Source organism: Trachypithecus francoisi, unplaced genomic scaffold, assembly GCF_009764315.1.
Source record: "Trachypithecus francoisi isolate TF-2019V2 unplaced genomic scaffold, Tfra_2.0 Lachesis_group8, whole genome shotgun sequence".
In the NCBI taxonomy this organism is placed as follows: domain Eukaryota; kingdom Metazoa; phylum Chordata; class Mammalia; order Primates; family Cercopithecidae; genus Trachypithecus; species Trachypithecus francoisi.
Window position 1 is genome coordinate 90,788,997 of NW_022681473.1, and position 576,716 is coordinate 91,365,712.

Consider the following 576,716-nt stretch of genomic DNA (forward strand, 5'->3'; position numbering starts at 1 on the left):
TCTGGCTGTAATCATGGATTAGAGTACTGCTGACTGGAGCCAGGGAGACAAGCTAAGGACTTACTTTAATTGCCTGGGCACTGAGGACTGACCTAGTGCTGAAGCTGAGGTTAGAGAGGAGACAGCAAAGAGGTAGTTTGGTGACTGCATGTCAAGTTTCCTAGATATCCAACTTAGGTAGAAAACGCAATTTGAAGGACAGGTTTAGGAAAAAGGATAAGTGTACCAAAGTGTACATGCTGAGCTTGTGGTACCTTTCTTTGACATATCCATTGTGGAGATGTCCAGTGGGCAGCTTCTACAAGGGTCTGCCTGGAGATACAGATTTTGGAACAGTGAAAGAGATTGCAACAAGAATCATCAGAGAGGCCGGGCGCAATGGCTCATGCCTGTAATCCCAGCACTTTGGGAGGCCGAGGTGAGTGGATCACCTGAGGTAAGGAGTTCGAGACCAGCCTGGCGAGCATGGTGAAACCCTGTCTCTACTAAAAATACAAAAATTAGCCGGGCATGGTGGCAGCGCCTGTAATCCCAGCTACTCGGGAGGCTGAGGCAGGAGAATCGCTTGAACCTGGGAGGTAGAGGTTGCAGTGAGCTGAGAACGCACCATTGCACTCCAGTCTGGTGTATGAGAGAGATTTCATCTCAAAAACAAAACAAAAAAAATCATCAGAGAATAACCCATGGAGAAAATGTGAAATTAATCACCTTACCTTGCTAAATAATCTACACAGTTAAATGGGGTTTCTGGTGTTTATGAAATGTCTACTTTTGACCAAAATTTTATACTTATATATTGTCATAGTTAAGAATCCCACTATGTTAACAGGAGTAATTACGTTGTTTTATTTATTTATTTTGAGACGGAGTCTCACTCTGTTGCCCAGGTTGGAGTGCAGTGGCGTAATCTCGGCTCACTGTAACCTCCACTGCCCAAGTTCAAGCGAGTCTCCTGCCTCAGCCTCCCCAGTAGCTGGGACTACAGGTGCCTGCCACTGCGCCTGGGTAATTTTTGTAGTTTTAGTAGAGATGGGGTTTAACCATGTTGGCCAGGCTGGTCTTGAACTCCTGACCTCATGATCCACCCGCCTTGGCCTCCCAAAGTGCTGGAATTGCAAGTGTGAGTCACTGCACCCGGCCTAATCATGTTGTTGTAGAAATAATTTAGCTAGTAATTGTTTTTCTAATTTTTGAAGATGCCCTGAAAAAGCTTAGAAGAGAACTGTGGTTTTTTTTTTTTCTTATTTGAGAAGAAAGTATTTTATGGTTAGGTAACCCTTTTTTTCTGTCTAGAGAAGCCTAGACAGTAGCAGTCTCCTTTTTACACATAACCCCATAGTTATTTTTTATTGTCTGGAATGGCAGAAATCAATCATTATCAGACAGAAAAACTCACTAATAGATCATTAGGCATGTGAATGGTTTTCAAAACTGGAAAAAGACAGTTTTTCATGTTTCCCGTTGAGTCATCTGTCACATGGAGTTCACTAGAGATGGAGGGATAACCTGGAAATCCCTACTCTTTCAGCTCCTCCCTGTGAAACAAACTCATTCAATATTTTTATTATTGTTTGCTTCCCTCTTCAACTATCTCTATCTCCAGCATGAAAGGAAAAGTCAAATCATTTCTGGTCCTGAGTCATCCTTAAGCCTTCTGACTGAGGCAACCTATTAGACAAGATCCCAGCATACCTATTTCATTGTGAAACTGACCTTGGAAGCTAACACCAGAGAGTCATTGTGGTAACAAAAGTTCCCTCCCAAGGGAAGAGACTGGGTCAGGTGACAGCCCACCTATACCTATCACTCCTGCCCAGTCCCAGTCCCAGTCCCGTCTTCTCTGTGTGAGTTGAACCCAGAGGCCTAGGATAAAACTAAAAAAAAATTATTGTTCAGTAGTGTCAGTTATTAAATTTAAATAAGACCTAGTTTGTTTGTTTTTTTTGTTTTTGTTTTTTTAGGACAGAGTATTGCTCTGTCGCCCAGGCTGGAGTGCAGTGGTGCAATATTGGCTCACTGCAACCTCCGCCTCCCGGGTTCAAGCAATTCTCCTGCCTCAGCCTCCCAAGTAGCTGGGATTATAGGCACCCACCACCCATGCCTGGCTAATTTTTGTATTTTTTTTTTTTTTAGTAGAGATGGGGTTTCACCATGTTGGTCAGTCTGGTCTTGAACTCCTGACCTTGTGATCCACCCACCTCGGCCTCCCAAAGTGCTGGGATTACAGACGTGAGCCACCGCGCCTGTCCAAGTAAGATATTCTGATAGTCTTTTCTGAAGATAAAGGCTATCCTCAAGTGCACCTAAACAGTGAGAGTAAGAACATTAGATATGTGATGGTGTAATTGAAGGGTGGTGTTCCTATTGTCATTTCCCCAGCAGAGGCTCTGCCTGAAGGCTGGCTTCCCCGACACTGGCATCTAGCTAAGCTTCTGTTGGCCATTCTACCTACCATTTTTCCTCTTTCCTAATCTCAAAGCTGTATTCTCAATTTCCTTTTCTAAGACTGCTCTTCAATCTTGGTGTCTACTAAGAAATGTTCTAGGTCAGCTGTTCTCAAACTTTATTCAGCATGAGGATTACCTAGAGGATTTGTTAAAACACAGATGCTGGGCCCCTCCTGCGAGTTTTTAATTCTGTAGGTGGAAGGTGGAGCCCAAGATTTTGCAATTTTAACCACTTTCCAGATGATGCTGATGTTGTTTATCTTTAGGTCCTCAGTATTTTATTCATTAATTTTGTCAAAAAATATTTACTGACCCCACACTATATGCCAGATGTCCATTTTGCACAGCATTCTCTTTCTCTAGAGCAGTCTTTTCCTAGAAGCTACCAATGACAAATTCAAGTGCTTAAGGATTTGGGAATAGTTCTACTTAAAACAGTTCTTCTTCCACTAGTTTGATTAGCAAACGTTTATTCAGGACAGTAGTAAAGGAAACCTCATACTAATCTAGGCTCAATTATTCCAAAAATCTTAATTAGTGAATGAAATGATGATTAATGGCCTTTTTTTTTCTTGCCCTCCAAAATAGAAATTTGAAGTTATATAGGCTATTGATTAAGACTCAGTAAAGATCTTGGTTAGATCTTGTTTTTTTTTTTTTTTTTTTTTTTTTTTTTAGCTATAAAAGTCATTTTTGTAACAATTTGCTATTTGATGATATTTTTATCATGTATTAATTTTCTTTAAGTTTTAGTTATGTTGGAGAATTTCCTTATTCTTTGGTGATAAATGTTAAAATATTCAGAGATTATGTGTCAAAAATATCTGAAATTTACTTTATTTATTTATTTATTTTTGAGACAGAATTTCGCTCTTCCACCCAGGCTGGAGTGCAGTAGTATCATCTCGGCTCACTGCAACCTCCACCTTCCGGTTTCAAGTGATTCTCTTGCCTCAGCCTCCCGAGGAGCTGGGATTACAGGCGCCTGCCACCACGCCAGCCTAATTTTTGTATTTTTGGTAGAGACCGGATTTCACCATGTTAGCCAGGAGGTCTCAAACTCCTGACTTTGCGATCCGCCCGCTCGGCCTCCTGACGTGCTGGGATTACCGAACTCGACGAAAATTTACTTTAAATGTTTAATGTAGGCCAGGCGCGGTGGCTTATGCCTGTAATCCCAGCACTTGGGGAGGCCAAGGCAGGAGGATTGCCTGAGCTCAGAAGTTCGAGACAAGCCTGGGCAACGTGGCAAAACCCTGTCTCTATTACAAATACAAAAAATTAGCCGAGCATGGTGATCCGCGCCTGTAGTTCCAGCTACTTGGGAGGCTGAGGCTGGAGAGTCACTTCAACCGGGAAGGCGGAGCATTGCAGTGAGCTGAGATTGCGCCACTGCACCACTTCAGCCTGGGCAACAGAGCGAGGCTTTGTCTTAGAAACAACAACAACAAACCAAAACAAAACAAAAAAAAAACCTTTTATATATACATATGCATGTGTGTATATACATAAATAAAATGAGGAGTGACAAAAAGTTGACATTTGTTGAATCCAAGTAGAAAGCATGTAGCCATCCATTGCCTTATTTTTTCCAGCTTTTCTGTATGTTTGAAAATTTTAATGATACAAAATCGAGGGAAAAGCAGGTTTAGAAGATTTGTAATGATTCGTTAAATATTCATTTTCAGTACCAACAAGATTTTCACCATATGGTAAAATGTTGTTCTACTTGACCACATAATGTAATAGAGTTCAGAGAGCTCCACAAATCTTTGAAGCAATCTTTGAAAGATCACAAAAAAATCATAAGGGTGAAATACACTGCAACATTAAATGGAACTGGGACTACTCCTACTTTTATTTATCTAGTAAACTAAAGTTTAATCTCAGTAATCCACTTTCCTCTCACAGTAAAAATTCAACAAACTGGCAGCTGGGGAAAAATTACTAACAAGTGTAAAAATAAGAATTTTTCTGAAAAAAAAATTGTTCTTATACCTAGTTTTGTAAAACCTGAGAAATTTTGTAAAATTTTCTAATTCCATTAGCAGATAAAATTCACAGTGACAGAATGTAAGATAATACCTTTTAAAGGATAATACTATGTATCTTTATTCCTTGTAAAGGAAGTTGCCGCTCTGACTATGGGTTACAGATTCTTTCAGATTTGTTCTTCTTTCTTTTTTCTTTTTTTCCATCTGAAATGTTCAAACAGTAGAGACTGTGGGTCTGTTCTTTTTCAACGATCCTTCTTATCACATTCATTAGTGTGCTTCACTGTGATTGAGTTATGACTTCTCTTTGCCGGGTGTGGAGCCATTTATTTTAGTTAGTTTCCTTAAGCTCCTTCTGGGCTAGTTATTTTCCTCATCACGTCTTTCACTGCCTTTGCCAGGGCCTGTTACAGTGTGCTGCATGGCAGCAGTTCTAGCTCAGATGTACTCATCGCCTGGAAGCACGGATAATGAGCTCTGCTCCTTTCATGCTCAGTAGAGCTCGAGCAACACGTGGAGACCTCCGTGCCAAATGGGAGAAGGCTTTCTCTACAAATCTGTGCAGACACCTCTACCACAGAAGCTGAAGAATGATTGTTAGAAGATTGTAAGGCACTCAAGTATTCAAAACAACATTTGTTAGGTATCATCTATGGGCTGATAGCGTGCAAAGTGCACGAGATACAAAGAAATAAGATTTAATATAAAAGCTTAGAGTCTAGACGCAAAAAATGTAAATGTGGAAAAAGCTATATAAAAATAGGCCGGGTATGGTGGCTCACGCCTGTAACCCCAGCACTTTGGGAGGCTGAGGTGGGTGGATCACGAGGTCAGGAGTTGCAGACCAGCCCAGCCAACATAGTGAAACCCCATCTCTACTAAAAATACAGAAAATTAGCCAGGCGTATTGGCGGGCGCCTATAATCTTAGCTACGCGGGAGGCTGAGGCAGGAGAATCGCTTGAACCTGGGAGGCAGAGGCTGTAGTCAGCAGAGATTGCGCCATTGCACTCCAGCCATGGCAACAACAACAACAAAAAAGATATATATATATATATGTATATATATATGTATATATATATATGTATGTGTGTGTATATATGTGTGTATGTATATACACATACATACATATATATTGCGTATCATGTGTCCCAACGTATTCATTGTGGTATGGTCTTGGAGTCGGAGACTTCACTGTTTATCCTGGGGCAAGCTATCTGGGTATTTTTGTTGGCTTGTGTTTCTTGGTTTTTGTTTTTGCATTTTGGGGCTTCAACAATCTCATCCTCATTATAAAATTCCTACCTCCAGGGTTAGTGTGAGGATTTGTAGGCCTCGTGGGACCACGGACAGTGTGGTTGCTCAGTAAACATTTGCTTCCTTTCTGTGTGGTCAGTGGCTGCTTTGAAATCCAGAGGAGGCCACACCCATCAGGGTTTCAGGGAGAGGTAAGAGAGGAACAGCACTTCCTCTTCTAATGCAGCTACAAGCCTCTAAGCACAAGGGGGTAGAGTGTCAACAACACTCTAGCTGTAACTGATTGCCATTATCGGTTGGAGGAGATTTCTTGTTCCAATTTTGAGCCATAGAGGTATAGAAATGTCTCAGGTCTAGAGCTAAAAATAACCCAAGTGAAACAATGGATGTTATTTCATTATTAGCATAGGACAGTGTCTGGCACCCGGTAAGGATTTAATAAATGATAGTCACTATCGTTATCACTATTATCCTTAATTTTATACTTGGGAAAGGTGTAAAACCTAAAAGTAAATTATCCTAAGTCACACAGTTCATAAATGGCCTTTGGGTGACCATTTGATTAATATTGCTGCTATAATTTATTAGATTGAAAATTTGATTAGGGCAGGATTGAGGTAAATTTACTCAAAATTACTCTTCTTGTATTTCCAGCATCTACAGCAGCACAGAAATATAACAGATACTTATGAATATTTTTTGAGTGTGTGTATGTGTGTTTAGCATGGCCTTTTTACCAAGGTAGACCTGAATGGAAATCCCAACTCCAGTACCTTCTAGTTATTATACATAAATTTAGGCAAGTTAATCACTTTCAGTTATAACTTGCCCATCTGTTAAAAATGGGGCTAATCAGGTCGGGCATGGTGGCACACGCCTGTAATCCCAGCACTTTGGGAGGCCGAGGCGGGCGGATCACCTGAGATCAGGAGTTCGAGACCAGCCTGGCCAACATTGCAAAACCCCGTCTCTACTAAAAATACAAAAATTAGCCGGGCGTGGTGGCACGTGCGTGTAATCCCAGCTACTGGGGAGGCTGAAGCAGAAGAATCACTTGAACCTGGGGGGTGGAGGTTGCAGTGAGCCGAGATGTTCGAGTTCCAGCCTAGGGAATAAGAGCAAAACTCCATCTCAAAATAAATAAAAAATTAAAAGTGGGGCTAATCAGACTTAATACCTATTTCACATGCTTGTGGATAAGCTTAAATGGGGCAATACATGCAAAAACGATCATGCCCAGTGTTGGTGGAGGGTGCTCCTTTTCATTTTGTCTCCTTTTCCTGTGCCCTTTATGAAGTTTTCTGTCAGTTAGCAAACATCATGGTTTGCCACAAGAGGGCAATACTAAATTGAAATCAAAACTGTGCTAAAAAATGTCTTTTCCTAAATTAAGTCATTACCTCTCTCCCCGTCTCCCCCTCTCCTTTTTCTTTCTTCCCACCCCTCATAAACGTAGTTAGTTGTTGAGTGTTTCTTGCTTAGATTTCTGTTCTTTTCCTTCATCCTGTTCATCTGAAATCTGTCATCATAATAAAATCTAGATTTGGCAGGGACTTTAGAAGTTATACTGTGCAGTGGCTCACAGCTGTAATCCTAGCACTCTGGGAGGCTAAGGCAGGAGGACTGCTTGAGCTTAGGACTTCAAGAACAGCCTGGGCAACATAGCCAGACACCATCTCTTAAAAAAAAAAAAAAAAAGTCATATTGTCACATAGAACAAATTCCACTCTCTGCAGCTAATTCTTCCCCTCTAGTTGACCTTGACTTCTGCTTCTGTGTCTCTTCTGTTAAGCTAACCCCACAGCCCTGAGTGTTTGTGCTGCACTTTTCTTTCTAAGAAAATGCCTCTTAATTATTCTAACTTTACCTCAAACTCAGCATAGGGGACTAAACCTAAACCTGTGTATATTTCTTCTAAAAAAAAAAAAAAACACTTCTGAGTTGTACAGGCTTAAATCTCAGAGTCATGTTGGATTCTTACCTCATCCACCAAAATCACACTATATTTCCTTCCTTTATTTAATCTGCTTACTGCCCATCTGTTGCCCAATCTCATGTGTACTTACCCTGCCTAAATTCTCTTTTCTCATCTCTCAATCATTTGACTTTTTGGTCTTCCAATCATTGCTCTTTAGTCCATCTATTGGATAAGGAACTCTTGAAATCCATAGACTCATACAATGTGGGCTATGTTCTGTACCCTTCCTGTGAGACTCCCATTTCCTACCCCTGGACAAAGCAAAGTTGCTTTTTCAACCCAGACTACATTTAGCATTTGTCTATGCTTTATGACAACCATGGAGAGGAAGCAGGGAGAGCTGTATGGATTTGAGAGGGGCTCTACAATTTGTAAGAGCATTTTTTTTAACTGGAAAAGACAATATTACTAAGTCACATAGGCTACTGTCACTAATGTGTACATTTGCCCATCAGAAATACAATATCATACACCAACTAATTTTATGAGAAATAGTGATGTTAAGAGCATTGTGTGTGACAATAATAATACTTTTAATAAGGCAGAATAAAAAGATCTTGCTATCTAAGGGCTTAATCTGAACTTCCTTTTTTGGCTGGCAGAAGAGTATTTTAGAAATTAAGTCAAAAATTAAATAGGATCAAATGCTTGTTTCTTTTTGTTTATTTGTTTTGGGTTTTTTAAAATTTTTATTTGTTTGAGATGACAGATACTTGTTCCGTTGCCCAGGCTGGAGTGCAGTGGCACAATTTTGGCTCACTGCAACCTCCGCCTCCTGGCTTCAAACGATTCTCATGCCTCAACCTCCCTAGTAGCTGCTGGGATTACAGGTGCACGCCACCACACCCAGCTAATTTTTCTATTTTTAGTAGAGATGGGGTTTTACCATGTTGGCCAGGCTGGTCTCGGACTCCAGGTGATACGCCCACCTGGGCCTCCCAAAGTGCTGAGATTACAGGCTGAGCCACCGGGCCTGGTCCCTCTTATGGGTTTTAAATGTATATCTAATTCTTATTTCTTCTTTGCTTCTCTTTTTGATGACTGCATCATCTAAGTGAAATAAGACAGATACATAGTGCAAATATTGTATAATTTCATTTATATGAGATACCTACATTGTCAAATTCACAGAGACAGAAAGTAGAATGGTTACCAGGAGCTGGGAGGAGGGGAAACCCGTTTCTGTTTAGTCATCTCTTACCAGGCTTGAGCTTAACCTCAGATTATCTGAGTCTGGGTGGTCTGAATCTACATAATTAATTGAAAAGTAATAATAGCTTGACAGTAACACTTACTGAGTACATAGGAAGTACCCGGCTTAAATGTCAGACATGAGTTACGTCAAGAAAAAGTTTTAGGCAGATTTACAAATGCCATATTAATTTACTATCCTCTACTATCTATTTACTCTCAAAAATAAGTAAACAAAGCCCACACATCCTATTCCAGAATCAGGAAAACAAACAGAGACATTTCTCTGTGCCAAAGAGCTTGTCAGCCAATAATATTTGCAAAGCTTACCATGCAGCTTACAGTGTCATGTGCTATCAAGTGGAGAATTCTGGACAGGCTATATTTCAATCCATTACATTTGTTTATGAAAACAAGCTTGCAGGTATTGCTGATCTTTTATCTAGAAAGTCTATTCTCTTGGAAAGAATCTGGTTCAGTTAATTATGATGGAGAGAATAATGCATGGAAACAACAGTTTAAAACTGACAGTAAATCCACCTCAAAGCAAAAGCATTTCTGGTTTTTCTCAAGTACTTGTGTTAATGTGGCATAAGAGAAAGCCTGACTAGCAGGTATAATTAAAGTATGAATCACAGGAATAAGGCATGAGTAACTATGAAAACACCTACAAGAAATAAGCCCATTATAACATGATAAACTTTAGGGACTCATGAGTGAAGGGTAGGGGAAAAAATCCTAATTCCATGTAAATGCAATGATGGGCCTGAGTGGAAACATATCGATAAACAATAGCATCAATGTATTATTAGCACAGCAGCTGTGTGAGGCTGTGGAACATAGCATCTTCTGCCTTATATTATATGGGTACTTATTCTCTATGTTTCCTTTTTCTGAGAACTGCTTGAGGTCATGGATAATGCTTCTTCTATCTTTTTATGGAAATCACTTCCCTACCCAGACCTTAGTCATGTAGACAGTAGACATAAAACATATAATTACATACATGAATGGGCAAATGATAACCCATATTGTAGAATCTACAACACATCTGCCCTGGCATGTAAGACTTTTAAAGAAAACTAAATATTGACATCCAATATATGAAATGCAACTTATGAAACACCATTGATGCATTTTTAAAGACTTAATCACAGTACGATGATTTAATGAAAAACAGGAAGAGAATGTTATATTTTATCATTTCATATCTCAGCAGTTTAGCACTGGATTCAGCTGTTAGGAACAGCACCATGGCAAAAGTTGAAAGGAAACTATTTGGCATGGGTGGTTTTTTGTCTTTCAGGCAGAGTAATAAGTAAATATAAAATCACCTCAGGTGAAACACAGTCCACTGCTGTTTATGTCATGTCATTTCATTAACTGACAAACAGAATTACTGCCTCTCCCTTCCCCAACCCTGCAAAAGAAAAAAAAAAAAAAATGAAGAGTATTTAGTTGACAAAAATTCAACACTTGGAGTTAAAATGGCTCTAATGGTGACTGGCCATTTTGCCAATATGTTGAGGGCCAAAGATGTACATATGGATGGAAGGTGTTTTGAGATGGAGTCGTTCTGTCTCCCAGGCTGGACTGCAGCGGAGCAATCTGGGCTCACAGCAATCTCCGCCTCCCAGATTCAAGTCACTCTACCGCCTCCAAGTGACTCTCCCGCCTCAGCCTCCCGAGTAGCTGGGACTACAGGTGTGCGCGCCACCAGCCCCAGCTAATTTTTGTATTTTTGGTAGAAACTGGGTTTCATCGTGTTGGCCAGGATGGTGCCCCACTCCTGACTTCAAGTGATTCCCTGCCTCAGCCTCCCTGAATGCTGGTATTACAGGCATAAGTCACTGCTCCTGGCCCATACTGTTTACATGATCTTATCCTGTTTCAGGTTATTTTTAATGTTCATGTACATTTAAAAAATTGAAACCAAAAATCTTGACTGGCTCTGAAACTTAATTGGGAAAAATGTAAAGCACTTTAGTTGAATTTTTCCCATGATCTGTAGAATAGTTTTTAAACAGATGGTTCATATGGACAAAGCAATGAAAATGTAGAAATTAAAAGCAGATCCTTAAGAACAATATCTGAGTTCTCAGAAATCCTATAGATGATGTCAGGACGAGATGTAAAGCAGTCGTTTCTTTTGCTGTCAAGGTTTTAGGGGAACAGAAATTTATTAGGTGAACCTCTACCGGAGGAAGGATAATGCCTGTGGGTAGGAGTTAACTATTTATTTCAAACTCCAGTCCACTTCAACAATTTGAAAATCTCCCCGCTCCTAGGACAATTCCATCTAGGTGCCAATAGGAGATACTGCTATTGTGATGCAAATAGGTATTCTTCTAGAAGTAGGAGCACGTAAGTAGAGTGAGGATGACTTGAAAAATCATCCCACCTTCCCAGCTATGGAGTGGGGGAGGGGGAAGAAACACTACCAGGCTGGATCAAGGAAACTGAGGGGTGGGAGAGGGACGGGACAACTTCTCAACGTGGAATTCAAATGCATTCAGTGTGACAGTGTGAAGTAAAATCTAAATGAACTTTAGACAGTAGTATGTTCCATCTACGCTTCAAAATACTCAAACTTTAGGGAAACTTAACGTTGGTTTTTCTCCCAGAGAATTTTAGGGAGTAGGTGGAGGGGACGACTGGTAGGGGAGCTATATTGGGAGTCAGATCCTTTTGTGGAGCAGGGGACCCCGAAGTGTCACCAAGGGCTAGCCGAAACCAGGGGCCCAAGAGGGGACAGGGTTAACACCCCAGCCAAGGCCGGAGCGCAAGCGCGCGGCCGTAGCGCAGGGAGCCCTGGAGCCAAGTGCGGGAGGGCGGGTGGGGCAGGAGGGTAAAGGGGCGAAGGGGCGGGGTGGCGCGGGGTGGGAGCGCGGCGGCGGGGAGGAGGGTCTGGGAGCCCGGGTCCGATTTGCAAGCGCTCTGAGCCTGCGTCCGCCGAGGGGGAGGGTTTCCCCAGCAGGGCCAGAGTTGCGGCTGTGCGCTGATTCTGGCTCACAACGCCGAGGACTGTCAAGAGAGCTTGGGAGTGGAACTGCCGGAAGTGTCTGCGCGCAGTGAGAGAAACTTTCCTGCTCCGGCCGCGGCCCGGAGCCTCGCCGCCCCAGCGCTCCGAACGACGATGCGTCCAGTTGACAACAACCTGAGCGGACCCGCGCCTCGGCCCGCCGCCCGCGCCTGCGCTCGCCTTGCCTCGGGAGAGGAAGACTGAGCCCGGCGCAGGCGGTTAGGGGCTCGGGGCCCGTTTCCTTCGTGCAATCAGTCCCCTCACGTCCCAGCGCCTTCCCCGCGATCGCGCGTCCCCAGCGCCCGCCGCGGCCGCCGGCTGCCCCCGCCCTGACCGCCGGACCGGACGTGCCCGCGGCCGCCGCTGGCAGCGCCTGTGCCATGGGGCTGCCTACTCTGGAGTTCAGCGATTCCTACTTGGACAGCCCGGATTTCAGGGAGCGCTTGCAGTGTCACGAGATTGAGCTGGAGCGAACCAACAAGTTCATCAAGGAGCTCATTAAGGACGGCTCTCTGCTCATCGGGGCATTGAGGAGTAAGTAGGGCTGGCGGGGGAGTGGGCACCCAGATCCAGAGAGTCCCCGCGGGGTGCGGGTCAGAAGGGTGGGTTGGAAGAATCGGAGCTTCTTTTGTTTGAATGGATTTGGGGACAAAAGCTGAAGAGCTCCCCTGCTGGTGGCCAACAAAGTTTGTTCTTAGGTGTTCTTGACTTATTTACTTACATATCTACAGGGAAGGGAAAGTTCTCTACAGGGCACTGGAATATAGCCTGAGGAAAGTCGTTCAAAGCCATCTTGTTGTGTAATGCTCCTAGAAAGATGTTGGGGACTTTAAATTTTTTAAAAAACATTGTTGTGTCTATTAATAGTTTGAACTAAAAAAGCCCTTAAGGGAGTAATCAAGAGTTTGTCTTAAGGATAAAATTAGACTAGTTTAGTGATACTAAAAGAAAATTATTAATTTCTCCCGTACATCAGTAGCTCTTCATTGGGCACAGTCATTGAGTTGGCTTTTTAAAAAGCGTACATTTGCAGTTTTGCCATTTTGTAAGATAATCGAAGACAGCATGGCATCAGTGCATTTTAACTCTGCAAGACCTGTGCGTCTTAGTTTTGGTTTGCATTGTGTGGGTGTTGGGTGTGTCATTGGGATGAAAGTTCAGGGGTTAAAGGCCAATCAGAACTTTTGAAGATCTATAGAATATAAAGACTGTTACAGTCTATAATATAGGGCTTCTTCCACCTCCTTTCCCATACACCTCCTGACCAAATTTTCCTGCCTCCTTCTTTTATCCTCTGGATCTTTGCTTTCAATTACTAAGACCTAAGAGTATCTGAAACTCAGGAGTTTCTCTTACAGAGAATTGAGCACAGCTACATGATATGGCTTGTTACCTTTCCCAGGAGGTATCTGCATCTTTAAAAAAAATTTTTTTATTTATTTGTTTTTCTTTTTTTTTCCATCTTCAAAGGAGCCTGTGAAAAGTATTTGCATCTTAATAGAGGCTTCTGGATGTTTTAACTACTGAAATGAAGCCCTGGAATCTCTGGTCACTTAAAGCTGGGTGAATGAGATACTTTAAAAAGGTAGAGAGATCTTTGGGTGATCTAGTAATCCCCAGGACATATATGGGGGCATCATCTTTGTATAACAACATGGTAGGGATGTGTGTGCCTAAAACTGAGACCATGCTAGCATCAGATCTATATTTTGAAACATGTATTAGCAGTAAGGAGGGAGCTTAGCAAGATGTCTTGAAATTAGTGTGTTCCAAAATATCTTTTATTTTAACCATCCCAAATATTAAAACATTTACTTAACCACTTGTGTTACTTAACCAAGGTAAAGATAATATATTTTATGCCCATATTCACTTAATTTCTGAATTTGAGGCTACTACTGATAATGGCATTTACTGTGATTTGTGAAAAATATAGTTTCTCTGCAATTCTTGTCACCCTGCATAAACACTAATGTGAACTGTCCTTCCTCTGGCTTGTAAATCCTGGTTAAAGTCTCACGGGACTAACCTCTTTGCATCTAAGACAGCATAATGCCTCTTCAAAAAGAGCTGCATCTCAGAGTGCCAAATGCCAAGCCAATTCTTGTTGGAGGTGCCAGATGTTCTACATTTTTCTCCCCGCTCTGCTTGAGATAAACTTTAGTGTTTTAGAAGTTGAAAATACTTACATACCTTTGATAAATGCTCTGACAGGTACATTATATTACGAGTGACATTACATACTTTATTATGATGGTTTAATCTAGCTTTGTAAAAGTCAGGTGATTCCCATCATTACAGGTTTGTTCTTCCATTCATAAGTGAAGAAATCTTGGGAATGTAGGTTCTTTGAAGATATAGGCCCTGCATCTTAATTTGGCTTATGTACTTAAATATACAACCTGTTGTCTTTCTAGGATTCTTAAGTTTGTGGTGAGAGTGTATTGCCGTAACTAACATTTGATTATTACTTCTTTCATTGTGAAAAGGAAAATATTTTATTCCTTGGTAAAATAATTCCTAACAGCAGCTGCCAAATAGGAGGGATTTTGGAGCAAAGGAACCCTTGAAGTCACACTATAGCACTGATTTTTTTCCTACCAAGCCATCTTTTGTCTGTTGGGGAGGATGCTCTGAGGCCCGGCTGCAGCTGCTTGGATAGGAGGAGTGTCAACAGGATTCGAGGCCTGCTTGGTTCTATCACTGGCTGCCCCTGCCCTGACCACTAGCCCAGACATGTCCCCTGGCAGAGTACCATGGAGCTGCCCATTCCACTGTGGGAGCCTCCCTGTACCATGAGTCTGCCCACTCCACTGAGGTAGCTCTTCTTCCCTCGGTCTGTCCTTTCTGTTTTTCTTGCCTGCCTAGTGAGGACTTCACCTTCCCTAACTTTATACAGACTATTTCAATAGATGTATCCATTATCCATTTCATTTTTTTTTTAAGCGCTGCACTGTTATTTTTGTTAATAATTAATGCATTCTTAATGTAACCTTGTTTAGCAGACAATCATCAATGTACCTCTAAGCATATTATATTATTTTTATCCCTGTTGTTAACTTTTCCCGTGAGAGTTTTGACTTGCACTCTCTTAGTTAACACACACCTGACCATTCCAGTAAGTCACACATTCTCCTTGCTCTGTGGTTCAAGTTGTAATTTCTTCAGTAGACTATTTGGAAGACTCCTTTAAATTGAACTAGAAGATTTCAATTGAACTGGATGATTTCAATTTTAAATAATACATATAAGATACTTAACGTGTGTTTAAACATCCATTATTACATTTCAGATTCATGTCCACTTGGAGAAAAAGGATAATAGTTAATTAAGTGTATTGACCTAGACTTGGATTTGAATTTTGGTATCATCAGGTACAGTGTGATAGGTGGCAAGTAAGTTAACCTCTCTTAGTCCTAACTTTCCTGTGAAGTGAGGAAAATCTATAACAATCTTACCATTAGGATTGTTTGCTCATTTTGTTATATGCCACATAGATATTTTGTGAGTGATGTTTGAAAATATTCTTACTGGTGAATAGTTTTAGTTAATGGTGTATGATTGAACATCTCTACCCTTTTCATCAAATGTAATTCTTTGAACTGTATCCTTTTAACAGGTGTCAGTCTTAAAATTTGAGCTGTGAAAGAGTCAGTTACTTTTGCTTATTAACTTTTTTTTCTTTTAGGAATTACATTCAAAGAAATATTTCAAAATTGATTTTTTATATAATTTACCCTTTACTTTTTCTTGTCTTTATACTTTTGAATTCAAAGAGTCATCTTTAAGTAAAATGAGCTTTCTCCTTGTAAGAATACACAGACCCCCAAAAAGAGACAAAAAGAGAATAGACAGAAATAGACAGAATGGAAACTTGATTAGCAAGGAGATTTTAATTTATTTATGTTTTTGAGACAGGGTCACTCCGTCATCCAGGCCGGGTGCAAACATGGCTCACTGCAGCCTCTCCCTCCCAGGCTTAGGTGATCCTCCCACCTCAGCCTCCCCAGTAGCTGGGACCATAGGAATGCACCACCAGGCCAGGCTCATTTTTGATATTTTTTGTAGAGTCAAGGTTTATACCGTGTTGTCCGAGCTGGTCTCATCAAACCCCTGGGTTCAAGCAATCTGCCTGCCTCCACCTCCCAAAGTGCTGAAATTACAGGCATGAGCCATCACACCCAGTGCCACAAGATTTTAAGTGTTCTAACCACAGACACAAAAGTGATAAGTTTATGGGGTAATGATCATATTAGCATGATTTAGCCATTCTACAATGTGTGAAATATATATAACATCATGTTATGTCTATCAAAACATTATATTGTACACCATAAATACATACCACTTTTATTTGTCAATAAAAAATTAAAAAAGAAATAAATAGCAAGAGTTATACTCATTGAGTTGAATTGATTGGGTGGGGAGAGCATTATCATCTTTCCTTCTCCACCCTAGCCTGCAGCATCTTTTTTTTTTTTTTTTTTTGAGGCAGAGTCTCACTCTTTCGCCCGGACTGGAGTGCAGTGGCCAGATCTCAGCTCACTGCAAGCTCCGCCTCCTGGGTTTACGCCATTCTCCTGCCTCAGCCTCCCGAGTAGCTGGGACTACAGGCGCCCGCCACCTCGCCCGGCTAGTTTTTGTATTTTTAGTAGAGATGGGGTTTCACCGTGTTAGCCAGGATGGTCTCGATCTCCTGACCTCATGATCCGCCCGTCTCGGCCTCCCAAAGTGCTGGGATTGCCTGCAGCATCTTGACTGTCCTTTTCTGTCTTATTTCAGTCTTCTTCTAGTTCCCTTAAGCTGGAACTGGCCTGCTGTTTGGTCTGGTTTTTGGAAAATGTTTCTAAACTTGTATGTTTAGTATTGATCAAAGGAAAAAAAAGATAAAGGACTGTTGTATACATTTAATTATTTCTTGTGATAATTAAATATATACAAGCATGGAGCTATAATTCTGTGCTTATAACATTCATGCAATCTTAAAAGAAAATCAGTTTACAAAGTAAATAAAAACAATATTGTGAAACCAATACAAAACTTGTCAGCAACATTTAGTTAATCTAATGGATGATGTTACTGTGCTGAAGCTAATTTTCTTCTCAGAGGTTGCTGATAATATCTGGTGTGTTGTTGGTGATTCATTTTCTCACTACTTTTCCCAGTTGCAACCTGCAGTTCTTGAGAATATTCTTGCCCTGATGATGGCCTTCCTTCCATCAGAAGCTTTATTTGTTTATTACTCGGTCATATTGCCTTTGTTCTGGTAGCAGTTGTTCCTGGCACTAGTGATCCATTACCCAAATGAACATGGCACCGATTATGTTGATGATGTGGACAGTGCAGTCAATTAAGGCATTAGCCAGAGGAGAGCGCAGTTTCTTTTTTCTTTTTTTTTTTTTTTTTGAGGTGGAGTCTCGCTCTGTCGCCGGGACTGGAGTGCAGTGGCCAGATCTCAGCTCACTGCAAGCTCCGCCTCCCGGGTTCACGCCATTCTCCTGCCTCAGCCTCCCGAGTAGCTGAGACTACAGGCGCCCGCCACCTCGCCCGGCTAGTTTTTGTATTTTTAGTAGAGACGGGGTTTCACCGTGTTAGCCAGGATGGTCTCGATCTCCTGACCTCGTGATCCGCCCGTCTCGGCCTCCCAAAGTGCTGGGATTACAGGCTTGAGCCACCGCGCCCGGCCGAGAGCACAGTTTCTTAAAGGTGTCTACCCTGAGTGTCCACAGACCTTAGTTTGAGATACATTGCTATGATATATTTTTGATTTGGGAATTAAGTAGGTGTTTTTAGTAAAGGAAAACCCTAAGTGCAAACAGCAGGTGGAAATGTCTTAGACAAGACGAGGTACGTCTGCCTTTCATTTTCTGTGTTTCACTAACTCAGCTTAGACTTTCTTCACTCAGTGCTTTACTTTTTAAGCCAGCTTTGATTTTGTGTGTGTGTTCTGGGCCCACTTTGCTACTAGAATTTTTGGTGGCACAAGGAAAGATGAAAAGGGGGGAAAAAGGCAAGTTTACAAAATTAGAGACTTCCCATAGTTACTGCCCTGTTTACTTGGTCATCCTTTAGCTTTTCGTAAGAACTGCCATTGTTTTAGGCTCTTTTTAGTTATTTAAATTTGCACGTAGGTTTTTTTTTTTTTTTTTTTTTAAGTGGAACTCATGGTAGATTCCTGTTTATTTGGCAAGAATTCCTTATTCCACTAAGGTTGTTTGCTTGTGTAGTTGGGCAGCCTAATCAGAGGTGTGGAGTGTAATTACTTCAGCCATTCATTTACTTCTTATAATCATTAGAATTTAAGTTAAATGAGCAGAAGTAATTGCATCTTTCAGATGAGCTGTAATTAATTTTAGGAACTAGTAGATTAGGAATGTGGTGCTTTAAGGTTCTGTTTCCAGAGACCTGTTGCAAGTAAAAGCAGTTATACTTGTGTTAATTTAAATGTGAGCCTTGGCGCTCATTAGAGTGAAATTAAATTGGGCTGGCTATTTACTTCCATCTTACCTCTCTTCTCATGATCTCCATGAGCTTAATAGGTGCCCTTTAACAGTATCTTTATTTCTCCTAGATTTCTTTTTTCAGCCGGTTGTAATTAAAGGCTTCTTCTGGGTTAGGTCAGAGAATGGGTTACTGTTGGAATAAAAAACAGTTCCTGTCTAGTGGAGACTGGCTTAGCAATAATTGCCTTTTGCACTGCCTATTACAGTTATGATCAAGGTACTTTCATAGTGCAGGAAACTCAGGTAACCACTATAACCACTATAAGTCATTGAAGAGCTGATTTAGCAAGTCTCCATTCATTTATTAACATTTCTTAGAGTACAGTGCTGATTGTGTTAATGATGGTGTTTAAGAATTATTCAGATTATGTAAGATGAAAACGATAAAGCTTACATTAGGATTGGTTTCTTTTCTTTTCTTTTTTTTTTGATGGAGTCTCGCTCTGTCGCCAGGCTGGAGTGCAGTGGCATGATCTTGGCTTGCTGCAACCTCTGCCTCCCTGGTTCAAGCAGGTCTTGTCTCAGCCTCCCAAGTAACTGGGATTACAGGCATGTGCCACCACTCCTGGCTAATTTTTTGTATTTTTAGTAGAGATGCGGTTTCACCATGTTGGCCAGGCGGGTCTCAAACTCCTGACCTCAAGTGATCCACCCACCTTGGCCTTCCAGAATGCTGGGATTACAGGCGTGATCCATAGCACCTGGCCGGGATTGCTTTGGTGTAAAGTGCGGTTTTTATTAATGTGTATTTGGAGAGTGGCAAATCTTTTCTGTAGATTCATAAACAGAAATAATATCCTAATATTTTAAAATGAGGAGATTAAGCTGCATTAAGTAAATGATATGCAACACTGAAATGTTTATTTTAGATAGATAAGAAAGGTTGAAGGAAAGGGGGGGTTATTTAGTCTTAAGTCACTTTCATGAAAATTGATTTCTTTCCAGAGCTGTGATTGCCACCTTTTCTGGCCCAGCCATCTCTGCGGTATAAATGGTAATTTCTGCTCATTTCAGCCTTCTAGGCAGGTGCCAGCCTCCCTGCAGCTCTACCTGCCACCCACCAATTTCACCTTGGAGCTCTTCCAGTCTTCCTTTTCCTCTAGCCTGCTGAATCTCTGCCCAGCATCTGATAATCCTTATAGTATATCTTCTGTGGTTCAGGCCTCATCAACCATGGGCTGCTTCTTGCTGACTTTCATCCTGAAAATTAGAATCACGTGCTGAGCTCAGGCGCAGTGGCTCACAGCTGTAATCCCAGCACTTTGGGAGGCTGAGGTGGGTGGATCACTTGAGGTCAGGAATTTGAGACCCACCTGGACAACATGGTGAAACTCTGTCCCTACTAAAAATACAAAAAAATTAGCCGGGCATGGTGGTGCATACTTGTAATCACAGCTACTCAGGAGGCTGAGGCAGTAGAATAACTTGAACCCAGGAGGCAGAGGTTGCAGTGAGCAGATCATGCCATTGCACTCCAGCCTGGGTGACCGAGTGAGACTCTGTCTCAAAAAGAAATAGTAAATAATAAAAACACTCGCTGAGTACCTGGATCTGTAAGGCACAGGGCCTGTGCTCCATGTTTTACAGCTGCCATATTCTGAGTTATAATGGCTGGTTTTTGTATAAGCATAGCAACTTATGTAACATTTGTTCACCTTAATGGCCCTTGAAGCAAAGGAAAAGAGGCAGGATGATACCAGGACAGTCAATGGAAATGTCATTATTTTAATTATTTTGTCTTTGGCATTTAAACATCAGTGGATATTTCTGGTAAGGTAGATTCTTCTCTCTGTGATTTATTTGCTCTTGATGCTCAGGCTGGAATGCAATAGCGAGATCTTGACTCACCGCAACCTCCACCTCCTGGTTTCAAGCGATTCTCCTGCCTCAGCCTCCCAAGGAGCTGGGATGATAGGCGGCCGTTATCACGCACAGCTAATTTTTTGTATTTTTAGTAGAGATAGGGTTTCACCATGTTGGCCAGGCTGGTCTCAAACTCCTGACCTCAGGCAGTCCACCCTCCTTGGCCTCCCAAAGTGCTGGGATTACAGGGGTGAGCCACCGCACCTGGCCTCTAGGATTCATTTAACCAGAATATTTGGTTAATCAGAATACTCCATTCTTTATATCTGCAGTATTCTGATTCTGTTATCAAGAATCCAGTTATAATACTAAAGAAAATGTTTTGGTGGAACACGGATAGAACACTGTGTGTAAGGAATGTGAAGTGTGGAATAGTAAGGTACCTTATAGTAGCTAATAATCTGTCAGTTGTCCCAACCTTTTTCCTTTTTGCAGACATGGGAACACATAAAAGAGGAAAAATAAGCCTGAATTTTCTAGGATTTTGAAAATAATTCTTCTAATTTAATTTTTACGTGGAATATAGTGGGGAAAAGCTAGGATAAAGCTGATAGTGGCTGGGCATGATGGCTTACAGCTGTAATCCCAGTGCTTTGGGAGGCCGAGGCAGATGGATTGTTTGAGTTCGAGTTGGAGACCAGCCTGGGCAACGTGATGAAAACCCATCTCGACAAAGTATACAGAAAATTAACTGGTATGGTGATGTGTGCCTGTAGTCCCAGCTCCCTGGGAGGCTGAGGTGGAAAGATCGATTGAAGATCGGGAGGTTGAGGATGCAGTGAACCATGATCGTGCCACTCCACTTTAGCCTGGACAACAGAGCAAGACCCTGTGTCAAAAAAACCAAAAAAAAAAAAAAAAAAAAAAACGAATAACACTTTGTAGATTATTTTATGTAAAATCAATTATGACAGATTTTCAGTTCCAATTTTTAGATTCTATGGTAAAAGTCTATTTTTTACATTTTACTTATTTATTTTTTTTGAAGCAGAGTTTCTCTCTTGTCACCCAGGCTGGAGTGCAGTGGCATGATCTTGGCTGACTGCAACCTCCACCTCCCGGGTTCAAGCGATCCTCCTGCCTTAGCCTCCTGAATAGCTGGGATTACAGGTGTGTACCACCACACCCAGCTAATTTTTTGTCTTTTTAGTAGAGATGGGGTTTCACCATGTTGGTCAAGCTGGTCTGGAACTCCTGACCTCGTGTGATCCACCCACCTCAGCCTCCCAAGTGCTGAGATTACGGGTGTGAGTCACTGTGCCTGGTCCCCTAATTTTTAATTTAATTTAAATTTTTAGAGACAGGGTCTTGCTGTCTTTCCCAGGCTGAAGTGCAGTGGCTATTCAGAGGCAAGATCGTAGCGCACTACCACCTCAAACTCCTGGCCTCAATCAGTTCTCCCACCTCAGCCTCCTGTGGAGCTGGAACTAATAGAAACATGCCACTGCACTCATCTCAAAAGGTCTTAATTTTTAAAGGTGTTTTTAAAATGCCAAACATGACATTCTAAAATGTTGGTTCATCTGACTTGGTGATCATCTCTGGGTATACTGGAGAGGATCTTCTATTTTGTTAAGAATGGAGAACCATCCTAGGAGGTTGTCAGTGTCAGGTAGTATGTAAAAAAAAATTGGAAAACTGCTGCCTGTATATAAACTTGTTAGATTAATAATAGTACTATCCCTGAATCTTGGCTTTACTCTGGAAAAAGTAGGTAGACATGGAATGACATCCCTTTATTTGGAAGTTAGGCGCATTCATCAGCAGTGGAATTTCTGTGATATTTCCTCATGCAAATCTAAAAAGCCGTATCGCCTGCTGCTCTGCAAAAGACATGCCAAATAGTGTTCCCTCGTGTGTAAATATATACTGGAGCTTATCCAAATGAAAGACCCAGGTTCAGTTTTCTCTTTTATATACAGGAAAAGTGATGATTTAATTTGGAAGACTGGTCTGTGTCTGTGTGTGGACGGGAGTGATAAGGCACTAATAGAAATAAGTATTCTGTGTAGTGTATTATGCCTTTCAAATGAGAGCTATGTAAATTGGTTTAGTTCGCTGTTGTGAGAATTTTGTCTTCTTCACTTATTTAATTTCCTTATTCCTTAAAATGTCTGAATGAAAGATAGGGCCCAAAAGGGGTGAAGGTGGGAGTGGATAGCAAGGGAAAGCAAATTAAAGTCAGTTGTGAAAACAATTTACACATTATGGTTTTGGAACTTGTATTAGACTTTCTCTTCCTTCTGTGAAAAAGTTACTCTGTAATACTAGAGAAGCAAAAGACTCTAAGACTAGCCTTCCAACTGTTTTGTTAATTTATTTTAAAACATTTTTTAATTCAAAATTAATTATTTGTAGAGATAGGGTCTTGCTATGCTGCCTTGGCTTGTCTCCAACTCCTAGCCTCAAGCCATCCTCCTACCTCAGCCTCCCAAAATGTTGGGATTACAGGCACGAGCCACCACACCCAAACTTCCAACTGTTTTAAAAGTTGGTTGTAATCCCATTACTTTGGGCAGCTGAGGTGGGAGGATCATTTGAGGCCAGGAGTTCAAGACTGGTCTGGGCAACACAGTGAGACCTACCTGTCCCTACAGAAAAAAAAGAAAATTATCTGGGTGTGGTGGTGTGCACCTCTAGTCCCAGCTACTTGGGAGGCTGAGGCAAGAGGATCACTTGAGCCCAGGAGGTCAGTGCTGCAGTGAGCCATGATCACGTCACTGTACTCCAGCCTGGGCCACACAGTGAGACGCTGTCTTAAAAAAAAAGGTCATTTTCCAAAATGGAGAAACTCCATCTCTACTAAAAATACAAAATTAGCCCGGCATGTTGGCGCATGCCTGTAATTCCAGCTACTGGGGAAGGGGAGGCTGAGGCAGGAGACTCGCTTGAACTCGGGAGGAGGAAGTTGCAGTGAGCTGAAATCGCGCCATTGTACTCTATCCTGGGCAACAAGAGTGAAATTCTGTCTGTAAAAAAAAAAAAAAAAAGCCTTTTTTTTTTAATTGGTTGTGGAAAACTTAAGGAAGAACATTCTCTTTAAAAATCGTCGACTTTAGAGATAATCGAGGTGACTTTTTTAGAGGCATACTGTTTGCGGGAGATTTGGGAAAGCTGTGTACCATGAAATAATGATGTTGACATACGAGCTAAGGAGGGAGTTTTTAAAAGCAATTCTGGTTTTCCTTAGGGGTGACTTTTGCTAAAGTTATTACTTCTTGTAGTTCCAGCTCCATCACTGAACTTGTTTCTCATTCTGTGATGTTGCAGAGCTCCTCTTCCATTTTCATTTTGTTTCTTCTTTCTTTCTCTTAAATGTTGGTGGTGCCTTCTCAGCTCTTTGACTCTTTGCTTTCCTTGTGTGATAACATCTGCTCCCAGGGTTCCAGCCCTGACCTAATTTTCCTAAACTTTGGGCCTGATTTTTACCAGCCTAGGAGATATAACTACCCTGATGCCGATGTGCTTTAGGCAAATCAGACTCAATCTGTCAAAAAATAAGTTTTTCTTTTCCTCCAGCTTGCTCTCTTTGTATTCCTTTTTGTTCAGTTATAACATCATGTATCTGGTCATCTTCTCAGGAAACACTGAGTCCTTCTAACTCTTCCCATTTTTCACCCCATCCATTTTGTTAGCCCTATAATTCTATATCGAAAATATTTCAAATTTGATTTTCTCTGTCTGCATTAATATATTTAGTTTATATAGAGAGAGATTAATGATTTTTTTCTTAGCTTAAAACAGAAGTTTATTCATATATATATAGCGTGATCCCGGCTCACTGCAACCTTTGCCTCCTGGGTTCAAGCGATTCTCCTGCCTCAGCCTCCCGAGCAGCTGGGATTACAGGGGTGTGCCACCATGCCCAGCTAATTTTTATATTTTTAGTACATATAGGGTTTCACCATGTTGGCCAGGCTGGTCTCTAACTCCTGACCTCAGGTGATCCACCTGCCTTGGACTCACAAAGTGCTGGGATTACAGGTGTGAGCCACCATGCTTGGTGATTCTCTTATAATTCTTGAGGTTAGAAATTTGAAATATAAGTGCCGGCAGTGCCTTGCTCTGTCTGAGGTCTCTGTGGGAGGACCCTTCCTTGCCCTTTCTGGCTTCTGGTGGTTGCCAGCCATCCAGGTTATTCTTGGCTTGTAGATGCATTACTCTAGTCTCTGCCTCTGCTGTCACATGTCATTCTCCCTATGTGTCTCTGTTTATTATACAGGCAGATGTCAGAGATATTGCAGGTTTCGTTGCAGACCGCTGCAATAAAGTGAATATCACAATATAGTGAGTTATGTACATTTTTTGATTTCCCAGTGTATGTAAAGCTTATGTTTACACTATACATAGTCTATTAAATGTACAATAGCATTGTGTCTAAAAAATGTACAAACCTTAATTACAAGATACTTTATTGTTGAAAAATGCTAACAATCATCAGAGCCTTCAGCAAGTCATAATCTTTTTTGTTGGTGAAAGGTCTTTCCTGGATGTTCACAGCTGCTGACTGATCAAGGTGGTGGTTGGTGAAGGCTGGAGTTCCTGTAGCAATTTCTTAAAATAAGACAACAGCGGGGTTTGTCCCATAGATTGACTTTTCCGTGTGCAAAAGATTTCTCTATACCATGAAATGCTGTTTGATAACATTTCGCCCACAGTAGAACTTCTTTCAAAATTGGAATCTATCTTCTCAAACTCTGATTCTGCTTTTTTTAAGTTTATATAATATTCTAAATCCTTTGCTGTCATTTTAACAATGTTCACAGCATCTTCACGAGCAGTTGATTCCACATGGAGAAACCAATTTCTTTGCTCATCTGTAAGAAGCAGCTCTTCATTTGTTCAAGTTTGATCATGAGATTGTAGCAATTCGGTCACATCTTTAGGCTCTACTGCTAATGCCACTTCTCTTGCTATTGCCATTACATCTGCACTTGCTTCCTCCACTGAAGTCTTAAACCCCTTCAAGTCATACATAAGCGTTAAAATCAACTTTTTCCAGACTTCTATTAATGATATTTTGACCTCCTCTCATGAATTACAAATGTTCTCAATGATATTTAGAATGGTGAATCCTTTCCAGAAGGTTTTCAATGTACTTTGCTGAGATCCATCAGAGGAATTGCTATCTATGGTGGCTATAGCCTTACAAAATGTATCTCTTAAATCATAGGATTAGAAAGTTGAAATTACTTCTTGATCCATGGGCTACAGAATGGATATTGTGTTTGTTGGCATGAAAGCAATATTAATCTTTTTGTACATCCCCATCATAGCTCTTGGGTGACCAGGTACATTGTCAATGAGCAGTAATATTTTAAAATTAACTTTTTTTTTTTTTTCTGAGCAATAGGCCTCTCACCACACAGTGGATTAAAATATTCAGTAAACAGAGGTACTGTCATGGCTTTGTTCCATTTCTAGTGCATGGGAAGAGTGGATTTAGCATGCTTCTTAAGGACTCTAGGATTTTCAGAATGGTAAATGAGCATTGGCTTCAACTCAGTGTCACCAGCTGCTTGGGCACCTGACAGGAGAGTCAGCTCCAAGCTTTGAAGCCAAGTGTTGACTTCTCCTCTGTAGCTAGGAAAGTCCTACAGACATCTTCTTCCAATAGAAGGTGGCTTCATGACCACATTGAAAGTCTCTTGTTTATTGTAGCCACCTTCATCCATGCTCTTAGCTATATCTTCTGGAGAGCTTGCTGCAGCTTCTACATCAGCACTTGCTGTTTCACCTTGCTCATTTATCATATGGGGATGGCTTCTTTTCTTGTACCTCTTGAACCAACCTCTGCTTGCTTCAAACTTTTCTTCTGCAGCTTCCTCACCTCTCTTATAGAAATCATAGTATTGAAGAGAGTTAGGACCTTGGTCTGGATGAGGCTAGCTTAATGCAATATTGTGGCTGGTTTGATCTTCTCTACAGATCACTCAGACTTTCTCCATATCAACAATAAGGCTGTTTTGCTTTCTTATCATTTGTGTGTTCACTGAAGTGGCATCTTTTTTTTTTTTTCCTATCTCATGGAACTAGGAGAAATGGAGTAGCACTTTTAATTTCCTTCAAGAACTTTTCCTTTGCATTAATAACTTGACTGACAACAGAGACCTAGCTTTCAGACTGTCTTGGCTTTTGTTATGCCTCCCTCATGAAGTTTGATCATTTTATCTTTAAAGTGAGGGATGACCGGGCACGGTGGCTTGCACCTGTAATCCCAGCACTTTGGGAGGCCAAGGTGGGCAGATTGCTTGAGCTCAGGAGATTGAGACCTGCCTGGTCAACATGTCAAGACCCTGTCTCAAAATAATAATAATAATAATAATAATAATATAGTACATAAAAATTAAACAATAATAAAGTAAGGGACATGCAACTCTTCCTTTCATTGGGATACTTGGAGGCCACTGTAGGGTTATTAGTTGGCCTAATTTTAATATTGTTGTGTCTCAGAGAATAGGGAGGTACAAAAAGAAAAACAGAGATGGAGGACTGCCTGATTGGTGGAACAGTTAAAACACACACAACATTTATTGACTAGGTTCACTGGCTTATACAAACACTGTTCATGGCATCCCAAAACAGTTACAATGGTAACATCAAAGAGCACTGGTCACAGGTCATCATAAAGATGTAGCAGTAATGAAGAAATTGTAATATTGTGAGAATCGCCAAAATGTGATGGAGACAGGAAACGAGCACATGCTTTTGGCAAAGTGGTATCAATAGGTTTGCTCGATGCAGTGTTGTAAACAACCTTCAGTTTGTAAAAAATATCTGCAAAGTGCAATAAAATGAGGTTTGCCTGTATTTTAGTTAGTCTTTCAATTTGAATAGAAACATCTAGGTGCCTAGGATATTTTGTGTTCTTTTTTTTTTTTTTTTTTTGACATGGAGTTTTGCTCTTGTTGCCCAGGCTGGAGTGCAATGGCACGATCTCGGCTCATTGCAACCTCCACCTCCCGGCTTCAAGCGATTCTTCTGCCTCAGCCTCCCGAGTAGCTGGGATTACAGGCACGTGTCACCACGCATGGCTAATTTTTATATTTTTAGTAGAGATGGGGTTTCGCCATGTTGGCCAGGCTGGTCTCGAACTCCTGACCTCAGGTGATCTGCCCACCTCGGCCTCCCAAAATGCTGGAATTACAGGCATGAGCCACTGCGCCCAGCCTGGATATTTGTGTTCTAATTAACTCTTACCATATTGTGGATGCTCAGTAACTAGTGAACATCAACCAGTTTGCATTTTACTAAGGGCATGAGATGGAGGAGGATTTTGAATATCTGTGTAGTAAATGAGCCAGAGAATGGGGGCTATGAATATACTGTTTCGTAGTGCTTGCAGCAGGTTTTATGTGCAACTGCGCTGGCTTCTCTGTGCTAACTTTTCAGACTAGATAATCTGGGGGAACATCATCATCAGTTAGAGCTTTGTTCCAGTGTTGGCATTGCCACTAACCAGTATTATGAGTCCAAGCCATTGGCCCCGTATTCTGTTTTCATCAAAAATGACAATAACATTTACCTTATATTCCTTGTAGGATTTTTGTGTGGGCCAATGGAAAGAATGCATAATAACATAATATGAAGATGTAGCATTTTTTTTTTTTCACTTGCTTTTGGCAGGATCATTGTAACTCGAATTATTTCAGCTTTTTACAAGATTTAACTTTAACAGATTCTTGTCAATGTTATTATCATATTCCCTAAAAATGAGAAATTATTGAAATGGTAATGCTTCTCTTAGGTGTTAAAGCATGGCCTTGTCCCACTCAAATTAGATCTGCTTAATAGGAAATGATTATAAGATATGATATCGTTTTGATTTACCTTTTAAAAAATAATTATCTATCTTGATTTGAGAACTAAGAAAGAATTAGGTTGGCATTTAGGGCTTAATGAACAGGCAGTATAGGTTTTGAGACAAAGACGTATCTGCTGATGCTTTAGTTCTTCTGGCTCAGGTCAGTGGTGTACACAAATTATTTAAAATGATGATCACAATTTGCACTTCTCAGAAGTGAAATCAATAATTGGGCCATTTTACAAAATTAACCGGCCAAACTGCGGATGCGAGAACTCTTTCCCATGTCAGTTTCTGCACTGAAGACAGACAATGGCTTAGAAAAGTGCTTTCCTAGGTGTCTCTTGTGATACACAGATGTTTTGTAAATGTAATTATGCTGAAGGTGAGCTCATCCAGGCAGTTACTGGTGAGAAAGGAACATGATGAAATTGATAGGGCATCGCTGGAGGGGCTGAGTGTGTTAATTAGAGACAAAAGGGACATTCAGTTAAGAATTGAAGAGGAAGATTCAGTTGGCTCAGTGAGAACATTGAATTGAGCCTTTTAGCTAGTTGATCCAGGAAAGGTGGTGCAGTTAACTTTGTGTCAGAATCACCAGGAGAGGATATGTGGATGGTGCCCTAAAAACAAAACAGTATTTAAAAGAAAAAAGAAGGAAAGATATTTCTTATTGGATCTGTGAGTTAGAAAGGCGCTCAGGCCTGCGATTGAGGGAATTAGGGAACAAGGGACAGGAAGTCTTAGCTTTTGGGACAGCTTAGAAAGTGAAGCACAGGCTGGAAAAGGCCAGCCTCAGAGGTTAAAAAGAGTACAGATCCTGAATAATCCTGAACAGGGAAAGTCAGTGCGTGACAGTGATGGTGTCCAGGTTTGTCAAGTTTAAACTCTCTTGGGTGCACAACCTTTTCTTCCCAGTATTGCCTTCATTCCTCAGACTGCTCTAATGGAAATTAGAAATTTGGGCTGGGCGTGGTGGCTCATGCCTGTAATCCCAGCACTTTGGGAAGCCAAGGAGGGAGGATCTCTTGAAACTAGGAGATGGAGACCAGTCTGGGCAAAGCAAGACCCGTTCCTCTCCCACACCTGCCCACTCCTTGTCTCTACAAAAATAAAAAATTAAGCCAGGTGTGGTGGCATGCACCTGTAGTCCCAGCTACCCAGGAGGCTGAGGCAGGAGGATCGCTTGAGTCCAGGAGGTTGAGGTTGGAGTGAGCTGTGATCAAGCCACTGCACTGCAGCCTGGGTGAGCCTGGGTGAGCAAAACAGCAACAAAAACAACAACAACAACAAGCCACTGCACTGCAGCCTGGGTGAGCCTGGGTGAGCAAAACAACAACAACAACAACAACCACACTACCACCACCACAAAAAAAAAAAAAAAAAGAGAAGAGAAGAAAAGAAAAAGAAAGACACTGTCCCCGCTTTTTAGTCCTTAGGTTATGGCTTGGATTTGTATCTTTGAGATTGTGCTTTGTACTTCTGTCAGGATATATATTGACTCAGACTAATCCAAATTTAACCAAATAATCTGAATATGAAATCTGACTAAAAGAAACAGGGGCGGCGCTTTAGCTAAGCTTAGTGTTATCACTCACACATGTGCAGTGCTAATAACATTTCATCTTTAATCATTAGAACATTTTAATGTTAAATAGGATCATTGAAGATTTAGCCTTAACAGTCGTCAGCCTAGAATAGTAGCAAGAGACTGAGCTTTGGAGTCAGAGAAATGATTTTCAATTCTAGGTCTGCTGCTTGTTAGCGGCTTGATTATGAGCACATCACCTGGCTTCTTTTGTGAGTTTTTTCTTTGTCCATAATATGAGAGTGATACTTCCTTTATCTGCATATTTTTGGGATTCATTGAGATAAGACATGTAAAGTATCTAGTACAATTTATGGTACTTGGTATTACATGTTAGTTTTCTCACTTTGTTCATCTGCAGCTAATGTTAAGACTAGATAGAAATTAGACGAGAGTTATAAATAGCCATCACCATACTTCCTTCAAAAGAGGATGTGAGGTGATTTTTCTGAGCAATATCTTTACCTTACCTGGACACATGCATTATATTTAATTATTATTTATTATTATTATTATTATTTTGAGATGGAGTTTCACTCTGTTGCCCAGGCTGTAGTGCAGTGGCGCGACCTCATCTCACTGCAAACTCTGCCTCCCAGGTTCACGCCATTTTCCTACCTCAGCCTCCCAAACAGCTGGGACTACAGGCACCCGCCACCACGCCCAACTAATTTTTACAATTTTTTTTAGTAGAGACAGGGTTTCACCATGTTAGCCAGGATGGTCTCGTTCTGACCTCGTCATCTGCCTGTCTTGGCCTCTCAAAGTGTTGAGATTACAGGCGTGAGCTGCTGCGCCCAGTCTATTTAATTATTTTTTATTTTATTTTTTAGAGTCAGGGTCTCCGTGTGTTGCTCAGGCTGGTCTCAAACCCCTGGTCTCAAGTGGTCCTCCCACCTTGGCCTCCCAGAGTACTGGGATTATAGGCGTCACCTTGCCTGGCATTATGTTTAATGTTGATGTAAGAGCATGAGTGTGCCTTGCAGTGGGAGTGCACCTGTACTGTGGAAGAGTTAACTTTTTTTTGGAGACAGAGTCTCGCTCTGTCACCAGGCTGGAGTGCAATGGAGCCATCTTGGCTCACTGCAACCTCTGCCTCCCAGGTTCAAGCGATTCTCCTGCCTCAGCCTCCTGAGTAGCTGGGACTACAGGCGCATGCCACCATGCCCAGAGTTAGCTCACTTTTTAAGGACCTTTCCTCATCTGAGATTTTATGATTTTGTATGTAAAATGGTTTTCATTGTATCTTGCCTGGATGATTTGATTACTTCCCTGTTTCTTTCCCTAGAAAGTTAGCTCCATAAGAGTAGGCACCAAATCTTTGGGACTCAGAAGATGGACACATGATGTATTTTTAGTAAGTGCTCATTACATGACTGAACTTACAGGAAGTTGTGTCAAACTAGTGTTTGGAGAGGCTGAAGTCTACAGGTGGTCATTAACCACTTCATACTGGAACCACTTCTGAAACTTTGTATGTGAAGACAAATGTCATTGTGACAACTCTTTTAGCATGTTGTGTAGACTTACTAGAATGAGGTTGATTACAGTCGGCTTATTCAGGGAATTGATATTTGTATTAAATAATTAATTTTCTCTTCAGCAATGACAATTATATATAGTAACTCAGATTCAAGGGATATTGCTAAAATGTACAGGTGATTTATATTTCCTATTTGTAACAAAGCTTTGCATTTTCAAGATGCCATTTCAAAGGGTTGATTTTAATTTTATGGGAATGCCTTCTTTAAAGATGCCCTTTATATATTTTTAACAGCTTTCTTAAGATATAATTCACTGCCATAAAATTTACCCTTTTAAGAAGCCACTGGTTTTTAATATATGAAGAGTTGTACCACCATTACCACTATCTAATCTTAGAATATTTCTATCACCCCCAAAGAAACTCTGTCCCCATTAGCTGTCACTCCTTATTCCCCATCTTCTCTAGCCCCTGGAAACTGTTACCAATATACTTTCTGTTTCTACATAATTGCTTGTTCTGGATTTTTCATACAAATTGAATCATATAATAATAATAATACGTAGCTTCTTGTGAAGTGCTGTGCTTACTTAGCAGATTTCAAGGTTCATCCATATTTAAATGTAGATTAGTACGTCACTCCTTTTTATTGACAAATGTTTTTCAGATATATGAATGCACCAAATTTTGTTATCTATTTGTCAGTTTAACATTTTAGTTGTTTCTTCTAATTCTTTGGCTGTTAAGAATAATGCTGCTGTGAACATTGATGTATCTTTTTTTGTGTGGACATATATTTTCATTCTTTTGGGTATATACCTAGGAATGCAATCGCTGGGTCATATAGTAACTTTACAACTCGTTTTTATAATGAGAAACTTAAGTTTATAAGCATTTAAATTGCATTCTTTATGATAGAAAGCACTTTGAGATCCAAGTATATATTTAAATTAATTATTTTCTGTAACAAATTCAGATAGGGCCTTTATATGCTGGTGACAACAGAATGACTTGGAAGGTATTTAAAGAAGTATCATTTCTGCATTCTGTTAATTTTGATTATAGATGATAACTGTTTTAAACTCTCATATCAGTAAATGCAAGACAAAAGCAATATTTACATAAATGTGAAAGGTGGTAAGAGGAGTGAGAGAAGAAGACAAGAAGATGCAAAGAACAGTGTTGAACAAGGAGGAAAGAAGTGAAGGAGAAAGAAAACGAGACATTTACTCACATATTCATTCAATAGCTGTATTTAGCACTTGCTATGTTCAGGTACTGCTCTAGGCCTTGAGAATATAGGCCAGACAGAGGTCCTGCTTTCCTGGGTTTACATGACTGTGGGCCTGCTGCAAATATGGTATGCATGTTGTTATTGCTTGGTGTTGAGAGTTAATAGGTGCCATGTATAGCCTTTATTTCCTCCAGATAGCTGCCTTCTTTTCTCTGTTCCATAGAGTGATTTGTACATACTTTCTTGATAGTAGGCATACAGAGTAGGAATCTTATATGAGAATATGATATCTGATCTTCATCCAATCAGAGCTATTCAGGAGATACTTATTGACCACCTACTGCACTTCAGGCACTGTTGTAGATATGGAGATAGTATGTCTGTGTATGTACACTGAGTAGCCCTAGTAAGTCACTCTCCTTCTTGAACCCTGCCTTCCTCGTTTTTGCATTGCCCATAATAATAATCGTAATGCCGGCCGGGCGCGGTGGCTCAAGCCTGTAATCCCAGCACTTTGGGAGGCCGAGACGGGCGGATCACGAGGTCAGGAGATCGAGACCATCCTGGCTAACATGGTGAAACCCCGTCTCTACTAAAAAAAATACAAAAAGCTAGCCAGGCGAGGTGGCGGGCGTCTGTAGTCCCAGCTACTCGGGAGGCTGAGGCAGGAGAATGGCGTAAACCCGGGAGGCGGAGCGTGCAGTGAGCTGAGATCCGGCCACTGCACTCCAGCCCGGGCGACAGAGCGAGACTCCGTCTCAAAAAAAAAAAAAAAAAAAAAAAAAAATAATCGTAATGCCTCCTTTTTAAAATGAAGATTAAGTCCCTTTTGTGAGATGTATCTAGCATAGCACCTGGTACATAGTAATCAATAATTAGTGTGGGCATGGTGGCCCACACTTTCAACACCACCACTTTGAGAGGTCTAGGTAGGAGGATTGCTTGAGCCTAGGGGTTGGAGACCAACCTAGGCAACATAGCGAGACCCCCATCTCTACAAAAAATAAAAAAAAAATAGTTGTGCATGGTGGCACACGCCTTTAGTCCCAACTACTTGCCCAGGAGGTCAAGGCTGCAGTGAGCCATGATGAAGCCCTGCGCACTCTAGCTTGAGTGACAGAGTGAGACCTGTCTCAAAAACAAAACAAAACAGAAAGCAAACAAAATCCCCAAGAAATCAGCAAATTGTAGACATTATACTAACACTAGTTTTTAAATAGAAAAGGTAAAGTAACATCACTATTAAAAATATAAAAATATTTCTCTGGCTTTCTATGCTGATAAACTTCATTATATTTTTAATTTAACCTTCCATGTTCATATGAACACACTTAAAAAATATAAATATTGTAATTATATCACAGTAGTCCTTCCTTATCCACAGAGATAAGTTCGAAGACCCTCAGTCAGAAACTGAGGACAGTAACAAATCCTATGTGTACTGTTTTTCATGTCCATATATTCCTATGATAAAGTTTAATTTATAAATTAGGCATAGTGAGAGATTAACAACAATAATCATAAAATAGAACAGTTATAACAATGTACTGTAATTAAAGTTACGTGGATATGGTTTGTCTGTCTCTCTCTGAAATACCTTTACTATACTCACCTTTCTTTTTGTGATCTGTCAATCTGATATCTGAGACAGTTTCTTTTTTTTTTTTTTGAGACAGAGTCTCACACGATCACCCAGGATGGAGTGCAGTGGCACAATCTTGGCTCACTGCAACCTCTGCGTCCTGGTTTCAAGTGATTATCCTGCCTCAGCCTCCTGAGTAGCTGGGACTACAGGCACGTGTCACTATGACCAGCTAATTTTTTGTATTTTTAGTAGAGATGGGGTTTCACCATGTTGGCCAGGTTGGTCTTGAACTCCTGACCTCAAATAATCTGCCCACCTTGGCCTCCCAATGAATGTGGTTTGTCTGTCTCTCTTTCAAATACCTTGTACTATACTCACCTTTCTTCTTGTGATCTGCCAATCTGATATCTGAGACAGCTCTTAAGTGACAGATAGGTAGGATATACAGCATGGAGAAGCTGGACACTGGGGTGATTCTTGACTCACCACTGCATGACAGTCAGTATTTCATCATGATACTCAGAATGGCATGTAATTTAAAACTGGTTGTTTATTTCTGGAATTTTGTATTCCATATTTCAGACCTCAGTTGACTGTGAGTAACTGAAATGGTGGAAAGCAAAACTGGATGAGGCAGGCCTACTGTATATACCATTTATACCATTATATGAAATATTTTTCTTGCTTCTGCATATTTTTTATTACTAGCATATTTATGGCTGAAAGTCTTCAGATTGAAGGTGATACTTATGTGTAAGTAATTTAAAGCAGTTGACATACAAAATGTAAGTGAAACCAGAATGGGTTACATTTTGAGTAAAGAAACATCTGCAGTTTGCTGCAGTCCACCAGAAGGAAATTGGATCATGTATCAGCTATGCGATTGAATAAGACTTTCATCTTTTAAAGAATTTTTCCTGCCTAAAATCTGCATCCATCTGTTATCCTGAAATGAAGCTTGTGATATACACACTGTGACATGGAGTTTGGGAAGCCCCAGAATATTCTTCTGTTGCCCTTGGGAATGCAATGGGGTCGGAGGGGCATCTGCTGAACTTAACTGGATATCAGGAACAACTATTTTCAAAGTACATTCAGTCTCACACTTTGAGATTGCTTCTTTTTCTTAATGTGGACAGCTTAAGTCAGCGCTTGCGTATTTCTTTTGGGGTTCTAAACTATTCATTTACTTCTGTATTACAAATCATATTATCTTTTATATATTATAACATTGTATTTTTTCAAGGAATTTCTTTTTTATTTTTTTAGACAGAGTCTCACTCCGTCTCCCAGACTGGAATGCAGTGGTATGATCTTGGCTCACTGTAACCTCCGCCTCCGAGGTTCAAACGATTCTCCTGCCTCAGCCTCCTGAGTAGCTGGGATTAGAGGTGTGTGCCACCACACCTGGCTAATTTTTTTTTTTTTTTGTATTTCTAGTAGAGACGGGGGTTTCACCATGTTGGTCAGGCTAGTCTGGAACTCCTGACCTCGTGATCTGCCCACCTCGGCCTCCCAAAATGCTGGGATTACAGGCGTGAGCCACTGTGCCTGGCCAGGAGTTTCTTTTTTTTCTTTTCTTTTTTTTTTTTTTTTGAGATGGAGTCTTGCTCTGTCCCCAGGCTGGAGTGCAGTGGCACAATCTCAGCTCACTGCAACATCTGCCTCCCACGTTCAAGCGATTCTCCTGCCTCAGCCTCCCGAAGTAGCTGGGACTACAGGTGCATGCCACCATGCCCAGCTAATTTTTATATTTTTAATAGAGACAGGGTTTCACCATGTTGGCCAGGATGGTCTTGATCTCCTGATCTTGTGATCCACCTGTCTTGGCCTCCCAAAGTGCTGGGATTACAGGCGTGAGCCACCGTGTGCGACCAGGAGTTTCTTATTAGAAGAAAATAATCTCTTAGGGTGCCTTTTGGCTTCAGGCTGTTTATGGCCACTTGTTCTGTTCAACCCTGTGGTGTCACACCGCCTCAGATCATACCTGTGTGCACATGCATGTGTGCATTAACATCCTAGAGTTTTCAAAACTATAGTCTCTGTCCCTTTATATTTAGTACTTTGCCATGTACACATTTGTTTCAGGTAACTATTGAATAAATGGTTTTGTTGAGTTTGTAAAGATTTAACACTGAGATATTCCAGAGCTTAGGGCTGGTGATCAGTTGCCAAATTGAAACAACACTCTGGTCATTATTTTATGGGACTGTTGTGTATTTGACTCTGTTGGCTACTCCTTGTTAACTGAAGCTTCTTTTCCCTTGGCTTCTTGGGAGCCATATTCTCTTACCAGTCTTTTCATCAGCATTTCCAACTTCTTCCTCTTAGTCTCTTATAGGTCCTTTACCTCTTACTTCTACTTGAATTTGTTTATATTGTCCAATGAGAATCTTCTCTGTTTGTTTTTTGAGACAAAGTCTCTGTCACCCATGCTGGAGTGCAGTGAGAAGATCTTGGCTCACTGCAGCCTTGCCCTCCCAGGCTGAAGTGGTCCTCTTGCCTCACCCTCCCAAGTAGCTGGGACTACAGGTGCACACTACCATGCCCAGATAATTTTTTGTCTACTTTCTATAGACATGATGTCTCACTATGTTGCCCAGGCAGGTCTTGAACTCCTGAGGTCAAGCAATCCTCCTGCCTCAGCCTCCCAAATTGTTGAGATTATAGGCGTGAGTCACTGTGCCCAGCCCCTTTTCTCAGTAAACTTAAATTGGTGATGAATATTTATCCACAACAAAATGGTTATTATCTATGAAATAAACAGGCGGAAAGAAAGGTAAGGAAACCAATAGGTAAGTGGGCACTACACACAGGACAGTTGATTAGCTAAAGGATGAAAACAGCTGTTAACCTATGAGAAGATAAACACCTTTACCAGGAGTCAAAGAAATGCAAATGAATATGAGAGTAAGGTATCTATTTTTTATCTAATTAATTAGCTAAAAGATGTTAAAATAATATCTTTGGCTAATTAAAGGTGTACTGAGACTCTGACTTTCATCAGGCTCCCCCTGTGGCATTGCAAATTAGTAATATGTTTCAAGAACATTAAAGGGTTTGTACCCACTGGTTTAGTGATCTCAATTATGATACTCTTTCTACAGCAGGTAATATTGATTGCCTACCCAGCTCCCCTGCCTTTCATCCTTTCTCAAGGAACCCTGAGTTTTTTCGGGAACACACCTCTACCCAGGTTGGGGGTAAGAACTAATTAGTTGAGTCACACAGCACCCCTTTGAGTTTGCTGCAGTATTGCATGCAGTTTGGGAACTGTGGTTTTAGCCTTTGCAAATAATTAGAATTTCCTTATAATAGAAAATAATTAGAAATGACTTAAGTAATTGCTAATAAAGTTTACCAAATTAGTTATCTAGATAATTAAATATAGCTCCTCTGATATAAATCTAAGAGAAAAGCAAAGTACAGAATTGTTACATGCTATTGTAATTATATGAAAAAAATTGCCTGTAAAAGAAATTCGTAAAATATAGCAGAAAGAAATGTTGTGTGCAAAATGTATCGGGGTAGTGATATTAAAGAGATTTTTCTTCCTCTCCCCTTCTCCACCCAGAAGTGGGGTAAGGGAAGTTAATAAGAACTGAGTGGCAAGTGTTGGGAGGGAGACCTCCTGGTTCTCCTTCTCTCTGAGCTTTGCAGGTGTAATTCTCTAGAGTGCACATGGCCTTTCAATGTGCATGTGTGTGTGTTTGTGTGGGGGTGAGGGAAGGAGTTCATGAGTTCTGAAGCTCAGGCCAGTTACTGAGGGTTGATCAGGTAGAAGCTGGAATAGATTTTAAGTCTTTACTCTTTAACTATATATTTTTTCAATCCATGAAAAATTCTCTGTAAATAATTTACTAGCAAATTTCTTAGTTTTCAGTGTTCACAACCTTTCTCTTCCTGCCTTCCTACCTCCAATTTCTGGCTATTTAATTTGCTTTCTCCTTTTATCCAATTATCTTTGAGCAGCGCCTCTTTTCATTCCTTTAGAAATGACATATCGAAACTATCATAAAATATACATATTCAAGTCTGGGTTGTCTTACCTGGTTGTGGTAGGCACACAGTTTTTGTGGACAAATTAATTATACCAGGTGTTCCCATTAAAACATAGCTAGTGTTAATAACCATAAGGGTTCTCCTGGAAAGCAGATTTAGGTTTTAAGATTATTGAGAAGGCATTTCTGGCACAGGTTTATGTAGAGAACCTATAGTGAGTTTAATATCTTTTGTAATGTTTTATTTACTATTAGAAACAAAGCTCATTCCTGTGACAGTCCCTCATAGGAAAATATGTCCTTATTGTCTTTGAAGTCACAGATATTGAGGCAGATGAGTCAAAGTTGAAAGGAGAAAATTTGAGACTTGGAAATCATGAAGCAAACTGCTACAGTCTTGTAAGATCTGCCACTGATTAGACCAGCCTGGGAATGGATCCTCTGCTCCTCTATACAACCTTGGGCAAGTTCTTAGCTCTCTCTGAGGCTGTTTCCTCTATTTTAAATACGGAATAACTATCTTTGTCACACAGGTTTATTGTGATAATTAAATTAATTCATTTTTCAGCTAATTGTTAGCCACCTAATGTGGATTAAGCATTATGCTAGGGAGGGACATATTTAATCTAAAATAAATGACCCAGTAAAAAAAAAAAATTTGGTTTCTCTTTAATTTCTGCTAAAAAATATATGGAAATTTTAAGGTATTTAGTCAAAAGGAATTTGGTGTAATAAAACATTATTATTGGCTGTCCTTTAGGGATTTTTGCAGAAATTTTTTTTGGAAGTATTAATCTTATGTGGCCTGCTGTATTCATTGCTTTCCTGGATCGAGTTTATATTTGAGCAAATTTGTTGCATTTTGTTTACTTTGGTGATCCGTTTGTATTTCTAATGTGGATTGAATTTTACTGTATTTATCAGTCATCCTTTCCTACAAAATTGTTATGCCACAATCATCTCTTCTGTTCTTTTGCTGAAGTAAAAAGAAAAAAAATAATTTAAGGCAAGAATTTTGCCCACTGGGCCCTGGCCACTCTGAACAGGTATGGTTTTGTAATACGGTATCAGTATCCTACAGTTTCTGTTATTTAAATCATGAGTAACTGTAATGGGCAGAATGATGCAAAAATTTCTGAAATCCTGTTTTTGGGAAAATCTTTTTAGCAGAGCTTTTATGTGATCTAGAGACTATGAAATGATTTGTTTAAAGAGGACTAAAATGTATTTACCTGTAAAGTCAATTCTTAAATGTTGCAATGTGAAAAGGTTATTGTTAATGACATTTCATATTCCTAATTCTACTAAACTTTATAAAAACATTTCAAAGGGCTAAAAGGGAATTGAATTTTTTGGTTCACTTATATGTAAAACATAAAAATTCGTGTGTATGTGTGCATGTGTATGTGTGTGTATTTGAGATACTTCAGTGCTGTTGGAAGCAGCCATTCCCGCTAACCCAACTTCCGGAGCTGATAGGATGCCTCATCTTTCTTCTACAATCAGTGGGAAAGGACTATTCCAGTGTGAAAGGAATTTTGTTGAGCACATGTGACAGCCAGCCCTCTAACATCTGGGGATAGTTTTTAGTTCTTGGACCTGATGAAGAGGTAGTAGACATCACTTAGCGAAGAGATATCTGGCTAGGCTTTTCAGATTCTTTTTGGTCAGGCTTTTCAGATCCTCTTCCATCAGGTTAAACTACAACAGATAGACCTAAAGAATTCTTATTTAGCCAGGTACAGTGGTAACGCCTATAATCTCAGCACTTTTGGAGGCTGAAATGAGTGGATCATTTGAGCCCAGGAGTTCAAGAGCCCAGGTGTTCGAGACCAGGCTGGGCAACATGGCAAAACCCTGTCTCTACAAAAACAATACAAAAATTAGCTGGGCATAGTGGTGCACACCTGTAGACACAGCTACTCAGGAGGCTGAGGCGGGAGGATCACCTGAGCCTGGGAAAGTCAAGGCTGCAGTGGGCTGTGATTGCACCATTCCACTGCGGTCTGGGTGATGCAGTGAAACCTTATCTCAAAAAAAAAAAAAAAAAAAAAAAAACAAACACAAAAAAACCAAAAAAAACCCAAAACGGAATTCTGATTTAAACCAGGTTGACTTTGGATCTCAAATTAACTATACCCTTGTGTAGTTTTTTAGCTTTTGTCTGCAGTTGGGGAGTAAGGGTAACTTTCCTCTTTCTGTCCTTAAATAAGTAGGGCTGGGAGAAAACTTAAAACTTGGTGGAAGAAGTATTCTGCCTTTGAGGGAGATCTCCCTCCACATTCATTTCCTGTTCTAGTTAACTTGTTAAGAACTATCCAGAACAGCCCAGATTTTGTCCTTGTCCTTTGTAGAACAGGATGTCCTGCAATGGTTTAACCCAGTGAACCTAGTATCCCCTGGGGTATAAAACCTAGACTGGAGTGCTTTCAGCTGCAGTTTGATGTGGGGCATGCACAAAAAAGACTTCATTTCTCCCAGGCAGCTTTCCTGATACTTGGGGACTGGCTTGCCATGGATCTTAGGCTTCTCTTGCTTCTTGTTGCCTGTCTGTGAATAATAAAGTTGCTTTGCTTAACTTGATGTGAGAGTGTTCTGTCTCACAAGACTCATCCTCGGCGTATGTGCAAAAGTGAGTCTGTGTAAAAACCTCCTGTCAGTGATAGACTTTAGTAGAAATTCATGAGGGCTTTAGGGTCCTCCTCTGAGAGTGATACTGGTGCATAGTATTGGCAAGGTATTTAGAATCCTCCTCTGAGATTGATATTGGTGTGTGGTAATCCCCTCTTAGGGATTGATACTGGTGCACTGTATTCTACTTCACATTAGGGGCCTTATAAAAGAGTGAGGAAGCAATGATTTATATTCGTAGGAAGCTTACAAACTAAACATAATACAGATATGTGAAGGAACTAACGTGGATGGTTTTAGATGGTTGAGAAGTCATTGGAGGAAGTGCAGTGAGCATATTTTCCAGGGAGATATCTACTGATGCGACTGGTGTGGGAAGACAGTCTGGCAGTACAGGGCAGCAGCGACAGAGCGCTGAAGTAGAAATGAATAATCTTCATAATAGGGCTGACAAATTGGTATATTTTCAAACGAAAGCAGTTAACAAATGAGAAATGAGGGGAGACCTGGGAAACACATACTGTTAGTTTTGAAAGGTAGCCTAAACTGTCCCGTAAGCTTCGTGGGGACTTTTGCCTGTCCTGTATTCGATTCACTGTGGTTTCTGCTCCTTGAGTTGTGCTGGGTCCTTGGAGGTGCAGATCATCATGTGTTGAGTACAGGCCATGACAGCAATGCAGCACATACTACTGCACATGTTAAGACCTGCTTGTGGTTCATTGTGAAGGACGTTTTTAAGCTTAGATAATTGAAACACCAGAATTTAATTGTAAGTAAAAAAAAAAACCCAAAAACCAACAAAACAAAACAAAACAACCAGTGGATTCCATGTCAAACAAAGGCTGTTGGCAGTTAATGAAGATAATGAAATTGAGTACTTCAGAAAACGAACCGATAGTTTTCTAGTTAGTAAATTTACTGATTGTCAATTTCTGAAGCATCAGTTCTTTCTCTGGACTCACTTATGTGTTTATTATGTGAAATAGAATTGTATTTTCATGGTTTTATATCTCACGGAGTAAAAGCATGTTTCTTAGGAGGAGGACAGTATTATTAGAAAATAACTTGAATTTCACCAAAAAAATGTACTAAAAGATATAAATTTCAGTAGTTTTATTTTGTTGGTAGTCAAGTCTGCAAAAAATAAAGGAATTAATGAAAATTTTTTTTCTGGTAGGATAAGTCTTGTGAGATATTTTAGGAAAGATAGGAACCCCTGACCCCCTTAAAAAAAAACACAAAAAACTATCTTTAGTAGAGACGGGGTTTCACCGTGTTAGTCAGGATGGTCTCAATTTCCTGACCTTGTGATCTGCCCGCCTTGGCCTCCCAAAGTGCTGGGATTACAGGCGTGAGCCACCGCTGTGGTCCCAGCTACTCGGGAGGCTGAGGCAGAATGGCGTGGGCCTGGGAGGTGGAGCTTGCAGTGAGCCGAGATCGTGCCACTGGCACTCCAGCCTGGGCGACAGAGCGAGACTCCCTCTCAAAAAAAAAAAAAAAAAAAAAAAAACTATCTTTAGGTTATTTGGAGAATGAATGCATTGGGTGGAGGAAAAATAAATAATAAATAAACAAAGACCTTGGGTATCAATTCAGAGCCCCTTTGACTAAAGGAGGGCCAGAAAGGAAAATTCCAGGATGAGCGCTTGAGATACTTAAAGCTACAGAATTAAGTATTCATAGGGGATTTCAACAGCTTAGACATCTGTTGAATAACACATATCACTAAACATTTATCATCTGAGGATGGTTCTGGGTTATGTAGAGGATAAATTCAAAAAAGGAAACCACGGAGAAGCAGTCTTGGTTTTATTTCATGCAAGTGGGGAAGGAGTGATAATTCAAACTTGATGTGGATTTAGTGTTTACTTTGCATGAACTGGCCTGAGTATTCTGTGCTGGCACTCAAGTTCTGTCACATAGGATATTATTCAAATGTTCCAGTGGTTTTCAAACTGTGGTTTGTGACCCTAGAGGGTTGGTGAAATCAATGTAATAAGTTGAACTAGTATTAGAAAAAAAATTGAGTAAAAAAGACACCATATATAATTCCAGCACTTTGGGAGGCTGAGGTAGGCAGATCACTAGAGGTCAGGAGTTCGAGACCAGCGTGGCCAACATGGTGAAACCTCGTCTCGACTGAAAATACAAAAATTAGCAGGATGTGGTGGCGCACACCTGTAATCCCAGCTAGTTGGGAGATTGAGGCAGACAGAATCGCTTGAACTCAGGAGGCGGAGGTTGCAGTGAACTGAGATCATGCCATTGCCTCCAGCCTGGGCAACAGAGTGAGACTCCACCTTGAAAAAAAAGACACTGTGGTGTATTCAGCGTATTAAAGGCAAATGTTGTTTAATGAAACTTGTTTTTGTTTTATAAGTACACATGCATGAGGATACAGTATCAGATTTTAAAATGTAGTTATTACTGTGAGTCATGGTCAAAATAAAAAAAAATTGAGGTACACCATCTTATGAGTTTAGATTTGTGTCTCTAGCATGTACATAGTGAAGCCTGATTCACTTTTTATTGCAAAGGTATGTGGGACAGATCACTTGGAGAAGAGAGATGGTTTGGAGGTCACACTGTTGGTGGCTTGAGACACATTTTATAGGTCTTGTGAGGCCCTTCAAGGTAGAACTTGGCCAGCTCCACTGTGAATAGCTCCTGAAGGTGGTCATAGCCACTGGATCTAGCATCTGATATTAAGGTCAAGAAAGAGAATTTATTTCGTTCATGAAAGCAGATATTTTCTGTGCAAATGCATGCCTTTGACATAAACCATGTCTTTTTATTTTGTTCTATTAAGAATATTCCAGACTTTTGGAGGAGTATAGCTTGGTTGTTAGAAAAAAGGAAGATTTACTCAGATTAGCAAGTTTGAAACAGCAAAATGCCAACCTGCAAAGATTGAAGATAAATAAATTGGACAAGGACTCAGACACACCAGGAATAGAAAAATTAAGGTTACATATAGGTAGGGAAATGGATTTCAAATGCTAAAATAAAAATGTATTTCTAAACAAGAATTTAATTAAACTGGAATCATCTACCATGTGGTGCATAGTAATTTTTTACTAATTCTCACATAGTAAATTCTCACTTAGAATAATTTCTCACATAGTAATTTCCCACTTCATGTATATTAAATGCACAGATTACTAAAAAAGTGAATCCTATATTGAGTAAATTATCATGTAAATTAGTTTCTTGTTTATGTAATGGTTCAGTACTTTATTTAACGTGACTTATTTAAATGTGTATTACATTTGATAGATTTGATATTATTTTATTCAAGCTTTAAAGTATTCTCTAATGAATGATGTTTGTGATGGAGAAAGGAAGAGAAGGTTGTGATGCGTCACTATACCTCATGATTTATGTACCTTATTGAATACAATTCCTTAATAGATTGGAATTCCTTAATAGATTGGAAGAACCAATCATCCTTCAAAGAAAATAGATTACTGGGAAAACCTTGGAAAGAACATTGGACTAATTGAAAAACTTAGAATAAGAGCATTTAGTGCTAGATAAATTTAAAAATGTCAGGCACAGGCCTGGCGCAGTGGCTCACGCCTGTAATCGCAGCACTTTGGGAGGCCAAGACGGGTGGATCACGAGGTCAGGAGATCGAGACCATCCAGGCCAACACGGTGAAACCCCGTCTCTACTAAAAATACAAAAAAAATTAGCCGGGCGTAGTGGCGGGTGCCTGTAGTTCCAGCTACTCCTGAGGCTGAGGCAGGAGAATGGCGCGAACCCGGGAGGCGGAGCTTGCAGTGAGCCGTGATTGCGCCACTGCACTCCAGCCTGGGCGACTGAGCGAGACTCTGTCTCAAAAAAAAAAAAAAAGTCACGCACAGCTAAACAAATTCAAATTTCTTGCTTCCTACTTCTTCATTCACCACTAGATACTGTCTTTTTCTTTTTGCTGAAATACTGGCCAGTCGAATATTAGGAGAAAACAATTGAGTATTAATTGATAACTTTTAAGTTAGGTGAGGATTTTACTGCAGATTAAGGCTGTGACAAGAGGATGTATCTACTCTGAGCTCTGTTGGAAGTTTTGGCCATGATAATTATTTAACACCAGTCTCCATGGCAGCAAGGAGAAAAGCTCTAGGCAAACAAACAGATGGATTCAGAGGACCTTAAGAGATCAAGTCCAGTAGGAGCCAGCAGCTGGCCTTCTGTGGGCTGCGTATTAGCATTTTCCTTAGCTTGTTGTCTGCCTGCACTCAGCAGCAGGCTGGAGATCAGATATATGACACAAACACATTTGCATCCAGGTTCTGGTATCTACTCACTCACTCACAGGTGACCTCACCCATATCTCTGCTTCTCTCGTCTTTCCTTTTATTCTTTTATTGTGTGTGTGTGTGTTGTGTGTGTAGGTTCAAAATGACAGGTGGTAAAATGAGCAGCAAAAGGATACTCTTGGCTATGGCTCTTCCTGTCTTTCAGATGTTGCACATCCTGAGCCTGTTGTTTTACATGGAAGAAAAATGAAGCCACTTCACACATTTATAGAGAAGCTGCTTGAAAAGAGAAAAGAAGAAGCAGAGAGTGCTTAGCAGCAAGGCTATTTATTACTTCTGTATCCCAGGCAGTTTTCCAGGCTGTAGTTTCACCCCCAACCTTGCCTCCCCTGCTGAATGTGGCTGGTGCTAAATTCCTGCCATTGACTGAGTCATCATGTCCCAGTTGGTCTGGCACTGTAGTCAACATTTGTAGCCTTTACCATTGTTGCTTTGGAGCTAGATCACTAGGTTAGATTATAGGCTAGATAATTAGGTTTTCCTAAATAGAGAATCTGCTGGTGCTGAGAACTTGCCCCAGAAGGCACACCGTGGTGGTTATTCACGTAGATGGTCTGGTGTATGTGAGATGGGAAAACCAGTAAGTCACTCCTTAACTCAATTCAGCAGCCTTTTACTGATTGCCCAGAAACTGGATGATCTGGCAGAATTAAATGGATTATTTTGTTTAAAACCAAAGCAAAAAGTTTAAGGTGGGCCTCAAGGGATTCCATATGTAAATTGTTCCTATGAATGATTATTGATAATGTTGGAAAAAAATGGGAAAAGAATTCATACAAATGACTATCCTGATGGTGAGAATATAATTATTTCTGTTCTCTTTTCCAAGCTTTCTCTAATGTTTCAGTACTGTTTATACAATAATAATATTTAATAATAACAACTGGTTTTGTTCTCATGGGGAAAAAAGGCCCAAGATAAAAATTCCAGTCATATTAAAGTGAAAATATGGCTAGATTCAGTGTCTTCAAGAGTATTTTGAAAAGCAAAATACCACAACAAAAAAACCCCAAGAACTTAAAATGATGATATTTAATGTTAAATGTATTTGACTATATTGGTTGAGATAACCTTTTTGTTTTGAGAGTCTAATATTGACATGTAATGTTCATTGAACACCTATTGCTTTTAAAAGTTTAAGATATACATATATACATGATCCTTATTAGGCTTTTATTTTCTTAAAAAATTTTACTATTTTTACTATGAACATTTTCAAATGTACTCAAAAATGAATATTAAAAAGAACTACCATATGCTTCTCATTCAGGTTTTAAAAAAGAATAATATGGTGAACTTCCATATACTTATTTAGCTTCTATAGTTATACAGAATTTTTTAAAGTTTTTTTTTAACTGAGCAAATAATAAAGAGTTACAGTATTACCCACCTCTTCCCTGCCCCCATACACATAGGAAGTCAAGTTTCCCGTATTAACATCTCGCATTAGCGTGGTACATTTGTTAAAATAAATGAACCAATATTGAGACTTTATTCTTAACTAAAGTCAAGAGATTACATTGAGTTTCATTCACTCTGTGTTGTACAGTTGGATGGGTTTTAGCAAACGCACAATGTCATGTATCTACCTTTGCAGTACCATGTAGAATAGTTTTATAACCCTTCAATTCTCTTGTTCTTCACCTAACAACTCTCCCACACCTTTCTCACCTAACCCAGGGCAACCACTGATATTTTGTTTTGTTTTAAACTGCTTCTATAGTTCTGTGTTTCCCAGAATGTCATACAGTTGGAATCATGCAATATATAGCCCTTTCAGACTGGCTTCTTTCACTTAGCAATATACATTTAAGATTCTTCCATCTTAAATGCATATTCCATGACTTGATAGCTTATTCTTTTTTTTAATACGGAGTCTTGTTCTGTCACCCAGGCTGGAGTGCAGTGGCATGACCTTGGCTTACTGCAACCTCTGCCTCCCGGGTTCAAGCAATTCTCCTGCCTCAGCATCTCAAGTAGCTGGGATTACAGGCACCTGCCACAATGCCCAGCTAATTTTTTGTATTTTTAGTAGAGACAAGGTTTCGCCATGTTGGTCAGGCTGGTCTCAAGCTCCTGACCTCAGGTGATCTGCCAGCATTGGCCTCCCAAAGTACTGGGATTACAATAGGCATGAGCCACCATGCCTGGCCAACTTATTCCTTTCTATTGCTGAATAATATGATGTTATGTGGATGTACACCAGTTTGCTTATCCATTCACTTACTGGAGGTCATTTTAGTTGCTTCCAAGTTTTGGCAGTATTGAATAAAGCTGTTATAAAAATTTGTGAGCAGATTTAGTTTGGACAGAGTGTTTTCAACTCTTTTTGGTTAGTACTGAGGACTATAGTTGCTGGCTCATATTGTAAGAGTATGTTTAGCTTTGCAAGAAACTGCCAACTTCTCCAAAGTGGCTGTACCGTTTTGCATTCCCAAAGCAATGAGTGAGAGCTCCTGTTGCTGTATATCCTTGACAGCATATGGTGCTGTCAGTGTTTTGGATTTTAGTGCTTCTAATAGGTAAGTAGTAGTATTTCATAGTTGTTTATTTGCACCTTCCTAATGACATAAAACATTGAGCATCTTTTCATATGCTCTTTTGCCATCTGTATATATTCTTTGGTGAGTTATCTGTTCAGATCTTTTGACTTTTTTTATATCTGGGTTGCTGTTTTTCTTATTCTTGAATATTCTTGAATATATCCTTTGTATATTTTGGATATAAGTCCTTCATCAGATACGTGTTTTGCAAAGTTTTAAAAAAATTTTTACTTCCTTTTTTTTTTTTTTTTTTTGCCACAGTCTCGCTCTGTCACCCATGGAGTGCAGTGGCATGATTGGCTCACTATAACCTCCACCTCCCGGTTCAAGTGATTCTCCTGCCTCAGTCTCTCGACTAGCTGGGATTACAGGCATGAACCACCATGCCTGGCTAATTTTGTATTTTTGATAGAGATTAGTTTCACCATGTTGGCCAGGCTGGTCTCAGACTCCTGAACTCAGGTGATCCACCCGCCTTGGCCTCCTAAAATGCTGGGATTACAGGCGCGAGCCACCGTGCAAATTTTATTGTGTATATTTGACGTTTACATCATATGTTTTGCAAAGATTTACTTCCAGTGTGGAGCTTTTTATTCTCCCAACAGTGTCTTTCACAGAACAGGCATTTTCAATGTTAATGAAGTCCAACTTACCAGTTTTTTTCTTTGGATCAAACTTTTGGTGTTACATCTAACTTTGGGTTTGCCAAACCAGAATTTTCTAGATTTTATAATAATACTAAGTTATCTTCTAGTAGTATTATGGTTTTGTGTTTACATTTAGATTTGTGATCCATTTCAAGTACATTTTTGGGAAGGGTATGAAGTCTATATCTAGATTTATTGTTTTGCTTGTGGATGTCCTGTTGTCCCAGCATCATTTGTTTAAAAGACTGTCTTTGCATTATTATATTTCATTTGCTCCTTTGTCAAAGATCAGTTATGGGTCTATTTCTGAGCTATTTTATTCTGTTGGTCTATTTTTCTGTTCTTTCACCAATACCAAAGAATCTTGATTATTTTAGATTTATGATGAGTCTTGAAGTCAGGTAATGCCAGTCCTCTGACTTTATTCTTCTTCTTCAGTATTGTTGCTTACTCTCAGTCCTTTGCCTTTCAGTAAACTCTAGAATCAGCTTTGTTGATATTTATAAAATTGCTTACTGGGATTTTGATTGGGATTGCATTCAGTCTATAGATCAAGTTGGGAAGAACTGACATCTTGACAACTTTAGGTCTTCCTGTCTAGAAACATAGAATATCTCTCCATTTATTTAAATCTTTAAAAATTTTCTTTCATGAGAAGTTTGTAGTTTTCCTCATATAGATCTTAGATATATTTTGTTAGATTTAAACCTAAGTATTTTTTTTTGGTGAAATGTAAATGATGTTGACTTTTAAATTTCAAATTCCACCGTTTCATTTCTGATATAGGAAAGACATTGACTTTTATATATTAACCTTGTATCCTGAAACCTTGCTATTCGTTCCAGGAGTATTTTTGTTGATGCTTTAGGATCTTCAACATGGACAGTCTTGTCATCTGTAAACAAAAACAGTTCTTTTTCTTTCTTCACAATTTGTATTTCTTTTATATCTTTTTCTTGTTTATATTAGCTAGGATTTTTGGTATGATGCTGGATTTGAATGGGGAGAAGGATATCCTGTCTTGTTCCCAATCTTACGGAGAAAGCATCTAGTTTCTCACTATTCAATGTGACATAAGCTGTAAGTTTTTGGTAGATCATCTATATCAAATTGAGGAACTTACCCTCAATCTTCCTAATTTGCTAAGAGTTTTTTTTATCATGAATTGGTGTTGAATTTTGTTAAATGTTTTTCAAACTCTTTTAACTTTTTAATTAATTTTAGTTGACAAAGAACTTGTATATATTTATCTCAAATGCTCTTTCTGCATTTATTGATATGATCTTAAGATTTTTCTTTTTTAGCTTGTTGACATGATGGGCTACATTAATTGATTTTAGAATGTTCTGTCAGCCTTGCATAACTAGAATAAATCTCACTTCGTGGGGGTAATTTTTTTTTAACAGTTCTTAGATTCTATTTGCTAATATTTTGTTGAGGAGTTTTATATCTGTGTTCATGGGAGATATTGGTCTGTAGTTTTCCCTTCTTGTCATGTCTTTATCTGGTTTTGTTGTTAGGGTAGTACTGTCCTCATAGAATGAATTAGCAAGCATTCTTTTTGTTTCTATTTCTGTAAGAACTCGTGGATAATTGGTTTAATTTTTTCTTTAAATGTTTGGTAGAATTCCCAGTGAGACTGTATGGACCTAATGCTTTCTTTTTTGGGAGGTTTTTAGTTATTATTATTATTTTTAAAGATAAAGATGTATTCAGATTATCTACTTGGGTGAATTTTGAAAGTTTGTATCTTTCAAGGTATTGGTTCAGTTTCATCTAAGTTTTCATATTGTGGGCATAGAGTTACTTATAGTATTTCTTTATTATCATTTCAATTCCTAGGGGGATTAGTAGTGATAACCCTGATTTCTGATATTTGGGTCTTTGTTATTTTTTTTTTTTTTCTTGGTTAGCCTAGCTAGAGGTTTACTAATTTTGCCAATCTTTCCAAGGAACCAGCTTTTGGTTTCATTGATTTTTTTTTTTCCCCTGTTAATTTTCCATTTTCAATTTTATTGATTTGTGCTCTACTTTTTATTCTTTCTTTTTTTTTTTGCTGCTTGCTTTAGCATTATATTGCTCTTCTTTCTCTAGTTTCTTAAAGCAGAAGCTTAATTATTGCTTTTAGATCTTTCTGCATTTCTACTATATGCATTTATTGCTAAAAATAATTCCCTTTACACTATTTTGTTACACCCCAAAATGCTTTTGTTAACACCCAAAATTTTTATAAGTTTTATTTTTATTTTTATTTGACTCAAAATTTCTTTGGAGATTTCTACGACCTATATGTCATTTTGAAGTAATTTAATCTGCTGGTATTTTTGGATTTTATGTAATTCTATTTGCTCCCTTATGTGCCCATTTTATTGCTTTTACATATTTTTCCTCTTCCTTTTTTTTTTTCTTGGAGACAGAGTCTTGCTCTGTCACCAGGCTGGAGTGCAGTGGTGCAATCTCAGCTCACTGCAACTTCCGCCTCCCAGGTTCAAGCAATTCTCCTGCCTCAGCCTCCCGAGTAGCTGAGATTACAGGCTCATGCCACCAGGCCCAGCTAATTTTTGTATTTTTAGTGGAGACGGGATTTCACCATGTTGGCCAGGATGGTCTCAATCTCCTGACCTTGTAATCTGCTCACCTTGGCCTCTTAAAGTTCTGGGATTACAGGCATGAGCCACCGCGCCCGGCCACTTGTAAATATTTTTAAGTGCTTACTGTAGAGCTTGCAATATACATGTTTAAAGTCCACTTTCAAATAACAGTATACTTCTTCATCAGTAGTGCAGTTACTTTATTAACAGTATTTTCAGTTTCTCCTTCCATCTCTTATAATGCTGTAACTAATTTCATGTATCCATATGCTATAATCACCCAATACATTGTTCTTATTATTACTCTGAACAAATGATTGCCTATTAGATGAATTCAGAATAAAAAGGATAAAAATTTTATTTTACATTATTTTGTTTCTTTCTGCTTCTCTTCCTTTCTTCATGTAGGGCTGAAGAAGTGTTAACATTTCTTGCAAGGCAGGTCTCCTGGCGACACATTCCCTCAGTTTTTGTTTGTTCGAGGAAATCATTTATCTTTCCCTTTTGAAGGATAATTTCCCTGGATACAGGATTCTTTCGGCAGTTTAAATATTTCATTCAATTTTCTTCTTGCCTTCTGAAGAGAAATCTGATAAAATTCTTATCCTTGTTCTTCTATAGGTAAAGTTATTTTCCTCTGGCTTTCTTCCTTGTTTTCTCTTTGCTTTTCTTGAGTTTGAATATGGAATGCCTAGGTATAGATTTTTTGTAATTTATCCCGCTTAGCATTTGGTATCTGCCGTTAAATTTGGAAAATGCTTAGCCATTATTACTTCATATGTTTCTTTGCTCCCTTCTCTCTTTCTTCTTCTTCTGGTATTCCTATTATGTGTATGTTATATCATTTGTTGTCTCACACTTCTTGGATATTATTCCCTGTTTTCACTCTTCAGTTTGAGAAACTTCTGTTGACATTTGTCAAGCTCACTGAATTTGTCTAGAGTCTGCTGATGAGCCCATGAAAGGCGTTCTTCCTTCGTTCTGTTTTAGTGTTTTTCACTTCTAGTATTTCCTTTTGGCTCTTTGAGTTTTCATCTTTCAGGTTTCCCTACCAATTTGTTGTTGCATGTTGTCTGCCTTCTCCATTAGAGTACTTAACATATTAATTTTAGTTACTTTAAGTTCCTTAGGTGATAATTTAAACATCTGTGTCAGATCTGAGTCTGAGTGTGATTCTTGCATTGTCACTTACGACTATGTTTTTTTTTTGCTTCTTACCATGGCTTGTAATTTTTTGTTGAAAGCTGGACATGATGTGTAGAGTAATAGGAACTGAGGTAATTAGGCATTTCAAATGAGGTTTGATGTCATTTGGGCCAGGAGCTAGCCTGTGGTTAATGTGTGCTGTAGCTGCAGGAGCCAGTAACTACAGATTCCTTTCCTTTCCTTATTTTTGTCTCCCCTGTCGTCTTTGGGATTCATAGTATGAACATTTTTAGGTCTGAAGGAATAATAAATGCCCTTTTTAATTCAGTTTATTTGGTAGATAACCAACATCAAAAGTATACAGGCAATATAAGAATTCATGAAGTTTTAAATAAATAATAGTTAACTGGGTAGAAAATGCTGTGTTTTTGTTAGCATGAAATGTATGAGTGCCTGATTTGCTGTTTCCTTTTTTAAATTTTATAGGTGAAATCTTGTCTGTATTTATTTACACTGCCATTTTTCTATACAACAATATAGTATCCAAATATAAATAGTACAAATGTAGTAAAGGTGGGACTTCTTCCTGTCCTTTACTCCATTATTTCTCTTACCTTGAGTGTTACTGAGAGAAACAAAAAGATGAACTGCAGCTTTCCAGAATGCCCAAGTTTTTGCTACTTAATTTTTTTTTTCTTTTTGCCAGTTTTTACTTCTGAATGTGCTATAAGTGCATATGTACTTTTTTTGGTGTATATTCTGATGGACTTATGCAGATTTAAATTATTAAAAAAACTATCATATGCATATTTTGTTTTCAAAACAAAGTAAAAGTATACCATTAAGTCCTCCTTTCGAAAGTGTTGGAGAATCATAATATATAAATGAGTAGGAATGCCAGCTGCTACTTGCCATGTGAAGCTAACTGAAGTAAAAATGAAAACTTAGGCACAGTAGACAAATTGAGTACCCATAAACAGAAAAATAAGAGCTGTCTGTATATAGGATTAATTGCCAGATTAGAGAAGTAGCAGGTGTTATGAATTCGGGAGGTGGATAGATCACTTTGGGATGGAGTGGACAGAGAAGGAAGGCAGCAGAGCTAGTCATTAAAGATGACTGAGAAGCCCGAAGTCTAGGAAACTTACCACAGTGGCAAAGTGCTACAATCAGAACCTAGAGTGCTAACAACTGACTGAGTTTCTTTACCAAGTTTTCTAAACAATTCATTAAAGTTGTTGACCAAAATCTTGATGAATTATTCATGACTTCAGAATTACAGCTAGGCATGGAGAACCACGCTTGTAATTCCAGCACTTTTCGGGACTGAGGCGGGAGGATCATTTGAGGCCAAGAGTTTGAGTGGGCAACTGTCTCTACCAAAACAAAAACAAATAAATAAACAAACAAAATAGCCAGGCATAGTAGTGTGCACCTGTAGTCCCAGCTACTTGGAAGGCTGAGCTGGGAGGAGAACTTGAGCCCAGAAGCTTGAGGCTGCAGTGAGCTGTGATCACACCTGGGAGCAAGACCTTGTCTCAAAAAAAAAAAAAGTTACTAGAACAGAGAATTAACTGCCGGCCGAGTTAAGAAATGAAAATAAAAAGTTGTAATGTTATTATATTAAAGTGATGTTCTCTGGACAGAAGAAGAGATGTAATGAGCACGCTTTTGGATTCTGCCCTTTTGAAAAGTAACCCCCAATTCTAAAGCAAGGGAATTGGAATACAGCCGATCTAAATTTGAATCCTGGCTCTATTTTTTATTAAATGTGGAGATACTGGTGGTGCTGATGGGTTAGGATGATTGAGATAATGGAAGTAAAGTAATTAACTCAGCGTTTGTCGCATAGTAAGTACCCATTAAATGGTTGCTATTGTTCAATAATGGTAATAAAACCCTAATTCAGCTATGTGGCATATAATTGCTTTGAATTAAAGGTATATTTCTGGGTACATTTTTATGTGTAAGCCAATAAATGCAATGACAGTTAGCATTTTGTTTAGAACTATGTAATGCAAACTTTAAAGCACCAAAACTTATCTTATTCTTAAGAAAAATCTACTCTGTTTACAAAAGGAAGTCATGTTATTTGGGGAGCTATATTTTCATATCTGTAATTTACATGGCACACTACCAAAAAGTCATTATAAAACTCCACTAGGGAAGCCTCGTATAATTTCAGCTCCTTGAGTGGATGACTGAGCTGCTGCCATCTGAGTTGTCATGGAGATGATTGGAATTACTTTCTCTTAAGTGGCTGCACTCAGTTGGGTGAACTTCTCTGTGGTGCTTTCTTTTTGCAATTACATCTGTAGCAGTGGGGCTTCATTTGGCATTCATCTAACCTTGCTCAGTTTGAAGTCATGATTCCAACAGGGAAGTGAGGTGATCCTAGGGGAAGTCCTGAAAGTTGAGGAATGCTGCAGAATTTTTTCTTGATTGAGGGGAATGATTTAAGTGCTTGTTGGTTGTAGTTCCTCTGTTCCTCCTAGGGATCCATGAAAATCACCTGCTGTCATGTGTTTGAAGAGCCACAGATGAAAGAAATGAAGGCTATGAAGAAATTATTATTGTTTATTCTTAAGTTTTTCTTTTTCTAATAGTTTGATTTGAAGTGGTTTTGTGCAGCAAACTTGGGAAATCATGATTTAATGCACTTGCATTTTTATATGTGCAAATAAATGCTAAAATATAAAATTTGCATATGTGATATAATTTAAAAATATATATGACCTCTGCCTCCAGTTCCTGGCAGAGCTCCTAAGACCCTTGTAATTTCTTGGGCAGTAAGGGTGATGGGTACATCTTCTGTTCTTATATTTGGTTTTGACTCTTGTTTCTGACATGGTGGTTAATTCCTTGGAATTTTCTGGGTGATAGGAGCATCTTTTGTTCTTCTGTGATAACTCTTGGTGCCCTCCTGGATAAGGGCTGGTCACCAGAAAGAGTCCGCCACAATTAGAAACCTTGAACTTTCAGCTCCACCCCCACCCTCTGGGAAGGGGAGAGGGCTGGAGATCGAGTTAATAATAGAACATGGCTACGTGATGAAGCCTCTATAAAATTCCATGAACTCTGAGGTTCTGGGAGCTTCCGGGTTGTTGAGCACATCCACGTGCTGGGAAGGTGGAGCCCTGCAACTCCACAGGGACAGAAGCTTGGGACTCTTCTGGAGCTCACCCTATGTACCTCTCCATCTGGTTATTTGTATCCTTTAAAATATCTTTTGTAATAAATCGACAGTAGTACATACATTGTTTTCCTGGGTTCTGTGATACACTCTGGCAAATAATTGAACCTGAGGACCTGAGGAGGGTTCCTGGGAACCTCCGATTTGTAGCCAAGTGGGACAGAAGTGTGGATAACCTAGGGCCCTACTACTTGTGATTGGCATCTGAAGTGCAGGGCAGCCTTTTGGGACTGAGCCCTTAAACTGTGGGGTCTGTGCTAAACCTGGTTGGTGTGGGAATTAAATTGAATTGTAGGACACCCAGCTGGTGTTGGAGAATTGGTTGGTGAGAGGAGAAAACCTGACACCTCTGCTCGGTGAAGTGCTGAGTGTGGGAGTATAGAAGAGAAACACAATTGGTTTTTCCTGTAGTCAGTTTGGTTGGTGAATTTTGTTCCCTCCTAAGAAGAAAGATGTAGAGTTTACTGAAACCTCTCAACAGCAAGCCTGCTAGGATGGGATCTCCTTAATCAAGCAGTTGGCTGTTGAAAAGGCCACACCTGTGCTCCCACCTGCAAAAAGGGTGGGATGGAAGCAGCCCCCATTGTGTGATGATTGGCATGTATACGCTGAGTCTCAGGAATAAAAATTCCAGTTCTTTCCAGTTTAGCCAGGGGCTTACTGACTAGAAAGTCTTCCACTGAGAGAGAGAAAGATGCCTTAGGCAAGAGATGGTAACAAGGAAGAATATAGAGTTGCTATTTCAAGTTGGGGACTTCTGGAGCCTTCTGCTTCATCCTCTCAGATATGGTTGCTGGCTCTTTCCCCTCTATTTGAGGAATTATTGCAGCACTTACACCATGCAATTGCAATTGTTTACTTTCCTCTTTTCCTCATTATAAGCTCCTTAGGAGTAGAAAACTATCTTTAACATGAAGCAGTGTGTTTGGTTCATGATGGAGCTAAATAAGTGTTGAGTAAGTGAAATTATATGAATGACTTTGCGTGTGTGTGTGTGTATATATATATATATATATATATATTTTTTTTTTTTTTTTTTTTTTTGAGATGGAGTCTCACTCTGTCTCACATGCTGGAGTGCAGTGGCGTGGTCTCGGCTCACTGCAACCTCCACCTCGCAGGTTCAAGCGATTCTCCTGTCTCAGTCTCCCGAGTAGCTGGGGTCACAGGCATGGGCCACCATGCCTGGCCCATTTTTGTATTTTCAGTAGAGATGGGGTTTGCCATGTTGGCCAGGCTGGTCTCGAAATCCTGGCCTCAGGTTATCTGCCCACCCCGGCCTCCCAAAGTGCTGAGATTACGGGTGTGCGCCACTGCACCCATCCTCTCTCTCTCTCTGTCTCTTTAACTTTCAGTAACAAAGTCAGAAAATAAGGTGATGGGCTTTCTCTTGATTAGCCAAACCACTGAATTTTAGGCTACCCTTAACAAAATATACAGATAGGTGTTTGTTTATTTAATTAGCATGATGGCCAAAGGATGTCGCTTTTTTTTTTTTTTAAGTGGTGTGATAAACGTACTGAGTAGATATAAACCCTGAATCCTGATGTTAAGGAAGTGTTTAGTAATTATTAATGTATATTAATTGATATATCTAAATTTTGTATGACAAAAGGAAACCCGTGGATCACAAAGCTGAAAATTCAAGCATAAGAAAACTGTGAATGCTACCAGCTGAGGAGATTGTGTTTCTGTTGTGAATCTGGCCCAGTTTTAGAGCATACGTCAATTGCTTATGTAGTTAGACTTGGGATTAGATTGAAAATTTATATTTCTAGACTAAGAAGATATTCTGCAATGCTTTGTCATAACCATCTAGACTTCCTAGTCAGTTTATTAATCACTGATAGGAAGCAAAGTGTCCATGTACCTAATTTGCATAGATAAAGCTAACTTTTAACAAATAGCAATTTTTAAAACATTTCTAAAATGTATTATTTGCATCCGTGTTATACTACAGCAGAGTGTACTGAATATAATAGAATCTCTTTTCCGGATGACTAGTATGAATACCATGTAACACTATTTCCCCTGCTTTGTAAATTTGTAATCTAAATTTTTCTTTCTTTCTTTATTTCTTTCTTTCTTTCTTTCTTTTTTTTTTTTCAGAGTTTTGCTCTTGTTGCCCAGGCTGGAGTGCAATGGTGGGATCTTGGCTCACTGCAAATTCTGCCTGCTGGGTTCAAACGATTCTCCTGCCTCAGCCTCCTGAGTAGCTGGGATTACAAGCACCCACCACCACACCCGGCTAAGTTTTGTATTTTTAGTAGAGATGAGGTTTCACCATGTTGGCCAGGCTGGTCTCAAACTCCTGACTTTGTGATCTACTCTCCTCGGCCTCCCAAAGTGCTGGGATTTACAGGCATGAGCCACCATTCCTGGCCTAAATTTCAAATAAGACTCATTTGACGAAATACACAAGGTGGTAGTTTTCTATTTAAGGAAAGTTTGATGTACTGTGGATTATATGTAGCTTCATTTTCCACAAGGACATCATTATTTGTTTTTTTTTTAATCAAGTACAAAGCAGGAAGAAAAGTTCAAACTGCATCATGGTTTTTTATCTTTCTACTCTCTGCTAAGCATCAGCATCTGAATTCTTTTTAGGAGAAAATCAGCAGTTTTGTATTTGACTGCAGAGGTGCACATGGCTATTAAACCTTATGTATTAATGCTCTGGGTGTGTGGGTAAATATGGAGAAATCCTCTGTCAAAATGACCTCTTTAGGGTGGAATTCAATTACAGCTGAAAAGCCAATGTTGCTTTCTCACAATCAGATTTTAAGAAACACTGAATATGCACGTCAGAGCTTAAATTTCTTCTCTCTCAAGGACTATCAGAATTGGCATACGTCTTTGATTAAGCCTCATGCAAATGCTGATATAAGCCATGTCTAAGAAATTGCAAAACTTTAATTACATTTTTTCCTTAAAGTGGTTGCTTAAATAGTAAGTCATATGTCACTTAATGACAAGATTATATTCTGAGAAATTTGTTCTTAGGCGATTTTGTCATTGTGTGAACATTGTAGAGTGTATTTACACAAACCTAGTTGGTATAATTTACTGCACACCTAGGCTATATGGTAAAGCCTATTGTTCCTAGGCTACAAACCTGTACAGCATGTGAATGTACTGAATATGGTAGATGGCTGTAACACAATGATAAAAATTTGTGTATCTAAATATAGAAACAGTATAGTAAAAATACGGTATTATAATCTTAATGGGACCACTATCCTATATGTAGCTTTTGCTATATGATGGCAGTTATTCAAGTTTTTTTTTGGTCTTGTTTTGTTTTTACCTTTCAATGAAATGACTTTAGAAAAATAATCCTTAAAATAAGGAATGATGCTTTGGTGCCTCACAGTATAACTTAGATTTATATCATTATATTCTTTTTTTTTTTTTTTTTTGAGACACTCTGTTGCCAGGCTGGAGTGCAGTGGTGCGATCTCAGCTCACTGCAACTTCCGCCTCCTGGGTTCAAGTAATTCTCCTGCCTCAGCCTCCTGAGTATCTGGGACTACAGGCGCCCCACGCCTGGCTAATTTTTTTACTTTTGGTAGAGACAGAGCTTCACCATGTTGGCCAAGATGGTCTCGATCTCTTGATCTACCAGCCTCAGCTTCCCAAAGCGCAGGGATTACAGGCGTGAGTCACTGTGCCTGGCCATCATTATATTCTTTTAAAGGTTTGAAGTCAACACAGTAAATAACTTCATCCTAGTGTTCTAAAGAACTGTGGGCAGACCTTTTCATTTTGCTGCTTACCCAGATATTGTCAATGGAAAGGGCTGTATCTGAGAACTGGGTTCTTTAAGTAAATGAGACTAGCTTTAGTGGGGCACTCTGGGGCCCTGGGAGCAGGGAAGGTTGAGTGTTATCTGAGCTGCTGAGTGCCCTGAGTAAGCTATTGTTTAGTCCCTAAATATATGACTGAGAAGAAGAGAATCTTAGTGTGACCAACTGCTCAACCCAATTAGCAGCTCTGCAAATCCCTGCTTCCAGTTAATGACTATTGTATTTCCATCAGATCTTTGCTCAAAAGTAGTTTTCACAGAGAACTTTTCCCTCGCCATCTCAAAGAAAGGTGAAGTTTCTTTGTTGTCTTTTCTGTTTTTCTACATAGTACTTATCACTCTCTAATACATTCTGTATTTAACTGTCTTTTTTCTTTTTTTTTTTTGAGATGGAGTTTTGCTCTTCTTGCCTAGGCTGGAGTGCAATGGCGTGATCTCAGCTCACTGCAACCTCTGCCTCCCGGGTTCAAGCAATTCTCCTGCCTCAGCTTCCCGAGTAGCTGGGATTACAGGCTTGCACCACCACACCCAGCTAATTTTGTATTTTTAGTAGAGATGGAGTTTCTCCATGCTGGTCAGGCTAGTCTCCAACTCTCGAACTCCCTACCTCAGGTAATCCTCCCACATCAGCCTCCCAAAGTGCTAGGATTACAGACGGGAGTCACCGTGCCTGGCCTTAACTGTCTTTTTCAACCAGAATCTAAGCTCCATGAAGGCAGGGATTTTATCTCTTTTGTTTGGTGCTGAATTCTCAGTAACTAGGACTGTGCTCAATAAGTTTTGAATGGATGATGATTGCATAGTTTTTGATAGTTAGACGCTGTGGAAACAGTCTGTATGTCTCTACCCCTGCAAACTTAAAACAAGAATGTACGTCGTCTCGGACCAAAATTAGCCATGTATTTATGTGGGCCTTCGATTGCAAGTAGGTACAAACAGCCATGCATGTCTGGCTTGGAAGATTATCTTCTTTAGATCTTCAGATGTATCAACTGACTTCTTGGGTGGAGCCTTATTCTAAAACACAACCCAGGAAAGTCCTGGACAAGATTGGTAGGTCCTGGGCTCAGCCCAGGCAGCTAGACCCTCTGAGGTGGACACAGGTCAAGAGGCTGTAGATGTAGAGGCCAAGAGGCTGTAGATGTAGAGAGCTGTGTCATAGTGAGTGACTGGCTTATGTCTTATTCATTTAAGGGCTAGTAGCTGTTATTCCTCTTCCATCAAACACTTACCTAAGCAGCAATTTTACCAACAGAAAAATTATCTCTAATTCTTTCTATGCTACTTAGCCTGCCTTAAAATCTTGAGACTTTTTATACTAATTATTTAACATCAATATATTGATTTAGTGAGAACACATGTTAATTAGCCAGCTCCAAAATATTGAGTCAGATTAACTTGTTAACACACTTCGTATTACTCATAATGAATATTTCAATGTAAATCACCACAAATCCAGTGTAACGCTTGGGCATGTAAAGCCTGGGATTTAGCATACACTTTTACTTTATGCAAAGCAAATATAAAAACAGTGGTTAAGAACTTTGATTCTGTAGTTCAGCTGCTAGATTCAAATCTAGGTGCAGATTCCAACTAGTTGGTTGACTCATGACAAGTTATTCAATATAGGCAAGCCTTAGTTTCCTTATCGATGAAATAGGGATAAAAAGACCTAACTCATGGAATCGTCATGAGGATTATGTAAGATTACTTGAAGACCCTTGGCAAAATGCTTAGCACATGGTAAATGCTTAATAAATGTTAGCTTAAAAGAGTTATTCACATGGCAAAGATTTTTTGAGCGTCTATAGTAGGGCTAAGAAATGAGAAAGGTTTGCAAACACTGATTCTAAGTATACACTTGAATTATAAATGGATTGCTAGTGAGATCCCATAAATTAGATGTAGAACAAAGTTCCTTAAGAGATGTAGCTCTCTTTGTGTATTTAAAAGGCACTCCAGAGAGCTGGCTGCATGCTGTGGCTCACACCTATAATCCCACACTCTGGGAGGCCGAGGCGGGCAGATCACCTGAGGTCTGGAGTTTGAGACCAGTCTGGCCAACATGGTGAAACCACCATCTCTACTAAAAATAGAAAAATTAGCTGAGTGTGGTGGCACATGCCTGTAATCCCAGTCTGTTGGGAGGCTGAAGCATGAGAATTGCCTAAACTCAGGAAGCAGAGGTTGCAGTGAGTGGAGATTGTGCCACTACACTCCAGCCTGGGCAACAGAGTAAGACTCTCTCTCAAAAAAAAAAAGCACTCCATTTACGCAAAGCTTTTTTTTTTTTTTTTGAGATGGAGTTGAGCTCTGTTGCTCAGGCTGGAGTGCAGTGGCACAATCTTGGCTCACTGCAACCCTCCACCTCCCAGGTTCAAGCGATTCTCCTGCCTCAGCGTCCCGAGTAGCTGGGATTACAGGCGCCCACCACCACACTAATTTTTGTATTTTTAGTAGAGATGGGGTTTCACTGTGTTGGCCAGGCTGGTCTCGAATCCTGACCTCATGATCTGGCCACCTTGGCCTCCCAAAGTGCTGGGATTACAAGCATGAGCCACCACTCCCGGCCCAAAGCAAAGCTTTTATGATTGTTATCTATGAAATCCACCCCTTTTAAAAAAAATTTTTATTTTTTTAGACAAGAGTTTTGCTCTTGTTTTCCAGGCTCGAGTGCAATGGCACGATCTTGGCTTACCACAACCTCTGCCTCCCGAGTTCAAGCGATTCTCCTATCTCAGCCTCCTGAGTAGCTGGGATTACATATGTGTGCCACCATGCCCACCTAATTTTTTGTATTTTTAGTAGAGACGGGATTTCTCCATGTTGGTCAGGCAAGTCTTGAACTCCAGACCTCAGGTGATCCACTCTACTCGGCCTCCCAAAGTGCTGGGATTACAGGCGTGAGCCACCGCGCCCAACGAGAATCCACTTCTTATGCTAAAGGAGAGCTCTTCTGTAGGATTTTTGGCATTTTTCTTAAAGTTTTCATATATAGCTAAGACAATTTTTTAATTGTAAAAAGATTTGTCCCTAGTGGCTTCAAAATGTCAACCTATTGGAAGAGCGATGGCACTTGAACCAATGTGACTTTCTTCTCATGCTCTACTTAACTCACGGAAACAGACTTGGTGTCAGAACAAGCTGAAGCTGCCAGTTTTCTAATCTTTAAAGGTTTCTAGGAGTGGGACACACATGTGTGCTATGATTCCAAAGATGGAACACCTTTCATTTAATGTATTAAGTATGCCAGTATACAGATGTAGTCGGTTTACACTGGTAACAGATACAGGAGTGAAATTGAAATGCACAGTAAGGACAATCTGAAAACAACAACAACAAAAACTCTGTGTCTGGGGTTTGCAGGAGCCTGGGTCTACTCAGCTTAGTTACCAACTGGATGTGAAAGTTCCCACCAGACTCCTTCAGGATCCATATCCTCACTGTGTGGTCAAGAGTTGGAACTGACAAAACCATTTCTCATTTCCCATCTTGCGCTGATTTTCTCCAATTTTCTCTGGCACATACTCTTTTATGATTGCTTTTATTTTAAGCATGTGGAGTTTAATAGTGGGCCAATGTCATCAAATAAATTCTGCCCCCTTTCCTAGTTTAGTTTCTCTTTGTGAGTGGAATCCCCCTTATGTTTCTGAACTATTTCTTTTTTTTTTTTTTTTTTTTTTTTTTTTTGAGACGGAGTCTCGCTCTGCCGCCCAGGCTGGAGTGCTGTGGCCAGATCTCAGCTCACTGCAAGCTCCGCCTCCCGGATTCACGCCATTCTCCTGTCTCAGCCTCCGAGTAGCTGGGATTATAGGCGCCCGCCACCTCGCCCGGCTAATTTTTTTGTATTTTTAGTAGAGACGGTGTTTCACCGTGTTAGCCAGGATGGTCTCGATCTCCTGACCTCGTGATCCGCCCGTCTCGGCCTCCCAAAGTGCTGGGATTACAGGCTTGAGCCACCGCGCCCGGCCTCTGAACTATTTCTTAAGAGGCTTGCTTTATGATGAAAGAGGAAATGCCAAAAGTGACTCCAATAATGTCACTTTAAGTCATTTTCTGTTTCTTTACATGATTTCTAGTTTTATAGGAGCTTTAAAAAAGAATAGGAAATAGGAATAGGAAATCACTCTAAGTCATTTTCTTTCTTTGCGTGATTTCTAGTTTTACAGGGCTTTTTAAAAAGGAATAGGAAATATGAAAAAACTGGGGAAAGGTTGGTGATTTGACAATATTTTACTTGTACTTTTTTTTTTGGACATGGAGGTTTGCTCTTGTTGCCCAGGCTGGAGTGCAATGGCACAGTCTCGGCTCACTGCAACCCCCGCCTCCCGGATTCAAGCGATTCTCCTGCCTCAGCCTCCCTAGTAGCTGGGATTACAGGTGCCCGCCACCACGCTCAGCTAATTTTTTGCATTATTAGTAGAGATGGGATTTCACTGTTGAAACTATGACCAGGCTGGTCTCGAACTCCAGATCTCAGGCGATCCACCCACCTCAGCCTCCCAAAGTGTTGTGATTACAGGCGTGAGCCACCGTGCCAACAGACTTGTACTTTTTCAGTGTTTGATATCCTATTTGAGCGACTGTCTTTGTTTACCTATGTAATGTGGTCGTATGTACTGTGTTCAGAAATCAAGAGAGTAAAGGGAAGCAATAGAAAGGAAAGGATAGTTTTCAGAGCTGAGATAGATTTAAAAAAAAAAAATCATGGCCCAGCTGTTTCTACTGGGGACACCTAGAGTAGGACAATAGGAGATGATAATGTGGTTAGCCCAAAGTTGTTTAGGTGGTTTTAGTTTGTTTGTTTTGAAACCTGAAGCCTCAATGGGCTTGAGCAAGAAGGAATAGAGATAGAGAATTCTCATCATTTTGTGGAGGTTTGTGAGCTTTTTCGTACTTTTATATCTCCGTTTTCCACAGTAGCCTCAGAATTTTCTTTATATGGATGCATGCCGGGGCTTCCCGATGATCGCTTGAGGATGGCTCTGGTGAGACAGAGAACTTGGTGGAAATCCCCCTGAGCTGCCTTCCTGGAATAAACCTGCGTTGAGAAATCTTGGGGCTCTAGGCACACAGAAAATGTCTGGTGGACAAATCATGGGACTGCCACCATCTTATCAAACATGATTAATGGGAACTGGAATGTAATAGAGACAGTGTCACATCCCTGCAGGATGTCTCTGTGTTTTTTTCCTTCCCAAACGCTGTCTTTTCTCTCTTTCTTTTAATGAATTTCCAAACAATACTCTGGTAGCACCTTTTGTGCTACAAGACTTAGACCTGGAGGGTAAAGAGTAATTTCTCCAAAAGGATCTTGACATTTGACTGTTATGATAAGCTAAGCATTTTGTCTTTTTTTTTTAAATTAAAAATATGTTTGTTTGGCTTATATAAATGATAGTGTCTTCTGTTAAGAAAGAAAACAGAGGACAGGAGAAGCTCATTATTCTGGATTTTTCCCTACCTCTGATCAAGGCTTTACATATAACTTCCTGACTCCAGGAAACACCAGGGATAGAAGAACAAGGTCAGCAACACTTTGAGCAAGCAATAAGCTAAATCTAGAATTTGGGGCATCCTATAGGACAATGGAACCAGTTTAATGACTCAGTGGCTTGTGAAAAGAAGGAAAAAAGGAATAGATAACTATTCTATGTTAAAAGGGATTAAGGGATCTCAGAGACATAAGGAAATACAATGAGTAGACATTGTTAGGATTCTTATTTGAAAACAAGTGGAAAACAGATTTAAAAATAATTGGGGAAATGTGAATGTGAACTAGCTTTTGATAGTATTAAGGAATTAGTATTAATTTTGTTATAAATGATAATAGCCTTATGGTTATATAAGCATCTCTGCTTCCATTGCCCCATGAATACAAATGAAGCAAGTCCCTTAATCTCACTTAGGATTACTGTTTGCAGCTACAAAGAAGATGCTTATTTTGGAAGGTTTTGTAGGGTTGATGTGTAGGTACAATGAGACAATGCTAGCATAGAATCCTGTGATTTTTATGTTTCGTGGTGGTTGTTTTTGGCTATCATTATCACTGTATGAGGTTCATGCATCATATTAATTCTAACTCTAGCTGTCCTTTAAAACTTTCATGTGTTTCCATTTCTTTTCTTATTGGTGGTCATACTGGTGTCCCGCCATTCAACGTTCACAGGTATTCCAGATGGCGTGCTCCATGAGATGGAGGTGTCTTGGTTCATCTTGGCCTTGCTCACCATTTTCTCTTACCACAAGGTCCTGTGTCAGGCCCAGCAATTGCCCTTGAATAGATGCTTACTTATTTGTTGAATGAATGAACTCTCCCTGTTAAACTTAAAGCAGAAAAAAGGAACTTTATTGGAACTTCTTATTGGCAGGAAATGCTAACAGATTTATATTGATAAGCTGCTGGGAGAGGACTTAAAAGGGGCCTACACCTCACATTAGTGTTTTAGTTGCTTGCCTGTTGCTCATGATCAATCCCCTCCCATTGCTCTTCCTCAGAAAGTGGGCACATGGTCATTTCTTTTTTCATCAGATTGCAAAGTCTTTATACAGTGAGAAATTGTATTAGTTTTGCACGTAGTAGGCAGTTGCTAAATGTCAAAAGAAGACTTTATTTCTGTATCCAAAATATTTTCAGGTATTTTGATGGGAACTGGGAGAGCTGGGAGAATATTCAGTGTAAGAAATGATTTTTTTCTGTGAGTCAAGAAAATATTGTAGAAATACTGTAATAGCCTTTAATTTATAGCTGTCAAATACTGACTTGGTTAAAATTATTACAATGCTTCAGAGGCAATTATTTACATATGCTCTCTCTCTTCATCTTTAATACTAGTAACGTGGAAGGGCGGAGCTGGGAGAAAGTCATTTTTTAAATGTGGATTGGGTGTTCAAATGTGTAAGGGCTGCAATTCATTGAAATAACCAGGAGAAATTGGATGCTGATATTTCACAGCTGCAGTCTGTTTGGAGCCTCACAGTACTGCAGTCTAACAAGGAAGTGCCAGCTTTGTTTTAGAATTAAAAGAGTATCATCTTAAGGATCTGACATTAACTTAAAGACAAAAGAGAGGTAACTCAGTAATTCCATCAGATATATATTTTTTCTCATTTTGCAATTCCATCAAAGCAGTATTGCTCTTGGCCTTTTACCTATTTTTGTATAAGGTGAGGTATCATGATTTTTATCAGTGAGGGTAATATGTGTAAAACTTGCAAACAATTTATTCCTCTAAATAAAGTAAAAAAGTATGTTGCTAGAGAAGTACTATTGCTACTAACTACTAAAGGTAGTTAAAAAGTAGAAGTGTTGCCGGGCGCGGTGGCTCAAGCCTGTAATCCCAGCACTTTGGGAGGCCGAGACGGGCGGATCATGAGGTCAGGAGATCGAGACCATCCTGGCTAACACGGTGAAACCCCGTCTCTACTAACAAATACAAAAAACTAGCCGGGCGTGGTGGCGGGCGCCTGTAGCCCCAGCTACTCAGGAGGCTGAGGCAGGAGAATGGCGTGAACCCGGGAGGCGGAGCTTGCAGTGAGCTGAGATCCGGCCACTGCACTCCAGCCTGGGCGACAGAGCAAGACTCCGTCTCAAAAAAAAAAAAAAAAAGAAAAGAAAAAAAAGTAGAAGTGTTTTATTACAATACAAATAAAGTGAACATGTGGAAATCTGTTTATTATTACATTTCAAGTTTGAATATTTTGTTTTCTTTTTAAGAAGAAGCAGGGCAAAACAAACTGTGCCCGTTGCATTCCTTACCAAGGTCAATGCTCCATATTTTGTCTGTTTAATTTAATAGCATTCAAGCACAGAAGGAATCAGGAGGCCACTCCTATTGGTAAATCCATACTTATAAAGAAAGCATGTATTTCAGAACTTAGGAAAAAAGCTGTTTGTTAAGCCCAGACTCAGTTTGAGATCTTTTTGAAAAGTACTTATAATTTTCCAGAATTCTAGGATTAATTCAAGGAAATGCACAATAGAAATATGTAGATTTGACAGTGGCTTTTTTCTTTTGTTCGAATTATCTCAGAGTCTTTTTTTTTTTTGATGAAGCAGCTTTGGGATTTGTTAACTGGGTTTCTTTTGTGTGAGTTTTACCAAAGTGATTAAAAAATAAATAACTATTGACTTTTGGTAATTAAAATACTCTTTTTTTTTTTTTTTTTTTTTTTTTTTTAGTTCAAGTTCAGGACCATTCATCTAGTTCTTAAACAATCTTGTTTTAACCTGAAGAACTCTTGATTTGAAACTTTGAGATCCTAAGAAACATTTTTTCTATGACTCTCAAAAATAACTTCAGATTGCGATTTGTTCTGAAGAGGATAAAGTAGATATACCATGCTTGTTTTCTTTTCCTTAATTGAGTCTCATTTTTGTGATTAACTTAGATAAAAATACTCTAATTCGATTTACTGAAACAGGATGAAATATTTTGCTTAGTGAAGTGTGCTAAATCTTTAAAACTATTTCTACAGTTTTTAAATAACTTTAAAATGTAATGTACAAAGGTATAATTTCTGTGTATCTATACTTAGTTTCTCCCTCCCTGCTACATCTAACAAGCCCCTCTTTTCTTGTTCCTTTTGTAAACATGAGTTGCTTATGGCTTGTGTACTGAAAATGCTGCCAGGAAGTAGGGTGAGCAAAACTTATTTTCCCATGACCCTCACTCTAATGTTGTTCCAAGGGTTCCCTACTTAGAAATGCCTTGATAACCGCATTCATTCCTGACATACCCCACCCCCAACACACACAACTGCTGAGTGCCATCTGACCCACAGTCCAGCTGCAGCTTTAAAAAATGCTAGTGGCAAAGGCTTTTACCTAGAATGGTGACTATCTGTTAAAAATTTTTGTGTGTGATTTGTTGTATGTGTGTTGAAATATTATTTTTTAAAGAAATAGTTACTTGGTGTCAGCCTGCAAGCTAAAAGGTTATTAGTATGATTTTTTTTTTTTAAATTTTCAACTCACTAAAGCTTGCCTGTGTATGTTCATCCTTTTTATGTGTTTTCTGGAAGTTTTCCTGTCGACAGTGAAGTCTAAAATGCTAAGACCTTTAGATTCTGTTGTTCCATGACTTTTATTATGAATATAAAAGTTTTTAAAAAGAACTGGTCATGCTATGGCCTCTCCCTTCTCTCAAATCTTATATGATGCACTCAGTGTTTTCCTTTGGTGCACAAGGGGAGAAAAACATATTTGCTGAGTAAACGCTTGGCACTGAATTTCTTTCTCTAATCTTCTAAAAACTGTGAAGTGAGCAGTAGCGTTCTTTTATATGTAGAAAATTGAGAGTGCAAAAGAGGTTAATTTGCTCCAGGTAACAAAAGCTAGTCAGTCGTGGAACTAAGATTTGAACCTGTCTGTCTGATACCAAAGTGTTATTCTTTGCCATTTGAAGGCAGTATCATTCATGCCGTGAACATTAGCCAAAAGCTTTATGGTATAGGGGGAGCAGAATGGAATGTGTAAAGGAAAAGTTCTCGGAAAGCAGAGTTTGATGTAGAATGGTTCCTGAAAGTGAAGGGGATGGTGCCAGCAGTTGCAAGATAAAGGGATGGGGTAGGTACATTTCTCCTGGCAGCTGCTGCTTCTGCCTCTCCTGTTGTTGAGTGGCAGATTTTGCTGCTCCAGGGAAGATTCAACCACGGTTAAAATTTGGCACAGGGTTGATGAAGTTTTGGAACTTTACTTACTGGATTATTTTCTAAAAAATTATACCTATCAAGAGAAGAACAAAGAGGGTATTTGTGGTTATACTTTATTTAGTTATTCCTGGAGCGGGGACATGTGGCCTTATTCTAGTCCCATGGGCTTGAGGGGGAAAGCAGACAGATTTATTTGACTGACTGTAAGCTTCCTTTGCAGAGTATATAAAGAGAGAAAAGAAGAAATTTTATTATTATTATTATTATTATTATTTTTGAGATGCAGTCTCACTCTGTCTCCCAGGCTAGAGTGCAGTGGCACGATCTTGGCTCACTGCAGCCTCCATCTTCTGGGTTCAAGCGATTCTCCTGCCTCAGCCTCCTGAGTAGTGGGGATTATAGGTGTCTGCCACCACACCACACCTGGCTAATTTTTGTGTTTTTAGTAGAGATGGGGTTTCACCGTATCAGCGAGGCTGGTCTCAAACTCCTGACCTCAAGTGATCCACCCACCTCGGCTTCCCAAAGTGCTGGGATTACAAGCGTGAACCACCGTGCCTGGCCAAAGAAATCTTACTCTTATAGTTAGTGAAATGTGATGCCTCTTGAAGCCACAAGGCACATCTCAGTCTGTAAAAGCATGAAAGTTAAGTGTGTGTGAATAGAGAGAGGGTGAGATAAAGGAAACTCATTTGTGGCCTGTTTCCTGTTAGTGCATGTCTGCTGTGTTACCGACCCTTGCACATTCCCTGCCTTCCCTCTGCAGCCTCTAGTCCAGATTCAAAAACCCTGAAGACTTAGCTTCCTTACTCTATATAGTTACTATAGTTACTAAGGATCTAAATTATTGGCATACCAGCTGACTGCTTTAAGCCTAAAGCAAAGTGCTAGGTAGAGGACATGTGTTACTTAGATACTGCCTATAAAGCAGATTTCTCTGTGTGGGAGACTTCTGCCCCACAGTGTCCCATTGTGAAAGCAGAAATGAATTTTGGTGAAATCAAATAACTTAGTTTGAGAAGTATTTATTTTAATCTGAAAATTGTTATTTTGTCCTTAACTAATGTTTAAAGCAAGCAGTACTTTGCACTGTACTAGGGACTGCAATGTGCAGTTCTGGCATGCCCAGGTTAGAGGGAAATCCATAAGGTTGTCTGCTTTAACCTGAGACTCCAAATTTAGTTTTGTGGGTTTTTCAATCAAAAAACTCTACAGGAAACCTTAGTGATCTCTTTGGGAAATAAAAAGCCAGGGGCAGCTGATCTGAATAGTTTTCCCCCCTTTCCTTTCCCCAAACTAGTTTCTACTCATGTTTCAAAACATCTCCTTCTGCTTTTTGCTCACTGTGGATCAAATACTGTCATTGCTCTGATCCTATTGATGAAAGTAATCTGTTAAATTCCTCACCAGGCTAACTCCTGGATGAGAGAGGAAGTCTTATTTTTGTGTGTAATTAATACATACCCTTGTGTTGTAATGTTAACTGATTGTCAAACTGGCATCAGTGTCTTCCTTTGTAGCAGGACAAGCTGCAGACAAAACTCCTCGGACACTGAGTTAAAGAAGGAAGAGGTTTATTCGGCCGGGAGCATCAACAGGACTCCTGTCTCAAAAGCCGAACTCCTCGAATGAGCAATTCCTGTCCCTTTTAAGGGCTCACAACTCTAAGGGAGGTCCACGTGAGAGGGTCGTGATCAATTGAGCAAGCAGGGAGTAAGTAACAGGAGCTGCACACACTGGTGGTTAGAGTGAAACAGAACAGACCAGGAAGTTTTACAATGTCTTTCTATAATCTATAGATAACATCAGTTGCTAGGTCGGGGGTCGAATTTTAACTACCAGGCTTAGGTCAGGCACACCTAGGCCTGGTTTCGGGTCTGGTTCCTTGGTTTCGGGTCTGGTTCCTAGGCACTGGGCTACCTGCCTTTAGTTTTGCTTCTCTTCCCTTTTCTGAGTGTAAAACAATATAAAACAGTATGAGAGGGTCTGTCTCTCTTCTCTCACCTTCATTTCCTTGGAAACTTTGAAATAGGGAGATGATCCTGGGGTTGAAATGGTCTTAACATCTGTCTTATTCAGTGACTGCAATTGATTTTCCTTGAGGAACACAGTGTAGGAGTAGTGAGTGTGAAGTTCTGAGGTTTCTACTTTTCAAGGTTCGGATATGTGACCTCTGGGTGGTGGTGGTCATATATTTTGAAGTGCTTTGAGGTTCCTGTGGAATTAAAGTGTTTTATAATTTGAAGTAACAGATCCTATTAATTATAAAGCATTCTCAGTTAAATTACTCAACTCTTGCTACGTGCCAGGCATTCTGCTGATAGCAGCCCTTTTCAAAGTTTCATAGATATAATGTGTGTTATGATCTCCTTAGGTCCAGGAAGTCATCATCTGGTAAGTTGTCATATAAGGTCACATAGTACATTAATGCCAGCAGAACTGGGACTAGTAGTAAGTATTTAATGAATCTGGGAGGTCCAGTGTTAAGTGCATATAAATTGGATTGTAATATCTCTGTGTTGTATTGATCCTTTTATCATTATGACTACCTTTGTCTTTTTCTACTGTTGTTGCTTTAAAGTCTATTTTATTTGATATAAGAATAGCTACTCCTGCTCACTTTCTGTTTCCATTTGTGTGGAATGTCTTTTCCATCCCTTTACCTTGAATTCATATGAATCCTTACATGTTAGTGAGTCTCTTGAAGACAGCAGATATTTTTGGTTTGTGATTTATATTCATTCTGCTAATCTGTATCTTTTAAGTGGAGCATTTAGGCCATTTATATTCATTGTAAATATTGGGACTTGAGGTGCTTTCCAATGATCATGTTAAGTGTTACTTTGTTTTCTTCATTGTGTTATTGTTTTATAGGCCCTGTGAGTTTTTTGCTTTCAAGAGATTCTATTCTGGTGCATATTGACCTTTTGTTTCAGGATTTAGAACTCCTTTTAGCATTTCTTGTAGGACTGGTCTGGTAGTGACAAATTCTCCCCACATTTGTTTGTCTGAAAATTACTTTATTTCTCCTTCATTTATGAAAATTAGTTTTTCTGGATACAAAACTCTTGCTAACAGTTATTCTGTTTAAGGAGGCTAAAGATAGGACCCCAATCTTCTGCTTTTTAAGATTTCTAGTGAGAAGCCTACTTTTAGTCTGATAGATTTTCCTTTATAGGTTACTGGGTGCTTTTATCTCACTACTCTCAGAATGCTTTCCTTCACATTGACTTCATATATAGCCCAATGACTATATGCTTTGGTGAAGTCCTTTCTGTGATGAATCACCCATGAGTTCTATGAGTTTCTTAGATTTGGATGGCTAGATCTCAGACAAGGCTAGGGAAGTTTTCCTCAATTATTCCCTCAAATAAATTTTCCAAACATTTTGCTTTCTCTTCTCCCTCAGGAACACCAGTTTTTCTTAGGTTTGGCCATTTTTCATGATCTCATGTTTCTTGAATGCTTTGTTCATTTCTTTTGATTCTTTTTAATTTTTGTTTGATTGGGTTAATTTGAAAGTCTTCGAGCTCTTTCAAGAGAAGATGAAATTCTTTCATCTACTTATTCTAGTCTGTTGTTAAAACTTCTCATTGCATTTTGTAATTTCCTAAATGCGCCTTTCATTTCCAGAAGTTCCGATTGGTTTTTCTTTAAAATATCTGAAATACCTACCTCTTGAGAAAATTATTTACTGAGTTGGAGTCTTGCTCTGTTGCCCAGGTTGGAGTGCAATGGCATGATCTCAGCTCACTGCAACCTCTGCTTCCCATGTTCAAGCGATTCTCCTGCCTCAGTCTCCTGAGTAGCTGAGACTACAGGTGCTCGCCACCACGCCCGGGTAATTTTTGTATTTTTAGTAGAGACAGGGTTTTACCATGTTGGCCAGTCTGGTCTCGAATTCCTGACCTCATGATCCACCCGCCTCGGCCTCCCAAAGGGCTGGGATTATAGGCGTGAACCACCACGCCCAGTGAACATTTTTTATTTATATCCTGAATTTCTGATTCCTTCATGTTGGTTCTTACCTTTCTCTGGTATCTCCTTGAGTAGCTTAGTAATCAACCTTTTGAATTCTTTATCTGGTATTTTAAAAATTTTGTCTTGTTTTAGATCCATTGCTGGAAATCTAGTATGATCTTTGGGGTTATTATAGAACCCTGTTTTATCATATTACCAGTTATTTTTCTGGTTCCTTTTCATTTGGGTAGAGTATTTCTCCTAATTATTCTTGAATTTATTTTATGTTTTACTCTGTGTGTGTGTGTGTGGTGTGTGTGTGTGTGTGTTTAGTTTCTTTTTTGCTCCTTAAGGATGTTACTATAATGTTTATAGTTTATTGTAGCCTAATTTGGCTCTTGCTTTTGGTGCTTTCAGCAGTGAAGACTCTGGATGAGTTTCTTGGTTATGGAGTCTTTGTATGATGGCTTTCTCAGATACTGGTTGTAGTAGCAGTGTGCTCTGTGTGAGAGCAAGTTCACCATTGTTACAAATAAAGTTTCAGTGCTGCAACAGAAATAGTATTTTAATATAAAATTTTCTTTTTAATTCTCAGCAAGGCAGTGTACTTGGTGTGTGCCCTTACAGATGGAGCAATGGTGAGCGCACATCTGGACAAGGGACGGGGGAGTTCTTATTCCTGATGCGTGGTGGCCCCCGCTGCTGTGTCGTTCCCCTATTGGCTAAGGTTAGACCACACAGGCTAAACTAATTATGATTGGCTAATTTAAAGAGAGTGATGAGTAGTTTGGTGGAATGAATGGTTATGGCAGAGCAGGAAATCGGAATGAATCAGTACAGAATGAGTCAAGGTGGAGCAGGTAATTGGAAAAGGTTGCTTTACGAGGAAGTTAAGTTTAAAAGTAGAAGGCGAAGAATTGAACATACTGACATATTGATTCTTTGAAGAGAAAGTTAGAACTCATATCTAACAATCCCTCCTCTTGCATTTCCTTACAGCTCTTTCTCTTCTTTAACATGTCTTGGCTTAGTTGTTCTGCTTGATTTCCCAAAAGAAGAAGCTTCTCTGGATAAGTTGGAGGATAGTTAAAGGAGGTTTTAGTAAGTGCCGTTTTTATGAGTCTCTGCACCAACCCGCAGATGTATGGTGTGCCACAGCACCCAACAAGAATAAGTACACCCATTACAGCTGTGAGGGAAGAAAGAACTGAGGCTGTTATTCTTTTCCATTTACCGAACCACTTTTCTAGCCATCCCTTAAAGGGGTCATTTAGCCAAGTTGTTGGCTAACTCACTGGATAGAGTAGTCACACCTTGCAATGCCTTTGTTATACTTCCATCAGGGGCAGTGTTGTTTGGGATGAAGGTACAACACTGAGTTTTAATTATGACATGAACTCCTCCTTTTTCTGCTAATATCATATCCGAAGCTCTCCTATTTTCCCCAAGCCATCTGGCTAGTAGCCCGTAATTGCTCAGCTATTCCTTTAACAGCATCTCTAGTGTAGTTAATAGATTGCTGTTGATTATAATAGATATAGTTTATCCAATTTACATTTTATTAATTTTCACCCACCAAAATATTGACTCAAATCCTTCAGGTATTTGATTTCAGGCTTTAAATTGTTCTGGTATTGCCCGTGGGACTCTAATTGTGTCTAAATAGATGTGAGAGTCAAAAGACCCATAAGGGGCTTCTTTTGCTTTATGAAGTCTTATTTTTCCTTTCTCTGGTTGATGAAATGCCAGGGTGAAAGGGATAGCCAATTAGACTAAAGCATAAGTGCCACTTCAGTTACTTGGCAGAGAGTCCAGTAAAGGTCCACCATATTACCACTACACATCCACTCAGGGATGAATAAGGGCTGACTGATTGATAAACTCTTGAAAATTCTTAAGCTCACTGCATCCCTTCAGGTCTCCAAGGAATGCGCTAAGTTTCCTCCCTGTCGTGGGAGACACGAAGTGAACTTAGTGTTGGGAGATGGAAGCTGAAAGGCCCTCGGGGGCTGCCCTGCAGGGTGTCGAACTTTGGGATATAGCAAAGAGAGAGAGCTTGGCACAACTTATTGCTCCAGGTTGTAGAATCCTAGAAAAGAGCTACCATGCAGCCCATGCCCTGTCGACTGGAGGATCACCCTAGTGGAAAGGGGACAATCTGGGCCTCTGGCCTGCCATTCGCACAAGCATAACAACTGCCTTTAACATGTGGACAGAGGCCGGGCGCGGTGGCTCAAGCCTGTAATCCCAGCACTTTGGGAGGCCGAGACGGGCGGATCACGAGGTCAGGAGATCGAGACCATCCTGGCTAACACGGTGAAACCCCGTCTCTACTAAAATATACAAAAAATTAGCCGGGCGAGATGGTGGGCGCCTGTAGTCCCAGCTACTCGGGAGGCTGAGGCGAGAGAATGGCGTAAACCCGGGAGGCGGAGCTTGCAGTGAGCTGAGATCCGGCCACTGCACTCCAGCCTGGGCGACAGAGCGAGACTCCGTCTCAAAAAAAAAAAAAAAAAAAAAAAAAAAAAAAACAACATGTGGACAGAATATTTAATCCATTTTAACCAGGCGTTTACATTTTTATACCCTGTTTCAATGGCTGTGGTTTGCCTTAGGTCTCCTATTTCTACTACTGCGACCTTGCTTTTGTCATTTGGCATGAGGCGAGTCATAGTTTGATTTTGTACGTTTGGGAAAGGGGCAGCCATAGGAGGTGGAAGAGAGAGAACAAAGCACACCTTAAAGAAGCCTCTAGGATCCTTTCCAGTGACCTCTGCTCCTAAAACACAGAAGCACTCTAAAGTGGGGTTAGAGATGCTAGTGATAGGAGTAGTACTGGATGTAAGCACTGGGTAAGGAAAGGAAAGGAAAAGATGGACTAAGCTTTCCTTAACTTTAATTTGGTAGGGCTTGATCCAGGAAAAAATGGCCCATGATTCTGAGGATAATGGTGCTTGCTTGACTTGGGTGTGATGTGTCCATCCTGTTCTGCCATATGAACAGCAGTCTCGGTGGTTTAGCAGCACAAGGTAGGGTCCTTCCCAGGCTCGCTTGAGTTTCCCTTCTTTCCACCCTTTGGTGAGACTGTGATCCCCAGGCCAGTGTTGATGCACTGGAAACTCCAAAGGTGGTGCCTGTGCTTAAAAGACCTCTTGTTTTAAGGGAACAGAAGGTAGAAGATAAACCAAGTATGTAATTTCTAAGCAATTGATCTTTTGTTTTAAATGTGGGGCCATCAACAGTGGACTTTATAGTCCTTGGTGCCTTCTTGTTGAGAAATTTTCTTTAGCACCTATTTTTATTAGTTTTTAGACCAAAGAAAGTCAAACACCATTTCATATTTAACAATGCTTCCTGTATGATTTTTATACCAGATAAGCGAAATTTCACCTTTATATTAGTGTGTTAATTTTAATAAAACCTTGTAGACATATTTATCCAATTTTTAATGTCTGACCATAAAGTAAGATTTTTATAGACCCTTTTTAACCTTTTATAATTTTTGTTAAAGAGCAGGTTCTTGCTTTAAGAAAAACCTGTTGTGCTTTCATTTTAATGTCCAGTTCACAGAAAAACTGGATGATACCCCTTTAACTTTACCCAGTGTGTTTACACATATAATTTCCTTTACAATTAACATTTCAAAACTTGCTTAAACCTTTAAAGCAATTTTTTTTAACCTTTTAATGTAGGTAAAAATCCACATTCTTATTCCTCCTTATAATCTGTTTACCAAAAGTACATTTTACTTTCCTTACACATCTTGCACATAAACTGTTTCTTCAATAGTTTTACATTCAGGAGGCCTAATTACTTTTAAATTATACAACATTTCTTGCATAAAGTCCCTTTTATAACATTTTTTCATGACTTTCACAGACAATTCTTCAACATCCCTCAGCTTTCTGACTTGTTGCAAACATCGCCTTCTTTAAACAACCAGTTAATTTATTTTAGGACAAGAATTTACCATGTAACATTCCATTTTACATAAATTCCACCCCTCCCCCCCCTTTTTTTCTCAAAGATGATAACCATTCTTTTCCTTCCATCATGTCTGTGGACTAGACTAAGGCCACAAGATTAGAAGTTAGGACAATACATGTTACACTGTTAACTTTTAGCAAACTTTACTTTTGTTGAAAACCTTGTAAGTTTGGGATTTCAATGATTCTTCGCTATTAATAAGACCTCGTTCAGTCCATATTAACTTAGAATTGGTACAGATGGCTCCTTCCTGATTCTGTGAGTACTTTAAGGCTTAGCTGAGTGCAAAGAGCTAGCACATTTGAGCAGGCCAATTGTTAGGCAATTTTCCTAACAGAGCTTCTACAAGAGTTTCCTTATCACTTTCTGAATACCCATTGTGTCTTTTTCCCTCAATCACCTGGGAGGAACCATCTATCTGACTGTTCTGAAGGGAGTTCCTCCTAGGTCTGGTTGGACCTTTGTATGGTAATGAAGATTTAGATTCCCCTGTTAGGGAACCTACTGGGTAAGGGAATTTTCAGTGGTTAATGTTAAATCATCTCAGACAGGCACTTTTTTTTTGGGCGGGGGGGGGAGGGGGGGATGGAATCTCCTTCTGTCACCCAGGCTGAAGTGCAATGGTGAGATCTTGGCTCACTGCAACCTCCGCCTCCCAGGTTTAAGTGATTCTCCTGCCTCAGCCTCCCGAGTAGCTGGGATTATAGGTGCCTGCCACCATGCCCAGCTAATTTTGTTATTTTTAGTAGAGATGGGATTTCACCAGGTTGGCCAGGCTGGTCTCGAACTCCTGACCTCAGGTGATCCACCCGCCTTGGCCTCCCAAAGTGCTAGGATTACAGGCATAAGAACTGAGCCCAGCCCGACAGGTACCTTTTGTTCATCTGCAGAAATGTTGATGTTCGAAGCAGAGAGGAAGCGTGACTCTGCCTCTCATGCAAGCCTGAACCTGGAATGTGCTCCCTCTGTGGGGATGCAGTCACCCTGCAGTGATCCAGAAGGGCTATCTATAGGCCCACCCACACCAAGCTCCAGTAGAAGCCCCAGTTATTTTACAGTAGTGGATGAGGGGTAAAAGAAGTTCCCTTTTCCAAGACCCTTCTTGAGCACCAGGGCTGCCTGTCTGTTGGGGTAGAGTTGCAGACTATCCCAGCTGAGCCCAGCACTGCAACTGTGCCACTGCTGAAAGAAACTTCTCACCAGTGGCAAGATCTGGGACTCAAGGCCTGCCATCTGGATTTTTTTTTGCCCTACTGCGTGTTCCCTTAATTTGGGGCACTCCCTCTTCCCTGGGGGTAGGAGTCCCTGAGAGCCAGACTACTGTGACTACTCTTGTTCCTCTTAGTCTAGACAGCCAGTGAGGCTGCTGTAATTCAGGCTGGTTCTGGGGAATGTCTGCAAGGAATCCAGTGATGTGACTTGTCCTCAACTCTCTCAGCAGTGGGTACCAGCACCCATTCTGATGGGAGCGGCAGGGGAATGACATATACTCTGAGATTTCTTGGTTATAAATAGTCTTAGTTTCTTGGCTTTCTCAAATTCTGGTTGTAATAGTAATGAACTGGTCCTGTGGACAGACTTAGAACCTTCTGGTTAGCCAGGGTGGTGCAGGCTATAGGGATAGCTCATGCACTAGTTTTCTCCTTCCTGGGCGCAGTGTTATTATACCTGTGGATGTTGTAATGGTCTGTGTCGGTTGGCTTCCAGCCAGAAGGTGATGCTCGCAAGACAGTGCCAGCTGCCATAATAGTGGTGGGATTTGTGCTTGCTTTATGTTACCCAGGGGATGTACCCTGGTTTCCAGATGATGGTTGGGGCCATAGGGCTCCCAGAAGTGCTATCCTTTGTGTTAAGTTACCAGGGCAGGTTAAGGGGCAAAGCCAGGTGGGGGCTGGGTCAGGCAGGCCCTTGCTCTGGTTCTCTGTGTACAGGGCAAGCAGAGGCCCCTGTGGGGGTGAGGGGACTGGTTCTCGGGCCACTGGGGTGATACTCCAGGAAGAGTGTAGCTTCTGCTGCAAAAAAGAGTTCGCTCAGGGAGTGGGGAGTAACAGGCAGCAGGAAGCCTCACCCAGCTTCCATGCATTGGTAAGGCTGGTCTCTCACCTGCAGTGTTCACTAGCAGCAGCTAGCTAAATTCCGGGCAGTCTATGCTCAATACTGCTCCAGGCCATAATTCTTTTCCTTGGAGACAGGAACTGGCTTTGAGGCCATGCCACTCCTCATCTGCCCACAAAGCTGGGGTGCCCAGCTCCTGTGCCTGTGGCTAGAGCAATTCCAAGGAAAGTGCTTCCCACTCACCCCCTGGTTCTGGCCGAGGGAGTTTATCCCGACTTGAGATTATATTATGAATTTCATTTGAGAGCTTCTTTCAACCTGCTGCCACTGTCTGAGTCAGTTCCTGTCAGGTAGAATCAGGAATGGTTTCCCTCTGTGTGTGCTGGAGACTGGAAGGCTCTTCCTGCTGCTATTCCTACTTTTACATGCCGCACCGCTTACTCTATCAGTTTCCACACTGGGTGGGATTAAAGCCTTCCTCTTCAGGCTGGATTGCCAGGTTTCCCAGTGGGAATGTGTACCCTGGAGGCGGTCTCTTCCTCTCTCACACTCTGGAGACTTACAGTTTTTCCTCCTGGCTCTCAGTGTGGGCTGCAGCCTGCAGTTTCTTTCAAAGAGTCTTTGGTTTCTTCCCATTTTCCTGTTAAATTCCTGCATTGCTGCATGGAAAAAAGTGAACAGTGTGAATTTCAACTCACTATTTTGTCTTTCCAAGTGGGAGAGGCTGCCTCTAATCTGCCATTTTGGCCACATTGCCCCAGATGAATATTTAAATTGTGAATCTTTAACTTTAATTCCCAATAGTGCTACTTATAACCACATGATAAAATGGGTTTAAATTAAATTTAGACTGGTTAGTATGGGAGATGTTAAAAAAAAATCTTCCTCACCAAATTGGTAAGATTCCACTTAACTGTAGTGGTTTTATCTGTATGTATGAATACAGATTTTTACCATTCATTGTAAACATGAACACTACTAGATTGTGGAGAAACATTAAAGAAATGTTTCTCAATTTGGAATTAAGGCCCTGACCTGTGACCTAGAAATCAGACATGCTTGAAATGTTTAGTAGGGAAATGAAGATCTTGCATGTCAGGTGCTTACTTTATGATTCTCGGAAACTAACTGGTACTTTAAGGAACCTTGGGTTCAGGCCACTCCTAATTATCTTCTTTCTCCTTGCTGAGTTCTATTCCATACTTGCAGAAAATAAACTTCTGGGAAAACGTAATTTTAGTCTTTGATTACATGATTCAGGTTAGCTTTAAGGAAAATTGTTTAATATTGAAATGCGTAAGTAGAAAACATTAATTTCTGTATAGATTTTTTTTTTTTTTTTTTGAGATGGAGTCTTGCTCTGTCGTCCAGGCTGGAGTACAGTGGTGCAATCTCGGCTCACTGCAAGCTCCGCCTCCCGGGTTCATGCCATTCTCCTGCCTCAGCTTCCCGAGTAGCTGGGACTACCGGCGCCTGCCACCACGCCTGGCTAATTTTTTTGTGTTTTTAGTAGAGACGGGGTTTCACCGTGTTAGCCAGGATGGTCTCGATCTCCTGACCTCGTGATCCACCCACTTTGGCCTCCCAAAGTGCTGGGATTACAGGTGTGAACCACCACGCCCGGCTAGATTTTTTTTTTAAAAGAATACTGTTTCTGCTTGTGATGCTTTAGTTCCGGTATAATGCTTTCTACACATTCCTATAAAATCACTCCTCAAGGGAGAACAGAGGGAACCCATACCCCATTCTAAACACCTACCCCTCTTCCCCAATAAAAGTAGTAATAACTACGTAGCTTTATTCTGTTAATGATGAGCCAAAATTTCATTAAAGTGTATTTTTTACTTCATTCTAATTTGTATTGGTTTTCACATGAAAGTAATAAAAAAAAAAAGGGCTGCGCTTATCCAGTTTTATTCCACTATGGGATATACATATCTTAAGAAGACCAGTATTGGAGGATTTTACTCTGGATACTTTTGGTCTCATTCATCTGTTTATGGGAAACTAGCTAAGTGCCTTTTATATACTAGGCCCGAATCTGTTTGTCGAACAGTGAACAAAATAGGCTGACATTTATGCTTTCATAGAATTTAGGTTCTAACGGACAGGGGTACTGGTGGCAGATTAGTGAGTCAAATATTCTGCGGGTTAAATAGTGATAAATGGTAGGGTGTAAGAGAGTGTGCACACATGCGCGTGCATGCACATATGTGGAGGCTGAAGACAATGCTTGCTCCTGCCTCATCCCCACCACAGACCTGGTAGCAACTAGTGCATAAACTTTACTTCATTTATCATAAAAGTCATTGAGTTTGAATCACAATGGGCTGGGTCCCTACACTGCACAGCATCTGAATGTGAATGTGAGTCTTAGATTATAGAGAATTTTCCATGTTTAAAAAGTTATGAGCATATGGAAACACAGTAACAGTATACATAATTTCATTTCTCAGTTGTACTTCTCTTCTCATGAGTTTTCATCCTGAAAAGACAGAGAGAGATTAGTACTATCTTGTTCATTATCTGGAGAGCCCTTGCCAAAATATTGCACACAGTTCCACTGTTGGAGCATTTCTAGGGTTCTCGGATAACCTATATAAATAAGCAGCTGCTGGTAGCCATTATCAGCTCATTGTCCCCTTTGAGGCTCCTCGTCTTCTTTTAGGCTTAGAGCCTCTGCCAAAAGCAAACCCAAGGGACTGGTAGTAGGTTGAAGGCTTCAGGCCCCAGATATGCATGAATGAAAAACTAAGAAAGAACTTATTCCCACTGTCATAACAGGGACAACAGAAATCTATTTATAAAGTAGGTTTTTCATGGTGTTAAGGTTTTGTGGTTGTCAAAGTTGGGAAAAGGAAGTTGAGGCAGTGCAGTATATTCTGTTTGTCTCGTTAGGTTATTAACTTTTTGAGGTTAGGGGTAATGCTTTTCCTTAATTGACAGTGTCATGCGCTATATAATATCATTATTTAATATGACTGTTGGAAATATAAAATATAAAGATACACTATGACTCACTGAATCTAAGTTTCACAGTTTTAATATTTTAACATTTCTAAAATTGGAGGTCTTACAATGTATCATCTTTGGCCAGGCGTGGTAGGTCATGCCTGTAATCCCAGCCCTTTAGGAGGCTAAGACAGGAGGACAGCTTGAGGCCAGGAGCTCCAGACTAGCTTGGTCAACAAAGTGAGACCTTGCCTCTACAAAAAACTAAAAAAATAATTAGCTGGGCATAGTGTCACATGTCTGTACTCCTAGCTACTCAGTAGGCTGAGGCGGGTGGATAGCTTGAGCCCAGGCACTTGAAGCTACAGTGAGCAATGATCATACCACTGCACTCTAGCCTGGGCAACAGAGCAAGACCCTGTCTCAAATATATATATATATATATATATTTGATACAATTTATCGTCTTAAAATGTGTGAACTGTGGTAAATAAAAATGACAGCACCTAACATTTGTAGTGTTTGTAGAACTGATGATAAGAAGTTTTGGAGTAAACCAAAAATACTTAGAGAGGTGCAAATGGCATATATATTTGTTAACTTTTTTAATTGAATGGTGACTTAATCATAGGCTGATTACATGCTGATTAATTAAAGCCTGGTATAAATTATGTGTATCATTTGTATGAAAGTCTTTATTATTTGCAGTAAGACGATAATTAGAGAAAGCGTGTCTTCCAAAGTTTGGAATGCTCTACAGCCAGACATAGTTGCACAAATTGACACAGTTGGAATTCCTCAGTTCTGGATGCTAGATAAAAATCTTCACTGTTCAGAATCACAGCAGGCAGTTGCTGTCTATGTCCAGATCATTGAAGTGCATACATGTTAGTGGCTCAAACAGCACAGCATTTTAGGTGAATGAATTTTACTTTGTGCTTAGTTTTTAGAATAAAAAATTGAGATTTATTTATTTATTTATTTAGTTAGTTAGTTCGTTATTTTCGAGACGGAGTCTTGCTCAGTTGCCCAGGCTGGAGTGCAGTGCTGCGATCTCGGCTCACTGCAAGCTCTGCCTCCCGGGAGATTTATTTTTATGCTTTCTGATCAGTATCATGAATCACCCCATAAAATAAAAATAGTGCTTTAAATATAAGATGCAGATCTTCAAAGACATTTATGGATTTTTATGATAATCATTCCATGTAAATATTTAATACACTGGCAGTTAAAATAGTTACATGGTGAGAATATAGGAAGATCAATAAGAATGGGAGTTTTTAAAGTGAGAACATGGTAAATAAGACATGAACATTATAAATGGTATTGTAAAAATGAGATTTTTATTTATTACTGAGCTAAATCCAGTATGGTAGAATTGTAGGCTTAAAAGGAACATCCATAGTTATTTAAGGTGGTATACAAAGAGGGTTGATTTGGACATGGCAGATTGAGATTCCTGTCCTGATTCTGTTGTTTGGGTAAGTCACTTAACCTTGAGCCTTAGTTTCTTCATCTGTAAAATGGAGATAATTACCTACACAGCTTATTTCCTCAGTAGGGTTCCAATGAGATAGGGGCTATAAATATTAATATGATTTGAAAAATCCCATCATGTGCATTTAAGGTGGTGAGATGGCTGTAGTAAGTCAGTCTCTTAAAAGTGGAACACTTGGAAGTTAAATTAGAAAAGAAAAAGTCGTAAAATAGTATAGTTCACCAAAAATCATCATCTCTATTGTGATACCTTAAAAATGGCATGGCTCTAAGGGTACATAATGAAATCTGCAATTTAAAAATGCTGTTTTTCCAAAATAGTTTCAAAAATTGCTTTAGTGTGTCAAAATGGGGTAGGATAGCAGAAAAATGAAGTCTGTAAACATGTAGGATAATGAGTTTCTTGAAATCGACTCACAGAAAAACACTGTGTAAATGGAGAATAATGAGCTTTGTGCCTTTACTTCCCTGGCAGCCCAGGCTCAACCCTGTTTGACAGTGTGCTTTCTTGTTTCTTTTCGGAAGGATGAGGCATGGTGCCAGCATTCATCCACATCTTGTCCAAGAGAGTGGTTTATGTATTCTTTCAGTTACCATTCATTATAAAATATTTCCAGTCTTTAAGAGAACATTAGTCATATTGCTATGTGAAAAGATTGTTTTTGCCATAGCCATACTGTTCATATATAGCCATGACATTGTCTGATGTTATACACTTCCATTTTTTTTTTTTTTTGAGACGGAGTCTCGCTCTGTCACCCAGGCTGGAGTGCAGTGGCAGGATCTCAGCTCACTGCAAGCTCCGCCTCCCGGGTTTACGCCATTCTCCTGCCTCAGCCTCCCGAGTAGCTGGGACTACAGGCGCCAGCCACCTCGCCCGGCTAGCTTTTTGTATTTTTTAGTAGAGACGGGGTTTCACCGTGTCAGCCAGGATGATCTCGAACTCCTGACCTCGTGATCCGCCCGTCTCGGCCTCCCAAAGTACTGGGATTACAGGCTTGAGCCACCGCGCCCGGCCTTATACACTTCCATTTGATCAAAGAAAAATCAATAAAAATGTAATAGTGAAAACCCAAATATGCTGTAACAATAAATGTAGCAACTTAAACGTAGCCACTTAAGCTATAATCACATTCTAAGCTTGTTGCTCCATTTAAATTGTACTTGGGAAAGTTTTTAGAGGTTTGTGTGAATGTGTTAACTTGTTTCTTTGCTTGGGTAAGCAGATTTTATTATTGGGTCTGGGAAAGTTTTTGTTAAGGTGTGCTGCAGCAGATATCTATTAACTACTGAGATGATACTTTTTTGAAGTTGTAGTAATAAACCCAGTCTTTGGAGGCAATATATGTATTGTATAACTTTTATTAATGATGCATGATGCTAAACAGCTGAAATGAAAATGCACTTAAGTAAATGATCAATTTACCTTTTGGAATAGGGACAGTTTGACTGTAATGATTTTTGTTGTCACTATAGTTTTTTTCCTTGATTGGCAGGCACTGTGGCTGCATCATAAAATGATGAGTTATCATTTTAGGTCCAGAGAAATAGGCTGATATGTAGGTTTAGTAACTGAGAGGAAATAACTAACATGTCTTTCCAGTCATTGGTCACCTCTTTAAAAATTAATAGTAATTATAATTATGATAGTTTATCAAGCTCTTACTATATGGTATGATGAACTCTAAATGCATGATTTTGTTTGCTTATCACAATGATCCTATGAAATAAGTATATTAATATTATTCCCATTTTATAGGTAGGTAAATTGAAACTTGCAGTGCTTAAGTAACCTGACTTGGCCACCTAGCAAAACAGAATTTAACTAGTAGTGAGTGTGACACCAATATCCTCACTCTTAATATATTTTTAAATTAGAGCTATTTGTATTAGAAGGCTTTGCAAAGACATAGAGGCCCATGCCAGCCTTTTCTTTAATGATTTACATTTGTGAAAAATTTTAGTGTTTTTGTTTGTTTGTTTGTTTGTTTGTCTTTTTCACTGAATGCTCACTCCATCAAGCTTGGATAGACCACCAGAAGCATTTTTATAGTGGATGTTTTACAAGGCAATGTTGAGATTGTAGGTTAGCAGGTCAAATGTCTGGGCTGCTTTTGTCGGCAGCCAGGTGTCCCCCACTCACCCCCACCACCCTCCAGCTTGCCAACAGATATTAGATGAAAGAACCTTCTGGCCATTCTCTCTGGTTCCTCACATCCCATCTGCTTGATTTGATGTCCATATCTTAAGTCTGTGTTTGCTGGGGCTCTGGTTTTCCTCTCTTCTTCATGGCACCTTTTATAGCTAGGGGCAAGCCTGTGTCTAGGCACCTGGCTTCTTATCTCTAATTGCTCTCTGCCAGTCTTAAGAAGGCCTTAATTTACCTCTCCTAAATACCCTGAATTCCCACATTCAGTTCTGTTTATTGACAGCTTTCTATTTTCAAGGTCCTGTGTTGGTGAAGTAAAGGCTGGAGGGGTTCTCTGTCCTCCACACCTTGCTGTTCAGGGAGAGTTATATGATTTGGACACAAAGAAGTATAATAATAAAGAGGGAACATTGTCTCGAGTATTTCAGTAGACATACAAAAGAGGAGGTAGAGTACAATAATGCAATATTTCTCAAAGATTTCTCCTGAAGTACATCTAATATGAGAGGAGGGGAAAAATACCCTCTCGGTAGTCTGGGGACATAGCCCAAACTGGCTGCCTCAGAGGAAATATCAGGTACAAGCTAATTCATATGAAATAGGCTTTGCCTGCAATATATGCATTTTAAAAATGGAAAACTGTGTAAAATTACTTGGCTTCCTTCTCCCCAATTTTCAAATAAAAGTTGTAGCCCCAGGAAGATGCAATTAAGAGTGTCTATAGCTTTCTGAACCTCTGACTGCATACCATAAGGCACCCAACATTTGATGTCTGTAAATCAGCAGATACATTGCGCTGATTGGATTACCTAGGGTAACTTTAGGGTTACTTAATCTAGAAAGCGGCAAGTTTTAAAGGTACTTTAATAGGACTGAAATTAACCACATGCACCATTCTTAAGTATAGCCAGGAGGCTCTTGCAGACCAGATCTTGGTATCTTAATGTTATTGTAGCCCCTGGATGGTATGATGCAGATTTGCAGTCCTGCAGCTGTGCATACCTCTCTATTTGAAGATCACAGCAGAGACAAAGGGCTGTTTCTGATGTGGAGAATGACTTTGTGGATGTTGAGAGAGTTAAGTTTAGATTGGTTTGTTTGGCTGGGATTTTGAGTTTGCAAAGAATAGTTTGAGAGAAACGATGAGTCAAAAAACATGAAGATGACATCCTTCACTAGCCTAGTAGGTAACAGCTTAGTATGTCCTTTAAAATGAAATTAAAGGCTAGGTGCAGTGGCTTACCCCTATGATCCCAGCACTTTGGGAGGCCAAGGTGGGAGGATCACTTGAGGTCAGGAGTTAGAGACTAGCGTAGCCAACATGGTGAAACCCCATCTCTACTAAAAATACAAAAAAATTAGCCAGGTGTGGTGGCAGGCACCTGTAATCCCAGGTACTCACAAGAGAATCGTGTGAATCCAGGAGGCAGAGGTTGCAGTGAGCCGAGATTGCACCACTGCACTCCAGCCCAGGTGACAGAGCAAGACTCTGTCTCAAAAAAAAAAAAAAAAAGAAAAAAGAAAAAGAAATTAAACTACTCATGATTTAACCACAAATGTATATGACACCAAGAAGGGCAGGGTGGAGAAAGGAAGCTGTAAGAGCTGGCAATAGGGTAACATGTGACATGAAAGGTAAGGTAACACCAAATGTCCTTCCAAAGTCATTATCTTGGGTGGATGGATATGTTAGGTAATAAAAAGAAAAATGGGCTGCGACTGAGGCTAACATACTGAGGCTTTCCCTTACTGAATCTGTTGATAAGAGAGTGAGTTGTAAATGCTCAGCCAACAGTGGGAAGTGAGTGCTTGTACTGGGGCAGTAGTCGGGGGTGGGTAGGCAGACCAGGAAGTCCCGGCAAAGCAGGCCAGGCCACCCCTGAGTTACAGGGAAGCTTAGGAAAACAAAACTCCTCTATATTGGGTAACTTAGTATTTGTAGTTAAAGAAAAAGAAAAGGGTAAGGGAGATATTTCAGAAAATGTTGCTTGGGGTGCCAGCATCTAAACTCAAATGACCACTTAGGAGTGGTTTGCGAAGAGATAACATAGATAGTACTTTACAAAGAGAAACAGTATTGAGGTAAAACATGGTGGCTAAAGACAAAGTTGTCTGAAGTCAAGAGTCTGAGGAAGAGAAATCTCAAGAGAGGGGGCAGAGGAATTGTTATTGAGGCAGAAAGAGACTCTGGAGAATGACATTGTGCCACTGTTCTTTACCCACCCATTTCAAGTTTTTTCCCCAGGGTAGGAAGATGGGTGGTTCATTTTATCCTTTGAACTTTCTATTTTTAACTTGGGTTGTAGCAAAGTGAAGTCTTTGTGGTTTCTCATTTTTAATTTTTATGGAATTTGTAGGTTTATGGAACCTGGATAAAATCTGGCCAAGTGTTGGTTCCTATTTGTTATTTTTAGGCTGAAATCTTCTGGAACTGCTTGCCAGATACATATCATTTATGGGATTACAAACCGTTTGGTCTTCATTAGAGGCCAGCGCCACTATTTATTTTCACTGAAGCTCTCTTGAAGATAGTAATTTAATACCCAGATTAAATATGTTATGCTTACAATGAAAATATTTCATATTCTGTATTTGCCATCATAATAAATAATGGTTTAATAGTTAACATTTGTTGAGAATCAGTATTTCAAGTTTCTATTCTATACCAGACACTGTGCTGAGCCAGTTTTATGTAATATTCATGACAGTCTTGCAAAGGATTAACATCTTCCTTTTGCATTTGAGGAGCCTACGATTCAGAGGGGCTAAGTACTTGCTCTGAAACACATTGCAGTAAGTGGTGATCCCTGGATTGGCATCCATGTCTCTTTGACCCTTGTGCACGCGTAGTCTGTGACATAAAAGAATGATTGTTTCTAATCAAAGGACTTCTTTCCAGATCTGAGCACCTTCATCACATAAGACCTCGAAAACAGATGCTTAACTTAATATACTTGCCAGAAGAGTGGATGTATCCACTGCAAAATGGGATGCAGACTCTGAATATACTTCTGCTGTAAAAATGAATGAGACTGCCTAAAGCTGGGCTAATTTGATTTACCAACTTGAAGGTGCCCAAACAACCATGTTGTTCTAGCCTGGAATACAGCACATTAATGTAGTGACCCAGGGCGTAGCCTGTGCTTTTTCTGCATTTTCAGGGGAATGAAGAACAGCATCAGGTCTCCATGGTTCTCTGGTAATTCTGTCTCCAGTGACCTCCTGTAGACATGCCGCTTGCTTCATGGCAGTGTTTCTCAAGGCCTTCAAGGAAAGAGAATTCCTTGATTTCCATTTCTGTTAGTCACTCAAATTTCCTTCAGCGCAACTCTCGTTTATTGAGTGACTGCTACATACCCAACTTTGTTCTGGGCCCTCTTAATGAAGGCTGATTTTTAACATCAGATAACCACTCTTTTCTAGGCATGTATATAAAACAGAAGATAGCAAAGATTGTGTTTTAAAACTTTGTTCAAGTAAGTGATAGGAATGTTTTTTACTGACAGATTTCCATTGTGTTTTTCTTATAGTTTGCCACACCCAGTATTCTTCTCTTCTGACTTTTCTCAGTTTAACAATCCGAACCTTACAGTTCCTGAGAGCACACTAAAAACATAACTGCAGTTATTAAAAAAGCAAGGCTTACTTGATGTTTCCTTGACATATTCTGTTATGTACTTTACTCAGTACATTACTCTGCTGTGTAATGTACTGTGCTTTTTATTAAGGCTTTCTGTTATATTCGTGTGTATTTTTAGTACCACGAGCTTTTCAGTAGTTTATAGTGATTTTTTTTTTTTTTTTTTTTTTTGAGACAGAGTTTTGCTCTTGTTGCCCAGGGGAGAGTGCAATGGCACCATCTCGGCTCACTGCAACCTCCACCTCCCAGGTTCAAGCAATTCTCATGCTTCAGCCTCCCAAGTAGCTGGGATTACAGGCATGCGCTACCACGCCCAGCTAATTTTTTTGTATTTTTAGTAGAGATGGAGTTTCACCATGTTGGTCAGGCTGGTCTTGAACTCCCGACCTCAGGTGATCTACACACCTTGGCCTCCCAAAGTGCTGAGATCACAGCGTGAGCCACTGTGCCCAGCTGTTTATAGTGAATTCTTAATGTTAAGAATGTTTTGCCAGTTAGTTTACATTTCTTTCTTTCACTCTTTTTCAGGTAGCTGCTTTCTATTAGGCACTAAGGGCAGAAAGAGATGAAGAATATATACCTACCTTCAAAAAGCCTAAAACCTAAGATGTTATTCAGTGTGGCATTAGAAAATAGAGGAATGAGCATACATTTCCTTTGTCTTTTTAAAATTTTATTTATTTATTTATTTGAGACAGAGTCTTGCTATATCACCCAGGCTGCAGTGCAGTGACATGATCTTGACTCGCTGCAACCTCCGCCTCCTGGGTTCAAGTTAATTCTCCTGCCTCAGCCTCGCGAGTAGCTGGGATTACAGGTGTGTGTACTACTGTGCCCAGCTAATTTTTGTGTTTTTAGTAGAGATGGGGTTTCCTGATGTTTGCCAGGCTGGTCTCGAACTTCTGATTTCAAGTGATCCACCTGCCTCAGCCTCCCAACTTGCTGGGATTACAGGCGTGAGCCACTGTGCCCAGCTCCATTGTCTTTTGACATGGTGTTTTATAATAGCCATTTTATGTACATTTGCTGCTAGATTATTCTATGCTCAGCATAGCTAGCTGTCTCTCATAGAGTCCAACACATGGAGTCTTGCTGTTTTAAAATTTATATAGCAGGTAAAGGATTCATTAAATATTATAAGGCTCACAGCCTTCCCAGTTCCTCTTCCTCTTCCTCCTCCTCCTCCTCCTCTTCTTCTTCTTTATTTCTTTTTTTTTTTTTTTTTTTTTTTGAGACAAGTCTCACTGTGTTACCCAGGCTGCAGTATAATGATATTATCACAGCTCACTGCAACCTTGAACTCCTTTACTCAGTGATCCTCCCACCTTAGCCTCCTAAGTAGCTAAGACCACTGGCACAAGCCACTACACCCAGCTGATTTTTAATCATTTTTTGTAGAGTTAAGGTTTTGCTATGTTGCACAGGTTCAGTTTCAACTCTTGGCCTATAGTGGTCCTCCTGCCTCAGCCTCCCAAAGCATTGAGATTACAGGCATGAGCCATGGTGCCTAGCCCCTCCCAGTTTTAATGCCCATCATTCTTTGGCGATTAACTATGATATGCCATGAAAGAGCATTCTGTTTGGGAAGCAGAAAAGCTATTCAGGTTGGAGTCCAGCTCTTAGACTCCAGGCAAGTTATTACTTAACTTTTCAGAGCACTGGCCCTCATGGCTTTGTGTAAGATTTAAGTATGTAAGAACTTTGAAAAAGTAAGACATCTTGCCAACACTATTGCTGTTGTTATTGAAAGCATACATTAAAGCTGCTTGTAAGTACTAAAACATTGTGGTCATCATCATTATTTCTGAAAGCGAATAACTCATGTTTTACAAGTGACTGTAAAAGCCACATTAGGGGCTTGTAAGAGTGTGAAAGGAAAGAAGGGAGGGTAAAAGACATCCAGGGGCTTGGAGTGTTTACCCAATTTGCAGAAATTGATGGTTTCAACAAAGGAGCTGTTGTTTACAAGGTAGGGTCTTGGATGCTTGGGTAGTATTCATAGATGGTAAAGTTTCCTACCATTAATATACTACTTAAAATAAGGTGGGTAGGTTAGGTTTACAGATCACTGAGATAAAGATGAAAGCATCACCAGAGAGTCCCAACATAATGGAGAGTTAAAGGCAGAGATAGTGTCACGTTGAAAGGGGTCAGAAAGAGCTTTTTGGAAAAAATGAGGACTTGAGGAGGACTTGAGAGAAATCTTGAAAAAAGGACTTTTTTGAAAACAAGAATGGGAAAAAAGTATGTTCTAAGTAGGTGAAGTAACAGTAAAAACATACATACAAAAGAATAGCAGTCTTGTTTCAGACAATAACCAGTACCTTAGCTTGGTGTGAGTCTTTAGAGATATGGTTGAGTATGTACGTGGAAGCTACCCTTTGGAAGATTCTAGACATACTGTTTTAGTCTTCCTGGTACATTGTTGCATCTTTCAAGTCCCTGTTCTTAGTGAGTCTTCTAACAACTCTACCCCTGCACACTCAATCCAAACTGATTGTGCTTTTCTATTTGCCACCTTTATTTAAGGTCTGTGTGCAAAACTGTGTGGCAATGTGGTGAAGTGGGTATTCTGGAGCTGGTGCCCTGGGTTGAAATTTTGGTTCTGCTGTTTCCTAGCTTGTGTGACCTTGGGGAAGTCACTTAACTTATCTGTGCCTCAGTTTCTTAATCTGTAAAATGGGAGTGATGGCATCTAGTTCTTGTGGCTATTGTGAAGACTAATGGGTTAATTTATATTAAATGCTTACAAAAGTATCAGGTACTAGGTACTGTTATTAATCTCTGTCAAACAATTTATCGATCGCTCTCTGTTATGATTAATTACATGCCTCACCCCGCTATGGGACTGCGCCCTTTAGGAGGGAAGGATACATTCTATTTTAACGTTTGTATTCTCATTGCTTTATAATGTCTGCCTTCTGCATGGTTGTGAAAAGACGAGAATTCCACAACACATATATCTAGACAAATTGCTCCTGTGAGTCTTCCTTAGATCCAATCCCAGAGAAGCTGGATTTCAGGAAGAACTACCTTATACCACTGGTTGTACTTGTTCTGACATAAATATATATAGCCCACTTCCGTAACTAACAAACACTGTAAAAGCAATTCCATTAACATCTCCAAAATAACAATAAGACCTCGGTTCTTAAGTCTTTGTGCAAGAAAAGTTTAACTAAATATTTATTTAATCATAGGTGTTTTGTATTCCTCTAATGAAATGAAGTTTTAATGTTTCATTATATAATCATGGAAGCTGTTGGTTAACTCTTTGATATGAAAACATTGTGGACTAATTAAAGCCCAGTATAACTTCTTTCAGGTTATAATGTAAATGCATGTGCCAACACTTGATGCTTAACTTTCAGTCAGGCAAATGGGACGGATGTGGTGTGTGTGGGGGGGCGGGGGGGCGGGGGGGCGGGGGGGGCATGTGAAGCATCTTTACTGTATACAACTTGCTCACCAATAAATGAATGTTGGGTAATAATAGGGAGAGACACCTCTGTCTAAACTAGATTCTTTGATGGCATGGGATATTTTGTCTTATACTTAAGAGAAAAATTTGACTCTTTAGTATGATACTTTAAAATTCAACAACAAATTTAAATAATTATTAGGTTTTAAAATAGAGGTTTTTCTATTATGATATGGATGAACTTTATTTAAAAGATTTTAGAAACAGCTCTTCTGTTTTTTGTGCCTGGTCATGGTTTAGAAATTTTAGTTAGACAATTAGGAAAATATTGTGTCTCATGTGATTTTAAATCAATGGGAAGATGTTGGGCTTTCTAATTCAGAATTGCACACTCAGGAGGGGATGGAGCCGAGATTAAAAGCATGAGCTGGATTCCTCATTTTAGAGATTGATCATTATTACTGCCAGAACATATCATACGTTCTTTACCTTGATGGTTTTTTTGACCTCATCATCACTTTGGCATTAGGAAAATGAGAATAAATAGGAAGAAGATCAAGAACCGGAACACACTTGAAGTTGAAAATGTGTCATATTTGAGACTTCCCCTTCATTCGTAGAATTATCATTTGAACTAGTTGAGAGCCATATTTTCTTGTATAATCTTGTCTCTCATTATGCTTCTGGAAGGACTGTGAAAGGATCGTTCATGCATTCTTGATTCCATCAGGAGTTGAAATAGACACCCATCTCTTACACAGAAATGCTGAACAATAATACTGTCATGGCTTGATGGCTTTGCAGTGTAGCAAGAAAATTTGAAGTTGCTATCAACAGATTGTCTTGAGCACTTTCCAAGGTTATCTAAGGTCCAAGAGTTGCCATCTTCATAACTGAAATTTTTATTTTTCCTTTCTTAGATATTGAACATGGACACAATCAACATGTTCTGAGTGCTTTCTATGTGTTTGATGCTGTTCTAAGTTCTTTATCTATATTAACTCATTTTCTCCTCACCATAACCCTGAGGAGTGGTTCCACTTAACAGATGGAATACTGAGGTACAGAGAGGCTATGAAACTTACCCACAGTCATGACACTTAATTATTGCTAGAAGCAGGATTCTAACCCAGTTAATCTGCCTTCAGTGCTCATACTCAGTAACTTGGCAGAGTAGCCTGTGAGTGGGCCATTGTGTTCTTGTTTGGAGATGGGAATTACTGTAGTGCATTCACAGTGGTCTCTGTGAAGGGACAAAACAGATTACCTTTTTCGGTCAAGGTGCAAGGCCATGGGATGTCAAGAACAGTCTGAGAAGAAATGGGAGATTGTGTCATGAGTTCCCTAGGACAGAGCTTCCAAATAGGCTCATCTGGGTTTGAGAGAAGTTCAGAAGAACTCTTGGTGGTAGCGAGGGGAGAGAAGGAATGATATCCACTGCAGGGTTCCCAAGCATTTTGATCTGCCCATGTATCCTCAGTCTCAACAATGCTGTAGGAATTACATTTGGGGCTTCAAATCCAGCAGAACATAAGGCCTTTATTTGTATACTACATATTTATTTGTATATTTGTATACTTGTATATTTGTATACTACGTATTTGTATACTACACATACAAATAAAGGGATATTAAATGGAATGGTTTTCCTAAGTCTCAGGGAGAGCACCCAGAATTAAACATGAAACTGTCTAATGTGTGTTTAAAAAGAAAAGCCTGTCTGAAATTTGAAGTCGGTGGTCTACAGAATTGTCCTTGGTGAGTGTGTTGGTAGGTCCTTGGCTGATAATGGTACAAAATGTGACCTTCGTATTTGGAGACCTTTTCACCCTTGAGTGCCCACATTGATAGGTACTTGGACTTGGGGTTTCATGAATGTAGGGGCTGCCACAGTAAGTTCTGGGGTTATGTCTAGGCATAGGACCACAATTATTCTGTTAAATAAAAATTATTTTGACATTTGTAAAAATGGTAAGGAAGACTTTATTCGGGACTATCACAACAGGTGTAAAGACTATGTCAGTAGATGAGAGAGATCTGGGTCAACTAAATACAACAAGAACAAGTGGGAATTTATGGCTAAGGAGTAGGATGTGGGGCATTGGGTGGATGGAAAATGACTAAGAAGAGACATTGATGGGAGTAGGATTCTTGCTGAAGAAAGGTGGGGGATGAGGAATTTGAACAGATATTGAGGGTAGGGGATTCTTTCTAGACTGACTTAGTAGAATCCTTGCTAAAACTAGGCTCTGCAGGCCCAGCAAGGGTCAGGGAGAAGGTGGACGCCTAGTCAAGAGAGGACTTGAAGGAGCCTGACTCAAATTTGGCCAAGGAGGGAGAATTTATCAGTTCCTATTGCTTGATTAAATGTAAGGACTCAGGTATTAGACTTGATCTCACGCAAGAGACACTGTTAAGTGAAGTATAGAGTGAATTCCAGAAAAGTCTGTTTTCTTATTGGTGTAGACATCTGTGAATGGGTTGACATAAATGATCAGAGTAGCTCTGAGAGATGGGATCTTTACGATTTTCCTGATGCTGCACTGTGAAGTTGATTTATTTTTATGTATTAGACTTAAGTAGGGTTTATTAAGTGCCAGGCATGGTTCTAAATGCTTTGCAAATATTAACTCATATAATCCTCAGAACAATTCTATAAGATGGTTATGCCGTCTTCCCGTTTTATATATAATTATGTATTGCTTAACAACAAGAACACATTTTGAGAAAAACAGCCTTAGGCTGTTTTGTCATTGTACAAACATCATAGAGTATACTTACACAAGCCCAGATGGTATAGCCTACTACTTATCTTTCCGTACGGTGAAGTAGGCTATCCCACCTAGGCTACAAACCTTTACAGCATGTTACTGTACTGAATACTGTAGGCAGTTGTAACACAATGGTAAGTATGTATATCTAAACATATCCACACATAGAAGAGGTACAGTAAAAATACGGTATAAAAGATTTAAAAAGAGATGCACCTATGTAGGGCAGCTACAGTATAGTCTAGTGGAACTACTGTGGTGTGTGTTATGCAGTGCTTGGCTGTGTGAGGAAACAGAGGCCCAGAGGAGTTAAATAATTTGTCCAAGGTCACATAGCAAGTAAGTGGTGGGGCTTGGATTTCCACCCAGGCAGCCTGGCTCCAGAGTCTGCATTCTTAATCACTCGGTTAGGTTGCATTCTGGGCTGTTGACTCCCAGGGATTTACTTATTATTATTCTGGGCTTTTCTTTCTCTGCCCATAAATAAAGAATTCTTTTGCTAGGTTTAGTCAGACTCTGGGCCTTGTTCAGACTGAAGTCAGGACTGGAGAGTATGTTTAACTTGAGTCTCAAAGTTATTTGTAAACAGCCTTTCAGGTCATCTTTTACCTTCTTGACCAAAATCGTTAGTTTATTGATAAAAACACATTTTCTACTTTTCCACAGTTTGTGCAGAATATTATTGGTGACTCTTTCTAATCAACCGTTGGCTTTTCCCCCTTCACCAGCAAGCTCAGTAGTATTCCTTCTTTTTTCTTCCTTTCCTTCCCTTCCCTTTCCCTTTCCCTTTCCCTTTCCCTTTCCCTTTCCCTTCCCTTCCCTTCCCTTTCCTCCCTTTCTTTTCTTTCTTTCTTTTCTTTTTTTACGAAAAAATGCTCCATTAGCTGAACAATGAGAACACATGGCCACAGTGGGGGAACAACATACACTGGGGCCTGTTTGGCCAGGGGGAGGTGTAGGGGGATGGAGAACATCAGGATAAACAGCTAATGCATGCTGGGCTTAATACTTAGGTGATGGGTGATAGGTACAGCAAACCACTATAACACACGTTTACCTATGTAACAAACCTGCACATCCTGGCCATGTATCCCAGAACTTGAAATAAAATAAAATAAAAATGCTCCATTTATGGTCAGCGAGTGGTAGTTCCTTGATAAAGGCTTTGTTAAACTGGCTTTCAGATAATACACATCTGCCACCAAAACTCTCTTAAAGCAGTAAATCTCCACTGTACAGAACTGACCAGATCCATTTTCAGTATTTATAGTATCTTTAAATTTTGGTTAAATTAGTCAAACTGGTATTTCAAAGGATTCTGGTTAATATAATACAAAATCAAAGTTATATAATGTTATATTTGGAAACTCATCAGGATTCAATGGAACCTCACCTTATGGATTTTTTGCTTAACTTTTAATTGCAGATCTGTCTATGGCAGTGCAGAAATTTTCCCAGTCATTACAAGATTTCCAGTTTGAATGTATTGGTGATGCTGAAACAGATGATGAAATTAGTATTGGTAAGTACTACTGTTTTAGAAAGTTCTACTTCTAATATTTAATTTACTGAAATCAAATAGACACACACCTAAATAATAAACATCTAAAATATTTTCTGACTTTGACAATACTATAAGGGTGATTTTGGGTTTCTATGGAAGAATTTTTTTTTTTTTTTTTTTTTTTAAGACAGAGCCTCGCTCCGTTGCCCAGGCTGGAGTGCAGTGGTACAATCTTGACTCACTGCAACCTCCGCCTCCTGGGTTCAAGTGGTTCTCCTGTCTCAGCCTCCTGAGTAGCTGGGATTACAGGCACCTGCCACCATGCCAAGCTAATTTTTGTATTTTTAGTAGAGACAGGATTTCACCATTTTGGTCAGCCTGGTCTCGAACTCCTGACCTCAGGGGATCCACCTGCCTCGACCTCCCAAAGTGTTGGGATTACTGGCATGAGTCACCGTGCCTGGCCTAAAGAAAATACTATAAATTGCTTAAAATCGAAGCTCTGGTTTTTTTTTCCCCCCATAAGGAAATGACTGAATCATTCTATAACTCAGGTCATCCCTGCTTTTAATTATTCATTCAAACAAATATATATTAGGTATCTACTATTAAATTTACCAGGCAAAATGGTTTAAAAAATTACTGTTTTTTTCTTCATACTGGTTTCTTTTTTAACTTGAATATTTGTTTTTAAAGAAAACAAATCAGTCACGATTCCCTAAACCCGTGTTCTTGCAGGATGCAGAACATTACCAGGAATCAGGAGACTTGAACCCTAATCTCACGTTGCCTCAGTAATTTGGCAGTCTGTCTCTGGGGAAAGCATGCTCCTTTCTGAATCAGAAGGATTCATCTCCCATAAAATGAAGAGGTCGTGTTATATGATCTCTGAAGTTTTATCTGTCTCTGACTTTCTATTGTTTGAAGGTCTGATTCTTGTAACTCCCTCCACCGCCACCTTTTAAAGACCCCTCCATTTTCCAGTTTGTAGATGTGTGGTCCCTTCATAGGCTGGATTCCAGATATGTCATTTAATGAAAAGAGTATATAAAATATGTATGTATACTTTAGAGGATATTACTAAGTGTACCCTACTTCCGGGTATAAAAATACGATGTTACAAACGCTGAGAACAGTGACTCCCAAACTTTAATGTCTATAGGAAACACCTGGAAATTTCTTTTTTTTTTTCTTTTTTTTTTTTTTGGGAGACAGAGTCTTGCTCTGTCACCCAGGCTGGAGTGCAGTGGTGCGATCTCAGCTCACTGCAACCTCTGCCTCCCACATTCAAGCAATTTTCCTGCCTCAGCCTCCCAAGTAGCTGGGATTACAGGTGCCCACCACCACGCCCAGCTAATTTTGTTTTTGTATTTTTAGTAGAGATGGCGTTTCACTACATTGGTCAGGGTGGTCTTGAATTCCTGACCTCATGATCCACCCACCTCAGCCTCCCAAAGTGCTGGGATTACAGGTGTAAGCCACCGTGCCCAGCTGGAAATCTTATTAATTGCGGGTCTTGGGTTGCATGTAAGATTCTCATTTCTAATAGATTTGAAAGTGATGGCCATGCTCCTAGTCCATGGACCACGCTCTGAGAAGCTGGGATTTATAATCCCCTTCATACCTTTCCACAATCACATTCCTCTTCTTCCTCTGCCCTTTCTTTTTCTTCTATAGTTCTACCAGTTATGTCTGTATTTCTAGACAGTATATTTTATTAGCTTTGACTATCTAAGTAGCAAGTCCTAGCACAGACCTCACTGTGAAACAAAAGGGCAATGTTACCCCCACAAAAAAAGGCTCTCAGGAGAAGTTAAGCTGAATGAGTTTCGGCTTCAATGTGTGGCTTTAGCTTGCCTGCATTCACAAGAGCTCCTTTTGGAGAAATCTCTGGGCAGGGTACAGAGTCCTTAGACAAGCTCTCTGCATATGAAATTTACACGATACATACATCATTGTGATCATATTGGCAGTCTTTCTGAGCAGATACATGCCAGGTGGTCACTCTCTTTGCTTGCTTTTTTAGGAGTGTTAGTTAATTTGAGGGGAGGGTGGAGTGGCTGGTCTCCTTTGGCCCTCAGTTTTGTGGTGAAAGATGGTCCCAGCCATGCCTGTCACTTGCCTGAGGTATAGTTAAAGTGCCTCCAGGAATAAGGGAGAGCCCTCCCACATGCATGACATCTTCCTCCTCACAGGAGAGCTGGGGAAGGGCAGCATTAGGGATCATGCACTGCCAACATTTGGAACAATAGTGGTCATTTTGCTTGTCATTTCTTGACATTTGTGTTATAAATGTCTGGTCCTCAACATAGGCTTTGTAGTATACACTTAGTCAGGTAAAAGCCTAGATTATATTACTAAAATACAAATATATTAGCATTATTATCTAGAAAAGCTACACCCACATATTTACATAACAGTTATTTTCACTTAGTTGTTTATTTATTTTGAGACAGAGTCTTGCTCTATCACCTAGGCTGGAGTGCAGTGGCATGATCTCGGCTCACTGCAACCTCCGCCTCCTGTGTTCGAGTGATTCTCGTGCCTTAGCCTCCTGAGTAACTGGGATTATAGGTGTATGCCACCATGCCTAGCTAATTTTTGTATTTTTATTAGAGATGGGGTTTCCCCATGTTGGCCAAGCTGGTCTCAATCTCCTGACCTCAGGTGATCCACCTGCCTTGGCCTCCCAAAGTGCTGGGATTACAGGTGTGAACCACCATGTCCAGCCTTCACTTAGTTATATTAAGCTATAAATTCCATGGAGGCAGAAGTCAGATTTTTTTTTCTTTTTTAACCCTTTTGGCCTTAGCACTTGACCCAGATCCTCACAGTAGACCCTCAGATAAATTGTTGAATAAATGACATAATTTTCCTTATAAACTTTAATTTTTTTCACTTATATACAAATTTTTCTAATACAATGATATATATAATTTGGTATTTTTTTCTTTGGAAAGAGGATTATAGCAAATACTCCTGGGTTTCCACAGATGATATAATTTTAATGACTTCATGAATTTATTTCATCAGGTTCATATACATGAATTTATGAAATAATCCCTATAGTATGTTCAGGTTACTTCTGGTTGACCCTTTGCCTGTTATTGTTAAGAGTACAGTAAACATCTTTCTGTATGTTTCCATTTCCGTTAAGCTTCTTACTTAAAAGTCATCTTGAAGTCACATATGCATGTAGTAATTGCAGATGTAGGGTTTTTAAACACTGTGCTATGCAACCTTCTAGGCAGATGTTAGATTATTTCCCCAAGTTGTAGTGAACTTGATAGCTCAACAGTGGCTTGTTTGACTCTTTGCACTTTGGCTAATTGAACATTGTTGTGCAGCTGTTGCAGATTAGATTCGAGAGGTATGAATTGATCAGCAGGTGAAGGCTTACAAGCAATGAATATTACATTACATTCTAATGCTTATATGGGCTTTGAGAAGTTAAATCTCAGGTTGGAGATCAGGAGATGAAGAATCTACACAAGTAGATGTAATGTTGCTTGCTAATTTTAAATCAGGAGACTTATTATGCAAAGATCCCCTTTGCACTGGGAATCTGATTTAAATAGCAATGCTATTAGGAAAACTTAGAGCAAAATGACTTATAAGTATAAAATATTTCTGGAACAACACCTGTAAAAATATAGATATGTTTCAATATCCTATTCAACACTTTTTACCCTTTACCTGAGCTCCTACATACACTCTAAATAGTTAAAAATAAATTGTGTAGATAATAAATAAGTAGTAGTAAGAGGCTCTGAAGAATCATTGCTGACATGGAAGATTATGAGATTATCCCAAGCTGTTCTACCAAGGACAAGGAACTGGAAAATGTATCCCTGGGACTAACGTGTGTGTCTGGAGTGGGTGGAGCTTACCCTCCTTCACTGGCTTCAATTCTACATGGGAAGGTACAGCGTTTCCGCTGTCTTTGCCTTGTTGAAGCCTGAGTTCCAACGACTTCGTTGTTGCTCTGATTTAATGAAAGGGGAATGAGGTAGGGACAACTGTGACTCTGAGCAGCGAGCAGTAGCCCCACCACACTCAGCTGGAGTAGGCTTGAGACCTACCGATGACATAGCCACAAAATCCTGTGACTTACAAAGAAGCTCATCTTCTGTATGTGGGTCATGTCAGTGCAAAAGGACTTGAAAAGTAAGACATTGGCGGGCTTTCTGTGTGTAAGGTGTGGTGGGAATGGGTAGGAAGGCAATAGGAAGATGAATAAAGATGTCTGCTTTCATTGTGCTTACAGTGGAAGAGGATGAAAAAAAGGTTGGGGGCAAAGTAAGGAAGAGAAGGTGGTGTTACTATATCAGTGTAATTGCCTAATTATGCAAGTAGTTCTGGGAGTGTGTTTGATGTGTAGGCCCATGTCTAGCCTGTACATCTGCCCCAACCCTTTACCAGTTCCCTCTGCCCCTATCCTTTTGGCCTGTGCTTGCTGGGTTTTTTGTTTTGTTTTGTGCCAGTGACACACTGCTGCTGGCTTGGAAGGAGGCAAAATGGAATTCGTTGTTCAAGACCCAGTGGGGAATTCCTGTGGCTCAGAGAGTAGGTCAGGAAGTCCCAAGCAGGGTAGTGTCCTGTACTTTTTTTTTTTTTTAGCACCTCCCTTTCCATTGAAGAGCATCAAGAGGTCATTGCCCTCCCTTCTCTAAGGATAAATGAGCTGCAGGTGAGCTTTAGCCTTTTCCCTTTCATCTGCTCACTGCAGTGCTCGGTGAGTGGGAAGTGGCCTATTGAGCCCATCCACTTAACTTCCCACAGCTGCACTAACTGCTCACTTTTTATTTGGCTTTGGTTTTTTGAACTAAGGAAGACATTGAGTTAGGAGTACAGTGCTAGACACGTGGGGCTCAGAAATCGGTGATGGAGGGGAGGAAAGTGACTATAATCCGGTATAAGATAGATTCAAGCCACCTCTCATATCATACATTTATAGGGGTAGATCAAATACAAATGGTACCATTATGTAACTATAATTACACAAAGTAATATGTATGTAAATACAAAAACAATACTCATTGCATCAGTCCTGGAGCACACTCTTGCATGGGAATTGATAATGTTCCAACATGAGTTATTTATCCAGCCTTAAAACTTTACTGATAGAAAATAAAAGGTTATTTGTGCAGAAACTAAAATCGTATTCTTTTGAAAACATTGTTTATAGTGGGTTAGTTTAAACGGCTGGATGTCCAAGATCTAGTGAAAGTCCAAAGATACTACTATGAACCTGCCTATGAGATGGGTTGTTTAGCTACATTGATTTAGCACATTAGTATATAGGATAATAAAAGACTGTAAGTCTTAGCACATCCCTTGAGAATTTTTATCCACACCAAAGCTCTAGTATGCAAGTTACTCTATTTTGTTTTGTGTTTAGTACTTATAATTTGAAATCATTTTAAATCAAAGATTAAAAATGAGAAGACCTCTAGGTTTTTTAAAAAATTTATATATTGTGGCCGGGTTCGATGGCTCACTCTTGTAATCCTAGCACTTTGGGAGGCCGAGGCAGGTGGATCACCTGAGGTTGGGAGTTCGAGACCAGCCTGACCAATATGGTGAAACCCCATCTCTACGAAAAATACAAAATTAGCTGGACGTGGTGGCAAATGCCTGTAATCACCCAGCTACTTGGGAGGCTGAAGCAGGAGAATAGCTTGAACCCGGGGGAGGGGGGTTGTTTGTGGTGAGCTGAGATCGCGCCATTGCACTCCAGCCTGGGCAACAAGAGCAAAACTCCATTTCAAAAAAAAAAAAAAAGTTAGATATTGTTAGTCAAACTGAATTAGTGCCAATAAAAATGTTAGTCATTAATATGAGGCAAAGTTTATTCATTCTATGTAATCTTGGAAACCATTGGAAAGTCCAGTTACAATTGTGCATAAACAGCTTGGTTAGTGATGTTGTATGATGACCTAGACTCTGAGGAAAGTCTTGAACAGTATGAGCTTTGGACTCAAGAGATTAAACATTTACCAAGAAGGAGAGTCACTTTGCTAGTAAATATTTTTGGTGGAGACTTCATTCCTTTAGACACACCTAAACAGAAAATTCCTGTGGTAGTGACAGGCAATACACTACCATTTGTCAACTAAGGTAATAGCTACAAATTCTGAGTGGAGAAATGAGTCAGTCAATTAGGTAGTTCGAATCAAACTGTATTTTTTAACAGTCCCCCAGCTATTTGTGACATAACTAGTGTATTGCTGGTCCCTTGTTTATTCCATTTTGAATGTAGATACGCAGACATAGCAACAAGGATAGTGCTTAATAGTTAGCATCAGCCAGGCATGGTGGCTCACGCCTGTAATCTCAGCACTAGCACTTTTGGAGGCCTAGACAGGCAGATCACCCGAGGTCAGGAGTTCAAGACCAGCTTGGTCAACATGGCGAAAACCCATCTCTTCTAAAAATACAAAGATGAGTTGGACATGATGGCACATGCCTGTAATCCCAGCTACTCGGGAAGCTGAGGCAGGAGAACTGCTTGAACCCCGGAGGTGGAAGTTGCAGTGAGCTAAGAATTCACCATTGCACTCCAACCTGGCCAACAAAGCGAAACTCTGTCTCAAAAAAAAAAAAAAAAAAAAACACGAAGAGATGTTGCATTTTTAAAAAGAAACTTTTGTATGAAAATATTTGTACAAATTGTATATGTACTGATTGATGGATGAGAGCTCAAACCTTAACCAAGTTTTGTGTACAGCATTGGCTGAGGTGCACCTGACATTTTCTTGTTCTGTCTTTAGGAGAATGTGTTGAAAGGTGAAGGTATAGGAGGTTAAAATAGTGACAATTCAAGTCACAGGAGCTTTACTATGTCTTCCTATGCTGGCAGTGCTTTGCCGAGGTGCAAATATTTATTGTTAGTTACCTCTCTGAGGCTGGGTGTGCATCAGTGAGTTACTGTGGTGAGGTGACTCACCTTGATTTGTAGATAGAAACCTGAGAGTGATCTTGGATACCTGATTTGAGGGTGTCAAGAAGAATTTTTTCAAGGGAGTGGCTGGAAAATCTCCTTCAGTTTCTTTGTCAGAAGAGTGACTGTGTAGACAAGGCATAAAATTTTCACTTACTTTGAAGATGCATCTGTTAGGTCAAATGGAAAGGTAATATTTGATTCTGTTTCCCGAATGAGAAATAAGAATGTAGTCTAGGGTGGGAAGTATGGGAAACAATTTACTTTATGTATTTTGAAAGGATTCCTCTATAGTATAGAAACCCTTTGAGAGATAATTGCCTTTGTTTCAGGTTAAAAATCATAACTGCCATAATAAATGCAGAAAATACATTCAAAAGATCATTAATAATTTTTGTTGCAAAAGGGCCTATTTTCTTTTTTGACTTAAACTAATTCAATGATTAAATTATTGAAAATGCTTCTGTGAAAATTTTCTTCAGAATTTGGTCGTGAGCTACAAATATGCATTTTTACAGTTTACTCTTAATATTTGTCTAGTGATAGTGTGATACAAAAGGTAGAACTGGGCGGATGTGTTAGCTCACATCTATAATCCTAGTGCTCGCAGAGGTCATGGCGGGAGGAATGCTTGAGACCAGGAGTCCCAGGCCAGCCTGGATGAAGCCCCAGTTCTATAAAAAGTAAAAATTTAGCCAGCCATGGTGGCACGCACCTAAAGACCTAGCTACGCAGGAGGCTGAGGCTGGAGGATCCCTTGAGCCCAGAAGTTGAGGTTACATTAAGCTATGATCACACCACTGTACTGCAGCCCGGGTAACATGTTGAGACCCTGTCTCTTAAGGAAAAAAAAAAAAAAGAAAGAAAAGGTAAAGTTGTTTGTAGCCATGAGATTCTTCTTGGGCATTTTTAGGAAACATTTCGAAACCAAAGGCAATGCCATTATCAACCACAACTGAATTCTTCTAAAAGAGACCTGTGATACTTTATTAAATTCAAGGAAGTAAACTACCTTCTCATTTGCTAAATCAAAAACAATATCCATCAGTTTTTACAGATCCTCATTACAACCACTTAAATGTGGTTATATAAATCAGGAAGTTGTGTATTAAAATGGAACATTTCTAAATGCCTAAATTGTTTATACAAATAACATTTTCTTTTTAACTCTGCAGAGGAAGCATATTTTACTTTTTAATAGCTCTCAGTTGGACAATTGTATTATTGTTTTCCTTTTTTTTTTTTTTTTAAACCACCCTTATTTTTGTACCCACACAGAAACCACCCACAATTAATGATTGAAGCAGCTGGGAAAGTTGCACATTTCAGGTGGTGTTCCTCTCAAAGAAAACAGGCCACTCGAGAGAGATACTTTTATCATGTTAGCTGTGTATTTTGAAGTGCTTTATTTGACTTAATTTGAAATTCAAAAGCTTAGGTGCTTCATGTTTCAGGCTTTGAGTAAAAAACAACCTGAAATCTTATCATGTCACAAGCCTAGAAAGACATTTAACTTTTAACTTATTGATAGACATTAATCCCCTAAAACCTCATTTCTTTTTTTATGACTTTGTTCTGCCCAACAAAAAATAGCCCAGTCTTTTGTACAGAAGGCTCACTTGCTTATTACCTGTAGCAAATTATATGCTCTTTGAGGTCTGACAGTTTTACTCGTATTCCTATTCCTTCATAGTACTTTAGGGCTTTATTTGTAGCAAAGATTTAATAAATATTTGTTCAGTGAATAACGCCCCCTGCAAAACCTATTAAACTTTTACAGAAATGAATCACTTTAGGGTAAATAGAATTTTAGAGCCTTACATGAAAAATAATATATGCATTGGCTGGGCGTGGTGGCTCACGCCTGTAATCCCAGCACTTTGGGAAGCAGAGGCGGGTGGATCACCTGAGGTCAGGAGTTCGAGAGCAGCCTGACCAACATGGAGAAACTAAAAATACAAAGCTGTCTCTACTAAAAATACAAAATTAGCTGGGCTTGTGGCACATGCCCATAATCCCAGCTACTCGGGAAGCTGAGGCAGGAGAATTGCTTGAACCTGGGAGGCGGAGGTTGCAGTGAGCCGAGATTGCTCCGTGGCACTCTAGCCTGGGCAACAAGAGTGAAACTGCATCTCAAACAAACAAACAAAAAACCCATATATATATAACTATATATATATGTACTTACTTGAATATATCTACTATGGTCTTTTCAGTATGCTAATCTAAATTTTCAGAGGGTAATAGGTCATATATTTACACACATGTGTAATTACACATTATGTAATTTTTACATGTACTTTAGAATCATTTAGAACAAGTTTTTGGCTGGGCGTGGTAGCTCACACCTGTAATCCCAGCACTTTGGGAGTCCGAGGCAGGTGTATTACCTGAAGTCAGGAGTTCGAGACCTGCCTGGTCAACATGGTGAAACCCTGTCTCTACTATATAGAAAATTTAGCCAGGCGTGGTGGTGTGTGCCTGTAGTCTCAGCTACTTGGGAGTTTGAGGCAGGAAAATTACTTGAACTTGGGAGTCAGAGGTTGCAGTGAGCCGAGATTGCACCACTGCACTCTAGCCTGGGGGACAGAGTGAGATTCCATCTCAAAAATTAAAAAAAAAAAACAATTTTAAAAAATATTTATAAATATTAAAATAAATTTTAAACCAGAGCTAAAAATTTATTCTCTTTTTACATTTGTTCAATATTTATTGACTACATGTTATGTGACAAGAACTGTGCTTATGAAAAAGGTGGTCCAAATTTTGCCTCATGGAGTATACAAACTAAAAGATAAGGTGGTAACAATACCCCTTTTAAAATAACATGACTTTAAGAAAGTCTTATTTCAGGGAGGTGGATAGAGAGTCAAGGAGGACTTTTATCTATGGTTAGTGAAAAATAATCTCAACAAAATAATTAGATAGTGGAATAAATGTTATGACACATGCTAATTTGGGATGCAGAAATATATACTTGATCCTAATTATTTGCAAGTTTTATAGTTTTGAATTAACATATTCTAAAATGTATTGGTAACCCCAAAAGCAATATTGCTGGCGCAATTGTGGATATGGGCAGAACAGTGATGAAGCTGGTCCACCTGACCCACCCAGGATCCACTCTATGAAGCATGGTGGAGTGTTATTGAAGACTAATAATACGATAGGTTTTTTGCTTTTCTGTAAGAGCGACATTGTTAAAGCCAAAGGCCGATAGGGATTAGAGTCAGAAACCGGCTTTGTAGCTTTCTCTTGCCTCCCTGTTAAACTTGTCTGTGCCTGCATTTCCTGGTTGTACAACTCATTTATTCAGTAAATACTCAAGTATCAACCAGATCTAAGCCACAATGAGTGGCACAGGTAGTTTAAATTTTTTTTGGAAGACACCAACATTAAACAACCAATGACAGTGAAGTCACAATTGTTTTGAATGGTGTAAAAACAAAGTTTATTATGCTAAGAGAACATAGTCAAGATAGACTAGGCATTGTTGGGTGCCTATTGGTTAACATCAGACTCTAGAAAAATAAGTGATGGCCCCTGTGGGTGTTATGTGCATAGCTTGCACTTTCGTTAATTGGAAAGAGGTCACTAGTAATAGATCATTTCTCAAAGTTCAGCCCACTGGCCCTGTTTTTTTGGTATTTTCCTAGTTTTCTTTGTGGAGTTTCTCTACCTTATGTTGAATATACTGTAATATAAATTCTTCATCAGCTTTAAAATAGCCTTTGAGGATGGTATTGTACCATAGGTGTTTTCTTGGTGTGAAGTAGTTTACCTCTTTCTCTCTGGGAGTTGCATTTCTATAGTTCTAGGATCTTTCTCTGACTTTCTTTATGTACATGTGAGGGTGAGGAGGAACAACATGAGCTGATTTTTTTTTTTTCCTGAATGATCAGAAAATGCTACTTCTGACTTAGAAATGTTGGCTTGGTTTTGCAAATCACAAATTTAGTATACTGGAGTAGAAAGAGACTTTGGTGAGCATGGGAGATAATGCTGATGTTTTCCTTTAGACCCAGGGGTGAAATGATTTTCTGAAGTCACATGGGTACCAGAACCTTGATAACTGGCTCTTAGGTTGTCTACTTTGACTTTGAGGTTACTTGTTCATTCACTCAGTAAGTATTTACCAAGCACCGAGAATTTATCAGGTGCCATGTTGGGTGCTGAAGATACATCATTGTGCAAAACAGAAATAAATCCTCACTCCAAGGGGGTTTATATTCTTTTTTTTGAGACGGAGTCTCGCTCTGTCGCCCAGGCTGGAGTGCAGTGGCCGGATCTCAGCTCACTGCAAGCTCCTCCTCCCGGGTTTATGCCGTTCTCCTGCCTCAGCTTCCTGAGTAGCTGGGACTACAGGCACCCGCCACCTCGCCTGGCTAGTTTTTTTTCTTTTTGTACTTTTTAGTAGAGACGAGGTTTCACCGTGTTAGCCAGGATGGTCTCGATCTCCTGACCTCGTGATCTGCCCGTCTTGGCCTCCCAAAGTGCTGGGATTACAGGCTTGAGTAACCGCGCCCGGCCAGGGTTTTGTATTCTTGTCAGAGAAGTTAGATGATAAAACACGTAAGTTCACTATATATTAAACTACGACAGGTGCTACGGAGATACAAGGAGTCACGACTGCTCAGATATTTTGCTCTAATACTTTTAATATATAGATATCTGTAATTTAAAGATGTTGGTGTTACAGCAAACTGCATGTGAAGTGAAGCTTGGTTTATTCTCTATTAATCAAATTTATATGATCCCACAGATACTGACCTAATTCTGGATTTGAAACCATTTGGTGCAAAAGGAGTAAGTGATCTCTGAGGCACACTGGCTGCACCAGCAGTAGTTTTTTTTTTTTTTTTTTAAATGCATTTAGGGCATTGGATAATTTTCCAAATTCTCTATTTGTCCTCCTGCTCTGGATCATTGGACTTCTTCTCCTGCTTGGGCATACTTACTCTGATTGTACACTTAGGTTTTCATTACCTTGATGTATGTGGTATTGAAGAAAACCAGGATGTGATATCCTCCTAGCTGGAGTGTAAGTAAGGATTGAGAACCAGAGAATATTATTGAACACTTTGCTATGTAGTCTAGAGTTTAATTTTCAGGTTCTCAAAAAGCACTCAAGGCTTTTGATTGCAGTTGCGCTTTAGGAGGTTTCCTAGCATCCATATATGTGATGAATTATACCATGAAAGTCTTTGCTAGTTCACAGTGAGTCAGAGATTACATGCATCACAAAATCCTTATGCATCAAGAGAACACTTTTAAAAATGTGAATGAAATAATAAAAATATAGTTTCAATTTTGACATAAAATGTTTGGACCAGAAAGGCAATAGCCCTGGAGATTGTATCTGTTAGAAGTAAGTTAGGAGGCAGGATATAGACACTCAGAAATTAATGGAACTCATTGACAAAAAAGTAAGGACAAACATATGAGCAAGGAGGAAGACATTTGGGGATGAAAAGGAAGCAGAGTAGAGAGGGAGAAATTTGAAAACAAGAATAGAGTTGAATCACAGGCCTAAGAAGTAAAAGAAAAGTTTACCTTGGATAGTTATCTAGGAATAGGAGGCTTAAAAAAAGGGGGTGAATTTGGAGTAATTTCTTTGTCAAGGAGAGAATTCAGGATAGTTGGTGAGTTGTGATTCAGGGGGCAGTGGAGAGAAGAGCTTTGGTGTCCTGCTTGAGTTTTGGGACTCAGAGATAACATCTCAGTGCTGAGAGTACTATTTCTGCCATTGAAATACACATAAACTTCAAGGAAGGAAGGAAAGATGATACTTACAAATCTTATTGAAATATACACTTTCCTACTTAAATATAGTTTAAATCTTCAATTCCTCACACAAAGCATGCATTTTATTTCCCAAAGTCAGGAGTTGCCAGACTGCCTAGCATCAGAATCAGCTGTGAGGAGCCTTAGAAATTTGATTTCTGGGCTCCACCCCAGGCCTGAACTAAGGCAAACTCCCCTGGATGGTGGCCCTAGGATCCTTTAATTTTGCGGAGATCCTTGGTGTCTCATGCAGCCTGTGGAAAATCACTGCTTTAAACACTAGTCTTGGCTGGTCGTGGTGGCTCACGCCTGTAATCCCAGCCTCTTGGTAGGTCGAGGCGGATGGATTGCTTGAGCCTAGGAGTTCGAGACCAGCCTGAGGAATATGGGGAAACCCCATCTCTACTAAAAACACAAAAATTATTCGGGCATGTTGATGTGCACCTGTAGTCCCAGCTACTTGAGAGGCTGAGGCGGAAGGATCACCTTAGCCCAGGAGGTGGAGGCTGCAGTGACCCGAGATCGTACCACTGCACTCCAGCCTGGGCAACAGAGTGAGACTCTGTCTCAAAACAAAACAAAACAAAAAATCAACAGTAGACTTGTGATCTATGCAGAAGAAGGCACAGTTGGAGGGTTGTACCATTTTAGTCTATTCTACAGCGTGCCTTTTGAATGACCAGATCCCTGATTCCCAGTGTTATGCCAGTGCAGCCACCAAGGCTGTAAGTGCCACTTGTTTGTAGGGAAACCTAGTCATTTCTTGCCACCCTGTCCTTCACAGGCTGAGAATAGGTTTTGTTTTAAGTGTACATCTTAGAATAAGAGATGATTTTCATGAGCCAGTGCCAATGCTGTGCAAATTTCCCAGGGATGAAAAGGAAAACAGCTTTTCAAATTATAATGATATACAAGGTATGACTCACTTAGTTCATACTGATGTGGACTTTGGATTCCCTAAACTTCTCTACCAATCATGAGTGTCTTCTGAGTGCAAAGAACCTCCTGGTTCATGCAAACATGAATCAAATCATCTTGTATTCTTGTTACACTTACAAAATAGAAGAGGGGTCAAAAAATAACTTATGATCTAATCAGTATAATGCTAAGGAGAATGTGCCCAGTGCTTTAGGTTTAGTAAGGACAAAATGCTGTGAGAGTATCAGAGCCAGAGAAGAGACTTCCAACTGGGGACATCAGAAGATACCTAAATAGAGGAAGTTATTTGAACTGAGTCCTAATGGTTAGGTATGATGCAGACAGAAAATATAGGTAAAAGAAATACATGGAAATGGGAAAATTACAGGAATGTGTAGTAGTTTCAAGGTGCAAAGCTTGAGATTAGAAATAGTAGCATCTTGGACTAAGTTACTTAGGCACGTACCTTCTGACCACATCATGAGGGCCTCAAATTATTTGCAGTATGGAGTTTGGACCCTTTAAAAAAATCCATTTAAGGATTTTGAGCTGGATAATGACATGATCAGAGGTGCCCTCTAGGAATTTTATTCTGGCGTCCCTACATATAATGAGTTAGAGTCACAGAAGCTGGGGAACTAATGTAATATGACAGCAGAGATGAAGTAAGATCCTTATATGGGTATAAAAGAAGGGTAGAGGAGAGAAATCAGCAGCATTTAGTGATTGGGTATATGGAAGGAAGGACTGAAGATTATTCCTCGCTCATGTTACTAGGAGAATGGTGTTACCAGCACATTTATGTATTCTTATGTGCCAGGGCATCTAGGGGTGGAACAGAATTGTGAATTTAGTTTTGACATGTGTTAAACTTTAGATTAAAAAAAAAAATCCTTAGTATTAAATATCCTGGAGGTAATTTAATGTGTTAAATTTAGGATGAGGGGATGGTGCTGTGGGGCTATACCTACAGTAGTGGAAAAGTGTATAAATTTCAGATGAGCTAATTTGGATTGAAAATTTAGTGCCGCAAGTCATTAGTTCTATGACCATGCATACTATTTAATCTGTATACTTCAGTTTTCCTATCTGAAAAATGCGGCGACTGGCAATAGATTTGAGGATTTTACATGTGACTTTCTCATGGGATGTTGTGAGCATTAAAGAGCTTTGCATAGTGCTAGCAGCGTATCAGGTAAATCTCCTCCTCCTTTCCATAGCCCCATGTTTTTCTCTTCCTTGGACCTCATTAGGATCTTAGGGCCCTTGTTTGGAGCTAGTTTGCAGACCAAGAAGAAGGAGAAACGGCATTGTGAGGAGGGAGGAGTGATGATAAAAATAACAGAGAGGGAAAGAGAGAGGGAGAAGAGAGAGAAATGAGATTAGAGGCTTACTGTGGAGTTGTTAGCTTTTGAGAGGACGAAGGCCCCTTTTCTGAGACAGGAGACAAGTTGAAGAGAATGAATAAAGACAGTGTTGATCAGAGAGTCTTGAACTTCTCTCGCAGAGTCAGGAGGCTGGGCCATCTGGTAAGAGTGAGGGGAAGCTTGGGGCTGGGTTCTTGAGAGAAAGACGGTAATTCTTTTTAGATAACCACTGTGGGAAATAAGATTAGGAGTGAACTAGAGTTGAAAAAAAGGATTGCCAAAAAGCAAAAGCAAAAGGGTTAGATAGCTTGAACTTTTGGTGTCCTTGTGGGTGTGTGAATTACAGAGAAGAGGTCACTGGAGGTTAAGAGGTTGTAGAAAAGAGCACTGGGCAAGGAAGCGGATGTTGAGGCTTCACTGGGGTGGGTGGTGGCAGGAGCTTGGGTGCAGAAGAGCATGAATGGGGTGCTTCAGCCTGCGGAATGTGAAGGAGTGCTGGGAGGTCAGTTCCTGACGGCAGGAAACATGGGGGCAGTGCGAGGTGTAAGTGGTTGCTTGTCAGCAGCAAATTACTGATTATCCCCCTTCAATCAGGATACTTGGCACCCGATTACTTTTGAGCACAAACAGCTCCGGAACTGTTTGCCTTTAAAGATGATAAGCCTGTTCTTTTCCTCCTGTAATGTAGTAGGATACAGGCTGGCACTACTTTTTAATTTTTTCCCTTTGACAATAGTGGTTTGTTGGAAGAGAATAGACTTTGGAATCAAACAATCAAAATCAAATACCTGCTTCTCCACCTACTAACTCTGGGATTGTAGGGCAAGTTCTGAAGCTGATGGATCATCCTTGTTTCCCTCTGTGAAATCAAGATAATACCTACTTCACCTCATATTATGATGTGGACATTAAATGAGATAGTATATGTAATGTCACTGCCTCTTGGTAGAGGAAATTCAGAAAATGGTTTCTGAATGGGGGGTGGTTTTGACTTTGGGAAACAGAATCAACATCATTAAAACAAAACAAGGCAACATCAGAATTGCACAGGTCCTCATTTTCATGAGCATACTAAGTGTGCTTGCAAAGAAAACAAAATTTGTGACTTGAGGACTTCATTAGGCACAGCAACACTTACTGCATTGACAAAAATCTCTGTAAAGTTTTCTGAAGAATTCAAATACAATTCATTTGAAGTAATAAGATAGTGGGAAGAAGTCCAGGGAAAAGACAGCAGAAATTAAGTTTTGAAATTGTGTGAAAATGAAGGTTGTCCTTTTTGTGTTTGCATGTATCTGTTTGCCAAAATTTGGCCTTTTGTGAAATATACACACCTACCATATATATAAACCTAGTATATATATGAGTATATATACCTGAACTCTCAAATTACCTTATAGTTTGGCAGTTGCGGATTAAGTATTACTAAGTTGTCTTAAGCTAGTTCTTGGAGAGTATCCTAAGGAAAAACTATTAGATATATAGCTTAGAATTATTCCCATAATCTACTGTGACTTTCACCCTGGAGTCATCATAATTATTATTAATTTTCATAGGTAATCCTAACAATCTGGAGCAGTAGTAGCAGCCACTTTCTCTTATGGGGCAAGTCCCTGGCTTATAGAAGGTTTCTTTCTTTTGAGTCTAGCTGTGACATGGTTTGGTTCTGTGTCTTCACCCAAATCTCATCTGGAATTATAATCCCTCTGTGTCAAGAAAGGTGATTGGATCATGGGAGCAGTTTTTCTCATGTTGTTCTTGTGATAGTGAGGAAGTTCTCATGAAGTCTGTTGGTTTAAAAGTGGCAGTTTCCCCTATGTGCACTCTCTCTCCTGCCACCATGTAAGACATGCCTGCTTCCCATTTATATTCTGCCATGATTGTAAGTTTCCTGAGTCCTCCCCAGCCATGTAGGAGTGTGAATCAATTAAAACTCTTTTGTTTATAAATTACCCAGTCTCACATAGTTCTTTGTAGCAGTGTGAAAACAGACTAAGGTAAGTTGTTATACTGGTGAGGCTAAGAGAAATGAGAGTATTCACTTAGACCAGAAGAGAAGGAAAGATTAAGGACTTGGTCACAAGTTCTGAATCTCAGCCCAAATGTGGTTTGGCAGGCAATGTTAGGATCCACATTGATAGACAAGATTAAAGTATAGCACAGATTGGTGCCTGGGTACCTGTGCAATGTCAGAACCCAGGCATGGAGGGAGGCACTGGGAACAGGGGCTGAGTGAGAATTTAAAAGGAGACTAGATTATGGGTCATAACCCCTACCAAGAGTCTGGGTAGTATGGTTAAAGGATAAACAGGAACAAGAGAAAGCATAAAGAAATCCCTCAATGGTAAGCCAATGGATTCCAAAGTAGGAATTCTTTACATGTGCCTTGTGAAGAGTCTGGATTAGTGTTTGATTGCTGGAGGGACCAAATTCAGCACAGGTGCTTATAATATAGACAAGATAGATAAGTGCTGAGGCAGAGATGCCCCTAATCCTATGCAGAGTATCTTCTCAACTTGATAAAAGTTTAATTTTATTATCATTTTCTTTTGTGGACTGTGTATTTCTTAATACCTAATACTTAATTAGGAACTATGCTATGGTATTAAACAACTTTATAATTACTCAAATAATGTCTGGTAAGCTCTTCCAACTTGGTATGTCTCATATTTGACTAAACTTAAGTCATCTGATTGCATGGCTTCATTGGGATGCCTTGATGATAAGATATAATTAAATAATGTAAATGCAAGATTTCAGAGTGTGTTCTCAAGATGACTCTGTCTTTGATTTGTGTTTGGCAATTAAAAAAACAAAATCTGACCACAAGGAGGACATTGTGGAGAACCAGACTTAGATACCTCAATGATAACTAAATTTCCATGTATTTTTCATGTGAGGCTTTAGATTACAAGGGACTGTGAAGTATCAGAAGAAGGGTGTAGGCCTCCAAGTACTAAGTTGTATTTACAGTGACATGCCAGTATTCGTCAGTAGGACTGTGACTTTTTTTCTGTTGATTTATTTAATAGGAAGCCATTTATTGACTTTGCAAGTGAGCATCCGTGGAGCCTGAAGCCAGAAATGGAGTGGAAAAATCTTATTTGATGTTGTGGCTCCTAGAAAATAATAACTAGAATTTGTGGTTGCAAATAAAACCAGTATTGCAGACAGAGTGGGTGGCCTATCAGTTAGGGTATTAATTGCCACCAAAGACACCAAGTATCTGGTGGGAGAGTTGGTGTCACTTTTAATAAAACTCAGCCTGTTTTGCTGATATGGTATTTATTGTTTAGGCATACCACAAGCTGATTGTGCTTCTTATTTTGGTTATGTATTAAAGTGTTCTTAAAATTTACCATTGGATACAGCAGTCAGTATGCACCTTTGATTTTTTTAGTGTTCGAAAAATTAAGATTCTCTCAGTGTAAGTTCCAAGCATAAACAACTGATGTGATGGTCCTTAGATTATTGCATGCTTTTGTAGTATAATGCTGGGTATCACTTGGCTATGTATGTTTATCCTACTCTTATTTTTCTTGGTGTGGCCAGATCTAGAAGCATATGACCAAGTCATCTGCTGTGGCTCATATCCGAGTTAAGTGGTAATGTTTTACTACTTGTTTCCTACTCTGTATGAAATGTCAGTTCAGAAGGTTACTAAGAAAGGGCTTTACAGAGCCTACATCTGTCATCCAAATGGAAAAGTAAGGTTATTGTTGGGTCATCATCTGGACTTATAAAATGTAATTGCATTGGTTCAATCTGGCTTTTATAGACTTTTATAGATTTTTATGTTTTCTTAGAGATATAACAATGTCTAAACTATTACTGCTGACCCAGTTCTCCATTATAGCATATCTGAGGGTGTTATACCAAGTGTCAGGTTCCAGCCCAAGCTGAGGACCGAGGGGAGTGGGTGGATGAGTGGCAGGTAGCTGGAAAAAATGCTCGAGGGATCGTAGACAGTTTTGATATGGCTTTACTCTCTCTCTGGGCATGAGTGAGCTGTGGGCGCAAGCAAGCCATGGGCTCAGTCAAGCCATGGGTGCGGGCCTCGGTGTGAGCATTAGCAGGGTAGTTATACCTTTTACAGACAGTAGTGGCTCCAAGCCAAGCACGCACTCACGTGAGTGATCACCTAATGCGTCTTGCATGGTTATATAACATGAAGAGCTTTGCGCCTGCACTCCAAACCCGCTGAGTCATGCTGGGCTGGAAGGCCACCTTGGCCTATTCCTGACTAAAGGGCAGCCATCTTCCTTACAGAAGGTCATAAGTGATTTGTGCAGTCCAATAAAGTGATACAGTGTGCTGTTGACATAACTGTATATGTCACTGAATTTATAATCTGTACTGTTTTTTGGGTATGTATTTTATGCTATTTAAGTTTAAGAAAAGACTTCTGGAAGAAATTTTTAACACAGCATTGTCTGATTATGATATAAATATTAATTGGATGCAAGAGAGACATGCTTTCCCAATTTTCATTGTAGTTTTAAAATATATAAAGCCCAAACTGATCAATTATTGAAATATTTGATGGTATATTATCTAGTGTTTAAGATAGTGGAGTTATGTCAACAACGAACAGAGTAATTTTTAAAATTTTCTCTCATTCTACTTTTAGACATTAAACAGATCTTCCAAGCAAAAATAGTACGGTGAATTTAAGCCTGCTAAAAAGATTAATCTACAAAATAGGTATTTTATACAGTTTAGGAATGTTTCAGGATTTATGATATTGGCAAATATAGAAGCTGTCATCATACTTCCTCACTGTCTAGGTATGATTCAACTATTGTGTTTGTGAACATTTATACTCTCAGCATGTGTCATAAATAGACTTGAGTAATATATATATTTTTTTGTTCTGAAAGTGTTTTTCCAATATTATGTTGTAGCGATAAAAAGGAAACCAATGATAATATTCTTAAACTCAGTAATTTGTTAGAAAGTTAAAATTTATATATGAAACTATATTTTGATTGTTCTTTAGTAATCTCATGCTCCAGATGGACAGGAAGGGAGAGAGATTATTATTGAATATAGTCAGCAAAGTTTCATGCAGGTGGCAGGAATTTAGATAGCTAACATAATTCCCCAAAGTGTCTTGTGTTTCTTTTTATAATATTTCATGAATCCTAGAATAAGAGTTGCTATGTTACTCCTTGTAGAGCAAATAGATTGTGGAAATGTATTTTTAAACTCCCAAATTCATTTAATGATCATCTATTTTCAGTCTGCTCTGTATTAAGTATTGGTTTTGGAATGTGTCTCTGACTAAATCAAGCTCTTGTCATAAAAAATGTTGTTATGGTTAAAATCTGTAATTTTAGGACCAGCTGTTGTATTACATGTTAGTCTGGATCCCAAATCAGATAATTAAGTAATTGTTATGTAAATAATATTGATAATTAAAATATGAGATATTACAAATTATTACTGATACTTGAGTATTAGAAATGTGCATGCAACTTTCAGATTTTGCTTAAGGAAAGTCAGTATAAATGGCTCAAGCATTCACACAAACTCAATAACTATTCTGTATAAAGCACAGTGATGGGTGCCGGGGGGGAGTTATTTTGTATATGCTTTTTGCCCAATGTGTGGTGTAGAATAGACTCCATAGTTTTCATGGTCTCTTAGGGCATTTTTGGGTCTTGTGCACCAGAAATTCTGACCCTGGCCTTTCATGTCTAGGGAGCTGCTGGGGCGCACTAGAAAGTTTGGATTTGCCTGGCTTGTGTCAGAGGTTTCTGTTAGACTTTTTGGGGGGGTCAGGCAGGGAAGTGACTGGAGATTCCCATCAGCCTGTTCTCTTAAAATGCAATTTACATGATAATACCTTACATTCTTATACCTTATTTATGGTATTGTAAATTCCTGTTTAAGGAAGCACAGAAAGATCTGCATTATGTTAAGCCTAGAAAACGATTAACACAATGCTTTGATATTATTATAAACGAAAGGATTTAGAGGAAAATTTCAGATATGGGCTTAACAAGTTAGGCCACTGTTACTAATTCATAAAATGAATGTTTAATGTCCTCAACATTTTTTTTTAACAGAACAAATGACAAACATGAGTGTCTTCATTGTACCAAGAAATATGTACTTTTCTGGAACTGAGACTACAAAATTTAGAGACCAGTTAGTTTTTTGAAGTCCTTTCCCTGAAAAATCAACAGAAAAAAAGAGGAAAGAAAATTTATTGTCAAATTGGGGCCAGTCTCAGAAAACTCCTGGAGGGAGACGAGTTTTTGTTGTGGGGAACCAGACATGCAATTGCTTTTGCATGTTAAAATTTTTCTTCTCAGACATTGCCATTATATTCAACTATTATCTTACTAAATCTATAAATAGTGTTCATGTGGGAAACAGACCAGAAAACAATTAAAGTAAAATAGAAAACAGCATCATAAATTTTTAAACAAAAGGTATAATAGCAAAATGAGAGCTTGTTTTCTTACTTGTAACCAAAATCTGATTTAAGGCAACTTCATCATTTGCTCTTGAGGTAGGAGGTACCTTAGGGGAAGCCTGTGGACTTCAGCTGTTCAATACCCCCTCCTGGGTATTGCCTCTGAGCATGGGGCTATCTGAGCCAGTGATCATTTCCTGGGTTGACCAAATGGGAAGTTCTAGTGTGCTCCTGCCAATCTAATATTGTTATATTTTCATTTATTCCAAAATAGCTGTTGACAGGCTTCTATGTACTAGGTATTTATTTAGCCCTTTGGGAAATTTAATAACAAAGGATCTATGTCCTCCTAGCATTTAGACTAGTATGAAAATAAAGCATTTGTAGCATGTTTTATTTTTCATTATGTGTTGAAAAAGTTATAGATTTTGTTAGGATTAATGAAAACCAGCAATCTCCTATCTTGCCGGTCCCCACTACTTAACTTTAATTTCTCAGAAAGACTATGTTGAACTTTTAGTCATTTCTTGTAATTTTTTCAAGACCATGATTGTCCTGCTATTTTTTAAAATTTGTTTTTCAGTTTTAGATATTTATCATTTGCTTCATGCTGTTTTCATACATGTCTTTACTTCACACTATTTTATACACGCCTTTCTCCTATTCTCTCGATAATTGAAACAACTTCAGCGAAATCAGTTTTTCATGTCATATTGTTGTGATTTTGTACATATTAGTTACAAGTCAGTTACTCAGTTTCTTGTGATTGTGTTATTTGTATAACGTTGTTTTCCCAGGAATTAACAATTGACTTGGAATTTTCTTTTTTTAAAGAAACATACTTATTATTACACTCAGATAGCCCAAACGGACCTACCTCTTGACTTCTTTCTCTATAGACCTGTTATCAATTGCCTTCTAGCACCCAGAGTTTTGTTGACTTCTTCAAGCTCACCAACCAAGTGCTTCAGTGTCAGTAGATATCTACCAGAATGATGGAATACTTTCTTTACCAAAAGAAAGCACAAAAATATAATATACTGTTGTACACTCCAGTTAACATATTCTTTATATAATAACTTTTGTTCAACTTACTGTTTTCAAAACTGGAAATGTATTATAACATTAATACCAGTATTTCTGAAGAGATTTCTTTTATCCAAACTTCAAAGAAAAGACCATTAATATATTTATCAGATTATCCTGAGTCTCCCAGGTAATCCATTGATTTCTGTTAGGGTAGCTGTGAATAAAATCCAATATGAAATAATCATAGGGTTTACCATTTCACACCAGTTTGGCTAGTGTAAGCCTAGTAATTCTGAAAAGAGAAAACAACATTTTAAGTTGGAATATTTAATTGTTAAATGGGAAATATTTTTTGTCTTCCTTAATGAGTTCTTTTGATGAGACTCTTGATTTGTTTTTCTCACTTACTTGTCTTTGTTGTTGGCTTTATGCCAGAATTACTAAACTTCTGGTCTCACAGGTTGTTTCCAGTGCTAAAATGGAGAAAGGAAGTGACTAGGAATCTAATAAATAAGGTTGTATGGCCCGGTGCAGTGCCTTACGCCTGTAATCCCAGCACTTTGGGAGGCTGAGGCAGGAGGATCACTTGAGTCCAAGAGTTTGAGACCAGCTGGGCAACATAGTGAGACCCTGTCTCTACAAAATAAATAAGTAAATAAATAAACAAAATTAGCCAGGTGTGGTACATGCCTGTAGTCTTACGTACTTGGGAGGCTGAGGTGGGAAGATTGCTTGAGCCTGGGAGGTCGAGGCTGCAGTGAGCCAAGATCTCACCACTGCCCTCCAACCTGAGCAACAGAGCTAGACCCTGTCTCAAAAAAAAAAAAAAAGAAAAGAAAAGAAAAGAAAAAAAAAAAGAACGTAGAAGAGAAGGTTTACTTGTATTATCATTTTTGTGACCCAAACATTCTGACTTTGGTTAATTATTCATTTTAAGCATTAGGTATGAAAAATTGATATAGGTGAATTACTCTTCCATAATTGCCATTTGGACCTATGCATTTTTAAAGAATATGCTACTATAACCTCCCTTTAATTTATTTGCTTAGTTTTTATTTGTTCCCACAGTGTTTCTGAATACTTGATCTTTCCCATTTCAATTTAAATTGCTGTCCTTGTTCAGTTCCTACCAAAAGTCTCTCAACTTCAATACAGAAACAGATCACTAGGGGATCTTGTTAAAATGCAGATTCTGGGGTGGGGCCTGACAGTCTGCATTTCTAACAAACTCCCAAGATGCTGATGTTACTGGTTCTTCTGATCACACTGAATTGAACAGCAAAGATCTAACATACCTTGCATGTAGAAGTAAGGTTGATCCCTTCAGTATATGGAATCTGTTTTCAATTATCTGTGACCCTTTAGCTTCTAGAAGTCAGTGGAAAATTTTGTATTACTGGCTGCTACCAAATACACGAAATAGTAGATTTATTGCTCCTTACAGACTTAAAAATGTTTGATTATTTGTAGGTCACTGCTTAAAAATGATTTCAATGCTATATTTATCAATGTGTGTGTACATTTTACATATTAAATATATAAACTATATCTCTTCCAATGTCTTTGAAGAAAAAATATTGTTGGTACTTGCTAAGCTTTAATTTGTAGCATGCAGACAAACATACATCTCTGATCCACAGCTGTTAGTCATTAGGATCCTATTGTATATTCTTTTATGGTTATACAAACATAAAATCACAGATATACTATATACAAATTAATAACTAGCTTCCTTTTAATGTTTCTTCCTGTGTAATTAGATATTAGCAATGAAAATATTAATGCTTTTCATTTTTTTTTTCCAAACAGCTCAGTCACTAAAAGAATTTGCAAGACTACTCATTGCAGTAGAAGAAGAAAGGCGAAGACTGGTAAGTCTGTTCTGTATTTCTTAAGAATATTGCTTTGTTTCAACATATTAAAGCATAGACCTCCTGAACTAGAGAACTTTATACAAGGCCTTATGATTTGACACATCTACTAATTGTGACATGTATTTTTGAAACGATTTGTGACTATAATTATCATATATTGCTAATAAGATATACCTTTTTTCTAATTATTTTGTTTGCTTCGCATATGTAAACTACCTTTAATTGGTTTCAATTTACTGTTCTAGAGATTAAAAATATTGAACAGACTGCTATTAAGAAACCTATTCTAATTCAGCAAACATTTAGAGGTTATAACAACCTCAGTGTTGTAACACAGACATGTTTCAAATGTTTGAGACAATTCATGGAAGGAGGAACTTACTTGCCAGAGTAATGTTAAAAGGTAACATTTGAGTTGAACCCTGAATTTGGGAGAATTTTGCTAGGCTGGGAAGGATAGGGAAAGCATTCTATATTGATGGATGAATATATGCAAAGGTATTAGAGCATAGTTACTGGTGAAACACCCATTCAAAAATATAATTTTATGCCCAGTGTTTTCAAATATCTGTGATGTTCTCTGTCTATGATGCAATGTCCTCATCTGTAATATGGGAAAAATAGTAGTATATATCCCACAGGATTGTTGGAAAGCATCTGTAGCAGCACCTGCCACGTAGTAAATACATGTTGATGGTGATAACGATGCTGATAGTTACAGTGAGGGTTATGGACTTATCTAAAACATTATCTCTGATTTAACTGACCTCACTGTCCATTTGGGGGATCATATACACACATACAGCCATACTTCATTTCTTTGTGCTTTACTGTAGTGCATTTTGCAGATAATGTGTGGTTTTTGTTTTTCATTTGTTTTGTTTTTCTTTTCAAATTAAGGGTTTTGGTAACCCACATTGAGCAAATCTATTGGCACCATTTTTCTAACAGCATGTGTGTACTTTTTGTCTCTGTGTCACATTTTGGTAATTCTCTCAATGTTTCAAATTTTTTCTTTAGTATTATATCTGTTGTGGTGACCTGTGATGAGTGAATGTTGGGATTACTGTTAGGACTTTTTTGGGACTCCACAAACCCTACCCAAATAAGACTGTGAACATAATCAATAAATGGTAAGAGTGTTCTGACTGTTCTACCAGCCAGCCATTCACCCATCTCTCTTCCTGTCCTCAGATCTCCCTATTGCCTGAAACATAAATATATTGAAATTAAGCCAATTAAAATCTTTACAATGGCCTCTAAGTGTTCAAGTGAAAGGAAGTGTCATGTGTCTCTCACTTTTTTAAGCCAAAAGGTAGAAATGATTTAAATTTAGTGAAGAAGACATGTCAAAAGCTGACATAGGCTTAAAGCTAGGCCTCTTGAACCAAATAGTTAGGAAAGTTGTGAGTGCAAAGGAAAGTTCTTGGAGGAAATTAAAAGTACTAGTCTATTTTTTTTTTTTTTTTGAGGCGGAGTCTCGCTCTGTTGCCCGGACTGGAGTGCAGTGGCCGGATCTCAGCTCACTGCAAGCTTCGCCTCCCGGGTTTACGCCATTCTCCTGCCTCAGCCTCCCGAGTAGCTGGGACTACAGGTGCCCGCCATCTCGCCCGGCTAGTTTTTTTTGTATTTTTAGTAGAGACGAGGTTTCACCGTGTTAGCCAGGATGGTCTCGATCTCCTGACCTCGCGATCCGCCCGTCTCGGCCTCCCAAAGTGCTGGGATTACAGGCTTGAGCCACCGCGCCCGGCCAAAGTACTAGTCTATTAAACCCACAAATGATAAGAAAACGAAACAGCATTATCACTGATACGGAGAAAGTTTTAGTGTTCTGGATAGAAGATCAAACTAGCCACATTTCCTTAAGCCAAACCCATTGAGAACAAGTCCCTAACTTTTTTTAATTCTTTTTTTTTTTTTTTTTTTTTTTTTTTTGAGGTGGAGTCTCACTCTGTTATCCAGGCTGAAGTGCAGTGGCATGATCTCTGCTCACTGCAACCTCTGCCTCCCAGGTTCAAGTGATTCTCCTGCCTCAGCCTCCTGAGTAGCTGGGATTATAGGTGCACCCCACCACACCTGGCTAATTTTTGTATTTTTAGTAGAGATGAGGTTTCACCATGTTGGTCAGGCTGGTCTCGAACTCCTGACCTTGTGATCAGCCTGCCTTTGCCTCCCAAAGTGCTGGGATTACAGGCGTGAGCCACTGCATCTGGCCCAACTCTTCAATTCTATGAATGCTGAAAGAGGTAAGGAAGCTGCAGAAGAAGAGTTTGAAGCTAGTAGTGGTTGGTTCATAAGGTTTAAGGAAAGAAGCCATCACCATAACATAAAAATGCAAGGTGAAGCAGCCAAGTGCTGATATAGAAGCTACAGCAAGTTATCCAGAAGATCTGGCTGAGATCATGGATGAAGGTGGCTATACTAAACAATGGAATTTCAATGTGGACAAAACAGCCTTCCCTTGGAAGAAGATGCCATCTAGGACTTTCATAGCAGTAAAAGAAAAGTATTCAGTGTCTGGCTTCAAAGGATGGGCTGATTCTCATGTTAGGGGTTAATGTGGCTGGTGACTTTAAGTTGAAGCCAGTGCTCATTTACCATTCCAGAAATCCTAGGGCCCTTAAGAATTATGCTAAATCTACCCTGTCTGGGCTCTAGGTGTAGAACATGGAGCCTGGATGGGAGCACATCAGTTTGCAGCATGGTTTGCTGAATATTTTAAGCCCACTGTTGAGACCTGTTGTTCAGGGGGAAAAAAAAAAAGATATCATTAAAAATATTACTGCTCACTGACAATGTACCTGGTCACCCAAGAGCTATGATGGAGATGTGCAAGGAGATTAGTGTTGTTTTCATGTCTGTTAACACAACATTCATTCTGCAGCCCATGAATCAAGGAGTAATTTTGACTTTCAAGTCTTATGATTTAAGAAATACATTTTTGCAAGGCTATGGCTGCCATAGATTTTGATTTTTTCTGATGGAGCTCATCAAAGTAAACTGAAAACTTTCTGGAAAGGATTCATCAGTAGGAGTTGATTCTAGTAATACATGCTCACAAAGAGGTCAAAATATCAACTGAAGTTTGGAAGAAGTTGATTGCAACCCTCATGGATGACTTGGAGAGGTTCAAAACTCAGTGAAGTAAGTAACTATAGATATGATGGAAGATTTAAGAGAACTAGAACTTAAAGTGGAGCCTGAAGATGTGACTGAATTGCTGCAATCTCATGATGAGACTTAAATGGATAAGGAATTGCTTCCTATGGATAAGCAAAATACATGGTTTCTTGAGATCAGATCTACTCCTTGTGAAGATACTCGTTGTGAATATTGTTGAAATAACAACAAAGGTTTTAGAATACTATGTAAACTTAGTTGAGAGTGCAGTAGCAGGGTTGACAAGATAGACTTCAACTTTGAAAGAAGTTCTACCATGGGTAAAATGCTATCAAACTGTAATTCATGCTACAGAGAAATTTTCTGTGAAAGGAAGATTCAGTCAATGCTACAGACTTCATTGTTGTCTTAAGAAATTACCACAGCCACTCCAGCCTTCAGCAAACACCACCCTGATCAGTTCACAATCATCAACGTCAAGACAGGAGTCTCCACCATCAAAAAGATTATGACTTGCTGAAGCCTCAGGTGATTGTTAGCATTTTTCAGGCATGAAATACTTTCAAATTAAGGTATGCACACCATTTTTTTTAGACAAAACACTATTGCACACTTAGTAGACTACAATTTTACATAAATATAATTTATTTGCACTGGCATCAAAAATTCATGTGACTTTTTAAATTTATTTAGTGTACCAGGAAATTGTAAAGGGACTATATAATTAATTATAAAACCACTGATTCAGATTAAGTTTTTTTATTGATAAATCATGAATATTATATATATATATATTTGTTAGGTTTGACCAAAGTCTTCAGTATGTTGAAACAATGAGTAAACAAAAATATTGGCTGGACACAGTTGCTCATATCTGTAATCTCAGCTTGAGGAAGATTTACCATATTTAGGAAGATGAATATGTCATCCTGGGAGATTAATGACTATTTGCAGAAAAGAGCCCAAAGAAACATGGATTTTTGAAATGGAACTTCCTCTTGTCTCCTTCTAACTTTAAATATTGAGTTTTTTTTTTTTTTCTTTTTTTACGTTTCTGCTAAAGCCAACTAAAACGCAGTTTTAATGCAACAGAAAAGCACCTGAGAAAATAATGGAAAGTATGTTTCAGAACCTTTTGAGGAGAGTATAGTTTATTCTGTCTCATGCATCTCACACACCTTCCATAATGCAGGATTTTCCATAGTGTTGATTGACACCTGCCATCATGTGGCTAGGAAGAGAACAGCATTTTAATGGCACAAATATAAGAAATAATCTAAAAGCTCTTTGTACTGACCTTAATAAAATGCTTATTACTTAAAAGGTGAGGATCTGGTATCAATTATTGATATATGCTTTTTAAAAGGTGCATCTTTATTGGAAATGCTAGAATTTTTCCACATAAAATGCAGCAAGCGCTTCAGTGATTTTGGTTAGACGGTGTCATTGAAAAGGTGTCTTTGTGGTCAGACTCAGACTACCCCTAATACAGAGAGGGGCTTCTAAACCATGTAAACTTCGTGGTAACGTCTTCTCAGTTTCTGTACCACTACAGAAACCAGTCTTTTTCTTTAGATCACAGCTGACTTGGCTATGCAAATGCCACCATTTCGTCTTAGGCTGTTCAAAATTAATTTGAACCAATGTTAACATAACAAGAGAACTCCCTGGAAAAGGATGAAATGCTAGGTTGTGGCCTTCTGGAAGAGATATAGGTAACCTCTTCTTTGTTGTTTGTATTGAAATAGTGAAGTTGACTCTTTTGCCTCCATGCCACTGGAGGTGATAGTGCCACCCCCTAAATCCCTGGAACCTCACCCACCCCCATTTCTCCCTTCTTTATTTTTTTTGAGGCAGAGTCTCACTCTGTCTCCCAGGCTGGAGTGCAGTGGTGTGATCTTGACTGACTGCAACCTCCACCTCCCAGGTTAAAGTGATTTTCATGCTTCAGCCTCCTGAGTAGCTAGGACTACAGGCGCACACCACTTTACCTGGCTAAATTTTTTATTTTTGTTTTTTTAGTAGAGATGGGGTTTCACCACGTTGGCCAGGCTGGTCTCAAACTCTTGGCCACAAGTGATCCATCTGCCTCGGCTTCCCAAAGTGCTGGGATTACAGGCATGAGCCATTGAGCCTGGCCTCTCCCTTCTTAATACACTCCCTCTTGCCTGTTCTCCAGCCCTATGGGTTTCTTTCTGTTCCTCTTCGTGTGTCACTACAGGCTTCTTTTGAACTTACACCTTTGCCCTTTCCTCTGCCTTGGACATCCTCATCCATATCCCATCATGATTGGCTCCCTCTTGTCACTCAGGCTTCATCCCACATATCTCCCCTGACCCCCTGTCCTTTCCATATAGCCTTAGTTTAGTCCCCTTGAGTTCTAACATTATAACAGAAATACCTGCTCTCATGAAGCTTGCATTCTTTTTTTTGAGACAGTCTCGCTCTGTCACCCAGGCTGGAGTGCAGCGGTGCGATATCAGCTCAATGCAAGATCCGCCTCCTGGGTTCACGCCCTTCTCCTGCCACAGCCTCCCAAGTAGCTGAGACTACAGGCGCCCGTCACCACGCCCAGCTAATTTTTTTTTTTTTTTGTATTTTGAGTAGAGACGGGGTTTCACCATGTTAGCCAGGATGGTCTCGGTCTCCTGACCTCGTGATCTGCCCACCTCTGCCTTCCAAAGTGCTGGGGTTACAAGCGTGAGCCACCACGCCTGGATGAAACTTGCATTCTAAGGGGAAGAAGCAAACATTAAACAAATTATGTCTGGTGGTGATAAATGCTAAAAAGAAAAATAATGGAGCTGGTGGGGGATGTTGCTGTTTATGAAGGTGCCTGTAATCTCAGCAGCACTTTGAGAGGCCAAGGCAGGAGAATAGCTTTGAGGCCAGGAGTTAGAGACCAGCATGGGCAACATAGAGAGACCCCATCTCTACTAAAAAAAAATTAGATAGATTTAGATGCCTATTGTATATCTAAGTAGCCTTGTTTGGGGAGCAGCTAGATGTATGGTTCTGGAATTCAGGGGAGGAGCTGGGGCTGGAGATATACATTTAGGAGCTGTCAACATATGTGAGGCATTTAAAGCTATAGGAATGGGTGAGATCACCTGGGCTAAGAGTGTGAGACAGAAGAGAAAGGGTGGGAGGATAGAGCTCTGAGGTTCATCGAGTCCACAGTTTGATCAGATGTGGTAGAATCAAGGTAGAGTCTAATGTCCTCCTAGGGGACATCAGATCAGTAGGAGAACTGAGAGAAAGCTTTTTGGATGACTTGATCAAAACCCGTTTCTTCACTTGCATGTAGTAGAGATGTTTGACCATAACAGACATGCGTTGTGGACCCAGTGGCTGCAGCATTCCTTTGGACAGAAGGTCCAAATTATCTGGTCCACTTTATGCTCTTCCTTTACCCTCCAATCATTGTCTGACCCCGGGGCCCCTCACTTTCTAGTACAGTCCCTGACCTTGACAAATGATTTCTTGAGTGTTTAGCAATGTAGATTTTTTTTCTTGGCTATATCTTTGTCACCACTGGGGGAAGCTTCAACTTCAAAATATTTTACCTAGGGTTTATCTTAGAGGATTTATACCAGTGAACTGATTTCTTTTATTTTTCGTTTTGATGAACATGAGAACTACCATTGCCCACAACATTTCACGTTTGCCTTTGACCTGTGTAAGTTACAAATTTTGCTTTAGATTTCCCAGTATTTGTATATTCTTTTAGAGACAGAGTCTCATTTTGTCCCCTGGGCTGGTCACTGTAGCCTTGGATTCTTAGGCTCAAGTGATCCTCCTGCCTCAGCCTCCTGAGTAGCTAGGATTATAGACATGTGTCACCATGGCCAACCAATTCTTCAGTTTTTATCTTTTTATTTTTATTTTTCAGAGATTGCGGGCCTCAACATATTGCATAGGCTGGTCTCGAACACCTGGCCCCAAGTAATCATTTCACCTTGGCCTCCCAAAGTGCTAGGATTGCAGGCATGAGCCACTGTGCCCAGCCTGTCTTTTTATCCTTGAGTAATAAAAGTACTTCCCTGAAATGAACTAGTTGCCTAGGTATTATTTTGGGACAAAAAAAACTTATAGGGGGACTTAGAAGAAAAATTTATAACCTTCATTAAAATTTCAATAATACTCTCTTTGTAAGACTGTTAAGGCCTCTATTTTTCTTTCACTTTTGTTTTAAAACATAAAGTTAATAAAGTTAATGGGAGTAAAATCAGAATAGATTTAGATGTTTATTTTCTAACTTCTTAATTTTTTTTTTGAGTCAGAGTCTCTCACTGTCACCTTGGCTGGAGTGCAATGGCGCGATCTCGGCTCACTGCAACCTCTGCCTCCCAGGTTCAGGCGATTCTCCTGCCTCAGCCTCCTGAGTAGCTGGGATTACAGGTGCCTGCCACCACGCCAGGCTAATTTTTTGTATTTTTATTAGAGACGGAGTTTCACTATGTTGGCCAGGCTGGTCTCAAACTCCTTACCTCTTGATTCACCCGCCTCGGCCTTCTAAAGTGCTGGCATTACAGGCGTGAGCCACCACGCCTGGCCTAGATATTTAAGAAAGAAAAAAGTGTGTCGGTAACATCAGTTGATTTTGAGCTTTTGTGTGAGCTTCAAGAGATATGAAGAATCTTTTAGTGGTGCTCAGTGCATTAGACATCGGGAATATGTGTCTGTTGAACACCTAAAATGTGTTTGTTGTTATGTGCCTTGCATTATATTTCTATAGGGCAGCACTGCTTTAGATGATGATAGCAACTGACACTGAACATTCCAAGGTGCAAGGCACTGCTGCAGTTGCTTCATTTGTTTCAACTGATTTAATATGCACAGCAGGCTTCAGAAGTGTATGCTATCAATGTACCCATTTAAAACGAGACGAAACTCAAAGGCACATAACTAATACATGGTATCGCAAGGGTTTGAACCCATGCTGTGGGGATCTGGAGCCTTCATATAAATCAAAGTGTCACAAACTAAGACTCTATTTCAATTACAGAGTCCATTAATAACAATAACATATATTGTTGATATCATATGTAAGATGTGCTAATAAGTACTTTAGATGTATTACTTCAATATCTTACAAAAATTAGGGAAGAAGGGAAGAACATAGTCATAAGTTTTGAAATTATCTTAATTTTCAACAAGTTCATCATATTGTTACTGAAAAGGGATCCCGATCCAAATCCCAAGAGAGGGTTCTTATACCTCATGCAAGACAGAATTTGGGGCGAGTCTGTAAACTGAAAGTTATTATAGATGTCAAGAAACAAAAGAATGGCTACTTCATAGGCAGAGCAGTGGCATGGGCTGTTCAACTGAGTATACTTATAGTTATTTCTTGATTATATGGTAAACAAGGGGTGGAATATTCAGGAGTTTTCTGGGAAAGGGGTGGACAGTTCCTGGAACTGAGGATCCCTTCCCTTTTTAGACCATGTAGGGTAACTTCCTGACGTTGCCATGATATTTATAAGCCATCATGGTGCTGGTGGAAATGTCTTTTAGCATGCTAATGCATTATAATTAATGTCTAATGAACAATGATGACCAGAGGTCGCTTTTGATGTCATCTTGGCATTGGTGGGTTTTGGCTGGTTTCTTTACTGCATCCTGTTTTATCAGCAAGGTGTTTATGATCAGTATCTTGTGCCAACCTTCAATCTCATCCCGTGACTAAGAATCCCCAGCCTCCTGGAAATGTAGCCCAGTAAAGTCTCAGCCTTATTTTACTCCACCCCTGTTCACGATAGAATTGCTCTGGTTCAAATGCCTCTGATAATACTTAGGCATATATTTCTGTGAAAACTTTATCCATCAATCCTTTGACAGTTCCCACATTAAATTTTTGACATGTAAGATCTAAAAATGTTCAGTGAATCTGATAAATCTATTTAAGTCTTTCCCCCATTCTTGAACCCAGAATTTATGAAGTAGTAGAATATTTTAAATGTTGAAAAAATTGTGTATCCCCGTTTCTCCTGATGAAAGTTTTCCCTGTATTTATTATTTTTGCTATACATCTTTGTTTTGCAGCTATGCCCTCGGTAGGTGATACTAATTAATCTTAAGTTTCTGGCTTTGGTGCTGTTATATGCTTAAGTGTAATTATCTGTGAAGTAATCCAGTTTCTTTTATTGTCTCATGTAAATGAGGCACAGTATGCCAAAATTCCACATGTATGAAAACGGATTATGTTTCTGCTATGTCTTAGGTTAACTTTTATTAGAAACAAATTTTAGGTATGTTGGCCTCCATAGCATCATTTTTCTACAGTGATTTTGCCTGAAATTAAAACAAACAAAAAAAAAGAATAATACATCATCTCAATGTCCTGCATGTATGAAGTTCTGATTTTCACGTTTACTGAATTGTGGATGCTTTCCATCTCCTGATTTCCAGTTTTCTGGTGAAATATTAAGATAGGATTGAGAGGTGGTAGATCATATACAATTTATTGCAACTGTAATAATAGTGGCTTTTATATTTTAGTGCTAACAATAATAAAATTCATTTTTAAATTTCTTATTTGTTTATTTATTTATTTTGGGGACAAGTCTCACTTTGTTGCCCAGGCTAGAGTGCATTGGCACGGTCTTGACTCACTGCAACCTCTGCCTTCCGAACTCAAATGATTCTCATGCCTTGACCTCCCAAGTAGCTGCCATTATAGCTGCCCGTCATCACGCCTGGCTAATTTTTGTATTTTAGTAGAGACAGAGTTTCACCATGTTAGCCAGGCTGGTCTCCAACTCCTGACCTCAGGTGATTCACCTACCTTGGCCTCTCAAAGTCTGGGGATTATTGGTCCCTCATTTGTGTTTTTTAATTGTGCAAAGAGCTTTATATACATTTTTTTTTTCTTTTGAGACACACTTTTGCTCTTGTTGCCCAGGCTGGAATGCAATGGCATGATCTCGGCTCACTACAACTTCTGCCCCCCAGGTTCAGGAGATTTTCCTGCCTCAGTCTCCTGAGTAGCTGAGATTATAGGCGTGCACCAACATGTCTGGCTAATTTTTGTATTTTTAGTAGAGATAGGGTTGCTCCACATTGACCAGGCTGGTCTCGAACTCCTGACCTCAGGCAATCCCCTCGCCTCGGCCTCCCAAAGTGCTAGGATTACTGGTGTGAGCTACTGGGCCTGGCCTTTTTATGTATATGTTATTTGATCCTTACAACAATCTGAAACAGCACAGCCTCTAAATGGGTTACTCAGTATGATGTAGACCACCAGAAAGTGACCACACTTTATGTATAGGACCCAATTCCAGGAGTTGGGGCTTGCAGCTCATTGTTCTGTTCTATCCCATGTCTTCTCTCTTTTAGTTTTGATTTTAATCACCTTGTGGTCAGAGATCTGATCTTTTCTTTTTATATTCTTATATTCCTTGTATATGTTAAGCGTTCCGAAAACCATCTTGGTTATTCAAAATTTAGCATAGTGTTTAGTAGTACAAACTCCTTGATAGAAAAAGAAAAGGTAATTGTTGAGAATTATCAGTTTTCTTTTCACCATTTCTCAGATTGTTTGAATTAATTCATTATGGTTAAGTCTGACAGATAAATAAACTCTCTTTGGAAAAAAAAATCATTAGTGAGAAGTAATTGAATAGGATAATTGCTAGGATTTCAGAAAACTGAAAGTGTTCATATTTATAGATTATATCTTTTGAGTCTGTAACTGAAAATGACTTAAGACTCTTAATGATAACTACAAATGTCTGTCAAAATTCAAAACATGCCTCAGAATAGAAATAATACAGTGTTTAGACAATGAAGCCTACCCTGGCATGTGTCCTTTTAGCCATTTCACTGCTCGTTAACAGAGTATATTAAAGAGGAATTAAAGATATAGAACTGTGGCCAGGCATGGTGGCTCACGCCTGTAATCCCAGCACTTTGAGGGGCCCAGGCGGGTGGATCACGAGGTCAGGAGATCGAGACCATCCTGGCCAACATGGTGAAACCTCGTCTCTACTAAATATATATATATATATATACACACACACACACACACACACACACAAATTAGTCAGGCGTGGTGGCATGCACCTGTAGTCCCAGCTACTCGGGAGGCTGAGGCAGGAGAATTGCTTGAACCTGGGAGGTGAAGGTTGCAATGAGCTGAGATTGCACCACTGCACTCCAGCCTGGTGACAGAGCGATACTGTCTCGAAAAAATAAAAAAAAAAAAAAAAAAAAAAGAAAAGTGTAGAACTGAGACTTTTTGTAGTGCTTTTTACTAGCTCTTGCAATAATACTTGGAAAGAAAAGAAGGTGGTATTTTTCCTTAGTAAAATTCAGATTGTATGCTATTAGGAGTTCTGCTGTCGTAGCATGCAGTCAACATAGAGAACTGAGCTGACACTAATTTTAACATATGTTTGTATTTTGCTATCCAGCTTTATAATCATCTGGGCATGAATTTTTTTTCTTATGATTAATGCTAGTCTGATAGCTTGTATTTCATGGTTATATATTCAATTGCTAAATTTAAAGATTTGTAGATGCATACGTGCAAATAGCCATCCAGTCTTTCTACTTTCCTGTTTCCCAAGACCCTCCCCTCCTTTTTTTTTTTTTTTTTTTTTTTTTAATATATATTTGACATTGACTGTAGGGAAGAATTTAAAGGGAACTTTTTTTTTAACCAGATAGTGCTATTGAAAAAGCAATTCGTTTAAAATAGGATACTCTGAATACAGTGCTTTCTTATTCTTCTGACTCTTTTTCTGTCAAGATGTAAAGTGTATTGAATTTTTTTTTTTAAGTTTTGCTGTTTTCCTATGAATCTTTGGGTGTCAAGGTTTCTTGTTGCTTTTGGCTATGAATATGAGCTACCACACAACACCTGCACTTCTGGTCTCTTTCATCGCATCTCTAGTTCTTTCGTTTTCCTGCCTTTGGCATTTATCCTAGTTTATTTAGTAAGTTTTACTTTGGAGTCTTGTAATTGCACATCATATTGAAATCTTTGCATTTTTATCTTTGCACTTTTGAAACTACGTTTACTCTCTTTGTGGCCATCACTTTCCATCGGTATAGTTGGGGAAGTGCTAGTCTTTATTCCATTCATAAACCATGTTTTGATGTTCTTCTTTGATACTTGGGAAGTACAAAAATACTTTGATATTATAAAAGGTAAATGTATATAAAGTTATTGTGTCACTGTCCCTTAAAAGTTTAACATCTGGGTGATGCGCTTAATTTTAACGGAAAAAGTAAACCAAAATAGGCGTGAGGTAGACGAGCAAAATACCTGTAAAAGATATCCTGAAGGGAAATTTTAAATAATGGTAACAAAGCTATGGATGAATGGGAAATATCAGGTGACAGGCCAACCAGATATTCAGAAATAAGGGAGCAGTTTCTGGTTAACCCAATCCTTTTTGTCTTTGCTTCTGATTAAACCATAGAGTGTATTTATGCACTACGGAAGAAAATGCAAATTTAACTTGATAATTTGATACATTTAATTTCCAAAGAAAGGGCAACAAAAGCTTTTTAAAATTAAACTTTTTTGAGATAATTATACATTCACTCTTAACTATGAAACGTAACTAGAAATCAGGTGTATTTCTCCCAATGGTAATGCCTCATAAAGTTATAGTAAATAGTTCATTACATTTTACTTGTTATAGTAGTAATTAAAAATAACAAATTATTCATAAATATTCCCTTTTTCCTGGAATCAGGATTCATAATTTGAAAAGCCTAACTCTTAGGGGTTCTTATCAAGATGCTATGTTACTTCATCCTGTGATTTATCTCTGTGTCACCCAGGATACTCATTTGCAAGTCAAACAGGAAATTGATTGGGAAGACATTGGGGCAGCTTTGTGGGATTAAGAAACAGCCAGAATCACAAACTCTAAGGCCTCTAAGAGGTTTTTTATCTCTTCCTCTCATTTGCTTATCAGCCTCATTCTGTTAGCTGGCTTCTTCCACATGGTGAGTCATAAACATTGTACTAAACCTCACAGAAATTGTTTCTAGAGAGGATTGTCTAGTTTCTTGTTTTAAGACAAGATGAAGAAGAAAGAAAAAGAAAAGAAGAAATGTAGGAGAGACTCCGATTGGCCCAGCCAAGGTCACTTAAAGACGCCTGACCAATTACCCAAAGTTAAAGGGACAGAATATGTTGCATAGACTTTAATTTGAATATAGAGCTATTTTCAGAAACAAAGGAATTATTGTGAACTGGGCAATCACTCCAACTCTTGTCTATTATAATATGGCAATGACCTTAAGAAATTTCCGGTTAACATTGGCATTTGAACAGAATACTATGATAGTTGTGTATGAAATTTTACAAGACTTAGAAACATGTTAATGCACTCAAACGTTAGAAACATTCACTTAAAATTTGGAGTCACACAAAGATGTATACTATTACTGCTTAAATTCAAAATTGTTTTGGAGGGCCCCTAGTCTGTTCAGTAATATGAAACCAGAGGCAGGCTAGGCGTGCCTGTGTCACTCCTGTGATCCCAGCATTTTGGGAGGCCAAGGTGGGTGGATCGCATGAGCCCAGGAGTTTGAGACCAGCCTGAGCAACACAGGAAAATCCCGTTTCTACAAAAAATACAAAAATTAGCTGGGCATGGTATCCCAGCTACTTGGGGGTCTGAGGTGGGAAGATCACTTGAGCCCAGGAGGCGGAGGTTGCAGTGAGCCAAAATTGTGCCACTGCACTTGAGCCTGGGTGACAGAACAAGACTGCGTCTCCAGTAAAAAAAAAAAAAAAAAAAAAAAAAAAAAAAAAAAAAAGCCAAAGGCATAAAAATCTAAGACTTAAAATGAAAGAAACAAAATTGTCATATTATGATATGATTTTCCACATAGGAAATTGCAGAGTATCTATGTATTATTAGAGATAAATAAGAGAGGTTAGCCAGGTTAATATATGTTAATTAATTATATTTCTGAACAGAACCTTTAAAAAGTGGCAAAAAAATTATGAGACTCAAGGATAACTAAACAAAGGTTGTGCGTGACTTTCATGTATAAAATTAAAAAAAAAATTAAGATAGTAAAGGGGGAACTAAATAAATAGAAAACCAATTAATGAGTCCATTCAAAAGAATGGTTTTAACCAACATTCTTTTTTTCCCCTGACTGTACTAGACAAGATAATTTACTGTAATAATTCAACTGATAGCGATTTGGTTAACTTTTTTTACTAGTGGAGTGGTTTACCACAGGCTGGTCCTGAAGCTAGTGTATTTCCTTTTTTCATTTGGAAAATGTGGCCACCCTGTGAAAACCTTACCATTTTTACATTCCAGACTTCTACCAAACCTTTGTATCTTTCACATATTTTCAACAGCAGATACGCTGCTGTTTGAAAAACTGATGTACTCTTTATTTGTGTAACCATGTCTAACTGCCTTGGTGGAAAAAAAAAAGCACTCCATAATAGTTGCTTTATTTCTATTGAGGGAAAATAAAATATTCCCTCCCATCTGAGACTTTTAATTCTATTCACTTTACGTTTTACCCACAGAATTATTTCTATTACTTCAGGTAACAGAATACTATGTAAGTGATGCAAGTAAAATAACACGTGTTTTCAGGATCAGCAGGAAACCAGGACACAAACTGGGAAAGTCTAGGTCTCAATTAATTATTGACATCTAGTAAAGCTTTAAGCTCCTTGGGACTTTGTTTTCTTTTTTATAAATGAGGAGTGTTCAGCATTTCCCAAAGTATAAAATGGAAACCACCTGCAATAAAATGACCATTTTATTTATTTTGATGGCGGGGGACAGAATCTCGCTGTGTCACCCCAGCTGAAGTGCAGTGGTGCAACCTTGGCTCACTGCACCTTCCACCTCCTGGGTTCAAGTGATTCTCCTGCCTCAGCCTCCTCAGTAGCTGGGATTACAGGCATGCGCCACAATGTCCAGCTAATTTTTGTATTGTAAGTTGAGATGGGGTTTCACCATGTTGGCCAGGCTGGTCTTGAAGTCCTGACCTCAGGTGATCCGCCCCCTCAGCCTCCCAAAGTGCTAGGATTATAGGCATGAGCCACTGTGCCCTGCCAGAATGAACGTTTTGAATGTTAGTAGTTCCATATTTATTTCAATGTGTGTTGGATACAAAACAACTCTGGATTTAATGAAAATTATTGCTTTGTAGGATGCTTAGTAAAAGAAGTAAATCCATTTATAAGGAAAAATGTAGGACATGGCCATGGCCGAAATCATGGAAGTAGAATGTGAATGACTAGAATTGAGAATTCATGGAGTAGGTGATCCATGCTGCTTCTGCCTCGAATGTCTTAAGTATTTTTTTTCTTTGGAGACGGAGTCTTGCTTTTTTACCCAGACTGGAGTGCAGTGGTGTTATCTCGGCTCACTAAATCCCGCACCCCCCCGGGCTCAAGTGATTCTCCTGCCTTAGCCTCCTGAGTAGCTAGGATTATAGGCGTGCACCACCATGCCTGGTTAAGTTTCGTATTTTTAGTAGAGATGGGGTTTTACCATGTTGGCCAGGCTTATTTCAAACTCCTGACCTCAAGTGATCCGCCTGCCTCGGCCTCCCAAAGTGCTAAGATTATAGGCATGAGCCACCGCGCCCAGTCCGGATGTCTTGATTTGATTGTCTTCTGTGACTGTGTACTCTGCTGGACAATGTCATTGATTAGTCCTAAGTTCGCTACCTCATTTATGGAGCTTACACTTAAAAACTGCTACCAAAAACTGATTTCTTTTCAATTTCTTTTTAAAAAAAATTTTAATATTATATTTATATTGCTTTTCATAGAGATGGGGTCTCTCCCTATGTTGCCCAGGCTGGTGTTAAACTCCTGGGCTAAAATGATCCACCCACCTAGGCCTCCCAAAGTGCTAGGATTACAGATATGAGCCACTGTGCCTGGCCCTCTCTTCAGTTTCTTATAAATGAATGAGCCTTCATATAGCGAACATATTAATAATAGGTTCAGCCAGGTTCTGCTTATATCTTTTGCTTAAAGATACAAGCTGTAAACTGTAGGATTTGGGAAACTTGATAGCAAAGCGGATGGTGGACCATAGCATAGTTTCATTTTTATTTACAAAATGGATGAAATTTATGGGATTTTCTACGCTGAAGTAGTTGGAAAGGATAGCAATAATTTATTTTCAAAAAATATTTATTAATCTCTTTCTCTGGGCTAGATATTGCTCCAGGAGCTGAGAATACAACTCTGGTCAAAAAGAGCTTCTGCCTTCTAGTTAGCAGAAACAGATATAACAAAGAAGAAAGTCAAAATGTATTATCAGATGGTGATATATGCTCTGGAAAAAGGGAGATAAACTAGGATAGGTAGCAGAGGGGGCTGTAGGTGAGTTTTTAATGTCAGGAAATCAAGGAAGGCCTAAGCGAGTAAATGTCATTTAAGCAGAGACCTAACAAAGAAAGAAGTCAGTCTTATTTATTTATTTATTTTTTATTATTATAATTTAAGTTCTAGGATACGTGTGCACAACGTGCAGGTTTGTTACATATGTATAACTTGTGTCGTGTTGGTGTGTGGCACCCATTAACTCATCCTTTATATTAGGTGTATCTCCTAATGCTCTCCCTCCCCTCTCCTCCCACCCGACAACAGGCCCTGGTATGTAATATGCCCCTTCCTGTGTCCAAGTGATCTCATTGTTCAGTTCCCACCTATGACTGAGAACATGCGGTGTTTGGTTTCTGTTCTTGTAATAGTTTGCTGAGAATGATGGTTTCCAGCTTCATCCATGTCCCTACAAAGGACATTAACTCATCCTTTTTTATGGCTGCATAGCATTCCAGGGTATATATGTGCCACATTTTCTTAATCTAGTCTATCATTGATGGACATTTGGGTTGCTTGCAAGTCTTTGCTATTGTGAATAGTGCCACAGTAAACATACATGTGCATGTGTCTTTATAGCAGCATGATTTATAAAACTTTGGGTATATACCCAGTAACGGGATGGGTGGGTCAAATGGTATTTCTAGTTGTAGATCCTTGAGAAATCGCCACACTGTCTTCCACAATGGTTGAACTAGTTTACAGTCCCACCAACAGTATAAAAAGTGTTCATTTCTCCACATCCTCTCCAGCACCTGTTGTTTCCTGACTTTTTAATGATCGCCATTCTAACTGGTGTGAGATGGTATCTCATTGTGGTTTAGATTTGCATTTCTCTGATGGCCAGTGATGATGAGCATTTTTTCATGTGTCTGTTGGCCGCATAAATGTCTTCTTTTGAGAAGTGTCTGTTCATATCCTTTGCCCACTTTTTGATGGGGTTGTTTGTTTTTTTCTTGTAAATTTGTTCGAGTTCTTTGTAGGTTCTGGATATTAGCCCTTTGTCAGATGAGTAGATTGCAAAAATTTTCTCCCATTTTGTAGATTGCCTGTTCACTCTGATGGTAGTTTCTTTTTCTGTGCAGAAGGTCTTTAGTTTAATTGGATCCCATTTGTCAATTTTGGCTTTTGTTGCCATTGCTTTTGGTGTTTTAGACATGAAGTCCTTGCCCATGCCAATGTCCTGAATGTTATTGCCTAGGTTTTCTTCTAGGGTTTTTATAGTTTTAGGTCTAAATTTTAAGTCTTTAATCCATCTTGAATTAATGTTTTTATGAGGTGTAAGGAAGGGATCCAGTTTCAGCTTTCTACATATGGCTAGCCAGTTTTCCCAGCACCATTTATTAAATAGGGAATCCTTTCCCCATTTCTTGTTTTTGTCAGATTTGTCAAAGATCAGATAGCTGTAGATGTGTGGTATTATTTCTGAGGCCTCTATTCTGTTCCATTGGTCTATATCTCTGTTTTAGTACCAGTACCATGCTGTTTTGGTTACAGTAGCCTTGTAGTATAGTTTGAAATCAGGTAGCATGATGCCTCCAGCTTTGTTCTTTTGGCTTAGGATTGTCTTGGCAATGTGGGCTCTTTTTTGGTTCCATATGAACCAAGTAGTTTTTTCCAATTCTGTGAAGTAAGTCATTGGTAGCTTAATGGGGATGACATTGAATCTATAAATAACCTTGGGCAGTATGGCCATTTTCTTGATATTAATTCTTCCTATCCATGTGCATGGAATGTTCTTCCATTTGTTTGTGTCCTCTTTTATTTCACTGAGCAGTGATTTGTAGTTCTCCTTGAAGAAGTCCTTCACATCCCTTGTAAATTGGATCTAGGTGTTTTATTCTCTTGAAGTAATTGTGAATGGGAGTTCACTCATGATTTGACTCTCTGTTTGTCTGTTATTGGTGTATAAGAATGCTTGTGATTTTTGCACATTAATTTTGTATCCTGAGACTCTGCTGAAGTTGCTTGTCAGCTTAAGGAGATTTTGTGCTGAGATGATGGGGTTTTCTAAATATACAATCATGTCATCTGCAAACAGGGACAATTTGACTTCCTCTTTTCTTAATTGAATACCCTTTATTTCTTTCTCCTTGCACCATTATACGTCTACTCTTTCATTGTATGGGTGTATCATAATTTACGCAATCATTTCCTTGTTGATAGTCATATATGTAGACTGGATTGCCTTCCAAAATCACCCTTTTTAAGACAAATTGTGTGAAAGAGAAATAGAGTCTACATGCATGGAATTTTGGCCATGTTAATCACTAATGATCTATTCTGCATAACTTACAACATTTATTTTCCCTTTTAAAATGAACTAAATCTAAGCTATGTTTGTTGCTCTGAGCCTAGTTCCCAGATAGATGTGTAGATATGTTTCTTCTTAGATGTGCAAAGAATCTTCAGTTAATGAGTACAATTAGAGAATATCTAGAAGTGACATTAAATATTAACAACTTTGTTTTTCTGTAGTTGTAGTAAAACACGCATACCATATAATATACCATCTTAACCATTTTTACGTGAACAGTGCAGTCGTGTTAAGTATATTCACATTATTATGCTACCAATCTCTAGAACTTGTCATCTTGCAAAATTGAAACTCTATACCATTAAACAACAGTTTTCTATCTCCCCCTCCCCACAGCCCTTGGCAATCACCCTTCTACTTTCTGTTCCTAGGAGTTTGACTATTTTAGATACTATGTGCAGTGGAATTACAAAGTATTTGTTTTTTTGTAACTAGTTTTTTCTCTTCACATAATGTCCTCAAGATTCATTCATGTTGTAGCATGCATGAGAATTTCCTTCCTTTTCAAGGCTGAATAATATGCCATTGTATGTATACTTTATATTTTGTTTATCTATTTATCCATGGAGGGACACTTGAATTGCTTCCACCTTTTAACTGTTATGAATAATGCTGCTTTGAATATGGGCATACAAATATGTCTTTGAGACCCTGATTTCAGTTCTTTTGGATGCAATCCAGAAGTAGTATTGTTGAATCATATGGTAAACTATTTTTAATTTTTTGAGGGCTGCCATCCTGTTTTCTATAATGGCTGCACTGTTTTACAATCTCACTAACAGAGCACAAGTGTTTCAGTTTCTCTGCATCCTCACTAACAGTTTTTTGTGTGTTTTTTTGTTTTTTGTTTTTTGATAGTAGCCATCCTAATGGGTATGACAACTTTGGGGTTTAATTTTGCTCTTAGACATGGTTGGGGTAGGTGGAGATATGTGCTGTGTATCTATGAATTCACAGGGTTAACAGATCGTGAATATTTTAAAGTAACAGGAAGCATCAACTATTTCAAGACACTGATGCAAGAGCAAGCTTTGTAGTAGGGCAGATATTGTCAAAACATCAAACATTTTTTACTGCGCATTTTAAGATCCTAAATGATTAAGAAGGATGATTGTTGTGTAAATAGACTAATATAAAGTATGTTTATACATTGGATAATTTAGTCATTCAAAGTTTCATTATTTTAATTGGCAACAGTTAGTTAACAATAATTTCCTTTGCTTTTTATTCTTTCCAGGCTATGTTATAAGAGGTTTTGCTGCCAGCCCCCAAAAAGCAGGCAATAAAAATGAGAATAGCTTGATATTTCCATGGCAAACTTCTCGGTGTTGTTGTAACTGGATCTTGGATGAGGGTGAGACAAGCCACATTGGAGAATGGTAAAACTAGGAATCTAGGCAACTTTGTGGGGTCTGCTCTTGGCCTGATTAGCCATGTGGTGACAAGTGGAAAGATAGACCTGGATCAAAAGGAGGATAAGCCTGTAAGAGAAATAACCATTAGAAGCCACTGGCAGAGTTCTAGGCAGCTAAAGTCTTAGGAAGCCTGTCTCATCAGAAGTGAATCAGGCTGTGGGTGGGGACGTGAAGACTGACACTCCGGAATACAGTTCATTTCCAGTCAGAGAACAGGAGATTCTCCACTCAGCACTGTTGACATTTTGAGCAGGGTGCTTTCCTATTCCAGAGGACTATTTCATGTGTTGTAGGATATTTAGCAGCATCCCTGTACTCTGCCCACTAAATGCCAGTAGCAGACCAATAATCTTTCCCGCTCCCTAGTTGTGACAACCCAACATGTCTCCAGACATTGCCAGATATCTCCATTTGAGAACCACTGGAATGGTATATTTATTGGGGTGCCATTTCTAGTGTATCTAATAGGTATTCCTTAATATTATCTGACTTACAATTAGTTGGAGGTACTTATTAGTCTTTTCTACTAGACTGAAGATCTCTAAAGATAGGGGAGCTTCTTATTTTTTTTCTTTTTCGTGCCTTGCCTTGTCTCTTTATGTGTAAGTTGAAGCTCAGGAAATGGTTGTTGAATTGAATTTAGATGAAGTATTTGTGCAAGTATATATAATCTTCTCCAATTTGAGTATGAGTTGTATAAACTCAAATACATTTTACAAGTTTGTATAATAATTAATGTTGCTTGACACCTCCATATATGCCAGACATTACGCTAAGCTTCTTACATGAATGCTCTCATTTAATCCTCAGAGCCACTGCACGAGATGACTTTTATTATTCTGATTTTATAGATGAAAGAATTGAGGCCTACCCATTAATGCCTATAGGTAGCAGAACTGAAAGTCTAACAGGCATTCAGAAGTGCAGCTTGTAACCTCACAGAAGATTACTTACTCAACTATCTCCATTCCCAACAATCCACAGGGCATTGCGTGAAGTGTTGGTGATGACACTGATAGTTCATCAAACCAAGATGATAACAGTCTGTCAGAATGTTATCAGAGTTTTAGCTTGGCAAGTCAAGGACTTTTATTTCTACTGATTGCTTTTGTGAAACAGTAATTTTGTAAATTGCAAGCCATTCATATTGACTCCAGTAGTCTGAGGCCAGATCTAGTATGGTAAAGCAAGAGAAGGGAATTATGTTGCCTGAAAGAGGCTAGCAATGCTTGCTGATGTACCCATTAATGTGTGTCTCCCTGGTCCTTCCATCCTGCTTCCTCCAAAGTTATCTTGTTCACCTTCTTTAATTTTGTTAGCTTCTTTGCCTGGACCAGCAGATATAAATGCAATCACCCACTGACCCATTATTCACCCATTATCCTTACCATCTGGTAGCCTCTGTGCCATGATAAATATCATTGACAAATGTGTAAGACAAGGGTCCATTCTTCAGGTGCTGAGTTAATGATGGAGATGAACGTAAATAGCATCAGTGATGTAGGATGTGATGGGTGCTAGAAGAGGCACACAGGCAGAGTGTTACCCAAGTTCAGAGGAGGGAAGAGTTACTTCTAGCTGAAGGAATTTGGAAAGACTTAGTGGAGGATATAGCCTCTGCTGTCAGCTCTGAAATGATGTATGCCAACGGCAGCAGATAGAGCGGAAAGGGAGAAGAGGGAAGGAAATGCCAGAGAGAAAGGACTCTTCAGCTGAGCTGGCTATTCCTGGAGTGAGTATTGGAGAATGTATTCATCCAGAAGGACAACTTACATGTTTTTATTTCAATCAGAGCTTGTTTGTAAACAGGGCAATGTGAGGCATACTGATACCTTCTATCTGATTTGAAGTGCTGTGAGTTTTTTTTGGTCTATAGGAAGCTGTTGTCTGGTGATATCTAAGAAAGCTTAGCCTTGACAGTTGGGTAAGATTTCAGCCAGATTATGTGGAGGCAGAGATGGCATTCTCATAGGAAAGAAGATATGAACAAATGTGGGGAGATGCAGGAACATGGATGGCTTTAGTAGGGAAAAAATCGGTTATGTAGAGCAGTAGAAGAAAAAAATTCATATAATAAAAACCTTAGAAACCAGGCTAAGGAAATGGACAGAATTCAGCAAGTATCAGAACTTTAATGAGTATTTTGGGGGTTACATGATCAGAGCTGGGGAGACTGGATTGTCACACCCTAAACAGCAGGACTTTGATTCATTTTTACATTCACAAAACGTAGCAGTGGACCTGGATGAATAAAGGTATACTGAATGAATCAGTTTTATTGTTAGTATTTTTAGAACAGCTCATAGGAGGAATCCACAGGCAAGTGAGGTTAGTTAGAAGGCTACTGTATTAATACTGAGAAGACATCATGCATCCTAAATGATGACTCCGCTAGTGGAGATGGAGAGAAGGAGATATAAACAAGTGGTGAGAGTGGTGAGTGAAAATAGAAATGGCAGGGACAATAACTGATGGTATGGGGTACAGGGCTGAGGAGATGGAAGAGGAGGATGAGGTTTGTAGGTTACCAAGTGAATGTCAGTGCATGTGAAGGGAATGATGGATTGCAGATGTGCTGAGTTTAGCTTGCAATGTTTTAGGAGAGGTAACATAGTGATTAAGAGCACAGAATATGAAATTTGTGCATCTTGAATCTGCCTCTCATTAGCTGTTTGATCACTTAACATTTCGTTTGTTTTCCCCATTAGTGATAGGAGGGTAATAATAGCACCAGTGTAAGGTTATTATGATGCTTAACTAAGCTAATATTTGTAAAGCTCTTAGAATAGCGCCTGCCAGATAACAGCCACATAATTATATGTTAAATAAAATCAGATTATTAGGGAGCTTTCCAAATCTGTATCCAAATATAGAATAATGAAAGGGCTCAAGATTAGAACATGAATGGCTTGTGAGGCACTTGTTTTTCCTTCCTGATATTTAGGAATTCTTGATTTAAGAATACTCATATTGAGTTTAGTGGCACAGTATTTCTTTTTCATCATTGGCATTTCCCATTTCATTTTGGATATCAATTTTTGGAAATGTCTGTATGACTTCTCACATTTTCATTTGATAATTTTTGGTGCAGGTCTCAGCCTGTTAGTATGCCATAGTGCTTGGAGGCAGTCAAAAAAGTAAAGCACAATGAAGGCTTGGGTTTCATATTGTATCAGTGGTTCCCAGGCAACTCCTGCTAATTACTAATGGAGTGTGATTGTATCTCCGTTTCTCTAGTTTCACAGCTATCTCTTTTTCTTTGTTTAATGACACCACTTGTACTTGTACTTTAAGACTACCACTGAGATTATTGGGTACTTCTGAAGTCGGAGTAGTTACCAGTAAGTCAAAAACCAATGAAGACTGAAGTCACCATATAATGTTCTTAGGGTTTTTGGAGGCTACCATGGCCATATTTGCCTATTTGCTAAATGTTGTCAGTTGGAGAACATTGTTCTCATCAGTCGAGGGACTCCTGAATGTTCTTTGCTGCCATTTGGAAAGTTACTGAGAGAAAAAGAAGGCATCTCTTCAGATTTCCCTGGACGGTCTTAAAGAAGCTTTAAAAAGAGTAAAGAAACTTTAAGTCGTCATTCTTTAAAAAGACAGAGAATATGGTTAAGTGAGGTTTATTATAGCTAATAGATCAGTTTATGCTAAGTCAAATTTATGATATTGCAGAGTAGTAATTTCATATTATTTTAATCCCTCCATGCTCTATAATAGTACACTGGGACCCTGTTTGTCTGTGTATTTATACTGCTCTATATAAACAGATACTTGGGATTTGGACCACAGTTTGACTTTTTTCAGTAACTATACAGGCTTACAGAAGTTCGTTTGTTTTGTCTAATGTATTGTTAGTTACATTTTCAGTCTTTCAGTCTTTAAATATGAATGCAACTGTTCAAAACAATGGAAAAATAAGGTTCATTTTATGATTTCCAGTAATAACATTGAAACAAATGCAAGGGCCGGAAATGTTTTAAGATAAAACTTTTTTAAAAAAAAATTAACTGTGGGTCATCTTTTTTTGTTTGTTTGTTTGTTTGTTTGTTTGTTTGTCTTTGTTTTCCTTTTTAGTGCTTCCCATTCCAGCTGTCTGACTGTCTAGGGAGATGTGAGAAAAGGTATCTGACTTAGCCTTGGAGTAAGGCTTACAATCTAGTTAGATAGAAAAGCCTATTATAAACCTGAAGCATTTCAAACACATGGACTTGTTGAATTGTGATGAGCTCCCTGTAAGTATTAAAGGAAATGGAGAGAGATGAGTATGGACTGAAGTAACAAGCCTTTGTTACCAGGAGTGGATAGAATCCTGGTTTGAAAAAGGCAAGTAAATTCTAGGGCTCTTTTAGGTGGGAGGAGCACTCTGAGCCAAAGACCTGAGGTGAGCCAGAGCTGAGGAAATAGGACAGTGTTGCTAGAGCGAGGCTTCTTTGTTACATAGCTTGGAAATGCCCTCTGCATGGCCGGGCGCGGTGGCTCAAGCCTGTAATCCCAGCACTTTGGGAGGCCGAGACGGGCGGATCACGAGGTCAGGAGATCGAGACCATCCTGGCTAATACGGTGAAACCCGTCTCTACTAAAATACAAAAACTAGCCGGCGAGGTGGCGGGCGCCTGTAGTCCCAGCTGCTTGGGAGGCTGAGGCAGGAGAATGGCGGAAACCCAGGAGGCGGAGCTTGCAGTGAGCTGAGATCTGGCCACTGCACTCCAGTCCGGGCGACAGAGCGAGACTCCTCCTAAAAAAAAAAAAAAAAAAAAGGAAATGCCCTCTGCCTTCTTTAAAACGAAGCAAGTTGAGTTTCCAGATCATCAAGTTTTAAGTATGCTGTTGGGGGCAGCCTGAGCAGCCTGATGTTGGCAGCCTATTCAAAATGACGAAAGAATCATCCCATTGTTCTATCAGTAGGAGTAAAATGTGGCTGTGAAACATCCCTTGTAAGCCTGGGCAAGCTGTCTTCCTCTTTCCTCCCCTTAGCTTACCCCACTCCCACTACAAAAAAAAAAAAAAAAGTTAAAGGAGAAAGTAAAAGAAAAAGAAAACCAATAAAGCAGCAGACATCTTTCCTTCCTCTTATTGTCACCTTTTAACTTGACTTAGTTATTCTCTTCACACTCTTCCTTTTCTTCTTTGTCCTGTGCTGTGTTTATATTTCTTTCCCTTCCAATGCAGATTGAAGCTGTACTTTATTATGACAACTGAAACACCTTAAGCAGTGTGTTTATATATTCTTATTTTACATTAATCTGAACCACATTTCTTCAGTGGTAAATGATGGGCTTGTTGCTAATGACTTGAGATTTAAATAATTTCCGGAGCAAGAATTGTATGTTTCTTTTGATTTCTTCATCTAGATAGAATACTGCCACTGATGGTGAATATCTGATGACTGTCCTGTGGTCCAAATAAATGTATGGGTAAAATAATGTGACGTTTCACCGTGTGACTCTAAGGGAGTCCTTCCATAGGACCTAGGTAGGGTCAAGATCTCTATAGGGTAGCATTTGACACCTTTTGAATTAAGGGTATGCATTTCAGGACTTGTCTAAAACACAAATATTTTTAATACTATCATTCCAGAAAAAAATTTGGAATTTTCTCAATGCATAACTTTAATTTGTTGTAAAATCATTTATAAATTTTAGACTGTATCTTTAGACTAACTTAATAATTTCTCATGGTTGACTATTTTTCAACATTAAAAAAATGTATTTTTCTATCATTAGTGCCCAAATGAGTTTGTGTTGAATCAGTGGTAGATTATAGGGGTGGGTAGTGGGTGGTAGGTGGGTATATCAAGTTCTGGTCTCTTTCTATAATAATAATAATAATAATACATAAAATGGATTACTGTTTGTTTCACTGTTATTTTCTATAACTCTATTGCTTTTCTTGTAGAAAACACTGGTAAATTGGATCTTGCTTTCAAATTTCCTTCTGAAAACCGTTCATCCTTCAATTTCCTCAGCCACAGTGGGGATGATTGAATTATTTCTACACTGTTTGTGGACTGCAGTGATTTAATCTGAAAGACTTCCAGATGCTTTGAGAGCAAAACTATTCTATCGTTATAGAATGCTTTGCTCCATGCCTGTGTGGACTGTGTGGTCCTGTTCTACAGTGTATGCTGTTTGATTGTTACCCTTTTTTCCCACAGAGTGGAAAGTTTTGCAGTTCACAAAGGTAATTACTTATGACCAAACGGTGGGAGACATCTTTAGATAATTTAGTGGCAACAGAAACTAACTCCCAAGAATGAACACATTTATCCATATATAACAGCCCATAATGCAAATACTGGGAATTTGCTTTGTTAGCCAAAAGTGAGAAGGTTAAGGATGATTTCAGAAGTGGAGTGCTTGCTGGTACTCTCACGTGACAGAGGAGCCTGCCACCCAGACAGGTGACAGGCCCACACCTGGTGGAAGTAACAGCCATGATTAGAATCTCCAAATTTCCCACTCTTTCAGTCTGGCTGATCTCCCCCCTGTATTCTACTGTCTCAAAGGTCTATTTTTCTTCCCAGCAAACATTACTAGGTCAAATTAAATTTAGAAATGAAACTTGAGAAGCCCAGACAATTGGTAGGTTCGCACTGACATCTTTTTGATGAAGAAAGAACTGGAAATCAACATATTCATTTTAGGTCTATGAGCACCATTTGATACATTTAATTTGGTCTGCTTTGCGAAAGATCATGCCCTGGAAGACAACTTGCAGAATTGCCTGTTTTAATCCACCTTCTTTTCCTCAGGATGGTAGTTCACCTCTTGCTCCAGCACTGCCTCTGGAAAGGGGTATTTCAGAGCATTTTTAGTAACTAGAGTTAGTGTAGAAATCATGTGACATAGATTTTCTTCTTTGGTTGGTTTCCCTCCATCAAATTTATGTGATTGAGAAACTAAGACCTCATATGGTTCAGTTTTATATTACAGAGGCTGTGTCTGGTTGAGGCCGGTAATTCCCTAGTGTCTTAATTGGCCAAAACATCCAAATCACCAATTTAATCCAAGTATTACTAGAGGGAATATTTTCTTTGGAGTTCCCTGCAGGCCCTTGAACTAAGCAATAACCAGCAAAATCTGAGATAGTTTTCTAACTGGAAAAAGCCTTTGTTTCATTAACTCTTAACTCATAGAATTATTAAGACTGTCAATATAAAAAAATAAAGATTATTAGGTTATCAAATATAAACAATTATTTATTTGTCCTTATAAATAATGACCTCCTCTGAGAAGCTCTTATGATGATATCATCAGTGAAAACAAGGCATTGCCTCTAATAAAAATCATTTTTACCCCCAAAACCACACCTATATTTAAAGGTTATGTCATTCTTGAGGATATTTGGAAAGAATGTGCTATTCTGACAGATTTCAAAAGTAGAATTCTAAAACAAAGAATTTCAATCAAGTAGAGCATTGCTGAAAAAAAATAAGGGCATTATTTGGCCATGAATTTAACCATGAGTTTATTAGAATTATTAGGTTATAATTAAGACAGTGTTTGTACTTTTACAAATTAAGTATATCGGAATGTACATGCATATCCCCCACCCACTGGCAGCATGTGGGGAATAGCCTTTGGAAGTGAAACTGTAGGAATGTTTGTGAGAAGTTTCTCAGGGTAGCATAGAGTTAGTATTCAATAGCCTGGTGGTCACATCTTTTCTGCACATACTTACATAGATTGTGTGGTCTGCTCTTGGCCTTGTTTTTAAGTTAAAGTTTAATGATGCTTGCTTTAAGATTGCCCTCACTGGTTTTCAGTCATAGACTACTAATGACTGAAGTCCTTTCCACTAGAAAGGGATGACAGGAAAGGTCAAGAGAGAGAGTTGAGAAATGAGAAAGAAAAAACAGAAAGTCATTAAAATTTCACAAGATCAGTACATAGAGATTATTATACTAGCTTCTACACTGGAGTCCCGAATATAGATCTAGGAAGCACATGAATTCGATAACTAGTTGTATATATGATATATGATGATGAGTTTTTGTCAAAATCTTCATGAACTGGGAAATTCAGCATAGTGTAGTGAAAAATGTAGGGCTTACATTACTCTAGCAGAGACTCTTCTCCTCATCAACTATATATCATCATAGATGACAGATTTAATCTTGGGGTCCATGCTCTGAATATTGGGGTTATAATCATTTCCCTCCCTACTCCATGATTACTGTATACACTTATGTCTGTGAAAGTAGTTTGACATCCAAGTTTTGAATAACCTTACCTCTCCTACTACACATTTTGCCTGATTTTGTGATCATTGCTTACCGGTTTCTTTCCCATTCTAAGCTGTAGACTCCTTGAAGCTCTGTTACTTGTCTCAGAAGCCTTAGCACATAGCACAGCTGGGCTGAATGATTGTTATGAGTGAATGTTTGTATAAACAAATTAATAGACAAAGGAGGATGGTTAATAACATTGGGAGTATGGTACATTCATCACAAGGAATAACGTTGTAACTCTGAAATAGTAATGGCAATGGAGGTGCTTGTTAGAAAAATTTTACAGCATCATTTTCATTGATAAAATTAGGAATGAGTAGCTCCTAGAAATTTGAAATACCTTTACTAAATCAACTGGCGTAGACTAGCCATTCTTGTTTAACAATTAAGTAATGTAAATGCTTTCAGGCTTCAAATTATTATATTGTCCTTATATTATGTTCTATGTTTATTTCTCATACAATGCCTTGTTTCTGATTCAGTTGGGTGTTACTTCTGTAACATTTTTTTATGAGAAGACGGCATACCAATTTAATAATATAAACAGTTAAACATAACTTCATAGGGCAATTGAAAATACTGCATTTAGTATTAGGAAAATGTTAACTCTGAAACTTTTTTTTTTTTTTTTGAGACGGAGTCTCACTCTGTCGCCCAGGCTGGAGTGCAGTGGCCGGATCTCAGCTCACTGCAAGCTCTGCCTCCTGGGTTTATGCCATTCTCCTGCCTCAGCTTCCCGAGTAGCTGGGACTACAGGTGCCCGCCACCTCGCCCGGCTAGTTTTTTGTATTTTTTAGTAGAGACGGGGTTTCACCGTGTTAGCCAGGATGGTCTCGATCTCCTGACCTCGTGATCCGCCCATCTCGGCCTCCCAAAGTGCTGGGATTACAGGCTTGAGCCACTGCGCCCGGCCAACTCTGAAACTTTTAATGGCATTAAATAAAGTATTTGTTTATATCAGCCATTCAAATAAAAACACGATTTTTATTATTACCAGAATAAGCACTTTTACCATTCATTTAATGCTTAATTTGTACGTGAAGAATATTTGGATATTGGCATCTGGCTTGTGTTATCTTGGAGTAGAGAAAACATGAATGGGAGCTTTTCCTCCTCCAGTACTGTGTTGGCTGTATATGCAGTTTTCTCCATGGATGAGATGACTCTGTAGTGTGTGTTTTACACAGCATGCTCCTTAAATCTGCTTCAAAGTGCCACTCCCAGATTTCTTCTGTTTTTCATTCTTTCACTCCAGTCTTTACAAGTCCAGCTTGTGTGGGCATGTACCCACATTCAGTGTGCATGTGTTTTGTGACTCCAATTTAGGCAGCTATTTTTGAAATGTAGTCTTTTGTGTTTATTTATTTGTTTGGAAATGCTCAGCATTGCTGGAAAGCTCTGGACATAATGGGATGAGGAAAACCATGCAGTGGCTGAGTTCCCGTGGCTGTGATGTGTACTTCAGTAGAGTTTTTGATCGGTTCCTCAGAAGCTTACGTCCAGGGTTCACGAGTCCAAGTGGGCAGACAAGTTATTATTTATTCTAGCTGCTAAAATGCTGGGGTTTTTTCCTATCTCTTTTCTTTTTCCTTTCTTTCCCTTCCCCACACCTCCCCTCACTTCTCCTTTAAAGTGTAATATTGAAGGATTCCACCTAACCCTTATTCCAGGGTTTTAATAATTTTCGGGCAAAGAATTTGAAGAACATATTTCTGTGGCTTGGTGTGGAATACATCCTATACGCTCCTGTTGGGGAAACACATGAATGAGATGGCTGTTGAACGTATATGTTATCCATTTTGTGGACTTTCTGTAGTTTGATTTTTAAATCCTAGACTGACTATCCCTACAACTCAGGATGCTTCCAAAATGTTTTAGATGTTCATACTATGGATATCCAAAGTAGCCTTAATATTATCCTAGGGACAATATCATCATAAAGTTACTTGATAATTATACTAAATCACTTAATACATTTCAAGACTAAATAGATGTAACTTTGGGTAATTTGTGTTCTTCTCTCATGTACCATAATTTAGAATTTATTATCATTACATTTAGGTAAAGTGAATTTATCTAGACCGTACCAGCTCCTGAGTATCAATGTAATTATATTAACAGTAATAGTTCATGTTTTACTTGCTTACTACACTAATTTCAAGATTGCAAGATCTCTAAACCCCCAAATTTCCTGTTCCTACCTTGTAAATTTGGAAACTCCTCAGGGACTGTCTCACCCTCCCTAAGAAATCCTTCCTGCTCATGTCACCCCTGTCTCTCTGGGGTATGTAATTCTTTCTGCTGCTCAACTGGGAAAAATATTTTGCCATTGGTGTTCTATACAGAAGGGAGTTACCAGATTAAGCTAGAGATTTTCAAAGGACATTTGCAAAAGTGAATTACACAATTCTTTAACATGGATTTAAAAAAAGAAGAGGAAGGCAATGGGGAAAGAATTTTGTGAGAAGGATTGTTTTGGGTGAGTTTTGTTGTGAGCCTTACATTTTCTTTTTTCTTTTTTTTTTTTTTTTGGAGACTAAGTCTCACTCTATTGCCCAGGCTAGAGTGCAGTGGCATGATCTCAGCTCACTGCAGCTTCCGCCTCCCGGAATCGAGTGATTCTCCTGCCTCAGCCTCCTGAATAGCTGGGATTACACGCGCCTGCCACCACGGCTGACTAAATTTTTGTATTTTTAGTAGAGATGGGGTTTCACCATGTTGGCCAGGCTGGTCTCAAGCTGCTGACCTCAATTGATTCACCCACCTTAGCTTCCCAAAGTGCTGGAATTACAGGCATGAGCCACCACTCCCAGCCCAGCCTTACACCTTTACATAGAGTGATGAGACCTTCAGTGGAATGACTTGGAAAATACCATATGATTTTCCCGTAGTTACGGGGGCATAGTGATCTGGTATGCAACTCATGCTTTGTGAAGCCAATGTGGCCTGTGGCATGTGGAAAAGACAGCAGAACCTGTAGCAAATGGCTACATTCCTAATCCAAAGGTGCATGGATCCCAAGGGCCTGTTGGGGGACCCATAGTGGAAATGTTTACCTGGGGTCATTTTCTACAGGGGTAATGCTAGTAGGATAGGGAACCTCATCAGTATGAGGCTGTGGGGAATACCATGGGGTATAGAAGCTGAGAGGTAAGGTGTGACTGGCCACAGGAGAGGCAGTGCCCACATTGGCAAAGTCATAGTTAGGGGGGCACACTAAGGAAGTAAGTCTCAAATAACCTGTGAAAATAATATTCACAAGAGAGAGCTGGCCCTAGCCCATCTCCTTGGCCAGAGAAAACGAATCTTTATCAAGCAAGAACTTTCCTTCACTATGCGCCACAGTGATCCTGGAAATGGTTAGTAACAGAAAAGGAGATGTGTGGAAAAAAAAAAGCCAACTAGAATCTACCCTTTACGAAACATAGATTCTCTCCTTCACCACATGGGGGTGGGTGGATAAGAGATTTAGAGACTTTTTATTTCCTAAGTGTTCAGAAAAACCACGGGGACTGCCCACAGTCTCATCCCTGAGAGCAGGTGAAGGATTGCTGCCTGTCACTGAGCAGATGAACAGTGGGAAGTAAAAGTCATGGCTCTTCACATTCCAGGGGTCCTGCTGTTGAGAATGCCTTGCTTTGTTTGACACTATCAGTCCCCTAAGTGGTCTCACTTGGTAAATACTGATTTGTAGTCAGTGGCAAAGCATGAGGGTAATACTTTTCTCCTTTTGTGTTAACATCCTTTAGAAGGATTTTTCCCAGTTTAAAAAAAAAAATTCCTTAGTGTTTTGCAAAGTTCAGGGGAAGAACTCTTGTGGTTTTACTTAGAGCTTTCTTTATTTCAAGCCCTCAGAGCTGATCCAGGGACATATTTGACAAATTGCTGCTATACATGCTGTGCTCCCCCGTGTTCTCTGATGACTGAGGCTTGTTTGTTCAAGGAGACTACCTCATTGTCTCTGACCACGCTTCTGTGAAATAGTAATGCAGTTCACCAGATATGCTCAAATATGTGTGGAACCCTGGTGGTGGTTTCCACCTGAGCAAGGTACCAGGAACCGTTATAAATAGGCATGCATTAGGATGTCAGAGCTACCTAGATAGACCTACAGAACTCTCAGATTCGACATACATGACTTAAAAGGGGAAAGGGCCTACCTACTGTTAATTATTCAAAGATACGGCTTTTCTGTTTGTCTCTTTTTTTTTGGAGACAGGGTCTTGCTCTCTCACCCAGGCTGGAGTGCAGTGGCATGATCCGAGCTCACTGCAGCCTCAAACACCTGTGCTCAAGTGATCCTCCTACCTTGGCCTCCCCAAATGCTGTGATTGCAGGTGGAAGCCACCTTGCTCGGCCTTCCTTACCATTTTGTAGATGTGTAAACTGAGGCCTAACAGTTGCCACATGCCCAGGATGCACAACTAGTGAATATTCCCCCAAACGAAGTAATTTTGCACATGTTTGGCTGCAAGTAATACAAAACACAGTAGTGGCTTGAATCATTAATGAGTTTATGGGCCTTCTGCAAGGATGAATCTGGAAATAGGCAGCCAAGGGTGATGCCTCCCGGAGTGCAGGCTCCTTTGCTCTCCTTTCCTGCCATCCTTAGTCTGTGGCCCTTAACCTCATGCTTGTCACACCACAAGCACAGCTTTGTGGCAGCTGGCACTTTCTGGCATCAGGTTCATGTTTCAGGCAGGAAGAACAGCGGCTTGGTGGAAAAAAGTCAGTTTATTTCTCTTAAAAGAGACTTCCAAGAAACTTCACCAGGTTAATTCTGCTATCCCTGGACCAGTCAAAGTTACAAACTGGGTTGGAGACGTATTTTAACGGGACACACTGGCAGCTCTAGTGGTGCTGACCAGGGTATGCGAAGAATCTTCTTAGCTTCAAAGGCACTATCCACTTTGCTATGATACAGACAGTTCCTCCTCAGTGGCGCCTCCTCTGCCCCTAGTGTGGGGCCAGTGACTGCCAGATCGTCCAGTGATAGAAATTACCCTTTTTCATATTGTGCATGCATATAATAAACTTCAATTTTGGCATTTTCCAGTGGTAAATGATTCTTTTATCTGTTTGCAGTTGTATGTTATTTTCCCCCTTGTTGTCTGATTGGTGATTATTATAAGTTGTTTCTAAAATCTTCTAATCACCCAGATATTCCCTGATTATAAATCACATGAACAAAATCGGCTTGTTCCTTACTGTGAAGTTTATTTTTCACAAAATTCATCCATTCATTGAAGACGTTTACAGCTACTTTGTGATCATAAGACTAAGTCCTAGAGTTCCTGCTTTGGCAGCATTAGCAAGGAGAAAATTCTGATCGAAGCTACATACTTTGGATTCTCCAAAGGTGTGTTTTTATCTTCCAAATATGTGTTCTGTAGGACAGTAGAATACCAATAAAAGCAATGTTTATAGGATGTTAATAAGGGCTCAGAAGTCATGGTCAGATTACTTTGAAAACCTCTTCGTTTAGTAACTTTTATTTTTCTACTAGAATATATCTCAATTTTCAATATTGCACATGCGTGTGTCTCACTAGGAGGAATGTATTTCCCAAGCTTGACGAGCCTTATACTGAATGCTCTTTGGAAGACACTATCCCTGAGGCAGCAACAAATTGCCTTAGTAAGTAAAAATACCAATTTGACAGTAGCAGTTTGGAAAAGGATACCATGCCACTTAAGATTCATATTGGCAACCTGTGACTGTAATTTGAGTGTTTTGTTGGCTGCTGTAATATGGACAGCACACGCTTTCCTTCTTGTTCTTATTGAGTTCTGTTGAGAACAGAATGATTGCTTCTGAGTATAGACTGTGGAGCAGCAGCAGCAGCCTCACCTGAGCGCTTGTTAGATATGCATAATGTCAGGCTTGCTGCAGACTTACTGTACAAGAAGCTGCAGGGTCACAAGATCCTCAGGTGTTTCTTGTGTGCATTAAAGTCTGAGAAGCCCTGATCTAGAAAATAACATCTCAACTCATCTGTGATGCCAACATTCTTGTCAGATTGTTGCTGGGGTAGGATTTCAGCTTTTGATGAATGAACAGAGAATGAATCAATTATCTAGTTGGTTTAATGCCAACTATAATAATAATATCATAGAGTGAGCTGTCACCGGGCATTGTTGGGAGATGGAGTACAGGCAAACAATTTGTCAGCTCAGGCAAGGTCAATAGCCTGCTTTGAGAAGCCTTGGTGGTCACCACAGATTACTGTTTCAGAACCAAAGGGAAGAAGGCAGAAGGCAACATTTTTATTGGGATATAATTTTTCTTCCCTTCTCAAAATACCATGAGTAATGTATGGGGTGAGGGAAAGATAGGAAGGCATCAAAGCTGAAAAAAAAGTAAGGTAATTTGACTCAATTTAATAAAGTATTTGCAAGTTATATTGAAATTTTCTGTACTTGCATTTTTGGATTCATATCTGCTGTGGTGGAATCTTTTTTCCACTATGTTCTAATCATGTGAGCTTGGGCACATTACCAAAGCATCTGAAGCCTGAATTTCCATGTGTGTGAACTGAGGCCAGTAACACCTACTTCAGCCAGCTGTTGTGATGATTATACAGAGGAGTGGACCCTGTAAAGGGTAGCTCAGTTGACTGTCATCAGTATCCTCATAAACATCATCATTAGGTTATTAAACAAGGTTTTCATTATACCGGGTGTTTCTGAGTCCTGAAGGGAACAAAACTGTTCAAGAAGAATGCATAAAAGTGAAATTTTATTAAGAAAAACACAGAACTGACTTAAAAGGAATCATCCACATCATTAGGATATTATAGCAGAGCAGTGTACTAAAAAAATTAGTTAATAGGGTGGTTTTTTTTGAGGGGAGTCAAGAAAATATCCGATGAAACACGTGTATGTTAGTGACTCACCAGCGTTCTGTAAGCACAGATGGCCTTTGTGTAGGGAAGTCCACATTCCTGCCATCCAAGCTACTGCTACTGTGGAGGATTTTATTCTTAGTGTTTTTGCTGCTCTTGCTGGGGATTGGTTGTGGGGAATTCCTTGCCTCTGCCAGGGCACGATGGTCTGTAGATAGTTTCTACTTTTTCTGGTTTACTGGGAAAGGAGGGAAAAATGCATTCCCAGCTTAAATACTTCCACTATAAATGGATTAAATATACCAAGAGTTAATTTGGGCACATGGCAAATATATTACTTCAGTGGGAAAGTGCATTCTATGTCTCCTATACCGTAATCATACATCAAGATAAAAGCTAATGGGGCAAGGTGAGGGACAGGAACTTCAGAACAAAATCCACTTGGAAACGGAGGAATTCATTTTTCTAATTGGTCAAATAGGACTTTAGGAAATAATGAATTTTTGTGGACTGGCAGGTTGGTCTCTTGAATCCATTGGGTCCTTTTTCCCTTTGTGCAGCACGAGTGTGTCCTGGATGATTGGCTCAGTGGCTCAGTGGCTCTATGGCCATCAGGTAATCTGGCTCTTCTTGCCACAGATGGCTTTGTGAGCCCACGCCCAGGCTGTTCAGCAATGGCATCCCTGTTAGGCACATGAGTTTACCTGGCATACTGGGCAGATGGCAAGGATTCAGGCTTATTGTGTGGGGATAGGCTTTTTCTTTACTCTGCAGGCCTGAACGAGGATGGACATAGTTTCCTGACTGCTCTCCTGCAGCAAGCCAAGGGATGTAGCTGATATTCTAGACAGCAGAGCAGAAAAATGCAAAGAATCCGGATCTCTGATGATATTTTTGAGTTTCTGGATTAGCCAAACCTGAAGCTGCACTGACCCGTTTCTCCAGTTATATAAACTGATGTATTTGTTTTATTTAAAACACTTCAAATTGGACTTTCTGCTCCTTGTGATTAAAAGCTTCCTAACTCATACACAAATCTAAAAGTCTTCCTAACATGATGTATGAACAAAATATTTCAGGATTTTGTCATATATGAAGATCAGGAATTATTTCTTGACTGGAAAGTTCAGTTAAGAGTATGTTTACCAAAATGTCAGACAAACTTAACAGAACATTGCAGCTAAACTCTTCAGTTTATTGTTTTTCACAAGATATCAATTATATTCGCTTGTTAGTTAAGTTCCCTCTCCCTCCTAAGTTACTGCTACCTTGAAACAGTTTGCTTGCCCAGATGTGGCACCCTCTTGGGCACTGCATAGTTCAGGATATGAATTGGAAGGAAACCAATTTATTGGAAAATAAATTCCTTTTACTACAAAAAGGCTGAACCTGAATCCAAGTAACTGGCTCTGAAATGTGACATGGAAGGATTTTGAATGGGTGCTGAACAGCAAGCTGGATTCCTTTTTCGGTAGCAAAGAGACCAGAAGGGAAGTGTGCTGCTTGGCATCACAGCCGACTAGAATGTGGGTTTTGTATCCTGTAAATACAGGCTGCTGACAAAAGTCTAACTCTGCATTTTTGCGTATTGCCCTATCCCAGGTTATCTGAATATCTGCCATTTTTACCAAAGGTCGTTTTGCCTCCTGATGTGTTGGTTCTTCTCTGAAATTCAGCATTGAAAATAAAGTTCTTCCCCAGAATGGACATTGAGGTTTGTACATTTTGGTTGAAACAAATAGGACCAATTTGTTGCCTAAAAGTTTCTCAACTTTAGGGAGTTTTGATACTTTATTAGAGAATGCTACTTTGTTCGTTCTACTAAGTATCTTTTAAACCTTCTATCCAATATTTTAAGAAGAAATAGATAAGATAGTATTCTGGTTTTCCAATACTGTATAACAAACCAATTCAAATATTAGTGGTTTGAAATGACACCTTGTATTTACTCATGAATCCACAGTTTGGGCAGGGCTCAGATGGGACAGCTAGTCATTGTTTCACTTGGTGTCAGCCGGAGTGGCTTGAAGGCTGGGGTTGCAGTCATCTCAAGGCTCATCCACACGTCTCCCGATTGATGCTGGAAAGACTCAAAAAGTGAGAGGATGATATATGGTTCTTTGAGCATTTCTTACTGCATGTGATCTCTCCAACATGGTCCTTCAGGGGAGCCAGATTTCTTACATGTAGTATGACTTCCAAAACTTCTGTCCCAAGTGAAAGAGAGTTAGGAAGAGCCTGACTTAATCCCCTCATGTTGCCTTTTTTGACCTAGCCCCTGAACCCACATAGTACACTACCATTGTTTCATATATGTTAGAAGTGACTCACTCTGGCTGGCCCATATTCGACAGGAGGGAAATTGGGCTGTACCTCTTGATGGGAGAAGTGTTAATGAGTTTGCAGACATATTTTAAAACTAGGTAGGTAGATACTTTTAAAAAAATACAACATTTTAAATATCATTAGGAAGTTGTGACAGTTTCTTGCATATGACTGTTTCAAGGGCTTGTACAAAAATCTTAGGTTTGGAAAATAAAATGTCATCCGATTTCTAATAGTTGACCAGGTTAGTGACCATATTGATTTCTATGTGGTAGGCACTGTTGTTAGCACTTGACATATGTAATCCTATTTATATCTCTCCAGTCATTACAGTTATATGAAACACATTCTTAAGATGATTAGTATCCCCATTCTGTGGTTGACAAGATTTACACTTAGAGGGGTTAAATTACAAGCTCAGTCAGATATATGATAGTGGATTTGTGTTTGAACCCAGGGCTATCTATTCCAGAATCAGTTCATATAGCTACTGTATTATACTTCTACACTCAAAGCATGTCTTTTATGGGTCATCTCTGATTAGTAGAATATTTTCTTTTATATGGATCAAAACTTAGTCTACCTGTGTCCTTTTGATCCATACAGTGTAAATTAGACTTTCAGAGGTCAAGTGCAGGGCACATTCCTAGTGTTTGGGCTGGGGCGCAGCCTTAGTTTGTACAGTGAGACAGCTACAGACATCATATCTGGGAGGACACAAGTTGTCACTGAGTACTCAAGTCAAGCCAAATAATGCAGACAGCAGAATTGGAGAGACATTGTAGGACTTAAATCCTAAAGGCAAAGGTAATAGTGGGCATCAGAAGTTTAAACTCATAACATGAGTAGACACCCATTAGTACTGGGGGCACTAGTAGTAGCTTAAGGAAGTGGGTAGGAATCCAGATAAACTGTAGCCGGACAAAGAATAGAGGCTATAAATGCTATGACCAAGGTATGAACAAAGTGATGGAGGAGGATGACTTGAGGAAGGAGGCCATAACCCATTATGGGGTCCCCTTCTGCTTTGGACAGAGAGTTCTGAGTCCTTTTTTTCTTTTCTTTGTTTTTTTAATGTTGGATCCAGTATATAGAAGTGCTTATTTTTGATTCTGGGGTGGGTCTTCCTATCTAAAAACATTGATTTTTTAACTTTCCAAAAATTTATAAATGTATGTTGATGATTTTATTCACCCAGTTTCATAAGTAAAACACTTTATCTGAGTGAAATAATATTTTACATTAGATTGCACGTTTTCATATAAACTCTGAAATGTGTCAAATAGTGCCGAGGTTCATCTTTCTGTCTACATATTTTATACTGTTTTACTGGAAAGTCTCATCCCCAAGGCCTTTGGATATAAAAGGGGTGGAATTTAACTTATGAGGTTCCTCCTCTTCCATGGTATGTTACTCAAGGTTGCTGTCTCTCAAGAGACCTCCAGCATTACGTTATCTTTACAGTTATACATGCACATCGTGATCTTCTAATTTAGCCCTAAAGATTTAATTAATTTAATTTAACCCTAAAGGTTTCTGACTGTAACACTTTAAGTCCTAAGGTGTCCTTGACTTTGTATCTTATGTATATGAGTTTTGTTGTGTTGTTTGCTAGTACTCATTCTTAAATACTACTTTGCATTGTAACTTTTCTAAACACCACTTTTTCTTTGTGGGCAAGCTCATTTCATAGAAGATTTGAACTAATTAACATAGATTCTCAGACACACCGAAGGTGTTTGTTGGGAAACTTAGGGTAGCAGTGCTTATCACAAGCATAACTATATTATTTGTATCTTAGGGGCAATATTCCAGAAGAGATACACTTTAGATCATTTTCATCTCAATTATGTTCCTATTGCCATACACTTTTTTTCATCCTAATTATTTAGTCTTCATTTGGTTATAAGTAATATGGTATATATTTTTATATATTCCATTGGATCCCCAATTTATACAATTGGTAATTCTTCTTTCCGACAATTATCTTCTTCCCTGATTTAAGCCAGTCTTTGCCAGGAATAAAACTGACTTTGAATTTCAGCAGTGTGTTTGAATATTTCTTACCACATGATTAACCGTGGAATTCCAACTCACTCTACTCCTACGATTATCTAGTTAATGTGATAATGAAGCCAGCCAAACAAGGAAATCTCTTTTGAGATTTCTGGGTAATTTATCAAAATCAAGACAAAAATAGCAGATAAGAGCATACTTAATAAAGAGTTACAAGTCATTAGAGCTTTGAAAATGACTCATAAGAAGTCAGTCAAATCTTATCCTCTTACAGATGAAGAAACTCAGACTGGTTTATTGACTTGCCCAAGATTACGCAGTTATTAGTAGAATTTAATCTTCTGATTTCATAATCCAAATCCTTTCCCCTAATTGTTCACAGATCAATTCTTAGTCTTCTATGTGAATGGAATTTTCTGTTAACTAAGGTAATATAAAGTGGTGGTTTAAACTATTACTGCTACCTGAAGGAAGATTAGAATTTTACATTATGCAGAGCTTTTTAAAGGTAGAACACAAAATTTTCCATCATGAACAATCAGCCCTTTTACTAGATGAAATGTCAATTTCTATGTCTGGAATTGACCAGGCAACATTTATGACATACGAAGAGCTCTGAGTTATAGGAGAAATATGAAGTGTAGTTGGAAAATATCAAGTTTGAATCAGTAGGAATCTATGTTTCATTGTTCCCTCTGTTTTTCCTAATAATTTAAAATTAGATAAATTCTGTTATAAAATGATGATGCTGTAAAATTTTTCATGTATCCAAGCTTTTGCTGTTTGCTGAAGAGTGGTTAGGTTTCTCTTTTAAATATAAAACCTAATTTGAGATGTATACGGTTTTTTTTTTTTTTTTTAGGTTAACTAAATGAAAGATGTCAAAATATACATGCATTAAAGAAAACACTAAGCATATATAATATCTGGAACTTAAACACCTCACTATTATTTTCAGCCTGTCCTTTTTTTTTTACAATCAGTTTTGAAAGTTATTGATTACTTTCTGCTTTCTAGTCTCTGGAGGTAAATCCTATCATAAATAAATGACTAGTTCCAGCAAAATATTTTTGGTTTTGGAAACAGAAATAATTCTTATGTCATGAAGACAGGTGTGTTCAAGATTGTAAATTTCTCATATTTTCATTGGCAGTTACTAAAATATTTATGTTTTCTTTTGAAGTAATTTCAATTTATAGAAAAATTTCAAGAATAGAAGGAACTTTCCTATATCCTTCACCATTTTGCCAAATTTGCTTTACCACTCTTTGTCTTGAGACTGTTTCAACCACCATGCTTTTTTTCAACCCTAAATATTTAAGTGTGTATTTTGTAAGACGCAGATATTCACTTATGTTCCTGCAGTGCAGTTATCCAAATTAGGAAGTTTAGCACAGATAGACTATTATTACCACTGATTTTTTTTTTCAAGTTTTGCTAATTGTCACAATTTTGTCCTTTATATATACATATTTTTTTCTCTGCTTTGGATATGAAAATCTGGAATGGTTCTGTTGTCCGTAAGGCTAGTTTAGGTTTTGCCTTTGTCACAAAGAAGAATTTGGAAATGAGATCACAATGAAAGTATAGAAGTTTTATTGTGGAGTGAAAGCAAGTACACAAGAAACGAGTGCAGGCATGCTCAAAAGAATGGGCTGGCTGCAAGGTGGTCAGGGCTTACATACCACATGGATAAGCATAATGAAGGCATGGGATATTTTATAACAAGGGGAGAGGTTTTGCAGGAAATGCACAGGCAGTTCCCAGAATCTGAGTGTCATCCCTTTTTTTTTTAAAAAAAAAACTAAATATGCTTAATTTGGAACTGTCGTCATATCAGGTGCATGAGGAGAATGGGAGGTTTTTTCCATGGAAATTTTATGGTAATAGGGGCATAATGCAGCCAAGGGTCAGCAGTCAGTTAAGTTTTTGGCCATCTTGGATTTAATTAGTTGTGGCTGTTTTTGTCGTTGTTGTTATATTTTTATTTTCACCTAGCAGGATGTCTGCAATTAGTTTTCACTGGTGCAGTCTGTTGTAACAGGTTTTTTTGTTTTTTGTGTTTTAAACTAGGAGACAGGTCCTGTGCTAATCTGTTCGGCTCTGTTTGTGTTGTTTTTAGCCGCCTAAAAAAGATTATGTCCCATTCCCTTGCTAACTGCCTGCCTCAGTCCTGGGTCTGTCTGTCTGTCTGTCTTTGTTTATTTGTGTGTTTCCCATTGCATTGACATCTTTGAAAAGTTTGGGCTAGTTATTTTGTAGAAATTGCCTCAGTTTGAGTTTGTGTGATGCTTCCTTCTGAATAAATTCCTGCATTTGGGGCAAGAATTAAGGCACCTGGCGTTGCTTTCTCATTACTGTTGACATAAACTTTGATCACTTGATTAAAGTGGTGTCTGCCAGGTTTTTGCACTGTGGCTTTACCTTTTCTGTCCTTGAAATTAGTAAGTCCTTTGTGAGGAAAGACAATGTGTATAGACATTATTTTTTTCAAACTTCTGCTCATCAAGCTAAAGATACCTTAATTATAACATGATAGTGTAGGCTGGGCTTGGTGACTCACGCTTGTAATACCAGCACTTTGGGAGGCTGAGGCAGGAGAATCGGAGGAGCTCAGGAATTTGAAACTAGCTTGGGTAATGGTGAGACCTTGCTTCTACAAAAATTCAAAACAATTAGCCAGGCGTGGTGGTGTGTGCCTGTGGTCCCAGCCACATGGGAAGATCACTTGAGCATACGAGGTCAAGGCTACAGTGAGCCATGATTGTGCTGAGACCATGTCTCAAAAACAAAACAAAACAAAAACACCAAGGAAAACAAACAAAAAGAACCGTGATAGTGTTAAAAAAAAAAAAAAAAACAAAACTACATTTAATCCATTTATAGGGCATATAGTGCTTCATTGAGGATCAGTTGTTGAGTCATCAGTCACTGACAGGGACAAAAATATAGTTGTGTTAGTTGATAGCCCAGCTTAATTCTTAGGAAGGCATTTCAGTTCCCAACCCTTTTCAGTTATTTAGCCTTGCACTAACTTCCATTGTTGAAATTGTTTCTCTTAGTTTTCCTAGTGCCCCAATGAAATTATAACATTTTTTTAATAGGACAAGGGCCATCCATGTATTACATGCTACTTCTATGTATTATGTGCTCTAGTATATATACTGCATATCATCTACAGAACACAGCTATAATATGGCAGCCTCACATCCCTTAATATCTAGAAAGGTGGTAAGCAGGTAGTGAAGGCTAATTCAGTTCTTATGAATTAAATGGAGAATGACTTGACAACTCTTGGCCAGCCGTTCTTCGTGATATTTGTGTTCCTAAGATGTAGCAGTATCTGCAAATCCTAAATCTGTCTTATCAAGATTTTATGATCTTTTAGATCAGTGATTAATGGAAGACAGTATCCTTTTTTAAAATAAAAAATAATGGCCTGAACTTTCTCTGTAGCCAATAAAGGTGAGTGTGAATTACTATCACCGTGGTAGTGTTGGAGTTATCATTCTCTAGTTAAAACATAATATAACTTCCACACACCAGCTAAATGGAAATGCTCTTGACAGGATCTGCTATGAAAAAAATGGAAAGGAGTAACTTGAGGATATGTGGAATAAGTCCTGAGATGGATTAGAGTAAAAGCACCATTGCCCAAGGGCAGAATTAGATACCACTACAGTAAAGAGTGGCTGATTAGGCAATGTGTTCAGTTTTATGTCAAATAATTGGTGGTTGTTAGATGTGAGGATGATCTGGCTGTGACATCTGTAACCCCATTGATTGCCAGGGTTGATTTGGCTGATCTGGCTGGCTAGGCTGGTGTCCCCTTCCACCCTCACCACTCCATGCGCATCCCTTCCAATGCTGCGTTCTCAGTCGAAGAGGATGACCATCCCCAATAAAGGAGGACCAGTCTTCTGTCAAGGGTATACGAGTAGCTGCACTCCCCTCCTAGAACCTTCAAGCTTTCAAATAACTGGTGATTCTTAAGATACAAGGAGCTAACTAGGGGTTAGAATGATTTCCCAAACTTCTCCTAAAAGGAGACTATAGTTCCAGACCATACTGTCAACTTTTAGATGCGTGGTGTGACTCAGAGAGAGGCCTGAATTTTTATTTTGTGAGACTAGACTTTGAACGAAAAGTAAAAATATGAACTAGTCTTCAAATTAAATGATACCTAGGGCTTATAAAGACAGTAGTGTAATGCTTGAAAAAGGAAAGAACACTTGAAAGAATGTATTGAATATCTGTATCAAACATGTCCTCCATATTCTTTTAAAACAGCTAAATGTTTCTACATTTCCTACAAATGATGCGTCCCTACAAAGTAATGTCACAAAGCAGCTTTTCCTTAGTTCTTTGCCTTGGGACACCCGAGGTCCCTGCAACACTTTTGTCAGTAATGGTGATTTTCTATTACTGGAATTTTCAAAGAGGGGGTTAAATTTGAAAATGTTCCTCTGTCCCTTCAGCATTGCCTCCCAGACGTGACTCAAGAGATTGTTCAAGACCTATCACTTTTGAGTACTAAGGATATAAGGGGCTTGATGTTCAATGAGTAAAATATATAAATCTGAATTATCTAAATTTAGAAAGTGATTAATATGAACACTTAGTATTTAGTGTTAATTTCCTTTAAGTTTTTTGACCATGTAATTTGATCTTGGAGCATCTCAAAAAGGGTACGTACGACCAAGATCCCTCACCACCCCAAAATCACAGATGCTGCCACTTGGAAGGGTTAAAAGGAAAAAGGAGAGGGATTTATTTTAAAGCAAAGTAATTGAAGCCTTCTGCTTTTAGCATTCCAGTATTTTTATGGTATAATTCATGTAATGCTATCCATTTCTGATGAAGCACCTAATTATTTCTTAATAATATACAGGAGTGTTTAAAGTTGTACCCAAATTTGTATTACATTGTTGATAGGTTATCACCGAGTGAAGAAGAACATCATTTCACTTCAGTTCAGCTAGATGAAAGGCATTACATTAGTGCTGGGTCTGCTATTAAACAATTGTAAATTTTATTTTCTTTGGACTTCCGTCTCTTTACTCCTAGAAAGGATAATATTAGCTATGATTGTTCTCAATGCTCCTCCTTAGTTCTAGATTATAGTCAATGTAGTATAACTTTGACATGTGAAGAATAGATTCACTTTATAGGTATACCATGAAATACAGTCTCTTGATATGTACACTTTTGGGTAATGAGGCATTTACTTTATAATTAGATGACATCAATTGTGATAAATGTGAGGCACAACTCAGGTTAATTGAAGTACAAAAATCCTTTCTTTCACCCTGGAAAGAAGTTGCTTTAACTTTGTTAGCTCTGGTCAGTGTAGAATCATAGATAGAAACTGCACATATTTGGATTTACTTGGTGAGTTATTGACAGTTAATACCAAAGGGTTTTTCCATGTTTTTTTTGCTGTTAGTTTTTGGTTTGTTCAGGAGTTGAGTTCAATTTAGGGACAGAACTTCCCCTCATCTCTCAGTGGATTTCTCTCTTCTTTGCAGTGACAGTGGCTTTAAAAACCTTGGAAGTATAACACGTTTATGAATAACAATGGCATGCAGTACAAAATCTGGAGTCAGTTGAGTTATAATATCATTTTCATCCTTTATTATTATAATCACATTCTGCATTTCTGTGATAGTCAACAGAGAATTAAATCTAAATTTCATACCATGGTTCTCAAGACCTTTGGTGCTGTGTACCCAGTCTTCATCTCTGACCATTTTCCATTGCCTTCACTAGACTTTCATCATGCTAGCCTTCTTTTCATTTCACCAGCTTGTCTTAGGGCAGTGGCACTTGCTCTTCTCTCTGCCCGAAAGTCTTCTCCCAGATCTATGAGTAGGGGTTGGAGTGGGGTGAGGAGTTCTTATAAGTCATGCCAGAGTTCCAAGGTATCTCCTCACTGAGGCTTTGCATATCCAGTTAAATTCAGTGCCCACTACTGCCGTCATTTTTTGCCACATCAACTTGTTTTGTTTTCTTTGTGACTCCTGTCATTATCTGATATTATCTTGTTTATTTTTGGCTTGTCTGTCTTCCTGGACTATGTAAACAAGCTCCAGGAGAGATTTGTATTACACTGTAAGTATTTGCTTGAAAATGATTGAGTTGGAGGCATTAATTAATGAATTATGGCCTAGTGGCTAAAGATCGAAGTATTGCAAACTAAGCCAAAAACATCTAGCTTCAGTTTACCAGAACTTCATTTGTGAACAATTTTAAGTTCTCACCTGAAAGGTTATGACAAATAATAGTGTGTGTGTTGCTTCTGGTTGGACAGCAACCTTCATTGAGCATACACTTACATATAGCTCCTACATTCACCATCGTCTAATGCATAAACTGAGAAGGGAAGCATTATTACCATGTTATCTAGATATGAACTTGATCTACCATAAAGTTATCATTAGTTCAAATGAGAACCCATTGAAGTTTTGTCATGCACATAGATATAGCAGCAACTATTTTTTCACCAGCCCAATTACTTCTCTCATTAAACCATCCATGGCACTGAAATTCCCAATATTGGATTATTATTCTGTCTTACATTTTCCTGGACAATTAGCTTCCAGGACTCAAGAAGCATATTAGCACTGTAAGTAAATCAGTGTGAATTATCAGAATTACTAGTTGTTAGGAAGCATGGAGCAAGGTTTTCATGAAAGAAGCCATAGAAATCATAAGGTTTTATTGGTAGGCCAGAGAGTGTGATAACAATTGGAAATATTTAAAACTTAGGTTCCTTGAGAGCCCTTTAAAACCATGCAAGTAAACGGAAATTAAATAACCTGCTCCTGAATAACCATTGGGTCAACAATGAAATCAAAATAGAAATTAAGTAATTCTTTGAACTGAACAACAATAGTGACACAATCTATTAAAACGTCTTGGATATAGCAAAGGTGGTGCTAAGAGGAAAGTTTATAGCCCTAAATGCCTACATCAAAATGTCTGAAAGAACATACACAGACAATCTAAGGTCACACCTCAAGGAACTAGAGAAACAAGAACAACCAAACCCAAACTCAGCAGAAGAAAATAACCAAGATCAGAGCAGCACTAAATGAAAGTGAAACAAACAAACAAAAAAATTACAAAAGATAAATGAAACAAAAAGCTGGTTCTTCGAAAAGTTAAATAAAATGGATGGACCATTAGCAAGATTAACTAAGAAAAGAGAGAGAAAATCCAAATAAGCTCAATTAGAAATGAAAGGGGAGATATTACAACGGACACCACAGCAATACAAAAAGATTATTCAGGGCCACCATGAACACCTTTACATGCATAAAGTAGAAAACCTAGAGGAGATGGATAAATACCTGGAAAGATACAACACTCCTAGCTTAAATCAGGAAAAGTTAGATACCCTGAACAGACCAATAACAAGCAGTGAGGCTGAAATGGTAATACAAAAATTACCAACAAAAAAAAGTCCAGGAACAGGTGAATTCTTGCTTATTTCTACCAGTCATTCAAAGAAGAATTGGTACCAATCCTGTTGACACTGCATTTCACCAGATAGAGAAATAGGGAAGCCTCCCTAAATCATTCTATGAAGCCAGTATCACCCTATACCAAAACCAGGAAAGGACATAACCAAAAAAGTAAACTACAGACCAATATCCCTGATGAACATAAATGCTAAAATCCTTATCAAAATGCTAGTGAACCAAACCCAACAACATATCAAAAAGATAATCCACCATGATCAAGTGGGTTTCATACCTGGGATGAGGGACAGTTTAAAATATGCAAGTCAATAAATGTGATACACCACATAAACAGAATTAAAAACAAAATAAATCACATGATCATCTCAATAGATGCAGAAAAAGCATTCAACAAAATCCAGCATCCCTTTATGATTAAACCTCTCAGCAAAATTGGCATACAAGGGACATACCTCAATGTAATAAAAGCCATCTGTGACAAACCCACAGCGACCATAATACTGAATGGGGAGAAATTGAAAGCGTTCCCTATGAGAACTGGAACAAGACAAGGATTCTCACTCTCACCACTTCACTTCAGTATGGTACTGGAAGTCCTAGCCAGAGCCATCATTCAAGAGAAGGAAATGAAGGGCATCCAAATAGGTAAAGAGGAAGTCAAACTGCCACTGTTTGCTGATAATATGATTGTGTACCTAGAAAACCTAAAGACTCCACCAAAAAACTCCTAGAACTGATAAAAGAATTCAGCAAAGTTTCCGAATACAAGATTAATGTACACAAATCAGTAGCTCCTCCTGTGTACCAACAGTGACCAAGCTGAGAATCAAATAAAGAACTCAATCCCTTTTACAGTAGCGGAAAAACAAAATGCTTAGAAATATATTTAACCAAGGAGGTGAAATACCTTTACAAGGAAAACTACAAAAACTGCTGAAAGAAGTCATAGACAGCACAAACAAATGGAAACACGTCCCACGATCATGGGTGGATAGAATCAATGTTGTGAAAAGAACCATACTGCCAAAAGCAATCTACAAATTCAGTGCAATTCCCATCACAATACCACCATCATTCTTCACAGAACTATAAAAAAATCCTCAGATGACATGATTGTATATTTAGAAAACCCCATTGTCTCAGCCCAAAATCTCCTTAAGCTGATAAGCAACTTCAGCAAAGTCTCAGGATACAAAATTAATGTGCAAAAATCACAAGCATTCTTATACACCAGTAACAGACAAACAGAGAGCCAAATCATGAGTGAACTCCCATTCACAATAGCGTGAAGGAGAATAAAATACCTAGGAATCCAACTTACAAGGGATGTAAAGGACCTCTTCAAGGAGAACTACAAACCATTGCTCAGTGAAATAAAAGAGGACGCAAATGGAAGAACATACCATGCTCATGGATAGGAAGAATCAATTTCGTGAAAATGGCCATACTGCCCAAGGTAATTTATAGATTCAATGCCATCCCCATTAAGCTACCAATGATTTTCTTCACAGAATTGGAAAAAAACTACTTTAAAGTTCATATGGAACCAAAAAAGACCCCGCATTGTCAAGACAATCCTAAGCCAAAAGAACAAAGCTGGAGGCATCATGCTACCTGACTTCAAACTATACTACAAGGCTACAGTAACCAAAACAGCATGACACTGGTACCTAAACAGAGATAAAGACCAATGGAACAGAACAGAGTCCTCAGAAATAATACCACACATCTACAGCCATCTGATCTTTGACAAAAACGAGAAATGGGGAAAGGATTCCCTATTTAATAAATGGTGCTGCAAAAATTGGCTAGCCATAAGTAGAAAGCTGAAACTGGATCCTTTCTTTACTCCTTATATGAAAATTAATTCAAGATGGATTAGAGACTTAAATGTTAGACCTAATACCATAAAAACCCTAGAAGAAAACCTAGGCAATAACATTCAGGACATAAGCATAGCCATGTCTAAAACACCAAAAGGAATGGCAACAAAAGCCAAAATTGACAAATGGGATCTAATTAAACTAAAGAGCTTCTGCACAGCAAAAGAAACTACCATCAGAGTGAACAGACAACCTACAGAATGGGAGAAAATTTTTGCAATCTACTCATCTGACAAAGGGCTAATATCTAGAACCTACAAAGAACTCAATAAAATTTACAAGAAAAAAACAAACAACCCCATCAAAAAGTGGGCAAAGAATATGAACAGACACTTCTCAAAAGAAGACATTTATGTGGCCAACAGACACATGAAAAAATGTTCATCATCACTCGCCATCAGAGAAATGCAAATCAAAACCACAATGAGATACCATCTCACACCAGTTAGAATGGCAATCATTAAAAAATCAGGGAACAACAGGTGCTGGAGAGGATGTGGAGAAATAGGAACACTTTTACACTGTTGGTGGAACTGTAAACTAGTTCAACCATTGTGGAAAACAGTGTAGCGATTCCTCAAGGATCTAGAACTAGAAGTACCATTTGACCCAGCCATCTCATTACTGGGGATATTCCCAAAGGATTATAAGTCATGCTGCTATAAAGACACATGCGCACGTATGTTTATTGCAGCACTATTCACAATAGCAAAGACTTGGAATCAACCCAAATGTCCATCAGTGACAGACTGGATTAAGAAAATGTGGCACATATACACCATGGAATACTATGCAGCCATAAAAAAGGATGAGTTCATGTCCTTTGTAGGGACATGGATACAGCTGGAAACCATCATTCTCAGCAAACTATGGCAAGAACAGAAAACCAAATACCGCATGTTCTCACTCATAGGTGGGAATTGAACAATGAGATCACTTGGACACAAGAAGTGGAGCACCACATACTGGGTCCTATTGTGGGGAGAGGGTGGGGGGAAGGGATAGCATTAGGAGATATACCTAATGTAAATGATGAGTTAATGGGTGCAGCACACCAACAAGGCACATGTATACATATGTAACAAACCTGCACGTTGTGCACATGTACCCTAGAACTTAAAGTATAAAAAAAATTTAAAAAAATAGGAAAGGAAAATAAAAGATGTTCTGAACACTAAAAAAAAATCCTAAAATTCATATGGAACCAAAAAAATAGCCTGCATAGCCAAAGCAAGACTAAGCAAAAAGAACAAATCTGGAGGCATCTCATTGCCTGATTTCAAACTTTACAATAAGACCATAGTCACCAAAATAGCATGGTACTGGTATAAAAATTGGCACATAGACCAATGGAACAGAAAAGAGAACCCGGAAATAAAGCCAAATACTTACAGCCAACTGATCTTTGACAAAGCAAACAAAAACAAAAAGTGGGGAAAGGATACCCCATTGAACAAATGGTGCTGGGATAATTGGCAAACCACATGCAGGAGAATGTAACTGGATCTTCATCTCTCAACTTATGCCAAAATCAACTCAAGGTGGATCTAGGACTTAAATCTAAGACCTGAATCTATAATAAAAATTCTAGAAGATAATATTGTAAAATCCCTTCTAGAGATTGGCGTAGGCAAGGATTTCATGACCAAGAACCCAAAAGCAAATACAATAGAAACAAAGATAAATAGCTGGGACTTAATTAAACTAAAGAGCTTTTGCATGGCGAAAGGAACAGTCAACAGAGTGAATAGACAACCCACAGGATGGAAGAAAATCTTTACAGTCTATACATCTGACAAAGGACAGAATGTACAATGAACTCAAACAAATCAACGAGAAAAAAAAATCCCACCAAAAAGTGGAATAAGGACATGAATAGACAATTCTAAAAGGAGATATACAAATGACCAAGAAACATATGAAAAAATCTGAACATCACTAATGATCAGGGAAATGCAAATCAAAACCACAGTATGATACCACCTTCTGCAAGAATGGCCATAATCAAAAAATCAGAAAATAGTAGATGTTGATGTGGATGCAGTGAACAGGCAACACTTCTACACTGCTGGTGGGGATGTAAACTAGTACAGCCACTATGGAAAACAGAGTGGAGATTCCTTAAAAAACTAAAGTAGAATTACCATTTGATCCAGCGATCCCACTACTGGGTGTCTTCCCAGAGGAAATGAAGTCATTATATGAAAAAGATACTTGCACACGCGTGTTTATAGCAGCAAAATTAGCAATTGCAAAAACGTGGATCCAACCCAAATGCCCATCAATCAACGAGTGAATAAAGAAACTGTGGTACACACACACACACACCACACACACACACACACACACACACAGTGGAATACTACTCAGCCGTAAAAATAAGTGAATGGCATTGGCAGCAATCTGGATGAGACTGAAGACTATTATTCTAAGTGAAGTAACTCAGGAATGGAAAATCAAGCATTGTATATTCTCACTCATAATTGGGAGCTAAGCTATGAGAATGCAAAGTATAAGAATGACACAGTGGACTTTGAGGACTCGGAGGGAAAGGATGGGAAGACAGTGAGGGGTAAAAGACTACAAATTGGATACACTGTATACTGCTTGGGTGATGGATGCACCAAAATCTCATCAATCACCACTAAAGAATTTACTAATGTAACCAAATGCCACCTGTTTTCCAATAACCTGTGAAAATAAAAAAATTAAAAAATAAAACTTAGGTTTCCTGGCTGCATAGTTTTTAGTGAGAGGAGGTGGTAATCGTAAACACACTAGAATAAAGGCCAGACAAAGCCTACTCAGAGATAAAATAAACACACTCGAATAAAGGCTAAACAAAACCTACCTGGGGTGGCTGAAGAGATAGAAGCTTTTGAAAACAGATTTTATCCACTTCACAGCATTACGTAGGCTTGCCCTTGTTTTCACCTTTTTGCCCAGTTGTCCTAATTGTAATTCAGTAATGTATTTTTGTACCTTAGTAATGTAGATAATATGTTCCCTGATTAGTAAACTCAAAGATGACAAGAAGCTGTGTTTTTGACCCTTCATTCTTCCGAGATTGTTTATCAGCCTAATTGAATTTTTGGCAGAGGCTAGCAAGGCCTCATAAGACAGCAGGCCATTGCTTATTTATTTCTAATAAATGGCTAAAGATAGGTTATTTTGCCAAATAGCATTCAGCATGCCTATTCTCCCTACTCTATCCACAGTGCTTCTTCAAGATTCATTTCCAAATGGTAACTAGAACTAGAATTTACAAAGAAACAAAGTTCCAGAAGTTAATCTCATCTATTCACCTTTTAGAAGTAGAAGTAAAAATTTAATGAGATAATTAACCTTTTGTTTTTGTAGGTAATAAAAACCTGTAACGTGGCATGCTTAAGTAGAAGGTAGTCTTCATTTGTTATCTATTAAAATCTTCTCTTTCTCCAAAAGAGACAGGGTATCTTCATACTGAATCCATGCATTTCTGATTTTTCTTTCTCAATGGTTCATCAGAACACCTCACACTCAACTAGGGTATGCATGGATAGACCATTGTTTGAGACTGAAACTGATATATGAATAGGAAAATGATGTTTAGTTTGTAGGAATGTGAAGTCTGACGTTGTCCATCTTTATCATTTAAGTTTGATTTTGGCATTTTCCACTCTCTAACTTCCTGTCTTCCAAATTCTTTTTCCACCTCCTACCCTACCCCCACTTCCAACCAATAAGCTTATATCAATAAATAATTGTTGGCTAATAACTGTATGCCTCAGATACTGCTCTCATCTTTGGGGGATACAAAGATAAAAGCTGGAGACATAAACATTTTCTTAAAAATACTCATAATCTGGATGGGAAGACACACTGTGCACACTGTGGTCTGCAGAGTACTGGCATCTGCTGTGATAGTCATATGATCAGTATCCTGTGGGAGTTTGAAGAAGGGCCTTGAGACTTAACCTAGGAATATGAAGGAAGGCTCAGCAAGGAGGTAAAGCTTGAGCTGAGGTTTAAAGAATGAGTAAGATGTGTTCAGATAGGGAACAAGTGGAACAGAGAGAAGGATTGAAGAGGTCGAGGGAGCTAGGATTTATAAGTCATGTTACATGGTGGCATGCCAGACCCCTGTTAACTTCAATAGGATGACACTAGGTTCAAGCAGCTGAAGAAGAGACCCAGAGCCAACACACAAAACATAGGGCTTTATTACTGGGAAACTTACATAGAGAGTGGTCCAATGACAGTGGGATGGACCAGAAGAACCACCAACCCACTTGTAAAAAGCATGCAGGTTACATAGTATTTTCAGTTAACACCCTCCCACTAACAACCTCCACCTGACAATTTTTATTGAACCCAAGGCAAAGGCCTCGATCCCCTGAATGGCTTGTGTTCCACTGGACAGGCTAAGGGTTCAGATATTCCACATAAGTAATGAATCTCCGGTTGGCCACTCTCAATTCCTTAGTTTGGAACTCTGAACACACATTTGGGGCATCTGCCATACAGTCTCATTCTCAAGGTATGCTTAAGTTAGGGCTGTCAAGTGCGTCTGCCATGCGCATGGTAGAAATCAAGGCTTTCTCACATGGGAATGGCAGCAAAAAAGGTTTTTAGGAGATAAGGAGATGGCTTTTCTTTAAAGGCCCTTGGATACTGGGCTAAAGGAAGTCCTTTTCTATTGAAGGTTGTGGAGAAACGATGAACGCTGGGGAGTGAAATACTGTCCATTTAAAGAGAACATTCTGGCATCTGTGTGGAAAGTTAAATATAGGTGGGTCGTGAAACGGAGTGCTGAGAGTTGTGTAATTGCTAATTTAACCTGAAGAGATGTGATTGGAGGCAAGCCAAGGCGGTGGGGAGATCCTGGATTGGGCGCAGAAGATGAAGGAGAGGCCTTGGTCTAGGATGACTGGAGAGTTGGCTGAATATAGTGCCATTCACCGAGAGGAGAAAAATCAGTGGAGTGGAGAAGGCTGGGACCTGCTTTGAGGGTGTGTTTTTGAGGTGTCCGTGGGAGTGAGACAAACCGTTTACAGATAAGGAGCTTGGCAGAAGTATCCGGGTTGGAGAAAGCATTATTAAGCTTTCACTTCACCTGATACCTGAAACATGAAAATGCATTAGTTGACCCATGGATGGAGTGTAGAGTGTTTTCTTATCTTGAAGTGTAAGATTAAGTTGGTTGAGTCTGTCTTTGCTCCTTTTACTCTGCAAAAGAATTCTTGAAAGAAGGCCGGGCGCGGTGGCTCAAGCCTGTAATCCCAGTACTTTGGGAGGCCGAGACGGGCGGATCACGAGGTCAGGAGATCGAGACCATCCTGGCTAATACGGTGAAACCCCGTCTCTACTTAAAAATACAAAAAACTAGCCGGGCGACGAGGCGGGCGCCTGTAGTCCCAGCTGCTCGGGAGGCTGAGGCAGGAGAATGGCATAAACCGGGAGGCGGAGCTTGCAGTGAGCTGAGATCCGGCCACTGCACTCCAGCCTGGGTGGCAGAGCAAAACTCCGTCTCAAAAAAAAAAAAAAAAAAAAAAACAAAAAACAAAAAAAAAAAAAAAAAGAATTCTTGAAAGGTCACCTGAGTCAAAAGGCTGTTAAGATACACCTAGGTGCTCTCATGATGACATATGAAGCAGGGATTGGGAAGCTTTGGGGTAAGGTACACTAATATCATTAGCTTTGTATCTTTGTGTTACTGTGCAAAGCTGTTTTCATTTTGATGGTGGTAACATACGTTTCAATTTTACTGTATTCCTGAATTATCTGAGAACATGTATTTTTCCCTCCAATATTTTCAGGTTAGTAATTTAGATTAATTAAAATATTCCTTAACTAGTAATATACTTGAATGTGTTAGGACACTACTAAAAGCAGAAAGTTACAAACAGGATGTGATTATTGACAATATATTTTGTTGTTAGGATTCCGTGTTTGGGGACCTGGTTAACATGGAGATAAGAAGGAGAGTTTTACAACCAGCAACCGTCGTCCTGCTCGTGTAAACTGGGCATCTAAGGAGCTAACTTTTCTTTTTCTTTCTTTCTTTCTTTTTTTTTTTCCTGGGGTGAAGTCTTGTTCTGTCACCCAGGCTGGAGTGCAGTGGTGCAATCTCTGTTCACTGCAACCTCCGTCTCGCAGGTTCAAGCGATCCTCCTGCCTCAGGCTCCTGAGTAGCTGGGATTACAGGTGTGCACCACCGCACTTGGCTATTTTATTTTTATTTTTAGTAGAGATAGGGTTTTACCATGATGGCCAGGTTGATCTTGAACTCCTGGCCTCAAAATGTAACTTTTCTTTCCCACTAGATATAGTAGGTATCTCTTAATTTTTTAGGAGGAAAAAGAAAGAGAAGCAAGCAGTTTTTCATAATTATATAGGATGATTCAGGTGGCATGTGGCATAGCGTTACTGCTTTGCCTTATTATCTGATTGTACGCATCATGATAAGTGCAGGAGAGTCTGAATGTCTCAAATGTCTCAAGCTGTCTGAAAGAAAAGTAGTTTTCAAGCTTCATTTTCTGGAGAAGAATCTTAACCTCATAGGCAGTTCTATGAACTGAAAGTAATTCAAGCCATGACCTCTTTTGGTCTTACCCTGAGGCCATGGCTTTATTTATTTATTTATTTAATGGATTTATTAAATGATTCTATTTTCTGTTGGAACATACTTTTCACAGGTAAGGAAAAGTGTACTTTTTTTAATGTTGTTTGTCATATGTTTTAAAGATAATTTCTCTAGTATTGACATATCGCTCATTCTTCACATGATCTAAGACCTCACATTAAGGGCTGAAAGAGGCTCTTTACTTCCTTGGATAAGAAAGGCTTTTGACAGCTGTACAGTGTGGAAAACTGGCCCATAGTTTATGACCAGATCTGGATTTGGAAAAGACCAGGGCCGAGAGTTATAACATATGGAACTTATTTGGGAAGTAATTCTTAGCTATGACTAAGAGCCTGTGCTCAAATGCCTGGGAAAGTTTAAAAGAAAATCTTTGCAAAATAAATCATATCTCTTGTTTGCTAAATTGTAGGACATAGATAACTTATGGGTATTCATGGACTTTGTATTCCGTGTTAAAGCTCTAAAGTTTTCTCTTTTAATTAAATTTTTTTGTTTTTATTTTTAACAACACTGTGATTAAATTTGCTGGCTTATTCAATCAAGGAATTATTTATTTAAAAAGATTATTTTTCTTCCCCCTGACTCTCAGAGGTCCTTAAAATGTTCACATCCAAACAGACACAAAGGGGGTAGTTTATAGTAAAGATATACTATGTGTGTGTATTAGCTTCTGGTGCTGTTTTTTCTTAGCTGTACAAGTTCCAATTACAATGTTTCCTGTGTTTATTTATATCGAGATAACATGTGACATAAACATCCCAAGTAAGTGCTGTTCCAGGGAAAGTGAACTAGGAAAAGGTAATGTTATGATGCTTACGTTTCTGAAGGCATATCCCTTTTTTCTCATTTCTCAAACTTTAATTGGGTAGAATTATGTGTGAGAAATGCTCCTCCTTTAATAATCTCTTCTTAACCTTCCTGTAGCCGTGCTGATCCTTACCTCACCATTATATTATTTCAAGTAAGCTTTTCATAAGCCAAGAACAATCATCATTATTCTACTCAAGTTGACTTTTTCTCACATGCGTAAACATGGCATCAGCACAATTCTGAAACTGTGTTTGGGGATACAATAGAGAGTGTGTATCGCTGTTCAAAAAAGATTTTAATAGGGAAAATACACCCTTTTGAAGGTTTAGAAATTAGAAAATATGAAAATAATACATAGGCTACATGGTTCCACTGTCACTTAAGGCTCCTAGGCTACAGATCTATACAGGATATTACTGTACTGAATACTGCAGGCAGTTGTAACACAATGATAAGCATTTGTGTATCTAAACATACTAAACACAGAAAAGGTAATGTGTTGTACTACAATGTCACAACAGCTGTGACATCACTAGGTAATAGGAATTCTTCAGCTCCATTGCAATCTTATGGGTCCTCTAGTATATGCAGTCTTCTTGACCATATATGTTGTGTTGTGGTCATAATGTGGCTGTTATGTTTTATGTATTAATCAAAAAACACCTATATTAAGCAACAAATAGTGGTAAAGAGTGCTAACTACACAAGATCTCTTTTATCTAGTTATTAAAGCATCTCTTTTAAACATGTACCTATTAACTATAACATTTCCAATTAAATATATCTTTTCCAATATTGAAAAGATTAAATTCATTTGTACTTCTTTACACTTAAACTTAATTTTTTACATGTAAAACTTTCTGGTTTCTGAGCTTCCCTAGCAATGCTGGCAGAAACTTCTACTCTAGCACTGGTGACAGTTTTAGCTTCACAAGTCTATCTGGTAGATAGTAGCTTGCTTGCTTTCTGTTTTTTTTTTTTTTTTTTTTTTTTTTTGAGATGGTGTCTTGCTCTGTCACCCAGACTTGAGTGCAGTGGCAGGATCTCAGCTCACTGCAACCTCCGCCACCCAGGTTCAAATGATTCTCGTGCCTCAGTCTCCCAAGTAGCTTGGATCACAGATGTGTGCCACCATGCCTGGCTAATTTTTGTATTGTTAGTAGAGACAGGATTTTACCATGTTGGCCAGGCTGGTCTCGAACTCCTGACCTCAGGTGATCCTCCCACCTCGGTTTCCAAAAGTGCTGGGATTACAGGGTGAACCACTGTGCCCGGTCAGGAGATAGTAGCTTTCTATGGTGCTAGGCTGTGAAAGATTCTAAAGATGAACCTGAACACCGAATGAATGATCACAAAATGTTAACTATAAACATTATTTGCTAACAAGAGCAACAGCATTCATGGTACATGCCATTTATATTTAGTCATGTGTTCATAACATTTCAGTCAGCAATAAATCACATACATGATATTGATCCCATAAGATTATAATGGAGCTAAACAATTCCTATCGCCTAATGACATCGTAGGTGTCTTAACATCATAGTGCAATACATTATGTGCTTCTGGTGATGCCAGTGCAGACAAATCTGTACTGCCCATCTATAGAAGTATAGCACATAGAATTGTGTATAACACAGAGCACTTGATCATGATAATGAACATCTTTGTTATTGGTTTATGTATTACTATACTTTTGATCATTATTTTAGAGTGTATACTTCTACTTATAATAGTACATATAAAGCAGCCTCAGGCATGTTCTTCAGAAGGTATTCCAGAAGAGGGCATTGTCATTGTAAGAGATGACAGCTCCATGTGCGTCATTGCCCCGAAAACATTCTATTAGGGCAAGATGTGGAAGTAGAAGATGGTGATATTGATGATTTAAACTTGTGCAGGCCTAAGCTAATGTGTGTCTTTGTATCATCAAGTAAAACATAAATTTTAAATGGAAGAAAGTGTATAGAATAAGGATATAAAGAAATAAAATATTCTTATAACGGTATAATGTGTTTTAAGCTTTGACAAGAGTCAAAAAGTTAAAAAATTAAAAAGTTTAAAAGTAAAATATTTGCCATAAGCTAAGGTTAATTTATTATTGAAGAAAAGTATTTTTTATAAATTTAATGTAGTCAAAGCATACAGTGTTTGTAAAATCTATAATCATGTGCAGTAATGTCCTCGGTTTTCACATTCACTCACCACCCAGTCACTGACTCACCTAGAGCAATTTCCAGGCATGCAAGCTCCATTCATGGTAAGTGCCCTGTACAGTGTGCCGTTACAAAAAATCTTTTACACCATATTTTTACTGTATTTTTCTAGGTTTAGATATATTTAGATAACACAAATACCTGACCACTGTTAAAGTTGCCTACAGTATTCAGTACAGTAAGGTGCTGTCCAGGTTTGAAGCCTAAGAGCAATAAGCTGTACCATATAGCCTAGGTGTATAGTAGGCTGTACCATCTAGCTTTGTGCAATGCATTCTATAGTGTTTGCATGATGACAAAATAGCCTAACGATCCATTTCTCAGAACACATGCCCATTGTTAAGCAATGCGTAGTTACATATTTGGCTCCAGGCAGTGGTAGATTGGGAAAAACTGGCGCTCAGGTGCATGTTATATGCACATGCATGCATACATGTGGCTATGTATGTGTGAGAAATCTGACGTGTAGAGCTTGCTGATTTTCACGGAGTAAATCCTCCCACCTTGGCTGATTTCAACACAAGGTCGCTCACCCAGTGCGAGCTGGGAAGAGATGAGCACAAAGGTTCTGTGAGCCACTGTGAGCCTGCTTTAACACACCACTGGCCCCAGACCTAATTTTTCCTAATTTCTCCCTGTATTAGTTAGATAATTCTCTCCTTTGCTTATGTATATCTGTATCCTGCATAATTCCTTCCTTCTTTCCCTCTTCTCTCCTGTCCTCCTCTTTATTCCCATTCTCCCCCACTAATGCACAACTACATTAAGAAATTTAAGAAATTGCATATACACTGGGATATCTTCCATTTTTCTTAAACATTTGGCAATCTGTTATTATCGAAATACTGGACAATTACGATTATATTAACATTCAGCTACTAAAATGCAATTACTATAAAATATGACTTTGGGAATTTCATGAATTTTACTTGCTTTTAAACTGGCAAAGGCTATCAGAGATTTGCTTAAATTCACAAATGAAGAATTTATAAAAGATGAATGATTTTATTTTTTTTCAATCCAAAGATACTCTTAGTAGGGAATACCAAGAAGGATAGAGCACAATTAGCAAGAAGAAATAGCATTAAGTGGGAGGGAGGGAGTGATATAAATTATCACTTTGCTGAAACTCCCTCCCCTTGCTCCCATACACAAAGCCACTTTCCCCCACTCTAAGTTAGGGGTTAGAACATGTAAATAGAAATATTCTTGAGGCCCTAACTAGCTCAGCTTGGGATGTACAGTGTCTCTGATATTTGGGGTGGGAGAATGGGAGGAGGTATATTTTCGTGAACATGAGGATATTGACTTAAATAAGGCAACTGTGTTATAGGAATAGTTTTGCCCATATTAACAAACATAGGAGCATCACTGGAGTGGTCTAGTTGTGCCACCAGAGGTACAAAGTTCAGCAGACCCTGATGTTTCCTTAGAATGTGCAAAGGTAGAGAACCGGCTGCAGTAACTTCACCAGTATCCCTGAAGAACATTTTTACCTAGTCAGATGCAGGAGTGAGTATTTAACCTGTTGGAATGAAACTACTTCAGGGTACTACATTTCTTAAATCTCCCTTTGAGAATACAGGTTCTGAATGACATAACTTAAATATCTTCCTTGTGTGACCTTTGAGTTAATATGGTCTTTTAAAAAATTCTATAAAATTGCTCTCCTAAATGCATACCTTTTGGTCAAAATTAAAAAAAAAAAAAGTATGTTTTTAAAAGTGAATGTATATACAGGTAATTTGGAGTATTATTTTAAGCAGCTTTTAAGATGCCAATTCAAATTTGACCTTTCACATATCTTGATATTTATAGTTGAAAAGAAGTTTGACTTTGTTTTCTGTTTTTAGCCTCCAATATTAAAGGGTTATATAAGAAAAAGCAGTAATTAGGCTGGTAATAAGTAGATAAGTGGGGAGGCAATGTTATGGTTACGTCTAATATTTGAAAATGTTTCTACAATGCTTAAATGTTTTAAAAGTATTCTTACTTTAATCCCCCATTAGAGATTGCTGAGTAGAAAGGAATAAAGCAAAAGTAGTTTAAGAACAAGAAAGATACAATAAATAACCTACCTTTGTGGTTCAAATAACTTAGTACACAAATAGTTTAATTTTTTACCACCTAGAGTTATGATGTTAATTACATCACACAGTGGATTATATGAAATTTTACAATCTACTCTCCTCTCCCACTTTCTCTGCTAGATTCTGTGAAAATGGTCAATTCTTTCTTGGTGGAATGGTTTAATGGTTTTCCATTCCTCCACCTTATGAGTATAGATGGTTTTATTAAAAAATAGCAAACTTTAATTTGATTTATATATTTGTCACTAGTTATAAACTCTAGAAGTAGAGAGATTGCTTGCCATTTTACCCCTATTAACTACTCTTCTGCAGTTAATAAGCTTTGACATCAAGTATGTGCTAGTGAGATATCACTCTTATACTAAAACTCCAATAGCAGCTTCCTAATTCATTGAAAAAAAAAATCTAGAGCACTGCAGTTGGCCTACTCAAAAGAAAGAATTTAATAGGAGGCAATTAATGCTTTATTAATAAATTCTTATGATCATTAGACATAAAGTAAAAAATTTAACCTTTATAATCAGGCCATGAGATAAGGACATATTATCGTCTTTATTATATAGAAAATGAAACTTAGTTTGAGTAACTTGATCAAGATTGCATAGTTGTCATGGTTAGGCCAATTAATTAAAAAAAAATGGTAGTATTCTCCTGAGAGTGTATTGCTTCTACTTATCTTCTGAAAAACAAGAGGGTATTCTCCAGAAACAATTCTCCAGAAACTTAAGTTAATTTTCCCAATATATTTCCATAAGAAAAGTATTATTGCTGATAAAAATTGAGAAAGATGAAAGTTATATTAAATTCAAGTAAGAGTTAGATCTAACTGATGAGGTCCAATGGAGTGGGATTCATAGTAGAACTCTTTCACTAAGTAGATCCAAAACATTCAAATGCTGAAGTAGCAAGTGACATTCAAGTCAGAATTAAATGAATGACAAGTATCCAGATAGCCTTACATAGCACTTGTTTTTAGATGGCAGTATGTTTTTTTTCAGTCATTTGCTCACATTAAAGGGTATGAAGTAATATGTATTTAGTCTTTGACTTCTGATTATTTATTAATGCAAGATGTGCTCATGTGTCCATCCTCTATACCTCATGTGAGTTTTGGCCATTGAGATCTAGTTTAGTAGTGCTATGGATTTACTGACCTAGAGAAGAATGTCTATATTATATAGCTATGGAGAGTTAAATTGGCCAGTAACTGGGAGTGAATGCCAGGCTAGCACCCCAGTTCCCCACCCCTTGCCAGAGCTTCTTCCTAAGAAGCTGTTGAGGAAGGAGGAACTAGATACAGTTTGGGACAAGGCAGAGAAGAGATGTTTGCTTGTAATCAGTCAGAAATTAGAACTGTGATGTGATTTTCAGCTGTGATGTGATTCAGTTGTAAATATGAATGGGAAAATAATCCATTCTTTTACATCGAAGACTGTGTAGATATCTTCTGCATTGATTATGATCGTTTCACTTATTATTACATACCTTTATGGTCTTTCCACTTTGTATTGATTGTTTATATTGACATCTCAACAGGAAATTATTTTTGCAATGAACTCTACCATTTATGTTTTTTGTTGTAAATGGTGTAGCCTATTATAGCCTTAAGCAATTGCTTTAAATAGTACTTTAGAATATCAGAAGTATTGCTTTAAATAGTACTTGAGAATATAATTAAACCTTTGCATCAAAACTGAGTGTTTTATTGCTTTGAAAATGAGAGGTAAGGAATTGTAATTTTTCAGACATTCTGATGTGTTAACTAATGAGTTGCAAGATAAAGGGACATATAGTCATTAATTAGTGATGAGCTTTGACTGGCACCAACATCACTGGATTTTAATCAAAACCTGGAAAGGGAAGAAGTGTAAGAACAAAATTGTTAAGAGACGTACCTTTCAGATTTATTTTATTCCATTGCTACTTTTTTTTAGTGAATAAGTGTGGCAAGATTATCAGCAATGAAAAGCAAGCCCTGCAAGTTCCTATAAGATAGCATTTGAAAATGCATGATCCATAGAAAATTGTAATTCGTGATTATGTGGGGAGTAAAAAAGGAAATCCAAACATATTTGGAGAATCATTCTTCAAACCACATGAAAACGTTTCTAGCCATTACTTTTGAATGATTTATGTGCACCCCCTTGTGGCTGTTTATTAGAACCACTTGAAATAGCAAAAGAAAGTGACAGGAAACTTAATTGCCTGGCTTAAATAACCTACCCACAGTTAAAATGCATGGTAAATGCTATATTGCGAAGTATTACCCAATATCAGATTTGCTTTTCTTCTACTGAAAATAAGTGAAATTACCAGTAATTGTTTTTTACTTTAAATGTGAACCAACATCTGTAAAAATAAGTTGCTTAAAGCCAAGGTTTAGGTAATGGCTAATAATTATAAGTTAATTGTTTCTTAATTACCATAATAAGGCATCTTTAATAATTTATCTTATCAATATCTAGGGAGAGTATTAAAATTTATTTTGTATTTTTTCTAAAGCATCTTAGTAAGGTCATGCAAAGTTGCACATTCCACAGATATTATGGGATCCTGAATCTCCTGAACTTTGACTTGATTTTTCCCCCAAGTATTACCCTTCTGGAAGGAATTTCATCAAGCTTGTTTTGTGAATCCGGATGAGAGTTCCATGTGAGTGAAAATTGCATTTCTCTAGATTTATTTTTTAACTTTGCAAGGTTTGTCACCATAGTTGTACTCGAATTCACATTTTAAATAAGGGTTTTCTACCCTCTATATGACATGTTCCTTTCTTATGCAGCAGCAACAGTAACTCTTTTAATCCTACCAAAATTTTAACACCTTCTTGACTTCAGGATTACTTCAGAATGGGAGGGATTAATCCATATGAGTGACCACTGTGTAGGGATAAAAGTCATGTATTCCCAGGGGGAACGTATAAAGATGAGGCTCACAAGGAGCCAAATTGTGTGTGTTATCAGTTTTGGCACTGAGATTCAAATGAAGCTGAGTCGAACTTTAACATTCATGTTTTTAATACATTCCAGATCATTTTTTAGATGTTTGATTTCTTTACTCATAAAATATTAACTTTAATCTCTATATTGTGAAGACCTTAGTGTAGTATTTGACACATTAGAAACACTCAAGAAATCATTTCTGTTGTTCTTTATCATCCTGTTGGATGTTTTCCCCCTTCATTTTTTTTTTTTTTTTTTTTCTGTTTAATACCTTTGCCACTTATTTATTTCTTCCTTTAGTTTCATGGTAAGGGAATGGGAGAAGAAGGAAAAAAAAAAAAAGCAAATCCAAATAACCCAAGAAATGTGAAAGAAATAGAGATAGGAAATTATACTTAGCTCACAGGGTGGCTGTTAATTTTTCTGTTTTGTTATATCATCTGGCTTTTGCTTTATTTTGAGGTCCTATGTATGTAACAGCATACATAGGGGTTTAGCTATGTAAGAAGGGGTTTAGCAGAGATGTAAACCATTGGATGTGAATGTGAGTGCCAAGGTCTTAGTATATGACATCAGCCCATCTACCCCCTTTCACAATCCTTTCCTTCCCAATAAAAATCATCCATTCATATTTATTAGTTCTCTCAATGTGAGATGGGATTTTCTGACATAATATTTCTTTGAGTCTTTCCATGACATCAGATGTAATTGGAATAAAGTGAAATTAATCGTTGTCTTGATTCTTTCTCTACCAAGCATACTCCCTACCTCATTTGCCCCAATTCTGATGTGTTACCAAAGTTCCAGTGGCTGAGGCCAAAACCTTAGTCTCTCCATTGATTCCCCTCTCTTTCTCCTTCTATGCAATTTGTCATTGAGTCCTTTTGTGTCTTCCATAGAACTGTCCCTGGAATTCCTGCTATGCCTCTGTCAATACTACAGGAACCCAGCCTCCTTCCTTATCACTTCCAGATTTGAATTTCTCTCCCAGCCATTTAGCTGGCTTTAAATACATTAGCTCATGCTTGTAAAGGACTTATTGGAATTTCCAGCATAAAGTAAACATTCAATAAATAGTAGCCTTTATTGTTGCTATTACTCCAAATTACACAAAAGTACTGATTGATACTGTCTTTCCCCTTATGCAAACTTAACTTTAAAGGTGGAGTCAGCTATGTATTGCCTCTGTACAATCTGGATGTGTGTGTGTGTGTGTGTGTGTGTGTGTGTATGTGTGTGTATGTATGTAATTGGGGGCTTTAATGAGGGCAAAGAGGTTTTAGAGAGATAATTAAAAGTGAGCTGGCCGGGCTCGGTGGCTCAAGCCTGTAATCCCAGCACTTTGGGAGGCCGAGACGGGTGGATCACAAGGTCAGGAGATCGAGACCATCCTGGCTAACCCAGTGAAACCCCGTCTCTACTAAAAAATACAAAAAACTAGCCGGGCGAGGTGGCGGCGCCTGTAGTCCCAGCTACTCGGGAGGCTGAGGCAGGAGAATGGCGTAAACCCGGGAGGCGGAGCTTGCAGTGAGCTGAGATCCGGCCACTGCACTCCAGCCCGGGCGACAGAGCAAGACTCCGTCTCAAAAAAAAAAAAAAAAAGTGAGCTATTTCACTGCTATTTCTAATAATCTCTTCCCAGTAGGACGCCTGCACAGTCTATCTGGAGGTATGTCTGTCTGAGCTCAGAAATGGGGATTAGGTGATGGATGTCAGTGGTATCTCCAGTTGGCTCTCATTGTCTGGGACAAGATTTTTTGCCTATTAATCTAATTTCTATGCTTTCACAGCATAGGATTTTGGTCTTCTTTTCAAGATCTGTCATTCTCATTTTTCTGCAAATCGAAGATTAACAGGATCATGGATAGTGTCAACACACTAGTTTTTATTTTTTATTTTTGTATATTATCTGTGTGCATTTTTAGATGATGGACTTTAAGAAATTAAACTTGACTAGAGATAAACCAGTTTGATGAAAATAAGGAAAGTGACACTTTTATTGAAATGCATTTATTTTTATATAATTTCAAACTTACAAAACAGTTAGAAAAATAGTACATGGAGCACCTGTATACCCTTTAACCTATTTTAAAGTAGAATAATATATTTTAAAAATAAGAGTTTTTCTCTCTTTATCCTGGTATTTGCTAATTATGTAATAGATTTTGTTCAGTTGTCATAATTGTAGAACAAATTATAAATTTTGTGACTGGGCCTCCTCTTTATTTTAATGCTTTCTAAAGGCTGTTTTTTAAAAGAACATCCCCTTCCAGAATAATGGTATCCTTAGGAATTTTGGTCTGCTTGCATTCAGTTGCTGGTCTTCATATCTTGCACTCCCATTGCAGTAGTCTTACAGATTAATATAAAAAGATGTATTTGTTTTAAAGTTTAAGTAAATCTCAATGTGGAATTTGGGGCTAAAATATGTTTTCATTGAAATGAAATCAAATGCTATTTTAGTCAGGTTGGAAACATTATGAGAATGTTCAGGCAAACCTCAATTCCTCATTATGAGGAATCTAATTAAATAGGGGAAAAATAAGCCTTATTTTGCAGCTGTAGAATTCTGCCATTCTAATGGCAAAATGGAAGAGCTTTTATATGGTTTAATTTTAAAATGATGCTTGAACTGGCTACATTAAACCAGTGTAATTATAGATATTTGTAAATTTAATACCCAATGTGCTGTTTCTTAGTTAAGTCTTAGAAGAAGAAATTTAAGTATTCAAACCAAGATTTCACCATGACAAGTACTTATTTTCGTATGTTTCACATTGTTATTAGGATCAAGGGAAATAATACGTGAAAACAGCTTAATTATAAAGTAGAAAAACTGTATATAACATGTAAGTTGTTTTTATAGATGCAAACAAAAACAAAAACAGTCTATTTGATACGAAGGATAAAGCAGCCATTTTTTCAATGTTGTTGGCATGAAATTCTGCAAGATTTAATATATGTGCATTTTTTATTTCAGATCCAAAATGCTAATGATGTATTAATTGCACCGCTTGAGAAATTTCGAAAAGAACAGATAGGTGCAGCAAAAGTAAGTGTTACATTTTATTACTCTTTAGATATTCTCCTGATAATTAAAGATGACATAATTTCAGATGTTAACATTTTTGAAATTAGAATGACCTTTTAAAAAATTTTGCACATCATTTTAAACTTTTTGCATAGAGCCTATTACAAAAGACAGGACTTCTTTTAGACATAAAAGATATTATTCTACTGAGTAGATAAAAAACATGTTATAAATGAGTTCTTCCTATCTCAACAATTGTAGGAATTAACTATTTTGAAGACAGGGTGAAATTATGAGGAACTCTCTTCCTAAATAAATTAAAAATTAGGGACTGGGCACATTGACAATTCAAGCAATGATTATATGATAACTTTTAATATTCTTTGTATTTCTTATTAATAAAAATATGTGTTTGTGAAAAAATTTAGAAATGTTTGTCACAAAGCCTTTTTGTTAATGTTTAATTGACTATGGACCAATTAAATTTTTTCTGATTCTAATAATCTGAAATTTTCCTGCATCCTCATTCTTAGAGCCATATTTCAACCACTTGTGCAACATCATGGGAGCATATAAAACTTAAGGTTTCTAAAATAGAACTAATCATCTCCTCTCCCATCCTTCCCTCATTCTTACCCTGTTTGAGTTTTCCTTTTAGTCAATGTCGTATCCCTTCCCCATTCAAGCAGTGCTGTCCATTCTAATGCAGAATTATTTCTACTCCTTTCCTCCTTACCTCTGTCTGAAATATTTGAAATAGCCTACTAATTGATCTCCATACCCTCCTTCTAATATATTAACAAATTTTCACCATCTTCAATTATGTCATTCTTCCAATGATGAAACCTTCTGTGATTCTGCTTGACAGTTTAATTTTGATTACGAAAGCTTTGCACAACTTGGAATTTTGAACTTTGCTACCTTTCAGTATACTCCACCAGCAGGCATAATTTTCTGTTCACTGGTCTCTGTATATACCTGACACTAATCATGTCTTTGCCAAACTTTTCCCTCTCTCTGGAATACTTCTTACACTTCACTTTTTGAAGTCTTGCCAGATTTCATATCCCAGCACCAGAAACAAGCCTTCCTTATATAGGCCTTTCTCATGCAGTTGTTCCCCTTCCAGAATCTATTTGGTTTCCTTTTCATAGGATTGAATAGCCTTTACACATATTTCTCGTAAGAAGTTAACACAGTTTGCCTTGATAAGAATTTTATGTACATTTCTCCACCAATTGTGAGCAATTTTCAAGTGAAGGACTAAAATCAGAACCATTTTTATGTTAATTAATTCAACAAATATTTACCAGTCTCATGGTTGGCTCACACGTGGCATGCATGGTGTTTGATAAGATGAACGGATGTAGCTGTAAACAAATCAGAGATGATTCCTGCACGTATGTCCCTATTATCTTTCGTGAAAAACAGACATAGAAGTAATTACAAATATATTGGGGATTGTGATGCAAAAGTACAGACTGCTTTACAAGGGCATAATTAATGGACCTGAACTTGTCCAGGAAATCAAGAAATGTCTTCTGCAAGAAGTATTAGGTAGAGACCTAAGTCATGAGGAAGAAAAAGGGGACACAATGGTGGGAAGGGAAAAAAACTTACAAATATTCCAAAAAAGGGAATGGAATATGGGACTGAATAAAGGTTTTCTTGGTGGAGGAGGGAAGATCCTCGCGTTTTAGTAGAAGAAAGTCTAGTGTGTTTGGAGCACAGTGGACCCTGAAGGCAGAGGCCACATGTGCAGCTATTATAAATGACTCACAGTATTTTACTCCCTAGCCTAAGGCCAGTGATAAGCAATAGAAATGTTAGCGGGAGAGTGATATCATATTTGTATTTTCAATGTCATTCTAGCTGTGTATCATGCATGGATAGGAGTAGGACAGACCACCCGAGCAAACCAGTTTTGGGGCTGGCGGTTAGTGGCTTTAGATAAGGAGGGTGAAAGTAACTGTGGGGACAAGGAGAAGTAAGAAAGCTATTTTAGAGGTGAAATGACAATAGTAGGAAGTGGGTTACCCCCTGGAAATTTAGGAGGAAGAGGTTTCAGGAAAATGTCTCTCTGGATTTCAGGTTGCATAATTGGGTGGTTCTTGAACCACTTACTGATATAGGCAACATTTATGTTGAATGGCAATGATGATAAGCTGAGTTTTTAGTCATGATGAGTGAAATTTAGGCTCCTCTGAGACATCCATGTGATGTTGAATTAGCAGGTGTGTGTTCAGATCTGAACTAGAAACAAACACTTGGGAATTCTGTCTTCTAGGTGTTTATTAAAGTCATGGGAGTAGATTAGATCCTGTTAAGAAAGAATAGAGCGAGAAGTGAAGAGGACCTAGGACGCTTATAACCTAAGAACTGTCTCAACACTTGATGTTTAGGGGAAAAAAGACAGGAAAGGAGGCTGAGAAGGAAGGAACAAAAGAAAGAGGAAATGACAAGAATATGGTGTCCTAGCACAAGGAGAGTCTTTTCAAAATTAATAATAGCTAATTTTTATTGGCAGGGACTTTCAGTGAAAATCTGTGACCTAATTAAATAGTCACGAGCAAACTATGAGGTGGGTACTAGTGTTATACCTGCTTACAAATGAGGAAAATGATGGGGTGACCTGCAGCAAATCACAGAGCTGATCTGAAATCACAGAGCTGATCTGAAACAGTCAGCGTGGTCCCCAAATGAAGCCATTTTATTTCAGAGCCTTGACTTACAATATTTCACTTCATCAATGTTGTTTTTATAAAATTGAATTAGAACTTTGTGAAAAATTATTTCCCTAGTACACATATTCCAAATTTTCTAGCCCCAAAAAGAGTAAGTTTCATCTGTTTGGGAATTATCTTTTTCTTACGTGGAGGTTTAAGTTATCTTATAGTTGCAGTGGCAGGAGTCTTAATAACATTTTATTTTGTTTTGTAAACATCTTAATTGCAGGACAGATCAACTGAGAACACCCATCAGTATATACTATGCCTTTACCTATTCACTGGAAGGTTAAATTTGTGATTAAATGAAGCTGGTCTTGAATATTAACATTATTAATTTAGTGTTTTGGTGGTGGTGATTCTGTGTATTTTACCTGCCTGATGCATTTAGTACTAAATTATTTCTAAGCTGCCAAGTAGTTCTTGCTTAGTAAAGTGAATAGTGAATTAAAAACAGGCATGTTTGTCCAGGTGTGGTGGCTCATACCTGTAATCCTAACACTTTGGGAGGCTGAGGTGGGTGGATCATCTGAGTTTGGGAGTTTGAAACCAGTCTCCTGACCAACATGGAGAAACCCCATCTCTACTAAGAAAATACAAAATTAGCTGGGTGGGGTGGTGCATGCCTGTAATCCCAGCTACTTGGGAGACTGAGGCAGGAGAATTGCTTGAATCCAGGAGGTAGAGGTTGCAGTGAGCCGAGATCATGCCATTTCACTACAGCCTGGGCAACAAGAGCAGAAGTCTATCTCAAAAAACAAAACAAAAAACAAACAAAAAAACAAAAAAATAAAACAACCACCAAAAAAACAGGCATGTTCTTCCCAAATATATGTATAGATCAATTTTCTTTTGGCATTGTGGAATAAACATACATGAAAGTACTTACTTTTTTCTATTACTTCACTCTCGTTTACTTAGGTATTTTCTTATTTGGTGCATAAAGTTAATTCTAAAAGTGACACTCCGCAGCTTTTCAGCCTTTGCCTTGAAGATTTCCCACAAGCGTGTTTGGGCTGATTAGCCAGCTGGAAGGCAGGGCCGTTGATTAAGCATAGACTCTTCCACTGCAGTCAGCGACCTCTTCAGCTTGGTCCACATAGGCAAAACAGAGTGGAAAATGCTGAGTCAAAGTGGCCCTTGCCTTACAACCAGATGATCCTATTTAACTGCAGTGGATAAGATCCATGGACCACAAACATTTCTTTTGTCGTGTATTCTATGGCACTTTGAGACACCTGATACTTCACTGTGAAAGTAAGGCTCTTGGTAAGTTACAGTTGTGGGCAAGAAACATCGTGCATCCGTGAGAGGCATTAGAAAAGATTAGTAATGGGGTTGTTGAACTGAAGGACAGAAGGAAATGGGTTCTGCTGTTTCAGATACTTGGAGATTAGGAGAATTATCTATAAACAGTTGTCAAGGATGTATTTATTTAAAGTTTCTTAGTAAGTTGGTATATTCAGAATGAAATTGTGTTACAGGCCAGACATATTACATGTGTCAGAGGCTTAGATTGAATGTTTGGTTTCTCCTGACCCACTGCTGCTTTAAGTTCTAGAATACTAGTGGAAAGTAGGTATTCAGAATGCTTGATGTCAACTCTATGAATTTCCACCATAGGAATATATCCATAGTAGTCATATTAGGTTGATGCAAAAGTAATGGCAAAAACGACAATTACTTTTGCATCAACCAAATAGTATAGAGTGGGATGAATCATAACTGTTTTTTGGATGCTTTATGAATAAATTGACAATTCTATTTCCATTTCCATGACTGTATTGGAAACTTTGTTGTTCTCAGAGTTAATTGATTGTAAGGTCCTCTCTGTACTTTATATGCCTGTTGCTACGTAGACCAGCTGACTCCGAAGTATAGATAGAGCTGTACGTCTGAGGTTGTTTGTTTGTTTGTTTGTTTGTTTGTTTGTTTTTTGAGATGGACTCTCACTCTGTCACCCAGGCTGGAGTGAAGTAGTGCAATCTTGGCTCACTGCAACCTATGCCTGCCGGCTTCACGTGATTCTCCTGCTTCAGCCTCCTGAGTAGCTGGGACTACAGGTGCCCACGACCATGCCATGCTAATTTTTGTGTTTTTAGTAGAGACAAGATTTCACCATGTTGGCAAGGCTGGTCTCGAACTCCTGACCTCAAGTGATCCACCCGCCTTGGCCTCCCGAAGTGCTGGGATTACAGTCGTGAGCTACTGTCCCCGGCCCTTGTGTGTTTCTAATCAAAGATAATACACTGTGGAAAAACAAATGTATGTTTATAAACATACATACATACCAGAGTATTACATATGTTTAGTGATGGAACTTGGGCTAAGGAGGCCAAAGGCTCATCTTCCACGTACAGATGTATGTTATACAGAAACAAACCGGGAAGAAACGTGGTGGCCCAGTGAAGATCAGAACTCAGTTCCTCAAACCAGAAGCCCTTCTACTCCCTAGAGCAACTCTGTTGTGAAATACTTCATTTTCTTTACCTTTAACAAGTAAATGGTTTAGTGTGAAATATCTTAGTTATCAAAAGGTTTTCAAATATGCCCAAACCTACCCGTTTAACCAAGCATAGTTAATATATTTCCCTTACTTTTGAAATTCCCCTTGATGCCCAGGGTCCCCAGTACACAATAGGCAATTAATGCTGACTTGTTTCATTAGAGATAAGAAACTTGGGAAATACTGCCCATGAAAGTTAAAGGATACATTTTTATTTCTATGAGAAATGTTCTGTGAGACATTGGTTTTTATTTTTAATAAGACTAATAAAAATCATATGAACATTCTTTATGGTTTTGATATAGAAATCAACAATATATTGCTAGTCATTTTATAATAGAACTTGATTTCTTATATTGTTTTCATGTTGAAGACTGGAATGGAAACCGATAATTCTGGTCCCTTTGTTCTGTCCATTGCAGAGTTTGTTTCTGTCTCTGAACACTTGTTTATTATTTTAAACATGCCTTATACATGCAGTTATTTCAGCATGTAGTATCCAAAAAACTATACATAGTTGTCACAATTCCTGTTTCAGTCTTAGATTTCTGTCATGTGAAAAGTGACTGCAGTCTCACTTGTCTCAAAATAAAAATAGCTTAGAGAATCTAAGAAGTATTACAAATGCCTCACTCAAGTCGAGCAGAGTTGCAGGATACAAAATCAATGAAAACAAGCAGCTTTCCAATGTAATACTATTAATTAACTATCCAAAAGGAAAATTGAGAAAACAATCCCCTTTATAATAGCAATAATAAAATTAGGTGCAAAGTTAACAAAGGAAGTAAAAGATCTGGTTCCTTGGAAATAGATTTTGTAGATTCAGTTCCAGACCACTGGCCTAAAACAAATATCCCAGTGAGTCACACATATTTTTTATTTCTTAGAGCATATAAAAGTTATATTCACACTATACAGTAGTCTCTTAAGTGTGCATAGTGTTATATCTAAAAATCAACATACATACCTTATTTAAAAAATACTTCATTGCTAAAATATGCTAACAATTATCTGAGCCTTTAGTGAGTTGCCTTCATTTTTCTGGTGGATGATCTTGCCTCGATGTTGGTAGCAGCTGACTGTAAGGGTGGTGGTTGCTGAAGGCTGGGGTGGCTTTGGCAGTTTCTTAAAAGAAGACTACAGTGAAGTTTGCTTCATAGGTTGACTCTTTCATGAAAGTATTTTCTGGAGTGTGCGATATTGCTTTTTGATAGCATTTTACCCATAGTAAAACATCTTTTAAAATTGTAGTCAGTTCCCTCAAACACTGCCTCTGCCTCATCAATTAAGTACGTGGAATATTCCAAATCCTTTGTTGTCATTTCAACAATATTCACAAGGAATAGATTCTATCTCAAGGAACTAGTTTCTTTGCTCATCCGTAAGAAGCAATTCCTCATCCTTTAAGTTTGATCATGAGATTGCAGCAATTCAGTCTTGTCTGCAGGCTCCTCTTCTAATTCTAGCTCTCTTGCTGTTTCCACCACATTTGCAGGAAGTTCCTCCACTGAAGTCTTCAGACCCCTCCAAGTCATCCATAAGGATTAGAATCAACTTCTTCCATGAATCATAAATGTTGTCAATGGCTTCTACAGTGGTGAATCCTTCCAGAAGGTTTTCAATTTACCTTGCCTAGATCTATCAGAGAAATCATTGTCTTTGACAATGATAGCCTTATTGTGTTAGTCTGTTCTCGCACTGCTATGAGTAACTACCTGAGACCAGGTAATTTATGAGGAAAAGAGGTTTAATTGACTCACAACCAGGTACAGGAAACATGGTTGTGGAGGCCTCAGGAAACTTACAATCATGGGGGAAGGGCAAAGGGGAAGCTAGCACCTTCTTCACATTGCAGAGCAGGAGGAAGAAAGAGAACAAAAGGGGAAGTGCTACACACTTTCAAACAACCAGATCCCATGAGAGCTCACTCTCATGAGACTAGCAAGGGGGAAATCTGCCCCTATGATCCAGTCATCTACCAGCAGGCCCCTTCTCCAACACTGGGAATTACAGTTTGACATGAGATTTGGATGGGAACACAGAGCCAAACCACATCAGTTATGAAATGTATTTCTTTAATCATAAGAGTTGAACGTCAAAATTACTTCTTGATCCATGGGCTGCAGAACAGATTTTATGTTAGCAGGCATGAAAGAACATTAGTCTACTTGTATATCCATCAGGGTGATCAGGTAAATTGGCGATGAGTAGTTCTATATTTAAAGGAATCGAATCTTTTTTTCTTAGCAAAAGTCTCAAGAGTACACTTAAAATATTAAGTAAACTACACTGTAAAAAGATGTGCTACCATTCAGGCTTTGTTTAACCTTTCTAGAGCACAGGCAGAGTTGATTTAGCATACATCTTAAGGGCCCTAGGATTTCTGAATGGTAAATGAGCATTGGCTTCAACTTAAAGTCACCAGCTTCATTAGCCCCTAACAAGAGAGTCAGCCGGTCCTTTGATGCTTTGAAGCCAAACATTGACTTCTCTTCTCTAGCTATGGAAGTCCTGGATGGCATCTTCTTCTAAGAAAAGGCTGTTTTGTCCACATTGAAAATCTGTTGTTTGGTGTAGCCACCTTCATCTATGATTTTAGCTAGATCTTCTGGATAACTTGCTGCAGCTTCTGCATCAGCATTTGCTGCTTCACCTGAGACGTTTATGTTAGGATATGGCTGCTTTTCTTCCCCATGAGCCAACCTCTGCTAGCTTCAAACTTTTCTTCTGCAATTTCCTTATTTCTCTCAGCCTTCATGGAATTGAAGCGAGTTAGGACCGTGCTCTGGATGAGGCTTTGGCTTAAGGGAATGTTGTGGTTGATCTTCTGTCTAGACCCCTAAAACTTTTTCTTCATATTTGCAATAAGTCTGTTTTGATTTCTTAACCATTTGTGTGTTCACTGGAGTAGCACTTTTGATTTCCCTCAACAACTTTTGTATTCACAGCTTGGCTGACTGGCACAAGAGGATTAGCTCTTAGCTTCTGTCAGCTTTCAACATACCTTCCTCACTAAGCTTAATCATTTCTAGCTTTTGATTTGAAATGGTAGACATATGACTTTTCCTTTCAGTTGAACACTTGGAAGCCATTGTACGGTTACTAATTGGCCTAATTGTGTGTCAGGGAAGAGGGAAGCTGGAAGAGAGAGAGAGACAGAGAATGTCCAATTGGCAAAGCAGGCAGAACACATGCAGTATTTATCAGTTAAATTCACTGTTTTATATAGGTGTGAGACCATGGAGTCCCAAAACAATCACAATAGTAGTATCAAAGATCCCTGATCACAGATCACCATGACAAATACAATAATCATAAGAAAGTTTGAAATATTATGAGAGTTAGAAAGTTGTGACACAGATATAAAGTGAGCATTGTTTAAAAAATGGCACTAATAACCTTTTCAGACACATGGTTGCCTCAAACCTTCAATTTGTAAAAAATGCAATATCTAATGTACAATAAAACAGAGTAATAAATGAGTCATGACTGTCCTTATAGTTCCCTTTATTACAACTTCCGTCAGTGGCACTTATGTATATGCGGTTGCAGAATTATTCACTTTATTTGATCATCTTTTTTAACAATAATAGTACTTGACCCTTTATTTTAGTTAACTAAATGTTGCCTTAAGCACTTTAATTGTAAACTTACTTAATCCTCACAACCAGCCTATTAAATAAGATACCTGTTAAACTCATTTTATAGATAAAGAAACTGAAGTGAAAGGAAGTTAAGCAAATGGACCAAGGTAATCTAACTAGTAAGGAGTAGAGTCAGATTTTAAACAGAAATGAGATAAAACATATAGTTCTTTAATAGCACATTTGGTGCACAGAAGACATTCCTCTTCTCCTTAAATAAGGAATACTGATGAGCTCATTTGGATAGTGAGATAGCGTCTTATAATATCAGCAGCAAGTTCTATATTGTTATCTTAACTTGAAATCAAACCCTGGCACTTACTAGAAGTATAAACTTAGACATTCTAGTTGCCTTTTCTAAGCTTTAATTTCCCCATATGAAAAATGGAGAAAATAATACAACTACCTTCATGGGATTGAAATAGCTTAGACATTTCATATAATTTGTTTAGCATAGTTTCTTCCACATAGTAAGCACTAAAATGTTAATTGTTTTTATTTTATAATCATTCATAATTATTGCTATTATAGACTTTCTGTCAGTGTAACCAAAGTATCATTGTAAAAATGATGAAGTCATCGTGCATGTAGATTAGTTCACCTTATTTTGTTTCATGGTCACACTTTATCAATATTAAAAACTCAACATGGAGACGACAACAACAAATCTGGGTTAATTTTTGAATATTGATAAAGTGTGGTTCACAGGGGTACCTGGCAAGAAGGCATCTAGATGGACATTACTTATAACTAATGACACTATAGAACTTATTGAACCCTATTAGATATAGTGTTCCATATATAGCACTCTTTATAGCACTCTTATAAAGTAGAAGATTATAAATCATCGTTTTTCAGGTAGAATGATGAAGGAGCATTGCCAGCCACCAAGAGATGAATATATACTGTAGGTGAAATTTGAATCCAAGTTCTTTTATACTTAATTCAATAACCTTGGCACTATACCATACCTGCATCCTTTAAAGGAATGTAAATCTTTCCTCTTTTTTTTTTCCTTTGTAGTTCATAGTGTGTTTTCTCCAACTTTACAACATCCTTGTGAGGTATCAGCCCTGACCCCATTAACACCAATGGAAGAACAAACCAAATGACATCTCCTGGAAACTGTTAGTCAGTAGTTATTTCTGCATTTAATGTTTCTATGCCAGTCATTGCAGATGCTGAGCGCTGCTCAGGACACTGAGGCAGGAGAATCACATAGAGTTACAATTTTAGATGGGAACACAACCAAGAAGCCATTCTATTGGAAAGTTTTTAAATTCAAATCAATATATATATATCATTATATATTAAATATATGCATACATACATCCTTATATAGATTATTATAGCTTTAAGTGGTTCCTCTATGCTTAGATAGGAAAATAAGCTCTTATAATTTGATTGTACTCACATTGTAGATAAGATTTCACTATTTTACTCTCCTAATGATGCCTTATTTTGATGCCTAAAGCCCAATACTTACGAAATGTTTTAAGCTTCCCTCAAAATTTTATTTTTCCAGAAGATCTTTATGCTATGTTTTTAGGTCAAGTATGCATTTTTTAAAAATTAATACTATTTGCAAGTGCCATACATAAATAGTTATTGGCTGTGCAATACGGTGGAGCCTCATTTATGTCATTGTTGACGTCTGTGTGAGAGATCTTGAGATTGAAATCTTGCTATACAATAAGATTATTTTCATTTTTCAGTGATCAACCCTCCTGAGTGAGAGTCCAGCCTGTTTTCTTGCAATGAAGTCTTCTCTGTAGTAGATCCAGTTACTTATAGTAAATCTGGAGGAGGGAGAAATCTCAGTTGACTGAAGAAAATTTTCTAGGTCTCTTGCTTTTAGTAGGGCCAATAGTGAGGAGTTAAGCTCTGCTTGAAACATCTCCACAGCACACAATTTCCCTGTGAACTTTGTATCTTCTCTACATAACAAGGGGATGTTCTTGGTTTAAGAACAAGAACTGTAGGTACATTCTTTTATCTGTAGGTACATTCTTTCCTCCACCTCATTTCCCTGGCTGCCCTGCTGCAGAAGAATTTGCTATAGAGAATTTATTCTAAATGTATTTCATGATACCCAGTTTGGCCCTGACATTGCTATACGCATTACTATTTTTACTTATAGCTTCTTTGTTCAGGGTCATTGTGGTTCCAGTAGTCTTTGAAGTGGTCTGGAAGCTATATGTTATTTCTGCTTTTCAAACTTAAATGGTGAGAAATATTCTAAAGTACTTAGGAAACCTCATATTGACTTCCTTGGAAAACATAAACAAGTACTCAGTAAAATTGGAAACATTGTATTTCACACTTAGGTTTTAGAGTTCAAAGTTACAGATACAAACAGGAGTATGTTTCAAGTGTTTGCAATCAATAGATTTGTAGGGCTCATCATTTGATGTTAACCACAGAGCTTTGATAAAGTGACAACCGTCAGTGAGTTAAGCCATTCTGTGTTTAATTTTATTCTGTAATTGTTGATTGGCTGTTGAGAAAACACGGATATCAGAGTTTATTATCAGAGTGATCTAAGAAAGAAGGTTAAAAAAAGGATTTTCCAAATAATTGTAATAAAATACTTTTGTATGCCTTATAATCTATTCTTTGGTACTGTTGTAAATAAATTGTACCAGCATTTGAATTTTAAGTGTTTTATTGGGTTGTTCCTACTACCGTCACCAACATTCTATGTGTATTAAATTAGTATTAAAACTTTATAATATACATAGAAGTAATTGGAAACCATCTAAGGACTATGAATCAGTGAGGCAAACATTTAGAATCTGTCTATAGATTTAAAAATTAAATTATGAACCTCAGCCTGTTTCCAGTATAAAAATTAACTAAAACCGGCTAGGCACGGTGGCTCATGCCTGCAATACTAGCACTTTGGGAGGCAGAGGTGGGTGGATCACTTGAGGTCAGGAGTTTGAGACCAGCCTGGCCAACTGGTGAAACCCCATCTCTACTAAAAATACAAAAATTAGCCAGACATCGTGGTACATGCCTGTCATCCCAGCAGGAGACTGAAGCAGGAGAATCACTGGAACCTAGGAGGTGGAGGTTGCAGTGAGCCGAGATTGTGCCACTGTACCCTAGCTTGGGTGACAGAGGGAGACTCTTTCTTTAAAAAAACAAAACAAAACAAACAACAACAACAACAACGAACCTCAGCCTATTTCCAGTATAAAAATTATCTAAAACCTTTTTTTACATCAGAAATACATAAAATTTTCATGTCTGTTCTACCAACAAAATGTATTGACCACCTGTTTGTCAAAACTGCCAGGATTAGAATCTACAAGGAAGTGTCAGCATTTGCTGAACATCCCTGTTAGATTAATTTGTTCTGTTTTTTAGATGGAGTTTCACTCTCATTGACCAGGCTGGAGTGCAAAGATGCGATCTTGGCTCACTGCAACCACTGCCTACTGGGTTCAAGAGATTCTCCTGCCTTAGCCTCCTGAGTAGCTGGGATTACAGGCATGCGCCATCACACGCAGCTAATTTCGTATTTTTAGTAGAGACAGGATTTCTCCATGTTGGTCAGGCTGGTCTCAAATTCCCGACCTCAGGTGATCCACCCACCTTGGCCTCCCAAAGTGGTGGGATAACAGGCGTGAGCCACCGCGCCCAGCCTTGTTCCTTTATTCTTAACATGACGTTGTTCCTATTTACCTAACTCTTGTTCTGTATAAACGGCTCCTATTTTTCAGTGTTCTTGTTGAAATTTAGCAATGAAAATGGAAGCCCCCAAAGAGTATCTGGATACTATAGCATTTTTTAAAATAGTACATTTATATTGATCAGTAAAATTATTTATCTTATTGCTCATGTCATATTATTTATTCAGACGAAAATAAAATTGCAGCAGCCCTTAAGGTGCAGCTTTTTGATCCTTTCCTTGCCTAGTAGACGTTTTGGTGAGACTTTTACTATGTTTTAGTTTTTATCTTCCATATTAATGAGTTTTTTTTTTTTTTTTTTTTTTTTTTTTTTTTTTTTTGAGATGGAATCTCACTCTGTCACCTAGCTGGAGTGCAGTGGTGTGATCTCAGTTCACTGGAACCTCCGCCTCCCGGGTTCAAACAATCCTCCCGCCTCATTCTCCCAAGTAGCTGGTATTATAGGTGTGCACCATGCCTGGCTAATTTTTGTATTTTTAGTAGAGATGGGGTTTCACCATGTTGGCCAGGCTGATCTGGAACTCCTGACCTCGGGTGATTTGTCTACCTCAGCCTCCCAAAGTGCTGGGATGAATGAGATTTTTTTAGAATGTAAATTTGATCATTTAATATACTGACAGGATCTGCTCTTCTACCTCATTCTCCTTTCCCAGTCTTGAGTCAGGAGAAATTTAATTACCATGCCATCATCTCTCTCATGTTGTCACTGATACAAAAACATTCAATTGGATGGTGTTGATCTACTTTGTAACAAGCACATTCCTCAGCATTGGGGGATGCAAAAACACTATATGACGCTTGCCCTCACAGACCACACACTGTAGCAGAAGAAATTTCAGAGAAATAAATAATTGTGATTTAAAGGCATCACTGATATACCTGAAGTTTGCCCATTGTATCTTTCAAGCACAGTGGGAGGAGCAACTCACTCTGGCTAACCAGGGGAGGCTGGCAAAGATCCCTGTAAAGTTATACCATCCAGCAGGTGCAATATAAAGACTAGTGGAAATTCTCCAGTCAGTACAGGGGAAAATGGCATCCCTGGCAAAAGAGAAGACAGGGAAAGGAAGTGACATAGTGGTATAAAAATTTGAAATTTGTTCCGTGGCTTAGAAGCTTGATATATACTGGTGTGATTGCAGCTGCTACATTTAGCCTTTTTTTCTCTCTTTTTGGAACATGAACCACATTAAGAAATATATTTTACATCACAATTTAGCAAGTCTATGTGCTAACATACTTCTGTTTCTACAAGGGATGTATTGTGGTATTTTCTATTGCATTCTACTTTAGTTTAGTTCATTTAAAAAAAAAATGCTGATTCTAACCCATGAAACTCAACGTATAACCTAACAGCGTGTTATATAACCCATGGTATGAGTAAATACCAGGCCAGAGTTTAGCGTGTATATGTAAATGGAGAACGAAGGCAGAATTAGTGAGAAATGAGACACGAAATAGCCAGCTAGGGTAGAAAAATGGAGAGTTTTGTGTCACATCCAGTTTTTTGTTTAATTATAATGATGATCAGGATATAATTGGTATTAATAACATATGTCAGGCAGTCTTCTAGGTGGCTCACATATATTTATTTATTTAATCTTTACAATAAATCTGTGAGGTAGGGCCTATTATTTTCAGCCTCTTTTTACTAATGACTAAACTGAGCCACAGAAAGGACAATGTAATTTGCCTAAGATTAGGCAGATATTAAGTACCAGAGCAGGGACTGAACCCAGGCATTTTAACTCTAAGGCACATGCCTGTCACCCACATACTGTATTCATGAGGGCTGTCCAGTCTTTACTCTGCATTTCAAGAAGACAATTTATGAACAATGTGAAAGGCTGGTGTTGAGAAACCACCCACCAGCCAATAATTAATAATTATTTACATTAGAATGTTCACAGCTGTCTTTTTTTTGTATTGCAGAATACCTGAGTTGGAGTAATTTATAAAGAAAAGAGGTTCATGGTCCTGCAGGTTTGGACTTTCAGGTGCATGGCACTGGCTTCTGCCAAGGCTTTTGCGCTGTACCATACATACGGATGTTCAGAGCTGGATGTCTGTGCAAAAAAGGGACTAAACCAAAGGAGTCTTACCTTATAACAACCCTCTCTTATGGAAAGTAATCTATTCCCATGAGAGTGAGAGCTCACCTAGTCCCAATAGACAGCATTAATCTATTCTTGAGGCACCCAAACACCTCCCACTAGGCCCCGATTCCCAGGACTGCTACCCTGGTAATTAAACCTCAGCATGAGTTTTGGTGGTAACAAACTACATCCAGACCATAGCAATGATAAATTTTGTTTACCGTCAATATCTGTTACCTGCCAGACATTCAAGGCTTGGAAACTCGAACACAGTATCAGCAGGAGAGCAGGTGTGGACACCTCGGGCCTGTGTCAGATCACAAAGGTCTTTGACTGTAAGCTCCCGCTGAATACCATCAAGCAAAGGCCAGACCTCTGGAGCCCCCATCTTTTCCATGGAGTTCATAGATGAGCCTCTTTGTTGGCCCTCCCATTTCCTTGGGGCACCATCTTTTGCCTTTTTCATTCTCTACCTTGATTCCGCAACTTCTGGAATTGTAATGTGTTCATTTTTGTGCCAGATTAGTTCTCCCGTCTGCCATATCTTTCCTTTTTAAAATGTATTCCTTCCCTTCCCTTTGGGTAGGATAGGCTTACTGCCCCATCCGTAAATTCCACTGTTATCCAGTCCCCAAAAGAAGTGTGGCACAGGATAGAGTGAATCCAGTGCTATCTTTAACACTTCTTACTTGCCAGCTCAAAGCATGGATCTCAGGACTCAGATGACTCTGTTCTCTTTTACCTCAGGATGAGTTTTCCACCCTGCAGTTAAAGGTGACTTTTGTTTCCATCCTATTCGCGAATGTTAATTTCTATGTTTTAAGACAGGGGTTGGCAAACTGCTGACTAAAGCTAATCCTCTCTCTCTCTCTCTCTCTGTCTGTCTCTCTCTGTCTTTCTGTCTCTCTCTCTGTGTGTGTGTGTGTGTGTGTGTGTGTGTGTGGCTCATGAACTGTGAATGGTTGTTACATTTTTATTTTTTATTTTTTGTTTCATTTTGATTTTTTATTTATTTTATTTTTTATTTTTGTTTTCTTTGCTTTTAAAGTTTTCAGACTTTATTTCACGGCCATCGACACAGGAATGTACTGTTATTAGTAACCTGGTGCCCAGCCTCCCCACCATCTGCTTTATCAGGTCCTGCTCCTAGGAGGACTGGGCTAGGGCTGAGGCTAGGGGTGGGGATGGAAAAGGATATTGCAGTTTAAGACAATTCTGGCTTCGGAGCCATCCCTGCCACCCCTGCACCTGCCCCTTGACCTTGGTCAGACACTGGCTGGCCCCTGGTCATTCTGAGACAAGGATGACCATCACTGACACTGAGGGGAGGGTTTGCAGTGAGGCAGCCCTCAGTCAGTCTTGGCCAAGACGGGAAGGATGAGACCCACCACTTCAGCGGTCAAATGAAATCAACACATGAAGAACACGGCTGGTGGCCAGGCCCAGATACCCAGGCAGGCAGCAGAAGTCAACTGAGAGGAGTGGGCTCCTCTCAGTGGCCCATCACAGGGCCTGGGGTGTGGCAGAGGGATATGGCCATGTCCAGGGTGGCGGGGTGGCTGGACAGGGCCAACTGAGGGTAATTAAAAAGTAACATAAAGAGGGTAAATGAAGAGTAACGTTTTTTGACAAGCGGAAACTGTAGAATTCAGATTTCAGTGTCCATAGATAAAGCTTTATTGGAACATAGTGTCTCTTGTTTATGTGTTCTCTATGGTTGTTTTCTTGTTGAAAGAGCACAGTTGGGTGGTTGTGTAGGAGAGCATGTGACCCACAAAAGATAAAATACTTAAGTCTTTGATTCCTTATAGGAAAAATTTACTCACCGCTGGACTAAGACCTGAAACAAATTTCAGTCCTTACCTTTGCAAAATACCTTTCTGATAGCATAAACTTAATAACGTGTTTGATAATTTGGCTTCCTATGTTGGAAAACCACAGAATTTACAGCAAGATGTGACTTGAATTTGACCTTGAACAAATTCATGGCTGAAAATAATATTCTTAACACAGACACCACAAATTTTTATTTCAAGTATTTTTATTTTCATGGAAACCTTTTACATTTGAAGAAAATTTGTACATTCTTAGTTTAGGGCTATAGCTTAGCACACAAGCAATATAGAAGAGAAAAATGAAGAATCGTTTTTGCTTCTGTAGTTGAACGTATTTAAATATTTAAGAGAAGGTCAGGTAAAAACACTTTACAATCACATGCTTTTATTTAGTTTTCAGAACTGCTAAACATGGTGGACAACCCTCCTCCTAACAATGTTTGTTATTTTAAGTAAGAATGTGATGAATCTCATCATAGATTTGTCTGTATGCATTGTTTTTACGCTACACAAAATCAGCCAATTAAAAAGAGAAAAAAATATTTTGTTTCCTTGGGATTGTGCAGATAAGTGAACTCATTTGTTAGCCAGCATTATTTGAAATTTGTGGGTATGTTTGTGTAGACTCAGCCCTAGAGCAAGCAATGTATTTACAACTGGACAAATACATTGAGAGAAATCTGGTAAGCTCTGCCATTTATATTCATCATAGTAAACAGCTCACTGACTTTATTCATAGATTTTGCTTAATACAGCTTCTTACTGTTCTGTATTTAGAGTTGATTTTACGTCTTTCTCTTCTATATACAGCCAGTAATAATCTGAAGCCAAATTTAATGCTCTCCAGAGACCATGCAACCCACGTTTGCATCAAGAGCCTGGTGATTTACGGACTCTGAGTTGGAGAGATGACCTCTACAATTACTGTAGAAACCCAGTGTGAAGTGAAGTGAGCTCACTGTAGAAAGATTTCAGGCATTGAAAAAACTTGCCTTATTTGGTAAATGTGGTTCACTGGTCCCAGCTGGTAATACTGGTGAGCTCATTGTGAGATGCATTGTTTCTTAAAGCCAAATTCTTGTATTTTTAAAAATCTGTTAGAATTGGAGTATTAAATAGTATTTGTTCAGTTTTTCTTGATGTTCTAGGAAGTAAATCAAATCAGAAACAATAGAGTTCCATTTTGAAAACTAAAGCTCAGATGCAGTGACACTTAAAATATTCCCTGTATATCTTTTCTTGTCTCTTACGTTGCTTACCTTACTTAGCCTCTGAGGAATTTGGGGTTTAGTTTATGCCTTGAAATACAGGACTCCTATGGGAATCAGATTTATGTGGTCATGTGCGCTTTACTATACTTCTTTGCTCATGTAAGTTTACTCTGTGTATTACACTTCCAGGATAGAATCTGTTAATTACATTTTCTTTAATGATCAGTAGCATTTCATGCTTATAAACGAAAGACTATGGTTTCTCATGTCTTCTATAAAATTCCTACTTCAGATTTGTCTGTGTCTTGAGTCTGGCTTTCCAGAGATTCAGTTGTTTCAGAGGAAAAAACACAGAGTTTAAGTCAAGGAGACCTTGGTATGAATCCTGGCTCTGCTGTGTGTGAACTTGATGACTTCAGGACAACTCCTTAACTGTTGTGACAGTTAAGAGGTGTTACCAGGGTGGGCGTGGTGGCTCGCGCCTATAATCCCAGCACTTTGGGAGGCTGAAGCAGGCAGATCATGAGGTCAGGAGTTCGAGACCAACATGGCCAACATAGTGAAACCCCGTCTCTACTAAAAATACAAAAATTAGCCTGGCGTGGTGGCACATGCCTGTAATCCCAGCAACTCGAAAGGCTGAAGCAGGAGAATCACTTGAACCCGGGAGGTAGAGATTACAGTGAGCCGAGATCGTACCACTGCACTCCAGCCTGGGTGACACAGCGAGAGTCTGTCTCAAAAAAAAGAAAAAAAAAAAAGAGGTGTTACCTGTCCATCTCAAGTGTTGTGAGATTTAACATATGAATATGGGAATGCCTGGCACAAAAATGGTAATACATCCCAATTTTCTATTTCTTCTGTTTCTTTTTCTTTTTTTTTGAGACTGAGTTTTGCTCTTGTTGCCCAGGCTGGAGTGCAATGGCGCAATCTCAGCTCACTGCCTCCGCCTCCCTGGTTCAAGCGATTCTCCTGCCTCAGACTCCCAAGTAGCTGGGATTATAGGCATGAGCCACCACGCCTGGCCTATTCCTTCTATTGCTATTTCCAGCTTTTCTAAGGCCTCACTTTCAACTGTTTCCTTTTGGGTTATATTGATATGATTTGGCTGGTCCTCTCTGCCCAGTCACCCATTCTGCATGCGGTAGTAGGAGGGAAAAGGGCCTCTATACCCTTACCATTCAAACTGTGGTCCAATTACTAATGCTTAGGAAGATTCCCCAGCAATTTTTTTCTCCCAGGGACCTGCTTTAAAAATGTAATTTTATTTGTTTGTGGGTGAGGGAAAGGAAAGTGGTTTCCTAAAGTAAGTGCTTTCTTTCTAACTTAAACTGAAATACCCACATTCTCTCATTTGAAATCATAAAAGTAGCTCTGATCCCAGGGGACATGTGGAGATTAGAAAATGAGCAAAGGGAAGAAGAGGAGAAATGAGTAAGTCAGTGGCAAGACCATCCTTTCCCTGCTGAATTATATTATGTTTTCATTTTATCTTGCACATGTTCTACTTAAAATCCTATCTGCACCCATTATAACACTGCTTCCTGACATCAAACGAAAGATGCCTCCATGGACTTGCTTAAAGCACAAGGGAACAAGCTTATTCTTTGGGGGGTTACATATATATATAAAGTATATAAAAATTCTAGAAGATAACATCGGAAAAACCCTTCTAGAGATTAGCTTAGTCAAGGAAAGGAGACGTGAACAAATATTTTTTTTTTTTTTTCAAGGAAAGAAGACATGAACAAATATTTAGTGTGGTTTAGATTGAGGTAGATAATATTTTAATAAAAAATTAATAATGCCTCAAAAGAATACGGGGCCAGCAGCATCAATTAGGATCTGATTAGAAATGCAGAATCTTTGGTCCCACTCCAAGCTTGTCAAATCAGTATCTGCGTTTTAACAAGACCCCTAGTTGATTAAAATGCATAATACAAAGCTTTAGAAGCACTGCTCTGTATCACTATTTTGGTATCCACATCTGTGATGAGAGTAATGCGATCCTTTCTATTTGGGGGTTATCCCTGGGTTTTGAAGTACTGAGTGACTAGAGAGATAACAGAATGGTTAAATAATCTGTCTCACTGTCTGTGCTTAACTGTCAGTCAGTTCCCTGCACATGTGAACTTCTCCACCTGTACCACCCATCTTCTCTGGCTAGATTCTCATTGTAAAACCCTTCAGGGAAGGACGTTCATTCTTTATTTGGTGGGTTTTGTTTGTTTATCTGTTGGCAAAAGATAGTACTCATCAGTATCACTGTGGGTTTCTCTTGGGACAGAAGGTGGCAAAATTGGATGTTGTCATTTCTTTTTTTCTGGTTCCTCTTCCCACACCCACATCTGTTATTTATAACATCTACTTTGCCTGCCATGCCTATACCCTATGAGCTGCCACAGGCCTGCCTCATCTACTCTGTTCTTACCTTTCTTCACTGTCCATAATCACCATTTCCTCTCCTCTTCCAGTTTCTCCACTGTATGTTTCCCTTGGGTCTCTTGTAGTTTTCCTCTTTTATCATTTCTTCTCTGTCCTCATTATGGTTTTCAGGTGAGAGTGTTGTTTGGCAAAAGGAATAAAGTTAAAAACAAAAATCTTTTGGGTTCAGATCACCAGACTGCTGCTTCTCCTGGATTCTTCGTGGGTTTTTATAGTCATCGAACCCTCATCCCTTTCAACACACAGCCTCAAGCTGGGTTATAATTTTTCTATTCATATGCCAGCGTTCATCTTTCAGCTGAGCTACTGAAGGACAGATTATTCATTTTTGATATCCCTAGTGCCTGGCACAGAGCAACACAGTATAAATGTTTTCCTTTTAATTTTTTTTGTATCTCCATCAGTTATTGGTGATCAGGTGGTGTTTGGTCACATGAGTAACTTCTTTAGTGGTGATTGGTGAGATTTTGGTGCATTCATCACCCAGGCAGTATACACTGCAATCAATTTGTAGTCTTTTATCCCTCACTGCCTTCCCACCCTTTCCCCCTAAGTTTCCAAAGCCCACTGGGTCATTCTTATGCCTTTGCATCCTCATAGCTTAGCTCCCAATTATGAGTGAGACTATATGATGTTTGATTTTCCATTCCTGAGTTACTTCACTTAGAATAATAGTCTCCAATCTCATTCAGGTTGCTGCGAATGCTATTAATTCATTCCTTTTTATGGCTGAGTAGTATTCCATTGTATATATATACCCCAGTTTCTTTATCTACTCGCTGATTGATGGGCATTTGGGTGGCTTCCACCATTTTGCAATTGTAATTTGTGCTACTACAAACGTGTGTGTAAGTATCTTTTTCATGTAGTGACTTATTTTCTGCTGGCTAGATACCCAGCAGTGGGATCGCTGGATCAAATGGTAGTTCTTCTTTTAGTTGTTTAAGGAATCTCCACACTGTTTTCCATAGTGGTTGTACTAGTTTACATCCCCACCAGCAGTGTAGAAGTGATCCCTTTTCACCTAATCTACGCCAGCATCTATTATTTTTTGATTTTTTGATTGTGTCCATTCTTGCAGGAGCAAAGTGATATCACATTGTGGTTTTGATTTGCATTTCCCAAATCATTAGTGATGTTGACTATTTTTTCATATGTTTGTTGGTCATTTGTATACCTTCTTTTGAGAATTTTTTATTCATGTCCTTAGCCCACTTTTTGATGAGATTGTTTTTTTCTTGCTAATTTGTTTGAGTTCATTGTTAGTGATGTTGACTATTTTTTCATATGTTTGTTGGCCATTTGTATACCTTCTTTGGAGAATTTTTTATTCATGTCCTTAGCCCACTTGTTGATGGGATTGTTTTTTTCTTACTGATTTGTTTGAGTTCATTGTAGATTCTGGATATTAGTCCTTTGTCAGATGTATAGATTGTGAAGATTTTCTCCCACCCTGTGGGTTGTCTTGTTTACTCTGCTAACTGTTCTTTTTGCCATGCAAAAGCTCTTTAGTTTAATTAAGTCCCAGCTATTTATCTTTGTTTCTACTGTATTTGCTTTTGTGTTCTTGGTCATGAAATCCTTGCCTAAGCCAATCTCTAGAAGAGTTTTTCCAATGTTATCTTCTAGAATTTTTACAGATTCAGGTCTTAGATTTAAGTCCTTCTTCCATCTTGAGTTGATTTTCGCATAAGGTGAGATCCAGTTTCATTCTCCTACATGTGGCTTGCAATTACCCCAATACCATTTGTTGAATAGGGCATCCTTTCCCCGCTTTATGTTTTTGTTTGCTTTGTCAAAGATGAGTTGGCTGTAAGTATTTGCGTTTATTTCTGGGTTCCCTATTCTGTTCCGTTGGTCTGTGTGCCTATTTTTATACCAGTACCATGCTGTTTTGGTGACTATGGCCTTACAGTATAGTTTGAAATCAGATAATTGATGCCTCTAGATTTGTTCTTTTTGCTTAGTCTTGCTTTGGCTGTGTGGGCTCTTTTTTGGTTCCGTGTGAATTTTCGGATTGTTTTTTCTAGTTCTGTGAAGAATGATGGTGGTATTTTGATGGGAATTGCATTGAATTTGTAGATTGCTTTTGGCAGTATGGTTACTTTCACAATATTGATTCTACCCATCCATGAGCATGGAATGTGTTTCTATTTGTTTGTGTTATCTGATTTCTTTCACCAGTGTTGTAGTTTTCCTTGTAAAGGTGTTTTACAGTCTTGGTTAGGTGTATTCCTAAGTTGCTTTGTTGGTTTTTGTTTGTTTGTTTTTCCTTCCAGCTGTTGTAAAAGGAGTTGAGTTCTTGATTTGATTTTCAGCTTGGTCGCTGTTGGTGTGTAGGAGAGCAACTGATTTGTGTACATTAATTTTGTATCCAGAAACTTTGCTGAATTCTTTTATCAGCTCCAGGAGTTTTTTGGAGGAGTCTTTATGGTTTTCTAGGGATCCAGTCATATCATCAGCAAGCAGTGACTGTTTGACTACCTCTTTATAATTTGGATGCCCTTTACTTCTTTCTCCCGCCGGATTGCTCTGGCTAGGACATCCGGCACTATGTTGAAGAGGAGTGGTGACAGTGGGCATCCTTGTCTTGCTCCAGTTCTCAGAGGGAATGCTTTCAACTTTTCTCCTATTCAGTATTACGGTGGTTACGGTTTTGTCATAGATGGCTTTTATTTCATTGAGCTCTGTTCCTTGTATGCCAATTTTGCTGAGAGTTTTAATCATAAAGGGGTGCTGAATTTTGTTGAATGCTTTTCTGTGTCTATTTAGATAATCATGTAATTTTTGTTTTTAATTATTTGTATGTGGTGTATCACGTTTATTGACTTGTGAATGTTAAACCATCCCTGTATCACTGGTATGAAACTTATGTCATCATGGTGGGTTAGCTTTTTGATATGTTGTTGGATTCGGTTAGCCAGTATTTATTTATTTATTTATTTTTAACAATTTTCGTATCTGTGTTCTTCAGGGATATTGGTCTGTAGTTTTCTTTTCTGGTTTTGTCCTTTCCTGGTTTTGGTGTTAGGGTGGTACTGGCCTCATACAATGATTTAAGAATTCCTTCTTTCTCTCTCTTGTGAAGTGTCTGTAGGATTGGTACCAATCCTTCTTTTAATGCCTGGTCGAATTCAACTGTGAATGTGTCTGGTTCTGGACTTTTTTTTGTTGGTAATAATTACCATTTCAATCTTGCTGCTTGTTCTGTTCAGGGTATCTGTCTGTTCAGGGTATCTAATTCTTCCTGATTTAAGCCAGGAGGGTTGTATCTTTCCAGGAATTTATCCATCTCCTCTAGGTTTTCTAGTTTGTGCGTATAAAGGTGTTCATAGTAGCCTTGAATGATCTTTTGTATTTTTGTTGTGTCAGTTAAAATGCCTCCCATTTCATTTCTAATTGACCTTATTTGGATTTTCTCTCTTCTTTTCTTAATCTTGTTAATGTTCTATCAATTTTATGTATCTTTTCAAAGAATCAGCTTTTGATTGCATTTATCTTTTGTATTGTTCTTTGTTTCAATTTCAAAATGATCTTTTGGGTTGGAATTACCAGACTGCTGCTTATCCTGGATTTTCTGTGGACTTTTACAGTCATTGAACCCCATCTCTTTCAACACACAGCCTCAAGCTGGGTTGTAATTTATCTTTTTATATGCCAGTATTCATCTTTCTTTTTTTTTTTTTTTTTTTTGAGGCGGAGTCTCGCTCTGTTGCCCGGACTAGCTCCGCCTCCCGGGTTTACGCCATTCTCCTGCCTCAGCCTCCCGAGTAGCTGGGACTACAGGCGCCCGCCATCTCGCCCGGCTAGTTTTTGTATTTTTAGTAGAGACGGGGTTTCACCGTGTTAGCCAGGATGGTCTCGATCTCCTGACCTCGTGATCCGCCCGTCTCGGCCTCCCAAAGTGCTGGGATTACAGGCTTGAGCCACCGCGCCCGGCCAGTATTCATCTTTCAGCTGGGCTATTGAAGGACAGATTATTCATTTTTTATATTCCTTGTGCCTAGCACAGAACAACACAGTATAAATGTGGTTTTTTGTTTGTTTGTTTGTTTTTGATTTTTATTTTTTGAGACAGAGTATTGCTCTTGTTGCCCAGGCTGGAGTGCAGTGGTGTGATCTTGGCTCACTGCATTCTCTGCCTCCTGAGTTCAAGCAGTTCTCCCGCCTCAGCCTCCTAAGTAGCTGGGATTACAGGTGCCCGCCACCAAGCCTGGCAAATTTTTGTATTTTTAGTAGAGATGGGGCTTCACCATGTTGGCCAGGCTGATTGTGATCTCTTGACCTCCAGTGATCCACCTGCCTTGGCCTCCCAAATTGCTGGGATTACAGATGTGAGCCACCATGCCTGACCTTAACACAGTATAAATGTTAATATTGTTATATGTAATATCTGTTGTGTTATTAATTGTAAAATTCTGAAAACTAAAGGGTTTAGAAGCCTTTTTGGAGAACTTTATAGACAAGACTATAAATGAAATATACTAGAAATAGGGACAGCTTTAGTGCTTTGGGTCTACAAGAAGGGAAGTAGGGGGTTTCCCTGGATCTTTATTGGGTGCTAGAATAGCTCCAGAGGTGAATGTGGTTCTCATATTGCAGTGTATTTTTAGAAGATGGTATCCAGGACAGTTTATCATGTCTAGACAATATTGAAACATTCGATGCTAGAATTTAACAGTTAGGACAACAGTTTGTGCATGGTGTTCATCCTCAAAATTCATTTTATGAATCATGCTACCTTAGGCATAATTAGAATAAGACCTCACACACTGGATTTTCCCCCACTCATTCTTTTAATTTGTACTGTGTGATTGTGGCAATGTATGTGGTCTTCCCATTGGATTCTCATTATTTCTCTGTGTAATTTCATAACAAAAAAGTTATCAGTCTGGGATTGCTGTCAGCTGATTTTTTTTTTCTAGTCACTGAGTTGCTCAAGTTACTGTTTCAGCAAAATCAGTAGCAACTACAGTAATTTAAAAATAAAACTATTTTAAAAGCAGTGAAGTATTTTTGTGTTGTTCTTCTTGCTGTTGGTTTAGAACAAGCCACATCAGTCCTTCAATTCTTAACTGTTCCAAAATTCAATGTAAGGTCTCGGTGTAGCATTCTTTCTTTTACTCTGTTTTATTTACTATCTAGGGGCGAACACTTAGTAGCTAGGAATTTATTTTAATAAACGATACTGTAAATCTAATAAACCCAAAAGACATCAAAAGGACTCAATGACTAGCTGGCAAATTGGTAGAAAATGATAAATAAGAGTCAAAATCAAATCATGTAATGATGATGTCACAAACATGAAAATATCATTGGTGAAGCAAAGCAGAGCTTTGTAGCACATTTCCTGATATTTAGTTCAGGTACTTTCTCCTGCCTCTGTGCCCCCACAATCCCATCCCCCACTGCCCTGCCGTCTACTCCCCTGTCAATTCTTTTATTCCTTTATGATTTTACTATAATGAAATTTATCACTCATATTTCAGAATACTTTCAAATTATTCTTGGGTACTCTCTTCCAGAGTATCTGCAAAAGTAGATAGAGAGCCTGGGTGGTCACATGGCAGTGAAAATAGGAAACCTTTGAATTGAGTATCATTTTGGGGAGGGTCCTTGCAGGTTTGAATCCAGTCCATTCTCCCTGCCTGCTCCTTCCTGACCGTATGCCTGAGATGTGGCTGCAGGGAGGGACTAACCTCAGAACACCTTTTCTTCCCCACTGTGTATGTGGCATATACCCAGTTACCAGGTTAGAACTGGTAACATCCAGAAGTGGCCTGATTTGGTCACAGGTTGGGGAGATAGTATTTAGTGGAGTTGGCATGTATATGCTGATCTCACCCCAAAGCCTTACTCCCTGTGGCACTAGTTTGAGGGAAGGAAACAGTTTAGCAGCCACTTACTTTCCCTTTATGGCTGACAGGGTATGGAACAAATTAAGTTAAACAGTTAAAATACTGGGCTGCTTCTATTGGATATCTCAGTTAGAGCCAGAAAGTTTAGGGAACTAAATGTATTGGTTTATTAACTGAGTTGATTTTCTGTTGAATCTTAAAGAATCTTCCTTGTCAACAATTTCTTTAGGTTATTTATATAGCACTTCCCTTGCTGCCTTAAAAATTGTGCAAAGCAAAGAGTCAAATGCCATTTATCATGGAATCAGTTTAAATCCCATTTTTTTCACTGGAGTATCAGATGCTTTTTGTAATTTCTTTCAGTTTAAAAACCAATTATTTGCTTTTGACTATGTGTCTGTATAAATTTGAAATGGATTCTAAAGTCTAATTCATAAAGAGATTTTGCAAAGTTATGTTTTTGAACATTTATTTAACATGTTCTGTCATTGATTTATCAAATGCTATATATATGTTGGCTAATTTTAAGAAACGAAAGAAGCGGATCTTTGTCTGGAAGCTATAATTCCCAAGTTAACTTCAGATCAAATTTTTATAATTTTATTGCACATACATGAATGCAGCTGCAAGAATTAATAATAAAATATTTCAAAATAAGATGACTGGTACCAAAATGAAATTATAAATTAAGGTAGACAGAGATTGAATTACCTAATGTAAATCCTCTTCAGATTTTCACAGAAAGAACTAAGTGCTGTGGGAAAAGAGGTGTACTGTTTCCCTGTAATTGCATTGTGTCTTAAGCAATACTTGATGAGCTACGTTTGCAGCCAAGAGAACAAGTTGAGCTTTATTTACCTCTTTCAGTGGGTGCTATCTCTTGGATGTGCTCAGACCTTTAGAAGCCAAGGTCTACATTTTTTATTTGAAGTCTTTATGACTTTATGATTGGATAACCTTGGGCAAGTCAACATCAGAGTTCATAGCTGTCTCTTTAGATTTTGAAGGATTCAAATGAAATTTCTACTGCAAAATGTTTTGTGAAATCTGAAGTATGATCCAATTGTTAGTTATTATCTTACAGCTTGCATTTTTAAAAACAAGAATTTCATCGATTTGTTTCAGTCTAAAAGTGTAGCTGTCATACAGGGAACAGACTTCCTTGAATAAGTGTATGAAAAAAAAATTCCTGAAGGGGCTAACTAACCATCTGTGGGAAACAATAAATTTCTTTATAGAGTTGGACTAAATGACCTCCTCTTCATTTTCTTCAAACCCCAGGGTTCTCCGATTGCTTAGTTTTGTACATTATTAGTTATTTAGAAAGATCTTCCCTTTGTTATCTCTTTGTTTAGAAATTATCACAAGATTTAGAAATAGCTCTTTATTCCTTCTAATTTTTATAATCATCACAAAGAATTAGCTTTTGTATCTGGAATAATTTTACTTAGAACAGTGATGCCCCTGTTCCTGTTTGGAGGTTACTTATTATTGCAATAATTGATGTATTGCATGTGCAAGTTAATTGTAAGAAATGACTCTTCATCGGTGCATCTCTTTACTAGCTGACCTAATTAAGACCAAATTATCAATAAGATTGTAAAGGTTTGCAAGATTCCAGTAGTCATTTAACTTCTTTGAGAAGAAATCAAATATAGTGGGAGAAACACTGAATGAGGTTTAGACTTTATGTTGACCCTCCCTGATTTAAAATGAAGGAGGTCTCTTTCTGTGCTTCGTTAAATTGGATAGTTTAAAAGAAGAACACTAGAAATTATGAAGAACTAACACAAAGTTGTGTTTGTGAGCATTTTGTCATCCCTACCATGGACCTGATACTGTGCTGAGTACTGACATGCAATGATCTCACTTATCAATGCATATCAGTACTCAGGATGGTACTGTAAATATTGGTAAGATTCCAATAGTCCTTTAACTTCTTTGAGAAGAAATCAAATGTAATAGGAAGAACATTGAATTAGGTTTAAACTTTATGTTCAATGCATTTCCGGTACACAGAAAATACTATGCATTAAGTTATTTACTGAGCATTCTGTCATCTCTATTGTGGACCCAGTACCATGCTGAGTACTGGAGATGGCACTGATGAGTGAGATCATCCTTGTTCTTGAACTGTTCGGTCCAGGATCAGTGGAAGTTCAGCCCTGGTTCTCCATAGCTGTCCCTCCTGTGGCTGGTTCATGTACAACTAACCAATGAGGTCTAATGCCATTCTCCATGATATCTCCTCTGAGATTTGCAGATCCCTCTCATAATCTTTATCTAAACTACTTGAATCAAATACTTTCATCTTTATTTTCTACTTTTTGAAGTGACGTTAAGTAATTTCTCTGGGTCTTTCTAGCTTAAAAATCCTTGAAGTACCTACATGGTAATTGTAACTATTTCATTTGAAACATTCGTCTGACCAAGATGTGAGCTATCGTGCAGTATAACTGTGTGACATTTAAGTGATGGACACAGAGATGTCCAACCCGAGTTTCCCTTCAGGATGGCCTTTTAACTCCTGCCACTCACAAGGATGACTGCAGACAGTCTGCAGCTGTCAGCTCCTCCTGGGCTCTTCAGTTACAGAAAGCTGCCTCCCCAAGGGCACATCTTTCCTGAGACAGGCCATAATTCAGGCAGCCCAAATCTAGTGGTTGATAGGGGCAGGAGCACAAAGGCCCAGCCATTTAAGCTCACTAGGAGGCAACTGTCACAGGCAGTGCTAGCTCCAGAGATCCCCACTGAGTGAGCCTGGGCTTTTCCTCCCTGCGTCACAGTTCATCTCTACCTCTATCCATTCCTGCTTCTGGAGAACCCATCTGGCAGCAAGGAGGTTTCTAAGAATGCTCTTTGTTACCCACTCAAGCCCTGTATTTTATTTAAAAATTGTTTCATTTATTTAAAAGGCTGTTTTCAGAGTAGCAGAACCTTCTTCACGGTGGAAGGCTAAATACAGACAGATAGGTAAGTATTTCACATAAGAAGGTACAGTTGACTGTGGAGCAGAACACCCCAAACATCAATTAGAGCTTAATATCTTTGACTGTCATGAAAAACAGCCTTTCCTTTAAACAAAAAAATGCTTTTCCATAATTTAGCTTGACATGTATCCCCAGGCCTTGAAAAAAACTTCCACTACTTGTCAATGGCTGATAGTTTTGTTTCTTGTAAAGTGCCAAAATGAGAATTCAGACTTTCATTTTGGAGAAAAGTGGGATTTGCAAAGTGTTGCATGGGGAAGAATGGACTAGTTAACCTAAAACAAAGTGGGGGATATGGGGATGTGTATGTGGGCTGGGGGTTATATGTACTTACGTATATATTCCTAAAATTCTTTGGCCAGTTAACTAAAATTTTCCAAGTGCATATGGAAAAAAGTAAATTGCCATTCACTTTATGACATGTCAAAAGATGTTGTTGTTGAAAGGAAACCAATTTCCCATTTTTATTATTAAAAAAGGCTTAAAATAATAACTTGTTCCAGATAATTTACCTGTTAAGATAATAAAATAATTGATTCTAATACTCTTTTTAGAGGAAGAGGGATTTAATATGGTTTTTGAAGAACATGTAATGCTGTAGAAGGAACAAGAGCACCTTCTCCAGGATAGGTGGAAGGGCACTAGTAAAGTAATGGTGGCGATGGTCACGGTGGCACTGACGTGGTTCCATTGTCACCTTGTTGTCATTGTGTGTTAAAATCTATTGGGTGTGATGCTTTTTTGTGTATTTTCTCATTTGTTTCCTAGTGCAGTTTCAGTATCTCTACAGCAGAAGCTAATCTCTCCTCTGAGTTCCAAAGCAGCTTGTTGAAATTCTTGTGGCATTAACTTTTGTACTCTGTACTTCACATTGTAGATATTTATGTGTTCTATCCTCTCCTCTACTTAAGCTTAGCATCTTTAGAACATAAGTCATGTTTTAAGTAGCACACTCAGAGGACAAAATAAGTGTTCAGTGAATATTTAGTGAATCACTAAAGTGATTGTGCTGGACAAGATGATTATAATCTTGTTTTTACAATAGAATTAAGTGAAGATTAAAGAGTGCTATGGTCTGAATGTGTCTCCCCAAATTCTCAATCTCCAATGCAATAATGTTGACAGGTGGGGCCTTTTGAGAGGCGTTTGGGTTATGAGGGTACCATCTTCATGAATGGATTGATGCCATAATACAAGGGCTTGATTGAGAGAGTCCTTTCTTTTTGTCTTTCTTTTTCCCTTTTGTACCTTTCGTCATATGAGGACACAGAGTTCCTCCGCATGGAGGAGGCAGCATCAAGGTGCCACCTTGAAGCAGTCCTCCCAGGATACCAAACCTCCTACTGCCTTCATCTTGGACTTCTCACCTTCCAGAACTGTAAGAAATAAACTTCTGTTCTTTCTAAATTACCTAGTCTGTAGTATTCTGTTATAGCCATACAAACAGACTAAGACAACGAGGTTAAATGAGTTTTCCCATCTTAGCACATTTTATAAGTGATCTGTTCGACACCCTGGTTTTCTAATTTAACCTAGTCCTTTCTTTGTATTAACCTATAGGTATTTAAAGATGGGAAACTCTTTCTCTAGAAGATGAGAGGCAGACTAGTAACTGACAGAGTTCGTGTGTTCTCTTCTGTCTCTTTCTACTTTTGGCAGTGCTCCTTGTTCACTCACAGGCTTGTGCTAGTTTTCTTGTATCCTTAACTCTTGACCCACCTTGTTCACCTTCCCAAGTCCTAACCATTCTTTAGAGACCAGCTTCTTGGATCTGGGTCACGGTATCAGGTAACCCAGGGCACGTCTTTTGGACTTTGCCACAGTAGGCAGTAGGCAGGGTTGGTGTTCTCTTATCAGAAGTGAAGTCAGGAAAGGAATGGAATGTTAAAGAACAAATACACAAAAATAAGGCACAAAATCTAACGGAAGATCACTAGCCGAGGCTTAGAGGAATTAATGAACAGTGCAGGCATCTGGATGACAGCTATTTTGAGGAATCTGTGGGCAGGTTTTCCTTAGGCAGCCACATCTTTTGAAGGTCCACGTTTCTGCCTCTCAAGATGTCCCTTCATGGTCTAAAACATATTCAGCTCTCTCAGCTGGCTCCTGATGCTTAAAGTTTGACTTCCTCAAACTGTTCCAGGCTGCAGTGATCTTTCAGAAGTTCTGTTGCATTTGTTTCCTTTCATGGTTTCATTGGGTTTTTTGATGGCTTTCTATATTATCCTACAAGTTCCATGAGGATTGAGTATTTATGTGCTGAGAAATGTACTAAGTAATTTACAAGCAGTTATCTCATTCCATCCTTTTAAGGGCTTCATTAAGTACTATTGATATTCACATTGTACAGATGAGGAAATCTGAGAAATAACCTCTTAAGGACTCCGTAGATATTAAGTGATGAAATCAGGATTCAGAATGAGAGTGCTTGTCTGTCATTAAAGGCTGTACTCATAATCTGTTATGTTATATCAAATAGATATAACTTACTATTCCCAACAATATTTATTTTCTTAAATTATAAGGCAGATTAATGTTTTTAAAATAAAAATTTGGTTAAAGTGCTGCTTCAAATAACCTGTAGTCTATGCCTGTGGCAGAGACTAATACTTAATTAATTTTAGGTAGGTTTTATTCTCACATAGTCCTTATGACTGAAGAATGGGCTATTCTGTTATTATCAAGGATCCTAGCTAAAACAGTGTCATGTTTAGAGTGCCATGGGGGAGGGTTCTGTGTGTTTTGAGAGAGAACTCCAAGTCTTGGGGAGCTGCACCTGTTTCACAGGCATTTCACGCCATGACTGAGGTTCTCTCCAAGGGGGCTGTTGTTTTTGACAATGAGTTACACTCAGCATCTTGAGGCAGATGAGTCAGGGATGCCTTTCCTTGCCCACATGTAATTCCTGGCATTTTGGTTATTTCTGGACCAACTGAGTAGATGATTTTTCTGAGGCATGTGAGATAGACACAACCTTGAAAAAGGGAAGCATTGCCAAAAACATGGCTTTGTCTGGGTTTCGAGCACATGTTTCATAGGATTTTTGTTCACAGAAGAGTCAGAAGACTCTTGTTTTGTTCACAGGAACAAAAGTTTGTGTGGCCCATAGCAAGCTCCTTATGTCTTTCTGTCCTTGTCCCTCCTCCCCCTTCAGTTGCTTCTGTTTTTTATAGTCTTCAAAGTGTTCAGTCTAAAAACATTATGTTAACCATCCATATGTCAGGTAGACCTTTTTAAAAATATATATCCTTACAGGTTCAGAGATGAATAAGTCATAGGAAATAACTTAAAAGCATCATCTTTTTTTGTTTTTGAGATGGAGTCTTGCTCTTGCCATCCAGGCTGGAGTGCAGTGGCGCAATCTTGGCTCACTTCAACCTCTGCCTCCCAGGTTCAAGCGATTCTCCTGCTTCAGCCTCCCAAGTAGCTGGGATTACAGGCGCCACCACCATGCCCAGCTAATTTTTGCATTTTTAGTAGAGACAGAGTTTCACCATGTTAGTCAAACTGTTCTCAAACTGCTGACCTCAGGTGATCCACCCACCTTGGCCTCCTAAAGTGCTGGTATTACAGCTGTGAGCCACCATGCCCAGCCAAAAGCATCAACTATTGAAGGGTGCAATAGAGACAGATAGTTTATATCTATACCATAGTAAATGCTGAGTTAGAGGTACACGTAGGTATGAAGTGCCTCGTGGACATAAAGTGCACTTGATCTAATGTGGACATCCAGTCTCCGGAAAGATGATACTTGAGACAGGTCTTGCTGGATGAGTGAGAGCTAGCAGGGGAAAGGAGGGCTGTCTAAACAAAGAGCATAGGCATAGTAGGCAAAAGATTGTAATGGTATGTGAGAAGAACTTCAAGCACATTGGTGTTAGTAGAGCATAAAATATGAAGTTCCAAGTGTTGGAGATGAGACGAAAAAAACATGGAAGTGCTACATTTATGGAAAATCTTGCTTGCCTTGCCAAGAGGTTTGAGTTTCATTCTGTGGCTTTGGAAACTGTTTATACAAAGAAATGTAATAGTAAAAACTGTATTTTAAATTAATTATTCTAACTAAAATATGGATGACGAATAGCGAGAAGGAACAAGACCGTAAGGAAGATCATGTGGGTGTTAATTAAAATAGTTTAGCTATTTTAAAGCCCTAAATTATTGCAATCATTTTGAAATACAGAGAAGTCTGTTGTTCTGAAGACCAGATGCTTTGGTAGCTCTTGATGGGATCAAATTATAATCAATAGCAGTCTGCTTCTTGAATATTGTATTTATTAAAAAATCCATTGTGTTATACTAAGTCAGTTTCTAAAAAGTGACACTGTGGTCTTATTGTTTTTTTGAGACGGAGTCTTGCTCTGTCGCCCGGCTGGAGTGCAGTGGCCGGATCTCAGTTCACTGCAAGCTCCACCTCCCGGGTTTTTACGCCATTCTCCTGCCTCAGCCTCCCGAGTAGCTGGGACTACAGGCGCCCGCCACCTCGCCCGGCTAGTTTTTTGTATTTTTTTTTAGTAGAGACGGGGTTTCACCATGTTAGCCAGGATGGTCTCGGTCTCCTGACCTCGTGATCCGCCCGTCTCGGCCTCCCAAAGTGCTGGGATTACAGACTTGAGCCACCGCACCCTGCCTTATCTTTAATTCAGGCTGTAAAATCTGGTGGGTTAGGCCTCTTTTTAGAGAGTTTGATATAAAGAAACCATTCTTATAAATACAAATGCAACTGATTACATGTGATGTCTGTCTAGAACCAAATAAAGAAGAGAGTGACATCCGTGAAGATGACATTATAGATGCTTCTAGAAAAGTCTTAAAGACAATATCAGGTTTCTAGTCAGTAACCATAATTTCTAAATACATTAGCTATTGAGTGCTGCCTGCCCTTAAAAGCACATTTTCTTTCTGGTTTTCCATGTACAGCATGATTGAGCTCTCAGGAAGAAGACCCTTGGCTCGCTTGGTCACATTCATTAATTGTTATTACCTTATGTCTACAAGTAGAATTCGATATACTAAATAATTGAAAAATTCTTCTCTCTGACTAACCTAAATATCTTGGATTCAGTCCATTTCCTTCTGTTGCTTCCTCACTGGAGATGGAGAATAGGTGGTCACCATGTGACACACTTCGATTTTACAAGCGACTAAAAGAACTTTAAGTTATTTCCTTCACGTTGGATTTCCCTTTCGGTGCTCATCATATATTCATCAGAATATCAGAAGTATTTGAACAGTGTCATTTCCATGGAGAGTTGAGGGATCATTTTATGAGAAATGACAGCATCCTTACTCAGAAAAACATTTAGGGATGTGTGTGTGTGTGTGTGTGTGTGGTGTGTGTGTGTGTCTGTTTCTTTTGAGAAAGAATTAGGGCTTTTGAGTCTCAGTGTTTTAAATTTCAGCTTTATGTTATTGTAAGTCAGCTTCATTAAATGTTTCCAGTTTGTTGTAGGTTGATGCTGGACCTCATGTTATGGAGAGAAAATATTTGAGGTATAGGAAAGAACAAATAGATAATGCTTCTTCTTACCCTTTGCATTAAAATGAACTTTCAAATTATTTTTCAAGTATTGTTAGTAATAAAATTAAGTTAAGGTAAAATTTTTCTTTGTATTTATTTTTACAACAATGAATGGATGAAAAGCCATAAATAAGACTGAAGGTGAGGAGAAACTTAAAATCACAAATAATTGACAAACGGGACAGATTGTCACCTTATTCAGTTTAATTAACTGAAAGGAAAATTTCAAGTTCAATTTTTTCAACGTAAAACTGAATTGCATTTGAAGATTTCTTTAAATCTATAGAAATTATAATACCTAAAACTTAATTTGTATCAATTGATGTATTAAGAGTTGGAAGAAAGAATGATAAATTATTAGTAATAATTAATTTTGAGTTTTTGGTGACCACAGAACTAATCTTTTAGGAATGTTCGTAATTCTAATTGATAAATTCCTTCATAAAGAAGAACCCTATTTCTCAAGTCAAGCAGTAAACAGAATTGATAGAAATATTTATTTTAGGTTTTCTCTAGTTCATAAGTTATTTTCACGACTTAGTTTGTAAGTCTCAAAACTGCAATAAATTCATTATTAAAAACTTCAGTTAAGTAATTCTTGAGAAATAATGAATCACCCCATGCCTGAGAATTAATCTCACATTTTACCCACCAATGGCTATTTTATTTTTTCTTTGCAATCCTTTGCAAATGTAAGAAAAGATTAAGCATTGTTTAAGAGTGAGGATTTTGAATTTTAGACAGGTTGTATTCCAGTGAAAATAAAGTAATAGAAAAATTTCAGTCAGCTATACTTCTACATTTTGAAGAAATATCAGAATGTATTCTGCCAAATAGTTCTTCAGGATATTTGAGTTTAATAGTATAAGGTATGACCAGCCCTTACTCACGGACTTGGCATAGTTATAAACATAGTCTTGACTTCCATGAGCTGTACAAGTGATGACATGGGTAATATCACAAGAGACAAGATAGTGACTTGACTTACAGACTGCATTTTTGCAAGTGTTCTGGTCATGTTTATGTGATGTGACAGAGGGACTTATTGATTATAAAGCAGTAGTGAAGGATAACAAAACATCAGCCTTCACTGAGTGCTGAAACTGCACAGTAAAGTAAAATGAAAAGAAAAGGTATGTTTTTGTGACTGAAAATTGAGATTCATTAAGTTTGTAGACTAAACCATGTGACTTGAAAGTAACTAAGTGGCATCTCTACCACCCAGCCTTCTCTTTCAACTACCAAGCTGACAATTTTTATAATGATTTCCATAATGCACTGGTTATCATGTTTGCCTTACAAGCTGACTATTTTCAATGCCAGCACCTTTTGCTTCTTCTTTCCTTCCTTTAAGCCTTTCATTGCCCTCATCACTTAATGTGAAATTTTGATAATGAAAGTTTATTATTGAAATCTACAACCCCAAACTAAAAAGGACAAAGCAGTGCTAAGATAGCTGTTGAAAAGGCAGTAGTAGATATTTTCTACAATTCCCACCTTTCTTACTGTTGATATTGCTACCAATCGATGACCTTATTGCATCTGGGGTCATTTGCCAGCGTACAGGGCTGTAGCACCCATGGCCATCCCTGTGAAGTGTTCCTCATGGGAGATGTGCCTAGGAACAGCTTATACACAGGACCACCAGAGAAATAACTGTTTGTGCTTTAAGTAATCAAATTCTTACCTATACTTTACTCAGTTCTAGAATGTTTTCTAAATATACAATCATGTCATCTGCAAACAGGGACAATTTGACTTCCTCTTTTCCTAACTGAATACCCTTTATTTCTTTCTCTTGCCTGATTGCCCTGGCCAGAACTTCCAATACTATGTTGAATAGGAGTGGTGAGAGAGGGCATCCTTGTCTTGTGCCCGTTTTCAAAGGGAATGCTTCCAGTTTTTGCCCATTCGGTATGATATTGGCTGTGGGTTTGTCATAAACAGTGCTTATTATTTTGAGATACGTTCCATCAATACCTAGTTTATTGAGAGTTTTTAGTATGAAGGGCTGCTGAATTTTGTCGAAGGCCTTTTCTGAATCTATTGAGATAATCATGTGGGTTTTGTCTTTGGTTCTGTTTATATGCTGGATTACGTTTATTGATTTGCATATGTTGAACCAGCCTTGCATCCCAGGGATGAAGCCCACTTGATGGTGGTGGGTAAGCTTTTTGATGTGCTGCTGGATTTGGTTTGCCAGTATTTTATTGAGGATTTTCACATCAATGTTCTTCGGGGATATTGGTCTAAAATTCTCTTTTTTTGTTGTGTCTCTGCCAGGCTTTGGTATTAGGATGATGCTGGTCTCATAAAATGAGTTAGGGAGGATTCCCTCTTTTTCTATTGATTGGAATAGTTTCAGAAGGAATGGTACCCCCTCCTCTTTGTACCTCTGGTAGAATTCGGCTGTGAATCCGTCTGGTCCTAGATTGTTTTTGGTTGGTAGGCTATTAATTACTGCCTCAATTTCAGAGCCTGTTATTGATCTATTCAGAGATTCAACTTCTTCCTGGTTTAGTCTTGGGAAGGTGTGTATGTCCAGGAATTTATCCATTTCTTCTGGATTTTCTAGTTTATTTGCCTAGAGATATTTATAGCATTCTCTGATGGTAGTTTGTATTTCTGTGGGATCAGTGGTGATATCCCCTTTATCATTTTTTATTGTGTCTGTTTGATTCTTCTCTCTTTTCTTCTGTATTAGTCTTGCTAGCGGTCTATCAGTTTGGTTGATGTTTTCAAAAAACCAGCTCCTGGATTCACTGATTTTTTTGAAGAGTTTTTAGTGTCTCCATCTCTGTGATTTTTGCTCTGATCTTAGTTATTTCTTGCCTTTTGCTAGCTTTTGAATTTGTTTGCTCTTGCTTCTCTAGTTCTTTTAATTGTGATATTAGGGTGTCGATTTTAGATCTTTCCTGCTTTCTCTTGTGGGCATTTAGTGCTATAAATTTCCCTTTACTCACCGCTTTATCTTTGTTCTCATTGGTTTCGAAGAACATCTTTATTTCTGCCTTCATTTCGTTATTTACTCAGTAGTCATTCAGGAGCAGGTTGTCCAGTTTCCATGTTGTTTTGAGTGAGCTTCTTAATCCAGAGTTCTAGTTTGATTGCACTGTGGTCTGAGAAACAGTTTGTTGTGATTTCTGTTCTTTTACATTTGCTGAGGTGTGCTTTACTTCCAATTTTGTGGTCAATTTTAGAATAAGTGCAGTCTGGTACTGAGAAGATTGTATATTCTGTTGATTTGGGTGGAGAGTTCTGTAGATGTCTATTAGGTCTGCTTGGTGAAGAGCTGAGTTCAAGTCCTGGATATCCTTTTTACCCTTCTGTCTCCTTCATCTGTCTAATATTGACAGTGGGGTGTTAAATTCTCCCATTATTATTGTGTGAGAGTCTAAGTCTCTTTGTAGGTCTCTAAGGACTTGCTTTATGAATCTGGGTGCTCCTGTATTGGGTGCATATATATTTAGGATAGTTAGCTCCTCTTGTTGAATTGATCCCTTTACCATTATGTAATGGCCTTCTTTGTCTCTTTTGATCTTTGTTGGTTTAAAGTCTCTTTTATCAGAGACTTGGATTGCAACCCCTGCCTTTTTTGTTTTCCATTTACTTGGTAGATCTTCCTCCATTCCTTTATTTTGGGCCTATGTGTATCTCTGCACGTGAGATGGAGCTCCTGAATACAGCACACTGATAGGTCTTGACTCTGTATCTAATTTGCAGTCTGTGTCTTTTAATTGGGGCATTTAGCCCATTTACATTTAAGGTTAATATTGTTATGTGTTAATTTGATCCTGTCATTATGATGTTAGCTCGTTATTTTGCCCATTAATTGATGCAGTTTCTCCATAGCATTGATAGTCTTTACAATTTGGCATGTTTTTAGAGTGACTGGTACTGGTTGTTTCTTTCCATGTTTAGTGCTTCCTTCAGGAGCTCTTGTAAGGCAGGCCTGGTGGTGACAAAATCTCTCAGCGTTTGCCTGTCTGTAAAGGACTTTTATTTCTCCTCCACTTATGAAGCTTAGTTTGGCTGGATATGAAATACTGGGTTGAAAATTCTTTTCTTTAAGAATGTTGAGTATTGGCCCCCACTCTCTTCTGGCTTGTAGAGTTTCTGCTGAGAAATCCACTGTTAGTCTGATGGGCTTTCCTTTGCTGGTAACTCGACCTTTCTCTCTGGCTGCCCTTAACATTTTTTCCTTCATTTCAACCTTGTTGAATCTGACAATTATGTGTCTTGGGGTTGCTCTTCTTGAGGAGTATCTTTGTAGTGTTCTCTGTATTTCCTGAATTTGAATGTTGACCTGCCTCTCTAGGTTGGAGAAGTTTTCCTGGATAATATCCTGAAGAGCATTTTCCAACTTGGTTCCATTCTCCCCATCACTTTCAGTATGCCAATCAAACATAGGTTTGGTCTTTTCACATAGTACCATATTTCTTGGAGACTTTGTTCGTTTCTTTTCACTCTTTTTTCCCTAAACTTGTCTTCTCTCTTTGTTTCATTAATTTGATCTTCAATCACTGATACGCTTTCTTCCACTTGATGGAATTGGCTATTGAAGCTTGTGTATGCATCACGAAGTTCTTGTGCCATGGTTTTCAGCTCCATCAGGTCATTTAAGGTCTTCTCTATGCTCTTTATTCTAGTTAGCCATTTGTCTAACCCTTTTTCAAAGTTTTTAGCTTCCTTGTGATGGGTTAGAACATCCTCCTTTAGCTCGGAGAAGTTTGGTATTACCGATCTTCTGAAGTCTACTTCTGTCTACTCGTCAAAGTCATTCTCCTTCCAGCTTTGTTCCATTACTGGTGAGGAACTATGATCCTTTGGAGGAGAAGAGGTAGTCTGGTGTTTAGTATTTTCAGCTTTTCTGCTCTGGTTTTTCCCATCTTTGTGGTTTTATTTACCTTTGGTCTTTGATGTTGGTGACCTACACATGGGGTTTTGGTGTAGATGTACTTTTTGTTGATGTTGATGCTATTCCTTTCCATTCATTAGTTTTCCTTCTAACAGCCAGGTCCCTCAGCTGCAGGTCTGTTGGAGTTTGCTGGAGGTCCACTCCAGACCCTGTTTTTGTCTAGGTATCACCAGCGGAGGCAGCAGAATAGCAAATATTCCAGAACAGCAAATATTGCTGCCTGATCCTTCCTCTGGAAGCTTTGTCCCAGAGGGGCACCTGCCTATATGAGGTGTCTGTCGGCCCCTACTGGGCCTAATTGTCTCCCAATTAGGCTACACAGGAGTCAGAGACCCACTTGAGGGAGGCAGCCTACCTGTTCTCAGAGCTCAAACGCCACTCTGGGAGAACCACAGCTTTCTTCACCATTGTCAGACAGGGACATTGAAGTCTGCAGAAGTTGTCTCCTGCCTTTTGTTCAGCTATGGCCTGCCCATAGATGTGGAATCTGTAGAGGCAGTAGGTCTTGCTGATCTGCAGTTCGAGCTTTGCGGCCACTTTGTTTACCTATGCAAGTCTCAGCAATGGTGGATGCCCCTTCCCCAGCCAGGCTGCCACCCCACGGTTCGATCTCAGAGGGCTGTGCTAGCAGTGCGCAAGGCTCCATGGGTGTGGGACCTGCCGAGCCAGGCACGGTAGAGAATCTCTTTTTCTGCTGGTTGCTAAAACCTTGGGAAAAGCGCAGTATTTGGGCAGAAGTGTCCCATTTTTCCAGATGCAATCTGTCATGACTTCCCTTGGCTAGGAAAGGGAAATCCCCCGACCCCTTGCACTTAGTGGGTGAGGCGATGCCCCACCCTGCTTTGGCTCACTTTCCGTGGGCTGCACCCACTGTCCGACCAGTCCCAATGAGATGAACCAGGTACCTCTGTTGGAAATGCAGAAATCACCTGCCTTCTGCATCGATCCCACTGGGAGCTGCAGACCAGAGCTCTTCCTATTTGGCCATCTTGAAACAGACCCTCTTTTTTCTTTTTTAATGAAACTAGCAGAAAAGGGGATTCCATAAGCAGATATTCAGTCAAAGGCAGTTCCTGGAATTGGCTCATGTGGCTAATTCTGTAACGTTGACCAAAACACTTTAACCCTTTGAAGAAGGGGGAGTCATTTTTCCTTGAAATGTTAAAACTAAGCAGTTGTGCTGTTTAATGCTGATTTTGAGAAAAGTGTTGTGTTTTAGTCTAGATTCCATCCTCTTGCTGACTGAGTGGCCTGTAATTAATTTCCATGAACCTCATTTTTCCACTCTTTAAGATGGGAGTCAGTTTAAGCATAATCTTCCAGAAATCCTTATTGATAGGAAAATATATAAAATTGGATCAAGAGAATAAGATTGTGAATGAGCCTGCAAACTCTTGAAAATGTTTTGTTTTTCTTACCATAAAATCATAGCGATAACACACTCAATAAAGATGTTAACTTTCATATACATCTTAGGACTATTTATATTGGTATTGAGCCCAGTTTATATCCTTCAGGGCTCTTTGGTCTTGCTCAGTAGAACACCCTGAACTAGGAGTATCACATCTTATCCCTTTCACATGCTCAAGGCCTGGCTCCAGTGCAGACTCCTGCTGCAGTGGGAACCGCAGCATGTATGGTGCAGAGGCTTCAGGGCACATTGGCTCCTCCCATCATGTCTAGACCATGGATGGAGTACTGTACTGTCACCTCTGGGCTCTGGCGTCTCCCGTGACTGCTAGTGGAGCCAGGTGACACTGAAAGGCAGGAGAGTTCTTATTCCATGCGGTGAATTTTGATCAATTATGAGAAGGAACTGGCAGATAAACTTGCTTCTTGCTTGTTTACCCAGTGAACAGCCCCAAGGTGTATTGGTTTTGGACAGCATGGATGGAGATGTGCCACAGAGGTAGAATAGCTAGCTGGCTGACTCCTCATGCTGCTGTGGCCAGCTCAGCTGAGACCACTTGTATTTACCTTCCTTCCTTGTCTCACATCGCTGTTCCTCAGTCTTGCTGTCCAAGATGTGTGCATGCACGCGCGCACACACACACACACACCCCCCAAGCTTTAGCAGGCAAGCTTTGCCTCAGGCAATGTTTTCTTGGAAATTTGAACTAAAGCAGTATTATACATAATATAATATAAAAGTTTAATTTCTACTGCTATTGTTTTTACCTTAGGAATAAGAAAAAAAATACATCTGTTAGTTTTAGTCAGATCCAGTACTTGTTATAAGTGGTCTAAGTAGTCTTTGTTTTGCCTAGTATTTTATCAGTTCATATTTGTTCATCCAAGTTCTTTGTCATCCTAGAAGAGCAGAGAAATCCAAATGCTTGGCATGGAAAAAAGCTTCAGTAACTCTAATTAGGAAATCTTCAAATTCACCCAGGGTGATTTTCCGAATATCTTGTCTGGTATGCAGAGTTATGTAACCCTAGTTTTATTCTTAATTTGATGTCAGAGCCATCAGCTTGTAGCCACTCCACACACTGTCTGCCTACTAATTCTAGTCTTCCTTGTCTTCCCATAGCTACAAGAGAACATTGACAATTGGATGCTGTATTAGTCAGGGTTCTCTTAGAGGTACAGAATATATGTATATGTAAAGGGAAGTTTATTAAGTATTAACTTACATGATCACAAGATCCCACAATAGGCTCTCTGCAAGCTAAGGAGCAAGGATAGTCAGCCTGAGTCTCAAAACTGAAGAACTTGGAGTCCGATGTTTGAGGGCAGGAGGCATCTAGCATAGGAGAAAGATGTAGGCTGGGAGGCTAGGCTTGTCTCTCCTTTTCACATTTTTCTGCCTGCTTTATATTCACTGGAAGCTGATTAGACTGTGCCCACCAGTTTAAGGGTGGATCTGCCCTCTGACTCAAATGTTCTTCTCTTTTGGCAACACCTACACAGACAGACCCAGGATTAATACTTTGTATCCTTCAATCTAATCAAGTTGACACTTAGTATTAACCATCGCAGATGCTGTCATATGCTCTCAACATCATTCTCTTTCTCTCTCAAGGTTTAAAGCACCATTACAAATACCCAGCACCCCCTCTACTTCCTACTTTTCCTCTCTCATCTCCTTTTTTTTTTTTTTGAGACGGAGTCTCGCTCTGTCTCCCAGAATGGAGTGCAGTGGCCGGATCTCAGCTCACTGCAGGCTCTGCCTCCTGGGTTCACGGTTTGTTTGTTGTTTGTTTTTTGAGATGGAGTCTTGCTTTCTCACCCAGGCTGAAGTACGGTGATGTGATTTCTACTCACTGCAACCTCTGCCTCCCAGATTCAAGCGATTCTCCTGTCTCAGCCTCCCAAGTAGCTGGAATTACAGGTGCCTGCCACCATACCCAGCTAATTTTTGTATTTTTAGTAGAGACGGGGTTTCACCATGTTGACCAAGCTGGTCTCGAATTCCTGACCTCAGATGATCCACTCGCCTCAGCCTCCCAAAATGCTGGGGTTACAGGCATGAGCCACCGTGCCTGGCCTCTCATCCCCTCTTTCCTTAATCTCTTTCTTTGTTCACTTTTCTTTCTTTCTTCTCTCTCTTCTTTCCTTTGTCCTTTTTCTCCTTCATCTCCCGCCTCACCTCTCCACTTTTTTTTTTTTTTTGAGGAAATGAAGTGCTGTAGTTTTAATCTGTTGCTTCCTCAGATTGCATTTTACTTTGCAAGGAACATGGAACTGAGAACTAGACGAATTTAATTTTGATTATCTGCCGCGCCTGTCATAAGCTCTATGACCTTGGTCAGATTACTTCTCTCTTCCTTGATAATGTTTTCATGCTCATAAAATGAGGATTTATTATTCTTACCTTGTAGAATTTGTATGTGGAGTTCTGGTATGCAAAGTACTTTACAACTACTGTTAATTGTTCTCCTGGTCTTGGTCAGCACTGAGCATCAGTACCAATCACAAAATGGGTATTTACTAAAAGGTCAAGTTAATGAATGAATTAATAAAAATCTACTTGTGAGCCAGGTGTCAGCATACCCTTAGGAAACTTTCTCTTCTCTCCATTCTAAGTTTTGTTCGTTCTCACCAATTTTTCAACTTTTGTGTTTCTCCTCCACTCTTGCTATCCCATCTCCATTTTTTATCCTTTTCTTCTCATTTTTAAAACAGAATTCAATTATTGAAGAATTTAACAATGCCTAAAATTGAAAAAGGAAAGTGAATATATTATTTAGAAAAGTGAAGATAAATGTGAATCAGTAGCTTAAAAATTCACAAGTATTTGCCTTCAGGTATCAGAACTTTGGAATAGAGATAGAGCAGAGAGCTGGCTTAATTTATAATTTATATGCCTTCACATATGATTAGGTTGTTGAAAACTGTGTATGTCTTTAATAATTAACTTCCACTTATGGAAGATGAATATTTAGCATCCTTACAGTACCACAACCACTACTACTTCAAACATATTTCCCTTCCTGCTACCTTCCAAATATATATCATTTGATTACATTTTTAAAAAGATCAATGCTCGTTGTTCACATAACAATAAATTATGGTTCATAGGTGAACCATATCAGATTCTATGATTACTTTTTTTGCATAAGTTTTTTTTCTTGGTGTCAATAATTGCCTTACTTTCAAATTTTGCTTAATTTTCTGTTTCCAAGTACAAGGATGTAATTACAAAACAAATCTTGGGCCAGATGCAGTGGCACACACCTGTAATCCTACCACTTAGGGAGTTCGAGGTGGGTGGTTCACTTGAGGTCACGAATTTGAGATCAGCCTGGCCAACGTAGAAAAACCCTGTCTCTACTAAAGATACCAACATTAGCTGGGCATGGTGGTGCATGCCTGTGGTCCCAGCTACTCAGGAGGCTGAGGCACAGGAATTGTTTGACTTCCGAAGCGGAAGCTGCAGTTAGCCAAGATGTTGCCACTACACTCTGACCAGGGTGATAGCCTTAATATGTTTAAACATATCACATAATACCTTCTCCATTCCATTTGTTTAGAGACATTTCTCCTGCAACTCTCATCTTAGCTGGTTGCTTTAAAGTTCAAAGCCTTACTTGTCCGTCTAATTTTCTGGAAGATCATATTACCATTATTTTGGGAGTTCCCTGTGACTCTAAACTGAAAAATCTCTTGTTTTTTCAGATCTTGTGCCCAACTTCCTTGATTTAGTCCCTCATGTGAGCAAAGCACACCCCTCAATTTTCTTCTGAGAAATGATACAGAAGCAGTAGAATTTTTGAGGCCTTACACATTTGTAAATATTTTTATTCTACCCTCAACCTGGAATGATAATTTAACTAGAAATAGAAAGCTAGGTTTGAATGAATTAGTCCTCAGAAATTTGAAGGCTATGGATTTTGATTTAATGCTTCTTTTATGCTGTTGAAGATCTATTATTGTTCTGATTTCAGATGATTTTTATGTAAGCTCCATTTTCGTATGGGTTGCTTTTAAGTTTTCATTTTATCGATGTTTTTTAAATCTTTTATGATGATATGCCTTTTGTTTATTTTCTCATTCATTGCACAGTGTACATATTGGGTCATTTTAATATGGAAACTTTAAAAAAAATTCATTCTGGAAATTTTCCTGAAAATTTTTTTTTGGCAATTCTCATCTCTCATTCAGCAGTTCTATTAATCAGATGGGTTTCTGATATTCTTCATGTTTTAAAACTCTATTTTCTGATTTTAATAGCCCTCTTCCCTATTTACATTTAATTTCTAGAAATTATGTTGTTTGATATATCTATTTGTTTTAAATTTTTCTACCCAGAACTGTGTTTTGAGATCCATCAATATTTAATATTTCTCTCTAACTTCCATGTAGCACTCCATGGTACACATCTAACACATTTTATGTACCCTCTAACAAATACCCCAGCTCCTTTTCTGTTCCCACAGATAACACCTTAATGAACATCCTCATTCATGTTTGCTATGGACATTTCTGTTAGCATCTCATTGAGAGATACACCCAGAAGTTGGTTCTTAGGACACACGTACATGTCCCTTAGTAGTGCAATGTTTCCCTGTAAAAGGGCTTCACCCCTCTACAATCCCATCAGTAGTATATAAGGGTTCCTGTGTCTCCACATGCTCTCAGCACATGGCATCATTCAACTTTCTAACTCATATAGCATCCAATTGATAAAATGTAATATCTCATGGATTTAATTTGCTTGTCTCCAATAATGAATGAGTTTGAACAACTCTTCATATGTATGTTACACTTTGGGTTTCTTCTTTTGTGTATTATCCCTTCATATCCTTGACATGCATTATCTGCTTGCTTCTTTCTGTCCAGTTTGTAGGAGTTCCTTGTAAATGCAAATGTGAATCCTTTGGTTCCTAAGAGTTTGATCACCTGGTGGTGGTGGCAATGATGTAACTGGGAAAGCAAGAGATATGGTGAATTATAATGGTACAACCCTCTGGAAAGAAGCCATATGGGGATGTCTGGATTTCAGCAGATTGTGGATGGGGGAGTTGGTGGAGAATGGGTTGGAGAGATTAAGAGTTGTTGGGTGGAATCACCCAGAGGAGAGACATTGCTGTGCAAGCCACACCAATATTCTCACCAAATTGAGCTTCTGGATGCTAAGATCCCTCGGGCCCCGGGTAATGCCTAGATAACATGGGGTGGATTGTACTAGCAACTGGCCCTTTTGAGAGTCAGAGGTGGTGATGCTGCTGTGGGCTGCCACTCTAGGCAAGGAGTACATCCCACCATCAGAGGAAGAAGAAGTCTAATTAGGGGTGGTAGTTGGAGCTACCTCTAATCCTCTTATGTATTTTCAGGGCCTAGCACCATGATAATTTATCAGAATTCCTCATGTTTTTGGAATACAAACAGCTATTGGTTTTTATTATTACTTAAGTTGAAGGATTTCTCAAAATAGTGCTTATTGAGATAATGGCTGTACTAACATGATAACATAAATAGTTGCTTGGGAAATTTCACAATATCCTATGTGGCAATTAATAATATTGAGACTTGAAAATATCATGAATCAATATTAATGATATTTTCTTTTACTACAAAGAAATGTAGAAATATTTACTTATTTTTTAAAACTTATAGTAACATTAAAATGAAGGTTGCTAATTAAAGTATTTAAAAAAGCTTTCTAGTAGTCTTTTATAGAAAAATGTGGTTAGATAACATTTTCATAATTTATGTCTACTTATGATTAAGTATGGTAAAGTCTGTTCTTCATGTTTGGTACTTGCTTGTGGTCAGTGGAAGACATTGGATTGGCATCTTTTAAAACAATAGTGTGTATTCTGGGCTTTTAGTGTACCCATCGCCTGAATAGTGTTCACTGTACCCAACAGGTAATATTTCATCCTTCACCCGCCTCCCACTGTTTGGAGTCTCCAGTGTCTATTATCCCACTCTATATATTCATGTGTACCCATTTTTAAAATTTCACTTATAAGTTAGAACATACAGTTTTTGGCTGTTGCTGAGTCATTTTTCTTAGGATAATGGCCCCCATTTCCATCCATGTCGCTGCAAGAGACATGTTTCATTCTTCTTTATGTCTGAGTAGTTTCAGTATTCCATGGTGTATATATATCACATCTTAAAAAGCCAATTATCCATCGATGGGCATTTAGGTTGATTCCATGAGTTTGCTATTGTGAATGCTGCTGTAATATGAGTGTAGGTAACTGTTTGATCTAATGATTTCTTTCCCTTTGGGTAACCCCACCCAATACTGAGATTGCTAGGTAAAATGGTAGCTCTATTCTTAGTTCTTTGCAAAACCTCCATACTGTTTTCCATAGAAATAATTTATATTTCCACCAACAGTGTATAATCATTCCCTTTTCTCTGCAGCCTTGCCAGCATCTGTGGTTTTCTGACCAACCATTCTGACTGATGTGAGATGGTATCTCATTGTGGTTTTAATTTGCATCTCTCTGATGATTAGTGACATTGAGCATTTTTTCATATGTTAGCTGCTTGTGTGTCTTCTTTTGAGAAACGTCTATTCATGTCCTCTGCCTAGTTTTTAATAGGGTTATTTGTCTTTTTCTTGTGGAGTTGATTGAATTTCTTGTAGGTTATGGATATTAGCCCTTTGTTGGATGGATTGTTTGCAAATTCTTTCTCGCGTTCTGTAGGTCGTCTCTTTACTTGTTGATTATTTCTTTTGCTGTTCAGAACTTTTTAGTTTAATTAAGTTCTGTTTGTCTTGTTTTGTTTTTGTTGCATTTGCTTTTGAGGTTTTAGTCATAAGTTCTTTCCATAAGCTAGAGTTTTTCCTAGTTTTTTTTCTAGGATTTTTTTTTTTTTTGACGGAATTTCAGAGTTTCACTCTTATTGCCCAGGCTGGAGTGCAGTGGTGTGATCTTGGCTCACTGCAACCTCCGCCTCCAGGGTTCAAGCCATTCTCCTTCCTCAGCCTCCCAAATAGCTGGGATTACAAGTACCCGTCACCATGCCCAGTTAATGTTTGTATTTTTAGTAGAGATGGGGTTTCATCATGTTGGTCAGGCTGATCTTGAAGTCCTGAACTCAGGTGATCCACCAGCCTTGGCCTCCCAAAGTGCTGGGATTACAGGCGTAAGCCACCGGCACCCGGCCTTCTAGGATTTTTATAGTTTCAGATCTTACCTTGAAGTCTTTAAACCATCTTGAGTTAATTTTTGTATATGGTGAGAGAAGAGATTGGGGTCCAGTTTCACCCTTCTGCATATGGCTGTCCAATTTTCCAGCATCATTTATTGAATAGGGTGTCCTTTCCCCATTATGTATTTTTGTCAGCTTTTTCAAAGATCAGTTGGTTATAAGAGGGTGTATTAATATATTTTTATCTTTGTGATATGCCTAAAGTCTTATAAATATTTGACATTTTTAAAATTAATACAAACCACAATTTTAAGAGTAAAGTGGACTCTTGGAGTTTGTGCTACAGTAGTTTCCTTCCATTCCTCATTTGAGTGTATAAAATGTACATGTGGCCTGACCATGGTTAGTAAGTAATAATGTGAGCACTATGCCCAAAATAAATGCAGTGTAGATTAGAAAGCCAGCTGATTGCAGCCCCAAATGTAGCTTACTTTTCACCAGCTAGAATTGGGTCTGAGAACTAATTCACCATTTTTGAGGATATATTTTATTTAGTCAGTAGTTGCCTTCTGTCTCTGTGTCTCCTTTCTCTGTCTTGCCATCTTTATCTGCATAGACATATAGTAAGTAACGGCAGCAACCATGATACTAAAAACAGTACTACACTTTATCTTTTATCTTTTATCTTTTTTCTTTTATCTTTTATCATTTATCATTTATCTTCTAGAACACCCAGTTCTACCTCACTCTTCATCTTTTTTTCCATCAAGATTGTTATTTTATTGTGGCTTTATTTTAAATGATTACTTAATTTAAATGCACTTACTGTGGATTGACAGAAAACGTCCCATTACAGTATTAAGTCTCTATTTTTTTAATAATGCCATATCAATAAGAAAACAGTGATCATGAACAGCATTTAGGAACAATTCATGAGTTTTTTTCCCCTTCCTTTAGCAGCACTGATCTCAGAGAAAATTCTTAGTTTGATGTCCACAACAAGTAACACAAGAGACAAGAGGTAGCTATATGGGGTTACGTTACTAAGTCCAAATAAGACTTGGCTTACATGAGCAGTAAATCATGGCTTTTGGAGGAGATGTGAGTTGCAAGGTAAAGTGCTTTTTGTTTTCTAGAGCATGGTTCCCTAGATTATAGCTGTCCTTCATGTGGCCTAGTCTTTTATCGCAGCTCTTTAATTTTATGCTTAAACTGAATGTGCTTCTGTTATCGACGCTATTGGAACCTTAGAGATCTTTTTTTTTCTGGCCTGGTGGTGTGAAGGGGCAGGGTTTGAATAAGAGTCCAGGAAGTGGTTCTCAGAATGATTTTTGTATTGCCAGAAATGCTGATGTATTGGCCCCAAATTAACATTTCCAAAAATGTCACCCTACACAAACTGAAAACAAAGATACAAGTGTCGTCACCACAGCTGTGCACTCTCTTCCTGAAACCAGTTTCTTCCTCTTCTGTGAAAAGTGAGAAATTTTAAGCGTCTATTTAAAGATGAAAGGGAGTCAGTTTTCTGTACTATACTGTAACCCAGCTGGTTGCTCACTTAGTGGATTTGAGTTAGGACTGTTTGTACAGATTTGTCCCTTGTACCATGGATAACAGTTTGTTGAACAAATAGAATGTCTGTGAGGGTCTGTGGTGGCCACTATTATAAGAAGAAGAATTTCACTTATTAAATATTTATCGAGTATTCATTCAGTATTCCATTTTAAGGTAGATGGGGGTGTATACATAAAATCTCTGCTGTAAGTAGAACATGAACCATATTAGAGACCCATATATATATATAACTACATGAACATTCAAAAGGGAGAGAGTTGAAAGAAGGGAATTATGAATGGCATTTATTTGAGCTGAATGCTAAAAGTAGATATAATTTGAATGTGTGGAAATTGGAAGAAATGAGCATTTATGTCAGAGGGAATGACCTAGAGAGAGAAAAGAAAAAAGGATCATGGATAGGGAGCTAGTGAGAAAGAACTTTAGAAAGGTATGTTGCAGGGTAGTTGTGGGCATGAAGTGCCAGATTAAAAAGTAACATCCACCAAGCACAAGATGGGAAATTCGCCAGGGTATCTGCACCAACAGTGAGTGGAGAGGACTAGCCTCTCTATCCTGAACCTTGGGCCTCTCGTTTCCTTTGGGTCAGCTATTTCATATTTTGTAATGTGAGTTTCTTAACACACCTTTTGTGATGGAATCCTACTCATTTTCTAGTTGTGTTTATCTTAGTAGGACTACATTTTCTCCTTAGGTAGTAAGAATTATTTGAATAGTTGGATTTATTCCCTTCCCCCATTTATAGATGGTAATACTTTAATGTACAAACATCTCAGTACTTCTTACATGGTCTAAAAGTGACGTGAACTCTTAAAGCAGAACCGTACTTACTCTTCCTTTTCAGCTCAATTTTACCAGCTCACTTTCTAAAATTCCACACATGGAAAGGATTATGATGGGTGCTTGGAAGTATAACCGAGAAGAAAGTTAAGAGTGCCAATGGATCAAAATAGCATTTTCTAGATAGATAAACCTGAATCTGACAACCTCAGAATAGCAGGAAAATCCCTTAAGCTGGAAGATTTTGCTTCTCTTTAATTAGGTTCAGTTAGGTTCAAAAACCTTAATTACTTCTACACTTGACAAAAACTGCAATTACTTCTGCACCAGTCTAATACTTCCCTCTCTCCTCTTTTCCCTTCCTCTATCCACCCCATCTATTCATTGATTATTTTTAAGTAACCTCTTCTAGGTATTTATGCAAGTAATGAAGCAAAGCATTATGTGTTACAAACACATAATGAACTTGTTTTAAAACAAAATCAGTTCCAGAATCTCTGGAAGGAGAAAAATAGGAATCTGCATTCTGAACATGCTTATAAACACCTAATTTAGGTGATCCAGAGGTCGCAGTTTCAGAGACACTGAAATAAAAGAAAGGAATAGTACATCTTTGGCCAATGAAATTTATGATTGTAGTTAATGAGTATTTGTTTCATGTGGACTTATAAATGGAAAAGACATATCCGGTGGATACAGTATTTATAGTTGTAGAAGATTATATGCCTAGGTACGTCCTCTTGCCTTCAGTGTTTCATTCAATTTGCATTTCTGTGGAAGCATGCCATAGGATAAAAGGTAAAGTTACTCCCTTCTCGCTAGTCCCCCTCCCAGTTGCTCCCCAAAACTCCAACATATCAGGAACAAAGGTCACCTATTAGAGTTATGTTCAGAGTTTATGGTACAGAGGTCGTTAATCCTTTCGATTTATTTGACTTTGAATTTTCTTATTTAATTATTTGAAACTACCAGCATTTAAAAATCTTTTTCTCCACGTCAAGAATGAGTCATTTGATATTTCAGGTGTCTTCTGTGGCTGAGAAATAATATGATTCTGTGAAAAGATTCCATGTGACTGGTTCTCCAGACATTATATATTGACTCATCTGAATCAACAAAAAGCCTAAGAAAGACATTTTTCTCGGCCGAGACGGGTGGATCGCGAGGTCAGGAGATCGAGACCATCCTGGCTAACACGGCGAAACCCCGTCTCTACTAAAATATACAAAAAACTAGCTGGGCGAGTTGGCGGGCGCCTGTAGTCCCAGCTACTTGGGAGGCTGAGGCAGGAGAATGGCGTAAACCCGGGAGGCGGAGCTTGCAGTGAGCTGAGATCCGGCCACTGCACTCCAGCCTGGGCGACAGAGCGAGACTCCGTCTCAAAAAAAAAAAAAAAAAAAAAAAAAAAAAAAAAGAAAGACATTTTTCTCTTGGTCACATCTCAGACCTACTGGATCAGAATATATTGTTAAGAGTCAATTATAGAGCTCTTGGTGGGACTCGCTGTAGCCAGCCTGGCCCCTACCCACACTACAGTTCCATTTGCTCCAAAGGAGATGTGACTTGCCTTTTTTGTTTATACATGTATTTCTCACTGCAAGGTGGAAAGCTTTGTTGAGAGCAGAGTACATACTGAAATGGCTTGTTTCACTTCCATCTTCCTATTTTTACTAAATTAAGGTTTTACACATAGTTGGGACTATCTTTATGAAATAATTACATGGGACTTTGATGGGAATGGTGAAAATCAGTGTTTTCTGGATGCTCTGAATTAAATATTTTTTGTTGTTATTGCTCTCTTTTAGGATGGAAAGAAGAAGTTTGACAAAGAAAGTGAAAAATATTATTCTATCCTTGAAAAGCATTTAAATTTGTCTGCAAAGAAAAAGGAGTCTCATTTACAAGAGGTAAGCTTTTCCAACTGAAATAATGGAAAAGGCATTAAGTCATATAAAGTCAAAATTTCCGAAGGTAAAATTATCTCAAAGCCTGCTACTATTTAATAAAATAATTATGATAGTAATAGCTAAATTAATTGAGAACTTACTATGGACGATACTTTAAACACATTGTAACTGTTCTAAGTGAAGGATTAATATCTCTTTCAACAATGAGAAAGGTTGAAACAAGATATTTTCCTTTTTCTTCTTTTTGAGCATTTTTAAAGGGACAGGACCTATTAAATTCATGTTATGGCCTTCATATTAAATTTAAAATACCTGTGACATTGATTTTAAAGCTTTGCTTCAGCATTGGGAGAAAGATAGATACACAGCTACATGTTTTGTTTTATTTTATTTTATTTTATTTTATTCTATGTTATGTTATGTTATGTTATGTTATTTATTTTATTTTTGAGATGGAGTTTGGCTGTGTCGCCCAGGCTGAAGTGCAGTGGCGTGCTGTCAGCTCACTGCAACCTCTGCCGCCCGGGTTCAAGCAGTTCTTGTGCTGCAGCCTCCTGAGTAGCTGAGATTACAGGCACATGCCATAATGCCCAGCTAATTTTTGTATTTTTAATAGAGACAGGGTTTCACCATGTTGGTCAGGCTGGTCTTGAACTCCTGACCTCAAGTGATCTGCCTGCCTCGGCCTCCCAAAATGCTGGGATCATAGGCATGGACCACTGTGCCCAGCTGCTACATGTTTTTAAATCTCAATGATTTTATATCAATTTTCCTTAAGAACAAATGAATAAATATTTTGCTCACATCTACACATCTAAGCAGTTTGTTTCTTCCCTCTGTCCGAAATATATTTCATTCTTCCCATTGGTAGTGTTTTAACTATAATTCATAAAATAAAGGCTAGTTCTTTTACTAAGGAATAATGTAGTTCCAATTTCAGTGTCAAAGTATGTCCAATAAATAAATAAATAAATAATAAATAAATAACCAGACTCCCTTGCCATTGTTACCTTGAGAACAAAAACAAAAAAATGTGAAGCAGCCATCATCTCTCCTCTGTCTCCTGGTGTACACTGAAGTGAACACCATTAGTAGGGTGTTGTTGGGTAGCTCACCCACAGCTCACCACTGTTGCCTAAAAAGTGATCAGGAACCACATGCAGTGTTCTTTAGTCTCTTCCTTCTCTCTCTTCACTTACAGATGTTGTAGTCCAGAGCCTCTTTCCTGATCCTTCTGCTAGGAAAACCTCCTCCCTTCCCGAACTGCTTTTCAAGTTCAACCTGTTCTTCAGCTCTCTTTATTCCTTTTCTTATTTCTCCTACCTCTGAGTTCAACCAGAAGGCATGCTTGACAACTCAGAGTACCACAAAGTTGCTACAGCCTCAAAAAGAAATAGTGTGATTTTGGCATCTGATTCCCTTTTTTTCAACAGGCATATGTTCTCATCGACAGTATCAAATTTCTTTATTTAAAGATATTCAACATTGGGAAGTTTTGTTTTGCTTAATATTAATATATGACTTCATCAGTATGCTTTCTGTTATTAACACATACTATTAAAAATAGTATAATTTAATATATAATTGTGTGCTTGTAGAAAGATTTTGATACTAAACTGATGGAAGACAATCTGCCATTAAGAAAAACTAGATTTCTATTTTAAATTTCTTGGACATATTTAACCTTACTGTATTTGGTACTGCTTGCTGTAATTTAATACTGTGTTTACATGTACCAAATGTCTTAAATGATCATGTTAAGACCAAATGTCTTAATACCTTGCACTAGAATAAACCTAAGAGAGAAGGGGGTTATGGTATGAATGTGGATGTAGTCATGTAGAGAGACACTCATCTAATTATCATCAGTACATCATCATCTACCATGCCCAGGGCTATGGCCAGGCACCTTTTTACAAATTGACTAAGGGAAAATTAAGCGTGGTCTTTAGAGACTCTAAAGAACTTTAGATTCCTGATAAATATGAGAAATCATTATTTGAAGATACTGCTTAAACCATCTTAAGGAAATGATAACGTTATCCTGATTTTAAAGTGCTCTAGAGAATATATCCCAATTTTCCCCGACAACTTAGCTCAATATTTATTACTTGCCTTGCTCTAACAGCTTAGGCTATGGTAAAACAGAAAATACATTCTGGTTTCATATTTAAGTGGAGGCTGAAAAAGATAATAGCATAGTAACATCCTCCTCCCCACCTCACTCCACAAGTACACAGACAGTTCTTTTCCGGGAGATACATCCTAGAACACAACACAACTAACACATTGTGTTAAGGTAGCTTCTCAGGGGTATATAATGTAGACAAGGCAAAATGTAGCTTGGGTCCCCCCCGCCCCCGCCCCTCTAGGAATCAAACCTGTTGTAGAGAGATGCTGCCATAAACATATTTAATTCTGTGACATGGTATTAAAAGTCATCTGCTCCTTTCTAGAACAGCTCTGATCCTTCTGTCAGCCCCAAGCTTATTAACTTGTTCTCATAAAGGCCCTCTGTGCCTTCCTACCTGCACAGCTGATTCCTTAATCATTTTGTTGATGAAAAGTAAGTGGCTGCCCGTTTCCAGGACTGAATTGAAGGGTCATCTTTTATTAACAAAATCCCAAGACCATCAATTAGGCCATTGGAGTAAATAATTGGAGAATCAGAAGCAAACTTTTCAAGATTATAGGCTTTATAGTGAATGAAAAGAAGTAATATTTGTTATGTAAATAAATAATTCTTTTCTAAGCATAAAAGGAAGGTATCATAAAGGAAATGTAGAAAGACCTGAATGCATAAAAATAAGTAATCTGTTTCAAAAGACATTAAACCAAATTAAATGTCAAACCATTAGGGAATGTAAACAACATATGATATGGGGTTATCATCTCTTATATACAAGAAGAGTTTGCCAATCAGTGTCAGAAAGGTAAACACTTCAATGGAAAAAATGGGCTAAGGACGCAAACAGGCATTGACTAAGGAGGAAATATAAGTTATAATAAATATGGTTAGCTTGAGTGCCACATGTATTTGAAAATGCAAATAACAACATGTCATTTTCAATTTGATAAAGATAATATCTATTGTTAGTGAAGGTGTAGGAAACTGGGCACACTTTTGGTCTCATTCTTAAGGTAAATTTGACATTGTGTTTCAACAAACCTGAAACATGCTAGGTAGTTGAGGCGATTTTTCTTGGTAAGAATTTACCCCAAAGAAATGATCAGAGATAAGCATAAAAATTGTGTAGATATTGTTTAAATATTGATACAAGAATTATTCGTAAGTCCAGAAATTTAGAAATATTTGAAATGGCACAAAGAATGATTGGGGTAAATATACAAATGTAGTTTGACCAAAAATGGAGTGTGATATGTTGAAAGTTTTATTTGGAGAATCATTTAAAGACATTGAGAAATAGTCATACAAACAGGAAAAAAGCAGATTGTAAACCAGAATATACAGTATTATACCAGGCTTGTTTTAAAGGAAGTTTGTGTGTGTGTGTGTGTGTATGTGTGTGTATGTGTGTGTGTGAGTGTGTGTGTGTCACATCAAAATATTAACAGTGGAATTGCAATTCTTACTATCTTCACATTTCTCTGTCATAGTAACAAATAATGAATCAGCTTACAATAACAAATATTTTTATATTTATAATTAGGAAAAAAGTAAAGAGGAAATAGATTCCCTTTAGACATCCAGATTTTGGTTTTTCCACCTATCACTAACTACTCTTTCAGTAGGTTCCTCTTGAGGCACCTCCTAAATGAAGTGAAGTCCTTAGGCATAGTTCTTATATCTCTATTATTATCCTTCAGTTTCTGTCCCTGAAACCTCTTCTACTTTCACATTGTTTATAACATCTAGATGAACATCTCTCATGGCATGATTTTTTCATGCCTGACTGTCTTTGCACTGTCCTCTGGCTGGTTACCAATACTTTAGATTGACCAATTCCTAGTGAAGTGCGAAATCTTGCACCTCACCATCTTTTACCAGATTTGCTCCCACCTGTCATTTTCTCAATTATCTGTTAATGCTAGCATTATTTATTTATTTATTTATTTATTTTTGAGAACAAGTTCCACTCTGTTGCCCAGGCTGGAGTGCAGAGGTGTGATCTTGGCTCATTGCAACCTCTACCTCTCGGGTCCAAGCAATTCTCATGCCTCAGCCTCTTGAGTAGCTGGGACTACAGGTGTGTACCACCATGCCCAGCTAAGTTTTGTAGTTTTAGTGCAGGATTTCACTATGTTGGCCAGTCTGGTCTCAAACTCCTGACCTCAAGTGATCCTCCCACCTTGGCCTCCAAAATTGCTGGGATTATAGACATGAACCACCATGCCCAACCTAGTAGTAGTATTTTTTTGTATCAAATTTATCTGTGGTTTTTTCCTTGCTTCTCACACTCACATCATTCAGCTTCTCTTTCTTGCTGGGGTGCACCAGACTCCTTCACCATTATCAGATAAGAGATCTTTTTATATTCACACGTACCCAGGCCACCACTTAATGTATTCTGCACTGTCCTCATGTTAATCTTGAATGTTGCTTGTTTCTTGTCAACCTCCTTCTCAAATTTTTGTATTGCCTATACGATGAAATCTACACTCATTCTATTTTTTTCTGCCTTAACTCTCATTTCTGTCTCCTCCAAACAAAACCTTTAGTCACAAACCTTTTGTCCTACCTAATCATAACGTCTCTTTTCCTGACTGTATCACGTCACTCAAACTCTTCCTTTTATCTCTTCCTCATTCTTCACGGCGGAGAACCCCAAACGGAGATTTACCCACATATTTATTAACAGCAAACCAGTCATTAGCATTGTTTCTGTAGATATTAAATTAACTAAAAGTATCCCTTATGGGAAACGAAGGGATGGACCGAATTAAAAGAATAGGTTGGGCTAGTTAACTATAGCGGGAACATTTATGCCCTTAAGGCGTAAATCGTTCATGCTGTAGTTTGTAATTTAAGAATGCCTTTAAGCGGTTTTCTGCCCTGGGTGGGCCAGGTGTTCCTTGCCCTCATTCCCTTAAACCCACAACCTTCCAGCTTGAGCATTAGTGCCATTATGGACATGTCACAGTGCTGCTGAGATTGTGTTTATAGCCAGTTTTGGGGCCAGTTTATGGCCAGATTTTGGGGGGCTTGCTCCCATCAAGAAATGATTAAATAAATATCACCTGACGCCTTTCCCTCTCTTTTGAATTGAGATAGCTTTACAATAAGCTATCTACAGAGCCATATGGTTTTCTTATGCAATTAATCTGGTTTCTTTAGGTCCCTTTTTGCCAGGTAAACAACAGTTTACACCTGTTGTTCTGGTCGAAGTATTACTAGTGCTCCCTTTCAGTTTTAAAATTATCTCAGTTCAATTGATGAATCCTAGGCTTACTCTACTCATCCAGTACAAAATATATAGCACCAGTTGCTAGTGGATTTATAAGCAAGTGTTTGCTAGTGAACCATATGATGAGCTTACATACTAAAGAGATTATTCTAAGTAAAAGAATGTCTTTCTATATCTTATCAGTATAAGATATTGAAATGTGTTATTCCTTAAATACTGTATGCTCTGGATGAGGTTTCTTAGCAGCTATAAGTAGCAAGCAACAAGAGTCATTTCTCTTTTAACCTTTCTTTGCTTCCCATTCCCCTTTTTTGGGGGGGGGGGGTGAGTGGGATGAGACTGCATGGCAAATAAGTTTCTGAAGAAATGACTTAATACTTTTGTGTTGGGGTCCCTAAGACCACCCCCAGCTTTGGTAATTTGCTTGGAGAACTCACAGGACTCAGCATATAGTCATACTCGTGGCTAAGATCTATTACAGTGAAAGGAAATAAAGAAAGGGTACAGGGGACAAATTCTGGGGGAAACCAGGTGCGACCTTCTAGGAGTGCTCTCCCAATGGAGACACACAGAGCATGCTCAATTCCCCCTGCAAGAAGCTGTGGCCTGTGAAATGTTATCCACCAAGAAAGTTCATTAGAGACTTGTTGCCTAGAGGTTTATTGGAGGCTGATCACGTGGCACCCGCTCCCGGGCATGTACCCAAATTCCAAACTCCCAGAGGGAAAGAAGGTGTTTGCATAAACCATATTGTTTGTACAAACAGTTTAGGTGCAGTAAGCCATCTCTTAGCAGTTAGAGTGATGTGAACCCTCCCTAAATTAACATTCCCAGACACCAGCCAAGGGCCAGCTTTGTAAGCAAATCTTTCAAGAAACAGCAGTCAGGCCTGCTGTGCTAAATCTTTCCTGCATAGTTCTGTTGACTAGAAAAAAAAAAAACATTTTAGACTCTGAAGGTCTCAACATTCTAGTTTGTTCCCATGTGCTCACAACACAATCAACGATGTTATATATATATTTTTTTTAATTTTTTAAAATTTTTTATTTTTTATTATACTTTAAGTTCTAGGGTACATGTGCACAACATGCAGGTTTGTTACATATGTATACTTGTGCCATGTTGGTGTGCTGCACCCATCAACTCGTCAGCATCCATCAACTCGTCATTTACATCAGGTAGAACTCCCAGTGCCTTCCCTCCCCCCTCCCCCCTCCCCATGATAGGCCCCGGTGTGTGATGTTCCCCTTCCCGAGTCCAGGTGATCTCATTGTTCAGTTCCCACCAATGAGTGAGAACATGGGGTGTTTGGTTTTCTGTTTTTGCCATAGTTTGCTGAGAATGATGGTTTCCAGCTGCATCCATGTCCCTACAAAGGACACGAACTCATCCTTTTTTATGGCTGCATAGTATTCCATGGTGTATATGTGCCACATTTTCTTCATCCAGTCTGTCACAGATGGACATTTGGGTTGATTCCCAGTCTTTGCTGTTGTGAATAGTGCCACAATAAACATACGTGTGCATGTGTCTTTATAGCAGCATGATTTATAATCCTTTGGGTGTTTTTTTCTTTTTTTAAAAAAAGTAGAGACAGCATCTCACTATATTGCCCAGGCTGGTCTTGAACTCCTGGGCTCAAGCAGTCCTCCCACCTTGGCCTCTCAAAGTTTTGGGACTACAGATGTGAGCCACCATATGCAGCCTGACATGATCTTTTAAAGTAAATAAAATTTCCAAAATAACTTGTGGAATAGAATAGTGCTCCTATTCTTGCATCCCTTTCACTCAGTAGTGTGCTAAGACACGCTCCAGAGAGTCCTTCTCCTGCATCTCTTTCCAGCTCCCACATTCTGTGATGCTGAGTTTGTGTTTTGAAACTGGCCATTTTGGCATTATTTGTACCACAGAAACCACAAATATTGCACATCAGGCTTTTCTCCTCAGAGAGCCAGTTGTTAAACATTTATTGACACCTATCCCTCATTGCTAAATTAATTAATTCTTATGTATATAGTGTGTTCCAGTAAGTGATGGTAAGAAGAAAAGAAGTATGATTTGTGTGGAATGCTGATGTTCTTTTTGTTTGCACCCTGTCTTTCATAAATGATGTCTGGGAGCTGAAAAGTTTTGAGTTCAAATCTCCTACCTGATTTATACATTCTTCACATTTATTAGCTTAAAAATTTAGAATACTCAACTTTAAACGTCTCCAGTGAGTTGCTAGTAATATTGGATTCTTTGTAATCACCTAATTAAATGCATAATAAGTATATATAATTACAGCTGATTCTTGAACAACGTGGGGGTTAGGGGCATCTACTCCCTGCACAGTTAAAAGTACATGTATAATTTTTTACTCCTCCAAATCTTAATTACTAATAGGTTCTGTTAACTGGAAGTCTTACCAATAACATCTTTTTTTTTTTTAATTTTGTTTGTCAAACTACCATTATAAATGGCTTCAAGTTTTCTATCCCCAAATTGGTGTCAATGGATACTTAGTACTCCAGAGAGCCCCTTCTTTCCATTGGCTTTTGTAACATCCAGCTGGCAACAAGAAAGGTAGAGGTGGGCAAGAAAAGTAAGTCATGTCTCTCTGCTAAGCCAAAGTCACCTTTAAAGAGTGCATCTGAGGGTGATAGTAGGCAGAGAAGAGGGAAGAGAGAGGCATTGTCTAAAAGAAAATGAAATCACCTCAGTAATACTCTCTTATACTTTGTCAGTAGAGCCTTATTGCAGTCAGATATAATGAATGTGCGTGGCATTGACATAGCATGATTCATCAGGTTAGAGCCATTGAATTTTTATTTATCTGTTTATTTGTTTGACTCTGCTACCAGCATTATCTAAGATCTTACCTAATGAAGTGGCTCTCCTGCTTAATATTCTTAGATGCTTCTCCCTCCATTAAAATCCTAATTTGTTATGCAGCATCCAAGATATTTTACGGTATGATGCTATCCTCACTTCTCCCTCTTCTTCTCCATGTGTTCACACTGCAGTCAAATCCATCTCTTCATGCCTCTTTACTTTTTCAGGAAAATGGCCCCTGCTTTTTTATATTGTTGACAATTCAGTCAATTGTTCATCTTAAGATTCAACTCCAAATACCCCCATTTTCTCCCATAATTTTGAATTTTATCCATCCTTCTATGATCCCATAATTTTTCATTTACATTTCTTGTATTTTTTTTTAACTGCAATGGGTATTGTGTACTTATTCTGTGTGTGTGTGTGTCTGTGTGTGTATCTCCTGCCCCACACACTATATGCTCTTGTAGGCAAGGACTATAATAAGTGCTGTGTTAAACTTTTTGTTGGAGTTACTTTGTCATAAAGATAGCAGAGCAGGAATTGAGTCTCTATGTAGAACCATCAGTAATCACCCTCTGGTTTTTCTCTTTAGGCAGATACACAAATTGACCGAGAACATCAGAACTTCTATGAAGCGTCATTAGAATATGTCTTTAAAATTCAAGAGGTCCAAGAAAAAAAGAAGTTTGAATTTGTTGAACCGGTAAGTTTCAGATTTTTTGTAAAAACAGTAGGCTGAAAACAATCTATAGAAAAAAAAGTACACTTTTTTTATAATATATAATTTTTCTTGAAAATTATGATTGATGAAAATAAAAGGGGAGTAGGGAAGGGATGAACAGGTGGAGTACAGGTGACTTTTAGGACAGTGAAACTCTTCTGTACAATAGTGTAGTGGTGGATGAGTACATTTGTCAAAACCCATAGAATGTGTAGCACAAAAACTGAGCTCTAATGTATACTATGGATTCAGTTAATATTAATGTATTAGCATTGTCGCATCGGCTATAACAAAAGTACCACAGAAATGCAAGATGCTAATAAGAGAGGAAGCTGTTAGCGGGAGGGAAGTACAGAGGTGGCAGGGGACAGGTGAGCTGAGGGGGCATAAGGGAACTTCATTCTTTCCACTCATTTTTTGGCAAACCTAAAACTGCTCTAAAAATGAAGTGTATTAATTAAATAAATTAAAAAAAGAGGCAGTGCATTATCTATACATGAATGAGTACACTTTACCAGTAAAATGACACATTTAGCAAAATTTTAGACAGAGAGGGAAAACTGAAGGCTCTGATTTCCCCTTTGTTCTGTGCTCGCCTTTCTCACAGGGCTCGGATCTGCTTGACTTTCCTATGAAGTCATTTATTTTTCTAAGTTGGTGTAAAATGTAATGGATTTCCTAATGTAAACTGCATTACAGAAAAGAACAGGTGGCTGGTCTTTATAAGCTTATTTCATTTTTTAGCATTTTTTTCAAGTGATATCCTAATGTGTTCCAATATTGCCTAAAAAGGCATCTTGACAAAGTGGCATGCATGATGAATAAAGGTTTGCTCTAGAGTCAGGTGATCGGTTGTCTGCATTCTTCAATTCCCATGAGATCAGAGGACAGGGTTAATAAATGTGTAAGTAATCAGATATCTAATTTAAGCCATTCTTTTCTTCCTATGTCAGTCCTTTAAAAAATCCATTCATAATAAAAATAAAATACTCTATTTCTATGTTAGTGGATATGATAAGGAGAAGGCAAAGGAAGACAACATTGTAAAATGTATTTCACATGAATCATTTTCTAATGGAAATCCACCAGCTGTCCCTTAAAGACAATGGAAAACTGAGACAGAGCAGAGGTTGGGGACAGTTATCAGGCCCAACCTGGCTTCCAGGACCTCTTCCTTTAATTGGAGCCTGCTGACTCTCTCCTGTAAACTAGGCAGTAGGCACATTTGCAAGATCAACTTTCAGCTAGAAAGATTAGGGAACTGAAGACCACCACTCAGGCTCAGGGGTTTAACTTTTACCTTTTATTTAGAATAACAAACTGAAGTTCAAGTTCTGTTTACCAAAACTTAATCCTTCAATCCCCTAGGATTATCCTCTTATATAGCAGACACTTTAAGATCTGATTAAACTTTATATGACCTAGAGAATGTTCTGAAGCTTATCTGGGGCTCATGCCCCAGCCTAACGTTTCCTGTTCTAGGAAGATGACCACTACTTATGAATCCTGTTCCCCTTCCCATTGACTAAGTCCCACCCTAGAATCCCACCATGGTTTCTGAAGCCTCGCTTCTTGCTAGCAAACTACTTCCCTAGAGCCTGTCCCTTGGGATTTTTGAATTGCAGCTCTTCTTGCCACCAAACCATCTGAGACCCCATTAATTCTGACAGTTTTTCTGTATATTCCTTCCTTGTGTCTTCCCATTTCCTTCAGACACTGTGCTGATCTGCTGTGCTGTTGTTTCTTCTCACACCTGGAATAATCCTTTCACATCTGTATGCCTTTATTCCTCTTGGAAGATGGTATGGGGGTCACTTGTTTCCCTAGGTCTCTTTTATAGCCCATCCTGTCTGGGAACAGTGAACTAGAACATTCTGTAAGATGACATCAGATGTATAAAGAGGAGATTGTAAAAAAATGTTTGCTCACAGGTGGCAAAAGGAATGACAAGAATTTATGAATTCGTGTAAAAATACAGTAGAGAAGTAGAAGCCATCTTTCAATTGAAATGTGTTTTCTTCCCTCTACCTTATCCGAAGCTACGATGTCCTGATAAGTCTTCTGTCATGCATACCTTTCTTATGACACCACAGTCAGAATTGATGTTAAAATTGTCCTTCTTCCAAAATGTTTTCCTGGCTGCTCTGTTTTTCCTATTAGAGTGTCTGGCCAAACCAAATAGTACTGTCAGTTTGGTCTCGTCCTCATTTCTAGCCTCAGAGTCTCATCCATGGAGTTGGACTTAATATCCATTTGAACAATGAGAATAGACATGGGATCAATGAAGCGTGAGTATGTATGTCGATCTTTAGGTTATGCGTTGACAAATTAATTTGGAGGAGAAAAGTTGTAAACTCAAGCTCCCAGGAGCTATAAACATAAAAAGACATGAAAACACTTTAATGTTTTGCTGTTTTTGTTCTTTAAAAATCCAATTCTTGTTTGTATTGCTATTGCATGTTGTAGAAATCTAGTAGTCTATTCTAGCTTTAGCCCAGATTAGTTTAACAAATAAGCATTAGAGTAAAGCAAATGCCCTGGGAATGGGTCTATCTCCTATAGATTGTAAGAAATCCAATAGAAAATATGAACAGGGGATAGTGACTCATGAAATAATATTCTTACCTTATGATGATATATTTGAGATTAGTTTACATTGTTTTAATTAATATCAAGATCATACTGCTTGTCATAAAACTTCTATGCAATATTCATGTGCTATTAAGAATAAATATTCTGGCTGGCGTGGTGGCTCATGCCTGTAATCCCAGCACTTTCAGAGGCCAAGGTGGGTGGATTGCTGAGGTCAGGAGTTCAAGACCAGCCTGACCAATATGGTGAAACCTTGTCTCTACTAAAAATGCAAAAATTAGCTGGGCGTGGTGGCATGTGCCTGTAGTCTAAGCTACTCAAGAGGCTAAGGCACGAGAATTGCTTGAATCTGGGAGGTGGAGGTTGCAGTGATCCAAGATCGCACTATTGCACTCCAGCCTGGGCAACAGAGTAGTAACACTTTGTCTCAATAATAAATAAATAAACAAATCAATCAATCAATCAATCAATATTCCTACATTGTCATTATTCTAAAGAAAAACTAGGTCTGACACATGGACTGAAAGAGGACTTTCAAGTGTTATTTATAAATAAGCTACGTGTTATTGTTTTAGAAACATACCTGAAATCAATTTTTTTGTTAGTGTTTGGTGTTTTTGAGATGGAGTTTGCCCTATTGCCCAGGCAGGAGTGCAGTGGCATAATCTCAGCTCACTGCAACCTCCACCTGACAGGTTTAAGCGATTCTCCTACCGCAGCCTCCTGAGCGAGCAGCTGAAATTACAGGCGTGCACCACCACACCCGGATAATTTTTTTAGTTTTAGTAGAGACAGAGTTTCACGACGTTGGCCAGGCTGGTCTCGAACTCCTGACCTCAGGTGATCCACCTGTTTCGGCCTCCCAAAGTGCTGGGATTACAGGGTGAGCCACCATGCCTGGCCTGAAATCAGCTTTTTAAACTCAGTTCTCTATAAGCTATACAAGTTTAATAGCCATCTTTTTTCCAGTTTATTATATTTTATATAGAAAGGGATTATAGCTCACTGGTGATTTCTAGACCCACCATTCTGTATGGTAGTAATTACCCATAGCTAGTCTAAGTTAGGATGTGCTGTAAATATGAAATCAACATCAGCGTGCAGAATTTTAGTATGAAAAAATGGACAATAGCTCATTAATACCTCTTTTATACTGATTACAGGTTGAAATGCTATTTTGGATATATTGTATTAAAATAAATTATTCAAATTTATTTCACTGGTTTTCTTTTTTAAGTATTTAAAATATGTTTACTAGCTGGGCACAGTGGCTCACGCCTGTAGTTCCAGCACATTAGGAGGCTGAGGCGGGCAGATCGCTTGAAACCAGTAGTTCAAGACCAGCGTGGCCAACATGGTGAAACCTCGTCTTTGCTAAAAATACAAAAACTAGCCAGGCGTGGTGATGGGTGCCTGTAATCCCAGCCACTCGGGAGACTGAGGCACGAGATTCACTTGAACCCTGGAAGTGGAGATTGCAGTGAGCCAAAATCACGCCACTGCACACCAGCCTGGGTGACAGAGTGAGACTGTCTCAAAAAATAAATAAATAAATAAATAAAAAAGAAAGATTAAATATGTTTACTAGTTAATTACACATTGGCTTCATTTGTGGTTCATATTATGTTTCTGTTGAACAGCAGGTTCATCCTTTCAGATGTGTCAACAAGATACGCAAGTTTAGTTTTATGATGGGGGAAAGAGATCAGGGAGGGAGAAACATCTCCTGATTCTTGGTTATAATATTCACCTACTGCTCAGAGCTGCCTGAGGTTTATGAGAACTTTTATGGATTAGAAGAAGCAGTTCTATACCATGCTCATGGATAGGAAGAATCAATATTGTGAAAATGGCCATACTGCCCAAGGTTATTTATAGATTCAATGCCATCCCCATCAAGCTACCAATGACTTTCTTCACAGAATTGGAAAAAACGGCTTTAAAGTTCATATGGAACCAAAAAAGAGCCCACATTGCCAAGACAATCCTAAGTCAAAAGGACAAAGCTGGAGGCGTCACGCTACCTGACTTCAAACTATACTACAAGGCTACAGTAACCAAAACAGCATGGTACTGGTACCAAAACAGAGATATAGACCAGTGGAACAGAACAGAGTCCTCAGAAATAATACCACACATCTACAGCCATCTGATCTTTGACAAACCTGAGAGAAACAAGAAATGGGGAAAGGATTCCCTATTCAATAAATGGTGCTGGGAAAATTGGCTAGCCATAAGTAGAAAGCTGAAACTGGATCCTTTCCTTACTCCTTATACGAAGATTAATTCAAGATGGATTAGAGACTTAAATGTTAGACCTAATACCATAAAAAACCCTAAAAGAAAATCTAGGTAGTACCATTCAGGACATAGGCATGGGCAAGGACTTCATGTCTAAAACACCAAAAGCAACGACAGCAAAAGCCAACATTGACAAATGGGATCTGATTAGACTAAAGAGCTTCTGCACAGCAAAAGAAACTAGTATCAGAGTGAACAGGCAACCTACAGAATGGGAGAAAATTTTTGCAACCTACTCATCTGACAAAGGGCTAATATCCAGAATCTACAAAGAACTCAAACAAATATACAAGAAAAAAACAAACAACCCCATCAAAAAGTGGGGAAAGGATATGAACAGACATTTCTCAAAAGAAGACATTCATATAGCCAACAGACACATGAAAAAATGCTCATCATCACTCGCCATCAGAGAAATGCAAATCAAAACCACAATGAGATACCATCTCACACCAGTTAGAACGGCAATCATTAAAAAGTCAGGAAACAACAGGTGTTGGAGAGGATGTGGAGAAATAGGAACACTTTTACACTGTTGGTGGGATTGTAAACTAGTTCAACCATTGTGGAAAACAGTATGGCAATTCCTCAAGGATCTAGAACTAGATGTACCATATGACCCAGCCATCCCACTACTGGGTATATACACAAAGGATTATAAATTATTCTACTACAAAGACACATGCACACATATGTTTATTGCGGCACTATTCACAATAGGAAAGCCTTGGAATCAACCCAAATGTCCATCTGTGACAGACTGGATTAAGAAAATGTGACACATATACACCATGGAATACTATGCAGCCATAAAAAAGGATGAGTTTGTGTCCTTTGTAGGGACATGGATGCAGCTGGAAACCATCATTCTTAGCAAACTATCACAAGAAGAGAAAACCAAACACCGCATGTTCTCACTCATAGGTGGGAACTGAACAATGAGATCACTTGGACTCGGGAAGGGGAACATCACACACTGGGGCCTATCATGGGGAGGGGGGAGGAGGGAGGGATTGCATTGGGGAGTTATACATGATATAAATGATGACTTGATGGGTGCTGATGAGTTGATGGGTGCAGCACACCAACATGGCACAAGTATACATATGTAACAAACCTGCACATTATGCACATGTACCCTAGAACTTAAAGTATAATAATAAAAAAAAGAAATAACAAAAAAAATTCTTCAATAAACAAAGATTTTAGAAGTTATTAAAAGAATTGGCTTTAGAGTCAGATACACCTAAGACTGATGCTAGCTTGAACCCCTAATAGTACTGAACAAGTGGTTTAATCTCTAAACCATGGATTCCTCTTGTGTCAGTGAAATCAGTTATCAGCACCTCCATCATGGGCTGTGTTGAGAATTACACAAGGCATGAAAAGATAACAGTATAGTTCCTGGAGTCTAAAAAGGTTTCATAAATATTTGTTGGCTAAATGACTAAATCTCAGCTTATATTCTTAGAAAGGACCAAAAGCAGGGTAGAATCCTGTGAGGAAATATCATCTGGAGATGAGACCTTGAAATAAATATGAAATGTGGGAGTTGGAGGGAGACGTTTACAGGGACACTAACAGACAGTCAGGTATTAACTGGGTTCAAATATAAGCACTGTCATTTAGTAGCAGTGTGACTTGAGCAAGTCACCTAATTCTAAACCTTGGGGACAGAAAAAATAAAAGCAAAAATGGCAAATACTTTACATAAATAAAATACAAGAGATGAGTCCCTGAGTGTCAGTTATATTGTTCATGGGTTTTTAAAAATATATTTGTAACATTTCATAATTAAAAAGTTTTGATCAGTTGGAGCAATAATATCTATGTAACATGAGGATCATATGAGGATTAAATAAAGTAATATTAAAAACCAAAAAAAAAAAAAAAAAGAAGCAGTTCTAGAAGTACTCTGAACACAAACAGCTTAAGTAAGAGTTGTGGAGGAGCCCAGAGGTCTCAGAAGTATTTCACAGTACATAAAGATTTGTGGCTTAGAAAACGGAATCTTGTTATGACTCATCTGCCTTACGATTCATTCAGCTGTAAACTTGTGTATGTGTTGATTATGTCCTTTAAGCCTACTTAGTTGGACGTATGTTTCGTGAGCAACTACTATGTGCTATGTGTTTTCTCTGTTTTAGCTCACATAAATCCATAACAGCATTATTATGAAGTAGTTGTTAGATGAAGAAGCTAAGTTACAGAAAGATTGTTGGTTGCCTAAGGCCACAAACCTAAAGTGGCAGATAGGAACCCAGAACCCAAATCTGAAGTCATGGTTTAGTACCACTTCCTCAGTGGCCGCCTAACTACAGAAATTAATCCTTCCTGATAATATTTGCTCTGGCCAAATAAAATGGATGATTAGAAAATTATATAGTGTAGCTATGTTAGTTCTTTAAAATTAGAAGAAAATAAGAGATTTACCTTTGGTAAGCAGCTACAGAAAGTATAATAGCTAAATGAGTTGGAATAAGATGTAATTTGGCTCCACATCTTACAGCTGTGCAAATATGGCAGATTTTACAAATTCTCTGCCTCAGGTTTTTATCTGTATATTGAGGACAAAAATAATGTGTAGTTCCCAGGATGGTGGTGAGGATCAACTAGCACAGGTAATGCGTAGAGCTCTTGTATTGTACCTGGTACATCATTAGCATCAATAAGGCACCAGCCAGTGTGTACCTCACTTATACTGTGATTGGCAGGTAGGAAAACAACACTTATGAATCCCTTTGTTAGTTGTGGCTTTAAAGCCCCATGTAGCTTTTTTAAAAACGCATTTTAATTTTAGCCTTCTAAATATATGCGTAGAGTAAGTTTTGTAATAGCATTTTCATGTTACAGTACTCCTTTTAGATTCCATTATAGTCTTTTTGTATTAATGTTTAAAGTTAATGCAGAAAATGAAAATAAATCATCATATGAAAATTAAAATATAGTGCTTTTGGTGCTCTTCCCTTGGACTGCTAAATCTAATTTAAATTTTTTGCTGAAGAAAATTTTGCCTAAGTTGCTAACATGTTTTAGCTTGTTATTATCAAGAAGTATACTATAAAATACTTTTTAGAGTCTCTGAATTTAAAAAGCTTACATAATTTTGAGAATGAAATGCTACTGGCTAAGTCTTTTTTAAAAATCCATCCGCTAGTATATAGATGAGCAGATTTTGAAAGATTAACCTTTTGATGTTTTTTTCCAATATAATCAATTAGTTTTAATTTAGTAAATCAAAGTAAAAAAAATAAGGTAGCATCATTGTTTTTTGAAACTCTGTAGGAGTAAAGGTTAAATTTCTATCCTGTTTAAAATCTGTGGGTAATCATTCTTTGAAAATGAGACAGCAAAGCTTTTAAATAGAAATAAAATCTGCAATGGTTCATGGATAAGTCTAAAGTTCAGGGTACTGTTATTGAAAATTGGAAATTTGTGATATAATTTAATGAATAGAATTTTATAAAAGTAAGAAAAATGCATCCTATGTGTTTGGTAGAAATCAATCATGTAGCTTCTGCTGGACTTTATCACCTTGCTGGTGACAGTAACTTCTCTATTACAACTGAGCTGTAAAGATAAGCTGGCCATTCATCAATGCCTCTGTTCCTTTACCACCAAAGTGTACGTCAGGCCTCTTCATCTGAATTCCCTCCTCTTGAAGGCTCAGAAATCCATCTTTTCAGGAATTCCAATGATGTTTTTCAGTGCTAAGGCGATGGATGACCACGGCTTTGTTTTATTAATCAGTGCACATGTTTGTCCATTCATTCATTCGTGCTCCTGTCCTCCGATTTTAAAAGTAGTCTTTTCCAGGCCAGCAATGACTGGCCACTTTCCATTCTTGGCTCTCTTTTTATCTTCAAGTTTCTCATTATTTATTTGATTAGATTTGTATATGCTTTTGTTTTCTTGCCATGAACTCCCTTGCACATCTATGCATTAGACTTAAAGCAATCTGTAGTCATTTTGAAGATATCCTTTAAGATGTTTATCTCGAAGTCTCCTCCAGGCAGGGAATTGCAAAGACTACAGATTTGACTCACAGCCCTGACACTTTTACAGTGTGAAAATTGATGCCTTGACTTTGCCCTACTTTTCTAATCTTCTTAGAAGCTTAGATGGCCAAATGTGAAGAATGGAACTATATAACATTTTGATTTCTTATAGTGCATTATGGTGCTTTGTGTAGGGGAAGTATTTATTTTTATTTTTTAAAAACAACTTCAGGGCAGGCATGGTAGCTCACACCTGTGATCCCAGCAAGTTGGGAGGCTGAGGCGGAAGGATTGTTTGAGCCCAGGAGTTCAAAACCAGTCTTGACAACATGGCAAAGCCCACTTCTACAAAAATTAGTTGGGCATGGTGGCATGCACCTGTAGTCTTAGCTACTTGGGGACTGAGGTGGGAGGATCACTTGAGCCTGGGAAGTCAAAACTGCAGTGAACTCTAATCATGCCACTACACTCCAGCCTGTGTGAAAGGGTGAGACCTTGTCTCAAAAAAGAAAAAAAAAAAACTTCATAAAGATATAATTCACATACCACACAGACAACTCATTGAAATTATAAAATCCAAAGGGACTTTCACATAGTATATTCACAGATATGTATAACAATCACCACAAAAAAATTTAAAGTATTTTCATCACCTTAAAAATAAACATCACATCCGTTAGCTGTCTTTCCCAGTATACCCCATAACCCCTAATCCTGAAAACCACTAATTATTTTCTGTCTCTATTAATTTGCTCTGGGCATTTCATACAAATGAAATTATATAATAGATGACCTTTTGTGATTGGCTTCTTTTACTCAGATGCAGTTTTCAAGGTTCATCCATCTGAAAGCATGCATCAGTACTTCATTTCCCTTTAGGGCCAAATAATATTTTATTGTATGGATAGACCACATTTTGCTTATCCAAATATTAGTTAATGGATATCTTTTCACTATTATGAATAATGTTATAAACCAGCTGTCCCCAACCTTTTGTGGCACCAGGGACCAGTTTTGTGGAAGACAATTTCTCCATGAAAATAATTGGTGGGGAGGGAAGGGTTTTGGGATGAAACTGTTCCACCTCAGATCATCAGGCTTTAGATTCTCATAAGGAGCATGCAACATAGATCCCTCACATGCGCAGTTCACAATAGGCCTCCAGCTCCTATGAGAGTCTAATGCCAGCACTGACCTGATAGGAGGCAGAGCTCACCCACAGCTCACCCCCTGCCATGCAGTTGGGTTCCTAACCGGCCGCAAATGACCTTTACTGGTCTGCAGCCCAGGGATTGGGGACGCCTGTTATAAACATTCATGTACAAATTTTCGTGTAGATACAAGTTTTTCCCTCTCTTGAAGTAGAATTACTGAGTCATATGGTAACTGTGTGTTTCACCATCTGAGGGACTACCAAAATAACTGCACCCTTTGACATTCCCACCAGTGGTGTATGAGGGATACAGTTTCTCCATGTCCCTCACACACACTTGCTATTATCTCACTTTTTGTGTCTAGCCATCCTAGAGAGGTGAACTTAGATTTCACTTTGGTTTTGATTTCTATTTCTCTGATGACTAATAAGTCAAGAATCTTTCAAATGCTTTTTGACCATTCATATATTTTCTTTCGAGAAATGTCTATTCAGTTTCTTTGCCTATTTTTAAACTAGGTTATTTGTCTTTTTCTTATTTAATTGTAAGAGCTGTTTATGTAGTCCACATACAAGCTCCTTATCAGATAAATGATTTTTGTAAATACATTCTTCCATTCTGTTAGTTTTCTTTCAATTTTCATGACAGTGTACATTGAAGCATGAGTTTTTAATTTTGATGAAGTTTGTGTATTTTGTTGTTGTTGTTTGTGCTTTTGGTGTCATATCTAAGAATCCATTGCCAAACACATCATAGAGATGCATTCCTATCTTTTTTCTAACTGTTTCATAGTTTACGTCTTACATTTAGGTCCTTGATCCATTTTCAGGTAATTTTTTGTCTATGCCATAAAGTAGGGGCTTCAACTTCATTCCTTTGCATTTGGCTATGCAGTTATCCTAGAATAATTTGTTGAAAAGGCAATTCGTTCTCCCTTGTGTGGTTGTACCATTCTTGTCGACAATCAGATGATGATAGAATATATGTGTATAATAGACTCTCAATTCCATTACACTGATTTATATGTCTGCTTTAGTGGCTGGGATGTGAGAAAAGACGATGGTTTCAGTTTACCCTTATGCCAGTATCACACTGTGCTGATTACTGTTGTCTTGTGTTAAGTTTTGAAGTGTTTTTGTTGTTGTTGTTTTGTTTTTAAGATTTTTTTTTTTTTGACTGGTTGGGGTTCCTTGCAGTGCCCTATAAATTTTAGAATCAACTTGTCAATTACTACAAAAAAGTCAGCTGAAATTCTGACAGATTGTGTAGAATATATATGTCAATTTGGGGAATATTACCATCTTAACAATATTAAGTTATCCAGTCTATGACATGAGATGCTCTCCATTTATTTTGACCTTCCTTAATTTCTTTATGCAGTGTTTTATAGTTTTCAGAGCATAACTTTTATACATCTTTTGTTAAATCAGTTTTCCTAAGTAGTTTATTTTTTTGAAGCTATTGTAAATGGCATTGTTTTCTTAACTTTATTTTCAGATTGTTCATTGCAAGTGTATAGAAATACAACTGATTTTTGTATATTGGTCTTTGTATCCTGCAACCTTATTAAACTTGTTTATTAGTTATAATAGCTTTGCCCTGGATTTTGTAGGATTTTATATATATGAGATCATGGCATTTGCAAACAGAGATACTTTTTTCTTTTTTCTTTCTCATCTGGATGCCTTTTATTTCTTTTTCTTGCTTCGTGTTTTTGACTAGAAGCTGGAACACAATATTAGAAGTGTCAAGAATGGGCATCATTATCTTGTTCCTGATCTTGGGTGGAGAAGGAACACATTCACTCTTTTATCATTAAATATGACATTAACTGTGGGAGTGGAGTGTTCAGTATTTTAACCAGTGATTAATTTCTTAGGAGATAAGGGTTTATGCTTACAGTTCTTAGTGGTCAAAGATGGTTACTGACTTATATTTGACAACTAACCTTACTTTGTTGGTAAAGCTGGTGGACGGGCTCTGTAGAAATTGATTCTGTGGGTTCCATTAAACTCAAGAACAAATTCAGAGCATGATTGGCCGTGCTGCTCTGGGAAGATGGGATGTCTCTAGCACTTTGAGAATTTTAATAAGCTAAAAAAAAGAGGTCACTGTAATAATTGATTATTGTCAGTCAGAAAAGAGGGCAAGCATGTAGGAATGAATCACATCCTTGTAAAAGCATTCACACTTCAATGGTTCTCAGTTTGAGCAACAGTTGTCTGAAATTACTGTATCTACCACTTAGAGGCTCTTCATCTCAGCAACCCCTTTTCTTAGCTCTTACTATTATCTGCCATTTACATCATCAGTGGTAACTTAAGTTTTGACACTTTTGGAAGTGCCACATCCATACTGCATTTAGTTAATTGGTTACTAATGGGCTGGGAAATTATGAATATTTGTTTTTTTAAAAGACTATTTATCTGTAAGTATGGCATCAGTTTTTCCAATTGGTTGGGCTATTGGAGTGACAAGTAATTTGGTTCTATACCCTTGAGAATAATAAAGTGCTATATGAGATTTCCCCAATGATAAAAGGAACTTTCTTAGTATTCAAACTATTCTGTCTATCTAGGAGTTTGTAGTTGTTATTATGGTTACTGTTATTATTTTAAATGTCAAATTTACTTGAGGGTAAACTGAAACCATAGTTTTTCCCTCACATCCCAGCCATTCGGACAGATTCACCAAAGAAAATGATCTGTGGGAAGTGCAATTCTTAAAGCTTTTCAGGCTGTCCTGTTCAGTTCTTTCGCTTCACATCTTGAAATTTTGTAGAGGATGAAATGAGCAAGTATAGTATTCAAACCTATAAAACGTTTAACTTTGCTGCCATCTAGAGGCAGGTTTTTTATAATGCGCTCTTCGATAAACCCAAATTCTGCTTCCAAAGACGTGGAATAAAAAGGAAAAAGGTGGATGGTTTTTTGTATATAATTCTTATGTGCCTTCTATAGGATTGTACATTTCCTAGTGGGTGCTCAGCGTGCTTTATGAGATTAAAAGATATTTGTCTGCTGCTAAGTGAATCTGAATTCTGCTAGAAGCTGCCAATGGGTTTATTTTCCTCTTGACTGAAGTTGGCTGCATATAAAATGCTAAGGATATGGAATAGTCTGAATAAGATGAGGGTAGCAGGCTCTTACTTTTTAGAACATGACTAAGAATTTAAAAGCAGAGTTTAGTGGGAAATATTGGTCTATCAAAATCTGTGTGAAAATACATCCATAAGAGTTTTGGTTAGGGCGACCCACATGTGGTTCAGTGAATCTGCAATCACGCAGCAGCCCTTCGCATGAGGGAGCGTCTCACAGGTAGTTCCCTGGAGTGCACCCAGCATCTTCTCCAGATGTCTAGTCTTTTGAAATAGAATACGCATTGACATTCCTTATCCAAAATGCTTAGGACTAGAAGTGTTTCCGATTTTTTTCATATTTTCGGATATTTGCATATACATAATGAGCTGTCTTGGGAATTGGACCCAAGTCCGAACATGAAAGTCATTCTGTTTCCTAAACACCTCAAACACATAACCTGAGGATAATTTTATTTTATACAATATTCTTAATAATTTTGTGCATGAAGCACAATTTCTATATATTGAACCACCAGAAAGCAAAAGTATCAGGTGTGGAATTTTTCACTTCTGGTATCATGACAGTGCTCTAAACATTTTGGATTTTGGAGTGTTTTGGATTTCATGTTTTCAGATTAGTATTAATACTTTAGGGCTGGAGCATCAAGCCATGGCATAGCAATTTGAATGTATTGGAAAATTCTGTGGCCAAAGAATCATAATTGACCATTTGTTAGAATTTTTAGCAGTGTTCTGGGTGTGGTTCTGAATGGTTTACTTCATGCTTCTGAAAACATCAGTGTGCTTTGTCTTTTTTCCATGTTCTAGAAACTAAGAATATTAGAAAAGATGGATCTCAGGGCATTCATTGTTTTATAGAAGATTTATCACAGATATTCTTAAAATCTTCTTTACAAGTTTAATTAACTTTTATACTGATGATGCTTTTAAAGCAGCACCTGCTTTGTATAGCATCCAGTTTGTAACAAGACAGTTTAACTGTGGATTAATTATAAATGGTAAAACATGAAACAATACTTCCCTAGCAACTTCATAAACAGTTGGATGTTTAGAAGACTACTGTTTTATATGTATATATATATATATATTTCAAAAGTATTTTCTTTTCTCTCTGAAAAACTCTAAATCTATATATGCAAACCTTGATTAAAGGTTTTTTTAAATCCAATTTAAAAATTTAGCTGCAGTTTTGTTTATGCCATATTATATGCATTCAGGTAGACTATGTATTTTATTGGATAATTTGATATAGCATCATTGTAATCTATTGAATATTTAGGTTTGATAATAAGTGTTAGATGATGTAAAACTGACAGTGTAAAATATTTATAAAAGGGCAAATGCTACATTTTGGTGCAGTATCAGGACTGTTTGAACAAGAGAAGAAAAGTCCTTAACATATAACAACAAAAATGGCTTGAAAATGTTTTCTGAAATGAACATGACTTTGTTTGTAGGAAGAAAAGCATGAGGTCATTGTTTTCAGGTAGAACCAGTGTTTATCTGTTGGAAATCGTAGCACATGGGCCTGACGCTTAGCTGAATCTTCCCTGCCTACCCAGACAGAGGAGGTGGCTGCATGTTATTTACATGAGAAAACGGTTTCAAATTGTGTTTCTTTCTTAATTTAAAATAATAAGTTACAGATAAGTTATGAGTGACTTTTCAAAAATGTTTTCTAACTTTATCGCAGGAAGAGGTTGTGGGAAAGATTAGGTCACTATACAAGTCTGTGAAATAAAATCGCTGTAAATGAAATGAAAATGCTTAATTTTTTTTCCCAATATAACGTTCCATATAACCTGTGTCCTATAATTCCATGGAGAGCCTATCTTAATTTATGGATAAAAACATAAATACACATATGAATTTGAGATTAGAAGGTTAGGATCATAGAAATTATAACTTTGTAAAGATTTTACTTTCTCAGAAATGAAAGACCTGTGTTATCTAGTTCGGTGATTTTGCTCACCAATTCCCTGAGTTCTTCCCATTCCTTTGCTAAAATGTTGTCTATTCAATACTCAAATCAGTACTGCCACCTTGTGATACTTTTTCTTAATTTCATCTGGCCAAATTCTCATTCCTTCCCTTGGGTACTTCTTATCTGTGATTTACTGGTTTGCTCTTCCTTACATCGCATATCTTTTATCCCCTTGTTTAGATTAGAAGTTCTACCAGGGTGGGATCTATGCTATTATACTTTAGTCATTATCTTAGTGGTCTCTTCTGGATATTTCTTCAATGCATTTGAGTAGCAGAATAGTTAACATGACAAATGTCCTTGATCAGCCTCAAAAGTTAAATTACTGTCTACCAAAAGGGAAATAAAAATCCTTTTGTGGTTTCTGTTTTATAATTGTAAATCTATTGCCTGCCTTGCCAAAGCCATTGAAAATGTATTAGTTTGAGGAATGATAATGAAATACAGTTTTCTCCCTGTTTTATATCATTAAATGGTCGTTACAACACATTTTCATGGCTCTTTATCTCTTTATCTTTGCAGCTTTTGTCGTTTCTTCAGGGCTTATTTACTTTTTACCACGAGGGATATGAACTTGCCCAGGAATTTGCACCGTATAAGCAACAGCTGCAGTTCAACTTGCAGAATGTAAGAGTATACCTGTTCTTACTGTCTCTCAGCAAATCTGCAAATCTGATTTCACAGGGCAGCTAAGTTATAACCAAGTTAAACCTTGGAATCTTTCAAATACTTGCCTAAGTACAGTAAAATTCAAGAATTAAGAAAAACCACTTTATAAATGTATTACAATTTTTTTTCTAGCTGCTAGTGGGAAATACACCCCACAAAACCCTAATCTTAGTTAGAAAAATTTATGCTAGCAAATTTTATAAAAATATTACCCAGTTGGAGACACCTGAAAGTTTATTAACTTTTGCCTTCATCCAGTGTTCTTACTAATTTACTGGGTGATGCAGGATGAATAACTTTGGAGAGCTAATTTCCAGTATGGTGGCTATAGTTAATAATACTGTATTGAATACTTGAAATTTATTAGGAGTTTAGGTCTTAAATGTTCTCAGCATACACAGATGGTAACTGTGTGGTGATTGATATATTAATTAACTTGATTGTGGTAATTTCATAATGTATACATATATTAAAACATCACATTGTACATGTTAACTATATAATTTTTGTCAATTATACCTCAAGAAAACTAGAAAAGAAAATACTGGAAATAAGAAAACAAGACCTTAGAGAAGTCTTTTTTTTTTTTTAAGATGGAGTTTTGCTCGTCACCCAGGCTGGCGTGCAATGGCACGATCTTGGCTTACTGCAACCTCCGCCTCCTGGGTTCAAGCGATTCTCCTGCCTTAGCTGCCCAAATAGCTGGGATTACAGACATGCACCACTACACCTGGCTAATTTTGTATTTTTAGTAGAGACAGGGTTTCACCATGTTGGTCAGGCTGGTCTCGAACTCCCGACCTCAGGTGACCCACCCGCCGCGGCCTCCCAAGTGCTGGGATTACAGGTGTGGCCCACCGTGCCTAGCCTGAGAAGTCTCATTTTTAAGAGAGCAAAACTTCTTTATCTGTGAGATGAAGGATTGTACTTTAATAACAAAGATCTGATCTTTCTCTGAAATTGAATATAAAATATGTGCTGTTTATTATTTTCAAATAACAGGTTTGAATGTGGTTTTGAGGCATACAAAATAACTGCTTTAAGACATAAGCGAGAGATCCTTTTGTGGTTCATGGGCATGGTGTCCGGGGTGTTCACGCACATGTGTGAGACATGCCACCCTCTGAACCTTGTTATAATCTCAGCGCATTACCAGTCTAATCTGAAAAAAACAATAAGAAAAAATAAATACAAAATAAAAAGTTTTTTAAAAGTGAGAATTATTTCCTTACAGGTCATCAATTTCTATCAGAATTTATTTTGTAAAGTAGTGTAATCGATCCTTTTAGTCTCTGATTGCAGCATTATATAAATTCTGATGTTCAAATGCTGAGCAACACTTGCACTGACATAAAAACACACCCAAAAGGTGGGCCAACCCATTTCACATTATCAAACCTGACAAATAATGATGTCCTAATTGTTGAGGTTTTACTATAACTGAAACCCTGACTGCCAAGTACTATATAGCCCAAATCATTTGGAAAACCTTTGCTTAATTTTCTACAAAGTGTATGTTTTTCTGCTTATCTGGTTCTTGCCATTGTGGAAATGTCCAGTAAATAAAACTACAGAGTCAGAATGTCCCATAAGAAATGTGTGAGGGGATTTATTCCCTTGTGTTTTGAGTTTTGGCTTTTATTTAACTTAGATTTTCTAGCAGAATCAATTTCACCTTTAATTCTTTCTATTATTTTTCCATATGGAATGTATTTAGGCTTTTACAGTTACTATTAAAAGGGAAAATTATAAAAGCTGAAGTATCTTTATGATTTACTTTCACATTAAATAAAATTACATTAAGATTCCTAGGATTCAGGAATAGGAGAGAGGTAAGGAATTGGGGGAAAAATATTAGACCCTTATGTTTGAAAGACAAAAATAATGAAAGTGACAAGAAAATTTTGCTCATTTTGATATTTTTTTTTTTTTGATGGGCCATAAACTCCTTAGAGTTAGGTGATGGTGATTATTATATCTTCAGAAGCATATTTTTGAGGTAATGCAAAAGAGGTATTCATAGAGAAAAGCCTGATTCTTCCTATAGCTTAAATAAACTTGATATAAAGTGAATAATCTATTTGTTGCCACAGAAGAAGTTAGAACTTGGAAACCTGTTGATTTTTATGAGTTAATTTATATACTCACCTCTTAACAATACCTGTGCTAGTAAATAAAGCTACATGATATTTCTTCAAAATAGCCTTTGGAACGGTGGTGACAAACTTTTTTTCTTGACTTGTTCAATGCCACATGTATCAAAAGTATATTAACTTATTTTGTTTTTTCCCTCAAAAGAAACTAAGTCCCTATATACCTGTTTTTTACCTCAGGTATTTAGGGAATTCAAATTTTATGTAGTGCATCCTATATTTTTAAAATTACCATAGTTTACCTTCTAAGTAATAATGTTAGAGTGTGAAAATAGGAAGAAAGTCTCACACACACACACAAACAGAGAGAGAGATTCAAAGAGAAACATGCAGAAGGTCATTCAGAGAAGTTTTCACTAAATCGGTTCAAAATCAGACCTTGGGACCCAATGTCACAAAGATATAGATGTGGTGAATAGTGCCAAAAGAATCAAGGTCATCTTTGTACGATTTGCAGTTTTGAAACATTTTTCTGGGCCAGTCAGGTGGCTCACACCTATAATCCCAGCGCTTTGGGAGGCAAACACATCGCTTGAGCCCAGGAATTTGAGACCAGCCTGGGAAACATAGTGACACCCCATCTCTACAAAACATTAGCCAGGTGTGATGGTATGTGCCTGTAGTCCCAGCTGCTTGTGGGGACTGAGGCAGGAGGCTCACTTGAGCCCAGGAGGTCAAGGTTGCAGTGAGCCATGATCGCACCTGGGTGGCAGAATGATACTCTGTCTGAAAAATAAATAAAAACTAAACAAAATATTAGTCTGGGTGTTTCTGAAACTTGGTAGAAAACAATGACTGAAATTATTGTTTCTATTTACTTAAGACAAGGAATAATTTTGAAAGTACTCGACAAGAGGTAGAGCGGTTGATGCAAAGGATGAAATCTGCCAACCAGGACTACAGACCACCCAGCCAGTGGACGATGGAAGGCTATCTGTATGTCCAGGAGAAACGTGAGTCACAAAGACATAACTTCACGCCTCTTAAGACTTAGCCATCTATTAATATTTACATGAGATGTGACTTGGTTAGTAGTATTTCCTTCAAGTAGGAGGACTGAAATTTCTTACAGCTTTATATCTACTTTCCCCCCAACCACAACCAAAGTGAGGAAGTTTTTCCCACATTTTGCCATCAGGATGTCTAAGTTGGCATATTATTGAACTTGGAACTTACAGTCTTCACTCATACCATAACATGAGTTCGGTTTTATCATTTAATTGTGATACTTAATCTCAACTTAAAGTTTCATGGAAAATTGCAAACCAAAGCTTTTATTGGGATGAATCGTCCTGCTGACTGTGATAATTGTTTTACCCTCTGTTGGCATTATTTTATTTAATTTTGTGCCCTGTCAGTTTTCAGGTGTAACATTGGTAATCATGGTAATATCAAATTGGCACTCCTTACTTCTTGAGGTTTGGAAATAAGTACCAAAGCCAATAGAGCATAATTATGATTGCCTCACACTGAGGACATTTTTCTCTCAAAAATATTAAAAAGCCATTCAGACTTGTATAACTAGTTTTTTGTGCCTGTTACTTGTCATTAAGTGGAACTAGTTGGACTATTTTGACTACATTAACACTTTCAAACTGGATATGCCCTAAGCCATCATTCTTGTGCTGTTTTTGGTGAAGAAACAGTTGTGTGTGTTTCCAGCCCATCGTGGACCAATGTGAAAGGCTTTTGATACACTGTATGTGCAACATGATTAAGTGATGCTCATTTGTGGGACAGCAGGACACACACAAATTTGATTTGATCTAGCAGACTCTGCAAACATTTATTACTGCATGGACTTGATGATAGCGGAACGCCGGCTCAGGAGATCTGGGTTTTAGGATTTTTCTCTCTCCTAACTATCTACCTTGGCCAGTCTACTGTTTTCATATCTAAACATGATAAAACTAGTGATCTGCCTAGGTACTCTATAATTAGTGCATAACAAGTAGCTTTTACCCTCCCCCCAGTTCATGAAAAATTACCAGTCCCTTGGCTTGTCCATAGAGTATATAGATTTCATTTAGGACTGTAAGGAAATTTTTATTCTTTTTTTTTAATTGTTATGTTTTTTACTCAAGCCTGGAAAGGACTCTAAGGAAATTTTTGAATATTTATTTTAAATGATTTTGTCCAGGTTTGAAAGCATTCATGTGACAGTACATTGAAAGGAGCTCACATTTTCTACCAATAAAATATTTGGCCACTGGAAGAATTTGTTGCCAGTGAGGGCAGAAAACATGCAAGTGGTAGAGGAGGTGCCATTCTTAGATTTTTTATTCATTGTAATCTGATTATATTTTGTTTCTTGAATATTTTTCTAGGTGTTACACACTTGCTGAAATCTTTGTGGGCACACAATATTTTATCCTAAACAAAAAACCTTTAGATTAGCTTGCAATATTATTTTGTACATAATATTCAAATATATCATATTCAGTCCTACTTGTAGTGAGTGCACCCACTGGGTGGAACCATGGTTTGCCTATCTATTGTCAAGGTCTTGGACATTTGGGTCAGTCTATAAGCGTAGGCCCTTCAATAATTTGGGGGTTACATGGATGGACTAAGCACAGTGTTTTATGCACTTACCGGACGTTGGTATCTTTTGTTCTAAGATGCTTAACTTCTCTGGGTCATTCTAGACTGATGATAAAGCTCTTTGTGGTACTGACCTCTCCTCTGAGTTTTTTTTTTTTTTTTTTTTTTTTTTTTAATTTCTTGTAATGGCACCACCCACTCTCGTAGACTGCAGAAGTCAAGGCAATCCATCCTTAGCACCAGTGTCTCTCTGTAGCCCTGGGACAAATCTGTCTATTCTGTCTTCTTGATATCCTTTGATTCCATACCTTCTCTCCATCTCCACTGCCTTCGCCCAGGCGAGACCATTGCAGTGACCTCCTAACTGTTCTCCCTTTGCCTCCAGGCTTGCACATCATCTAATGCATCCTCTACGGTGCTTCCAGCAGATCCTTCTAAAAGGCTTCTTCGGTTATGCCCCTTGTGATGGACCTTTAGCAGTGTCTGAATTGGAGGGTCTCACAGTTCAGTTCTCCTTATTAATACGCTCTTTGTTGATATGTTTCCTCCCCCAAGACAATTTCCATCTTGATTTGATCTGTATCTACCTGTATTATTTTATAGCTTTATTGGGTCTAATTGACATAAATTAATTGCACCTGTTTAAAAATTTTTTGATAAATTTTGCCATATGCATGCACCTGTGAAGCCATCACTACACTACAACATAATGAACACATTCATCACCTTCAGAAGTTCTCTCTTGCCTCATTATAATCTCTTCCTCCTGTCTTTTCCCACCTATCATCTTACCCTATTCACTTTGCCAAGGGATCTAAAGAAAAAGGAATATATTTATATGCTTTTGGAATTATTTTTATATGAGGAGCAAATACCCAAAGCCCCTTCTCACTTGGGATCTTTGAAAGTGTTTACAATAAATACAATCTAACCAGTTTACTAAGATGTATCGATTGTGCACTTGCTATCACTGGGTAGATAAGTTCTTGTGGGGGACAAAAATGAGATAAATACTTGACTTCAAGTTTTTATTCTGTAGTTGAAAGCATAAGACACACTTACACAATTAGCAGCCAGTGATCAATGTCAAATAAATATCAAAGCCATAAATTGAGTGATAAATGGAGATGGATGTGATGGGGTAGGCTTAACTCACTGTTTAGACAGAGTTCCACTCTACCTGAATATGGGGTGTTTATGTTATCCACCTCAAGGCATGCATTAAATCATATTCTGCTAGACTTCAGTGTAACTGAAAGAGCCAGGGGTTCCAGAATAAGTGCCCATATTGAGATTCCGTGCCTGTGTCCGGCCTGTAACTTGTGCCAATAGTTTTCTGAGCTCAGTGTCTCTTCATTTATAAAAGAGAGGGATTTAAACCCCTATCATATGTAAAATGTCTCTATTCTTGATATTGTCAATAATAATAATACCATGCTTACTATGGGCTCTTACTATTCTTTGCAATTTATATTTGTCTCATTTAATTCTTTTTTTTTTTTTTTTTTTGAGACGGAATCTCACTCTGTCGCCCAGACTAGAGTGCAGTGGTGCAATCTCGGCTCACTGCAAGCTCTGCCTCCCGGGTTCACGCCATTCTCCTGCCTCAGCCTCCTGAGTAGCTGGGACTACAGGCACTCGCCACCGCGCCCAGCTAATTTTTTGTATTTTTAGTAGAGACAGGGTTTCACCGTGGTCTCGATCTCCTGACCTTGTGATCCGCCCGCCTTGGCCTCCCAATGTGCTGGGATTATAGGCGTGAGCCACCACGCCTGGCCTGTCTCATTTAATTCTTAAAACAGCTTGAAAATATCATTTCTCTGAAGAGAACAACTTCAGTCACATGCCCTATTGATGAAAGTATTGCCAGCTCTCGGTCGCAGGCTGTTTTCTTAAAATGTTCTTTATAATGTCTGTTATAAAGGTTCTTAGATAAAATATGGGCACTAAGAAGGTATTCGATGAATGCTCATTCTCCTTCCACACTGCAAATATTCATCTTAGCAACTTAAATGATTACTGGGTAAGATAATTAAACAGCTTTTATTTTGCAACTTTAGAGCTGTAATCAATTTTTATTTTCCCAGACACTTTTGGGGACTTTAGAATTGCTTGTCTAAGAGCATCTGCCCTGGCCTAGTGCCAATCAGCTTTAAAGAAAGCAGTATGTGTTTGCAGCAAACTCGAGGATTAAATGCAGGAGGTTCTGAACTTGAGATGGAGGCAGGAAAAAGGGTCTTTGGTTTAAAATGTCATCAGAGCATTGCAGCAGCTCTATTTTAAAATTATAGCTAATATTGCTTCATATATTGCTACCTACGTAATGAAGTCACTACATATGAGAAAATCTATCCAGTCACTTTCCACTAATTAGCTCTTAAGTCTTTAGGTATTTTACATCACACGTAACAGAATTATCAACAAGTATTATTAAGTATTATAGTGTGAAATGGTCCCCAAACGGAATTGAAGTTAATTGTAATAGTCTTTTGTGATGATAAAGTGTATGACTGCACCCTGCAGTTTTAAAATCTGGAGTGGCTTAAGTATTAAACTTGATACCAAGGGCATTATTATTAAAGAAAAAAATTAAATGGCTCATGAAACACTTTTCTCAAGAGGTACTTTTTAATATTTCAATTTCTTTCTTTTAAACATGGTTCTGAAATGAAGCCAGCAAAAATATGTGCATAGTAGCTGCTAGAAAAATTCAGGTGTTAAGCAAGATGGGTCCCTGGATGGAGATGCTATTAATACATAGAAAACAAGCACCATTTTCTTATTTTCTTTTTTATTATTACTATACTTTAAGTTCTAGGGTACATGTGCATAATGTGCAGGTTTGTTACATATGTATACTTGTGCCATGTTGGTGTGCTGCACCCATCAACTCGTCAGCACCCATCAACTCGTCAGCACCCATCAACTCGTCATTTACATCAGGTATAACTCCCAATGCAATCCCTCCCCCCTCCCCCCTCCCCATGATAGGCCCCGGACAAGCACCATTTTCAATCCACTCAGCCCACTATGGTGCTTGGGTGCAGGATACCTGGCTTCCCTATGGGGAAACTGAAGGTCTTCCACCATGGTCTTGGAAACATTGAACTAGCAATGCATTCTACTCTCTGGTAAATTTCCTAAGGAGAACACTGGACAATAACATGGGTGCTATGGGAAAAGGTTACATGGTATTTTGGGGGGAAAAGAAAGTGAACGTTACACATACAAGTTCCTTCTCATATAGGTAGTGGAAATTATTTTCATTACACATACAAGTTCCTTCTCATATAGGTAGTGGAAATTATTTTCATTACACATACAAGTTCCTTCTCATATAGATAGTGGAAATTATTTTCATTACACATACAAGTTCCTTCTCATATAGGTAGTGGAAATTATTTTCATTTTAAAGAGTAATTTGAATTTGTTTTTTCCAGATTAGGAGTAAGAGGAAATAACTCTAAGGTCAGTAGAGTCTTAGAACTTAGTATAGTCTTAGATGCGTGATTCATTCCTTTATTCATTATTCATTTGTCAATATTGACTGACAACTGTATGTCTGGCTCTGTTGTAAGGATTAGCAATTCATATTCTAGTCAGCTGAGCATCATATGTTCCTGCTCACATAGATTCTTAAAATCTTGTGGCAGAGACATACAATAAATGGCTTAAATTAGTGAAACAAATCATATTTCAGACAGTGATAATTGCTAAGAAATGAAAGCAAGAAAGAGAGATAAGTATCAAGGTGAGGGTGTTTAGATTTTAGATACCTTCCCAGGAAAGGCCATATTATGAAAGCTACATTTAGGAAAAGGCCTGAAGGGAGGTAACAGTGCAAGTCATGCAGGTATCTAAAGGAAAAGTAGTCCAGGCCTGGGAAACAGCAACTGCAAATGCCCTTGGGTAGGAACGCCTCCACTGTGTTCAAAGACCAGCAAGCGGGACAGTGTAGCTGGAACAGAGTGCACAAGGCACAAAGCAGTGGGATGTGAGATGGGGAAAAGAATGGGAGGCCACTCACTTGGAACCTTGTGGATAATAGGCTCTTTGATTTTTATCGGGAGTAAGATGGGAAGGCCCTAGAGGGTTCTGAATACAGGAGTAAAGTGACCTGACAACATTTTTAACAATATATATCTGACAGTTACGAGAGTAAAGAATACAGGTAGAAGTAAGGAGACCATTTTTAACAATTCAGACTCTTATTCCTCATTCTTCCTACCTCTGTGGGGTACAAGTATACCACTTTTACAGATGGAATAACTGAAGTTCAGATCCAAAGTAACTTACAAGTTTTACAAAGTCGGTGTCAGAGCTACAAGTAAAAGCCATATTGTCTGATTCTAAGACTCTCTATCCTACACTGCTGTTTCTCTGTTCTTTCTCATGCATGGTAAATGTTACAAACTAGCATTGTATATGGAGATACTCAGTTGTGTATCATAGCACTGGAGAATGTGCAAACTTTGATACAAATCATTTATTAACAAAATCTGAAAATATTTTTTGTTTCCTTACATTAGGTCCGCTTGGTTTTACATGGATTAAACATTATTGTACATATGATAAGGGAAGTAAAACATTTACAATGAGTGTTTCAGAAATGAAATCCAGTGGGAAAATGGTGAGTTAGTTTTGTTTTTTGTTTGTTTTTTAAACTGCTTGTTATTTAAGTAATGGAATTAAAAGAAAAAAAATCACATTTGTTTCTCTAGTTAACATGTACACATTTACAAAAAAATAGAAAGTCAAATGTTTTCTCTCATTTTTATGAGCTGAGTGACTTGAAAAGAGTAGCCAGGGTCTTCCTTTAACTTGGCCATGACATATTTATAAGCAGTCGAGTTAAATGTAGGGATCCTTCCGTAGATTACAGAGGTGTCATCTCACGTTTCCGGCAGCAGAGTTATTTGTCTATGCTGTTGGTTGGCTAGCAGCCCAGGGAGGGACTGTCAATGGCTGGAGCAGGCTCAGGGATTCTGTGTCTTTCCCCTGGATGGCCTCTGTGGGAGGCTGCATTTGCTCCTGCATGCCTTGTCCCCTTCCACACTGCATACTGTTTACCAAAATGCTGGCTAACAAGTTTTCTCAGAAGAAACCAATAGATGCTCATTTACCCCAAAAGTAAATTGGTCACTGAATGTCTCACATGGCTAGTGAACAATGTAGAATACAGTGTACTTTGTTTGAGGAAATGCTGCAGAGAGCTTTATTGTCTGTGGCGTATAATCTTCTTGTGATTTAAAGGATGGATATGGCAAATGATTGAACTTGTGAATTAATTAGGTCACAATCTAAGTACCCTAAAGCTGGGAGTTACACTGAAGATAATTAGTCCAGCCTTATTTTAACAGATTAGGAAATAAAGTTAGTAGAAAGTAAGTGCCTTGCCCAGATAATTAGTGGTATAGATCATGGCAGAGGTAAATGTTGATCTAACTTAGACACATACTCAAATATGTCAGTTGAAACTTATTGTACTTGGGCATTCATCAGAGTCTAATAATTCAAACTGAAAGGCATAAAATAAAGGAGAACATACCAGAGAAAAAGAAACCTTAGTTGCTACCATCCTGGGAAGTTGTTAAGTGCCACAACACACCTAGTTTCTACTCTAATAGTTACTACTGTAAATCCAACTTATGTGACAGTGAGTTAATAATGTAAGTAGACCAAGCCAAAATTCCATTAATAAATTGATGACATGCACAACCAAATATAGAATTAACCACACATTAGATAAATGTTCCCCTTCAAATAGACTGGCATCTCAGTTAGAGAAGAGAATTCCTATGAATGTGGCCTATGTTGGATCTTGTCCAGAGAGTCAGTTTTAGCGGCAGTGGGTTACCAGCAAAACAATCACATGGTATTAGGTTGATGCAAAAGTAATTGCATTTTTTCCCATTACTTTTAATGGGAAAACTGTAATTACTTTTCCACCACCCTGATATATATGATAGCAATAGCATTATGTCATGTATATACTGGAACTATATTATTTCGGTAGCTCTCTTGTAGACCTGAGCTAGTTATCGTTTAAGGCTCTAATACAAAGACACGCACATGATACTGATCTCTTTGCAATCCAGGGAGTTTTGATTAAGAGCAACAAATATTGTATCCTAACAAGCACTCTATATATCCAATTATGGCGTTAAGTGACTGTGTAACTTCATACCTTTTCTAAATCTAAGTATTGAGGGAATGTACATTATAGTATAATTTAACATTGTAAGTAAATATGTTGACGGGTACTGGACAGGCATGTTACATAATTCTTTTAAATAAAACATACGTATGCCATTCATTAACAAATAGTTTTATGTATTATGATCGGACAGCTAACATTAGGAATCAAAAGAAGACAGGGCATGATTGTGACCTTTATACATAACCTATACTGTTAAACATTTGAATGTGGCAGCTTGAGCTCATGTATTTAATATATTTCAATTGACCCGGTCAGCGTGTTAACACTATGGTATTCTTCTTGTTTCAGAATGGCCTTGTTACTAGCTCACCGGAAATGTTTAAATTAAAATCTTGCATCCGACGAAAGACAGATTCAATTGATAAACGATTCTGCTTTGACATAGAAGTAGTTGAAAGGTTTGAGCTTTTGTTTCCACTTTATTTTTTTCATAAGCTAAACTGTGTCTCTTTCTGTATTTAAATGTAAACATGAAAAAGCATTCAGGTGTTTTTTAGTCTTTTAAAAAATAGTATACATGTTTATTTCATTCTTTCATGTTGTTATTGTATAATGCTTTTGAAAAAGCAAATCCAGTCTAGGATGCTAGAAAACAGTAGCATCACTCAAAGCAGAATCAGAAAAATCAATATAAATGACTGTATTAGGAGAAAGTGTATGTAGTGGCCTCGTGGTCCTCATCACCATGAAGGAATCCAGTGGCATATTTCATGGCTCCAGGATCAGCCTTTTGGTGGGCTTTTTGGAGCTTGGTGGCCTTGCTTCCAAGGAATAGGATGCAGGTGGGAATACCATAAGCTTCTTTCAGCCAACTAAGTTTACTGCCTCCAGGATGCCTACTGTGTGCAAAGCACTGTTCTGGGTATTCTTCGCCCAAAGTAATGGAAGAGAGATAAATGTCATGAATCTAAGTTTATAATTTAAGTTTATAATAAGAAGGGGTATGCTTCTTGCTCTCTGCTCTGTAATCCATGATCTATCTTTCTTCTCCTGCATTACTACCACAATATTCTGAATCCACTAGCTTATCGTGTGTATCCGTGTATACACCTCGTATACGATGACTTACTATATATGCTCATAAACCATAGCCTATAACTATAGGCATAACTCAGAGATATTGCAGGTTAGATTCCAAACCACTGTAATAAAACAAATATCATAATAAACTGAGTCACAGAAATTTCTGAGTTTCTCAGTGCTTATAAAAGTTATGTTTATGCTACAGTGTAGTCCATTAAGTGTGCAATAGCATTATGTGTAAAAAATATATATCCCTTAATTTTAAAATATTTTAAGTAACGTGAATGGTCATCTGAGTCTTTAGTGAGTAGTAATCTTTTTGCTGGCAAAGGATCTTGCCTCAATGTTGGTAGCTGCTAACTGATCAGCATGGAGGTTACTGAAGGATGGGATGGCTATGGCCGTTTTCTTAAAATGAGACAGCAACGAAGTTTACCACATCAATTGACTCTTCATTTCAACAAAGATTTCTCTGCACCATGCAATGCTGTTTGATAACATTTTACTCAGTAGAGCATCTTTCAAAATTGGAGTCAGTCCTCTCAAACCCTGCCCTACTGCATTGTCAGTTAAGTTTATGTGATATGCTAAATCGTTTGTTGTCATTTCAACAATGTTTATAGCATCTTCACCAGGAGAAGGTTCCATCTCAAGAAACCACTTTCTTTGCCCATCCATAAGAAGCAACTAGTCCTTTCGAGTTTTGTTATGAGATTGCAGCAATAAAGTCACATCTTCTAGAAGGCTCCACTTCTAATTCTAGCGTTTTTGCTATTTTCACTACATTTGCAGTAACTTCCTCCACTGAAGTCTTGAACCCCTCCAACTCATCCCTCAGAGTCGGAATCAATTTTTTTTCAAACTGCTGTTAATATGGATATTTTGGCTTCCTCCCATGAGGGACGAATGTTCTTAATGCCATCTAGAATGATGAATTCTTTCAAGAAAGTTTTCAGTGTACTTTACCCAGATCCATCAGAGGAATCACTACTTATGGCCGTGAAAGCCTAATGAAATTTATTTCTTGAATAATAATACTCAGAAGTCTAACTTATTCCTTGATCCATGTGCTACAGAATAGATGTTGTGTCAGCAGGCATAAATATATTATTCTCCATGTAAATCTCTATCAGAACTCTTGGGTGACTAGTTGTATTGTCAATGGGCAGTAACATTTAAATTTTTAAATATGCCTCTTTAAGCAGTAGGTCTCAACAGTGGCTTAAAATATTCAGTAAACCTTGCTGTAAACAGATGTGCTGTCATTCAACCTTTATTGTTCCATTTGTAGAGCACAGGTAGAGCAGATTTAGCATAATTTTTAAGAACCCTAGGATTTGCAGAATGATATATGAGCATTGGCTCTGACTTCAGTCACCAGTTACGTTAACTCTAACAAGAGTCAACCTATTCTTTGAAGCCTTGAGGTCAGATAGTGACTTCTTTCTATCTGTGAAAGTCCTAAATGAGGGCATCTTCCAAGAGAAGGCTATTTCGTCTACATTGAAAATCTGTTGTTTACTGTAGCCACCTTCATCCATGATTGTAGCTAGATCTTCTGTATAACTTGCTGCAGCTTCTACGTCAGCACTTGCTGCTTCATCTTATACTTTTATATTATGCAAATGGCTTCCTTCCTCAAACATCATGAAGTATGCTAGCTTCATAATTTTTTTCTGCAGCTTATTCATCTCTCTCAGCCTTCATAAAATTGAAGACAGTTAGGGCCTTGCTGTGGATAAGGCACTGACTTAAGAGAATGTTATGAGATTATTGATTGGACTAATTTTAATATTGTTGTATCTCAGGGAATAGGAAGACTAAGGAGAGGGAGAGAGATGGGGAAATGGCCAGTCAGTGGAGCAGTGGTACACACAACATTTATTGACTGTTTGCCGTCTTATGCCATGGTTAATGGCACCCCAAAACAATGGCAATAGTAATACCAAAGATCACTGTTCATATATCACATGATAGATATAATAACAATGAAAAATTCCAAATATTGCGAGAATCACCAAAATGTGATACAGAGACATGATGTGAGCAAATGCTGTTGGAAAAGTGGTGCTGATAGACATGCAAAACACAGAGATGACCCAAACAAACCATCAATTTGTTAAAAAGCAGTACCTGCAAAGCTCAATCAAGCAAAGAGAAATACATCAAGGTATGCCATATCTAGTATGGCAATGACCCTATTCCTAGGCTGCTTTAAACTATGTTGACTCTTTTGCCTTGTGTTCTTATGAGTTTTAAGATCCACTTATTAAGTTTCCCCTTGTTTCTCAAAATATCTTTTGGGATTTTGACTGGAGTTGCAGTAAAGTTTTCAATGGGTGCGGAATAAACCTCTTTTTGAATATTTTACATATCTTTTTTAAATTTACTTTTGGGTACCTTCTTTTTATTGTTATTTTGAATAGGATTCTTTTTTATGAGTTGAATTTTGTTTTCCCAAATGGTTAAGATTACTGCATAGAGAGGCTGTTAGTTTATTTATATATCAATCTCTTATCTGACCTACTTGCTGAACTCTTTTTTAGTTTTAATAGTTTTGTGTAGAGACTTCTGGATTTTCTATGTAGACAAATACCAACATGTTAGTGCTTTCTCTTAACATATTCCAGTTATATAACCTTGGAGCACTTTATTAAACTTTGTAATTAGGTTTTTTCATCTGTAAATTAAGGATAATAAGTATCCACCTCAAAGGATTGTTTTCAGGATTAAATGAGAGAATTAAGGAAACATAACACAGTGCCTGTCACATAGTAAATATCCAACAAATACTGATTTTCAGTATTTTATTGTTGATATTACTACACTGGCTTAAATTCTCCAACATCAGATTATCTTGATATATATTCAGGATTCTCATGATCTGTGTTCTCATTTGCAGAAGAGATGTAGGTTATTATTTGTCATTCCAGGTTTTTAATTATAAAATATTTATAATAAAATTTTCATCTCAGTGTTCCTCTTCACAGATCCCTCAATTTTCTGTTTAAGTAAATTCCTTTTTTATATTTTATATCTTTTCCTCCATATGCTAGTTTACTCCCTTCCCCCCCTACTTTTTGTTTCTTTCTTTAAGTATATCCTCAAGTAACTATTTCAGAATGACTGCATGGGAGAGAATTATTTTTAAATGAATTCATTTCAATATTGTCATCATGGAATAGAGAAATGCTTTGGTTTTAGTGTCTTTTAAAATATTACTTAGTTATGGTATGAGGCTTTCCACATTGTTACATATTAATTGTAATTGTTTTTAGTGACTGGACGGTACCACATCAGGGTCGAGTTCTCATATTGTGGAATTCATAGATGGCTTTGAAGAATGTGACTTTCTCATCTTTTTTGATCATTTCAAGGGAAATAGTTTCAAACTAGTCTCCTTCAGACTGTCCTATACTGAAAACACTTAATGGTTTTACCACCTGTGATCGTTAGAATTAAAAACATTTTTTGCATGCCCAGTGATTTTTCTGAAAGTATTATACTTCAATCTTTTTCTTTTTAAAATAAGTTCCTATGTTTTTCTCCTCTCTCTTCATTTCTCTTTTTTTCTTCAAATTTTATCTTTTTAGATAACTGAGGATTTAAAAAGTAATAAATGTGTAAATATATACAATATTTTTTTTTGATAGGCATGGGATCATCACGTTACAGGCCTTCTCAGAAGCTAATAGGAAACTCTGGCTTGAAGCCATGGATGGGAAGGAACCGGTAAGACTATGATACATTCTATAATTTAGGTTTGATTGTCCTAATAACTATAATGTATGGAAATGCTTTTCATAATATACAATGTTTTGCCTGTAGTATAATTGAAAACATTAAAAAAGGAAATCAGGAGAGTAGAGAATTTTACTGCTTTCCTAGGCTCACTCATGGCACATAACTCTACCTTTCTGACTTGTTTTATAAGGGGGCTTTTGGGACTAATTTAAAACCCTAAAATTACTTCTTAAAAAATTACTTACACTCATCACCTTGGCTGCACCCATTAGATTATCTTATTCCGTTAATAATTATCTCATGCCCCCTCTTTGCAAGGCCTGTACTAGGCGTGTGATTAGAGTGAGGAACAAGGTTCAGGGTAAGAACTGATTCTGTAATCAAAACCATTTTAAAAGAGTATAGCTTAGTAAAACTGCCTGTGGCTTGACATTTTCACTTGCATGCATATCCCCATTTTTAATAGTTATTTTGAAATTGGTATGATAGTCTACTTACAAAAAATAGGAAGGCTTACATAAAAAGGAGGCTGAATCATTCATCACTGTCTGTTTTCATAAAGAACACTGTTACTAGATCAGTAGAGGGTGAACACAGAGGAAATAAGAGTCCCCATCCTGTCACCTGTTACTAGATCAATAGAGGGTGAGCACACAGAGGAAGTAAGAGTCCCTATCCTGTCACTTGAGAAAGCATTCTTTAGATGGCAAAGAACCTGTACAGCAATAGTGCCATACAAAGTGTGGTCCTCAGACTTTGAGACCCTCCCTCAAACTGTGTTGCCAGTCCACAGTAAGATCAGTACAGAAATGGCGATTCAGTCTTTAGAAAATCATGTAGCCACTTAAGTTATTTTAAGCCTGTTAAATTTAATTTAAAAATTGGAACTCTGCATTGATTTTTTTATTATTTTCTATTTCAATTTTATTATATTTTACACAAATGTTAACAATAGTTTTAAAAGAAAATGCACTCTTTACCAGAAACAACTGAGAAGCCCTGACTTAGAGCAAATTTAGGGAATAGTTTGTTAACCCAACAGTGTACAAGTTAGGATTGTGTACATTTGAGAACATGCTAAGCAGGAAATTGGAAGAAGGAGCAATCAGGCGAAGTCCGTTATGAGATACTTCCCGAGAATGGCACTTTATGCATCCTACTGGGGCAGAGAATAAGATGCATAAATCAGATGGAGGTAGAACCTTGTCCAGGGCAGCACAGTCACAGATGGAAGGGAGAGGGAAGTGAGGGTGGCTGAACCACAGGAAGGAAGTTGCTTGGTGGTACACAGATGGTGCTATGGACCCAGCAGTTGTAGGACCTCGAAATCAAGACACTCTTTTTGTGTATTAATGTACAGATATCACCTTGCTAATCTTTTGTGCTGGGTCATTAACTGGAAGTAACATCCTTTGTTTTTTAGATTTATACTCTGCCTGCCATTATAAGCAAGAAAGAAGAAAGTAAGTCATGTTAATAGTTATTTAAAATTTTATCATGTAGTCATTTTTAACACAAAAGCATTATGTGATTGAAAGTATTCTGGGAAAATAGTATAACACCATTGATCTTATGGTACAGCAAATTTGAAATTTTTATTTAAAATGTTTCTCAATGTACCACAAACTACTGGTATTATAGTAACAAAAGTTAATTTTTATTTCTTTGGTGTTTATTTACTTATTTACATGCCTTGCTTTATCTCTGATAGAGATTTGAGAAAGTTGATATTTAGCTCAATTATTTATATATTATATATAATATATAATTATATAATGTAATTTTATTATGCATAATTATGTTAATAAATATATGATATATAATATATAATTATATATAAATAAGCTAAATTATATAATTATATATAAATACTGTATTTATATATCTATATCAATATAAATACATAAGACAGTAGAGAGCTTCTTTGTCTTATTTTCTCTGCTCCAGTTTTCTTACAGGTATAAGACTGAAGACATAAACACTTCTTGCTGGTTTTAGTGGATAGTAACTAAGAATGTAAAATATAAGGACCTCATCATTACACATGGTATATGTAGGAAAAGATGTTTTTACTATATTATTACTAAATCATTAGTTTGTAGCCGTTCTTTATAAACACAGTTTATATGTTTTTCATCATGTTCTAAATCCTCTTTAATTACCTGCCAACTTCTTGCTACCTTTTTTCTGTGGTTAGTTCAGGGTGTTTCCATAAGTACTTTACATAGTCATTTTATTTGATGTTTAAAATTAATTTGTGTATTTGTTTCTAGGGTTATTTTGTATAACTTTCACAGCAATTCCAAGTTTCATGTAATGCAATGGATTTTGTCTTATCATTTCTAAATTTATTTTTCAAACAAACTCAATAACCCTGACATTTACTTTTCTTATTTATTTTATTTTTATTTTTTAATAGAGATGAGGTCTCATTTTGTTGTCCAGGCTGGTCTCTAACTATTGGCCTCAAGTAACCCTCCCACCTTGTTCTCCCAAAGTGCTGGGATTACAGGCATGAGCCACTGCTCCTGACCAACCCTGACATTTAGATTGCTATGGAAATACAAGTTAGAATGAAATAAATAAAAACTAGGAAAGCACTCATTTGAAAGTTATAAATATTGAATGTATAAAAAGCCTATTATTTTATCTGAATTAAATGCTTTCGAGTGATTAACTTCAGAAATTATCAAAAGAAAATGCATGATGTAAAAGATCTTTCAATAATAACTTAAATAACTTACAATTTTAAAATTATTTTTAAATAATACTTTAAAAAATTATTTCCAGTTTTTATTCTCACATTTACTTCCTTACTGGAATCAAGGAAAGTGATTAGTATAAAATCCTTTATTGCCAACATTTATCTAATCACAGATACATTAACCAAATGGTAAGAGTTGTGTATGTACTAAATGTTCATACTTAATAATTACCTAAAAAGTAATCTGTTGTATACATTGCATTTGAGAAGAATGTGAAATGTGTTTTCTAACATTAGTTTGATTGTTGATATCCACTATAAGGTTAATCCTTTCCCGTTCAAATTACCCAAGGACAAATCCTTAATGGAAATCAGTTGCACCTATGTACAGTATTGCGTAGAGCTTCTGAATGGTGGCATAGTCAAGTTAATCAGAATATACTGATGCTTAATTAAATGCACCACCAAAACTAATGTACTTGTGATGGAGAGGGAGTCTGCATCTTCATGCAATACAGAATCATTCTTCTGGAAACAGGTATCCTGCAGTATCAGCCACCGGAAACATCACTGTGCCTTCAATTATAATTATAAAATGGTGCATGTTTCAGAAAAGTAGCAGTCCTAGAGTGCATGTGCTTATATCATTTCTCACACTCTGGCTTTTTGTATGGTGTATTAGTTTCCTACACAGTACTCTGAGCTCCTTGTGACAGAACCCGTCTCTTCTCCATAGTCGTCAATACAGGCCTTTCCTGAGACATGTGCTGAGCACAGATTTGCTCTTATTCTTCTCATTAGTACCAGTAGGCTTTTATTACCCATGGAAAGATTTTTGGTCATAGAAGAAATATTACAAGCTTCTACTTTAGTGCTTAAATTTATGAATCTTAAGCTTTAAGTTTTATTTTTAATATTTGATTTATTTTAAGCCATATGTTTACTTGAAGCCTGTTTTTAATCAATATACAGATCTTATTTGTAATTGCACTAACTTTTAAAACTAAATCATTTTCACTTTATTTTGTTTTCATAATTCTAACAGAATTCTCCCATTTGTACATTTAATCAGTCAAATTTCTTTAGACATATCAACTGATGACAAAATCGTAAATTTTATTCTCTCAAAGTCACCCTAACTAGACAGATTTGTGATCCTGACAAATATAATCTTTTAAACACCTATCAACTTTTAAAATCTAAATCACTTTATAAATGCAGGGATTAAGTACTATGTTAAAATTAAGTGTTGTAAACATGCTAAATAAATACACACAAAAATGCATAGTGATTTCCAAAGGTCATACTACTTTTGCATAAACTACACTTATTGAAAATTACACTTATTTTTAGCTGTCACACACATGGGGATTCAAATTTCCTCACCCAAACAGAATCACTACCCTATTGAAAAGTCAAGACTGTGGCAGGTGCTACCAATAAAAGAAACCCTGGCTCAAAGGCACAGGATTGGACTCACTTTCCAGAACTTAGCTGCCAGCAGCTCTGGGGGTGGACATTGTGGTATTACTAATTCACTTGAGTGAGGCTTTTTTTTTTTTTTTTTTTTTTGAGATGGAGTCTCACTCTGTTGCCCAGACTTGAGTGTAGTGGCAAGATCTCAGCTCACTGCAACCTCCGCTTCCTGGGTTCAAGCGATTCTCCTACTTCAGCCTCCCAAGTAGCTGGAATTACAGGCTCATGCCACCTCGTCCAGCACCCAGCCGATTTTTTGTGTTTTTAGTAGAGGTGGGGCCTCACCATGTTGGCCAGGTTGGTCTCGAATGCCTGTCTCGGGTAAATTTGTGTTTCAGTGATTGTGAAATTCTCATACCTGTTAGGTCTCGAATAAGTCATGTGAGCTCATTGTGTTAAGTGTTTAAATCAGTTTATATCTTTCTTTTTGTCAGCCCCTCTAACTATTTTTTTGTACATCATCCTGTTCTTGAGATCTTGTATTTCTTTTTAGTTGATATTTGACTCCTCTAAAAGTAGCATTGCTCAATTTTAATATGTAACTTCTCTTGTAATTGGTATTGGAAACCAGTACCAGCCCTAATTCACCGGCCACTTTGAAGAGTGCTCGTTTATATCCTCCATAATTCAGATGGCTTCCACTTACTCTAAAATACTCTTGTTCTCCTTTGGAAACTCAGTTTTGCGTAATATGTGTTAGTGTTTTTGAACTGCTGAAGACAATGAAGTTTAGGATGGTAAAATATAAAACTTAGGTAAAAGTTTGTTTTGAATGCCAGCCATTTAGAAGCAATCATAACATCTGTGCCTTTGCTGAAAATCCTACAAGCAACAGTGTAAGAAATACCTAATGTTCTAAAATAGGGCATAGTATGAATTTACAGAGACAAATGCCATCGAATGAAGAATAAAATTATGCTGTGAATGTAGTTTCATGCTTCTCTTTATAAGACTAACATGCAAAAGTCTTCCTACCTTGTATTAATAGTTACTCTTAATTTACCATTTTCAAAATATGGATCCCGTAAATGAAACTTGTGTAATTCAACTGAAAGGAAAGCTTGAATCACCTTTATGAAAAAAACATCAAATAAAAAACCAAAATATTGACTAATTACAGGGTATTGAATTTACAAATACTTTTCTGGTTGTAAAATACGCTGCTATATCCTGAAATTGTAAGACTTTGGGAATGAATTTATTTTTGTAGTAGTAATATGTATCATCAATATTAAACAAATGCCTTTCAATTAAGATTAGCACTAAACGAGTCCTCAATCACATGCCATTCAGTTAAGATTAGCACTAAAAAGGACGCAAACTCATCTAGATCATTCTTAGCAAACTATCACAAGAAGAGAAAACCAAACACCGCATGTTCTCACTCATAGGTGGGAACTGAACAATGAGATCACTTGGACTCGGGAAGGGGAACATACACACACTGGGGCCTATCATGGGGAGGGGGGAGGGGAGAGGGATTGCATTGGGGAGTTATACATGATATAAATGATGAATTGATGGGTGCTGACGAGTTAATGGGTGCAGCACACCAACATGGCACAAGTATACATATGTAACAAACCTGCATGTTATGCACATGTACCCTAGAACTTGAAGTATAATAAAAATAAATAAATAAATAAATAAAAGGATTAGCACTAAACTAGTCCTCAAGCCATGCCACGGGGGACATTTTGTAAAAAGTAGCTCATCCGTATGTTTTCCATAGTTCTGCCATTTGAATACATCTTTCAAAGGAACAAATTACATTTTATGACATACCTTTCCTGCCCCAAGACCTCCATCTTGGGACCAGTCATTAACAGAGGCAAAAGCAGTTGACATTTCTTCTAGGCTTTCTTTCTCTGATATTCTCTATTGGTGCCCTGAGCCTGTCCCCATTCAAATATGAGTTTTGTGTGATGGCTTCTGAGCTGGTCCTTCAACCCTGAGTCTGGAGAAAGTGAGCATTGTGAAAGAAAAGGCACTTAGGTCTCATTCCCTCATACAGTCAGTTCAACAATATTCCATTGTGCACCTACTCTACTCCAGGTACTGTGAATAAGGAAAAAGGAAGTTCTTTTCCATTGATGTTTCCACTAATAAAAGTCAGTATTTACATGTGTAATGACAAAGTCACCTAACATTCAGTCCTTATATACAAAATTGCAGGGATTGGAACAGAAGATAATCTTGAAATTTCCCAACAGCTCTAAACTTCTGCTTGTATGTTTTAGTGACTTTCCTCAAGTGTACCTGTGTATCTATTCTCCACAGCAATAAGCTTTTTTTTGCTCCTTATCATTCTATGCAATTACCATCTGTTATAAATGTTCTTGGGCTTCATTTTGTGGTTTAGAGAGTTCTGGAAGTTCTCAGATGTGGCTAGGTTATCATCCTCCTTCTTTACCATATAATCCCCCAATCTTTGATCATTGACAGTTTTCTTTTTATCACAGAGACCCAGAAAGATTTTCGTAGCTCAAGTGCTCTTCATGGGCAGAGCAGAATGAAAGAACAATTTGGGCCAGGGCTGTGGAGTTAACTGCCCATCCTTAAGGAGAAAAGAAAAGGTCCAGCAGGTGTCGTGAACATTGATAAATGCACTCATTTATTTTTTATTTATTTCAGTTAACACATAGCATGATATTATTTATCTGTGATAAGGGACCTTTTAATCTGAAACAGGAGATCAGCAAAGTGAACTGAAAAGTAAAGACAAGTGTTGCTTTGTTTTGTCAACCCTGAGAATGTACTGTAAGGTCAAGTAGATTACATCTGTAAGGACATACTAGGTTTTGAATTGCTAGTAAATTGAAGGTACAAGGACTTTTGCTTTGTTAGCTCTGTGGAAGACTATTCTTTTTCCTTTCCTCGTGGCTGTTTGAATTCTGTTGAGATTAATAGCTTTTGTGCTGCTAAACTGCCTTATGGAAACTTTTTGTAGGTTTCAATAAAAGCTTTATCCCTGAACAGTTTACATAGGGGAAAAAAATAAGGTTTAGACTGAACTTTTGATTGAATATATTAAGTTAACTAAGTTAGTCGGTCTTCTGCTTCTACCCTCGCCCATGAAGACCAAGTATCATTAATGTTATAGAATTCTAATTCTCATGTTATAGAATTTGATAGTAGTTGTATTCTGAGTATCCCTCTGATTCTCTCTAAAATGGAGGAGATACAGGGCTGGGGTAGGGCTTGGAACTGGGAAAGTGTTCACAAATATAGCTCATATAAGCTGATAAACTCTAACCCTTATAGAACCCATCGGAGAAGGTACTTGAGCAATCCTGGTACAAACCAGTAACTAGCAAGCCATCAGTCAATTAAGCATGTATTGGCTGCCTGCTCTGGGCCAAGCATTGAACCCGAACCAGCAATCCATATTTCTCCTGTGTAGGATACTTATCCTCCTCTCTGTGCTGTTGCCACAGGAGTACCTTGTCCTCCACCGAAGGAGAATTATCATTAATTATCAGCCTTTTCAATGGTGCAATTTGATTTAGTAATAACCCTTTCCATCGACATTTGAACACTGAAGAGTTCTCAGGTGTTTGTGATTTTTTGCTTTTTGGTTTGTTTTTTGGAGGTTAAGAGGACCCATTGTAAATGAAATCTCATGAGCACTGATGCATTAAGTATAGTAACCCCTTCGTGGCTTTGGAAAATTGCTCATTTTCCATTACAGAATGTGTTTGCCCCGACTTCCCTCAGAAATGACAATCCTTGTGACTACCTCATCCATAGTCATTGGAAGACAAACTATTTGAGCCATCTTGTCCTCTTCTCAGACCTCAGCAGAAATCGCTGGGTACTAAAGTGAAGGCACTGTCTATAGTTGATAGTTGTTTGCAAAGCAACCATCAACAGGCCCTGCCACTGCTGCGCTTTGCTGCCTTTGTTATGTGAATTGACAAGTCAGTCGTCAAAAGCGATACATTCTAGTTAAGGGAGGAAAAAAGTTCCTTGTGTAGGGTTGCCTTTATTTCAGTGAGTTTTGCCACAGTGAATTAAGTTATATACAATTAAATCAGAACTGGCCAGGTTATGCTTGGTAATAGATGATCCTCAAGTCTTAGAGGCTGATGACAATAAAGGTTCGTTTCTTCTTTATAGTACATGTCCATATAGGTCAGCGGTGGCTCTCAACGTTGTTTTCACTCTGGAACTTGAGTTGGTAGAGAAGCCTCCCTTTGTATCGTCGCTGATCCTGTGACAAGGGAAAAAGAAAATTGCAAGCCACATACTGGCTCTTAGTGGCTACTGGGTAAAGACATGTGTCACTTATGTTCATATTTCATTGTTAGTGGGTATCACATGACCAAGCTGGCTTCAAGGATGCTGAGAAATCTAATCTTCTTGTAGGGAGGGACAACAGATATGCGTAAACAGTAATTTCAGTCTGCTATAGTCTGTTTAGCTCTAGTGAGAGGATATGTTTTTTCATTGTATTTATTGAAGTATAATGATCACATGGGGACATTTCTTAATATCCAACTTATTAAATAAGTGACAAAGTGATATATGCCTTTTTGAAAATCAACACTTGTGGCTGACTGTCCCTCAAGCCCCAGTGATTTTAGCCATGTGGGAAGAATGCCTTATTCACGAAGTTTACATATGTAGAGATTTGCATTCTTCTCTAGTCAAGAATAATGATAATGATAAGAGCCAATACTTTAAAGCACTTACTATATTCTAAGCATACGCATTCTAGGAGCTTTGCAAATGTTAACTTACTTCATCTTTAAATAGTGCTATGAAGAAGAAACTATTACCTTTATTTTGTAGGAGAGGAAACTGAGGCACAGAGAGATCAAAACCATGCCTAGTAACAGAGCTAACAAGTGAAAGAGTCATTACTGCCCCTCTCATCTAGTTAAAACTAATGACTGACTTCTTTTATAATTTCTTATGTTTTCCTTCATATAGCAGTGACGTGTAGACAGGAGCAGATAGGAAAAAAAACCCAGCATTGAATTCCTCTTGTTCCATTGTTAGGCACTCTTCAGTGTTTCATTCCATTTGTCTTCATCTTACTACAACTGTTTAACTTAGGTATTGTTACTTCGCTCATTTTATAAATGAAGGAACTTGAGTTTATAAAATAATAGATACATTTCCCCCACCTCAGACATACAGCAGTGATACTAGAGCTGAGAACTGGCCTTAGGTTTTCCTGGCTTTAAACAAAGCTGGACACTATCTCTGCACCATGAAACTACTCTTTCAGTCAAAGCAAAGGATGGGCAAAGGAAACAAAAATTCATGGTTATTTTTGCCAACACAGTATATTCTTCCACATCTCTAAATTGATTGATAATGTTGTATTTACTCACATGACGGGAGCTAAGTACAGGATCCATGGAATATGTCAGAACAGAAGCATCCGTAGAAAAACCCTGCAGTTAGACTGACTCTCAGTAAGATTTTATTCTACATGATGAGCTTTTGATATCAGTTTATTAGAAAAGACTGGAATATTGCTGCCAAATATCCCAGTATACTTTGGGGTACAGCCTGGTTATTACTTATTTTTCTCAAAATGAATACTTAAGAGAGAAATTCTGTTTTATATGTCACAACTATCTTCATTATATTTTGTTGAAAGGAAGTTCTGTTGAAATCTTTAAAAAATGATTGTCTTTTTCTCTTAATACATCTTTTTATTGAAAAGCGGAAGAATGTGACCTCTAGTACCAAACATTTTAAATGTCAGGAAGTTGCAGTTTTAATTGATATAAAAATGCTAGTGTCTTGTTTTTACCTAGGGTTACATTTTTTGTCTCAGTTTTTGTTGTTGTCCTTAAAACTGAAAATTAAATGATTCCTCACTTTTCCATCTTACCTGTGTGTTATATTCAATAAATATTTTAAAATATCTGAATGCTTAGTGTTACGCTGGGCATTTTGGGGTTATTGGAAGCAAGCAGTCTCTCTTTGGTGTCCAAGAAAAGCTTCACTCTCATGTGGGTAGGTCATCAGCTGTACTCTAATAAGATGCCATGGCCATTCATTTTTGTGTGTTGAGTTCACTGAAAGTATTCACTGAGTTCTGTTCTCTTGTCCTAGGACAGTGGGGACAAAGAAATAAATGAGCTACTTCCCATTGATGGCAATACATATTTTAGTTTTGACATTTTTATTTCTAGAGTTTTGAAGTTGTTTTTTAGAGTGCTAAACACACACACACACACACACACACATATATATATATTTTAAAATATCAAATAATTCCAAAATGCCTAGTGAATTAAAAATGACAGTTTCTAACTTCTGCCCTCTTTCTCCTTACCAATAGTTTGCATATGTATTTGTGGAGGTTTTTCTTAGGAAAATAGAAACAGTCATATATACCCTCAAATTTTTAGATTTTGAGAAAATAGGCCTTATTTTCCTGTCGATTACTTTTTTCACCTAACAACACATAATAAATACCCCTTCGTGGTAGTACCTCTTGTTCCATTGTTAGGCACAGATTATTCAGAGCTTTCTGTCAATCAGTTCAGCTCCACTGGCTTGCTGTGCCTAGAATTTTTTTCAGTTTTTAGTTTGTTGCTTTTACCCTTTCTTGATTTTTATCATTTTTTTGATATATATTTTTTGTCTGGGGGTCTATTTTGAGTTACAAGAATGTTTAATCTACTATCTTTAAATGGAAGCTAGTTTTAAATTTTTATTGGTTTGAATTCTCATTTATTATTTGAGAATATTTTAAAATTCATGTCTCTACCACATGTGATGAAAATTTGTATCATAGTTCAAAAGTTTTTCAGTTTTCTCTCTGGGTGTTAGTTGGTATTTTTAAAATAAATGCTTTCTCTTTAAACAAGTAATCTCATTTGATCTGGCCCCAAAACCCTTTAAAAAATTAGAATTGATCCAAAGAAAATCTAACCAAAAAAACAATGAAAATAAATTGCAATTTCAGAATCCTAGGACGTTTTGGGGATGTTTAGTGACTGACAATGCATGTTTCGAATTATTTTAAATATGGTAGCAAAATGAAAAATAGAGCGTGGAGCTTAGAATCAGACCCAAGTTAGAATCCTGACTCTAGAGCTTAAAACTGAGAACAGTGGAGGTTTTCAGCAACCCAGGGAATCATCTTGAGACTGCAGAGCCTTTTCTCTACCTGATAATATTTTGAGAATCATGGGAAAGGATATGTGAAAGGCTTTGTATTACAAGTTTCAATACATAATAAGGGTTTATTCTTATTGCATTTGCTCCTATCATTTGAAAAAAAAAAAAAATAACACGTAGTAAAGGAGTAATGCTATTTTTAGGAAAAGTGGATAAGATCATTGTAATACACTTTCTCTGAAGGATCTTGGCAGGTGGATACAATAACTGTGAGGGTGAAGTTCCCTCCTCTACTTCTACCCCAAAATAAAAAGTCGGCCTCTAACCAAAATATTTGAAAAACTCAGTGAAAACCTCTCTACTGTTGAGTCCTAAAGGGCCAATGAACAGAGCCAAGTGAAGTGGGGCTGTGAGTTCAGCATAAACACCTAATGCGATTTCTCTCTTATTTTCAGTGTATTTGAATGAAGCAGGGTTCAACTTTGTTAGAAAATGCATTCAAGCTGTGGAAACAAGAGGTCAGTGTTGCCTGATCGGTATAGCATTCCTGTCATGTGTCTCATTCTTACATAGAAAACTCTCAGAGTAGATGAATCAATGAAGATGTATTTGGTCATTAACATGGATTAATTTTAAGAGTGATATAAATGTATGTATCAGTATACAAATAGTTATATCTTGAGCTTTAGTTTACTAAGAATCATGCTTTCGGCATACTTCTTTTTTAGATTTTTTTCTAATATAACCTCACTGTACTTCTTATTGATAAACTGTGCCTTATTTATTACTTCAAGCACCCCTTTGATTTTTTTTTTTTTGAGATGGAGTCTGGCTCTGTCGCCCAGGCTGGAGTGCAGTGGCCGGATCTCAGCTCACTGCAAGCTCCGCCTCCCGGGTTCACGCCATTCTCCTGCCTCAGCCTCCCGAGTAGCTGGGACTACAGGCGCCCGCCTCGTCGCCTGGCTAGTTTTTTGTATTTTTTAGTAGAGACGGGATTTCACCGTGTTAGCCAAGATGGTCTTGATCTACCGACCTCGTGATCCGCCCGTCTCGGCCTCCCAAAGTGCTGGGATTACAGGCTTGAGCCACCGCGCCCGGCCTCTTTGTTTGTTTGTTTGTTGTTTGTTTGTTTTTCCCAATCATTGAGGAGGTAAGATTCCTAAGGAGCTTGTCTTCGCTCCCTTCCTTCCTTATATGCTTTCTTTTACTGATTTGTCACTGCCAGAGCTTTGGCACCTTTCTTCACTCCAATCATGACCTCTGTCTTGAAGTCTACTCCAGTTAAATGTTGGACTCACTTCCAGGGAAATTTGGCTAAAGCAACATTCATATTGGGCTTTGGAGTTCCATAAACTTATATTTAAATTTTAAGTGCTACCACTTCAACGTTTTGAAAATTAGTTTCCTTGAATTCTCTGAATTCGTTTCCTCATCTCTAAACTGAAGATATAAATGCCATGGGACTTTTCAACATGCAGGAGGACTCCATGACTCTAAAGAAAGAGAACATGAGTAATACCGATCATCCCTTCCCATCTCCATTGCTTTTTTATATTCAAATGATGGTGAATAGGCAGCTACACTTTGCTACTTTGAAGATCTTCAAAGACTTTCAAATCACTAATCAGTGACTGCTCTGAGAAATATAAGTCTGATGGGTGTTTCCAGGATAGCTTTGCTAAAGTTATACTGTGAAATTGGATAAGTAGCTTTCAAATTTTGTTAGGCATATGTCTGAGTTTTTAACATTCTGTACTTGCCGAGCTGTATCTCAAGCCATTTTCTTGTGATTTTCCTTCCTATTAGGTATCACCATTTTAGGACTCTACCGAATAGGAGGAGTGAACTCCAAGGTTCAAAAACTCATGAATACCATATTTTGTAAGTTTCGGATGAAGCAACTTACATAAGTTTTGTGTTCTTATAGGTAATCTAAAGTATAGGCTTCTTTGACTAGAGCGACTTTGAATATTTTCAAATAATATTTAAAGTTCATATTTATATTCAGTTTTTAATGTTTATTTATAATAGATGAACAATGAGAATTTGAGGGGGCATATTTATAATACTGTATTTTTTTCTCCCAAGTGTCCTTTGGTAAGCTAGAGATACAATAAGATGCAGGGATGCTAGCTACAGTCATTTGGAATCCTAGCTCAGCAACTTACAGGTTTTGTGACCTTGAGTAATTTGCTTAATGTCTTTGTGTCTCACCCTCCTTGTTTATAAAAATAGGGATAATAATGGTACCTGCCTCTTAAGAGTTGTGAGGATTGGATATGTTAATCTCTGTAAAGCACTTAGAAGCATGTTGGGCACATGGTAACTGCTCTGTCATGTTAGCAATTAGCAATAATTTCATTTGGGAGACTTATTTCATAGGATATATCTTCGAGTTTTAGTGTCAGCTTTTTATCAATTCACACAAACAACAGTCCTAACGTTAACTCTTTGCATTCTAAGAAATGAAGACCTCTCTCTTTTGACCTACTTATGTTTGTGCCCATTTTTTGTAATTGCATAAGGAATATTTTGAACTACACAATTTAAATACCTTGTTTTATTATTTCCAGCTCCTAAATCCCCTCCTGATATTGATATTGATATTGAACTGTGGGACAATAAGACAATAACGAGTGGGCTGAAAAACTACCTCAGGTGAGGAGGGTTTCACTCCTAGTACTCTGGATGCAGTCTCTGACTCACCCCTTGGGTAGTAACCGTGTGACTTCATGGAGCCTGTGTCCAGAAGCTTCACTCAGTAGCTCAGTTCCCTCACAAAAGGTGAAATAGCATGACATGGTAAGATTTACATTGAGTGTTCTGGAACTTGTACTTGATTTTTCCAACAATAATTTAAAAGACTATGTAATATTGAGTACTGAATTAGTATTTGTTGTTTCAGATGAAGCTTGTATATAGGATTTCTATGTACTTTTTAAAATAACAAATTGGAATGGAAAGTTGTGTTGTTTTGTTTTTTAACTATTGTTCCCATATTTGTTCCTCTGGTAAGGTAATTCTGACACTGAAAAAATTGTCTCCCAGTCTCCCCTCTTAATACAGTCATGGAAAGAAGTACACTGGTGTCTTCGAGGTCTGCATTTTAGGTCTCTCTGTGGCCCCACTACTGGAACTTTATCAAACTGCCAAATCACCCAATTCTTTTATTTATTTATTTATTATTTTATTTTTAATTGATGAATGACAGTCACCTAACTCTTAAAGAAACACTTAAAGTTTAGGGGAGAATGAAAGATACTACCATTCTAACATGTGCTTTACTTCTCTGTTGTAGGTGCCTTGCAGAACCACTGATGACTTACAAGTTGCACAAAGATTTTATCATTGCTGTTAGTAAGTATATTTGAATCACATACACTTTATAATTGATGTAGTTTTATGCTGCCATTCTTAGGCATATATTACTAGTATCAGCTAGTGAAGATTGTTTTCAAGTATTGCTTAAAAAGTTGTTAATCTGGGCTGGGCATGGTGGCTCACACCTGTAATTCCAGCACTTTGGGAGGCCGAGGTGGGCAGATCACCTGAGGTCAGGAGTTCGAGACCAACCTGACCAACATGGAGAAACCCTGTCTCTACTAAAAATACAAAATTAGCTGGGCGTGGTGGCGCATACCTGTAATCCCAGCTACTCGGGAGGCTGAGGCAGGAGGATCGCTTGAACCCAGGAGGCGGAGGTTGCGGTGAGCCGAGATTGCGCCATTGCACTCCAGCCCAGCCAACAAGAGTGAAACTGCATCTCAAATTAAAAAAAACAAAACAAAAAAAAATTGTTAATCTGATATTTAGTAATTTATAATGTGGTTTAGAAGCCAATAAGAAATTGCAGAATTAACTGAAATATGTTGACACTTAGCAAGACCTCATTGGGTAACAGTCTGGTGATTAGAAAGAACCATGAGGAATTATTATTCTAATTTCATCTTATTTGAATGACAAGTATCAGTTTCTTATAAGATCAACTAAGCAGGACTCTGAGTATGTACAGACAGTTATATCCCTGCACATGCTCATGTGCTATATTCCTCAGTCTGGAGATGAGTCAAATATTTTTGGCAGACAGCAGGCACTTCCATCAATCCCCTCTCCCTCATATTTTATTTGCAGTGATCACATTTATGTCATTTGTTTAGATCTGTGATTGCCACCATGTAATATGAATAGATAGATCAATTTAAAATATTAGCAGAAAGAGTTGACATATGCTATATGAGAAGTTAGTAACATGTATTTGTAAACCATTGAGACTGAAGTGCCAGGTACCATCTGAGCCCATCACAACAACTTGTAATAATTAAGAGCTGGCATTTCATTGTTAAGATGTATGAGGTGTGACTACAACCAGATTATTTCTCACAATCCAAGAAAGAAATTAGTTGCGTTAGTTTATTTGCACACATTGTAATGTCACAGGAAATGTATGCTGATAAAAGTGTCAGATAAAATTGAATGACCTCGGTTTTCAATCCAGCTTTTATGACTAACCACATGATCTCCTATAAATCTACACTATTTAGTTTTCTCTTGAAGCTCTCCACTCTACCTCCTCTTCATAGAAATCTTTGTAGGACATACAGGACCAGAGAAAATATATAATCTGACCTCTCATTCTATGAACTAGGAAATCAGGACCCAAAGTGGGCAAATAATATGTACAATGACACTAATAAATTCATGGCAAAATCAGGGCTGCAAGCCAGATTTTTGTTTTGTTTTTACTCTTAACCCAGAATCCTTTCTTACAGAAATTTTGCTTTATAACAAAGGAAATTTGAGCTACTTGGCTAAAATGGCTCAATGAGCTTATTGTTTTAGTACAAGCTTTTGGTCACAAGTTTTTTCTCCATTTGCTTCTGTAGCAAATGGTAATTATATTATAATAATAATATTTATGGCCATGATATTTAAAATATATCCTTACATATATGAACTCATCTTTTGTCTGGACCTAAGATAGCCATATTTACTAGATGCTAAGTTAAGAAAATTAGGTTATTTGGTTTCAAGCAGCAGAAGTCCAGCTCAGTATAAAGGGGAAGTTATTCAGATCCTAAGAGATATTTCAGTGTATTCCTTGGCCAGAACAGAGATCAGGGTTTCCATGAGCCTGCAACCAGGAACTGCCAACTTGGGATTTGACATTTCTCTACTCACTCTTTCCTGAGGATCTCTCATCTTTGTTCTCTACTGTATTTCTATCATTCTCACTTTCCTTCCCAGTCAGTTTTTCTTGGAGTACATTTGGTCACTTCAGCCCTGATTTTACATTGTCTGCCTTTTCACATAGCCAGCAGTACAATCAGATTTTTGATGTCTCCATTCCATTTGCTAGGTTAGACCTCATGTTTAGCCTGAGCCAGGCTCTCTCTTCACCCCATGTCTAAATAGCTGCTTCCAGATGAAATGGTAATCCCATAATATGAATCCTGTGAGTCAAGGTACTTTCTGGATAAAGAATTTGGTACAGTGGGGAATCATCCCAGAATTTATTTGCCGCAGTAAGAGAATGTTAAATGAAGCTTTCTTGTTCTGAAATGTTAGACATTTCTCTAGCAGACATGCCAACATCTTAGCTTTCACTTGGCATACTACGCTTGCCATAGATGATTCTTGTATTTTACATTTACCATTGTCATTATGGGCTGAAAATCTATGGGGCTTATGTTTATGTAATAATGCTAACATTTCAGAACAGTTCTTCTGTATTGTCTTTATATTTGTAAAATGAGAGGAAGGCGGGGCTTCATCTGGTTACACTGGGTTGAATCTCTAGGAGCTTTCTATGGGTGTATTACCACACTACTATGAAGAAACATCCAAGACTCAGTAATTTATAAGAAAAAGAGGTTTAATTGACTCACAGTTCCACATGGCTGGGAGCAACTCAGGAAACTTACAATCATGGCAGAAGGTGCCTCCTCACATGGTGACAGGAGGGAGAAGTGCTGAGGAAAGGGGGAAAAGCCCCTTATAAAACTGTCAGATCTCATGAGAACTCACTCACTATCATGAGAACAGCATTACCTCATCTCCCACTGGGTCCCTCCCACAACACGTAGGGATTATGGGAACTACAATTCAAGATGAGATTTGGGTGGGGACACAGCCAAACCATATAAATGGACTAATACGTACTCTAGTGACTGGCACATTAGGAAATCTATAGCAATTGCTGTGGTCATTCACATATCTAAAGGTTTGATTGTGTCTTTAGGTAGTAAGACTCAAGCAGGTGATGAGTATTGGCTGTATCAGAGTATACAGTTGAGTGGCTAAGAGCATCTGTGTGGAATCTGTAGAACTGGGCTTCTTTGGCTTCTCTACTTAATAACTTCATGACCATGGGCGAGTTACTCAACTTCTGCAAGTCATAGGGAATGATAATGATGGTACTACATGAAGCAGTGCCTGTGAGGCAGGAGGGGTAGACGTGGTAGTTGTGATTAGATTACTAATATTTACATTGAATGAAATTCAATTAAATGCAATTAAATACAATTGAATTGCAATTAAAACTTGAACATTTGCAACGTTTTTTATGTAACAGAATCTGATGACCAGAACTACAGGGTGGAGGCTGTACATGCATTGGTGCACAAATTGCCGGAGAAAAACAGAGAGATGCTGGACATCTTAATAAAGCATCTGGTCAAGTAATTCTCTAACTTACATTGTTCATTTAACTTATTGTTCATCTCTTAAGTTTGTTCATGTCTTTTTAAAGTGTGTGATGATGTTATAATATTGGTATTATAATTAGAGTCCATTGAATTTGCTTAAAAAATGGTATGGCAGTTTGTTTTTAAGATATTTCTATATGAGTGTGTGTACCTGTATATGTTTATTTGTATATAATTATGCAAATAATTATATCCTTTGCAATTGTTAAACTAATGATGAAACAAGTAGATGTGTCAACTTAAAAATGAAGGAGTATATAGTTTTTTTCCTCCCAATTCTTTTAGGTGCATTATAAGCAATGAGTTTGAAGACCAGTGCTCTATACTACTAAAGTCAACAGGTTCCCCTAGGTAAAACTGACACTTAACTGTGAGATTCCCTCCATGTATTCGTTATTTCACTTGATCTCTGGAGATTTTTCTAACTTTGCTGCTAGTTTATTCATATATTTAAAATCTCTCTTTGTAGATAAATACTGTGTTAGCCAGAACTATCTGCGGAAACAAAAGCAATAGTGTCTGTGTGTGTGTGTGCATGTACATATATTTAATATATGTGTAAAGAGATAGAGATTGATTGGTTGATTTTAAGGAACTGGTTCACTTGATTATTGAGGCTAACACATCTGAAATCTGTGGTGCAGGCTGGCAGGGAAGAGTTGATGTTGAAGCTTGAATCCAAAGACAATCTTGAGACAGAATTCCTTGTTACTCTGGGAACTCAGTTTTTTGTTTTTGTTTTTTTTCTTTTAAGACCTTCAACTGATTGGATGAGGCCCACCCATATTATGGAGAGTAATCTACTCTACTTAAAGACTACTCATTTAAATGATGATGTCATCTGAACAAAATACCTTAAGAGAAACATCTAGGATAATCTTCAACCAAATATCTTGGTATCATAGCCTAGCCAAGCTGACATGCAAAATTAATCATTATAAATATTATATTTATCTACTATCTATCTCTATAAATTGAAAGATACAGAGAGAGAGACAAACACATATTTAAGCCCAAAGTGAATTTGCCATGCTGCTGGAAACAAATGTCTAAATCCAGTTTTAAACTTACTTAAGAATTTCCTGTAGCATTATTTAGTAGAATGAAGGATTAATCATTTTATTATAAATCATGGTACTCATTAAAATGGGAAATATTTCCCATTTTAATGGGAATGTTTTAATGGGAATGTTTCATGAGTACCATATTTCCCATTTTAATGAGTACCATGATTTACAATAAAATGATTAATCCTTCATTCTTCATAATAAGTAGTAACCAATCTATGCTCATTTGAGCCATATACATTTGAAATAAAACTTGAGTATCCCAAGTCTGAAAATCAAAAATTCAAAATGCTCCAAATTCTACAACTTTTTGAGTGCCAAGATGTTGCTCAATTATAATGCTCATTGGAACTTTTTGGATTTGGGATGCTCAACTGGTAAATATAATGCAGATATTTTAAAATCTGAAAAATATCTGAAATCCAAACACTTCTGTTCTCAAGCATTTTGGATAACAGATGCTCATTCTGTAGTGCTACATAAACATATTCATAAATCTCATCTCAACTTGCAGGCTTTTAGATAATGTAAATCTTCCCCCACATATCCATTACCACCACCACTATTTAAAATAAAAAGGAAATCTACTAGGATCAACATCACTTAAAGTTCATCATTAACTATTGACCCATAGCAGCACTTCTTTTAGCTAATAAACATAGGACTTGCTATTGTTGGTCAGTATTAGTTTTGAATTGTGTGAGCTCTTCATGAAATTTAACTATACAATTTATTAGACATTTTCTTGTTGGTCTTCAAACCAATTTTCTAGCAAAGGCTTTGAAAATGTCCTTTGAAAATCCACATGTGTGTCACACAAAATATGTTTGCTTAATTATCCAGAATAATAGATTAACATAAGCCGTACCCTTAATATGACTCTGTGTGGCTTTGGCACAGGCAATAGCACAGGAGAGTATCTGGCCACTAAAGAATGCTTAAATTACTTTGCTCATCCTTCTCCACCATTCCTAGCTTCTTTCTTGAACTTTCAAAAGGTCAAACCTTGCTCACCAAACAGGAGCTGTGGAACGTACATTCAGATCACCACAAATTTACTTATAAAAACAGCAAACAGCTAATAACACTCTTGATCCCTGGCTGAAACTTTTCATGGCTGAAAAAAAATTAGGACAATCAACCTAGATTGGGATTCTGAAGACTAAAGGACTGATTCCAAATTTCCATTAATTAACTCTGAGAAACAGTATAAATCATTGAATTCTTCCTAAGAGTCCTTTTGTTTGCTATCTGTGGTGTTTTATTTTATTCTCAACTAATTTTAAATATTTAAAAGTGTTATTAAATTACAAAAAAATTTGTAGGTGGACTTATTCATTAGGAGCTATAACATTTTGGAAAATTATTGTGGAATTTCTTTTGAATGTAAAGTAAGAAGTGAAAGTTGATTTCTCCTAAATTAAAATCTTTTCATTTTACACATGGATATTTGCTAGTGTTATTACATTTGCCAATTGATGTTTTTAATTAAATAATATTCAGGTGACCAATAATCCTTACTCAGTGCAAATGTAAAACTAAACAAAACTCTTGATTCACTGTTTGGAAAGCCCACTCAGGAGCACATGACTTTACTTCATGTATTTGAGTACTTTGTTATTAACTATATATATATATATATATATATATATGTTTATCATTGTTATATATTCCTGTTAGATTGACCCCTTTTTTTTTGAGACGGAGTCTCGCCCTGTCACCAGGCTGGAGTGCAGTGGCATGATCTTGGCTTGCTGCAACCTCCATCTCCTGGGTTCAAGCGATTCTCCTGCCTCAGCCTCCTAAGTAGCTGGGACTAGAGACACGTGACACCATGCCCAGCTAATTTTAGTTAATTTTTGTATTTTTAGTAGAGATGGGGTTTCACCATGTTGGCCAGGATGGTCTCTATCTCTTGACCTCATGATCCACCTGCCTCAGTGTCCCAAAGTGCTGGGATTACAGGCATGAGCCACCACACCTGGCCAGATTGATCCTTTTATCATTATATTTTATCTTTATCTCTAATAGCATTTCTTTGTTTTAAAATCCATTTTGTATGATATTGGTACGGTTCTTCTGGCTTTCATTTGGTTACTGTTTGCATGATACATCTTCTGTCCTTTTACTTTCAACCTGTTTGTATTTCTGAATCTAATGTATATCTACTGTAGAAAGCATATAGTTGGATCTTATTGTTTTTTTTTTTTTTTTTTTTTTTTTTTTTTTTTGAGACGGAGTCTCGCTCTGTCGCCCAGGCTGGAGTGCAGTGGCCGATCTCAGCTCACTGCAAGCTCCGCCTCCCGGGTTTACGCCATTCTCCCGCCTCAGCCTCCCGAGTAGCTGGGACTACAGGCGCCCACCACCTCGCCCGGCTAGTTTTTTGTAATTTTTAGTAGAGACGGGGTTTCACCGTGTTAGCCAGGATGGTCTCAATCTCCTGACCTCGTGATCCGCCCGTCTCGGCCTCCCAAAGTGCTGGGATTACAGGCTTGAGCCACCGCGCCCGGCCGGATCTTATTGTTTTTTAATTCAGTTTGATAATCTCTGACTTTTGATTGTATTGTTTAATCCATTCACATTTAATGTTATTCTTGATGTGGTTGGACCTATATCTACCATTTTTCTTTTTGTTTTCTATATGTTTCATGTTGTCTTTGCTATTCAGTTTTAATTTTACTGCTTTCTTGTCCTAATAGATTTTCTAGGGCTTATCATATACATCTTTTCAGAATGTACTTAACTTAATTCATGTGAGCTATAGAAACATTATTTTTACATAGTTCTATTTCTGCTTTCTCCTTTTTGTGCTATCATTAATAAACATGTTATATCTATATATGTTATATCCCAACAATCCATTGTTATACTTATTTATATAATTTTATGCCTCTTAGAGATGAAGTTGAGGGAAGAAAGAGGAGCAAGTACATTTATAGAGTTTGATACATTTATTAACCTTCTTATTTACCATTTTTTAACCTTTTCATTTGTTCCTGTAAATTTGAATTACCATCTGGTATTATTTTGTTACTCCAGTACAGCTTTGCTTTATGCTTTTCATTTGTGCTGTTACTGTCAAATATACTACATTTTTAAATGCTATAGGCCCAACAATATAATTATTAATACATACATGTTATTAAAATTGCATTTTAAAATCAAAAAAAGGAAGGAGAAGAAATATGTATTTATACTCTTTTAATTACCTAATTACCTACACTGGGTTTTTGTTTTTTGTTTGTTTGTTTGTTTGTTTGTTTTTACATGTGCATTTGAATTACAATCTAAGGTCACTTGCTTTCAGCCTGAAGAATGTCCTTTAGTATTTTTTGTGATGCAGATCTGCTAGCAATAAGTTCTCTGATTTTTTGTTTTCCTAAAAATGTCTTTATTTCACTTTCCTTTTTGCAGGTTAGTTTTGCTGGATAGAAGATTCTTAGTTGGCAGACTTTTTTTTCTTTAAGCATTTTGAATATGCCATCCCTCTGCCTTCTAGCCGTTATTGTTTCTATTGAGAAATAAGCTTATTGGGGTTCTTTGTAGACCCCAGTAAGACTTTTTCTCTTAATGCTTTCAGAATTTTCTTTTTGTCTTTGGCTTCAGCACTTTTACTGTGATGTGTCTTGCTGTGGATATCTTTGCAGTTATTCTGCTTGGAGTTTGTTGAGCTTCTTGGATATATAGATTAATGTTTTTAATCAAATTTGGAAAATTTTCAGCCACTATATCTTTGAATATTTTTTTCTACTTCTCTCTTTCATCTGCTACTGGTACTTCCATTATGCATTTATGAGTGTGCTTAATGTCACAGATTTTTTTCTGATGATCTATCTTTCTTCATTTTTTTTTCTTTCTCTCCATTCCTCAGATTGCATAATCTCTATTGATACTTCAAGTTTACTGATTCACTCTTCTGTCAGGTCTAATTTATTGTTGAACCCCAGTAATGAACTTTTCATTTCAGCTGTTGTACTTTTCAACTTCAATTTTCATTTGGTTCTTATTTTTAAAATAACCTCTCTCTCATTATTGACATTCTCTATTTGATGAAATATTGCTACCACACCTCCATACTTCATCTTTAGATATGGTTTTCTTGAGGACTTTGGATATATTTATGACTTCTTTGAAGTCTTTTTCTGTTTAAATCTGACGTTTGGGTCTGCTCACAGGCAGTTTTTATTATCAACTTTTTTCCTGGTATACCAGTCACACTTTCCTGTTTCTTTGCATTGTCATAATTTTTGGTTGAAGACATGGCATTTTAGCTACTGTTTTGTAGCAACTAATCTGATACTAATACTGATCCTCTCTTGCTTTAATTGTTGTTTGCTTGTTTATTTAGTATCTTTTTTCTTTTCTTTTCTTTTTTTTTTTTTTTTTTTTTGAGACAGAGTTTCACTCTGCCACCCAGGCTGGAGTGCAGTGGCACAATCTCTGCTCACTGCAACCTCTGCCTCCCAGGTTCAAGTGATTCTCCTGCCTCAGCCTCCCAGGTAGCTGGGATTACAGCCACTCACCACCACACCTGATTAATTTTGTATTTTTAGTAGAGATGAAGTTTCACCATGTTGGTCAGGCTGGTCTCGAACTCCTGACCCTCAGGTGATCCACCCACCTTGGCCTCCCAAAGTGCTGGGATTACAGGTTTGAGTCACCGTGCCCAGGTTAATTTAGTATCTTTAGTCATCTATTTTAATGAAGTCTATTTCCTCCTCAGTGTGAAGCTTCTTCTATTATCTCTTCAGAGAATGCAGTCTTGGACATGACCACAGTCACCCAGGGATAACAATAGTTTCAGGAGAGTTCTGTTTGTTTCCTTAGCGGGTCTGTAAAGCTGTCTGCTTCATTTGGTATCACATCCAGCTTGTTAGTTTTCACTAACTGCTAGTAGATTGCTCTGTTGTTTTTGACCACACCCTAGGGCATATCCAGTTAAATTCCAGCTCCTTGCCAGGTCACTTAAAAAAAAAGTCTTTAAGATTTGTTATGATGCTAAGAGGGCTATTTCTGTCTCTTTCCCTAGTTATTTCTTATGATTTAGCGAGAGAGTCAGAGTTTTCTGTTCTTATGGACTCCACTCCCTCTGGTAAAATCTTTGACCCGTTGCTCTTGGCACTGGCTGAGGGAGGTAGTCCTGAAATGAGGGAGATTTTGGCACCAATATTCTTGGCCTGCTGCACCTCAGGTAAAGCTATCCACCCTGAGTGTGTGGCTAGTTGGAGGCAAAGAATTCTCTGGGTTACAGAGGCTGAATTGTGAGTGCCTTTTCAGTTGCATTCACTGGGAATTCAGCCTCTGCAACCCACAGGTAGAGGGCCTGAGACATGCTCACAGCCTGCCAAACCCATGAGATACTATATCCCTTGACTTGGGGCTGAGAAAAGAGGGAGCCCTGTCTTCTTGGCCACATTTGCCCAGAGTGGAGTTTCAGTCATATTGAGCTGGGGGTGGAAGAAAGAGGGAGCCAGTTGTACCTCAAAAGCCACAGACTCTTGGCTTTTCTTATTGAAAATTAGTAGATTTGCTTGAACAAATATTTCTTTATTCTTTAAGTTTTTTCCTAGAGACTTTAAGTGTTTTTGGGTATGGTTTTAAATAATAATTTTTATCCATTATGATTTTTTCCTCTGGGTATTGGGTCCATGGGGGCTCCTTATGTTCTACCATTTCCATAAGCAGAACTCTTAAGCATATGATGTTGGTTTCTTTATGTGGAAACTCCTAGATTTGAAACAATACAAGTTGACAGATCTTGATATACATTTCCTCTTTTAATAAAAGAAAGGGATATGTTCCAGGAGATAGCAGTTGGGTATTAGCTCCCTACATGAGTTGAGGTAATAAGTTGTAGAACCTGCTGAAATGGTGAGTAGTGGGAGTCTGTAACAGTTGAGTAGCCCAGCAGAAAGAAAATTCAATGAAAAGAAAATCAATCGTCAAAATAATCCATCTTCTGTGCAATGTAGTCATGAACCCACCTCAAAACCAAGTTTTTGAGATTCACAAGTTTATTCCTAATGAGCTTAATATTAACTATATTCCACTTTATTTACATTATGGGAACTATGACATTTTAGCAAGAGTGCCTAAAGCTATTTTAATTTCAGAAGATAATATTATCTTGAGATCATATATGATTATTTTATTATTTCATTTAATTCTCACAATAACCTATATAATTTACAGATAAGGAAACCGAAACCTAGAGATATTAAATAACATAAATGAGCTTACCCAACTTCCAAGAGATAGATCCAAGCTCTGAATCTAGATAGGCTTACTGCATTTACATACTACTTTTCTGAGTAGATTTTCTAACACATATTAAGCAATTAATGTATAATATTTGATTTATATTAAAAGGAAACTTGGAATGAAACTCTTCTTACTTGAACTAAATGCTTTCTTAGCTAGTGCTCTCTATGGCAAAAGGAAAATGTCAGTCAGCGTGGCAGCCTTCTCTTCCTATTCTGTGACAGGAGTTGCATGGATAGTCTAAAATCCTAGATTTCCCATAAAATCTTACTTTTGGTTGTAGAATGCAGTTTGTGATGCATTGTCAGTCTGACATAAACATAATCTTGTGTTATACTAATAACCTGACTTGGAGTAAGATAGAAAAATGAGTAGTTAAACTCAAAGATAAGTCAAACGAATGAGGTATCCTCTAAAGAATGTACCTAATTTCCAGAATAAATTAGTGAACTACTCAAAGTCATTCTTGATAGTTGCTAGGATTACTTTGCTCAGGTCAGTGATATCAGAGGTTTTCTATTTTATTGTCAAGCAAGCAATGATGCTACCGCATCTCCTTGTCTCACTGTTTGCCTAGCACAGCACTCAACACTAGGGAGGCACTCAGGGAAGTTTTGGATGAATGGATGGATGGATGGATGGATGGATGGATGGATGGATGGAACAGATGAAGGAGAAAGAAAAGAAACATGTATTGGCCAGTGATCTATCCCAGGAGCTCAAAGAACCCATTGACTTGCAGTCAAGGGACCTGAATTGAAACAGCACCTCTGTCCTGAATTTGTTGTGACCTCAAAATACCTGTTTCTTTAAGAGCTTCTGGGGTTTTAAAAATTTGTACAATAGGAATGTCTGACTTACTGGGAAGATTAAATATAATAATATGTATGAAAATTCCTGGCAATAGGTTCTCAATGTTTGGTGACTCTGAATATAATTGCCACCAGTCTACTCTTAACTGTTTGTTCCAAAAGAATTATAGTAGCATTGAAAATAACAAGCAGCTGATCATCTTTCTAGGGTGATTGTACTTGATTTAGGAAATTAGGGTTTTTTTTTTCTTTAATTTGTTTTGTCTGTAATTATGTTTTATTTGAGTTAATGTTATCTGTTTACATCTTTTTAGGCCATACTCCAAATGCCAATTGGAAGTGGCTAAAAGTAGGACAATTTGCCTATAATGGCATATACATTTTTTGCACCACAAATTTGGTAGAAGAGACTATTTCATAATTTTGAAACATGTAACTTAAGATATTTTTGTTGCCCGTTATTTGCAGAGTATCACTCCACAGCCAACAAAATCTCATGACTGTCTCAAATCTTGGTGTCATATTTGGCCCAACTCTAATGAGAGCACAGGAAGAAACTGTGGCTGCTATGATGAATATTAAATTTCAGAATATTGTGGTGGAAATTCTGATAGAGCACTATGAAAAGGTAGGCTGCATTTTCAAGTGGAAGTGTCAAGTTTTATATCTTGCTTTTATAAAGGAATTTTGCATTTGTATCATCTGTGAACTTTACAGTACAATCATTTATTCCTATAAAATGTAAAAAGCTCATACGTTTTATATAAATTACTTCTTAATGGGGACTTCAATTTTCTTTCCTTGTTGTTGAGTTTTTAAGTGCTTCCCAAAATCCTTCAGTTAGATGGTTTTCTTTCCTTCTACATAATTGACTTCAGAAGGTTTTCTTCTTTACATTGTATGGTAAGTTTATTACTCCTATGCAGAGAACACTTTAAAATCACTTTGTGGTTGGGACTATTTTAAGCTTCTCTTTGTATCCCTTTGAAATCAAGCTCTTAATTATATAGAGGTAATGTTCTAACTAAACAAAAGAAAAAATATAGGGAACAGTCTTGAAGTCTTCTCTATATCTAGTCCCTAAGGATTTCTTGAAAAAAGTGAGATCTTAGAATAACTATGACAATGGGAAATTTTGAAAGCTGAATTAGTTGGAGTATTAAGCAAATTGAGCCATTTAAGGTCTAACAATTTGGAATCCTTTTATCTCTGATCTAGTCCTTGTGAGAGAATGACTAAGGCCTTCTCCTCCCCTGGGTCCCTTCCCAGCACCCACAGAAGCATGCCCTTAGTGTCTAAGGGCACAAGCTCTCTCAGAACGCAAGAGCACATGGCTGTGTCCTGTAGCTCTGCTCATACCTTTACCTGCAGCTTGCCACCCTCCTTGATAGCTCAGAGCCAACAGCATGGCAGCATCTTCTCCTGAGAAGCAAGGAGCCATTCAGTGGAAGAAATGATACAGAATGAGCCTCAGTTCCTCTCAGGTTATGTTTTTTCAGAGTATGAAGGTGGAAAGATAATATTACAATAAAAACCATCAATATGTCTTGTTCATATTTGGAAGGTTTCTTAAAGTTATTGAAAGATCTTCTAAATTTTACTTTTGGGAAATGGGAGAGAATGAAAAAGAAAACTCAGTGAAAGAAATAATACTCCAGATAAATGGAAAAGTTACAATTGCTCTAGCATACTTATTTTTTGCAGCTGATTAAGTAGTGTATAGTTCAAAGCTTATTTTATGATGAAAGTGGCAATATCACCCTTTTATTGACCATGGTCCATTTTTCTTATATGTAGATTTTTCATACTGCTCCAGACCCAAGCATTCCTCTTCCTCAGCCTCAATCTCGATCTGGATCCCGAAGGACACGAGCAATCTGCCTCTCTACAGGGTCTAGGAAGCCCAGAGGGAGGTATACTCCATGCCTGGCCGAACCTGATAGTAAGTACACCCGGCCTTAGGGAGATGCTTTCTTCATTCTTTAGTTCAGCTGTACTTCACTGTATTGGTAATTAGGTAGAAATAGAAGATGTTCACACTGATGTTCTTTCCCTAACACCTCCTCTTTTATCATTTGTATATTCTCTGTCAATAGTTGTACAGTTGCTTGGGTAAGCAAATTCATTATTGATACAAAAGCTGTGATTAAGTACATTGGGTGCTACTTTGTAGCAGGTTTTGTCCTGTTGTCAAAGTGGTAAAGAAGAAAGCAAGATAAAGTCTGACTGAAGCTGTCATTTTCTTCCTTCCTTTCACATTATGTTCTCAAAGCATTATCTCTTGGGTATCAGTGTCTGAAAGATAAAAGATAAAAAGCAACAACACACATTATCATTAACTTACAATTCTGAGCCAAGCCCTCAGTGATGTGGGTGTCACCTTGAGACATGGCATGCATTAAACTATGGTCGTTCTCATTTTATTTTATACTCCCCACTCCAATTTTTTGCCCACAGTCAATATTTAATAGAAAATAGTCAATGATAATTATATATTTTAAAATAACTAAAATAATGTAATTGGATTGTTTGTAACTCAGGGGATAAATGCCTGAGGAGGTGGATGCTCCATTACCGTGATGTGCTTATTTTACATTGTACAACACACCTGTATCAAAATATCCCATGTTCTCCATGAATATGCATACCAATTATGTACCCAGAAAAAATTTTTAAAAATAGTTTATTAATTTTTAATTTAGACATATGTGAATGAATATATTATTATGCTTTATCTGATTTTTCTTATAACTTACTTTTAGGAACATTAGAAAATAAAACCAGCAAAATAGCCAGTTTCTTACATTTCTATATTCTTAGCAGGAAAGGAAAAAAGCCTTTGAAAGTTGAGGTGGTGCCTTTGAATGAAAGAAGGCTGAGTACTTCGTGACTTGGAATCAATCACCTATGATCAGAAAAGTAAAAGAAAGCAGAAATATGTTTTTACTATACCCCCTTTCATTGATTCCTTGTAATATCATGAAGGAATCTTATTTCTCTTCTGAATCCTGTTTCATAAACAAATTTTGTCTGAATTCAAGTTAACCCACTTATGCTTCGAGAAGTAAAGTTATTACCTAAAGGCAGGCAGTTCATAGGTACATATATAATCTTCCTAAAATAGTATTGAAAAATACGTTCAGCAAGTTCAAATGCATATTTTAAAGTCTTTCTCCAGTACCGAGGACAGTTCTCCATACTAGGTAGGGGACCTACCACTTAAATGGAGTCAGGTGGCCACAGAACACATGGTAAGTTGGAGAACAGAAGGGTTTTGGTGATGCTGTTATCAATAGATATTTACAGTTGCTTTTATCTCTCTCCCTCCTACTCCTTAGGTGACTCCTATAGCAGCAGCCCAGACAGCACACCTATGGGGAGCATTGAGTCACTCTCTTCTCATTCCTCTGAACAAAATAGCACTACAAAGTCAGCTTCCTGCCAGCCCAGGGAGAAATCTGGAGGGATTCCTTGGATTGCAACCCCGTCATCTTCCAATGGACAGAAAAGCCTTGGTCTCTGGACAACTAGTCCTGAATCAAGTTCTAGAGAAGATGCTACCAAGACAGATGCAGAATCCGATTGCCAGAGTGTTGCTTCGGTCACTAGCCCAGGAGATGTTTCCCCACCCATAGACCTAGTCAAGAAAGGGCCTTATGGGCTCTCAGGACCGAAAAGAGCTTCTGCTTCTTCTCTCAGATCCATCTCTGCAGTTGAAGGTAAGGCAGAATGGAACTTGTACAAGATGTCATTGTTTCAGTGTCCCTTTTGCTGGATTATTTAGCATGGTTAAGCAGGGATAAAGTTAATGGTGGAGAAACTAATGATGCTTATCTACTTTGTTCCTGTGCTTGGATTTTACAACCTAGGCACTGTGACATTTTTCCTGAATCTTTCCGTGTCTGTGAAGTGATGTCTTTGTAATTACCGTAGATTTTGATCTCCCCGAGTGATGGGTTGCTGTACTCAAAGAACATTCTGTACCTTCCCATTTGGGCCCAGAGAAAAATGCTTCCTTTTGTTATGCACATGTACTGTGCTACTGCTATTATGTTGTCTAATAGCACCTTACCTATTTTCTTGGGCTTTCTTTTTAGGAAACAAGAGCTACAGTGGATCTATTCAAAGCTTAACTTCTGTAGGTTCCAAGGAGACACCCAAAGCTTCACCAAACCCAGACCTGCCTCCAAAAATGTGCAGGAGATTAAGACTAGACACTGCCTCAAGCAATGGCTATCAGCGTCCTGGCTCAGTGTAAGTGAGCGTTTGTATATTTGCTGTGTCTCCCAGGGATACAGAGAGGAGCTGAGCGTTTCTGAAGAACTCTTGGGAATCCCACAAGTTGCATATGTTGGGAATACTTTATCTATAGAGTGGGTACAGTCCACTTCTGTAAGACTCTTTTCTTTTCTATGAGTGATGTGGAAGTCTTTGGATGTGTACAGAATCTCACAGGGCAGCACTTCAAGCACTTTCCTTTGAAGCAGAGCTATGACTTAATTCGAGGAAATGAAAATTGATGTATAACACAGTAGTTATAAGCTTTGGAACTAAAAGTGTTCCTGTTAAAAGCTAAATATCCATCTCTCAGCTGAAGAGACTGCCACACATTGACTATAAACCAGGTCCCTGCTCTCCTCACTGTTTTAAAGCAGTGTCTTTCTCCCTTCTATCCTACACCCCCATATCTGAGTCCTCATTGATTTAAACCAGCTAGTAGAGAATGAGGAATATGAAAGGCAAAAGGAGGTACTTCTCATCAAAGGAAATGATGCAGAAGTGTAAAGGCTGATAGGAGAAGGGTACATAGACATGAATAGAAAGTGGGTGAAGAAGAACAATGGAAACTGGGCTAAACAAGTAAGCAAAATCTAGAAATAAAAAGTTTCTCTCCCTTTCATTTTGTTTTCCTGACATTTGCTGAGAATTTCCTAATGCTATCTGAGCTATTACTGGATGTCTTTACATGAGTTATCTCTTTCAAGGTCTGCAGTGTCCTTTTGAAATGGGTAGTATAAACCACATTTTAGAGATGATGGGAACTGATGCTTTCTACCGTTTCCAACCTAGGGTTCTCTGACTTCAATTCTGTGCTCCTTCTATTTTACCATCTCCATTTTTAACATGATGGCATTCTTCCTGACATTTTAATTATTCATTAAAAGTCCAGTAAGACATTTTACTAAGCCTGTTTCTATAGGAACTGTGTCATAAATTCATTAGTTCATCCTTTTCTCTGACAAGAACCTTTGGTCGCAGAGCATGTTCAATGTACGCTATCTCTTTTGGTTGGAAATCCAGTTACAGTGGTATAGGCAAATATATTTGTCAATGTGTCTACTCCCTACTGTGTGTAGTTTTACCCATTAAGGGAAAGAAATGTTAAGCCAATGTATCAGGGAAGATGAGAGAATATAAACTCCATTCTTTGTGGAGGAAAGAGAAGAGCTTCTGTTTGTGATTGTAAGGATAAAGTAGAAATTCAAATGAGGAAAGTGTGTGTTCTATATTAGGTGTAAAATGATCTTTGAGATAATCAAATGACTTGGCTCTGGGAGAAGAGTTTGTCAATTAGAGAAATAAGATAGATTTTTTTTTTAAATCTAGCTTAGAATATCAAGGAATTTTATAGAGTCTTCCAGTAAATATAGAAACTCTTTCAATTCTTTTCAGTCATACCCGATAGTCTTACCTGTTCAATTAGAACATACCTGTCTGCCCTACCCTTCATGATTTGAAACAAGATGGAAATCACAGATTTGTTTATTGGCCATATTTTCAGAGTTTGCCCTTTTCACTTTACAGACATATGTTCACATATAAAAAAATACATCAATAGTGTTATAATTAGTGTTTTCGTAGCTAAAAGAATGAACAACAGTTCTTTTGTCATGTTGATTTGATTCTTTGCGTCTTCACTTGTGGCTCCACAGGAGTTAATAGCGTGCTGCTGGGAGCAGAGTAGAGAGAAAATGTTCCTTTTACTGCTCCCATGGTTTTCTGAGATAAAAAGGATGAGGACAGTGAGATCCCCAGAGGAAGTAGCTGTAGGTTTATTAGAGTCTGGTACTCTGTAAGCTGGAGCTTAGATCTAAAAGTCTCATTGACATTAAAGGTTAAAACAATTAAAATTCCCTTCCAATGTTGGCAATGGTTGACAACCATTTTTTGTCTTGTTTAACTGGTAATCCTGAATTTCACTTTGAGCAGAACGAGTGTGATTGACTTCATAAAACTTGCATTTTAAATCATTTTTCAGAGTGGCAGCAAAAGCTCAACTGTTTGAAAATGTTGGTTCACCTAAGCCAGTTTCTTCTGGGCGGTAAGTTCTCAAAACCCTTAAATGTATCTAAAACAAAAGTGGTGACATTGTTGCTTTGTATTGACATGACACTCTCTGTGACAGCTCCGCCTCTTCCGTTATGCAGATGGTCAAATTTAAGTCCACTGGCCCTTCACAGGAAGTCATGTCTGTAAACAGCATTTTCATCTCAGATTGTGATAGTGATGTCTCATTTGCTGAAATCTTCACAAAAGAAGGGCTCTAAACACACACATTTCCTAGAAGATAAAAAATGCTATAATCCTTTGTACATCTTTGATGGCAATCATTTTAGGAACACTTTTCAAAAGCATGTTCTTGATTTTTAAAAGTTATATAACTTTTTCTGGAGGAATCATCATGGACATCCATGAAAAATATGGTTATTCTTAAGGACCACTGAGATGTTGTAGAGTTAATTGCCCAAGGAGACTTTGTTTTTAGAGTACATAATTTCATTAGGGGTTCTCAGATTTTACACTCCGTTCCATTATTAAAAGGATATGAGTTGTTACATCTTGCTTCTACTAATGCACTTGCTTCTAAAGTTCCCTCTTTACTCTTCTTGCTTTCAAGTTTATTATTCTGATCTACAGTGGGCTTTGGTTTTTAATATGAATAAAGGAATTTCATAAAGGCAGGAGCTTTTCATTATTATTATTATTATTATTTTACTATCAGCTGCTAGTACAGGTTGGAGACACACAATGCCTATTGTTGAAAGAGCATATAAATGAGAGAACTTGAATAACAAACCTTGATTTTTCCTTTAGATGTACCAAGACATTTTCGAGGCCCCCCATGTCCGGCTAATTGAGGCTGTGAAGTAAAGGAATCACAGATATTGTTGTATAGTTGTTGTGTAGTTCCTCTAAAAGTTGTATAGTTCCTCTAAAAGTTATTTAACCAAAGAATTTTTATCAACCTGTAAAAGTATGTGGACTTTTTCAGCAAACATTTATAAAGTACCTATAGTGTACTGGGCATGGGATAGTTATTAAGGATAACAAAAACCTTCAAATTCTTTTTGGTTTGTTCAAAGCCCAGTGAGGGCCCTCGGGTATTAGGTTTTTTTAACTGCATGGAGTAGAGCCACTTTTATCTCTTCCTAGAATAATGGTCAGTGCCTAGTATTTAAATAGCTGAGCCAAGAGCACGTGCACCTTAACTCTGTCAGCAGCGACTTTATCTTCTTCCTTTTGACCAAGGTGTGGTGAAAACTAAGCCCCATGCATGTCACAGCAGACATCATTGCTCTGAGATTGTCTTGATTTTTAGGCCTTAGTGTAAGGGATTTAACCTCGCTACTTCTTCTGTTATGCTACACAGTTGAATTGCTCACTAGATGGAGCCCTTTTATTAGAAAGCTCTAAAAAGTCAGCCTGTTAAGTAAAAACTTAAGTGATCAAAATCAAAGAGGTAACCCCCATAGACCTTTAAGAAAACAATCTATGGATGAAGTAAATCAGAAAGCCATCATATAATAAAAATACACTCAGATGTTCAACAGTCAAATCATACTTCTTCTTTTTCTTCTTCTTTTTTTGTTTTTTTGAGACAGAGTCTCACTCTGTCACCAGGCTGGAGTGCAGTGGCGTGATCTTGGCTCACTGCAACCTCTGCCTCCCAGGTTCAAGTGATTCTCCTGCCTCAGCCTCCTGAGTAGCTGAGACTACAGGTGCCCACCACCATGCCTAGCTAATTTTTGTAATTTTAGTAGAGACGGAGTTTCACCAGGTTGGCCAGGTTGATCTTGAACTCCTGACCTCAGGTGATCCACCCGCCTCAGCTCCCAAAGTGCTGGGATTACAGGCGTGAGCCACTGCGCCTGGCCAATTCATACTTCTTTAATATGTTTTTACATTCTGAATACTCTAAATCAACTTTTAATGGGCATCAGCATAAAGTTAGAGCTCACTCAGCTCTACCTTCAGAGTCACAGTCTGTCCATTCACAATACTTGCGATTTATGTCACAACTTTTCACTGAGATAGGCACAGGGGAACATGAATGAACTTTAGGTCAGACAGACCCTAGTTCAAATTTTTAGTTCACCACTTTCTAGTTCATGTAACCTCAGAGTTAGCAATTTTGGGAATCGATTTTCTGTTTCCATACAATGAAGATCATAATTCTCAGCTTGCCACATTGTTGGGAATATATGCAATACTGTGTTTGAACATGACAGGTGCTCTGTAGATGGTTTCTACATTAATAACTATTATTATAATTATTGTTGAAACTGCTTGCCTAAGACACTCAAGCCTCTGATTAATATATTAGTGGTATTTAAACACTAACTCTTAACAGTTACCTGATATTCTTTTGTACTCTTAAATAAAATTGAACAACTCATAGAAGTTGAGGGAATTTCCTTGACCCTCTACAATGCCTGTCTCATTTTTGTTTTTTCCTAAGGAGCTCAAGGTTACCCTTGAATTAGACCTTGAAAGAGATAGAAAGAGTAGAGGCAGTAGGAAGACTAGCCATATTTGGGAAAGAGACCAGTTGGGAGATTTTAGTGGATGGCCTCGAGCAACAGAAAAGTAACCCCTCTGGCATTGCCACAGGCACTGCAGGTCATTGAACACATGAGTGATCTACTCAGTGATGCACCAGAACAGATCATTTTCCAGGAGATTGTGAAGGGGAGAGAACAGTCAACCATTTAGGATGGAACTGGTAAGATTTAAAAGGCCTGAATCAGGAGAGTAGCAAAGGGATGAAAAGCTCTAAGGAGATTTTTATGGATAGGATCAGGATTGGGCTACTGTTTTGATACTAGGAGTAGGGGACAGGAAAAGAAGTTTCCAAGTCTCTGAGACAGTGTTGGAAAGAATGGTGGTTTAGCTTCTGATCTTAGCTTGTGCGTATGTAGGAGGAAGGGAAAATTTTGGCCATAGGGTTTGAGGAGGCTGTGAGGGCCAATGAGAGGCAGTTAGGAAAGTGCAGCTAGAACCAGGAGCGAGCATGGAGTTTGATGCCATTTAAGAAACTTCTACACAGCAATTACACTGTATAGGTGAAAGTGAGGGTACCTAGCAAGGGGGCTTACTAAACGAAAAAGAACAAATGGCCAAGCATTGGTCTTTTGGGAATGGTTTTATTTAAGGTTCAGAAAAAGAAGAATGGACAGGATGAGAAAGCTTGGCCAACAGTGGTAGAAGCTGCAAAAACATGGTTTAGGAGATCAGGAGAGGACACTGGTTTTAACTCCTAAGACGTCATTGGAGATCAGTAAGAAAGCAAGTTCACTGGAATGGGAGGGGCCATGCTGTAAGACTTGTTAAAATGAAGATTCCAGGGTTTTGCCATAGACCTTATAAACCACAATGTCCAAGACGGAGGCCTCGGGAAGCTGCATTTTTGTCAGCCTCCCCAAGTGATTCTTATGTACGTGAAAGTTTGAGAACCTTTAGAATAGAGAAAAATGTCCTAGTGCCCGGCACAGCCTTAAGCACACATTGGTTATTTACAATTGTTTTCCTTAACCTATAAAATCCCTTCAAGAGCCAAACGTCGCTAGGCTGTGTCTTACCATTATAAAGGCATGTGGAAAATAGTATCCTTAAAACCTTCACCTGGGTCTCAGTTATACTCAGAGCAGTGATCCACTTTACAGTGGTATAATCAGGCAATCGATACAAATATGCTTTGAAGGTTGAATTGAGAATTAAAAGCATAGATTGAGAATTGAGTGTCTGGTTCATTATAAACAATCAAGTGTTTCTGTTCTCAAATTTTAAAAGACAGATATTTTGCTTAAAATTACAAAGGACAAAAAGCTCCACAAAGTTGTCTTGCCCAGTGAGTCTGAGTTTTTATAAGGCTATAAATCACTGGTTTAGAGCACAGTTACATATGTAAGACACACACAGGATGCAGAAATCACCATAACACATATAAGCAAAAAAAAAAAAAAAAAATTGTGATGTTTAAAATAATAATTTAATGATTTTCCTTTAGAAAATGTGAAAACTAATGAAGAAGTATGTTAAAACCACTTATAATTTCATCACCTGAAGAAAACTGTTAAAATTTGGTGCACAGCCTTCAATCTCCTCTGTGGCAGTGGTTCTCAAACTTCTTGATCTCTCAACACCTTTATAAACTTAAAAGATCATGAAGGATCTCCAAAGGGCTTCTGTTTTTATGGATTATATTTATTGATATTTACTGTATTAGAAATTCAAACAGAACATTTTAAAATACGTATTTATTGAAAATAAGAATAAGCCTATGACATATTAGCACAAATAACATAATTTTGATGAAAAATTATATTTTCCAAAAGAGTTGAACTGTTTTACATTTTTTCAAATATCTTTAATACCTCACATAATACAAAATAAATGAATTGTCATATACATTCCATTAGCTTCAGAGCAATGATACCTTAGGCTCCTGCCTGCCACTCTATCTCCCCTCCACAGGTTCTCTTGACCACGCTTTTGAAAACTACTCCTCCGTGATAAACACACAGAAAAGGACACATGGGTGGGGATGCGGGGAGGGTAGAGGAGTTCACTGTATTGTTGCTATCATAGTGCTCAACACACAATAGATGCTCAATAAAATTGTTGAATGAGTAAATAAAATATACATTTTTAACATAAAAAATACTTTGCTACTCACTTTTCCACTTCATTTTCAACGGAGTTGCAATATGCATGTCTTTGACACAAGCAGCTTTAACTCTACAGGCTCAGGTGGAAGTTTTTAGCATTGAGGCGTTCAGTATTACTTAGATATTTAAGCTGGAAACAGCCAGTGTTTGTTGGCTGTTTCAGATTGTTTCATTAAAAAAATCTATGAAAAGAACATGTAATTAATGTTAAGAAATCTGTAACTAGGCTGGGCACAGTGGCTCACTCCTGTAATCACAGCACTTTGGGAGGCCAAGGCGGGTGGACCACTTGAGCCCAGGGATTTGAAACCCTGTCTCTACAAAAAATACAAAACATTAATTGTCACAGTGGTGTGCACCTAATAGTCCCAGCTGCCTGGGAGGCTAAGATGAGAAGATCACCTGAGGTTAGGAAGTCAAGACTGCAGTGAGCCTTGATTGGCCTGAGCAACGGAGTGAGACCCTGTCTCAAAAAAAAAAAAGCAAAAGAAAGAAAAAAATCTCCAACTAGGGCCCAAGAAACAAATGCAGTGTTTCTTGGTAAACTGTCATGGGCAATTTAGGATTCTTGCCAAGAATAAATTTGTAAACTTTTTGTCTCACGCATTAACATCGTTTCATAGCATGAGTTCTTCAATAGCATTATCTATAGTTGCTGCATAATACTTCACTAGATTGGTGTGCTCTAATTTATTTTTTAAGTTCTCTACTGATGAATACTTAAGACTGTTGTGATTTTTAAAAATTTCCACTTTTATATATAGTATTGCTTTAGTATCTTTCTACCTCCGTGCACTCCTACTCCCTTCAGAAGTGAAACTGTCAATAGCATACAAAATGTGTGTATTTCTCATTGTTAAACAGGCCTCTGGAAGACATTGTATCAATTTTGGTGAATTTTTAAAATTTCTTTTATGTTTAAGATAAGCACTGGTAAATTTTGCACACTGACCCAGTCAAACTTTTGTAAATTTACTCATTAAATGCATTAGGCAGCATTTAGCATGAGGAATGAGGTTTGTGGGCAGATCATTTTCCAAATGATAAGGGAAGAAATGGCTTTCAGGACTGTGCGATTACCTCACTCTCCCAAGCAGTAAGAGGCAGGATTTTCAAAATCTTTTTCAAAGAGAGATTAGAATCTTCTGAAGAGAGAGACAATAGGTGACAGTGTTATTTTCACATCCTCTTCAATACACTAAGACAGTAAAAGAGGAAGCATTAGCACCTGAGGAAACTTCACTGTTACAGAGTCTACATTAAATCATCAAAGCTCTCTGCAGAGTTAACACCTGCAGTTATAGCTCTCAGCAGAAGAAAATTCCGTCTAGTCAGTGCACAGATGATTGAAAAGTCATGACAGGTAGTATTTTGTGCTGTGTGGTTTTGATGCATTTAACAATATGTATGTCTTTATTTAGTGATGATAATTATTCTGTATGCTTTTCCCCTTCCTCAACCAGTCCCACAAAATACTATAAATACAAATAAGGAGGCCATATATGTCTAAAATATTAATTACAAGATTTGGGTACATTTTAAAGTATAGTTTTGAAAATTAGGCCATTGTAAGGAATATTATAATCACTTCTACAACTTTGGAGTTTGTTTCCTTATAGATCTCTTTATAATTTATCTTAATGATTCAAAGAAAGATGGACTTATTTTTACTGGAGGAAGCTGTTGCTATTACAAAATGTGATTTTTTGCAAAAATCTTTCCTTTTTTTTTTAGGAAAATGGTTCTGCAGTCCTCAGTAATATCCTGATCAAATCAAATGGTTATAGTTGGCTAGAAGATTTATAGGGAAAACGTTTATATTCTACCTGAGACCACTATAGTCTGATTCTTAGAAGTCTTCAGAACCTGATACTGTTCTCACTTCCCACCTATATGCAACCAGCACACCCACATGCATGTGTTCATGTGCGCACACACACAGTTCTTTAAAGTCCTGTCCTTCTCTGAGTGCCTCTACTTCTTCAGTTCTTCCTTAGACCATGTTTCACTGGGACGTTGTGCTGTGTGGGCTCAGGGTCACTCCCAAAGCTGCCCTGCTAGCAAGCTGTCTGAAAGTACAGCCTTGAGCATCACCTCTGATGAAAAGACTGGAGGCAGGTCCAGAATTTTCCTCTCTACACTTTCCAATCTTCAGATAGTCTTTGGGAACCCCAGTTTAAATGGCTGGATCTCATTCTGGAAGTGTAGGGTTAAGACCCAGGGTTGAGCTCCAACAGGGAAATGAAATTATAATGTAATGCTGCTGCTTTGGGAGAGCTATGGAGGCAAATACTGCTGCTGCTGCCTTGCAGATATAGTGCTGGGACCCCAGGGAGGATAGATAAGGTGCCCTGAATCTTTAAAAAGACTCATCATATAGAAAATGAACCCAGAACATCTTTCCTTTTTCTTACTCATTCATTTAGCTAACATTTACTGAGTTACTACTAAGCATCAGACATTGTTCGTGGAGATTCCATTCTATCTAGGGGAGAAGATAAAAATATCAGCAATAATAACAAAATACCAGATACTAATACCATGCAGACTTGAAGCAGGAAGATATGATAGTTCCCTGGGCAACTATTTCAGAGAGTATGATCAGAGAAGGCCTGACCTTCAGCAGAGCTCTTGAAATTTAAGATGAACTTGAAGGACATGGCCATGTGAAGATCAAGAGGAAAACATCTCAGGGCGTGGACATAGCTGGCCTGAGGTGGGAGTGAGTTTGGCGTGTTTGAAGGAAAGAAAGAGGGCCATTGTGACTGGAGTCGAGTAGGTGAGCAGAGGCGGGGACACAAAGAGGCAGGGGGGAACACCCGGCACCTGCCTGCTTACAGTTTGTGGGCCAGAGTAGGAAGCCAGTTGAAGGGTTGTCAGGGAAGCAGTGTGATCTGATGGGCATTTTACAGCTGTCCTCTGGCTGCTCTATAGATAATGGATTGTAAAGGAATCGAGGTTATAGGAAGCCAGGAAGCCATTCAGCCGACCAGGTTGGAAATGGTATTGTCTTGGACTCTGGTTGTGGAAGAGATGGTAAGTGCTTGGCGTTGGGATCAGTTGCAAGTCTTAAGGTCATTGAATGTTGCAGATTAAAGGAGACCTGCCTGGTGCCTTGATTAGCAGCCTCAGATGATGCCTTTTTATTGTTGGCTGAAATATTTTTGGAACATATCTCATATGTAATTCCTAAATTCTGACTTCACTTGAAAAAAAAGGAAAAAAAGAGTCTCTGGGTATACTGAGCACAAATTTGCACTTAGTGACAGAGGTTGGGAGCTGAGTGGTTGGCTTCTCTTGTTAAGGATGGGTGTACTCTGGTTTGCAAAGCCTCCACCTGTCCCTATCATCTTCCTGATGGTGAAGCTATAGTTGGTTGCCATTTATCATCAACTTATCCTATTATTTTTCCTATATCATTCCCAATTAACTTACTTACCATATTCTTTAAGCCTTTTAAGTTTTGGATCTCACCTCAGATAGTCTGAACGTGAAAGTGGGGGAAAAAAAGGCTTTGGGGTTCCTAGGAATCTTGGTTTCTACATAGCTGTAAAAACAGCCTATTTAGCAAATTATTAAACAGTTAAATAATAGCAGTCTCTAAAACCAACCTATATTGTTATAAGCCAGGGGTTACCCTGGAGAGCATTGCCTAGAAACACAAGAAAGGTTTCTAGTGTGCTAGTAATCCTTGATTTCTTGATCTGGTAACATGATTGTGTTGAGTGGAAGAAGTACCGATGTACACTTATATATGCACTTTATGTGCATTATGTTCCAATTACAAGTAAAAATGAATAGCATTCTTGAAGAAGAGTTTTGAATACAGATGTCCTTAGGTTGAGTGTTGAGGTTTTGACAAGTTGTCTTGCTCTTTCAGCCAAGCCAAAGCCATGTACTCCTGTAAAGCAGAGCACAGCCATGAGCTTTCCTTCCCACAAGGAGCGATATTTTCTAATGGTAAGTATGTCACTTCCCTCTAAGTTTGTCATCATGGGGAGGATGAAGGAATAGCTTGGTGATATGAGTCTCAAGTAGAAGCCAGAAGCCTCAGATTCTATCTCAAGTCCTGCCTCTCATGACGGGCATGCATGAACACATCAAATCCCTCTGGGTGGCGTGCATCTGTAGTCCCAGCTGCTTAGGAGGGTAAGCCCAGCCCAACCCACAAAAAAATAAATAAATAGGCTGGGCATGGTGACTCACGCCTGTAATCCCAGCACTTTGGAAGTCCAAGGCAGGCGGATCATGAGGTCAAGATATTGAGACCAGCCTGGCCAACATAGTGAAACCTCATCTCTACTAAAAAATACAAAAAACTAGCCAGGCGAGGTGGCGGGCGCCTGTAGTCCCAGCTACTCGGGAGGCTGAGGCAGGAGAATTGCTTGAACCCAGGAGGTGGAGGTTGCAGTGAGCCAAGATCGTGCCACTGCACTAAAGCCTGGCGACAGAGCAAGACTCTGTCTCAAAAAAATAAAAATAAAAATAAATAAATAAAAAACTTAAAAATTCCCTCTGGATTCATTCCTCCCCTGCAGGCATTTGTGTGTATGTGTCTGTTTGTACATGTGCGTGTGAGACAGAGAGATGATTTCATTTGACTATGTGAATGCAAAGGACATTCCAGCTTTGAAGGGCTGTGACATTGTTTTGTTTGGACATTTAAGTTGAGCGTATAGTTGGCCCTGTGTATTCCAGGAGTTCTGCATGCACAATTTAACCAACTATGGATCAAAAAAGTCGGAAAATAAATAGATAAATAATAATACAAATTTTAAAAATATATAGTATAACAACTATTTACATAGTTTTTACATTGTGAAAGGTATTACAAGTAATCTAGAAATGATTTAAAGCATATAGGAGGATGTTATATGCAAATATTACATCATTTTATATCAGGAACATGAGCATCTGCAGTTTCTGGTATCCACAAGAAGCCCTGGAACTAATCTCCCACAGATATTGAGGACTGACTGTGTGCGTACAATCTGATGTGGGACTTTAACCCATCTGTTTATATAATTATTTGACACAAATGTTGACCGAGTGCTATTTATTTGTTTATTTTGCCAGTGTACCCATCAGTGGAACCAGGATGGTTAAAGGCAACTTATGAAGGCAAAACGGGACTAGTTCCAGAAAATTATGTTGTCTTCCTCTAATACTATTTAGTGGATGGCAGTATCTTCATGGTATCCATGGTAACGAATAAGTGCTATGATTTTATCTGACACAGATACACAGGGATCAGCCCACTAAGTGAAAACAGTCCATTTCTATCAAGTTCTTCACCAACAGACTATGTAGCTCCTTATTAATGGAAAAAAAGATTTAAATTGTTGGCCATTCTTTTTTGGTTGGTTTCTTACTTTAAAATATCTTGCTTCTGAAAAATGTATTTTTGGATAATATGTAACTCTCCACAATGTCTCTTCCATAGCAATTGTAGAGTTTCAAATACTGTATTAAATACTATATTCCAGACATTTGGAAACCAGAATCTGCTATATGGATTTTGAGATCTGTCCTTTACTGCCTGGCATTCTCTGAGGATCTCTGACATTATTAGTTAAAAATGTAATTTAAATTGTTCATTTATTGTTTTTTTTTTCTTAGAAATATATTGCTTTTATATATGATTGTTTTGCTGGTCCTAAACATTTCAAGGATGTAAGTCTTTAATATAACTTTATTTGTTTTCCAAGTAGATGATAATATTCAAAAGCAATAATGTATATGGTATCTATAAAGCAAGCAAAATTAAGTCATACACTGACTCCACTGTAAAAAATCTGTCCAGAATTCCAGATATCTTCCATTGGTTTAGCACAGGGATCAGCGAACTTTTTCTGTAAAGGCCTGATAGCAAATATTTTTGTGGTGGGTTAAATTTGGCTCATGGGTTATAGTTTGCTGATCCCTAGTTTAGAGGGTGTATAAAACTATCTTCATAACTTTGAGAGTTTTATAAAATTTTACATTAAAATATACTGATAAATTATATGCACATATTTTCTACCAGTAGCATTGTAGTGGCATCACAGAAGAATATTTACCAATCATGGGAAAACTGTAAAACTAGAGTATCAAGGTGTACAACTTCACTTCCACTTGGAAGATTGTAAAGTGTCAAAGTATTTTAATGATAATTTAATTTGGACTTTTGAAATGTTCTCCTACAAATGAAAAAGATGCTTGAAAACGTTACAAGGGAAGCTATGCCTTCTGAAGTCTATCCTTAGTTGAAACAGAAAATAAACACAAAGGTACAAGATCCTTAAATTACTTTGAACCACAGAGATTGAAATTGTTTTATGATCTTTAGCAGAAATAAAATCTGTCCATGATTTTCTTCTGTGCCTTTTAGTTTACAGTCTTTATTAGCAATTTCGGTCAATTTGTAGAGCATAGTAATAGGTATTTACTGTCCACTTATATATATATATATCAGCATCTGGTCATGCACGAACCATTAATTCTATATTTCTATTTCAATAATTCTAATATATTATTTCTATAAATATAATATCTATATGTGGCAAAGAGCCTTTCTTCTCAAGATCCTGAAAAGCTGGTTACCTGACCTTTGAGTGCCACAGTCCTGACCTGCTAGTTCTTGACATCTTACTTCATATTACTTACATCATATTACTTCAGAGTTCCCTACTGTGCAGACTCTCAGGTATTCACTGTATAAAACTCTTTACATGTGATTATAATCTGTAATCTCTATCTCTTCTACTTTAAATTAATGTTTCTAGAATTAGTAGGTTAAATACACATATACACACACAACTATGCCTCAGAAAAGATATGCTTTTACAAATAAAAAGAATAAGATTAGAATTAACAAGTAGAGAGAATAACCGTTGGCAGAGTCAGAATCAGGAATAAATATCAGTGAATCAAAAGAATGAAAAATATTCTGTAATAAAAATTAGCAACATAATGTAAAAGTTTGATAAAAGACTATCTTTCTCTTTTACCTCTCACTGTTGACCTCTGTACACTGTAATACCGTGTGTTGCCGGATCTTCTTGGTCTAGGTCCTTGGTGACCTTAGTAGTTTAGTAATAACAGCATTGCTGACACTCTAATTGCCCTCTGCTGGAACAGAAGGTAGTTTCCAATGTACCAGTCCCTTAGTCTATACGGCACCCTTGGTTTAAGCATGCTTGCCATTATCTGGTATCCTGCTAGATTAGAATCTCTTAAAAGCAAATTGGTTTTCTTTCAAAGACCAACTTGACTCCAAAGAGAGATTCAGAATCCTACTCCTCCTGCTGCTGCATAAAGAAAATCTCAACCTTCATTTTATTTGAACACAGACCAAAATGTTCCTGCTTCTGAGTTGTCGAAAGCTAATTCTACGGATGTTCCATTCAGGTTTAAAGCTTTTTTACTGCATAGGACATGGATATGAAGCCTAACTCCTGTATCTGATGGCAAGACATATGTTGCAGCCACAGTACTGGCTATGGTCCCTTTGCTGAAACAAGCTATAGAAGCACTGATTCAAGTTGTGCTTGTGCTTGAAGTTTTAATCTTCCAGATTTGTGAGGATGGCTCTTTTTCCTTCATAATGAATTATATGTGTAAGCAAGTCATGGCCATATACTGGAGATAGGCTGAAGCTGCTTTTCCCTTAAAGTAAGTTTCCTACAGATAAGGTATTTCTGAGCATTGAGAAAGTCAGGACATGTACTCTAAATCACACAGAATGTGAATTCCACTGGAAGGCAATGTCAGACATTGGAAGAGGATCACATTCAACTTCTAATAGTAGTTCAATAACAAAACCTTAGAAACAATGTGAAGATACATTCGAATTGCCACATCCATACCTTCGAAACATGCAACCTGTGCGTCCCAATCACTGCTTACAGTATAATCAGTATGACAATGAGATTGAGGGGGTCTAAATTTAAGTTCATCATCTCCTGTGTTATGTGAAAATATCCCTCAGTAAAAAACATTTATGTATTTCACAGATGACTCTTTTGCTTTGCCATAACGCTACCAAGTTTATGGAAACTAGTCAACTGAAGGATTTTTCTGTTGTGTTATGTGTAAATATCTGAACAGTAAAATCATCTTTGTATTCCTGTAACGTTCATGAAGTATGAGGAAGCACATTTCTCCTTGTTTGATGTGAGTGGTTTTGCTTGTTGCAGGGGTTGCCTGTGCTTTGTAACTTGCATGAACACAACCAGGTTTCTCAACAATGATTTGTCTGCTGACTGTTTTCAGAGATAGTGGAGGAAAAAAAATGTGCCTTAAAACCCCAACTTATCTAGGTTTCCAAGTAGGAAAAATAAAGATACATATGACTTTTATTATTATTCTATGATAATTAGCTTTATATAATGTGGCAGCCTTCTTAAAAATTCACTATGTTGTGAGGCAAACAGATTTCTTACCATAATCTGGTGTACCCTGCTCACCTTCTCACTCCTAGCACCATTCTTCTGGTCTGTGTTGAAAAGGGCATCATTCATGTGGTTTTGGTTTAGAAGAGTCCCTCAGAGCTTTCCCTCTAGCAATTTCAAATTGTACTAATACCTTAAATTATGTATTCAAGATGCCTTCTTTAGCATTTAGAACCCCAGCTAGACTTATACTTTGACTAAAGCCAGAGGCAGCCCAATTTAGGGAACAGATTTTGTTCTTTGGTTTTATGATACATTTGTAATTCACAGCTGTTAGCATGACCTCACATCACTGCGTAGGACCCTGAAATCGTATCTCCTGGTCAGGTCACGAAAAAGAACAGAGGCTTGACTATTGTCCAGAAGTTACTTCCCTCTTGACTAAAGGTTTCTCCATAGGGTAGACATTACTATTTAACTTTGCCTCCTACCCTTTTTTGTTAACCTTCCAAAATCAAAACACTTTTAAGAAACAAAGATAATTTTCTGAACAGTCTGTGTCCTGCCTGTCTCCTGTTGATTCACAGATACAATATCAAGTATTCATCAACTAGTCTCAATTTCCTGAACACATTCACTGTATCCCTCGTTGTCACCATTATCCCCCTGCTTCAAAATGTGCCGGTTCCACTTGGTAATAACCTTCGGAAAACTCAGGTTTATGAATGATGTGGACTTTTAGAGGATCAAATCAATAAATTGGATTTGAGGGCAGCCGCACTCACTGTTTTAAATAAAGAGTCTTACATAAGAATGTTGACAGCATTCACAGTAAGCCATTGGCAGAAAATTGATCTTCATGTCCTAGACCAATGTTTAGAAGGTGTTCTATGGTTTAGGGAGCCCAGCCTGTCATTCCTTTTCCTTTTGGCACTCATGAGAGAGATACCAAGTTCAGTGTGAATTTTTCTTGGTGCTGTGTGGAGAAATGGAGTCTGTGTGCTTACTGAAGAGTCCCAAAAGGCAGAGATCATTTTCATTTATTGCCATCATAAATATTCTTCACCATTCAAGATGCTTGTGTACAGGGCTACTTGGCAAACTAAAGTGTTGGAGGAGGCAGGGGCTGAAGGTATCAAAACCTCCTCAGTAGGATAACCACTTTCTCCCCTTTGGACCATCTGCCATCTTTCCCCAGTGTTTCCCATGGTGTTTTTGCATCCAGAGTTGACAGCAACTCAATTTTGCCTTGAATTTACTCAGTCTTATAGATTAAAAGTATGCATTTTATATAAAAATGCATTTTATATAAAAATATATGGCTACATATACATATATATATGAAACACACACTTTTAATCTCTATATGGCAGCATTTTTGAGGTTTTATATCTGTCAGTGTACCCTCAACTGCCTCCTTTTTGCAGAGAATGATCCCCACAAGAACTGGTCTAAGAACACTGTCTGCACATGGTTTATACTTAAAATCCAAGATACCACCACATAACAAAGGTTGGGATTTTCAAAGTCCTTGATTTCTGAGCTGAAACGTTAACAAATAGGGAATTTGGCAGGGAAGACACCTGGGTTTTTAATTCACAATCCTATTTATATACTGTTAAAATTTGAGGTACTGTAGTTTATATAAAAGTCAGATGTTTAGATATTATATTTCAGTACTAGGAGCTTCTTTGCAGTCATTAACTTGACAAATTAAGTAATAAATATAAAAGTGATTATCCATAAATTATCATTGAATTTTTTGTTTATTTTGTAGTGTTTCTGTATTTATCTGCACTTTGTGTATATATACACACGTACATGTGCCAACATGTAAATAACTTCATGTTTATTCCTAATCTGAATTGCTACAGTATTTTTAATGTATGGTTACACTGTGTTTTAAATTACTTTAAAAATAAACTTTGTAAGCATATTTTAATTTAGTCTTTGTACTTGAAGACCCACTGTGTTGGAGGGCAATTCTCTTGGCTTTATGTAGAGAAAAAACAAGGTTTCTGGTACTGTGAGTGATCACTTTGATATGGCTAAATCATAGCAGAATTTGGTGACCTTCTCCTCCCAAATTGGTATTCTGCAAGCTTTGGAAAATGTTAATGTTGATAACCTATTAATAATGCAGGTATCCACGAAGGGGAGAGGGAAATGGGTGAGATGCAAAATACTAAATATAACAAGCACACAAGCTTACCTAAAAATATATGTTTGTAAAAGTTTCCAAGTGTACTGTGAATGAAATATCAGCGTACACATTCTTCCCATCCATTTTTGTTAGTTTTATGACCCTCTTGGTCATGACTTGACTTCTAGGTAAAACTTTGCTTCGCTGCATCAAAAAAAGAGAATCGTGTATTTCTTTTGCATTGCTCCATGGATTATCAGAGTGCAGCAAATCACCTTGCCAAAATTAAGCCTCACAGGTTGACCATTGGACAACCTGGCTTGCTCACATAGGTTGTAGTTTTCATCAATATCAGAGGAAAAGAGATAAAGTGATGACACAACACCTGTTAAGTTATAAGGATTAGTGTTAATGCCAGTATAGTTAAGCAGGAACGGACTGTTAGGTTAGATATTATAGATTATTGTAGATGAGCTACTGTTTAAGAATGTTGGTTTAAAATGTTGGCCTGGAATCCCCTATAACTGATATTTTAGAATTAAAAATGAATTAGCTTCCAGTGGTCAAAGCTGGAATGATTTGAGCAACAAAATAATGCAGTATTGAATGACTGGCTTATAAAACAAAGTATAAAATGAATATCCATGAATCCACATGGATATCAATGACAATAAATTTCACTTATGTAAAAAAAAACAAGGGAGAAGAGACAAATCTTTAGAAAGATATTCCAAATCATAATTGGAGTTATAGTTACTCTTCCCTCTAGCAGATAGAATTTAATCCTCTCCTGCTTAAAGGTGAGCTAGACTTAGTATCTCGTTTCCAAAATTTAGAGTATGGAAAACTGTCATAACTTTACAGAAAAGAAACCTAGTAGCCACTGTCTTAACCAAGTGGTAAAACTTAATATCAGGGCCGGGCGTGATGGCTCAGGCCTGTAATCCCAGCACTTTGGGAGGCCGAGGCCGGCGGATTATGAGGTCAGGAGATGGAGATCATCCTGGCCAACACGGTGAAACCCCATCTCTACTAAAAAAAAAAAAAAACAAAAACACACACACACACACACACACACACACACACACACAAAACTAGCCGGGCTTGGTGACCGGTGCCTGTAGTCCCAGCTACTCAGGAGGCTGAGGTAGGAGAATGGCGTGAGCCCGGGAGGCGGAGCTTGTAGTGAGCCGAGATCGCGCCACTGCACTCCAGCCTGGGTGACAAAGCGAGACTCTTTCTCAAAAAAAAAAAAGAAGACAATATCACTGATAGCATGTGGTTGACTTGAACCCCATAATATGTGATGTGAAGAGCACTTCCCCTCTGTGGTTTTCTTTCCCCAAACCCGTAATTCCAGTGTAACCATTAGAAAAACATCAGATAAGCCCAGATTGAGGACGTTCTACAGAATAGATCTAAGCCTAGTACTCTTCAAGACGGTGGAGCTCATGAAAAATAGGTAAATACTGAGCAAAAGTCACAGATCAGAGGGGACTTGGGAGACAGGGCAACTAAATGCAATGTGGAACCCTGGACTGGATCCAGGAACAGAAAGGAGGCGGTAATAGCTGGGCGTGGTGCCTCGCGCGCCTGTAACCCCAGCACTTTGGGAGGCCGAGCGGGCGGATCACCTGAGGTCAGGAGTTCAAGACCAGCCTGGCCAACATGGTGAAACCCCGTCTCTACTAAAAATAAAAAATTAGCCGGGCGTGGTGGTACATGCCTGTAATCCCAGCTATTCAGGAGGCTGAGGCAGGAGAATCGCTTGAACCGTGGAGGCAGAGGTTGCAGTGAGCCGAGATTGTGCCATTGCCCTCCAGCCTGGGCAAAAAGAGTGAAATTCCATCTTAATAATAATAATAATAATAGATAAGCTGGTGATGTCCAAATAAGGTCTAAACTTTAGTTAATAGTTTAAAAAACAAGGTAACAAAACTACTCAAAAAAATAGTACTTGAGCTGGGGATACTTATATCATTTTGGGTATTTAAGTGACTTGTTAAAGAATTAAACATTTTCACTTGTTCCCCATTAAATTTTGATCTGTGTGTGCAAGATATATCTCCTATTCATCACTCAATCTCAGACTAGAACAGAGTTGGGCATACAGAAATACAGTAAAGTAAGCCCCTTTCATTAAATGAACAAATTCATTAGCAAAAGAGCATTCATTATAAACCCTTTAATAATTGAAAGAATACAGTTGTGGCCGTGTGTTTTTGTGTCTGTGTCAATTCTCCCAGGATCATTCTTCAACATCCATGAATATATGGATCTACTCTGGAGTTATTTATATGTTAACGGGGTAAACAACCCTCTATACACATGAACATGTCTTTTTTTTTTTTTTTTTTTTTGAGACGGAGTCTCGCTCTGCCGCCCAGGCTGGAGTGCAGTGGCCGGGTCTCAGCTCACTGCAAGCTCCGCCTCCTGGGTTTACGCCATTCTCCTGCCTCAGCCTCCCAAGCAGCTGGGACTACAGGCGCCCGCCATGTCGCCCGGCTAGTTTTTTGTATTTTTTAGTAGAGACCGGGTTTCACCATGTTAGCCAGGATGGTCTCGATCTCCTGACCTCGTGATCCGCCCGTCTCGGCCTCCCAAAGTGCTGGGATTACAGGCTTGAGCCACCGCGCCCGGCCGTGAACATGTCTTAAGGGCAGAGGTTAAACAGATTTTCTTCTGTCATTACCAGACCTAGCAACACTTGATTGAGCTGAATAATATGGGGGTGATGTTGAAGAACTCAATTTTCTAAACCATTAAAAAATATTCCAAATTTGGAAAATTAAGCTATATTAAACTTACAGTTGAAGTTTTTGAACCAAATAAGTTGTGTTGTTAACTTTGAAATTGTGTATAGTCCAAAACTGAAGACAAAATTCTTTTCAAGTTTCTAACATGACAGTTCTTGCTATTAGGGGAAAAAGGAGGGGGCTATAGATAAGAACATGGGTGATAGATAAGAACATTGGAATCTTTTTCGAATAAGATCCCCTGGGGAATGCAAATCCCCAAAATACTGGTTGACATGCTTGTAAATGCTGTTTCTGGGTATTTGGGGTAAATGAGCCAAGCATAGCATTCAGCTAGACTCTATTTGTTGACAGAAATAAGTTATCTGGAATATTCTACCTTTCCAAATGCCAGGAGCCAGTCTGCTGAAAAGGATTCTCTGGATCAGCCTGTGCTAGAGGGAGGAAAACAAAAATAGGTATTTCTAATCCTCATAGATGTTTATTTTCATCATATCACAGATTTACAGACTCTTTTTTTTTTTTTTTTCAAAGAATGGGTCATAAGTTGCCTTTGCAATTACCCAATTCAAATGGCTTTCAAACGTATTTTTGGAGCAATTGGAGCAGAATCATTTTCTTTAAATAAATCTTGCTTGGAACCCAATACGTTAAAAATATGAGTCAAGCTGCTGGCCTCAGTGCCTTCCCGTGTGCTGAAAAATGTCTGCCCTTCACCCACGCAGGTCCACAGATGCTTTTTTTTTTTTTTTTTTGAGCCAGTCTCGCTCTGTCACCCAGGCTAGAGCGCAGTGGCGCCATCTTGGCTCACCGCAACCTCCCTCTCCTGGCTTCAAGCAATACTTCTGCCTCAGCACCCCCTTACAGATGTGCACCACCACACCCAGCTAATTTTTGTATTTTTAGTAGACACGGGGTTTCCTCATGTTGGCCAGGCTGATCTTGAACTCCTGACCTCAAGTGATCTGCCCACCTCAGCCTCCCAAAGTGCTGGGATTACAGGCGTGAGCCACCGCACCCGGCCAGGTCCACAGCTCTCGCATCTCCATGGAATGCTTAGAGCTTTTCAGAGCAAGGTTACCAAATAATTTAGTCCAAGCCTCTCATTGTACTAATTAGGAAGTTGAAGACCATATTAACACAGTTTCAGCAGAATGGTGAGCTCTTATCTCCTCTGTAATCTGCTACCAGTTTGTGGATCTGTGGGGAGGGCAGCTTCTCAGAGGGTTTGATCTTTGAAAAGTTTATTTGGAAAGGATATCCTTTGATAAAGGATAACTTTCCTGGTGGGTACACATGGAACAGGAAGGCAAAAGATAAGTAAGACCCAGCTCACCTTGGCTGTTATAACGAAGAACTTTTTTTGGGGGAGGGGATACACAAAAATTTCAGAAAACAGGCATGAAAGGTCTAGTCCAGTGCCTTGCAACTAGTAGGTGTTACTCAATTGTTAAAGACTTAGCGGTTTGAGTGTGCAGCTTTCTAATGCAAATGTTAACAGAAGAAGTGAAATTTTAAGCTTCATTGAAAGAAAGCAATGCCTCCAGTGTATATGATACATAGCCATTAATCAACTGTTTCCCATGCACTGTGTCACAGCAAACTCATCCTTCCAACTACCAGACACTGTCACTGGATGTCTCCTCTGCTCTTTTTATTTTTCCAGGAAAGAAAACTAAGGCTCTGGCAGGTGAATTTATCTGACTTATTCATTGTCACATCATTGGTATATGGTAGAGGTTAGACTCAAACCCAGGTATTCTGGCTTGAAACCCAGTAAGTACTCTTTTCATTGAACCACCTCTTTACTACACCGAGTGGAGTATGGTAAGCTTTGGCTACCACACTTGAAAGAGGTATTTGGCAAACTCAACCTTCTCCAGAAGAAAGACGAAGATGGTGAGAACCTTATCATATGAAAATGTGTTAGACCTGAGCGTCATTACTGACTGACCTTTCGACCTCTTAAAAGCTATTTAGTTGCAGAATTTCAGACCTGAATCGGAATCAGCTCCCCAGATGATATGTATAAACAATGAGGTTTGAGAAGCACAGGTTTAGCAGAACTATGAACAAGTTCTTTGGGGCTATCTGAGGCAATTTTTCGATGTTTGAGGGCAAGATATGTCTAGCTACTCCAAAAGCCAAAGGTCACTGGGAGAAGTCATAATGATTGAGATTTAGGTTCAAAAACATAATTATATTGCCACGTCTTCCACAAACGGAACTCAGGAAACAGCTTTCAATCACAGGGAGTGTTTGAGTGGGTCTAGATGACCGCTTGTCAAAATTTCACAGAATAGAGAAATTCAGTAGGCATCTGAAGACATGAAAATTATTGTGTAGGACCTATTCAAGTCATTGGAGATCCTGAGAAAGTTAGATATATTTCCTCTTTTCAAGAGATCCATGGTTTCTTGTGGTAACATGTATAGATCAATAAAATATAATACTATAAAATGCTAAAAAGATTAAGCATTGGGTGCTTAGGATCCTGAGATAGTGCACTATTCTGAACCTGGGAAATAGCAGAAATGATGGAAAAGATAAGTAGGATACAGAGAAAGAAGAGTGGATGATTTTACCTGGGTGGATGATGTTATCAGCCAACCAAATTTTGGCAGAAGTGAAAAGCCAACAGGAATAAGACCCCAAAGCCAAAAGGAGCAATCCCACCCAAGACGGGGGATTCCACATCACACAGGGGAAGAGGCTAATAGAGGGACTGGGGAGAGGGAGGGGATAGAGTGGGTGAAGGGAGTGTTGGGATGAGCTGCGTTTATTCTTTCAACCAACATAGTGCCAAACACTGTTCTGGTTGTTAATAACTTAAAAATTAGACATGGTTTTTGTGCCTGAAAAGTTCATAGCTCAATGAGGGAGACAGATATGTAAGTTAAAGACCACAGTACATTTATTTTTGTACCTATTAACGTATTTTAGATGACTACAGTTAACAATAACCTATCGTATTTTTCAAATAGCTAGAAGAGAATCATTCCAGCTAGAAGAGAGTCTTCCCAGCATAAAAAATAATAAATGTTTCCCCTGATTTGATCATTACACATTATATGAATATGTCAAAATATCACATGTACCCTGAAAATATGTACATCTATGTATCAATTTTTTTTTTAAACTCACAGCACAAATGAGGTATGATAGAGGCACAAAGTGTAAAAGGGGCACACAGTAACCCAAGTTCAGAGAGGAAAGAAAGAGAGGATTAGAGAAGGTTTCACACCCAAAAGGAGCCATCCTAATTAGACCCTGAAGGACAGAACACCAATAGAAAACGAAGACAGCTAAGACCCACTGATTTCAACAGAGTTTCTGATGGATTAAATCTAATTCGGAATGACCAGGGGTTTGACTGCTTGCTGAAGCATGTTGGCCTGTGAGTGTGGCAGGATGGGATGAGGCAAAAACGTGCACATTGGCAGCGTGAGGGCCAAGCTGAGAAGGCAGGGAGAGTTTAGGGAGGATAACGATGCCATCAGATTTACCTTTAAGAACACTGGATGGCGGACGGGCGTGAGGCTGAGTGTGTTTTGGGCACTGTAGGAGGGCTGAGGAGGCAGTGTTGCATTGACCCAAGAAATGAACAAAGCCAGTTCAAGAAAATGACTCATTTCAAAGGTCAAGGTGACATGACATGGCCACTGTTCTGAATGGATAATTTAGGGGATTCAAATGTGGCTCAGGTGTCTATAAGGGTGCTAAGGAAGGATTAGCAATACAGGCAGTGAAGAAGTTACCAGAGCTGAGAAAGGCAGCTGAAGAAAAGGAAGGGGGCATAGTGAATGGTTAGAATTAGTAAGTTTGGTGATGTGGGCTGACCTGGCCAGAGCTATTCCTCTTTTTAGTAGCTCTGGAGAGCACAAGCAGCAATGCTTAGAGATTAATTGCTTAATTCCTTTCATAAAATCAGGGGCTTTAACTTGGGTTCCAAAGATGGACCTTAGGGAGGTCTGTGAATTCCCTCCATTAAATACTAGGTGCTTTGAGTCTCTATATGCATATTCCTTTCCAGAGAAGCCTCCATAGTTTTCATCAATTCTCAAAAAACACCCCACATTTGACCCACCTGCTCGCCACACTAAAAAGCACCAAGTGACTGCTGCATACAGAGTGGCTAAAGGCTGTGGCTGGAACGTCAGAAGCAAGTATCCACTCTGTGGAAAGTGGGAGTGGAGTTTAACTTGGAGACAACTTAATCCTTCCAATATTTGGCTGAGAAAGCAATGAGGCTCAGCAGACTCAGCTTAAAAGTTCAGGCGAGCCTACAGATGGTGCCTATTCTTGTGATGAGGGAATACGCAATGAGACCACAATACTTACCACGGGGAAATTTGGGCTAGGAGAGCCCGTGGGATTGCAGAGCATTTACACACTACTTCTCAGACTGCTCTCCGGGCCGGGGTTGTGGCCTCGAGGCCGAGCAGATTGATTTTCTTCTGGTTTGTGAACCCAAGAACTCCATCTGCCAGAAAGGATTTTTTCTGGCTGTTGCATCTCAAGAGGGCTTCATCATCGTCTCTCCCATCCTGGGCCTTTCTGGGAGTTCAGGGGCAGGCCTGCCTTCACTCTAGCCAAGGAATATTGGGTAATGCACGACACAAAGCTGTGGGATTGTAGAGTAAGTTAAGCTGTCAAGCTTTGCCCGGCCTTTCCTGCTACTCGAGGTAAGTCTTACCTGCTGCAGACCCCCATCCTGGGTAGGTTTCTAAAGTATCTCGTTTAATTAAGGATGCAAGCTCTAGAATTAGAGGCTCTGGGTTCATATCCCAGCTCTGCTACTTGCCATGTGACCCTGGGCAAGTTACTTAACCTCTGTGCCTAAATTCCCCTTGTGTAAATTGAGTATAAACATGACACCTTCCTCAGAAGGTTACTATGGGAATTCCATGAGGTGGTATTTACCGGGTGCATTCGTTTTCTATCACTGCTGTAACAAATCACCACAAACAGTAACTGCAAACAACACAAGTTTAGCATCTTACAGTTGTGGAGGCCTGACTTTAGTTTCAAGGGACTAAAATCAAGATGCTTACTTCTTTTTGCATTTTACGGACCCCTACCCTAAAGTCCATCCTTAGAACTCAGGTAAAAAGCCTTGACTGTATGAGAGGAATTAAGCAATGGATCTCTAAGCATTGCTGCTAGTGCTCTGCAGAGCTACCAGAAAGGGGAGTAGCTCAGGCTGGGTGAGTCCACATCAGCAAGTTTACCAACCGATTCCAGCCGCTCATTGCACCACTCACTTTTAGCTCCTTCTTTCAGCTTTGATACTTCCCCAGGGCCTGCATTGCTGATCTTTCTTCAGCACCTCACAGATATCTGAGGGCTCTATTCTTTTCAAGATTCTGGAAGAGAATCTGTTTCCTTGCCTTTTCCAGCTTCTAGAGGCTGCCCATGTTCCGTGACAACCGCCACTTCCTCCACCGTCAAGCCAGCAGCATAGCATCTTCCGATCTCTCTATCTGATGACCCCTGCCTCTGTCACTATGTCTCCTTCCCGCCGTCTGTTCCTTTCCTTTCACATTTTACTATAAGGAGCCAAAAGGAACAAGGGTGCACTTTGAACACTTTGCTCGGAAATCTCAGACAAATATTCAAGCTCATTGCTTACAAGTTCTGCTGTCCACTTAACCGTGGGACACAATTCTGCCAAGTTGTCTGCCACTATGTAATGAGAATCCCCTTTCCTCTAGTTTCCAGAAACAAGTTCCCCATTTCCTCCTGAGTCCTCACCAGCAACACCTATAATCTTTATCTTTCTACTAACATTATGTTAAGATTTAGGTATTCTCTATGGTGACATGCATTTTCTCTAATGTGCCCCTCACCTCTTTCAGACCCCTTGGCAGCAGAATCTTTAACATCCGTATTTCTATTAACAGGCTGGTCAAGGTTATAGAAGCGTTTTTCTTGTGTTCCTTAACATGTTTCCACTCTCTGCCCACTGCCCAGTTCCAAAGCAACATTCACACTTTTAGATATTTGTCGCAGCAGAACTTCACTTCCAGGTACCAAAAATCTGTATTAATTTCTGATGCTGGTGTAACAAGTTACTATAAATGTAATAGCTTAAAACAGTACAGATTTATGAACTTAACGTTCTGGAGATCAAAGTCTTAAAATCTAAGTGTGGGTAGGGTTGCCTTCCTTCTGGAAGCTCTAAGGAGTGAATCTGTTTCCTTGCCTTTTCCCTGCTTCTAGAGGCTACCTGCGTTCCTTGGCTCATGGCCTTTCTTGAATCACTCCAGCCTCTGCTTTGTCATCACAGCTCCTACTCTGATATACCCTTCTGCCTCTTATAAAGACCCCTTGTGATTATATAGGGTTCATTTGGATAATCCAATATAATCTTTCCCTCTCAGGATCTTTAATCCTATCTGCTTTATACCTTTTGCCATGTAAGGTAATATAGTCACAAACTCCAGGGATTAGGTGGTGAACATCTTCAGTATACCATTATTCTGTCTATTGTACCTGCTTCTCGGGCTTTTGTTTGATTGGTGGCCAGTGCTAAAATAACTCTAAGTAAAAATAGGAGTAAGAAAGTCATCCTTAAATACTTAAACATGGTACATCAATCACTGTACAGCTGGAAGACAGAAATCACACCAGTAATTAGAACAGGTTAAAATTAATATAAAGGTTTATTAACTACTAAAAGGTGATCAGCTACTAAAGAGCTTAACAGAATTTATACACACACACACACACACACACACGCACGCATGCATGCACACACATATATGTATATTTTTGAGATAGTCTCGGTCTGTTGCCCAGACAGAGTGCAGTAGCATGATCTCGGCTCACTGCAACCTCTGCCTCTTGGGTTCAAGCAATTCTGCCTCAGCCTCCCAAGTAGCTGTGACTACAGGTACATGCCACTATGCCCGGCTAATTTTTGTATTTTTTAGTAGAGACAGTGCTTCACCATGTTGGCTGGGCTGGCCTCGAATCCCTGACCTCAGGTGATCTGCCCGCCTCAGCCTCATAAAGTGTTGGGATTACAGGTGTGAGTCCCTGTGCTCAGCCCTTAACAGAGAATTCTAAGGAACACAGAAATAGCAATGGTGAAAGCAGTTGCTATCCTAGGGCAAAGGGAAAGTACCAGGGGACTAGTAACTTAATGAACCCCTTGAGGGCTGACATGCACACCTTATTGGAGAGGGCACGACTACCACAAGATACACAGCATGCTGGTTGCCAAAAACTTCCTAGAGGGTATTAGTTGGGACTGACCATTTGTGGCAGGAAAATTAGAGGGTGACAGCTGGTTTGCCAGGACTGCTTAGGTGGGTGCCACTGGGCCAGGTATATCTCATCTGGTTACTGTCCCTTCTCTACCCTCTATTGACCAAAAATGTAATGTCACACCAGCTGACAACGGAGAAATGTTTTCCGGGTTCAGCTCCAGTGTCATAAAGTGGACAAAAAAGGATGTCTTTGGAACTGAAGGCAATAAACTGGTAAATGACACACATGCAAAGACTGTTTATTTCAAATCATCAAAATATCAGAGTCTTTTTCTATTAAGTTAGAAATCAAACAAGATTACTAGCTATCCTAGCTATTAATCAAGACTGGAAAGTTTTTACAAATGTGGTAAGATAAGAAAATGAAATAATTGGTATGTGTGTTCCCTAAAAATAGATAAAATTATCCTTATTTTAAGAAGGTATGATTATGTACCTAGGAAGCCAACACAGTCTACTGAAAACAAACGAAACAGCCTGTTGGAATTGATAAGAAAATTTGGTAGGGTGTATAGGTAAAATTTTACAAATTTTTATATGTTCCTTTTTATCTGCATAACACCATGCTACTGTTCAGCAGAAACAGCGAAGTAGAATTATGACCCCCCTCTTCCTCAACAAACCTCAAAAATTTCAAATAAGGAAATGATCAAATATGATTCTAAAATAAACATTTAAAACAATGGAATTGTGTAAAAATGGAAACATGTGAAAAGATGGAATTGGAGTTAGAAAGAGTACCACCATGGAGAAATCTGACATACACCACCTTAGCCAGGCAATCAAGGTCAATATCAAGAAAGTCATATTGATATGATGTACCCTGCATATGTTCTGGTGAGAATGACACTTTACTTCCTCCCAAGATAAAACCCCAGTCTAATTATGAGAAAAATACCAGACAACTCCCAATTGAGAGACATTCTGTAAAGTACCTAACCAGCATTCCTCAAAAACAACAGCCAAGAAGAGCCTAAGGAGACATGACAACTAAATGTAATGTGGTATTCTAGATGGAATCCGGATGCAGAAAAAGGACATTTGCTAAGAATTAAAAACATCCAAAGAAAGTACAGACTTTAGTTAATAAGAATATATCAATAGGCCAGGCTCACACCTGTAATCCCAGGACTTTGGGAGACTGAGGCGGGCGGATCCGTTGAGGTCAGGAATTCATGATTAGTCTGGCCAACATGGCGAAACCCTGTCTCTACTAAAAATACAAAAAAAAAAATTAGCCTTGTGTGGTGGTGGGCGACTGTAATCCCAGCTACTCCTGAGGCTAAGGCAGGAGAATCGCTTCAATCCAGGAGGCAGAGGTTTCAGTGAGCTGAGATTGCGCTAACACATTCCAGCTTGGGTAACAGAGCAGTCTTAAAAAAAAAAAAAAAAAAAAAAAAAAGAACGTGTTAGAAATGGATCAAGACCGTTTTTTAGGAAGAAGAGTAATGGCAATACTTGTACTGTATGATTATTAATATAATTTAAAGTTACAGACATTAAAACAGTACTGTACTGGCATTAAACAAAAATTTAGAAAAGCAAAGTATATTCAACTATATGCAGAAAAATAAAAATGAAATTTAATAATTCGAAGTTATTGTTTTTGCATAAAGTATGAATGGGATCTAATTTTATGTTCTTTTACACTTGTTGCCAATTATTAAATTAACCAAAGTTTATTAAATTTTATTTAATAATTTAGTTTATTTAAATTACTTCTATTTAACAAATAACACATTTAATTTATTTAATTAAATTATATTTAATAAACAATACATTTAATTTAATTAAATTTTATTTAATAAACTACATTTAATTTAAATTTTATTTAATAAATGGTTAGCCAATGTTTATTAAATTACTTTAATAAACATTGGTTAATTTAATAATTGGCAATAAACGCAAAGGAACACAAAATTAGACCCCATTATGCAAAAATAGAATTTAAAAAATCTTTACAATTAAAATAACAGAATTAGAAGAAGTATTAGGAGTTCATTTGTATAAAGGAGAGAGTCTTAAGCAAGAAACTAAAAATTAAAAGAGACAATCTTAATGATATAAAAATTATAAAGTTAATATAGACAATTATATCATAAAGGAGAGATATATTTTAGAATGGAAAAAATATTTGTTAACACTTAGAGATGATATCCTTAATATCCAAAGCACTGTTTTAAATTAACAGGAAAAATAACATAATGAAAATACAGTCAAGAGACACCAAGGATCCATTTAAAGAAAAGGAAATATACATAACATTCAAACAGGTTTTAGGTTTACTAAAGAAAATGCATATTGAAATGACAAGATAGTACCATTTTTCACCTGGATGATTACCAGATCTATAGAGATGACAACTAGTTCTGTGGAGGTGGCAGGGAAATGTGAATTATGTGTAAATTACTTCAACATTTTGATCTAAAATATTTAGCAAAATTTAATAAATTAAAAATGCTCATAATTGGAATACTGGACCCCAGTAACCCAATTTTGAGGAATGCGTATTACAAAAATATAAGCACTAGTATAAAGACATAAATTCAAAAATGTACAACACATGTATGTATTTTTACATATATACACATATATATGCAACATATATATGCACACATATATGCAACACTATATATATACATATATTTTAAAACTAAGGTCTCACTTTGTTGCCCCGGTTGGAGTGCAGGGGTACGATCATGGCTCACTACCACCTCAAGCTCTCCTCTCACTTCAGCCTTCTGAGTAGCTGGGACTACAGGCACACACCACCATTTAAACTTTTAGTAGACACGCGATCTCACTATGTTGCCTAGGATGGTCTTGAACTCTTGGGCTCAAGCAATTTTCCCACCTCAGCCTCCCACTGTGCTGGGCTTACAGGGATGAGCCCCCACCACCCAGCCAATATTTTATAGTTTAAACAGTTTATAAGCAATAAGTGTATAAAAGATGCAATATTCTTAATTTCCAGAACTATGTTTAAATTCAAACCTTAAGTCTCTGTCTTGCTTTCTCTAAGACAATTTGATTTAGATGCTTTTGATAAATTCAGTCCAATTAAACATTTAAAAAATATATTCAATATAATTACCTATTCTTTATTCTCAAGTGGTGAGATTTTTGCTGAGTCTTGAAGGAGGAGATAGAACTAGGATCAGCAAAGAGAAGATGAATGAGTGTGTGTGTGTTTCTTGAGGAAACGAGAGGCAAATCCCACTGATTAAACAATAATAGGCCGGGCGCGGTGGCTCAAGCCTGTAATCCCAGCACTTTGGGAGGCCGAGACGGGTGGATCACGAGGTCAGGAGATCGAGACCATCCTGGTCTACACGGTGAAACCCCGTCTCTACTAAAAATACAAAAAACTAGCCGGGCGAGGTGGCGGGCGCCTGTAGTCCCAGCTACTCGGGAGGCTGAGGCAGGAGAATGGCGTAAACCCGGGAGGCGGAGCTTGCAGTGAGCTGAGATCTGGCCACTGCACTCCAGCCCGGGCGACAGAGCAAGACTCCACCTCAAAAAAAAAAAAAAATAATAGTACCAAACTGATGGTAACATTGAAACAAAGATTATACCAACTGGTCAAGATAACTCTTTCTTCTCCAACTGGTTTTGAACACCTCCTCCCTTATTTTTATTGCTGCAGCAATTGTGGCTTTCCTGAATGGGTGAGGACAGACAGGCAGACCACACTAGCCTCTGGCTGCTGAGAGATGCATCATGTCCCCAGGGGATGTGATACCTTGCAGAAGTTTGATATGCTTATTTCTCCAAGTACGTTGTGGCCATTTTCTTCCTTCCCAAGACTAAGACACAGTAGGTAAATATTTTTTATTTTATTTAGAAGCCCCTAAATTTTTGTAGTGTTTTAATTTTACAAGTTAAAATTCATATATGTTTACTTTTAAAGTCTTTTTCCAAGTCTTGCAAGATAGGAGATGTAATCATCTCATTAAGGTATGGGCACTAAGACTTGTAGCTGTTTAATGATTACCTAAGGTCACATGGCTAGTGTGTGATAGAGCTAGGATTTTGCACTTAGGTAATTTTAAGGCAACTTCCATACTCTTTTCACTAAAGCAGTGTTTCTCAATCTCAGGTGTTATGTATCACCTATACAATTTTTGCTACGTTCAGAAACAACCTTCATACTATTTGCTTAAAACAGTCAATTAAAATCTAGGACTGCTACTCATTTTTAGTTTCATCATAGCAATATTGATGAAGTATGGTTTTGATGTGCTAGCTATTTTGTCCCAATATATGTTAAAAATAAATATATAACTATGAAGTCTGTTTAAGAGAGCAATATTACCTTAACAAAATGCCTCTTAAAATGGAAGCTTTGAGTTGAATTTTCTTAGTAATTATGAAACTTGAATAATGAACATAGTGGAGAATGCCTGCAGACCAACTTGCCTCTACTTTGCCTGTTAGAGTTGTGGGTAGGAATAGGGGAGGCAGAAAGAGTAAAAGTTCTAGATTAAGCCTGGTAAACATGGTAGGCAGTCTTCCAGAAATGGCAGACAGAATTCACTATCAAGTCCTTTTCTCCCTGTATGTGTATGCCTCTCCACCCATCAAGAATTGGAACAATTAACCCTCCTCCTGAATCCAGGTTGGCATTATGACTTCCTTTAGTCATTCTTGACTAATAGAATGTAGTGAAAATGTGTTTGCTCTTGTCCTAGTCTTTAAAAGTTTTTGAAGCTTGGAGAAGCCATTCTCCATGCTGTAAAGATGCTTAGACTAGTCTAATCAAAAAGAGAAGCTATGCAAGGGAAGGAGAGAGGCCACATGGTAGAGCACCAAAGTGTCAGACATGTGAATGACACCATCTTGAATCTTCCAACCCAGCCCAGAAGTTAGCTACAGGCATGACTCCAGACAACTCACATGGGGCAGAACTGCTTAGCTGAGCTTTCTCAAATTCCTAACACACAAAATTATGGCCAACATGATGAAACCCCGTCTCAACTAAAAATACAAAAAAAAAAAAAAAAAAAAAAAAAATTAGCTGGGCATGGTGGCGCACACCCGTAATCCCAACTACTTGGGAGGCTGAGGCAGGAGAGTCATTTGAACCTGGGAGGTGGAGGCTGCAGTAAGCCGAGATTGCGCCATTGTGCTCCAGTCTGGGCAACAAAAGTGAAACTCCGTCTCAATAAATAAATAAATAAATAAATAAATAAATAAATAAATAGTTTTAAGCCACCAAATTTTAGCATGGTTTGTTACATAGCAACAGATAACTGAAACAATAATTGTGGGTGGGGGAGTGGGGCACAGCATTGGAAGTTCCTAAGCTCTTCTGCTTTGTATCTGGGTGTGGTAGAGAATTGGTTATTTGATGGTATTCTCAATGTTTTCTTTTCCTCTCACAGTAATAGAAACTGTAATTTTTAGCTGGAGACATAGCAGCTGAAAATAACGGTTACATTTCTTAGTCTCCTTTGGTGTTAAATGGGACCATGTGAATAAGTTCCAACAAATGTGTTAAGAGAATAAATATGTACAAACTTCCTTTTTGGTTGTTGAAGATAGAAAACAAGTATGCTCCATCCTGCTGCTTGGAAGATGAATGATTTCATACCACAAAGATAGGTGCATTTTGCTAAAGCAACAAACTAGAAGTCTGGTTCCCTGCATGATTTCATGGAGCAGAACTGCCATACTTCTAGACCATCTGCTTGTTATATGAAAAAGAAACTTATATTTATAATCTCTGTTTTCTGTAGTACATTTGATTTAGGTAGATCATGTTCTTGGAAGCAGGGATGTCTACAAGAAGGGATGCAAAGGCCATAAACCCAGGGGCTTTCCTGAAATCTTTACAGAAAGCCAAGAGAGCTGTCAAGGAGATTGCTTGGAAGTAGGGGTGATGGGCTGCTTAGCTTGGGGGAGTTTGTTGCTAGCAAGCACAGTCTCACAGGTAAGGAGGAATTGTGTCCTTTTGCTGAGTATGCATGACTTCAGTGGGTGTTAAATTCAGAAACTGGACCCTGAATCTTCTCCCCTTCAAAAGTCTGCCTAGCCCCCTGCACTGTCATTCCACTGAAGTGTAGAATACCTGGTTTGCATCTATTCATGATCTATTTGTGTTCTACCACACTGTGAGTTCCACACAGCCATATACTATGGGCCCAGGGCAGGAACTCTATATAAACTGTCTACTCAAAATCTCATCCTCCCTCCTTCCAAAATCTAAGAAAACTTAGATTTTGTTTAGGGCAACTATTTGCCCTTTATTTCTCAGATAGCCTCCTTTGCAACGTGGGGCCAATCTGATATAGTTCCTGCTAATGAGATGTAAGTGAAAGTCCTAAAAGGGAAATGACTGGGAAAGTTTTGTTTTCTTTTTTGTGACTTCCCTTTTATTATTCCTGCCTGGAAAATGGAAGGAAAGCTGAGGGTAGAGGTACCATTCTGTGGCCACAAAATGAAAGCAAGAAGGATCCTGGAACATTGATATCATCATGGAATCTGGACTGGTTAACTCCAAATTGCTTGTTTTGTGAGGAAGAACCCTTGTTTGGTTAAGTTCTGTAATAGTGTTTATTTTATAGTTAGCCAAATGAAATACCTTGCCTCCTCATCAGTTTATTAAACCAAACCATTTGCAGAACCAAAAAATATCAATCATCAGAGAAATGCCACACTTAACATATGTGGTGGCTGAGTACTGCTAATTTCACTTGTCTTTCAAGGAACCAGAACTCTGCTATAGAAGTGTCTATGTTTGTGAAATGTGTCTCACTAGCACATGATATATGTAAATGTACACATTTTAGACCTCCACTGGGTCGTGTTGCACCCCACTTATATGTTCACTGTTTGATATCACAGATTTAAGAAATTTTTAATCTTAATATGTTCTATATACTTTTGTTCACAATTCCATGAGAATATATCTGTTTAAAAAGTTATTCATTATAGCAAATGGCCTATAGCAACACAGTTCATCTAGATACAGTGCATTCTATATAATAAATGCTTTCTCTGTACCTATCTACAAATACTTTGCAGAGGCTAGTCTACTTCAGATGGACAAGATGGGATTGCGGGTGGAAAGGCAAAGGAAAACACTGAATTAAGAAAAAGTAGACTTGGGGGACAGTAAAAACAAGGAAGAAGAAAGAGAACATTTAGGGGAAACAGTGACAGAGATGAAGGGCTCTGCAGGAGGCACCCAAACAGGAGATGCAGCCATGAAGCCAGAGACTATTATAAAATGTCAAACACACATGGAGGCTCCAAATGAACAAGAGACCTTTTCAAGTCACAACACCAGAGAATGTCACAGTTGGGTCTGGAATCCTTCCTCCCAGCTCCCAGTCCACTGTTGCTCTCTGCAATTGTGTAAAGCCTGGATTCATTTCTTTTCAGGGAAGGCATACATTTCTCATTATCTTTATATAACATTTCAATTTACAAAGTTCTGAATATGAATCATATTCCAGGATAAGTGCTTATTCCTGTGGACATTTTGTTCTTATTGCTTCACTGGTCAATAGGAATTAGAGTTTAGTGCAAATAGGGCTGGTCTTAAGGTCAGGAAACCTGACTTGGATTGGAATCCTGATGAAGCCATACAGTTAACTAGGTCTCAAGCCTGCAAGCCTCAGTCTCCCCATTAGAAAACAGAGATAAATATCTAACAGTTTTTAGCCATAGACCTAACAAGGTCTCAGGCCTGCGAGCCTCCGTTTCCCCATCAGAAAATAGAGATAAGTATCTATCTCACAGTTTGCTATGAAGCTTTTTATAAAACAATGTATTTATTTTCCCACAACTTTACTTCCCAGCGAAATTGATGAGTTGAAAGATAGAAGCATCAGACAGCCTTGTAGCCAAGGCAACATGAGTCAGCAGGGTTCCCACACTTGGAACACCTACTAGGTTAGTCAGGTAATACAAATGTGTGAAGAGGGCCAAGTGAAGACATGATGAGTGCTAGCCCTGAAAGGCACAGACCTATGAAACTCCAACTGATTGTTGTCATACAAAATGTAGGCTTAGATTTTCCCATTTTTAAAGAGATGATAGAAATCTGGGTGTTCATGTGTCTCCCTTGCTTTAAAAATGTCAGCAAATATTTCAGAATGTTGTCTTGTTGGATCAAACAACATGGTTCTGGATGTAGCCAGTGAACTACCAGTTTATGATCTTTGGGTTCCAGTGAATTTTATGGGGAGTAGTGATTATTTTTTATTTTTTATTTTTTTCCTTTTTGTTTCGTCTGGCTGAGGAATGGGTCCTCTTGAATGAGGAAACTGTTACAAATATCTGAGGCCCTCATCATCAGTATACCTGCCTCATTTACCATAGAAGTAAACAGAATCCATTAAAAAAAAAATCATAAAAATCCGCAGACTTTTTTCCTGGCAGAGTCTTGAGCACAGACAGCTGCTAAACAAACAGAAGCGCTCAGCAGAATTTAAAGGTGTTGAGAGGAAGTTGCATTATTTTGTTGGAACAATGAGTGAGCAGAGGAAATATTGGCTTCATGTGTGGAGTAGGGAAGAATGGATGTGACCGGGAAATGGCCAAGAACATGAACCTTTAAAAGAGCTCATCTAAAATAGACTCATTTGGGCTTTACAAACCTGGAATTTTTTACCAAGTGTTTAGTCTGAGATCCTCAGGTTTAGGATCTGCTGGTATCAATGTGAAATTCACTTCATTTAAGTCTTATTAACAGAACCCTTTGACCGTAGTCTCTGTTTGTAGCTTTGGAGCATCATCCACAGGCCGTGAGAGTTTTTTCCGCTGCTGCTTTGTTGTAGCAGAGAGGCCACATCCTTATGCTGAGGTGGAACTTGGCAAATGCTTCTTGAAACATCAACTAAATCTATTAGCATCAACCTTTGAAAGTCCAGATTCCTTACGGTGCGGAACTGCTTGTTTTGGAGTAGAATTAGAGCAGTTACGGGCTAGGAAGCAGCTACCGCAAAGAGGAGGGATCAACCCTATTAGGTTCTTACTATTCTAGTCCCTATGCCAGTTGTTCTCCTTTGGTAATTTCATTTCAGGTGCGTAGATTTCTGGGAGTCTTCTGACTCAAGAAAGTCTGTGTATGAGCTGTTTATCTTTTTCTTCATATAATAGGAGAAGGGTTGCAACGAAAAAAAGAAAAGAATAGAAATAACAGAAAAAAACCTTTATGATACGTTCTGTATCTATAAAGAACTTTATGGCTTTACCTTTCCGTGGAATTCTCCTGCTTGAATATTTTTCGTTTTCCAAGAGTCATCCTGAACTGAGAGTTTTACCATACGTCATTAGATTATTTTACAGGGGCATATAGAATAGAGGTTATACTCAGAATTGTGCTTTCTGGCTTAAAATCTGGATTTTTTTAAATGTCAGTTTTCTAATCTGTAACATGGGGCTATAATAAGATATCTCATAGATTATTAGTATTACATGAAATAGTCCTGAATCAATTGCAGCTGATAGTATTATCTGTTCCTTATCTGACCCCTGAAAAATAGATGTTGTCCAAATTTTACAGGTGTAGAAACAATGTAAGGAACTGCAATAACAAAAAAAAGTACAAATTCTTAAAAGCCCTTTATTTCTTTTTCAGAACTAATAAAACTCTATTGGGAAGCTGTAGGTTATCATTGCTTCTTCTTTTAGCCCTAGGTAAGGAATAGCGTTTTCACCAAGACTTGATGATAATTTTCATGTTCAAAGTGATCTGGCTAAAAAATATAAGCTCAATAGCTGCACATTCTCAGGTACAGGATTAAAAACCACTAAATGAGATGTTGCTAGCACTGCTGGATGGAACAGCAATGATGAATAAACGGTTTCAACTATCAGATTTCAAAACTTATTTAATGGGTGAAGAAAATAACACTATTAGATATACTTCTTTAAAGGTTTTATATATATTTTTTAATTATATAAAACAATTTAATAGCCATTAAGGTTTTGTAATAGGCAGGCTAACTGGCAGCCAGTGTCTCCAGAACAGTTCAGAGAATTCTTGTTTTCCAAACTGACCTAAAGGGGAAGAGGCAAGACTAATCCAACAAGCAAATGTACGGCTAAAAGACAGGAGGGAAATGGGCCAGGGGAGTGACTGAGACCACATTTCCTTCCCTAGCTCAGCCAGTTACCCTTTGATGAACATAATACCTCTGAGCTTCATTTTCTCCTCCTCAAAAATGCAGTGGTAATAAATGCCTATTTTCTATCGGGGTGCTTTTCCAGATGAGATAATGCATATGAAATGGCCTATGTAGAATCTTTTCAAATGTTGGAGATCATTACAAAGACATGGAATTATTATTATTATTTTGTGTTTTACTTTAAGTTCTGGGATACATGTGCAGAACATGCAGGTTTGTGACATTGGTATATATGTGCCATGGTGGTTTGCTGTACCTATCAACCCATCATCTAGGTCTTAAGCCCCTTACACATTAAATATTTGTCCTAATGCTCTCCCTCCCCTTGCCCCCACTCCGAACAAGCCCTGGTGTGTGATGTCTGCCTCACTGTGTCCACGTGTTCTCATTGTTCAACTCCCACTTATGAGTGAGAACCTGCGGTGTTTAGTTTTCGGTTCCTGTGTTAGTTTGCTAAGAATGATGGCTTCCAGTTTCATCCATGTCCCTGCAAAAGACCTGAACCCATCCTTTTTTATGGCTGCATAGTATTCCATGGTGTATATGTGCCACATTTTCTTTATCCAGTCTCTCACTGATGGGCATTTGGGTTGTAATTATTTGTAAATAGTGCTGCAATAAACAAATGTGTGCATGTGTCTTTATAGTAGAATGATTTATAATCCTTTGGTTATATACTCAGTAATGGGATTGCTGGGTCAAATGGTGTTTCTGGTTCTAGATCCTTGAGGAACTGCCACACTATCTTCCACAATGGTTGAACTAATGTACACTCCAACCAATGGTGTAAAAGTGTTCCTATTTCTCCACAGCCTCACCAGCATCTGTTGTTTTCTAATGTTTTAATAATCACCATTCCGACTGGCATGAGATGGTATCTCATTGTGGTTTTGATTTACATTTCTCTAATGACCAGTGATGATGAGCTTTTTTTTCATATGTTTGCTACATAAATGTCTTCTTTTGAGAAGTGTCTGTTCATTTATTTCACCCACTTTTTGATGGGGTTGTTTGTTTTTTTCTTGTAAATTTCTTTACAAGGAATTATTAATAGTTCAGCTGTAGTTTGAAAAAAGTGAAGAAGGCATTCTAAGTTAGAATTTTATTCTAATGGTATAAGAGTTCATAGACATGATTTAGGGACCTAAGCTGGATTATACTTTCTATTTCATTGTGAGATTTAACACCTATTTTGTTTTTATTTCTGGTGTATAAAGCCTCAAAAGCATCTGAGTCTTGTTATACATGTAACAATAATCCTATAGGAAATGTAACATTAACTGATAAGTATGAGGTGGGAAGAAACATCTGAAAATATTGGATTACAATTTCTTTAAATTCTTAAGCTGTCAGAGGGGTTTGAACCAGAGTGACTCCATCTTGAATAGGGACTGGGTGAAATGAGGCTGAGACCTGCAGGGCTGCTTTCCCAGGAAGTTAGGCATTCTAAGCCACAGGAGGAGACAGGAGGTGGGCACAAGATACAGGTCACAAATACCTTGCTGATAAAACAGGTTGTGGTAAAGAAGCAGGCCAAAAATCACCAAAACCAAGATGGCCAGGAAAGTGACCTCTGTTGTCCTCACTCCTCGTTATATGCTAATTATAATACATTAGCATGCTAAAAGACACCCCCACCAGGTCCCTGATAGTTTATAGATGCCATGGCAATGTCAGAAAGTTACCCTCTATGGTCTAAAAAGGGGAGGAATCCTTCGTTCTGGGAATTGCCCACCCTTTTCCCAGAAAACTCATGAATAATCCACCCCTTGTTTAGCATATAATCAAGAAAGAACCATAAAAATGGGCAACAAGCAGCCCACAGGGCTGCTCTGCCTATGGAGTAGCCGTATTTATTATGGAATAAATAAAGCCATTTATTCCTTTGCTTTCTTAATAAACTTGCTTTTGCTTTATGAACTCACCCTGAATTGTTTCTTGCGTGAGATCCAAGAACCCTTTCTTGAGGTCTAGATTGGGACGCCTTTCTGGTAACAAAACTAAGAATCTTGCTACTAAAACTTTTCCTGTAGCTTAAGTTTACAGATAGTTCGTAGCTATTTTGACCTAGTTTATGTTGTTTAGGAGAAATACCCTCGGCAGTGTCACTCGTTCTCTTTCAACTTTTGTGTCAACTTTCCGTGGTTGCCGTGGTAAAAAGGGTCTTCCTAGGAAAGTGAGATTAATTCTTATTAAGTAGATTAGGAAAATTATTATGGGCAAGGAGAAACTTAATTCATACCTTGAAGAATGAAATAGACTTAAAAAGTAAATAGTAAAACAAAGGGTACGTTAAGTACCGAAGGTAAAGTGTAGACAGATTAAGTATCCTGAGACTCATGCGAGATTTTTGTCACTGATTACATTGTTCTTATTTCTCTTTACCTGTCTTAAACTTAGAAATTATAACCAATTTAGTATGTCTTATTTGTAAATTGCCTGGTCACATGACCAATTAACATATGCTAAAACTTCCTTTCATGTAGCAGAATGCAAGTGTTAACTGAATTCAGGTACTTTTGTAGAAGCATCTTTCTAATTGAGGCACCTCTTTCTGATCTTTAAGAAGAAAAAAAAAGTCAGAGCTCATAAAAAGCTCCAGGGAGAGTACAGATGGTGGATGTTGGCCAATGTCATGGAATCCTGAGTTGTGTACTGATTCACTCTGAACTACATGCGGTCTCTTCAAAACCCAACTTATTACACTCACAAACCTCTTAAGGGTGAAAGAAAAGGTTCACCTTAGGTCCCCTTTGAAATGTACTAAGGGTGTGTGTTTTAAGTTCTTTAATCAAAGGGCAGAGGAATGATCTCTAGCTCTTTCCCACCCTAAAGACTGTTATTTGTAAGATGTTTGGAGACTTCTAAAAGTAAACATGAATTGTGGACTGGCTAAAATATTTACTGCCTCATTTATTTCTCCAGATCTCAAACAGACCTCTAAGGAATAAATACAGATTTATGTGGAAGTAGTATCAGGGCCCACTTGTAAATCTAAATGCATTGATATGTGAATACTGAGTTTCATTAGAAAATATTTACATCTTCCCTCATAACTGTAATTGGAGAGACTAAAAAATTAGACTTTTATTGCTCTTAATTTCTAGGTGTAGTCATCATCACCTACAAAAATACAATTCTTTCAAAAAAAGTGCTTCTGTTAGTCTAAATTTTAAGACCACACTGCCCCAAAACTTCTCCCTAAGAGACCTGTGCCTGATAACAGCAATAGCAACATTCACTTTGAATGAGACTTATTTTCCTTTAACAGGCAAATGTCACAGGGAGGCATACTCTATTTACTCCTTGGAGTATTGATTGATCAGCTACTTTCTAATGAGACAGTTCACTGAGCGTGTGTTTGCAGGGAGTGTGGAAAGGCACAAGTGTGTAGCAGATAGCCTGAACTGGGATAGGCTAGTGTAGCCTGGTGCAGACTGAGTTCATGGGGACTTTGCAAACATGTGAAGATGCCCTAAGGAAGGATGGCAGAGAACTAAGAGCAGTTAGCGTGGCAAAAGATAAATCTCCACTTATATAACTCTCTGGAATCACTCCTGAGTCTTTGGATGCCACTTACGAATGTATTTTTTTTTTTTTTTTTTTTTTTTAATGCTTTGCAATAGTGTGAAACTGGCTCGGTTTCAGTTGTATTTGTAGTATCAACCTAAAAAGCCCAGCTAAGCCAGAGTTACCTCCTTTGCCCAAATTCACAGTGCACTTTGGGTATAAACATACAAAGATTCATGGGAATGTTCATTGACCTTCAGAGCTAGAAAACAGAGGAGTTTTAAAAGAAGCTGTAATCCTTGCTAATATAATTGAGAAGTTTATTTGCAACATTTTCTTACAATTGCTGTTACTGGCACTGAGTTACATATGACCTTAAAAAGGACCATAATCTGCTGAGACTGAAACCTCTCTCTCTACCCCCCACCAACCCCCACTTTCTTTCTCTTTGGGTAGGCTGCCCTCATGAAGTGTGTTGCTTTACTTTATTTTGAGTTTTTTGGCTGCTGAGGTTTTTATTTGGAAAAGAAACATCAACATAAGTCATAATAGCAGCAGTAGTGTTTTGAAAAAGAATTAGAAATTAAATAATTTCTAAATGATGATGCCAGAGACAAGATTTATTTACTGTGGCATTTTAATATGATATTACATGTTTACTTTTTCAAGTTTTAAGATTGCCTTCTGCAATACTCTTTCTCATTTTTGTTATTTACATAGTATCTTTTTAATGACACTGCCAAAACATGGTAGTTGTCCTACTTAAAATAAACGTCTATGTCCCTTCTTTTTTTGCTGAATCCAATTTGCTGTGGATTTTATAATATAAATTTCTCAACTACACATGGAGGCACTTTTTCTATTTTTGGTTAGCTTTTTCATTGCCCTTTTTCTCCAAAGACTTTGTCTGAAGAAAATTTGCAACTATGAGGAGTTTCATGCTGAAACTTTGACTTGCTATTTTATTTTTGGTCAAACTATGCAACCCAAACCTCTATTAGCTCCAGACTGCGTTCCTTTGGTCTATACTACCTTCTCCCTTCTCTGAACTCTGACACTAGAATTGAAGCCTATGGTTTAAGATATATTTATATTATGGCTTAAATTTCCCTGAATTCTTCTCATGTGTATAATATTCATCTCTAACAAGTCCATGATTTAATTGAGTGTGAGCTGTATTTTTCAGTTTTTTACTTAGATAATCCTACAAGTTCCTGAATGGCACATAATAGAAGCTCAATGTATATTGGTTACTGCATTAGGGAACAGTGAGGGGACATTTCTTTCTGTCATTATTTCAGGTCCTTGTTTGCTCAGAAGAAATGTTTTCTGTTTCATTCTCTCTAATCATTTAAAACTAATTTAGATTGTCATTCTTTAAAATATGTTTCTATTTTGATGATTATTGGATTTAAAAAAAATAATGGTCACTTTTAGAAGACAGAGTTGTTTAATTCTGTTTCTAAGCCTACTAACTATGTTTTGGAGCATTTCAAAGCAGAATGTATCTTCTAGAAATCATTTATTCATTTTATATTATATTTCTATTCATTTTATATTTTTTGTACTAAGTTTTTTACAAAATAGTGAATGACAAAAGTGAGTGACAGACATAGATGAGATATAATGTTATGAAATTGATCAATCTTTATTAAGCTTTATTCTGACTTTTGTGTTTATTTTATATCACCTCTAACTGCAAATAACAAGAAAGGAAAAGGTTATATAACATTTACTAGTGAATAGGTCAAACACCATGGTCAGTGGAGCAGAAATGCCAACGTCTATAATTTCTTTCGATTGAGAAAAAAGGATGGGCAAAAATTTATTGTGCTCTGAAATAACTTGATTTATCTGCAGAATTATGAGAAATTCATTTCAGTTTTTCCATAAATATATATTTTAAGGGATAAAATATGAATAATAAATTCTAATTACATTATAGTTATGGTGTAATAATACTGTGATGCTAACTGAAATGGGAGATTAAATTCACTTTTAAGTTTGTGAAGACCAAATTATGGGGAAACCACAAGTGGGTGTTAGCTGAAAACCCACTTATGTTGGGAGTTCTACAGATCAATAACATTCTGAGGTCAATCTTATGAAATGATAAGAAATATACATATTGGTCTCTGCCTCCAGTTCCTAACACAAAAGTTCCTAAAACTCTTGTGATTTCCTACTAGAGGTTCTAGGAGCATCTTTTGTTCTAATATTTGGTGTTTGACCTGGCTCTTGGCACAGAGCTCCAAAATCCCTCAGAATTTCCTGGATAATAAGATCATTTTTTGTTTTAATGAGATGACTCTTGGTGGGCTCCCAGATGTGGGCTGGTTACCAGAATGACCAAACTGTGATTAGAAATTTGGAACTTTGAGCCTCGCATTCCATTCTCTGGAAAGGGGAGAGGAGAGCTGGAGTTAATAATTGGATTATGTTTATGTGATGAAGCCTCCATAAAATAAATCCCTAACGTATGGAGTTCAGAAAGCTTCTGAACTTTGGACATATCCCCAGCTGGGAGGGTGTGCACCCCAACTCCACAGGTCAGAAGCTCCTGAACTTCTACCCTTCTGGACCTCACCCTATGTACCTCTTCATTTGTATCCTTTATCATATCTTTACCTTAAACTAGTAAACATGAGTGTTTCTCCAAGTTCTATGAGCTGTACTACAAATAAATGAACCTGGGTGGGGTTGTGGGAACCTCTGATTTGTAGCTAAGTCAGATAGAAATTGTGGAAAACCTGGGAACCCACCCCCTTTCAATTGAAGTGGGAGCAGTCTTATGGGACTGGGCCCTTAACCAGTGAGGGCTGTGCTAACTCCAGACGGTACTGGAATTGATTGCATCATAGCATATCCAGTTGTCTGCAGACAATTGGAGAATTGTGGGAAAAAACTGCATGCATCTGGTGTCAGAAGTGAAGTACTGACAATGGCATACGTTCAGAAATAAAAACTGATTTTTCCTCTTAATCTACGAATCAGCACCTTGCTCCGACTCTCACACTCACACCCTAAAGTATGGGGCTCAGGGAGCTCCTCAATTGTTGAACACAACCACAAGCTGGGAGTGTGGCACACCCTCACTGCACAGGGCAGAGGCTCCTGTGCTTGGACCCTTCTGGACCTCACTGTGACCTTGGATGAGTCACAGATTCTCTTGAGTCTCAAGTTCTCTATTTGTAAAATGAAGTGATGGAATTGATTTCTTTCATAACATGTGTTCCATTGCTGACTCCTCTGAGAAGCTGATGAGAGCAATGGAAAACATGTATACATACACAGACACTAAAATTCTGCATAGACTGTGTTGGGATTCAAACTGCCTCAAAACCAGTTGTTGTTGCCCGACAGAGAAAGAACCCATGGACCAGATGATTTTTAGAGGCTTGTGCAACTCCAACATTCTATGACTCTTTGACCATATTTTTGTTTTAGTTAAGCTTAAACGGTATACTGAGAGACCAAACAAAAACAAAAACAAAAACAAACCCAAGCAAAGGAAAAAACATTTATAAGCAATAAGATATTTTAAGTGTAACACATATCTGGGTATAAGAGTTATCAATTTAGATACTAGATTGTGGTATTTGGATGGGTAAAAATAATGAATTTGATATGTGGAAATATATCAGAACTAGCAATGCATTTTAACATTAATGTTTTAAATAATATTATTACATCCTTTAGCAGTACATGTTCTTAACATGTAATTCAAAAATTCCATACAGAAAAATATTTAAAAACAGATCAAAACATAGTGACTTTCAAATTAATATAGAGGGCCTTATTGATCTGCAATACATATTTTGAAGATGATTTTTAAACAACTAAATTTTACATTTATCATGCACTTTGTTAAAATTGACATGTTAAAATCATTAAAATGATTTTACTATTCTGTTTTAACCAATAAAACAAACTTAAATATTTCTGTTTGACTTAGTTTAGCCTTAGGGTATGGTGTGAAGCTATTTGCTTATTATTGTTATTACTGTGATGATGATGAGGAGGCAGGGCCTTGCTCTGTCACCGGCATTGAAGTGCAGTGGTACGACCATGGCTCGCTGCAGCCTCGACCTCCCGGGATCAAGTAATCCTCCTACCTCATTCTCCTGAAGAGCTGGGACTATAGGCATGCACCACCACACTTGAATAATTTCAAATTTTTTGATAGAGATGGGATCTCCCTATGTTGCCCAGGCTGGTCTCCAACTTCTGGACTCAAATGATCCTCCCTCCTCAGCTTCCCAAAGTGCCAGGATTACAGATGAGAGCCACTGTGCCTGACCTATTTGCTTATTATTTTAAGTCATTTAAACAATGAGCTTTTCTGAAAATAGCTGAGAAAGTACAAATTAACGTTTTGAACAGTAATGTCAAATTAAATTTTAGAAAAGTATAGTGGAAAAAACATGCCTTGTTTTTCAGAACCAAGATTTTATTAAAGGGAATGGATAGAGAGGAAATAAAAAGAAAGACAAAAGGAAAATTGCTTTTGCAGATAAAACAAAAATTGCTTTTTACAATGTAGTTAAAATTTAGTGATAATAGAATACAGAAAAAATGAAAAGTTTTAGTTCAGGGAAAACTGTATTAGGTTTGAAAGTATTACAAATCAAACTAGTGCTATATACTATAGCTATCCAATTTCATAATTAAATGGAAAAAACTAGAAAAATTTTTTGGGGGAATTTTTGTAAGTACCATAAATTTCTTCAGATTATTAATATATGTGTAGAAAATTAAAAGGAACTATTTGTTTCTTGCATTTTCTAGTAATTCAATGGAAACATTCAAGTTCAAATTGCATAAAGTTAAATACAATAACCACTAAGAATTTATAAAACAAAATTAAATAAAAATCTGTTAAACTATTGCCCAGATTGCAGTATAAGAATAAGGCATAGTTAAATAATCGAAAATGAAGTAAATAATACAATAATTTCTAAAAATGTTGAATTTTGAGATTACATGTATGTCATACACCCCATTTTTTCAGATAGGTAAAGTTCAGAAAGGTTATAGGTAACTCATGCCAACTCAATAGGAAGTGTCAGAACACAGCTTCGAACACAAGTTTTTTTCATTTCAAGCTTCCAAACTCTTTTCCCTATATTTTAGCCTTCACGGTAGGTAATGTTTGCTGTCTTTTGTAAGAGGGACCTGACTGTATTTTTCTCTAGATAGCTTTCACTCGTGCATATGTACACGCAGAGTTAAGAACAGCCATTTATTATCCCTGAATAATTTCACTGTAAATCCTACTTAAGTAGAAATAACTTAGGATAAGAACTTGTTAAAGATATTAGCTCCACATGATATATGTGATTTAGTTCTATGAAGAAAGTTTTTAAAAATATAAAAATGATGTAAAGTGTGAATAGCCTTGGAATATAAGTTCAGCATTTTTTTGAGTTCTTGAAAGAAACACATTTTGTAGTTACACAGCAAAAGTGAATTCAGCCCAGTTTAGATAGCCAATTCAGATAATTTGGGCACAAACAATAATCCCTTCCTGTCCCTGGATCACCTCTACTTAAGTCAGTTTCCTCGTGACACATGCTTATTTATTGTTTGGAAAACATTCTATTAACTGAGTAAAGATGATTTTCTTAAATTTTGCATGACTTTTAAATATAAAATGTTTTTCTGTTCACAAAATTTGTTTAAAACTGAAGACCTCTTATATAATAGTTATGAATATCATTCTCTATTTGAAGGTTGGAAACTGTAAAAATTCAGGGTATGTGCAAACAATCATTTTTTGACATGTTTTCTAAGAAGCAGCTCCTCATCTATCTCCCATTGCAGGGTATGGGTCTACACTGACAGCCACCTCTTTTTCAGTTACACAGGATGAAGGTCCATGTGGCCCTGGAATGTCATTCTCCAGATGCACTCCCACACAAACTGCCTTCTTCCACATGCCATGACTTCTTTACCAGATCAGCATTCTAATTTTTTTGAATATAGGTTTGTTGGGCTTTTCAACTGATAAGTATCTATATTGGTAAGCTTAGTATATTTTGGTTATAAAAAATCATATATTTGGTGACCCAAGATTTATTCATTTATAAACTCAATAATTTCATCTACCTATGTTGTAGAATGTTGTGTTGTATCTATTAAGGGTGTTTAGCCGTGTACTTACCTATTTCTTGGTAAAAATCATATTTGTATAAGGTTTTCTTGTCTGTGAAGGAATTTTATAGGCACTATTGCATTTCAATGCAAAGCTCTTTATTAAAATATTTATTTCTGCTTGTTAGATGACGATGCAGAGGCTCAGAATTAAAGATAGATTACTAAAATCACAATGGATTACTTTTCAAAATGGTGACAAACCTATCTTTTAACACTGCATGAAGTTCTGCTGTTTGTTTTACTATAGGTATGTATTTGGGTGCTGTTAACAAGTATCTGAAATTGGCACATAGGCTATCTCTGTTTAGGTTCACAGGTATCTATGTTCTGGTTCACTGATTACCTCCATTTTTGCCAGTATACTATAACCTGTTATCAACCAGGTTTTTATTGTTTTTCTATTTTTTTTTTTAGAAATTCTTAGTGATAATTATCCTCAAATCAACAGAACACTTGTACCAAAACTTGAAAATTTGTCCAAGCTGAATGTAAATATTATTTGGTTAAATGAATATAAATATTGCATGGCAGTTTCCCCCCTCAATTTGAATTTTGTTGCATAATTTATGGATTTTTACCTTAGTTATTCTATATTTTCTCAAGTTTAGTGAGGAGTTAGTTGATATGTTTCTTACTATGCATACTTTTTAATAACATCATTTAAGAACTTGAGTAGGTTCATAATAATGGTTTGAGAATCTTAAAATTTTTCAAAAACCTATTTCTTGACATTGATCCATCTTAAAATTATTCTTTCATTTGATTAATTGTTCATTACTTAGTAATGTTTCAATAAGAACACTGCATCTTGTAATCATTGCGATCATCAGGAAATGTTTAGATTTATAAAAATCAAATATGACAAGTAAAAATATTTCTCCTGTTCTATATCATCCAGGTTGGTGTGATTTAAATCTTATTTCAACAAAAACAACTAATTCTTTACAATTCTGCTAAAATGGCTTTAACAAATTAAGGACTTTAAAATTTAAATGATATATGTATATATATATATATTTGATGTAACTTCAAAATTTAAATGTGATATATCCTGCTTGTTTTCTTTGTCTACAATGTGGCCCAACTTTGTTTTCAACAGAAATGCTTAGTGCCTAAATCTGTCTTACCTTTATATAAGGATTATATGGTTACTTATCTTAACCTTCTGCTACATAAAGATGAAAACATTCAGATAAAATAAGGAAGCTTTGAAATAGGACATTAAGTCATCAATTATATCAGAACTATTTAATATAATGAAAATACTGAGAATATGACTTTATCCTCAGAGTTCCAACTATTAAAATACATTCCAGAGCAGAGGGCTAGGGGAGGGATAGCATTAGGAGAAATACCTAATGTAAATGACGGGTTGATGGGTGCAGCAAACCACCATGGCACATGTATACCAATGTAACAAACCTGCACGTTCTGTACATGTATCCCAGAACTTAAAGTATAATTAAAAAAAAAAAAGAAATGTTAAAAAAATAAAAAATTCCTTTCCAAATGATTCAGTGTTAAAGGTTAAATCAGAGGAACTTTTGATTTTCAAGAATGTTATATTTATTATAATTTATATAGCATTCCCTAATATCACTGAATAAAATTTTAAGATATATTTTCTTTAAGATGTGTATGAATTTTTTTAAAAAAACACTATTATAGTAATTCCTATAGATTTAGGAGCTATCAGTCAACTCTTTAATCCAAAGTGCTATCTTTTGTCACTAAAGAGACAGTTTCCCCAACTGCACAGACCGTGTCAGTTACTTGCAAGAAAATGTTCTGTCTCAGAATATATTTCCAGTACTTAAATCTAAATGCAATTTTTAATCCCAAATTTAGTAGGAGAGGAGTTGAGTTTCTTTTGATCTCTGATGAATTCCTTAGCATAGACTGTGCTGTTGGGAAATTAGAGCTGTTCATGGTTGATTTTCCCAGAACATTGACTGCCCTCTCCCCAGTTTTCTGTGACAGAAACTTCTTTTGCTTTGGAAGAAGAAATGGTGCAAACAATGTTTTTCAGGTTTATTTATTTAATTAAAAAAAATTTGTGGGGGAGATGGAGTTTTGCTCTGTTGACCAGGCTATAGTGCAGTGGCGTGATCTCAGCTCACTGCAGCTTCTGCTTCCCAGGTTCAGGCGATTCTCGATTCTTGTGCCTCAGTCTCGCAAGTAGCTGGGATTACCATGCCTGGCTAATTTTTGTATTTTTAGTAGAGATGGAGTTTCACCATAATGGCCAGGCTGGTCTCAAACTCCCGACCTCAAGTGATCCTTCGCCTAGGCCTCCCTAAGTGCTGGGATTACAGTCATGAGCCACTGCACCTGGCATTTTTCAGGTTTACTGGACTGCTGTGAACCTCTACTTAAATTTCTGTACAATGTGACTCAGGTTTACAATCTGTACATTGTATAGATTGCTGTATGGGTAGAGAAAATGTATGTAGAGTTCTCTAACGCAAGACCTAGTGCATAATAGGTACTCAAATCAGTGACAGCTAATAAACCAGCAATACTGATTTCATATTGATTGCTGGTCTCTAATAATTAGGAATTGATATTAGCACAGGGTAAAAGAAGTAGGAGAAATGAACTTCTATTAATGAAGAATGAATACATACACTGTATTTAATCGAATGTGATTAATGTTGGATTTTATTTTATTTTTAAAACATTTCATTCACATGAGTCAAATTTTATTTGAAAAAAAACGAATTATTTTAGATTTCCAAGCTGTTCATCATGTGTCAAAACAAGGACTACACAAAACAGTATTTCTCAAAGTAAAGATCTTACTTTGTGTTTCTCATATTATTATTATTATTTTTTGACTCATCACCCAGGCTAGAGTGCAATGGTGTAATCTCTGGTCACTGTAACCTCCGCCTCCTGCATTCAAGTGATTCTCCAGCCTCAGCCTCCCAAGTAGCTGGGATTACAGGTGCCTGCCACCACTCCCAGCTAATTTTTGTATTTTTTGTAGAGATGGGGTTTCACCATGTTGGCCACACTGGTCTTGAACTCCTGACCTCAGGTGATCTGCCCGCCTCGGCCTCCCAATGTGCTGGGATTACAGGTGTGAGCCACTGTGCCCGGCCAATAATTTTTGAGATATAAACAATATTGGAGTCCTTTAGTGCCAACAAAATACAACTTTAGATTTATAATCTAATCTTAACTATTTTATAAGTAGCTTTTTCATTATTGTTTTGTTCGATATATCTCATAATTCAAAAAGTTCTTTTTTTCTCTTTGCATATATTTAAAAACATTATTTAATGGGGAAGTTAGTTAGACTAGAGCCATAAAATGAGATAAATTTGGTTAGTCTAATCTATCCCATGCAGAAACTATTTCAGGTACAGAAACTGAAAAATTGTGGCTATTCAGATTCATAATTTTGTTGATTAATACCCTATTTTTTTCACTCGTAACAGTCTATCTTTGATCTCCTTTGCTGAAAAAATTTACTACTTTGATAATTACTATGCTACTGAATTTCCCATGACCTAAAATATTAAAAATTATTTTTACTAAGTAGTTTATATAAAAATTTAGGCCGGGCACTAGTGGTTCATGCCTGTAATCCCAGCACTTTGGGAGGCCGAGGCAGGCAGATCACGAGGTAGGGAGATTGAGACCATCCTGGCCAACATGGTAAAACCCTGTCTCTACTAAAAATACAAAAATTAGCTGGGCCTGGTGGTGTGCAACTGTAGTCCCAGCTACTTGGGAGGCTGAGGCAGGCGAATCGCTTGAGCCCAGGAGGTGGAGGTTGCAGTGAGCCGAGATTACGCCAGTGAACTCCAGCCTGGGTGACAGAGCAAGACTCCATCTCAAAAAAAAAGATAAAAGTTTAATATCTTTTGTACCCTTAATCATTTATCTATTAAGGAAAAAAAGCACTTAATTTGGATGAAACACTGAAATAGTGCTTGCTCTGTCACACACTACTCTATTTTCCTTATACTGATTTGATCTTCATAACAACCCTATGAAACAGGTGCTATTGTTATATCCATTTTACAGATCAGAAAACTAAGGCAGAGAGTGAAAGTATGCTGCAAGGTCACACAGATAGTAAGTGGTACAGCATGAAATGAGATTGAGACGGTGTAGCTCCAGAGCATATATTCTTACTATACTGCTTCTCTGATATCACAGCATAATTATGGGTAGCTGACATAATTCAAACATAAAAATACTTTACTTTTTCATAGAGTACCTAAGTTGTTTAAGCTTTATGAATTCCAAACTACTCACAAATAACTGGTCATGGATCTCTGCATATTAGTTACTCTACTTGTTTGGATTCGATCATTTATAAGATGGGTTTAAACTTCTTAGGTAACTATAACTTCCTGCCGTTGAAATATAGCTTTAAGAACTTGATCCTTAGGTATTTATTCATGATCAGTGTAGAGAGAGCTATACTCTTAGTGTGTTATAGTGACTCCATACAGTGACATATAGGGACACAAGGGAAAAGTCTCATGTGCGTTGACATTCATAGCCACTTGCCACATTTTCTCTTTATTCATTAATTAACTTCGATTGGAAAAACTCCACCAACCATCAAAATCAAGTATTTATAAAAAACAGCATGTTGTTTCATAGGTAAATACGAAGTTTCTCAACAGTACTTACATTGGTAAATCTGAATATGGTGGCATTAACAACCGAAAACATAGTATTAACCAGGAATAAATAAAGTGTTTATGTGATAGGAACATTTTCATGGCCAAATGATCCAATAAAATAAATAAAATCTTTCCAGATTTTCTAGTCTATTCCAAATCCAGTTGATTCAGTAAGAAACAAGTATTTTGACATTTCAAACAATTAATAATATGTGGCATTGTATCAACTCAAACTTCCAGCAAGAATCCTGTTCTACTCATCTATCTTTGTGTCTCCAAGACCTATCATGGTTCTGAGGTAAAATATCACCAGGACTTGTTTTCACAACCCAGCTGATGAAAAACGTGTAGCTAAGAAACTGGCCCAAATCAGCTAGGTCTAGAAATTACAATGCATCTGCATGCTATGAGACACTGCCATCAGCCCTATGACACTTTACAAATGCCATGGGAACACCCAGAAATTAACTTATATAGTTCCAAGAACTCCCTGCTGCTTTTCCAGAAAATCTGTGAATAACAGACCTCATATTTAGCATATAATTAAGAGCTGGTATACATCTAGCTAGCCAGCAACCCACGAGGGCTACTCTGCCTATGGAGTAGCCATTTTGCTGGACGCTGTTGCTCCAATAAACTTGGCTGCTTTCACTGTGGACTCCCTCTTGAATTCTTTTCTGAATTAAGCCAAAAATTCTCCCAAGCTGAGCCCCCATTTTGGGGTTTGCTTGGATCAGTTCCTTATACAATTTAGGCATTTATTTTATATACTAAAGGAGCATATTTGTATATTTCTAGGACTGTACTAAATTATACTCCTAGTAATGAAACCAATGTAGTCTGAAATACTTTGTTATTATAAGTAGATTATCATTTGCCTTAATGTCAAATGCATTAAATTTCATATCAAAATTCTTGTATAATACCAAACTTTTTAATCAATGTGAATAATCAAAACAGTATCTTATTGAATCTCACTAGGTATCAGTTGATTGTATTTTGTCTTTCTGATTAAAACACTATGTAGTTGGTTTCAACTTAATTGCCTGAGAATCACTCTTTGCTTTGCTAAAATGCATACACAGTCAAGGATATTGTCTCTATAATGCCAAATCTTCCATATCAATACCTCACCTTATGCCACATACAGTATTGTACAAATTGAAATGTTGGTTATAAATTTAAAATGACTAGTAAAGAATGTACTGATGATTGGTACGTGTCTTGTATGTAATTGTATTGAGGTTTTAGATGCTGTAATTCATTAATAAAGAGAGATATAGAAATTAGTTTATTCTTTATTATCACACAGAATAACAAGAATTAGAGCTAAATTCACAATATTTTTAAAGAAAATATTATGTGAAGATGATTCATTTCAAACCACCAGCCAATTTAACATAAAACACTTGTCAAGCTGAGTAGACTGTTTTCTTATGTGAACCACAAAATATTTTCTCTGAAATCTACACTTAGTTTAAAAACAGAGATGGGATTTTGCATATTAGCTTGAAAATAAGTATACGATGATGATATTAGGTGCCCACTAGCACCTAGTTTTTACAGCTTTGCATTGTCACCCAATCACTGCCAGGGACCCAGCCCCAGGCATACATAGATGAAAGGACAGTTTCACCTTCTCGGCAAAAACCTTCACATCAATTGTCAACATACTCTCAAATGTCTTTCCCATTCAGAAATGAGCAAAGTGTATGACTTTAGACTCAAGAAGTATATAGGGCTAAATATCTTTAAAAGTATAACTCTGGATAGGGTACTTAGTGACCTACTATTGACTCAAAATAGGGTAGTAGCATTAATAACTAAATAGGGCGTGAGTCATGAGAAAAATTCCCTGCATCTCTTGCCAAGTAGTAACACTAATTTTACTAACAAGCAATGGGGTAGATAACTGAAGATTTCATCAACTTCAACACAAAAAAAATGTGAATATCTACCATGTGCAAAACAATCAAAGTATTTTAGGGGAAATATAAAACATTACATAGAAAATAAGTATGTGATGATACCATTAAAATCCATGATCACCTAATTTTTACAGTTTTGCATCTGTTACCAGCCAGTGCCAGGACTGTCAGGCACACATGGATGAAGGGTCTTACCCTCTTGATAGAAAACCTCATGAATTCCCAAAGCACTTTCAAAGTATATGCTTATTTGAAATAATTAATCTTTGTGTTCTTCTATTTGGCACCTGATCTTTCTCCTGGTCAGTTGGAGGCAGGCATATTGCTCTGAGGAGAACTGGAATTGTTATAGCAGAAAATTCAAAGAAAGTCAACATTCAGCTTTTGACTTCCTCAATTGGTCTTTGAAATCCACAGAAAGGCAAGTCTGGAGATTTGGTCTTTCTCAAGTGAAAAACAATGGTCTAAATCTCAAAGGTATCCTTAAAAGGTGGACTTAAGCATCGAAAGCTACTAGGACTAGATGAGAACTCATTCTAAGACCTGACAGAAGCCTCCAGCACACAGCAAGAGGAAGTGAGGGGCTTTCATGATTCAGAAGAAGGAAGAAGTAGGGCAAAGAGGACAAATGCCTACATTCTGAGACTGAAACTTGAAGGAGGTGAGATTAAGACAAAGGGAAGTCCAGGAAAATCAAGACTTTTATGCTTGCCTGTAAACTCTGCAACATCTTAGAGAAACCTGGATTTAGTGTGGTGGCAGCTGAGTGGAGGCTTAGCAGGCAGTGGTAAGCCATGGCTCTCCTGAAGGGGCAAGGTGACTCCACAGCAGGGCCAGATGAGAAAACAGCTGGGCCTGAGAGGAATGAGGAATCTGCTAAGCAGCAAGAATGGAAGTTAGCAGTCTCAGCACTCTGCAGTGCTGAAGCCAAAAGAATAGATAAATTCACAAGCCAAAGACTTAAATATGAGACGACAGAAATGGGTTCTATGACTAGGCATAACTAACAAGGGAGTGGCATATGGCCAGTGAAGACCTGGAGAAAGAAATCTCCTTCCCACAGCTACCATGTGCACATAGAAAGCTTCTTCCTTCCCAGCTGCTGTCTGGTTAGTGGAACTAAAAAGGAAAACCAGCCCTTGATGGAAATTGAATGAGGTAATCCAAAAATAAGGCTCCTTTAGATGAGAAAAGATGGAAAGATTCTTAAGCGCCAAGTTTTCTCTTCAACCTATTGCTCACCAGTTCTTCCTCCTCAGCTCCAATGCTGTGGAGGGCTCATGAAGTCTTGACAGTCTACCGAGAATTTAGCTCTTTTTTTGGAGTGGGTATACCATTTTGTAATTCCACTTGATAATAGCATCTGATTATTTGATCATGGCATTATTATTTGTATACAATGCAGTAAGAATTTTGTTTTTAATGTAGGCTTTTAAATGGGCTTTGATGGAACTTTGTTCCACAGAAGGAATCTCAGATAAGGCTTTTTAAAAGCCGAGCCCAGCCATGGATTCATAACATCAGATACCTATGAGTTAGGTGAATTCCTCTCCTCTTGAAGTTTCAAGAATCTATACAAAGAATGTGTTTATTTTGCATGGGTTCAACACAACTCAGTTCCTCTTTCTTTCTCATTTTCTGAACCTTGAGCTGCTCTAGTCTTACCTGTGTATATAGACCTGGACTTGGAGGTTGGACAGAAATGCAAAGGTAGAGATATAGGTGGAGTGGTACAGATTGTTTGGATAGATAGAATTCTGGGACCTGGTAAAACTAAATTTTGTAGTGTTTGTTCTCTTTCTTGAAAAATCTGTAATTTCAACACATATGCAAAATAATTAGATGTCTGGCCTTGTGTTTGACAATTTATATGGCATATTTTATCTCCTTTCGTCAGTTCTGTCAATGTTCCTATGTTATATCTTCCAAAACCCTTCTGGAAAATTAGAGAGGAGGTCATGATCACCTACAACTCCTCATGTTTATGACCATCATTTTTAACAAAATAGTGCAACTTCCTCAAAAACGCTCTCCCTGCTTCCAGGATTAGTCATCTCCAACTTTATTCTCCATATTCCAGTGGGAGTCTTCTAAAATATTCATATGAATTGTGCTGCTTTCCTGTTTACAACAGAATCAAGTCTACACTCTTTAACATAGTGTACAAGGCCACTGATTATCTAGACCTGGCTTGCTTCAGTCTCATCATCCATCCCCACCCCACATTCTCTTTCCCCATCAGGTTTGTACATATGTTGTTTGGGATACTCTTCTCTCTTTGGGATCCCTCCTGTTTGGAATACTTCTCTTCTTGCCTTTGGCATCTCCTCACCCTGCATGTTCTGCTAATTCCTAAACTGCTTGTAGATCATGGCTTAGGCTTGACTTTTTTCAGGATGCCTCTGCTAACCCCTAAATTCAAGGTAGGTGCTCCTCTTAGGTGCTCTAGTAGTTCCCTGAACTTTCTCCAGCATAAGCACTCACAGTACAACATTGCAGCTGTTTATCTGTCTTTATTCCCCACCCAACTCTAAGCTCGGAGAAGAAGGGAACACTGGTTATTTCCACAATCTGGCAGAGTGACTGGCATACAACACAGTAAAGGCTTCACAGCTAGTTGCTGAGGAATAAAATGATGCCTAAAGTAAGACTTTTCAACAAAAAATATTTAAGTTAATGTTTTAGATAGCCCTCCATGTAACTTATGTAAATCATATTTAATCTTCTCAAAATACAAAGAACTTAGATATTTTCTTCTGTTTCTTTCAAATTTCAGTAAAAAGCTTTTAATGTAAAAAAAAAAAAAACCCTTTCTGCTGATTTTTCTTATAAACATGCACATCTTAGAAAAGTTAAAATACACAGAATACTAAGATCAAAAGGAGATACTTTATTGGCTAAAGTGAGGAATTCTAAAGTCTGCCATGTGAAAATATCTTCCTATCCCTAATCATAACAAATACAGGGCTTACTAGTTTAGGTAAATTCTGGAAAGTATTTCTACCTTATGGAGAACAAGCAGAGCCACATCTCTGTTTTATCAAGAATATAGTATGTTTGAATTAACTTTCCACGTACCTTTTTTGGTTATTCGCATGAATTTTAAAGCCCTTAGAAAAAGATAATTGTATGTAATATATTATGACCCCAAAGCTCTGGATCTTAACCTAGTTTAGGAAAGCTACGATAGAAGACCATTGACTAGCTATTATTTAAAAAGCAATGACATTTTATACTATCAAGTTAAGGCTACACACAATATATCAAATCGGTGTGGATATAATTGTTATTCATGCTGCTCAGCAGCTTTCATTGATATGTCTTTGAATAACAAAACATTAAGAAAACAAAATAACTATTTCTTAATAGAAGTAGAGTTTGGTGGACAGATACTTCAAGGTATAAACTTTTCTGGGGGAGGAGAAAATAAAAGGTATTTTTCGTGGCAAAAAGCTTAAAACCACTGCTGTCTAAAATAATTCATAAGAACAAAAACTCAGATTAGTAAACACCATAGACAAAGAGATCAGAAGCTTAACATATAACTGACAAGACAAAAACATTGAAGTGGGCTTCATTTAGAATAATTTATATCTGATAAATTGAATACATCAGTATTTGATGTATTAAGAGCAATTTCAAAAGATAATAAAAATAAGCTATAGCATATGTCCTGAAAACTATTTACAATATCATTTAAATATTGCATTCATACCTATCTAAATATTGACCAGGACATTAATGCCACACTACAGAGTTAATAATCTGTACATTTTCTTTAAAGTAATGGACAGAGTATGCTTTCTTAGCTGCCTGATTCATGTTTCTCTAAAAATGCTTTATCAGTTAGTTTTCAACCAGCTTAAAAATAATGCCTCTCCCATGTCTCCATGAGTGGGAAAAAAAGCAAACAAACCTGTGTTTAACAATAAGGTCAGCATGACATAAAGCAACAAGAGCCAGTAAAACGAAAATGAGGCTGACATTCTGGGACTAGGCCAGCAGTCCTGCAACAGTCTTCCAGACTCCACAGCTGCATAAGGCTGCGGACAAGCTTGGGCGCAGCCCCTGGGCATGTGACCTGAGCTCTGCCTTGGAATGCAGTCAGCTACAAGGAGGAGAACAAACCCCTTGGTGTTTTTCTTTGCTTTGGTTATAGGATATTCAGAGAATGTATGTATTAAATCATTTGTGCCATGAACAGCTGCTGTGTTTAACTTACTACCAACACCCCCAAATTCTTAAATTTTCTCCAGTGACAGGGTGGACAAATTATCGAAGAAAATTATTCTTTCCTGCTTCTTTTCAGTTTTTAAGGCCATATTCATTCTAGGCCTAACTTTAGAAATGTAGGTTCTATTAGCTACAGCTAGCTGATGGTCTGTAAGGCCTTCTTTCCTGAGTTTATTAATAAATAGGGATGTGATCCAACCTGAACTCAATAATCTGGGCCCAGTTCAGCTTAGATTCATCTTATGGATGTTGACTAATCTGGTTTGGATTATATTTCATAATATGGGTGAGTAGTCAGTTATTTTACTGCTTTTTGTTTAATTTTGGATTTAATAAGGACCACAGAGTGTGGAATTATGGTACATTAAATAGTCCGCAGATGCTAGGGAGAAACAGAGATTGTTCTTTTCACTCAGCCATGAATAAGAAAAACACAAACCACAAAACCTAGGTGATGTTCTTTTCATTAAAAATCATTTCATGACTTAGTGTAGTAAGGATAAGCAATTTAGGACTTGATGAACTTTTGCTAGACTATCTGGCTATGTATTTCCTATAAAATTTTAAGAGATGTAGAAATTTCCCACATCCAATGGCTACTGAACAGGCATACTTTGGGAACAAGAAACTTATGCCATTACTTGTTTTCTTGTCCACTTCACTTTATCAGTGGGGACTTTATCAGTGTTGAGTTATTGAATACAAAAATAGAGTATCTTTAAATTTGAAAAAAATATATATTTTGCAAGTTTTGAGTGCTTTTTATGCACAAGGCTCTAGGGTTGTAAAAATATTTAAACGGATTCATATTCTGTCCTGACTTCTGATGTGTAAAGGATAAGTATGGATGAGAGAAATTGCCTAGATACTCACAGCAAAAACTAAAAATGTAACAGCCATTCTACCAAAGGATACAAGAAAGATTAAAGCAGACATAGATTTCTTGCGGGCATCTTACATCATAACCTTCTTAGGGATAGGAAGTTATTTTTTGGGTTGATGACTTCACTGTGATTTCTAAACCCATTGTTCCCTTTTGTGGAATTGTTGCCATAGTAAAAATAATTTCAGCATGGGTTTTTGTAGGGACTGTGTTCTAGTCAGGCTCTTCATTCTAAAAAGACACTTAAAATGTTAAAATCAGTGTCATTATTTTAAAACATCTACAATGGAAGAGTGATAGGCTCTTTAGATCTTTGATAAAACAGGCCCTAAACTCAAAACACTGTATTTTTTCAGCAGAATAAATTACTTGAATACTTTCAGCCCTAATTTTAAATGAATTCAATCAAATATATCATAGCACATGGTGACATAAATAAAACAATGAGACTTTCTAGAATCCTGGTTTCACTACAGAAAATAGCCAGTTAGTTTGATAAAATTACAGCCAGAACTATGGCTTAATGAAAACAAAATAATAGCAATTACTATTTCTGAACGCCTGTATACATTTTTTTGGTTTCCATTTCTATTCATTATAAAGCACTGGGCAAAGGCAGGTTTAATCAGAGAGGTTAAATGACTTGCTTAATCTCATCCAGCTAGTAAGTGGCAGAGAAGGGGGGCACAGTCCTACGTCAGCTATCTCCACAGTGCCTATCATCAAACACATGACTAGCTGTGGATAATTTAAGTTACAGGTTGACATGCTATGGCTACTTACAAGGCATAGTTTTGGCAAAAAAATATTGTTCATCATATTTCATATCATCTGTATAGCAATAAATTATCTTAATGTTAAATGTGAAAAAATAGCATAGCATTGCCTTACTAAAAAGTGTCACATCTTTAAACATTAAACACACACGCACACAATTGTCACATAACTACTGATAATGGAGGTATAATGCTTTAGACTCAAATGGCTTTTCAAACCTTTTTACGGAAAATATTTTCATTAACTCAAGAATCTATTTCAGTAACCTTCAAGTATTTCCTGATATGTAACCTGTCTTCTTATGATTTAGTGTCATTTTAGAGCTACCAGAAAGAACATGACCTGTAAAATGAAGATAATGGTTATGATGACTAAATAGTAATGGAGACATTAGTAGATAGGACTTTGTAGAGAAAAAGATTTAGAAATTAGATATTTTCCATTTGGTGAAGCCATATTCTTTTTAAAAAGGTGTTTTATTTTTTAAGCTTAGCATTAAATATTAAATCCTAGCATTTAGACATCTACATTGCAGACAGAGATCAACATCGAAGATATCAAACATTTTAACAAAAGCCAAACCTGTGGCTACCACATTCTATTCCCTCATAGTTGAGTGAAATCAGAAAATTTTAAAGTTATGATGGAAATTAAATCTATGCTGTGAAAATGATTTATATCATCAAAATATTGGTTTAATTCAAAGTAACAAGAATGAGATAATAAAATGATCACAACATCAACTGTTCCCTGAGTCCATCACTTAAGTATAAAGGGCTAATAATATTGTTTTTGTTTCTTGGGTTTTTTTTGGATAGACCTACATTCATTTTCTTACGTCACACAGTTCATTCTGAGAGGTGTCACTCTCACAGAGGTAGATTTCCTGTAACTATTATATTTGGGAGATGTTAAAAATACTTCTCTTGGGATGACATTTGTGGGGAAAATATACTGAAAGCCTTTTCAATAAGATTTAATGCAAATGAATTACTGACACATAAAGGTGTTATTTAATATTTACTCTAAAGTTAGTACCTTTGTGCTGCACATGTATCAGTAAAATTGTATGTAAATGTTTTGCATCTATCTAGTATATGTTGAGTGTACAGACATTAAAATGCCTACCTATGAGGCACTGTAATTTATACCTACTACTGGACTGTAACTTTCCTGAGTTATATAGTCTTTCTTCAGCTCCAAATTCTCATAAGGCTTATTGGCACATTTTTCTTGTGCTAATACCAGGTACTCAATCAATATTTGTTGAATGAAATTAGAAATGAAGAAAGTTTTTATACTGAGGTTTACAGTACAAAACAATTTAAGGCTACATAAACGTGAGAAATAATTTTTTCGTGGAATTTTTCTTAGGGAGAGAAATAATATTCCATTCATTCAGTTTAAAAACTTAGAACAAGAAATCTAAAATATTGTCCTTAAGATACATAAAATACACTTCTTTTCTTCTGTGTTATAGTCAGTAAAGGGAGAGATCTCACAAAGTAGGAAGCAAAGGTAGAAAGTTTAAAAGTGATGAAGATAATTGATAGAGATAAAGCATGGGAGAAGAAAGTCATAGAGTCATGGGTACAGAAATATGCAAAAATGTAACCAAAGAATGATCAAAATCTACTGTAATACCAAGACAGAGAGAACATGTCATTCAACTCTCAGTCGACAAACACTATTGTCCACTTCATGTGGCTCAGACTCCTAGGAGAGTCACAATTGTAAAACAACATGCTACTGTAACTCAAATGTGCACAAAACGGCAGGTGAACTCTAGGAGAAGGCAAATTACTGCTTGAAAGACTCAGAGAAGATTTTACAGAAATGACATTTGGCTGAGTCTTGAAGGTTGAAACGTGCATATGGAATTAGCATCAAAGGGGAAAATTCTGGCAGAAATTTGATGGTAAAAAGATCTGCATGGCTGAAACATAAGATGAATTCATGATAGTGGAGGATAAAGAGAAAGGTATGTGAATTGATACCTCCCTCCTCCTCCTCTCCCTTCTTTCCTTTGATTTGAAAAGATGTTAATAAGCTCTGACCAAAAGGAGCAATTGGCAGGAAAGATATTTTACTACTTTCAAAGGTGAGAGAACTGAAAATCAGTAAGGGTGACTAACTTTCAACATGCCACAGGTGGTAAGGAGTACAGTTAGGCCATAATCTTCTGATTTCTTATTTCCTCTTGTAATACCTCATTAGAGGACAATTCTCTCCCCAAAAAAGGTTATTTTAAAAACCTACAAAACCCACAATACTATTTGTATAATGATATGAATCTACTTATTAACTTCCTAAGAGATTTGTGTTTCCAATCTGGAAAATGGTCTTAACATATGAGTTGTTTTGCCTAGTTTGAAGAACGTCAATCTATTTTAGTGGTTTTAAATTCTTTCTACATTTTTTGCATTAAAAATACTTTTGAAAATCTGATGAAAGCTATGAATTTCATCTTCACACAAATATATATAGACAAAATTTTGTATAACATTTTAAATGTTCATTTTTGGAAATATAATTGAGACAAGGGAGTTACCTAGAAATAACTTATACAATAGCTTTGTATTATTACATGTAAGATTTTTTTTCTCTTAATTAAGGTAGATGATTTGTTAGATGCAAAAGTTAAAAATTCTCACCTACATGGTATGAAATAATATGGATAAGATATAGTTTAACAATTTTAGTACTTTTTCAGTCTTGTAAATTCTTCAAGAAAATATGGGTACACAAAACAGTTAAACATTCTAATTATACTTTATAAAGGAAAATAATTAGAACCTCACAATTTTTCTCTTAAATTTACACACTATGATACGTTATAAATGTAAGGCTTTCAGAAGAACATTATAAAAATTCAAGACCTCGTAATCCTGACCAAAACAAAAAGACATACCACAGAATTTAATTCTTTAAAAGAAAAAGATGACATTCACTTTTTATGAAAGAGAAGGGGTTTCACCATCCCTGCCAATATCTTGGGTAATTGTGCAGCAATAACTTCAGACATCATTTCTGGAAATTCAACACTCAGTGCCCGGGACTGGATAAATGTATTCAAGCAGTACAGATGAAGTTGTTTGACAAGCTGTTGGTTTAACAAATGAGTAGAAAACATGTAATAAAAATAATAAATTCATATGCTATTCAAATATGGCAACTTATTTTTCTAACTATTTATAATATAAATACTTCTCAAGGTGTTTTCTTCTTACCACAATGAAAATAACTCCTACCATTTTCTAGAATAATATGTAAAATGTTACATACTCGTGATAGAACATTCTGATATTATGGAAAGATTTATTTAAAGAAATGAAAGTTATTCATAATTCCACAGGATAAACTGTGTGAACATTTTGGTATATTACTCAAGGTTTTTTGCCTTTTATACATGTATACAGACATACCCAAATATACACACGATGTTACACATGTTTCATAAATTCTATTTGCTAATCTGGCTGTTTTATATAACATATTGATTCTTTCTATGCCAATAATCCAACATCGTTTAATCTAATTTTTATCAAAGTAATTCATGTATATAGTGTTAAAAGCCAAGTAGTACTACATGATTATAAAAGCAAAACCAGCAGCAGCAGCAGCAGCAGCAGCAGCAGCAGCAGCAATACAGCCTTGCAGTTTCCTGATAGACTTCTTCCTATCCCTATTCCAGCCCCGTAGACACAACTACCTTCAACTTTTTGTAGCCTGTGTCTTTTGATATTTATTTCTATATTTCCACTAAAGTTAGTTTTGGTTTCTACTGTGGGGAATGAAGAAAATGAAGTTCTCTTATACTAGACACTCTCTTCCTCAACTATGTACATGTTCTCTTCTTCCCAGAGAGAGCTTTTGGCTCAATTTTTAGCTAAAGGCAATATCCAGCATTTATATTATAAAGATTTTTAATGGTTTTCTGCTGGATTGCATCTCCATTCTTATGACTAATTTTTATTTTGTGAAAGTGAATCACCTCGTATTCTTGTTTGCTTTGTTTTCTCTACATTTGTCACAAAGTCATAGTCAAATGCTCCAACAGAATTGTAAAAATCACCTCAATTACAGTCATACTTACTGGTAATCTCTCAGTTCCATTTATTTTTCCTGGAGCTGGTATCCTAGAACCCTTTGTATTACTGCTCCTATCTAGACTAACTACTGCTCTGCACAATTATTGTATTGGGACATCACTTTGCATCTCTCTAGGGGTGGATCTTCGGCTTAGTCCCGTGTTTTGTTATAAGACATCCTGTAGCAATTCTTGAGAAAGGTTGTATTTGAGGTAAACTCTAGAAGACCTTACACGATTGAAAATACTTTCATGCTGCCATTGTACTTGTTTGATGGTTTGGCTAGGTATGAAATTCTTTGAAGATTTTCCTTTCCGTGAAATTCTGAAGGCCTGCTCCACTGTCTTCTGGCTTCCAGTGTTGCTGCAGAGAAGTCCAACATCATTCTGAATCCTGATAACTTCTATGTGATCTGTTTCTTTCATTGCTGGTATACTTTAAAATATTCTCTTCATTTCTGGCATGCTACAGTTTTACAATAATGTACCTTAGTTCAATTGTGCAGTGCCTCTACACTGGACCCTTATTGTTAGAAAACTCGTGTATTTCAGTTCCAGCAAATTTTATGATTTCTTACAAAAATTTCTCTCCTTGATTTTCTCTATTTTTTCTTTTGGACATTCCTATTAACTGGAGGCTAGAAGTCCCTGGATACTAAATTTACTATAACTCTTCTTTCTAATTTTCCATGTTTTGATCTTTTACTTTTCCCCAGATTTTCCCTTCCATTTCAGCCCTTTCAGTGAATTTTTAATTTCTGCCTTTCTTCATTTGATTATCCAAAAGTATTTTCTTGCTAAATGTTCATTTTAAAATGTGTTCTGTTCTCATGTCATGGACGCCATATCATTCTTATTTCTCTGAGGATGTTAGAAGTTCTCTTCTGTTCTCTGCACTGGTGTTTTTTTTCCTTCAAGTGTCTTTTTATTTTGCTTTCTGCCTTTCATTTTAGAGGCTTTACTCAAATAGCTCATAATCTTGGCTGTCTGTTCATATTCAGGAGTAAGACCTCAAAAGTTGACCTGGTGAGTGGATAGCTTTTTTATGCCTTCACTGTCATTTTAATGTGATCTGAACATAGTAGCAATAAAAGCTTGTATTTCATATATCTTGACAAACCACAGATATCTTTTCTTAGTAATCCACTTCTGATGTTGGGCATTTCTTGTTTTTCTTTTTTTCCCCTCTGCTATGGTGAACATCCTTGCATGTATATTACATTTGCTTAATTATTTCTTTAAGATAAATTCTAAAACATAGAAACTTGAAAAGCATGCAAATTTTAACTTTTGCTATATATTGCCTGATTGCCCATCCATCAGCAATGTTATTTATAATTCCATTTAAAATGGCATGAGTCTTATTTTCCACATACATACCTTTGTTTTTACTGTATATATAAAATCTTTTATAATTTTAGGTACAAATATTTTAGAACATATTCAGGAAATGTACCATAATTTCTATCACCTATTAAATTACCCACAAATTATACAAATACTTGTAAAAGAATATTTGAGTGGTCTATATTGAAAATGAAAAATATATATAAAGTCTGGGCAGCGTGATCCAAACACTTTTAAAATACAAGCATTAATCTGAGAAAATCATATAAAGTAAAATTGATATGTAACATTTAAAAAGTTATAGAAAATCAGAGAATAATCATTGATATTCTGGAATCAACCAAATACTTACATCATGCAAGTTATCAAGAAGTTTTGTAAGCTGATAGAAACGCTGTGAGCTAGGCACAACTCCTTTTTGCCTCAAACCAATTGCCTTGATGAGCTCTCTAATGTAGCTTGACCTCATCTCCTCAAACTGGGTTTGACTTCGTAGTCCTTCCAAAGGAACTGTAAGAAGACAATTAAAAGTGGCAGTTATGTTTAAAAAGATGACATTAACTACTTATAACATATATTTCTAAGATATATAAAGATTTTTTCTGATATGTGACTCTAGAAATAAAACACCTTATATAGGAAAGAGATTGCGTTATTGATAGTATCAGGACATATAAACTGCTAGTTCACTGGAAGAATATAAGAACTAATAGGTATATTAAAGAACACTTCAGCTGACCTATTTTAGACCTGTATCAATGGATTGTGCATCTATCTTAGCATTTGCTCAAAAGAGTACCTGGCCTTATTCTACATGCTTCTTGAATACCTGGTTTGATTTAGTTTACAGCTGCATGTAATCTGGGTCCCTTTCTTCCCCTTCTTTTTAATGAACACTTGGCTTGGATCTCTTAGTAAGCTTTTGTCTTCTTTATATAAATCTCAAGTATTTGTCATTAAGATTATTCCTAGATGATTTATCTTTTTGTTGTAATTTTAAAAATTGCCTCATTAAATTTTCTAATGCCTTCCTGCTGATATGGGAGAAAAGTATTAATATTTAAATATTTATCTTATATCCAGCCACTTTGTTACACAGGCATATCTTGGAGATATAGCTGATTTGGTTCCAGACCACTGCAATAAAGGAAATATTGCAACAAAGTGAATCACATGCATCTTTTGGTTTCCCAGTCCACATAGAAGTTATATTCACACTATACTAGAATGTATTAAGTGTGCAACAGCATTATTTTAAAAATGAACATACCTTAACTAAAAAAATACTTTATTGCTAGAAAACGGTAACAATCATCTGAGTCTTCCATGAGTCAAAATCTTTTTGCTGGTGGAGGGTCTTGTCTAAATGTTGATGGATGCTGATTGGTCAGGGTGGTGGTTGCTGAAGGTTGGGGTGGCTATGACAGTTTCTCAAAATAAGGCAACAATGACATTTGCTGCATCAATTGACTCTTTTGTGAATAATTTTTCTGTAGCATGCAATGCTAGCAGTTTGATGGCATTTTACCCACAGTAGAACTTCTTTCATAACTGGAGTCAATCCTCTTAAGTCCGGCTGCTGCATTATCAACTAAGTTTATGTAATCTTCGAAATCCTTTGTTGTCATTTCAATAATGTTCATAGCATCTTCACTAGAAGCAGATTCCAACTCAAGAAACCACTTTCTTCGCTCATCCATAAGAAACAACTCATCTTTCAAGTTTTATGAAACTAGTGCAATTCAGTCATGTCTTCAGGTTCTACGTCTAATTTTAATTCTCTTCTTCTTTTCACACATCTGTAGTTATTTCCTCCACTGAAGTTTTGAACTCCCTCAAAGTCATCCAAGAGGGATGAAACAAAGTTCTTCCAAACTCTTGTTAATTTTGCTGTTTTCACCTTCTGCCATGAATCATGAATGTTCTTAATGGCATCTAAAATGATGACTCCTTTCTAGAAGGTTTTCAATCTACTTTACCCAGATCCATCAGAGGAATCACTGTCTATGGCAGCTACAGCTTTACAAAATATATTTCTTAAATAGTAAGATATGAAAGTGGAAAATTACTCTTTGATCTACGAACTATAGAATGAATGTTGTGTTAGCAGAAATGAAAACATTAATCTCCTTGCATATCTCCATAAGAGCTCTTGGCTGACTAGGTGCATTGTCAATGAGCAATAATATTTGAAAGTAGTATTCCTTTCTGAGCAATAAGTTTCAACAGTGGATTAAAATATTCAGTAAACCGTGCCATAAACAGATGTGCTGTCATCCAGACTTTGTTGTTCCATTCATAAACAGCAGAATAGATTGAGCATAATTCTTAAAGGCCTTAGGATCTTCAGAATGATAAGTGAGCATTAGCTTCAGCTTCAAGTCACCAGCTTCATTAGCCCCTAACAAGAGAGTCAGCCTGTCCTTTGAAGCTTTGAAGCCAGACATTGACTTCTTCTCTGTAGTTATGAAAATCCTAGATGACATCTTCCTCCAATGGAGAGCTGTTTTATCTACTCTGAAAACCTGTTTTTTAGCACAGCTACTTTCAGAAGTAGCGATAATCTTACCTAAATCTTTTGGATAACTTGCTGCAGCTTCTACATCAGTACTTGCTGCTTCATCTTATGCTTTATGTTATGGAAATGGCTTCTCAAACCTCATGAACAACTTCTGCTAGCTTCAAACTTTTTTCTGCTCCTTCCTCACATCTTTTAGCCTCCCTAGTATTGAGGAGAATCAGGGCCTTCCCTCTGGATGAGACTTAGGCTTAAGGGAATATTGTGGCTGGTTTGATCATCTATTCAGACCACTAAAACTTTCTCCACATCAGAAATAAGGTTGTTTTGCTTATCATTCATGTGTTCACTGGAATAGCACTTTTAATGTCCCTCAAGAACTTATCCTTTGTATTTGAAACTTGGTTAGTTGCTTGGCTCAGGAGACCTAGTTTTTAGCCTGTATCAACTTTTGACATGCCTTCCTCATTAAGCTTAATCATTTCTGCCTCAGACTTGCAACTCTTTCTTTTACTGGAACACCAAGAGGCCATTCTAAGATTGTTAGTTGGCCTCATTGCTTTTTTTTTTTTTTGAGACAAGGTCTTGCTCTGTCTCCCAGGCTGGAGTTCAGTGGCACAATCTTGGCTCACTGCAACCTCCACCTCCCAAGTTCAAGCAATTCTCCTGCCTCAGCCTCCTGAGTAGCTGGGATTACAAGTGTGTGCCATCATTTCAGACTAATTTTTGTCTTTTTGGTAGAGACAGGGTTTCACTGTGTTGACCAGGCTGGTGTTGAACTCCTGACCTCAAGTAATCTGCTCACCTCAGGCTCCCAAAGTGCTGGGATTACAGACATGAGCCACTGTGCCCAGCCTTGGCCTAATTCCAATATTGTTGTACCTCAGGGAACAGGGAGGAAAATTACTATTTCTTAAACCTATATTTATCCCCTGCACCCCAATCAAAACTTGGTTTCCATTTCCCCTAGAAAAAAAAGGCCAGAGATACAAACTTATGAAAAACAAATAAGTTAATTCTTTGGTTTTTGAGTTTTCAGGATCTTATACATAAAGGGGACTCTGAAGAGTAATTCTGGCAATTCAGTATATCTATGCAAATTTTTGTCAATTGAAAACTCTAGTATATACATCTATACGTATATCTAGAACCTCTTTTTAAAAAACATTGTATAAATTTAAGGAATATCTGTGCAGTTTTGTTACATGCATATATTGCATAGTGGTGATATCTGGGCTTTTGGTATAACAATCACCCAATAATGCACATTGTATCCATTAGGTAATGTCTCACCCCCCTCCTACCTTTCCAGCCTTCCAAGTCACCACTGTCAATTATTCCACACTCTATGCCCATATATATCCATTATTTAGCTCCCACTTGTAAGTGAGAACATGTGGTATCTGACTTTGTCTCTGAATTGTTTCACTTAAGTTAATGACTTCCTGTTCCATCCATGTTGCTGCAAAAGACACACTTTCATTCTTTTTGATGTTTGAATATTCCATTGTGTGTGTGTGTATGTGTATGTATATGTGTGAATACATCACATTTTCTTTATCCTATTATCTGTTGATATACACTTGGATTGATTCCCTATCTTTGCTATCGTGAACAGTGCTGCAATAAACGAGTGCAGGTGTCTTTCTGATATAATGATTTCTTTTCCTTTGGGAAGACATCCAGTGGTGGGACTGCTAGATAGAATGGTAGTTGTATTTATAGTTTTTTGAGAAATCTCCATATGGTCTTCCATAGAGGTTGTACTAATTTTCTGGAGCTACTTCAAGGAGCAGTCACTTCAAAACTTCACAACTCTCTTTAAGGTTACCAACCAATCCCTATATTTTCCTCAGCTGTAAACATGAATATAAATTTATTTTTTCTTAATTTTTTCATAGTAAATTCCTTTACTAAGATTTTAGTGTAATTTTTTTTTTTTTTTTTTTTTTTTTTTTTTTGAGACAGGGCCTCAATCACCCAGGCAGAAGTACAGTGGCACAATCATGGCTCACTGCAGCCTTGACTTCCTAGGTTGAGGTGATCCTCCTACCTCAGCTTCCCGGCTACCTGGGACTACAGACACTTGCCACTACGCCCGGCTAAATTTTTGTATTTTTGTTTTTAGAGATGGGGTTTTGCAAGTTGCCTAGGCTGGTCTCAAACTCCTGGGCTTAAGCCATCTGCCTGGCTTGGCCCCTCGAAGTGTGATTAGAAATGTGGCCCACTACATTTGGCTTTTAGTGTAATTTTGGAGAGAACAATGGTAAAAATGTTTGTTCAACCTACTGTCTATTCCTGGAGATTTATATTTTCATTTTTAATGGCAAATGAGAGGTTTAAGTTCATAATTACCAAATCATCAAAGTTTTACTTTGCCAATCTTCTTGCATTTATTTTATAAAAGGTATTTTCTACTTGAGATTGAAGATTATTTCTATTTCTTCTAGTTTATTTTTTAATTATTTGAGTGTTTACATTTAACTCAATTATCTGTTATTCAAGGATATAATTTGAGCTACATATCCAAACTGTTTTTTTTTCCAAATATAAAACTATTTTTCTTAACATTTATTTGCTTCATACTCATTGATTTGTGGTTTCCACTATACTATATATGTTCTAATATATACTTGTCTGATTTGCACAAAAGTTCAGTATATCTCTCCTCCCATGCTGTATTAATTACAGTAGCTTGGCCGGGAGCGGTGGCTCAAGCCTGTAATCCCAGCACTTTGGGAGGCCGAGACGGGCGGATCACGAGGTCAGGAGATCGAGACCATCCTGGCTAATACGGTGAAACCCCGTCTCTACTAAAAAATACAAAAAAACTAGCCGGGCGAGGTGGCGGGCGCCTGTAGTCCCAGCTACTTGGGAGGCTGAGGCAGGAGAATGGTATAAACCCGGGGGACAGAGCTTGCAGTGAGCTGAGATCCGGCCACTGCACTCCAGCCTGGGCAACAGAGCAAGACTCCGTCTAAAAAAAAAAAAAAAAATTACAGTAGCTTTCTAATTCCATGCATGCTTTTATAATGCTTATCTATTTATTCTAGTTTTAAAATAGATTTTCTCCCAAAATCTCATTAGAATCTTGATTAGAATCTGTGGAAAGCATAAGTACTATTCATTAAATAGTTTCTTTTTCTTCCTTTTTGTGAAGTGGCAAGTGGCTAAAAATCTTACTCTCTATGGTATGTGAGTGGAAGTTGTACGAATCTCACTTGCTTTTCTTACCTCTGCTCTAGTGATCGCCTAAGTTTCTAAGTGACAACAGTGAGCAGTGCCTCCCTGTTGATTAATTCCATTGTTGTTTAATTCCCCAGCATAATGTTGCCTATCCATAAAGAGAGAATTATGTTCAAGATATAAGCCAATTTGGAAGATCTAGGACTCTGTGACATAAGTGCTATAGGATTCATTCCTTCATGCAAAGAAGGGCAGGAGCTAATTACTGTGTTATTAAATGTATTCCAGTTGACTCTCTGGGCCGGTTCCACGTGAATATTCTTTCTCCACTTGATGCTCTGTCACCAAATTAGGCTTGAAATTCCTCGTCCAAATAGGGTTCCCAAGAGAGTTATGTATTGATCCCTGTCTTTGCATAGATTCCATGAGGAAGCCTTCGTTTTAGGGTTTAGCTTTCCTGCCCTTCCCTCCTGATCTGCACCCCCCAGCCATTTGAGATTTGTGCCTTAGAAAGAAGTCCCTATAACGATGATGCTGAGAAAGACCTTAGGCTCACCCTCGGCCTGAGGTCTTAGCTCCCTGTGGTTCTCATACAAATCACAATGAATCAAGGAAGCATCGGTTTGTACATGTGAGGGCTGATCCTGCCTATGCAAGGGTCAAAGCAGTTGCTTTTTCTTTCTTTTTAAGCTTTTCCCACCCAGACCCTTGGGGATCCACTGAGGCAGAGGTAAGTATGTTCCTTGGATATAAGAAAAAGTGGAACGGATATTTGCCTGTCCTTCTGGTGATCAGTGCAATGCTTTATAAAACATAATTTCCTCTTTCTTCTGGGTCTATAGCTAGGCTGTATTTCCCAGCCTTTCCTGCAGCTTAAGTGCCTTGGAATGTGGGTGAAAGTGATATATGATAGTTCCAGATCTAGCCTTCAAAACCTCTCTCACTCAGTGCTCATTTCTAGTCACGTCCAATAGAGGTTTGCAAGCCACTAGGAAAGGGTGGAGCCACTGGCTAGAAGGAGCCTGGGTGTTTCTTGCTAACTCACTGGACTGTGTCTGTGATAAAGAAACCACTATTATATTAAGATGCTAATCTTTATAGTTACCTCTTTTAACAATTTATCTTGACATCACAAAAATAATTCTAAACAAAATTATGTATTTTATATAGTAAATACTTTGGGGATGGGGTGAGAGTGGTGGTAGAAAAGAGTATGGTTTGTGCTTATCCAATATTAATTGCAGTCATGTATCACTGAATGATGGGGATATATTCTGAGAAATGTGTCCTTACACAATTTCATCATTGTGTGATTGTCACAGAGTGTACTCACACAAACCTAGATGGTATAGACTACTATACACCTAGGCCTTATACCTAGGCTATGAACCTGTACAGCATGTGACTACTGAATACTGTAGGCAACTGTAACACAGTGATAAGTGCTTGTGTATCTAAACACAGAAGGGGCATAGTAAAAATCCAATATAAAAGATAAAAATGGGACACTTGCATAGGGGACTTAACATGAATGGAGCTTGCAGGACTGGAAGTTGCTCTGCATGAGTCAGTGAGTGAGTGGTGAGAGAATGTGAAGGCCTAGGACATTACTATGCACTACGATAGACTTTATAAACACTGTACACTTAGGCTACACTACATTTATAAAAATATTTTTATTTCTTTTATAATAAATTAGCTTTACCTTACTGTAACTTTTTTACTTTATAAACTCTAGTTTTTTAACTTTTTGACTCTTTTGTAATAACATTTAGTTAAAACCGAAAACACATGGTACAGTTCTCTTTCTTTCTTTCTTTTTTTAGAGACAAGTTCTCACATGTTGCTTAGGCTGGACTTGAACTCCTGGGCTCAAGTGATCCTCTCACCTCAGCCTCCCAAGTAGCGGGGACTACAGGCACATGCCACCGTGCCTAGCTTTCTTTCTCTATATCTTTATTCTATAAGCTTTATCTACTTCTAAATATTTTCTTTTTTGCTTAAACTTTTTTGTTAAAAATGAATACCCAAAACACACATTAGCCTAGGCCTACACAGAGTGGGAATCATCAATATCACTGTCATCCACCCCCACATCTTATCTCACTGGAAGGTCTTCAGGGGCAGTAACACACATGGAGCTGTCATCTCCTAGGATGATGATGCCCTTTTCTGGAATCCCTTCTGAAAGACCTACCTGAGGCTGTTTTGAGTTAACTTAAAAAAGTAGAAGTAGTGACTCTCAATAGAAAAGTATAGTATAGTAAATACATAAACCAGTACGAGTTGTTTATTATCACTACTAAGTACTATGTACTGTACATAATTGCATGTGCTATACTTTATATGACTGGCAGCACAGTAGGTTTGTTTACATTAGTATCACCACGAACATGTGATTAGTGCATTGTGCTATGATGTTATGGTGGCTATAATGGGACTAGGCAATGGTAATTTTTCAACTCCATTATAATCTTAGGGAACCATTATATATGTGTTCCATTGTTGACCAAAATACTGTTATGTGGCACATGACTGTAGTTTACATTACTGAATTAGGTGAATATGAAAGAGTAATTAAATCATTTTATCTAAAATAAAAAGAAATTGATGAGGCTATTTTAGTATTATATGGTAGGTAAAAGACTAAAAATATCGAGTAATTTTATTAATGTCTATAACAATATATTGGGTATTTCTTCTTTATACTTATAATCCAAAATGTCTACCTCATATATAACTATATAATCATATTGTTTGCAACTTTTCTAATAAATTAAGAAACTAAATATCTTGCATTAAGTTACTTGAACTCACTCACTTGTATTAAGAAGTAACAATACTTTCATACAGAGGAACTCTTCTTGGCTAACTTGAAGCTTGACAAACTCCTGTGGGATCTGCCACATGGTAAGGCATAATGAATAGAATGATGATTCTTTCATCCGCTGTCTTGCACCACACACAATACACAAAAGAAAAAGCAACAGGAAAAAAAAAAATAGTGTCTCAGCCAGTTTAGGTAATTTATCAGGGAATATGACTTTGTTAATTACCTTACATATTATTGAGTATGACTACACTTTTAATAAACAAACCCAATATTTGGAGTTTTAAACATCTTCTAAACTTTTCACAATACTGAATTTTTGAGGTTAAGAAATCTTAAAATTAGAAAATTATATTAAATACACAGTGACCAAGATTAACATTGTTTCTCATTTTTTTTTAATCACATTTTAAATACCTAAACCAAGAAAACAGAGCAGAGATGTAGGAGTTGAGAATGTAGAGCTGAAGAATGCTCAGAAATATTTTATTTACTTACAATTTATTTTCTATGAAAACATCTATAATTTTGTGTGCAATTAAATAGGAGAAGTCAGTTCACAGAGCTTACCATATTTTGAACTTTTCTAGGGAAATATACAATGATACAGAAAAGAGCAAAAGAGGACATTGGCAAGCATTAATGAATGAAAGTTAAACACAAGTGCTGATGGCTGAGAAAATTTAATTAAGGCATTTTCTCAACCATGTGTTGTTTTATAATGTCCACATTAGTCAAATGAAGCTAGCAAAAATAATGAAAAGAAAACTAGATTTTGACCCAAAAGAGAGAACAAATCTCACTGTCATTCAAATTATTTGGCAGATTATATAATTCTTCTGAGAGTCAGTTTTCTGAACTGTACAATGAAGAATGCTGATTTCTTAATTATCTCAAGGAATTGTTGGATAAAATATAATGAAACATGAAAATTATCTAAAAACTGTAAAGACTTATAAAAATCTCAGTTATTTGGGATTTAAACATAAACTGGTCTTACTTTGTAAAACCGCTGCTTTCAGTGTGAGTTATATACTTCTAAGTCAGCATTCACCATTAGAACAATATAAACATTACCATGAAAAGATGCTTATTCAGTTAAAGGTTACATGTAGAAAATTAATTAAAATTATTTAAATACAAAACAAATTGAAATATTTATCTTTCAACTTTTAAAATAAATTACCAGTCTAATTTGTCATGAACGAAAAAAGAGGTTTTTACTTTTTGAATGTAAGTCAATAACAAAAATATTTCTCATTTATTTTATGATTGTCATTAGTACCAAACTATGAAATTTTAAATTGATAAATGAAACATTTAAGTTTATCTTTAAATATATTACTTGATACATTCTTGGTGTGTAAGAAATTTGGATTTGATACAGCTATATTTTGAAACGAGAAAAAAGTTCCAAATATCAAATTACCATAAAATGACATTAATATCATCATATCAAGAACACTAAATATATGATCCTCTATTGAAATACAACTTTCAAAATTATCCTATATGTACACTTATAATAACAAAAACAACAAAAGTTACTACTTACTCATTTAGTATTAGATCAGGTGCAAAATACAGCATCTGCCACTGACGTGTTTGTAGGATCTCCATCCTAGACCAAACACCATTAAGCTCATCCAAGAATACTGAATGAGAGTTATCTGGTCATCAATATGTAAGTTTCGAAAACCTACAAAACAAATTTAAAAATACAGTGACCATAAAAATGACTGGATTATATCAAAAATGTTGAAAGTACATATAAATCTGAAAATAGGTATAAGTAGGGTAGTGTTTTCAATCTCAACATATTTTTACACTGAAAATCAGAAAACATTAATAAATAATACAGCCTAAAATATCAGCAACTTTGGAAGTCACTTAAAATCAGTCAGTATGATTTAGCATTTCTGGGATTTTGCTAAGTGAATCCATTATCCATCACTCATTCATGCAACACCCATTTAATGAGAACCATTCATGTGCCAGGCACTGTATAAAAATGAAGATGAGTAAGACTCAATCCTAGCCTCAAAAGAAGCTCACAACTCAACAGGAGAAACAAGCACATGAGTGCTGGGGTAGAGAAGGTTAAAAGAGAGTGCATCAGTCAATCTGGAGGGAAGTCAGGAAAAAATTTCCAGAAAAAAAGAGAGATAATGCCTAAATGGAATATAGTCAGTTTGTTAAATCTCAGTTCTTTGGGATTTAAACATAAATTGGTCTTACTTTGTAAAACCACTGCTTTCAGTTGTGTTATATCTAATTTTCTTTTAACAACCCTTAACTATGTCTTGGGTAGATTCCACAGTCATCAGGTCACTTGAGTTCTCTGAAACCTAATCCAGTCTTGTTTTAAATTTCCATGTGGCTTAAGAGATTTAGAATCTGTGCATGTATTGGGGATGTGGTGTGAATGCTTTGGTCTTTCATCCTCTTTTAGGCTGTTCCATGGTGTTGGTGGCAGAAAGATGGCAAGGAAAGGGCAAATGAATCTTGACTTAATCATCACAAGTCTCTCCATGCCTTCCCAATTCTCAAGGGAAGATCACCAACTCAACAATGAGTAACTTAAACGTGAGAGAAGCAAAGATGTGTTTGGAGATGTAGGCTGGGTCAGATCATCCAAGGTCTTGCATGTCTACTAAGAAGCAATGGGAGTGACATAGCCTTGCAATATAGATAGATCCTTTTTAGCTATGTGGTAGGTGGATTCAAGGGAATAAGCCTGGAGTTAGGGAGGACAGTTGGGAGATACTGTCAAAGCCCAGGCGAGAGATGATAAAAGCCTGAAGTAAGTCAACACATCGGAATTAAGAGGAGAGAGTGCAGCAGAAAAATATTTAAAGGGAAAAATCAAAGACATTTGTCAACTGATTGCAGGTAGATGGGAAGAAGAAGGAATCAAATACATCTTTCAGTATTTTTATTGAACCGTAGATGATGATAACAGCATTGCTGAGATAAAACAAAGGAGAAGAAACTTGCTAGGGAGAAAATAGTTTTGGATAGGATTCAGCTGCACATATGAATTAGAAGTATGGGGAGATATCTGGGCTAAGAATATTAATATAAACTTGAAAGTTATTTATATCTCAGTGTAGCTGAAACAATGAAAATAGATAATTTTTAAAATTAAAGGTATAGAGACAATGTTTTTCTGAGAACATTGTGGTTCTTTCTATAAAGTTATTTTAAAAACATCTATTTTCTCTAAAAATCCACTGATGTTCTCACAAATAATCTGTTTCAAAAGTAAAACCAAAGCAAAACTTAATTCATTAGCTATCAAGAGCAAAAGAAAGTTATTTCCTGACAATGTTAATCATGTCAAGGTAGGTAGCAAAAAAGAAGGCTCTTCTCTTCATAGACTTCAGATCGTCCCATCTTCATGTGAATAGTAGAAAAATTGCTCTTCTCTTCTTAGAATTCCTTAGCCTTAATAAGACCAAAAACTCAAATGCATATTCATAGTAAGAGATGCCATAGTGAGCATTTACCTTTTACTGAGAAGGGATACTCTTCAGTGTCTAACTAAACTTCTTTTCTCCTTCCCACCTTTCCTTGCTCCCCTTCTCCCTCATTTCTTCCCTCCCTTCCCTCCTCCCTCCTTTCTTCCTTCCCTCCTTCCCTTCCTTCCTTTCCTCCCTCCCTCCCTTCCTTCCTTTCCTCCCTCCCTCCCTTCCTTCCTTTCCTCCCTCCCTCCCTTCCTTCCTTTCCTCTCCTCCTCCCTCACTGCTCTCTAATACCTTCCTTCTTTCCTTCCCAACTTTCTTCCTCCCCTCCTTCTTCCTCTGTGTGGACAGAGTTCCCCACTGGTTGTAGTTTTGTGAGAGCAAGTGCCCTACCTTCCTACTTTCCCACTGAGAAAGCTGGGTAAAGCTTCTCCTTCTCTGGGCTTGGGGCATAGGTTTGGCCCATGGAACATACTTTAACAGGAATTTGAACCAGAAAATACTAAAACAAAGACAAATATATGACTATTTATTCTTGATGGTGGTGGTGTCCAGATAATGAGAACCAATGGGAGGATTTGTGATGCTTGCTTTTTAGCCCTTCAGATGTGCCTTGGCTTCTGCCCATATTCTAAGCTTGTCCTCTAGCTTCTATTCAGTGAACCCCTGGTGTCCCCTCAGTAAATTATTTTTTTCTTTTTCTTTTGTTTTTAAAAGGGGTTTTTGTTGTTGCTTGTGTGTTTTATAATTAACATAGTTGATTTTTATTACTGGCATCCAAGAATCCTGGTTTACTCAGGTGCAGAAAGACTCTCTAAATAACCAGCCAAAAAATTTTCTGGCTTGCAATTTTTATAATTTTTAAAATTTGCGTATGACTTAAATGTGTCTTCAAGTATAGGTCTACATAATAACTTTGAAAGAAAATTATAAAGCTCGACACAATAAATGTAATACATAAATGCTGCTTGTAAGTCAAATATTTAACAGACTACAAAAATGGGTAATTTTGTGATAAAATTTAGAATCATTTGACAAGAGATCAATGAATTGTCTTAATGTTTAAAGAGGAAGACTTTCTAAAGGGAGGCACATATAAACGTCCCTATTGCTGATCTGTCTTCACAAGTCGGAAGGAATTCAGGACAGAAGACCCAAGTTCCAGTCCTGGCTCTACCACTCACTAACAGCCACTTTGGAAACATCACTTATTATCATTGAATCTAAATTTCCTCATGAGTAAAATCACAATGACAATGATAACTAACTCAGTGAGTTGCTACGAGACAAATGGGATAATTATGCACATTGTAGAACACTATGGAGATATTTATTATTAGTCTATCAATGCAACAGAATTGTTCATTGGAGTAATACTGTATGAAATCCACCAGTCAGTCTAATGGAAAGTCTGTAATACTAAAACACAATGGCATTAAAAAAATGTTAAGAGGCATTTTATACATTATAGAACCTATAAGAACTAAAGTATAAATGTTAATAGTAGTGAAAAAATTGTAAAGATAAATTAAATTTTTATCTGTTTGTTCTGGAATATATATTTTCCAGAATATATATTTTATGTTGTTATATATAACAAATTATATATTTCATATAATACAAAAAATGGGCCGGGCGTGGTGGCTCATGCCTGTAATCCCAGCACTTTGGGAGGCCAAGGTGGGCAGACCACGAGGTCAAGAGATTGAGACCATCCTGGCCAACATGGTAAAACCCTGTCTCTACTAAAAATACAAAAATTAGCTGGACATGGTGGCACACGCCTGTAATCTCAGCTACTTGGGAAGCTGAGGCAGGAGACTGGCTTGAACCTAGGAGGCTGAGGTTGCAGTGAGCTGAGATTGTGCCACTGCACTCCAGCCTGGTGACAGAGCAAGATTCCATCTCAAAAAAAAAAAAAAAAAAAAAAAAGGCTCATAGAAAGTTACTTAGTTTTAATTAATCAGATGTATCAAAACATTAACCCAGAGTTCACAATAATCTCCACAAATACATTTATTATTCTCTATATCTTTCTCGGTGAACTTTATAATTTTCTAAAAAAAGTATATTTAAATATTTGACTTAACTATGCTATAATTTTTCACTTCAGGCATTTGTCTTATGTTAACCTTTGAATAGTTTTAAACATTTAAACATTTTAGAAAATTACATAACAATTAAATTGCTCTTTATCCAAAAACAGATCCTGTCTACATTTACATGTTCACATTCACGTTATCCTACTCTTAGTTTTTGTTTTTGTCTTTTTGCTTTTTTCTTTGTTTTCGCATTCTGGGACTAGAAATCCAGGCTTACTTTTATTTTATTACAACATTAAAGGCAAATCTTATTATAATAACTTTAAATTTATAAAATTACCAATATTTATAGCAGAAACTATATTTCTGTTTGACAGAATGGAATAGAACTCAGAAAATAACCTTTATTTACTCCACCTTTTACAGTGCTTATCTGTGATAAATGTACAATGTTAAATTGACTTGAACATGCCTAGTATAGAAATGCTATTTTCTTCCTTATTAACTGTAATATCATTCATTACTTTATGCTGAAACAAAGACGGGAACACTGAGATCAAATTCCCAATGATGATAATGATCAGGCAAACTTAGTACATTTGAGATGACCAAAATGAAAAACCTTCACATAGAGAAGTGATGGATTATCACTAATTGTGTTTAACAAATGTTAAAAAAAAAAATACTCTTTTCCTTTTAAGTGACTTGACCTGATAATTTTTGACAAAAGCCCTGTTACAGCTGTCCAATTTTAGCTTAAAGAATTAACAGAAAGTGTATAGTAAAGAGATGGCCTGGGCTGGGTGTGGTGGTTCATGCTGATAGTCCCAGTGCTATGGGAGGTGAGGCAGGAGAGTCACTTGAGGCCAGGAGTTTGAGACCAGCCAGGACCCAGTCTCTACAAACCAATTTTAAAAAGCCTGTCCAGGTGTGGTGGTGCACACCTGTAGTTCTGGGGAGGCTGAAGTTACTGGGGAGGCTGAAGCAAGAGGATGGCTTGAGCCTAGGAGTTCTAAGCTGCGGTGAGCTATAATCATGCCACTGCACTCCAGCCTGGGTGACAGAGTGAGAGCCTGTCTCAAGAAAAAAAAAAAAAAAAAAAAAGACAGCTTGTATGACATACTAAGTTCCCCAATCTTACTCCCAGAGTTTTGATAAAATATGTAGGTTTTGGTTCTGTAAAAAATGTCATGTAATTGAAACAGATGATCTACAACAACAATGGCAGAGCATTAAATATCTGAGCACCTTCTGACACAAAGCGTCAACTTTCATTTCAACAAGTATCAATGTTGGGAAGCACAAAGAAGCTTCAATACTACAAGTATAACCACCAACATATGTTTGATGATTTATTCTGAATAAGAACTTAATGTCTAACAACCTAAGATAGTATAATTCTTTGCATATCAATTCTGTAAATTAAATTTCTATAAATATTCTTTAAGCACCTATTTGGGAGGAAGCATTATACTTGCAATTAGGATCAAGATTAGAAAGATGCTGTTTCTGCCTTTAACACTATAGGCTTGTGAGACAGATAGAAAAGTAGAACACAATTGTAACTCAGAGTCATAGTGTTAGGGTTGACAAGCACAAACGAGACAAGGGAGGGTAGAGGGTTTCCTCACCCAGTCTAGGAAGGCTCAGAGAAATCTTCCCAGAGGAAGTGACAAGTAATGCGAATCCTGAAAGACAGCTACAGGTCAGTCAAAGGAAGATGTGGGAAAAAGAGATGGGCTGCCAGGTAGGAAAAATAATATGGGCAAGAGAAGGAGGCTAGAATTTGATCAAACAGCATTTAGGGAACTAAATCTTAGAGTCGTGTGAAGAGGAATGATGAGAGATAACACTGCAAATTCAGGAGCCAGATCACAGAAAGCCCTTGCATATTGAGGCTATGGAGTTTGGATGCTATTTGGAAAAAGAAATGGAAAATACGACTGATTATAATTGTTTTAGAAAAATGATTCTGGGGGTAGAATAGAGGATCATTTGGGGGCCATGTGAAATTGATGGTAATAGAATCAGTTAGAAGGCTGCAACATGAATCCAAGTAAAAAAAGACAAGGACCAAACTAAGGGAAGTAGCAACAGAAGTAGCATGTATAATGCATCATATATTTAATAAGTGGAGTTGATAGGATTTGACAATTTATTGGATAAGGGGTGAAGGAGAAAGTGAGTCAAGGATGATACCAAAAATTCTGGCTGAGGTGCCATTTCAAGATATTGAAAAAGGCCTTAGGTTTCTGGGGTCATGTTGACTTGGAAGTCATCTGGGTGGAGTTGTGTAATAAGCTGTTGAAAGTTCAGTAGTTTTGTAGAGGGTCTGGCTAATACTATGTATTTAGGAGTCATCACAATATAGTGGTAGTTGAAGACAAAACTATGAATGAGCTTACGCAGACTGTGTAGAATGAGAAATGACTGGAAAAGATAGAATTCAGAACACAAATTTATAGTGTGGGTGGAAGAACAAATCCACACAGGAGTCAGGAAGTGTACATAGGGAGAGAAACATATCTACCTGGAAGCGAAGTGACAAATGCCTAAGCAAGACTTTTAGCAAGAAATAGTTACTCTGCCCACAGTCCCAGATGTAGGTGCAACACATTAAGGGCTGGAAATATTCATCTGATTTGACAAGTAAAAATTTTTGTTGCCATTGGCAATCATAATTCCAGTGGAATAAAGTGTGAGAAAAACAATTTTTTTAGTCTTTATCAACACATTTATTAAGGCCTTTACTCTCAGTATGCTACTCTCATTTCTCTCTCATCATTTTTTTCTGAACAGCAATAATTTAATTTACTCTTCTGATTCGGGAAGGAAGAGAAAAAAATCCTTTGTCAAGATGCAACAACTGTCACTGACTCAAAAGTTGTTTTGGCATGCTTCAAAAGCAGAAAACCAAGGCAAAATACTGTTCCAATATTCTGATACTAATAACTGCAAGCAGTCTGGTGAAATGACACAAATAAATAAAGTATGTCCTAAAAAATGCAAGGCTTAAAAATGTCAAAGCATTGAACTAAATGGAGTTTTCACTAAATTAACTGAAATATCAAGACAAAATTTGTGCAACAGAAATGTTTCCGTCATACCCCCTCTGTCACATCAATTTCACTGCAATGTATTGATGTACAGGATGAGGACAATTTAAAGGTGATACTGAATTGTGAATTAGTACTTTTAATTTAAACTCTAACACCTACAGTAAATTTTAAGACCATCCTTGATCAGCCTATAACTTATACCTCTAAGTTTACTTTCCATTATTCAGTTCAAAATAAATTTATTGTCAATGTTTTCTTAGCATTTGGGTGATTAAATTCCCTGAAGGCCAGTACTTACTGTAGCAGTGTCTGAGGGACCGTATGTACAAATGTGTTTTCTCAATCCGTAGCTACTCAAAACTTTAATTACTACCCTATGGGGAGACTGTATAAAATTTTTGATGTTACTAAGGGAACCCCACACTTGAAAAGGTTGAGAACTATTAATATGCTGGTTTAATGCATTATTCACCAAACCTATATCATGCTTTTTTATTTCAGCCATACTGTTCCTTCTATCTAGAATGCTTTCTCTTATCATAATTTATCAGTCTTGTTTCTCCTGCAAGATGAGGTTTAACTGACATTTTTGTCTCTGAAGTCTTCTTTAGTCCTTGAAGCCAAAAATGTTCTTCTGCCCCCACTTTCATTATATCTGTATCTTATATCACTTTTACATAACACTATAGTTGTTTGGGTATCTTCTCTCTCCCATTGGATTGAATTTTCCTTAATAGAGGGAATATGTCTTGTTCATTAAAAAATTCAAATATAGTTTTGCTCTACATTTCAAATAAGAAAATATTGCCCACTGAAGCTACAGATAAAAGTCAATGTAAAATCATTCATTGGCAATGCATCCTAAGAAATGTTTTCTAAATGTGCTGACATAAGTTTAGAGCATCTTACAAGTCTCTATTAAAGAAAATGGGGTGGGGCGCGGTGGGTCATGTTTGTAATTCCAGCACTTTGGGAGGCTGAGGCAGGCAGATCACTTGAGCCCAGGAGTTCAAGACCAGCCTGGGTAACACAGTTAAACCCAATTTCAACTAAAAATTAAAAAATTAGCCGAGCAAGGTGGCACATGCCTGTAGTGTCCCAGCTACCAGCTAATCAGGAGGCTGAGGTGGTAGGATAACTTGAGCCCAAGAGGTCCGGGCTGCAATGAGCCAAGATCGTGCCACTGCAGTCTAGCCTGGGCAATAGAGTGAGACCCTGTTTCAAAAAAAAAAAAAAAAAAGAAAGAAAGAAAAGAAAAGAAAGAAAAAGGATATATGTGAAATATTTTTGAAGAAATATAAACTACCATTATTATAAGAGATCCAAGATAATGGACGAGTATAGACAAAGGAGAAATGAGAAAGCCCTGACCAGGCAATAAGAATTTTCTAGGTGTCTTCATAAATGCCGTCACCTTTGTTATGATGGTCATTCTGTATCAGATCTTAATGTGACTTCCCGAATACAGTTTTCTATTGTGAAAGAATGATCTGATCTGTTAATATATGTTCCTAGCAACATAAGTATTATGTATATTTATATTGTGTGTGTGCATGCATGTGTGTGTGTGTGTCACTGTAAATAAGCAAGTTAGTTGACATTCTGGCTTATTAGTGAGGCTCACTTAAAAAAGTCTGTCTTCCACAGACTTACTTTGCACATGAGTGAATGAATGAAATAAATTTCTTTTACATGCAAAACTGATGACCAGATGCTAGGATGTCCTGTACCAAAATGCATTCACACCATGAGCCCAGCCTTGTGGCTTTTCTTTCTAAACCACTGTTTAATTATTAGATATTGCACACAGCAGGTACATAATAGACATTTATTGAGTGAATAAGTGAATAAAAACTGTAAGCTTATTTAAAGTCAATTGAAATCAGTTTTAAGTAGCTAATGATACTAAATTGCTTTCTATACATATATCCCTCCAAGTCCTTTCTCAGAGGTCAAATAGTCACTCTATTTAACTGGCCATTTTCATAATTCATTCAGTAGTGCAAACCATGAAAATATGGTTTTAAAAGTCCACAGGCCACAAGACACTTTGATAATCTCAATGTTTCCCTGTTTGCAATTAATGGAAACAGTATGGGTAATACTAGTGTTGCCATTATTCTGATTTACTAAACAAAAATTACATTTTGCAGCATTAAAAAAGTTGCCACCAAATTCAATGTAAGAGTTTTCTCTCATTCCTTTTTGAGGCTGTGTGGGGGTCAAAAAATTCTGACAGACAACTGTTTCCAGTTAAAAAGGTCACTTAGCTTTTATCCAAAGTGAATAAGTCATCTTTTCAAGTATAACTGGTTATTTTCTAATGTTGCCAGCTGATACTAGAATCTTTTTAAACAGTAAAGAACCTCCAACATTGCAAACAAAAGGAATATAAACTATATCAACAAAAATCAAAGAAATCATATTTTCCAAATAATAGAACAATGGAGAAAAATTAAACACATGTTTAAACACTCATTTTTAAATAGAAAAAGTTCATCAATGCTCTTGGGTTATTTTTATTTATTAAAGCTCTGTCAAGTTTGATAACCACTATGTGATAAAACCTAAACATTCAGAATGTTCAAAAAGTTATTATCTGTTTAAGGCCTTTCAGTGAGACCGAAGTCAGTAAGAATCTGGGCATTTTGATTTTTCTGTAAAATTACTTCATCTCCACTAGAACACTGAATTCTATTAACTTTTCTTAATATGTATGTTTTTAAAAGATTCAACAAATAGGTATCTATTTTTCTTTCTGTTTCATGTAATTGAATTTTCGGTAACAATTCATCTATTGTATTTCAAACCTTTCAGGTAGAATAATAACTGAGAGTTACGTTAAGGCAAATTGGGAAGAAATTCTTTTTCTAAAAGAGCCATTGAATTTACTTGGGGACTAAAAGGACATAATATGTTTAATTCTTGATCAGATATTAGAAAAATAATTTGGTCTATAGCAGTACAAGGGTATTACTGATGTGAAGAGAATGTAGTTTTTTAAAAAGTTCTATTCCTAATTATTGGAGGAATGCCTTCACAAACAATTGCTATACATGTATTCTCCTGGCTCTGCAGTCTAAGATTTAACCAAATGAGAATTTCATCCTTGTTATTCTTTCAAGTACTTGGCTCCTACAGAGCTGTGGTGAGGGAGCAAAAATAGCTGATAAGTAAAGTGACTGAAATTCTTCTGTGATGATATAATCCAAGTTCTCTCTGTTGCTGGGTGATATACTCCCTTTGTCTGGGTAAAATTAAAGGAATAGTGACTAGAGATTCTTTTCTCTGTATGCTATTATTTTTTTTAAAGTAGTTTATGTTTAGGAATTCTGTTTTCTCCATTTACTTCTGACACCTTACTGTACTCTGAATACTATTTTGATTTCTTGTATGACTTTATACATTCAGTTTTATTTTCAACCAAATAAGGTTGGTTGAATTAAGGTTTAGAATAAATGGGGCATTTGTAAAAAATGATCAGTTTATATTTCTGAGCTACCATAATATCTGTGGTTGAACACGTAAACCTAAGCTATTTCTTATTACCATAAGTTTAATGTATGCAATTTCTGACTCATCGATAAGACTCAGTGTGTTCTCTATTTGTTTATATTTCTACAACACATATTAGGGTCCCAGACAAATATTTTGAACTGCTGAAACACATACTATCATACACTGTTTTATGTTGTAGTTAATTTACTGCATAGTGTTTTAACAATCTACTAATACAACAAACAGTACATTTTTTATTACATGCTGTATATAAAAATTTTTATTACCTGGCAATGATTTAGACCACTTGACTACTGAAAGAAGTTGCCTCTCGCCTAGTTGATTAAGACTTGTCAGCAAAGAACTGGAGGTGTCAGGTTTTGAGTTGTCATGTCCTGCATAGATCACATCTGGTTCAATGCTCATTAACAGTTTGATCAGTGGTGGAATCAACTGTATGTCTTGACCTGGTGAAAAAGTGAATCTCTGGCTTAGGACTTGGCTTTCATTTGGAATGCCCACTGGTTGTGGGAGAGCAACAGCATCTAGTGCTCTCATAACTCTGACTTTATTGAACTTTTTAAATTTTCGACCTACAGAGAAGAAAAAAAAGGAGGTTCATGTAAATATATAGAAACTCCATATCCCAGATAATATTATTTTTCCTAAATCTTAGAATCATAACACTATACATTTTAGCATCAGTCGAATAGAATGAAATGGAATAAAAATGTTAGATATTAAAATTACAAAAAAATAAATTAAAACGTGACGCTTGATTAAAAAAGTTTAGGCCTCAGACTTGGATTCAATAATTAGTTACATCAACAATCAGTGGGTGGGTGGGGTGTGGGTAATTATACCAGTATTCTGCAGGGGTTATGGAGCTGTGTAGGAGAAGATATGAATAAAAAGACAAAGAGTTTTAGTAGAGACTAAACTCAGTATGGGTCCATATTCTGACAGAACAGCCTTCCAAAAGCTAATGCTACAGACTACATTAATTGAAACTTAGTCTATAGTGGCTGTTAAATCTTCTTTAGGTTTTATTCTTTTAAGAATGTGTTAAAAGAAAAGCATTTGTTTGCCAGCCCCACAAAATCTTTTTATACAATTTCAGTGGGTTCATTGATATCTTAAAATCAATCCAGCTCTACTTTTATGAGATCTAAGATTCAAAATTAATAATCCTTTTTCTAAATTAATGAAAGAGGAAGTTTACACCCATGCTGGTCAGATCACATTTGTATTTCTGGATGATTTCTAGAGTTTCTACTTTGATGAATTCTGATATGTTAGGGGAAAAAGATGGATGGTGAGATGAATAGAATCTGCTTTATGAGAAATGATTGAAGGAGAGAAGGATGCTTATTTGGGCTGCTGGTAGTTCACAGATGCCTTGGGGAGAATTAGAGAAAGTTCTGGTGATGTGATATCAGGCTGGATTCAGCCCTACCTGCTTTGTGCCAGGCAAGGGCTACTTATCAGTGTGAAGTGGCTGTTTAGCCAAGGGAAGGCTGACAACTGCAATTATCTAAGCAGAGGTTGCAGTCTGCTGGCTCTAGTATCTGATCATGGCCACAGATATGCTTTGTTTGGCTCAGACAATGCTGACCAGAATTATGAGACCATCCGTGAATTACTTAGGTGGCAACAATCTGTTAAAGCTTAGTTGCAATGGTTGCCTTTGGATGGGGCATGGGTATTCCAGTTTGTCCAGTTCCCTCCACAAAGTGGTGGTATGCCAATGGTCTCTTTTCTTAAGTCTTGTCACTCTAGCCACTTGTTTACCTGGTCTCTGTAAACATTTGTCTCTGAGATTTCTGAACTCAGGGTATTGTCATAAAGAAAAAGGATCATACTTGTTCTATAAAACCCCAAGGAATGGCCAGGCATGGTGGCTCATGCCTGTAATTCCAGCACTTTGAGAGGCCGAGGTGGGCAGATTACCTGAGGTCAGAAGTTCGAGACCAGCCTGGCCAACATGGTGAAACCCCGCCTCTACTAAAAATACAAAAATTAGCTGGGTGTGGTGGTGGGCACCTGTAATCCCAGTTACTCCAGAGGCTGAGGCAGGAAAATCACTTGAACCCAGGAGGCAGAGGTTGCAGTGAGTCAAGATCATGCCATTGCACTCCAGCCTGGGTGATAAGGGAGAAACTCCGTTTCAAAACAAACAAACAAACAACAAAATAAAAGCCCCGACGGGTTGAGCTAGAACTTGTAGGAGATGGGAAAACAAAACAATTGCCACAGTTAGAAACAAAGAGGATTCAAAATTATTTGCAGAGATCAAATGAGCTTTCTGGGGGAAGGAATGAATCACAAAGGGAAGGGAAGGAACTGTTACGGAGTATATAGTATATGCCAGGAATTGTGTGTGTGTGTGTGTGTGTGTGTGTGTGTTGTGTCTAAGGGAAGAAAATGTTAAGAAGAGGGCTAAAGTTTTCCTGTCCTTGACTATAATCTTCAACAAAGGCACCACCTGTTTGTCATCTTTATTTTCTCCAGTGTCTTTTGGTAATACATGTCTGCTAAATGAATGAAAGAATACATTACTGTCTTTTCCATCTCCCACTCTGAATATCTTGTCTTTATTATCTATTATTTATTAGTTGTCTCTCATTCAAGCTGATGGATGAGGTTTTGAGGGATTGAATCAGAAGCTGAGGTAATGATTTGGGAGAGGCTTAGGGGGAATAAAGCCCCATTTGGAAAATATTTTCTTTGTGGCCAATCTACAGTATGGCTACCCCTGTACTCTGCCTTCCCTCCTGTTACAGTTCATATTCCTGACATTTCAGTACCAAATCTTAGTCCTTGTCACCCACTCAGGGACTTTTCTCTGAAATCATCTGCCCTCTTGTCTGCATCCTCTAATAGTCCCTCTCACACATAATCTATTCCGTGGAGAAACATCACTCTCTCCATTTCCTCTCCTCCAATTCTCCCTGGAACCTTCTCCAGTCAGGTCATTCCTCTCCTTATCCCAACCAAATTATTCTTGGCAAGGCCTTCAAAGATTTCTAAATGTTAAAAAACAATGGCCAATTCTCACTCCTGGACTTAACCCGGGTAAGTACTTAACACATTGATCATTTCCGTCATCTTTTAACGCTCTTATTCATTTGGCTTCCACATATTTCATTCTTGTAGTCACTCTTTCAGTCTCTCTGTCTAGCTGTTTTTCATCTTCTCAACTTCTAAATCTTTGAGTACCCTGAGCTCAGTCCTCAGACTTCTCTTAGATAACTATGCTCTCTTTCTAAGTGTCTGCACCTAGTTCTATATCTCTAATATCATCTAGACATTAATGATTACCAAATTTACAGGCCTAGTCCCAGCTTTTCCCAGAAACTCTAGAATCAACTATCCAACTGTATTCTCAGTATCTCCACTTGTATTTCTTTCTTTCTTTTTTTTGTTTTTTTGTTTTTTTGTTTTGTTGAGACGAAGTCTCACTCTGTGCCCAGGCTGAAGTGCAGTGGTGCGATCTTAGCTCACTGCAACCTCCGCCTCCCAGGTTCACACCATTCTTCTGCCTCAGCCTCCCGAGTAGCTGGGACTACTCAGCACCCGCAACCATGCCCAGCTAAATTTTTGTATTTTTAGTAGAGATAGTGTTTCACCGTATTAGCCAGGATGGTGTGGATCTCTTGACCTCGTGATTCCCCCATCTCGGCTTCTCCACTTGTATTTCTAACAGACCCCTCAAATTACTATGTCTAGAGCAGAACTTTGATGCATTGGCCCAAACATGCATCTTCCAGATTTATAACTTCATCTACACCTGCTCTAGCCCCAAACTCTAGAGTCATTGATACCTCACTTATTTTCTCACCTCATATCTAATACATCAGCAAATCTGGTGGATAACGATGAAAATATAACCCAAATTCAAATTCCTGTTTCCACTGCTTGCACCATAATTTACATCCTCACAATCACAGTTGGACTACTGTAACATATGCTGGCTGGTTTCCCAGCTTTTGTTTTTTGTAGCCTATTTTCTACACAACTTTAAAGACTTAAATCAGACGATGTCATTCCTTGCTTAGAATGAAGTTAAAATTCTTACCAAGCTCTACAAGGCCCAACTTACTCTTGCATAGTCTCTCTTCTATTCTGCCTCATGCTCCCTTCATATTGATGCCCATCTTGCCCCTGAAGTGTGTTTCTGCCTTGGGGTCTTACACTGACAGTTTCCTCTACCTGAAATGATTTTTTCCTTGGATATTTGCATGGCTTGCTTCCTCACCTAATTTATATTTCTGCATATCACCTTACCAGATAGGTTGTTCTTGTCTATCCTGTAGATATTTATAACATATATATCCAGAATATACAAAGAATTATTACAAATCAGAAAGAAAAGGCATGAACAGATATTTCACAGAGGAAGAAAAATATAGACAACAAAACACAACGATATGACTGACCTCATTAGTAACCAGAGAAATGCAAGTAAGACCACAATGAGACATCATCTACCTAAAATGGCAAAGACACAGAATACAGAAACACACAAAACAATAAAGAGCTGCCATGGAGTGTAAACTACCACTTTAAAAACAATCTAGCATTAGCTAGTAAAGCCCAACATGATCATGTATTACAATCAGAAATTTCATGCCCAGGTTTGCAGGTTACCTATAGAAACTCTCACACATGAGCCACCAGAAGACATGTGCAATAATGTTCACAATTGAACTGTAGGTAAAGTACAGCAAATACCAAGTGGAAGCACATGTTAATACATGAGAATAAATAAATGGGAGATATTCATACAATGAAATCATACAGTGTAGAAAAAAAGCAGAATAATAGAAATCAAAACAAAAACCACACAAATATAATATTAGGCAGTAAGATCAAATTGCATAAATATACATACCATTTCTATGGAGTAGAAAAAATATCTCAAAACTAAAAATATATTGGTGAGAAATACATAGATATTGAAAAATACTATAGAATAATATAAGAAAATGACCAACTCTAAATTAAAGATATAGAGGTTTCTGCAGAAAGGGAAAGAGGAAAGTGATATACATGCAATCAGTTTCAAGTGTAGTGAAATATTTATATTTTCCTAAGCCAATTGAGTCTAGAGGTGGATACTAATCTTATTGTTTCTATGTCATTTGCTTTATATGTGTTTTTTGTATGACTAAAATATTTTATATTAAAAAGTATGGCTTATTCTTAGTATACAAAATCAATGTGCAAAAATCACAAGCATTCCTTTACATCAATAACAGAGAAACAGAAAGCCAAATCATGAGTGAACTCCTATTTACAACTGCTGCAAAAAGAATTAAATGCCTAGGAATACAACTTACAAGGGATGTGAAGGACCTCTTCAAGGAGAACTACAAACCACTGTTCAAGGAAATCAGAGAGGACACAAACAGATGGAAAAACTTTCCATATTCATAGATAGGAAGAATGTATATTGTGAAAATGGCCATAGTGACCATAGTAATTTATAGATCCAATGCTATCTCCATCAAGATAATATTGACTTTCTTCACCAAATTCGAAAAAACTACTTTAAATTTCATATGGAACCAAAAAAGAGTCCGTACAGCCAAGACATCCTAAGTAAAAAGAACAAAGCTGGAGGTATCATGTTAACTGACTTCAAACTATACTACAAGTCTACAGTAACCAAAACAGCATGGTACTGGTACCAAAACAGATATATCGACCAATGAAACAGAACAGAGGCCTCAGAAGTAACGTCACAAATCTACAACCATCTGATCTTTGACAAACCTGACAAAAATAAGCAATGGGGAAAGGATTCCCTATTTAATAAATGGTGTTGGGGAAACGGGCTAGCCATATGCAGAAAACAAAAGTGGACCCCTTCCCTATACCTTATACAAAAATTAACTCAAGATGAATTAAAGACTTAAACATATGACCTAAAATCATAAAAATCATAAAATCATAAAAACCCTAGAAGAAAACCTAGACAATATCATGCAGGACATAAGCATGGGCAAAGATTTCATGACTAAAAAACAAAAGCAATGGCAACAAAAGCCAAAATTGACAAATTGGATCTAATTAAACTAAAGCCCTTCTGCAGAGCAAAAGAAACTATCATCAGAGTGAACAGGTAACCTACAGAATGGGAGAAAATTTTTGCAATGTATCCATCTGACAAAGGACTAATATCTAAAATCTAAAAGGAACTTAAATTTACAAGAAAAGAAAACATCAAAAAGTGGGTGAAGGATATGAACAAACACTTCTCAAAAGAAGACATTTATGTGGCCAACAAACATATGAAAAAAAGCTCATCATCACTGGTCATGAGAGAAATGCAAATCAAAACAACAATGAGATACCATCTCACACCAGTTAGAATGGTGACCATTAAAAACTCAGGAAACAACAGATACTGGAGACGATGTGGAGAAATAAGAAAGCTTTTACACTATTGGTGGGAGTGTAAATTAGTTCAACCATTTTAGAAGACAGTGTGGTGATTCCTCAAAGATCTAGAACCAGAAATACCATTTGACCCAGCAATCCCATTACTGGATATATGCCCAAAGGATTATAAATCATTGTACCATAAAGACACATGCACATGTATGTTTATTGCAGCACTATTCACAATAGCAAAGACTTGGAACCAACCCAAAATCCCCATCAATGAGAGACTGGATAAAGAAAATGTGGCACATATACACCATGGAATACTATGCGGCCATAAAAAGGAATGAGTTAATGTCTTTTGCAGGGACATGGATGAAGCTGGAAACCATCATTCTCAGTAAATTAACACAAGAACAGAAAACCAAACACTGCATGTTCTCACTCATAAGTGGGAGTTGAACAATGAGAATACATGGACACAGGGAGGGGAATGTCACACATGAGGGCCTGTTGAGGGGTGGGGAGCTAGGGGAGGGATAACATTAAAAGAAACATCTAAAGTAGAAGATGGGTTGTTAGGTGCAGCAAACCACCATGGTACATGTATACCTATGTAACCTTCACATTCTGCACACGTATCCCAGAACTTAAAGTATAATACAAAAAAAAAAAAAAGTCAGGGGGTTGCTGGCTGGCAAGATGGCCGAATAGGAACAGTTCCAGTCTGCAGCTCCCAATGAGATCATCGCAGTAGGTGGTGATTTCTGCATTTTCAGTTGAGGTACCTGCCTCTCTCATTAGGACTGACTAGACAGTAGCTGCAGCCCATGGAGGGCGAGCCAAAGCAGGGTGGGGCATTGCCTCACCCAGGAAGTACAAGGGGTGGGGAAACTCCCTCCCTTAGCCAAGGGAAGCTGTGAGTGACCATGCTGTAAGGAACAATGCATTCTGGCCCAGATGCTACGCTTTCCCCACAGTCTTTGCAACCCGCAGACCAGGAGATTCCCTTGGGTGCCTAAACCACCAGGGCCCTGGGTTTCCAGAACAAAACTGGACAGCCATTTGGGCAGACACTGAGCTAGCTGCAGGAGTTTTTTTTCATACTCCAGTGGCACCTGGAATGCCAGTGAGACAGAACCATTCACTCCCCTGGAAAGAGGGCTGAAGCCAGGGAGCCAAGTGATTTAGCTCAGCAGATCCCACCCCTATGGAGTCCAGCAAGCTGAGATCCACTGGCTTGAAATTCTCACTGCCAGCACAGCAGTGTGAAGTCGACCTGGGATACTGGAGCATGGTGGTGGGAGGGGTGTCCACCATTACTGAGGCTTGAGTAGGCAGTTTTCCCCTCAGAGTGTAAACAAAACCACTTGGAACTTCAAAGTGGGTGGAGCCCACTGCAACTTGGCAAAGCTGCTATAGCGAGACTGCCTCTGTAGATTCCTCTCTGGGCAGGGCATCTCTGAAAGAGGCAGCAGCCTCAGTCAAGGGCTTATACATAAAACTCGCATCTCCCTGGAACAGAGAACCTGAGGGAAGGGGTGGCTGTGGATGCAGCTTCAGCAGACTTAAACATTACTGCCTGCTGGCTCTGAAGAGAGTAGCCGATCTCCCAGCACAGCACTCAAGCTCTGCTAAAGGACAGACTGCCTCCTCAAGTGTGTCCCTGACCCCTGTGCCTCCAGACTGGGAGACACCTCATACAGGAGAGCTTTGGCTGGCAATCTGGTGGGTGCCCTGCTGGGATGAAGCTTACGGAGGAAGGAACAGGCAGCAATCTTTGCTGTACTGCAGAGTCCGCTGGTGATACCCAGGGCAAACAGGGTCTGGAGTGGACCTCCAGCAAACTCCAGCAGACCTGCAGCAGAGGGGCCTGTTAGAAGGAAAACTAACAGAAAGGAACAGCATCAATATCAGCAAAAAGGACATCCACACAAAAACCCCATCTGAAGGTCACCAACATCAAAGACCAAAGTAGATAAATCCACGAAGATGAGGAAAAACCAGCCCAAAAGGCTGAAAATTCCAAAAATCAAAATGCTTCTTCTCCAAAAGATCACAACTCCTCGCCAGCAAGGGAATAAAACTAGATGGAGAATGAGTTTGACAAACTGACAGAAGCAGGCTTCAGGATGTGGGTAATAAGAAACTCCTCAGAGCTAATGGAGCATGTTCTAACCCAATGCAAGGAAGCTAAGAACCTTGAAAAGAGGTTAGAGGAATTGCTACCTAGAATAACCAGTTTAGAGAAGAACATAAATGACCTAATGGAGCTGAAAAAAACACAGCATGATAACTGCGTGAAGCATACACAAGTATCAGTAGCCAAATCAATCAAGCAGAAGAAAGGATATCAGAGATTAAAGATCAACTTAATGAAATAAAGCATGAATACAAGATTAGAGAATAAAGAATGAAAAGGAACAAACAAAGTCTCCAAGAAATATGGGACTTTGTGAAAAGACCAAACTTACATTTGATTGGTGTACCTGAAAGTGATGGGGAGAATGGAACCAAGCTGGAAAACACTCTTCAGGATATTATCCAGGAAAACTTCCCCAACCTAGCAAGACAGGTCAACATTCAAATTTAGGAAATACAGAGAACAGCACAAAGATACTCCTCAAGAAGAGCAACCCCAAGACACATAATTGTCAGATTCACCAAGGTTGAAATGAAGGAAAAAATGTTAAGGGCAGCCAAAGAGAAAGGTCAGGTTACCCACAAAGGGAAGCCCAACATGTTAACAGCAGATCTCTCTGCTGAAACCCTACGAGCCAGAAGAGAGTGGGAGCCAATATTCAACATTTCTAAAGAATTTTCAACCCAGAATTTCATAGCCAGCCAAACTAAGCTTCATAAGCGAAGGAGAAATAAAATCCCTTACAGACCACCAAATGCTGAGAGATTGTGTCACCACCAGGCCTGCCTTACAGGAGCTCCTGAAGGAAGCACTAAACATGGAAAGGAACAACCAGTATCAGCCACTGCAAAAACATGTCAAATTGTAAAGACCATCAATGCTAGGAAGAAACTGCATCAACTAACGGGCAAAATAACCAGCTAGCATCATAATGATAGGATCATATTCACACATAACAATATTAACCTTAAATGTAAATGGGCTAAATGCCCCCAATTAAAAGACACAGACTGGCAAACTGGATAGAGTCAAGACCCATTGGTGTGCTGTATTCAAGAGACCCATCTCACATGAAGAGACACAACAGGCTCAAAATAAAGGGATGGAGGAATATTTACTAAGCAAACAGAAAGCTAAAAAAGGCAGGGGTTGCAATCCTACTCTGATAAAACAGACTTTAAACCAATAAAGAGCAAAAGAGACAAAGAAGGGCATTACTCTGGTAAAGGGATAAATTCAACAAGAAGAGCTAACTATCCTGAAAATATATGTACTCAATACAGGGACATACAGACTCATAAAGCAAGTTCTTACAGAGCTATGAAGAGACTTAGATGCCCACATAATAATAGTGGGATACTTTAACACCCTACTGTCAATATTAGATCAATGCGACAGAAAATTAACAAGGATATTCAGGACTTGAATTCAGGCTCTGGATCAAGCAGACCTAAGAGACATCTACAGAACTCTCTACCCCAAATCAACAGAATATATCTTCTTCTCAGGACCACATCGCACTTATTCTAAAATTGCCCACATAAATAGAAGTAAAACACTCCTTACCAAATGCAAAAGAATGGAAATCATAACAAACAGTCTCTCAGACCACAGTGCCATCAAATTAGAACTCAGGATTAAGAAACTCACTAAAAACTGCACAACTACATGGAAACTGAACAACCTGCTCCTGAATGATTACTGCATAAATAACAAAATTAAGGCAGAAATAAGTAAGTTATTTGAAACCAATGAGAACAAAGACACAATGTGCCAGAATCTCTGGGACACAGCTAAAGCAGTGTTTAGAGGGAAATTTATAGCACTAAATGCCCACAAGAGGAAGCGGGAAAGATCTAAAATTGACACCCTAATATCCCAATTAAAAGAACTAGAGAAGCAAGAGCAAATTCAAAAGCTAGCAGAAGACAAGAAATAACTAAGACCAGAGCAGAACTGAAGGAGATAGAGACAAGAAAACGAAAAACCCTTAAAAAAAAAACAAAAAACAAAACAGTGAATCCAGGAGATGGTTTCTTGAAAAGATTAACAAAGTAGATAGACCACCAGCCAGATTAATAAAGAACAAAGAGAAGAATCAAATAGACACAATAAAAAATGATAAAGGTGATATCATCACTAATCCCACAGAAATACAAACTACCATCACAGAATACTATAAACATCTCTATGAAAATAAACTAGAAAATCTGGAAGAAATGCATAAATTCCTGGACACATACACCCTCCCAAGACAAAACCAGGAAGAAGTCAAATTCCTGAATAGACCAATAACAAGTTCTGAAATTGAGGCAGTAATTAATAGCCTACCAACCAAAAAGAAAACCCAGGATCAGACAGATTCATAGCTGAATTCTACCAGAGATACAAAGAGGAGCTGGGACCACTCTTTCTGAAACTATTCAAAACAATAGAAAAAGAGGAAAATCTTCCCTAACTTATTTTATGAGGCCAGCATCATCCTGATACCAAAACCTGGCAGAGACACAACAAACAAGAAAATTTCAGGCCAATATCCCTGAAGAACGTTGATGCAGAAATCATCAATAAAATACTGGCAAACCAAATCCAGCAGCACATCAAAAAGCTTATCCACCACGATGAAGTCAGCTTCATCCTTGAGATGCAAGCCTGGATCAACATATGCAAATTAATAAATGTAATCCATTACATAAACAGAACCAATGACAAACCACATGATTATCTCAATAGATGCAGAAAAGGTCTTTGACAAAATTCAACACCCCTTCATGCTAAAAACTCTTGATAAACTAGGTATCAATGGAACGTATCTCAAAACAATAAAACCTATTTATGACAAACCCACAGCCAATATCATACTGAATGGGCAAAAGCTGAAAGCATTTCCTTTGAAAACTAGCCCAAGACAGGGATGCCCTTTCTTATCATTGCTATTAAACACAGTAGTGGAAGTTCTGGCCAGGGCAATCAGGCAAGAGAAAGAAATAAAGCGTATTCAAATAGGAAGAGAGGAAGTCAAATTATGTCTCTTTGCAGATGACATGATGGTATATTTAGAAAATCCCACCATCTCAGTCCAAAACCTCCTTAAGCTGATAAGCAACTTCAGTGAAGTCTCAGGATACAAAATCAATGTGCAAAAATAAGAGGCATTCCTATACACCAATAATAGACAAACAGAGAGCCCAAACATGGCTGAACTCCCATTCACAATTGCTACAAAGGGAGTAAAACAGCTAGGAATATAACTTACAAGGGATGTGAAGGTCCCCTTCAAGGAGAACTACAAACCACTGCTCAATGAAATCAGAGAGGACACAAATGGAAAGACACTCCATGCTGATGGATAGGAAGAATCAGTATCATGAAAATGGCCATACTGACCAAAGTAATTTATAGATTCAGTGCTATCCCCAACAAGCTAACATTGACTTTCTTCACAAAATTAGAAAAAACTACTTTAAATTTCATATGGAACCAAAAAAGAGCCTGTATAACCAAGACAATCCTAAGCAAAAAGAACAAGGCTGGAGGTATCAAACTAGCTGACTTCAAACTATACTACAAGGCTATAGTAGCCAAAATAGCATGGTACTTGTACCAAAATAGATATATAGATCAATGGAGCAGAACAGTGGCCTCAGAAATAATACCACACATCTACCATCTGATCTTTGACAAACCTAACAAAAACAAGCAATGGGGAAAGGATTCCCTATTTAATAAATGGTGTTTGGGAAACTGGCTAGCCATATACAGAAAACTGAAAGTGGACCCCTTCCTTACACCTTATACAAAAATTAATTGAAGATAGATTAAAGACTTAAGTGTAAGACTGAAAACCATAAAAACCCTGAGGAAAAACTAGGCAATACCATTCAGGACATAGGCATGGGCAAAGATTTCATGGCTAAAACACCAAAAGCAATGGCAACAAAAGCCAAAATTGACAAATTGGATCTAATTAAAGACCTTCTGCAGAGCAAAAGAAATTATCATCAGAGTGAACAGGCAACCTACAAAATGGGAGAAAATTTCTGCAATTTATCCATCTGACAAAGGGCTAATATTCAGAATCTACACGGAACTTAAACAAATTTACACAAAAACAAACAACTCCATCAAAAAGTTGGCAAAAGATATGAACAGACACTTCTCAAAAGAAGACATTTATGTGGCCAACAAACATATGAAAAAAAGCTCATCATCACTGGTCATGAGAGAAATGCAAATCAAAACAACAATGAGATACCATCTCATGCCAGTTAGAATGGTGACTATAAAGAAGTCAGGAAACAACAGATGCTGGAGAGGCTTTGGAGAAATAAGAAAGCTTTTACACTATTGGTGGGAGTGTAAATTAATTCAACCACTGTAGAAGACAGTGTGGTGATTCCTTAAAGATCTAGAACCAGAAATACCATTTGACCCAGCAATCCCATTACTGGGTATATGCCCAAAGGATTATAAATCATTGTACCATAAAGACACATGCACATGTATGTTTATTGCAGCACTATTCACAATAGCAAAGACTTGGAACCAACTCAAAATCCCCATCAATGAGAGACTGGATAAAGAAAATGTGGCACATATACACCATGGAATACTATGCAGCCATAAAAAGGAATGAGTTAATGTCTTTTGCAGGGACATGGATGAAGCTGGAAACAATCATTCTCAGCAAACTAACACAAGAACAGAAAGCCAAACACTGCATGTTCTCACTCATAAGTGGGAGTTGAACAATGAGAACACATGGACACAGGAAGGGGAACATCACACACCAGGACCTATTGGGGGTGGGAAGTAGGGGAGGGATAACATTAGAAGAAATACCTAATGTAGATGATGGGTTGATGGGTGCAGAAAACCACCATGGTGCATGTATACCTATGTAACAAACCTGCACGTTCTGCACATGTATCCCAGAACTTAAAGTATAATAAAAAAATAGAAATAAAAAATTAAAAAAAATTAAAAAGTATGGTTTATTTAAATATCATGCATTGTAAAGATAAGATGAAGAGTCTAGTATTGTACAATTATTCTCAATGTATACGTAACTGAATCTGGATGATACTATGAGAATAAATTTTTATGACAAGTGATATGAAAAGTTTCTGAGAGAGATTTATTAGAAGTGAAAGCTTAAATATAACCTAAAAATAAAAATTTTGAAATATCTCAGCAAAAATCCTATAGACAATGAGAGCTGGGAGAAGAAAAGCTTGTAAACTTCCTTAGCATGTTTTAATAAAATAATTTGGTAAAACAGGGCAGACAAAATTATTATTTAATTCTGATATAATAAAAGAGGAATACAGATTTTTGTATTTTCAATAGATTTTTCTATATCTTTACTATTTTTGTAAACTACAAATGGATTTTTTTTTTCCCAACAGAGTTTGTGCTATAATGTCTCATAATTACCTCTTTTCCATTTTCTTTCTTTGCTAGCTTGGTCAAGTTTCCCTTTATTTTCTCATTCCTATTTAACTTATTCTATTAATTCAGAAGTTCTACTTTGCTTTTCCAATTTGCTAGTGTTTGCATTCCCATCCTGAAAAAATCTCTGTATTTTTCTTTTATTATATCAGAAGAATCTCTGTAGTTAAGGTGAATTTATAGACAATCGTCTTTATACTACCTATATAAAAATATGGAAGGATTTCTAGAGGCATGCTTCTACTTCAGATTACCAAAATGATGATGACTACTGTGCAGTGCTGGAATCAGTCCACTGGCACTACACTTAAATCCTTTATAGCACTGATAGTGTTTGCCTTCCGTTTTTCAGGATTCACCTCCAATTTCCAGATCAAAACAGAATGTGCCTTTGTATATACTTCAAAGAAAACAAAGATGCTAGACAACAGGAAATATAAAGTGAAATCAAGTATTTTCCAAAAAACAAAACTATACTAGAATTGATTTTTTTTAATGTATATCAATCATTCAAATAAAGTCAACTACAATGGAGGAAATAGTTGAACCCCTCAATTCTAACATTTTACTGAGTCTAGAAAATAATAGATACTACTGAAAAGTTCTAGTTGGCAACCACAAAAGACATCCCATACAAACACAGAAAAATTTTAAGCAAAGAAATGAGAATGAATACTCTGAGGACCATCCCCAGCTAGCATGTGTGAGATGGTGTTTAGGGTGAACAACCAGACTGATGAGAAAGATATCAGTTGGCTGCAGGCTTCAATGCAGTGAACTCAGGGAACAATGTGAGAGGTGTTGTCTCTGGGAGATGCTGATTCAAAGGCCAGGATTTGGGTGGAAAAAGAGATGCCCATAAGAGGAAAATTATGTGAGGTCTAGAGAGGTAGGTGGTAGCCATTATCCACAATAGATCTTGCCTTAAAGAGGAAAAATAATTTTTGTTCTTAGAGTATTAAAGGCACAGAGCAGGACTCTATACTTCTAGAAAAGATACCACTGTGTCCTAAATTCAAGAATTTTGCAATTCTTCCAGAGAAGACTGTAGCCTTTTTGGCTGTCAAGTGTAGGAGGAGAAAACAAAAAACAACAAAAATCTTTACTACACAACCCATACTCTCTAGCCCAGAAAGTTATTCTCTTTGCCATGAGAAGTGGTTGAATCTAGGTGGAGGAGGAGGTAGGGGGAGTAGGAGAGAAACTGGCTAACACAACCTTTTAAAATGTGAAGATAAGGCTCTCTACCAAAAAATAATACAGAAAAAGAGAAAAACCCATAAAACCTTTAACTGTGGATTTAAAAAAATTTCAACAAAGGTACCTATTCATTTAATCATACTTTTATGCAGAAAGCTACTTATTTTTGAAAGAGCTAATTACCTTATACTAGTTTAGCATTTTTACAACTGCAAAATATAAAGCTGTATTCATTTCAGATATGTTTTGTGAGTCATTAAACAAAAATGTTTTCTAGAAGAAAGAAGATGGAAGCAGAACACCTAAAGTAGAAGATATATTACCATCCTTAAGGGCGTAACTATCTTCCCACTCAGTGCTGTACAGCAGTGAACTAAAGCAAAAGTTCACTGTGACCTGTTGTTGAAGGTAGGGAAATGATTCATTAAAAACAAGAATCATATGCAATGAAGAAATCAAATAACTCAAATATAATTGTTATAATCAAAACATAGCCACCGGAGCAGATAAGAACAAACTGCTCCTAACAAAATCTATGTCATGACATGTCAAAACATATTTATGACCTCTATTATTCTACTGTAAGATTTTATTAAATATTTTTAAAGCTTTCTAATATTCTATCATGTTTTATCTTTTGTTATTCAAATGTTCTCTATGTCAGAAATGAGAATTCTCAACCATATTGAGATATTGGTATAAAAACAGACACAAAGACCAATGGAACAGAATAGAGAACCCAGAAATAAAGCCATGCATTAACAGTCAACTCATTTTTGACCAAGGTGCCATGGACTTACACTGGGGAAAGGGCAATCTGTTCAATAAATGCTGCCGGGAAAACTGGCTACCTATATGCAGAAAATGGACCTAGATCACTATCTCTCACCACATACAAAAATAAAATCAAAATGGATTAAAGACTTAAGTGTAAGACCTGGAACTACAAAATTACTACAAGAAAACTTTGGGGGAATTGCTTTAAAACATTTGAGCAAATATTTTTGTAGTAGGACCTCAAAGGCGTAGGCAATCGAGGCAAAAATTGACAAATGGAATGTCATCAAGCTAAAAAGCTTCTGCATAGCAAAGGAAATAACAAAGTGAAGAGACAACTTAAAGAATGAGAGAAAATATTTGAAAACTATTCATCTGACAAGTTTAATAATCAGAATAGGCCGGGCGCGGTGGCTCAAGCCTGTAATCCCAGCACTTTGGGAGGCCGAGACAGGCGGATCACGAGGTCAGGAGATCGAGACCATCCTGGCTAACACGGTGAAACCCCGTGTCTACTAAAATACAAAAAAAAAAAAAAAACTAGCCAGGCGAGGTGGCGGACACCTATAGTCCCAGCTACTCGGGAGGCTAAGGCAGGAGAATGGCGTGAACCCGGGAGGCGGAGCTTGCAGTGAGCTGAGATCCGTCCACTGCACTCCAGCCTGGGCAACAAGAGCGAGACTCCGTCTCAAAAAAAAAAAAAAAAAAAAAAAAATCAGAATATATAAAGAACTCAACTCAATAGGAAAAAAACCAAAGTAATCCCATTTAAAAATGGGCAAAATGTCTGAACAGAAATTTCTCAAAAGAAGCCATACAAATGCCAACAGATATATGAAAAAATGCTCAACATCACTGATCATTGGAGAAATGCAGATCAAACCCACAATAAGATATCATCTCACCCCAATTAAAATGGCTGTTACTAAAAAGACAAAAAATAAATGCTGGTGAGGATATGGAGAAAAAGAAATGCTCATACACTGTTGGTAGTAATCTAAATTAGTACCGTAACTATGGAAAACAGTATGGAGGTTCCTAAAACTAAAAACAGAACTACCGTGTGATGTAGCAATCCTACTACTGGGTATATAGCTGAAAGAAAGAAAACTGATATATGGAAGAAATATCTGCATTCACATGTTTACTGCAGCACTATTCATAACTGTCATTTACCCCTCCTGTGTGGAGATCTTGGTGCACGGGGGCCCTCTTTATTCCATGCCAAAGTAGATCTCCAGGCATCGGGAGCACCCAATCTCCTGAATCAGGAGCTTAGGATGCCCCTCATGCAGAGAATTTGGAGTTAAGGAGGCTTCCGCTTCATATCTATGTCCAACTCTGGGTGCTTGGGGGCCACCCACTGATTCTTCCTTGGGACTGGTGCTGGTGCCTGCCATCAGGGGACCTGCAGGTGGACCTGCTGGGTCCAAACCTGCCCTTCGTGGCTCTCATCTCCCTGGGGCTGAGCAGGGAGTTCTGACTAGTGTGCATTCTACGAATCAGTATCAGCCCATTGCCTGAGTCAATGGAGAGCTTTCACTAGTAAACAACGATCAAGTATATATCCAGCCACATTGGTCACAGCCTGCTCTCACCTATAAGCGCTGCCTATGGGCTTGTGGGATGACCCGCAGAGCCCAGTATAAAACCTGATGAAAGAAGTACATAGGGCTGTAGAATCAAAGTGAAAAGACCCTACCCAGCATTCTTTAGAGGCACAATCCCTAGAAGAAGGGGAAAAGGGAAACAAAAAAATCATTGTTAAAATAATAATAATACCATTATAGGGAAAGAAAAAAAGAAAAACTCCTACCCACATGAAAATAATTACAAAAATTTGAAGTGCCAGTGTCTTCAGATGAGAAGAAACCAGTGCAAGAATTCTGGCATAATGAAAAATCTGATGGTAGTGACATCACCAAGGGATTGCACTAGCCCTCCAGCAATGGTCCCTAACCAAGATGAAAACTCAGAAATAATAGATAAATAATTCAAAGCATGGATTGCAAGGAAGTTCACTGTAATCCAAGACAAGGTTGAAAACCAACACAAACTTCTAAAGCAATCTAGGAAATTAAGAAAGAAATGAACATCTTAAAAATAATCAATAGTAGCTTCTGGAGTTGAAAAACTCACTTAAAGCTTTCAATTATATTTTGAAATTCCTTATCAATAGACTGGATCAAGCAGAAGAAAAAATTTTAAAGTTTGAAGGCTGGTCTTGTGAACTAACCCAATCTGATAAAAATAAAGAAAAAAATTATTTTAAATGAGCTGATTTTGAGACATATAAGACTATATAAAGCAACAAAACCTATGATTTTTTGGCATTCCTGAGAGAGTAGGAGAAAAAGCAAACAAACTGGAAAATATATTTGAGGAAATAATTCAAGAAAACTTTCCTGATCTTGCTAGAGAGGTAGAAATCCAGAGAACACCTGTGAGATACCATAAAAATGAACAGCACTGGCTGGGCGTGGGGCTCACATCTGTAATCCTAGCACTTTGGGAGGCTGAGGCAGGTGGATCATGAGGTCAGTAGTTCAAGACCACCCTGGCCAAGATGGTGAAACCCCATCTCTACTAAAAATACAAAAAATTAGCCAGGCATGGTGGCAGGCACCTGTAATTTCAGCTACTCGGGAGGCTAAGGCAGGAGAATCCATTGAACTTGGAGGGCAGAGATTGCAATGAGCTGAGATCTCACCACTGCACTTCAGCCTGGGTGACAGAGTGAGACTCTGTCTCAAAACAAAACAGAACAAAAAAAAACAACAAAAAATCACCAAGATATATAGTCACCAGACTGTTCAAGGGCAACATTACAGAAAAAAATCTTAAAGGCAGCCAGAGAAAAATGCAGATCACATACAAAGGGAACCCAATCAGGATAATAACAGATTTCTCAGCAGAGGGTTGCAAGCTAAGAGAAACTGGGGGCCTATTTTCAGCGTTCTTAAAAGAAATTCCAACCAATAATTTCACATACTGCCAAACTATGGTTCACAAGTGCAGGACAAATAAAATCTTTTCCAGGCAATCAAGTGCTAAAGGAATTTGTTACCACTAGACCATCCTTATAAGAGATCCTTACATGGGAGTTCTAAACATGGAAACAAAAGAACCATACCTGCTTCCACATAAACACACTTAAGCACATAGCCTGCATACCCTACAAAGCAAAAACACAATAGAAACAACAAAGCAAACAGCTAACAACTAAACAAGGGATCAAAACCTCACATATAAAAATTAACCTTGAACATAAATGGTCTAAATGCCTGATATGGTTTGGCTGTGTCCTCACCCAAATCTCATGTTGAATTTTAATTCTTAATGTTTGGGGAGGACCTGATGGGAGGTGATTGGATCATGGGGGCAGATTTCCCCCATGCTGTTGTTGTGATAATGAGTGAGTTCTCAGGAGATCTGATGGTTTAAAAGTGGTAGCACTTACCCTGTCATTCCCTCTCTCTCTCCTGCTCTGCCCTGGTAAGATGTGCTTGCTTCCCATTTGCCTTCCACCATGATTGTAAGTTTCCTGAGATGACCTAGCTATGTTTCCTGTTAAGCCTGCAGAAATGAGTCAGTTAAAGGTCTTTTCTTCATAAATTACCCAGTCTCAGGTAGTTCTTTATAACAGTATGAGAATGAGCTAATACAAAAAACTGGGACTGGGAGAGTAGAACACTGTTTAAAAAGATACCTGAAAATGTGGGAGTGATTTTGAACTGAGTAATGGGCAGAGGCTGGAACAGTTTGCAGGGCTCAGAAGACAGAAAAATAAGGGAATGTTTGGAACTTCCTAGAGACTTGTTGAATAGTTGTGACCAAAATGCTGATAGTGACATAGACAATGACTCCAGACTGAGGTAGTCTCAGATGGAGTGAGGAACTTATTGGAAACTGGAGTAAAGGTCACTCTTGCTATGCTTTAGCAGAAAGACTGGTGGCATTTTGCTCCTGATCTAGAGATCTGTGAAGCTTTGAACTTCAGAGAGATGATTTGGGGTATATGGTGGAAGAAATTTCTAAGCAGCAAAGCATTCAAGATGTATGTGACCTGGCTGTTTCTAAACATGTACGCTCATATGCATGAAAAAAAGAGATTATCTGAACCTGGAACTTACATTTAAAAGTGAAGCACAGAAAAAAAAAAAAAAAAAAAAAAAAGGAGGAATATTTGCAGCCTGGCCATGTGGTAGAAAAGAAAAAAAAAAAATTTCCTGGGGAGAAATTCAAGCCTATTGCAGAAATTTGCATTAGTAAAGAGGTATCAAATGTTAACAGTCCAGACAATGGGGAAAATGTCTCAGGGCATTTCAGAGACCTTCACAGCAGTCCCTCCCTTCACAGGCACAGAGTCCTAGGAGGGATTAACAGCTTTGTGGGCCAGGCCTAGGGCTTAGCTACTCTGTGCAGCCTTGGGACATGCTGCTCTGCATTCCAGGTGCTCCAGCTCCAGCTGTTGCTAAAAGGGGCCAAGGTACAGCTTGGGCCAGGGCTTCAGAGGATGAAAACCCAAAGCCCTGGTGGCTTCCACATGTTATTAGGCCTGGGAGTATGTGGAAGGCAAGAGTTGAGGTTTGGAAACCTCCATCTAGATTTCAGAGGATGTATGGAAATGCCTGGATATCCAGGCAGAAATCTGCGTCGGGGCGGAGACCTCATGGAGAACCTCTACTAGGGCAGTGTGAAGGGGAAATGTGGGGTTGGAGCCCTTGCACAGAGGTCCCACTGGGGTACTGCCTAGTGGAGCTGTGAGAAGAGGACCACCATCAACCAGACTTTAGAATGGTAGATCCGTCAACAGCTTGCATTGTGTGCCTGGAATAGCTACAGGCATTCAATGCCAGCCTGTAAAAGCAGCTGTGGGGGCTGTACCCTACAGAGCCACAGAGTGGAGATGCTGAAGGCCTTTGGAGCCCACCTATTGTATCAGTATATCCTGGATGTGAGACATGGAGACAAAAGAGATTATTTTGGAGCTTTAATATTTAATGACTGCCCTGCTGGGTTTTGGACTTGCATGGGGCCTGTATCTCCTTTGTTTTGGCCAGTTACTCCCATTTAAAATGGGAGCATTTACACAGTGTAAATGCAATTTGCATCTTGGAAGTAACTAACTCGTTTTGATATTACAAGATCATAGGTGGAAGGGAGTTGCCTTGTCTCAGATGAGGCTTTGGTCTTGGACTTTTGGGTTAATGCTGGAATGAGTTAAGACTTTGGGGGACCATTGGGAAGGCATGATTGTGTTTTGAAAAGTGGGAAGGACATACGATTTGGGAGGGGCCAGGGTGGAATGATATGGTTTGGCTCTGTGTCCCCATCCCATCTCATGTTGAATTGTAATTCCCAATGTTGAGGGAGGAACCTGGTAGGAGGTGACTGGATCATGGGGGCAAATTTCCCCCATGCTGTTGTCATGATAGTGAGTGTGTTCTCCCAAGATATAATGATTTAAAAGTGTGTGGCATGCCCCCAACCTACCTTTCCTGCTCTGCCATGGTAAGATGTGCTTGCTTCCCCTTCACTTTCTGCCTTGATTGTAAGTTTCCTGAGGTTGCCCAGCTATGCTTCCTATTAAGCTTGCAGAACTGTGAGTCATTTAAATATTATTTCTTCATAAATTACCCAGTCTCAGGTAGTACTTTATAGCAGCACAAGAATGGACTAATACAACGTCCCACTTAAAAGTCACAGAGTGGCTCCAGGCACAGTGGCTCACACCTGTAATCCCAGCACTTTGGGAGGCTGAGGCGGGTGGATCACCTGAGATCAGGAGTTTGAGACCAGCCTGACCACCAAGGTAAAACCTCATCTCTACTAAAAATACAAAAATTAGCCAGGCCTGGTGGCAGGCACCTGTAGTCCCAGCTACTCGGGAGGCTGAGACAGGAGAATTGCTTGAACCCAGGAGGTGGAGGTTGCAATGAGCTGAGATCACGCCACTGCATTCCAGCCTGGGCAACAGAGCAAGACGCCATCTAAAAAAAAAAAAAAAAAAAAAAAAAAAAAAAAAAAATCACAGAGTGGCAAACCAGTCAGGAAAACCAGACTCATCCATCTTCTGTATTCAAGAAACCCATTTCACATGTAATGACAACCATAGGCTCAAAGTAAAGGGTTGGAGAAAGATGTAGCATGCAAACAGAAAACTAAAAAGACTGTTTTATCTTAGATCAGATAAAACAGACTTTAACAACAGTAAAAAAGGAAAAAGAAGGGCATTGCATAATGAATTCATTCAATTCAATAAGAAGATTTAACTATCCTAAATACATATGCCCTCAACATTGGCCTCAACATATGCCCAGATTCATAAAACAAGGACTTCTAAGGACCTAGAAAGCCACACAACAATAGTGGGGGACTGACAGTATTAGATCATCAAGGCAGAAAACTAACAAATTCTGGACTTAAACTCAATGCTTATCCAATTGGATCTAATAAACATCTACAGAATAATCCATCAACCACAGAACATAAATTCTTCTCATCTGTACACAGAACATACACAGAACATATACTCCAAGATTCACCACATCCTTGGTCATAAACCAAGACTCAATACATTTTAAAAAATCAAAATCATGCCAGTCATACTGTCAGGTCACAGTGGAATACAAAGAGAAGCCAACGTCAAGAAGATCTGCACAAACCACACAATTACATGGAAATTAAAAAGTTTGCTCTGGATAACTTTGAGTAAACAATAAAATCAAGGCAGAAATAAAAAATTAAAATAAATGAAAACAGAGACACAACTTACCAAAATCTCTGGGATGTAGCAAAAACAATATTAAGAGGAGAGTTTATAGCTCTAAATGCCTACGTTAAAAAGTTAGAAAGATCTCACATTAATGATCTAACATCACACCTAGAGAAACTTAAAAAAAAAAAAAAAAAGAACAAACTATCCCCAAAGCTAGCAGAAGAAAAGTAAGAACTAAAGAGCAGAACTGAATGAAATTGAGACCCAAAGATCAACAAAACCAAGTTTTTTTTTTAAGGATAAACAAGATTGATAGACAGCTAGCTAGACGAACAAAGAAAAAAGAGAAGATCCAAATAAACACAAACAGAAATGACAAACATGACATCATAACGGATCCCATAGAAATACAAAAGATCCTTAGATAACTATTGTGAACACCTCTACACACACAAACTACACTATCTAGAGGAAATGATTAAATTCCTGAAAATGCACAATGTCCCAAGTTTAAATCAGGAAAAAACTGAAGCACTGAACAGACCAACATTGGGTTCCAAATGGAATTGGTAATAAAAAACTTACCAACCAAAAGGAAAGCCCTCACCAGAGAGATTCACAGCTAAATTCTACCAGATTCACAAAATAGAGCTGGTACCAATTCTACTGAAATTATTTCAAAAAATCGAGAAGGAAAGACTCCTCCCTAACTTGTTCCCCGAAGCCAGCATCACCCTGATACCAAAACCTGTAAGAGATACAGTGAGAAAGGAAAACTATAGGACAATATCCCTGATGAACACAGACACAAACATTCTCAACAAAACACTAGCAAACCAAATCAAACCTCACCACGATCAAGTTTGCCTCATTCCTGGTATGGAAAGTTAGCTCAATATATGAAAATCAATAAATATGATTTACCACATGAAAAGAATTAAAAATAAAACCATATGATCATCTTAATAGACACAGAAACAGTTTTCGATAAAATGGAGTGTCACTTCTTGATAAAAACACTCAAGAAACTAGGCAACAAAGAAACATACCTAAAAACAATAAGAGACCACAATGACAAACCCACAACCAACATCAGACTGAACGGGCAAAAGCTGGAAGAATTTTCCTTGAGATCTGGAACAAGTTAAGGATGCTCGCTCTCACCACTCCTGTTAACATTGGAAGTGCTAACCAGAGTGGTCAGGCAAGAGAAAGAAACAAAAGGCATTTAAACATGAAAAAAAGAAGTCAAACTATCTCTCTTGCATTAATATATGATTCTATACCTTGAAAATTCTAAAGACTCCACCAAAAGGCTCCTAAAACTGATAAATGTCTTCAGTAAAGTTTCTGGACACAAACCTGCAAAAATTAGTACCATTTCCATACAACTATAGCATTCAAGGTGAGAGCCAAATCAAGAAAGTAATCCCATTTACGATAGCCACACACACACACACACACCCACACAATACCTAGGAATACATCTAACTAAGCAGATGAAAGATTTCTATAAGGATAACTATAAAACATTGCTAACAGAAATCACAGATGACACTAACAAATGTAAAAACATTCCATGTTCATGTATTAGAAGAATCAATATTGTTAAAATGGCCACACTGTCCAAAGCAATCTACAGATTCAATGTTATTCCTATCAAACTACCAATGACATTTTTTCCAGAACCAGAAAAAGCTATTCTAAAATTTATATAAAACCAAAAGAGCCCAAATAACTACAGCAGTCCTAAACAAAAAAAAAGTCAGAGGCATCACATTTCCCAATCCCAAACTATACTATAAGGCTACAGTAACCAAAACAGCATGATGCTGGCACAAGAGCAGACACATAGACCAATGGAACAGAATATAGAACTCAGAAATACAGGTGCACACCTACAGCCATCTGATCTTTGACAATGTTGACAAAAATAAGCAATGCAGAAAGAATTCCTTATTCAGTAAATGGTACTGGGATACCTACCTCGTCACATGCAGAATAATGAAATTGGATCCCTACATTTCACCATATACAAACATTACCTCAAGGTAGATTAAAGATTTAAATATAACACCTCAAACCACAGGAATCTAAAAGAAAATCTAGGAAATATAATTCTGGATATCAGCCTTGGGAAATAATTTATGACTAAGTCCTCAAAAGCAATTGAAACAAAAACAAAAATTGACAAGTGAGACCTAATTCAACTAAAGAGTTTCTGCACAGCAAAATAAACTATCAATGGAGTAAACAGACAACCAACAGAATAGGAGAACATATTCACAATCTATGCCTCCAACAAATATCTAATATCCAGAATCTATAAGGAACTTACACAGTTGAACAAGCAAAAAATCTCATCAAAAAAATGGGCAAAAGACTTGAATAGACACTTCTCAAAAGGAGACATACAAGCAGCCAACAAACATTTAAAAATGCTCCATATCACTAATCATTAAGATATGCAAATCAAGACTACAATAACATACCATCTTACACCAATCAGAATGACTATTATTAAAAACTCATGCCAGGCATGGTGGCTCATACCTGTAATTTCAGCACTTTGGGAGGATCACTTGAGCCCAGAAGTTTGAGACCTGACTAGGCAACATAGTGAGACCTCATCTCTACAAAAAATAAATAAATAAAAAGTTTGCTAGGGGTGGTGGTGCATGCCTATAGTCTCAGCTACTCAGGATGCTGAGGTAGAAAGATCACTTGAGCCCAGGAGATTGAGGCTGCAGTGAGCCATAATCGTGCCACTGCACTCCAGTCTGGGTGACAGAATGAGACTCTGTCTCAAAAAAGAAAACCCAAAAAATACAAAATCTAATAAATGCTGGTGAGGCTGTGGAGAAAAGGGAATACTTATATACTGTTAGTGTGAATGTAAATTAGTTCTGCCACCGTAGAAACTGGTTTGAAGACTTCTCAAAGAACTTAAAACAGAACTACCATTAGACCCAGCAATCCCATTACTGGATACATAGCCAAAATAAAATAAACTGTTCTATCAAAAAGACATATGCACTCACATGTGCATCACAGCACTACTCACAATAGCAAAGATATGGAATTAACTAAGGTGCCCATTAACAGTGGATTGGACAAAGAAAATGTGGTATATATACACCATGGAATAGTATGCAGCCATGAAAAGAACGAAGTCATGTCCTTTGCAGCAACATGGATGTAGCTGTAGGCCAAGACCCTAAGCAAATTAACATAGGAACAAAAAACCAAAAACTGCATGTTGTCACTTATAAGTGGGAGCTAGACATTGGGTACTCATGACCATAAAAATGGCAACAATGGAAACTGAGGACTACTAGAGGAGGAAGGAAGAAGAAGAAAGGGTTGAAAAACTATTGAGTACTATGCTCAGTACCTCAGTACTGAGGTGATGGGATCATTTGTACCTCAAACATTAGTGTCACACAATATACCCAGGTAACAAATGTACACATGTACCCACTGAAGCTAAAATAAAAGCTGAAAAAATAAATATAGCTGCAACAGCTGGAAAAAAATGGTCTAATATGCTCTTTTCCAGAGTGTAACACATATTCATTTATGGTATACAAGCAGTTTTTAGGTGGTAAATTGAATATATATTTAAATAGTTAAGAGTTTATTTTACTGTCTTTTAGAAAAATTATAACTGGCATATCAAATCCATGATTTCAGAGATATTATTGCTCAGGAAGAGGCTAAGTAAACAAAAAATATTACTAGACTAATGAGTTCAATAGTGAGTCTGCTTCCTGATAATCCCTACTAACTCTACTTAATATCTTTCTACAGCACTTATCCTTATTTGACATGTACATTTGTTGCTCCTCCTCCCACAGTGTAAGATCTATGAGGGCAGGAATTTTGTCCATTTTGTTTGCTGCTATATGCCCAGAACTTAGAATAGTATCTGGTAACTTGAAAGGGCTCAATATACAGTTACTGAAAGAAAGGAATGGGGTGCAAGTTAGAAAATGATTGAGGGGGAAGAGGGGGGAAGGAAAGAGGAACGAAGGAGGGAGTAGAGTTAAGCAAATAAATAATATAAAAGGTATGAAAATGTAGCAATAGCTGTGAAGCCCACAGAATATGGTTTGGAAAGCATAGAAATAACAGGCTAAAGTAACAAGCAGTTTGGTTAGAGAAGATAAAGAATTATAGATGCTTGAATAAGATGCTAAAGGCTGGGTGCAGTTGCTCACGCCTGTAATCCCAGCACTTTGGAAGGCTGAGGTGGGCAGATCACCTGAGGTCAGGAATTCAAAACCAGCCTGGCCAACATGGTGAAACCCTGTCTCTACTAAAATACAAAAATTAGCTGGGCGTGACGGCGGGTGCCTGTAATACCAGCTACTCGGGAGGCTGTAGCAGGAAAATCGCTGGAAGCTGTGAGGCAGAATTGTAGTGAGCTCAGGTTGTGCCATTGCACTCCAGCCTGGGTGATAGAGTGAGACAGTGTCTTAAATAAATAAATAAATAAAGCCCTAGAATATTAAAAGATAACATAAAATTCTCTAGGTTATATTGCTGATCCCCAGGAATATTCTGAAGGTTCTATCCAGAACTCTGCCATTTCCATTCTTTGATAAAATTGAAGAGTCTTTTAAAGTCATTGGGAAAACACTCAAGATTAAAGATCTTAATGGAATCTAAGTGCCAGCATTAGAGGCTCTGCTACTTTCTAAGGCAAGCATGCCAAGGAGAAAACAATGGCTGCGCCAGGGTCAGGATACCTTCAGGTCTTTCTTCTGGCTCCAACATTGACTAGATGTGTGATTTTGTGAGAAAGTTGTATTTTCTAAAATTTAGGAAGCTCCTTAAGACTTCTGAGTGGAAACAGAAATACAAAGAGGTGGTAATTGAGGTGTGGGACTCAAAAACAATTTTAATCTGCTGAGATTGTGGTTTCATTCAGTTAATAGAAAGTTACTGAGCACCTCCTTAAGCCAGGCACTACTGTCAACCTAATCACTGCCCTTAACTTAGGAAAACAAATCTTTAATCAAGAAATTATAAAATTCTATAAGTGATCTAATTACATGAATTACTGTAAAGTACCCAGCATGTTACCTGGGTGCTTAATTTTGGTCCAGCATGTTTGCAAAAACAAAGGAGGTAATAGTTGTATATGTTTTAAACTTGACAAGCATTGGTCTAAACATGGCATTTCCCAAAGGAAAATCCACATAACGTCACCAGAACACAAGCTGTTTGTAGTTGGTGCACTGAAAAAGCATTTTTAGCTTTAACAGTTATGTAATATTTTTATTATGTTTTTTAAAAGTTATATCTAGATGTAAAAGCCACGATTCCCAGACAGTGTTGTACAGGATGTGGCTAAGTGAAAAAATGCAAGGGAGTAGAACTGTCTTGCATAACCGTGGCTCGCTTGATCTCCCTCACTCCGCTATGTTTTCATTCAAACTATCTGTCACTATCTGACATTAATTTTTTAAATGTGTTCTACATTATTGAAAGTTTTAGAGATTCTAATAAAAATATGGGAAAAGGGAATTACTAATATAACTCTTCATCAAATGGATTCCTACCCTAGTTACGGTAACCTTGCTTTAATCAATCACTTGCAGAAGTTAGTAAGCAATGTACCTGACCAATCTGCACAGTCAATTTTTGAGCTGAAAGGAACGTTAATGTTCTGGTTTTACAGATAAGTAGACTGATGCCCAGGAAGGGCTGTGGTCACACAGGAAATGGGCAGCAAACTCCGACACATGCTACTTAATGACAGGTCAGTGCATTGCCCATAACCTCTACTTATAGGCAATATAGATTAATGGAGTTTTCTTCTCTTAACAGTTTCAATGTGCTGGAAACCTGTAAAGTTAACAGAATGGTATTGGTTGCTTCATTCAGACACTCACATATGCAGAGTCACTGCCAATAATCAAGACAGAAGAAACAAAACAAAACAAAGATGAATAAGAAATTACAATTTTCTGACACACAGTTTTATAGTATAAATATTACACAGTATACTATTGATGAAAACACCAGAATTACCTCCAAGGACCATGCCAGCCTGACAGCACTTTCTAAGGCGACATGCTGGGCAGTTTTTTCTGCGGATTTTATCAACGATGCAGTCATTTCTTCCAGCACATAAGTAGTTATGCTGCCCTAAAAAAAAAAAAAAGAGTCAAAATTATTTACAATATCTAAGATTCACTGGAAACTCTATGCAGTGACAACTGAAATAGAGACTGGATACACATCAGCAAGTGCATGACTCAGCCTGCTTCCTGCCTGGCACAGCTGAATGTTGGTGAAGCTATAAAACTGTTCAGTACTTTACCTGTGCCTTTAGGAACCTAAATGAGGTGAGCATAGCTGAAGAATCAATCCTAGGGCTCCTTTAAAAATCTTTTGCAAAAGATTTATGTTTATCTTCTTAATGGTGTTTATCTTCTTAATCAGATTGTTTATCTTCTTAATCAGATTGCCTTTAGATGTCATTTCAAGATTAGCTACACGTTGTTAATAAGCATTAGTTGTATGAGGTGGTCAAACTCTAGTAAAACCTTTCTTCTGACATCGATGCCTTTAGGAAAACAGATACACACTAAAGAAGAGGCCTCTGGAATAGACTTTTAAAAAAAATCTAAATGCTTAGTTCTATTGGAAAAGTTCCAGAGTTGGTTCTCTCTTTAAGGAATCAACGGAAGAACATGTAAAAATAGGGCACTTATTGTACGGAATTTAATACCTGCTTTATTTTGACTACACATTAGAAAATATCTTGAACAGAAATAATGATAAAGGAAGAACTTAAAACAGACAGAAGTACTCAATAAAGAAGAGAAAAATTATAGAAATATAGATAATACACATCACACATCACCCTGGGGTCACTTTGTGTAGAGAAAACTATGGATGCCTTTAAAAAGGTCTGGCACATGAATTTAATATTCAACAATGATTTTTAAACCACAAATATGTTAATAAGACATGGAACAATCTAATTTATTTAGATTTAACAAAAATAAAAAAATTCAGCTTAAACATGTAAATGTTAATTTACTTTTTCTGGCATTCTTTTTTTTCTCAAAAAATTTCTTTAAAACAGACTGTGAGTCTTTTAATATGATCAGACTACTTCAGCCTACTTATACTTCTGAACATGACAAATAATTTTAAAAGATCATGGAATTTTTCTGTAGTATTTTACATTAGTTAAGATTAAAATCAGAGTCTTCTGGCCAAAGTTTGCAGTACAGGAACTCAGAGGTACCTACAACATGTACTTAATCAAGCAGGGGAAGGATTAGCCTAAATGGCAAAGGGCAAAAACGCCAAAAGGCCTATCTATGTGACAGCTGATATCAAGAAGGTTCCTGACCTCGGGCATTTCTGGAAAAGCACAAATACTTTCATAAAGATACATGCCTCTATTAACTTATGTTCATGTACACTCACACAGTAGTGTTCGTCTCTTGTTTAGAGTCCCAGGAATTAAGCTTTCACCTAATAAAGGGTAACTGTGAAGCCTCATATCTATGCTGACTTTTGTGCACATAATGTCGGTCCTACAGGAGGTTAGCAGAGTGTACTGCATGCTACTTTCTGATTTGACTCTATTTATTTTTTAACCACAAGTTATATATTTAGGCTATAGGAGTGACTGTGAGAGCAAGGTGTGTGTAAGTCAGTCTATCAATCGATCATCTATTTAGACCCTATATTAGTATCTCATAAGAAGAGAGAACAGAAAATAGCAAGATTTTCTATTCTTTTTTTTCAGATGGAGTTTCGCTCTTGTTGCCCAGCCTGGAGTGCAATGGCACAATCTCAGCTCACCACAACCTCCCGCTCCTGGGTTCAAGGAATTATCCTGCCTCAGCCTCCTGAGTAGCTGGGATTAGAGGCATGCACCACCATGCCTGGGTAATTTTGTCTTTTTAGTAGAGATGGGGTTTCCGCATATTGGTCAGGCTGGTCTCAAACTCCCAACATCTGCCCGCCTCGGCCTCCCAAAGTGGTGGGATTACAAGCAAGAGCCACTGTGTCCAGCAAGGTTCTCTATTCTATACAGAAAACAGACCTCAAGAAATAGAGCACACAGACTGTTGTTTGTAATTGTTGTTTGAAGGGAGGCTGTCCTACTCTCTGCTTCCAGGTCATAAATACCCAGGAAAAAGGTTTGATCAAAACACCAGAAGCTGGCATGCTGCTCATCTGTCTCATTTATATTTCTAAAATGGCCTACAATATCACCTCCTTATTCAGTGTCTCATAGAGAGTCCTCCTTACCAACCGTTTTTGCTTTTGCCCTTCAAACAGTTCCTTCCTATCTGCTTTCAAGTCTTGTCCCATCAATTTCCTCCTTGCTCTCCTAAAATCTTTAGTCTCTCCTGTGCAGTGATGTCGTGCTCTCTCATTATTTTTCCATCCAAAAAAGTTCCAGCACCAAAAAAAGGAACCCTACCTCACTCTAGATTCTCCCGGAATCCATTCTCCTTTTTTTTGGTTATTAAAGTTGTTGAAAACATCATCTACATTTGCTATTTCTACCTAACTTCCTTTATTCCTATGTGGTAATTTGACTTGCGTAGTCACTATTCTTATAAAATGGCTTAACATCATCAAAGATTTTTTCATTCCTAAATGCTGTGAATGCTTTCCTGATCTTCTGAATCATTTGCTTCAGGAGATTTATTTCCCTGCCTGTCCCACTGATTCATATTTTGGGGCCTCTCTTTTCTGACTCTTCACCTGTCTTTCCAGCAGTTCCTTTTAAATTTCCTTTGTCAACTCCTCTTACTTTGCTTAGTCCTTATATGTTGTGCGCCACTGCACACACTTTGTGGGTAGTCTCATTATCTTCTGATGGCCCCAAAATCTCAATATGAGCTCTGACCTTCCAGTCATCTTTCTACATACCTCAAACTCAATATCTAAAAAATACAATTTAGTGGTTATCTGTTCAAACTCTATCATGAATTGTATTATTAGAGAAATTTGTAAGAACATAAGGAAATTCAAAACAGAAAATAACCTACAATTTGATAATCATGCATCTCTTCTCAATTTTGCTTCCTTCTAGCTACGGTTTGAATGTTTGTGTCCCCTTCAAACTTCATATTGAAACTTAATCCCCAGTGCAACAATATTAAGAGGTGGGGTCTCTGCCTTCATGGATGGAATCAGTACCCTTTTAAAAGGGCTTGAGGGAGTGAATTTGGTCCTTTTTGTCCTTTCTGCCATGTGAGGATGCAGTAAGGGGTGCCATTTTGGAAGAAGAGTGCAAGCTCTTACCAGATGTGGAATCTGTGCCACCTTGATGTTGGACTTCTCAGACTTTAGAACTGTCAGAAAATATTTCTGAATATTTCTGTATTTATAAATTACCCAGTCTAAGGTATTTTTTTATTGCAGTGGAACAGACTAAAATATTTCCAAAGTGTCTATACAAATCTAAATGGTTCTTAATATTTATTTGTTAATATTTAAGTGAATATATTTATACTTTTATAAAATTCTCATACATTCAACAAGTATTGAGTATCTGCTATATCCCAACACTGTTTACTGACTAATCCATGTTTTCCACCACTAAATTAAAATGCCATCTTAATTGCTGACACTACACTGTAGTACCAAAGAGCAAGGTTAGAGGCCAAACTGCTTGTTCAAAGCTCAGATCTGCAACTTACTATCCACAAATAATAAAAGAACAACAGACAATTATTAAGCACTTACTGTGTGCCAGGCATTGTTATGAGCTATTGACATTTATTAACTCATTTAATCATCAAAGCAACCTTTGGAGGTATTATTATTCTCATTTTATAGAGAGTTAACTGAGGCATCTAGAAGTTAAATAACATGCTCAAGGCCACACAGTTAAACATTTTAGGTTAATTATCTTGAGAGGTAGTATAGAAAGTTAAGCACATGGATTCTGGAGTAGTACTGTTTAAGTGTGAATGTCAATCTCATCACTTAGTATCTGGATGACATTTGGCAATTAAAATGAAGACAACATTAGTACCTTGGATTGGATCTAAGGAATACACAAGCTCATGTAAGAGCTTAGAATAGTCTGGCACATAGCAAGTACTTAACAAATGTCTACTATAATTATGATTATCACACATCTAAATCTCAAATATAGTTAGATTTTTCTAGATGTGGTCCAAGAAGTCTATATCTAGTCAATTTACTCAGTTTAAAGGCAACTTAAAGATATTCTGAAACATGCATAAAATTGGGAAATAAGGCCCCAGTATACTCTTCCTAAAGATGTAATCCAGTCAACAATAGATAAGTTATAGCAAACAATGTATGAGGTAGGAAGTCTGGTATGAAGAGACTGATGATAAGTACCAAATAAACTTAAACATAAGTATAAATTTAAATATGAGTATAAATAAGGAAATTATAGTTAACAAACAGAATGCAATTCTTGTAAGTTTGGAAGAAAAAATGACTTAGAGGTCCAATATTTAAAGTTTGAGTGGGAAGGAAAATATTTAATAATTAAGGACACTGGCATGAAGTCACGACCTTGAGGGGTTGGCACAACTCATATCATTGTAGACTGCCTGTGACACACTGGAACAGTTTAAAAAAATCTGGAAGCTCAATTCACTCTAACTTTTCATCATCTTTAACACTAAGTGATGAGCCATCAAAACTGCAAAGTAGATGCATTATCATGCAAACAAAATATAGGGGGTATAGTTATAGGTTTATCTTCTCAAGCAATTTTTTTGGCTTAAAGAAATGTTGTAGCTAGCCAGTTCCAACTAGAGCTGACTAAGATAATTTGGCATGGGGCCCAGGCATTGCCTCTGAACCATAAGGCATGGCCAGGACTGAGAGCCACCAAGAATGCAATGAATGCAGAGGAAGCCACTCACTACATGTGTCACTCTGTCAGGTACCCGGCTGTATATGCAGGTGAAGAAAGGTCAGGCACAAATGCATTAGCCCTGTCACAACATTTTCCTGGAAATCTAGAAAAAGATGAAAATCTAACATAACATCAGTTGCTACCATTTTCTTCAGACAATAGTCCCCAGTTTATATCTTGGTTTTGAGAAACACATCCATGTCTAGATCTACTCGCTCACTCATCATAAACCATAAGTTGATGGTTCAAATTGCATATTATTTCTTCTCCTCGGTCCAACATAACATTGTCACTATACAACAAGTGTAAAACAAGTCACTATATTAAAAGACTCGGAGCATTCCATTTGTTAACCATCTTTGCTATTTACCTACATTGTCACCACCAGGAGTATAAGACATTTAGGAACACTTAAAAGTTATAAGCCACCACAAACAGGTTACATGGCATAATGATAAATAGGGGAGTTCACTCCAGTAGGAGCCACTATCTAGCTCTCTTCCTTAATATATGCATCATCTGGCCCCGTTGAAACCTGGGGAGCTTAATAGAGCACTACACTTCTTTCTCCTTGCAAAACTGATCTGTTTTAGGGTGGAGAAAGCAGGGGGTGAGTTCAAGCTGTTATGTCTTTTCTTTCTAATCACATACTCTTTCCCATATTCTTTATGCTCCAGAGTACTAACATCCTTGGATTACCCCCAGAATCTCTCATGCCTCTATGACTTTCCTCCCTTCCTTCCAATTTACCAACTTAACAAAATCTCACTCATCTTTCAAGCCTTGGCTTAACTGCTCCCCTCAGCTGGTCTTACCTGACTGCTCTCATAAAGGCTTTAGACATTTCTTCTGTGTACCAACTGCACATTCAACGTATTCCTATTATATACTGTGTGCCTATAGCTACTAGGTTCTATAAGAGTAGGAACTAATTAGTTTGATACTTTTAACTCTTATGGCAAATACAGTTTGATAAATATTTGTTAGATAAGTGTTGTATATACAATTACACCTATGGTTTCACTTATATTTGTAAATATAGTTATATTCAACAGTATAAGACATATTTCACTTATTGTCATATATAGTAAATAGTCACTTGCTTCTGATTTTTTACCCCCTTTTAACTTTTTTCTTACAGAATGCCTTTTATTCAGCAATTTCTTGCCTTTTTATAGTAATAGAACATAATTAAATGTGAAGTCTAACAAGACTATTTTTAACATCTAATTTCCAAGTGTTACTTTTTTTTGAGACAGAGTCTCACTCTGTCGCCCAGGCTGGAGAGTGGTGGGCTGATCTTGGCTCACTGCAAGCCCCGCCTCCCAGGTTCATGCCATTCTCCTTCCTCAGCCTCCCGAGTAGCTGGGACTACAGGCCCCGCCACCACGCCTGGCTAATTTTTTGTATTTTTAGTAGAGACAGGGTTTCACCGTGTTAGCCAGGATGGTGTCGATCTCCTGACCTTGTGATCCGCCCGCCTCAGCCTCTCAAAGTGCTGGGATTACAGGCGTGAGCCACCGCGCCCAGCCCCAAGTGTTACTCTTATTAAAACATAGTCTGTGAAAATAAAAGCACTGTCAAAATGTGATTAGATCATTTTATTTGCCTAGTGACTTACAAAAATTTTAGGCAGATGACAAATAAAATTCCATTTTAAAGGAAATAAAATCTCTTTATCATAAACAAGAAAGGGACTTACCTGTAAAAGAAGAACTTTATATGGTTTGTGTTGCTTCTCAATATGAGCACAGGTGAACATATTTCACTTACGTCTGAGAGAGTTCATAATTTTTCACAGCATTTTTGAAAAGGAGGGGAAAATCCATAGTAAAACGGCAGTAAATAATATACATTCAGTAGTTTAAGGAATGAAATAGTGAAAGTCAATATGGTGTGACCCGCCAGTCATGGGCTTGAAGCAACATGAGCTGGTCCATATGATGGCAATCGTTCTACCACAAACGCAGAAATACTGGAGAAAATATGATAGAAGCATGTTGCTTAATTACAGTCTGGAAAAAAAGGTATGTAAATCTCCATAAGCCAGAAAAGAAAAAAGAAATGAAAGCCAGAGAAACAAACTTGACTCTGCGGTGATCCAAAAAAGTTTCAGATACAGACATAAGAAATGCCTGAAAGATAAGCAATGGGGTTTAAAGCCCATGACAGGATGGGATATATTACTTCAGTCCCAATGGAAGAGAGTGTCAGGGCTGAACTACATGCATAAAAATGTAGAACCTTAAAAGCCTGCCTTAGCAATGAAAACAGGACTAGAAAACACTATACAGAAAATGCCAGGAAGCCAGAAATCTGTCCAAAAGTCAGGGTGAGGGCAAAAATCATTTATGACTAAAAACAACATAAATAAAATAAAATATTGGCCTTTAATGGGAGGTGAATTTTCACTATTACATGGTATAGGAACCCGGGCCAAGGAACAAAGACTGGTACAGGACCAGTGAAATTGCCAGCATCCTTGGAGAGGCAAATGAAAAGCTTATCTGTAGGGACATGCAAAAAATAGAAGATTTGTACAAGAATATTTATAGTAGCAGTGTTCATAATAGTCTCAATCTGAAAACAACCCAAATGATCACCTATAGCATAATGTGTAAACAAATGGTTTTATTTATTCAATGCATTATTACACAGCAACGAGAATAAATGTCTAGCTCCATGCAAAATGTGGATGAACTCCATAAGTATAATGTTGTGTAAAATAAGCAGACACAGAAAAATACCATATGATTCCATTAATATAAAGTTCTAAAATAGTTCAAAACAATCTATCATGTTAGAAATTGGGATGGCGGTTACTTTTGGGGAATGATTGAAAGGGGCAAAATGGAGCTTCTGGGAACCTAATGATCTGTCAATTTTGGGGTCTGAGTGATAACAACATGGTTTCATTTACCTACTGATGAGCTCTACATCTTTGAGTGCTTTTCTGAAAATATTTATCAATAAAGGTTTCTTTCTTTTAAAAACTAGCTCCAGCTAAGAGGACAACCTAGAGAGTATTGTGTAGGGTCAGTCAGTGGAAGTTCAGAAGCACAGGGTCACGGTCATGTCCGGAGAGAAGAGAGGTGTCTACTGCATTACAGGATTACAGGATTACAGTTAGAGCCTCTCAGTAAGGTATCTCCACGAATCTCACCAAAGTATCCCACTAGAGGAAGAGCAGCCTGTAATCTCCCACCAAACACAGATAACCCCAGTGACAGTAAAATTCCTACTTGTGGCGTAAAATTATGCACTTTGTCTAACTTCTCTTCCCACACCCTGGCCCTGGAAGGATCAAAATCAGCTGCCAGTGGGTGAGTGTGGGCAGCATAAACAGAAAAGAAGCAGATCTTATTTGTTCTTCCCTGTAGGCTTCAAGCTCAAAGCAGTGAGTGCTGAATTGGGGCAAAGAAGAAATCTAAATTTAGAAGAGGATTTGTAAATTTGGCATAATGCTTCCCTGGGCATTTTGATTACTGATATGGTTTGGCTTTCTGTCCCCACCCAAACCTCATCTTGAATTGTAATCCCATAATTCCCCCGTGTTGTGGGAGGAACTCAATGGGAGGTAATTGAATCATGGGGGTGGTTCCCCCCATGCTCTTGTGATCATCATGAGCAGCATGATCAATCAGTGAATTCTCATGAGAACTGATGGTGTTATAAGAGTCTAGCATTTCCCCTACTGGCATTCATTCTCTCTCCTGCTGCCTTGTAAAGAAGGACTTGTTTGCCTCCCCTTCTGCCATGATTGTAAGTTTCCTGAGGCCTTCCCAGTCATGTGGAACTGTGAGTCAATTAAACCTCTTTCTTTTATACATTACCCAGTCTTAGGTATTTCTTCACAGCAGCATGAGAACAGACTAATAAAATCAGTGGAATGGTTCTTCTGATTAAAATCTATAGGACTGGCCTAAGTTTTATGCAGGAGATGGAAGAGCTAGTCTACAAAGCAGGTTTTGTTGTTAGAGGTAATAATGCTGATTATTTTGAATGCTGAGTATTTTGAATCCACACACACACACACAAACACACACACACATACACACAATACATATAGAAAAAACAACTAGCAATGATTTTGATTTTGTTAGAAATACAAATGTAAACCAGTAATCCTCAACTAGAGGCAATTTTGCTCCCTTCCCCACCAGGACATTTCACAATATCTGGAGACAATTTTGGTTTATATAACTAGAGGGTAGGTATTATTACAGAAGACCAAAAATGCTGCTAAACATCCCATAATGCACAGGACATCCCTCCTGCAACAATTATGTGGCCCAATAGGTCAACAGTGTGAGGTTGAGAAATCATGGTATAAATTCATGATCCCCTTTCTTTTTCAAAAAGAGATATTTTCTAGATCTGTTCACTGAAAATGCCCAGAAGTAAAGACAACTCCAGCAGGAATTCAGATTTTCACATCTAATATAATTTTCATCTAAAAGGAACCAGAACTCCTTGGGGAAATGACTGATCCAGGACTACAGCAGGAAATCTGCAAGTTGAGCCTGGGATGCTTTGCTGTGACAGATGATTTGCTTTTACTGAGGGCTAATAAAAATTGTGTCTCATTGACCACTGATAAGTCACACCAACCAAAATTAAAACCATTTGAACATCAAAAAGAACTAGTTCAAGTGATTAAAACACATTGAATATATATTTTAAAAAACATCAGTACATAATAATATGTAAGAAGAGAAAGAATGAAAGAAACAAGAGGAACTCACTGGAAACCACTGGAGATTACTAGGGCAAAAACTCACAACTTTGAAATTTGAAAATTAAAAGTAAATAATAAGTATGTTTGGCTTTCCATTATTAAATGTATTTTAAGATTACCAAATTGCCTCTTGGAAGAGAGAGAGAACTATTAAAAATATTTATAGCTGAAAAAATCAGAAGGGATAATAGAAACAGAGAATCATCCTTTTGCAATTTCTAATGAAATGGCCACCACTTGTCAAGTCTGAAAAGACAATTAAAATACTCCCCCATTTTCCAACTATGTATCTGTGTGAGGCCACATTTTCTTCCCATGCTTCCACCAAAACAACATATTGGAACAGATTAACTGTAGATCCAGATATGAGAATCCAGCTGTTTTCTATTAAGATAGACATTAAAATGACTTATAAAAATGTAAAACAATGTCATTCTTGTCATTAAATTTTTTGGTTTGAATAATTAGTGTTTAATGGGTTGGCTTTTTTAAAAATGAGCTAATAAAAAGTTTTAAAATATTATGAGTTTTAATTTCTAACACAGTAAATACTGAGAGAGATAATTCATGTATACAAAAGTTCTTTGGGCTTGTAGCAATTTTTAAGCACATAAGGGGGTCATGACATCAGTGTCTGAGAACCGTTGGCCTGTGTAGGATTCTTGTCAAAATGTTTAACTGCCATATAATTATGTGGGGGAAAAAATCAGACAAAGCCAGATTATGGAACTTTCTACAAAACAGCTGGCCTAGACTCCTGAAAAAAATGTTAATGTCCTGAAAGACAAACAAAGGTGGGCGACCTTTTTAGACTAAAGAAAACTAAATAGAGTTGTCAACCAAGTAAAATACACAATTCCTGACTGGATCCTGAATGAAAAAAAAATTCTATACAAAACATTCTGGGAAAAACTGAAGAAATTTTAATACTGGCTGAATATTAGAATTGTTTTATCAATGTTAAAATTTTGGGGTGATAATATTGTGGTTATAATGGAAGATGTTCTTGCCCTTAGGACATGAATTTTGAAGTCTTAAGAGGTGAAATGTCATGATGTCTGCAACTTACCTTCAAATTGTTGATTACAGATATTTGCTGTACTATTCCTTAAAGTTTTTTTGTATGTTTTCTAGCATCCAGCATATTCTGAAGATGCATGCAGAATGAGACAAAGGTTGGGAACAGTTTTTCACAGTAGTAATCAGGGGATGGTCATGTAAAGTGGAATGAAGAGTGACTATCTAGCAGAGTGTGAAAGACAGCTGGACAATAACAAACCAGTAAGTTTTAAAATATCTTCATGAAGATCCAAGGATTTTTGATAAAAGTGAAGGAAAAAGGTGTGGGGGGAGGGAGAGAAGGAAAATCTTATTGAGAATATTAGAGATCAAAATACTAAGAATTTAACTGGTTTATTTCAAGTAACCTTGTAACAAAGTAGATACATAAACATTTAATTTTCCCTAGAACGTCAGTCCCCAGCCTTTTTTGCATCATGTCATGAAAGACGAATTTTCCACGGACGGGGGCAGTGAAGGGGGGGTGGTTGGGGGAAGCAGTGATTTCAGGATGAAAGTGTTCCACTTCACATAATCAGGCATTAATTAGTTAGATTCTCATAAGGAGCACAACCTAGATCCCTGGCATGCGCAGTATGCAATATGGTCTGCGCTGCTATGAGAATTGCATACTGCCACTGCTCTGATGGGAGGTGCAGCTCAGGCAGTAATGCTCACTCACCTGCTGCTCACCTCCTGCTGTGTGTCCTGATTCACAGCAGGAGGTGAGTAGCAGGTGAGTAAAATGGCAGGAAAAACAATAATGTATGTTCAATAGTTCAAGCAATGAAACAGTGAAAGTCAGTATGGTATGGCCCACAAGTCATAGGCTTGTTCTAGGTTGGAGATCCCTGCCCTAGAAGAAATAATAAAGTGCATGGAAATTCCCAAGGATACAGCAGATCTAAATAGTCTTTGGACTAGAATCTAAGACGACACAGAATATGCTAGCTAGAAAACAGACCACTGGGCACTGAACACCAGGTGTGAGCATCTGAGACCTTAAGGGCGATCCTGGGGAGGGATACAGCACACTGGTGGGCAGCAGGGCAGAGAATAGCAGCTCCTGTCTCTTACCCCAGCATGTTACTAAACTTCACCCTGAACTACAGGATACTACAGAAATCCCAAATTAGTCCAACCATCAGACAAACAAGTACTTCGGTATTGACTGGGCATATTCCTGACCTCTTACATATATAAGAATATATGTTATCTTCACCCAAGAATGGCAACTCAACCTGATGGAATTTTGCCAATCCAAGCATTTAGTACTCAAAAAGGAAAACTAATGTCAACACAATTTTTATGTCTTAGTAGTTAACCAGTTTTATTACTCCTACTTAAATGCATATAGGGTGTTTTATCTTCGTATGAAAAATTACCCATATATACAAAGTTTTAGCTTTTTAAAATTATATGTACCTGGGATGCAGTGAGTCTTTTTGATCTAAAAAGTAAAATTTTTATTTAACTGCTAAACTTACTTCTGTTATCCATATTCTGCCACCTATTATTAAAAATATAACCTTGAACAGATCATTTAACTTCTTGGTGCTACATTATCCTCATCTATAAAATAACAGTTTAAAAGTTGCTTTGAGGGTAAAATAATGTATATAAAATCTATAGCACCATGACAGACACAGAATAAATGCTTAATAAATAGTAATTATGACAGTTCAATAAACAAATATTTCTTGAGTATCTACCATGTGCCAACATTGTTCTAGGCGCTGATGACACAATGTAGGAATGATCTCGTAAAAAAGATACATAAGAAAGAGTAATTTTCTATAATCAATTAATACTTTTGCTTGCCTTGTTTTTTAGTTTCTTTTTCAGAATCACTGGATATTTATGGGTTGCATATGTGCTCTCTATTCATCATATCTGTTGTCCAACAGCATAGTGATAAGGCCTTTCCTAGACTTTCATTCACATTCAGTTCTGTCACTCTCTGCAGCATGATAAAATTATTTAATCAAACTCTTAGTTTTCCCACATATATTATAGAGATAAACATTTTATAATGCTGTTATATGGATTAAGTGAGCTAAATTAGATGAAATGTTATCACAATGACTGGTACATAATAAAAACAATAAATCATAGCATGTAATTTTCACCAGTTTACCAATTTCCTTTCATTCTGAAGTAACTCTTTAAATGTGAATTCTACATAATTGGTGTTATTTCCTGCTCTTTATGACCACCAATATGGATTTTAACTGTTATTGCATTTTAGATCATACTGCAGTAGTTTCTTATCTCATCCAGCTATGCTTTTCTCTAATCCGGTTGTTTCCTTATTACACTCAGTCTTGTTTCACAGATACTGTTGTGTTTGTAATAATTCAAAGCAGATTATTATCCAAATTTTTCTTTTCTTTTTTTCCAGCAAATAAATTTTAGGCATATTTTCCCTAAGATTGAATCTGCCTATTACTGATATTAAATGTTACTGGTGTTAAATGAGACAACTTGACAACACTCTAGTGGGGGAACGTGTTAAGTGAGACACTGGCAGTCACCAAAGTTTGTTATGTTTCAGGATATTCATGGAAGCTGGAAGCTGGAATGGGTTGGAGGAGTGGGGAGTGTTGGGAAAAGGAATTAGAGAAGAAAGAAGAAATTGCTAAGATGCTAAGAGATGACGGATTGTTTGAGGATGTGAGTAAGGCTAGAGCTGGCTAAGCCAGGGAGAAGAGTAGTAGACAGTACAATCAGAGTGCAGCAGAGTGCAGATGCTGTAGGGCCCTGAAGGCCACTGTAAGAACTTTGATTTTTTTCTAAAATATATGGTACCACTGGAGACATTGAGGCAGAGGGCTAACATGATCTGACTTACATTTTACCAGTATCACAATGGCTTCTAAGTTGAGGGCAGACTCTCACCCTCTGGAATCTAGGAGGGTAGGGATAGAAATGAGACTGTCAAGAGACCTCTGCAATACATCCAAAGGGGAATAAGAGTGGCTTGAACCAAAGTGGTCAGTGGAGGTGGGGAAAAGAGGTCAGGTTCTGGATGTTTTCTGAAGGAGGAGCCAAGTGATTTATAGAGTCCTATTTGGTAGCATATTCCTTTTTTTTGTTTTGTTTTTAAAGAAATTAAGTCTTTCATGGACCTCTTCAAGGAGAACTACAAACCACTGCTCAAGAAAATCAGAGAGGACACAAAGAAACGGAAAAACATTCCATGCTCATGGATAGGAAGAATCAATATTGTGAAAATGGTCATACTGCTCAAAGTAATTTATACATTCAGTGTTACCCCCATTAGGCTACCATTGACTTTCTTCACAGAATTGGAAAAAGCTACTTTAAACTTCATATGGAACCAAAAAAGAGCCAACGTAGCCAAGACAATCCTAAGAAAAAGAACAAAACTGGAGGCATCCCACTACCTGACTTCAAACTATACTACAAGACTATAGTAACCAAAACAGCATGGCACTAGTACCAAAACGCATATACAGACCAATGAAACAGAAAAGAGGCTCAGAAATAACACCACACATCTACAACCATCTGATCTTTGACAAACTTGACACAAACAAGCAATGGATAAAGGATTCCCTATTTAATAAATGGTGTTGGGAAAAGTGGCTAGCCATAAGCAGAAAACTGAAACTGGACCCCTTCCTAACACCTCATACAAAAATTAACTCAAGATGAATTAAAGTCTTAAATGTAAGACTGCAAACCATAAAAATCCTAGAAGAAAACCTAGGCAACGCCATTTAGGAGATAGGCATGGGCAGAAACTTCATGTACAAAACACAAAATGTAATGGCAACAAAAGCCAAAATTGACAAATCGGATCTAATAAAACTAAGAGCTTCTGCACAGTAAAAGAAACTGTCATCAGAGGGAACAGGCAACCTACAGAATGGGAGAAAATTTTTGCAATCTATCCATCTGACAAAGGGCTAATATCTAGAATCTAAAAGGAACTTAAATTTACAAGGAAAAAACCACCTCATAAAGTGGGCCAAGGATATGAACAGACATTCTCAAAAAAAGACATTTATGCAGCCAACAGACATGAAAAAATGCTCATCATCACTAGTCATTAGAGAAATGCAAATCAAAATCACAATAAGATACCATCTCACAGCAGTTAGAATGGCAACCATAAAAATTCAGGAAACAAGAGATACTGAAGAGGATGTGGAGAAATAGGAAAGCTTTTACACTGTTGGTGGGAGTGTAAATTCGTGCCACCATTGTGGAAGACAGCGTGGCGATTCCTCAAGGATCTAGAACTAGAATTACCATTTAATCCAGCAATCTCATTACTGGGTATATACCCAAAGGATTATATATCATTCTACTATAAAGACATATGCACACATATGTTTACTGCAGCCCTATTCACAATAGCAAAGACTTGGAACCAAGCCAAATGTCCATTAATGATAGACTGGATTAAACAAATGTGGCATATATACACGATGGAATACTATGTAGCCATAAAAAGAATGAGTTCATGTTCTTTGCAGGGATATGGATGAAGCTGGAAACCATCATCAGCAAGCTAACACAAGAACAGAAAACCAAACATCGCATGGTCTCACTCATAAGCGGTAGCTGAGCAATGAGAACACACACACATGGACACAGGGATGGGAACATTACGTACCTGGGCCTGTCAGGGGCTGGGGGGCTGGGGAGAGAGAGCGTTAGGAGAAATGCCTAATGTAGGTGATGGGTTGATGGGTGCAGCAAACCACCATGGCACGTGTATATCTATGTAACAAAACTGCAAGTTCTGCACATGTACCCCACAACTTAAAGTAAAAAAAAAAAGAAATTAAGTCCTTCATGTCATCTTTCTAAATAATGTGTTCTTTTTTCTTCCCTTCAATTCTCTTAAATTGAATTATTTCTGACCATGAATCAGCTTTTCATCTACCTTTCCTGAAGCTGTTCTGCTCCTTTCTTTCTAAATAAAACAATCTCTCTGGAGCTCTTCCAAATGCCCTATTCACATATCTTCTAACTTATAAAACGTGAAATTGTATGAAGTATCTAGTTATAACTGACATCAATAATAACATAGTTAGCTAACCAGTAAGCATTTAGAGAATGTAAGGAACTACACATTACATGCAAAATTAAAAAAAAAAAGAAACCACAATCATTTGACCTCACACACCATTGAGAAAGGAGTTTAAGACAGCTACATAAAAAACATTAAAAAATTACAAAACTATTTGTCAACACAGTTGTTTACGTCCTTGTGCTACTCTGATGCAGGATTATAACAGTTATATACATGCAAATGGTTAATTCCTTGCCTCATATCTATACAGTTTATTTTTTTCTTCCTGATTATAGAAATCCTAATTTATCAATGTTCAGCTTCATTACTTCTTCAAACTCTGTTTAGGTACATCAAGTGACTTAAGATCCTGTGATAATTTTCCAGAATCTCCTCAGTCTCACTTGAAAATGGCTTTGTTAAAGAAAAAAAAAAAAAAGAAAGAAAGAAAAAAGAGGTAAAGGTAGAACTATATGGGTAATTAATTAACATTTTCCTAAATGTTATTTAAGTCTAGGCACCCAAATATGTAAGATTTGAGCCGGCCGGGCGCAGTGGCTCACGCCTGTAATCCCAGCACTTTGGGAGGTTGAGACGGGCAGATCACTTAAGGTCAGGAGTTTGAGAAAACCTGGCCGACACAGTGAAACCCTGTCTCTACTGAAAATGAAAAAATTAGCTAGGCTTGGTGGTGGGTGCTTGTAATCCCAGCTACTCTGGAGGCTGAAGCAGAAGAATCACTTGCACCTGGGAGGCGGAGGTTGCAGTGAGTAGAGATTGTGCCATTACACTCCTGGGCGACAGAGTGAGACTCCATCCAAAAAAAAAAAAAAAAATTGAGTCTAGGCAAGATGGTTCATGCCTGCTGTAACCCCAGTACTTTGGGAGGCTGAGTTGGGATGACTGCTTGAGGCCAGGAGTTCCAGATCAGCCTGCAACAAAGCAAGGCCCTGTCTTTAAAAAAATATCTGGAGGCCGGGCGCGGTGGCTCAAGCCTGTAATCCCAGCACTTTGGGAGGCCGAGACGGGCGGATCACGAGGTCATGAGATCGAGACCATCCTGGCGAACACTGTGAAACCCCGTCTCTACTAAAAAATACAAAAAACTAGCCGGGCGAGGTGGCGGGCGTCTGTAGTCCCAGCTACTCGGGAGGCTGAGGCAGGAGAATGGCGTGAACCCGGGAGGCGGAGCTTGTAGTGAGCTGAGATCCGGCCACTGCACTCCAGCCCCGGCGACAGAGCAAGACTCCGTCTCAAAAAAAAAAAAAAAAAAAAAATATCTGGAGGTTGAGGTGGGAGTATCACTTGAGTCCAGGAGTTCAAGGCCACAGTGAGCTATGATCATGCCACTGCACCCCAGTCTGTCCCTAAATAATAATAAATTTTTTAAGTAAAAAATATTTTTAAAAGTTTTGACTACAATAAGATTTTTAAGTATTTTCAATAAATCTTTCAATCAATTGCTAGTATCATCTCGTACTTCACAGTGCCCAGTGGTGTGCTTTAGTGAAAGCGGTTTAATTTTTGGAGTCTGCCAAAACTGGGTTTGGTTACCAGCTCCATTACTAACTGCCGGGGTATCTTTAGGAAAGTTAACTTCCTTCCTTGTTTTAATTTTTATATCTGAAAAAAGGAGATGGTAGTAACTTCTCAAATAGCTCTTAGCTGAAAATTAAGGGAGATACAAGCATATAGTATCTTATTGTGCTTTGTTTAATTGTACTTCACAAATATTGTATGTTTTACAAATTCAGGGTTTGTGGCAGCCCTGCATCCAGCAAGACTATGGGCATCATTTTTCCAACAGCACATGTTCACTTCCTGTCTCTGTCACATTTTGGTAATTCTCAAAATATTTCAAACTTTTTCATTATCATCTCTGTTATGGTGATCTATGAACAGAGATCTTTGATGTTATTACTGTAATTGTTTTTGAGTGTCACAAACCTTGCCCATATAAGACAATAAACTTAACTGATAAATGTGTGTGTTTGGACTGCTCCACCAATTGGCCATTCTGTCCTTGTCACTTTCTTCATGATTTCCTATTCCCTGTGTCACAATATTGAAATCAGGCCAGTTAACAACCCTACAATGGCCTCTAAATGTTCAAGTGAAAGGAAGGGTTGCATATGTCTCACCTTAAACTAAAAGCTAGAAAGATTAAGCTTCATGAAGGAGGAATGTTGAAAGCCAAGATAGGCCAAAAGCTAGGCCTCTTGCACCAGTTAGTCAAGTTGTAAATGCAAAGGAAAAGTTCTTGAAGGAAGTTAAAAAAATGCTACTCCAGTGAACATATGAATGATAAGAAAGCAAAAAACAAAACAAAAAAAGCCTTATGGCTGATATGGAGAAATGCTTAGTGGCCTGGATAGAGGATCATGCCAGCCACAACATTCCCTTAAGCCAAACCTAATCCAGAGCAAGGCCATAATTCTCTTCAATTCTATGAAGGGTGAGAGAGGGATGAAAGCTGTAAAAGAAAAGTTTGAAAGTAGCAGAAGCTGGATTATGAGGTTTAAGAAAAGAAGCCATTCCTATAACATAAAAGTGCAAGGTGAAGCAGCAAGTGCTGATGTAGAAGCTGCAGCAAATTATCCAAAAGATCTAGCTAAGATCACGGATGAAGGTAGCTACACTAAACAACAGATATTCAATGTAGATAAAACAGCCTTCTCTTGGAAAAAAGAGATGCCATTTAGAACTTTCAGAGCTAGATAGGAGAAGTCAATGCCTGGCTTCAAAGCTTCAAAGGAAAGGCTGACTCTCTTGTTAGGGGCTAATGAAGCTGGTCATTTGAAGTTAAAGCCAATCCTCATTTATCATTCTGAAATTCCTAAGGCCCTTAAGAATTATGGTAAATCTACTCTGCCTGTGTTCTGGAAATGGAACAGCAAAGCCTGAGTGACAGCACATCTATTTACAGCATGGTCCACTAACTACTTTAAGCCCACTATTGAGACCTACTGCTTAAAAAAAAAAAAAAAAAAAAAAAATCCCATGAGCTCTGATGGAAATGCACAAGAAGGTTAATGTATTCAAGCCTGCTAACACAACATCCATTCTGCAGCCCATGGATCACTGAGTAATTCTGACTTTCAAGCCTTATGATTTAAGAAACTCATTTTATTAGGCTATCGCTGCCATAGATTGTGATTCCTCTGATGAATCCGGGCAAAGTACATTGAAAACCTTTTAGAAAGTGTTCATCATTGTAGATGTCATTAAGACCATTTGTGGTTCATGGGAGAAAGTTAGAGCATCAGCATTAGTAGCAGTTTGGAAGAAGTTTATTCAAACCCTTATAGATGACTTTGAGGGATTCAAGGCTTCATGGAGGAAGTAACTGCATATGTGGTAGGAATAGCAAAAGAACTGGAATTAGAAGGGGAGCCCAACAATGTGACTGAATTGCTAAAATCTCAAAAAATTTGAATGTATGAGTGGTTTTGTCTCATGGATGAGCAAAGAAAGTGGTTTCTTGAGATTCAATCTGCTCCTGGTGAAGATGCTGTGAACACTGTTGAAATGACAACAAAAGATTTAGGATTTAGGATATTATATAAACTTAGTTGATAATGCAGCAGCAGGTTTTGAGAAAACTGACTCCAATTTTCAAAGAAGTTCTACTGTGGGTAAAACACAGCATTTCATACTACAGAGAGATCTTTTGTGAAAGGAACAGTCTATGGATATGGTAAACTTCACCGTTGTCTCATTTAGAAATTGCCACAGTCACCCCAACCTCCAGCAATCGCTACCTTGATAAGTTAATGACCATTCACATCAAGGCAAGACCCTCTACCAGCAAAAAGATTACAACTTGCTTAAGGCTCACATAATCATTAGCAATTTTAGCAATAAAGTATTTTAAATCAGGGCATGTACATTGTTTATTTAGACAGAATGCTATTGCACACTTAACAGACTACAGTATAGTGTAAACATAACTGTTTTAGATATTGGGAAAGCAAAAAATTTGTGTGACTTGCCTTATTGTCATATTTGCTTTATTGTAGTTGTCTGGAAAGAACCTGCGATATCTCTAAGGTATGCCTATAACAAATACATACAATGTGTCTACTATAGTGCCTGGTACATAGTAAGGACACAAAAAGTGGAAGTCTCCAACCGCCCTCCCTAGCCTCTCACATTTTTTAGAATTCTTCCTAGAGAAGGGAGCATTCTTGGTAGGGGCCACAGCCTACCTGCCTTCTATATTTCAGCTTCACTGCTTTAGGGAAATAAAAAGTAGTGTTTTCTCAGCAAAAGACTGACAGTCCCCAGATCTCGATCAAAGAGTATTTTAAATAAGCTTAGGTCTGATCTCCCTGGCATGACCTTCTGCCTCTATTCCCCATTGCTTCTAGAGTTAACTTTCTCAAAAAAAAAAAAAAAAAAAAAAAAAAAAAAAAAAAAAAAAAAGCCAACCATGTCACCTCTCAGCTTTGTATCTGGCTCCCCTCTGAGCCAAGTAGAACTTTAAGAAACAGCCAAACAGCTATCTGAAATGCCATTTCTGGGTCCCTTTCTTAGATATTTTGATTTGGCTTACCTGGGGTGAGGCGCAGAAATCATCTCAAACCAGTACCCACATGATTCTGAGGCAGACAGCTTGAAGACCGAAAGAACACTGGCTTACCAGACAAAATCCAAAGTACATCAGGAGCCAACTCTGGGATGTGTTGGTTTGAGATATTCAGTACTCATACTATGAAGATATTAGGTAGGCAATTAGACACACAAGTCTGGAGTTCAGGGGAAAGGTCTGGGCTGGAGATAGAAATTTGGGAGTGATTGGATTATGGGTGATTTATCCACAGTTTTGAGACTAGATTAGATAACCAAGGAAGTTAGTATATAAACAGAAGGGAAGAGGACCAAATACTGAACACTGGACCCTCTCATATTAAAAGCTAAAGGAGAAGAACAGTTTGAATGGGAGCCATTGAGGAAAATTAAGAGAGGGTTGTGTCCTGAAAACCAAGCGAATAATTTCCAGGAAGGTAGAGTGATCATTTGTGAAATGCTACCAATAAGTAACAGGGGACTGAAAATTGCCCATAAGATTTAACAACATGGTAACCTTGACAAGAGAAGTTTGGGTGGAGTGACAGAGGTAAGTAACTGATTGGGTTAGGTTTAAGAGTGAATGGGGGAAGAAAATGTGTTAGAAGAGTTTTGCTGTAAAAAAAGAAGAAAAACGATTGGTGGCTGAAGAGTAAGTGAAATCAACAAAAGTATTGTGTTTGTATTTTAAGATGGGAAAAGACAGAGCATATTTGTAGGCTGACAGGAATGATCCAGTAGAGAAGGGGGGAAATGATTTAAGCATTGGGGGAGAATTGGTAGAACCTGTCCTTGAGTCAGCAGGAGTAATCTGGATCTAGTGGTCAAGGAGAGAGGGCTGGACTTGAGAACTGCAGATCTCTGGTGACAGAAGAAAAATGGTATTATAGTTCAGATGCCACTTCTGTTCATACAGATGGTGGTAGTAATTTCATAAAGTTTTTTTCCTGAAAATTAGGAAGCAAAGTTGTTAGCTGAAAGTGAGGACAGGGGAGTGCTGGCAGGCTGAGAAGAGAAGGTAGAAGACAGCCATCCAGAAACCACAGAGAATGAGGGGACTGTCTGCAGGGCAGATTATCTAGTCATAATATTCATTTTCAATTCCACATGCCAGTTATGAAAAGTTTCTTTTACCCCAGAAATTCAGCTAGCAAGTATCTACTCTCCCTTATGTCAATCAAGTTTCATTACAAATACTTAGGAAAAAGAGACACTAGATAATGAATAAGAGATAATGTAACAAATAAGAGAGAAGGTTCTGTGGGTTCCAATCTCAGCTCTACCATTTTATTTACTATTTATCTGTGCAAGTGATTTAAAATCTTTGTGTTTAATATAACACATTTAGCCAAGTTCCTGACATATGTGTTCAATAATGTCACTATTATTATGAAATGTGTTTAGAACCTAACCACTGAAATTCCGTGGAAGATTCTTTAACAAGTTAGAAAATCTTATTTCAAAGTGTTTATGCATGTAACTATAAAATTTTGGTCTCTTATAATATCTTCACAATACAATCAAATAACAGTGGAATCGTCCCCAAGGACTTGTTTTCAAAAGGCTATCTACAAACCACAAGTGTCTTTCAAAAGAGTGGATGCCTGTGAGAATTTCCCTATTGCAGGTAACAATCCATAAATCCCTAGGCTGGTAGTGCCTGATAGCAAACTTGGAATTGTTTACTATCTCATGTTTTAATTACCTCCAGCTACCTCCCAAACCTTGAGTAAATTTTTGCTGTTTACATTTTCCTTTCTAAAAGGATATGTATTTCAGATTGCAGACCTTTCCTATGATGACAAGTGTCTCAGTAGTATGATACTTAGAAAATATATAGGCCGGGCGCGGTGGCTCATGCCTGTAATCCCAGCACTCTGGAAGGCCGAGGTGGGCAGAAATCCTTTTTTCTATCATGAACATTATCTTTAACTTGAAGGGAGCAGATTAACTGTACCTTCTGCTAAATACCTTTTTTTTTTTTCTTAACTGTACCTTCTGCCAAATACCTTTTTTTTTTTTTTTTTTTTTTTAAAGACAGAGTCTCGCTCTGTCCCCAAGGCTGGAGTGCAGTGGCGTGATCTCTGCTCACTGCAAGCTCCACCTCCTGGGTTCACGCCATTCTCCTGCCTCAGCCTCCTGAGTAGCTGGGACTACAGGCACCCACCACCATGCCCAGCTATTTTTTTTTTTTTTTTGTATATTTAGTAGAGACAGGGTTTCACCATGTTAGCCAGGATGGTCTTGATCTACTGACCTCATGATCTGCCCACCTCAGCCTTCCAGAGTGCTAGGATTACAGGCGTGAGCCACCGCACCCGGCCTATATATCTTCTAAGTATCATACTACTGAGACATTTGTCATCATAGGAAAGGTCAGCAATCTGAAATACATATCCTTTTAGAAAGGAAAATGTAAACAGCAAAAATTTACTCAAGGTTTGGGAGGTAGCTGGAGGTAATTAAAACATGAGATAGTAAACAATTCCAAGTTTGCTATCAGGCACTACCAGCCTAGGGATTTATGGATTGTTACCTGCAATAGGGAAATTCTCACAGGCATCCACTCTCCTTGAGCCCTTGCTTCCTACTCAGTTGCTAGGCCCTTTCTATTTCCTACTCCTTGCCCCAGCTGCTAGCCTACAATTCCCTAATTTCTATTAAAATAGTACATAGAGAGGTTCGGTTCTTCATACTTTCATCCTCCTTCCCCCAATCCAAAGTGGCCTCTGGATGGGCCTTTGCACAAAGAAACACTCATTGAAGTGCTCTGTTTAACAAAAGATAAATCATTGCGGTCTCCACTGTTAATTACAAAAAAGCTGCCACAAACTTGGAAATTACAATAATTTTTAAAATTTAGTATTTTTCATCTAATGCTTAGTCAGGATTCAGACTTTCCCCTTCCATACACCAGCATTTAAACACCAGGGTTAGCTCTCCCTGTCCTATTCTTCCACAATTATCAGCTCACACCTCTCACAGATATTACCAGACTGCATTTCAATTATACATTTCAATAAAGTTATGAATTTAGCTTATCCATTTTTGAGTCTCAATATTTAACACAAATCCAGGCACAAAAAGGCGTTATTTTTGGTATGAGTTAATAAATAAGCAGATGGCTAAATGAAGTGACAAACCAGAACATCTCAATTCTCAGAAGTTATTTTGTGCACAAAAATTATATTATTTCAATATCCTGCTGAGGACATTATGTAGAATATAATACAAACAATTTGAAATTAAACTACTCAGAATCCGTGTTATCAGTTCCCTAGCTGTTCTCTCTGACTTCAAGCTCTCTAATCTCTGTTCAAATACATTCTGCATGGTGCTTTGAGGATAATCCTCCCTAAATACTACTTTCAACATCACTCCTTTACTGAGTAAAATGATCATGTACTTCCTATTTCTGAAGGTGACTTCCCCCACCCCCACAATTCTCTTGTGTCGCTTTCATTACCGTTCTCAATGGGTTCCGGTCTACCCATTGAACCCATTCCTCTCTCCACAACCCTGGCTCAGGTCTTTAGCGCACCATCCCCAGACTGTTTTCCTTGTCCCTTACCCTTCTGACGTTAATCTTTCCAACATACTGCTGATATACTAATTTTCCTAAACATTAAAATAGGCCACTACACTGCCCAAAAATATTTAGGGGCTTCTGACTCTTTACTCAATTAACTGTAAACACTCCATTGTGTCATTCCACATTTTTTTTTGACCTTCTATTTTATAATAATATTCACCATTCCTTTAAAGCAGTGGTAAGCTAACTTTTTTGGGGGTGGGGGAAAGGGGTCACTGATCTCTTTCAAAAGCTCATGAAATGGATTATCTAGAAAAAAACACAAATAAATTATATATTATCATAAGGGATTCTGATCATGTTCCCTGCTTTAGCCAAATTGTCCTTCTGCTCAGTCTGTAGTTTTTGTTTATAAAAGCCATTACAATTATCGCTATCAAAAATTTCATGCATTCTCAGCAGCCCATCTAGCATACTCCCCTTTCCATAAAAACATATTTTGGGCTCTCTAGTTAAATATGATCTTTTTCCCCTTGAAATAAAAAACACATCTGGTTTATATATTACCTATATTATACTTGCATATGGGATAAATTCCATGATTGAATGAAAACTATATGAAGTTAGGTAATATGGCTTATCTTTTATAGCTCCCTGCAGAACCCAGCATGGTAGTAAGAATTTATTAAAAATGATAAGAATAGTCTGGATGCCAGGTTGCTCACGCCTGTAATCCCAGCACTTTGGGATGCTGAGGTGGGAGGATAGCTTCAGGTCAGGAGTTCAAGAGCAACCTGGCCAACATGGTGAAACCCCATCTCTACTAAAAATACAAAAATTAGTGTGCGTGGTGGTACAGCCTGTAATCCCAGCTACTTGGGAGGCAGAGGCAGGAGAATCACTTGAACCCAGGAGGCAGTGCAGTGAGCTGAGATTGTGCCACTGCACTTCAGCCTGGGCAACAGAGTGGGAATCCGTCTCAAAAAAAAAAAAAAAAGATAAGAATAAATGATAAGAATTGTTTACAAAAATGTTCAGGGCTGCTACACAGTAAAAAGTCAGCAGGCACCACTCGCAATCTAGTCTATAAATCATCTCTGAGTACATGTCCAGAATCTCTTAGCTGAAATGTATTGGGCCAAATGTGTTTCAAAATTCAAAACTGTTTGTATTTTAGAAAGATGAAATAGAGCAACACTTAATAAAACATTATATTTATGCAGCAAAATGTATGAATATTTACAGAGACTACAAGAGATCTTCATGTGATTTCAGATCAGATTTTGCAGCCAAACAAATTCACGTCAGGTTAGGTATTGTTGACAAGTGACTACAACAAAATTTTTGTTTGCAGTGCTTTTTGAATATTGAGATTGTGTGTGAGGAATTGTGAGCCTGTGTCCATTCTTGGCTCCATCTAGTCAGGAAGGATTCCTTAATTCATGACATAGAGTAACCTCAAGCTTTTGCTTCAACATTCTTCAAGTTTCATTCTTTGTTAGTCTCTTTCAACATTCTAGGGTACCTGAAAGTGAAAAGTGGTGCAAATGGTCACTAGACAGCATTAGGGCAGGAGAGGCTAGCTGAGACTAGGCGGGGCCAGTGTGGAGGAAAGTCAGGCACCAAGTTGATCTGTAATCACAGCCCCTTCAGTAAATACTTGCTTAAAGAATGAAGCTGGGTGCGGTGGCTCATGCCTGTAATCCCAACACTTTGGGAGGCCGAGGTGGGCGGATCACCTGAGGTGAGGAGTTTGAGACCAGCCTGGCCAACATGGTGAAACTGCATCTCTACTAAAATAAAAAAAATTAGCTGGGTGTGGTGGTGTGCGCCTGTAATCCCAGCTACTCGGGAGGCTGAGGCAGAAGAATCACTTGAACCAGGGAGGCACAGGTTGCAGTGAGCTGAGATCAAACCACTGCGCTCCAGCCTGGGCAACGGAGCTAGATTCCACCTCAAAAAACAAAAAATAACAACAACAACAACAAAATAAAACAATGTCATCAGAAATTGGAAGTCTCTCATTGTCCTGACAGTAAGCACTTATTTTCTTTAGATAGCTCTCTACAGCTAGTAAGATCAAATGGGTATAATTTTTACCCAGAATGATATTATTCCTTGCTTTTTCATAAAATCAAATATTTTAGAGACTTTTTCACATCTATAATATAGATGTGAAACATTAGATGTGAATATTTAGACAGCTAATTCACTCTTTTCATTGCAAGGGTATACCACAATTTGCTAATCTCTTTTTAACAGACATTTGGACTGTATTCAGTTTCTCAGTATTACAAATTATGTAATACTGCAATAAACATTCATCTAAAGGTATTCTAGAGTTCTGTAAGGGTGAGTTTCTAGAAGTAGAATTGCTGGGCCAAAGTAATGCATATTTTAATTGATAATACCAAACTATCTTCAGATTCTTCAGTGGTCATTGTTATTCATTATTATTCCAGTAATTGAATTGCTGAAATTCCCATTATTATTTTAATCAGTAGTGCTTATTAGTGAGTTGAGCCTTTTTCATACTTCTATGGGCTGTATTTTGTGAACTGTCTCAATATTTTTTGTTCATTTTTCTTCCTGTTGTCTTTTTCTGATTTGTAGAAATATTTTGTATATGGGTAATAATTTCCTTTTGACTTACATACATGTAAGTTTCCTAATTTGTTGTTGTCTTTTGACTTCATGAATTTTTTGAGATTATATAGCAAATTGAGCAAATTTGTTTTTGAATTCTGGATTTTTATCAAATTTAGAAAGTTTTTCCATCCCAAGATTATAAATACATACCTCCATCATCTTTCCATACTTTTAGGCTTCCTTTCTTTAAATTAAAACAATTAAGTTGTTGACTCACATGAACTTTTTCTTGTGTATAATAAGCCAGGAGTCACAATATTATTATATTAAATAAACTATTAAAAAATAAATGTTTCTTAATTACTGTCTCTATTTTTAAAGGCTCTGAATAAATATTACTAGCTAAATAAACTACCTTTTCTAACTACTGAAGATAAATCTCTGCTGGTACTACTATTATTTGGGGTAAGTTAATTAACTTCTGAGTCTCTGCTTACATATGAAGTGGAAATGGTAAATTCTACTTTTTAGGATTGTTGTGAAGAATAGAAATATTAAATATAAAGCATTTAGCATGGTTTCTATTACATATAGACAATCAGTAATGACAACTCTTGGTAGCTTCCTCTCTAGTTCACTTATAGCACCCTAAGTCTACAACACACAATTTAATCAAACACTAAATTGCAGTGTTGTCTGTTAATCACTCACTTCCACACACACATTGCAGGCTCCTTGAAATCAAAGACTGGGCCGGGCACGGTGGCTCAAGCCTGTAATCCCAGCACTTTGGGAGGCCGAGACGGGCGGATCACGAGGTCAGGAGATCGAGACCATCCTGGCTAATACGGTGAAACCCCGTCTCTACTAAAAAATACAAAAAACTAGCCGGGCGACGAGGCGGGCGCCTGTAGTCCCAGCTACTCAGGAGGCTGAGACAGGAGAATGGCGTGAACCCGGGAGGCGGAGCTTGCAGTGAGCTGAGAGCCGGCCACTGCACTCCAGCCTGGGCGGCAGAGCAAGACTCCGTCTTGCTGCAAAGGAATACCCAGTGAAAGTTAAGAGCATTGGCTCCAGGAGGGGAGTTCTGTTCTACTGTTGACTAACTGAACGAACCTCATCTGTAAAATGAGGAAAATAGAACCTGTCTCGTAGTAATGTTGCAAGTGTTAAATGAGTTAGTACACAAAAAGACATTAGAAGAGTACCTGAATTTAGTAAACACTCAATAAATAACCATTATTTTTACCCTTTAATTTTTATATTTCCTACAAATGCTACAGCACTGTTTTGAGCTCACAGTTCATACTCACTACATGTGTATTGAATCTCATAAATAAATCACTTGGTCATAGGAGAGTAAATAGCATGAAAAGTATTTGCATTTTTTCTAAAGAAATAATGATTACTAGTAAATACTATGCTTTAAGAAAAAAGTTATGATTCCTTAAAATGTCATCTAAAGTACATAACACAAAATGCTGTAGTAGCAGTTAAAAACAAAGCTCAAAATCTGTTAATTTTTAAAAATTGAGCATTAAAATTTACTTGTTTTGTAGGAGTTAAAATTAAAAGGAAAACACAATAGGCTATTTACATATCACTTATTAGAAAGCATAACATCTCATCAGAGGAGAAAAAAATGTTTTGATGATAAGCTATACGAAGTATGCATTATATAGTTAATTATATGAGGGCTGTCTAGCCACAAGAAGGATATTATGTTCATCAGCCCATCCTCAAATTAGGTAGATAGGGATGATATATAGAGTATGTGACTTTCTGATGTTCTTAAATGACAATGAAGTTTAAAAGCCAAGGTGTAAACCAGCAGTCCTCAACCTTTTTGGTACCAGGGACCAGTTTTGTGGAAGACAATTTTTTCATGGATGGTGTGGGATGGTTTCTCGATGAAACTGTTCTACCACAGATCATCAAGTATTAGATTCTCATAAGAAGTGTGCAACCTAGATCCCCGGCATGCACAATTCACAATAGGTTTCTCACTCTTATGAGAATCTAAGGCTGCTGCTGATGTGACAGGTGGCGGAGCTCAGTCTGTAATTCTCTCTTTTTTTTTTTTTTTTTTTGAGACGGAGTCTTGCTCTCCCACCCAGGCTGGAGTGCAGTGGCCGGATCTCAGCTCACTGCAAGCTCCGCCTCCCGGGTTTATGCCATTCTCCTGCCTCAGCCTCCCGAGTAGCTGGGACTACAGGCGCCCGCCTCGTCGCCCGGCTAGTTTTTTGTATTTTTAAGTAGAGAAAGGGTTTCACCGTATTAGCCAGGATGGTCTCGATCTCCTGACCTCGTGATCCGCCCGTCTCGGCCTCCCAAAGTGCTGGGATTACAGGCTTGAGCCACCGCGCCCGGCCAGTCTGTAATTCTCACTTGCCCACTGCTCACCTCCTGTGTGGTCCACTCCCTAACTGGCCATGGACCCGTATTGGACCATGGATTGGCTGTGCTATCAGTCCACATCCTGGCGGTTGGAAATCCCTTGTGTAAATGATTAGTGTGCCTATTTTTGAGTGTCTGTCTTAAGTATCAGTTATTTCAATCAATCCTTTAAAGAAGTGACTGATAAAAGATTCCCTGGAGTTACTTTGTTTTTTTGCTGACAAAAGCAAAAGCTCTATAACTCAGATGTGATCTTCAGCTGGTAATGTGGATATTCTGTTAAAATAGTGAATAGTTGGACTTTAAATCTTGATCACAAATGGTCATCCTATCTTTGCACAAATGCCAAAAAGATACCAGCAAATAGAGCCAAAAAAGTCTTAGGAGTCACTCGAATAATTCAACACTTGACTGAGATCTAAGGGTTTCCTAGTATAAAAGAGTGTTTTTTTTTTTTTTTTTTTAAAGATTGGCTGAGAATCCTTTGTCCCAATAAAAATCTCAAGTGGAAATATAAACCAAATAAAGAAGTACAGAGCTGTTCTGAGCAGAAGAAGGAACTTGACTGAGTTAAGGAGCACAATTTGAAAACCAGTCTCCTATAAGAGACCATGTATTTATCTGAAAAAGTATAAAATAATTAATATTTGCTCAAATACAGAACAGTCTGTGGAAACAGCACAGAAGTTAGAGTCAGACCTCCTGAATAGTAGAAACCTCTCTTTATACCCATCTGTAAAATATAGATACCAACAGAACCTCCACCTCATAGGACTCTTACAAGGATTAACTGAGCTAATCCAGTGAAGCAGTTAAAACCGTGCCTGGGTTATAGTCAAGGCTAGTTAAGTGACTATTAAATGAATAAGCCTCTTGCACAACATCAAGATATGATAGTAGACTAAACTGCCATCCTTCTCCATGTGTCTAACTGAATACTACGGTGTGTCAGCCATGGCTCTGACACAACGTATATCAAGGTATTCTCATGTTCACTAGTTGTACCACGGGTTTGTATTGTTTTGTTTTCTTCTTCTTGGTTTTGTGCATGTAAAAGGCAGGGTCTGTATACATTTTCATCTTCAGTCCCAGCACAAGCAACTTTTAAATGTATCAATACATGTTTCTGAGGTGAATAAATTAGTGAATCAAATCATCTTAGCAGCAGGTAGAAAGCTGCCATCTAGTTCATCCAGAACTGTATCAAAATACTTCAATATATTCTGGAAAGAGAAGACCGGTACCAAAGGAGAAAAGTACAAAAAGGGTTTACTCAAGTAATAGTGTAGTAATTCCTAAATATAACGATTTTCATATTATGAAGTATTAAGTAGTGGTTAAAAAACACAGGTTAGAACTACATATATGAACAATAGAACTTCAAGTCATTTTTGTATCAAAATAACATGAATGATGCATATGATATATAACATTTATATATTAACACACCCCAGAGAACATATTCCACACACACACACACACACATACACATGTGAAAAACTGAGGTAGAGGAAGAGAAAAATGGTAGGCAAGGGAACAGATTAGAGGTATTGATCAAAGAGGACTTAAGCCTTATTGGTAACATTTTCATTGTTTAAAGGAGATGAACTGTTGAGTTACTTGAGTAATTAAAGTACAATGATTCAGTGGCCAGAGCAGGAGCGGTTATTAGCACTAGCATGCATGGCTAATACTACTGCTTCTCCTCTGGCTCTAGTAGTGGTATTAAGGTACAGGTTTAAGGAGTATTAATAATTTGGGAGCTCTAAATAAACGAGTATGAACAGATGACACCAAATGTTATCTTTTTGACCATTCTTTTTCAGTACAGTAGAGGCTTATATCAGTGAACCATAATGTAAAATGGTGCGTAAAACCAATCTATCATTATCCATGCTAAATATTAAACTGAGAGACCTCAGCTTGAAAAGAAATTAGATATAGAGTTTTGAAATAAAGTCTAGTGAATTACTACATATTTATTTTTAGGGTAATGTGAAAGCTGTTATAGAGTAGACTCTATTGGAGAGTAATTGAATTTAAGTAAGATTATTGGCAAAATACCTTCTCAGAGTCCAAATATTATTCAAATAGATTACAGTGGAAGAGATTGATGGATAATCTGTGCACTACAAAAGATGGATAAAGCATTACAGAGCTCTAAATATAGAACAAATAAATCACAGAAGTTGCTAATGAAAAATTGGATGTTCAATATTTCTCTTTCTGATGCTGTATCAAGGAGAACTATGCTACCAAACCAGTTTTCATTACTATCCTATGACACCAAGTATACTCAACTTTTGAAAGAAACACTTTATTCATAAAAGTATTTCATTTCTGTCTAGTTTCCTCAGTAGTCTATTCATTGTGATATCTAGGTCTGAAAAACTTTCCCCATTATCTGACAGAGGAGTCAATTCTCTAGTTGTCCAAACATTGCATAAACGAATCACTTACCACACGTGCAATTAGTCATGTGTACACAAATCAGTAAAATTTCTCTCTCCACCACTACACTATAAACTTTAGTCAACAGCTAGCAAGGTCTCTCTTGTTTTACTGCGGTTTCACCAGCACCTACCATAGTACCTGGCGCATGGCAGGTACTCAATACATACATGAACTAATGTAATTAAGGTAATTACTTCATGAACAATTAATATATGAATAAAAGAATAAGGATAATATTGCAATACAATTGAAAATCCATCAATACCTACTTAGCTTAGTGTCTTCTAAGTAATACATTTCAACTGCATTATAACATGTGTTTAATCATATTACATCAAATGTATTCACAACAAATGCTGTCACTGAGTAAAGCATCCAAGGAATAAAAGCGTGGCATTATCAGTTATGATGAGTGGATCATGTAGCAGTTATGTACTGGATGCCTAGTATATTCCTAGCACTGGGCTGGTTACTGTGTACTGGTAAAGATAAGTCATTGAAAAACTGTCCTTTCCTTCATCACACCAGGTTAGTAGTCTGCATTTGCAGGACTGGCAGGTCATTATTACTTCCTCTCCTTGGAAGGCATTAAGTCAATTCCCGACCATTTCCTGGTTCATTCCAAACCTATAAGTCTTGGTAAAGGAATGCAAGGGGCTATCCCACCAACTGGTTTTTGACCAATACTATATTTTAAACAATTCAGTTAGCTTAAAAGAAACCATCTTTCCCAACTCCTTTCTCCCATTTCCTGAGTGGTATCTTATTTCTTTATCTCCTCTCTTCTGTCTCATATCAAGGGAAACCGAGTCACCTGGAATGGCTTCATAGGCTTTATCACCTCCCACCCCTAACATGGGAAGGAGGTGAAGAAACTGTTGGCTCCTGCTTATGTCTTCTTATTGTTGTCCTAAATGTGAAGTTAATATGATTCATCCTTTTATACCACACACTTCTCATTACCCCTGCTCTTGCATTCTCCTTTAGGATTCACTTTTACCTTCCTAGATTTTTCATCACTTGGCTCACATCTTTTCTTCGAACCCTCTATTGTTTTCTCTTTGACTGCATTTCCTATTATGAGAAAGGAAGCGTAGTGGTCGAGGGCAGGGATTCTGGATTCATACCACCTGGATTTGAATCCTGACTTTACCATTTCCTAAGTGTATTAAGACAGCTTAACATCTACAGACCTTAGTTTCCTCATTTGTAAAGTGGGAGTAATAATAATAATATCAACATTATAACAATTAGATAAGTTAAGATGTGCAAAGCACTGAAATAGTCACTGGCGCAGAGAAAGCACTTTATAATGTCATCATTTTCATTATCATCTTGGCAACATTAGTATCCATATTGTTGCCTGTTGACTTGAAACTTCTGGCCATATTGGCAACCACACATAGCACCACCGTGAACCAGCTCATCACGCAGCATTGCTTTATTGAAGATTTTGAACCCAGTATAAGTCCTTCTACTTATCTTTCTCATTGCTGAAAACTCCTAGAACCTTCTCTCTATTATCTTGCCTTAAATTACTAATTCTCCAAATTCACCCAAACACTAGCAACCTAGTTTCCCAACCTTTAACTCTCTCAGTTTCCTAATGTGAGCATTCAACGCTTAGTCAGTGCAATCTTAATTTCTTCACTCTTCTTTGACTATGTACACTTAAAGTTTTCCTCGATGCCTAGAGATCTTATCTGTCCTTTACTAATCAAATGTTCATATCTTCCATGAAGCCTTCTTCATCATGCAAGAATATACATATTCCAGCCCATGACCACCTCTCTCTGTCCAAATACAAAAACTCACAAACCACAAAGATCTCATATACATTACAGAATTGCTTACTTGGGCATTTACTGAGAATCTTTATTTAGATGTTTTATGTGCATATGTTACTTCCCTAACTGTATTACAAGCTCCTTGAAAGTAGAAATGCCAATAGAAACTGATAATATGTCAGGCCTTTTACATACTTTACAAGTATCGATTCATTTAATCTTTATAGCAACCCTAAGAAATAGCCACTGTTATCCTCATTTTATCTCAAGGCAGAGAAAAGTGAAGTCAGGGACAAAGGATATCTTTGGCATAAATTGCTGAATGAAGGAACTTACTAATATAGTTCATAATCTTGTTCTAGTTTAATGAATGATTTATCTGCATCAAATCTTAAGTAACTCTTTGTAATTATAGATAAAGGTGCTTCACCTCTACTACTCAAGACTATAGGACCATGCCAACAGCCAGAGTCCAACAAATGCTTTCTAAGAGTACATTTGGAAAGATTTCCTCACAGTTTTGGATGCTATTCTAACAAAATGATGAGAAAGCATTTGTATTTTAGTTAGGGTGCTCTTTGCTCTACATATGCACTTTATGAAATAACTTCTGTGAATCAAACAGAGTTTATATATCTACTTTTGCATATTGTCTCTGATTTACAAGAACTGCAATTTAAAAATATTTAACCTATGTTTACTAACAATCAGCTACTAACTAGTTTTGTGACCTTTGGAAACTCATATTTATGTCTTTGAGATTTGCTTATCTTTAAAAAGAAGGAGCTGGAGTAGGAAAAATTGGCCTTCAGGGGATTCTAAGGGAGTCATTCACTTATAAAATTATACTATCCTTAGGAGACTTTAGAGGAAATCATATTAATGCAGAAGGGAATGTTTAAGAAACCAGAACCGAAGTCAGATAAAAGTGGTAACTCCAATTACCCACTGGAAAACTGACTTTTCCACACAAAGAACTTCCATCTGTAATCGTAAATAAACTATGTCAATGGGTAAGAGCCACTCTCAGTTGCCCTATTTTCTCAAGTACCACTTTTAACACTGCCTCAATTAGTTTAAAAGGCAATCAAACCCCCTGAAGCTGAATATGTTCAACATCAGTAAAATACATTCATCTTTTGTAAAAAAAAAAAAAAAAAAAATCACGTTCTAAAAATATACAAAACAAATATTTGTTATGAAGAACTCCTTTGAAAGCTCCCTTAAAGTGAAATTTCCCATTCCCTGCTTTTCTGCTTGTAAGCAGAGCGTTTTTCAAACAAACAAACAAACAAAAAACCTCAGAACAGGACACAAAAAGCCAACATTCAGATCTTTGGTTCCTTGTCTAGGTGTGATCTCAGCACTCCAGAGGGAACCCTAAGCACCATTTTACATACTTCTACAATACATTTATTGCTAGTATTAAAATATGAAATCTTTCAATGTATTTTTATCTTCGACTGTAAAGATGTTTGGCTGCTTAAAGTTTAGGTAGAAATAAATTTTAAAAATTTACTTTGAAAAAGTCTGAAACACACTATGCAAGTAAATCTGAAATCATTAAGCATGTAAGTTCAATGGGTTTAAAAACATGAAAGTTTTACTTAAAGCAAAATACTTCTTTAGAGATTATGTTACTGTGATGGCCAGATTTTTTGTTTTAAACTGTTTAATGCTGTCGTTATACACTTACAAAAATATACTGAACAAAAAGAGAACTTAAAAATTTGTTTAGAAATAGTATTTTGTAAATATTACATAAATATTCATGTCGTCAAAAGATAGTATCATGTAGAAAACTAACTGCATCATATATATGTTGTGATATATGTTCGTGTATGTATAGGCAAATATGTATACGCATACAGGTACATATGTGTCAACTACCATTTTTCTTTTAATCAAAATTTTAAAGTACTGCATACATATATATCTACATAATAGATATATAAAAGTACTATTAGAACGAAGCTGTTTCCTGAAAGCTAAGCAGTTAAGGAATAATAGAAGCACTTTCCTCAAGATTTTTAAGACTTATGTCTAATACTGAAAGTGTAGTCAAAGAGTATGCTAATACCCAACCACATTCAATCTTGAGTATCATAAATAAAAACATATTGTTTAAATGTCATCATATATTTTAAATTATACGGAAATATCAGCATTTCTCAGAAGAAACGAGGAATAATTGAAATCTATACAATAATAGATGGTCTCCATTTACAATTAAAGCAATAATAAAGGATCAGGGGAAAGGAGCCTACCTTCCATTGCCCTTTTAAAGAAGACCTTACAGCTCCCACAGGTAAGGACACCATAATGACAGCCTGATGCTTCATCCCCACAGATTAAACAAATCTTCTGAGGTAATGACTCGAAGCTGTATTGTGGGCTCTGGCTGGCTTCTGAATCCGGCCTTGAAATGCAAAACAAAGTACTCCATTTATTTTTAAGTGCACCACTATCTAATATTAAAGATTTCTTAAACCAGTATTGACACGGTGAAAGGAGATTTTAAAAACAGAACTGTATATATACACTTGAAAGACATGCAAATTAAACTTGGTAATAGACTACCTGTAACTGGATTCAACACACTTGCAAATGATTAGCCATTCATCAGTAGCACCAATATAAAAGAACAATTATTACGGTATAATATTAAGTTCTGGAAAGCTAAAGTCAGTTAAAAAGAAATCGTTCTACAAAACTCTTTATATAGAAACGATTTAGTCTTTGACAAATGAAATGTTATGTCCTTCCTGTGGGTATGCTGGGTCAAAACAAATACGGTTTGGCTTTAAAAGTTCGATGGTACTTTGCAATGTTTTGGTTTTGAGTTTTTAAAACACAACCCTGTAATCATTGCTTACTTAAACAAGTATATGTTTGTCATTTTAAGTATTGTCCAATACACTGACACTGTTGCCTATTCACAACATAAGATTCCAAACAGAGCATTCTTTTTTTACATTCCATTACTTCAGTATGCAAATTAGTTTTTTAAACCTGCATGAAAAAAAAAAAAGTTGTAGTGAATCGCAAGCAATAATTAGAAAACGGTGCAATGCAGTGATAGGTGTTTAAATCCACAGTTTAAACATCTCTAACGTGAACTTAACTTTAATCTTGGGATTCTTAAGAAAATAGAGCCATTAAAGTGTTCAAATCCCTAAGATGGTGCTGCTTTCGGTTCTGGCCGGCCACCTCTCAAGTCCCACCCCTCCCGGGGGAACGGTGCCTTAACTCCTCTCCAGGACAGGCACTCCTGGTAAACGTCCTTCCTCTAAGAAAGAAGCATTTCATAAAGCCCCCAACTCGCCGCGCACTTTCTGCCCCGCTGGGCTACAGCGGACCTAGTGTGACGCTGCACGTTTTAAATCAGGACTGGTTCTGCTTCGGAATCTGGAAGATTCGGAAAGTTTGAAATAACAAAAAACAAAAAAACAGCTTTCAGGCAGGCACGCCCCCAAAATAGTATAGTCTGCGCCCACCTTCGTGTCCCCAAGGGTGAGGAGAGGAGGGAAGAAGAAGGGAGGCAACTGCCCCTGTGCTGTGTCCCGCTGCCCACCCCCTCCGGCCGCCTGGGGGAGCGCAGCGGTGCGCCGGGGCTGGGGCTGAGGGTTGGCGGCTGCCGCCAGCGGAACCGCTACTCCCGGACGCGCTGGGCGCGCCCCGCCCCGGCCTCTCACCTCAGGTAGTTGAGATAGGGCGGGTAGACCTGCTGCAGGCTCTCCTTGAGCACGGCGGCCTGGTAACCGAGCTGCGGCAGCCCGTTGAGGCCGAGTGCAGGGTAGAGCGCGGGGGCCGCCCCGGCGGCGGCGGCAGAGGCGGAGGTGGAGGGCAGGCCATCCCGCGGGAGCAGGCAGCCGCCCGCGCCCGGCGCCTTGCAGGGCGGCGGCGCGAACTGGCCCTGCTGGGGCGGCGCGCCCTCCGCTTTGTACAGGATGCACTCCAGGGTCGACCCCGGGGAAGACGCGGACGAGACTGAGGCACTGGCTGGTGCGGCCGTCACTGCCGCTTCCCCAGGTCTGGATGGGGGCGCTCGCGGCGGCAGCTGGGGCGGTGGCCCCAGCGGGTAATCCGGGAAGGCGGCGGGGTTGGCACCGGCCACCAGGTAGGAACCCGGGGAGCGCGCGGAGGCCTCCGCGCCTTCCTCCTCCTCCTTGATCTTTAGAGCGGGCGGCTGGAAGTCGCCATAGAGAGGGTACGCGTTGTCCTTGGGCTCGGCGTCGGGCGGGTACGCGCAGTCGGGGAAGTCGCCGACAGCGACCGGAGTGGATGAGGCAGAGGGTGAACTCTGCGGCGGGGCAAAGGCGCTGGCGGCTCCGGCGCCGCCGTCGTAGCTCTCGTCTTCCAGCAACTGCCGAGTGCGGGCTGCCAATAAGGCGTGATTGAGAGGCACGATGGGCACGTGGATGAAATCCATCATCGTGGTGGCCAGCGGGGAGCGCCCGGGCGCCATGGGCGCGTCCTGCTCCACCAGGGCGACCCTGGGCGCTGAGAAGCGGGAATCTTCCTTGGGGACCAGGCCGACGCCTCCTGCGGCCGCCCCCGGGGGGACAGCCGCGGCTCCTCCTCCAGCCGCCGCGCCACCCAGAACCCGAGGTTTGCCCTTCAGAAGCGGCCCCGCAGAGTCCTCGGACCCGGAGCCATCCTCCTCCTCAACCTCCACCGCAGTGGGCTGCGGAGACGGCTTCACTGGGGCCCCGGACCAATGAGGGCTCCCAGAGGCCGGGAGCAGCAGCTGCTGGGATGGTGACAGGCCCCGGGGCAGCACCTTATGGGCAGCTGCCGTCGCGGAGCTGTCTCCAGTCTTGCCCCCGGACCGGCTCATGAGCGGAGACAACACCCTCTGGGTGGCAGGGGCAGCCGGTGGATCTTCAGGAAGTTCGGGGCCAAACAGGCACCAAGAGCTGGTGACCTCGCAGGCGGGAGGGCTGGGTTGGCTCTGCCCGGGACCTGAGGGCGCCAACAGAGTGTCCAAGACACTGTCCAGCAGTCCGCTGTCCTTTCCTGGGGGTCTAGAACTGCTGCCTCCAGTACCCCTTGTAGCTTCAGCTCTGGAATATGCTCCCTCCACGTCGGACAGCGACTGCTGGTCCTGCGTCTTTTCGTCTGGGAGGTCCTGTCCCTGGCAGAGCCGAGGGAAGAGTAGCCCGTCCAGGGAGATAGGTATGGCCGAAACTTCAGGCAAGGTGTCCGAGGTCTGGCTCCCCTGGAACGGGCCTGCAGCTGGGCGACACAGCAGTGGGGATCCGACCTCGGGGGAGGGCGGGCCGCCCGCCACGTGGGGAGCCCGGGGACCCTTTGCCTTCAGCTCAGTCATGACGACCTGGACTCTCCTTTTCTCCTCCCCCGTCTCCAGGGAGGAGGGAAAAGGGAAGGGGGGGCGGTTCGGGAATATAGGGGCAGAGGGAGGAGAAAGTGTGTGTTGAATGTGGCTGGACCGGAGGGATCTCCACCTCCTGGGTCGGGGGGCGGGGGAGGGCGGCGCTGGTCAGGTCCTGCCCTTGGCCTCCATCCTGTCGTCAGGGGAACGGTGGCTGTCGTTTGTCCCAGCGAGCGGCAAGTGGGGAGCGCAAGAAAAAGTAGTAATTGTAGGGATCTCGTCTCCTAACTCGGAGAGTTTTCCGAGAGTTCTCCGACTTCTGTCCGAGGACTGGAGACGCAGAGTACTCACAAGTCCGGCACTTGAGTGACTGCGGCGGCGATGGCAATTCAGTGACACGCGGCTCCTTTATCTCCCGACTTTTTCTTTGGCATCAAACTCGTGCATGCTGTGAAGCTCTCAATCCCTCGCTGAGTTCCACTGCCCCTCTCACTAAAACCCTGGGGCTAGTCGGACCTCTCGGTACAGCCCATTCCCAGGAAGTGTCGGGCTTCTGCTGGCTCCCTACTGCGGGCGACAGTCATCCCCGAAGATCTCAGTGCCCAGCAGTGCGGGAGCACTAGCCGCCTCGGGTTGTAGATTTCACTCAAATGACAAGTGAAGCTAGTTCTCATTGAGAATGCCACCCACACGCGCAAATACAACAAGGCTTACCCCGATTAGTGACAGCTGTGTACTGGCCAGACAGCTTTCTAACAACGCCTCCTCTTCTAGGGAGGCCCCGCCCAAAGCCCCTCCCTACCCCAATTAGGGGTAGGATCTGAAACTCTGGAATTGGCATTTCCACCCATTATTCTGAATGCTACTCTCAATAGCAGGTTCTTCGGGATGGAACCTCATAAGCGTATTCCATTTTGTTTTGCAAATTAAGAATTGTGCCCTGTCTAATTGGAAAAACGAATAGATTCTATCAGAAGTAGAATTTTTGTCACCATTTTAAGATTTCAGTTTTGTAAAGATTTAACACAGGAAGATATTTGACTACATTATCTTTTAAAATAATAAATGTATCAAAGACGATTCTAAATACTTTAAGAGATTTTCTCCCTTATGCGTTCCATAAAAGTGAATGCTTTCAAGTTTCTCCTGCTGCAACCAACATGTCCTGATCCTCTTGAGTAATCCTCAGCGTGACAAAGAAATTTGGGAGTAGGAGATGGTCACACCTCTGTACCTGTGATGGAAGTTTGGATGTTGTGTGCCATACTTTGATTTGTCCTAAGGAATGTGTTCCAATTTTTAGTAAATAGCACTTTAAGGAAAGTTTCCTTTAGCTCCAGCTTATACCCTGTGCTACATCATAAGATCCTCAGTAGAGATGTTGAACAGTACTTTTTTCCCTAAATATTCTTAGTCTGAAAAGTAATTATCTTTGAACTCATAAAAATGGATCCCCTCTAAATTCATGAAGTCAGTAGAGAAAGGGAAGAGTATTGCAATATATATTTTAGATAAACAGTCATAAACTATATTTGACCCAAGACCACTGGGTATTTTAACATCATCTTAAATATACCTTGTTCAAAACAGAGTGAATGATTTGCAAATTTTCCTATAGGACCTCAAGGTCTAGCTATGCTAATGACTCATAATTTATCTCAACCATGTATAGAAAATACAGAAGAAGACTCCAAGAGGTGGGGGAGCCACTAGAGGTAAGAAGCCTGGACCCCTCGATCATCTGGGGAAGGGCTACATGAGTGAGAAACAAACCTTTATCATGTTAGATCACTAGGACTTGGAGTTGATTGTTCTAGCAAGTGGTTTACTCTGATTAATTTTAGGTATGTGGGAGTTAGGCAGATAGAGGAAAGGTAAAGAGAATTCCAGGAAGCAGGTATAGTATGTTCACAGGGCATCTGCAAGGGGACCATTATGAATAAAGCAGGAGCAATTGTGGTCACAGAAGTATATGAGACTAGAGAAGTAAACTGATTTATTAATATCATTATTGTTGTTTTCAGGCTTTCTCTTTCCAACCTATCTTAAAACAGTTACCGTGCTTTATTGAGGTATAATTCTAATATCATATGACTCACTCAAAGTATCAATTCATTGATTTTTCATGTACTCAGAGTTGTGCAACCATCACCCACTATTAATTTTGTAACATTAGCATAACTCTAAAATCTCAGTATGCACTAGCAGTTACTCCACATTTCTGCCTAAATCTCCCAGCTGCCACTAATATGCTTTTTGTACTTGTGATTTGGCTATTTTGGATCAAAGTTCATCCATGTTCCACATGAATCAGTACTTCTTCACTCTTTTTATTGACAAATAATATTTCATTGTATGGATAAACCACATTTTATTTATCCATCTCTATCAATTGTTGGACATTTGGGTTGTTTACACGTTTTGGCTACCATGAAAAATCCTGCTAATGAATATTCATGTGCAAGTTTTTGTGCAGCATATATTTTCCTTTCTCCAGGTATATACGTAGGAGTGCAATTCTTGGGTCATATGGTAACTCTAGGTTTAGTCTTTGGAGGAACTGCCAGACTATGGTTCAAATGATTGTACATCTTACATTTCCACGAGCAGTGTATAAGGGTCCTAGTTTCTTCACATCTTTGACAACACTTTTTATCTGTCTTTTTTGTTATAGCCCTCCAAGTGTGTGAAATGGTATCTCACTGATTTATTTATATTTTCCTGATAGCTAATGCCACACAATGTATAGAGTTTGTAAAATCAGGACAGCATTGCCAGTTAGTCTTCTAAGCCCTTTACCTGTGTTAACTGTAATCCTTCAGCAGTCTCACAAAATAGGTACTTTTATCCCAATATCATAGCTGGGGAAACTGAAACACAAGGTTATCCGGTATTACAAAGTTAAGTACTGTAACCCAAACCCAAGACATCAAATGACTCCTTAAGAGTGTGGTTTTAAATGTCAGATGCCATATAATTTGGTTTCCTGGTCGCTACTGTAAAATTGGCACTTGGCTTCATTTTAAATCTGACAAACTATATTTAGCTTGATTTTGGTTGGTTATAATAATTCCCTTGTCAGAATGTCTGGGGAGGTTGTTTCCAAAAGATTGAAAATCTTGACGTGGGAAGACAATAATAAAGATGTCCAACATGTCCTAAATCACCATTATTCCATAAATTTTGATGCTGAGTGATTAGCATTTTTGGCACAGGAACTCCCCAAATGTATGAATCGCTGAATGAAACAAAATTCACTGATTAAATTCAGGTGTGATGGGGCTAACTTCAGATATTCCTGAAGACTGTTTTTGGAGAAGAGGATGTAAACGTGGAAGTTTTTTTTTTCTATAGTTTGGAAAAAAACCACGTTATCAAGATATAGTTGTCATATAATAAACTGTGTATATTTAAATTGTATAATTTGTTGTTATACCTGTGAAATTAAAATGATAAACATACCCTTTGCCTCCAAAAGTTTCCTCATGCCACTTTTTAAATCCCCTCATGTTATTCTATCCCATCCCCTTCTCCTAGTACTAATCACCACTTTCTGGCAAGCCACTAATCTGCTTTCTGTCACCATATATTAGGTTTTAAAAAATATTTTTATCAATTTATTAAACATTAAATTATACATATGCATACGCCTTTTAGGTCTGTTTCCTTTAAATGTTTTATTAATAGATTTTACTCTGGGGATCAATTTTGGATTTACAGAAAAATTGAGCAGATAATATAGAGAATGCTCATATATCATTTGTACAATTTTCTCTGTTAGCATTTTAAATTAACAGGGTACTTTTGTTATAATTAATGAACTAATACTGATACATTGTTATTAACTAATATTCATAGTTTATTTAGAATTTCTTCATTTTCATTTAATGTCCTTTTTCCTTTCCAGGATTCCATCCAGGACACCACATTTAATTGTTATGATGTCTTGGGCTCCTCTTGGCTGTGAGATTTCTCAGATTTTCCTTGTATTTGATGACCTTGACAGTCCTTAGGAATACTGGTGAGGTATATTACAAGATGCCCCTCTATTGGAATTTGATGTATCTTCATGAGTAGACTAGGGTTATGGGTTTTGGGGGAGGGGGTGGAAATCAAAGAGGTAATGTGCTGTATTTATTACATCATATGAAGGGTACGTATTGTCAACATGACTTATGACTCTTAATGTTGTTCTCTATCACCTGGCTGAAGTAGTGTTTGTCAGGTTTCTCCATTGCATAGTTACTCTTTTTTCCCTCTTTGCATACTCTTTACTCTTTGGAAGGAAATCATTATGAGTCACTTAAGGAAGTGTAGGGGAGTAGGGTGTTATGCTAGCCCTCCTTTGGAGTGGAGTATCTACATAATTTATTTGGAATTCTGTGTGGATGATTTGCCTATTCTCCCCCATTTACTTCTTTGTTCAGTCTTTTCTTTATATCTGTATGGATTCATGAATACTTTGTTACTCAAATTTTTCCAGGTTTGGCATTGGGAGCTTTTTCAGTTGACTCCTGTGCTCCTTGACCCACTCTCCGTATTGTGTGTATGTGTAGACCTTGTTACTCTGTGGTATTACAAGATGCTACAGGCTCATCTTGTATATTTCCAGCCCCAGTTGTAGAATCAGCCATTTATACAAGGAAGTCTGAGACTTCTTATTGGAAGCTAGTATAGAAATGAAGATCTGGATGCCAAATAAATTAGTTTTTATTTCTTAGAATTGTGTATAATACAGTATATGCTTTTTTCATTTGGTTTCTCTCAGCATAATTATTTTGAGATTCAGCTAAATTATAGTATGTATCGATAGTTAATTCTTTTTGTTATTTTTATTTATATACTATAGTTTGTTTATGTATTTGACTGTGGATAAATATCTGAGTTGTTTCCAATTTTTTGATATTATAAATAGAGCTACTAAGAAAATATTGTACAAGTCTTTGCATGGACACGTGTTTTCATTTTTTCTTGGTAAATACCTAGCAGTAAAATGGCTGGATAAATTCGTGGGTGCTGTGGTCTGAGTGTTTGTGTTTTCCCCAAATCTGTGTGTCAAAACCTAATCATCAATGCATTAGTTTTAGTAAGCAGGACTGTTGGGGAGTGATTAGGTCATGGAGTGCTGCTTTGCCCCTTCTACCATGGAGTACACAGTAAGAAGTTGCCATCTAGGAACTGCAAAGCAGGTCTTCACCAGACATCAAATCTGTCGCCTTTATTGTGGACTTGCCAGCCTCCTGAACTGTGAGAAATAAGTTTCTGCTGTTTATAAGCTACCTAGTTTATGGTATTTTGTTACAGCAGCCCAGATGGACCAAGACAATACATGTATATTTAACTGTCAAACAATTTTCCAAAGTGATTGTATCATTTTACATTTCCACCCAGTATATTAGAGTTCTAATTCTTCCATAAGCTGGACAACAATTGGTATAGTCAGCATTTTTAACTTTAGCAGTTCTAACAGGTAGGTAGTGGTATCTCATTATGGTTTTAATGTGCATTTCATTAATGACTAATGATGTTGATCATGTTTTCACACACTTATTTGCGATATTTATATACTCCTCTTCTGTGTATCTGTGTGTCTGTTCAAATCTTTTGTTTGGCTTTTAAAAAAAAAAATTGAATTGTTTTGTTGTTGTTGAATTTTCAGAGTTCTTTATGAATTCTGCTAGAAGTCCATTGTCATATATGGGATTTGAAAGTAGTTTCTGGCCGGGCGCGGTGGCTCAAGCCTGTAATCCCAGCACTTTGGGAGGCCGAGATGGGCGGATCACAAGGTCAGGAGATCGAGACCATCCTGGCTAACACGGGGAAACCCCGTCTCTACTAAAAAATGCAAAAAAACTAGCCTGGCGAGGTGGCGGGCGCTTGTAGTCCCAGCTACTCGGGAGGCTGAGGCAGGAGAATGGCGTAAACCCGGGAGGCGGAGCTCGCAGTGAGCTGAGATCCGGCCACTGCACTCCAGCCTGGGCGACAGAGCGAGACTCCGTCTCAAAAAAAAAAAAGAAAGTAGTTTCTTCTAGCCTGTGGCTTGTCTTTAAGTTCTCTTAATGGGATCTTTTGAAGAGCAGATGTTTTTAATATTGACAAAGCCTCTTTATTTACATTTTTATGGATTATACTTTCGGTGTCATAACTGAATATTCCTTGCCAAACCCAAGGTCGTAAATGTTTTCTGTCATGTTTTCTTTTGGCTTTATAGTTTTAGGTTTTACATTTATATCTGTGATACATTTTAAAGTTACTTTTTAATATGGTATAAGGTCTAGATCAAAATTCACTTTTTTTGCATCTGGATATCCAGTTGTTTCAGCGCCATTTGCGGAAAAGAATACGCCTTCACTAATTTCCTTTGCACCTTTGTTGAGAATTAGTTATTCAGCTATGTGGAGATCTGTTTCTGTACCCTCCATTCCATTTAATTGTATTATTGGACAGTTTTTATGTCAATACATTATCTTGATTAGCTGTAATTTTTTAAGCTGTTCTTGTTTAAATCCATCTGTGTAAATGACAGTGTTCTTCCTCTAACCTTCCAGCCCTGGGGGTGAAGAGGGGTAGCCCACAGCTGGTTGAGGGAAGAGACAGGATCCAGGGTGTGCTCTGAAGCTACAGATAGCATGAGAGGCAACCCATAAAGTTTCTAAGCAGAGTGGTAACAGTGGCCCCCCACTTCTGTTTCTGAACTCCAGCTCTCAGCATGTTGGTGACTTTGAACCCCCTGCCCAGAAATGGAAATGCCAAAATGGAAGAGCCCTCAGTCACCTAGCTCCCTTCCCAATAGGACATAGAGTTAAAGGCTAGACCATCTTCCCTCCTGGGTGGAACCCTCCTTCCTCCCACGAATACTTAATGTACTAGTGCTCCAACTTTATTCTTCTTTTTCAAAATTGTTTTGTCTAGATCATTTGCATTTTCATGTAAATGTTAGAAGCAGTTTGTTAATATCTGCAAAAGAAAAAAAAAAAACCCTTCTGCAATTTTGATTGGAATTGAGTTGAAATTATAGATCAGTTTGGATCTCCTTCTCTCAGCAGTGTTTTCAAGCTTTCGGTGTACAGGTCTTTCACATCTTTTGTCAGATTTCTCTCCAATTATTTCATAGTTTTGCTGGTATTTTGAATGGTGTATATATTAGCTTTCCATTGCTGAGTCAGCAAGTACCACAACTTACTAGCTTGAAAAAGCACTCAGTTATTATCTTACAGTTTCCATGGGTCAGGAGTCTGGGCATCGGTTGGATGGATCCATTGCTTAGGGCTCACATGGCAGCAATTAGTGGATAAGCCAACACTGTGTTGCCATCTGTGGCTTATGGTGCACATCTAGGCTTATTCAGGTGACTGGCAGTTGTAGAACTCATGTGACTTTCATATTCTTTGAGGTCCGCAGGAAACAGTTTTACTCAAACTTTTTAAGGGTTTCTGCCTGATTAAGTCAGACCCTCCCAGATGATGTCCATATCCGTATTATTCAAAACTGATTTGGGACTTTGTTTTTTTTTTTTTTTTGCAGTCTCATTCTGTTGTCCAGGATGGGGTGCCATGGCATGATCTCAGCTCATTGCAACCTCGAACTCCTGGGCTCAAGCAATCTTCCTGCTTCAGTCTCCCAAGTAACTAGGACTATAGGCATCTATCACCATGCTTGACAAATTTTTATTTATTTATTTATTTATTTTTTGAGATAGGGTCAGTCTTGCTCTGTTGCCCTGGCAGCTCCCAAACTCCTGGGTTCAAGTGATCCTCCCCACTCAAGTTCCCAAAGTGCTGGGATATGCAGGCATGAGCCACCTCACCTGCCCTGATTTGGGATCTGAATTACATCTTCACATTTCCTTTTGCCATAAATGTAACATTATCCACAAGAGTGACATCGATCATATTGGCAGTCAAGTCCACATTCAAGAAGAGGCAATTATACAAATACTGTACCACAGTGGGACAGGAATTTTGGAGACCATTTTATAATTATACTGAATTTCTGTATTGTGCATTCTTAGACACAATTGATCTTTAGCTGGAGTGATGAAGTTGGGAATACTTGCCAGTTTGTTGATTTTAGGAAGAAACCATTCAGTCTTTTAACATTAAACATGACGTTTGCTGCAGGTTTTTCATAGATACCCCTTCTCAGGTTGAAGAAATTCCCTTCTACTCTGAGTTTGCTGAAAATTTTATTAGGGGTAGATGTAGGTTTTTGTCAAATTTTATTTATGCATCCGTTGAGATAATCATACAGTTTTTCTTTTTTAATTGGTTAATATAGTGAATGACAGTCCTTGAGCTTTGAATGTTAAACGAACCTTGTATTCTTTGGCTAAATCCCACTTCATCATAATGTATTACTTTCATGTATTGCATTTTGATTTGTTAGAAGCTTCTTTAGAATTTTAAAATTTCCACTCATTAGGAATACTGGTCTGTTGGTTTCTTTTCTTGTAATGACTTTATCTGATTTTGGTATCATGAATGCCACTGTATACATAGTATATTTTCTTTCTTTCTTTGAGATGTATCTCGCTCTGTTGCCCAGGCTGGAGTGCAGTGGTGCGATGTCAGCTTACTGCAACCTCCGCCTCCTAGGTTCAAGTGATTCTCATGCCTCAACCTTCTGAGTAGCTAGGACTACAGGCACATGCCACCACACCCAGCTAATTTTTAGTAGAGATGGGGTTTCACCATATTGGCTAGGCTGGTCTTGAACTCCTGACATCAGGTGATCTGTCCACCTTGACCTCTCAAAGTGCTGGGATTACAGGTATGAGCCACTGTACTCATTATCTATTAGTATTTTCATATTATTAGTATAAAATAAAAGAACACAATGATAGGTATAGTCTTCACAGATAAATGTATATTGGCACAAGCTGCTCTTTGGTGTTGGCTATCCACTATGACAGTGAGCATAGCATACAAAGAAAGTCCTGAAACTTCCTTAAACTTGAAAAGATGATTCCGTTTTGTCATGTTTGCTTTTCACTTTTTATAGTGACCTAAGGAATCATTCATTCATTTTTACAAACATCTGCCTATAGTATATCATTAAACAGCTTGCTTTGTATGTTATTTTCCAAGTTGTACTATATTTTCTGCACTGTCATATGTAATGCTCATAAAACTTCATGACATATGTATTATTATCTCCATTTTACAGATGAGGAAATTGAAACCTGCTGTCTTAGAGAAAATACGAACACATTCAGAAGGACATATTGGGCCATCCAGACCTATGACTTGGCTAGTTGGAAATTTTTACTGTCTATACAAGTTTAAGAAATAGAATTTGATATCTGTTATTCTAGCTTGAGGCAATTCTTCCATATTTACATGGGGCTAATTTCAGGTGTAACTTGGGACTTGATGGATACTACAAGAGAAGGAGTATACAAAGGTCGCTTCTCTGACCTTCCTGGTGCTCCCTCAGTTTCTAAGTTCACTGCACCATACAACCACTACGTTACTCAGGCCCTTCCACAGATGTGCTGAATATTCTGCAAAATATACCTGATTTTTATACCCATGTCAGATAGTATATATTTTGGCTGAAGTAACAGGATATTCAACAAAAAGTGAGTTATATAATAAATGTTTATTATCCCTCATAACAAGAAGTCTGGAGGAAAGTAGTTCTAGGGTTGGTGAATCATTGGCTCAGTAGTGGTCTCACAGGCCCAGACTCCCCTGCCTTTTCAGTGAGCTAACCTCAGAATCTTGGGGTTTTCTTTCTTCCTTGTCCCCAGCATCCAAAGATGGCCACTAAAGCTGTAGGCATCAGAGCCTCACATAACCTCATGCAGAATTAGGAATAAGGAGAATTTCTCTTTGCATTATTTTTTCAAATCGGGGGGGGGAGAAATTCTTACCCAGAAGCCCACCCCATAGACATCCTATAAAGATATATTGGCTAGAACTGAGTTATCTGTCCGCCAGTAAACGAGTTACTCAAAGAAGAATTTGATTAGACTAACCATAGTTCAACTCCTGCAGCTGTGTCTACTGCTCTGCGTACTTTGCTATCAATATGTGAACACAACTGGGGTTCAGTTAGAAAGGAGTAAGGGTAGGGAGATGGCTGTTGGAAATTCAACAAATAGTGTCTGACATTAAACAAAAGTCTCATTTCCTTCAGAGTCCTAAGTGATACTTAATCTAAACTGAGAAAGAAATTCACACTAATGTAGGAATGAATTTAATAGCCCACTTATTTTTATAAATGTAATCTTTTCATATATTTATCCTGATTATTTTTATACATGTATATGTACATGCATATTGGCAATTCTATTTTATGTGATATTTCACAATAACTATCTACTCCAAATATCCCTTTAGGTGCCTTGAATTATTCTTCAACCTTATGTACTAATTGCTGATGGCTACGGCCCTCATTTCTTTGGTTCTGCAGTTTAGCATATAGTTGTTGAGAGTTTACATGTACCTTCATTTGCTACACTTTAGTGTCCTTGGGGCTATATACACTTAACTAAACCTGGCTTATATTACAGTTTGGAAATACTTTTAATTTTTAATTTTGTCATCTAGTTTTTTCTCTTTAATGTAATGTAGCTTTTAGAGATTTTTCTTATTACTATTAAAAGTTTATATAGAATATTTTAGGATGAGGAAAGATTGGCAAATGTAAGTACTAAAGATAAAAATCTGCCATAATCTGTAGTTTATATGGTTAATATGAATGATATATTTTGTGCAATTAAGAGGAAAGGTATCATAATATTGGGCAGGAGTATGAAGGTCAAGAACTAGAAGATAATTCCTTGACTACATTCTGAAATCAAATCTTTTGAAGTAGGAGTCATAAATACCAGCTGTTTATCTTAACGTACATACATATATATATATATATATATATTTTTTTTTTTTTTAAGGTGAAGTAAGTTTATTAAGAAAGTAAAAGAATAAAAGAATGGCTACTCCATAGGCAGAGCAGCCCCAAGGGCTGCTGGTTGCCTGTTTTTATGGTTATTTCTTGATTATATGCTAAACAAGGGGTGGATTATTCATGAATTTTCTCAAAAGGGGGTGAGCAATTTCTGGAGATGAGGGTTCTTCCCCTTTTTAGACCATATAGGGTAACTTCTGGATGTTGCCATGGCATCTGTAAACGGTCATGGCACTGGTGGGAGTGCCTTTCAACATGCCAGTGCATTATAATTAGCAAATAATGAGCAGAGAGGATGACCACAGGTCATTCTTGTCGCCATCTTGGTTTTGGTGGGTTTTGGCTGGTTTCTTTACTGCAACCTGTTTTATCAGCAAGGTCTTTGTGATCTATATCTTGTGCTAACCTTCTGTCTCATTCTATGACTTGGAATGCCTAACCGCCTGGAACTGCAGCGCAGTAGATCTCAGCCTTATTTTACCCAGCCCCTATTCAAGATAGAGCCACTCTGGTTCAAATCCCTCTGACATATTCCCCCTCTCTTTTATAAGAAAACCCTTAATCCTAAGGGTTGCAGAAGGATGAAGAACCACTTTCTGTAACTTCTTCCTGCTGAATAGGGGTGATGATATTCCTGCCTAACTATTGGGGTCTTTTGTATTCAGGGTAGAGAGGAGCTCAGTCAAAAAGCATCAGTATGGTGAGGACATTCATAACTCTGAGTTCTGACAAAAGGTGATGTTTGGAAGATGAATAAGTGTTTAAGAAAACATTCAGTAAGCTTATCTTGCATTCCTACACAAAGAGTACAACAGCAATATATTTCACAACAGTAATGCAAAGTAAGTGAAATTATCCCAAGTAAACTAAATAAGAAGGCTTTCCATGAACTGGGCAACTGGTGGGACCAAGCTGATAAGGGGTTGCTAGCTGATTCCAATATGTGCCCAGAATTAGGATATTGATCCAAATTTTTACATTACCCATCCTTCTTGTTTTTCCTGAGCTGCAGTCAGAGATCACTGGCTGGTTCATAGTAATAAGCAAGATCAGCCTAAATTGCAGGAAGAAAAACAACTGATGAGACTAGAATATAACAACAAGTATACCATAGTTCTTGAAACATAATTTTTTTTCTCTCTCCAGTCTTCCATTTTTACTAAAGACAAATCATGATAGTCTAGTTTGCTTTATTATACTTTAGTTGTATAAAGTGCAGCAAGAATAATTATTTTCACATAGGCTTGTAAAATTGGCTTTGATGGAAGTCTCTTCCATAAGAAATTTCAGATAAGACCTTTTCTTAAAGCTGAGCTCAGCCATGGGTTTGTACCCTCAACTACCTATGAATTGGGTACATTCCTCTCCTCTTGAGGTCCAAAGATAACCTGGGGCTCCTGGGTCTGTCAGAAAGTGACATTCTTTATTTACCACAGGTCAGGAACCTTGTACAGGGACAGTATAGATAAGGTATGAAGGCAGTTTTCCCGAGGGACTTTTATTGACTCTGTAAGTCAAGTTTTATTTCTCAAAGGAAAGCATAACATTCAAGTCAAAGCCTTGTTAAAATAACCAGTTTTTCCAATTGTGTCCTGTTACAAATTAAAACAGATTCTTATTGTACTTATGGAAATAACTATATTGCCATAAGACAAGAATACTTACAAATGGTTTCTAAATTATGGAGAAATCAGGTAGAGAGAAACAAGTATGGTCCAAATTTTGTTCACAGGAATATACTCAAGTGTTAAAAACTATAAATAGCTTCAAAAAAGTTTCCTTGACTCTGAAAAACAAAGGATCAACATTTTAAGCAAAAATGTCACACAAATTAACTCAGTCTTCTCTTACTTCACTCCATGCAGTTAACTCCTGTCCTGCTTGATAGGAACATTTCAGCTCTCCATGATGCCTGAAAGTTTTTTTCTCTATTCTAGTATCACACAATATCCAAAGTTATTAGAAACCTGCATTCAAGAACACCTGTTAGAGTCCTATAGTTGATTATAAACCACCTTTTAAAGAGGATTAAAACAAGACAACAATTATCTGTGGATGATAAAAAGTTTTAGGACAGCCACTATTAAAGCCACAATTGACTAGGAATTTTGATTACTTCTGTGGCATACAACATTTTTACATAACAATTGTAATTATTAATAACACTAAGTCATATGAGAATTTTAGAAGTTTCTCAAAATTTTGGAACACATATCAATAACACATTTATACAAATACAGCCCAAAGAAAGCCAAATACCATTTCATATTTGACAATGCTTTCTGTATGATTTTTATACCAAATAAGCCAAATGTCACTTTTGGACTTTAGCTAAAAGATTAATTAGGTCAGAAAAAAACATACTTTATAATTTTAGTTTGGAAAGTTTGTAAAATATCAAAGATTTAAGACACTTGATATTATAAAATAGAATTCCAGGTTACCTTAAGCCATTCATTTAGCCAAAATAATAACGTAAAAATTTTAAAAGGAGAAAAACCTTTACTCGCTAATAGAGGGAAGACTTAGCTTTTCCAACAATGTTTTTTCTTTCCTTTCTTCTTCCTACAGTTTGTTCAAAAGGGCAGACAAAAACCTTTCATTCCCTAATTTATCTATGAGGAGGGAAAGGAATATAATACTGTTATGGTAATTTTGATAAAAAAGGAACAAATGCTATGTAGAATAACTGTGTTTTTACAAGCTTAAACACCAGAAATAATACTTTCTCATGAGGTTAACAAGATCAATAGTAATTTTATAGTTGAGTTTAAAATAAAATAATGATACTTTTAAGTTTAAAACTATAACATGAGACACAAAAAGACTTTCTCTTACTTTTACAGTTATACTACATATAAGTACTATAACTATTGAGAAGGACATTAGATTCCCAATAAAAAGAAAAGGAATGTTTACATACAACTGGAAAATCATACGTTAAAGAAATATAAGATGCATGATCAAGTGCAAAAAAAAATCTCACTATCACCATACCATTTCTGGAGCTGTAGGCCTTTTTCAGTTGTGAGCCAAACTCATTCCTAACAAAAAGCCTTCATTTTTTCATTATTCTGACTTAAAATAGAAACTAGTCAATCCATAGAATATTAGAAAATTTTGGCTTAGCAAAAGCCATTATCTTTTACAATACCAGTTATTGTGAAAGCACAATATAAGCAGCATAGCTAAATTTAGAAAACATAAAACATGGTAGTAGTTCTCATCTTAAATAGCTACCTGTATAGAACAGGAATAAAAGAGAAGGAAGGGTCTCAAGCTTGGATAGCCATTTATATTTTATTGCCACAGGAGATCCTACTTCCCTTTCTTTCCTCTGACATTCTCTTTCTGTGTTGCTACTTCTCAATTTGGTTCCTTCATTTTTGTTGCTATTCCACATTAAGGTGGTCTTCAGCTCTACTTTCCTAGATGATTATCTTCAACTGACTGCCAATTTTCATTCTACACCATATATCTCTCTTCCCAAAGTCTTGATCATTATCTGTGAAGGAGTGAGAGAAACTGTTTATTGGTAAAAACTGTAAATACAAAAAAAATTTTGACATGGTATAGGCTTTGAAATAAGTTTTTGATAATAAAAGAATTTTTAAGAATTAAAACTCCTGTTAACCACGGAAATAACCACAGATGTTTTCTTTTGGCCTTAACTTTAGTGTACCTGAGGAAATGGTGGTGAAAACTAGTTATTAAGAAGACTTGGCCAGGCGCGGTGGCTCACGCCTGTAATCCCAGCACTTTGGGAGGTCAAGGTGGGCAGATCACATGAGGTCAGGAGTTCAAGACCAGCCTGGCCAACATGATGAAACCTTGTTTCTACTAAAAATACAAAAATTAGCCAGGCATGGTGGCACATGCCTATAGTCCCAGCTACTTGGGAAGCTGAGGCAGGAGAATGACTTGAACCCGGGAGGTGGAGGTTTCAGTGAGCCAAGGTTGCACCATTATACACCAGCCTGGGTGACAGAGCCAGACTCCATCTCAAAAAAAAAGAAAAAAAAAGATGACTTAATTTTATAATTCAAATAATGTATCACTTAAAGATGTCTGTATCCTTATCCTCCTCCTCTTTCTTCCATAAATCAATTTAATCATGTTACCTTTACTGGTGCTTCCCATTGTACTCTTTAATTTGTTTTTCAGCTTTATTTTAATATACTTCCTTTCCTACTTACACGAACAGGTCAATCATAGAACATTTTCTATTTTTCACCTTTCTTCCCATTCTCTTTCCGCTTGTAATATTCTATCCAGTGATTCTTATTCCAATGTTAGTTTTAATTTTAGATTTTCATTGGTTAAAATATCTAATGCTAACTGCTGTAGATTTCATTACCAAATGTGGTTTCTTTAGTATTTTTCAAAAGGTAAACAATCCTCACTAAGTTCTTACATGTTCAGAGTTCTTGGTCTTCTGTCTTTATACTTGCAGAAGTGCTTGGTTGTGTATAAATCCTGAGGACTTTCTTTTGTTGTGTATCTTGTAGATGTTGCTCCTCTGTTTCCTGAATGTGGAGAAGACTGATGCCATTGTGTTTTTCTTTCCATTACAAGTTTCTTAAGGAGCCTTTCTTCATCACTGAAGTTTAATAGACTTTCTAAGATAAATATTATTGTTGACTATTCTGAATCAGATTGTGATATGATTTTGGTGTGCTGTTTCAATATGTAGATAAATTATTTTATTTTAGGAAACTATTTCCTTTTTAAATGACAGCTTAAAATATTCATGCTTTTCTATTGTTGTTTTCTTTTTTGGAGACTACATTTTTGAAATTGTTAGGTCTGTTCTGCCTGTGTTATATATCCATTTTCTATTTTTAAAGTTTATTTCTCTTTCTTTTTTCTTTTTGCTGTTTAGTTCCTATAATTACTTGTGTGTCAATTTCCCACAATTTAGGTAACAAATTACCACAAATTTGGTGATTTGAATCAACAGAAATATATTCTCCTACAGTGCTAGAGACTAGAAGATCAAAATGAAAACGTTGGCAAGGTCATGCTCTATCTGAAGGTTCTAAGGACGAATCCATTTTTGCTTCTTCCTAGCTTCTAGTGATTCTCAGAAATCCTTGGCATTCCTTGGCTTTTGTCTGCATATGTCCCATTTCTACCCTCATTTTTACATGGCCCTTTTCTCTGTATGTATCTCTGTGTCCTCTCCTCTTATATGGACACCAGTCATTAGATATAGGGCTCAGCCTAATCCAGGATGATTTCATCTCAAGATCCTTAACTAATTACATTTGCAAAGACCTTATTTCTAAATAGGTCAGATTCACAGGTATGAGGGTTTAGGACTTGAATATATCTTTTAGGGAGACACAATTCAACCCACTACACAGGGTGTCTATTTTGTTCTCATTTAATTTTTTAAAACTTTTTTTGTTTTTTTTTAGATTCAGGGAGGTATATGTGCTTATTTATTACATAGGTATATTGCATAGTGGTGAGGATTGGGCTTCTAGTCTACCCATCACCCACATATTGAACATTGTACACAATGGGTAATTTTTCAATCCTATTGTACTACATTTTGGAGTCCCCAGAGTCCTTTGTCTCCAACTTTATGTCCATGTGTACTCATTGTTAAAGTTTTTATTTGGAAATAATGTCAAACTTACTGAAAAAATTTCAAGAAGGGTACAAAAGCTCCCATATATCCTTCATCCAGATTTTCCAGCATCTTGTCCAATTTACTATTTGCTCGATCTAATCTAATCTATCTAATCTATTATATAATATCTATTCATTCATCTAGAGATATAGATTGAAATACATTTTATTCTGAACCATTTGAGACTAAGTTGCACAGATCATACTGCTTTACCCATAACTACTTCAGCGTGAAACAGGACATTTTCTTACAATAGCATGGTGTGGTTATCACCCTTAGGAAACTTGACACTGAAACAATACATTAATCTATTATTTTTCTAATTTTTTTCAATTGATCAAATAAAATTTCTTACGGCATTTTTTCCCTCCAGTTCAGGATCATGTATTACATTTAGTTGCAATGTCTTTTTAATCTTCTTTAATCTGCAATAGCTCCTTAGCTTTTCTTAGTTTTTCATGACTTTGAAATTTCAAAATATGCAGGTTATTTTAAAACAATAGACTAATCCTCATTTTTGGTTAGTCTGTTGTTTCTTTATGATTACTTTCAAGTTAAGCTCTCCAGTTGGAGTACTGTATTAGTGATTTTGTGTCCTTCTGAAGACATTACGTTCAGAGGTACACAGCCCATTTGATATCAATTTTGATCACTTGGTCAAGGTATTATTCAATTTATCCACCATGTAGTTGCTATTTTCCTCTTCCAGTTTTTACTATTGTGATTGAAAATGTTTGATTTTCCTATTCCAGTTTTCCCCTACCTTTATCAGTCAGCATTTCCTATAAGGAAAAGCTCTCCCTTTTCCCTCATTTGTTTGTTTATAGATGCATTATTAAAATGAATTCATGGATTCCTATTTTTTCAAATTAAATTTTTTTTAGTACTGTCTTTATCTCAGCTCTCAAATTGTCTAAGATTTGGCCAGTAGGAGTCTCTTTACACTGGCTCCTCTGTCCTTTTAACATGCCCCAATCATTTTTTAAAAACACTTTATGACTTAAAACACTTTATGACAACCATATGTTCTAGGATCATTTTGCAGATAAGCTTCAGTATATCTTCTTTGCTTGCAGACCTTTTCAACTGAGTTAAGAAATGTGTGAGCCTGCATGTGCATATCTGTAATCTGTTATACATATGAGATCTGTATAATAGGTGTGTATAATGTGTTATAGAATCTAATTATTCTCAAAGGCTTTAGAAATTATGAGATCTACTGGGCATGATGGTACACCCTTGTAGTCCCAGATACTGCTTGAGAGTCAGAGGTTGCAGTGAGCCAAGACCGCGCCATTGCACTCCAGCTGGGTGACAGAGTGAGAGACTCTATCTTCCCCTCACCCCCCAAGAAAAGAAAGAAATCATGAGTTCTTACTGAACTTCCAGATTCCATGGATTGCCATAGAGGTTTCCTTGCCTTTCCCCATTCTGTTTGTATCTCACTTCTTCCATAGGCAAAGAGAACATTGGTTCCCAGCAACATCAAAGTATTTATTCTCTTATGCATGGTATAATCTCCTAATTATTTTATGCATACCACTATAAAAATACCTACACAAAATTCCAATTTAGTTTGCTCTTCTTCCCCTCATCCCTACCCACAGACTGAAGCACTATAGTTCAATATTTTGTTTTAAAAAATTGGGGTTTTAAAAACAGTTTCTCTCCAGGATAATTATGTTATTCATTTGTAGTACAGCTGTGTACATTTGTGTCAGTTTGCTTTAAGTATTAGTTATTTTAATATTTTGTTTCTCAACTCCTTGGTGATTTATTTTTATGGAATGTGTAGAACATTAACATACTTCCAAAAGTCATAACTACACAAAAATTTTCCTCAGTGAATTATCATGCCCTCTCCTGTCCCTTTCACTTTACTCCCAATTTCATTTTTTTCTAGTTAATCCCCCCTTTCTTGTTGTTTACACATTCAGATGTGTTTGCTTTTTTATTTTTATTTCTCATACAAAAGGTAGCTCTTTTTATTTACTACATTCCAGAAATAATTTTGTGTATATATATATATTAATATATATACACACACATATATATATCACACAATGTTGTAGACTGATGATAAGTTTTATGTAATATGTGTATATGTGTGTGTGTGCCTATGTGTGTGTATATATATACACACAGAGACAATAAGAAGCTATATACCCAAAGGATTATAAATTACTCTATACAAAGATACATGCACACGATGTTTATTGCGGCACTATTCACAATAGCAAAGACTTGGAATCAACCCAATGTCCATCTGTGACAACTGGATTAGAAAATGTGGCACAATACACCATGGAATACTATGCAGCCATCAAAAAGGATGAGTTGCGTCCTTTGTAGGGACATGGATGCAGCTGGAAACCATCCTTCTTAGCAAACTATCACAAGAAGAGAAAACCAAACACCGCATGTTCTCACTCATAGGTGGGAACTGAACAATGAGATACTTGGACTCGGGAGGGGAACATCACACACTGGGGCTATCATGGGGAGGGGGGAGGAGGGAGGGAGTGCATTGGGGAGTTATACATGATATAAACGTCATGCACATGTACCCTAGAACTTAAAGTATATAAAAAAAAAAAAAAAAAGTTAAACAAAAAAAAAAAAAAAAAGAAGCTATGAATACTTAGTGTGTATATATATATATACACTAAGTATTATGTATGTATTATAACATAATATATACACTAATAGTGTATATATATACACACTAGTATCATAGCTTCTTATTGTCTCTGAATGTTCCCATTCAGACTGTGGTCCTCTTCTAGGTAGGCTTATGTTTATGTGTTGATGATTAGTTTTATATATATACACATGCACACACACACACACATACACAGAGTATAAAATATATACACACAGTAATATATGTACATATGTACTAATATATATATACACATACACATATATTACTAAGTGTTTATAGCTTCTTATTGTCTTGAATTTTTCATTGGGAATGAGTTTGAATATTGTCAAAGGCTTTTTCATATGTATTTTTCATCAAATTTAGTCGATTTCTGAAAATTTTTTTGGTCTTTTTCTTATTTTTAATCCTTCAGTTTTTCAAGTTCTTGATTCATCTACACTTATTGTTCTATCATAAACCACTGTTTTCTGGCCATCTCTTCCCTGAGTTTTGTATTTCTGCTTTGTGGCTTTTTTCCTTTCTTCAATATTTGTCTAAAGCCTAGTGGTTTACAATTTTCATATGACCAATGCAACATTGGTGATTTTTAAAATGAAACTATTTTGTTATTTCCAATATTTATTTATTTATTGACATGTAATTGTATATATTTATGGGTATTATTTTTTGTTTTAATGCATATAGATTGTATAATGATTGAATCAGGGTATTTCGTGTATCCATTGTCTCATGCATTTATCATTTATTTGTGGAGAGACCATTCAAAAGCCTCTATTCTAGCTATTTGGTAATATACAATACCTCAGTGTTACCATCATTACCCTACTGTGCAATAGAATACCAGAATTTTTTTTTTATTTTTATTTTAATTTCTGGGATACTATGTGCAGAACATGCAGGCTTGTTACATAGGTAAATGTGTACCATGGTGTTTTGCTACACCTATCAACCCATCACCTAGGTATTAAGCCCAGCATGCATTAACTGTTTATCCTGATGCTCTCCCTACCCCGACCTGACCCCCACCCACCGACAGGCCCTGGTGTGCACTGTTTCCCTCCCTGTGTCCATGAGTTCTCATTGTTCAGCTCCCACTTATGAGTGAGAACATGAGGTAGAACACCAGGATTTATTTCTCATATCTAATTGTAACTTTGCACCCATTGAGCATCCTCTTCCCCTCCTCCAGTTTCTGGTGAACATTCTACTATCTGCTTCTATGATACCAACTAATGTTTAAAATTCTGCATATGAGTGAGATCATGTGATATTTATCTTTCTGTGTCTGACTTATTTCTCTTAACATAATGTCCTCCAGGTCCATCTGTGTTGTCACAGATTACAGGATTTCACTCTTTATTATGGCTGAATAGTATTCCATTCTGTAAATATGCCACATTTTCTTTATCCATTCATGTGTTGTTGGACACTTGGGTTGATTACAGTTCTTGGTTATTATAGATAGTGCTGCAATAAACACGAGAATGTGGATGTCTCTTCAATATGCTGATTTCATTTCCTTTGGATATATACCAATAAGTGGGTTTGCTGAATCATATGGGAGTTCTGTTTTTAATTTTTTGAAGAGCCTCCATACTATTTTTCATAGCAGCTCTAGTAATTTATAATCCCATCAATGGTGTCTAAGTGTTCCTTTTACTCTATTCCTCCCCAACACTTGTTTTCTACTGTCTTTTTGATAATCACCATTCTGACTATAGTAAGTTGGTATTTTATTATGGTTTTGGTTTGCTTTCCCCAATAAACTATTTTTCCATTTTTAAAACACAACATTGTTGTGTCGATGGAGTGATTATTCTTTTTGTTTCTCACACTTGATTTAATTTTATTTTTATGAACCAACTGTTTACAAGAATCTCGTGTTGGGGAAAGGGGAAAGACCGGGGCAACCTGGCACCTCTATAACTCAAAGGCTGTCACCTCTGTTATAGTGACAGAGCTAGGTGTTATTTCGTTTTCTCTACTACTTTTTGAATCTATCTTGGCTCAGAGGAGGTTCTACTGCCATACCTAAACTTCTTCAGGTTCTAATCTACCTGTATCACCAAGGAAGAGATCTTGCCTTCTGGAAAATCTCCCTTAAATATAGAAGATTTTAAAAATTGTGTTATTATACTATCCCTGGGTCACTTCTGAGCTCTCTTTCTCTACCTTCAAGTGTGCTCCCCAGCCTCACTCATAGCAGTTCCCATTCAGAGTGTGGTCCTCTCCTGGGTGTGTTTATGTGGTGATAGTTGTTACAGTATTCTCCCATTGTCCCCTCCTTCCCCTTGAGTTTTATCATATCTCATTTCAGTTTTCTGCAAGGTTTCTGCAAGGTTCTGCAACAGTTTTGCTTCAGGCAGCATTTACTCAAAATTTGTAGCTTGGAGGTATTTATTCTGTCTTCTGCCTTTGTTGACCATTGAATGTGCATTTTTTTTTTCTAATTATGCTTATTTCCCTATGGCTTTCTAGAGAAGTGGAGTAATTCTTAACTTAGTTGCCACCAAGTTTTTACTGGAAGTTGAAACATATTTTACAATATTTTCTCTATTTTACTTGTCATATGACTAGACTAGTTATTTAAATTCTTTGTATGACTGTTAACTGATTTTCAAAGTAGATTAGTTAGTATCTAGTAAGGTTGATGTAGGAGCACATTGAGATACTAAAGTTGACATAATATCTGGTATGTGGTAGATGTTTATTATGGACTGAATTGTGTGCTACCCCACCCAATTCATATGTTGAAGCCTTAACCCCCAATTTGACTATATATGGAGGTAGGGCCTTTAAGGAGGCAGTAAGATTGATTGAGGTTATAAGGATGGAGCCTAATCTGATTCGACTACTGTCCTTATAAAAAGAGGAAAGATAGAATTATCTCTCTCTCTCTCTCTCTCTCTCTTGCTTTCTTGCTCTCTTCCCCCCTCTACATACATGTGAGCCCACAGGAAGGACTGAGAGGGCACTCTAAGAAGGCAGCCATCTGCAAGCCAGGAAGGGAAGCCTCACCAGAAACCAACTCTGGCACCTTGACCTCAGACTTCCAGCTTGCAGAACAGTGACAAAATACATCCTCTCATTTAAGCTACCCAGTCTTTGGTATTTTGTTATGTCATCCCATGCAGACTGTATTAGTCAGGGTTCTCTAGAGGGTCAGAACTAATAGGATGGAGATATATATATATATATATAGGAGTTTACCAAATAGTATTAACTGATATGATACCAGGTCCCACAATAGTCTGCCTGAAGGCTAAGGAGCAAGGAAGCCAGTCTGAATCCCAAAGCTGAAGAACTTCGAGTCCAAGTCCAAGGGCAGGAAGCATCCAGCATGGGAAAAAAGATGTAGGTAGGCTGAGGCCTTTTCTTGTATTTTTGCCTGCTTTATATCCTGGCTGCACTGGCATTTGATTAGATGGTGCCCACCCAGATTAATGGTGGATCTGCCTTTTCCAGCCCACTGACTCAAATGTTAATCTCCTTTGGCAACACCCTGACAGACACACCCAGGATTAATACTTTGTACTCCTCAATCTCATCAAGTTGACACTCAGTGTTAACCATCACACAGACTATTAGAGTGTTCATTAGATTGTAACTGCTAATAAAAACAATTGGTGGTGATGGTGATGATGATCCTAGAAGTCCAGGCCTATGGATACTTACTGATAAAGAATTGAAAGACCTGCTTTGAATTGATAGGGAGTTTTTAGGAGGGATATAAATAAACTTTCTGCTCTGTTGCTCTCCCCTTTCCTTTTATTAACTGGATTTAGAAATACTTTTATTTGGTAAAAGAAATGTTATAAATCTTCATACATATGGCTAATATTTCTGGCTAATTACCATGAAGCAGAATAGCCATTAAGCATATTATTAAAGATACCCAATTTCATTATGTGCTTGATTTTAGTACTAAATTTAAGCAGTTTATGCCACCTCTCTTAGGTCAACTCCAATTATGATACACATCTTTCTAGTATTAAATGCAAAACCAATGAGATGTCTGTAGCTACCTTTACTATTACTTGCATTTCTTCATCTTTCTTTCTTTTTTGAATACACAATTTATGATTTTGATACTGAATGAGTAAATTTGTTCTTTCTTTCTCACTGGGAGGCCTGCCTTGCAAGCTGCTTTTTTGCCAAAACATTTACCAGGACTTTCAAAGTCATCTCTTGTTTTCAGTTATTATTCCCTTTTATGACAACTACCTTTGAAGAGATTTGGAAGTTAGTCTATATTTGAAATTACTGTGTGTGTTTTCTGTGTTTCTATGTAATTCCAACTTAAAAATCAAAACATCTTCACAATTCCATTGGTATCTCATTTTAAATAAAAGCATCATTTTTTTAACTGAAAGTCTAGATTAGATATTACTTCCTCTGTGCAACCTACCTGGACACTCCCAGTGCAATCAGAGAAATTTACGGTTGTATCAGAGCACTTTCCATGTTGTGTTGTATTTTGTGTACAGCATGTGGCATGTAGTACAGAATTTAACGATTAAATGTGTCTCCAGTTAGACTCCATGTTTCTTGGGAATATAGACTATCTTTTCACATCCTCAGAACCTAGCATTTCTTTATGTTGATTTCATTATTGTCAGATCATACTTTGCATGCTTTCAATTCTTATAAATTTAAGTTTTCTGATTCAGATATGGTCTGTGCTGGTGAATGTTCCATCTGCGGTTTAAAAGAATGTATATTGTGCTGTTTGGGGGGTGAAGCTCTATAGCATTTCAGTTGATTGATGATGATACTCACTTCATCTATATCCTTGCTATTTTCCTGTCTACTTTTATTTATTATTGAGGGAGAAGTGTTGAAGTCTCCAACTATATTGTGAATTTGTCTATTTTTCCTTAGTTCTATTAGTTTTGGCTTCGTGTATTTGCAAATACTGTTTGATGCATATACATTCAGAATTATTGTATTTTCTTGATGAAATGCCCCTTATATTATTATATAATTTTCTTCTTCTTCTGGTAATTTTCTTTGCTCTGAAGCCTACTTTGAATAATATTGACATATCCCTTTCAGGGTTCTTTTTGTTAGTGACTGCATGGTATATCTTTTTTTGTCCTTTTGCTTTTTTTAACTGAATAGATGTACATAGTTTTGGAGTACATGTAATAATTAAATATATTCATATAATTTACAGTGATCAAATCAGTATACTTGAGATATCTATCACCTTAAATATTTGTCTTTTCTTTATGCTAAAACCATTCTATAGTTTACAATAGTGTTAGATGACAAATAGCTAGAAGACAAGAATTTGTGCAATACCTTATTGTAAACTATAGTTACCCTACTGATCCATCAAACATTAGGTCTTATTTATTCTATCAGATTGTATATTTGTACTCAATTGGTATGGTTTGGCTGTGTCCCCACCAAAATCTCATCTTGAATGTGGTTCCCATAATCCTCATGTGTTATGTAACTGAAGTAATTGAATCAGAGAGGCAGATATCTTCGTGCTGTTCTCATGATAGTGAGTTTTCATGAGATCTGGTGGCTTTATAAGGGGCTTTTCCCCCTTTTGCTTTGATACTTCTCACCTGCTGCCATGTGCAGAAGGACGTATTTGCTTTCCCTTCTGCCGTGATTGTAAGTTTACTGAGGCCTCCCCAGCCATGTGGAACTGAGTCAATTCAACCTCTTTCCCCTTATAGATTACCCAATCTTGTATATGTCTTTATTAGCCAGCATGAGAACGGACTAATATAGTAAACTGATATCAGGTAGTGGGGTGCTGCTGTAAAGATACCCAAAAAATGTGGAAGCAACTTTGGAACTTGGTAACAGGCATAGGTTGAAACAGTTTGGAGGGCTCAGAGGAAGATAGGAAAATGTGGGAAATGTTGGAACTTCCTAGAGAATTGGAGGACTCAGAAGGCAGGAAGATGTGAAAAGTTTGGAACTTCCTGGGGACTTGTTAAATGGCTTTGACCAAAATGCTGATAGTGATATGGACAACGAAGTCCAGGCTGAGGTGGTCTCAGATGGAGATTAGGAACTTGTTGGGTACTGGAGTAAAGGTCACTCTTGCTATGCAAAGAAACTGGCTGTATATTACCCTGCCCTAGAGACCTGTGGAACTTTGAACTTGAGAGAGATGATTTAGGGTGTCTGGCAGAAGAAATTTCTAAGCAACAAAGTGTTCAAGAAGTGACTTGTTTGCTGTTAAAAGCATTCATTTTTGTGTAGTCACAAAGATATGGTTTGGAATTGGAGCTTATGTTTAAAAGGGAAGCAGAGCATTAACATTTGTAAAATTTGCAGCCTGAGGATGCAATACAAAAGAAAAACCCATTTTCTAAGGAGAAATTCAAGTTGGCTGCAGAAATTTGCATAAGTAATGAGGAACCAAATTTTAATCACCAGGACAATGGGGAAAATGTCTCCGGGGCATATCAGAGACCCTCACGGCAGCTCCTCCCATCACAGGCCTGGAGGCCTAGGAGGGAAAAATGGTTTCTTGAGCTGGGCCGAAGTCCCCTCTGCTCTATGGCGCCTCAGAACATGGTGCCCTGAATCCCAACTGCTTCAGCTCCAGCTGTAGCTAAAGTGGGCCGATGTACATCTCAGGCCTTTGCTTCAGAGGGTGCAAGTCCCTAGCCTTGGCTGCTCACGTGTGGTGTTGGGCGTGTGAGTGCACAGAAGTCAAGAATTGAGGTTTGGGAACCTCCAGCTAGATTTCAGAGGATGTATGGAAATGCCTGGATGTACAGCACAAGTTTGCTGAAGGGGTGGAGCCCTTATGGAGAACCTCTGCTAGGGTAGTATGGAAGGGAAATATGGGAAGCTAAAACAATAAATGCTCCAATGGGGACTCCCCACACAGAGTTCCCACTGGAGCATTGCCTGGTGGAGCTGTGAGAAGACATCCACCATCCTCCAGACCCCAGAATGATAGCTCCACCAACAGTGTACCTGGAAAAGCCGTAGACAATGCCAGCCATGAAAGCAGCCAGGAGAGGAGCTGTACTCTGCACAGCTACAGGGACAGTGCTGCCAAATCTGTGGGAGACCACCTCTTGCATCAGCATGAACTGGATGTGAGACAGAGTCAAAGGAGATAATTTTGGAACTTTAAGGTTTGATAACTGCCCTATTGGATTTCAGACTTGCATGGGACCTGTAGCTCCTTTATTTTGGTCAGTTTCTCCAATATGGAATGGGTGTATTTACCTAATGTCTATGCTCCCATTGTATCTAGGAAGTAACTAACTTGCTTTTGATTTTACAGGCTCATAGGTGGAAGGGACTTGTCTCACATGAGACTTTGGACTTGAAATTTTGAGTTAATGCTGGAATGAGTTAAGACTTTGGGGGACTGTTGGAAGGGCATGATTGTGTTTTCAAATGTGAAATCTTGAGATTTAGGAGGGGCCAGGGGCAGAATGATATGGTTCAACTGTGTCCCCACCTAAATCTCATCTTCAATTATAGCTCCCATAATCCCCACGGGTCATGGGAGGGACCTAGTGGGAGGTAAAAGAATCACGGAGACAATTACCCTCATGCTCTTCTTATGATACTGAGTTCTCATGATATCTGATGATTTTATAATGAACTTTACCCCTTTTGTTCAGTTCCTCTCTGTCCTGCCACCATGTGGAGAAAGATGTGTTTGCTTCCCCTTCCACCATGATTGTAAGTTTCCTGCAGCCTCCCCAGACAAGCTGAACTGTGAGTCGATTAAACCTCTTTCTTGTATAAATTACCCAGTCTCAGGTATGTCTTTGTTAGCAGCATGAGAATGGACTAATACACCAATCATCAACTTCTCTTCATTCCTCCCTCTCCCTTACCTTTCCTGGCCCCTATAACCACCAATTTATTCTCTATCTTCATGGGATTCACTCTTAGCTTCCACATATGACTGACAACATGCAATGTTTCTTTTTTTATGGCTGAATAATACTTCTTGGTGTATATGTACAACATTTTCTTTATCCTTTTGTCCACTGATAGCACTTAGGTTGATTCTGTATTTTAGCTACTTAGAGTAGTGCTACAGTAACCGTGGGATTGCAGATGTCTTTCCAATATATTGGTTTCTTTTCTTTTGACTATATATACGGTAGTGGAATTACTGGATCATATGGCAATTCTATTTTTAGTTTTTTGAGGAACTGTCATACTGTTCTCCATGATGGCTGTACTAATTTACATTTCCACTAACAATGTACAAGGGTTCCTCTTTCCCTACTTCCTTGCCAGCATTCATTATTGACTTTATGATAAATGCCATTTTAACTGGGATAAGTTGATATTTCATTGTAGTTTTGATATGCATTTCTCTGATGGTTAGTGATGTTGAGCATCTTTTTAGATACTTGTTTGCCATTTGTATGTCTTCTTTTGGGAAATGTCTATTCATATATTTTGCCCATTTTAAAATCACTTTATTAGATTTTTTTGCTATTGAGTTGTTGAGCTCCTTACATAATCTAGTTGTTAATCCTTTGTTGGATAGATAGTCTGCAAATATTTTCTCCCATTCTGTGGGTTGTCTTGTCACTTGTTGATTATTTCCTTTACTGTGCAGGAGCTTTTTAGCTTGATGTAATTTCATTTGTCTATTCTTACTTCGGTTGTCTGTGCTTTTGAGGTCTTACAAAAACTCTTTGCCCAGAACAATGTCGTGGAGTATTTCTCCAATGTTTTCTTCTAATAATTTCATAGTTTGAGGTTTCAGATTTAAGTCTTTAATCCATTTTGATCAGATTTTTGTATACGGTGAGAGATAGGGGTCTAGCTTTATTCTTCTTCATATAGTTATCCAGTTTTTCTAGTATCATTTATGTTAGAGACTGTCCTTTGCCCATTGTATGTTATTGGTAGCTGTGTCCAAGATGAATTGACTGTAAGTACTTTATATCTGGGTTGTCTATTCCGTTCCATTTGTCTATGTGTCTATTTTTATGCCAGTACCATGCTGAATTGGTTACTACAGCTTTGCAATAAATTTTGAAGTCAGGTAGTGTGGTGCATCCACCGTTGTTCTTTTTTGGGATTGCTACAAGTATTCTAGGCCTTTTGTAGTTCCATATAAATTTTAGGATTATTTTTTCTATTTCTGTGAATAGTGTCATCGGTATTTTGATAGGGGTTGCATTGAATCTGTAAATTGCCTTGAGTAGTAGTGTCATTTTAACCATATTAATTATTTTAATCCATGAGCATGGAATATTTTTCCATGTTTTTCTGTGCTTTACAATTTATTCCATTAGTGTTTCATAGCTTTTCTTGTATTTGTCGTTCACTTTTTTGGTGAAATTGATACGTAGATATTTTAATTCTTTGCAGCTATTGTAAATAAGATTGCTTACTTTACTTTTTTCAGATTGTTTGCTGTTGGCATATATAAGTGCTACTCATTTTATTGTTGATTTTATATCCTGTAACTTTACTGAATTCATTTATCAGTTCCAGCAGTTGCAGCATGGGTTCTTTAGGTATTTCTAAACATAGGATTATGTCATCTGTGAACAAGGCTAATTTGACTTTTTCCTTTTCAACTTACATTGCCTTCATTCCTTTCTCTTTCCAATTACTCTGGCCAAGACTTCCAGTGCAATTTTGAATAAAAGTTGTGAAAGCGAGTATCCTTGTCTTGTTTCTGATCTTAGGGGAAAGGCCTTTTATTTTTCCCTATTCAGTAAAATATTAGCTGTGGGTTTGACATATGGTCTTTATTATTTTGAGTTATGTTCCTTCTGTATCAAGTTTGATAAGAATTTTTATAAAGGATGTTGAACTTTTACCAAATATATTTTTTTGCATCTATTGAAATAATTATTTAGTTTTTGTTCTTGGTTCTATTAATATGATGTATTACATTTATTCATTTGTATATGTTCAACCATCCTTACATCCCTGGGATAAATTTCATTTGATCATGGTATATGATTTTTTATTGTGATACTGAATTCTGTTTGCTAGTATTTTATTGAGGATTTTTGCCTATGTTAATCAGTGATACTGGCCAGTATTTTTCTTTTTTCACTGTGTCCTTGTTTTGGTATCAGGGTGATGCTGGACTCATAGGTTGAGTTTAGATGTATACCCTCTTCAATTTGTTTGAAGAGTCAGAGTAGTATTGGTATTAGTTCTTTAAATGTTTGGTAGAATTTAGCAGTGAAGCCATCAGGTCCTGGGCTTTTCTTTGATGGGAGATTTTTTACCACAGCTTCAATTTCATTACTCATTATTGGTTTAGTAAAGTTTTCTATTCCTGGTTCAGTCTTGATAGGTTATATGTGTCTGAGAATTCATTCATTTCTTCTAGCTTTTCCAACTTGTTGGTATATGGTTATTCATAATAGTTTCTAATGATTCATTATATTTATGAGATCTCAGTTGTTTTGTCTCCTTTTTCATTTCTGATGTTATTTATTTAGGTCTTTTGCTTTTCTTAGTCCAGCTTTTAGTTTGTTGATCTTGTTTATCTTTTAAAAAACAATTTTTCATTTTATTGATCGTCTGTACTTTTTTAGTCTCAATTTATTTCTGCTTTGATCTTTCTTATTTCTTTCCTTCTACTAATTTTGGGTTTGGTTTATTCTTACTTTTCTATTTCCTTGAGGTGCACCATTAGGTTATTTGAAATCTTTCTACGTTTTTGATATAGGTATGTATTGCTATAAATGTTCCTCTTAGTACGCTTATGCTGTATTCCATAGATTTTACTACGTTGTGTTTCCATATAAATTTGTTTTAAGAAATTTTAAAATTTCCTTCATAATTTTTTATTGACTCAATATGTTCAAGAGCATGTTGTTTAATTTCCATGTGTTTGTGAAGCTTCTGAGATTCGCTTTATTATTAATTTCTAGTCTTATTTCATTGTGGTCACAAGTGATACTTGATGTGATTTCTACTTTTCTGAATTCTTTCAGACTTGATTTGTAGTCTAAGATATGGTCTAATCTGGAGAGTGTTCATGTTCTAATTAAAGGAGTTTATATTCTGCAAAGTTGGGTGAAATTTCTATAATTGTCAGTTAGACCTACTAGGTCTAATGTGTAGTTTAACTCTGATTTTTTGTTTTGTTTTGTCTTGGATGATCTGTCCATACTGAGAGTGGAGTGTTAATGTTCCTTGCTAGGTACTGTACTGCAGTCTGTCTCTCCCTTCTAATCTACTGATGTTTGGTTTATATGCTTGGGATCTCTGGTGTTGGGTACATAGATATTTATAATTTTTATATCCATTTGTTGACTTGGCCCCGTTAATCATTATGTAATTACTGTCTTTGTCTCTTTTTATAGTCTTTGATTTGTAATTTGTTTTTTTTTTTTTCCGAGATGGAATCTTGCTCTCTCGCCCAGGCTGGAGTGCAGTGGCACGATCTCAGCTCACTGAAACCCCCACCTTCTGGGTTCCAGCAATTCTCTGCCTCAGCCTCTCAAGTAGCTGGGATTACAGGCACCCACCACCATGCCCAACTAATTTTGTTTTGTTTTGTTTTGTTTGTATTTTTAGTAGAGATGGGGTTTCACCATCTTGGCCACCCTGGTCTTGAACTCCTGACCTTGTGATCCACCTGCCTCGGCCTCCCAAAGTGCTAGGATTACAGGTGTGAGCCACGGGGCCTGGCCGATTTGTAGTCTATTTTATCTGATATAAGTATAGCTACTCCTGTTCTTTTTTGGTTTCTAGCTGCATGGAATATCTTTTTCCACCTCTTTACTTTCAGTCTATAGGTGAAATGGATTTCTTATTGGCAGTATATAGTTGCATCTTGATTCTTTATCTGTTCAGCCACTCTGTACTTTTTAGTTGAGTCAATTTACATTCAGTGTTCTTATAGATAAGGACTTACTACTGCCAATTTGTTGTTTGTTTTCTGGTTGTTTTGTAACTCCTTTCTTTCTTTCTTATTGCCTTTCTTTGTGATTAAGGGATTTTCTCTGGTAGTATATTTTAATTTGCTGCTATTTAATTAATTTATTTATTTATTTATTTTTGAGATGGAGTCTTGCTCTGTCACTCAGGCTGGAGTGCAGTGGTGCAATCTTGGTTCACAGCAACCTCCGCCTCCCGGGTTCAAGTGATTCTCCTGCCTCAGCCTCCCAAGTAGCTGGGATTATAGACACATGCCACCACACCAAGCTAATTTTTGTGTTTTTAGTAGAGATGGGGTTTCACCAGGTTGGTGAGCCTGGTCTCGAACTCCTGACCTTGTGATCCACCCAACTTGGCCTCCCAAAGTGCTGGGATTACAGGCGTGAGCCACCGTACCTAGCTGCTTTTTATTTTTAGTGAATCTGTATCAGTATTTGTATTGTGGTTAACATGAGGCTTATGAAAAACATCTTATAGATATAACAAGTTATTTTAAAGAGTGACAACTTATCTTTGATCATAAATAGATGCATAGAAACAAAAGAAAAACAACAAAAAGCTCCTTAGACTTTAACTTTATCTCTGCCACATTTTAACTTTTAGTTGTCTTAATTTATATGTTTTTATATTACCTATCTTTTAACGGGTTGCTATAGCTATTACTGTTTTTGATAGATTTGTGCTTTGGGTTTCATACTAGAGTTATGGGTGGACTCCATACCACAATTACAGTATTATTTTGGGTTTTTCTTTGTAATTTTACCAGTGGACTATATATTTTCAAATGTTTGTTGTTTTCTTTGATGGTGGCTTTTTGTGTTGCATATTACTGTTTCTTTTTTTCTTTCAGATTTGAGGAACTCCCTTTAGCATTTCTTGTAAGACATGTGTGGTAGTGGTGTATTTGCTCAGCCTTTGTCTGGGAAAGACTTTATTTCTCCTTCATATTAGAAGGATAACTTTGCTAGCTGCAACATTCTTGGATGGCAGTAGATTTTTGTTTTCTTTCAGCACTGTGAAAATGTCCTTCTTACTCTGCGCCCGTATGGTTTCCATTGAATGAAGTCTGTTACAGATAAATTGGAGTGTCTTATTCATTTTTTTTTTTTTTTTTTTTTTTTTTTTTTTTTTTTTTGGGACGGAGTCTTGCTCTGCCACCCAGGCTGGAGTGCAGTGGCCGATCTCAGCTCACTGCAAGCTCCGCCTCCCGGTTTATGCCATTCTCCTGCCTCAGCCTCCCGAGTAGCTGGGACTACAGGCGCCCGCCACCTCGCCCGGCTAGTTTTTTGTATTTTTAAGTAGAGACAGGGTTTCACCGTATTAGCCAGGATGGTCTCGATCTCCTGACCTCGTGATCCGCCCGTCTCGGCCTTCCAAAGTGCTTCTTTTCTCTCTCTTTGTTCTTTGTCCTTGACATTTGAGAGGTAGTTGTTTTCGTTTGTTTGTTTGTTTTGTTTTTGTTTTTGAGACAAGGTTTTGCTCTGTCATGCAGGCTGTAGCACAGTGGCATGATCATGGCTCACTGTAACTTAAACCTTCCAGGCTCAAGCAATCCTCCCACCTCAGCCTTCTGAGTAACTGGGACTACAGGTATATACCACCATGGCCAGCTATTTTTATTGTTTTGGTTTTTTGTAGAGCTTGGGTCCCACTGTGTTGCCCAGGCTGGTCTTGATCTCCTGGCCTCAAGCAGTCCTCCCACTTTGGCCTTCCCAGGCGCTGGGATTACAGGCGTTAGCCACTACAGCTGACTCTGGGGTAGTCTTACTTGGGTCAAATCTGCTTGGTGTTCTCTGACCTTTCTGTACCTGGATAAACTTATATCTTTCTCATGTTTTAGGACATTTTCTGTTGTTTCTTCTGTGAATAAACTTTCTACCCCTTGTTGGTCGTCTCTCTCTCTTTCTCTCTTGAACATTAATAATTCTTAGATTTGGTCTTTTGAGGTAATTTTCTATCTTATAGGTGATCTTCAATGCCTTTTTTTCTTCATTTTTCTCCTCTGACTGTGTATTTTCAAAATAGTCTGTCTTCAAGGTCACTGATGTCTTTCCTCTGTTTCATCCATTCTATTGTTGATAACCTCTAATGAATTTTTCAGTTACACAAACGTATTTCTCAGTTCCAAGATTTGCATTTGATTTTTAAAAATTATTATTTCAACCTCTTTGTTAAGTTTCTTCAATAAATTTGTGAATTGATTTTCTGCGTTAGCTTGGAGATCACTGAGTTTCCTTAAAACTACTATCTTGAATTCTTGGCCAGAGAGCTCAAGCATTGCTGTCTCGTTAGGGTCAATTCCTGGTTTCCTGATTTGTCTATTTCGAGAGATCATGGATGGTTCCCTGTTTGCTGTTATTTCTTATAGATGTCTATGCCTTTGCATTGAAGAATTAGTTATTTATACCATTCTTCTCTGTCTGGTTTGTTTTGGTTTTTATTGGATATATTTGTATAGAGTTTCTTTACTGCTAGGTTGCTGCCTCCTTTTTGGTTCTAGGTGGTACCTTAAGCCAACAGGGGTGATCCTAAAAGGGATGTCCCGGAAGTGTGTTATGGGAAGGCTGGTTAGGAGTTCATGCCCAAGGGACCTATTAGACGAACCCCCTACAGCATAGTGATGCTGAACAGTCACTCTGATTTGGTATCTTCTTTGGCCAAGTTACAGAGCATTTTCCAGAACTGGGTATGGTAGTTCCACCTCCCTGCTTTGTTTCTGCCTGTCTTCAGGGTTATACCTCCCTTCATACACTCGCAATGCTTCACATGGGTTAAGGCAGGGACAGATCTCCTGCCAGGGAACTCACAATGGTGGGGAAACTAGTTTTCACCGTGAGCTCACTTTTTCCAGTGTACAAATAGTGAATTTGGGGGAAATTTTCCACATGCTTAGTGTTGGGCAGAATGGGGGAGAGGTATCATGGATGTGGATATCTAATTCTCTTACAGTCTTCTCAGAGTTTTTTTACTTCTCTTTTGCTCTGTGAACTGTCTTATTTTCTTTTTTTTTTTTGAGACGGAGTCTTGCTCTGTTGCCCGGGCTGGAGTGCAGTGGCCGGATCTCAGCACACTGCAAGCTCCGCCTCCTGGGTTTATGCCATTCTCCTGCCTCAGCCTCCGAGTAGCTGGGACTACAGGCGCCCAGCCACCTCGCCCGGCTAGTTTTTTTTTGTATTTTTTTTTTAAGTAGAGACAGGGTTTCACTGTGTTAGCCAGGATGGTCTTGATCTCCTGACCTCGTGATCCACCCGTCTCGGCCTCCCAAAGTGCTGGGATTACAGGCTTGAGCCACCGCGCCCGGCCCGAACTGTCTTATTTTCATATTTAAATTCTGGGATATTTCTGATGAAAAGTTTGGTATGGTGTATTTGTTTTTTGTCTTCAGGAGGTTGTAGAGAGTGAAGCTAGCTTGCCTTTATGCTGCCATTTTGAAACCACCGTCTTTGTGCTTTTAACATACCTATGTCATTATATTTGAAGTGAGTTTCTTGTACAAAAACATATATTTTGGCCTTTTATTTTTTGGTTTTGGTTTTATTCTGAAATTTCTGTATTTGAATTGGTGTTTTTAGAAAATTTGTACTTACATTTGGATTTCCATCAATTGTTTTATTTGATTTCAATTGTTAACCATTTTTTATTCCTGTTTCTCTTTTCTGCCTTCTTTTTACTCGTTTGAACCTTCTCAGCATTCCAGTTTTGTTAACCTAGCGTGTTTTTGATTATGTCCCTTAATCTAACATTTTAAATGGATGCTCCAGGAATTAAAATGAAATCACTTAACTTTGACAGTTTACTTATAATCAATATCTTACCACTTCAAGTGAGATGTAGAAACCTTACCAGTATATAAGTCCTTTACCATCTCTCCTTAATTGGTAGTTGTCTTATGTACTACATATCCATACATTAAAAATCCCATCAGAAAAATGTAACAATTTTTGTTTTTAACCATCATATGTATTTTAAAGAGCTTGAGGATAAAGAACTCGAGTAGATTTAACCAGATATTTACCATTTCTGTTCTTTCACTCCCTACATTCAAGGTTTCCTGCTCACATCATTTCCCTTCTCTCTGAAGAACTTCCTTCAGCAGTTCTTTTAGACCAGATCTGCTGGTGGAATTCTCTTATTTTATTTTATTTCCTGCAGAGAATGTCTTTATTTCATTTGTCTTTATTTCTGAAGGTATTTTCACTAAATATAAAATTCTAGGTTGACAGTTCTTTTGTTTCAACACTTTAAACCTATTCTATTTCCTTCAGGCCTCCATGGTTTCTGATAAGAAATTCACAGTTATTTGAATCATAACTAGTCATCGTTTATCTCTTCTTGCTTTCAATTTTTTTTCCTTGTCTTTAGTCTTCAGTAGTTTGATTATGTCTCTTGATTTTGATTTCTATGGGTGAGTTTATTCTATTTAGTGTTCTCTGATATTCTCAAATATGTAAGTTTATATTTTTCACTAAATTTCAAGAGTTTCAGGCATTATTTACTCTAATTTTTTTTTCTGCTTCATACTCTTTATTCTCTTAAGTATTCCATTGACATAAATATTAGACCTTTTATTATTTTCTCACAAGTCTCTGAGGCTCTGTTAATTTCTTTAAATTTTTTGTTGTTCAATTTGTATAATTTATTTTGATCTATTTTCAAATTCAATGATATATTCTGTCTTCTTTATTTTACTTTTGAGTTCATTCAAATATATATATATGTATATATAATGAGTTATTGTATGCTGTAGTTCTAAAATTTTAATCTGGATCTTATATTTCTTTGCTGATAGTTTATACCATCTGTTCATTTCAGAAGTGTGTGGCTTTACTTCTTTTAGCATTTTTATAATACCTGCTTCGAAGTCTTTGATAATTCCAACATCTGTACTATCTTGGTTTTGGCATATGTTAATTATATTTTCCTATGAAGATTGACATTTTCATATATTTTTGAATATGGAGTAAATATGAATTATATCCTAAACATTTTGAATATTATATTATGATATAAATCATATATATTATATTACATATAAATCTTTTGTAAAATATTGATATTTTTAGTTTAGTAGATAATCCACCTGGTTCATTTTAGGCACAAGTCATGACTGACCTATTTTCTGTTGTCATGTGTGTTTCATGTCAGTTCCATATATAAAGTTTGTGCGTGTTGTTTGGATCTGTCCTATAGGAGGCCAGTCTGCGATTAGGGAGGTGGCCTAACCATAGTTCTCTTCTTGTAGCCTTTGAGATGTTGTTGTGTCTGATTCATAAGTATACAGCATAGGGGTAAGCTCCAGAGTTCATAAACAACTCTATGCGGTCTTTTTCATGAGTTCTTCTCTCTCTGAGATCTCCTTGGTATAGTACTTTGCAGGTCCCAACTTTCCTTGTTCTGGTCTTCTGGCCAAAGACTTGAGACTTTAATTACCTGGTCTGCTGCACATGCACACTTTTGCTGACTGCCCATGTCTGGAGCCTAGCACCAGAAAGACAAATAATTAAACTAACAAAACCTCCAAACTGAAAAGTAGGTATTTATTCTCCCATTTTTGGAACACAGCTGTCTGATCAGAGAGGATATTTCCCCTCTGCTATGGTCTGAATATTTGTATGCCCCCAAAATTCATATGTTGAAAACTAATTACCAAAAAAAAAAGAGAGAGAGAGAGAAAGAAACCTAATTACCAATGTGATGATATTAGAAGGTGAAGCCTTTGGGAAGTAATTAGGTCATGAAGGCAGAGTCCTCAAGAATGGGATTAGTGCCCTTATGAAAGAGAACCCAGAGATCTGCATTGTCCTTTCACCATTTGAGAAGGTATCATCAGGATGGTGAAATGGGCTCTTACCAGGCACTTAGTCAGCTGGTGCCTTGATCCTTGGACTTTCTAGCTTCCATAACTGTCAGAAAAATATTTCTGTTGTTTATAAGCCACCTAATCTAAAGTATTTTGTTGTAGCAGCCTGAACAGACTAAGACAGAAAATTGGTCCGAAGAAATGGAGTGCTGCTATATAAATTACCTAGAAATATTCATGTGGCTTTGAAACTGGGTAATAGAAGCTGGAAGAGTTTTGGGGTACATGTAGTACACATCTACTCCCAAAGAAAGGAAGGATAAACAGATGACTCTTTCAAGAATTTTAATTAAGAAGGAGATATGGCAGTAACTAACAACAAGGTCAAGGAAGGATTTTATTTTTCTTAGAAGAAGAGAGAAACTTGAAATGTGTATAAGGTGAGGAGAAGAAGCTTGTAGAACTGGAAGAGACTGAGAATGTACGAGGAAGAAGGACCTAAGATCCTGGAGGATATGAGGAAAAGATGGAGTTGAAACCATTGGTGCAGAGACAGGCTTTGATCAAGAGTGAGATCTCTTGCAAAGGTTGAAGAAAGGAGGCAAGGAAGTCATCTCTTAAAGCTCAATTCATGCATTTACTGGACATGATATGTGCTCAGGACTTTGGTGGATGCTGGGGTGGGATGGAGAAGGGAATAGTAATTCAAGACAAGTACAAAACACTCTTCTCAATAGTTATGCAATATGTTATAAGGTACAATTAAGTTCCAGCTTCTTAGTGCCTCAGGAGAAAGAGAAAGATAATCTTGAAAGTATAAAAGGCTAACAAATATAAGCTTAATAGCACTGAGTTTAAAAATTGTAATCAGAGAATATAAATGGATATCCACTCTGTATCCTTGTTTTGTTAGACTCTCACATTGTGCTAAAGCACGTTCTGTTTGTTTTGAACACATTTGAAGAGGGACCTTCGCTCTCTGCTATGGTACACACACTCCACTTCAGTTTTCTGCCTGGCCTCTTAAAGCATTAAACAATTGGACTAGAAAATCTGCATGATCTTTTTTAGCTTTAGATATCATGATTCTCAGGCAGCTTCCCTGGAGATCATGTTTGTTAGCAGAAAACTCTATGCTAGGGATCACTAGAAACAAAGGATAAATTTAGGAGGGTAACCAAAGGAGAGCTTTTCCTTTCCTTTTGAACTTGACTTCTGGTAACTTCCTAAGCATCATATATTAAATTATTTTTTCCCATATAAAGTACAATCTCACTAGACATCTGTTTTCTTCTCCTATCAAATTTTGAAGTAAAAATGAATTACTGCCGAAACAAAGTCAAAAGAATTATTTTATACTAGTCTGAAATAACACCATCTAAATTACGTGTGTTGCATAACCTTGTGTGGAAAACTTTTCCCTTGTGGGTAGATGTTTTTCACCTATGGATATAATAAATCATGTATGAAAATAATGGAGGATATTGGTATGACTCGGAAAATGTTTAAAAAATATTTAGCACCTAGGAAAAAAAATCGACTGTTTAAACATTTTTAAAGGTGTTCTAACATTATGTACTCTGCTTCCCTTTCTCTCTGAATGGACTACGTGGACTACTGAAATTAATATTTAGGAAAGGTGGATAACGATTAGTATAACTGAGGCTGAAGAGAAATCCTTCATTATCCAGGAAGATCATCTCTGTGATGGCAGAGAAAGGAGGGACAATCTTCCTGGGCAATCACGGCAGCTAGTTCAAGATTATTCTCACAAATAGTTGTTCCTTTGTCACTCCCCCAACATACTTTGTTTTGCACTGTTATAAGACAAATAATGCAAATATGAGATATTATACTAAATCTTGTCCTCACTTTTACTTTTGTATAACATGCCAGGATTTGGGTTAATTTACAATGCTTTAGAAATAGTGTATTCTGCTTTTATAGTATATGTCCCAACTAATTAATTTGCCTGGCCTTAATAAGCGTTTTTGCATTTTCATTTTAAATTTGAATTTCAAAATTAAACATAATCTTTATGAACAGTTGTAATGATCACCATCTCATATACATAGAAAAAAGACAGTCAAATTTGAGCTATATTCAGAGTTATTTAAGAATTCATTAAAGACTTTAACCTCAGAAATTATTTTTCCTGAGACCACATTGAAAAGCAGCAAGTGGCAAAGGGAAAGGAAGAGAACAAGAGAAGGAAGTAGACTTTCATGGACTCCTTCATAGCAATAAATCTCAATCACCTGGAGCTCTTTCTTTTTCAGTGACTTTTATTTCTGCCTGTAGAAATTGTTATATGCAGGTAGCAGTTTAGAATGAGGAATACTATTATGTTTCCTATTTTTAAAGATTTGTTGTATTGATTAAATTGAACTTTCATAATAATTGGTAAGGTGAGAAGATAATGACTTCTTCTAAACTCAGATATTGCCTCATTTAAAAATGAGCTAGTATTACAAAAAAAAAAAAAAAAAGAAAAAGCAAACGTAAAGCATCTTTGTCAATAATTTGCTTGGTAATGAAGTTGGAAGATTTTGCAGTTAATTTTAATTGATCAACCTGATATTGTATTTTGTATTTATCTTATAATTTGCTGCTAATATGGGTACATTCTGTTTCTCAACATTAATAATATGTGCATATTTATATACATGAAAAATTAATATAGACAGGTATGAGAATCCTTCACAATACAGAAAAGTTCAATAAGTATGTTGACTGTGTAATATGTTTTAAAGTACATTAGTCTCAGGGTTAAATAAAATGTCTATAGTTATTCACTGGTACAATTTATTTAGGGATTAATTCATTAGACTCCCTATTTTCATTCCTTTTCCTTGGAAAATGTACCTTTGAAAACAAGTTTTGCCAAATTGACCACGACTGGCTCTGCTTAATGTATTTTATTATAAACCTTTAATCACCTTAAATCAATTTCATTGGATTCATTTTACTTAAAGAATCTTTCGGCCAGGCGCCGTGGCTCAAGCCTGTAATCCCAGCACTTTGGGAGGCCAAGACGGGCGGATCACGAGGTCAGGAGATCAAGACCATCCTGGCTAACACGGTGAAACACCATCTCTACTAAAAAATACAAAAAACTAGCCGGGTGATGTGGCGGACGCCTGTAGTCCCAGCTACTTGGGAGGCTGAGTCAGGAGAATGGCGTAAACCCGGGAGGCGGAGCTTGCAGTGAGCTGAGATCCGGCCACTGCACTCCAGCCTGGACCAGACAGCGAGACTCCGTCTCAAAAAAAAAAAAAAAAAAAAAAAAAAAAAAGAATCTTTCCTTGCCTATTTTAAACAAACTGACTTAGACATGATTCATTGTTATCTTCAGGTTACTGTGTCTTTTGTTTTTCTTATAGGATCTTATTCTTCTCTGTTGTATATTTATATGTAAGTTTCCACCAAAGAAATCTCCTTGGTGTATGTGACCTTCAGACTGTCAGGAAAATGTTACCTGTTGGCATAAACAAACCACCACATCTTAGTGGCTTTCCACAGTAGAAGTTCATTTCTCACTCACTGAAAGTGCAGTAGTGGTGTTTCTGATGTGGACAGCATTTATCATGGTCTTTCAGGTGCAGAGGCTCCTTATAACTTGTGACTTACCACAATCTTCTAGGGTCTCTGAGACCTCTGTATTTAACCTTCAGATGAGAAAACAAAATGGAGAATTTTACCTTGGAGTTTTAATGACCAGGGTTATAAATAGTGCTTATCATTTGTGCTCACATTCCATTGTTCAGAACTTAGAAGACCACACCTAACTGCAGGGCAGACTGGGAAATGTGGTCTAGTTAGGTGCCCAGAAAGAAGACCTTCTGTTTTCCAAATTTTAGCCACATCATGTTTTTTTCTTATGCTTCTTTTTTTCTCTTAAAATAATACTGATTTTCTTTTTGTTGAATTTAATCATTCATTCATTCAACAGATGCTTAATGAATGTGTACTACATGGTAGGTACATACTATTCTAGGCACTTGGGATGTATCAGTGAACATTTCTCATTTGGAGTTTGTCTGATTATTTTTCATGATTAGATTCATGTTGTGCATTCTTGGCCAGAAGCTACTGCTGGTTCTTTAATGCATTTGGTTAAATACATGCTGTCTGTCTTTTATGTTCTAAAAATGACACACAGCTTGGGAGTAGTTGAATATGAAAAGTAAGGTTACAGCATACTTACAGAAAAAGCATGTCTAACATTATGTAATTTTAATTTAAAATGTGCTTAATAGCTTCTACTTGACATGCCCCCCCGAAAAGAATATATTTTTATAAGTAAATTATGTACAATACAGACATATTGATAATCTTTACAGTTACTATTAGTGACTCATTAATATAAATAAAGCTTATTTTCTCCATATATCAGGAAAGAAAAAGAGATGTACTTATTAGAAGACTTTGGTAGGTAAAATTCTCTAGACCTGAGATTATAAGATTTTTAAACTTCTTGCTAGGCTCTGAGCTTCTTGAACTTAGGCATTCAATCTTATTTAAGTGCTCTCAGTACTTATCATAGTGCTGAATAGAAGCAGTAAAGATTATAGCTAGTGTTTCTTATATGCTCCTATGTACCAGATAGTGTTTAAGCATTTTACATGCACAACTCTATAATGTAGATACTATCATTATCTCTAATTTATGGTGGGGACACTGAGACATACAGAGTTACATACCTAACAAGTGGCAGTCAATATTTAAACTCAGGCATTCTGACTTCAATGCGCATGCTAATTTCTATACTACTGTAGACCCTGGAAATGTTTGCTGAGTGGATTAATGAATGTATGAAGAAAATGGAGGTGGTAGACCAGATATGCCTTCTGGATCAAAGAGTTTATGATTCTGTGATATGATACTTATGACTCTTTGGGTTTTATTCCAATTGGATTATAATGGGTTTTATTCCACTTGATAAAATTATTAATTTTATGATGCTAATCAAATTTTATAATACTTTTTAGCTACAGGTAAAAAAAAGAAAACCCTGTCTTGACCCATCTTATTATTTGCGTGATTATTTATTCATTATTTATTCATTCATCAGATAGCTATCAAGGCTCTACTATGTGCCAGGCCTTGTGGTGAAAACACTTAAGAACAAACAGCAACAAAACCTAAACCCATATAGAGTTCATAGTCTTAGTGGTGGAGTTGAAATTGATATAAACAATAAATGATTACCCAAATAGAAATTAATTCCTGTGGTGATAAGTGTAGTTAGAAAAGTACAAGACTTTTATTAGAGTATGTAAAGGGAGGACTCAACCTGATTTGAATAGTCAGGAAATGCCTCCCTTAAGAAGATGTTTAAGTTGAAAGCTTGAGTGGAAATCAAAAGTTGAAAGCTAAGTTAAAAGAATGAGCAGCAAATAACCAGGAAAGGAAGAGGGAAAAAGACTTACTCTAGGCAGAGGGTATGTGAACTGAGTCCTGATAGAATGAGATGTATAGATTTTTCTCAACAGGTATCTATCAAGCTCCTATTGTGTGCCAGGTAAGATGAGAACTGAAAAAGGGCCTTGAATAAAAAACCTGGTCATTGGTGCATTGATGTCCTTAATGAAGGCAGGCATTGAATTGGTTGGGGGTGGAGGGGTTAAATGGGAGATAAGGAAGTAGAGATAGTATTGTTTTATATTGGTTAAAGTCATGATTAATAGCTACTGGTTTTTCCCCAGGTTGGACTTACAATTCTGTTCCTCAGTTTACATCCTCCATGGTCAGGTCTTGTTCTGACTTCCCGTCAAGTAATGGATTTGTCTCATTGTTTATTGTATTCCATGATACTCCTATAATTCTGCTTTATAGCACAGTAGAGGAGAGCTTAGACTCTTGAGTCAAAGTAGATTGAGTTTGAATCCTGGCCTCAGAGCCTGCTGACTGATTTGACCATGGCTATTATATAAACATGCTGAACCACAGCTTCCTCATAGGTAAAATGGAGCTATTAATGGTATCTCCCTTGTAGCATTTTTGAAGGAACTAAATAAAATTTTCTGTGAATCTGGCATAGGGTAGTGCCTCAGTTAAAAATAGTATATTTTTCACCCATATCTTGACTATTGTGAATAATCCTACAATGAATACGGGAGTGTGGCTATCTCTTCAACATACTGATTTCAGTTCTTTGATATTGAGTGCTGGATGAGATGGTAATTCTATTTTCAGTTTATTTTTTTATTTTTATTTTTATTTTTTATTTTTTTGAGAAACTGATATGGGAGTGGGGCAGGGAAATGCTGGGTTGTGAAGGGTGTGGGGTCCCTGGCAAGGGCTCCACCCTTGGACCTGTACCCACGGACCTAACTGAGGAGAAGCACTACTGTTTTCACGCCCAGGTGTTGCCCTTTCCAAGATCACTCTGGCCTGCCATGCCCCCACCCCTCCCCCGCATCCTGTGCCTATAAAAACTCCAAGACCCTAGAGGACACATACAAGTGACTGGATGTTGAGAGGAACACACTGGCAGAAAAACACACTGACAGAAGTCGGCAGGCCATCCACAGCAGAATGACGCGGATGCCGAATGAAATTCAGCCAGTGGTGGTTGGAGGAGAGCCCGGTTGCTAAGCGTCCAGACTCCAGGGGAAGACCATCTTCCCACTCCATCCCCTGTCTGGCTCCCCACCCATCCACTGAGAGCTACTTCCACCACTCAATAAAACATTGCACTCATCCTCCAAGCTCACATGTAAGCCAATTTTTCCAGTATACTAGGGCAAGAACCCCAGGATACAGAAAGCCCTCTGTCCTTGCAATATGACAGAGGGTCTAATTGAGCTGATTAACACAAGCCGCCTGCAGACGGCCAAGCGGAAAGAGCACACAGTAACACATGCCCACTGGGACTTCGGGATCTGTAAACAATCCTAGACACTGCCGTGGTGTTGGAGCCCCATGACTTACCCATCTGCATGCTTCCCCTAGAGGTTTGACCAGTGGGGTGCCGAAGAAGTGAGCCACCCACGTCACATGCCTTGCGAGGGTGATAAGGAAAAACTCCTCCCGTTTCAGAGCCTTTACACTGTTTTCCAAAATGGCTATACTAATTTACAATAACATTTGTTAAAATAACACTTTGAAAAACTGTCAGTTTTGTTGTTATTGTTGTATTTCTAGTAGCTAAGTCCCCTTTAACAGTCTTTATAAAATGAATATAGTGATAAATTATTTTAAAATTTACTAGAAAATAGTTTGTCATTTGAATAAAGTAGGTCTGAGGACATTTGTGCCTTCTCAGAGCTCAGTTCATGGTGGTGACTGAGAAGGAGATTAGGTTCATGATTTTGAGGGTGTGGGAAAACCAGGATTGGCTGAAGTCTTACTACTAGCGTTTTCTTCATCTAGTTAGTTGACAGGAGCCAATGTAATTATCTGTTGGGCATTCTGCCCCACAACTCCTCCATCATTGCCATTGGCTCACTCATGACTTTGGGACCAATATTCTTCATAGGGATAGGAAAATATGAAAGTTGCCCCATCAGTAGCTCAGTGACTCAGCTGTTGGGACTTTGGACACTGTATATGTACTGCAGTGTTAATAACTGAGCACTTACTATGTTCTTTACTAATGTCCTGCATGACTAAGGTCTTGCCCTCCACTCTTACCTAGAACTAGGTTCATTCTCCTCAATTCCAGAGCTGAAGTCTTCCTAAGATTGGGTCTTTTCTGTTGCCCTCAGTGACTTCTGATTCTCATTGCTTCCTTTCCTGGATCTCCACTGATTCTATACTATCAGGCTCCACCCTGAAAGAGTTCATCTGCCTGCTAGGATCTGTGTTTATTGCCACTTCAGACCTCTCTGATGTTGAGTACTTACCTGCCTATGCATCACATCATTGTCTTGGGTTATAACTTTGCAAATTACCTGTTTCTCCTCATGATACTTTATGGTGATTGGATCCTAGCCAAACCAAGTCTGCCCTGTTCTGCTTCCAGCCAATCCCAGGTTCTGCCATCCTTGTCCTTCTCATGGCCTTTGCATCATGAGACAAGGAACTCTGTAAAGCAATTCTGACTTTGGACCCATAAAATTTTAAAGTTTGTATTAGCCACATTTTAAAACATACAAAGAAGCAGCTGACATTAATTTTAATTTAATCCAATATTTTGTTTGTTTTATATTATTTATCTAACTGAATATATACAAAAATATCATTTAAATATGCAACAAATGTAAAAATACTAATAAGATATTTTTTCATGCCAAGACTTTGAGATCTGGTGTGTATTTTATACTTTATCACATCTCAATTCAGAGTAGAACTGCTGGAATGTAATTCACACTTAGCATGCCTCATAGGTGGTGGCTACTGTACTGAATAGTGTTGTTCCAGAAATGAATGGGAGCATCTGTCATTCGCAGGCAGAGAAGAAAAGCTCATCTCTGATATACTGAATTTCAACTAAGAGGAAATCCACATCCTGACATATCTCTATATGTCTCTTGCATTATTTACAACTCTGACAACTATATTCCTGGCCACTATAATTCTTGTTACAGTATGCATTTATGCATGTAATCAAATAACCTCATTTATTCATTCATTTATTTATTTGCCAAATATTTATTGGGAATGTTTCAGTTGTTCCTGGCACTGTTCTAGCTTCTTAGAATACCTCAGTAAGGAGAGAAATATTTTGCCCTTGTGGCGTTTACATCATACCAGGAAGAAGCAGGTAATAGATCACTAATAATAAATCATTATATAACATGAATGTTTGAATGTGATCGTGGTATGTAAAAAAGGAAAATTAGGGAAGCCTAAGTGGGTTGGTAGTCTGGGATGGGGAAGTGAGTTGCAGCTTTAAATAGAACATAAAATATACAAGATAATAATATAGAAGATAATAGAAGAAATATAGAAAGAAGAAATATAGAAGATAATAGAACATAAATGGAAGATGAAGAAGTAGGTGATGAGATCACAGAGGTTACTGGGGTCAAGTCAGATCTCTAGGCTAGGTGCTGTCTGAGATTCAAAGATAAGTCAGACAAAGCCCCATTCTTAAGGGAATCTATCAGGAGCAACGTAACAAATATATTGATAATTATGATGCAATGCTAAATATAACAATTGTCATGAACGAATTTGCAAAAGATACCACAGGAATTAAAAAGGAGATTCCTAAAGAAGGCAGTGTGGTAGAAGAAAGAACATGGGCTTTGAAGTTAAATAGACCTAGATTTGCATCCCAGCTATCGTCTTACCTGCTGTCAATAGGATGAACAATGATCCTGGATTGCCCAGGTCAGTCTGGTTTTAACACTGAAAGTTCTACATCCTGAGAAACCACTCATGCTCAATTTTAGTACTGAAAGCCCGACATGAGAAGCATCTCAGTCCATTTTTACCATTGAAAGTCCCCACTTCAGTTCCTGGCAATCTCGTTTGGTTGGTTTGTGTGACTCTGGGCCTGTATCCCCACAATTAAGAATAAATCCAATCTTGTGTGGTGGACTTAAGGATTATATATAAAATATGTAAGACACTTGGCACATTGGAGGCAGTAAATATATGGTATTTGTTATTTGATTGATGGGGTCAAAGGAAGACTTCATGGAAGTGGTAGGGTTTGACTTAGACTTTGAAAGAATAATGAAATCTTATTTGATATAGGGCAAGATAATGCTTAACTGGCAAAGAGGGATAGAGATAGGGAATAGGACAAAGAGAACAGGATGACCCAAAACACAGGAAAAGAAAAATTGTGGGGCATCTTCTAGGGATTGGCTAATGTAGCTCACATTGGGTTAAGTGTGGGATATGATAAGTACAAGAAAGGATTAAGGTTTAGAAAGGTGATTTAGGGTTTCTTCCTATACATCTTAAATGCAAAGAAGAGGAGTTTTTAAATTCAAATTGCAAATACTGTTAGATTTCCCAAGTTTTATCTTGGTAAATATATTTAATGAATGCTTACTTGTGTTGCTATTAAGCCAGATAAACCAAGCTCAGAGACATAATTTCTGTTTTTTAATAGAGTGTTGCAGAGTCATATTGTTCATGAATTACATGTAAATTATGGTGAGCTGTGCTTATTTGTAGTCTGTAAAGAGTGATATAGCATGAAAGTTACTTCATAGCCATTTTTATTTTTATTGGTATTATCTAACATTTGGCATTAGACCTAAGTGATTGATTATTTTAAAATACAAATTATTCACTGAAAATTACAGCAATGATCCCATGAACACATATTAAACTTTCACAGTAGGATAAAGTATATTTCAATTCTGTGGAAGCAATCAAATGATCAATAAGTTTTTGGTTTCAGGAAAATTTGGGTTTGTCTTAGTCCTTTTGTGCCACTATAAGAGAATATCTGAAACTGGGTAATTTATAATTAACAGAAATGTATTGGCTCACAGTTCTGGAAGTTGGAAAATCACTGGCATCGGTCTGATGAGGGCCTTCTTGCTGTGTCCTTCTATGACAAAAGGTACAAGGACAAGAGAGCAAGGAGGGGGCCAAACTCACACTTTATAATGGCATGAATCCCGCCTCTGAGGGTGGAGCCCTCACTCCCCATCACCTCACAAAGGTCCCATCTCCGAACACTGCCACAACTGCAACCAAATTTCAACATGAGTTTTAGACGGGAGAAGCATTTGAACCTATAGCAGGGTTCAACTTCGGAACACCACATTTTATTAAGTTAGTAGATTAACTCTGCTGTGCCTTATTTTTTTCTCTCTCTTGTATTTCTAGGTGTTAAACATGTCTAGCACCTTGTAAGGAGAGAGTGTGTGGTATAGTGGTTAAGAGGGAAAACTCTTTAATCAAACTGCCTAGATTTGGATAATGGCTCTCCCTGGTGGTGGCCTCTTGCTTCAGTGCCTATATCTCCATTCAAAGAAGGATTTGTTAGCCCCTCTGGATTGACAAAGCTGTGGAGAGCCCCCTTGCCCAAGTTCATACTGCCCCCTCTACACCGCCCACCACCACCCAGTGGTAGCCCACATGCGTTTACTGATTGAACCAGTGGTGTAAAGACCTGGCCATTTTTGCCTAAAGAAGGATAACACCAGTGGGCCATTTTTGCTCTAGCCCTGTGGGGTTTGTTGTTGAAATTATATCACAGATGAACATCTCCGCCTGTGAACTCTCTATACCTTCTCCTCTCTCTCTCACAGATACTGATCCCAAGGGTAACCTCTAATAAGCAGTTCTGCATAGCAAACCTCATATCAGAGTCTGATTCCCGTATAACTCAGTCTGCCACAATTGATACCTAGAATGATCTGAGAAAGCAGGTAATAAGATAAGGTTTGGTGGTGAGATTGCTTGCTGCCTGACTGGCAGTGTTAGCCCCATCTCTGAGGTTTGTGGAGCACAGACAACCCTGGACATGTGGTGGTGATCCTATAGTTAAAACTTTTACTAGTGGTAAATTGGGCTGGTAAATGGGTAAAAGGGGATGCAGTAGCTGATTCTATATATTAAGCATCCACAAGTATGGGGAGAAAGTAATGTTAGGGGAGGTGAAATTGGATGGCTGTTGCTAAGCTCATTTGACACTCCAGAAAAAGAGAACAAAAGACAGACTGATTAATAGCCAAATGAAAGCCAGTGTGCAAGCCAGTGGGCTTCCTTCCTATCATACAAACAGGCCCTTGTTTCCTGCAGAGGGAGGTCAGAGAAAGCTGGATCAGGCACAGTACTTAATCATCAGAGTGGCTGAGCCTCACAGAAGATTAAACTCCCAGTCAAGGTAAGTCTGCCATGAAAGAATAGGACACTGGCACATGCAATAGCAACATCTGGGTTGTTACTCCAGAACTTTTAAACCCCTAGACTCCTCTGAAACTTCTGATCCTTCAGAACTGGCCAGCTCTCTCTCTTAATAGCTACCACCAAATCCCTTGTATTTGCAGACAGTACAGAGAGGTCTCTTCTTTGCAAGTCAACATGTGACCCCTCAGAATGTCTCCTCATATCCCTGCCACCACCATGAATAAAACTAATTAGGGTTAAATAACAGTGTAATCAATCTGGAAAGTACTGAACTTGGAAATAGAGGAAAGGAACTATACCTCAAAGGAGCTGCATGACCCAGCTAGTCTGTGGACAGGAGCCAGGGTAGACATGTGGGACTGGATTCTGAAGGGTGCTTGATCAAAGGGGCAGGAACATAAGAATGAAGAAGGACAGTTTGATAATTCTGGGAGTACACTCCCAAGATACAGAATTTATACCCTGATAAAGACCCCAGGAAATCGTGAGGAATTGTTATTACAGTGGGCTAGAAGCATGGGGAAAGCAATGGCCCATGCTCAGTGAGGTTGAAATGCCAGATTTGCTATGGAAGATGATGAAAGAAGGGATTTAAAAATTCAGGGAACTGGGCGTGTGGCATAAACATTCTATGTAAGGCTGGAAACCCCACCAGATGATTAGGTTTTAGGAAAAGGGACAGAGAATACACCATTTACAGAGGCTATAAAAATTGCACCAGCATCACTAAGAAGTTTCGTCAAGACTTCTCTCTAGGCCAGAGCTGGTGATAGGAGAGACCAATCCAGAACTGGTCTCAGTGATAGCAATGGGGATAATAGGAGCAAAAACCGTTGAAACTAGGTGGTAGCGCTGAACTTTAAGATCCAGGTGAATGCAATTATCATTAAGACCGTTAAGGTCAGAGAAGCAGTGAAGGGGGAGTGATCCACAGATCATTTTGAAGGTGCTGAATAAAGCACACGTTGCTAGGGCAAGATAAGAGGCAATCCAAAAAGACAGTGCTCAACTAGCACCATCAGAAGAAATCAAGTATGGATGGTCAAGGAGACTGAGTGTAGTTTCCCCAACAAAAAGACATAATCACTAGCCAAATGTTTGAACTAGAGCCAGCATTTGGACCTAGAACCCAAGAACCTAAGAAGCTCCTAAGGGAGCTGGCAGTATCTCAGTAAGCAGTGGCAGTAGTGATTCTCCATCCTTCCCCATTGAAAGCAACAACCATGTTCCAGGGTAACTGAACATAGGGACAGAGAAATACACAAATGTTTGGAAGACTGTTAGACACAAGGCCTGAGTTGACACTGAAAGCTAGAAACCTGAAGCATCACACGTCCTCCTACACTCCCTCTTTTCCTCTTCTAATCAGTGTACATGGAATCCACTCAATAAATGGAGTTCTAGCCAAAGTACACCTCAAAGAGGGATTTTTTGGTCGTTAAGCTCACCTGGTGGTCAGTTTTTTGGTCACTGAAGGCACAATTTAAATAGGCATATTTGATATTCAGTACAACTATTACATTGGGATAAGAGCTATCATAGTGAGGGAAGGCCAGGTGAAAACTTTCAAATGCTCTCCCCTGCCTCATCCAAATTAATGAATCAAAACAATATTACATCCTGGGGTACTGGGAGTGGTGGAAATGAATACTGTCCTAAAGAATCTTTTTTTTTTTTTTTTTTGAGATGGAGTCTCGCTGTATTGCCCAGGCTGCAGTGCAGTGGCATGATCTCGGCTCACTGCAAGCTCTACCTCCCAGGTTCACACCATTCTCCTGCCTTAGCCTCCGGAGTAGCTGGGACTACAGGCGCCCACCACCACGCCCAGCTACTTTTTGTATTTTTTGTAGAGATGGGGTTTCACCTTGTTAGCCAGGATGGTCTCAATCTCCTGACCTCGTGATCTGCCCGCCTTGGCCTCCCAGAGTGCTGGGATTACAGGCGTTAGCCACCATGTCCGGCCTGTCCTAAATATTCTAAATGACACAGGAGTGATGTTTCACATCATATCTTCATTTAATCCCCAGTTTGGACCCTGAAGAAACTAGATGGATCCTGGAGGATGATGTATGCTATCATAAACTGAAACCAAGTAGTAGTGCTAATTGTAGCCACCACACCACATGTGACATCTTTGCTCAAGCAGATGACATGCCCTCAGGCACATGGTATGCAGATCTTGATCTGGCAAATTTATTCTCTTTTTCCTGTCAGAAAAGAAAAACAGAAAGAGTTTTAGTTGTGAAAAGGACAAGAGCATACATTTAACAGTTTTGCCTCAGTGGTATAACTGCCATTCTGTCATGATATGGTTTGAAGACATATGAACTGTTAATATCAATAACGTCAACCATTTAATATATGCACCAAATATGCACTGGGTAGTGAGAATTCTAAGATGCTGTCACAGACTGCTGAAGTCCCAGCTGAAGCACCAGTTTCGAGGTGTGTATTATGAAGATGGAATGCTGTCCTCCAGGATTTAGTGTATATCTTGAGTCGTATCTTTATATGGCACTGTGTTCTCAATAGGAAGAATTCATGAGTCCAGGAACTAAGGGGTGGAAAGAGGAGTGACTCTGTTTGTACTCATTCCCACAAATCCCCTTGGGAAACTTGTGCTTCTTGTCCCTACAACTTTTGTATCTGCAGTATAATCTTCACATCAACTTTGAGATTTGCAGTTCTCATGACCCAAAGAGGGGACACTTTCACCAGGGTTACATAAAAATTATCATTGAACTATATGCTGCGGTTAACATCTGGGTAATTCAAGCTTATTGTTCATAGGGAACATTAGACAAGAAGTGAAGTCAGATCTTTGGTAATTAACTCTGATGATCAAGAGTAGGAAATGCAGTTACAAAATGGGGAAAGGCAGAAATATGTTTGGCCCCCAGTTCAGGTACTGGGTGCCTCTTGATGCTTTCTCAACCACTTGTGACAGTAAATACAATGCAGCCACCCTACTGTGAGGCTCCGGGGTTCAGACCCTTCAGGATTGATTGTTCAGGCCAACAGTTAAGCAACTGAAACCAGCAGAAGTGCCAGCCAAGGGTGAGAGGAATCTGGAATAGGTAATAGAAGGGGGAGAGTATCAGTATTAGTTGAGACCAGCTGTAGACCGATCTTTTTGTAAATTTCCCCCAGGAAGATAGGTTACTAGATTTTGGACATGCTGCCGCCTTCATATAAATGAAAGAGACGATTCAAGCGTCATGAGGAGTAGAATGTGTTGGACACTGTGATGTGCCCCCAAGATCTCTCTTTTTAATGAAGGGCCTGTTGCCCACTCTCTATAAGTGCTGTTGACAAACAACTTTTAGGTCTTAAGAATTGCTTCAGCTCTAATGAGTCACTTTGCTTATGGTCCCACCCTTCTGAATGGGCCCCTGATTGAGACCAAGTTACCAAGTTCTGGCCCTTTTTTGCCCAATGTAGAACCATTCTTATGAACTGTTTCATCTCTTGAACTTTTCAAACGATTGATAAAGCTATGATCAGGTCTGCATCGGAGCTCAGCTTCAGCATTTGCATTCAGTAAATGCTAGCTATTGTTACTTGACAAACAGGATTATTTTAAGGACAGAGTAAGAAAAAAAGGTGAGGCTATTGTGAAACTATTTTAATGATCAGTGTTCATATAAATAACAGGTTTCCTACATTAAAATCTTTTTTGCCTCTTGCAAAAAGTAGAAGTAATTTTAAGCCGTTAGAAATATTTTATTTTCCTCTTTTGCCTCTACTCTTGTGTTTCCCATGGTTACAGTTACCTGGAGAAACTGATTTCTTTCACACATTAAGCCCTGCGAAATGAATGGGATGATGTAACCAATCTTCTAATCACACCTGTGTGTGTGTGTGTGTGTGTGTGTGTGTGTGTTTGTGTGTATTCAAACCATAGACACTCAACAGAGATTCTATGACAAAAGAGTTTTCACTCAAAATGGCAGTGCAGCAAACAATGTAAATATTAAACAATAATACAGTGTTAGCTCCTTTTTTGACTCTAAAAGAAAAATAACTTTGTTTCACCAATTCAGCAATAATTTTAACACCCATTATGTTCCTTTTAACACCCATTACGTTCCTGGTCCCAATCTGGGAATGAGGGATATAAATAAGTGATCCCCAAAATCTTACTCTTTAGAAATTTGTAGATACCTATTTTTATGTTTTCTAATTTCCTGGTAATTCCTACTAATGTGGTCATTGAGGAGTCAACTAAAAAAGGAGTCTTTTAATTTAATAATAATATAATAACTGCCATCTGTGAAGCACTTACTGTGTGGCAGACATCATGCTAATAGTTTTATTAATGTTTAAGCCAACTTAATAAATATTTACGGAACCGCCTCTGTGTACCAGGCACATAGTGAACACTAGCACGATGGTCTATGCATCAGACACATTGCCTGTCCTTACAGCACTGATTGCCTTGTTGGTAAGACAAACCTACAATATAAAAAATGCTATACTATGGAAAGAAAAGGGTAGTATTGGACAAAGAATAACATAGAAGCAAGTCTCAAACTACTTTTGCATGGTCAGAAAAAGTTTTTCAGAAAAAGTGATATCTAAGCTGAGACCTGAACATAGCCAGGCATTGGCTAAGAGATTGAAAGCTTCGGAGGAGGAATAGCATACACAAAGAGCAGAGGAACCAGACAATTTTCATCAAGCTGGAAGGCAATGTGGTTATTGGGAAACAGTGATAAAGGCATCTAGAGAAGGGAGCAGAGGACCAGCCAATCGTAATAGACCTTGCATACCTATAAAGCGGTACCCATGAATGTACCCTCTACTTTTTCCTAGGGCAGTGGGAAGCCATTACCAGGATTTTAGTAAGGAGACAGATGACTTTTTGTATTTGCAGTTGAAAAGTTTCATTCTGGCTGCATCATAGGTTACAGAGGTAAGCAAGACCAGAGGCAGCAAGGTGGCTGTTCAAATCGTCTCTGTGTTAGAGGTTAGGAGTTTGGATGAGAACTTTGGGGTTAGCAAGACGCTTAGAGGCTCAAAGCATGTTTAGGAAACAGTAATAATAGTTATTAGGGAATGTTTTGGGATGTGATACTGAGGCCAAGGAAGAATAGGAATGCTGCACTTAGTCCTGCAGATGTTGCCTTGAACAAAGGATGGCTGCTCAGGAAATGAGTAGGTGCTGATTCTTCTGTGAGCCCAGCTTACCTGATTGTGTGCTCTAGCATGGCCTGTGTCCGTCAGGGGAAAAGAAGATCTTTTCTAAGTTGCACAAAGATGCCATATGGGCTACTGGTGACCATGGAGGATGTTAACTATAATCCCAACGTTTCTAGTTTGGACAGTTGGATTACTAGTAGCACCATTTGCTGAGACTGGGAACAGAAGTGGTGGTGGGGAAGAAAGTCATGAATGCAGTTCGCACCACAGGCTGGGAAGTATGTGTGTGTGTGTCTGTGTGTATGTGTGTATGTAGGTGTGTGTGTAGAGAGGTTAGTTAATCGATACAAATATATAGCTAGATAGAATAAATAAGTTCTATTGTTCAATAAATAGGGTAGGGTGACTACAGTTAACAGCAGTATATTGTATCTTTAAAAAAAAAAAAGCTAAAAGAGAGGATTTGATATGTTCCCAGCACAGAAATGACACATACTTGAGGTGATGGATACCCTAAATACCATGACTTGCACATTCTGTGCATGTAGCAAAGTGTCACATGTACACTATAAAAATGTACGAATATTGTATATCAGTAAAAACTTATGAAGTAATATTAAGCCCATTTTGTAAGAAGAATTGAGTCATAGAGAGGTTAGTGTTTTTCTTGAGGACATATAGTTAGTAAATAGTAAAACTAGGATTCAGATCTTGATACTATATTTTTTCCCATAATTCCTAAAAAATAAGAAAGACAGAAGTCAATTACCATCTTATGGTGTCAATTACCATAGTATGGGAACTACATTGTGAAAATAGATGTGATTTTATTTGGGAAATGTACCTGAAAAATTGTTAAGTCATTTGTATATTTCACTTCTGAATATCCAGAAACTTAATTTCAAGAAATGTTTTTGCCTCTAAGCTTTGTTTTCACTTTTCCTCTCTTCCCTCTTGCTGTTCTATTGATTTTCTCTGGTTTTCTTTCTTTTTTTTTTTTTTTTTAAAGCCCTTTCTCTTCTCTGTTACTCAAGCTCCAACTTCCTCCAAGAAAAGATTCCAAACATCCTACTTGATATAAATATTCCTCTCATGAGCTTCCTGGGCATCTTGTGTATACTTTCACTTGAATTATCACATTACCCTAATAGTTGGTTTACTTTTAGTTTTATATTGCTAGTACCTGGCACATAGTTACTATTCAGTAAAGAGTGTTCGATAGAACACTGTGTGAGTGAACCACTTCTCAAGGCACACCTCTTCTAATAAGCCTTCACTGATTTACCCGTGCTATCACCTAGTCCTATGACACCCAGACGTGAGTGGACATAAAAATGAACTAGGAATTTTTTTAAAAGCATAGATTTACAGGGCTCACTCCAGACCTACTGAATCTGAGCCAGGCCCAAGTTATCTGGACTTAGAAAATGTTTCCCACGTGACTATACAGTCCAACCAGCCATTTAGGAACCACTGCTTTAGCCCCCAGAACAGTCTGATAAAACTCTTCTACCAATGTGTGCTTGTAGTTGTTATATTTTATATGGTGTTTATGTAATAAATTTGTTATATCATTATTAAGGAATTTTGAGATAATTACATATATCTAAACTATTTAATATAACACCAGAAACTTAGCAGGCTGATAATGGTGATAATACATGCTTGTCCACAGAGTATTCTCCTATGTCTCACATCTTAAATTTATTTAGTTATTTACAGTCCTTTCATTTTAAGAGAATTGCATGTCACACTTTGTATATTAAGTAAAATTTATATAAACATACACATGAAACAAGTATTTTTTCTACTTCTTGGTAAAACATATTTTGTATGATCATATTACTGTTTTAGAAAATACAGAAAACATTTTTTATCTTGCTATCTGTTGTGCACTTTATAAATTTTGCCAACACAGAATCCATCTGGGCTAAGGCCAGCAGAACTGTTTCACTTTTGCCTTGTTTGCGTATTAACAACACAGCTAATGTCAACATGGCTTTATTTGCTCTTGCTCCAAAAAAGCTGACCAGAATCCATGTAGATACCTTATAAATCATTTAGATTTTCTTCTGCACCATTAAGAAAGTGTTGACATTTTTTAAAGGAAGGCTTTTTTTTCAGACTACAGTAATTCTAACATTGAGCACCAAAATCATTTTTAGGATGGCATTATTCATTTTTCTAAAATGCCATGTCCAGATCCCCATTTTTTTCAAGAAGCTTGGCTGAATTAAATGAGTAACTTGGCTTGACTTAACCTCATAAACTTCAATGTCTTAACATTTTGCCGTGGAAGTACATTATCATTGACAGGGCATGTTTTATGTTTTTTGTTCCCATTTCCTCTGTTAGTAATCAAGAAAACCCGGAATTTCTTGATTCAGTAAATATCTCTGCGTCAATAACGTAGTCATACTTTTTGGATTATTTCTCAACACTTCAGTTAATGTGACATCATTCCGGATTATCTTACTAAGTCTTTTATACTCTCACCATACTTTCAGATCTAAGATTTATCACTTGTCCTTCCTTCTGCAAGTATGCTGCTTCCTAGGGCTGAGATCTCTGAAGGAGTTCATGATAATTTCAACATCCCAATATTTTGCCATACCTTCTTTGGGGAAGAGCATCTCTCAAGAGTGGTATTTTCCAAATAACCTCACAGGAGCCCTGTCAAATGTAAGCACACTTCTGAAACAAGTTAATTCATTTTTACCCATTTTTTGAGATGATATTTACTGGGTGGGTTGAGTCACTGAAACTGTTCCTGCTGCACTCTCCAGTCACATCACAATTCTGTCATCCAATTGCCTGTGTCACAACATTAGTGTCCCTACCTTCATTGTTCCTAATTCTACCTCATCCTCCATATAGGGGCCATGATAAGATCTTCAAACATCATACTTGGGTCATTCTTTTGCAAAGTCTGCAGAAATGCCTTCTTTCATATTAAATCAACTTTGAGTTTCTCAGTCTACAGTGAGTCCTCTTGTCACTAAGCTGCCTCAAGGCCATCCCACGTCATCATTTGTTGTTGTCCAGCATGATGAGCTCTTGGGTCCTAGCCATTCTATTTTTCTTTAAGTTTCTGAACTTGTTCTCACATTTCATCCCTTCTGTCATGTTCAATGCATTCCATTTTAATCACCTCCTTGTCCTGTACTCCTTCAACAATTATATTTAGACATAGCTAAGGGAGAGTTGAATTTCTGAAAATATTTGTGGGGCTCTAAAATTAGTAAGGCAAGTTGCATTTTCAATTCACTAGAGGGAGTGAATTTAAATACTTAAAATAACCTTCCTAGAAATTACTCTAAGAAATTAAAGGAGTTCTTTTAAAGAGCAAAAATTCCTCTTTAAAAGAGCAATTTAGAATCACAGAATAATAGAAACTTAGTCTAAGGAGATCACTTAATCTTAAACACTATTTTTTTTTTTTTTGAGTCAGAGTTTTGCCCTTTTTGCCCAGGCTGGGGTGCAATGGCGTGATCTTAGCTCACTGTAACCTCTGCCTCCCAAGTTCAGGTCATTCCCCTGCCTCAGGCTCCTGAGTAACTGGGATTACAGGCACACACCACCATGCCCAGCTAATTTTGTATTTTTAGTATAGACAGGATTTCACCATGTTGGCCAGGCTGGTTTTGAACTCCTGACCTCAGGTGATCCACCCACTTCAGCCTCCCAAAGTGCTGGGATTACAGGCGTGAGCCACTGGGCCCAGCCCTAAACCCTAATTTTAAAGCAACGAAATTATATCATTGTAGTTTGTGTTATATTACATATATTATACATAATATAATAAATATATTATAAATATATTTCAATATATTGAAACCTAATCACTAATGCAATGGTATTAGGAGGTGGTCCCTTTGGGAAGTGATTAGATCATGAGGACAGAGCCTTGTGAATGAGATTAGTTCCCTTAGAAAAGAAGCCCCCGAGAGTTGCCTTGCCTCATCCACCATGTGAGGACACAGTAAAAAGGTGTTGTGAGAAAGCAGGCCCTCACCAGACACCAAATCTGCTGGTGCCTTGATCTTGGACTTCTCAGCCTCCAGAACTGTGAGAAATAAGTTCCTGTTGTTTATAAACTACTTTGTTTACAATATTTTGTTATAGCAGGCCAAATGAACTAGGACACTTTGAAGCTGATTTCTTAATGTTTCATATCTTGTTTTCCTACTTGCTCCTTCTGTATTTTCTTTCCTAGTTATTGGCACTTTCATCAATTCAATGGCTTGAGTTAGGAACCTAGAAGTCATCAAGACCTCGCTCCTTTGCTCAACTCTACACCATAATCTCTTTAACTAGACTGTGATCCCTTGAGAGCAGGATAGTGCTTGTTAGACATCTTATCTCTCCTACCGAGCACAGTACTTAGAATACAGGAGGTAATCAATACATTCTTGCATTAGTAAATGGAACTTATCCTTCTCTCTTCCCTATATCTAAACCATTATCAAGTTCATTTGATTTTATCCCCTAAATAGTTATTTAATCTGATCTCTCTTCTCACCTCTGTTCATTCCTTCTGATTTTACCCCCTAAATGCTTATTTAATCTGATCTGTCTCTCACCTCTGTTCTCATTATCTCTTATCTAGACTGTCAAAATAATCTGTTTATCCAATTTTGCCCCCCAACTCTCTATCACCATTTCTCAAAATGATTCATTTTGAATTAAAATATGATATTGCCACTACTGGTAGAATCTTTTCAATGACTTTATATCATCCACAGAATGTTTTTTAAGCCCTGTAGCATAAGACAAAGCCCTTTGTGAGTCCTTCAACCTTTCCATTCTCAGGTTGTGTTACTCTCTCACTCTTCTTTTCAAGTAGTACCACATCGGTTTTATAAACCATGAGGTACATAGCATATGGGCTCTTAGCCTGGCTTGGCAAAAAGGTCAGAGAACGATTCCTAGAGAGGAAGACACATTAGAGAGACTGGAAAAATTAGTAAGAGTCAGGGGGAAAGAAGGCAGAGACTTTGAAAAAAATAGAACCTTACCTCTTTTTGCCCCTGTTTGGTTCTAAATTATAATTGTTTAAACCTTGAAAATTTATTGCCTGAAGTATAAGCAAGATGCTGCATCAAGCCTTTTTTCAGTTAAGTCATGTGGTTGGCGGTAGGATCTTTCATTCATTTACTCATTCAACAATTATTCATTGAATTCTGTTCATGCGCCAAGCATTGTGTTACACACTAACGGTTTAGAGGTGGGCAAATGAGGCATGCACCCTGACCTCATGGAATACAGACACAGTCATTACTCAGTTACCCTTCAAAGCCTAAGACCTAAGGACTTGATTGGACCACAAGAGGAAACCAGAACTGCCAAAGATGTCTCTTTAGCCCCTTTTCTATGTGAATGTTGTGTTAATTCAATAAGGAATGAATAACAATTCGCCTCCTTATTACATGGTGGTGAGACTAACTGATACTTTTAACTCTTTGACAATGATACTATCGTACAGATGAATCACAAGAGATCAGCTTATTTAGGCATTATTCTAATAATGGTTAGTGGACAGTTTTGCCTTCAAGCATGGAATCAGCCTAAGAAAATCTTAAAAACTTTTAAAATTCACATCAATGTCATCACAGGAGTAGTTTTTTTTTTTTTTTTTTAGGTGGAATTGATGTTTACTATACCGTTAAAGCAATAATATTGCACTGTAAGAGGCTTAACACATTTTTAACAACCTCTCTTACCATCCTAGAAGCACTGCTGGATACATGTTTTCAAGTTGCTGTGGTTTCAGTGCAGAAAGGTTCTTTAAGGTAGCATGAAACACAAATCTAGCACTGCAAATAAATCCTTAGTTTTATTTATCAGGGTTTTGGATAACTTAGGTGTCATCTGTGTAAGTAACACAGAGGTCTCCTATGTAGCTAATTACTCAACACAGTTTTTAATCTTACTAGCTGACGTATGAATGCCAAGAACATATCCAAAGGTATATTTGCTGCTCTTCTGTAAGAATGGTTTTTAATATCTAATATGACCAGTTTAACTTGTTGTTTCAATTCTCTATTTGCAACATTCAAAAAGAATTCTTTACTAAAATCTTTTAGTGTTTTATTTTCAATTCAGTATTTCCTAAATTGTGCTTTTATTTAACTGGTTTTATGCTTTTAACTCATTCATCTGGAAAATATTTTGAATTTTAAAAAATCACACATATCTGGTCATATCACTCCATAACAAGTTAAATGAATGAAGAAACCAGCAGTAAGAATGAAATGTGAAAATGGGAGGGAAAGGTGAAAGAGAACCCGTACATATTCTCAGGTAGGCATTAGAGGCCAAACATAGGCAAAGAGACAGGGTAATTGTTTACCGAATGTCAGAGAAAGAAAAGAGATCCAGAAACTGTAGAACCAAATCCAGAGCCAGATGTGTAACTATGGTTACAATGGTTACTGTCTGTTACTTTAACCAAGAAAATGGAAGGCATCAGGAATCCAGTCACAACTAGGATTGCACGGCATAAAAATCAATTAAAAAGTATTTCACCTGTTTGGAGAGTAATAGAATTATAGGTCAGAAAATAAGAGACCTGATATCACAAGAAAATAAATATTATACCATTAGTACCACTACCACTCCTATGACCACTCCTTTAACCATTATGAAGATATGTGTTTACTGCAATATACCCAGTGAAATGTCTACATTTTGATAAAGGTGCTCGGTGTGCCTGTTTACATGTCAAAAGCACTCATCGGGCCCAGGTACCTGCCACTATAAACTAGTAAAGCTGTCTCAATATTTTCTTAGCATTCAGAAATCTTTAAAGTGGTATTTTTCTTATTCTTTTACAATAGTTAGGATGAAGTAAAATTCACACGACAGAAAAGTTTCAATATGCACTGAGATGGAAGGGAGAATGGCAGAAACAGAGAGAATATCTATGGTTAGGACACAGGGAAGGGAGAAAGCACAGTGAAGGAGATGAAGAAGGACTGATCAATGAGTAGGAGAGAACTTAAAGAATACAGTCTTACCAAAGCCAAGATAGTAGCTATTAAAAAGAGGAGAAATGTGTGAAGGTGAGAAATGCTTAATTTCATCAAGTGCTGTAGAGGAAACAAGAATGGTGAATTTGGTAATTGAAAAGACACTGGGGACTTAGGGAAAGTGGAAATAATAATAAGTAATGTCCATTGAGTACCCTCTACATGGTGACTATTATTTTAAGAACTTTTTGTATAATATCTTATTTAATATTCATAACGACATGAAGAAGTTTAGGAGGTAGGTACTAGTACTAATCTCATTTTATACATGAAATAACTAAAGCACAAAGACGTTGGGTTACTTACTCAAGCACATGACACTAATGGAGAAGCCATGATTTAATCCTCACAGTCTAGCTCTAGAACCAAGACTTTTAATGGAGGCTGATTTGAATTAGGTTGCATTTGAATTAGGTGCTAACGTTCTTAAGAAAATGTGGAAATAAGCCAGAGATGTCAGTAGAAGGTGACATGGTGATGAGGAAGGATTCTTACAACAGAAGGAAGTGGACTCTAAGGAAGAGAGTAGTTGGACCAGCTATCTATGGAATGAGTCTAGAAGTACTAGTGGAGAAGAAGGGTATGTAGACTTTTCCCTTCTTTCGGAGTGAATGGCCCTGAGATGACTAAGTTGGGAAGGAAGTAGGAATCTTAAGGAAAACAAATGATTCAATTAAGATGAAGAGGATAAAATGATCAGATATTAAAAAAGAATTTGCTTTGGGGGCCATAGTGATTAGGCTTGCAGAAAATACCAACAGGTTGGCAGAAGGTTAGAGCTGTGCTGAAAGGGATGAGATCATGAGACAATAGTCGTGAAGAAAGGGTAGTAAATTAAGTGATTATGAACCTCAGGACAGAAGGGATAAGAGGTCAGGAGACACTCTGTAAGGGCTTAGATGTCTATAGGGATATGTTTAAAGGGGGTGTTGAATAGATAGAAAAATACTTTTTTTCAGGTTCCAAATATAATGTTATTATGGTGATAGGAGCATCGCCAAAACTCTGGCCCTAGAAATTAGGTCCTAAGAAAGCATTAAAAGTGGTACTCCCAGTCTTGGGAGATTCATGTTAAAATTAAACTATAAAAAACTAAGATAATTCAGAAAATTATTTGAATGAAGAAGTCCTTTATAAGTATGAAAAAACTTAGAATTCTTAAAAGATTTTTAAATTAAATTAAATGAAAACGATTTCAAAATAGAAAGAAGAAACACCGAGCAAAGTCAAAAGATGAACTCAGAAAATATTGGCAATTTTTTTTATCATAAACACATTTTCTGATATGTTAAGAATTTCCATAACTCAGAAAAGGTAATTAGATAAATAAAATAATGGCCAAAAGATATATTGATGTTCACAGAAAACAAAATAGAAATGGTTTTATACATAAGGAAGATGTTCAATCTCAACCACAAGAAATGTGTTGAGTAAAACCATAACCAGCTACCATTTTTTTCTTATCAGCTTAACCAAGATAAAATAGTTGATAAGTTACTATGTCGGCAAAGATATAAGAAAACACATACTTTCATACACTATAGGTGAAAGTATAAATTGTGTATTTGGCATATATTTAAAGTTAGTAATGTACCACACCCTTTGATCCAGGAACTTGACTTCTAGTAATTTATCCCATAGGTATAGTGGCACATATGCAAAATGATATATGACAAGTTATTCAATGAAGCATTTTTGTAATTATAAAATACTGTAAACAGTCTAAATGGAAGCAGTGCAAATTTGGAATTAGAGAAACAAATTGTGGTAAAATGGCATACTTTTTAATCATTACAGAAAAGAAGTAAAGTATAAGGAAGCTGTGTGAGTACCCATAAGGAACAATCTCCAAGGGAAAAAACAAGGGGTATATAGTGCATTATCCTTTGTTTAAATATAGGAGATGCAACAGAGATATATGTGTTTATTATTTTTACACAGTATAAATTTGGAAGAATGTCCATACGTAGAAAATAAATCCAACAAACTTCTCTGGTTTCCTCAAGGGATCTAGGTGGCATAGGAGATGTTTAGCCATTGTCTGTTCTTCTACGTCTTTTGTATTTTTTAATGAGTTACCCTGTCATTGAGATTCCTTGTTTCAGGATAAAGATAAGGCCAAAAGAATTGTAATTTTCAAAAACAAAACTTGATCAGCCACAGGTCCCCAGCACAGAGTTTAAATAAATTGGAATGGTGGTGGCTTAAGGGTAGGTTTATGAGAGTCATAAATTCCAAATCAAGGCTTGTGTGTTCTATTTTGTGGGCAATGAGGAAGCAATAAAGGACTCTGAGCAAGAGAATGATGTGTATGGGCCATTGTTTTGGAAGATTCATCACAAATTCATATGCAAGTAGATTGGAGGAGGGAAGTATTAACAGAAGGAAAGGCCAATTATGAGTCCATTGCAAAACTATATGGTATATATGTTGCATATGTTTTAATATTATACATAACATATATAAACACTTCAAAGTTATCGCTAACTTCCTTCCTCCTTTCTTTCATTCTTACTATATGCTCCAGAAAGAATTGAAATTGATAATACCTTGTCACCTAACTTTCATATTACACTTTTCTCCCCAGTGTTTGGCATTTTGACATTTTAATAAAAAACAAAACAGGTAGAAAGATCAATTAATATTGTCTTTGGAAAATTGTTAATTTTTGTTTATTTGCTTGACTCTTTTTTTCCATTTGAGCTAAATGTGATTTTGAAGGACCATTCATCGTATACTTCAGTTTAAAAGTTTGAGATTAAGATTTTTAGACCAAGTGAGAATTTGAACTGGAATAGGATCTAATTTTTAAAAGTAAGATTTGGAATGTCCCATGGAACTTAACATTTATGCCTACTTGGGAGTTAGTGAAGACCTTGCTTAGGAATGTGGCAATGGAAATGGAGAGGAAATGATACATTTGAGAGGAAGTTTTGACTATGCTTCTGGACTAAGTGGATTTTAGAAAATACAGAAAAGCAATGGTTGCTTTTGAACTTGGTATTAAGAGAATTACATTGACTCTAAAATGAAAAAGAAAGTGGGAGGAAATGGAGGAAAGGTAAGTATTTCATAGAATTACTATTTTATCTTTCTAATATATCAAATTTGGTTTGGCAGCAGACATCAAAGTGGCAATAGCCAAGCAACAGACCTTGAGCTCAGGGAGATTAACATGGTTATGCAGATTAGGGAATCATTTGTACAGAGGCAGGTGAGTTTTCTGAGAATATAGAGAGTTTTAAAAAGGGATAGCCTGAAGGAAATGCTCCTTACCTTTCAATAATGTGTAGCAAAATTATTCAGCTGGTGTTTGAATTGGCACACAAAGTCATTCTGATAATGATAGGATTTGTGTAATAGTTTTCATGTGAAAGCTGAGACTAAGATAAGCAGTTACATGCACCATGCATCATAGCAGTTCTCCTGACACATATCTGTCCAGAAAAACCAGGATTTGGAAACAATAACGAATTTGTTCAATGTGTGTTGTATGTTTTCATGGCTGTTTTTTACAAATGAGGTCAGTGTAAGTGTAATTAGATTAACTCACTTCAGTATGCTTATCTCATTGTAACACAAAATATAGATTCAGGAATATCAACTACTCTTATTCATTAAAACATTAAGTTCAGTTGTGTAATATTTATAGTTATGCCTCAAAATAATGGAAAACAATAGGAAACATTGTTCCTTAATGTGCCAAATAGGAGACAACATAAACCCCTCAGTTCACTTTGACACAGTTTCCAAATTACCCCACTTTATATATTTTTGCACTCTATTTTAACTTAGAAATAGTATGATGCATATTCTTCTCAAGATATAAATCAGTTGAAATACCTGATAACTCTAAACAGTTTATTTATTTCTTAAAGCAAATGTTAGCAGTATTAAACTGTATTTATTTAAATAATTTAAGAATTGAGAACTTTAATGTGAGAGTGTATTCTTAAACCGAATTATGCCTTCCTACCTATAAGAGGAAAATTTGAAAGTTTTCTCAGAAAAATTATTTTTTACATATCTGATTTTAATGTACTATAGAAAGAAGAAAATTTGTGTTTTAATAAGTGAATCATTACGTAGTCACAGCTAAGTATTACTGAAACAATTATCATATTATCAATATAAATAGTTTAGAAAATTAGACTCAATAATGGGGTAAAGACTTACTGTGTTAACATTTAGGAAAAGTAGATAGTGTATCATTAAGAATGAACACTAATGCAAATTTTAACAATACTGTGCAATTTGTTGGTTCTCTATCTTGTATTAGAGAAGACTTCTTGTCTAACCTTGATTTAATTGTACTCTGTACATAAGCATTAACCTCATTTGGGTCATAAATGTGAATCAATAGAGTAAAAAAATACCACATTTGACCTTGCCATAATGCCAAAACTTTAGATATTTAATATTGTATTCCTTATTGAATGTGTTAATTTCATTTGGAGATAACATAACCATCTTCATCTTTAAAAACATAAGTGAATTAAACCAAAACAAGCATTTGAATCATCATTTAGATTTTAATGGCCTTAAGAGTGAAATAGAGACAATGTGAGTAAGTTACGCTGACATAAAGAATAGTTTATGGTGCAGATTTAACTACATTCTGTTACAAATTGTGCCTGGAGAGTTTTATAGTTTTGTTTTCAAGGAGGTAGAATTAACAGGAATTGCATCAGGAATACCAAGCGCTATGAGAATGAGGAATCTCAAATTACTCTTATGGCTCTCTGCTCCCAGCAATGATCAGATATTTAAGTAAAGACCCCATGAAGACAGACTGACAAATTGTAGTCAATGAAACTTTACATGAACCAAAAGTATGAAGGGGTGTCATAAAATGCTAGTGCCCCTTTTAGTTTTATGTTTCTTTTTTAAAGAATAAGTTTGAAGAAAGAGAGAAAACTAATAATTTTCTTACACTGTGATATCCAACCTGCATCTCTATTGTGATTATTTCTGGGAGTTCAGAGCAGGACTGATTAGCAAGTCTACTAGATGGCAAGTAGGCAAGTCATGCATAAAAAGTGACTTCAAACATCACCCAAGGAAGGAGAAAAATGATGAAACCATAGAAACACCACTAGGTCTCAAATGCTCTTAATTCACTAGTATCCCTGCCTCGAAAACAAATGCAGCCTTTTGAAGTCTGGTCATTGGAAAGGTTCAAGCAAAGCTGAATGAATTTATTTTATGAAAGTTGTATATCAGATTTTGCATTAAGTAGAGATTTGAGCAGGATGACATACAAATCACATGCAATCCAAAGATTCTATATTTATTTATATACATACATATATGTCCAGAGACAGTATGTTTGCTGATTAAATGTTGTTTCAAAATGCAAATTCAACTAAAGCTTTATTTTATCTCATATAAGTAGCTGTAATTCTCTAAATCACCCATTGCTTCTTAGAAACTTCTGAGTAATTTCTGATTCTTTGAACAGTCCCTTAACAGGCTTATATATTATTCCATTTTACAGATGAGAGCATCAGAGACAATAACCAAGGTCTTATAGATACCAAGTGAGGAATCTGGCATTATAAGTCTGTCTATTTCATTGGAAAAGCTGTTTTCAGTCTTTTTCACTGGAAAAGTTGTCATCCTGTGTCTTTATTATAGTACATATATTAGAGTAATAAAACTTTATTTTCCTTTTCAAAATGTTTGGCATTATGGAGTTGTAATCCTGCTTAAGTGCAACATTTCTAATTTCTAGTACATAGAAAAATTAACAATTACAAATTCAAAGAGCTGTAGAGTCTTGCTCTAACATCAGATTGTAACATATTGATTGGCCTCATACTATCATATGCATCGAATGAGAATTCAATAAATTTCTGGATTGAAGAACATTGGTTGTGATTAGGTAGCACCATAGATAACCATGCTGAAATAATCCTGCCACTTCTAAAGATAAATTTGCCTGGTCAGACTCCAAACTTCATATTGATATCTATACTCCATTGTTGCATCAGAAAGACACACTATGGGGGGGGCGGAGCAAGATGGCCGAATAGGAACAGCCCCAGTCTCCAACTCCCAGCGCGAGCGACACAGAAGACCGGTGATTTCTGCATTTTCAACTGAGGTACTGGGGTCATCTCTCTAGGGAGTGCCAGACAATCGGTGCTGGTCAGCTGCTGCAGCCTGACCAGCGTGAGCTGAAGCAGGGCGAGGCATCGCCTCACCTGGAAGCGCAAGGGGGAAGGGAATCTGTTTTCCTAGCCAGGGGAACTGAGACACACAACACCTGGAAAATCGGTAACTCCCACCCCATACTGCGCTTTAAGGAAACAGGCACACCAGGAGAATATATCCCACACCTGGCCGGGAGGGTCCCACGCCCACGGAGCCTCCCTCACTGCTAACACAGCCGTCTGCGGGATCTATCCGCAAGGCAGCGGCGAGGCTGGGGGAGGGGCGCCCGCCATTGCTGCGGCTTAAGTAGGTAAACAAAGCTGCTGGGAAGCTCGAACTGGGTGGAGCTCACAGCAGCTCAAGGAAGCCTGCCTGTCTCTGTAGACTCTACCTCTGCAGACAGCGCACAGCTGCAGTCCAATAGGGGAAAGAGCGGGGGCGGTGCAGACGCGAACGACTCTGTCTGACAGCTTTGGGGAGAGCCGTGGATCTCCTAACGCGGAAGTTGAGATCTGAGAATGGACAGACTGCCTGCTCAGGTGGGTCCCTGACCCCTGAGTAGCCTAGCTGGGAGACATCCCCCACTAGGGGCAGTCTGACACCCCACACCTCACAGGGTGGAGTCACCCCTGAGAGGAAACTTCCAAAGAAAGAATCAGAAAGGTACACTCGCTGTTCAGCAATATTCTATCTTCTGCAACTTCTGCTGCTGATACCCAGGCAAACAGGGTCTGGAGTGGACCTCAAGCAATCTCCAACAGACCAACAGACAGTCCTTCTGACTGTCAGACAGAAAACTATCAAACAGGAAGGACACCTATACCAAAACCCCATCAGTATGTCACCATCATCAAAGACCAGAGACAGACAAAACCACAAAGATGGAGAAGAAGCAGGGCAGAAAAGCTGGAAATTCAAAAAATAAGAGCGCATCTCCCCCTGCAAAGGAGCGCAGCCCATCGCCAGCAATGGATCAAAGCTGGTCAGAGAATGACTTTGACGAGATGAGAGAAGAAGGCTTCAGTCCATCAAATCTCTCAGAGCTAAAGGAGGAATTGCATACCCAGCGCAAAGAAACTAAAAATCTTGAAAAAAAAGTGGAAGAATTGACAGCTAGACTAATTAATGCAGAGAAGATCATAAACGAAATGACAGAAATGAAAACCATGACACGAGAAATACGTGACAAATGCACAAGCTTCAGTAACCGACTCGATCAACTGGAAGAAAGAGTATCAGCGATTGAGGATCAAATGAATGAAATGAAGCGAGAAGAGAAACCAAAAGAAAAAAGAAGAAAAAGAAATGAACAAAGCCTGCAAGAAGTATGGGATTATGTAAAAAGACCAAATCTACGTCTGATTGGGGTGCCTGAAAGTGAGGGGGAGAATGGAACCAAGTTGGAAAACACTCTTCAGAATATCATCCAGGAGAACTTCCCCAACCTAGTAGGGCAGGCCAACATTCAAATTCAGGAAATACAGAGAACGCCACAAAGATACTCCTCCAGAAGAGCAACTCCAAGACACAAAATTGCCAGATTCACCAAAGTTGAAATGAAGGGAAAAATCTTAAGGGCAGCCAGAGAGAAAGGTCGGGTTACCCACAAAGGGAAGCCCATCAGAATAACAGCAGACCTCTCGGCAGAAACTCTACAAGCCAGAAGAGAGTGGGGGCCAATATTCAACGTTCTTAAAGAAAAGAATTTTCAACCCAGAAGTTCATATCCAGCCAAACTAAGTTTCGTCAGTGAAGGAGAAATAAAATCCTTTAGAGATAAGCAAATGCTTAGAGATTTTGTCACCACCAGGCCTGCCTTACAAGAGACCCTGAAGGAAGCCCTAAACATGGAAAGGAACAACCGGTACCAGCCATTGCAAAAACATGCCAAAATGTAAAGACGATGGAGGCTAGGAAGAAACTGCATCAACTAACGAGCAAAATAACCAGTTAATATCATAATGACAGGATCAAGTTCACACATAACAATATTAACCTTAAATGTAAATGGACTAAATGCTCCAATTAAAAGACACAGACTGGCAAACTGGATAAAGAGTCAAGACCCATCAGTCTGCTGTATTCAGGAGACCCATCTCACATGCAGAGACATACATAGGCTCAAAATAAAGGGATGGAGGAAGATCTACCAAGCAAATGGAGAACAAAAAAAAGCAGGGGTTGCAATCCTAGTCTCTGATAAAACAGACTTTAAACCATCAAAGATCAAAAGAGACAAAGAAGGCCATTACATAATGGTAAAGGGATCAATTCAACAGGAAGAGCTAACTCTCCTAAATATATATGCACCCAATACAGGAGCACCCAGATTCATAAAGCAAGTCCTTAGAGACCTACAAAGAGACTTAGACTCCCATACAATAATAATGGGAGACTTCAACACTCCACTGTCAACATTAGACAGATCAACGAGACAGAAAGTTAACAAGGATATCCAGGAATTGAACTCATCTCTGCACCAAGCGGACTTAATAGACATCTATAGAACTCTCCACCCCAGATCAACAGAATATACATTCTTCTCAGCACCACATCACACTTACTCCAAAATTGACCACATAATTGGAAGTAAAGCACTCCTCAGCAAATGTACAAGAACAGAAATTATAAAAAACTGTCTCTCAGACCACAGTGCAATCAAACTAGAACTCAGGACTAAGAAACTCAATCAAAACCGCTCAACTACATGGAAACTGAACAACCTGCTCCTGAATGACTACTGGGTACATAACGAAATGAAAGCAGAAATAAAGATGTTCTTTGAAACCAATGAGAACAAAGATACAACATACCAGAATCTCTGGGACACATTTAAAGCAGTGTGTAGAGGGAAATTTATAGCACTAAATGCCCACAAGAGAAAGCAGGAGAAATCTAAAATTAACACTCTAAAATCACAATTAAAAGAACTGGAGAGGCAAGAGCAAACACATTCAAAAGCTAGCAGAAGGCAAGAAATAACTAAGATCAGAGCAGAACTGAAGGAGATAGAGACACAAAAAACACTCCAAAAAATCAATGAATCCAGGAGTTGGTTTTTTGAAAAGATCAACAGAATTGACAGACCGCTAGCTAGACTAATAAAGAAGAAAAGAGAGAGGAATCAAATAGACGCAATAAAAAATGATAAAGGGGATATCACCACCGACCCCACAGAAATACAAACAACCATCAGAGAATACTATAAATGCCTCTACGCAAACCAACTAGAAAATCTAGAAGAAATGGATAATTTCCTGGACACTTACACTCTCCCAAGACTAAACCAGGAAGAAGTTGAATCCCTGAATAGACCAATAGCAGGCTCTGAAATTGAGGCAACAATAAATAGCCTACCAACCAAAAAAAGTCCAGGACCAGATGGATTCACAGCTGAATTCTACCAGAGGTACAAGGATGAGCTGGTACCATTCCTTCTGAAACTATTCCAATCAATAGAAAAAGAGGGAATCCTCCCTAACCCTTTTTATGAGGCCAACATCATCCTGATACCAAAACCTGGCAGAGACACAACAAAAAAAGAGAATTTTAGACCAATATCCCTGATGAACATCGATGCAAAAATCCTCAATAAAATACTGGCAAACTGGATTCAGCAGCACATCAAAAGGCTTATCCACCATGATCAAGTGGGCTTCATCCCTGGGATGCAAGGCTGGTTCAACATTCGCAAATCAATAAACGTAATCCAGCATATAAACAGAACCAAAGACAAGAACCACATGATTATCTCAATAGATGCAGAAAAGGCTTTTGACAAAATTCAACAGCTGTTTATGCTAAAAACGCTCAATAAATTTGGTATTGATGGAACGTACCTCAAAATAATAAGAGCTATTTATGACAAACCCACAGCTAATATCATACTGAATGGGCAAAAACTGGAAAAATTCCCTTTGAAAACTGGCACAAGACAGGGATGCCCTCTCTCTCACCACTCCTATTCAACATAGTGTTGGAAGTTCTGGCTAGGGCAATCAGGCAAGAGAAAGAAATCAAGGGTATCCAGTTAGGAAAAGAAGAAGTCAAATTGTCCCTGTTTGCAGATGACATGATTGTATATTTAGAAAGCCCCATTGTCTCTGCCCAAAATCTCCTTAAGCTGATAAGCAACTTCAGCAAAGTCTCAGGATACAAAATTAATGTGCAAAAATCACAAGCATTCTTATACACCAGTAACAGACAAGCAGAGAGCCAAATCAGGAATCAACTTCCATTCACAATTGCTTCAAAGAGAATAAAATAACTAGGAATCCAACTTACAAGGGATGTCAAGGACCTCTTCAAGGAGAACTACAAACCACTGCTCAGTGAAATCAAAGAGGACACAAACAAATGGAAGAACATACCATGCTCATGGATAGGAAGAATCAATATCGTGAAAATGGCCATACTGCCCAAGGTATTTATAGATTCAATGCCATCCCCATCAAGCTACCAATGAGTTTCTTCACAGAATTGGAAAAAACTGCTTTAAAGTTCATATGGAACCAAAAAGAGCCCGCATTGCCAAGACAATCCTAAGTCAAAAGGACAAAGCTGGAGGCGTCACGCTACCTGACTTCAAACTATACTACAAGGCTACAGTAACCAAAACAGCATGGTACTGGTACCACAACAGAGATATAGACCAATGGAACAGAACAGAGTCCTCAGAAATAATACCACACATCTACAGCCATCTGATCTTTGACAAACCTTTGAGAAACAAGAAATGGGGAAAGGATTCCCTATTTAATAAATGGTGCTGGGAAAATTGGCTAGCCATAAGTAGAAAGCTGAAACTGGATCCTTTCCTTACCCCTTATACGAAAATTAATTCAAGATGGATTAGAGACTTAAATGTTAGACCTAATACCATAAAAACCCTAGAAGAAAATCTAGGTAGTACCATTCAGGACATAGGCATGGGCAAGGACTTCATGTCTAAAACACCAAAAGCAACGGCAGCAAAAGCAAAAATTGACACATGGGATCTAATTAAACTAAAGAGCTTTTGCACAGCTAAAGAAACTACCACCAGAGTGAACAGGCAACCTACAGAATGGGAGAAAATTTTTGCAACCTACTCATCTGACAAAGGGCTAATATCCAGAATCTACAAAGAACTCAAACAAATATACAAGAAAAAAACAAACAACCCCATCAAAAAGTGGGGAAAGGATATGAACAGACATTTCTCAAAAGAAGACATCCATACAGCCAACAGACACATGAAAAAATGCTCATCATCACTCGCCATCAGAGAAATGCAAATCAAAACCACAATGAGATACCATCTCACACCAGTTAGAATGGCAATCATTAAGAAGTCAGGAAACAACAGGTGTTGGAGAGGATGTGGAGAAATAGGAACACTTTTACACTGTTGGTGGGATTGTAAACTAGTTCAACCATTATGGAAAACAGTATGGCGATTCCTCAAGGATCTAGAACTAGATGTACCATATGACCCAGCCATCCCACTACTGGGTATATACCCAAAGGATTATAAATCATGCTGCTATAAAGACACATGCACACGTATGTTTATTGCAGCACTATTCACAATAGCAAAGACTTGGAATCAACCCAAATGTCCATCTGTGACAGACTGGAATAAGAAAATGTGGCACATATACACCATGGAATACTATGCAGCCATAAAAAAGGATGACTTTGCATCCTTTGTAGGGACATGGATGCAGCTGGAAACCATCATCCTTAGCAAACTATCACAAGAAGAGAAAACCAAACACCTCATGTTCTCACTCATAGGTGGGAACTGAACAATGAGATCACTTGGACTGGGGAAGGGGAACATCACACACTGGGGCCTATCATGGGGAGGGGAGAGGAGGGAGGGATTGCATTGGGGAGTTATACATGATATAAACGTCATGCACATGTACCCTAGAACTTAAAGTATAATAATTAAAAAAAAAAAAACATTATGAATTTGGTTTTATAATTACACGACATATATATGTCTAATGAGCCAATAACCTACAGAACTATCTTTAACACAGCTTTCTCATCTCTAAAACACCATTGTCAGTTTTAAATACTAGGCTTTGGCTTCTGCCAAACAAAACTTAATCTTTGACATACGGGGCATTCAGTAAGCATTGCTAGCTCTTACTGAATGTGAAAATCACCTTGCAATTTACCAACCTTCAAAAAAATAGAAGTAAAAAGGGGAAACCACTGCTTTGCATTTGTGTCAGCTGTATTATGACAGTAGGGGATGCAAGAAGAAACATTGTAAAGTAATAGTCCTAAAATAGGGTCCCAATTGTCTCCAACCAGGGACCCACCCAGAATGCAAATTCACAATCCATAACATCTTCCAGGTTCTTCGACTATATGTGTCTTGGGACAGTCGGAGAGAAATCTTTTCATGCTGTGTGAAGTGAAACAAATTTCATGCCAAAGTTGTATATCACCATGAATTCAGATATTAGTTGCACATTTATTAGCTCATTTTGAAAATGTTGTAAAGTACAAAATGAAATTATTTTTAATAATTGAGTTTAAAGTAAAGCTGCCAGAGCCCAAAAGTGCTTGCTCTGGCTCCTGCACTGGCCCACCTGTGTGCTCCCTCCGCCGAGGGATGGAGTAGAGTTGGTCCCAGTGAGTAGAGTTCACCTCTGCCGGCACTGAAGCGGCTGGCGAGTTCCAGCATCTGTACACTCCAGTTCCCTCCTGGGAAGGGATCAGAGAACTATCATGCTTCAGTAAGTTTATTCTCCTAAGTGGATATTCTTGGCTCCAACATTAACCCTCTTAGGTGCCAGGATACTTTCTGTGTACATGTATGTGCATGTGTATGTGTGTGTGTGCAAGCATTATTAAAGTAGTCCATTAGATACAGTTTTAAATGTACCATCACCTTCATATTTTGCTTGGATCCTTAGTCAGTGTGTAATGAAGTACATCCTTGGAGCCAGAGCTGTGTTCAAATCCTGGCCCTGCCACTTATAAACTGTGCCATCTTGGAAGTCAGGTAGTCTCTACAAGACTCATTGTATGTCCTTGAGAAAGTAGAGATAATAGTAATGTCTACTTGTAAGGTTATCATATGGGCTAGAAATTTTTATGCAAATGACCTCCTATAGTCCCTGAATCTTCTTGTAAATTCATATCAAGTAATAACAAGTAATTTTAAAGTGTCATTTTCCTGGGAATTTGTTAGAAATGCAAATTCTGAAGCCCCACCCCTCACCTACTGAATAGAAAACTCTGCTGGTGGGGCCCAGCAATCTCTGTTTTAACAAACCTTCCAGGTGATTCTGACACACACTCAAGTTTGAAAAGACTAGTCTAGAACAAAGAAATTATAGCTTAACTTTGAGTCTCAAAGCTGACGTTCTTATGTCTCTAGAAAGACAATAATATTAAAAATTAGGCTTTTTTCATTGAGAGAATTTCTAAGTAGAAAAACTTCTCTTTGCTTATGTAGTGAAAAGCATACTGGTCTGAATATAGAATTTTATTAAAAGCCAAGTTATGGAGAATGTATAGAAGTCCCTCAGAGACAGGAGGGAGAAGGGCTGAGTGCACAGCCCTTCCAGTCCTGAGAGAAGAGGAGAGAGACAGAGACACACACAAATGACCTTGCATTTCCCCTTCATGGTGGGAGTACCTGGAAAAATGGGGAGAAGAAATCAAGTAAAGGATAATTTTCTTTCCTAAGAACACTCCGTTATAGCAGGTCTTTCTTTTTGACTCTGAGTGTACAGTCCTGAAAATTGCTAGCCCTGAAAAGAAGTTCCACAATTTCCCTGGTACCATATCCAACAAGGTGCCAAAGCAGTGGAGCAGCAATGGCTATGGCATGTGCTGGAGATAGATTCACAGGCTCTACGTGGTATGAAGAAAGGAGCTGGAGTTCCCAGCCTCCTCAGATGGCTTGGAGGAAATAACTAGTGAATCAGAATAGTGCTGTGGCTTCCATCAAGGAGGCTACAGAGTGAAAAGACCTCTCAGGTCCTCAGAAGTAAGGAGAGCCAGCACAAACTTAAACAGTGGGTGCTGGCATTATAACTTGATGACCAGCTGTGCTTTTGGACAAAGGATTTTGAATTAACTGAATATTTTTCACAGAAACACTACTTCAAACCACTAGAAGCTGGTGGGAATGGTCTCTTGAAAGCAAGATAAGCTACAGCAAATAAACAAAATGTTGGCTTTTGCACACTCAATAATAAAATGTCATTCACCTTATACATCAATAGACCTTCTTACTGAATTGGTTATTCACTCTTTTGAGAGTATTAGATATAAAATAAACGTATAACAAAGATGTTTAAAACTTACTTTGAAATGTGCTTCAAAAAATCTATTCAACTTATAATCTTTTGCATACCAGTTTATGGTCTCTTACATTTAGGTTTAAAATCCATGGCTTATGTGATTTTGGTATAATTTATAAAAAGGTACTAAGCAAGTGTTATTAGCCAATAGCTGTGCTGAAGTCCTAGCATATTATCAATGTGCTGGAATATTGTTATTGTATTAATACAATATATAATATTTAGCATTAATATTAAATATATTTAATAAATTTGATAAATTAAAAATCTTGCTTATTAACAAAAACTTCTTGTCTTGGCCTTTTTCTGCTGCCAAATAATTCCTCTTATACTCCTTTAGATGAAATATTTTGCTAGTGATATTTCCCCCTTTTTCCCTTCTTTTCTCTGAGGACTCACAATTTTTATGGATAATGAAAATTATACTTTGTTAGTAACTCTGTTTCTTTATTCTCTTCCCATTTGTTGTTGAGTCCCTATTCTATGTCTTCCTTGTACACATTCATGCTTAATTTTCTATCTTGTTCTCTTTTGTTTCCATATTAAGACTGACCTTTTAAAAACCTTTCGTACTTAATCTGTTTCCTCTTTTCGGCACTGAATTACTTTCCTTAAAGATTTTCCTTGGAATTAAAAAAATGTGTAATATAAATTTATTGTCACTATTTAGTTCTAGATTGAAATAACCCAAGACAACATGTTTCCATTTTCATAATTTGTTTATACCTCTATGTTTCTGCAGTTACCTCCTGAGCTTTAATTTCACACCACTCCCTGGCTCCTTCTGCCTCCACTCCCTTTCCAGCTAGACTCCAGTCCAATTTGATGTTCTTAATCATCTTGCTAATTCATCCTTAATATGCCCCACATCGTTTTTCTTTAAGACATATTAATAGTTCAAATTCTTCAAGAAGTTTGGCTAAATCTGCCTTTCTTTAAAGCTGACAGTATGAAATTTCATCTACATTTTGTGTTCCGCATACTTTTGTAATTCAGCAATTATATACTTCTGAGAACCATCATATTGTCCTGCTCCCTCTTCTCATCCCAGCATATCAATTTATCTCTGTATGAATCTAGATTTCCATCTCCATCTAAGGCTACTGGATGTACTTCTGGATCTTCAGATGGCTTTAAGATATGTTGGCAAAATTTTGGACATTCCTCCACAAGAGTTAGCCGAGTTGGATTCCCTCCCCTTAAATCTTTGGCCAGTCTTAGTGACTCACTTCTAGTGTGTTGGATGAGAAGCAGGATGGCCTTAAAGGTTAGGTTAAGAAAGGCAATTCAGCTTCTGCCCGTTTCCCTTTGTTGAGATACATGTCTTGGGAGCCCTGAGTTGACATATGAGAAATCTGTCTATCCTCAAGCTTTGCACTGGAGAGACCACGTATAGAGGCCACATAGAGATTCAAAGACCCAAGGAACACCAGCTATCCCAGCCTCCAACAGTTTGAGTCTTCCCAGTGTCGACTGCCAGACACAAGGGAACAAAAACTTTAGATGATTTCAGCCCAGTTTTCAAGCTGCCCCAGATGACTGAGTGGGACAGAAATTAGGTGTCCCTTATGGGTCCTGCCCAGATTGCATATCTGTGAGCAAAGTAGTATACCTTGTATATTCCCACTGTTTTAGTTACCATGAGCTACAGTCACTGACTTCTCAGCTCAGAGAGATTACTCTGCTGGTCTTGACCTCCCAGTGCCATAATTGAAATGTGCCTCTATGGAGAATGTCCAGGCAAACATGATAATCATGTGTGCCAATCACAACCCTGCACTTCTGTGTTGTTGCTTATGGCAAAAAGGTGAGTTCACTACCAGTTACAACATGGTAACCAGAAGTGGAGACTTTATTAAAGTAAATTTATAAAGTGTTCCTTTACTTTTGTTTTGTTTTGTTTTTTTGAGAGAGTCTCACTCTGTCATGCAGGCTGGAGTGCAATGGCATGATCGCGGCTCACCGCAACCTTCACTTCCTGGGTTCAAGTGATTCTCCTGCTTCAGCCTCCCAAGTACCTGGGACTCCAGGCATGACCAGCTAATTTTTGTGTTTTTAGTAGAGATGGGGTTTCACCATGTTGGCCAGGCTGGTCGTGAACTCCTGACCTCAAGTGATCCACCTGCGTTGGCCTCCCAAAGGGTTGGGATTACAGGCATGAGCCACCATGACTGGCTGAATGTTCATTGACGGAGATAAAATTCAGAAACAGAAATCTGCTGGGCAAGAAGAAGATATACCATGGAGTCTTTTAAAAAAAATTTTTTTAACTTTTATTTTAGGTTCTGGGGTACATGTGCAGGTTTGCTATATAGGTAAACTTGTGTCATGAGGTTTGTTGTACAGATTATTTCATCATCCAGGTATTAAGTCTAGTACCCAGTTTTTCTTTTTCTTCTGCTCCTCTCCCTCTTCCCACTCTCCACCTTCAAGTAGACCCCAGTGTTTGTCGTTTCCCTCTTTGTGTTCATGAGTTCTTATCATTTAGCTCCCAGTTGTAAGTGAGAACATGTGGTAATTGGTTTTCTGTTCCTGTGTTAGTTTGCTAAGGATGATAGCCTCCAGCTTCATCTGTGTTCCTGCAAACGACACGATCTCATTCTTTTTTCTGACTGCATGATATCCCATGGTACATATGTACCATATTTTCTTTATCCAATCTGTCATTGATGGGCATTTAGGTTGATTCCTTGTCTTTGTTGTTGTGAATAATGCTGCAGTGAACATTCGTGTGCATGTGTCTTTGGCAGAATGATTTCTATTCCTCTGTGTATATACCCAGTAATGGGATTGCAGGGTAGAATGGTAGTTCTGTTTTTAGCTCTTTGAGGAATTTCCATACTGCTTTCAAAAATGCTTCAACTAATTTACACTCCCACCAACAGTGTACAAGCATTCCCTTTTGTCTGCCACCTCACCAGCATCAGTTATTTTTTGATCTTTTAATAATCGCCATTCTAATGGGTGTAAGATGGTATCTCATTAGGGTTTTGATTTGCATTTTCATTGTGGTTTTGATTTGCATTTCACTATTGAACAGTGATATTGAGCTTTTATTCATATGCTTCTTGGTCTCCTGTATGTCTTCTTTTGAAAACTGCCTGTTCATGTCTTTTGCCCACTTTTTAATGGGGTTATTTTTGTCTTGTAAATTTAAGTTCCTTATAGAATCTGGACAGTAGACCTTTGTCAGAAACATAGTTTGCAAATATTTTTTCCCATTCTGTAGGTTGTCTGTTTACTCTGTTGATAATGTCTTTTGCTCTGCACAAGCGCTTAAGTTTAGTTAAATCCCAGATGTCTTTTTCTTTTTTTTTTTTTTTTTTGAGATGGAGTCTTACTCTGTCACCCAGGATGGAGTGCAGTGGCACAATCTCAGCTCACTGCAAGCTCTGCCTCCCAGGTTCATGCCATTCTCTTGCCTCAGCCTCCCGAGTAACTGGGACTACAGGTGCCCACCACCATGCCCGGCTAATTTTTTTATTGTACTTTTAGTAGGGATGGAGTTTCACCATATTAGCCAGGATGGTCTCGATCTCTTGACCTCGTGATCTGCCTGCCTCGGTCTCCAAACCATACATCATTTTTTTTTTTTGCTTTGGATTTGATTGCTTTTGGTGTCTCTGTCATGAAATCTTTATGTGTTCCTATGTCTAGGATGGTATTGCCTAGGTTGTCTTCCAGGGTTTTTATAGTTTTGGGTTTTACATTTAAGCCTTTCATTATTATAAGAGATGGCAGAAAGAGTTCTTAGTGATTTTAGTCACATAAAATTATTTACTTTTTGTTTTCACCCCTGAAAAGTGGTAATAAATAAGATGTGGAAATTTATTTTTCTCCTAAAGAGGTATGAAAACCCATATATGTTAGAGTTTACTAAAATATGAAGGTTACTTTGGCATTTTTATATACTCTTAACATTTTATAATCATTTATGTAAAACTTTAATGTACAATGTTCTTAATTCCATATTTTTAAATTGACAAAATTGTACATATTCGTGGGATACATAGTAATGGTTTGATACATATAATATATTGGGATCAGATCGTGGTGATTAGCATATCTAATATCTCAATCATTTTTCATTTCTTTGTTTTGGTAATGTTCAATATACACCTTCTATCGATTTGAAACTATATATTATTGTAACTATATTCATCCTACAGTGCTTTAACACTAGACTTTATTCTTCCTATCTAACTGTAATTCCGTATCCTTTAACAAATGTCTGCATATTCCTCCTTTGCCTTGCCCTTCCTAGCCTCATCTTCTGTCCTACTTTTTATTTCTATGAGACAAACTTTTATTTTTAATTTTTTTATTTTTAGCTTTCATGTGTGATTGAGAACATGCAGTATTTAACTTTCTGTTCTTGGTTTATTTCATCAACATAATTTCCTCCAATTCCATCCATGTTCCTGAGAATGACAACATTCATTCTTTTTTGTGATTGAGTAGTATTCCATTTTGTATATATGTTCCATTTTCTTTATCTATTTATCTGTTGTTAGACACCTAGTTCCATTTACTGTCTTGAATTCCCACCCATTTAATATCTTACATTCCCACCAACAGTGTATGAGTTCCCTTTTCCCTGTATTCTCACCAGCATGTATTATATTTTGTATTTTTAATAATAGCCATCCTAACTGGAGTGAGATGATCCCTCACTGTGGTTTTGATTTGCATTTCCCTGATAATAAGTGATGCTGTTTTCATATGTTTATTGGGCACTTATATGTCTTCTTTTCAAAAATGTATTTTCAGATTATTTTCCTATTTATTAATTGGATTTTTTTCCTGTTGACATGTTTCTATTCTTGGTATATTCTGAATATTAACCCCCTAGTGGATGAGTAGTTTGCAAATATCTTCTCCCGTTGTGTATGTTGTCTTCTCATTTTGTTGATTGTTTCCTTTGCTATGTAGAAACATTTTTTAAAAATGTAAAATCCTGTTTGTTTATTTTTGCTTTTGCTGCCTGTACTTTTGAAGTCTTATAAAATCATTGCCCAGACAAATGTCCTGAAGCATGTCCTCTGTTTTCTTCCAGTAGTTTTATCATTTCAGGTCTTCTATTTAGGTTTCTGATCCATTTTGAGTCGATTTTTGTGTAGGGCAAGAGGCTACAGTCTAGTTTCATTCTTCTGCATATGGATATGCAGTTTTCCCAGCACCATTTATTGACTGTCATTTCCCTGCAGTGAGTGTTCTTGGTGCCTTTGTTAAAAATCAGTAGGCTGAAGAGATATGGATTAATTTCTGGGTTCTCTATTCTATTGGTCTATGTGTCTGTTTTTATACCATGCTGTTTTAGTTACTACAATTTTGTAGTATCCTTTGAGGTTTGGTCGTGTGAAACCTTCATCTTTGTTCTTTTTGCTCCAGATTGCTTTGGCTATTCAGGGTATTTTGTGGTTGCATGCAAATTTTAGGACATTTTTCTATTTTTGTGAAGAATGTTATTGATATTTTGATAGGGATTGCACTGAATATGTAGATTGCTTTGGGTTATCTGTCATTTGAACAATATTAATTCTTCTTATTCATGAGTATTTGGTATTTTTCCATTTGTTTATGTCCTCTTTAATTTCCTGCTCGTGCTCTGTAGTTTTCCTTGTAGAAGTCTTTCATTTCCTTGGTTAAATTGATTTCTAAGTGTTATTTTTGTAGCTATTATAAATTGAATTGCCTTCTTGATTTACTTCTTAGCTAGTTTGTTGTTCATGTATAGAAATGCTACCAATTTTGTATATTAATTTTGTATTCTGCAAATTCAATGAGTTTGTATACCAGTTCTAACAATTTTTTGGATGAGTCTTTAGGTTTTTCTGTATATGAGATCATGTCATCTGCAAACAAGGACAATTTTACTTCCTGCTTTTCATTTTGGATGCCTTTATTTATTTCTCTTGCCTGATTGCTCTGGCTAGGACCTCTGTGTTGAATAACAGTGATGAGATTGGGTATCTTTTTTTGTTCCAGGTTTTAGAAGAAAAGCTTGAAGCTCTTCCCAATTAAGTTAGATGGTAGCTGTGGGTTTGTAATACATGGCCTTTATAATGTTGATATACTTTCCTTCTATACCAAATTTATTAAGACCTCTTATAAAAAGATGTTGAATATTTTTACAAGCTTTTTTTGTGTCTGTTGAGATGATCATATGGTTTTTCTTCTTCATTCTATTAATGTGATATATGACATTTATTTATTTGTGTATGTTGAACCATATCTTTTTGATATATAGTCAGATTCAGTGTGTTAGTATTTTGTTGAGGATTCTTGTGTCTATTTTCATCAGAGATATTGGACTGTAGTTTTTTGTTTTGTCTTTGTCTGGTTTTGATATCAGGGTTATGCGGTCCTCATTAGAATGAGTTAGGAATAATCTCCTCTGTTTCAATTTTTTAATATAATTTGAGAGTTGGTATTAATTTTTCTTTAAAGGTTAAGTACAGTTTAGCAGTGAAGCCATCTAGTTCTGGAGTTTACTTTGTTGGAAGACTTTTTATTATTGATTCAATCTCATTACTTGCTATTGGTCTATTCAGGTTTTCTATTTCTTTTTGGTTCAATCTTGATAGGTTGTCTGTGTCCAGGAATTTATCCATTTTCTCTAGGTTTTCGAATTTGTTGGCAAATAATTGTTTATAGTGGTCTATAATGATTCTTTGTATTTCTGTGGTATCTGCTGTGACATATCTCTTGTCTGATTTTATTTATTTGGGTCATCTCTCTTTTTGCTTAGTTAATCTGGCTAATGGTTTGTCAATGTTGTTTGCTTTTTTAAATCAGCTTTTATGTTGATCTTTTGTATTGTTTATTCTATTCTCAATTTCATCAGTTTCTGCTGTGATCTTTCTCATTTATTTCCTTCTACTAATTCTGGGTTTCGCTTGTTCTTGCTTTTCTGCTCCCCTGAGGTGCGTCATTATATTACTTATTTGAAGTCTTTCCAGTTTTTTGATGTAGACATTTATTGCTATAAACTTTGCCTCCTAAAATATTGTTTTTGCTGTATACCATAGGTTTTGTTATGTTGTGCTTCTATTTTCATTTGTTTCAAGAATTTAAAAATGTTATTTTAAATTTCTTCCTTCACCCAATGGTCATTTAGGAGCATGTTATTTAATTTCAATATATTTGTATAGTTTGAAATGTTCCTCTTGTTATTGATGTCTGGATTTATTCCATTGTGGTCATACAAAATACCTGATATGATTTGATTTTTAAGCATTTTTTGAAGCTTGCATTGTTTCTTAAGAGATGATCAATCCTGAAGAATATTCCATGTGCTGACAAAAATAATGTGTATTCTCAATTTAAGTCATCTTCCAAAAGAGGATTTTTCAGGGAAGAAACAGATCATTTAATTAAAAACCTTCTTAATTAAAAGTTTGCAAGATAATTAGCAAACTTATTAATTCTTTTGATGAGCTCCAAGACAACTTTCAAAAGTTCTGTGACAGCTGGCATAGCAAGCCTGCTGACTACCATGGTTTGTTGTTACCACATATCGAGGGGTGGGAAATCAAAGTCTGGGCCCAGTGCTATCTGCATTGGATTCCAGAAGTCCAAATCCTAGGTGGTGGCCCCTGAGGCAGAGGCCTCCTGCCTGCTGAGGACCTCTGCACATCTGTCCTCTTTGTTTCCTTTCACTCTACTCTAGTGACATCCCACTAAGCTGGTCTTACCCACCAGTGGCTGGAAAGCCTTGGAAGATGAAGACGATTTGGCCAAAAGAGAAGATGAGTTCATGGACCTAGGGGATGTGTGTCCTGTTTATTGAGTAATTGTGAAAGAGGAATGTGGGAGATTAGGACAGCTGAATCCCAAATTTGTGTCATGCTGCAGCTAATGCTGGCCGGGTCCTTAGCCTGGTGCTCCATTGGAATAAACCTGGGCCTTCGGGAAAAGAGGTGGCTCTCATTATTTTTCATGATTCTAAAAGACTATGCATTCAAAACCATATCTGTAGTATTATTAATTGGAAGGAATTATTACCTGACCCATAATAGGGTTGTGGCTGTTTTCTGATGCCTAAGTATTATACAGAGCCCACAATGGCCAGTTTACTACTACAAAGGGCTTCAGTAAGATATTCTGGGTCTTGATACTTTCTTCAGATCCACTTTGTGCCGAGATAATTTATCCAGTCGTTGGGAATAGTAAGTTTCTGCGTAACCCATCTCAATTACAGAGGCAAGTTCAACTTTACATATCTGTATGAGGAGTTGAAGATTCAGATAGAGGTATTAAGATGTGTGGCATTTACTTAAACCATCACATTTTTCCTTTCTACGTCCCCTAGCCTGTAAAACAGCTAGGAAATTCCACTAGTGACATCCATCCTGAAGCTTCAGGCTGCCTTTCCTCCTTCATAGACTGTGTCACTTTGCCTGTGGGTGGGGGCTAGTCACCCACCGCCCTCTTTTCTGTGTTGCCAGCCCCAGGTCTTCCTCCGCCCGCTCCACACCACTCACTGCTGTCCGTCTGCACTCCCTGCCTCTGTGTGTGTAGTCCCGGTATCTAACTGCTAAACCTGTTGGTTATGCTGGGGGTATCTCTTTCTTTGCCTGAGGAGCTTCTGTTCCTCTGAAGTCTCTTGGTGTTTGGATCAAATTGCTTTGCCTTTTTCTACTTGCCTGCTGAGGCTTTGGAGCACTTGTGATTGCAATTTTCTGCAGCAACCTCTGAGCCCAGTTCCTCGCATTCTTTTACCTTTATGGACTGATGGGATTGGGTCACTTTTGAATGTGGCTTTCATAGGAAAGCAGTTTAAACATAAATATCAGAAATGATGATTATTATATGATACTTCATTGATTTTGAAAGCCATAGAAAAAACTTGACTATGCCTGGTCACCTTCTTGGATCTGCTGTCTAAATTATATATATATATGTATATATATTTTACTGCAGGAAAATATACTTTGTAAGGAGCAGTTTTTATTTATTTTTTTGTTCTCATTGAAACCCTGTCAAATCCCATAAAAGAGGAAAAAACAAAACTCTTTACAATATTTTAAATTGTTTGCCTTTAACATCTATTTGCTCTTCAGCATGGATCCCGATTTGAATGTTACATGTTTAGAAAGACTTTTAATTGCTCAAGGGCAATAAGAAAATTTGAGGCCAGGTGAGGTGGCTCACGCCTGTAATCCCAGCACTTTGGGAAACTGAGGCAAGCGAATTGCTTGAGCCCAGGAGTTTGAGACCAGCTTCTGCAACATGGTAAAACCCTGTCTCTACTAAAAATACAAAAATTAGCTGGGTGTGGTGGCACATGCCTTTAGGCCCAGCTACTCAGGAGGCTGGGGTGGGAGGATCCCTTGAGGCTGGGAGGCAGAGGTTGCAGTGAGCCAACATCGTGCCACTACACTCCAGCCTGGGTGATAGAGCAAAACCTCATCTCAAAAAAAAAAAAAAGAAAATTTGAAACTGTTGACTAAGAGGAGTTTCTAGGTTGGCACCGAATTGGCTTTTGTACATACAATGAATTGTTTTGCTGTTCTCCCCACTCCCTATTAATGCAGGAGCCATGTTGGTCTGTTAATAGGAACAAAGTATTGGGGGAACCCACCCCCAATATTTCAGCGTGGGTACTTTCTATTTTCCGTAAGTGTTGGCCGGCTGAGAGATAAACAGACAGTACAAACAGAGGAATTTTACAGCTGGGCCACCAGGGGTGACATCATATATCAGTAGGACCATGATGCCTGCCTGAGTCTCAGAACAGCAAGTTTTTATTAAGGATTTCAAAAGGGGAGGGCGTGTAAGAACAGAGAGTAGATACAAAGATCACATGCTTCAAAGAGCAAAAAGCAGAACCACTGATAAGGGTCTAACAAAGATCATATGCTTCTGAGAGAACAGGGCAAAGGGCAAAAGCAGAACCACTGATAAGGGTCCAACAAAGATAACAGGGCAAAAGGCAAAAGCAGAACCACTGATAAGGGTCTATGTTCAATGGTGCACGTATTGTCTTGATAAACATCTTAAACAACACAAAATAGGGTTCGAGGGCAGAGAACTGTTCTGACCACAAATTTACCAGGGCTGAGTTTTCCCAACCCAAATAAGCCTGAAGATTCTGCAGGAGACCAGGGCTTATCTCAGTCCTTAGCTCAACTGCACAAGACAGACATTCCCAGAGCAGCCGTTTATAGACCTCCCCCAAGGAACGCATTCTTTTCCCAGGGTATTAATGCTAATATTCCTTGCCAGGAAAAGAATTTAGCGATATGTTTCCTACTTGTATGTCCGTTTATAGACTCTCTACAAGAAGAAAAATATGGCTCTTTTTGCCCGACCCCGCAGGCAGTCAGACCTTATGATTGTCTTCCCTTGTTCCATAAAAATTGCTATTATTCTGTTCTTTTTCAGGGTGTACTGATTTCATATTGTTCAAACACACATGTTTTGCCATCAATTTGTACAGTTAACACAATTATCACAGTGGCCCTGAGGTGATGTACATCCTCAGCTTACAAAGATAACAGGATTAAGAGATTAAAGACAGGCATAAGAAATTATAAAAGTATTGTTTGAGAACTGATAAATGTCCATATTAAGATGAAATCTTCACAATTTATGTTCTTCTGCCATGACTCCAGGCAATTCCTCCGTTTGGGGTCCCTGATTTCCTGTAACATGTCTCCCTTTCTTTTTATATAAAAGTGCTGTGGTGATGAAAGCTTGTTCACTCTCTTGGTTTTGGCACAGGATTCTTTGACTGGTCCAGCACACTAAAAACAAGCTGGTTAAACAGAGAAACATGTGGGGTTTAGTCCAGAAAGACTTTCTGCTACCTGATCTAACACCTTGGCTCCAGGCACAATGGATAAATGAGCTTGAGAAGCTTCAAAAATTTGTTTCTTTTATTTAGTTAGGTCCAAGGATAAATTATCTTCCCTACCCATAAGGTGTCCTTTCACCATTTCCCATGATTGATCAGTCTCATTGTAGGAATATGGTGTGATACAGAAATCAGAAGTATTCCAGTCACACTGCATTTGCATGCGATGTTTGAGACTCATTAGCTGATCTCCATGCCAAATAACAGACTCTCTTAAATCATTAATTTGATTAGCTAATTTTTGATCAGTGCCCTGTTAAGAATTCCATATTTGGGTGGAATTGGCTTGCCAATCATTAACAAATTGAGCTGTATGAAAAGATTGGTGTAATGCCACTCCAGCACTGGTGACCAGTGCAGTGACTGTAATTAGGCCCATGATTACAGCAATTAAAGTGAAAACAAATCTCTTAGATCTTTTGAGAATTCATTGTAACACTTCACTAATTAAATGTACTGAGGGGGAAGATTCCCGAGGTCTGGGTAAAGTTACCAGTATCCAGATTCCTTTTTGAGTTCAAACCAGCATTACACTTTTCCTGAAGTCAAAAAAGAGTTAACACAAGTGTATAAATGACAATTAATATATTGGACAGTTTGATTGTTTGTCCAAATTTTTATATTTCCCACTAACAGCATGTAAGGAGGCTTAACACAACTCTGTATAGGAATAGTCAGGCTGGAGGTAAACAAAGCAGAATGTTTGAATCTACATTGATACTGAGGGAGAGGAGCGATGGTGGCAGCACCTGATGTTCTACACCATAAATAAGTAATCCGAGGTGTCTGGGGATACTGAAGAGGTAGAGGGGTATACCTGGGTTGAGAAGAATTATAATGCCAGTCAGAGTCCCATAAAGAAGGACTGGCATCAAAAAGAGGAAGACGGTTCAAAGGGGATTTATCATGGGGTTCAGAATCACAGATGCAAGGGGCAGTAGTGGGGACAACAGACAGAAAAGTTTCCCCTTCCCATACTCACAGTCTGTATATGGCAATAGCCGATTTCCAAAGTTCTGGGTGTTCTGGGCTCAGAATGGGGAATATCGTACAAGGCCTCGGCAGGGTAATGCCCTTATCTTCCCATTTTAAGGGAAAGAATGAGATGAACCTCCTATGCAAAGTAGGATGATGATCCTTGTCCTCCCAATAAGAAATAAAATAAGTAGTCTCCAGGTATTTCCTTCCACCAGAGGAGCAATTGTTTTTTCAATAGCCCTTTGGTACCCGGTCTATTACTAAACCATATGAGTCTTTTTTTAATACTACTGCATGTGAGTTAACACAGTCTTCCCAAATTCAAGTTTTAGATGGAGCCTAAAAATTTTCGGACATGGTTTTCCTACAGGTTTATATTGAAAGTATGGGGTATCTCCTATTACTCTCCCTTTCATTTATCTTAAAGGAGAAAGGGAGAGGCCAGAGACCAAATGTCCCCTTTCCCCTGTGACTGATCTCTCTGGAAGGTAAGCAGCCCAGACTTAAGTTTCTAGATGCATACAACCAGGTGCATGTCCAAGGCACAGAGGAGGGTATTTATAACCCATAGTAACATTAAATGCAGTGCTTTCTTCTCCTGGCTGAGTGGGGCAATGGTCATCTGTAGCTCCAGGCATCCAGACACTAACGTTAGTATAGATTTCCACAGGAGCATCCATGCAGGTGAGAGGTCGAATAAATGGAGGAAAAGGCACATAAGTCAAATAAGAATAATTTTGTGTTGCAGGTAAATCAGTGTGGGGGAAACTGGTGAGACAGAAAGTATAAGGAGGAGAATTATTAAATAAAACCTATTGTAAGTGAGATCCAGTGCTGAAGGAGGAAGAGAAGAACAGGGGGATGTTATTTTCAGGCTAATAGAAATAGTGAGATTTTTAGGTTCATAAGGAGAAAAAGAAAGGGAATTAGGAGAAGTGGAGTTAGTTAGAGGGGTGTCCGTTGCCATTAGGGAGGATTGAACCAGACCCATTTTGATTTGGTGTGCCAGCTTCTAAGGAGTTGGCACAGATCTCACCATGTCTGAGGGTGGTCTCTGACAAGGACGTCTCTTCCCTATGGTTTTCATTGTCAGTATTCACATGAAGTTTAAGTCTCCTAGTGGGCAGCCAGACAGGGGACTGATGATCTCCTGGTGAAACACAAGCATACCCTCTTCCCCACATTATAATTGTTCCAGGATCCCAGGTATTGGTCTGAGTTTTTCCGTAACACTGGCTTGCCTTCATTTAGGGAGAATTTTTGCCTGTGTAATGGCGTTCAGCCAGCAGTCAGAGTATTGTCTTTAGGAACATTTAGAAAGTGTAAAGTAAACAATGCTAAATGTAATTGGGAGTGGGGAGTGGTTAAATTATGTTTTTGTTGCTCAGACTGTTTGGACAATTGAGTTTTTAAAGTGCGATTGGTCCATTCCACTACAGCCTGTCCCTGAGAATTGTAAGGGATTCCAGTACATACGAGAAATTCCCCATTGTTGCATAAATGAATCAAAAGCCTTACTAACATATCCAGGGGTGTTGTCTGTCTTTATCTGATATGGAAGCCCCATAACTGCAAAGCAAGAATACAGATGTCTTTTAACGTGGGCTGTGCCTTCCCCTGTTTGGCAAGTAGCCCAAATAATACCTGAAAAGGTGTCTACAGAAACATGTACATATAAAAGTCTGCCAAAGGAGATAATATGAGTCACATCCATTTGCCATAAATCATTAGGAGTTAGGCCTCTGGGATTAATACCAGGTTCCTGATTTGGAGGTACAAAAACTTGGCCCTGAGGGCAGTAGTGGACAATAAGCTTAACCTCCTTCCAGGTGAGAGCAAATTTATCTTTTAATCCAGCAGCATTAACGTGAGTGAGATTATGGAACTCCTGAGCCTCTTGGATTGCAAAAGAGACCAAACGGTCAACCTTATGGTTACCAGCAGACATGGGTCCCGGTAGAGTGGTGTGAGATCTAATATGTGTAATATAGAAAGGGTGTCTACATTGGTGAACTGTCTGTTGTAACCTTGAAAATAAAGAAGCCAATTCAGAATTATCAATATGTTTGATAGTAGCGGTTTCTATATTTTTAGTGGCATGTACAATATAAGCAGAATCAGAGACAATATTTAAAGGTTTGGGGAAATCCTGTGTGGCAGTAATTACAGCAATTAACTCAGCCTTTTGAGTAGAGGTATAAAGGGGTAGAAATAAGCTTTGTCTGTAGGACCCACATAACCAGCATTTCTGTTACTGCAGCCATCAGTGCACACTGTAACAGCCTCAGGAATGGGCTGATCTTTGGTCAATCGAGGGACCACCCAAGAAGTCATTTTTATAAAATCGAACAATTTGATTTTTGGATAATGATTGTCAATAATACCGATAAAATCAGTCAAGTGAATTTGCTGCAATATGGAATGTTGAAAAGCGGCCTGGACTTTGAGATGATTTAAAGAAACCACAATTAAATTCGGATCAAATCCAAAAATTTTAAGGATTCTACACTGAACTTGTCCAATTAGGGTGGCCATTTGGTCCAGATAAACAGACAAAGTTTTTGACACAGAATGAGGAAGAAAACACCACTCCACTAAATCATTATGTTGAACTATTAGCCCAGTAGGGGAGTGCAATGAGGTGAAAACCAGAAGCTGAAAAGGCTGAGAAAGCTGTACCCTAGACAACTGGGCAGTTTGGATTCTTTCCTCCATGAATTTCAGTTCCAGTGAAGCCTCAGGGGTCAAAGTCCTGGGACTGTGGAGATTGGAATCTCTGTGCAGTGTAGAAAACAAGTTAGCGCATATGTTGGAATGCCTACAGTACGTCTTAAATAATTAATGTTACCTAAAAGTTTTTGGAGATCATTTAAGGTTTTTAAAGAATCTCTCCTAATCTGAACCTTTTGAGGTTGAATACATTCTTTATCGACCATCATTCCTAAATACTGAACAGGAGTGGTCTTTTGAATTTTATCCTGAGTGATGTGTAATCCAGCCTCTGTAACACGGTGGCTCAGAAATTGATAACAGTCAATTAATTCTTTATCAGTGGAGACAGCAATTAATATATCATCAATATAATGTAGAATATAGGCCTGGGAAAATTGAGCTCAAACTGGTGAAAGCACCTGTCCAACACAACGCTGCAGATGGTAGGGTTATTCAGCATTCCCTGAGGAAGTCCTTTCCATTCTTAACAAGCTGCAGGCTCCTAATTATTGATAGATGGTACAGTAAAAGCAAATTTTTCACAATCTGATTTATGTAAAGCAATATGAAAGAAACAGTCTTTAAGATCAATAACTATGAGAGGCCAATTCTTAGGTATTAAAGCAGGGGCAGGCATGCTGGGTTGGATGGCTCCCATAGGTTTAATTACAGCATTAATGGCCCTTAAATCAGTTACCATCCTCCACTTGCCTGATTTCCTTTTTACGAGAAACACAGGAGAATTCCAGGGGGAAAGAGAAGATTCCACCTTTCCAAGTTGTAACTGTTCAGAAACTAATTGAGTTAAAGCCTCCAGTTTTTCTTTAGAGAGTGGCCACTGCTCAATCCAAACAGGTGTTTCAGATTTCCATTGTAGGGGAACAGGATTAGGAGGCATAGCAGTGGCTGTCATTAAAAAGGATAACCTAAACCAGCCCTGTCTTCTTTTACTGTAATTGGAAGGGATTTAGTAATCCGTTCATGTTTTGGATACAGACCGAGTCTGGGAACAAACCCCATGTTTTCCATCATATGCTGACTGAGAGCACTATAAGAGTTATATGGAATATTAATTTCAGTCCCCCATTGTGCCAGCAAATCTCTAACCCAAAGATCAATGGGGACTGGCATGATATAAGGCCGAATTATACCCTTTTGACCATCAAGGCCAGTGCAAGGCAAGATAAATGTGCTCTGATGAACTTCATCAGGTTTTCTGACCCCTACTAGTCCCATATTAGCGGGATGTTTAAGCCAGGAGGAAGGCCATCAATTAGAGGAAATAATAGAAACATCAGCCCCAGTATATACTAGGCCCTCAAACTTTTTTTCTTGAATATGTATGGTGCAGGTGGGCCATTGTTTAGAAATTACATTAATCCAATAAGTGGCTTTTTCACTGCCGGAGCCTATCCCAGGGCCCCATGTCTTATCTCCTTTGTTTAAAACAATATTAGATAGTAAACGTAATTGAGCAATTGACTCACCGACAGAAATGGAAACAGGAACCTTGGCAGACACTATAAGTTTGATCTCATCAGAGGAATCAGAATTAATGAGACCAGTATGAACTGTGATATCTTTAGTAGTAGTGGATGCCTTACCTAACACCAGGCCCACTGAACCTTGAGGTAAAGTCCCAGTGATCCCCATGGCGACAATTAAAGGCAAAGAATTAGGTAGTAAATTTAGAGGAATGGAATTACAGAGATCGACCGCCCCACCCCCTACTGTGGAGGTGGACAAGCATTGTACTGGGACAGAAGAGGCTGGGACCCATCTGGGTTGGCTTTGGTAAATTTGTTTGTGCTGGGAATGGCGTTGGGACTGTCTGAAGTGGAAACGCAAAATTGGTCTGAGTCTGAGGTGTCCCATTTGGTATTGGGGCCTGGGACTGGCCCTGCTTTCCATTTCCCTGGTTCTGTGGCAAGGGATTTCCATCTATATCAGACTTAAAGTGGCAAGTACTCCCCCAATGTTTACCTTTATGACAACGAGGGCAAACAGTAGCAGGAGCATTTGGCCATGTTTGTTGAGCTGGCTTGGCTGCTTTTAAGTTTTTAACAGTGCAATTTTTTCGAGTATGACCAAGTTGACCACAATTCTAGCAGGCTCCAAGAAAAGAATCAGTCAAGCCAGTTTGATTGCTGTCCTTCATGGCCCATGCCCACAGAATAGCTTTGTGGGTCTCCAATCCAATGCCTTCACAAGCTTTAATATATGCAGGCAACTCCTCATGATCAGGTAAATTTTGTCATTGAACAGAATGCATGACCATTTTACACTGATGGTTCGCATTCTCAAAAGCAACATATGAAGGAGAATACCTTGAGCATGCTCATCAGAGACAGATTTTTCAACAGCATCTTGTAATTTAGCCAAAAAATCAGGATATAATTCATTGTGACCCTGTTTAACAGTAGTAAAAGAAACAGGAGCTTGGCCCGGGGTGTGTAATTTATCCCAAGCTCTCATACACACCTTTGTTACTTGTTCCGTGATGAGAGCATCAAAGCCTAATTGGGTGGTAGTGTCAGAGTAATTATCGGAGCCTGTGAGCTGAGCCTGAGTAATTGGAATGCCATCAGCCCGATTTAGCTGAGCCTGCAGACAGGCCTCCTCTGACCACCAGGTACGGAATTGTACATGCTGAAACGGAGTTAGAACAGCTTTTGCCAAAAGGTCCCAGTCTAAAGGAAGCAAAATGACTTCAGTACAAAGAGTCTGTAATACCATTTTAACATATGGAGAAGTGGGACCATACTGAGTACAAGCATCCTTGAATTCTTTTAAAAAGGTAAGACTGAGTGGTGCATATCAATGCACTTGTACCCCTTGAGCATTGGGAGGTTCCAGCATGACCACATAAACCTACGCCTCTAATCCATTTGTTTCTTTGTTCTGGCATAATAAGCATTGCATGGAAGTTTCAAGAACAGGCACATGAGATGGAGTCAGCATAGAAGTGACAGGAAAAGTATGTGTAGATAAGGGAAACTGAAGTTGAGGAGGTCGGACCTGTATGAGAGCATGACAAAGGGGCATTGGAGGAGCAGAAGAGGCAGAAGCATACTGGTGATTATTGTCCCAATCCTGTGCAACCAGAGTGGCAGGGGCATCCATGCATGAAGAAGGGTACAGAGAAGCAGGCTGAGTAGGATGGCAAAATGACCGGTTGGGGGACCAAAATGACAGGAGGGTGAGGGGCTGCAGTGGATGAGGGAGGGCCTGCAGAATTACAGGTAAATTGTAGTTTGGTCCTGGAGTCATTAGATGGCTCTGGAGGCAAAGGCTGCCAAGGTTTGAAGAGGAAGAGTTAGCATAGATATTGTCCTGGGCTGTCCAAATCGGGGCAATGGGAGCTACAAGTACTGGCTCTTTGTGAAAAGCAATAAGATCATCAAGGGGTGATGTTAAGCCAAAATCACAGGAGTTAGATATTGAATTCTCAATATCCTCAGGTTGGGGAGGAGTAGGCAAAGGGAGAGGCTGAGCAAATAATGAAGGCCAAATGGGAGAGGAAAGCTGAGGAAGAGGAGTGGTTGAGGGTCACCAGATTCAGAAAACTGTGGTAACTGCAGGGGGCCACAGGATTGGCATGTCATTAGGACAGCATGTATCAAGGCCCAATCACCCCAAACAGTGACGGGAACATAATTTCCTGTTGGGACCAGTTCCCAGAATTTTGCACCAACATAGTCCCATAGTTCCACATCTAATGTTCCCTTTTCAAGAAACCAAGGACAGTGTTCTTCCACCGCCCTGAATAGGGTGACCATATTTTCCATGGGTACCTGAACTCCCCCCTGTTTTAACAGGAGTTTAATATAGCAGAGATAAGCATAATGTTTAGACTCCATGTGACCCATAGTTACCCCGGACAACACACAGACAACTCACCAATTGTCAGGGAGCCGGACAAGTGTTTCTGTGAACTGGACTGATGAAGATTTCTACACAACTACTAGAGGGAATTGGGTTCCCACATGCACTTAGGAAAAAGAAAACCACGTTGGCATGCTAGATATTGGGAGAACCTGCCCCCAATATTTCAACCTAGGTTCTTTCTATTTTCTGTAAGTGTCAGCTGGCTGAGAAATAGACAACACAAAGAGAGGAATTTTACAGCTGGGCCACCAGGGGTGACATCACATATTGGTAAGACTGTGATGCCCACCTGAGTCTCAGACCAGCAAGTTTTTATTAAGGGTTTTAAAAGGGGAGGGGGTGTAACAACAGAGAGTAGGTACAAAGATCACATGCTTCAAAGAGCAAAAAGCAGAATCATTGATAAGGGTCTAACAAAGATCACATGCTTCTGAGGAAACAGGGCAAAGGGCAAAAGCAGAACCACTGATAAGGGTCCAACAAAGATCACAGGGCAAAGGGCAAAAGCAGAACCACTGATAAGGGTCTATGTTCAACGGTGCATGTATTGTCTTCATAAACATCTTAAACAACAGAATATAGGGTTCGAGGGCAGACAACTGGTCTGACCACAAATTTACCAGGGTTGAGTTTTCCCAACCCTAGTAAACCTGAGGGTTCTGCAGGAGACCAGGGCTTATCTCAGTCCTTATCTCAACTGCACAAGACAGACATTCCCAGAGCAACCGTTTATAGACCTCCCAGGAATGCATTCTTTTCCCAGGATATTAATATTAATATTCCTTGCTAGGAAAAGAATTTAGAAATATGTTTCCTACTTGCACATCCATTTATAGGTTCTCTGCAAGAAGAAAAATGTGTCTCTTTTTGCCCAACCCTGCAGGCAGTCAGACCTTATGGTTTTCTTCCCTTGTTCCATAAAAATTGCTATTATTCTGTTATTTTTCAGGGTGTACTGATTTCATATTGTTCAAACACACATGTTTTAGCATCAATTTCTACAGTTAACACAATTATCACAGTGGCCCTGAGATGACGTACATCCTCAGCTTACGAAGTAAACAGGATTAAGAGATTAAAGTAAAGACAGGCGTAAGAAATTATAAAAGTATTATTTGAGAACTGATAAATGTCCATATTAAGATGAAATCTTCACAATTTATGTTTCTCTGCTGCCACTCCAGTCAGTCCCTCCGTTCGGGGTCCCTGACTTCCCATAACAACAAAGGTTGAGGGGAGGGCAGGATTCGTGCATCTGGCAGCCAAACACATGTTCTGCCTTGATTGCCTTAAGAGTTACTAGCGAGGTCAGTGTTAGGCTTGCAATAGGGATTTTATTTTTTATTTTATTTTATTTTTTTTGAGACGGAGTCTCGCTCTGTCGCCCAGGCTGGAGTGCAGTGGCCGGATCTCAGCTCGCTGCAAGCTCCGCCTCCCGGGTTCACGCCATTCTCCTGCCTCAGCCTCCGGAGTAGCTGGGACTGCAGGCGCCCGCCACCGCGCCCGGCTAGTTTTTTGTATTTTTTTAGTAGAGACGGGGTTTCACCGTGTTAGCCAGGATGGTCTCGATCTCCTGACCTCGTGATCCGCCCGTCTCGGCCTCCCAAAGTGCTGGGATTACAGGCTTGAGCCACCGCGCCCGGCCGCAATAGGGATTTTAAAATACACTAGTTCCTTAGCTACCTTCACATACATTCTATAGGCCTGCTTAAATTAGCACTAACCTCCACTTCCTTCTTTGCCCCATTGCCTTCCAAATATGCTATGGAGCTATTTTTGTTACCACATTATAACATGAATATGTATACAATAGCCTCTTCAGGCTTCATAATTTTCATTCCAAAAATGCCCGGTGCAATGCTTTACACTCTACGAAGTATGGTTTAAGGCACAAGGTCATGGCCTTTGTCATAGCAGTTGAATGTTTGTTGAAATACTTTTCTTTTTTCTTTTTTTAAATTACAATAGAAAAATAAGCTGTTGTAATGTGTAAGTTCATGACAATTATTGTATTTATATTTGAAATCAGATTTCCATAACTTCTATTTGTGTACAGAATTCTCAATGGGTTTAAATATTGTGAAATTTTTATTGGAGATTGGGATGTGGATTATGCTTAACAGTGAAACCTGAAATGAGACTATTTACTTTGTTTAAAATGCTGTACTGTGTGAGTTTGGAAATACACATTAATTTACTGTATGTAATATCTTGAGTTTGTTTATATCTTCAAGTTTTTACACTGAGGATAAACTAACTTTAATTAAATTCAAAACTTTTTTTTCTTTATAAGGGAATAAACTGTTGAGCTAAACCTGTATACATGTGCTTTTTATTTTCTGGATGCATAATGAAAGTTTATCCTTGTGTCTCACTGCATTGTATCTAATTGCAGAAATTAAAGCACAATTTACAAGCAAAAAAAAAAAAAAATGTGTATTCTTTAGTTGAGTAAAATATTCCGTAAATGTCTGTTAGGTCCGTTTGGTCTAGTTTGGTGCAGTTTAAATTAAATGGTGCAGTTTAAATTTGTTTCTTTGTTGATTTTCTGTCTAGATGATCCGTCTAATGCTGACAGTACTGTGTTGAAGTCCTTAACTGTTATTCTACTGGGGTCTATCTCTTCATTTTAATCTAATAATATTTCCTGCATATGTCTGGATACTTTGGTGTTCAGTGCATACATATTTGCCATTGTTATATTTTCTTGCTGAATTGATCCCTTTATTATTACATAATGTCCTTCTTTTTCTCTTTTTACAGATTTTAATTTCAAGTCTGTTTTGTCTGTTATAAGTATAGAACTCTTGGCTACTTTTGGTTTCCATTTGTGTGAATATCTTTTGCCACCCCTTCACTTTTAGCCTATGCATGGCTTTACAGGTGATTTGAGTTTCTTGTAGGTAGCATATAGTTGGGTCTTTTTTTTCTTATTCAGTCAATCTATACATTTTAAATAGGGAATTTAATTAATTTACATTTGAGGTTATTATTAATAGGTGAGGACTTACTCCTGCCATTTTATTGACTGATTTCTGTTTTTTTTTTTTTTTTTTAACATGTCCTTTGTTCCTTACTTCCTCTCTTATTGTTTATTTTTGTCATTGGGTGGTTGTCTGTAGTGATAACCTTTGATTCCTTCTTCTACCTATGAGCTTTATAGTTTTGCAGGTCTTTATGATGATGATTGTTACTTTTTCACTTCCAGATGTAAAGCTTCCTTGAGCACTTCTTGCAAGGCTGGCCTAGTGGTGATACATTTTCTTAGTTTTTGCTTGTCTGTAACAGATTTTGTTTATCCTTCATTCTGAATGATAGCTTGGCTGAGTATAATATTCTTGGCAGGCAGGTTTCTTTTTTCCAGTGCTTTGAATATATCATCTTATTATTTCCTTACCTATGAGGTTTTGGATGAGAACTCTGCTGTTCAACTAACGGGGATTCACTGATATTGACTTACTATTTTTCTCTTGCTGCTTTTATAATTATTCCTTTGTCTTTGCCTTTTGATAATTTGATTATAATGTACCTTGGAGAGAACCTGTTTGAGTTGAATCTATATGGGGTTATCTGAGCTTCCCAGACCTGGATGTCGATCTCTTTCTGAATATTTGGGAAATTTTCTGCTTTTATTTTATTAAATATATTTTCCTTACTTTTTCTTTTCTCTTCTCCTGGAATGCCCATAATACAAAAATGTGTTTGCTTAATTGTGTCTCATAAATCTTATAGGCTTTTTCTCTTCCTTTACTTGTCTGCCTTTGCTATTTTCAAAGACTTGTCTTCAAGTTCATAAGTTCTTCTGCTTGGTCTAGTCTTTGTTGAAGCTCTTGTTTGTTTTTTTATTTCATTCATTGAATTCTTTAGCTCTAGGATTTCTATTTAGTTCTTTTTTATATCTAACTCCGTTGAATTTATCATTGAAATCGTGAATTGCTTTTCTGATTTTGTTGTTTGTGATCTATTATATTCTCTTGTATCTCACTGAGTTTCCTTAAGAATATTCTTTTGATTTATTTTTCTGGCATTTCATATGCTTCTTTATGATTGGGATCTGTTTCTGGAGAATTATTGTTTTCCTTTGGAGGTGACATGTTTTCTTGCTTATTCATGGTTGATGTGTCCCTATATTGACTACTATGCATGTGCTGGAAAAGTTGCCTTTTCTCTTTTATTGAATAGGTGTCAGATAGAAAGAGCTATTTGTACAAATGGGCCTTGGGGTGTTGGTTTGATGGAGTATATTGGCCTTGGTTCTAGATACAGTAGTGTAACTCTCCATGTAGTTTCTTTAGCTGTAATCCACACTGGTAGCATTTGCAAGTTTATCATCAACTTAGACTGAGAGAATTTGAGGTGTGGCTCTCCCAGGAATGGGCTTGCCAGGCTATTTCTCAGGTCAAGGTCGTTTATATGTACATGGTGGTTTGGCTGACTTTGTATCTGGTTCACTGGGGTTGGGATCATGGGGCTGTTACTCTGGCCAGGAGCGTGGGCATGTGGTTGCTTGATTGGTTTGGGAATGTGTTTGTCAGAGGCAGCCCACAAGATTGTTTCTCAGGCCTGGGATGGGGGTACAAGGCTACTTGGCTGGCTTTGGGATATGCTTACCAGAGGCATCTTGACAAGCTGTTTTTTCGTCCAGCTATGTGGTCTCATAGCTACTGGGCTGGCCTGGAAACATATCTGCTTGGGGTGACCCATGGGACTGTTTCTCAGGCCCAGGACACAGCTGCATGGCTGCCCAGTTGATCTGTGGATATGTTTGCTTGGGGTGGCCCACATGAGTGTTTCTCAGGCTCAGGATGTGGTCATATGGCTTTTTGGCTGGTCTAGGGACATTTCTGCTGGGTATGGCCTACAGGGTTATTTCTTAAGTCCATGTGGGTGCATAGCTGTTAGGTTGGGGAACAGACATCAACTCAGCCAAATCATAGCTGATCCTGGACCCAGGCTTCTCACAGCTCATTGTGATACTGAGCCATCAGTATGGGCTTGGCATAATGAAGATGAAGTTACAGTACTGAAGAGGTACAGTGGCTACTGGCTCACAGAGGAGGGTGCATTCTAGTGGTGGCTCTGGTCTCAAGATGGCACCATGCTTCAGCAGCTTGTCTCACAGGAGTTGGTGAAGGGGAGATGGTGTACACCTTGTGTGCCTAGTCTGAAGCAATGCATCTGCATGAATTCCCAGTAGTCTTCCAAACTGGGCCCAAGGCTTGTAGACTACTATGGAGCTTCTTCTGTAGTAATAATGGTAGGTGTTTTCAGTGGCACTGAAGACTGGTAGGATCATCTGCTTACCTGTTTCCTGAAACTGAAAGTCTCTCCTAACTCTGGGCCAATCTGGTCCAAGTGGTGGAGACAAGACAGCAGAGGTGATGCTCTCCTGGACTTCCAGTCACTGCAATGTGTCTCCATTCCCCTAATGCACTCCAGTCATCTCTCTTTGACACTCCAGGCAAATCTTAGCTGTTTATTTGTTGGTGCCTTGGTCCTTTCTTGTCACAGAGATGAGTGCTAAGCATCTCTAGACAATCATCTTGCTCCGAATTTTTATCTTTATAGCTAAAGAGCTACATAACAAGAAAATCAAAGATGCTGTGTCACTTTTCTACAAGATGTTTGAAAACATTATGTTTTGAAGCTTTTTCATTTTACGTATGACTTAATTACAGTTATTACTTAGCTTTCTTTGAATGGATTTTTGAATTTAATTGCCACTAAACTAATTTTGCTTTTCAAAAGTGTTTTGTTGCTATAATTATAACTTATTAGTTATATGATAAGCAACCATGATGGCATACAGCTACTCAAAATTGTGTACAATAATTATACCAGTTGGAAATTGTAGCTCAGGAAAGATGTACTGTTAAATTAAAATTTAGTAGTTACTAAATGCTGAGCCAAAACTAATCTTCTTCAAGGTATAAATCAACTCTCTAGATTGACAAAACCAGACAAAGAGTTTAACTTTTCTTTTTAGTTTATTATAATAAGAACAAAAACAGTTTGGGGAGTTATCTCATTAGCAATTATTACCAGTATAACAAGACTTTTTGAAAACTAGTGCTAAATGTCCTAAAATGAAACAAAAAGCAAAATAAGATAAAATGAACAAACAAAAGAGATAATCAAAATCACTTTACAAATGAAATATTTTAAATAAAAATATAAATCAAGATCATTGCAAGAAATACAATCTAGAAAAGTTATATAATGATGAATCTTCTATTTCTGCTTAAGTGTATGAGAGGGCTGTCCCTGTGATGTATAGACTGAGAAGGCAATTTCTTCTGGAGCATAAATTAAGAGGCTCATCTTACTCCTACTCCTGAATATCTCTGGTTCAATGAGCTGAAATTCTGATCTTTAAATTTCTGCTTCTAGAAGTAAGGTTAGTTCTGAAGGCATTCGTGCTACAAATTAACTAGGTCTTAAATAAAACATGCATTTTTCTAATGCTTTGCCAGACTCAAGGGAGTTAAGAAAATCTCCAAGAATCACCTCCTAAACAAGCACATATTATGCAAATTGATATGTGAGTTTAGGCTGGAGTAGGACCACTGAGCGGTAACTGGAGAAGAAGCTGGAAAAGTGAAGTTGCCTAAAAAAAAAAAAAAAAAAAAAAAGTGCTGAGATTAGTGAAGAATGAAGAAACAATGTCATTGGTTGGTTGCAATATGGAATCCTTAAACTGAACTCAAGTGATTCTATATTGACAGCAACTCTTGGCTTTTAGTAGAAGTGGTACAAATCCTCTCTGGAAGATAGCAACTTCTATTTAGACTGTAAGATTTTCATAGATTAAGATTAAGCAAATTTAGCTCATAATAAAGATCAACAAAACCACCAAAAAGATGACTTTATGACTGAAATTTAGCAAAAACATGAGAGATTTCCCCAAGGGCTATGATTATTGAAACTAACAAATAGAGAACACAATATAACTAAAAATGAAGTGTCTAAAAATATAAAAAAGGAATCTAAAATGCAAAAGCAGAGGCCTCAAGAAATTACTATGATTATTTTGAAAAAAATTAAAATTTTAGGTATAAAAAAATAAAATTGTTTTAAAAACTCAATATTAAATTAAATAGCAGATCAGACACAGCTGAAGAAATATGTAGTGAACTGGAGGATAAGTCAAAATAAATCACCTGATAAAAATAAGAAAAACCTGAGCTTTCTTGTTCAGCTTGCTCAGATATGTGGCAGAAGGGGAAAAGGGAGGGTGAGGCTTAAAAGTTGTCAGCAGCAAAATGTTAAAAATAAATGGAGTCAGATTCTTTATTACAATTCAATCCTGATATATGACTGATGACTGAAATGCACCATGTTTAATTTAATGGATTTTGAACTTAAATAAGCCATTATGGTACCCTGTAAGGCCTGTAGCCTGAAGCCAGTAAGGGAGGTGAAAGTTCCATTGGAAGCATTATTAAAAAGTCCAACATTGTGTAGGCTAAGAAGTGAAATGAGTGCCTTGGTCACTCATTGCTATGGTTTCAGTGTTTCTGTCTTCTCCAAAATTCGTGTTGAAGTGTAATCTTTACTGCAACAGTATTAAGAGATGCATCATTTGGGAGGTGATTAGGTCATGAGGGCTCTGTTTTCATGAATGGTATTAGCACACTTGTAAAAGGGTTCAAGGTTAAAGGAGTGCTCTCTTGCTCTTCTGCTCCTCCTCCACGTGAGGACACAGTGTTCCTCCCCTCTGGAGGAAACAGCAACAAGGTGCCATCTTGGAAACAGAGAGCCGCCCTCATCAGACACCAATGCTGGTAACTTGATCTTAGACTTCCCAGCCTCTAGAACTGTAAGAAATAAATTTATGTTCTTTATCAATTAACTAGTCTAAGGTATTTTGTTAGGGCAGCAAAAACAGACTAAGACAGTCATTATGCAATATCCAGCTTTATCTGCACATTTTTATAGATTCTTGTGCCATTCAATGGTCTGGCTGCCTGGACTGATCACTGTTGGCAGAAACAATTCCTTGAACAAGGTTGGAACTTTTTGGGTAAAGAATTCTGGGAACCTTTTGTCTCATAGAGACAATATATATAAATATTGTTTTTGAGTGTCTTTGAGGCTAGAAGTGCAAGATCAAGGTGTCAGCAGATTTGGTTTCTTCAGAGGCCTCTCTCTTTAGCTCTCATCCTCCACCTATGTGTTGTCTGTGTCCTAAACTCTTCTTATGAGAACACCAATAATATTGTGTCTGGGCCCACCCATGTGACATCATTTTACCTTAATTACATCTTTAAAAGCCCTATTTCCAAATACAGACACATGCCACTTCCTGAGGGGTAAGACTTCAGCATATGAATTTTGGAGAGATAAAATTCAGCCCATAACAGGTATACTGTGTCCCTTTGAAGGTAAAGGCAAATTGTGGTGAAAGGCCCTGAATGCTAACCAAATCTGTAATACAAAAATCTGGGCTAGGTGCAGTGCCTCACACCTGTAATCCTAGCACTTTGAGAGGCCAAGGCAGGTGGATCACCTGAGCTCAGAAGTTTGAGACTATCCTGGCCAACATAGTGAAACCCTGTCTCTAGTAAAAATACAAAAAATTAGCTGGGTGTGGTGGCACGTGCCTGTAATCTCAGCTACCTGGGAGGCTGAGGCAAGAGAATCGCTGTAACCTGGGCTGCAGTGAGCTGAGATGGCACCACTGTACTCCAGCCTGGGTGACAGAGCGAGACTCCCTCTCAAAAAAAAAAAAAAAGTACCATTTGCTGAGTAGATGGAGTCAGTAATTCAATAATATTGGGTATGAATGCCTTAATGATGGAGATCAGTTTTAAGACTGTGGTTAAGCACTGTGAGGCACCATTTATTTTTTCCAACTTTAAGAACAGGTCAAACAGGGCTGTTAAATAGAGACACAGTGGAGATAATCACTCTTTTTGAAATAGGTCTTATATAATGATTTTAATTTTTGAAATTTCCATTTAATTTACATTAGGCAGTATTAACTATTTAACTAGGGAGGGATAGTTCATAGGGTCCCATTTTGTAAGTCCAATTTATAAGGGATAAAAATTTAATTTAATTTTAGTTTATTAGCTATTGGCTTAAAGTACACATGCCTACTATGGGATATTTTAAAGCAATGGATGCTATGATCATGGGAATTTAGGCAAGGCAATAGTTCTGGTAATTAAGGTGACACATAACTCTTTGTGCTCTCTTTTACGTTCAGTAACTCACTTAAGATTATAGGGGGTACCTTGTTTAAATGTAGTGGGATCCTCAGGTACAATTAATTTAGGCCACAGTATGGATGAAGGCTGTAAGATTTTCCAACTGATATATTTCAGCAGCTTTTAAAGTTCATTTAGAACTTGTATTTTAGATATGCAAAAGCTGATCAGCATTCTTATTTTTTGTATGTAAATTCTTTAAGTAAATTTTGGATTTCCAGTTGGGTCAAATTTTGGACCTCTGTTTCACTTTTGTTTGTTTCTTCTTCTTGTATTCAGGTTTCTTTCTTTTCTTTCTTTTTTTTGGTACTTCCTTTATTTCTTCCTTCCTTCTTGCTTGCCTGCTCACTGGCCATGTCGGTGGTTATGGGATTACTTTGGAGGTGAGGAGATACTCTCTACTCTGCTCATATTTTTAAATAAGAGATTCTTCAAGAGAATCTCAAACCAGCATCATCAGCATTAGGGGCCTCTCTCATGGCAGTGGTAAAATTACCCTTCGACTCTGCCACAGGGGTGCAATGGGTATTTTCCTTACAACCTTGAGGATCAGGATATTTTCTGGTGACAGAGGCATAGGCAGCAGCAGCAGCAGCAAAGGTAGGAGGTATTTGCATTTAGGAGTGTGACTTCAGCATGCCACATCGTAACTACTTTTCCATGCAAGTGACCACCCAGTGGATATCAGTGTTTCTTTGAGTGTGCTATAGAATGGAGATAACACTTGATTGAGGCATATGACCATGGGGCCCAGAGTAAAAGTCATCCTGAGCTTATGCTAGAATCAAGACATATGATTTTTTCTGAGACATACACAGGTCTGGGATAAAGCACAAGAGCCAAGGTCACTTTAACAAGGGCTCCAATACCATCATCTGGCTCTAAATGTCAGTTATAACATCTGACTTAAATCTGTTAAATCTATAACACAGGCTTGGTAGGACTCAACAAATGCAGCATAAACTGGCACGGCTCAAAGAGAAAGCTCACCAACACACATGCAATTCCATTAAAAAAGCCAAATCAAATGAAAAAAGACTTCCGGTGGTGGTAATTGTGGTCTATACACTCTGCTCACAGCACCAAGCAGAGTGCCCCCTGCTCACCACACAAAACACCAAGCCAGTTGCCTTTCCTTTATCTTTGTAACCATTTTTGAACTTAATTCTTTACACCCTACTTTCTCCAGTAAGCTTTATTATGTGAGGAGTAAACGTTTTTAGGCCCTCTTTGTATGTGTGTGTGTGTGGGGGGGGGGATCGGGGTGCATGTTACAGTGGCATCATCAGACTCAACCCAAACCAAATTTTGGATAGAGTCCATACTTTTTCAGCTGGATGATTACGGCAGCTGGTCTAGTGGGGCTGAGAATGTACTTTCAAATGAGCTCCCAGGTGAGACTACACTTTGGATAACAAGATTCTAGAGTTCCTTTATTGCTTAAGGTCTTAAGATACTGAATAATTAATACCTAATGTAAATGATGAGTTAATGGGTACAGCAAATCAACATGGCACATGTATACCTATATAACCAAACTGCATGTTGTGCACATGTACCCTAGAACTTAAAGTATAATAATAAAAAAAAAAAGATGCTGAATAATTAACCACAAAAGAAAAAGTGTATAACAGCCAAAAGCATTCAATGAAAATGAAATTTAGGAGCAAAAAAAATTTAAAAAAGTGACAAATAGATCCAAATACCTGTATAACAAATCCAAATATATCAGTGACCACAGTAAACATAAATGAAATGAAACTGCATCTCTGATAAAAAGAATTAAATGGCAAAGAGAGGATCAATATATAATGATAATAAGGGAGGAGACCACCCCTCATATTGTCTTATGCCCAATTTCTGCCTCCAAAGAAAGAAGAAGTAAAAACTAAAAGGCAGAAATGAAATCCACGGGCAGACAGCTCGGTGCCACACCCTGGGCCTGGTAGTTAAAGATCGACCTCCGACCTAACCAGTTATGTTATCTATAGATTTCAGACATCGTATGGAAAAGCATTGTAAAAAAAATCCTTGTCCTGTTCTGTTCCGTTCTGATTACCGGTGTATGCAGCCTCCAGTCACGTACTGCCTGCTTGCTCAATTGATCATGACCCTGTCATGCCGACCCCCTTAGAGTTGTGAACCCTTAAAAGGGACAGGAATTGCTCACTCGGGGAGTTCAGCTCTTGAGACAGGAGTCTTGCCGACGCTCCCGGCTGAATAAAACCCTTCTTTCTTTAACTTGATGTCTGAGGGGTTTTGTCTGCGGTTCTTCCTGCTACATTTCTGTTCCCTGACCAGGAAGCAAGGTGATTGGTGGATGGTGGCGGCAGCTCCTTAGGTGGCTTAAGCCTGCTGTGTGGAACATCCCTGTGGGGGACTCTGATTAGCCTGAGCACACAGATCCTGAGAGTACTCCCAGGTAGGCATTTGCCCTGGTTGGAAGCCTTGCCAGAGCAGTGTGTAGCAGGCCCCCATGGAGGATCAACGCAGTGGCTGCACACCGGAAAGGAACTAGCACTTAGAGTCTGGACATCTAAAACTTGGTAAGACTGGTCTTTAGAACTTGCCAACTCCATTTGAGTGGAAGCGTGGCCTGATCACCAATGGCGTGCCTTTATCAGCACTTCGGTTTTGGTTTTGGTTTTGACTTGGTTTGAATTGCTTAACAGGACTGGTCTTGGGAACTTGCCTGCTCCATTTGAGTGGAAGCTTGGCCTGATCACCCATGACGTGCCTGTACCAGCACTTTGGTTTCTGTTTTGGACTTGACTTGGATTGCTTGATACTTTGGTTTTGACCTTGCTTGGATTTCTTGATACTCTGATTTTGGTTTTGATTCTGGTTTGGCATAAACTGTAAAAGTGTGTGTGTGCCCTTTTTACCTGTTCTTTGTTTTGTGGTGTGTGTGTGTGTGTGTGGTGTGAGCATGGTGTTTTGTCCCGAAGGAACATGGGTGAGGCACAAAGTAAGCCCACCCCACTAGGAACTATGTTGAAAAATTTCAAAAAGGGATTTAAAGGAGACTATGCAGTTACTATGACACCAGGAAAAGTTAGAACTTTATGTGAAGTAGACTGGCCAGCATTAGAGGTGGGTTGGCCATCAGAAGGAAGCCTGGACAGGTCCCTTGTTTCAAAGGTATGGCACAAGGTAACCTGTAAAGCCAGGGCACCCAGACCAGTTCCTGTATATAGACGCTTGGTTACAGCTGATTTTAGATCCCTCCACAGTGGCTGAGAGAGCTGCAGCATAAGTGGCTGGCAGAGGCAGAGAGAAAGAGAGAAGAGAGAGGGAGGCAGAGAGGAGAGAGAGAGAGACAGGAGAGAGAGGCAGAGAGGAGAGAGAGAGAGGAAAGAGAGAGACAGAGGCAGAGAGAAGAGAGACAGAGGCAGAGAGAAGAGAGAGAGAGAGAGTCACGGAGAGACTGGGGCAGGGAGGGGCCAAATGAGGCCACTGACAACCTGTAGCCTTCTATCAAAAATCCTTAACTTAGTAATCCACGGATGACCCAAATACATTCAACCTGTAGCAGCAACTGCTTTGCTAACAGAAGAAAGTAGAAAAATAACTTTTAGAGGAAACCCATTTTGAGCACACCTCACTAGTTCAGTTCAGAACTATCCTAAATCAAAAAAGCAAAAAGTAGCTTAGTAACCCAAAAATCTTAAAGTATGGGGTTATTTTGTTAGAAAAGAAAGGGAGAATTTATATAAAGAGAAATGTTATATGGTAAATTATTGTCATAAAATAGGGGAGAATTTATATGAAAAGTAATGTTATATGGTAAATTATTGTCCTAAAATAGGGGAGAATTTATATGAAAAGTAATGTTATATGGTAAATTATTGTTCTAAAGTAAATTAACTGTTTTTTCTAAAAACAAAAAAACAAAAAACAAAAAAGGTTATAAAAGGAAATTCATGCAAGAAATGTTGTATAATTTAAAAGTAATTAGGTCAGTTTATGTGCAAGGTATATAAGGAAAGTAAAATATGCTTTTGGTAGAAGAATCATAAGGAGGCATAAGAATGTAAAGTTTTACCTACATTAAAGGGTTAAAAATACATATATTTTGTTTTAAAGGTTTAATCAAGTTTTAAAATGTTAATTTGAAAGAAAATTCTGTGTGTAAACATTGGCTAAAGTTAAAGAGGTATCATCCGGTTTTTCTGTAAACTAGATGTTAAAATAAACGCATAACAGATTTTTCTTAAAGCATCAACCTGCTCTTTAGCAAAAATTATAAAAGGTTAAAAAGAGTCTATAAAATCTTACCTTATGGTCAGACATTAAAAATTGGATAAATGTGTCTACAAGGTTTTGTTAAAATTAGGTTTAACATTAATAACACACTAATATAAAGGTAAAATTTAGCTTATCTGGTATGAAAATCATACAGGAAGCATTGTTAAATGTAAAATGGTATTTGGCTTTCTTTGGTTTAAAAAACTAATAAAAATAGATGCTAAAGGAAATTTCTCAGTAAAAAGGCACTAAGGAATATAAAGTTGACTGCCAAAGCCCCACATTTAAAACAAAAGGTCAGTTTCTTAAAAAATTAGATACTTGGTTTATCTTCCAATTTCCTTTCTCTCAAAAACTAAAAGTCTTTTAGCACATGTACCACCCCTAGAATTTCCGGTGAACCAGCACCAGCCTGAAGATCACATTCTCATCAAAGGGTGGAAAGAAGAAAAACTCAAGCCAGTGTGGGAGGGACCCTACCTTGTGCTGCTAACCACCAAGACTGCTGTTGGTATAGCAAAAAATGATGGACTCATCACACTCAAGTCAAGAAAGCACCACCCTCTCCAGAGTCGTGGGCCATAGTCAAAGAGGAAAACCCTACCAAACTAAAGCTAAGAAAAATTTAACTCTTTTTATCTATTCTATTACTCTTTCTTCTTTCCTCGTTCTATTGCTGACCATCTAGTTATTAACATAACCAAGTAAATTTTGCCTCAAACTATTGCATTTAATGCTTGCCTTGTTATACCCTGTAGGGACTTGCCAAGTCAAAGACAACTTTCTACTTCAAAAAAGTACTTCTGTCCCTCCTGACTCTCCTCAGACTGGGCATTAGTAAACTAGGACCATTTAATCTGGGGAGATTTCAATACAGACCCCAGTGCCAACCAGGAGTCTTGCCCCCTGATGTAGAGCTTTCATGCCATAATTGGTCCAACATCCTGTGGACCACTAAAGAGCAAGGATGGACTGCCCCAACTGGTTTTTGTAATTTCCTAAAACCATACATTCATTTTACTAGAGAATCATAGAAGTTAAATACTTAAAACAAACTTTAGCAATTAAGACAGGATATCAAGATGCAAATGCCTGATTAAAATGGATCAAATATTACATCTGCACATTAAACAAAAGCAATTGTTAAGCTTGTGCACATGGCAGGCCAGAGGCCCAGATTGTCCCCCTTCCACTAAGGTGGTCCTCCAGTTGACCAGGCATAGGCTGTATGGTAGCTTTTTTCCGGGATTCTACAGCCTGGAGTAATAAGTCATGCCAAGCTCTCTGATATATCCTGAACTCTGGCACCCTGCGGGTCAGCCCCTGAGGGCCATCCAGCTTCTGTCTCCCAACACTAAGTTCACTTCATGTCTCTCACAACAGGGAAGAAACTTAGCATTCCTTGGAGACCTGAAGGGATGCAATGAGCTTAAGAATTTTCAAGAGCTTATCAATCAGTCAGCCTTTATTCATCCCTAAGCAGATGTGTGGTGGTATTGTGGTGGACCTTTACTGGGCACTCTGCCAAATAACAGGAGTGGCACTTGTACTTTAGTCCATTTGGCTATCCCTTTCACCCTGGCATTTCATCAACCAGAGGAAGGAAAAATAAGAGATTGTAAAGTGAGAGAAGCCCCTTATGGGTCTTTTGACTCTCACATCTATTTAGATGCAATTGGAGCCCCGCAAGGAATACCAGATCAATTTAAAGCTTGAAATCAAATAGCTACAGGATTTAAGTCAACATTTTAGTAGGTGACAGTTAATAAAAATATAGATTAGATAAACTACATCTATTACAACCAACAGCAATGAGCTTTTCATGAGTTAAAAGAAAAACTCAGGTCGGCCCCAGCCCTGAGGCTACCTGACCTGACGAAACTCTTTATACTCTATGTGTCAGAAAGAGAAAAAGTGGCAGTTGGAGTTTTAACCCAGACTGTGGGGCTCTGGCCAAGGCCAGTGGCCTATCTCTGAAAACAACTAGATGGGGTTTCCAAAGTCTGGCCCCCATGTCTAAGGGCCCTGGCAGCAACAGCCCTGTTAGCACAAGGAGCAGATAAGCTAACTCTTGGGCAAAACCTAAACATAAAATCCCCCCATGCTGTGGTGACTTTAATAAATACCAAAGGACATCAATAGCTAACGAATGCTAGACTAACTAGATACCAAAGTTTGCTCTGTGAAAATCCCTGCATAACCATTAAAGTTTGCAACATGCTAAACCCCACCACCTTGCTCCCAGTATCAGAGAGCCCAGTTGAACATAACTGTATAGAGGTATTGGACTCAGTTTATTCTAGTGGGCGCAACCTCCGAGACTATCCTTAAATATCACTAGACTGTGAGCTGTACGTGGATAGGAGCAGCTTTGTTAACCCCTGCAAAGTGACTCTGAAGTAGACAACAACCCCTGCTCCAGTCACACCCAGAAGCTGACTGGTCCACGCATGGCCGAAGCATGAGAAAACTCATCGTGGAACTCATTTTCCTTGAAATTTGGACTTTTACAGTAAGGACTTCTACTGACCTTCCTCAGACTGAGAACTGTTCCCATTATATACATCAAGTCACTGAGGTGGGACAAAAGGTTGCTACGGTCCTATTATTTTATGGTTATTATAAGTGTACTAGAACTCTAAAAAGAGCTTGTTTGTTTAACGTTATTCTATACAAGGTATGTAGCCCAGGAAATGACCGACCTGATGTGTGTTGTGACCCATCTGAGCCTCCCATAACCATAGTTTTTAAAATAAGATTAAGGACTGAGGACTGGTAAGGGCTCATAAATGATACAAGTAAAGTGTTAGCCAAAACAAACAAACAAAAAAAAGGTGCCCAAACAAGTCACCTTGAAGTTTGATACCTGTGCTGTCATTAATAGTAATAAGTTAGGAATAGGATGTGGTTGTCTTAATCAGGAAAGAGGCCATATGGCAGAAAATAAGTACATTTGTCATGAATTAGAACTGCATTAAAAATGAATGTGGTCTTGTGTCATTTAGGCTACTTGGATAAAAAATAAAAAGGATCCTGTTCACCTTCAGAAAAGGAAAAGTGGCCCTCCCTGTACTAGTTGTCAGTGTTACCCCTTAGAACTAGTAATAACCAACCCCCTTGATCCTCACTGGAAAAAAGGGGAGCGTGTAACCCTAGGAATTGATAGGGTCAGACTGGATCCTCAAGTAAATACCGTGGTTTGAGGAGAAGTTTATAAACACTCTCCTGAGCCAGTATTTCAAACCTTCTATAATAAACTGAATGTGCCAGTACCAGAAATTCCAGGAAGAAAAATAAATTTGTTTTTGCAATTAGGTGAGCATGTAGCCCAGTCTCTCAATGTCATTTCATGTTACGTATGTAGAGGAACTGTAATAGGAGATCAATGGCCATGGGAAACCCGAGAATTAGTACCTACAGACCCAGTTCTTGATGAATTCCTGGCTCAAAAAATCACCCTGATAACTTGTAGGTCCTAAAAGCCTCAATCATTAGACAATACCGTATAGCAAAAGTGGGGAAGGACTTCACCCTGCCTGTGGGAAGACTCAGCTGCCTTGGGCAAAAACTGTATAATAATACTACAAACACAGCCACCTAGTGGAGTTCAAACCACACTAAGAAAAATCCATTTAGTAAATTCCCAAAGTTGCAAACTGTGTGGACCTACTTGGAGTCCCACGGGGACTATACAGCCCCCACTGGATTATACTAATATGTAGGCATAGAGCTTACACCAAATTACCCGACCAGTGGGCAGGTAGTTGTGCTATTGGCACTATTAAAACATCTTTCGTCCTACTGGTGAACTCCTCGGCTTCCCTGTCTATGCTTCCCATGAAAAGTGAAACATGGACATAGGTAATAGAAAAGATAATAATTAGCCCTCTGAGAGAATCATACAATATTATAGGCCTGCTATTTAGGCACAAGACGGCTTGTGATGATACTCGACCCCCATTAACATGCTCAACCGAATCATATGGTTACAAGCTGTCTTAAAAATAATCACTAATAAGACCGGCAGAGCCTTGACTATTCTGGCCTGGCAAGAAACTCAGATGATAAATGCTATCTATCAAAAGAGATTGGTTCTCAACTACTTGCTAGAAGCTGAAGAAAAAGTCTATAGAAAATTTAACCTTACCAATTGCTGCTGCACATAAGTGATCGGGGCAGGTCGAAGATATAGTCAAAGACATGATGAAACTGGCACATGTGCCTGTACAAGTTTGGCACGGATTTGATCCTGAGGCCATGTTTGAAAATGGTTCCCAGTGGTAGGAGGATTTAATACTCTTATAATAGAAATTATAGTAGTAATAGGAACCTGCTTACTGATCCCTTGTTTACTACCTGTACTTGTTCAAATGGTAAAAGGTTTCCTTGCTACTGTAGTTCACCAGAATACTTCCGTGCAAGTGTACCACATGAATCACTATCGATCTGTCATGCAGGAAGACATAGGTAGTGAGGATGAAGGTGAGAACTCCTACTAATAAAATGAGTGAGAGTCTCTAAGAGGGGGAATAAGGGAGGAGACCACCCCTCATATGGTCTTATGCCCAATTTCTGCCTCCAAAGAAAGAAGAAGTGAAAACTAAAAGGCAGAAATGAAATCCACAGGCAGACCTCCCGGTGCTGCACCCTGGGCCTGGTAGTTAAAGATTGACCCCTAACTTAACCTGTTATGTTATCTATAGATTACAGACATTGTATGGAAAAACACTGTGAAAATCCCTGTCCTGTTCTTTTCTGTTCTGATTTCTGGTGCATGCATCCTTCTGTCATGTACCCCCTGCTTGCTCAATGGATCGCGACCCTCTCACGTGGACCCCCTTAGTGTTGTACATATGCAAGAATATTCATAGTGTTACTATTCGTAATAGTAAAATGGTTAGAAACACTTTAAACGTCCACCAACAGGAAAATAGATACATTGTGGTATATTCATGAAACAGAACGTTATATAGCAGCAAAAAAGAATGAATTCCAGCTGTACACACAATTTGGCTATCTTAGAAAATATTAGGGAAAACTTCAAGTCATTAAAGATTACATAGAGTACAATTCTACTTTTATATATCTCAGAAATAAGCAAAAGTAAACAAATATTGTTTAGTGACAAATACATATTTGAAAAATTTAAAAATCAAGGAAAAATATATCTTAAAATTATTATAGCAGTTACCTGTGGTAGCAGGAAGATTGGAGAGGAGAGGAACATAGGTAGACACTAAGGTACTTATTATACCATTATTCTTAATCTGTTTGGTGAATTATTTTAATTAACATACATGTTACATATAGTCTTTCATATAAGTCAGATGTTGTATTACGAACATTTTTAATTTAAAAATATGAAAAAATATAAGGCATATCCCATGCCTAATGTATAACAAACAACAAGAAAATCCTAGTTTTTGTTATTGTTATAAATAAAGAAAAATATTGAGAGAATCAAATTGAACAATTGCCTATATTTGGAGGAAAATTAGCCTCCAGTCACTAAAGAGGTCCCGGGCAGCATGAGAGGACGTGGAGCTTATTGGGCTATGGGAGGAATAATAACTAGGAAAGTGGGGAGGAGTTAGTTAAAGGGTACTGGAAGGGAAAAACTGGTGTGGCAGGGGCTGATAAATGCAAATATTTAGCAGTTTCTCATTATATGTGGCTTCTAACACCTCCATGAGATGTTCAAACACCTTTGGAAAACCCGTATTTAGTGTTGCCACAGTTAGTGTTGACTCTGCACCCACTTCTCAATTCACAATTTAACATCTTAGGAACAATGCACATTAACGTTTGTGAGAAAACCCACTAGTTAGCATACAAAAACCAAAAACTCATTCAACTTTATTTAAGTAGTGCCCAGTTTGACCATGAGACTCTTTTCTCTCTGTATAACAATAGCTTATGGAACTGACTTTTCTTTAGAGTTCATATTGAGAAAGTGAGGCCTACTTCATTTTATCCACAGCCAGTAGAATTGTAGGACCATTTGTGAACCAGAGATCCTAGGCGAGGTAAAATGACTTGGGTTCATATGGGAAAGACTGTGAAGAATTTAAAATTTGAAAGTTAACTCAGGCTTTGGCATAGTTACCATATGTTGGCTTACCAATTAAAATTCCTCTTTATATTTATCTTTGTGATAATATAGATTTCCTCTGTGTTTCAGAAGAAATTGTGTCTGTGCATGGTTAGTATATATGCATGTACGTGTGACTCTGTGTAGTAGTATATTTTCTTCTACATGAACTGCCAGCAATCTGTAGCCAGCCATATCCTATCTCAGTCTGAATTTGGGAGTTTAAATTATTAAGGAGTTTGATGACCTGGAACAAGCAGTTCAGCTGGTCAAAGATTTGGAGGAATGAAGCTGAACAGAATCCCAAAAACAGACT

At 38.0% G+C, this 576,716-nt stretch overlaps 2 protein-coding genes, 1 long non-coding RNA gene and 1 other non-coding gene across 4 annotated transcripts; 2 read left to right on the top strand and 2 right to left on the bottom strand.

Moving 5' to 3' along the window:
• Positions 1 to 8,751: 8,751 nt before the first annotated feature.
• Positions 8,752 to 14,218, bottom strand: LOC117080107. Its single transcript, XR_004435719.1, has 2 exons — positions 12,223 to 14,218; positions 8,752 to 10,286 (listed from the first exon to the last, which is right to left on the bottom strand). It is a non-coding gene; the product is annotated as an uncharacterized LOC117080107 (long non-coding RNA).
• Positions 11,744 to 327,489, top strand: ARHGAP42 (Rho GTPase activating protein 42). The gene is made up of 24 exons (XM_033204701.1): positions 11,744 to 12,422; positions 96,340 to 96,435; positions 120,692 to 120,753; positions 187,408 to 187,479; positions 239,626 to 239,727; positions 248,503 to 248,613; positions 264,283 to 264,387; positions 267,406 to 267,535; positions 273,656 to 273,756; positions 275,635 to 275,744; positions 280,023 to 280,101; positions 281,537 to 281,576; positions 291,838 to 291,900; positions 293,189 to 293,263; positions 293,956 to 294,040; positions 294,681 to 294,739; positions 297,954 to 298,059; positions 306,695 to 306,854; positions 308,024 to 308,168; positions 309,565 to 309,945; positions 310,324 to 310,480; positions 312,486 to 312,548; positions 321,056 to 321,135; positions 322,252 to 327,489. Exons 1-24 carry the CDS (start codon positions 12,269 to 12,271, stop codon positions 322,338 to 322,340), a joined length of 2,625 nt encoding a protein of 874 aa, XP_033060592.1. The 5' UTR covers positions 11,744 to 12,268; the 3' UTR covers positions 322,341 to 327,489.
• On the top strand, positions 265,487 to 265,592 carry LOC117081904. Its single transcript, XR_004436372.1, has one exon. It is a non-coding gene; the product is annotated as a small nucleolar RNA U13 (small nucleolar RNA).
• A 45,450-nt stretch (positions 327,490 to 372,939) lies between the features above and the next one.
• PGR (progesterone receptor) lies at positions 372,940 to 463,844 on the bottom strand. Its single transcript, XM_033205821.1, is given in 9 exon segments — positions 372,940 to 373,095; positions 375,782 to 375,939; positions 383,955 to 384,085; positions 385,519 to 385,555; positions 385,558 to 385,662; positions 396,314 to 396,619; positions 424,748 to 424,864; positions 460,039 to 460,190; positions 461,467 to 463,844. Coding segments are annotated over 9 exon segments (2,799 nt in total). The 5' UTR covers positions 463,104 to 463,844.
• Positions 463,845 to 576,716: the final 112,872 nt, after the last annotated feature.

Excerpts from the sequence above, each read along its gene's own strand:
- ARHGAP42 (XM_033204701.1), top strand. The coding sequence starts at position 12,269 with ATGGGGCTGCCTACTCTGGAGTTCAGCGATTCCTACTTGGACAGCCCG. Across the intron at positions 187,480-239,625 it reads AACAGATAGGTGCAGCAAAA|GATGGAAAGAAGAAGTTTGA; the intron begins GTAAGTGTTACA and ends GCTCTCTTTTAG. Across the intron at positions 310,481-312,485 it reads TATCAGCGTCCTGGCTCAGT|AGTGGCAGCAAAAGCTCAAC; the intron begins GTAAGTGAGCGT and ends ATCATTTTTCAG.